The 576,716-nt window shown below is 42.3% G+C and overlaps 7 long non-coding RNA genes across 16 annotated transcripts in view; all 7 read right to left on the bottom strand.

Annotated features, from left to right (window-relative positions):
* LOC130456083 (uncharacterized) overlaps nucleotides 1–21,598 on the bottom strand; it is a 134,068-nt gene extending 112,470 nt beyond the window's left edge. The window contains exons 1-4 of one of the 2 annotated variants that reach the window (XR_008914384.1): nucleotides 21,282–21,598; nucleotides 13,102–13,217; nucleotides 9,387–9,528; nucleotides 8,423–8,564 (exon numbers count right to left, since the gene is read on the bottom strand). This is a non-coding gene — a long non-coding RNA (uncharacterized LOC130456083). The remainder of the gene's footprint in view (nucleotides 1–8,422; nucleotides 8,565–9,386; nucleotides 9,529–13,101; nucleotides 13,218–21,281) is intronic. The other variant, XR_008914385.1, reaches the window with a different exon arrangement.
* A 13,389-nt stretch (nucleotides 21,599–34,987) lies between these two features.
* LOC130456084 (uncharacterized) lies at nucleotides 34,988–58,835 on the bottom strand. Its single transcript, XR_008914388.1, has 3 exons — nucleotides 58,693–58,835; nucleotides 42,557–42,672; nucleotides 34,988–35,761 (listed from the first exon to the last, which is right to left on the bottom strand). It is a non-coding gene; the product is annotated as an uncharacterized LOC130456084 (long non-coding RNA).
* Nucleotides 58,836–85,157: 26,322 nt separating this feature from the next.
* Nucleotides 85,158–128,044, bottom strand: LOC130456081 (uncharacterized). 4 transcript variants are annotated; one of them, XR_008914378.1, is made up of 10 exons: nucleotides 122,194–122,505; nucleotides 119,557–119,672; nucleotides 113,299–113,396; nucleotides 104,691–104,831; nucleotides 100,130–100,245; nucleotides 99,816–99,935; nucleotides 92,402–92,543; nucleotides 89,758–89,873; nucleotides 89,443–89,562; nucleotides 85,158–85,937 (listed from the first exon to the last, which is right to left on the bottom strand). It is a non-coding gene; the product is annotated as an uncharacterized LOC130456081 (long non-coding RNA). The 4 variants fall into 4 exon arrangements; XR_008914379.1 differs by lacking the exons at nucleotides 99,816–99,935; nucleotides 100,130–100,245; nucleotides 104,691–104,831; ... (1 more) ...; nucleotides 119,557–119,672; nucleotides 122,194–122,505 and adding an exon at nucleotides 93,217–95,766; XR_008914377.1 differs by lacking the exons at nucleotides 99,816–99,935; nucleotides 100,130–100,245; nucleotides 104,691–104,831; ... (1 more) ...; nucleotides 119,557–119,672; nucleotides 122,194–122,505 and adding an exon at nucleotides 92,679–93,186.
* Nucleotides 128,045–159,957: 31,913 nt separating this feature from the next.
* On the bottom strand, nucleotides 159,958–468,273 carry LOC103103347 (uncharacterized). The gene is made up of 35 exons (XR_008914376.1): nucleotides 464,999–468,273; nucleotides 452,303–458,788; nucleotides 445,931–446,072; nucleotides 439,545–439,686; nucleotides 433,181–433,322; nucleotides 426,838–426,979; nucleotides 420,461–420,602; nucleotides 403,396–403,493; nucleotides 396,145–396,260; nucleotides 395,831–395,949; nucleotides 389,162–389,303; nucleotides 388,002–388,117; nucleotides 384,150–384,287; nucleotides 379,592–379,707; nucleotides 379,278–379,396; nucleotides 372,169–372,246; nucleotides 371,892–372,033; nucleotides 369,248–369,363; nucleotides 368,933–369,052; nucleotides 365,252–365,393; nucleotides 354,502–354,643; nucleotides 300,452–300,592; nucleotides 292,696–292,811; nucleotides 284,481–284,596; nucleotides 280,756–280,897; nucleotides 279,792–279,933; nucleotides 262,316–262,457; nucleotides 258,832–258,974; nucleotides 252,543–252,684; nucleotides 229,141–229,282; nucleotides 223,148–223,290; nucleotides 219,968–220,083; nucleotides 211,812–211,954; nucleotides 172,745–172,886; nucleotides 159,958–161,546 (listed from the first exon to the last, which is right to left on the bottom strand). It is a non-coding gene; the product is annotated as an uncharacterized LOC103103347 (long non-coding RNA).
* Nucleotides 187,557–190,170, bottom strand: LOC130456082 (uncharacterized). The gene is made up of 2 exons (XR_008914383.1): nucleotides 188,467–190,170; nucleotides 187,557–188,331 (listed from the first exon to the last, which is right to left on the bottom strand). It is a non-coding gene; the product is annotated as an uncharacterized LOC130456082 (long non-coding RNA).
* LOC103104408 (uncharacterized) lies at nucleotides 303,848–330,728 on the bottom strand. 2 transcript variants are annotated; one of them, XR_008914381.1, is made up of 6 exons: nucleotides 330,143–330,728; nucleotides 327,504–327,619; nucleotides 321,289–321,404; nucleotides 314,021–314,136; nucleotides 307,058–307,199; nucleotides 303,848–304,403 (listed from the first exon to the last, which is right to left on the bottom strand). It is a non-coding gene; the product is annotated as an uncharacterized LOC103104408 (long non-coding RNA). The 2 variants fall into 2 exon arrangements; XR_008914382.1 differs by lacking the exon at nucleotides 303,848–304,403 and having other exon boundaries at nucleotides 306,420–307,199.
* Nucleotides 468,274–483,147: 14,874 nt separating the features above from the next.
* LOC130456080 (uncharacterized) lies at nucleotides 483,148–525,196 on the bottom strand. Of its 5 annotated transcripts, XR_008914373.1 has the most exons (8): nucleotides 524,727–525,196; nucleotides 524,450–524,591; nucleotides 521,807–521,922; nucleotides 507,501–507,642; nucleotides 504,825–504,940; nucleotides 496,636–496,751; nucleotides 490,347–490,462; nucleotides 483,148–483,644 (listed from the first exon to the last, which is right to left on the bottom strand). It is a non-coding gene; the product is annotated as an uncharacterized LOC130456080 (long non-coding RNA). The 5 variants fall into 5 exon arrangements; XR_008914374.1 differs by lacking the exons at nucleotides 521,807–521,922; nucleotides 524,450–524,591; nucleotides 524,727–525,196 and adding an exon at nucleotides 508,322–508,849; XR_008914371.1 differs by lacking the exons at nucleotides 521,807–521,922; nucleotides 524,450–524,591; nucleotides 524,727–525,196 and adding an exon at nucleotides 507,778–508,238.
* Nucleotides 525,197–576,716: the final 51,520 nt, after the last annotated feature.

The following is a 576,716-nucleotide window of genomic DNA, read 5'->3' as shown; positions in this document are numbered from 1 at the left end:
CTACAAGCTCCACCATTTAATAAGTTTTGTGTGTGATTGAGTGTTGGTACCTGTGTATGTGAGTGAAGCAGTATTTCTAGGAGAAGGAAGAGCGAGGATAGTATAGGTGACATGTGTGAATGGTTGGCTAAAAGCGTTGAATGGGAAGCTTGAGTTGGAGTGTGAGAGTCAGAGTGTTCGCTAGAGGGTCTGTGTAATGGCTTTAAGGCTATTAAAACAGAGAAAGTGTCTTCTTGAATTGAAATGTCAGGGGTTAAATTCAAACGAGTTATCAGATTTGGTTTATGAAAGAGCTTCTCCTAGAAGCTGAAGAACTTAAGTTCTCTGTTTCTTCTCAATGTTCTGTGAGTTTTGGGCTACACTGTATGTCTAATGGATTTCCTTTAAATGTAGGTGATAGAAATGTCAGCAAATAATATCTGTCAAGCTGTCTTACAACAGTTCATTCCTCTGCAAAGCTAGAGACAAGGGCAGGAGCTGGCCATCTGCACTGGGGATTATGAAGCAGAAGGCCAAAGGAGATCCAGAAGTTCTTGACTTTACTGTCTAATCTTTTCTTGCCAAGATTTGCTAGGACTAATGTGTGAAATCGTGTATATCAAGTGCAGTGAATTTTGAGTATTGCCAATAAGATGCATTGTCCTCGAGGTATTAACTTGGTTATTTGAGTGCAGTCATTTCACATTTCTTGTCAAACCAGTACTTGTTTTCAAAGACCAACAGGGTTTTTTTTTTCAGTTTACCGCACGCGCACGCGTGTTTGTATGTGAGTGTGTGTGTATGTGATTTGTTGAGTAAAGAAAGTTCATTTGATCATGGCCAACTGTGTACCTGACTGGTCTTTCAATTGTTCTCAAAGGACACGAAATATGGGAGAAAAGGTTTTGCTTTCAATGCTAAAGAAACCCTGAACATTTTTTAATTGAGCCACAAATTTCCTGTTTAGGAACAGGTTTAGCCATAGGCCAAAGTGCTATGAGGCAAGGAGAAGAGAAAGACAAAATGGCAGCTCAAACGAAGTTGAGGTAAAAAAAGAAAAAGAGAAGGGAATCGTAGAGGTACTTCTAGTTAGATGAAATTTTGAACCTTTTCCTTAGTAATCCTAAGTTTTGTTTTTGGAGAGAAAATGTTACCAGTTTGAGTTTGAGAGAGAATTGCCATTTAAGAGGGAATTCTATGGAAAGATCGTGGGGAAAAGAAATGCTATGGAGGAAAATGGGTTAGGATACAGTCACAAGGGCCAATGGAAGGGCTTGGGATTGGCTCAGCTAAGTGTCTATCAAGATCTATAGCTGACTGCTGGTCATTACCAACTTCTACCTGGTATTAATATTCCAAATTAGGGAGCTTTTCTCCCCCATTTGAAGTTACTTCCCACTTTTCTCTTGTTAGATCAAATGTTCTGTCATCCTATGATGAAATCCTCATAAAGGCAAGACCTAGGATATGGGGATTAATTTAACAATCATTTTGGTCTACAGACTGGCATGATTATATTTTGTTCAGTAGTTAAAGGGGAATGAAAACAGTTTTCCAATATTCGCTCCCCAACCTCCCAAAAGTTAGGTTGGCAGCGTGTGTGTGTGTGTGTGTGTGTGTGTGTGTGTGTGTGTGTGAGTGTGTTTCATTTTTAATCTCGAGAATTTTTGAGCTAATTTCAATTTTGAAACTTTTATATTTAAATTTCAAATTTGTTTTGAAGATGAAATTATGGGTAAAGCCTTGGGTTCTTCTGACTATTTGAATGTTCAACATTATTTCCAAGTTACTTTTGAAAAAACAATGGTAGAAAAATTCAGTTTATGAGATTCTGGCACTAGGAAGAGGATTCTCCATTTTAACTAGCATATTTACAAAATTTAATGGCCAAGACTGATAGTCTACACAGAACATTGCAACTTGCATTCCTGCTATTGGGTTTAGACGAACATCAGTACTGGGACCCCTTTTTGTCATTTGAGTAAGCAGTACCTCTGCCAATCCCGAACAACTAATAGGTGACTCTGCCTGGTGTTTCAAAGTGTGAATCTATCCAATAATGTGGTCACTGTGATGCAAGGTATCAATAATAATGTGTCTCCTCTTGAAAATGGAGGCTACACAGATTGGCTAATATTACAGCAGGGGAAGGATTGCATATTGGAGGGGCTGAACACAAAGGGGAGGGACTATAGGGGCACAATGGGGGTTGTAGTTCCCCAAGTTGACACAACACTTCAAAACCAAGGAAAGAGACACAGAAAGGCTGACAGATGTCCCAACCAGTAGCAGAATACACAGAATAACAGATCAAATAATCTGTCTGTCAGTACTTCTGTCTGTCCAGCTGTCCATCTCTCCGTCAACATAGATTCATAGAGTGAGATCTTGTGGGTTTTCAAGAGTTGTGGCTTGGGGACTATATCTCCCAGCGTGCTCCTGGGGTCCCTACCCCTTATTACCGGTGAGGGATTGTTCTTGAATTTGAGGAATGCTATTCTGGGCAAGGGATGATGCACATTTTCCTTTCATGGGATTGGTTTTAAAATGGAACAATACTAAGGAGAGACCATGGACATTGACCCTCCCCAAACAGGGGATTGGTCCATTGCCAGACCAATCACAATGCAGGACTCAAAGAGGTGGGACCCCTTGGCGTCACTGGGAATGGTAGTTTCCCAGGATGTCACAACATTTTAAACCACACAAACGACATACACATTGATTGACCATTGCACAAACAGGTAGGCAGATAGATACACAGACTACATCGACAGATACATAAAGATAAAGAGAGAGAGAGAGAGAGAGAGAGAGAGAGAGAGAGAGAGAGAGAGAGAGAGAGAGAGAGAGAGAGAGAAATACATACATACATCCATAAACACATGAACACATAGATATAGCCAGGTGGGATATGCAGACAGAAGGACAGTCTGATAGAACATAGACAGGCAGGCAGATAGACAAAATGACAGAGAAACTAGTCCATCTGTCAGTCTTTCTGTATGTCTGACAGTCCCTTTCTCTATCATTCTTTTTATATTTCAGTCTATTGATCTATCTCTATTGCTATCTGTCTATCCCTGTCTGTCTATCCATCTGCCTGACATTCTGTGTCTCTCTCAGTCTGTCTGTCTCTACATTCCATCTTCCCTCGGTCTGTCCTTCCATCTATCTGTCTCTGTCTGTCCGTTTGTTTCTCTCTCCAATATTCTGTTGTTCTATTAATCTTTCAATGTCTCTATCTCACATTCTATTTCTGTTTCTATGTCTTTTTGTTCTATGTTCCTATCTATTTATCTCTCGATCTGTCTGTCTGCCTGTCTATCTCTCTGTCTGTATCTGACTATGTGTCTCTCTATGTGCCATCTCTATAGCCATCTATCTGCCCTGCTACCTATCTGACTACCCATCTGCCAGTCGGCCTGCCTATCTGTCTTTCTGTTTGTCTGTCTCTATCTCTCTGGATTCCCATGGGATCAGGGAACAAGTAGAAAACTTTGGGGTCTCCAACCTATAAGATCCTCCATAAACCCAGGCTACACCAGATCCCACTATGCCACAAGTTTGGGGCTTCTTGATTACAGGCTGACAATAGGAACACCGGGAGGGCTATTAACCTTTGACATTACCTCAGACAGGGGAATAGAGAGATTGGTGTGAGAGCAAAAGTTTGTTCTAAAATTTTAACCTTGTCTTTGCAAGATAGGATTCACGGTGGTGTCAATCAACAGAATAGGTTCTGCATCTTGCATTCCTTTTAATTTTTACAGCTGTTTAACAAATAACGAGATAAACAACAGACAAGGAATCACATGGGATTTTACTAGTCTGTACTATGATCTTCAAAACTTCAAGGAATTCCGTATTTTGCAAAAAACCATACTGTGTCTGTATTAGTAGGCCACCATTGGCAAATAACAGTTTCTGGTTTTTCTTGATTTGATGCAGTGAATGTATTCAGAGCATCAGCAATAAGGTGTGTCAACATGGAATCTAGAAAGCCCAAACTTGGGGCCTAGTGGGATCTGGTGAAGCCCAGGATTCAGGAGTAGCTTGTAGGTTAGAGACCCCAAAGATTGTACCTGTTCCCTGTTCCCATGGAAATCCACCCTGAGGGAATCCCAGGTGAGCAGTTTCAGACTGAGTGGGGGACCCTCAGGTGAATAACAATCCTAGTTAGGTACTCTCCCCTATTGTATCAAGAGATGCTTTCCCAAGAAAATCCACACTTGGCAGGGACCATTTTTCAGTACCCACTGTAACCACCCCCCTCTCTTAGACCCTTGCCTTTGGCTAAGATTCCTTTCCTAAGCTTCATTGTATCCTGTCAGTGATTTCCTTTGTAGATGCAGCAATGTCACTCATCTTTCCCTGCTCCTCGATTTCTTCCATATGGTAGAGAGGTTGCCCAAATTCTTTTTTTTAAAATTTTATAGTAGTTTATTTGATCATTTCCATGCATTATTCATTAAAGACAAAGATCATTTTCTTTTCTTCCTCCCCACCCCCCGTATCCGACGCGTGATTCCACTGGGTATCACATGTGTTCTTGATTCGATACCCATTGCCATGATGTTAATATTTGCATTACAGTGTTTGTTTAGAGTCTCTCCTCTGTCATGTCCCCTCAACAGCTGTAGTCAGGCAGTTGCTTTTCCTCGGTGTTTCTACTCCCACAGTTTGTCCTCTGCTTATGGATAGTGTTTTTTCTCCTAGATCCCTGCAGATTGTTCAGGGACATTACACCGCCACTAATGGAGAAGTCCATTACGTTCGATTATACCACAGTGTGTTTGTCTCTGTGTACCGTGTTCCCCTGGTTTTGCTCCTCTCACTCTGCATCTTTTCCTGGAGGTCGTTCCAGTCTCCATGGAATTCCTCCACTTTATTATTCCTTTTTGCACAATAATATTCCATCACCAACATATACCAATATTTGTTCAGCCATTCCCCAATTGATGGGCATCCACTCGTTTTCCAATTTTTGGCCATCACAAAGAGCGCAGCTATGAATATTTTTGTACAAGTCTTTTTGTCCATTATCTCTTTGCGGTAGAAACCCAGCAGTGCTATGGCTGGATCAAAGGGTAGACATTCTTTTATCGCCCTTTGGGCATAGTTCCAAATTGCACTCCAGAATGGCTGGATCAGTTCACAACCCCACCAGCAATGAATTAATGTCCCTACTTTGCCACATCCCCTCCAGCATTCATTACTTTCCATAGCTGTCATGTTAGCCAATCTGCTAGGTGTGAGGAGATACCTCGGAGTTGTTTTGATTTGCATCTCTCTGATTATAAGAGATTTAGAACACTTCTTCATGTGCTTATTAATAGTTTTGATTTCTTTATCTGAATACTGCCTATCCATGTCACTTGCTCATTTATCAATTGGGGAATGGCTTGATTTTTTGTACAATATGAACATATGTACATATGAATTTCAAAATTGTTTTGAAGATGAAATTGTGGTTGAAGACTTGGGTTTTTCTGACTATTTGATAGTTCGGTGTTATTTCCAAGTTAACAGGTTCAAGGAGGTTACTATTGAAAGAACAATTATAGAGAAATTTATAGTTTGTGAGATTCTGGCACTAGGAAAAAGATTCTCCATTTTACCCGGCACATTTGCAAAATTAAATGGCCAAGACCAACACTGTACATGAATAGATGCAACTTGCATTCTTGCTGTAGGGTTTAGACTAACATCAGTACTGGGACCCCTTTTTGTCATTTGAGTAAGCAGTACCTCTGCCACTCCCAAACAACTAATAGGTGACACTAGCTGCTGCTTTAGAGTTTGAATCTATCCAATAATGTGGTCACTCTGATGCCATGCATCAATGAGAAAGTACCTCCTCTTGAAAATGGAGGCTAGCAGATTGGCTAACATGACAGCAACGGAACGTAATGAATGCTGGAGGGGATGTGCCAAAGTTAGGACAGGAAGGCATTGCTGGTGGAATGTTGAATTGATCCTACCATTCTGGAGGGCAATTTGGAATTCTGTCCAAAGGGCGCTAAAAGACTGTCTGCCTTTTGATCCAGCCATAGCACCACAGGGTTTGTATCCCAAAGACATAGTAAGGAAAAAGACTTGTCCAAGAATATTGATAGCTGTGCTCTTTGGAGTGGCCAAAAATTGGAAAAGGAGGGGATACCCTTCAACTGGGGAATGGCTGAACAAATTGTGGTATCTCTTGGTGCTGGAATCCTATGGTGCTCTAAGGAATAATAAACTGGAGGAATTCCAGGGGAACTGGAATGACCTCCAGGAATGGAACACTTTTCCACATTCACAAGGAAAACTGTGGGTCTAGAAGACCCAAGAAAAAGAACTGCTAGATTACAAGGGTCCAGGGGGTTAGGGATGGGGATATAGACTCTAAATGATCGTCCTAGTGCAAACATCAACAACATGGAAAGAGGTTCTCATCAAGGACACATGACATACCCAGTGGAATTGCCCCACGGCTACGGGAAGAGTGGGGGCAGTGGAAGGATTTAAATAATATGATTCTTGTCACCGAGGAGGAATAATGTGCTAAATTGACTAAATATAATATGAAAAGCAATAAAATAGAAAATTGTTGAATAAAGATATAAATAAAAGGCCGGCTAGAAAAGTTTGAGAATGATCAATTCCCAAGATAGGGAAGGAAGTAAGACAGAATAACAGATAAATGAAGCTCTCTGTCTGTCAGTCCTCCTGTCTTTCGGTCCATTTGTCCATCTCTCAGTCTATATGGATATAGAGCTAGAGATAGTGTGGCTTTTCTTGTGTTGTAGCCTGAAGAATTGTATCTCCCAGTGTGTTCCAAGTAACCCTCCGCCACATTTCCTGGGAGGGATTGGTCTTGAATTGGACCAATCCTAGGCTGCGTGAGGAATGATGCTCCCTACTTCCCTGTGTGTGATTGGTCTTGAAATGGACAAATCTCAGGCTAAAGAGGGGCCATGGGCATTGTGCATCACCCAACTCGCAATTGGTCGCATTCGGGAGGAAAATTTCCAACAAGAGCATGAAACAGATAAAGGACTTGAATGAGGAAGGGAGGGGGGCTATTCATGCTGAAAAGTATTTAAGACTGAATCTTCAGGAGGGAACTCGGAACTCTTTTGGCTGAGTTCCCACTAGTGCACATTAGTTCAATGAATGGCCCTTTCTTTGCCTGATTGCATTGTCCATGGGTCTTCCTTGGTGGTGGGTAAAATCACGGACCTTAACACTTACAGTAGTCATCTAGGCTAGGGGCCCTCCCTGGGATAACATCCCCAGAGTCCTGGGTTTATACCTTGAAAAAATAGTGGCCCCAGACTCTGAGTAAAGAATACAATAAATGAAAAAGTGTGGAATATCAACCAAATCTGGTTGCAAGGTATGTCAGCAAAAATGGAGCCCGGGACAACCTGAACACATGCTCCATAACTGACTAAAGTTTGTGTGTGTATCTGAGTGTTGGAACCTGTGTATGTGAGTGAAGTAGTATTTCTAGTAGAAGGAAGAGGGAGGATAGTATAGGTGACATGCGTGAATGGTTGGCTGAAAGCGTTGAATAGGAAGCTTCAGTTGGAGTGTGAGAGCCAGAGTGTTCTATAGAGTGTCTGAGTAACTGTTTTAAGGCTACTAAAATGCAGGAAGTTTCTTCATGAATGGAAATGTCAGGGCTTGAGTTCTAAAGAGTTATCAAATTTGGTTTATGAAAGACTTGAACTAGAAGCTGAAGAATGTAAGTTCTCCATTTCATTTCAATGTTCTGTAGGGTTTGGACTATACTGTATGTCTAATGGATTTCTTCTGAATGCAGCTGATAGAAACGTTAGCAAATAATGTCTATCAAGATGTGTTACAACAGTTCATTCCTCTGAAAAGCTAGAGACAAGGGCAGGAGCTAGCCATCTCTACTGGGGATTATGGAACAGAAGTCCAAAGGAGTTGCAGAAATTCTTAACTTTACAGTCTAATCTTTGCCTCCCAAGTTTTGCTAGGACTAATGTGTGAAATTGTATATACCAAGTGCAGTGAATATTTATTGACTATTGCCAAAAAGATGGATTGCAAGGTTTGGATATTTCTTTTTCGCCATCTCATACAAAGGAGCAAGAAGAGTGAGTAACAGCAGTGAAAGGTGGGGTCTGCAGCTAAGGAACAGCTCAACTCTCCACAGTTTGTAAAGTATCCTAACTAGAGTGTATGGGATCTCAATGGCGGCTAACATTCGGTGTCCTTTTGCCTCACTTTGTTTCATATCCTGCACTAGGAAATGCCATTCTTCTTTAGTAAATGCTCCTTTTTGGAAAAGTCAGGACAACAGGTTAAGATCCCTGTAAGTAAGGCGCAGAGCTTAGCCTCTGAGATCTTGATTCCTTGATTTCCTATTCATTGAACAGTCTGAGAAGAAGGGTTTGGACCCATCATCTAGTCTGCAACAGCCACTCACCTCACTGGCCATAGTGGACGTCTGCCACTCCCCATCCAATCTTGAACAAAATGTATTTTCTGAGCCATCTGAACACAACCGGGTCACCATCACATGCTTTGCTTGCCTGCAACCACTTATTTCGATTTTCTAGGGTGGATACCTGAGAAGAAGAAGGAGAAAGAACGACTGATTGATAAATTAGATAGAGGAACAGACCAATGGACAGACAGATTGACAGACACTGGAGATTGATTGATTAACAGATAACATACATAGACAGGAACATACATACATACCTATATAAAGAGAGATACCCAGAGAGGACTGATGGGCAGACAGATAGACAGACTGAGAGATACATAGACAGAATGGCAGTAAGACAGAATAACAGATAAACGAAGTTCTCTGTCAGTCAGTCCTCTTGTCTGTCGGTCCAGTTTTCTATCTCTCAGTCTATATGGATATAGAGCTAGAGATAGTGTGGCTTTTCCTGGGTTGTGGACTGAGGAACTGCACAGAAAGAAGGGGTTGGGGCAGGAGGTTTGCCCCAAGCCATGGGCTAGTTCTTGATATCTGCAGCATTAAAGAAGGGGTGTTTCTCTTGGGGCATCTGATTCAAAGGGGAAAGAAGAGTGAGTAGAAGCAGTGAAAGGTGGGGTCTGCAGCTGAGTAACAGCTCATCTCTCCACAGTTTGTGCAGTATCCTCACTAGAGTGCATGGGACCTCAATGGCGGCTAACATTCGGCGTCCTTTTGACTCACTTTGTTTCATAGTCTGCCTGAGGAAATGCCATTCTTGTTTAGTAAATGCTCCTTGTTTGGAAATGTCAGGACAACAGGTTAAGATCCCTGTAAGTAAGGCGCAGAGCTTAGCCTCTGAGATCTTGATTCCTTGATTTCCTATTCAAGACTTCCACCACCTCAAGGATAAGTCTGATCAGAAGGGTTTGGACCCATCAATCAGTCTGCCACAGCCACTCACCTCACTGGCCAAAGTGGAGGTCTGCCACTCCCCATCCAATCTTGAACCAAATACATCTTCTGAGCCATCTGAACACAACCAGGACACCATCATATGCTTTGCTTGCCAGCAACCACTTGTTCCGATTTTCTAGGGTGGACAGCTGAGAAGAAGAATGGGAAAGATCGACTGATTGATGAATTAGATAGAGGGACAGACCAATGGACAGACAGATTGATAGACACTGGAGATCGATTGATTAACAGATACATACATAGACAGGAACATACATACATACTTATATGGAGACAGATACCCAGAGAGGACTGATGGGCAGACAGATAGGCAGACTGACAGATACATAGACAGAATGGCAGTAAGACAGAATAACAGATTGTGGACTGAGGAACTGCATCCCCCAGTTAGCTCAAAGAGTCCCTCCCCCATCTTTCCTGGGCAGGATTGTTCTTGAATTGGTCCATTCCTAGGCTGGGTTATAAATGATGCTCCCTACTTTCCTTTGTGTGATTGGTGTTTAGGTGGACCAATCCTGGGCTAAGGAGGGGCCATGGGCATTGTCCCGCCCCCACCACAGGATTTGTCCAGTTCCGGACCAATCCTAAGCCAGGACTGAAAAGGGAGTGATTCCTGGGGCACAATGGGGGTTGTAGTTCCCCAGCCTTTCAGAATACTTGGAAACCTACAAAAGAGACAGACAGACTGATAGATGGACCAACCAGTAGGCAAATAGACAGAGTAACAGATCAAATACTCTGTCTATCAGTCCTTCTCTCTGTCCAGATGTCCATCTCTCATTCTACATAGATTCATACAGAGATCCTGTGGGTTTTCAAGGGTTGTGGCCTAGGTGACTACATTACCCACTGTGCTCCAGAGGTCCCTAACACTTATTGCCAATGAGGGATTGGTCTTGAATTGGACCAATCCTATGCTGGACCAGGGATGATGGCCATTATTTTCTTTCATGGGATTGTTCTTGAAATGGACCTATCCCATATTAAGGAGGGACCATGGCGATGGTCCCTCCCCCAACAAGGGATTGGCCCAATGCAAAACCAATCCCAAGCCAGGACTCAAAGGGGTGCGACCCCTGGGTCACACTGGGAATTGTAGTTCCCCAGGATGTCACAACAGTTTAAAACACAAATGACATACACAGAGATTGAGCCATGCACAAACAGGCAGGCAGACAGATACATAAACTACACGGAGAGAAACACAAAGATATAGATAGATAGATAGATAGATAGATAGATAGATAGATAGATAGATAGATAGGCAGATATAGACAGACAGAGAGATAGACAGATAGAGAGACACAGACTGACAGATACAAAAATCTGGATAGACAGTTGCACATCCAGTGAGACAGACTTTTAGATACACAGAAAAGAAGTCAGATAGACAGAATGACAGAGAAATTAATCTGTCGGTCAGTCGGTCTGTTCATGTGATTGTCTGTCTGTTCCTCTGTTTTGTCTTTTTGTCCATCAGTATATCTGTGTCTGGAAGTCTATTTCTCCTTCCTTCTCTTTTTATCAACCTAATAATCTTTCTGTCTATCTCTCTCTCTTTGAATCTGTCTACCCAAGTCTATCTCTCTAGATATTTGTCTGTTTCTGTCTATGTATCGATCGGATGACTTTCTCTGTCTTTCTATCTGTGTCTGACCCTCTTACTCTCTATCTGTCATTCTCTCTGTCTATTAATGTGTCGATACCTCACTCTATCTATCTGCCTGTCTGTCTATCTATCTGTTTATCTATCTATCTCATTCTATCTCTGTGTCTCTCTATATGTCTGCCTGTATATGTCTATCTGTCTACCGATCTATCAACTTGTCCATTTAACATTCTGCACATCTGTGTTTCTCTCTCTCTCACAGACACAGACATAAATAGCTATCTATCTGTGTAGTGAAAAAGAACTGACAGACACAGACAGACAGATAGATGGACAGAAAGACAGAGACTGAGAGAAGCAAATAGACACATATATACATACATACATACATAGGTGACGTGGGTGAATGGTTGGTTGAAAGCTTTGAATGGGAAGCCTGAATTGGAGTGTGAGAGCCAAAGCATTCTCTAGAGTGTCTGAGTAACTGCTTTAAGGCTATGAAAATGGAGAAAGTTTCTTCATGAATTGAAATGTCAGGGCTGAAGGTCTAAAGAGTTACCAAATTTGGTTAATGAAAGAGCTCCTCCTAGAAGCTGAGGAACTTAAGTTCTCTGTTTCTTCTCAATGTTCTGTGAGTTTGGGGCTATACTGTATGTCTAAAGGATTTCCTTTAAATGTAGGTGATAGAAATGTCAGCAAATGATGTCTATCAAGTAGTGTTACAACAGTTCATTCCTCCAAAAAGCTAGAGACAAGGGCAGGAGCAGGCCATCTGCACTGGGGATTATGGAGCAGAAAGCGAAAGGAGGTCCAGAAATTCTTGACTTTACAGTCTAATCTTTTCTTCCCATGTTTTGCAAGGACTAATGTGTGAAATCATGTATATGAACAGCAGTGAATTTTGAGTATTGCCAATAAGATGCATTGTCCTCGAGGTATTAACATGGTTATTTGTATGCAGTCATTTCACATTTTTATCAAGCTGGTATTTGTTTTCAAAGAGTTAGGGTTAATTTTTTCAGATTACCGTGTGTGTGTGTGTGTGTGTGTGTGTGTGTGTGTGTGTGTGTGTCAGTGTGAGTGTGAGTGATTTGTGGAGTAAAAAAAATTTCATTTGCGGAAGGGTAACTACGGACCTTACTGGTCTTTCAACTGCTGTTAAAGAACACGAAATATGGGGGGAAAAACTTTGCTTTAAAAGCCAATGAAACCGTGAATATTTTTTAATTGAGCCACAAACTTCCTCTCTAGGATCAGCTTTATTCATAGGCGAACATCCTTTGACGCAAGGAGAAGAGAAAGGCAAATTGGCAGCCCAAAGGAAATTAGAGTAAAAAAAGAAAAAGAGAATGAATAGTAGAGGTGTTCCTAGTTAGAGGTAATTTTGAACCTTTTCCTTCGGAACCCTAAATGTTGTTTTTGGAGAGGAAATGTTAGGAGTTTGAGTTTTTGAAAAAAGAAAAGCATCATCAACTATTACCTGATTTGGGGCATTTTGAAGGTCAATTTCCCGAGTGCAACCATTCCAATAGATAAGTTTTTGCTTGAAAAGACCAGGGAATAAGGAGAACTAATTTTCCTTTTGAAGTAGAGAGAACTAATGGTTTTGTGTGCATTATTTCTGATCATCATTGGCACATGACCTCTAATAGAGAAAGGAATTCCCCACCTGGGAAACTCCTAAGACATTTCTAGTAACACCCTGGATTTCCCACACACACACACAGTTCTGGAAGGAGGGTGAAGATATGAAAACCTATGAAAGTGAAGATTTCCCTCAGGATGTTTCTTAGGACGCAAAATCCTGGACCAGGTTTTCCTGCAGGCCAGAATCTGAAGAACTGCTCAAGGAGACATCTTTAGGAGAAATCCAAAGGAGACCCCACGATACGGAATCCAGAGAAGGATTGTGTCCTGTCATTTTAATTGATGTGAGATATACTTCTGCAGCAGAGGGAAGAACTGCTCATTTGGTTTCCCCTGAGAATTCTATTTACCTGGAGCCAAGGCTCTTTAACTAGAGAACCTAGAAAGGACAGAGTCAGTCCCAGACTGAGTTGAAGAAGGAAAGTTGAAAATAGGAGCATTTTACCTTGTTAAGAGGATGGAAAGGAACATCTGTCCATTGGAGAAGTTGCAGCAAAGATTCCAGAGTGCTGGGTTGTCCCAAAGTTGAATCAGAAGACGATAGGAAAGAAATCATGAAGCCTAGAAAGAATTGGTAGTAAGAAAGATAATCTTAGCATGGCGAGAGAGAATTCAGATCTATAGGTGAATTCTATGGGACGATCGTGGGGAAAAGAAATGCTATGGGGGAAAATGGGTTAGGATACAGTCACAAGGGCCAATGGAAGGACTGAGGATTGGCTCAGCTAAGTGTCTGTCAAGCTCTACAGCTGACTGCTGATCATTACCAACTTATACCTGACATTCTTTTTCCAAATTAGGGAGCTTTTCTCCCCCATTTTAAGTTATTTCTCACTTTTCTCTTGTTAAAACAAATATTCTGTCATCCTATGATGAAATCCTCAGAGAGGCAAGACTTAGAATAAGGGGATTAATTTAGCAACCATTTTGATGTACAGACTTGCATGATTAATTATTTTCAGGAGTTAAAGGGGAATGAAAGCAGTTTTCCAATCCCTCGCTTCTGAACCTCCCCAAAGTTAGGTTGGGAGGGTGTGTGTGTGTGTGCACGCGCGTGTGTGTATGAGTGTCACATTTTTAATCTGGAGAATTTTTGAGCTAATTTCAATTTTGAAACTTACGTATTTGAAGTTCAAACTTGTTTTGAAGGTGAAATTATGGGTAAGGACTTGGGTTCTTCTGATGATTTGAAAGTTCAGCATTATTTCCAAGTTACTTTTGAAAGAACAGTTATAGAGAAATTCACAGTTTAGGAGATTCCAGCACTAGGAAGAGGATTCTCCATTTTGCCTAGCACATTTACAAAATTTAATGGCCAAGACTGATAGTATAAATGGAACATTTCAACTTGTATTCCTGGTATAGGGTTTAGACTAACATCAGTACTGGGAACTCTTTTTGTCATATGAGTAAGCAGTACCTCTGCAATTCCGAACAACTAATAGGTGACACTGCCTGGTGTTTCAAAGTTTGAATCTATCCAATAATGTGGTCACTCTGATGCCATGTATAAATGAGAATGTGTCTCCTCTTGAAAATGGAGGCTACACAGATTGGCTAATATTACAGGAAGGGAATATAATGAATGCTTGAGGGGATGAGGCAAAGTAACGACATGAAAGCATTGCTGGTGGAGTGGGGAATTGATCCAACCATATGGAGAGCAATTTGGGACTCTGCCCAAAGGGCACTAAAAGACTGTCTACCTTTTGATCCAACAATGGCAGTGCAGGGTTTGTAACCCAAAGAGATAATAAGAAAAAAGACTTGGACAAGAATGTTCATAGCTGGGCTCTTTGGGGTATCCAAAAATTGGAAAAGGAGGAGATGCCCTTCCATTGGGGAATGGGTGAACAAACTGGTATCTCCTGGTGCTGGAATACTATGGTGCTCAAAGGAATAATTAACCGGAGGAATTCCACGGGAACTGAAAGGACCTCCAGGATGGATGCAGTGAGAGGAGCAGAACAAGGAGAACATTGTACACAGAGATGGATACAATGTGCTGCAATGGAATGGAATAGAATACTACATTAATGTCATTCTATGCCCATATCTATGAGAAAGAACATTATCCACATTCACAAGGAAAACTGTGAGAGTAGAAACATCCAAGAAAAACAACTGCTAGACTACAAGGGTCCAGGGGGTTAAGGCTGGGGATATAGACTCTAAATGAACATCCTAGTGCAAACATCAGCAACATGGAAAGAGGTTCTCATCAAGGACACATGTCATACCCAGTGGAATCGCCACTCAGCTTGGGGAAGGGTGGAAAGAATATGATTCTTGTCACCGAGGAGGAATAATGGGCTAAAATGACTGAATAAAAAATGAAAAGCAATAAAAAGACATGTGCTGAATAAAGAAATAAATAAAAGACAGGAAGATAGACAAAACGACAGAGAAACTAGTCCATCTGTCAGTTCTTCTGTATGTCTATCGATCCATCATTCTGTGTCTCTCAATCTGTTTTTCTCTAATTCTGTCTATATATTAATCTATTAATCTAGCTGTATCTATCTATCTGTATTGCTATCTGTCTATCCCTATCTGTCTGACTATCCATCTGTCTGAATTTCTGTGTCTCTCTGTCTATCACTCCGTTCCACCTTCCCTCAGTCTGTCCTTCCATCTATCTGTCTCTGTCTGTCCCTTTGTTTCACTCTCTGATATTCTGTTGTTCTACTAATCTTTCAATGTCTCTATCTCCCATTGTGTCTGTTTGGGGTTCTATGTCTTTTTCTTCTATCTTCCTATCTATTTATCTCTCTATCTATCTGTCTCTCCCCCTGTCTATCTCTCTGTCTGTGTCTGACTATGTGTCTCTCTATGTGCTATCTCTATATCCGTCTATCTGCCCTCCTACCTATCTGACTACCCACCTGCCAGTTGGCCTGCCTATCTGTCTTTCTGCTTGTCTGTCTCTATCCCTCTGGATTCTCACAGGATCAGGGAACAAGTACAAACTTTGGGGTCTCCAACCTACAAGCTCCTCCGGAAACCCAGGCAACACCAGATACTTCTAGGCCACAAGTTTAGGGTTTCTTGATTCCAGGTTGATAAGAGGGAAACCGGGAATGCCATTGACCTTTGACGAAGCTCTCTGTCTGTCAGTCCTCCTGTCTGTGGGTCCCCTTGGCCATCTCTCAGTCTATATGCATATAGAGCTAGAGATAGAATGTGTTTTGTAGCCTTGTGCCCTGAGGAACTGCACACTGCAATGTTCTGGAGCAGTCCCTGCATCTCATTTCCTGGGAGGGATTGGTCTTGAATTGCACCGAGGCAGGGATAGGGATATTCCTCGCTACTGCTGTGTGTGATTGGCTTATAAACGGATCACTCCTGGGCTCAGGAGAGGCCATTCGCTTTGTCCCTCTCCTAACTCGGGATTGGTCGAATTCGGGAGCCCTCCCAAGGCAGGACTCAAAGGGGTGGGACTCCTGGAGCACACTGGGGGTTGTAGTTCCCCAGGCGGTCACAACACTTGAAAACCCTCAAAAGATAGATGGACAGACTGATATATGCACTAAACATCAGGCAGATAGACAGAATATCATAGCAACTAATCTCTCTGTCAGTCCTTCTGTCTGTCCAGATGTCCATCTCTCCGTTTTCATAGATACATAGAGATAGTATGGCTTTTCAAGTGTTGTGGCTTGGAGGACTGCATCTCCCAGCATGCTCCAGGGGTCTTACTCCTTATTTCCGGGGAGGGATTTGTCTTGAATTGGACCACTTCTATGCTACTCGAGGGAATGATGTCCAATATTTCCTTTATTGGCATTGGACTTGAAAAGTATTAATTCCGTGCTATGGAGAGTTCATGGCCATTGTCCCTCCTCTATCTCGGGATTGGTCCAATTGAAGAACAATCACAAGCCAGGAGTCAAATGGGTGGTCCTGCTGGTGCACACTGGGGGTTGTAGTTCGCCATGCTTCAACACCTTAAAACCCACAAAAGTCCGACACACAGGCTGAGACATGCACAAACAGGCAGGCTGATAGATACTGTCAATGTGGGATTTAGGAATCCCAATCTTGTGGCCACAGGTATCTGATGAACCCCAATTTTAGATTTAGCCTGTAGATTGGAGACTCCAAAAGCTTGTCCTTGTTCCCTGTTCCCAAGAGAAACTACCCTGAAGGGAAATGATGAGCCTGGGTGAGATAAGCATATGCTAAGCACATTCTTTGTTTTAGGTAGCTTCCCCTATTGTATTAGAACCTTTCTCAGGAAGGCCAGACCTGGGCATGAACCATCCTTTAGTAACTATTGTAAGCATCCCTCTTCCCTTGCACCATAGCTTCTGGCTATGATTCTTTTCCCTAGCTCCATTGTATCTTGTCACTGTAGTTTGAACACTCCCATTTTCTTTGTAGCCATAGTGATGTCAGTCATCTTTCCCTGCCCCTCGTTTTCCCAAATGGTATATAGGTTCCCCAAATGCTTGTGTTCCTCGGAGTTGTCATCTAGCGTTGTGGAGCTCCCAGGGATAACATCCCCAGAGTCCAGGGTTTGCACCCTGAAAAGCTTGTGCGCCGACTCTGAGTAAAGGGCCAAATTGGACTTATTCCTATCCTGAGTAAAGACTTGGGTTTTCTGACTATTTAATAGTTCCATGTTAGTTCCAAGTTAACAATACATAGACTACACCGACAGAAATACAAAGAGATAGATAGATAGATAGATAGATAGATAGATAGACAGACAGACAAAAAATAGAGACAGATAAAAATATGGATAGATAGGTAGATTGACAGTTGCACATACAGTGAGACAGACTTTTAGATACACAGAAAGGAAAACAGATAGACAAAATGACAGAGAAACTAGTCCATCTGTCAGTCTTTCTGTATATCTGTCAATCCGTCTCTCTGCGTCTGTCACTCCGTTTCTCTATAATTCTTTTTATATATCAGACTATTGATCTATCTCTATTGCTATCTGTCTATCCCATTCTGTCTGTCTATCCATCTGCCATTATTTTCTGTGTCTCTCATAAGCCTGTCTGTCTCTCCATTCCATCTTCCCTAGGTCTGTCCTTCCATCTATCTGTCTCTGTCTTTCGTGTTGTTTCCCTCTCTGATATTCAATGTCTCTGACTATCTCTCATTCTGTTTGTGTTTCTATGTCTTTTGATTCTATCTTCCTATTTGTCTCTCTGTCTGTCTCCCTGCCTTTCTTATCCCTCTGTCTGTGTCTATTTGTCTCTCTATGTGCTATCTTTATATCCATTTATCTGCCCTCCTACCTATCTGACTACCCATCTGCCAGTCAGCCTGCCTATCTGTCTTTCTGTTTGTCTGTCTCTATCTCTCTGGATTCTCAGGGGATCAGGGAACAAGTACAAACATTGGGGTCTCCAACTTACAAGCTCCTCCGGAAACCCAGGCTACACCAGACCCGTATAGGCCACAAGTTTGGGGGTTCTAGATTCCAGGTTGACAACAGGAACACCGGGAAGTCCATTGACCTTTGACATTTCCTCAGAGAGGGGAATGGAGAGATTGTTGTGAGAGAAAAAGTGTGTTCTCAAATTTTACCTCAGTCTTTGCGAGATTGGATTCATGGTGGTGTGAATCCACAGAACATGTTCTACATCTTACATTCCTGTAATTTTTACTGCTTTTTAACAAATAACCAGATAAACAACAGAAAAGGAATCACATGGGATTTTACAAGTCTGTGCTATGATCTTCATCATGTGTCAAACTGTAAGCAATTGTGTTCCCAGTAAAAAACCATAGTGTGCTTGCATTAACGGCCACCATTGGCAAATACAGCTCCTCCTTTTCCTGATTGAATGCAGTGAATGTATTCACAGCATCAACAATAAGGTGTGTCAACATGGAATCTAGAAACCACATACTTGGGGCCTAGTGGGATCTGGTGAAGCCTAGGTTCCAGGAGGAACTTGTAGGTTGGAGACCCCAAAGATTGTACTTGTTCCCTGTTCCCATGGGAATCCACCCTGAAGGGAATCCCAGGTGAGCAGTTTCAGACTGAGTGGGGAACCCTTAGGTGAATGAAATTCCTAGTTAGGTAATCTCCCCTATTATATGAAGAGACCCTTTCCCAAGAAGATCCACAGCTGGCAGGGACCATTCTTCAGTATCCACTGTAAGCAGCCCCCTCTCTTACAACTTAGCCTTTGGCTAGGATTCCTTTCCTAAGCTTGATTGTATACTGTCAGTGATGTCCTTTGTAGATACAGTAATGACACTCATCTTTCCCAGCTCCTGGATTTCCTCCATGTGGTTCCCCAATTTTTTTTTACTTGGAGTTATCACCTAACCTGGTGGCTCTCCCAAGGATAATATCCACAGAGTGAAGGGTTTATGCCCTGGAAAAGTTGTGGCGCCAGACTCTGAGTAAAGAATATATTATGGGATTTATCCCTATCCTGATTCAAGACTGGGTTTCTCAGAGTATTTGAGAGTTCTGTGCCATTTCCATGTCAACAAATGGCAAGACAGCCCGGATGGCCAACTTATGGCTGCCTAAACCTCCAGCTACTTTGACCACCAGATGTGAGGTGCCCAGAAGAACCCATTGAACACAGTCAGGAATAAGCTGGGAGGGATCAGTTAGTTAAGCTAAACTCTTGACAAAGGAACCTCTCTTTAATTAGGAAGCAAGTGGGCAATCGCTTTTCCATGCATGCCCGAGCCTATACCCCAGTGGGACTGCTGCCAAGGTCATATTCATATATGTACATAGTTATATATAAGATATATGATGGACCAGGTAGCTGGGAATGTTAGAAAAAGTGTGGAACATCAATCAAATCTGGTTCCAAGGTAAGTCGGCCAAAATGGAGCCCAGTCCAACCTGACCACAAGCTCCACTATTGACTAAGTTCTGTGTGTGACTGAGTGTTGGAACCTGTGTATGTGAGTGAAGTAGTATTTCTAGTAGAAGGAAGAGGGAGGATAGTATAGGTGACATGCGTGAATGGTTGACTGAAAGTGTTAAATGGGAAGCTTGAGTTGGAGTGTGAGAGCCAGAGCTTTCTCTAGAGGGTCTGAATAACTCCTTTAAGGCTATTAAAATAGAGAAAGTTTCCTCATGAATTGAAATGTCAGGGCTTAAGGTCTAAAGAGTTATCCAATTTAGTTTATGAAAGAGCTTCCTCTAGAAGCTGAAGAATGTAAGTTCTCGGTATCATCTCAAGGCTCTCTGGGGTTTGGGCTATGCTGAAGGTCTAAGGGATGTCCTCTGAATGCAGGTGATAGAAAAGTTAGCAAATAATGCCTTTCAAGTTGGGTTACAACAGTTCATTCCTCTGAAAAGCTAGAGAGGAGGGGAGGAGCTGCCCATCTGCGCAGGGGATTATGGAGCAGAAAGCCAAAGGAGGTCCAGAAATTCTTGACTTTACTGTCTAATCTTTTCTTCCCAAGTTTTGCTAGGAAAAATGTGTGAAATTGTGTATATCAAGTATAGTAAATTTTGATTATTGCCAATAAGATGCATTTCCTTTGAGGTATTAACTTGGTTATTTGAGTGCAGTCATTTCACATTTTTGTCAAGCTGGTATTTGTTTGTAAAGAGCAGGAGTGGATTTTTTTTTTCAGTTTACTGTGTGCGTGTGTGTGTGTGTGTGTGTGTGTGTGTGTGTGTGTGTGTGATTTCTGGAGTAAAGAATGTTCATTTGAGGATGGGCAACTACAGACCTGACTGGTCTTTAAATTGTTGTCAAAGGACATGAAATACGGGGGGGAATGCTTTGCTTTTAATGCTAAGGAAACCCTGAACATTTTTTATATGAGCCACAAATTTCCTCTCTAAGAGCAGCTTTAGCCATAGGCCAAAGTGCTTTGCCCTCAAGGAGAAGAGAAAGGCAAATTGGCAGCCCTAAGGAAATTAGAGTAAAAAATGAAAAAAGGGAAGGGAATAGTAGAGGTGTTCCTAGTTAGAGGAAATTTTGAACCTCTTCCTTAGTAACCCTAAGTTTTGTTTTTGGAGAGAAAATGTTACCAGTTTGAGTCTTTGAAAAAGGAAAAGCATCATCTACAATAACCTGATTTGGGGCATTTTGAAGGTCAATTTCCAGAGTGCAACCATTTCAATAGATAAGTTCTTGTTTGAAAAGACCAGGGAATAAGGAGAACTAATTTTCCTTTTGAAGTGGAGAAAACTGATGGTTTTGTGTGCATTATTTCTGATGATATTTGGCACATGACTACTAGAGAAAGAGACCTGGGAAATTCCTAAGACATTTCTATGAATGCCCTGGATTTTACCCCTCCCCCCCCAGTTCTGGTATGGGGGTGAAGAGATAAAAACCTATGAAAGGGAAGATTTGCCTGAAGAGGATTCATAGGAGCCAAAAGCCTAGACCAGAATTTACTGCAGCCCAGAATCTGAAGTATTACTCAAGGTGACATCTTTAAGAGATATTCGGAGGAGTCCCCAACATACGGAATCTGGAGAAGGATTGTTTCCTATCCTTTTCATTGACTTGAGAAATAATTCTACAGCAGAGGGAAAATTGGCCATTTATTTCTCCTGAGAATTCTATTTACCAGGAGCCAAGGCCCATTAAGTAGAGAACCTAGAAAGGACAGACTTAGTCCCCATTTTGAGTTGAAGGAGGAAAGTTGAAAATAGGAGCACTTTACCTCGTTAAGAGGATGGAACAGAACATCTGTCCATTGGAGAAGTCACAGCAAAGATTCCAGAGTGCTGGGTTGTCTCAAAGTCGAATCAGAAGACGTTAGGAAAGAAATGATGGAGCCTAGAAGGAATTGGTAGTAAGAAAGATAATCTTAGCATGGCGAGAGAGAATTGAGATCTATAGGTGAATTCTTTGGAAAGATCATGGGGAAAAGAAATGCTATGGAGGAAAATGGGTTAGGATACAATCACAAGGGCCAATGGAAGGGCTGAGGAATGGCTTAGCTAAGTTTCTATCAAGTTCTACAGCTGACTGCTGATCATTACCAACTTATACCTGACATTTGTATTCAAATTAGGGAGCTTTTCTCCCCTATTTTAAGTTACTTCCCACTTTTCTCCTGTTTGATCAAATGTTCTGTCATTCTATGATGAAATCCTCAGAAAGGCAAGGGCTAAGATATGGGGCTTATTTTAACAATCATTTTGGTCTACGGACTGGCATGATTATATTTGTTCAGGAGATAAAGGGGAATGAAAACAGTTTTTTATCCCGAACATCCCCACGTCCCCAAAGTTAGATTGGGAGGGTGTGTATGTGTGTGTGGGGGGGTAGAGGGTGTGGGTGTGGGTGTGTATTTGTGTGTCTGTGTGCTTGTTTGAAACTTTTAAATATGAATTTCAACATTGATTTGAAGGTGAAATTGTGGTTAAAGCTTTGAGTTTTTCTGACTATTTGATAGTTTGGCGTTATTTCCAAGTTAAGGAGTTCAAGGATGTTACTTTTGCATGAGCAATTATAGAGAAATTCACAGTTTATGAGATTCCAGCACTAGGAAGAGGATTCTCCATTTTACCTAGCACATTTGCAAAATTAAATGTCCAAGACCGATGCTGTACATGGAATGTTGCAACTTGCATTCTTGCTATTGGGTTTAGACAGACATCAGTACTGGGACACCTTTTTGTCATTTGAGTAAGCAGTATCTCTGATAATCCCGAACAATTAATAGGTGACACTGCCTGCAGTTTCAGAGTTTGAATCTATCCAATAATGTGGTCACTCTTATGCCATGCGTCAATGAGAATGTGCCTCCTATTGAAAATGGAGCCTAGCAGATTGGCTAACATGACAGAAAGGGAAAGTAATGAATGCTGGAAGGGATGTGCCAAAGTTAGGACAGGAAGGCATTGCAGGTGCATTGGGGAATTGATTTAACGACTATGGAGGGCAATTTGGGACTCTGCCCAAAGGGAGCTAAAAGACTGTGTACCTTTTGATCCAACCATGGCACTACAGGGTTTGTACCCTAAAGAGATAATAAGAAAAAAGACTTAGACAAAATTGTTCATGGCTGAGCTCTTTGGAGTGGCCAAAAATTGGAAAAGGAGGGGATGCCCTTCCACTGGGGAATGGATGGACAAATTGTGGTATCTCTTGGTGCTGGAATACTATGGTGCTCAATGGAATAATGAATTGGAGGAATTCCACAGGAACTGGAACGATCTCCAGGAATGGAACACTATGCACATTCACAAGGAAAACTGAGGGAGTAGAAAAACCCAAGAAAAACAACTGCTAGATTACAAGGGTCCAGGGGGTTAAGGCTGGGGATATAGACTCTAAATGAACATCCTAGTGCAAACATCAACAACGTGGAAAGAGCTTCTCATCAAGGACACATGTCATACCCAGTGGAATCGCCCCTCGGCTACGGGAAGGGTGTAAAGAATATAATTCTTGTCACCAAGGAGGAAAAATATGCTAAATTGACTAAAACAAATTGAAAAGCAATAACATAGAAAATTGCTGATCCCGGCTAGAAAAGTTTGAGAATGATCAATTCTGCAGACTTGATTTCGGTATCCAGCTGTTTCAAGATTTTGCATTTCTTCCTTGGCCTCAGATGTCAGTTTCCTCCCTGAGGAGACTACATCATTTTCTTTGAATGGCACCCAGGATGATGGTTGTGGGTTCAGAGATGCACCCCAGGAGATCGGGAGGGATACCATTGGGAAGAATGCAAGACTCTGAAACTTGGCTTCAGAAGAAAAAGAGACATTTTATTGATTTGGAAGGTCATATTGAATGTGGTCAGGAGGCAGCCGAGGTGGAAGAGCATGGGTGCAAAAGCTGCTCCATGGGAGGACAGCCAGACATCATGCCTCCATGCTGCGGTTTAGCTATCTTTTGACAGCAGTGAGGACAGGACCCAGAAACAAGGGGTTTGGGGAGGAGGTTTCTCCCAGGCCATGGGGCTAGTTCTTGGCATCTGCAACATTAAGGAAGGGGTGTTTCTCTTTGGCATCTGATTAAAAAGGGAAAGAAGAGTGAGTAGAACCAGTGAAAGGTGGGGACTGCAGCTGAGGAACAGCTCATCTCTCCACAGTTTGTGCAGTATCCTCACTAGAGTGCATGGGATCTCAATGGCGGCTAACATTCTGTGTCCTTTTGCCTCACTTTGTTTCATAGCCTGCCCAAGGAAATGCCATTCTTGTTTAGTAAATGCTCCTTGTTGGGAAATGTCAGGACAACAGGTTAAGATCCCTGTAAGTAAGGTGCAGTGCGTAGCCTCTGAGATCTTGATTCCTTGCTTTCCTATTCAAGACTTTCATCAACTCATGGAAGAGACTGAGAAGAAGGGTTTGGACCCATCATCCCGTCTGCCACAGACACTCACCTCACTGGCCAAAGTGGAGGTCTGCCACTCCCCCTCCAATCTTGAACCAAATACATCTTCTGAGCCATCTGAACCCAACTGGGGCACCATCACATGTTTTGCTTGCCTGCAACCACTTATCCTGATTACACCTGAGATGTAGACTGGGAAAGATCAAGTGACTTATAAATTAGATAGAGGGATAGACCAATGGACAGACAGATTGACAGACACTTGAGATCGATTGATAAAAAGATACATACATAGATAGGTACATACATACATACCTATGTAGAGATAGAGACCCAGAGAGGGCTGATGGGCAGACAGACACATTGACTGACAGATCCATAGATAGGAAGGCAGTAAGACAGAAAAGCAGAAAAACGAAAGTCTCTGTCTTTCAGTCCTCCTGTCTGTCTGTCCCCTTGCCCATCACTCAGTCTACATGGATATAGAGCTAGATATAGCTTTGCTCTTCTTAGGTTGTCGCCTGAGGAACTGCATTCCCCAGTGTGCTCCAGGGGTCCCTCCCCCATCTTTCCTGGTTGGGATTGGTCTTGAATTGCACTAATCCTAGGCTGGGTGAGGAATGATGCTCCTTTCTTTACTGTGCGTGATTGCTAAAAAGATGGACCAATTCTGGGCTAAGGAGGGGCCATGAGTATTGTCCCTCCCCCACCACGGGATTGGTCGAATTCCGGACCAATTCCAAGCCAGGACTCAAAAGGTACAGATTCCTGGGGCACAATGGGGCTTGTAGTTCCCGAGGCTATAACAACACTTGAAAAACCACAAAAGAAACACAGACAGGCTGACAGACGTACCAACCAGTAGGCGAATAGACAGAATAACATATCAAATAATCTGTGTGTCAGTTCTTCTGTCTGTCTAGCTGTCCATGTCTCCATCTACATAGAGAGATCCAGTGGGTGTTCATTGGTTGTGGCCTAAGGGACTATGTCTCCCAGCATGCTCCAGGGTTCCCTCCTTCTTATTTCCCGTGAAAAATTGGTCTTGAAGTTGACCAATCCTCTGCTGGGCAAGAGATGATGCCCATTTTCCTATCATAGGATTGGTCTTGATATGGACCAATCCCATGCTAAGGAGGGACCATAGACATAGTCCATCCCCCAACACAGGATTGGTCCAATACAAGACCAATCAGAAGCCAGGACTCAAAGGGCTGTGACCACTAGGTCACATTGGGAGTTGTAGTTCCCCAGGATGTCACAACACTTTAAAAAACACAAATGACATACACACAGTGTGATCCATGCCAAAACAAGCAGGCAGATAGATACATAAACTACACCGATAGGAACACAAAGACATAGATAGATCGATAGATATATAAGTAGAAAGACAGACAGATCGACAGACATATAGATAGACAGATACATAGAGAGACAGAGAGACAGATAGAGACAGACAGATAGACAGATACAAAAATCAGGATATATAGACAATCAGATGCACATCCAGTGAGACAGAATTGTAGATACACAGAAAGGAAGGCAGATAGACAGAATGACGGAGAAACTAATCTGCCTGTCAGTCTTTCTGTTCATTTGTGTATCTGTCTGTCGCTCTGTCCTGTCTTTTCGTCCATCACTCTGTCTCTGTCTGGTAGTCTTTTTCTCTTTCCTTCTATTCATATCAACCTAGTGATCTTTTTGTCTATCTCTCTCTTTTTGAATCTGTCCACCCAAGTCTATTTCTCTAGATATTTGACTGTTTATGTGTATGTATCGATCTGCTTGACTCTCTCTGTCTCTCTATGTGTGTCTAACCCTCTGTCTTGCTATCCATCTTTCTCTCTGTCTATTAATATATAGATACCTCAGTCTACCTTTCTGTCTAAATGTCATTATATCTAACTCTATCTCTATACCACTGTTTGTGTGTCTGTCTATCTATTTATCTATTCATCTATCAATCAATCAATCAATCTATCTATCTCATTCCATCTGTGTGTCTCTGTATATCTCTATCACTCTATCAACCTGTCCATTTATCATTCTGCATATTTGTTGCTTTTCCTCTCTCTGTCTGTCTGTCTGTCTCTCTCTCTCTCTCTCTCTCTCTCTCTCTCTTCCTCTCTCACAAATAGCTATCTATTTCTGTAGAGAAAAAACTGACAGACACACAGAAAAATAGATGCACAGAAAGAGAAGAACTAAGAGAAGCAAATAGATACATACATACATAGTAACATACATAGAGATAACCAGAAGGGACTGGCTGGCAGACAGATGGATAGATACACATACAGACAGGCAGATAGATACATAGACATCACAAGGAGATACACAGAAAATATAGATATATTGATAGACAGCACACAGATAGACATATATAAAGAGAGAAAGACAGAGAGAGAGAGAAAGAGAGAGAGTGAGAGAGAGAGAGAGACCGAACAAGGAACAGACATGGACTGAAGGACAATCACAGAGAAAGAAATACATATATATACAGACACATAGATAGATAGACAGAGTGTCAACATGGAATATAGAAACCTCAAACTTGTAGCAGAGTAAGATCAGATGTAGCCCAAAGTTAGGACTAGCTTCTAAATTGAAGACTCAAAGTTTGTACTTGCTCCTTGTTTCTGTGAGAATCCACGAAGAAGGAAACCATAGCCTAGCAATTGCAGATTAAATAATGGAGCCACAAGTGAATGCCAATTCTACTTGATTGGGACAAAGCAGGTGCTCAGGACCCTCTTTGTTTTAGGTTGTCTCACCTGTGGGACCAGAGATCTTTTCCAAAGTAAATCCCCACCTGATCAGGGACCATCCTTTAGTCTCCACTGTCAGCAGCCCTTTCCCTTAGATCCTCTCCTCAAGCTGTGATTCTTTTCTCAAGCTTCATTGGATGCTCTCAGTAGAGTCTGAAAACTCCCATTTTCTTTGTAGCTTGAGCAAAGTCAATCATCTTTCCCTGTCCCTGGATTTCCCCCAAATGGTAGAGAAATTCCCCAAATTCTTTTTTCTTTGGAACTGTCCAGTCTGGTGCTATTTCCTTTCCCAGGTATCAATGTTGAGAGACACCAGAGTTCAGTCCTGGGACTCTGTGTAGCCTTGTGGCACCCAACTCTATCTAGAGAGCTACTGTCTCACTGACCCCCTTTTCCTTGACTAAAGAGTCATTTTTCTGACTATTTAATAGTTTTCTGTTTTTACATGTCAACAGTACTTAGATAGATACATATAGAGATATATAAATGGATATATAAAAACATACAAAGAGATATATAGCCAGACCTGACTGATTGGCAGAGATACAGACAGACTCATAAGATACAGTCAGGCAGGCAGATAGTTATATTGACTATACAGACAGAAACCCTAAGACATAGATAGATAGATAGATAGATAGAGAGATAGAGAGATAGAGAGATAGATAGATTCATACATACATCCATAAACACATGGACACATAGATATAGGCAGATGAGATGTGCAGACAGAGGGACAGGCTGATAGACACACAGACAGTCAGGCAGATAGAAAAATGATAGACAAAATATTCCATCTGTCACTCTTTCTGTATCTCTGTGGATCCATCTGTGTGTCTCTTAGTCCGATTTTTTCTCATTCTGTCTATATATCAATCTATTGATCTAGAGGTATCTGTCTATCTGTATTGCTATCTGTCTATCCCTGTCTGTCTGTCTATCCATCTGCCTGACTTTCTGTGTCTCTCTCAGTCTGTCTGTCCATTCTATCTTCCCTCTGTCTGTCCTTCCATCTATCTGTCTCTGTCCGTTTGTTTCACTCTCCGATATTCTCATGGTCTACTAATCTTTCAATATCTCTGACTATCTCTCATTCTGTTTGTGTTTCTATGTCTTTTTATTCTATCTTCCTATCTATTTATCTCTCTATTTGTCGGCCTGTCTGTCTATCTCTCTCTGTCTGTGTCTATGTGTCTCTATATCCATCTATCTGCCCTGCTACCTATCTGACTACCCATCTGCCAGTCGGCCTGCCTATCGGTCTTTCTGTTTGTCTGTCTCTATCTCTCTGGATTCTCACGGGTTCAGGGAACAAGTACAAAGTTTGGAGTCTCCAATCTAAAAGCTCTTCCGCAAACCCAGGCTACACCAGATCCGTCTAGGCCACAAGGTTGGGGTTTTTTGATTCCAGGTTGACAATAGGAAAACCCGGATGGCCATTGACCTTTGACATTCCCTCAGACAGTGGATTGGGGAGATTTCTGTGAGAGCAAAAGTGTGTTCTACAACTTTAACTTTTCTTTGCAAGTTAGGAATCCCGGTGTTCTCAATGAAGAGAATACATTCTGCATCTTGCATTCCTTTAATTTTTAGAGCTGTTCAACAAATAACCAGATAAACAACATACAGAGAATCACATGGGATTTTACTAGTCTGTGCTATGATCTTCATCACGTGGCAAACTGTAAGCAATTCTGTTTCCTGCAAAAAACCATACTGTGCCTGTATTAATGGCCACCGTTGGCAAGCATAGCTCCTGCTTTTCCTCATTGAATGCAGTGAATGTATTCACAGCATCAACAACAAGGTGTGTCAACATGGAATCTAGAAAGCCCAAACTTGTGGCCTAGTGAGATCTGGCGAAGCTGAGGTTTCAGGGGGAGCTTGTAAGGGGGAGACCCCAAAGATTATACTTGTTCCCTGTTCCCCTGGGAATCCATTCTGAAGGAAATCCCAGGCGAGCACTTTCAGACTGAGTGGGGGACCCTCAGGTGAATGACAATCCTAGTTAGGTATTCTCCCCTCTTGTATGTCAGTGAAGCAGTACTTCTAGTAGAAGGAAGAGCGAGGATAGTATAGATGACATGCGTAAATGGTTGGCTGAAAGCGTTGAATTGGAAGCTCGAGTTGGAGTGTGAGAGCCATTCTTGTTTAGTAAATGCTCCTTGTTTGGAAATGTCAGGACAACAGGTTAAGATCCCGGTAAGTAAGGCACAGAGCTTAGCCTCTGAGATCTTGATTCCTTGATTTCCTATTCAAGACTTCCAGCACCTCAAGGAAGAGTCTGAGAAGACAAGTTTGGACCCATCATGCAGTATGCCACAGCCACTCACCTCACTGGCCAAAGTAGAGGTCTGCCACTCCCCCTCCAATCTTGAACCAAATACATCTTCTGAGCCACCTGAACATCACAGGGACACCATCATATGCTTTGTTTGCCAGCAACCAATTATTCCGATATTCTTGCGTGGACACCTGAGAAGAATGGGAAAGATCGCGTGATTGATGAGATAGATAGAGGGATAGACCAACTGACAGACTGATTGACAGACACTGGATATCGACTGATAAACAGATACATACATTGATAGGTACATACATACATACATATATAGAGATAGATACCCAGAGAGGACTGATGGGCAGACAGATAGACAGACTGACAGGTACATAGACAGGGAGGCAGTATGACAGAATAACAGATAAACGAAGATCTCTGTTGGTCCTCCTGTCTCTTCGTCCCCTTGTACATCTCTCAGTCTACATGGATATAGAGGTGGAGATAGTGTGGCTTTTCTTCGGTTGTGGTCTGATCAACTGCATCCCCCAGTGTGCTCCAGGGGTCCCTCCCCCATATTTTATGGGAGGGATTGGTCTTGAATTGGACCAATCCTAGGCTGGGTGAGGAATGAAGTTCCCTAATTTTCTGTGTGTTATTCATCTGGAAATAGACCAATCCTGGGCTAAGGAGGGGCATGGGCATTGTCTCTCCCTCAACACGGGATGGGTAGAATTCCGGACCAATCCCAAGCCATGACTTATAGGCGATGGACTCCAGGAGCACACTGGGGGTTGAAGATCCCCAGGCTGCCACAACACTTGAAAACCCAGGAAAGAAACACAGACAGGCTGACAGATGTACCAACCAGTAGGCGAATAGATAGAATAATAGATCAAATAATCTGTCTGTCAGTCCTTTTGTCTATCCATTTGTCCATCTCTCCGTCTACATAGATTTATAGAGAGAGATCCTGTGAGTTTTCAAGAGTTGTGGCTTGGGGACTATATCTCCCAGCTTGCTCCAGCTGTCCCTACCCCTTATTTCTGGTGAGGGATTGGTCCAATGGACCAATCCCATGCTAAGGAGGGACCATGGACATTGACCTCCCCCCGAACCTGGGATTGGTCCATTGCCAGACCAATCCTAATCCAGGACTCAAAGGGTTGGGACACCTTGTGGACATTGGAAATTGTAGTTCCCCAGGATGTCACAACACTAAAAGACACAAAGTACCTACACATAGATTGATCCATGCACAAACAGGCAGGCAGATAGATACATAGACTACACTGACAGATACACAAAGATATAGATAGATAGATAGATAGATAGATAGATAGATAGATAGATAGATAGATAGAGAGATAGACAGACAGACAGATAAATAGAGAGACAGACAGGTAGACTGATACAAAAATCTGGATAGACAGTTGCATATACAGTGATAAAGACTTGTAGATACAGAGAAAAGAACGCATATAGTAAGAATGATAGAGAAACTAATCTGTCTGCCAGTCTGTCTGTTCATGTGTCTGTCTGTCTGTTCCTCTGACCTGTATTTTTTTCCATCAGTCTGTCTGAGTCTAGAAGTCTATTTCCCTTTCCTTCTCTTTATATCAACCTAGTGATCTTTCTACCTATATATCTCTGTTTGTATCTGTCTTCCCAAGCCTATCTCTCTAGATATTTGTCTGTTTCTGTCTATATATTGATGTGCTTGATATTTTCTGTCTCTCTATCTGTGTCTGACCCTCTGACTCTCTATCTGTCATTCTCTCTGTCTATTAATCTATCGATACCTCAGTCTACCTTTCTGTATATCTCTCATTATATCTAACTGTATCTCTATCTATCTGTCTGTCTATCTATCTATCTATCTATCTATCTATCTATCTATCTATCTATCTATCTATCTATCTATCTATGTATCTATCTATCTATCTCATTCTATCTCTGTGTCTCTCTATGTGTCTGCCTGTATATGTCTATCTGTCTACCGATCTATCAACTTGTCCATTTAACATTCTGCATATCTGCGTTTCTCTCTCTCACATGCACACGCACACACACATAAATAGCTATCTATCTGTGTAGAGAAAAAAACTGAGAAAAACGGAGAGACAGATAGATGGACAGAAAGACAGAGACTGAGAGAAGCAAATAGACACATATATACATACATACATACATAGGTGACATGTGTGAATGGTTGGTTGAAAGCTTTGAATGGGAAGTCTGAATTGGAGTGTGAGAGCCAAAGCGTTCTCTAGAGTGTCTGAGTAACTCCTTTAAGGCTACGAAAATGGAGAAAGTTTCTTCATGAATTGAAATATCAGGGCTGAAGGTCTAAAGAGTTACCAAAAATTGGTTAATGAAAGAGCTCCTCCTAGAAGCTGAAGAACTTAAGTTCTCTGTTTCTTCTCAATGTTCTGTGAGTTTTGGGCTATACCGTATGTCTAATGGATTTCTTCTACAAGCATGTGATAGAAATGTTAGCAAATGATGTCTATCAAGTAGTGTTACAACAGTTCATTCCTCTGAAAATCTAGAGACAAGGGCAGGAGCTGGTCATCTGTACTGGGGATTATAGAGCAGAAGACCAAAGGAAGACCAGAAATTCTTGACTTTACAGTCTAATCTTTTCTTCCCATGTTTTGCTAGGACTAATGTGTGAAATCCTGTATATCAAGTGCAGGCAATATTGAGTATTGCTAATAAGATGCATTTTCCTCGAGGTATTAACATGGTTATTTGAATGCAGTCATTTCACATTTTTATCAAGCTGGTATTTGTTTTCAAAGAGCAGGAATGGTTATTTTTTCTGATATACCGTGTGTGTGTGTGTGTGTGTGTGTGTGTGTGTGTGTGTGTGTGTGTGTGTGTGAGTGATTTGTGGAGTAAAGACATTTCATTTGCGGAAGGGTAACTATGGACCTTACTGGTCTTTCAACTGCTGTCAAACGACATGAAATATGGGGGGAAAGACTTTGCTTTAAAAGCCAATGAAACAGTGAACATTTTTTAATTTAGCGATAAACTTCCTCTCTAGGAGCAGCTTTAGTCATAGGCCAACGTCCTTTGATGCAAGGTGAAGAGAAAGGCAAATTGGCAGCCCAAAGGAAATTAGAGTAAAAAAAGAAAAAGAGAATGAATAGTAGAGGTGTTCCTAGTTAGAGGTAATTGTGAACCTTTTCCTTAGTATCCCTAAGTTTTGTTTTTGGAGAGGAAATGTTAGGGGTTTGAGTTTTCCAAAAAGGAAAAGCATCATTAACTATAATCTGATTTGGGGGCAGTTTGAAATTCAATTTTCCGAGTGCAACCATTCCAATGAATAAGTTTTTGTTTGAAAAGACCAGGGAATAAGGAGAACTAATTTTCCTTTTGAAGTAGAGAGAACTAATGGTTTTGTGCGCATTATTTCTGATCATCATTGGCACATGACAGCTAATAGAGAAAGGAATTCCCCACCTGGGAAACTCCTAAGACATTTATAGGAACGCCCTGGATTTAACCCCCCCAGTTCTGGAAGGGGGGTGAAGACATTAAAACCTATGAAAGTGAAGATTTACCTCCAGATGTTTCTTAGGAGCAAAAAGCCTGGACCAGGTTTTCCTGCAGGCCAGAATCTGAAGAACTGCTCAAGGAGACATCTTTAGGAGAAATTCAAAGGAGCCCCCAAGATACGGAATGCAGAGAAGGATTGATTCCTGTCATTTTTATTGATGTGAGAAATACTTCTGCAGCAGAGGGAGAACTGGCTGGCTATTCGATTTCCCCTGAGAATTCTATTAACCTGCAGCCAAGGCCCTTTTAGTAGAGAACCTAGAAAGGACTGAGTTAGTCCCCAGACTGGGTTGAAGGAGGAAAGTTGAAAATAGGAGCATTTTACCTTGTTAAGAGGATGGAAAGGAACATCTGTTCATTGGAGAAGTTGCAGGAAAGATTCCAGAGTGTTGGGTTGTCTCAAAGTCGAATCAGAAGACGTTAGGAAAGAAATGATGGAGCCTAGAAAGAATTGGTAGTAAGAAAGATAATCTCAGCATGGTGAGAGAGAATTGCCATCTAAGGGTAAATTCTTTGGAAAGGTCATGGGGAAAGGAAATGCTATGGAGGAAAATGGGTTAGGATACAATCACAAGGGCCAATGGAAGGGCTGCGGAAAGGCTCAGCTAAGTTTCTATCAAGTTCTACAGCTGACTGATCATCATTGCCAACTTATACCTGACATTCTTATTCCAAATTAGGGAGCTTTTATCCCCCGTTTTGAGGTATTTCCCACTTTTCTCCTGTTAGAGCAAATGTTCTGTCAATCTATGATGAAATCCTCAGAAAGGCAAGGCTTAGAATATGGGAATTATTATAAGGATAATTTTAGTCTACAGACTGGCATGATTATATTTTGTTCAGTAGGTAAAGGGGAGTGTAAACAGTTTTTCAATCCTGAGCATCACAACGTCCCCAAAGATAGAGAGGATGTGTGTGCGTGTATCTTTGTGTGTGTGTATGTGTGAAACTTTTAAATTTTAATTTCAAAATCGTTATGAAGGTGAAATTGTGCTAAAAGACTTGGGTTTCTCTGCATTATTTCCACATTAATGGGTACGTTACTTTTGAAAGAACAATTATAGAGAAATAAACAGTTTGCGAGATTCCGGCACTAGGAAGATGATTCCCCATTTTACCTACCACACTTAAAAAATTTAATTGCCAAGGCCGATACAGTACATGGAACGTTGCAACTTGCATTCTTGCTATTGGGTTTATATAAACTCAGTACTGGGACCCTTTTTGTCATTTGAATATGCAGTACCTCTGCCAATCCCGAACAACTAATAGGTGACACTGCCTGATGTTTCAACGTTTGAACCAATCCAATAATGTGGTCACTCTGATGCCATGCATCAGTGAGAATGTGCCTCCTCTTGAAAATGGAGGCTAGACAGATTGGCTGACATGACGGCAAGGGAAAGTAATGAATGCTGCAGGGGATGTAGCCAAGTCAGTACATGAAGGGATTGCTGGTGGAGTGTTAAATTGATGCAACCATTCTGGAGGGCAATTTGGAATTCAGTCCAACGAGCGCAAAAAGACTGTCTTCCTTTTGATCCAGCCATAGCACTACTGGGTTTGTACCCCACAGACATAATAAGAAAAAAGTATTGGCTAAGAATATTGATACCTGCGCTCTTTGGAATCTCTAAAAATTGGAATAGGAGGGGATGTCCTTCCATTGGGGAATGGCTGAACAAACTGTGGTATCTCTTGGTGCTGGAATACTATGGTGCTAAAAGGAACAATAAACTGGAGGAATTCCACGGGAACTAGAAAGACCTCCAGGAATGGATGCAGAGTGAGAGAAGTAGAACCAGGGGAACATTGTACATAGAGATGGATACACTGTGGTACAATGGAATGGAATGGACTTCTTCATTAGTGGCAATGCAGTGATCCTGAACCATCCAGAGGGATCTTCGAGAAAAAACACTATCCACATTTACAAGGAAAATGTGGGAGCAGAAACACCCAAGAAAATCAACTGCAAGATTATAAGGGTCCAGGGGGTTAGGGCTGGGGATATAGACTCTAAATGAACATTCTACTGCAAACATCAACAACATGGAAAGAGGTTCTCATCAAGGACACATGTCATACCCAGTGTAATTCCCCTCAAATACGGGAAGGATAGAAAAAACATGATTCTTGTCACCAAAGAGGAATCATGTACTAAATTGACTAAATAATATCTAAAAAGCAATAATAAAAGAAAATTGGTGAATAAAGAAATAAATAAAAGACCAGCTAGAAAACTTTGAGAATGATCAATTCTCCAGACTTGCTTTTGGTATCCAACTGTTTCAAGATTTTGCATTTCTTCCTTGGCCTCAGGTGTCAGTTTTCTCCCTTAGGAGACTACATCATTTTATTGAATGGCACCCAGGATCATTGTTGAGGGGTTCAGAGATGCACCCCTGGAGCTCAGGAAGGATACCATTGGCAAGAATGCAAGACTCTGAAACTTAGCTTCAAAATAAAAGTGACATTTTATTGATTTGGAATGTCATGTTGAATTTGGTAAAGAGGCAGCTGAGGTGGAAGAGCATGGGTGCAAAAGCTGTTCCTTGGGAGGACAGCAACACAGCATGCCTCCATGCTGGGGTTTAGCTATCATTTGACAGCAGTGAGGACAGGACCCAGAAACAAGGGGTTTGGGCAGGAGGTTTGTCCCAGGCCATGGGGCTGGTTCTTGGCATCTGCAGCATTAAGGAAGGGGTGTTTCTCTTTGGCCATCTCATTAAAAGGGGCAAGAAGAGTTAGTAGAAGCAGAGAAAGGTGTGGGCTGCAGCTGAGGAACCGCTGAACTCTCCACAGTTTGTGCAGTATCTTCACTAGATTGCATGGGATCCCAAAGGCGGTAACATTCTGTATCCTTTTGCCTCACTTTGTTTCATAGCCTGCCCGAAGAAATGCCATTGTTGTTTAGTAAATGCTCCTTTTTGGGAAAAGTCAGGACAACAGGTTATGATTCCTGTAAATAAGGCGCAGAACTTAGCCTCTGAGATCCTGATTCCTTGCTTTCCTATTCAAGACTTCCAGCATCTCATGGAAGAGTCTGAGAAGAAGGGTTTCGACCCATCATGCAGTCTGCCACAGCCACTCACCTCACTGGCCAAACTGTATGTCTGCCACTCCCCCTCCAATCTTGAACCAAATACATCTGCTGAGCCATCTGAAAACCACAGGGGCACCATCATATGCTTTGCTTGCCTGCAACCACTTATTCCGATATGTTTGGGTGGAAACCTGAGAAGGAGAATCGGAAAGATTGAGTAATTGATAAGTTAGACAGAGGCACAGACCAATTGAAAGAGAGATTGACAGACACTGGAGATAGATTGATAAACTGATACATACATAGAAAGGTACATACATACATACTTATATAGAGATAGATACCCAGAGAGGACTGATGGGCAGACAGATAGACAGACTGACACATAAATTAAAAGGAAGGCAGTAAAACAGAATAACAGATCAAGGAAGCTCTCTGTCTGTCAGTCCTCCTGTCCTTCTGTCACCTTCTCCACCTCTCAGTCTACATGCATAATGAGCTAGAGATAGTGTGGCTTTTCTTAGGTTGTAGTCTGAGGAACTGCATCCCCCAGTTTCCTCCAGGGGTGCCTCCCCCATATTTCCTTGGAGTGATTGGTCTTGAATTGGACCAATCATTCCCTGGGGTGAGTAAGGATGCTCCCTATTTTACTGTGCGTAATTGGCATTGAAATGGACCAATCCTGGACTAAGGAGGGACCATGGGCATTGTTCATCCCCCACCACGGGATTGGTCCAATTCCGGACCAATCCCAAGCCAGGACCCAAAGGGGAGGGACTCTAGTGGCACAGTGGGGGTTGTAGTTCCCCAGGCTGTCACAACACTTGAAAACCCACAAAAGAAAAACTGAGAGGCTGAGAGATATACCAACAAGTAGGCGAAGAGACAGAATAACAGATCAAATAATCTATCAGTCCTTCTGTCTGAATGCTGTCCATCTCAATGTCTACATAGATTCATAGAGAGAGATCTTGTGGGTTTTCAAGGGTTGTGGTCTAGTGGACTACATCTCCCAGTGTGCTCTAGGGGTCTTTACAACTTATTTCCGGAGAGGGATTGGTATTGAATTGGAACAATCCTATGATGTGAAAGGGATGATGCCCATTTTCCTTTCATGGGATTGGTCTTGAATTGGACCAATCCCATGCTAAGGAGGGACCATGGACATTGACCCTCCCTCAACCTGGGATTGGTCCATTGCCAGACCAGTCCCAATCTAGGACTCAAAGGAGTGGAACCCGTGGGGCACACTGGGAGTTGTAGTTCCCCAGGATGTCACAACACTATAAAACACACAAAGGACCTACATATAGATTGATCCATGCAGAAACAGGCAGGCAGATAGATACTTAGTCTGCCCCGACAGATACACAAAGAGATACATAGGGACATAGATAGACAGACAGACAGACAGATAGATAGATAGATAGATAGATAGATAGATAGATAGATAGATAGATACAAAAATCTGGATAGACAGTTGCACATCCAGTGAGATAGACTTGTAGATACAAAGAAAGGAAGGCAGTCAGAAAGAATGACAGAGAAATTAATCTGTCTGTCAGTATCTCTGCTCATGTGTCTGTCTGTCTGTTCCTCTGTCCTGTCTTTTTATCCATTAGTCTGTATGTGTCTGGAAGTCTATTTCTCTTTCCTTCTCTTCATATCAACTTAGTGATCTTTCTGCTATCTATCTCTCTTTGAATCTGTCTACCCAAGTCTATCTCTGTAGATATTTGACTTTTTATGTCTATGAATCGATCTCCTTGACTTTCTCTGTCTCTGTGTCTGACCCTCTGTTTCACTATCTGTCATTCTCTCTGTTTATTAATTTTTCAATACTTCAGTCTACCTTTCTATCCGTCATATCTAACTGTGTATATATCTGTCTGTGTCTGTCAATTTATGTATATATGTATGTATCTATCTATCTATCATCAATCTCATCCTATCTGTGTGTCTCTCTAAGTGTTTGCCTGTATATGTCTATCGGGCTATTGATGTATCAACTTGTCCATTTATCATTCTGCATATCTGTGGATTTCTCTCTCTCTCTCTGTTTCTCTCTCTCTCTGTCTCTCTCTCTCTCTCTCTCTCTCCCTCCATACCTCCCTTCCGCCCTCCCTCCCTCTCTCACAAATCGCTATCTGCATAGAAAAAAATGACAGACACAGACAGACATAGAGAGGACAGAAAGACAGAGAATGAGAGAAGCAAATACATACATATATACATACATACATACATACATATATACATATATACATATACACCTAGAGATAACCAGAAGGGACTGGCTGGCAGACAGATGGATAGATATACATACAGACAGGTACATAGATCCATAGACAGCACAAAGAGACACACAGAAAATATAGATATATTGACAGACAAACAGCACACAGGTAGACAGATATAAAAACAGAGAGAGAGAGAGAGAGAGAGAGAGAGAGAGAGAGAGAGAGAGAGACCAAGCAAGGAACAGACATGGATGGAAGGACAATCACAAAGAATTACATATATAGACAGACAGATAAATAGATAGACAGATAGAGCGTGAATACGGAATCTAGGAACCCCAAACTTGTAGCATAGTAATATCAGATGTACAACAAGGTTAGGACTAGCTTCTAAATTGAAGTCTCAATGTTTGTACTTGTTTCTTGTTTCTATGAGAATCCAACCAGAAGGGAAACTCAGGCTAGCAGGTTCAACCTGAGTAATGGAGCCTCAAGTGAATGCCAATTCTACTGGAATGGGAATAAGCAGATGCTAAGGACCCTCTTTGTTTTAGGTAGTCTCCCCTGTGGGATCAGAGATCTTTTCCCAAGTAAATCCCCACCTCATCAGGGACCATCATTTAGTCTCCACTGTCTGCAGCCCTTTCCCTTAGACCCTCTCCTCAAGTTGTGACTCTCTTCCCAACCTTCATTGGATGCTGTCAGTAGAGTTTGAACACTCCCATTTTCTTTGTAGCTAGAGCAAAGTCAATCATCTTTCCCTGCCCATGGATTTCCCCAAATGTTAGAGAAGTTCCCCAAATTCTTTTGTTCTTTGGAACTGTCCAGTCTGGTGGTGTTGCCTTTCCCAGGGGTCAGTGTCCAGATCAACGAGAGTTCAATCCTCGGACTCTGTGTAGCCTTGTGGCGACCACCTCTGTCTAGAGCTCTACTGTCACACTGACCCCCTTTTCCTTGACTAAAGAGTGAGTTCTGTGACTATTTAATAGTTTTGTGTTTTTATAAGTCAACATTAGTTAGATACATAGAGAGATACATAAATGGATACATAAAAGCACACAAAGAGATATACAGCCAGACCTGACTGATGGGCAGAGATACAGACAAACTCGTTAGATACACAGACAGGCATGTAGATCGTTATATAGACGACAGAGAGAAACACTAAGACATTAATAGATGGATAGAGAGAGAGAGAGAGAGAGAGAGAGAGAGAGAGAGAGACAGAGATAGATAGATAGATATCGTATATACATCCATAAACACATGGACACATAGATATAGTCAGGTGGGACATGCAGACAGAGGGACAGTCTGATGGAACACAGAAAGGCAGGTAGATAGACAAAGTGAGAGAGAATCTAGTCCATCTGTCTGTGTCCATATCTTAGTCCTTCTGTATCTCTGTTGATCCACATATCTGTGTCTCTTAGTCTGTTTTTCTCTCATTCTCTCTATATATCATCTATTCATCTACCTGTATCTATCTATCTGTATTGCTATCAGGCTATACCTGTCTGCCTGTCTATCCATCTGCCTGACTTTCTGTGTCTGTCACTTCATCCCATCTTCCCTCGATCTATCCTTCCATCTACCTGTCTCTGTCTGTCCCTTTGTTTCATTCCCCGATATTTTCATGTTCTATTGATCTTTCAATATCTCTGACTATCTCTCATTGTGTCTGTGTGTGTTTCTATGACTTCTTTCTATCTTCCTATCTATTTATCTCTCTTTCTGTCTGTCTGCCTGCCTGTCTATCTCTCTGTCTGTGTCTGACTATGTTTCTCTCTATGTGCTATCTCTATATCCATCTATCTGCCCTCCTACCTATCTGACTACCCATCTACCCGTCGGCCTGCCATCTGTCTTTCTGTTTGTCTGTCTCCATCTCTCTGGATTCTCACGGGATGAGGGAACAAGTACAAACTTTGGGGTCTCCAACCTATAAGATCCACCAGAAACCCAGGCTACACCATATCCCACTAGTCCACAAGTTTGGGGTTTCTTGATTTCAGGTTGACAATAGGAACACTGGGAAGTCCATTGACCTTTGACATTCCTTCAGAGAGGGGAATGGCGAAATTGGTGTGAGAGCAAAAGTGTGTTCTAATATTTTAACTTAGTCTTTGGAAGATAGGATTCATAGTGATGTCAATCAAGAGAACATCCATTAATTTCTACAGCTGTTTAACAAATAACCATATAAACAACAGACAATGAATCACATGGGATTTTACTTTTGCTAGGATTCTTTTCCTAAATTTGACTGTATCCTGTCAGGGATTTCCTTTTTAGCTACAGCATTGTCACTCATCTTTCCCTGCTCCTGGATTTCCCCAAAATGGTGGAGAGGTTCCCCAAATTCTTTTGTTCCTTGGAGTTTTCTTCTAGCCTGGTGGCCCTCCCAGGGATAACATTCCCATAGTCCAGGGTTTATGGCCTGTAAAAGTTTTGGCGCCAGACTCTGAGAAAAGAATAGAATATGTGATTTATCCCTATCCTGATTCAAGACTTGGGTTTTTGGACTATTTGAGAGTTCTGTGTTATTTCCATGTTAACAAATAGCAAACCAGCCAGGAGACCCAACTTATGGGTGCCTAAACCTCCAGCCAGTTTGACCACCAGATGTGAGGTACACACAAGAACCCAGCGAGTACAGTCAGGAATCAGCTGGGTGGGTTCGGTTAGTGAAGCCAAACTCTCGGCAAAGGAACCTCTCTTTAATCAGGAACCAAGAGGACAATCGCGTTTCCATGCATACCCCAGGCTATATCCCAGTGAAACTGCTGCCAAGTTTATGTTCACATCTAGACATAGTTATATATATATGATATATTATGGACCAGGTACCTGGGAATGTTGGAAAGAGAGTGGAACATCAATCACATCTGGTTCCAAGGTAAGTCGGCAAAAATGGAGCCCGGTTCAACCTGCCCACACGCTCCCCCATTGACTAACTTTTTTTGTCACAGAGTATTGGTATCTGTGTATGTGAGTGAAGCAGTATTTCTAGTAGAAGGAAGAGGGAGGATAGTATAGGTGACATGCGTGAATGGTTGGCTGAAAGCGTTGAATAGGAAGCTTCAGTTGGAGTGTGAGAACAAGAGTGTTCTATAGAGTGTCTGAGTAACTGTTTTAAGGCTACTAAAATAGAGAAAGTTTCTTCATGAATGGAAATGTCAGGGCATGAGGTCAAAAGAGTTATCAAATTTGGTTTATGAAAGACTTTAACTAGAAGTTGAAGAACTTAAGTTCTCCATTTCATCTCAATGTTCTGTAGGGTTTGGACTATACTGTATGTCCAATGGATTTCTTCTGAATGCAGGTGATAAAAACGTTAGCAAATGATGTCTATCAAGTTGTCGTACAATAGTTCATTCCTCCAAAAAGCTAGAGATGAGGGAAGCGCTGGCCATGTGCACAGGGGATTATCCAGCAGAAGGCCAAAGGAGGTGCAGAAGTTTTTGACTTTACTGTCTCATCTTTTCTTCCCAAGTTTTGCTAGGACTAATGTGTGAAATCGTGTATATCAAGTGCACTGAATTTTGAGTATAGCCAATAAGATGCATTTTCTTCGAGGTATTAACTTGGTTATTTGAGTGAAGTCATTTCACATTTTTTGTCAACCTGGTATATTTGTTTTCAAAGAGTTAGTGTTGATTTTTTCAGATTACCGTATTTGTGTGTGTGTGTGTGTGTGTGTGTGTGTGTGTGTGTGTGTGTGTGTGTGTGTGTGTGTGTGATTTCTGGAGTAAAGACAGTTCATTTGAGGATGGGCAACTATGTACCTGATGGGTCTTTCAATTGTTGTCAAGGGACAGGAAATTCAGGGGAAAAGGTTTTGCTTTCAATGTTAAGGAAACACTAAAACATTTTTTAATTGAGCCACTAAATTCCTCTCTAGGAGCAGCTTTAGCCATAGGCCAAATTGCTTTAAGGCAAGGGGAAAAGAAAGACAAATTGGCAGCCCAAAGGAAATTAGAGTAAAAATGCAAAGGAGAAGGGAATCGTAGAGGTGTTCCTTGTTAGAGATAATTTTGAACCTTTTCCTTAGTAACCCTAAGTTTTGTTTTTGGAGAGAACGTATTATGGGTTTGAGTTTTTGAAGAAGGAAAAGAATTATCAACTATAACCTGATTTGGGGCATTTTGAAGGTCAATTTCCAGAGTGCAACCATTCCAATAGATAAGTTTTTGTTTGAAAAGACCAGCGAATACTGAGAACTAATTTTCCTTTTGAAGTGGAGAGAACTAATGGTTTTGTTCACATAATTTCTGATGATCATTGGCACATGACTGCTAATAGAGAAAGTAATTCCCCACCTGGGAAACTCCTAAGATATTTCTAGGAATGCCCTGGATGTTACTCCCCCCAAATTCCCAGTCCTGGCGAGGGGGTGAAGAGATGAAACCCTAAGAAACAGAAGATTCACCTCAAAATGTTTATTAGGAGCCAAAAACATGAACCAGATTTTCCTGCAGCCCAGAATCTGACGAACTGCTCAAAGAGACATCTTGGGAGAAATCTGAAGGAGCCCCCAAGATACGGAATCTGGAGAAGGATTGTTTCCTGTCATTTTCATTAATTTGAGAAACATTTCTACAGCAGAGGGAAAACTGGTTATTTGATCTCCCCTGAGAATTCTATTTACCTGGAGCCAAGGCCCTTTAACTAGAGAACCTAGAAAGGACTGAGTTAGTCCCAGACTGAGTTGAAGGAGGAAAGTTGAAAATAGGAGCATTTTACCTTGTTAAGAGGATGGAAAGGAACATCAGTTAATTGGAGAAGTTGCAGCAAAGATTCCAGAGTGCTGGGTTGTCTCAAAGTCGAATCAGAAGAAGTTAGGAAAGAAATCATGAAGCCTAGAAAGAATTGGTAGTAAGAAAGATAATCTTAGCATGGCGAGAGAGATTTGCAATCTATAGGTGAATTCTATGGGACGATCGTGAGGAAAAGAAATGCTATGGGGGAAAATGGGTTAGGATACAGTCACAAGGGCCAATGGAAGGACTGAGGATTGGCTCAGATAAGTGTCTATCAAGCTCTACAGCTCACTGCTGATCATTCCCAACTGACATTCTTTTTCCAAATTAGGGAGCTTTTCTAACACATTTTAAGTTATTTGTCACTTTTATCTTGTTAAAACAAATATTCTGTCATCCTATGATGAAATCCTCAGAAAGGGAAGACTTAGAATATGGGGATTAATTTAGCAATCATTTTGATCTACAGACTTGCATGATTATATTTTTTCAGGAGTTAAAGGGGAATGAAAGCAGTTTTGCAATCCCTCGCTTCCCAACCTCCCCAAAGTTAGGATGGTAGGGTGTGTGTATGTGTGTGTGTGTGTGTCTCATTTTTAATCTGGAGATATTTTGAGCTAAGTTCAATTTTGAAACTTTTATATTTGAATTTCAAATTCGTTTTGAAGGTGAAATTATGGGTAAAGGCTCGGGTTCTTCTGACTATTTGAAAGTTCACCATTATTTCCAAGTTATTTCCAAAAGAACAATTAAAAAAAGTCTACCTTTCTGTCTATCTGTCATTATATCTAACTGTATCGCTATATATCTGTCTGGGTCTATCTATTTATGTATGTATGTATGTATCTATCTATCTCATTCTATCTGTGTGTCTCTCTATATGTCTGACTGTATATGAATATCGATCAATGAACTTGTCCATTTATCATTCTGCATATCTGTGACTTTCTCTCTCTCCCTCCCTCTCTTTCTGTCTCTCTAACAAAAAGCTATCTATCTGCGTAGAGAAAAAACGGGCAGACACAGACATACATAGAGATGGACCAAAAGACAGAAAATGAGAGAAGCAAATACATACATATATACATATAGATAACCAGAAGGGACTGGCTGGCAGACAGATGGATAGATGCACATATAGACAGGCAGATAGATCCAGAGATCACAAAGAGACACACAGAAAATATAGATATATTGATAGACAGACAGCACACATATAAAAAGATATAAAGAGAGAGAGAGAGACTAAGGAAGGAACAGACATAGATGGAAGGACAATCACAAAGAAAAATTACACATATAGAAGGACACATAGATATATAGACAGATAGAGTGTCAACACGGAATCTATGAACCCCAAAGTTATAGCATAGTAAGATCAGATGTACCCCAAGATTAGGACTACTTTCTAAATTGAAGACTCAAAGTTTGTACTTGTTCCCTCTTTCTGTAAGAATCCACCCAGAAGGGAACCTCAGGTTAGCAGGATCAGACAGAGTAATGGAGCCTCAAGTGAATGCCAATTCTACTGGAATGGGAATAAGCAGATGCTAAGGACCCTCTTCGTTTTAGGTAGTCTCCCCTGTGGGATCAGAGATCTTTTCCCAAGTAAATCCCCACCTCATCAGGGACCATCATTTAGTCTCCACTGTCAGCAGCCCTTTCCCTTACACCCTCTCCTCAAGCTGTGATTCTTTTCCCAAGCTTCATTGGATGCTGTCAGTAGAGTTTGAACACTCCCATTTTCTTTGTAGCTAGAGCAAAGTCAATCATCTTTCCCTGCCCCTGGATTTCTCCCAAAAGGCAGAGAAGTTGCCCAAATTCTTTTCTTCTTTGGAACTGTCCAATCTGGTGCTGTTGCCTTTCCCAGGGGTCAGTGTCCAGAGCAACCAGACTTCAATACTTGGACTCTGTGTAGCCTTGTGGCACCCAGCTCATCTAGAGCTCTACTGTCACACTGACCCCCTTTTCCTTGATGAAAGAGTCATTTTTCTGACTAATGGTTTTTGGTTTTTACAAATCAATAGTAGTTAGATAGATACATAGAGAGATACATAAAGAGATACATAAAAACACACAAAGAGATATACAGCCAGACCTGACTGATTGGCAGAGATACAGACAAACTCACAAGATACACAGACAGGCAGGTAGATAGTTATATAGACTATACAGACAGAAACACTAAGACATAAATAGATAGACAGACAGACAGACAGACAGACAGACAGACAGACAGACAGACAGATAGATAGATAGATAGATAGATAGATAGATAGATAGATAGAAAGATAGATAGATAGATATAGAGAGAGGGTTGTGGCCTAGGGGACTACATCTTCCAGCGTGCTCCAGGTGTCTCTCCCCCTTATTTCCAGTGAGAGATTGGTTCTGAATTGGACCAATCCTATGCTGGGCAAGGGATGATGCTTATTATTTCCTTTCATAGGATTGGTCTTGAAATAGACCAATCCCATGCTAAGGAGGGACCATGGACAATGACCCTTCCCCAATGCAGGATTGGTCCATTGCTAGACCAATACCAATCGAGGACTCAAAGGGGTGGGACGCCTTGAGCACACTGGGTATTGTAGTTCCCCAGGATGTCACAACACTTTAAAACACACAAAGGACATACACATAGATTGATCCATGCAGAAATAAGCAGGCAGATAGATAGATAGACTACACCGATAGATACACATAGAGATAGATAGATAGATAGATAGATAGATAGATAGATAGATAGATAGATAGATAGATAGATAGATAGATAGATAAATGTATGCATACATACATACACAGAAGGGACTGGCTGTCAGACAGATGGATGAAGTTCCCAAAATTCTTTTCTTCTTTAAACTGTCCAATCTGGTGCTATTGCCTTATCCAGGGGTCAGTGTCCAGAGCAACCAGAGTTCAGTCCTGGGACTCTGTGTAGCATTGTGTCACCCAGTTCTGTGTAGAGCCTTACTCTCACACTGACCCTCCTTTCCTTGACAAAAGAGTGAGTTCTCTGACTATTTAATAGTTTTGTGTTTTTATAAGTCAACAGTAGTTAGATTCATAGAGAGATACATAAATGGATACATAAAAACACACAGAGATATACAGCCAAACCGGACTGATGGGCAGAGATAGAGACAGACTCATTAGATACAAAGACAGGCAGAAAGATAGTTATATAGACTATACAGACAGAAACACTAACACATAGATACATAGTTAGTTAGATAGATAGATAGATAGATAGACAGATAGATAGACAGATAGATTTGTACATGCATCCATAAAGACATGGAAACATAGATATAGCCAGGTGTGACATGCAGACAGAAGGACAGGCTGATAGACACACAGACAGGCAGGCAGATAGACAAAATGACAGAGAGACTAGTCAATATGTCAGTCTTTCTGTATGTCTGTCAATCCGTCTGTCTCTGTCTGTCAGTCTGTCTATATATCAATCTATAGATCTAACTGTATCTATCTATCTATCTATCTATCTATCTATCTATCTATCTATCTATCTATCTATCTATCTATATTGCAGTCTATCCGTATCTGTTTCTCTATCCATCTGCCTGACTTTCTGTGTATCCCTGTCTGTCTGTCTCTCCATTCTATCTTCCCTCGGTCTGTCCTTCCATCTATCTGTCTCTGTCTGTCTTTGTTTTACTCTCTGATATTCTCATGTTCTATTAATCTTTCAATGTCTCTGACTATCTCTCATTCTGTCTGTTTGTGTTTCTATGTCTTTTTGTTTTATCTTCCTATCTATTTATCTCTCGATCTGTCTGTCTGCCTGCCTGTCTATCTCTCTTTCTGTGTTTGACTATGTGTCTCTCTATGTGCTATCTCTATATCCATCCATCTGACCACCTATCTATCTGAGTACCCATCTGCCAGTCGGACTGCCTATCTGTCTTTCTGTTTGTCTGTCTCTATCTCTCTGGATTCCCATGGGATCAGGTAACAAGTACAAACTTTGGGGTCTCCAACCTACAAGCTCCTCCACAAACCAGAACCATCTAGGCCACAAGTTTGGGCTTTCTGGATTCCAGTTTGACGATAGGAAAGCCGGGAAGGCCATTGACTTTTGACATTCCCTCAGACAGGGGAATAGGGAGATTGCTGTGACAGCAAAAGTGTGTTCAAACATTTTAACTTTGACTTTTCAAGATAGGAATCACAGTGGTGTCAATGAAGAAAACACATTCTGCATCTTGCTTTCCTTTAATTTTTAGAGCTGTTCAATAAATAACCAGATAAACAACATACAGTGAATCACACGGGATTTTAATAGTTTGTGCTATGATATTCATCATGTGTCAAACTGCAAGGAATTCTGTTTCTTAAAAAAACCATACTGTGCCTGCATTAATGGCCACCATTGGCAAGTATAGCTCCAGGGTTTCCTAAATGAATGAAGTGAATTTATTCACAGCAGAAGCAATAAGGTATGTCAACATGGAATCTAGAAACCCCAAACCTGGGGCCTAGTGGACTCTGGTGAACCCTAGGTTTAAGAGGAGCTTGTAGGTTGGAGACCCCAAAGATTGTACTTGTTCCCTGTTCTCATGGGAATCTACACTGAAGGGAATCCCAGGCATACAGTTTCAGACTTAGTGGGGGATCCTCAGCTGAATACCAGTCCTACTTAAGTAGTCTCCCCTACTGTATCAATAGACCCTTTTCCAAGAAGATCCACACCTGGCAGGGACCATTCTTCAGTATCCATTGTAAGCAGCCCCCTCTCTTAGACCCTAGCCTTTGGCTAGGATTCCTTTCCTAAGCTTGATTGTATCGTGTCAGTGATTTCCTTTGTAGCTACACCATTGTCACTGATCTTTCCCTGCTCCTGGATTTCCCCCATGTGGTAGAGAGGTTCCCCAAATTCTTTTGTTCCTTGGAGTTGTCACCTAGCCTGGTGGCCCGCCCAGGGATAACATCCTCAGAGTCCAGGGTTTATGCCCTGTAAAAGTTGTGGCACCAGGCTCTCAGTAAAGAATTCAATACGGGACTTACCCCTATCTTCATTCAATACTTGGTTTTTCAGACTATTTGAGAGTTCTGTGTTATTTTCAAGATAACAAATGGCAAGCCAGCCCGGATGCCCTAGTTATGCCTGCCTAAACCTATAGCCAGAATGACAACCAGAAGTGACGTATACACAAGAAGACATTGAGCTCAGTCAGGAATCTGCTGGGTGGGTTCGTTTAGGTAATTCAAACTCACGGGAAAGGAAACTCTATTAATCAGGAACCAAGTGGACAGTCTCATTTCCAAACATTCTACAGCCTACATCCCAATGGGAATGCTGCCAAGTTCTTGTTCACATATGGACATAGTCATATATACATGATATATGATGGACCACTTACCTGGAATGTTAGAAAGTGTGTGGAGCATCAATCAAATCTGGTTCCAAGGTAAGTCGGCCAAAATGGAGCCCGGGACAACCTGACCACAAGCTCCACCATTTATTAAGTTTTGTGTGTGATTGAGTGTTGGTACCTGTGTATGTGAGTGAAGCAGTATTTCTAGGAGAAGGAAGAGCGAGGATAGTATAGGGGACATGCGTGAATGGTTGGCTGAAAGCATTGAATGGGAAGCTTGAGTTGGAGTGTGAGAGTCAGAGTGTTCGCTAGAGGGTCTGTGTAATGGCTTTAAGGCTATTAAAACAGAGAAAGTGTCTTCTTGAATTGAAATGTCAGGGGTTAAATTCAAACGAGTTATCAGATTTGGTTTATGAAAGAGCTTCTCCTAGAAGCTGAAGAACTTAAGCCCTCCATTTCTTCTCAATGTTCTGTGGGGTTTGGGCTACACTGTATGTCTAGTGGATTTCCTTTAAATGTAGGTGATAGAAACGTTAGCAAATAATGTCTATTAAGCAGTCTTACAACAGTTCATTCCTCCGAAAAGCTAGAGAAAAGGGCAGGAGCTGGCCATCTGCACAGGGGATTATGGAACAGAAAGCCAAAAGAGGACCAGAAATTCTTGACTTTTTAGTCTAATCTATTCTTCCCAAGTTTAGCTAGGACTAATGTGTGAAATCGTATATATCAACCTCAGTGAATATTGAGTATTGCCAATGAGAAGCATTTTAATCGAGGTATTAACTTCGTTATTTGAATGCAGACATTACACATTTTTTGTCAAGTTGGTATTTGTTTTCAAATGGCAGGAGTGGTTTTTTCACATTACCATGTCTGTGTGTGTGTGTGTGTGTGTGTGTGTGTGTGTGTGTGTGTGTGTGTGTGTGAGATCTCTGGAGTAAAGAAAGTTCATTTGAGGATGGGCAAATACGGTCCTTACTATCTTTCAATCGTTGTCAAAGGACACAAAATATGGGGGGAAAGTCTTTGATTTAAATGCTTAGGAAACCCTGAACAGTTTTTAATTGAGCCTCAAATTTCCTCTCTAGGAGCAGCTTTAGCCATAGACCAAAGTGCTTTGAGGCAAGGAGAAGAGAAAGACAAATTGGCAGCCCAAAGGAAATTAGAGTAAAAAATGAAAAAAGGGAAGGGAATAGTAGAGGTGTTCCTAGTTAGAGGAAATTTTGAACCTCTTCCTTAGTAACCCTAAGTTTTGGTTTTGGAGAGAAAATGTTACCAGTTTGAGTTTTTGAGAAAGGAAAAGCTTCATCTACAATAACCTGATTTGGGGCATTTTGAAGGTCAATTTCCAGAGTGCAACCATTTCAATAGATAAGTTTTTGTTTGAAAAGACCAGGGAATAAGGAGAACTAATTTTCCTTTCGAAGTGGAGAAAACTGATGGTTTTGTGTGCATTATTTCTGATGATCTTTGGCACATGACTACTAGAGAAAGAGACCTGGGAAATTCCTAAGACATTTCTATGAATGCCCTGGATTTTACCCCTCCCTCCCCCAGTTCTGGTATGGGGGTGAAGAGATAAAAACCTATGAAAGGGAAGATTTGCCTGAAGAGGTTTCATAGGAGCCAAAAGCCTAGACCAGAATTTACTGCAGCCCAGAATCTGAAGTATTACTCAAGGTGACATCTTTAAGAGATATACGAAGGAGTCCCCAATGTACGGAATCTGGAGAAGGATTGTTTCCTATCCTTTTCATTGACTTGAGAAATAATTCTACAGCAGAGGGAAAACTAGTTATTTGATCTCCCCTGAGAATTCTATTTACCTGGAGCCAAGGCCCATTAAGTAGAGAACCTAGAAAGGACAGACTTAGTCCCCATTTTGAGTTGAAGGAGGAAAGTTGAAAATAGGAGCACTTTACCTCGTTAAGAGGATGGAACGGAACATCTGTCCATTGGAGAAGTCACAGCAAAGATTCCAGAGTGCTGGGTTGTCTCAAAGTCGAATCAGAAGACGTTAGGAAAGAAATGATGGAGCCTAGAAGGAATTGGTAGTAAGAAAGATAATCTTAGCATGGCGAGAGAGAATTGAGATCTATAGGTGAATTCTTTGGAAAGATCATGGGGAAAAGAAATGCTATGGAGGAAAATGGGTTAGGATACAATCACAAGGGCCAATGGAAGGGCTGAGGAATGGCTTAGCTAAGTTTCTATCAAGTTCTACAGCTGACTGCTGATCATTACCAACTTATATCTGACATTTGTATTCAAATTAGGGAGCTTTTCTCCCTAATTTAAGTTATTTCCCACTTTTCTCCTCTTTGATCAAATGTTCTGTCATCCTATGATGAAATCCTCAGAAAGGCAAGGGCTAAGATATGGGGCTTATTTTAACAATCATTTTGGTCTACGGACTAGCATGATTATATTTGTTCAGGAGTTAAAGGGGAACGAAAACAGTTTTTTATCCCGAACATCCCCACATCCCCAAAAATAGATTGGGAGGGTGTGTATGTGTGTGTGTGGGGGGGGTTAGTGGGTGTGGGTGTGGGTGTGTATGCGTGTGTCTGTGTGCTTGTTTGAAACTTTTAAATATGAATTTCAACATTGATTTGAAGGTGAAATTGTGGTTAAAGTTTTGAGTTTTTCTGACTATTTGATAGTTTGGCATTATTTCCACGTTAACGAGTTGAAGGATGTTACTTTTGAATGAACAATTATAGAGAAATTCACAGTTTATAAGATTCCAGCCCTAGGAAGAGGATTCTCCATTTTACCTAGCACATTTGCAAAATTAAATGGCCAAGACTGATGCTGTACATGGAATGTTGCAACTTGCATTCTTGCTATTGGGTTTAGACAGACATCAATATTTTAAAACACAAATGACATACACAGAGATTGAGAGATGCACTAACAGGCAGGCAGATAGATACATAAACTACACCGATAGGAACACAAAGGCATAGATAGATCGATAGATACATCGATAGATACATTGATAGATACATAGATACATAGATACATAGATACATAGAGATAAGCAGAAGAGACTGGCTGGCAGACAGATAGATAGATATACATACAGACAGGCAGAGAGATACATAGAGGGCAGAAAGAGTCACCCAGAAAATATAGAAATATTGGTAGACAGACAGCACAGAGATAGACAGATATAAAAGAGAGAGAAAGAGAGAGAGAGAGAAAGAGAGAGAGAGAGAGAGAGAGAGAGAAAGAGAGAGAGAGAGAGAGAGAGAGACCAAGCAAGGAACAGACATGGACAGAAGGACAATCATAAAGAAAGAATTACATATATAGACAGAGAGATAGATATACAAACAGAGTGTAAACATGGAATCTGGAAAATTCAAACGTGTAGCATAGTAAGATCAGAAGTACCCCAAGGTTAGGACTAGCTTCTAAATTGAAGACTCAAAGTTTGTACTTGTTCCCTGTTTCTGTGAGAAGCCACCCAGAAGGGAATCTCAGGCTAGCACATTCAGACTGAATAATGGAGTCTCAAGTGAATGGCAATTCTACTTGAATGGGACTAAGCAGATGCTCAGGAACCTCTTTGTTTTAGGTAGTCTCCCCTGTGGGATCAGAGATCTTGTCCCAAGTAAATCCCCACCTGATCAGGGACCATCCTTTAGTCTCCACTGTCAGCAGCCCTTTCCCTTACACCCTCTCCTCAAGCTGTGATTCTTTTCCCGAGCTTCATTGGATGCTGTCAGTAGAGTTTGAACACTCCCATTTTCTTTGTAGCTTGAGCAAAGTCAATCATCTTTCCCTGCCCCTGGATTTCCCCCAAATGGTGGAGAAGTTCCCCAAATTCTTTTCTTCTTTAAACTGTCCAATCTGGTGCTATTGCCTTTCCCAGGGGTCAGTGTCCAGAGCCACCAGAGTTCAGTCCTGGGACTCTCCGTAGCCTTGTGGCGCCCAGCTCTGTCTAGAGCCCTACTGTCACACTGACCCGCTTTTCCTTGACTAAAGAGTTAGTTTATTGACTATTTAATACTTTTGTGTTTTTACAAGTCAACAATAGTTAGATACATAGAGAGATACACAGATACATAGAGAGATACATAAACAGATACATAAAAACACACAAAATGATATATAGCCAGACCTGACTGACTGGCAGAAATACAGACAGATTCATAAGCTACACAGACAGTCAGATAGATAGATAGATTCGTATATACATCCATAAAGACATGGAAACATAGATATAGCCAGATGGTACTTATAGACAGAAGGACAGGCTGATAGACACACAGACAGGCAGGCAGATAGACAAAAAGGCAGAGAAACTAGTCCATCTCTTAGTCCTTCTGTATGTCTGTCGATCCACCTATCTGTGTCTCTCAGTCTGTTTTTCTCTCATTCTCTCTCTATATCAATCTATTGATCTAGCTGTATCTATCTATCTTTATTGCTATCTGTCTATCCCTGTCTACCTGTCTATCCATCTGCCTGAATTTCTGTGTCTCTCTCAGTTTGTCTGTCTCACCATTCCATCTTCCCTTGATCTATCCTTCCATCTAGCTGTCTCTGTCTGTCCCTTTGTATCACTCTCAGATATTCTGATGTTTTTTAATCTTTCAATGTCTCTGTCATTCTGTCTGTGTTTCTATGTCTTTTCGTTCTATCGTCCTATCTATTTATCTCGATCTGTCTGCCTGCCTGCCTGTCTATCTCTCTGTCTCTGTATGACTATGTGTCTCTCTATGTGCTATCTCTATATCCATCTATCTGCAATCCTACCTATCTGACTACTCATCTGCCAGTCATCCTGCCCATCTGTCTTTCGGTTTGTCTGTCTCTATCTCTCTGGATTCTCACGGGATCAGGAAACAGGTACAAACTTTGGTGTCTCCAACCCACAAGCTCCTCCGGAAACCCAGGCTACTCCAGATCCCTCTAGGCCACAAGTCTGAGGCTTCTTGATTCCAGGTTGACAATAGGAACACCTGGAAGTCCATTGACCTTTGATATATCCTCAGAGAGGGGATTGGAGAGATTGGTGTGAGAGCAAAAGTTTGTTCTAAAATTTTAACTCTGTCTTTGCAAGATAGGATAGGATTCACGGTGGTGGCAATCAAGAGAACACGTTATGCATCTTACATTCCTGTAATTTTTACAGCTGTGTAACAAATAACCAGATAAATAACAGACAATGAATCATATGGCATTTTATTAGTCTGTGCTATGATCTTCATTATGTGTCAAACTGCAAGCAATTCTTTTTCCTACAAAAAACCATACTTTGCCTCCATTAACGGCCACCATTGCCAAATACAGCTAGTGCGTCTCTTGATTTAATGCAGTGAATGTATTCACAGCATCAGCAATAAGGTGTGTCAACATGGAATCTTGAAACCACAAACTTGGGGCCTAGTGGGATCTGGTGACTCCCAGGTTTCAGGAAGAGCTTGTAGGTTGGAGACTCCAAAGATTGTACTTGTTCCCTGTTCCCATGGGAACCCACCCTGAAGGGAATCCCAGGTGAACAGGTACAGACTGAGTGGGGGACCCACAGGTGAATGACAATCCTCGTTAGGTATTCTCCCCTACTGTATCAAGAGACCTTTTCCCAAGAAGATCCACACCAGGCAGATACCATTTTTCAGTATCCTTTGTAAGCAGCCCCCTCTCTTGTCCCTAAACTTTGGCTAAGATACCTTTCCTAAGTTTCACTGTATCTTGTCAGTGATTTCCTTTGTAGATACAGCATTGTCACTCATCTTTCCCTGCTCCTGGATTTCATCCATATGGTAGAGAGGTTCCCCCAAATTCTTTTGTTCCTAGGAGTTCTCACCTAGCCTGGTGGCCCTCTCAGGGATAACATCCCCAGAATCCAGGGTTTATGCCTTGTATACAATGTGGGATTTATCCTTATGCTGATTCAAGACTTGGTTTTCAGACTATTTGAGAGTTCTGTGTTATTTCCAAGTCAACAAAGGGCGAGCCAGCCCGAATGCCCAAGTTTTGGCTGCCTAAACCTCTAGCCAGTTTGACCATCAGATATGAGGTACACGCAAGAATCCATTGAGTACAGTCAGGAATCAGCTGTGTGGTTTCGGATAGGTAAGCCAAACTCTCGGCAAAGGAACCTCTCTTTAATCAGGCAACAACTAGGCAATCGCATTAAGTGCATGCCCCAGCTTATACCCTAGTGGGCTTGCTGCCAAGTAAATGTTCACATCTGGACATAATTATATATGTGATATATGAAGGACCAGGTACCTGGGAATTTTAGAAGGAGTGTTCAACATCAATCGAAACTGTTTCCAAGGTACATTGGCCAAAATGGAGCCTAGTTCAATCTTACCAGAAGCTCCACCATTGACTAAGTTTTGTGTGTGACTGAGTGTTGGTAACTGTGTAGGTGAGTGAAGCAGTATTTCCTGTAGAAGGAAGAGCGACGATAGTATAGGTGACATGCATGTATGTTTGGCTGAAAGCGTTGAATGGGAAGCTTGAGTTGGAGTGTGAGAGCCAGAGTGTTCACTACTTTGTCTGAGTAACTGCTTTAAGGCTACTATAATAGAGAAAGTTTCTGCATGAATTTAAACGTCAGGGCTTAGGGTCTAAAGAGTTATCAAATTTGATGTATGAAAGAGCTTCTCAAGGAAGCTGAAGAAATTGAGTTCTCCGTTTCTTCTCAATGTTCCGTGCGGTTTGGGCTATACCGTATGTCTAATGGATTTCTTCTACATGCAGGTGATAGAAAAGTTAGCAAATAATTTCTATCAAGTTGTGTTACAACAGTTCTTTCCTCTGAAAAGCTAGAGACAAGGGCAGGACCTGGCCATCTGCGCAGGGGATTATGAAACAGAAGGCCAAAGGAGGTCCTGAAGTTCTTGACTTTACAGTCTGATCTTTTCTTCCCAAGTTTAGCTAGGACTAATGTGTGAAATCGTGTATATCAAGTGCAGTAAATATTGAGTACTGCCAATAAGATGCATTGTCCTCGAGGTATTAAGTTGGTTATTTGTATGCAGTCATTTCACATTTTTATCAAGCTGGTATTTGTTTTCAAAGAGTTAGGGTTAATTTTTTCAGATTACCGTGCATGTGTGTGTGTGTGTGTGTGTGTGTGTGTGTGTGTGTGTGTGTGTCAGGGTGAGGGTGAGTGATTTGTGGAGTAAAAAAAATTTCATTTCCGGAAGGGTAACTACGGACCTTACTGGTCCTTCAACTGCTGTTAAAGAACACGAAATATGGGGGGGAAAATGTTGTTTTAAAAGCCAATGAAACTGAATATTTTTTAATTGAGCCACAAACTTCCTCTCTAGGATCAGCTTTAGTCATAGGCGAACGTCCTTTGACGCAAGGTGAAGAGAAAGGCAAATTGGCAGCCCAAAGGAAATTGGAGTAAAAAAAGAAAAAGAGAATGAATAGTAGAGGTGTTCCTAGTTAGAGGTAATTGTGAACCTTTTCCTTCAGAACCCTAAATGTTGTTTTTGGAGAGGAAATGTTAGGAGTTTGAGTTTTTGAAAAAAGAAAAGCATCATCAACTATTACCTGATTTGGGGCATTTTGTAGGTCAATTTTCCGAGTGCAACCATTCCAATAGATAAATTTTTGCTTGAAAAGACCAGGGAATAAGGAGAACTAATTTTCCTTTTGAAGTAGAAAGAACTAATGGTTTTGTGTGCATTATTTCTGATGATCATTGGCACATGACCTCAAATAGAGAAAGGAATTCCCCACCTGGGAAACTCCTAAGACATTTCTAGTAACACCCTGGATTTCCCCCACACACACACAGTTCTGGAAGAGGGGTGAAGATATGAAAACCTATGAAAGTGAAGATGTCCCTCAGGATGTTTCTTAGGACGCAAAATCCTGGACCAGGTTTTCCTGCAGGCCAGAATCTGAAGAACTCCTCAAGGAGACATCTTTAGGAGAAATCCAAAGGAGATCCCACGATACGGAATCCAGAGAAGGATTGTGTCCTGTCATTTTAATTGATGTGAGAAATACTTCTGCAGCAGAGGGAAGAACTGCTTATTTGGTTTCCCCTGAGAATTCTATTTACCTGGAGCCAAGGCTCTTTAACTAGAGAACCTAGAAAGGACTGAGTTAGTCCCCAGACTGAGTTGAAGAAGGAAAGTTGAAAATAGGAGCATTTTACCTTGTTAAGAGGATGGAAAGGAACATCTGTCCATTGGAGAAGTTGCAGCAAAGATTCCAGAGTGCTGGGTTGTCTCAAAGTCGAATCAGAAGACGTTAGGAAAGAAATGATGGAGCCTAGAAGGTATTGGTAGTAAGAAAGATAATCTTAGCATGGCGAGAGAGAATTGAGATCTATAGGTGAATTCTATGGGACGATCGTGGGGAAAAGAAATGCTATGGGGGAAAATGGGTTAGGATACAGTCACAAGGGCCAATGGAAGGACTGAGGATTGGCTCAGCTAAGTGTCTGTCAAGCTGTACAGCTGACTGCTGATCATTACCAACTTATACCTGACATTCTTTTTCCAAATTAGGGAGCTTTTCTCCCCCATTTTAAGTTATTTCTCACTTTTCTCTTGTTAAAACAAATATTCTGTCATCCTATGATGAAATCCTCAGAGAGGCAAGACTTCGAATAAGGGGATTAATTTAGCAATCATTTTGATCTACAGACTTGCATGATTAATTATTTTCAGGAGTTAAAGAGGAATGAAAGCAGTTTTCCAATCCCTCGCTTCTGAACCTCCCCAAAGTTAGGTTGGGAGGGGGTGTGCGTGTGCGCGCGTGTGTGTGTATGAGTATCACATTTCTAATCTGGAGAATTTTTGAGCTAATTTCAATTTTGAAACTTACGTATTTGAAGTTCAAACTTGTTTTGAAGGTGAAATTATGGGTAAGGACTTGGGTTCTTCTGACGATTTGAAAGTTCAGCATTATTTCCAAGTTACTTTTGAAAGAACAGTTAGAGAAATTCACAGTTTAGGAGATTCCGGCACTAGGAAGAGGATTCTCCATTTTGCCTAGCACACTTACAAAATTTAATGGCCAAGACTGATAGTCTAAATGGAACATTTCAACTTGCATTCCTGGTATAGGGTTTAGACTAACATCAGTACTGGGAACTCTTTTTGTCATATGAGTAAGCAGTACCTCTGCAATTCCGAACAACTAATAGGTGACACTGCCTGGTGTTTCAAAGTTTGAATCTATCCAATAATGTGGTCACTCTGATGCCATGTATAAATGAGAATGTGTCTCCTCTTGAAAATGGAGGCTACACAGATTGGCTAATATTACAGGAAGGGAATATAATGAATGCTTGAGGGGATGAGGCAAAGTCAGGACATGAAAGCATTGCTGGAGGAGTGGGGAATTGATCCAACCATATGGAGAGCAATTTGGGACTCTGCCCAAAGGGCGCTAAAAGACTGTCTACCTTTTGATCCAACAATGGCACTGCAGGGTTTGTAACCCAAAGAGATAATAAGAAAAAAGACTTGGACAAGAATGTTCATAGCTGGGCTCTTTGGGGTAGCCAAAAATTGGAAAAGGAGGAGATGCCCTTCCATTGGGGAATGGGTGAACAAACTGGTATCTCCTGGTGCTGGAATACTATGGTGCTCAAAGGAATAATTAACCGGAGGAATTCCACGGGAACTGAAAGGACCTCCAGGATGGATGCAGTGAGAGGAGCAGAACAAGGAGAACATTGTACACAGAGATGGATACAATGTGCTGCAATAGAATGGAATAGAATACTACATTAATGTCATTCTATGCCCATATGTATGAGAAAGAACATTATCCACATTCACAAGGAAAACTGTGAGAGTAAAAACATCCAAGAAAAACAACTGCTAGATTACAAGGGTCCAGGGGGTTAAGGCTGGGGATATAGACTCTAAATGAACATCCTAGTGCAAACATCAGCAACATGGAAAGAGGTTCTCATCAAGGACACATGTCATACCCAGTGGAATCGCCCCTCAGCTTGGGGAAGGGTGGAAAGAATATGATTCTTGTCACCGAGGAGGAATAATGGGCTAAAATGACTGAATAAAAAATGAAAAGCAATAAAAAAGACAAGTGCTGAATAAAGAAATAAATAAAAGACAGGAAGATAGACAAAACGACAGAGAAACTAGTCCATCTGTCAGTTCTTTTGTATGTCTGTCGATCCATCTTTCTGTGTCTCTCAATCTGTTTTTCTCTAATTCTGTCTATATATTAATCTTTTGATCTAGCTGTATCTATCTATCTGTATTGCCATCTGTCTATCCCTGTCTGTCTGACAATCCATCTGTCTGAATTTCTGTGTCTCTCTGTCTATCACTCCGTTCCACCTTCCCTCAGTCTGTCCTTCCATCTATCTGTCTCTGTCTGTCCCTTTGTTTCACTCTCTGATATTCTGTTGTTCTACTAATCTTTCAATGTCTCTATCTCCCATTCTGTCTGTTTGGGGTTCTATGTCTTTTTCTTCTATCTTCCTATCTATTTACCTCTCTATCTGTCTCTCCCCCTGTCCATCTCTGTCTATGTCTGACTATGTGTCTCTCTATGTGCTATCTCTATATCCGTCTATCTGCCCTGCTACCTATCTGACTACCCACCTGCTAGTCTGCCTGCCTATCTGTCTTTCTGTTTGTCTGTCTCTATCTCTCTGGATTCTCACGGGATCAGGGAACAAGTACAAACTTTGGAGGCTCCAAACTACAAGCTCCTCCGGAAATCCAGGCTACACCAGATACTTCTAGGCCACAAGTTTTGGGTTCCTTGATTCCAGGTTGACAATAGGGAAACCGGGAATGCCATTGACCTTTGACGAAGCTCTCTGTCTGTCAGTCCTCCTGTCTGTCGGTCCCCTTGGCCATCTCTCAGTCTATATGGATATAGAGCTAGAGATAGAATGTGTTTTGTAGCCTTGTGCCCTGAGGAACTGCACACTGCAATGTTCTGGAGCAGTCCCTCCATCTCATTTCCTGGGAGGGATTGGTCTTGAATTGGACCGAGGCAGGGATAGGGATATTCCTCGCTACTGCTGTGTGTGATTGGCTTATAAATGGATCAATCCTGGGCTCAGGAGAGGCCATTCGCTTTGTCCCTCTCCTAACTCGGGATTGGTCGAATTTGGGAGCCCTCCCAAGGCAGGACTGAAAGGGGTGGGACTCCTGGAGCACACTGGGGGTTGTAGTTCCCCAGGAGGTCACAACATTTGAAAACTCTCAAAAGATAGACGGACAGACCGATAAATGCACCAACCAACAAGCAGATAGACAGAATATCATAGCAACTAATCTGTCTGTCAGTCCTTCTGTCTGTCCAGTTGTCCATCTCTCCGTTTTCATAGATACATAGAGATAGTATGGCTTTTCAAGTGTTGTGGCTTGGAGGACTGCATCTCCCAGCATGCTCCAGGGGTCCTTACTCCTTATTTCCGGGGAGGGATTTGTCTTGAATTGGACCACTTCTATGCTAGTCGAGGGAATGATGCCCAGTATTTCCTTTATTGGGATTGGACTTGAAAAGTATTAATTCCGTGCTAAGGAGGGGTCATGGCCATTGTCCCTCCTCTATCTAGGGATTGGTCCAATTGTAGAACAATCACAAGCCAGGACTCAAATGGGTGGTCCTGCTGGTGCACACTGGGGGTTGTAGTTTGCCACGCTTCAACACCTTAAAACCCACAAAAGTCCGACACACAGGCTGAGACATGCACAAACAGGCAGGCTGATAGATACTGTCAACGTGGGATTTAGGAATCCCAATCTTGTGGCCACTGGTATCTGATGAACCCCAATTTTAGATTTAGCCTGTAGATTGGAGACTCCAAAAGCTTGTCCTTGTTCCCTGTTCCCAAGAGAAATCTACCCTGAAGGGAAATGATGAGCCTGGGTGAGATAAGCATATGCTAAGCACATTCTTTGTTTTAGGTAGCTTCCCCTATTGTATTAGAACCTTTCTCAGGAAGGCCAGACCTGGGCATGAACCATCCTTTAGTAACTATTGTAAGCATCCCCCTTCTCTTGCACCCTAGCTTCTGCCTATGATTCTTTTCCCTAGCTCCATTGTATCTTGTCACTGTAGTTTGAACACTCCCATTTTCTTTGTAGCCATAGTGATGTCAGTCATCTTTCCCTGCCCCTCCTTTTCCCAAATGGTATATAGGTTCCCCAAAAGCTTGTGTTCCTCGGAGTTGTCATCTAGCGTTGTGGAGCTCCCTGGGATAAGATCCCCAGAGTCCAGGGTTTGCACCCTGAAAAGCTTGTGCCCCGACTCTGAGTAAAGGGCCAAATTGGACTTATTCCTATCCTGAGTAAAGACTTGGGTTTTCTGACTATTTAATAGTTCCATGTTAGTTCCAAGTTAACAATACATAGACTACACCGACAGAAATACATAGAGATAGATAGATAGATAGATAGATAGATAGATAGATAGATAGATAGATAGACAGACAGACAAAAAGATAGAGACAGATAAAAATATGGATAGATAGGTAGATTGACAGTTGCACATACAGTGAGACAGACTTTTAGATACACAGAAAGGAAAACAGATAGACAAAATGACAGAGAAACTAGTCCATCTCTCAGTCTTTCTGTATATCTGTCGATCCTTCTCTATGCGTCTGTCACTCCGTTTCTCTATAATTCTTTTTATATATCAGTCTACTGATCTATCTCTATTGCTATCTGTCTATCCCCTTCTGTCTGTCTATCCATCTGCCTGATTTTCTGTGTCTCTCTCAGCCTGTCTGTCTCTCCATTCCATCTACCCTCGGTCTGTCCTTCCATCTATCTCTCTCTGTCTTTTGTGTTGTTTCACTCCCCGATATTCAATGTCTCTGACTATCTCTCATTCTGTTTGTGTTTCTATGTCTTTTGCTTCTATCTTCCTATTTGTCTCCCTATCTGTCTGTCTCCATGCCTTTCTTATCCCTCTGTCTGACTATGTGTCTCTCTATGTGCTATCTTTATATCCATCTATCTGCCCTCCTACCTATCTGACTACCCATCTGCCAGTCAGCCTGCCTATCTGTCTTTCTGTTTGTCTGTCTCTATCTCTCTGGATTCTCACGGGATCAGGGAACAAGTACAAACTTTGGGGTCTCCAACTTACAAGCTCCTCCGGAAACCCAGGCTACACCAGACCCGTATAGGCCACAAGTTTGGGGCTTCTAGATTCCAGGTTGACAACAGGAACACCGGGAAGTCCATTGACCTTTGACATTTCCTCAGAGAGGGGAATGGGGAGATTGTTGTGAGAGCAAAAGTGTGTTCTCAAATTTTAACTCAGTCTTTGCAAGATAGGATTCATGGTGGTGTGAATCCACAGAACATGTTCTACATCTTACATTCCTGTAATTTTTACTGCTTTTTAACAAATAACCAGATAAACAACAGAAAAGGAATCACATGGGATTTTACAAGTCTGTGCTATGATCTTCATCACGTGTCAAACTGTAAGCAATTGTGTTTCCAGTAAAAAACCATAGTGTGCCTGCATTAATGGCCACCATTGGCAAATACAGCTCCTACTTTTCCTCACTGAATGCAGTGAATGTATTCACAGCATCAGCAATAAGGTGTGTCAACATGGAATCTAGAAACCACATACTTGGGGCCTAGTGGGATCTGGTGAAGCCCAGGTATCAGGAGGAGCTTGTAGGTTGGAGACCCCAAAGATTGTACTTGTTCCCTGTTCCCATGGGAATCCACCCTGAAGGGAATCCCAGGTGAGCAGTTTCAGACTGAGTGGGCAACCCTTAGGTGAATGACAATCCTAGTTAGGTACTCTCCCCTATTGTATGAAGAGACCCTTTCCCAAGAAGATCCATAGCTGGCAGGGACCATTCTTCAGTATCCACTGTAAGCAGCCCCCTCTCTTAGACCCTTGCCTTTGGCTAGGATTCCTTTCCTAAGCTTGATTGTATACTGTCAGTGATGTCCTTTGTAGATACAGTAATGACACTCATCTTTCCCAGCTCCTGGATTTCCTCCATGTGGTTCCCCAAATTTTTTTTACTTGGAGTTATCACCTAACCTGGTAGCTCTCCCAGGGATAATATCCACAGAGTGAAGGGTTTATGCCCTGGAAAAGTTGTGGCGCCAGACTCTGAGTAAAGAATATATTATGGGATTTATCCCTATCCTGATTCAAGACTGGGTTTCTCAGAGTATTTGAGAGTTCTGTGCCATTTCCATGTCAACAAATGGCAAGACAGGCCAGATGGCCAACTTATGGCTACCTAAACCTCCAGCTAGTTTGACCACCAGATGTGAGGTACCCAGAAGAACCCATTGAGCTCAGTCACGAATAAGCTGGGAGGGTTTAGTTAGTTAAGCTAAACTCTTGACAAAGGAACCTCTCTTTAATTAGGAAGCAAGTGGGCAATCGCTTTTCCATGCATGCCCGAGCCTATATCCCAGGGGGACTGCTGCCAAGGTCATATTCATACATGTACATAGTTATATATATGATATATGATGGACCAGGTACCTGGGAATGTTAGAAAAAGTGTGGAACATCAATCAAATCTGGTTCCAAGGTAAGTCGGCCAAAATGGAGCCCAATCCAACCTGACCACAAGCTCCACTATTGACTAAGTTCTGTGTGTGACTGAGTGTTGGAACCTGTGTATGTGAGTGAAGTACTATTTCTAGTAGAAGGAAGAGGGAGGATAGTATAGGTGACATGCGTGAATGGTTGACTGAAAGTTTTAAATGGGAAGCTTGAGTTGGAGTGTGAGAGCCAGAGCTTTCTCTAGAGGGTCTGAGTAACTCCTTTAAGGCTATTAAAATAGAGAGAGTTTACTCATGAATTGAAATGTCAGGGCTTAAGGTCTAAAGAGTTATCAAATTTAGTTTATGAAAGAGCTTCCTCTAGAAGCTGAAGAATGTAAGTTCTCGGTATCATCTCAAGGCTCTCTGGGGTTTGGGCTATGCTGAAGGTCTAATGGATGTCCTCTGAATGCAGGTGATAGAAAAGTTAGCAAATAATGCCTTTCAAGTTGGGTTACAACAGTTCATTCCTCTGAAAAGCTAGAGAGGAGGGGAGGAGCTGGCCATCTGCGCAGGGGATTATGGAGCTGAAAGCCAAAGGAGGTCCAGAAATTCTTGACTTTACTGTCTAATCTTTTCTTCCCAAGTTTTGCTAGGACTAATGTGTGAAATCGTGTATATCAAGTATAGGAAATTTTGATTATTGCCAATAAGATGCATTTCCTTTGAGGTATTAACTTGGTTATTTGAGTGCAGTCATTTCACATTTTTGTCAAGCTGGTATTTGTTTTTAAAGAACAGGAGTGGTTTTTTTTTTCAGTTTACTCTGTGTGTGTGTGTGTGTGTGTGTATGTGTGTGTGTGTGTGATTTCTGGAGTAAAGAATGTTCATTTGAGGATGGGCAACTACAGACCTGACTAGTCTTTAAATTGTTGTCAAAGGACATGAAATACGGGGGGGAATGCTTTGCTTTTAATGCTAAGGAAACCCGGAACATTTTTAATATGAGCCACAAATTTCCTCTCTAAGAGCAGCTTTAGCCATAGGCCAAAGTGCTTTGAGGCAAGGAGAAGAGAAAGGCAAATTGGCAGCCCAAAGGAAATTAGAGAGTAAAAAATGAAAAAAGGGAAGGGAATAGTAGAGGTGTTCCTAGTTAGAGGAAATTTTGAACCTCTTCCTTAGTAACCCTAAGTTTTGTTTTTGGAGAGAAAATGTTACCAGTTTGAGTTTTTGAGAAAGGAAAAGCATCATCTACAATAACCTGATTTGGGGCATTTTGAAGGTCAATTTCCAGAGTGCAACCATTTCAACAGATAAGTTTTTGTTTGAAAAGACCAGGGAATAAGGAGAACTAATTTTCCTTTCGAAGTGGAGAAAACTGATGGTTTTGTGTGCATTATTTCTGATGATCTTTGGCACAGGACAGCTTGAGAAAGAGACCTGGGAAATTCCTAAGACATTTCTATGAATGCCCTGGGATTTTACCCCTCCCTCCCCCAGTTCTGGTATGGGGGTGAAGAGATAAAAACATATGACAGGGAAGATTTGCCTGAAGAGGATTCATAGGAGCCAAAAGCCTAGACCAGAATTTACTGCAGCCCAGAATCTGAAGTATTACTCAAGGTGACATCTTTAAGAGATATACGAAGGAGTCCCCAACGTACGGAATCTGGAGAAGGATTGTTTCCTATCCTTTTCATTGACTTGAGAAATAATTCTACAGCAGAGGGAAAATTGGCCATTTATTTCTCCTGAGAATTCTATTTACCTGGAGCCAAGGCCCATTAAGTAGAGAACCTAGAAAGGACAGACTTAGTTTCCATTCTGAGTTGAAGGAGGAAAGTTGAAAATAGGAGCACTTTACCTCTTTAAGAGGATGGAACGGAACATCTGTCCATTGGAGAAGTCGCAGCAAAGATTCCAGAGTGCTGGGTTGTCTCAAAGTCGAATCAGGAGACGTTAGGAAAGAAATGATGGAGCCTAGAAGGAATTAGTAGTAAGAAAGATAATCTTAACATGTCGAGAGAGAATTCAGATCTATAGGTGAATTCTTTGGAAAGATCATGGGGAAAATGAATGCTATGGAGGAAAATGGGTTAGGATACAGTCACAAGGGCCAATGGAAGGACTGAGGAATGGCTTAGCTAAGTTTCGATCAAGTTCTACAGCTGACTGCTGATCATTACCAACTTATACCTGACATTTGTATTCAAATTAGGGAGCTTTTCTCCCCTATTTTAAGTTACTTCCCACTTTTCTCCTGTTTGATCAAATGTTCTGTCATCCTATGATAAAATCCTCAGAAAGGCAAGGGCTAAGATATGGGGCTTATTTTAACAATCATTTTGGTCTACGGACTAGCATGATTATATTTGTTCAGGAGTTAAAGGGGAATGAAAACAGTTTTTTATCCCGAACATCCCCACGTCCCCAAAGTTAGATTGGGAGGGTGTGTATGTGTGTGTGTCGGGGGTAGAGGGTGTGGGTGTGGGTGTGTATTTGTGTGTCTGTGTGCTTGTTTGAAACTTTTAAATATGAATTTCAACATTGATTTGAAGGTGAAATTGTGGTTAAAGATTTGAGTTTTTCTGACTATTTGATAGTTTGGCATTATTTCCAAGTTAACGAGTTCAAGGATGTTACTTTTGAAAAAACAATTATAGAGAAATTCACAGTTTGAAAGATTCCAGCTCTAGGAAGAGGATTCTCCATTTTACCTAGCACATTTGCAAAATTAAATGGCCAAGACCGATGTTGTACATGGAATGTTGCAACTTGCATTCTTACTTTTGGGTTTAGACGAACATCAGTACTGGGACCCCTTTTTGTCATTTGAGTAAGCAGTATCTCTGCCACTCCCGAACAACTAATAGGTGACTCTGCCTGGTGTTTCAAAGTTTGAATCTATCCAATAATGGTGAAACTCTGATGCCATGCATCAATGAGAATGTGCCTCCTCTTGAAAATGGAGGCTACACAGATTGGCTAACATGACAGAAAGGGAACGTAATCAATGCTGGAAGGGATGTGCCAAAGTTAGGACAGGAAGGCATTGCAGGTGTATTGGGGAATTGATTTAACGATTACGGAGGGCAATTTGGACTCTGCCGAAAGGGAGCTAAAAGACTGTCTACCTTTTGATCCAACCATGGCACTACAGGGTTTGTACCCTAAAGAGATAATAAGAAAAAAGACTTAGACAAAATTGTTCATAGCTGAGCTCTTTGGAGTGGCCAAAAATTGGAAAAGGATCGTATGCCCTTCCACTGGGGAATGGATGGACAAATTGTGGTATCTCTTGGTGCTGGAATACTATGGTGCTCAATGGAATAATGAATTGGAGGAATTCCACAGGAACTGGAACGATTTCCAGGAATGGAACACTATTCACATTCACAAGGAAAACTGTGGGAGTAGAAAAACCCAAGAAAAACAACTGCTAGATTACGGGTCCAGGGGGTTAAGGCTGGGGATATAGACTCTAAATGAACATCCTAGTGCAAACATCAGCAACATGGAAAGAGGTTCTCATCAAGGACACATGTCATACCCAGTGGAATCGCCCCTCAGCTTGGGGAAGGGTGGAAAGAATATGATTCTTGTCACCGAGGAGGAATAATGGACTAAAATGACTGAATAAAAAATGAAAAGCAATAAAAAAGACAAGTGCTGAATAAAGAAATAAATAAAAGACAGGAAGATAGACAAAACGACAGAGAAACTAGTCCATCTGTCAGTTCTTCTGTATGTCTATCGATCGATCTTTCTGTGTCTCTCAATCTGGTTTTCTCTAATTCTGTCTATATATTAATCTATTAATCTAGCTGTATCTATCTATCTGTATTGCTATCTGTCTATCCCTGTCTGACTATCCATCTGTCTGAATTTCTGTGTCTCTCTGTCTATCACTCCGTTCCACCTTCCCTCAGTCTGTCCTTCCATCTATCTGTCTCTGTCTGTCCCTTTGTTTCACTCTCTGATATTCTGTTGTTCTACTAATCTTTCAATGTCTCTATCTCTCATTCTGTCTGTTTGTGTTTCTATGTCTTTTTCTTCTATCTTCCTATCTATTTATCTCTCTATCTGTCTCTCCCCCTGTCTATCTCTCTGTCTATGTCTGACTATGTGTCTCTCTATGTGCTATCTCTATATCCGTCTATCTGCCCTGCTACCTATCTGACTACCCACCTGCCAGTCGGCCTGCCTATCTGTCTTTCTGTTTGTCTGTCTCTATCTCTCTGGATTCTCACGGGATCAGGGAACAAGTACAAACTTTGGAGGCTCCAAACTACAAGCTCCTCCGGAAATCCAGGCTACACCAGATACTTCTAGGCCACAAGTTTTGGGTTCCTTGATTCCAGGTTGACAATAGGGAAACCGGGAATGCCATTGACCTTTGACGAAGCTCTCTGTCTGTCAGTCCTCCTGTCTGTCGGTCCCCTTGGCCATCTCTCAGTCTATATGGATATAGAGCTAGAGATAGAATGTGTTTTGTAGCCTTGTGCCCTGAGGAACTGCACACTGCAATGTTCTGGAGCAGTCCCTCCATCTCATTTCCTGGGAGGGATTGGTCTTGAATTGGACCGAGGCAGGGATAGGGATATTCCTCGCTACTGCTGTGTGTGATTGGCTTATAAATGGATCAATCCTGGGCTCAGGAGAGGCCATTCGCTTTGTCCCTCTCCTAACTCGGGATTGGTCGAATTTGGGAGCCCTCCCAAGGCAGGACTGAAAGGGGTGGGACTCCTGGAGCACACTGGGGGTTGTAGTTCCCCAGGAGGTCACAACATTTGAAAACTCTCAAAAGATAGACGGACAGACCGATAAATGCACCAACCAACAAGCAGATAGACAGAATATCATAGCAACTAATCTGTCTGTCAGTCCTTCTGTCTGTCCAGTTGTCCATCTCTCCGTTTTCATAGATACATAGAGATAGTATGGCTTTTCAAGTGTTGTGGCTTGGAGGACTGCATCTCCCAGCATGCTCCAGGGGTCCTTACTCCTTATGTCCGGGGAGGGATTTGTCTTGAATTGGACCACTTCTATGCTAGTCGAGGGAATGATGCCCAGTATTTCCTTTATTGGGATTGGACTTGAAAAGTATTAATTCCGTGCTAAGGAGGGGTCATGGCCATTGTCCCTCCTCTATCTAGGGATTGGTCCAATTGTAGAACAATCACAAGCCAGGACTCAAATGGGTGGTCCTGCTGGTGCACACTGGGGGTTGTAGTTTGCCACGCTTCAACACCTTAAAACCCACAAAAGTCCGACACACAGGCTGAGACATGCACAAACAGGCAGGCTGATAGATACTGTCAACGTGGGATTTAGGAATCCCAATCTTGTGGCCACTGGTATCTGATGAACCCCAATTTTAGATTTAGCCTGTAGATTGGAGACTCCAAAAGCTTGTCCTTGTTCCCTGTTCCCAAGAGAAACTACCCTGAAGGGAAATGATGAGCCTGGGTGAGATAAGCGTATGCTAAGCACATTCTTTGTTTTAGGTAGCTTCCCCTATTGTATTAGAACCTTTCTCAGGAAGGCCAGACCTGGGCATGAACCATCCTTTAGTAACTATTGTAAGCATCCCCCTTCTCTTGCACCCTAGCTTCTGCCTATGATTCTTTTCCCTAGCTCCATTGTATCTTGTCAGTGTAGTTTGAACACTCCCATTTTCTTTGTAGCCATAGTGATGTCAGTCATCTTTCCCTGCCCCTCGTTTTCCCAAATGGTATATAGGTTCCCCAAATGCTTGTGTTCCTCCGAGTTTTCATCTAGCGTTGTGGAGCTCCCAGGGATAACATCCCCAGAGTCCAGGGTTTGCACCCTGAAAAGCTTGTGCTCCGACTCTGAGTAAAGGGCCAAATTGGACTTATTCCTATCCTGAGTAAAGACTTGGGTTTTCTGACTATTTAATAGTTCCATGTTAGTTCCAAGTTAACAATACATAGACTACACCGACAGAAATACATAGAGATAGATAGATAGATAGATAGATAGATAGATAGATAGATAGATAGATAGACAGACAGACAAAAAGATAGAGACAGATAAAAATATGGATAGATAGGTAGATTGACAGTTGCACATACAGTGAGACAGACTTTTAGATACACAGAAAGGAAAACAGATAGACAAAATGACAGAGAAACTAGTCCATCTCTCAGTCTTTCTGTATATCTGTCGATCCTTCTCTATGCGTCTGTCACTCCGTTTCTCTATAATTCTTTTTATATATCAGTCTACTGATCTATCTCTATTGCTATCTGTCTATCCCCTTCTGTCTGTCTATCCATCTGCCTGATTTTCTGTGTCTCTCTCAGCCTGTCTGTCTCTCCATTCCATCTACCCTCGGTCTGTCCTTCCATCTATCTCTCTCTGTCTTTTGTGTTGTTTCACTCCCCGATATTCAATGTCTCTGACTATCTCTCATTCTGTTTGTGTTTCTATGTCTTTTGCTTCTATCTTCCTATTTGTCTCCCTATCTGTCTGTCTCCATGCCTTTCTTATCCCTCTGTCTGACTATGTGTCTCTCTATGTGCTATCTTTATATCCATCTATCTGCCCTCCTACCTATCTGACTACCCATCTGCCAGTCAGCCTGCCTATCGGTCTTTCTGTTTGTCTGTCTCTATCTCTCTGGATTCTCACGGGATCAGGGAACAAGTACAAACTTTGGGGTCTCCAACTTACAAGCTCCTCCGGAAACCCAGGCTACACCAGACCCGTATAGGCCACAAGTTTGGGGCTTCTAGATTCCAGGTTGACAACAGGAACACCGGGAAGTCCATTGACCTTTGACATTTCCTCAGAGAGGGGAATGGGGAGATTGTTGTGAGAGCAAAAGTGTGTTCTAAAATTTTAACTCAGTCTTTGCAAGATAGGATTCATGGTGGTGTGAATCCACAGAACATGTTCTACATCTTACATTCCTGTAATTTTTACTGCTTTTTAACAAATAACCAGATAAACAACAGAAAAGGAATCACATGGGATTTTACAAGTCTGTGCTATGATCTTCATCACGTGTCAAACTGTAAGCAATTGTGTTTCCAGTAAAAAACCATAGTGTGCCTGCATTAATGGCCACCATTGGCAAATACAGCTCCTACTTTTCCTCACTGAATGCAGTGAATGTATTCACAGCATCAGCAATAAGGTGTGTCAACATGGAATCTAGAAACCACATACTTGGGGCCTAGTGGGATCTGGTGAAGCCCAGGTATCAGGAGGAGCTTGTAGGTTGGAGACCCCAAAGATTGTACTTGTTCCCTGTTCCCATGGGAATCCACCCTGAAGGGAATCCCAGGTGAGCAGTTTCAGACTGAGTGGGCAACCCTTAGGTGAATGACAATCCTAGTTAGGTACTCTCCCCTATTGTATGAAGAGACCCTTTCCCAAGAAGATCCATAGCTGGCAGGGACCATTCTTCAGTATCCACTGTAAGCAGCCCCCTCTCTTAGACCCTTGCCTTTGGCTAGGATTCCTTTCCTAAGCTTGATTGTATACTGTCAGTGATGTCCTTTGTAGATACAGTAATGACACTCATCTTTCCCAGCTCCTGGATTTCCTCCATGTGGTTCCCCAAATTTTTTTTACTTGGAGTTATCACCTAACCTGGTAGCTCTCCCAGGGATAATATCCACAGAGTGAAGGGTTTATGCCCTGGAAAAGTTGTGGCGCCAGACTCTGAGTAAAGAATATATTATGGGATTTATCCCTATCCTGATTCAAGACTGGGTTTCTCAGAGTATTTGAGAGTTCTGTGCCATTTCCATGTCAACAAATGGCAAGACAGGCCAGATGGCCAACTTATGGCTACCTAAACCTCCAGCTAGTTTGACCACCAGATGTGAGGTACCCAGAAGAACCCATTGAGCTCAGTCACGAATAAGCTGGGAGGGTTTAGTTAGTTAAGCTAAACTCTTGACAAAGGAACCTCTCTTTAATTAGGAAGCAAGTGGGCAATCGCTTTTCCATGCATGCCCGAGCCTATATCCCAGGGGGACTGCTGCCAAGGTCATATTCATACATGTACATAGTTATATATATGATATATGATGGACCAGGTACCTGGGAATGTTAGAAAAAGTGTGGAACATCAATCAAATCTGGTTCCAAGGTAAGTCGGCCAAAATGGAGCCCAATCCAACCTGACCACAAGCTCCACTATTGACTAAGTTCTGTGTGTGACTGAGTGTTGGAACCTGTGTATGTGAGTGAAGTACTATTTCTAGTAGAAGGAAGAGGGAGGATAGTATAGGTGACATGCGTGAATGGTTGACTGAAAGTTTTAAATGGGAAGCTTGAGTTGGAGTGTGAGAGCCAGAGCTTTCTCTAGAGGGTCTGAGTAACTCCTTTAAGGCTATTAAAATAGAGAGAGTTTACTCATGAATTGAAATGTCAGGGCTTAAGGTCTAAAGAGTTATCAAATTTAGTTTATGAAAGAGCTTCCTCTAGAAGCTGAAGAATGTAAGTTCTCGGTATCATCTCAAGGCTCTCTGGGGTTTGGGCTATGCTGAAGGTCTAATGGATGTCCTCTGAATGCAGGTGATAGAAAAGTTAGCAAATAATGCCTTTCAAGTTGGGTTACAACAGTTCATTCCTCTGAAAAGCTAGAGAGGAGGGGAGGAGCTGGCCATCTGCGCAGGGGATTATGGAGCTGAAAGCCAAAGGAGGTCCAGAAATTCTTGACTTTACTGTCTAATCTTTTCTTCCCAAGTTTTGCTAGGACTAATGTGTGAAATCGTGTATATCAAGTATAGGAAATTTTGATTATTGCCAATAAGATGCATTTCCTTTGAGGTATTAACTTGGTTATTTGAGTGCAGTCATTTCACATTTTTGTCAAGCTGGTATTTGTTTTTAAAGAACAGGAGTGGTTTTTTTTTTCAGTTTACTCTGTGTGTGTGTGTGTGTGTGTGTATGTGTGTGTGTGTGTGATTTCTGGAGTAAAGAATGTTCATTTGAGGATGGGCAACTACAGACCTGACTAGTCTTTAAATTGTTGTCAAAGGACATGAAATACGGGGGGGAATGCTTTGCTTTTAATGCTAAGGAAACCCGGAACATTTTTAATATGAGCCACAAATTTCCTCTCTAAGAGCAGCTTTAGCCATAGGCCAAAGTGCTTTGAGGCAAGGAGAAGAGAAAGGCAAATTGGCAGCCCAAAGGAAATTAGAGAGTAAAAAATGAAAAAAGGGAAGGGAATAGTAGAGGTGTTCCTAGTTAGAGGAAATTTTGAACCTCTTCCTTAGTAACCCTAAGTTTTGTTTTTGGAGAGAAAATGTTACCAGTTTGAGTTTTTGAGAAAGGAAAAGCATCATCTACAATAACCTGATTTGGGGCATTTTGAAGGTCAATTTCCAGAGTGCAACCATTTCAACAGATAAGTTTTTGTTTGAAAAGACCAGGGAATAAGGAGAACTAATTTTCCTTTCGAAGTGGAGAAAACTGATGGTTTTGTGTGCATTATTTCTGATGATCTTTGGCACAGGACAGCTTGAGAAAGAGACCTGGGAAATTCCTAAGACATTTCTATGAATGCCCTGGATTTTACCCCTCCCTCCCCCAGTTCTGGTATGGGGGTGAAGAGATAAAAACATATGACAGGGAAGATTTGCCTGAAGAGGATTCATAGGAGCCAAAAGCCTAGACCAGAATTTACTGCAGCCCAGAATCTGAAGTATTACTCAAGGTGACATCTTTAAGAGATATACGAAGGAGTCCCCAACGTACGGAATCTGGAGAAGGATTGTTTCCTATCCTTTTCATTGACTTGAGAAATAATTCTACAGCAGAGGGAAAATTGGCCATTTATTTCTCCTGAGAATTCTATTTACCTGGAGCCAAGGCCCATTAAGTAGAGAACCTAGAAAGGACAGACTTAGTTTCCATTCTGAGTTGAAGGAGGAAAGTTGAAAATAGGAGCACTTTACCTCTTTAAGAGGATGGAACGGAACATCTGTCCATTGGAGAAGTCGCAGCAAAGATTCCAGAGTGCTGGGTTGTCTCAAAGTCGAATCAGGAGACGTTAGGAAAGAAATGATGGAGCCTAGAAGGAATTAGTAGTAAGAAAGATAATCTTAACATGTCGAGAGAGAATTCAGATCTATAGGTGAATTCTTTGGAAAGATCATGGGGAAAATGAATGCTATGGAGGAAAATGGGTTAGGATACAGTCACAAGGGCCAATGGAAGGACTGAGGAATGGCTTAGCTAAGTTTCGATCAAGTTCTACAGCTGACTGCTGATCATTACCAACTTATACCTGACATTTGTATTCAAATTAGGGAGCTTTTCTCCCCTATTTTAAGTTACTTCCCACTTTTCTCCTGTTTGATCAAATGTTCTGTCATCCTATGATAAAATCCTCAGAAAGGCAAGGGCTAAGATATGGGGCTTATTTTAACAATCATTTTGGTCTACGGACTAGCATGATTATATTTGTTCAGGAGTTAAAGGGGAATGAAAACAGTTTTTTATCCCGAACATCCCCACGTCCCCAAAGTTAGATTGGGAGGGTGTGTATGTGTGTGTGTCGGGGGTAGAGGGTGTGGGTGTGGGTGTGTATTTGTGTGTCTGTGTGCTTGTTTGAAACTTTTAAATATGAATTTCAACATTGATTTGAAGGTGAAATTGTGGTTAAAGATTTGAGTTTTTCTGACTATTTGATAGTTTGGCATTATTTCCAAGTTAACGAGTTCAAGGATGTTACTTTTGAAAAAACAATTATAGAGAAATTCACAGTTTGAAAGATTCCAGCTCTAGGAAGAGGATTCTCCATTTTACCTAGCACATTTGCAAAATTAAATGGCCAAGACCGATGTTGTACATGGAATGTTGCAACTTGCATTCTTACTTTTGGGTTTAGACGAACATCAGTACTGGGACCCCTTTTTGTCATTTGAGTAAGCAGTATCTCTGCCACTCCCGAACAACTAATAGGTGACTCTGCCTGGTGTTTCAAAGTTTGAATCTATCCAATAATGGTGAAACTCTGATGCCATGCATCAATGAGAATGTGCCTCCTCTTGAAAATGGAGGCTACACAGATTGGCTAACATGACAGAAAGGGAACGTAATCAATGCTGGAAGGGATGTGCCAAAGTTAGGACAGGAAGGCATTGCAGGTGTATTGGGGAATTGATTTAACGATTACGGAGGGCAATTTGGACTCTGCCGAAAGGGAGCTAAAAGACTGTCTACCTTTTGATCCAACCATGGCACTACAGGGTTTGTACCCTAAAGAGATAATAAGAAAAAAGACTTAGACAAAATTGTTCATAGCTGAGCTCTTTGGAGTGGCCAAAAATTGGAAAAGGATCGTATGCCCTTCCACTGGGGAATGGATGGACAAATTGTGGTATCTCTTGGTGCTGGAATACTATGGTGCTCAATGGAATAATGAATTGGAGGAATTCCACAGGAACTGGAACGATTTCCAGGAATGGAACACTATTCACATTCACAAGGAAAACTGTGGGAGTAGAAAAACCCAAGAAAAACAACTGCTAGATTACGGGTCCAGGGGGTTAAGGATGGCGATATAGACTCTAAATGAACATCCTCGTGCAAACATCAACAACGTGGAAAGAGCTTCTCAACAAGGATACATGTCATACCCAGTGGAATTGCCCCTCGGCTACGGGAAGAGTGTAAAGAATATATTTCTTATCACCAAGGAGGAAAAATATGCTAAATTGACTAAAAAAAATATGAAAAGCAATAAAATAGAAAATTGCTGATCCCAGCTAGAAAAGTTTGAGAATGATCAATTCTCAAGACTTGATTTTGGTCTGCAGCTGTTTCAAGATTTTGCATTTCTTCCTTGGCCTCAGGTGTCAGTTTCCTCCCTGAGGAGTCTACATCATTTTCTTTGAATGGCACCCAGGATGATTGTTGTGGGGTTCAGAGATGCACTCCTGGAGATGGGAGGGATTCCATTGTCAAGAATGCAAGACTCTGAAACTTGGCTTCAAAAGAAAAGGGGACATTTTATTGATTTGGAAAGTCATTTTGAATGTGGTCAGGAGGCAGCCGAGGTGGAAGAGCATGGGTGCAAAAGCTGCTCCTTGGGAGGACAGCCAGACATCATGCCTCCATGCTGCGGTTTAGCTATCATTTGACAGCAGTGAGGACAGGACCCAGGAACAAGGGGTTTGGGGAGGAGGTTTGTCCCAGGCCATGGGGCTAGTTCTTTCCATCTGCAACATTAAGGAAGGGGTGTTTCTCTTTGGCATCTCATTAAAAGGGGAAAGAAGAGTGAGTAGAACCAGTGAAAGGTGGGGACTGCAGCTGAGGAACAGCTCAACTCTCCACAGTTTGTGCAGTATCCTCACTAGAGTGCATGGGATCTCAATGGTGGCTAACATTCTGTGTCCTTTTGCCTCACTTTGTTTCATAGTTTGCCCAAGGAAATGCCATTCTTGTTTAGTAAATGATCCTCGTTGGGAAATGTCAGGACAACAGGTTAAGATCCCTGTAAGTAAGGTGCAGTGCTTAGCCTCTGAGATCTTGATTCCTTGCTTTCCTATTCAAGACTTTGATCAACTCATGGAAGAGACTGAGAAGAAGGGTTTGGACCCATCATCCCGTCTGCCACAGACACTCACCTCACTGGCCAAAGTGGAGGTCTGCCACTCCCCCTCCAATCTTGAACCAAATACATCTTCTGAGCCATCTGAACCCAACTGGGACACCATCACGTGCTTTGCTTGTCTGGAATCAGTTATCCTGATTTTCTAGAGTGGACACCTGAGAAGTAGAATGGGAAAGATCGTGTGACTTATAAATTAGATACAGGGATAGACCAATGGACAGACAGATTGACAGACACTTGAGATCGATTGATAGAAAGATACATACATAGATAGGTATATACGTACATACCTATGTAGAGATAGAGACCCAGAGAGGACTGATGGGCAGACAGACACTTTGACTGACAGACCAATAGATAGGAAGGCAGTAAGACAGAAAAGTAGAAAAACGAAAGTCTCTGTCTTTCAGTCCTCCTATCTATCTGTCCCCTTGTCTATCACTCAGTCTACATGGATATAGAGCAAGATATAGTTTTGCTCTTCTTAGGTTGTCGCCTGAGGAACTGCATTCCCCAGTGTGCTCCAGGGGCCCCTCCCCCATCTTTCCTGGTTGGGATTGGTCTTGAATTGGACTAATCCTAGGCTGGGTGACAAATGATGCTCCCTACTTTACTGTGCGTGATTGCTAAAGAGATGGACCAATTCTGGGCTAAGGAGGGGCCATGGGTATTGTCCCTCCCCCACCACGGGATTGGTCGAATTCCGGACCAATTCCAAGCCAGGACTCAAAAGGTACAGATTCCTGGGGCACAATGGGGCTTGTAGTTCCCGAGGCTATCACAACACTTGAAAAACCACAAAAGAAACACAGACAGGCTGACAGACGTACCAACCAGTAGGCGAATAGACAGAATAACATATCAAATAATCTGTGTGTCAGTTCTTCTGTCTGTCTAGCTGTCCATGTCTCCATCTACATAGAGAGATCCAGTGGGTGTTCAATGGTTGTGGCCTACGGGACTATGTCTCCCAGCATGCTCCAGGGTTCACTCCTACTTATTTCCCGTGAAGAATTGTTCTTCAATTTGACCAATCCTCTACTGGGCAAGAGATGATGCCCATTTTCCTTTCATAGGATTGGTCTTGATATGGACCAATCCCATGCTAAGGAGGGACCATAGACATAGTCCATCCCCCAACACAGGATTGGTCCAATACAAGACCAATCAGAAGCCAGGACTCAAAGGGATGTGACCACTGCGTCACATTGGGAGTTGTAGTTCCCCAGGATGTCACAACACTTTAAAACACACAAATGACATACACACAGTGTGATCCATGCCAAAACAAGCAGGCAGATAGATACATAAACTACACCAACAGGAACACAAAGACATAGATAGATCGATAGATATATAAGTAGAAAGACAGACAGATCGACAGACATATAGATAGACAGATACATAGACAGAGAGACAGATAGGGACAGACAGATAGATGGATACAAAAATCAGGATATATAGACAAACAGATGCACATCCAATGAGACAGACTTATAAATACACAGAAAGGAAGGCAGATAGACAGAATGACAGAGAAACTAATATGTTTGTCAGTCTTTCTGTTCATTTGTGTATCTGTCTGTCGCTCTGTCCTGTCTTTTCGTCCATCAATCTGGCTCTGTCTGGTAGTCTTTTTCTCTTTCCTTCTATTTATATCAACCTAGTGATCTTTTTGTCTATCTCTCTCTTTTTGAATCTGTCCACCCAAGTCTATCTCTCTAGATATTTGACTGTTTATGTCTATGTATCGATCTGCTTGACTCTCTCTGTCTCTCTGTGTGTCTAACCCTCTGTGTTGCTATCCATCATTCTCTCTGTCTATTAATATATCGATACCTCAGTCTACCTTTCTGTCTAAATGTCATTATATCTAACTCTATCTCTATATCACTGTTTGTGTGTCTGTCTATCTATTTATCTATTTATCTATCAATCAATCAATCTCTCTATCTCATTCCATCTGTGTGTCTCTGTATATCTCTATCACTCTATCAACCTGTCCATTTATCATTCTGCATATTTGTTGATTTTCCTCTCTCTGTCTGTCTCTTTGTCTGTCTCTCTGTTTCTCTCTGTTTCTCTCTCTCTCTCTCTCTCTCTCTCTCTCTCTCTCTCTCTCTCTCTCTCTCTCTCTCTCTTTTTCTCTCTCTCTCTCTCTATTCCTCTCTCACAAATAGCTATCTATTTCTGTAGAGAAAAAACTGACAGACACACAGAAAAATAGATGCACAGAAAGAGAAGAACTAAGAGAAGCAAATAGATACATACATACATAGTAACGTACATAGAGATAACCAGAAGGGACTGGCTGGCAGACAGATGGATAGATACACATACAGACAGGCAGATAGATACATAGATAGCAGAAAGAGATACACAAAAAATATAGATATATTGATAGACAGCACACAGATAGACATATATAAAGATAGAGAGACAGAGAGAGTGAGAGACAGAGAGAGTGAGAGAGAGAGAGAGAGAGAGAGAGACAGAGACAGAGAGAGAGACAGAGAGAGAGAGAGAGACCGAACAAGGAACATATATATACAGACACATAGATAGATAGACAGAGTGTCAACATGGAATATAGAAACCTCAAACTTGTAGCAGAGTAAGATCAGATGTACCCCAAGGTTAGGACTAGCTTCTAAATTGAAGACTCAAAGTTTGTACTTGCTCCTTCTTTCTGTGAGAATCCACGAAAAGGAAACCATAGCCTAGCAGTTTCAGATTAAATAATGGAGCCACAAGTGAATGCCAATTCTACTTGATTGGGACAAAGCAGATGCTCAGGACCCTCTTTGTTTTAGGTTGTCTCCCAAGCCAGAACTCAAAAGGGTGGGACCCCTGGTGCACACTGGGAACTGTAGTTCCCAGGACATCAAAACACTTTAAAACACACAAATGACATACACACAGATTGATCTCTGCACAAAACAGGTAGGCAGATAGATACATAAACTACACCGCCAGGAACACAAAGATATAGATAGACAGACAGACAGACAGACAGACAGACAGACAGATAGACAGAGAGTCAGATAGTGTAAAAGCCTGATAGAGAGAAAGACAGATAGAGAGACACAGACAGACAGATACAAAAATCTGGATAAATAGACAAACAGTTGCACATCCAGTGAGACAGACTTGTAGATACACAGAAAAGAAGTCAGATAGAATGACAGAGAATTTAATCTGTTGGTCAGTCTGTCTGTTCATGTGATTGTCTGTCTGTTCCTCTGTCCTGTCTTTCTGTCCATCAGCATGTCTGTGTCTGGAAGTCTGTTTCTCTTTCCTTCTATTCATATCAACCTAGTGATCTTTCTGTTTCTTTCTCTCTCTTTGAATCTGTCCACCCAAGTCTATCTCTCTAGATAATTATTTGTTTCTGTCTATGTATCGATCTGCTTGACTCTCTCTGTCTCTCTGTGTCTGACTCTCTGTCTTGCTATCTCTCATTCTCTCTGTCTATTAATATATCGATACCTCAGTCTACCTTTCTGTCTATCTGTCATCATATCTAACTGTGTCTCTATATATCTATCTGTCTCTTTCTCTGACTCCCTCTCTCACTCTCTCTCTATCTATTTATCTATCTATCTATCTCATTCTATCTGTTTGTCTCTCTACATGTCTACCTCTATATGTCTCTCGGTCTATCAACCTATAAACTTGTACATTTATCATTTTGCATATTTGTTGCTTTCCCTCTCTCTGTCTCTCTGTCTGTCACTCTGTTTTTTTCTCTCTCTCTATTCCTCTCTCACAAATAGCTATCTATTTGTGTAGGGAAAAAAACTGACAGACACACAGACAAATAGATAGACAGAAAGACAAAGACTAAGAGAAGCAAATACATACATACATACATACATACATACATACATGCATAGAGATTACCAGAAGGGACTGGCTGGCAGACAGATGGATAGATACACATACAGACAGGCAGACAGATACATAGAAAGCACAAAGAGACACATGGAAAATATAGATATATTGATAGACAGACAGCACACAGATAGACAGATATAAAAACAAAGAGCAAGAGTGAGAGAGCGAGAGAGAGAGAGAGAGAGAGAGAGAGAGAGAGAGAGAGAGAGAGAGAGAGAGAGAGAGAGAGAGAGACCGAGCAAGGAACAGACATGGACAGAGGGACAATCACAAAGAAAGAATTACATATATAGACAGAGAGATAGATAAACAGAGTGTCAAAACGGAGTTTAGAAACCCCAACCTTGTGGCATAGTAAGATCAGATGAAACCCAAGGTTAGGACTAGTTTCTAAGTTGAAGACTCAATGTTTGTATTTGTTCTTTGTTTCTGTGAGAATCCACCCAGAAGGGAACCTCAGGCTAGCAGGTTCAGACTAAATAATGGAGCCTCAAGTGAATACCAATTCTACTTGAATGGGACTAAGCAGATGCTCAGGACCCTCTTTGTTTTAGGTAGTCTACTCTGTGGGATCAGAGATTTTTTCCCAAGTAAATCCCCACCTGATCAGGCACCATCTTTAGTCTCCACTGTCAGCAGCCCTTTCCCTTAGACCCTCAACTCAAGCTGTGATTCTTTTCCCAAGCTTCATTTATTGCTGTCAGTAGAGTTTGAACACTCCCTTTTTCTTTGTTGTTAAAGGAAAGTCAATAATCTTTCCCTGCCTGGGATTTTACCCAAAATGGTGGAGAAGGTCCCCAAATTGTTTTCTTCTTTGGAACTTGCCAATCTTGTGCTGTTGCCTTTCCCAGGGGTCAGTGACCAGACCAACCAGATTTCAGTCTTGGGACTCTGTAGTCTTGTGGCACCCAACTCTGTCTAGAGCTCTACTGTCACAGTAAACCCCTTTTCCCTGATGAGTCATTTTTCTGACTATTTAATATTTTCTGTTTTTACAAATCAACAGTAGTTAGATATATACATAGAGAGATACAGATACATAGAGAGATACATAAATAGATACATAAAAATATGGGCACATAAAAACACACAGAGAGATATATAGCCAGACCTGACTGATTGGCAGAGATACAGACAGACTCATAAGATACACAGGCAGGCAGGTAGACAGTTATATAGACTACATGTGCTACCTCTATAACCATCTATCTGCCCTCCTACCTATCTGAGTACCCATCTGCCAGTTGGCCTGCCTATCTGTCTTTCTGTTTGTCTGCCTCTATCTCTCTGGATTCTCACGGGATCAGGGAACAAGTACAAACATTGGGGACTCCAACCTACAAGGTCCTCCACAAACCCAGGCTTCACCAGATCCTTCTAGGACACAAGCTTGGGGTTTCTTGATTCCAGGTTGACAATAGGAAAACCAGGAAGGCCATTTATCTTTGACATACTCTCAGAGAGGGGATTGCGGAGATTGGTGTGAGAGCCAAAGTGTGTTCTAAAAATTTAACTCTGTCTTTGAAAGTAAGGATTCACGGTGGTGTCAATCAACAGAATAGGTTCTACATCTTACATTCCTTTAATTTTTACAGCTATTTAACAAATGACCAGATAAACAACAGACAATGAATGACGTGGGATTTTACTAGTCTGTGCTATGATCTTCATCACGTGTCAAACTGTAAGCAATTCTATTTCCTGCAAAAAACCTTACTGTGCCTGCATTAACGACCACCGTTGGCAAATACTGCTTTTCCTGATTGAATGTAGTGAATGTATTTACAGCATCAGCAATAAGAAGGGTCAACGGGAATCTAGAAACCTCAAACATGTGATTTGTGGGATGTGCTGAAACCCAGGTTTCAGGAGGAGCTTGTAGGTTGGAGACCTCAAAGATTGTACTTGTTCCCTGTTGCCATGGGACTCCACACTGAAGGGAATCCCAGGCGAACAGTTTCAGACTGAGTGGGGGACCCTCAGGTGAATGACAATCCTAGTTAGGTAGTCTCCTCTACGGTATCAAGACACCCTTTCCCAAGAATTCCACACCTGGCAGGGACCATTCTTCAGTATCCATTGTAAGTAGCCCCTCTCTTAGACCCTAGCCTTTTGCAAGGATTCCATTCCTAACTGTTGGCAAAGGAATGTCTGTTTAATTAGAAACCAAGTGGACAATCGCGTTTCCGTGCATACTGCAGCCAACACGCCAGTGGAACTGCTGCCAAGTTTATGTTCACATAAGTACATAGTTATATATATGGTATATGCCGGACCAGGTACCTGGGAATGTTTGAAAAAGTGTGGAACATCAATCAAATCTGGTTCCAAGGTAAGTCGGCCAAAATGGAGCCCGGTTCAACCTGAACACACGCTCCCCCACGGACTAACTTTTTTTGTCACAGAGTATTTGTACATGTGTTTGTGAGTGAAGAAGTATTTCTAGTAGAAGGAAGAGCAAGGATAGTATAGGTGACATGGGTAAATCGTTGGCTGAAAGCGTTGAATGGGAAGCTTGAATTGGAATGTGAGAGCCAGAGTGTTTTATAGAGGGTCAGGGTAAATGCTTTCAGCCTACTAAAATACAGAAAGTGTCTTCTTGATTTGAAATGTCTGGGGTTAAATTCTAACGAGTTATCAAATTTGATGTATGAAAATGCTTCTCCTAGAACCTGTAGAACTTAAGTTCTCCATTTCCTCTCAATGATCTTTGGGGTTTGGGCTATACTATAATCCCAATGGATTTCTTCTGAATGCAGGTGATAGAAATATTAGCAAATAATGTCTATCAAGTTGTGTTACAACAGTTCATTCCTCTGAAAAGCTAGAGACAAGGGCAGGAGCTGGCTATCTGCACAGGGGATCATTGAGCAGAAGGCCAAAGGAGGTCCAGAAACTCTTGACTTTATAGTCTAATCTTCTTCCCAAGTTTTGTAGGACAAATGTGTGAAATCGTGTACATCAAGTGCAGTGAATTTTGAGTATTGCCAATAAGATGCATTTTCTACTGGGTAATAATAACTTTGTTACTTCAGTGCAATCATTGCACATATTTGTCAAGCTGTTATTTGCTTCCAAAGAGCAAGAGATGATTTTTTCAGATTACTGTGTGTGTGTGTGTGTGTGTGTGTGTGTGTGTGTGTGTGTGTGTGTGTGTGTGTGTATGATTTCTGGAGTAAAGAAAGTTCATTTGAGGATGGGCAACTATGTATGTGACGGGTCATTCAATTGTCGTCAAAGGACAGGAAATACGGGGGAAAAGGTTTTGCTTTCAATGCTAAGGAAATCCTGAACATTTTTTAATTGAGGTACTAATGTCCTCTCTAGGAGCACCTTTAGCCATAAGCCAATGTGCTTTGAGGAAAGGCGAAGAGAAAGGCAAATTGGCCACGGAAAGCAAATTAGAGTAAAAAAAGAAAAAGAGAAGGAATAGTAGAGGTGTTACTATTTAGAGGAAATTGTGAACCTTTTCCTTAGTAACCCTAAGTTTTGTTTTTTGAGAGAAAATGTTACAGGTTTTAGTTTTTAAAAAAGGAAAAGCATCATCCACTATAACCTGATTTGGGGCATGTGGAAGGTCAATTTCCAGAGTGCAACCATTCCAATAGATAAGTTTTTGTTTGAAAAGACCAGAGAATAATGAGAACTAATTTTGATTTTGAAGTGGAGAGAACTGATGGTTTTATAAGCATTATTTCTGATGATCATTGGCACATGACAGCTAATAGAGAAAGGAATTCCCCACCTGGGAAACTCCTAAGATATTTCTAGAACGGCCTAGATTTTACCCCGCCCCCCCAGTTCTGGCGTGGGGGGGAAGAGATGAAAACCTATGAAAGTGAAGACTTACCTCAAGATGTTTCCTAGGAGCAAAAATCCTGGACCAGATTTTTCTCCTGCCCAGAATCTAAAGAACTGCTCAAAGAGACATCTTAGGAGAAATCTGAAGGAGTCCCCCAGATACGGTATTCAGGGAAGGATTGTGTCCTGTAATTTTCAATGACTTTAGAAATATTTCTACAGCAGAGGGAAAACTGGCGATTTGATTTCCCCTGAGAATTCTATTAACCTGACCCCAAGGCCCTTTTAGTACAGAACCTAGAAAAGACAGAGTTAGTCCCCAGACTGGTCTGAAAGAGGAAAGTTGAAAATAGGAGCATTTTACCTTATTAAGAGGATGGAAAGGAACATCAGTTCATTGGAGAAGTTGCAGCAAAGATTCCAGAGTCCTGGGTTGTCTCAAAGTCTCAAAGTAAGAAAGATAATCTTAGCATGGTGAGAGAGAATTGAGATCTAAGGGTAAATTCTTTGGAAAGGTCATGGGGAAAGGAAATGCTATGGAGGAAAATGGGTTAGGATATAGTCACAAGGGCCAATGGAAGGGCTGAGGATTGGCTCAACTAAATTTCTATCAAGTTCTACAGCTGACTGATCATCATTGCCAACTTATACTTGACATTCGTATTCCAAATTAGGGAGCTTTTATCCCCTGTTTTGAGGTATTTCCCACTTTTCTCCTGTTAGAGCAAATGTTCTCTCAATCTATGATAAAATCCTCAGAAAGGCAAGGCTTAGAATATGGGAATTATTATAAGGATCATTTTGGTCTACAGACTGGCATGATTATATTTTGTTCAGTAGGTAAAGGGGAGTGTAAACAGTTTTTCAATCCAGAGCATCCCAACGTCCCCAAAGATAGAGAGAGGATGTGTGTGTGTGTGCGTGTGTCTTTGTGTGTGTGTGTGCGCGCGAAACTTTTAAATTTTAAGTTCAAAATCGTTATGAAGGTGAAATTGTGGTAAAAGACTTGGGTTTTTCTGACTATTTGATAGCTCGGCATTATTTCCAAGTTAACAGGTTCAAGGATGTTACTTTTGAAAGAACAATTATAGAGAAATAAATAGTTTGCAAGATTCCGGCACTAGGAAGATGATTCCCCATTTTACCTACCACACTTAAAAAATTTAATTGCCAAGGCCGATACAGTACATGGAACGTTGCAACTTGCATTCTTGCTATTGGGTTTAGATAAACTCAGTACTGGGACCCTTTTTGTCATTTGAATATGCAGTACCTCTGCCAATCCCGAACAACTAATAGTTGACACTGCCTGATGTTTCAACGTTTGAACCAATCCAATAATGTGGTCACTCTGATGCCATGCATCAGTGAGAATGTGTCTCCTGTTTAAAATAGAGACTAGACAGATTGACTAACATGACGGCAAGGGAAAGTAATGAATGCTGCAGGGGATGTAGCCAAGTCAGTACATGAAGGGATTGCTGGTGGAGTGTTAAATTGATGCAAACATTCTGGAGGGCAATTTGGAATTCAGTCCAAAGAGCGCAAAAAGACTGTCTTCCTTTTGATCGAGCCATAGCACTACTGGATTTGTACCCCACAGACATAATAAGAAAAAAGTATTGGCTAAGAATATTGATACCTGCGCTCTTTGGAATCTCTAGAAATTGGAATAGGAGGGGATGTCCTTCCATTGGGGAATGGCTGAACAAACTGTGGTATCTCTTGGTGCTGGAATACTATGGTGCTAAAAGGAACAATAAACTGGAGGAATTCCACGGGAACTAGAAAGACCTCCAGGAATGGATGCAGAGTGAGAGGAGCAGAAGCAGGAGAACATTGTAGACTGAGAAGGATACACTGTGGTACAATGGAATGAAATGAACTTCTTCATTAGTGGCAATGCAGTGATCCTGAACCATCCAGAGGGATCTTCGAGAAAAAACACTATCCACATTTACAAGGAAAATGTGGGAGCAGAAACACCCAAGAAAATCAACTGCAAGATTACAGGGGTCCAGGGGGTTAGGGTTGGGGATATAGACTCTAAATGAACATTCTAGTACAAACATCAACAACATGGAAAGAGGTTCTCATCAAGGACACATGTCATACCCAGTGTAATTCCCCTCGAATACGGGAAGGGTAGAAAAAACATGATTCTTGTCACCAAAGAGGAATCATGTACTAAATTGACTAAATAATATCAAAAAGCAATAATAAAAGAAAATTGGTGAATAAAGAAATAAATAAAAGACCAGCTAGAAAACTTTGAGAATGATCAATTCTCCAGACTTGCTTTTGGTATCCAACTGTTTCAAGATTTTGCATTTCTTCCTTGGCTTCAGGTGTCAGATTTCTCCCTGAGGAGACAGCATCATTTTATTGAATGGACCCAGGATGATTGTTGTGGGGTTCAGAGATGCACCCCTGGAGCTCGGGAAGGATACCATTGGCAAGAATGCAAGACTCTGAAACTTAGATTCAAAATAAAAGAGACATTTTATTGATTTGGAAAGTCATGTTGAATGTGGTCAAGAGGCAGCCGAGGTGGAAGAGCATGGATGCAAAAGCTGTTCCTTGGGAGGATAGGCAGACAGCTTACCTCCATGCTGGGGTTCAGCTATCATTTGACAACAGTGAGGACAGGACCCAGAAACAAGGGGTTTGGGCAGGAGGTTTGCCCCAGGCCATGGGGCTGGTTCTTGGCATCTGCAGCATTAAGGAAGGGGTGTTTCTCTTTGGCCATCTCATTCAAAGGGGCAAGAAGAGTGAGTACAAGCAGTGAAAGGTGGGGTCTGCAGCTGAGGAACAGCTCAACTCTCCATAGTTTGTGCAATATCTTCACTAGATTGCATGGGATCCCAAAGGCGGTAACATTCTGTATCCTTTTGCCTCACTTTGTTTCATAGCCTGCCCGAAGAAATGCCATTGTTGTTTAGTAAATGCTCCTTTTTGGGAAAAGTCAGGACAACAGGTTAAGATCCCTGTAAGTAAGGCGCAGAGCTTAGCCTCTGAGATCCTGATTCCTTGCTTCCCTATTCATGAATCCAGCACCTCATGGAAGAGTCTGAGAAGTGTTTGGACCCATCATGAAGTCTGCAACAGCCACTCACCTCACTGGCCAAAGTGTACGTCTGCCACGCCCCCTCCAATCTTGAACCAAATACATCTGCTGAGCCATCTGAAAACCACAGGGGCATCATCATATGCTTTGCTTGCCTTCACCCACTTATTCCGATATGTTTGGGTGGAAACCTGAGAAGGAGAATCGGAAAGATCGAGTAATTGATAAGTTAGACAGAGTCATAGACCAATTGAAAGAGAGATTGACAGACACTGGAGATAGATTGATAAACAGATACATACATAGAAAGGTACATACATACATACGTATATAGAGATAGATACCCAGAGAGGACTGATGGGCAGACAGATAGACAGATTGACACATACATTAAAAAGAAGGCAGTAAAACAGAATAACAGATAAAGGAAGCTCTCTGTCTGTCAGTCCTCCTGTCGGTCTGTCACCTTCTCCACCTCTCAGTCTACATGCATAATGAGCTACAGATAGTGTGGCTTTTCTTGGGTTGTGGTCTGAGGAACTGCATCCCCCACTGTGCTCCAGGGGTGCCTCCCCCATATTTCCTTGGAGTGAATGGTCTTGAATTGGACCAATCATTCCCTGGGTGAGTAAGGATGCTCCCTATATTACTGTGCGTGATTGGCATTGAGATTGATCAATCCTGGACTAAGGAGAGGCCATGGGCATTGTTCATCCCCCACCACGGGATTGGTCCAATTCCGGACCAATCCCAAGCCACGACTCAAAGGGGAGGGACTCCAGGGGCACAATGGGGGTTGTAGTTCCCCAGGCTGTCACAACACTTGAAAACCCAAAAAAGAAACACAGAGAGGCTGAGAGATATACCAACAAATAGGCAAATAGACAGAATAATAGAACAAATAATCTATCAGTCCTTCTGTCTGTTATGCTGTCCATCTCAATGTCTACATAGATTCATAGAGAGAGATCTTGTGGGTTTTCAAGGATTGTGGTCTAGTGGACTACATCTCCCAGTGTGCTCTAGGGGTCTTTCCAACTTATTTCCGGAGAGGGATTGGTCTTGATTTGGACCAATGCTATGCTGGGAAAGGGATGATGCCCATTTTCCTTTCATGGGATTGGTCTTGAATTGGAGCAATCCCATGCTAAGGAGGGACCATGCACATTCACCCTCCCTCAACGTGGGATTGGTCCATTGCCAGACCAGCCCCAATCTAGGACTCAGAAGAGTGGGACCCGTGGGGCATACTGGGAGTTGTAGTTCCCCAGGATGTCACAACACTTTAAAAAACACAAAGGATCTACATATAGATTGATCCATGCAGAAACAGGCAGGCAGATAGATACCTAGACTACACCAATAGATACACAAAGATAAAGATTGACAGACAGACAGATAGATAGATAGATAGATAGATAGATAGATAGATAGATAGATAGATAGATAGAAAAATCTGGATAGATAGACAGTTGCACATCCAGTGAGATATACTTGTAGATACAAAGAAAGGAAGGCAGTCAGAAAGAATGACAGAGATATTAATCTGTCTGTCAGTATGTCTGCTCATGTGTCTGTCTGTCTGTTCCTCTGTCCTATCTTTTTATCCATTAGTTTGTGTGTGTCTGGAAGTCTATTTCTCTTTCCTTCTCTTCATATCAACTTAGTGATCTTTCCGTCTATCTCTCTCTCTTTGAATCTGTCTACCCAAGTCTATCTCTCTTGATATTTGACTTTTCATGTCTATGAATCGATCTGCTTGACTTTCTCTGCCTCTCTCTGTGCTGACCCTCTGTTTCACTATCTGTCATTCTCTCTGTTTATTAATCTTTCGATACTTCAGTCTACCTTTCTGTCCATCAGTGATATCTAACTATGTATATATCTGTCTGTGTCTATCTATCTATGTATATATGTATCTATCATCGATCTCATCCTATCTGTGTGTCTCTCTAAGTGTTTGCCTGTATATGTCTATCGGTCTATCGATGTATCAACTTGTCCATTTATCATTCTGCGTATCTATGGATTTCTCTCTCTCTCTCTCTCTCTCTCTCTCTCTCTATCACTTCATACCTCCCTTCCTCCCTCCCTCCCTCTCTCACAAATCACTATCTGCATAGAAAAAAATGACAGACACAGACAGACATAGAGAGGACAGAAAGACAAGAATGAGAGATAAGTCGGCAAAAATGGAGCCCGGTTCAACCTGACCACACGCTCCCCCATTGACTAACTTTTTTTCTCACAGAGTATTGGTACCTGTGTATGTGAGTGAAGCAGTATTTCTAGTAGAAGGAAGAGCGAGGATAGTATAGGTGACAAGCGTGAATGGTTGACTGAAAGTGTTAAATGGGAAGCTTCAGTTGGAGTGTGAGAGCCAGAGCTTTCTCTAGAGGGTCTGAGTAACTCCTTTAAGGCTATTAAAGTAGAGAAAGTTTCCTCATGAATTGAAATGTCAGGGCTTAAGGTCTAAAGAGTTATATCAAATTTAGATTATGAAAGAGCTTCCTCTAGAAGCTGAAGAATGTAAGTTCTCGGTATCATCTCAAGGCTCTCTGGGGTTTGGGCTATGCTGAAGGTCTAATGGATGTCCTCTGAATGCAGGTGATAGAAAAGTTAGCAAATAATGCCTTTCAAGTTGGGTTACAACAGTTCATTCCTCTGAAAAGCTAGAGAGGAGGGGAGGAGCTGGCCATCTGCTCAGGGGATTATGGAGCAGAAAGCCAAAGGAGGTCCAGAAATTCTTGACTTTACTGTCTAATCTTTACTTCCCAAGTTTTGCTAGGACTAATGTGTGAAATTGTTTATGTCAAGTGCACTGAATTTTGAGTATTGTCAATAAGATGCATTTTCTTCGAGGTATTAACTTGGTTATTTGAGTGAAGTCATTTCACATTTTTTGTCAAGCTGGTATTTGTTTTCAAAGAGTTAGTGTTGATTTTTTCAGATTACCGTATTTGTGTGTGTGTGTGTGTGTGTGTGTGTGTGTGTGTGTGTGTGTGTGTGATTTCTGGAGTAAAGACAGTTCATTTGAGGATGGGCAACTATGTACCTGATGGGTCTTTCAATTGTTGTCAAAGGACAGGAAATACAGGGGAAAAGGTTTTGCTTTCAATGTTAAGGAAACACTGAACATTTTTTAATTGAGCCACTAAATTCCTTTCTAGGAGCAGCTTCAGCCATAGGCCAAATTGCTTTGAGGCAAGGGGATAAGAAAGACAAATTGGCAGCCCAAAGGAAATTAGAGTAAAAAATGCAAAGGAGAAGGGAATCGTAGAGGTGTTCCTTGTTAGAGGTAATTTTGAACCTTTTCCTTAGTAACCCTACGTTTTGTTTGGAGAGAACGTATTATGGGTTTGAGTTTTTGAAGAAGGAAAAGAATTATCAACTATAACCTGATTTGGGGCATCTTGAAGGTCAATTTTTGAGTGCAACCATTCCAATAGATAAGTTTTTGTTTGAAAAGACCAGAGAATACTGAGAACTAATTTTCCTTTTGAAGTGGAGAGAACTAATGGTTTTGTTCACATAATTTCTGATGATCATTGGCACATGACTGCTAATAGAGAAAGGAATTCCCCACCTGGGAAACTCCTAAGATATTTCTAGGAACTCCCTGGATGTTACTCCCCCCAAATTCCCAGTTCTGGCGAGGGGCTGAAGAGATGAAACCCTATGAAACAGAAGACTCACCTCAAGACGTTTATTAGGAGCCAAAAACATGGACCAGATTTTCCTGCAGCCCAGAATCTGACGAACTGCTCAAGGAGACATCTTCAGGAGAAATCTGAAGGAGCCCCCACGATATGGAATCTGGAGAAGGATTGTTTCCTGTCATTTTCATTAATTTGAGAAACATTTCTACAGCAGAGGGAAAACTAGTTATTTGATCTCCCCTGAGAATTCTATTTACCTGGAGTCAAGGCCCTTTAACTAGAGAACCTAGAAAGGACTGAGTTAGTCCCAGACTGAGTTGAAGAAGGAAAGTTGAAAATAGGAGCATTTTACCTTGTTAAGAGGATGGAAAGGAACATCTGTCCATTGGAGAAGTTGCAGCAAAGATTCCACAGTGCTGGGTTGTCTCAAAGTCGAATCAGAAGAAGTTAGGAAAGAAATGACGAAGCCTAGAAAGAATTGGTAGTAAGAAAGATAATCTTAGCATGGCGAGAGAGATTTGCAATCTATAGGTGAATTCTATGGGAGGATCCTGGGGAAAAGAAATGCTATGGGGGGAAATGGGTTAGGATACAGTCACAAGGGCCAATGGAAGGACTGAGGAATGGCTTAGCTAAGTTTCTATCAAGTTCTACAGCTGACTGCTGATCATTACCAACTTATACCTGACATTTGTATTCAAATTAGGGAGCTTTTCTCCCTAATTTAAGTTACTTCCCATTTTTCCCCTGTTTGATCAAATGTTCTGTCATCCTATGATGAAATCCTCAGAAAGGCAAGGGCTAAGATATGGGGCTTATTTTAACAATCATTTTGGTCTACGGACTGGCATGATTATATTTGTTCAGGAGATAAAGGGGAATGAAAACAGTTTTTTATCCCGAACATCCCCACGTCCCCAAAGTTAGATTGGGAGGGTGTGTGTGGGTGTGTGGGTGTGTCTGTGTGCTTGTTTGAAACTTTTAAATATGAATTTCAACATTGATTTGAAGGTGAAATTGTGGTTAAAGATTTGAGTTTTTCTGACTATTTGATAGTTTGGCATTATTTCCACGTTAACGAGTTCAAGGATGTTACTTTTGCATGAACAATTATAGAGAAATACACAGTTTATAAGTTTCCAGCCCTAGGAAGAGGATTCTCCATTTTACCTAGCACATTTGCAAAATTAAATGGCCAAGACCGATGCTGTACATGGAATGTTGCAACTTGCATTCTTGCTATTGGGTTTAGACAGACATCAGTACTGGGACACCTTTTTGTCATTTGAGTAAGCAGTATCTCTGATAATCCCGAACAATTAATAGGTGACACTGCCTGCAGTTTAAGAGCTTGAATCTATCCAATAATGTGGTCACTCTTATGCCATGCATCAATGAGAATGTGCCTCCTATTGAAAATGGAGCCTAGCAGATTGGCTAACATGACAGAAAGGGAAAGTAATGAATGCTGGAAGGGATGTGCCAAAGTTAGGACAGGAAGGCATTGCAGGTGCATTTGGGGAATTGATTTAACGATTATGGAGGGCAATTTGGGACTCTGCCCAAAGGGAGCTAAAAGACTGTCTACCTTTTGATCCAACCATGGCACTACAGGGTTTGTACCCTAAAGAGATAATAAGAAAAAAGACTTAGACAAAATTGTTCATAGCTGAGCTCTTTGGAGTGGCCAAAAATTGGAAAAGGAGGGGATGCCCTTCCACTGGGGAATGGATGGACAAATTGTGGTATCTCTTGGTGCTGGAATATTATGGTGCTCAAAGGAATAATGAATTGGAGGAATTCCACAGGAACTGGAACGATCTCCAGGAATGGAACACTATCCACATTCACAAGGAAAACTGAGGGAGTAGAAAAACCCAAGAAAAACAACTGCTAGATTACAAGGGTCCAGGGGGTTAAGGCTGGGGATATAGACTCTAAATGAACATCCTAGTGCAAACATCAACAACGTGGAAAGAGCTTCTCATCAAGGACACATGTCATACCCAGTGGAATTGCCCCTCGGCTACGGGAAGGGTGTAAAGAATATAATTCTTATTACCAAGGAGGAAAAATATGCTAAATTGACTAAAAAAAATATGAAAAGCAATAAAATAGAAAATTGCTGATCCCGGCTAGAAAAGTTTGAGAAGGATCAAATCTCCAGACTTGATTTTGGTCTGCAGCTGTTTCAAGATTTTGCATTTCTTCCTTGGCCTCAGGTGTCAGTTTCCTCCCTGAGGAGTCTACATCACTTTGTTTGAATGGCACCCAGGAAGATGGTTGTGGGGTTCAGAGATGCACTCCTGGAGATGGGAGGGATACCACTGTCAAGAATGCAAGACTCTGAAACTTGGCTTCAAAAGAAAAGGGGACATTTTATTGATTTGGAAAGTCATTTTGAATGTGGTCAGGAGGCAGCCGAGGTGGAAGAGCATGGGTGCAAAAGCTGCTCCTTGGGAGGACAGCCAGACATCATGCCTCCATGCTGCGGTTTAGCTATCATTTGACAGCAGTGAGGACAGGACCCAGGAACAAGGGGTTTGGGGAGGAGGTTTGTCCCAGGCCATGGGGCTAGTTCTTGGCATCTGCAACATTAAGGAAGGGGTGTTTCTCTTTGGCATCTCATTAAAAGGGGAAAGAAGAGTGAGTAGAACCAGTGAAAGGTGGGGACTGCAGCTGAGGAACAGCTCAACTCTCCACAGTTTGTGCAGTATCCTCACTAGAGTGCATGGGACCTCAATGGGGGCTAACACTCTGTGTCCTTTTGCCTCACTTTGTTTCATAGCCTGCCCAAGGAAATGCCATTCTTGTTTAGTAAATGCTCCTTGTTGGGAAACGTCAGGACAACAAGTTAAGATCCCTGTAAGTAAGGTGCAGTGCTTAGCCTCTGAGATCTTGATTCCTTGCTTTCCTAATCAAGACTTTCATCAACTCATGGAAGAGACTGAGAAGAAGGGTTTGGACCCATCATCCCGTCTGCCACAGCCACTCACCTCACTGGCCAAAGTGGAGGTCTGCCACTCCCCCTCCAATCTTGAACCAAATACATCTTCTGAGCCATCTGAACCCAACTGGGGCACCATCACATGCTTTGCTTGTCTGGAATCAGTTATCCTGATTTTCTAGAGTGGACACCTGAGAAGTAGAATGGGAAAGATCACGTGACTTATAAATTAGATAGAGGGATAGACCAATGGACAGACAGATTGACAGACACTTGAGATCGATTGATAAAAAGATACATACATAGATAGGTACATACTTACATACCTATGTAGAGATAGAGACCCAGAGAGGACTGATGGGCAGATAGACACTTTGACTGACAGATCCATAGATAGGAAGGCACTAAGACAGAAAAGCAGAAAAACGAAAGTCTCTGTCTTTCAGTCCTCCTGTCTGTCTGTCCCCTTGTCCATCACTCAGTCTACATGGATATAGAGCTAGATATAGCTTTGCTCTTCTTAGATTGTGGCCTGAGGAACTGCATTCCCCAGTGTGCTCCAGGGGTCCCTCCCCCATTTTCCTGGTTGGGATTGGTCTTGAATTGGACTAATCCTAGGCTGGGGGACGAATGATGCTCCCTACTTTACTGTGCTGATTGCTAAAGAGATGGACCAATTCTGGGCTAAGGAGGGGTCATGGGTATTGTCCGTCCCCCACAAAGGGATTGGTCGAATTCAGGACCAATTCCAAGCCAGGACTCAAAAGGTAGAGATTCCTGGGGCACAATGGGGCTTGTAGTTCCCGAGGCTGTCACTACACTTGAAAACCCACAAAAGAAACACAGACAGGCTGACAGACGTACCAACCACTAGGCGAATAGACAGAATAACATATCAAATAATCTGTGTGTCAGTTCTTCTGTCTGTCTAGCTGTCCATGTCTCTGTCTACATAGAGAGATCCAGTGGGTGTTCAGTGGTTGTGGCCTACGGGACTATATCTCCCAGCATGCTCCAGGGTTCCCTCCTTCTTATTTCCCATGAAGAATTGGTCTTGAATTTGACCAATCCTCTGCTGGGCAGGAGATGATGCCCATTTTCCTTTCATAGGATTGGTCTTGATATGGACCAATCCCATGCTAAGGAGGGACCATAGACATAGTCCATCCCCCAACACAGGATTGGTCCAATACAAGACCAATCAGAAGCCAGGACTCAAAGGGCTGTGACCACTAGGTCACATTGGGAGTTGTAGTTCCCCAGGATGTCACAACACTTTAAAACACACAAATGACATACACACAGTGTGATCCATGCAAAAACAAGCAGGCAGATAGATACATAAACTACACCGATAGGAACACAAAGACATAGATAGATCGATAGATATATAAGTAGAAAGACAGACAGATCGACAGACATATAGATAGACAGATACATAGAGAGACAGAGAGACAGATAGAGACAGATAGACAGATACAAAAATCAGGATATATAGACAAACAGATGCACATCCAGTGAGACAGACTTGTAGATACACAGAAAGGAAGGCAGATAGACAGAATGACAGAGAAACTAATCTGCCTGTCAGTCTTTCTGTTCATTTGTGTATCTGTCTGTCGCTCTGTCCTGTCTTTTCGTCCATCAATCTGGCTCTGTCTGGTAGTCTTTTTCTCTTTCCTTCTATTCATATCAACCTAGTGATCTTTTTGTCTATCTCTCTCTTTTTGAATCTGTCCACCCAAGTCTATCTCTCTAGATATTTGACTGTTTATGTCTATGTATCGATCTGCTTGACTCTCTCTGTCTCTCTATGTGTGTCTAACCCTCTGTGTTGCTATCCATCATTCTCTCTGTCTATTAATATATCGATACCTCAGTCTACCTCTCTGTCTAAATGTCATTATATCTAACTCTATCTCTACATCACTGTTTGTGTGTCTGTCTATCTATTTATCTATTTATCTATCAATCAATCAATCTATCTATCTCATTCCATCTGTGTGTCTCTGTATATCTCTATCACTCTATCAACCTGTCCATTTATCAATCTGCATATTTGTTGCTTTTCTTGTCTCTGTCTGTCTCTCTGTTTCTCTCTCTCTCTCTCTCTCTATTCCTCTCTCACAAATAGCTATCTATTTGTATAGAGAAAAAACTGACAGACACACAGACAAATAGATGCACAGAAAGAGAAGAACTAAGAGAAGCAAATAGATACATACATACATAGTAACATACATAGAGATAACCAGAAGGGACTGGCTGGCAGACAGATGGATAGATACACATACAGACAGGCAGATAGATACATAGACATCACAAGGAGATACACAGAAAATATAGATATATTGATAGACAGCACACAGATAGACATATATAAAGAGAGAGAGAGAGAGAGAGAGAGAGAGAGAGAGAGAGAGAGAGAGAGAGAGAGAGAGAGAGAGAGAGAGAGACCGAACAAGGAACAGACATGGACTGAAGGACAATCACAGAGAAAGAAATACATATATATATACAGACACATAGACAGATAGACAGAGTGTCAACATGGAATATAGAAACCTCAAACTTGTAGCAGAGTAAGATCAGATGTACCCCAAAGTTAGGACTAGCTTCTAAATTGAAGACTCAAAGTTTGTACTTGCTCCTTGTTTCTGTGAGAATCCACGCAGAAGGAAACCATAGCCTAGCAATTGCAGATTAAATAATGGAGCCACAAGTGAATGCCAATTCTACTTGATTGGGACAAAGCAGATGCTCAGGACCCTCTTTGTTTTAGGTTGTCTCACCTGTGGGACCAGAGATCTTTTCCAAATAAATCCCCACCTGATCAGGGATCATCTTTAGTCTCCACTGTCAGCAGCCCTTTCCCTTAGATCCTCTCCTCAAGCTGTGATTCTTTTCCCAAGCTTCATTGGATGCTGTCAGTAGAGTTGGAACACTCCCATTTTCTTTGTAGCTTGAGCAAAGTCAATCATCTTTCCCTGTCCCTGGATTTCCCCCAAATGGTAGAGAAATTCCCCAAATTCATTTTTTCTTTGGAACTGTCCAGTCTGGTGCTATTTCCTTTCCCAGGGATCAATGTTCAGAGCCACCAGAGTTCAGTCCTGGGACTCTGTGTAGCCTTGTGGCACCCAACTCTATCTAGAGAGCTACTGTCACACTGACCCCCTTTTCCTTGACTAAAGAGTCATTTTTCTGACTATTTAATAGTTTTCTCTTTTTACACGTCAACAGTACTTAGATAGATACATATAGAGATATATAAATGGATATATAAAAACATACATAGAGATATATAGCCAGATCTGACTGATTGGCATAGATACATACAAAGTCATAAAATACAGTCAGGCAGGCAGATAGTTATATTGACTATACAGACAGAAACACTAAGACATAAATAGATAGACAGACAGACAGACAGACAGACAGACAGACAGACAGACAGATAGATAGATAGATAGATAGATAGATAGATAGATAGATTCATACATACATCCATAAACACATGGACAATTAGATATAGGCAGATGAGATGTGCAGACAGAGGGACAGGCTGATAGACACACAGACAGGCAGGCAGATAGAAAAATGATAGACAAAATAGTCCATCTGTAACTCTTTCTGTATCTCTGTGGATCCATCTGTGTGTCTCTTAGTTCGATTTTTTCTTATTCTGTATATATATCAATCTATTGATCTAGAGGTATCTGTCTATCTGTATTGCTATCTGTCTATCCCTGTCTGTCTGTCTATCCATCTGCCTGACTTTCTGTGTCTCTCTCAGTCTGTCTGTCCATTCTATCTTCCCTCTGTCTGTCCTTCCATCTATCTGTCTCTGTCCATTTGTTTCACTCTTCGATATTCTCATGGTCTATTAATCTTTCAATATCTCTGACTATCTCTCATTCTGTTTGTGTTTCTATGTCTTTTTATTCTATCTTCCTATCTATTTATCTCTCTATCTGTCGGCCTGTCTGTCTATCTCTCTCTGTCTGTGTCTATGTGTCTCTATATCCATCTATCTGCCCTCCTACCTATCTGACTACCCATCTGCCCGTCGGCCTGCCTATCTGTCTTTCTGTTTGTCTGTCTCTATCCCTCTGGATTCTCACGGGTTCAGGGAACAAGTACAAACTTTGGAGTCTCCAATCTAAAAGCTCTTCCGCAAACCCAGGCTACACCAGATCCATCTAGGCCACAAGGTTGGGGTTTTTTGATTCCAGGTTGACAATAGGAAAACCCGGATGGCCATTGACCTTTGACATTCCCTCAGACATGGGAATGGGGAGATTGCTGTGAGAGCAAAAGTGTGTTCTACAACTTTAACTTTTCTTTGCAAGTTAGGATTCACGGTGGTGTCAATCAAGAGAACACTTTCTGCATATTGCTTTCCCTTAATTTTTGCAGCTGTTCAATACATAACCAGATAAACAACAGACAAAGAATCACATGGGATTTTACAAGTCTATGCCATGATCTTCATCATGTGTCAAGTTGCAAGGAATTCTGTTTCCTGCAAAAGCCATACTGTACCTGCATTAACAGGCCACCATTGGCAAATACAGCTTCTACTCTTTCCTGATTTGATGCAGTGAATGTATTCACAGCATCAGCAATAAGGTGTGTCAAAATAGAATCGAGAAACCCCAAATTTGTGGCCTAGTGGGATCTGGTGAAGCCCAGGTTTCAGGAGGACCTTTTAGGTTGGAGACCTCAAAGTTTGTACTTGTTCCCTGTTCCCATGGGAATCCACCCTGAAGGGAATCCCAGGCAAGCAGTTTCAGACTGAGTGGGGAACCCTCAGGTGAATGACAATCCTAGTTAGGTAGTCTCCCCTCTTGTATCAAAAGACTCCCAAGAAGATCCACACCTGGCGGGGACCATTCTTCAGTATCCACTGTAAGCAGCCCCTCTCTTAGACCCTAGCCTTTGGCTAGGATTCCTTTCCTAAGCTTGATTGTATCCTGTCAGGGAATTCCTTTGTAGCTATAGCAATGTCACTCATCTTTCCCGGCTTCTGGATTTCCCCCAAGTCGTAGGGAGGTTCCCCAAATTCTTTCCATCCTTGCACTAGTCATCTAGACTGGTGGCCCTCCTAGGGATAACAACCCCAGAGTCCAGGGTTCATGCCCTGTAAAAGTCGTGGCACCAGACTATAAGAAAAGAATACAATATGGGATTTAACCCTATCCTGATACAAGACTTGGTTTTTCAGACTATTTTGACATGGGCACTGTACCCCCAGAAACCCAGGGGAACGATTATCAGGGAAACTCCATTGCCCTTGCACCTTGTGACTCTTAACCTAGAAACACCCAATGACCTCACCCAGGGTCCTGAGATGTTTACCCTCTTTTGTCCTCTAGATTTAAGGTGGAAAAAGAAATGAATCTTTATGCCTCCAGGCAGAAACCAGTCAGATGACCACCCCACCCCACCAAATGCATGAGGGACCAACACTCACTATGGTCTTGACCACACCAGGACCTAGCATCTAAAGAGTATATAAACCCCAGAGCTGATGTGATCTGTGGAACAGCCTTTCCATTCATGCTGTCCTCCCAGGGAACTGCTCCCCACCTTGCTGTTCTAACTTGCTATCCTCCTGGCCACTCTCAACATTACTTTCCAAATTAATAAATCTCTTTTTGTTTTTAAGCTAAGTTTGGAGTCATTGCATGCTTGCAAAACGTATCCTTCCCGAACCCAAAAGGGTAACCTTCCATGACCATAAAAATTTGAGATTTCTGTGTTATTTCTACATTAACAATTGATGAGCCAGCCAGGATGTTTAAGTTATGGCTACCTAAACCTCCAGCCAGTTTGACCACCAGACTTGAGGTACACACAGGAACCTATAGAGTACAGTCAGGAATCAACTGGGTGGATTCTGTTAGGCAAGCCAACCTTTCAGAAAGTGAACCTCTCTTTAATCAGGAACCAACTGGGCAATCACATTTCCGTGAAAGCCCCAGCCTACTCCCCAGAGGGACTGCTACGAAGTTTATGTTATATATATATATATATATATATATATATATGTATGTATATGTATATATATGTTGGACCAGGTACCTGGGAATGTTAGAAAGGGTGTGGAATATCCCCGAAATCTGGTTCCAAGGTATGTCGGTCAAAACGGTGCCTGGGTCAACCTGAACACAGGCTCCACTATTGACTAACGTTTCTGTGTGTGACTGAGTGTTGGTACCTGTGTATGTGAGTGAAGCAGTATTTCTAGTAGAAGGAAAAGGGAGGATAGAATTGGTGACATGTGTGAATGGTTGGCTGAAAGCATTGAATGGGAAGCTTGAATTGGAGTGTGAGAGCCACAGTGTTCTAAAGAGGGTCTGGGTAACTGCTGTAAGGCTACTAAAATAGAGAAAGTTTCTTCATGAATTGAAATGTCAGGGCTTAAGGTCTAAAGAGCTGGGAAATTTGATTTATGAAAGAGCTTCTCCTAGCAAACAATGTCTAACAAATTGTGTTACAACCGTTTATTCCTCCCCAAAGCTAGAGACAAGGGCAGGAGCTGGGCATCTGCACTGGGGATTATGGAGCAGAAGACCAAAGGAAGACCAGAAATTCTTGACTTTACAGTCTAAACTTTTCTTCCCAAGTTTTGCTAGGACTAATGTGTGAAATCGTGTATATCAAGTGCAGTGAATATTGAGTATTACCAATAAGATGCATTTTCTACTGGGTAATAACTTTGTTATTTCATATTTTTGTCAAGCTGTTATTTGTTTTCTAAGAGCAACTGTTGATTTTTTCATATAACCCTGTTTCTGCGAGTGTGTGTTTGTGTGTGATATTAGAGGAGTAAAGAAAGTCCATTTGAGGATTAGCAACCATTGACCTGACTGGTCTTTCAATTGTTGTCAAAGGACAAGAAATACTGGGAGAAATGCTTTGCTTTCAATGCTAGGGAAATGGTGAACATTTTTTAAGTGAGCCACAAATTTCCTCTCTAGGAGCAGCTTTAGCTAATTTAGGAAATTAGAGTAAAAAAAGTAAAAGGGAAGGGAATAGTAGAGGTGTTCCTACTTAGAGGAAATTTTGAACCTTTTCCTTAGTAACCCTAAGTTTTGTTTTTGGAGAGAAAATGTTACAGGTTTGAGTTTTTGAAAAAGGAAAAGCATCATCAACTATAACCTGATTTGGGGAATTTTGAAGGTCAGTTTCCAGACTGTAACCATTCTAATAGATGAGTTTTTGTTTGAAAAGACCAGAGAATACTGAGAACTAATTTTCCTTTTGAAGTGGAGAGAACTGATGGCTTTGTGCACATTATTTCTGATGATCATTGGCACATGACTGCTAATAGACAAAGGAATTCCCCACCTGGGAAACTCCTAAGATATTTCTAGGAACGCCCTGGATGTTACTCCCCCCAAATTCCCAGTTCTGGCGAGGGGCTGAAGAGATGAAACCCTATGAAACAGAAGACTCACCTCAAGACTTTTATTAGGAGCCAAAAACATGGACCAGATTTTCCTGCAGCCCAGAATCTGACGAACTGCTCAAGGAGACATCTTTAGGAGAAATCTGAAGGAGCCCCCAAGATACGGAATCTGGAGAAGGATTGTGTCCTGTCATTTTCATTAATTTGAGAAACATTTCTACAGCAGAGGGAAAACTGGCTATTTGATTTCCCCTGAGAATTCTATTTACCTGGAGCCAAGGCTCTTTAACTAGAGAACCTAGAAAGGACTGAGTTAGTCCCAGACTGGTCTGAAGGAGGAAAGTTGAAAATAGAGCATTTTACCTTGTTAAGAGGATGGAAAGGAACATCAGTTCATTGGAGAAGTTGCAGCAAAGATTCCAGAGTGCTGAGTTGTCTCAAAGTCGAATCAGAAGACGTTAGGAATGAAATGACGAAGCCTAGAAAGAATTGGTAGTAAGAAAGATAATCTTAGCATGGCGAGAGAGATTTGCAATCTATAGGTGAATTCTATGGGAGGATCGTGGGGAAAGGAAATGCTATGGAGGAAAATGGGTTAGGATACAGTCACAAGGGCCAATGGAAGGACTGAGGATTGGCTCAGCTAAGTGTCTGTCAAGCTCTACAGCTGACTACTGATCATTACCAACTTATACCTGACATTCTTTTTCCAAATTAGGCAGGTTTTCTCCCCCATTTTAAGTTATTTGTCACCTTTATCTTGTTAAAACAAATATTCTGTCATCCTATGATGAAATCCTCAGAAAGGGAAGACTTAGAATATGGGGATTAATTTAGCAATTATTTTGATCTACAGACTTGCATGATTATATTTTTTCAGGAGCTAAAGGGGGATGAAAACAGTTTTCCAATCCCTCGCTTCCCAACCTCCCCAAAGTTTGGATGGTAGGGTGTGTCTGCTTGTGTGTGTGCATGTGTGCTTGTGTGTGTGCGTGTGTGCTTGTGTCTGCTTGTGTGTGTGCGTGTGTCGCATTTTTAATCTGGAGACATTTTAAGCTAGTTTCAATTTTTAAACTTTTATATTTGAATTTCAAATTAGTTTTGAAGGTGAAATTATGGGTAAAGACTGGGGTTCTTTTTACTATTTGAAAGTTCATTATTTCCAAGTGATTTCTGAAAGAACAATTTAAAAAAGTCTACCTTTCTGTTTGTCATTATATCTAACTGTATCTCTATATATCTGTCTGTTTCTATCTATTTATGTATGTATGTATGTATGTATCTCATTATATCTGTGTGTCTCTATATGTCTGCCTGTATATGTCTATCGATCTATGAACTTGTCCATTTATCATTCTGCATATCTGTGACTTTCTCTCTCTCTCTCTCGCTCTCTCTGTCTCTCTCACAAATAGCTATCTATCTGCGTAGAGAAAAAACTGACAGACACAGACATACATAGAGATGGACAGAAAGACAGAGAATGAGAGAAGTAAATACATACATATATACATACATACATAGAGATAACAAGAAGGGACTGGCTGGCAGACAGATTGATAGATACACGTACAGACAGGCATAGATCCAAAGAGAACACAAAGAGAAACACAGATAATATAGATATATTGATAGACAGACAGCACAGAGGTAGAAAGATATAAGGAGAGAGAGAGAGAGACTAAGGAAGGAACAGACATAGACGGAATGACAATCACAAAGAAAAATTACATATACAGACAGACACATAGATATATAGACAGATAGAGTGTCAACATGGAATCTATAAACCCCAAACTTGTAGCATAGTATGATCAGATGTACCCCAAGGTTAGGACGAGCTTCTAAATTGAAGACTCAAAGTTTGTACTTGTTCCCTGTTTCTGTGAGAATCCACCCAGAAGGGAACCTCAGGGTAGCAGGTTCAGACTGAGTAATGGAGTCTCAAGTGAATGGCAATTCTACTTGAATGGGACTAAGCAGATGGTAAGGACCCCATTTATTTTATGTAATCTCCCCTGTGGGATCAGAGATCTTTTCCCAAGTAAATCCCCACCTGATCAGGGACCATCCTTTAGTCTCCACTGTTAGCAGCCCTTTCCCTTAGATCTCTCCTCAGCTGTGATTCTTTTCCCAAGCTTCATTGGATGCTGTCAGTAGAGTTGGAACACTCCCATTTTCTTTGTAGCTTCTGCAAAGTCAATCATCTTTCCCTGCCCCTGCATTTCCCCCAAATGGTGGAGAAGTTCCCCAAATTCTTTTCTTCTTTAAACTGTCCAATCTGGTGCTGTTGCCTTTCCCAGGGGTGAGTGTCCAGAGCAACCATAGTTCAATCCTTGGACTCTCCGTAGCCTTGTGGCTCCCAGCACTTTCTAGAGCCCTACTGTCACACTGACCCCCTTTTCCTTGATGAAAGGGTCATTTTTCTGACTAATAGTTTTCTGTTTTTACAAATCAACAATAGTTAGATAGATATATAGAGAGATACATGAAGAGATACTGAAAAACACACAGAGAGATATATAGCCAGACCTGACTGATTGGCAGAGATACAGACAGACTCATAAGATACACAGACAGGCAGGTAGATAGTTATATAGACTACACAGAGAGAAGCACTAAGACATAGAAAGAAAGAAAGATAGATAGATAGATAGATAGATAGATAGATAGATAGATGATAGATAGATTAGATAGATACATAGATTCGTAAATAGATCCATAAACATATGGACACATAGATATTGCCAGATGGGTTTTGCAGACAGAAGGACAGGCTCATAGACATACAGACAAGCAGGCAGATAGACAAAATGACAGAGAAACTAGTTCATGTTGACATGGGCACTGTACCCCAGAAACCCAGGCGAACTATTGTCAAGGGAACTACCTTCTTGTTTTTCTGACTCTGAGACTAAAAACACCCAATGACCCCACCTAGGGTACTGAGATGACTATCTTCCTTTGATCGTCCTCTAGATGGTCAGAAAGATGCACCTTCAGAACACACCTCGATCCTATCGGACATCTGTTTGTCCCCTAAAATGAAGGAATCTTTATGTCCCCAGGCAGACCCCAGTACGATCACCCCACCTCATGCCTGAGTGACTAATTGTTGGGAAGGATGTATAAAATCCCCAGAACCGATGTCATCGGGGGGAACATCCTTTCCTTTCATGCTGTCCTCCCAGGGAACTGCTCCCCATCTTGCTGTTCTACCTTGCTATCCTCCTGGCTACTCTCAACATTACTTTCTAAATTAATAAATTTCTTTTTTGTTTTTCAGCTAAGTTTTGGAGTCATTGCATGCTTGCAAAAGGCATCCTTCCTGAATCCAAAAGGGTATCCTTCCATGCCCATAACAATGTGTCAGTCCTTCTGTATATCTGTCGATCCATCTCTCTGTGTCTGTCAGTCCATTATTCTCTAATTATGTCTATATATCAATGTATTGAATTACCTGTATCTATCTATCTGTATTGCTATCTCTCTATCCATGTCTGGCTGTCTATCCATCTACCTGAATTTCTGTGTATCTCAGTCTGTCTCTCCATTCCATCTTCCCTCAGTCTGTCCTTCCATCTATCTGTCTCTGTCTGTCCCTTTGTTTTACTCTCTGATATTCTGATGTTCTATTTATCTTCCAATGTCTCTGACTATCTCTCATTCTGTCTGTTTGTGTTTCTATGTCTTTTTGTTTTATCTTCCTATCTATTTATCCCTCGATTTGTCTCTCCACCTGTCTATCTCTCTGTCTGTATCTGACTATGTGTCTCTCTATGTTCTATCTCTATATCCATCTATCTGCCCTCCTACCTGAGTACCCATCTGCCCGTTGGCCTGCCTATCTGTCTTTCTGTTTGTCTGTCTCTATCTCTCTGGATTCTCACGGGATCAGGGAACAAGTACAAACTTTGGGGTCTCCAACTTACAAGCTCCTCCGCAAACCCAGGCTACACCAGATCCGTCTAGCCCACAAGTTTGGGGTTTCTAGATTCCACGTTGACAATAGGAAAACCGGGAAGGCCATTGACCTTTGACATTCCCTCAGACACGGGAATGGGGAGATTGCTGTGAGAGCAAAAGTGTGTTCACACATTTTAAGTTTCTCTTTTCAAGATAGGAATCCCGGTGTTCTCAATGAAGAGAATACATTCTGCATCTTGCATTCCTTTAATTTTTAGAGCTGTTCAACAAATAACCAGATAAACAACATACAGAGAATCACATGGGATTTTACTAGTCTGTGCTATGATCTTCATCACGTGGCAAACTGTAAGCAATTCTGTTTCCTGCAAAAAACCATACTGTGCCTGTATTAATGGCCACCGTTGGCAAGTATAGCTCCTGCTTTTCCTAATTGAATGCAGTGAATGTATTCACAGCATCAACAACAAGGTGTGTCAACATGGAATCTAGAAAGCCCAAACTTGTGGCCTAGTGAGATCTGGCGAAGCTGAGGTTTCAGGGGGAGCTTGTAAGGGGGAGACCCCAAAGATTATACTTGTTCCCTGTTCCCCAGGGAATCCATTCTGAAGGGAATCCCAGGCGAGCACTTTCAGACTGAGTGGGGGACCCTCAGGTGAATGACAATCCTAGTTAGGTATTCTCCCCTCTTGTATGTCAGTGAAGCAGTTCTTCTAGTAGAAAGAAGAGCGAGGATAGTATAGATGACATGCGTAAATGGTTGGCTGAAAGCGTTGAATTGGAAGCTCGAGTTGGAGTGTGAGAGCCATTCTTGTTTAGTAAATGCTCCTTGTCTGGAAATGTCAGGACAACAGGTTAAGATCCCGGTAAGTAAGGCACAGAGCTTAGCCTCTGAGATCTTGATTCCTTGATTTCCTATTCAAGACTTCCAGCACCTCAAGGATCAGTCTGATCAGAAGGGTTTGGACCCATCATCCAGTCTGCCACAGCCACTCACCTCACTGGCCAAAGTGGAGGTCTGCCACTCCCCCTCCAATCTTGAACCAAATACATCTTCTGAGCCACCTGAACATCACAGGGACACCATCATATGCTTTGTTTGCCAGCAACCAATTATTCCGATATTCTTGCGTGGACACTTGAGAAGAATGGGAAAGATCACGTGATTGATGAGATAGATAGAGGGATAGACCAACTGACAGACTGATTGACAGACACTGGATATCGACTGATAAACAGATACATACATTGATAGGTACATACATACATACATATATAGAGATAGATACCCAGAGAGGACTGATGGGCAGACAGATAGACAGACTGACAGGTACATAGACAGGGAGGCAGTATGACAGAATAACAGATAAACGAAGATCTCTGTTTGTCGGTCCTCCTGTCTCTTCGTCCCCTTGTACATCTCTCAGTCTACATGGATATAGAGGTGGAGATAGTGTGGCTTTTCTTCGGTTGTGGTCTGATCAACTGCATCCCCCAGTGTGCTCCAGGGGTCCCTCCCCCATATTTCATGGGAGGGATTGGTCTTGAATTGGACCAATCCTAGGCTGGGTGAGGAATGAAGTTCCCTACTTTTCTGGGTGTTATTCATCTGGAAATGGACCAATCCTGGACTAAGGAGGGGCATGGGCATTGTCTCTCCCTCAACACGGGATTGGTAGAATTCCGGACCAATCCCAAGCCATGACTTATAGGCGATGGACTCCAGGAGCACACTGGGGGTTGAAGATCCCCAGGCTGCCACAACACTTGAAAACCCAGGAAAGAAACACAGACAGGCTGACAGATGTACCAACCAGTAGGCGAATAGATAGAATAACAGATCAAATAATCTGTCTGTCAGTCCTTTTGTCTATCCATTTGTCCATCTCTCCGTCTACATAGATTTATAGAGAGAGATCCTGTGAGTTTTCAAGAGTTGTGGCTTGGGGACTATATCTCCCAGCTTGCTCCAGCTGTCCCTACCCCTTATTTCTGGTGAGGGATTGGTTTTGAATTTGACCAATGCTTTGCTGGGCAATGGATGATGCCCATTATTCTTTCATGGGATTGGTCTTGAAATGGACCAATCCCATCCTAAGGAGGTACCATGGACATTGACCTCCCCCCGAACCTGGGATTGGTCCATTGCCAGACCAATCCTAATCCAGGACTCAAAGGGTTAGGACACCTTGTGGACATTGGAAATTGTAGTTCCCCAGGATGTCACAACACTAAAACACACAAAGTACCTACTCATAGATTGATCCATGCACAAACAGGCAGGCAGATAGATACATAGACTACACTGACAGATACACGAAAATATAGATAGATAGATAGATAGATAGATAGATAGATAGACAGACAGACAGACAGACAGATAAATAGAGAGACAGACAGGTAGACTGATACAAAAATCTGGATAGATAGACAGTTGCACATACAGTGATAAAGACTTGTAGATACAGAGAAAAGAACGCATATAGTAAGAATGATAGAGAAACTAATCTGTCTGTCAGTCTGTCTGTTCATGTGTCTGTCTGTCTGTTCCTCTGACCTGGGTTAGGATACAGTCACAAGGGCCAATGGAAGGACTGAGGATTGGCTCAGATAAGTGTCTATCAAGCTCTACAGCTGACTGCTGATCATTCCCAACTGACATTCTTTTTCCAAATTAGGGAGCTTTTCTAACACATTTTAAGTTATTTGTCACCTTTATCTTGTTAAAACAAATATTCTGTCATCCTATGATGAAATCCTCAGAAAGGGAAGACTTAGAATATGGGGATTAATTTAGCAATCATTTTGATCTACAGACTTGCATGATTATATTTTTTCAGGAGTTAAAGGGAATGAAAGCAGTTTTGCAATCCCTCGCTTCCCAACCTCCCCAAAGTTAGGATGGTAGGGTGTGTGTATGTGTGTGTGTGTGTGTCTCATTTTTAATCTGGAGACATTTTGAGCTAAGTTCAATTTTGAAACCTTTATATTTGAATTTCAAATTAGTTTTGAAGGTGAAATTATGGGTAAAGGCTCGGGTTCTTCTGACTATTTGAAAGTTCACCATTATTTCCAAGTTATTTCCAAAAGAACAATTAAAAAAAGTCTACCTTTCTGTCTATCTGTCATTATATCTAACTGTATCGCTATATATCTGTCTGTGTCTATCTATTTATGTATGTATGTATGTATGTATGTATCTATCTATCTATCTATCTCATTCTATCTGTGTGTCTCTCTATATGTCTGACTGTATATGAATATCGATCAATGAACTTGTCCATTTATCATTCTGCATATCTGTGACTTTCTCTCTCTCCCTCCCTCTCTTTCTGTCTCTCTAACAAAAAGCTATCTATCTGCGTAGAGAAAAAACGGGCAGACACAGACATACATAGAGATGGACCAAAAGACAGAAAATGAGAGAAGCAAATACATACATATATACATATAGATAACCAGAAGGGACTGGCTGGCAGACAGATGGATAGATGCACATATAGACAGGCAGATAGATCCAGAGATCACAAAGAGACACACAGAAAATATAGATATATTGATAGACAGACAGCACACAGATAAAAAGATATAAAGAGAGAGAGAGAGAGAGAGAGAGACTAAGGAAGGAACAGACATAGATGGAAGGACAATCACAAAGAAAAATTACACATATAGAAGGACACATAGATATATAGACAGATAGAGTGTCAACACGGAATCTATGAACCCCAAAGTTATAGCATAGTAAGATCAGATGTACCCCAAGATTAGGACTACTTTCTAAATTGAAGACTCAAAGTTTGTACTTGTTCCCTCTTTCTGTAAGAATCCACCCAGAAGGGAACCTCAGGTTAGCAGGATCAGACAGAGTAATGGAGCCTCAAGTGAATGCCAATTCTACTGGAATGGGAATAAGCAGATGCTAAGGACCCTCTTCGTTTTAGGTAGTCTCCCCTGTGGGATCAGAGATCTTTTCCCAAGTAAATCCCCACCTCATCAGGGACCATCATTTAGTCTCCACTGTCAGCAGCCCTTTCCCTTACACCCTCTCCTCAAGCTGTGATTCTTTTCCCAAGCTTCATTGAATGCTGTCAGTAGAGTTTGAACACTCCCATTTTCTTTGTAGCTAGAGCAAAGTCAATCATCTTTCCCTGCCCCTGGATTTCTCCCAAAAGGCAGAGAAGTTCCCCAAATTCTTTTCTTCTTTGGAACTGTCCAATCTGGTGCTGTTGCCTTTCCCAGGGGTCAGTGTCCAGAGCAACCAGACTTCAATACTTGGACTCTGTGTAGCCTTGTGGCACCCAGCTCATCTAGAGCTCTACTGTCACACTGACCCCCTTTTCCTTGATGAAAGAGTCATTTTTCTGACTAATGGCTTTTGGTTTTTACAAATCAATAGTAGTTAGATAGATACATAGAGAGATACATAAAGAGATACATAAAAGCACACAAAGAGATATACAGCCAGACCTGACTGATTGGCAGAGATACAGACAAACTCACAAGATACACAGACAGGCAGGTAGATAGTTATATAGACTATACAGACAGAAACACTAAGACATAAATAGATAGATAGACAGACAGACAGACAGACAGACAGACAGACAGACAGGCAGACAGACAGACAGACAGACAGATAGATAGATAGATAGATAGATAGATAGATAGATAGATAGATAGATAGATAGATATAGAGAGAGGGTTGTGGCCTAGGGGACTACATCTTCCAGCGTGCTCCAGGTGTCTCTCCCCCTTATTTCCAGTGAGAGATTGGTTCTGAATTGGACCAATCCTATGCTGGGCAAGGGATGATGCTTATTATTTCCTTTCATAGGATTGGTCTTGAAATAGACCAATCCCATGCTAAGGAGGGACCATGGACAATGACCCTTCCCCAATGCAGGATTGGTCCATTGCTAGACCAATACCAATCGAGGACTCAAAGGGGTGGGACGCCTTGAGCACACTGGGTATTGTAGTTCCCCAGGATGTCACAACACTTTAAAACACACAAAGGACATACACATAGATTGATCCATGCAGAAATAAGCAGGCAGATAGATAGATAGACTACACCGATAGATACACATAGAGATAGATAGATAGATAGATAGATAGATAGATAGATAGATAGATAGATAGATAGATAAATGTATGCATACATACATACACAGAAGGGACTGGCTGTCAGACAGATGGATGAAGTTCCCAAAATTCTTTTCTTCTTTAAACTGTCCAATCTGGTGCTATTGCCTTATCCAGGGGTCAGTGTCCAGAGCAACCAGAGTTCAGTCCTGGGACTCTGTGTAGCATTGTGTCACCCAGTTCTGTGTAGAGCCTTACTCTCACACTGACCCTCCTTTCCTTGACTAAAGAGTGAGTTCTCTGACTATTTAATAGTTTTGTGTTTTTATAAGTCAACAGTAGTTAGATTCATAGAGAGATACATAAATGGATACATAAAAACACACAGAGATATACAGCCAAACCGGACTGATGGGCAGAGATAGAGACAGACTCATTAAATACAAAGACAGGCAGAAAGATAGTTATATAGACTATACAGACAGAAACACTAAGACATAGATACATAGTTAGTTAGATAGATAGATAGATAGATAGATAGATAGATAGATAGATAGATAGATAGATAGATTTGTACATGCATCCATAAAGACATGGAAACATAGATATAGCCAGGTGTGACATGCAGACAGAAGGACAGGCTGATAGACACACAGACAGGCAGGCAGATAGACAAAATGACAGAGAGACTAGTCAATATGTCAGTCTTTCTGTATGTCTGTCAATCCGTCTGTCTCTGTCTGTCAGTCTGTCTATATATCAATCTATAGATCTAACTGTATCAATCTATCTATCTATCTATCTATATTGCAGTCTATCCGTATCTGTTTCTCTATCCATCTGCCTGACTTTCTGTGTATCCCTGTCTGTCTGTCTCTCCATTCTATCTTCCCTCGGTCTGTCCTTCCATCTATCTGTCTCTGTCTGTCTTTGTTTTACTCTCTGATATTCTCATGTTCTATTAATCTTTCAATGTCTCTGACTATCTCTCATTCTGTCTGTTTGTGTTTCTATGTCTTTTTGTTTTATCTTCCTATCTATTTATCTCTCGATCTGTCTGTCTGCCTGCCTGTCTATCTCTCTTTCTGTGTTTGACTATGTGTCTCTCTATGTGCTATCTCTATATCCATCCATTTGACCACCTATCTATCTGAGTACCCATCTGCCAGTCGGACTGCCTATCTGTCTTTCTGTTTGTCTGTCTCTATCTCTCTGGATTCCCATGGGATCAGGTAACAAGTACAAACTTTGGGGTCTCCAACCTACAAGCTCCTCCACAAACCAGAACCATCTAGGCCACAAGTTTGGGCTTTCTGGATTCCAGTTTGACGATAGGAAAGCCGGGAAGGCCATTGACTTTTGACATTCCCTCAGACAGGGGAATAGGGAGATTGCTGTGACAGCAAAAGTGTGTTCAAACATTTTAACTTTGACTTTTCAAGATAGGAATCACAGTGGTGTCAATGAAGAAAACACATTCTGCATCTTGCTTTCCTTTAATTTTTAGAGCTGTTCAATAAATAACCAGATAAACAACATACAGTGAATCACACGGGATTTTAATAGTTTGTGCTATGATATTCATCATGTGTCAAACTGCAAGGAATTCTGTTTCTTAAAAAAACCATACTGTGCCTGCATTAATGGCCACCATTGGCAAGTATAGCTCCAGCTTTTCCTAAATGAATGAAGTGAATGTATTCACAGCAGAAGCAATAAGGTATGTCAACATGGAATCTAGAAACCCCAAACCTGGGGCCTAGTGGACTCTGGTGAACCCTAGGTTTAAGAGGAGCTTGTAGGTTGGAGACCCCAAAGATTGTACTTGTTCCCTGTTCTCATGGGAATCTACACTGAAGGGAATCCCAGGCATACAGTTTCAGACTTAGTGGGGGATCCTCAGCTGAATACCAGTCCTACTTAAGTAGTCTCCCCTACTGTATCAAGAGACCCTTTTCCAAGAAGATCCACACCTGGCAGGGACCATTCTTCAGTATCCATTGTAAGCAGCCCCCTCTCTTAGACCCTAGCCTTTGGCTAGGATTCCTTTCCTAGGCTTGATTGTATCGTGTCAGTGATTTCCTTTGTAGCTACACCATTGTCACTGATCTTTCCCTGCTCCTGGATTTCCCCCATGTGGTAGAGAGGTTCCCCAAATTCTTTTGTTCCTTGGAGTTGTCACCTAGCCTGGTGGCCTGCCCAGGGATAACATCCTCAGAGTCCAGGGTTTATGCCCTGTAAAAGTTGTGGCACCAGGCTCTCAGTAAAGAATTCAATACGGGACTTACCCCTATCTTCATTCAATACTTGGTTTTTCAGACTATTTGAGAGTTCTGTGTTATTTTCAAGATAACAAATGGCAAGCCAGCCCGGATGCCCTAGTTATGGCTGCCTAAACCTATAGCCAGATTGACAACCAGAAGTGACGTATACACAAGAAGACATTGAGCTCAGTCAGGAATCTGCTGGGTGGGTTCGTTTAGGTAATTCAAACTCACGGGAAAGGAAACTCTATTAATCAGGAACCAAGGAGACAGTCTCATTTCCAAACATTCTACAGCCTACATCCCAATGGGAATGCTGCCAAGTTCTTGTTCACATATGGACATAGTCATATATACATGATATATGATGGACCACTTACCTGGAATGTTAGAAAGTGTGTGGAGCATCAATCAAATCTGGTTCCAAGGTAAGTCGGCCAAAATGGAGCCCGGGACAACCTGACCACAAGCTCCACCATTTATTAAGTTTTGTGTGTGATTGAGTGTTGGTACCTGTGTATGTGAGTGAAGCAGTATTTCTAGGAGAAGGAAGAGCGAGGATAGTATAGGTGACATGTGTGAATGGTTGGCTGAAAGCATTGAATGGGAAGCTTGAGTTGGAGTGTGAGAGTCAGAGTGTTCGCTAGAGGGTCTGTGTAATGGCTTTAAGGCTATTAAAACAGAGAAAGTGTCTTCTTGAATTGAAATGTCAGGGGTTAAATTCAAACGAGTTATCAGATTTGGTTTATGAAAGAGCTTCTCCTAGAAGCTGAAGAACTTAAGCCCTCCATTTCTTCTCAATGTTCTGTGGGGTTTGGGCTACACTGTATGTCTAGTGGATTTCCTTTAAATGTAGGTGATAGAAACGTTAGCAAATAATGTCTATTAAGCAGTCTTACAACAGTTCATTCCTCCGAAAAGCTAGAGAAAAGGGCAGGAGCTGGCCATCTGCACAGGGGATTATGGAACAGAAAGCCAAAAGAGGACCAGAAATTCTTGACTTTTTAGTCTAATCTATTCTTCCCAAGTTTAGCTAGGACTAATGTGTGAAATCGTATATATCAACCTCAGTGAATATTGAGTATTGCCAATGAGAAGCATTTTAATCGAGGTATTAACTTCGTTATTTGAATGCAGACATTACACATTTTTTGTCAAGTTGGTATTTGTTTTCAAATGGCAGGAGTGGTTTTTTCACATTACCGTGTCTGTGTGTGTGTGTGTGTGTGTGTGTGTGTGTGTGTGTGTGTGTGTGTGAGATCTCTGGAGTAAAGAAAGTTCATTTGAGGATGGGCAAATACGGTCCTTACTGTCTTTCAATCGTTGTCAAAGGACACAAAATATGGGGGGAAAGTCTTTGATTTAAATGCTTAGGAATCCCTGAACAGTTTTTAATTGAGCCTCAAATTTCCTCTCTAGGAGCAGCTTTAGCCATAGACCAAAGTGCTTTGAGGCAAGGAGAAGAGAAAGACAAATTGGCAGCCCAAAGGAAATTAGAGTAAAAAATGAAAAAAGGGAAGGGAATAGTAGAGGTGTTCCTAGTTAGAGGAAATTTTGATCCTCTTCCTTAGTAACCCTAAGTTTTGTTTTTGGAGAGAAAATGTTACCAGATTGAGTTTTTGAGAAAGGAAAAGCTTCATCTACAATAACCTGATTTGGGGCATTTTGAAGGTCAATTTCCAGAGTGCAACCATTTCAATAGATAAGTTTTTGTTTGAAAAGACCAGGGAATAAGGAGAACTAATTTTCCTTTCGAAGTGGAGAAAACTGATGGTTTTGTGTGCATTATTTCTGATGATCTTTGGCACATGACTACTAAAGAAAGAGACCTGGGAAATTCCTAAGACATTTCTATGAATGCCCTGGATTTTACCCCTCCCTCCCCCAGTTCTGGTATGGGGGTGAAGAGATAAAAACCTATGAAAGGGAAGATTTGCCTGAAGAGGTTTCATAGGAGCCAAAAGCCTAGACCAGAATTTACTGCAGCCCAGAAACTGAAGTATTATTCAAGGTGACATCTTTAAGAGATATACGAAGGAGTCCCCAACGTACGGAATCTGGAGAAGGATTGTTTCCTATCCTTTTCATTGACTTGAGAAATAATTCTACAGCAGAGGGAAAACTAGTTATTTGATCTCCCCTGAGAATTCTATTTACCTGGAGCCAAGGCCCATTAAGTAGAGAACCTAGAAAGGACAGACTTAGTCCCCATTTTGAGTTGAAGGAGGAAAGTTGAAAATAGGAGCACTTTACCTCGTTAGGAGGATGGAACGGAACATCTGTCCATTGGAGAAGTCACAGCAAAGATTCCAGAGTGCTGGGTGAAGACGTTAGGAAAGAAATGATGGAGCCTAGAAGGAATTGGTAGTAAGAAAGATAATCTTAGCATGGCGAGAGAGAATTGAGATCTATAGGTGAATTCTTTGGAAAGATCATGGGGAAAAGAAATGCTATGGAGGAAAATGGGTTAGGATACAGTCACAAGGGCCAATGGAAGGGCTGAGGAATGGCTTAGCTAAGTTTCTATCAAGTTCTACAGCTGACTGCTGATCTTTACCAACTTATACCTGACATTTGTATTCAAATTAGGGAGCTTTTCTCCCCTATTGTAAGTTACTTCCCACTTTTCTCCTGTTTGATCAAATGTTCTGTCATCCTATGATGAAATCCTCAGAAAGGCAAGGGCTAAGATATGGGGCTTATTTTAACAATCATTTTGGTCTACGGACTGGCATGATTATATTTGTTCAGGAGATAAAGGGGAATGAAAACAGTTTTTTATCCCGAACATCCCCACGTCCCCAAAATTAGATTGGGAGGGTGTGTATGTGTGTGTGTGGGGGGGGGGGGGTAGTGGGTGTGGGTATGGGTGTGTATGCGTGTGTCTGTGTGCTTGTTTGAAACTTTTAAATATGAATTTCAACATTGATTTGAAGGTGAAATTGTGGTTAAAGTTTTGAGTTTTTCTGACTATTTGATAGTTTGGCATTATTTCCAAGTTAACGAGTTCAAGGATGTTACTTTTGAATGAACAATTATAGAGAAATTCACAGTTTGAAAGATTCCAGCTCTAGGAAGAGGATTCTCCATTTTACCTAGCACATTTGCAAAATTAAATGGCCAAGACTGATGCTGTACATGGAATGTTGCAACTTGCATTCTTGCTATTGGGTTTAGACAGACATCAATATTTTAAAACACAAATGACATACACAGAGATTGAGAGATGCACAAACAGGCAGGCAGATAGATACATAAACTACACCGATAGGAACACAAAGGCATAGATAGATCGATAGATACATCGATAGATACATTGATTGATAGATAGATAGATAGATAGAAAGATAGATAGATAGATAGATACATAGATACATAGATAGATACATAGATACATAGATACATAGAGATAAGCAGAAGAGACTGGCTGGCAGACAGATAGATAGATATACATACAGACAGGCAGAGAGATACATAGAGGGCAGAAAGAGTCACCCAGAAAATATAGAAATATTGGTAGACAGAGAGCACACAGATAGACAGATATAAAAGAGAGAGAAAGAGAGAGAGAGAGAGAGAGAGAGAGAGAGAGAGAGAGAGAGAGAGAGAGAGAGAGAGAGAGAGAGACCAAGCAAAGAACAGACATGGACAGAAGGACAATCATAAAGAAAGAATTACATATATAGACAGAGAGATAGATATACAAACAGAGTGTAAACATGGAATCTGGAAAATTCAAACGTGTAGCATAGTAAGATCAGAAGTACCCCAAGGTTAGGACTAGCTTCTAAATTGAAGACTCAAAGTTTGTACTTGTTCCCTGTTTCTGTGAGAATCCACCCAGAAGGGAACCTCAGGGTAGCAGGTTCAGACTGAGTAATGGAGTCTCAAGTGATTGCTAATACTACTTGCATGGGACTAAGCAGATGGTAAGGACCCCATTTATTTTAGGTAGTCTCCCCTGTGGGGTCAGAGATGTTTCCCCAAGTAAATCCCCACCTGATCAGGGACCATCCTTTAGTCTCCACTGTCAGCAGCCCTTTCCCTTACACCCTCTCCTCAAGCTATGATTCTTTTCCCAAGCTTCATTGGATGCTGTCAGTAGAGTTTGAACACTCCCATTTTCTTTGTAGCTTGAGCAAAGTCAATCATCTTTCCCTGCCCCTGGATTTCCCCCAAATGGTGGAGAAGTTCCCCAAATTCTTTTCTTCTTTAAACTGTCCAATCTGGTGCTATTGCCTTTCCCAGGGGTCAGTGTCCAGAGCCACCAGAGTTCAGTCCTGGCACTCTCCGTAGCCTTGTGGCGCCCAGCTCTGTCTAGAGCCCTACTGTCACACTGACCCGCTTTTCCTTGACTAAAGAGTTAGTTTATTGACTATTTAATACTTTTGTGTTTTTACAAGTCAACAATAGTTAGATACATAGAGAGATACACAGATACATAGAGAGATACATAAACAGATACATAAAAACACACAAAATGATATATAGCCAGACCTGACTGACTGGCAGAAATACAGACAGATTCATAAGCTACACAGACAGTCAGATAGATAGATAGATTCGTATATACATCCATAAAGACATGGAAACATAGATATAGCCAGATGGTACTTATAGACAGAAGGACAGGCTGATAGACACACAGACAGGCAGGCAGATAGACAAAAAGGCAGAGAAACTAGTCCATCTCTTAGTCCTTCTGTATGTCTGTCGATCCACCTATCTGTGTCTCTCAGTCTGTTTTTCTCTCATTCTCTCTCTATATCAATCTATTGATCTAGCTGTATCTATCTATCTTTATTGCTATCTGTCTATCCCTGTCTACCTGTCTATCCATCTGCCTGAATTTCTGTGTCTCTCTCAGTTTGTCTGTCTCACCATTCCATCTTCCCTTGATCTATCCTTCCATCTAGCTGTCTCTGTCTGTCCCTTTGTATCACTCTCAGATATTCTGATGTTTTTTAATCTTTCAATGTCTCTGTCATTCTGTCTGTGTTTCTATGTCTTTTCGTTCTATCGTCCTATCTATTTATCTCGATCTGTCTGCCTGCCTGCCTGTCTATCTCTCTGTCTCTGTATGACTATGTGTCTCTCTATGTGCTATCTCTATATCCATCTATCTGCAATCCTACCTATCTGACTACTCATCTGCCAGTCATCCTGCCCATCTGTCTTTCGGTTTGTCTGTCTCTATCTCTCTGGATTCTCACGGGATCAGGAAACAGGTACAAACTTTGGTGTCTCCAACCCACAAGCTCCTCCGGAAACCCAGGCTACTCCAGATCCCTCTAGGCCACAAGTCTGAGGCTTCTTGATTCCAGGTTGACAATAGGAACACCTGGAAGTCCATTGACCTTTGATATATCCTCAGAGAGGGGATTGGAGAGATTGGTGTGAGAGCAAAAGTTTGTTCTAAAATTTTAACTCTGTCTTTGCAAGATAGGATAGGATTCACGGTGGTGGCAATCAAGAGAACACGTTATGCATCTTACATTCCTGTAATTTTTACAGCTGTGTAACAAATAACCAGATAAATAACAGACAATGAATCATATGGCATTTTATTAGTCTGTGCTATGATCTTCATTATGTGTCAAACTGCAAGCAATTCTTTTTCCTACAAAAAACCATACTTTGCCTCCATTAACGGCCACCATTGCCAAATACAGCTAGTGCGTCTCTTGATTTAATGCAGTGAATGTATTCACAGCATCAGCAATAAGGTGTGTCAACATGGAATCTTGAAACCACAAACTTGGGGCCTAGTGGGATCTGGTGACTCCCAGGTTTCAGGAAGAGCTTGTAGGTTGGAGACTCCAAAGATTGTACTTGTTCCCTGTTCCCATGGGAACCCACCCTGAAGGGAATCCCAGGTGAACAGGTACAGACTGAGTGGGGGACCCACAGGTGAATGACAATCCTCGTTAGGTATTCTCCCCTACTGTATCAAGAGACCTTTTCCCAAGAAGATCCACACCAGGCAGATACCATTTTTCAGTATCCTTTGTAAGCAGCCCCCTCTCTTGTCCCTAAACTTTGGCTAAGATACCTTTCCTAAGTTTCACTGTATCTTGTCAGTGATTTCCTTTGTAGATACAGCATTGTCACTCATCTTTCCCTGCTCCTGGATTTCATCCATATGGTAGAGAGGTTCCCCCAAATTCTTTTGTTCCTAGGAGTTCTCACCTAGCCTGGTGGCCCTCTCAGGGATAACATCCCCAGAATCCAGGGTTTATGCCTTGTATACAATGTGGGATTTATCCTTATGCTGATTCAAGACTTGGTTTTCAGACTATTTGAGAGTTCTGTGTTATTTCCAAGTCAACAAAGGGCGAGCCAGCCCGAATGCCCAAGTTTTGGCTGCCTAAACCTCTAGCCAGTTTGACCATCAGATATGAGGTACACGCAAGAATCCATTGAGTACAGTCAGGAATCAGCTGTGTGGTTTCGGATAGGTAAGCCAAACTCTCGGCAAAGGAACCTCTCTTTAATCAGGCAACAACTAGGCAATCGCATTAAGTGCATGCCCCAGCTTATACCCTAGTGGGCTTGCTGCCAAGTAAATGTTCACATCTGGACATAATTATACATGTGATATATGAAGGACCAGGTACCTGGGAATTTTAGAAGGAGTGTTCAACATCAATCGAAACTGTTTCCAAGGTACATTGGCCAAAATGGAGCCTAGTTCAATCTTACCAGAAGCTCCACCATTGACTAAGTTTTGTGTGTGACTGAGTGTTGGTAACTGTGTAGGTGAGTGAAGCAGTATTTCCTGTAGAAGGAAGAGCGACGATAGTATAGGTGACATGCATGTATGTTTGGCTGAAAGCGTTGAATGGGAAGCTTGAGTTGGAGTGTGAGAGCCAGAGTGTTCACTACTTTGTCTGAGTAACTGCTTTAAGGCTACTATAATAGAGAAAGTTTCTGCATGAATTTAAACGTCAGGGCTTAGGGTCTAAAGAGTTATCAAATTTGATGTATGAAAGAGCTTCTCAAGGAAGCTGAAGAAATTGAGTTCTCCGTTTCTTCTCAATGTTCCGTGCGGTTTGGGCTATACCGTATGTCTAATGGATTTCTTCTACATGCAGGTGATAGAAAAGTTAGCAAATAATTTCTATCAAGTTGTGTTACAACAGTTCTTTCCTCTGAAAAGCTAGAGACAAGGGCAGGACCTGGCCATCTGCGCAGGGGATTATGAAACAGAAGGCCAAAGGAGGTCCTGAAGTTCTTGACTTTACAGTCTGATCTTTTCTTCCCAAGTTTAGCTAGGACTAATGTGTGAAATCGTGTATATCAAGTGCAGTAAATATTGAGTACTGCCAATAAGATGCATTGTCCTCGAGGTATTAAGTTGGTTATTTGTATGCAGTCATTTCACATTTTTATCAAGCTGGTATTTGTTTTCAAAGAGTTAGGGTTAATTTTTTCAGATTACCGTGCATGTGTGTGTGTGTGTGTGTGTGTGTGTGTGTGTGTGTGTGTGTGTCAGGGTGAGGGTGAGTGATTTGTGGAGTAAAAAAAATTTCATTTCCGGAAGGGTAACTACGGACCTTACTGGTCCTTCAACTGCTGTTAAAGAACACGAAATATGGGGGGGAAAATGTTGTTTTAAAAGCCAATGAAACTGAATATTTTTTAATTGAGCCACAAACTTCCTCTCTAGGATCAGCTTTAGTCATAGGCGAACGTCCTTTGACGCAAGGTGAAGAGAAAGGCAAATTGGCAGCCCAAAGGAAATTGGAGTAAAAAAAGAAAAAGAGAATGAATAGTAGAGGTGTTCCTAGTTAGAGGTAATTGTGAACCTTTTCCTTCAGAACCCTAAATGTTGTTTTTGGAGAGGAAATGTTAGGAGTTTGAGTTTTTGAAAAAAGAAAAGCATCATCAACTATTACCTGATTTGGGGCATTTTGTAGGTCAATTTTCCGAGTGCAACCATTCCAATAGATAAATTTTTGCTTGAAAAGACCAGGGAATAAGGAGAACTAATTTTCCTTTTGAAGTAGAAAGAACTAATGGTTTTGTGTGCATTATTTCTGATGATCATTGGCACATGACCTCAAATAGAGAAAGGAATTCCCCACCTGGGAAACTCCTAAGACATTTCTAGTAACACCCTGGATTTCCCCCACACACACACAGTTCTGGAAGAGGGGTGAAGATATGAAAACCTATGAAAGTGAAGATGTCCCTCAGGATGTTTCTTAGGACGCAAAATCCTGGACCAGGTTTTCCTGCAGGCCAGAATCTGAAGAACTCCTCAAGGAGACATCTTTAGGAGAAATCCAAAGGAGATCCCACGATACGGAATCCAGAGAAGGATTGTGTCCTGTCATTTTAATTGATGTGAGAAATACTTCTGCAGCAGAGGGAAGAACTGCTTATTTGGTTTCCCCTGAGAATTCTATTTACCTGGAGCCAAGGCTCTTTAACTAGAGAACCTAGAAAGGACTGAGTTAGTCCCCAGACTGAGTTGAAGAAGGAAAGTTGAAAATAGGAGCATTTTACCTTGTTAAGAGGATGGAAAGGAACATCTGTCCATTGGAGAAGTTGCAGCAAAGATTCCAGAGTGCTGGGTTGTCTCAAAGTCGAATCAGAAGACGTTAGGAAAGAAATGATGGAGCCTAGAAGGTATTGGTAGTAAGAAAGATAATCTTAGCATGGCGAGAGAGAATTGAGATCTATAGGTGAATTCTATGGGACGATCGTGGGGAAAAGAAATGCTATGGGGGAAAATGGGTTAGGATACAGTCACAAGGGCCAATGGAAGGACTGAGGATTGGCTCAGCTAAGTGTCTGTCAAGCTGTACAGCTGACTGCTGATCATTACCAACTTATACCTGACATTCTTTTTCCAAATTAGGGAGCTTTTCTCCCCCATTTTAAGTTATTTCTCACTTTTCTCTTGTTAAAACAAATATTCTGTCATCCTATGATGAAATCCTCAGAGAGGCAAGACTTCGAATAAGGGGATTAATTTAGCAATCATTTTGATCTACAGACTTGCATGATTAATTATTTTCAGGAGTTAAAGAGGAATGAAAGCAGTTTTCCAATCCCTCGCTTCTGAACCTCCCCAAAGTTAGGTTGGGAGGGGGTGTGCGTGTGCGCGCGTGTGTGTGTATGAGTATCACATTTCTAATCTGGAGAATTTTTGAGCTAATTTCAATTTTGAAACTTACGTATTTGAAGTTCAAACTTGTTTTGAAGGTGAAATTATGGGTAAGGACTTGGGTTCTTCTGACGATTTGAAAGTTCAGCATTATTTCCAAGTTACTTTTGAAAGAACAGTTAGAGAAATTCACAGTTTAGGAGATTCCGGCACTAGGAAGAGGATTCTCCATTTTGCCTAGCACATTTACAAAATTTAATGGCCAAGACTGATAGTCTAAATGGAACATTTCAACTTGCATTCCTGGTATAGGGTTTAGACTAACATCAGTACTGGGAACTCTTTTTGTCATATGAGTAAGCAGTACCTCTGCAATTCCGAACAACTAATAGGTGACACTGCCTGGTGTTTCAAAGTTTGAATCTATCCAATAATGTGGTCACTCTGATGCCATGTATAAATGAGAATGTGTCTCCTCTTGAAAATGGAGGCTACACAGATTGGCTAATATTACAGGAAGGGAATATAATGAATGCTTGAGGGGATGAGGCAAAGTCAGGACATGAAAGCATTGCTGGAGGAGTGGGGAATTGATCCAACCATATGGAGAGCAATTTGGGACTCTGCCCAAAGGGCGCTAAAAGACTGTCTACCTTTTGATCCAACAATGGCACTGCAGGGTTTGTAACCCAAAGAGATAATAAGAAAAAAGACTTGGACAAGAATGTTCATAGCTGGGCTCTTTGGGGTAGCCAAAAATTGGAAAAGGAGGAGATGCCCTTCCATTGGGGAATGGGTGAACAAACTGGTATCTCCTGGTGCTGGAATACTATGGTGCTCAAAGGAATAATTAACCGGAGGAATTCCACGGGAACTGAAAGGACCTCCAGGATGGATGCAGTGAGAGGAGCAGAACAAGGAGAACATTGTACACAGAGATGGATACAATGTGCTGCAATAGAATGGAATAGAATACTACATTAATGTCATTCTATGCCCATATGTATGAGAAAGAACATTATCCACATTCACAAGGAAAACTGTGAGAGTAAAAACATCCAAGAAAAACAACTGCTAGATTACAAGGGTCCAGGGGGTTAAGGCTGGGGATATAGACTCTAAATGAACATCCTAGTGCAAACATCAGCAACATGGAAAGAGGTTCTCATCAAGGACACATGTCATACCCAGTGGAATCGCCCCTCAGCTTGGGGAAGGGTGGAAAGAATATGATTCTTGTCACCGAGGAGGAATAATGGGCTAAAATGACTGAATAAAAAATGAAAAGCAATAAAAAAGACAAGTGCTGAATAAAGAAATAAATAAAAGACAGGAAGATAGACAAAACGACAGAGAAACTAGTCCATCTGTCAGTTCTTTTGTATGTCTGTCGATCCATCTTTCTGTGTCTCTCAATCTGTTTTTCTCTAATTCTGTCTATATATTAATCTTTTGATCTAGCTGTATCTATCTATCTGTATTGCCATCTGTCTATCCCTGTCTGTCTGACAATCCATCTGTCTGAATTTCTGTGTCTCTCTGTCTATCACTCCGTTCCACCTTCCCTCAGTCTGTCCTTCCATCTATCTGTCTCTGTCTGTCCCTTTGTTTCACTCTCTGATATTCTGTTGTTCTACTAATCTTTCAATGTCTCTATCTCCCATTCTGTCTGTTTGGGGTTCTATGTCTTTTTCTTCTATCTTCCTATCTATTTACCTCTCTATCTGTCTCTCCCCCTGTCCATCTCTGTCTATGTCTGACTATGTGTCTCTCTATGTGCTATCTCTATATCCGTCTATCTGCCCTGCTACCTATCTGACTACCCACCTGCTAGTCTGCCTGCCTATCTGTCTTTCTGTTTGTCTGTCTCTATCTCTCTGGATTCTCACGGGATCAGGGAACAAGTACAAACTTTGGGGTCTCCAACCTACAAGCTCCTCCGGAAACCCAGGCTACACCAGATACGTCTAGGCCACAAGTTTAGGGTTTCTTGATTCCAGGTTGACAAGAGGGAAACCGGGAATGCCATTGACCTTTGACGAAGCTCTCTGTCTGTCAGTCCTCCTGTCTGTCGGTCCCCTTGGTCATCTCTCAGTCTATATGGATATAGAGCTAGAGATAGAATGTGTTTTGTAGCCTTGTGCCCTGAGGAACTGCACACTGCAGTGTTCTCCAGCAGTCCCTCCATCTCATTTCCTGGGAGGGATTGGTCTTGAATTGGACCGAGGCAGGGATAGGGATATTCCTCGCTACTGTTGTGTGTGATTGGCTTATAAATGGATCAATCCTGGGCTCAGGAGAGGCCATTCGCTTTGTCCCTCTCCTAACTCGGGATTGGTCGAATTCGGGAGCACTCCAAGGCAGGACTCAAAGGGGTGGGACTCCTGGAGCACACTGGGGGTTGTAGTTCCACAGGCGGTCACAACATTTGAAAACCCTCAAAAGATAGACGGACAGACCGATACATGCACCAAACAGCAGGCAGATAGACAGAATATCATAGCAACTAATCTGTCTGTCAGTCCTTCTGTCTGTCCAGTTGTCCATCTCTCCGTTTTCATAGATACATAGAGATAGTATGGCTTTTCGAGTGCTGTGGCTTGGGGAACTACATCTCCCAGCGTGCTCCAGGGGTCCTAACTCCTTATTTCCGGCGAGGGATTTGTCTTGAATTGGACCAGTTCTATGCTAGTGGAGGGAATGATGTCCAATATTTCCTTTACTGGGATTGGACTTGAAAAGTATTAATTCCGTGCTAAGGAGGGGTCATGGCCATTGTCCCTCCTCTATCTCGGGATTGGTCCAATTGAAGAACAATCACAAGCCAGGACTCAAATGGGTGGTCCTGCTGGTGCACACTGGGGGTTGTAGTTTGCCACGCTTCAACACCTTAAAACCCACAAAAGTCCGACACACAGGCTGAGACATGCACAAACAGGCAGGCTGATAGATACTGTCAATGTGGGATTTAGGAATCCCAATCTTGTGGCCACTGGTATCTGATGAACCCCAATTTTAGATTTAGCCTGTAGATTGGAGACTCCAAAAGCTTGTCCTTGTTCCCTGTTCCCAAGAGAAATCTACCCTGAAGGGAAATGATGAGCCTGGGTGAGATAAGCATATGCTAAGCACATTCTTTGTTTTAGGTAGCTTCCCCTATTGTATTAGAACCTTTCTCAGGAAGGCCAGACCTGGGCATGAACCATCCTTTAGTAACTATTGTAAGCATCCCCCTTCTCTTGCACCCTAGCTTCTGGCTATGATTCTTTTCCCTAGCTCCATTGTATCTTGTCACTGTAGTTTGAACACTCCCATTTTCTTTGTAGCCATAGTGATGTCAGTCATCTTTCCCTGCCCCTCCTTTTCCCAAATGGTATATAGGTTCCCCAAATGCTTGTGTTCCTCCGAGTTGTCATCTAGCGTTGTGGAGCTCCCTGGGATAAGATCCCCAGAGTCCAGGGTTTGCACCCTGAAAAGCTTGTGCTCCGACTCTGAGTAAAGGGCCAAATTGGACTTATTCCTATCCTGAGTAAAGACTTGGGTTTTCTGACTATTTAATAGTTCCATGTTAGTTCCAAGTTAACAATACATAGACTACACCGACAGAAATACAACAAGATAGATAGATAGATAGATAGATAGATAGATAGATAGATAGATAGATAGACAGACAGACAAAAAGATAGAGACAGATAAAAATATGGATAGATAGGTAGATTGACAGTTGCACATACAGTGAGACAGACTTTTAGATACACAGAAAGGAAAACAGATAGACAAAATGACAGAGAAACTAGTCCATCTGTCAGTCTTTCTGTATATCTGTCGATCCTTCTCTCTGTGTCTGTCACTCTGTTTCTCTATAATTCTTTTTATATATCAGTCTACTGATCTATCTCTATTGCTATCTGTCTATCCCCTTCTGTCTGTCTATCCATCTGCCTGATTTTCTGTGTCTCTCTCAGTCTGTCTGTCTCTCCATTCCATCTTCCCTCGGTCTGTCCTTCCATCTATCTCTCTCTGTCTTTCGTGTTGTTTCACTCCCCGATATTCAATGTCTCTGACTATCTCTCATTTTGTTTGTGTTTCTATGTCTTTTGATTCTATCTTCCTATTTGTCTCTCTGTCTGTCTGTCTCCATGCCTTTCTTATCTCTCTGTCTGTGTCTATGTGTCTCTCTATGTGCTATCTTTATATCCATCTATCTGCCCTCCTACCTATCTGACTACCCATCTGCCAGTCAGCCTGCCTATCTGTCTTTCTGTTTGTCTGTCTCTATCCCTCTGGATTCTCACGGGATCAGGGAACAAGTACAAACTTTGGGGTCTCCAACTTACAAGCTCCTCCGGAAACCCAGGCTACACCAGACCCGTCTAGGCCACAAGTGTGGGGCTTCTAGATTCCAGGTTGACAACAGGAACACCGGGAAGTCCATTGACCTTTGACATTTCCTCAGAGAGGGGAATGGGGAGATTGTTGTGAGAGAAAAAGTGTGTTCTAAAATTTTAACTCAGTCTTTGCAAGATAGGATTCATGGTGGTGTGAATCCACAGAACATGTTCTACATCTTACATTCCTGTAATTTTTACTGCTCTTTAACAAATAACCAGATAAACAACAGAAAAGGAATCACATGGGATTTTACAAGTCTGTGCTATTATCTTCATCATGTGTCAAACTGTAAGCAATTGTGTTTCCAGTAAAAAACCATAGTGTGCCTGCATTAAGGGCCACTATTGGCAAATACAGCTCCTACTTTTCCTCACTGAATGCAGTGAATGTATTCACAGCATCAGCAATTAGGTGTGTCAACATGGAATCTAGAAACCACATACTTGGGGCCTAATGGGATCTGGTGAAGCCAGAAGGAGGAGCTTGTAGGTTGGAGACCCCAAAAATTGTACTTGTTCCCTGTTCCCATGGGAATCCACCCTGAAGGGAATCCCAGGTGAGCAGTTTCAGACTGAGTGGGCAACCCTTAGGTGAATGACAATCCTAGTTAGGTACTCTCCCCTATTGTATGAAGAGACCCTTTCCCAAGAAGATCCATACCTGGCAGGGACCATTCTTCAGTATCCACTGTAAGCAGCCCCCTCTCTTACAACCTAGCCTTTGGCTAGGATTCCTTTCCTAAGCTTGATTGTATACTGTCAGTGATGTCCTTTGTAGATACAGTAATGACAATCATCTTTCCCAGCTCCTGGATTTCCTCCATGTGGTTCCCCCAATTTTTTTTTACTTGGAGTTATCACCTAACCTGGTGGCTCTCCCAGGGATAATATCCACAGAGTGAAGGGTTTATGCCCTGGAAAAGTTGTGGCGCCAGACTCTGAGTAAAGGATATAATATGGGATTTATCCCTATCCTGATTCAAGACTGGGTTTCTCAGAGTATTTGAGAGTTCTGTGCCATTTCCATGTCAACAAATGGCAAGACAGCCCGGATGGCCAACTTATGGCTGCCTAAACCTCCAGCTAGTTTGACCACCAGATGTGAGGTACCCAGAAGAAATCATTGACCTCAGTCAGGAATAAGCTGGGAGGGTTCAGTTAGTTAAGCTAAACTCTGGACAAAGGAACCTCTCTTTAATTAGGAAGCAAGTGGGCAATCGCTTTTCCATGCATGCCCGAGCCTATATCCCAGGGGGACTGCTGCCAAGGTCATATTCATACATGTACATAGTTATATATATGATATATGATGGACCAGGTACCTGGGAATGTTAGAAAAAGTGTGGAACATCAATCAAATCTGTTTCCAAGGATAGTCGGCCAAAATGGAGCCCAGTCCAACCTGACCACAAGCTCCACTATTGACTAAGTTTTGTGTGTGACTGAGTGTTGGAACCTGTGTATGTGAGTGAAGTAGTATTTCTAGTAGAAGGAAGAGGGAGGATAGTATAGGTGACATGCATGTATGTTTGGCTGAAAGCGATGAATGGGAAGCTTGAGTTAGAGTGTGAGAGCCAGAGTGTTCACTACTGCGTCTGAGTAACTGCTTTAAGGCTATTAAAATAGAGAAAGTTTCCTCATGAATTGAAATGTCAGGGCTTAAGGTCTAAAGAGTTATCCAATTTAGTTTATGAAAGAGCTTCCTCTAGAAGCTGAAGAATGTAAGTTCTCGGTATCATCTCAAGGCTCTCTGGGGTTTGGGCTATGCTGAAGGTCTAATGGATGTCCTCTGAATGCAGGTGATAGAAAAGTTAGCAAATAATGCCTTTCAAGTTGGGTTACAACAGTTCATTCCTCTGAAAAGCTAGAGAGGAGGGGAGGAGCTGGCCATCTGCGCAGGGGATTATGGAGCTGAAAGCCAAAGGAGGTCCAGAAATTCTTGACTTTACTGTCTAATCTTTTCTTCCCAAGTTGTGCTAGGACTAATGTGTGAAATCGTGTATATCAAGTATAGGAAATTTTGATTATTGCCAATAAGATGCATTTCCTTCGAGGTATTAACTCGGTTATTTGAGTGCAGTCATTTCACATTTTTGTCAAGCTGGTATTTGTTTTTAAAGAGCTGGAGTGGTTTTTTTTTTCAGTTTACTCTGTGTGTGTGTGTGTGTGTGTGTGTGTGTGTGTGTGTGTGTGATTTCTGGAGTAAAGAATGTTCATTTGAGGATGGGCAACTACAGACCTGACTAGTCTTTAAATTGTTGTCAAAGGACATGAAATACGGGGGGAAATGCTTTGCTTTTAATGATGAGGAAACCCTGAACATTTTTTATATGAGCCACAAATTTTCTCTCTAGGAGTAGCTTTAGCCATAGGCCAAAGTGCTTTGAGGCAAGGAGAAGAGAAAGGCAAATTGGCAGCCCAAAGGAAATTAGAGTAAAAAATGAAAAAAGGGAAGGGAATAGTAGAGGTGTTCCTAGTTAGAGGAAATTTTGAACCTCTTCCTTAGTAACCCTAAGTTTTGGTTTTGGAGAGAAAATGTTACCAGTTTGAGTTTTTGAGAAAGGAAAAGCTTCATCTACAATAACCTGATTTGGGGCATTTTGAAGGTCAATTTCCAGAGTGCAACCATTTCAATAGATAAGTTTTTGTTTGAAAAGACCAGGGAATAAGGAGAACTAATTTTCCTTTTGAAGTGGAGAAAACTGATGGTTTTGTGTGCATTATTTCTGATGATCTTTGGCACATGACTACTAGAGAAAGAGACCTGGGAAATTCCTAAGACAGTTCTATGAATGCCCTGGATTTTACCCCTCCCTCCCCCAGTTCTGGTATGGGGGTGAAGAGATAAAAACCTATGAAAGGGAAGATTTGCCTGAAGAGGTTTCATAGGAGCCAAAAGCCTAGACCAGAATTTACTGCAGCCCAGAATCTGAAGTATTACTCAAGGTGACATCTTTAAGAGATATACGAAGGAGTCCCCAACGTACGGAATCTGGAGAAGGATTGTTTCCTATCCTTTTCATTGACTTGAGAAATAATTCTACAGCAGAGGGAAAATTGGCCATTTATTTCTCCTGAGAATTCTATTTACCTGGAGCCAAGGCCCATTAAGTAGAGAACCTAGAAAGGACAGACTTAGTCCCCATTCTGAGTTGAAGGAGGAAAGTTGAAAATAGGAGCACTTTACCTCTTTAAGAGGATGGAAAGGAACATCTGTCCATTGGAGAAGTCGCAGCAAAGATTCCAGAGTGCTGGGTTGTCTCAAAGTCGAATCAGAAGACGTTAGGAAAGAAATGATGGAGCCTAGAAGGAATTGGTAGTAAGAAAGATAATCTTAGCATGGCGAGAGAGAATTGAGATCTATAGGTGAATTCTTTGGAAAGATCATGGGGAAAAGAAATGCTATGGAGGAAAATGGGTTAGGATACAATCACAAGGGCCAATGGAAGGGCTGAGGAATGGCTTAGCTAAGTTTCTATCAAGTTCTACAGCTGACTGCTGATCATTACCAACTTATACCTGACATTTGTATCCAAATTAGGGAGCTTTTCTCCCTAATTTATTTCCCACTTTTCTCCTGTTTGATCAAATGTTCTGTCATCCTATGATGAAATCCTCAGAAAGGCAAGGGCTAAGATATGGGGCTTATTTTAACAATCATTTTGGTCTACGGACTGGCATGATTATATTTGTTCAGGAGATAAAGGGGAATGAAAACGGTTTTTTATCCCGAACATCCCCACGTCCCCAAAGTTAGATTGGGAGGGTGTGTGTGGGTGTGTGGGTGTGTCTGTGTGCTTGTTTGAAACTTTTAAATATGAATTTCAACATTGATTTGAAGGTGAAATTGTGGTTAAAGATTTGAGTTTTTCTGACTATTTGATAGTTTGGCGTTATTTCCAAGTTAACGAGTTCAAGGATGTTACTTTTGCATGAATAATTATAGAGAAATTCACAGTTTATGAGATTCCAGCCCTAGGAAGAGGATTCTCCATTTTACCTGGCACATTTGCAAAATTAAATGGCCAAGACCGATGATGTACATGGAATGTGGCAACTTGCATTCTTGCTATTGGGTTTAGACAGACATCAGTACTGGGACCCCTTTTTGTCATTTGAGTAAGCAGTACCTCTGATAATCCCGAACAATTAATAGGTGACACTGCCTGCAGTTTCAGAGTTTGAATCTATCCAATAATGTGGTCACTCTTATGCCATGCATCAATGAGAATGTGCCTCCTATTGAAAATGGAGCCTAGCAGATTGGCTAACATGACAGAAAGGGAAATTAATGAATGCTGGAAGGGATGTGCCAAAGTTAGGACAGGAAGGCATTGCAGGTGCATTGGAGAATTGATTTAACGATTATGGAGGGCAATTTGGGACTCTGCCCAAGGGGAGCTAAAATACTGTCTACCTTTTGATCCAACCATGGCACTACAGGGTTTGTACCCTAAAGAGATAATAAGAAAAAAGACTTAGACAAAATTGTTCATAGCTGAGCTCTTTGGAGCGGCCAAAAATTGGAAAAGGAGGGGATGCCCTTCCACCGGGGAATGGATGAACAAATTGTGGTATCTCTTGGTGCTGGAATACTATGGTGCTCAATGGAATAATGAATTGGAGGAATTCCACAGGAACTGGAACGATCTCCAGGAATGGAACACTATGCACATTCACGAGGAAAACTGTGGGAGTAGAAAAACCCAAGAAAAACAACTGCTAGATTACGGGTCCAGGGGGTTAAGGCTGGGGATATAGACTCTAAATGAACATTCTCGTGCAAACATCAACAACGTGGAAAGAGCTTCTCAACAAGGATACATGTCATACCCAGTGGAATCGCCCCTCAGCTTGGGGAAGAGTGTAAAGAATATAATTCTTGTCACCAAGGAGGAAAAATATGCTAAATTGACTAAAAAAATATGAAAAGCAATAAAATAGAAAATTGCTGATCCCGGCAAGAAAAGTTTGAGAATGATCAATTATCAAGACTTGGTTTTGGTCTCCAGCCGTTTCAAGATTTTGCATTTCTTCCTTGGCCTCAGGTGTCAGTTTCCTCCCTGAGGAGTCTACATCATTTTCTTTGAATGGGACCCAGGATGATGGTTGTGGGGTTCAGAGATGCACCCCTGGAGATCGGGAGGGATACCATTGGCAAGAATGCAAGACTCTGAAACTTGGCTTCAAAAAAAAAGAGACATTTTATTGATTTGGAAAGTCATGTTGAATGTAGTCAGGAGGCAGCCGAGGTGGAAGAGCATGGGTGCAAAAGCTGCTCCTTGGGAGGACAGCCAGACATCATGCCTCCATGCTGCGGTTTAGCTATCTTTTGACAGCAGTGAGGACAGGACCCAGGAACAAGGGGTTTGGGGAGGAGGTTTGTCCCAGGCCATGGGGCTAGTTCTTTCCATCTGCAACATTAAGGAAGGGGTGTTTCTCTTTGGCATCTCATTAAAAGGGTAAAGAAGAGTGAGTAGAACCAGTGAAAGGTGGGGACTGCAGCTGAGGAACAGCTCATCTCTCCACAGTTTGTGCAGTATCCTCACTAGAGTGCATGGGATCTCAATGGCGGCTAACATTCGGTGTCCTTTTGCCTCACTTTGTTTCATAGCCTACCCAAGGAAATGCCATTCTTGTTTAGTAAATGCTCCTTGTTGGGAAACGTCAGGACAACAGGGTAAGATCCCTGTAAGTAAGGTGCAGTGCTTAGCCTCTGAGATCTTGATTCCTTGCTTTCCTATTCAAGACTTTCATCAACTCATGGAAGAGACTGAGAAGAAGGGTTTGGACCCATCATCCCGTCTGCCACAGCCACTCACCTCACTGGCCAAAGTGGAGGTCTGCCACTCCCCCTCCAATCTTGAACCAAATACATCTTCTGAGCCATCTGAACCCATCTGGGGCACGAACACATGCTTTACTTGCCTGCAGCCACTGATCCTGATTTTCTAGACTGGACACCTGAGAAGTAGAATGGGAAAGATGGAGTGACTTATAAATTAGATAGAGGGATAGACCAATGGACAGACAGATTGACAGACACTTGAGATCGATTGATAAAAAGATACATACATAGATAGGTACATACATACATACCTATGTAGAGATAGAGACCCAGAGAGGACTGATGGGCAGACAGACACATTGACTGACAGATCCATAGATAGGAAGGCAGTAAGACAGAAAAGCAGAAAAAAGAAAGTCTCTGTCATTCAGTCCTCCTGTCTGTCTGTCCCCTTGTCCATCACTCAGTCTACATGGATATAGAGCTAGATATAGTTTTGCTCTTCTTAGATTGTGGCCTGAGGAACTGCATTTCCCAGTGTGCTCCAGGGGTCCCTCCCCCATCTTTCCTGGTTGGGATTGGTCTTGAATTGCACTAATCCTAGGCTGGGTGACGAATGATGCTCCCTACTTTACTGTCACTGATTGCTAAAGAGATGGACCAATTCTGGGCTAAGGAGGGGCCATGAGTATTGTCCCTCCCCCACCACGGGATTGGTCGAATTCCGGACCAATCCCAAGCCAGGACTCAAAAGGTACAGATCCCTGGGGCACAATGGGGCTTGTAGTTCCCGAGGCTATCACAACACTTGAAAAACCACAAAAGAAACACAGACAGGCTGACAAACGTACCAACCAGTAGGAGAATAGACAGAATAACATATCAAATAATCTATGTGTCAGTTCTTCTGTCTGTCTAGCTGTCCATGTCTCCGTCTACATAGAGACATCCAGTGCCTGTTCAGTGGTTGTGTCCTACGGGACTATATCACCCAGCATGCTCCAGGGTTCCCTCCTTCTTATTTCCCGTGAAAATTGGTCTTGAATTCAACCAATCCTCTGCTGGGCAAGAGATGATGCCCATTTTCCTTTCATAGGATTGGTCTTGATATGGACCAATCCCATGCTAAGGAGGGACCATAGACATAGTCCATCCCCCAACACAGGATTGGTCCAATACAAGACCAATCAGAAGCCAGGACTCAAAGGGATGTGACCACTAGGTAACATTGGGAGTTGTAGTTCCCCAGGATGTCACAACACTTTAAAACACACAAATGACATACACACAGTGTGATCCATGCCAAAACAAGCAGGAAGAGAGATACATAAACTACACCAACAGGAACACAAAGACATAGATAGATCGATAGATATATAAGTAGAAAGACAGACAGATCGACAGACATATAGATAGACAGATACATAGAGAGACAGAGAGACAGATAGAGACAGAGAGATAGATACAAAAATCAGGATATATAGACAAACAGATGCACATCCAGTGAGACAGACTTGTAGATACACAGAAAGGAAGGCAGATAGACAGAATGACAGAGAAACTAATCTGTCTGTCAGTCTTTCTGTTCATTTGTGTATCTGTCTGTCGCTCTGTCCTGTCTTTTCGTCCATCAATCTGGCTCTGTCTGGTAGTCTTTTTCTCTTTCCTTCCATTCATATCAACCTAGTGATCTTTCTGTCTATCTCTCTCTCTTTGAATGTGTCCACCCAAGTCTATCTCTCTAGATATTTGACTGTTTATGTCTATGTATCGATCTGCTTGACTCTCTCTGTCTCTCTATGTGTGTCTAACCCTCTGTGTTGCTATCCATCATTCTCTCTGTCTATTAATATATCGATACCTCAGTCTACCTCTCTGTCTAAATGTCATTATATCTAACTCTATCTCTACATCACTGTTTGTGTGTCTGTCTATCTATTTATCTATTCATCTATCAATCAATCAATCTATCTATCTCATTCCATCTGTGTGTCTCTGTATATCTCTATCACTCTATCAACCTGTCCATTTATCATTCTGCATATTTGTTGCTTTTCCTCTCTCTCTTTTTCTCTCTGTCTGTCTCTCTGTTTCTCTCTCTCTCTCTCTATTCCTCTCTCACAAATAGCTATCTATTTCTGTAGAGAAAAAACTGACAGACACACAGAAAAATAGATGCACAGAAAGAGAAGAACTAAGAGAAGCAAATAGATACATACATACATAGTAACATACATAGAGATAACCAGAAGGGACTGGCTGGCAGACAGATGGATAGATACACATACAGACAGGCAGATAGATACATAGATAGCAGAAAGAGATACACAGAAAATATAGATATATTGATAGACAGCACACAGATAGACATATATAAAGAGAGAGAGACAGAGAGAGAGCGAGAGAGTGAGAGAGAGAGAGAAACCGAACAAGGAACAGACATGGACTTAAGGACAATCACAGAGAAAGAAATACATATATATACAGACACATAGATAGACAGAGTATCAACATGGAATATAGAAACCTCAAACTTGTAGCAGAGTAAGATCAGATGTAGCCCAAAGTTAGGACTAGCTTCTAAATTGAAGACTCAAAGTTTGTACTTGCTCCTTCTTTCTGTGAGAATCCACGAAGAAGGAAACCATAGCCTAGCAGTTTCAGATTAAATAATGGAGCCACAAGTGAATGCCAATTCTACTTGATTGGGACAAAGCAGATGCTTAGGACCCTCTTTGTTTTAGGTGGTCTCCCCTGTGGGACCAGAGATCTTTTCCAAAGTAAATCCCCACCTGATCAGGGATCATCTTTAGTCTCCACTGTCAGCAGCCCTTTCCCTTAGATCCTCTCCTCAAGCTGTGATTCTTTCCCCAAGCTTCAGTGGATGTTGTCAGTCGAGTTTGAACACTCCCATTTTCTTTGTAGCTTGAGCAAAGTCAATCATCTTTCCCTGTCCTTGGGTTTCCCCAAAATGGTGGAGAGGTTCCCCAAATTCTTTCCTTCTTTAAACTGTCCAATCTGGTGCTATTGCCTTTCGCAGGGGTCAGTGTCCAGAGCCACCAGAGTTCAGTCCTGGGACTCTGTGGAGCCTTGTGGCTCCTACCTCTGTCTAGAGCACTACAGTCACATTGCCCCCCATTTCCTTGACTAAAGAGTGAGTTCTCTGACGATTTAGTAGTTTTGTGTTTGTACAAGTCAGCAGTAGTTAGATACATAGAGAGATACACAGATGCATAGATACATAAATAGACACTTAAGAGCACACAAAGACACCCTTGTCCATCTCTCAGTCTACATGGATATAGAGTTAGAGATAGCTTTGCTCTTCTTAGGTTGTGGCCTGAGGGACTGCATCCCCCACTGTGCTCCAGTGGTTCCTCCCCCATGTTTCCTGATTTGGATTGGTCTTCAATTGGACCAATCCTAGGCTGGGTGAGGAATGATGCTCCCTACCTTACTGTGCTTGATTGCAAATAAGATGGACCAATTCTGGGCTAAGGAGGAACCATTGGCATTTCCCGCCCCCACCACGGGATTGGTCCAATTTTGGACCAGTCTCAAGACAGGACTCAAAAGGGTCGGATTCCTGGGGCACAATGGGGCTTGTAGTTCCCCAGGCTGTCACAACACTTGAAAACCCACAAAAGAAACCCAGACAGGCTGACAGATGTACCAACCAGTAGGCGAATAGACAGAATGACAGATCCAATAATCTGTCTGTCTGTCCTTCTGTCTGTCTAGCTGTCCATCTCTCCATCTAAATAGATTCATAGAGAGAGATCAGGTGGGTTTTCAATGGTTGTGGCCTACGGGACTACTCCTCCCAGTGTGCTAGAGTGGTCCCTTGGTCTTGAATTTGACCAATCCTCTGCTGGACAAGAGATGATGCCCATTTTTCTTTCATGGGATTGTTCTTGATATGGACCAATCCCATGCAAAGGAGGGACCTTAGACATAGTCTATCCCCCAACACAGGATTAGTCCAATGCAAGACCAATCCCAAGCCAGGACTCAAAAGGGACAGATTCCTGGGGTACAATAAGAGTTGTAGTTCCCCAGGATGTCACACCACTTTAAAACACACCAAGAACATACACACAGACTGATCCATGCACAAAAAGCAGGCAGATAGACACATAGACTACATCCACAGATACACATAGACAAAGATAGACAGACAGATAGACAGACAGGCAGATAGACAGATAGGTAGATAGATAGATAGATAGATAGATAGATAGATAGATAGATAGATAGATAGATAGATTCGAATATACATCCATAAACACATGGACACATAGATATAACCAGGTGGGACTTCTAGACAGAAGGACAGGGTGATAGACACACAGACAGGCAGGCAGAAAGACAAAATGACCGAGAAACTAGTTCATCTGTCAGACTTTCTGTATGTCTGTCGATCCATCTGTCTGTGTCTGTCAGTCTGTTTTTCCCTAATTCTGTCTATACATCAATGTATTGATCTAGCTGCATCTATCTATCTGTATTGCTATCTGTCTATCCCTTGTCTCCATCTGCATGACTTTACAGGTCTCTCTCAGTCTGTCTGTCTCTGAAAGCAATTCTGTTTCCTGCAAAAAAAACTATACTTTGCCTGCATTAATAGGCCACTATTGGCAAATACAGCTCCTGCTTTTCCTCATTGAATGCAGTGAATGTATTCACAGCATCAGCAATAAAGTGTGTCAACATGGAATCGAGAAACCCCAAACTTGTGACCTAGTGGGATCTGGTGAAGCCTAGATTCCAGGAGGAGCTTGTAGGTTGGAGACCTCAAAGATTGTACTTGTTCCCTGTTGCCATGGGAATCCATCCTGAAGGGAATCCCAGGTGTGTAGTTTCAGACTGAGGGGGGACTGTCATGTGAATGACAGTCCTAGTTAAGTAGTCTCCCCTATCTCTTCAAAAGTATCTTTCACAAGAATATCCACACCTGGCAGGGACCATTCTTCAGTATCCACTGTAAGCATCCCCCTCTCTTAGACCCTAGCCTTTGGCTAGGGTTCCTTTCCTAAGCTTGATTGTATCCTGTCAGGGATTTCCTTTGTAGCTACAGCCTTGTCACTCATCCTACCCTGTTCCTAGATTTCCCGAAAATGGTAGAGAGGGTCCCCAAATTCTTTTGTTCCTTGGAGTTGTCACCTAGCCTAGTGGCCCGCCCAGGGATAACATCCCCAGAGTCCAGGGTTTATGCCCTATAAAAATTGCGTCGCCACCCTCTGAGAAAAGAATACACTATGAGATTTATCCCAATCCTGATTCAAGATGTGATTTTTCAGACTATTTCACAGATCTGTGGTATTTCCAAGTTAAGAAATGGCGAGCCAGTTAGGATGCCCGAGTTACGGCTGCCTAAACCTCCAGTTAGTTTGACCATTAGATGTGAGGTACATACAAGAACCCATTGAGTTCAGTCAGGAATCAGCTGGGTGGGTTTGGTTAGGTCAACCAAACTCTCGGCAAAGGAACCTCTTTTATTTCAGGAACCAAATGGTCAATTGCATTTCGGTGCATTCCCCAGCCTACATCCCAGTGGGACACCTTCCAAGTTCGTACTCATATAAGGACATAGTTACACATATGATATATGATGGACCACATACCTGGGAATGTTGGAAAGTGTGTAGAACATTAATCAAATCTGGTTCCAAGGTAAGTTGACCAAAATGGTGCCCAATTCAACCTGACCACAAGCACCACAATTGACTAAGTTTTGTGTGTGACTGACTGTTGGTATCTGTGTATGTGAGTGAAGTAGTATTTCTAGTAGAAGAAAGAGCGAGGATAGTATAGGTGACATGCATGTATGTTTGGCTGAAAGCGATGAATGGGAAGCTTGAGTTGGAGTGTGAGAGCCAGAGTGTTCACTACTGCGTCTGAGTAACTGCTTTAAGGCTACTATATTAGAGAAAGTTTCTGCATGAATTTAAACGTCAGGGCTTAGGGTCTAAAGAGTTATCAAATTTGATGTATGAAAGAGCTTCTCAAGGAAGCTGAAGAACTTCAGTTCTCCGTTTCTTCTCAATGTTCCGTGCGGTTTCGGCTATACCGTATGTCTAATGGATTTCTTCTACATGCAGGTGATAGAAACATTAGCAAATAATTTCTATCAAGATGTATTACAACAGTTCATTCCTCTGAAAATCTAGAGACAAGGGCAGGAGCTGGTCATCTGTACTGGGGATTATAGAGCAGAAGACGAAAGGAAGACCAGAAATTCTTGACTTTACAGTCTAATGTTTTCTTCCCAAGTTTTGGTAGGAGTAATGTGTGAAATCCTGCATATCAAGTGCAGTGAATATTGAGTATTGCTAAAAAGCTGCATTGTCCTCGACGTATTAACATGGTTATTTGAATGCAGTCATTTCACATTTTTATCAAGCTGGTATTTGTTTTCAAAGAGTTAGGGCTAATTTTTTTCAGATTACCGTGTGTGTGTGTGTGTGTGTGTGTGTGTGTGTGTGTGTGTGTGTAAAACTTTTAAATTTCAATTTCAAAATTGTTTTAAAGGTGAAATTGTGGTTGAAGACTTGGGTTTTTATGACTAATTGATAGCTCGGCATTATTTCCAAGTTAACAGGTTCAAGGATGTTACTTTTGAAAGAACAATTATACAGAAATTCACAGTTTGAAAGATTCCAGCACTAGGAAGAGGATTCTCCATTTTACCTAGCACATTTTTAAAATTTAATGGCCAAGACCATTACAGTGAATGGAACGTTGCAACTTGCATTCTTGCTATCGGGTTTAGACGAACATCAGTACTGGGACCCCTTTTTGTCATTTGAGTAAGCAGTACCTCTGCCAATCCCGAACAACTAATAGGTGACTCTGCCTGGTGTTTCAAAGTTTGAATCTATCCAATAATGTCGTCACTCTGATGCAAAGTAACAATGAGAATGTGTCTCCTCTTGAAAATGGAGGCTACACAGATTGGCTAACATGACAGCATAATGAATGTTTCAGGGGATGAGGCAAAGTCGGGACATGAAGGCATTGTTGCTGGAGTGGTGAATTGATCCAACCATTCTGGAGGGCTATTTGGAACTCTGTCCAGAGGGCGCTACAAAATGGTCTGCCTTTTGATCCAGCCATAGCACTGCAGGGTTTCTACCACATACCCATAATAAGGACAAAGGCTTGACCAAGAATATTGATAACTGCTCCCTTTGGAGTGGCCAAAAATTGGGAAAGGAGGGGATACCCTTCAACTGGGGAATGGCTGAACAAATTGGGGTACCTCTGGGTGCTGAAATAGTATAGGGCTCAAAGGAATAATAAACTGGTGGAATTCCACAGGAACTGGAAAGACCTCCAGGAATGGATGCAGAGTGAGAGAAGTAGACCCAGGAGAACATTGTACATAGAGATGGATACACTGTGGTACAATGGAATGGAATGGAATGGACTTCTTCATTAGTGTCAATGCAATCATCCTAAATCACCCGGCAGAATCGATGAGAAACAACACTATCCACATTCACAAGGAAAACTGCAGGAGTAGAAACACCCAAGAAAAACAACTGCTAGATTACAAGGGTCCAGGGGTTAAAGGCTGGGGATATAGACTCTAAATGAATCCTAGTGCAAACATAAACAACAAGAAAAGAGGTTCTCCTGAAGGACACATGTCATACCCAGTGGAATTCCCCTCGACTACGGGAAGGGTAGGGCAGGGGAAGGTTTTAAAGAATATGATTCTTGTCACCGAAGAGAAATACTGTGCTTAATTGACTAAATAAAATCTGAAAAGCAATAAAAGAAGACAATTTCTGAATAAAGAAATCAATAAAAGGCTGGCTAGAACAGTTTGAGAAGGATCAATTCTCCAGACTTAGTTTCTGGTCTCCAGCTGTTTCAAGATTTTGCATTTCTTCCTTGGCCTCAGGTGTCAGTTTTCTCCCTGAGGAGACGACATCATTTTGTTGAATGGCACCTGGAATGATTGTTGTGGGGTTCATAGATGCTCCACTGGAGCTCGGAGTTATACCATTGGCAAGAATGCAAGACTCTGAAACATGGCTTCAAAAGAAAAAGAGACATTTTATTGATTTGGAAGATCATGTTGACTGTGGTCAGGAGGCAGCCGAGGTGGAAGAGCATGGGTGCAAAAGCTGCTCCTTGGGAGGACAGCCAGACATCATGCCTCCATGCTGCGGTTTAGCTATCATTTGACAGCAGTGAGGACAGGACCCAGAAACAAGGGGTTTGGGGAGGAGGCTTGTCCCAGGCCATGGAGCTAGTTCTTGGCATCTACAACATTAAGGAAGGGGTGTTTCTCTTTGGCATCTCAGTAAAATGGGAAAGAAGAGTGAGTAGAACCAGTGAAAGGTGGGGACTGCAGCTGAGGAACAGCTCATCTCTCCACAGTTTGTGCACTATCCTCACTAGAGTGCATGGGATCTCAATGGCGGCTAACATTCGGCGTCCTTTTGCCTCACTTTGTTTCATAGCCTGCACAACGAAATGCCATTCTTGTTTAGTAAATGCCCCTTGTTGGGAAACGTCAGGACAACAGGGTAAGATCCCTGTAAGTAAGGTGCCGTGCTTAGCCTCTGAGATCTTGATTCCTTGCTTTCCTATTCAAGACTTTCATCAACTCATGGAAGAGACTGAGAAGAAGGGTTTGGACCCATCATCCCGTCTGCCACAGCCACTCACCTCACTGGCCAAAGTGGAGGTCTGCCACTCCCCCTCCAATCTTGAACCAAATACATCTTCTGAGCCATCTGAACCCAACTGGGACACCATCACATGCTTTGCTTGCCTGCAACCACTTGTTCCGATTTTCTAGGGTGGACACCTGAGAAGAAGAATGGGAAAGATCGACTGATTGATGAATTAGATAGAGGGACAGACCAATGGACAGACAGATTGACAGACACTGGAGATCTATTGATTAACAGATACATACATAGACAGGAACATACATACATACTTATATGGAGACAGATACCCAGAGAGGACTGATGGGCAGACAGATAGACAGACTGAGAGATACATAGACAGAATGGCAGTAAGACAGAATAACAGATAAACGAAGTTCTCTGTCAATCAGTCCTCTTGTCTGTCGGTCCAGTTTTCTATCTCTCAGTCTATATGGATATAGAGCTAGAGATAGTGTGGCTTTTCCTGGGTTGTGGACTGAGGAACTGCTTCCCCCAGTTTGCTCAATGGGTCACTCCCAAACCTTTCCTGGGCAGGATTGGTCTTGAATTGGTCCATTCCTAGTCTGGGTAATAAATGATGTTCCCTACATTCCTGTGTTTGATTGGTCTTTATGTGGACCAATCCTGGGCTAAGGAGGGGCCAAGGGCATTGTCCCGCCCCCACCACAGGATTTGTCCAATTCTGGACCAATCCTAAGCCAGGACTCAAAGGGGAGTGATTCCTGGGGCACAATGGGGGTTGTAGTTCCCATGGCTTTCAAAATACTTGAAAACCTACAAAAGAGACAGAGAGATTGATAGATGGACCAACCAGTAGGCAAGTAGACAGAATAACAGATCAAATACTCTGTCTGTCAGTCCTTCTCTCGGTCCAGCTGTCCATCTCTCATTCTACATAGATTCATACAGAGATCCTGTGGGTTTTTGTAGCAGTCCAGACCATAGGCATTATTGAGAGACAAGGAATGTGAGTGAGCTCATGGCCATCCTGTGCAGGGCAATAAATTTTATTGCCAGCGTGGCTGAAGTTTAGGCGCGAAACCTGGCTTTCCTTTGTCTCACTCTCCCGGGGATAATAACCCCACCTTCACCTTGTCATAAGTTGCATTATCCAATGGGAATACCCCAGGTAACTCATCCATATGTATTGAGGTATCATATAACTGTTCAATATGTATTGAGCTGTCAAGACTATAAATAAACGAGCCCCAGCAAGCTCCCCCCACTTGAAGAGCATTCCCAGCCTTGGCAAGGGGCATCTTCTCCCCTGCCTGTCTCTGTCTCTCTCTCTCTTCTCTGTCTTTCTCACTAAGGCCTGGCCAAAGGCCAGGCCTGCCTTACTTCCTCTCTTTCTCCTAATGCTACCTAGCATTATCTACCTCCTTCAGTTTCTGATCTCCTTTCCATCTGAGCTAGCATTATCCTCTGACCAATATGGTGTTAAATCGAGATCATTGGGTGGTTTTAGCCTGAATAGTCACACTCAGTGGTCGGAGCTTAGCTGTGGCTCATACAAATAATATTTGTCTACTGACTCGGTTATTCACATCTCTAAAGTCGGCTCGTTCACGCCCTTCGCGGGATCAATACTTCTACTCTATCTCTATCCTCTCTTTCACCCCTTGCAGCCTCTCGCAGGCCGGGAGGCTACATACTGGCGCCAACGTGGCTAGGACTCACACCTGCCACTTTCTTGTGGCATTCTACCTTTATTTCTCACAGCAGTAGGGAGGGCGCGCCCCGAGACGCGAAGGATTTCTCAGGCTAGGCGGAACGAAGCCAGAGAACAAGCCCTTCGAGTCTGGCCAACGGAAGGTGAGTTGTTCTCAGAGATGGGTTTGACTATTTCCTCCCATGCAGGTTATATACGACTCCTCATGTCGTTAATTGAACAAGGAGGTAGGAAGGTCTCTAAAGCGCAGATCAAAGCCTTGCTACAAGTAATTCAAAAGGCTTTCCCAGCCTTCCCATCTATGGGGACGCTAGAAGTTGCTCAATGGGACCTTATAGGACAATCCTTAAAGGACTATCAAAAAGAAGGTAACAGAGTCAGGAAAACGGTATTTAACACCTGGTCAATTATCAGAACTATTCTAGAGGATTTAGCTATTAGAACCTCCAATGCAGGGGAGAAGGAATCTCCACAGACTCAGGAATTTAAAAAGCAGGATCTCAAATGCACTGCTCCTGAGGAGACTGATGGGGGAAGGGAAGGAGAGTGTTCAGGATGGTCTGGGGATCCTCCAGAGGCCCCAGGCTATAATTCAAAGGAGAGTAAAACAAAAGAGTCATTTACAACTCCAAGGCTGTATCCTTCTCTAAACACTCTGACCCCTCCCCCTCCCACCCCTCCCCCAGACTACGGGTTGGCTTCACGAGCCTCTCTCGTGGCCACCCCACCCCCACCTTGCTCGCCTGAAGTTTCTAAGCCTGATTCACTCAGGAATGAGCTGATCTCGCCTACTCAAAAAGGCAAGGAGGGCATTTCTGCTTTCCCAGTCAGGTATATAGAGGACCGTGAGGATGCCAACAGACGCATTGCTCAGCACAAGCCCATAGACTGTAAGGTCTTGAAAATGCTCAGAAGCAGCGTATTGAAAAACGGGGCAATCGCTCCATTCACATTAGCGCTCCTCAGTAATCTGACCCAACAGACACTCACACCGGCTGACTGGTACCTGGCAGCCGAGTCCGCCCTCAGCGGAGGTGACTATCTGACCTGGAAGCTGAAATTCCATGATCTATGTTCCCTGCAGGCCTCCGAGAACAGGCAGGCAGGAATCAACGTGCCCTTTGAACAATTGGTAGGGCAAGGAGAATTCGAACCAATTGCTAGGCAAATCGCAGCCACAGAGCAGGTTTTTAACCAGATAGCCAGCGCTGCCACTAAGGCATGGAGAGCCCTACCCGGGAAGGATTCAGAGAGCCTGTACACAGAGATCATCCAAAAGCAAAACGAATCTTTTGCTGACTTTGTGGATAGGCTCAGTACAGAAGTCCGCAGACATATCCCTCATGAAGATGCAGCTAAGGTTCTCATTAGGGACCTTGCTTTTTTAAATGCTAATGAACAGGCCAGGAGAGCTTTAGCTCCCATTAAAGCTACAGGGACCCTGACAGATTTTTTAAGAGCATGCCAAGACATAGGCATGGGTGAGACACGAACTATTTTAACAGTACAAGAGCAGCCAAGAATGCTTAGAGGGCTATGCCATGCGTGCGGCAGGAGAGGTCACTATCGTAGAGCATGTCCAAATAAAAGAACAGGAAAGACTCCAGATATCTGCCCCAAATGCGGAAAGGGCAGGCATTGGGCTTCTGAGTGCAGAGCTGGCAATAAGCGAAGTCTTCCCAACACAGGGTCTAACACCCAGTTAAACTAGACTTCAGGCCAGCCTTGAGCCCAGGAGTAAATCAGGGCAGAACCATGAGGTGTTCTTTTCGATTCCCTATAATTGCAGCCGAAAGCATAGTACTAAAAGAGAAGTCAGAACCGACTTGGATTCCAGCTAGCTTTCGTTTTCCAGTACCTCAAGGTGCAAAAGGGTTGATACTAGGCAACCCTGACCTCATTGCAAAAGGTTTAGAAATCTTTCCTACATTGTTTCAGGATGAGGAGACAAATGGGCTCCACATCCTGGCTGCTGCAAAGCCAGCATTTTGCATTTCAAAGGACACCAATCTAGCTTACTTGACCATATTCCCTGAAGCTGATTTCTCTCTAAAGAGCAAGCTTCAAAAAAGCAGCCTTGACTCCACAGCCCATGGATTGTTTTGGTCTCAAAAAGTGACTCAGGATAGGATGGTAATGTCTTTGTTTGTAGAAGACAGGGTTATCTCTGGCATCCTGGATTCTGGAGCAGACATCTCGGTGATCTCTGCTACGGATTGGCCAGAATCATGGGAAGTCATTGAACCTCACCAAAAGTTAATAGGCATAGGCACTCCTGAGCACATTCTACAATCAGCGAATTCTTTATCGTGGTCTGATAGTGAAGGACATAGAGGTATATTTAAACCTTATGTGCTAGATATTGCCCAATCTCTTTGGGGCAGAGAGGTGATGTCCGCAATGAACATAACATTGACCACATCGGACAAACTGCACACAGAATTTGTGGGTGCGGCAAGCATCGCCCCGCTATTCGCTGACCCTATCACGTGGTTAAATTCCAAACCCATTTGGATTAACCAATGGCCTATATCTAAGGAGAAATTAGTACATTTAGAGGCCATAATACAGGAACAATTGAGCTTAGGTCACATACGAGAATCAAACAGTCCCTGGAACACCCCGATTTTTCTAGTGCCAAAGAAGGCAGGGAAGTGGAGGCTAGTCCATGATCTTAGGAAGATCAATGAACAGCTAGTGGACATGGGGACGAGGCAACCGGGATTACCTTCCCCGGGTCCGATTCCCATAAACTGGAAGCTGATAGTTATAGATTTGAAGGATTGTTTTTTCAATATCCGCCTGTCCCCACAAGATTGTCACAGATTTGCATTCTCTGTACCCTCAATAAATTATGGTACTCCTTTCAAAAGATTCGAATGGCTGTGCCTTCCACAAGGGCTTCGTGTAAGCAGCTGTTTATGTCAGAAATATGTAGCTAATGCACTAGAAAAGGTTAGATACCAACACGCCAAATATCACATACTTCAATATGTAGATGACATTCTGTTAGCGGCGCCATCTAGTGGCGAGGTGGAGATATTGCTCTCAGACGCCACCAAAGCTTTAACAGCTGCAAATCTGGTGATCTCTAAGGAAAAGATTCAAACCACGCCCCCTTACAAGTACCTAGGAACACTAGTGTATGATCAAGAGATCCGACCACAGAAAATTGAGATTCGTAGAGATTCCCTGAATACATTGAACTACTTCCAGAAATTGTTAGGTGATATTAATTGGCTCAGACCTTTTCTAAAAATCTCTACAGGACAGTTGGAAAACCTGTATGCCACTTTAAAGGGTGATGCTGCTTTATCATCCCCTAGAACGCTGTCTCCCAAAGCGGAGGAGGAGTTAAAGGTAGTGGAAGAAGCGGTGTCAAAAGCCAGATTGTATAGAATTGATCCATCATTACCCTTAATAGCGTCTGTTCTACAGACAAGGTATACTCCCACAGGTGCTTTACATCAGGACCAACACATCATAGAATGGATTCATTTAGCCAATCAACAAACTAAATCCCTCACTAGCTATCTAGAACTTATCATTTTACTGATAACTCAGATCAGAAAAAGGGCAAGACAGTTAACTGGCGTAGATCCTAGTACAATTCATGTGCCTATAACAAGAGAGCAAGTTCAGAATTTATTTGCACAGTCTTTGCCATGGCAAATTGCTTTTGCAGATTATACAGGACAGATAGATAATCACATTCCTGCTAATAAGATACTGCAGTTTGTAAAATTGACTCCTATTATTTTTCCAAGAATGACATCCATGCATCCCCTTGTAGATGCTGTGAACGTTTTTACAGATGCATCAAAACATGGGAGAGCAGGAGCTGTAGTCCAGGATAGCACAATGTTATTAGACACTACTTATGGCTCTCCACAAAAAGCTGAATTAGCTGCAGTTCGCAGTGTGCTAAGGGATGTAGTACAACCTTGTAATATAATCTGTGATTCATTATATGTGGTTAATTTGGTTAATTCGCTGGAAACAGCAAAGATTAAACCTGTACCTGATGAAGAGTTATATCTCTTGTTCCGTACCACCCAGATGGTGATATGGCAAAGGCAGAACAAATTTTTTATAACACATATTCGTTCACATACTAACCTCCCTGGTCCTCTCTCGGAGGGAAACGCTAAGGTGGATACCTTAGTGGCATCTGCTTTTCAAGATGCAGTTAGATCACATTCTTTATTGCACCAAAATGCAAAATCTCTCAAATGCCAATTTGACATTACTAAAAGACAGGCACAGGAGATAATCCAGCAATGCAGCTCGTGTGCCCAGTTCTCCTCTACACCTCTTCCCCCAGGAGCTAATCCCCGAGGACTCAAAGCTAACCAGCTTTGGCAGATGGATGTGACTCAATATGCTCCTTTTGGAAGGTGGAAGTATGTGCATGTGACAATTGACACATACTCAAGGGTCATATGGGCCACGGCACAAACGGGAGAAAAAGTTTCTCATGTCATTGCACACTTGCTGGAAGCATTTGCGCATTTGGGCATTCCAAGTCAGATAAAAACTGACAATGGTACTGCATACACCAGCAAAAGGTTTGCAGAATTTTGCAAACTGTGGAATATAAACCACAAAACTGGAATTCCAGGTAACTCCACTGGTCAAGCAATAGTGGAGAGAGCTAACAGGACTCTCAAGAACCAGATACAAAAACAAAAAGGAGAGTACCTGACAATTTATGAAGGTGATATCTCTAAACCCAAACCTATTATCCCTAACAAACTGTTAAGGATGGTACTTTTAACTCTCAATCATTTCTCCATCCCAGAAGGGCTGAATGCTACACCTATGCAGACGCATTTTGAGCGTCATGATACAATGGACACGGTGCAGCAGCCCTGGGTTTTTTGGAGATTGCCAGGAGACAAAGATTACAGAGGTCCGAACAGACTAATAACGATGGGTCGAGGATATGCTTGTGTTTCCACAGATGATGGAGAGATCTGGACTCCCAGTAAGCATCTCAAACCGTGGAAGGGACCGCTTCCAGATGCAAGGGGAGCAGAGGAACAGGCTCACCAGTCTAGCACCGCACCGGCTGCCCGAGACCAGGACGAGAAGCAGACGAGCATCGCTGCTGTCTCCAGTCAGCTACCTGATGGTCAAGCGCAGGGCACCGGGATCGAAGGCAACACTGGTGAATGCACACACTCCGAACACTGACATTACATTTACTCTGATGACATTCACTATTTTGACTTTGCTGAACATCTGTCATGCTGAAGTCTACTGGTCCATCGTGCCCAAACCTCCTATTTTGAGAATGTTAACTTGGAGGGACAAGCCCCCTCTGGTATATGTTAACAACACGGACTGGCTACCACACCCTATTCTAGCCAAACGTGTTCCTCTAGAATCTGAAGGAGCTCTGTACAATTATACAGGATCTACTGTGTATCCTCCATTTTGTATGTCTTTTAGAAATTCGTTTATTGGTAATTCTTTCTGTGTACCACGCAGACATCAAGCGTGGATTGTCAAAAATGCCACTGACAACAGTTATGTAGGGGTTGGCATGGGTGTGATAGGAATGGGAGATGAGTTAGCACGTAAGACGTTCCAACCTAAACACCCGGCTAACAAGTACCTATGTCCAGATCAGATAGGTACGGTACAAAAGGAGTTGCCATGGACAGATTGCTCTGTCCGAGTTCCCAGAAAGGTTAAGATGCCGGCAACCACAGACTTTAACATCTACAATTGGGCACCCAGGTTACGTTGTGGTCGCTCTGAACAACTGACGCGATTAGGCAAATACACTGACTATGAGAAATGGCACATGCCATGTCAGAATTTTCAGAAAATTGAGGACTTACTAGAAGTAGACATGGCTGGTTCTAGACTTGCTATTGAAGCAGGTCCTATACAGAACACGCAGTGGAAGATAGTGGCTGCCACGCAGCCGATATACAAGTTTAAGGTCAAGGTGAAGAACTCAGGACTTGATCTTGAGTATGACAGTCACGTTAATGTCACTGCATGTGTTTTTGCTCCTTATGTAATGCTAGTAGGTAACAGCCTTCGAATTTTTAAAAATGACCAAGGTCTATATGAGATCAACTGCACAAAATGCCGCCTACATCAATGCCTTAGTCCTAAAAACCAAGATTCATATGTTGCTATCATGTATCATCCACCTTTAATGTGGGTACCTGTCGACTTGACAGAGACGTGGGCATCTGCGCCTACTGTGCACATCATTCAAAAGGCATTTAACATGGTTATACACAGGTCCAAGAGAATGGTCTTGGAGATTATAGGAGCCGTAGTCTCAGTAATTGCCATGATCACATCACTAACCACGGCAACATTGGCATTAACTTCCTCTATCCAGAACCATGAGTTCATACAGGAAGTGGTGTCTAACTCTTCCAAATTATGGCACACTCAGCAGAGTATTGACTTAGCTTATAGAGATGAGCTGGACAGTTTAAAAGATGCTGTGTTTTGGTTAGGTAAAGAGGTTGAAGCTTTACACACAAGGATTACTTATCCCTGTCATTACAATCAAACGGGTTATTGTATTACTCCGTTGCCATATGATAATGTGTCATATGAATGGCAACTGGTCGTTCAGCACATCAAGGGTGCTTGGGGAAGCCATAACAGCACCTTGGACATTATTAAATTGCAACAGCAGATCAACAAAATAGACCAAATTGTATATGAGAATGAAGCTGCAAACATAGCTGCAAATTGGGAAGCAACTTTATCTTCCCTAGATCCCCAAAATTGGTTTGGTAGAGCTAACTTAACCAGCATTGGTACTATCATTTTATTCATATTATTGGCTATGGGTTTGATTATACTTTGCAGCAGAAGCTGTAAAAACAGAGCCTACATTCAAGGCATACTGCCAGAATTGGCACGGTCTTATCACACTAGGCAATTGGTGCCTGAAAATGTTGAATTGAACACGACCGTTCCATGAAAGACCAGAGTATCATGATATTTTACATTCCAATCTTTGCTATATACTGAGAAGATGAAGGCATGTTTGCTATGTCACATGTCTGTCCCTCCTGAATTGTTCAGAGAGGATGTTTTTTTTTTTCTTTAAAGGGATCTCTCCCACCACACAATCAAAAAGAAAAGGGAGAGGAATCTTATATAGATCAGTATTTCTAAGAAATCTTACAGAGATCAGTATTTTGCTATAAGATCAGTATTTATATTTTAGAGGACACTTTTTAAAGTCACTTTTGATTGATCAACCTTGAATTTTTCTTGTACACTATTAAGGCCAGAACTTTGAGTATAAGGAAGGTACTGTTAATGCTCTGATCCAAATTATGAAGGTGCCAAGATTTCTAGAATTACAGTCACCTTACGGTCAGTAAACATGAGAACATGACAGAAATTGTTAATTTTCAGTTGACCATTCTGGAGAGTGATGTCTGATTGCATGCAACGGGAATCATAATGAATCTTTCATTATGGACCAGACAGCCTAAGCCACGGTGATGCATTTTCCATGTGAAATGGATGCTTGAGGTTGGGGAATGCAGAGACATAGTGCACTGACGCCCTCAGTCACTGGATGTCCTGGCATCGTCCTACCAACCAGTTTCTTAGGTGGCAGGCATCTGGCAGTGAGAGCGAATAGATCCCAAAGATGCAGAATCAGTTCAAGAGAAGGAAAGCATTTATCCTTCGGGTCCAGAGGAGGTCAGTTTTGCTAATCATGATGAGATCTGACAGCTTCTCATGGTTCTGACTGGTGAAGAGTGACGTGGTTAACTGAAGCACCTATCTTGTCAGACAGAGAACTTCTACCTCATGAAACCAGGATCAGTGTTATGGAAATTATTTTTTCTTTTTGACATTTTTATATCTTATATCATTATTTTGTTAAGCACTTAGATAGAAGGAAAGTTCACACTTGATTTTATATTTGAGTTTTATAATCTGGTTTGATTTTCTCACTTTGAATTATTATGATTGTGCACCAGTGTGTTTATATTTAGCGTGTGTTGAGTTACATTTTGATATTACTCTATTCATTTGTGTGTCAAACAAAAAGGGGGAGATGTAGCAGTCCAGACCATAGGCATTATTGAGAGACAAGGAATGTGAGTGAGCTCATGGCCATCCTGTGCAGGGCAATAAATTTTATTGCCAGCGTGGCTGAAGTTTAGGCGCGAAACCTGGCTTTCCTTTGTCTCACTCTCCCGGGGATAATAACCCCACCTTCACCTTGTCATAAGTTGCATTATCCAATGGGAATACCCCAGGTAACTCATCCATATGTATTGAGGTATCATATAACTGTTCAATATGTATTGAGCTGTCAAGACTATAAATAAACGAGCCCCAGCAAGCTCCCCCCACTTGAAGAGCATTCCCAGCCTTGGCAAGGGGCATCTTCTCCCCTGCCTGTCTCTGTCTCTCTCTCTCTTCTCTGTCTTTCTCACTAAGGCCTGGCCAAAGGCCAGGCCTGCCTTACTTCCTCTCTTTCTCCTAATGCTACCTAGCATTATCTACCTCCTTCAGTTTCTGATCTCCTTTCCATCTGAGCTAGCATTATCCTCTGACCAATATGGTGTTAAATCGAGATCATTGGGTGGTTTTAGCCTGAATAGTCACACTCAGTGGTCGGAGCTTAGCTGTGGCTCATACAAATAATATTTGTCTACTGACTCGGTTATTCACATCTCTAAAGTCGGCTCGTTCACGCCCTTCGCGGGATCAATACTTCTACTCTATCTCTATCCTCTCTTTCACCCCTTGCAGCCTCTCGCAGGCCGGGAGGCTACAGTTTTCAAGGGTTGTGGCCTAGGGGACTACATTACCCACTGTGCTCCAGAGGTCCCTAATACTTATTTCCAATGAGGGATTGGTCTTGAATTGGACTAATCCTATGCTGGACCACGGATGATGGCCAATATTTTCTTTCATGGGATTGGTCTTGAAATGGACCTATCCCATGCTAAAGAGGGACCATGGCCATGGTCCCTCCCCCAACAAGGGATTGGCCCAATGCAAAACCAATCCCTAGCCAGGACTCAAAGGGGTGGGACCCCTGGGTCACACTGGGAATTGTAGTTCCCCAGGATGTCACAATATTTTAAAACACAAATGACATACACAGAGATTGAGAGATGCACAAACAGGCAGGCAGATAGATACATAAACTACACCGATAGAAACACAAAGAGATAGATAGATAGATAGATAGATAGATAGATAGATAGATAGATAGATAGATAGATAGATAGATGAGAGACAGATACATACATAGATACATAGATACATAGATACATAGATTGGCAGATATAGACAGACAGTGAGATAGACAGATAGAGAGACACAGACAGACAGATACAAAAATCTGGATAAATAGACAGTTGCACCTCCAGTGAGACAGACTTGTAGATACACAGAAAAGAAGTCAGATAGACAGAATGACAAAGAAACTAATCTATCGGTCCATCTATCTGTTCATGTGTTTTTCTGTTCCTCTGTCCTGTCTTTTTGTCCATTAGTATGTCTGTGTCAGGAAGTCTGTTTATCCTTCTTTCTCTTTTTATCAACCTAATAATCTTTCTGTCTATCTCTCTCTCTTTGAATCTGTCTACCCAAGTCTATCTCTCTAGATATTTGTCTGTTTCTGTCTATGTATCGATCGCTTGATTTTCTCTGCCTCTCTATCTGTCATTCTCTGTCTATTAATCTATCGATACCTCAGTCTACCTTTCTGTCCATCCTTCATTATATCTAAGTGTGTCTCTATATATCTGTCTGTATAGGTCTGTCTATCTATCTATCTATCTATCTATCTATCTATCTATCTATCAATCTATCTATCTATTTACCTCATTCAAAATGCATGTCTCTCTATGTGTCTGCCTCTATATGTCTATTGGTCTATCGATCTATCAACTTGTCCATTTATCATTCTGCAAATATGTCGCTTTCATTCTCTGTCTCTTTAATTCTACCTCTCTCTTTATTTCTCTCTCTGTCTCTCTCTGTCTCTCTGTCTCTCTCTCTCTCTCTCTCCCTCTTCCTCCCTCCCTCCCTCTCTCACAAATAGCTATCTATTTTTGTAGAGAAAATAACCTGACAGACAGACAGACAGATAGATGGACAGAAACACAGAGACTTAGAGAAGAGAAGAGATAGATAGATAGATAGATAGATAGATAGATAGATAGATAGATAGACAGACGCACAGACAGACAGACAGACAGACGGATGGGATGGATGGATGGATAGATAGATAGATAGATAGATAGATAGATAGATAGATAGATAGATAGATAGATAGATAGCTGGATAGACAGATAGCTGGATAGACAGACAGAGAGAGAGAGAAAGAAACACAGAGAGACAGAGAGAAAGAGAGAGAAACGTACATACATCCATAAACACATGAACACATAGACATTGCTAGATGGGTCTTGCAGACTGAAGGACACGATGATAGACACACAGACAGACAGACAGACAGATAGACAAAATAACAGAGAAACTAGTCCATCTGTCAGTCTTTCTGTATGTCTTTTAATCGGTCTATCTGTGTCTGTCAGTCCTTATTTCTCTCATTCTGACTATATATCAATCTATAGATTTAACTATCTATCTATCTATATTGCTATCTGTCTATCCGTGTCTGTGTGTCCATCCATGTGCCTGACTTTCTGTGTCTCTCTCAGTCTGTCTGTCTCTACATTCTATCTTCCCTCGGTCTGTCCTTCCATCTATCTGTCTCTGTCTGTCCCTTTGTTTCATTCTCTGATATTCTCATGTTCTATTAATCTTTCAATCTCTCTGACTATCTCTCATTCTGTCTGTGTTTCTATATCTTTTCGTTCTTCCTATCTATTTATCTCTCTATCTGTCTGTCTCTCCCCCTGTCTATCTCTCTGTCTGTGTCTGACTATGTGTCTCTCCATGTGCTATCTCTATATCCTTCTATCTTCCCTCCTACCTATCTGACTACCCACCTGCCAGTCGGCCTGCCTATTTGTCTTTCTGTTTGTCTGTCTCTATCTCTCTGGATTCTCACGGGATCAGGGAACAAGTACAAACTTTGGGGTCTCCAACCTACAAGATCCTCCGGAAACCCAGGCTACACCATATCCCACTAGACCACAAGTTTGGGGCTTCTACATTCCAGGTTGACAAATGGAAAACCCGGAAGGCCATTGACCTTTGACGAAGCTCTCTGTCAGTCAGTCCTCTTGTCTGTCGGTCCAGTTTTCTATCTCTCAGTCTATATGGATATAGAGCTAGAGATAGTGTGGCTTTTCCTGGGTTGTGGACTGAGGAAGGGCATCCCCCAGTTTGCTCATTGGGTCACTCCCCCATCTTTCCTGGGCAGGATTGGTCTTGAATTGGTCCATTCCTAGTCTAGGTAATAAATGATGCTCCCTACATTCCTGTGTTTGATTGGTCTTTATGTGGACCAATCCTGGGCTAAGGAGGGGCCATGGGCATTGTCCCGCCCCCACCACAGGATTTGTCCAATTCTGGACCAATCCTAAGCCAGGACTCAAAGGGGAGTGATTCCTGGGGCACAATGGGGGTTGTAGTTCCCATGGCTTTCAAAATACTTGAAAACCTACAAAAGAGACAGACAGACTGATAGATGGACCAAGCAGTAGGCAAATAGACAGAATAACAGATCAAATACTCTGTCTGTCAGTCCTTCTCTCGGTCCAGCTGTCCATCTCTCATTCTCCATAGATTCATACAGAGATCCTGTGGGTTTTCAAGGGTTGTGGCCTAGGGGACTACATTACCCACCATGCTCCAGAGGTCCCTAACACTTATTGCCAATGAGGGATTGGTCTGGAATTGGACCAATCCTATGCTGGACCAGGGATGATGGCCATTATTTTCTTTCATGGGATTGGTCTTGAAATGGACCTATCCCATGCTAAGGAGGGACCATGGAAATGGTCCCTCCCCCAACAAGGGATTGGCCCAATGCAAAACCAATCCCAAGCCAGGACTCAAAGGGGTGGGACCCCTGGGTCACACTGGGAATTGTAGTTCCCCAGGATGTCACAATATTTTAAAACACAAATGACATACACAGAAATTGAGCCATGAACAAACAGGCAGGCAGATAGATACATAAACAACACGGAGGGATACACAAAGATATAGATAGATAGATAGATAGATAGATAGATAGATAGATAGATAGATAGATAGATAGATAGATAGATGAGAGACAGATACATACATAGATACATAGATACATAGATAGATACATAGTTAGGCAGATATAGACAGACAGAGAGATAGACAGATAGAGAGACACAGACAGACAGATACAAAAATCTGGATAGACAGTTGCACATTCAGTGAGACAGACTTTTAGATACACAGAAAAGAAGTCAGATAGACAGAATGACAGAGAAATTAATCTGTCGGTCAGTCTGTCTGTTCATGTGATTGTCTGTCTGTTCCTCTGTCCTGTCTTTTTGTCCATCAGTATGTCTGTGTCTGGACGTCTATTTCTCCTTCTTTCTCTTTTTATCAATCTAATAATCTTTCTGTCTATCTCTCTCTCTTTGAATCTGTCTACCCATGTCTATCTCTCTAGATATTTGTCTGTTTCTGTCTATGTATCGATCGCTTGATTTTCTCTGTCTCTCTATCTGTCATTCTCTGCCTAATAATCTATCGATACCTCAGTCTACCATTCTGTCCATCCTTCATTATATCTAACTGTGTCTCTATTTATCTGGCTGTATCTGTCTCTATGTATGTCTATCTATGTATGTATTCATCTCATTCTACCTGTGTGTATATGTGTCTGCCTCTATATGTCTTTTGGTGTATCGATCTATCAACTTGCCCATTTATCATTCTGCATATATGTGGCTTTCATTCTCTCTCTCTTTCATTCTCCCTCTCTCTTTATCTATCTATCTCTCTATTTCTTCCTCCCTCCCTCCCTCTCTTACAAATAGCTATCTATCTGTGTAGAGAAAAAAACCTAACAGACAGACAGACAGATAGATGGACAGAAAGACAGAGACTGAGAGAAGAGAATAGATAAACAGATAGATAGATAGATAGATAGATAGAAAGAAAGATACATACATACATACATACATAGAGATAAGCAGAAGAGACTGGCTGGCAGACAGATATACATACAGACAGGCAGAGAGATACATAGACAGCAGAAAGAGTCACCCAGAAAATATAGAAATATTGGTAGACAGACAGCACACAGATAGACAGATATAAAAGAGAGAGAAAAAGAGAGAGAGAGAAAGAGAGAGAGAGAGAGAGAGAGAGAGAGAGAGAGAGAGAGAGAGAGAGAGAGAGAGACCAAGCAAGGAACAGACATGGACAGAAGGACAATCATAAAGAAAGAATTACATATATAGACAGAGAGATAGATATACAAACAGAGTGTAAACATGGAATCTGGAAAATTCAAACGTGTAGCATAGTAAGATCAGGAAGTACCCCAAGGTTAGGAGTAGCTTCTAAATTGAAGACTCAAAGTTTGTACTTGTTCCCTGTTTCTGTGAGAATCCACCCAGAAGGGAACCTCAGGGTAGCAGTTTCAGACTGAGTAATGGAGTCTCAAGTGAATGGCAATTCTACTTGAATGGGACTAAGCAGATGGTAAGGACCCCATTTATTTTAGGTAGTCTCCCCTGTGGGGTCAGAGATGTTTCCCCAAGTAAATCCCCACCTGATCAGGGACCATCCTTTAGTCTCCACTGTCAGCAGCCCTTTCCCTTACACCCTCTCCTCAAGCGATGATTCTTTTCCCGAGCTTCATTGGATGCTGTCAGTAGAGTTGGAACACTCCCATTTTCTTTGTAGCTTGAGCAAAGTCAATAATCTTTCCCTGCCCCTGGATTTCCCCCAAATGGTGGAGAAGTTCCCCAAATTCTTTTCTCCTTTAAACTGTCCAATCTGGTGCTATTGCCTTTCCCAGGGGTCAGTGTCCAGAGCCACCAGAGTTCAATCCTGGGACTCTCCGTAGCCTTGTGGCGCCCAGCTCTGTCTAGAGCTCTACAGTCACATTGACCCCCGTTTCCTTGATGAAAGAGTCACTTTTCTGACTATTTAATAGTTTTCTGTTTTTACAAGTCAATAGTAGTTAGATAGATACATAGAGATACATAAATAGATACATAAAAATATAGACACATAAAAACACACAGAGAAAGAGATATAACCAGACTTGACTGAATGGCAGAGATACAGACAACTCATTAGATACACAGACAGGCAGGTACATAATTATATAGACTACACAGAGAGAAGCACTAAGACATAGAGAGATAGATAGATATATAGATAGACAGACAGACAGACAGACAGAGAGAGGGAGAGAGAGAGAGAGATTCGTACATACATCCATAAACACATGGACACATAGATATTGCCAGATGGGTCTTGCAGACAGAAGGACAGGATGATAGACACACAGACAGACAGACAGATAGACAAAATAACAGAGAAACTAGTCCATCTGTCAGTCTTTCTGTATGTCTGTCGATCTGTCTGTCTGTGTCTGTCAGTCCTTTTTTCTCTCATTCTGACTATATATCAATCTATAGATCTAACTGTATCTATCTATCTATATTGCTATCTGTCTATCCGTGTCTGTGTGTCTATCCATGTGCCTGACTTTCTGTCTCTCTCTCAGTCTGTCTGTCTCTCCATTCTATCTTCCCTCGGTCTGTCCTTCCATCTATCTGTCTCTGTCTGTCCCTTTGTTTTACTCTCTGATATTCTGTTGTTCTATTAATCTTGCAATGTCTCTGACTATATCTCGTTCTGTCTGTTTGTTTTTCTATTTCTTTTTGTTCTATTTTCCTATCTATTTACCTCTCTGTCTGTCTGCCTGCCTGCCTGCCTGCCTGCCTGTCTATCTCTCTGTCTGTATCTGACTATGTGTCTCTCGATGTGCCATCTCTATATCCATCTACCTGCCCTGCTACCTATCTGACTACCCACCTGCCAGTCGGCCTGCCTATCTGTCTTTCTGTTTGTCTGTCTCTATCCCTCTGGATTCTCACAGGATCAGGGAACAAGTACAAAACTTTGGGATCTCCAACCTACAAGGTCCTCCGGAAACCCAGGCTACACCAGATACTTCTAGGCCACAAGTTTAGGGTTTCTTGATTCCAGGTTGACAATAGGGAAACTGGGAATGCCATTGACCTTTGACGAAGGTCTCTGTCTGTCAGTCCTCCTGTCTGTCGGTCCCCTTGGCCATCTCTCAGTCTATATGGATATAGAGCTAGAGATAGAATGTGTTTTGTAGCCTTGTGCCCTGAGGAACTGCACACTGCAGTGTTCTCGAGCAGTCCCTCCATCTCATTTCCTGGGAGGGATTGGTCTTGAATTGGACCGAGGCAGGGATAGGGATATTCCTCGCTACTGCTGTGTATGATTGGCTTATAAATGGATCAATCCTGGGCTCAGGAGAGGCCATTCGCTTTGTCCCTCTCCTAACTCGGGATTGGTCGAATTCGGGAGCACTCCAAGGCAGGACTCAAAGGGGTGGGACTCCTGGAGCACACTGGGGGTTGTAGTTCCCCAGGAGGTCACAACACTTGAAAACCCTCAAAAGATAGACAGACAGATGCACCAAACAGCACGCAGATAGACAGAATAACATAGCAACTAATCTCTCTGTCAGTCCTTCTGTCTGTCCAGTTGTCTATCTCTCCGTTTTCATAGATACATAGAGATAGTATGGCTTTTCAAGTATTGTGGCTTGGGAGACTGCATCTCCCAGCATGCTCCAGGGGCCCTTACTCCTTATTTCCGGGGAGGGATTTGTCTTGAATTGGACCAGTTCTATGCTAGTCGAGGGAATGATGTCCAATATTTCCTTTACTGGGATTGGTCTTGAAAAGTATTAATTCCGTGCTAAGGAGAGTTCATGGCCATTGTCCCTCCTCTATCATGGAATGGGTCCAATTCAAGACCAATCCCAAACAAGGACTCAAACGGATGGTCCTGCTGGTGCACACTGTGGGTTGTATTTACCCAGGCTTCAACAGGTTAAAAAGCACAAAAGTCAGACACACAGGCTGATAGATGGACAAACAGGCATGTCTCAATGCTGAGGTTTAGCTATCATTTAACAGAGGTGAGGACAGGGCACAGAAAGAAGGGGTTCGGGCAGGAGGTTTGCCCCAGGCCATGGGGCTAGTTCTTGATATCTGCAGCATTAAAGAAGGGGTGTTTCTCTTGGGCATCTCATTCAAAGGGGTAAGAAGCCTGAGTAGAAGCAGTGAAAGGTGGGGACTGCAGCTGAGTAACAGCTCATCTCTCCACAGTTTGTGCAGTATCCTCACTAGATTGCATGGAATCTCAATGGCGGTAAACATTCTGTGTCATTTTGACTCACTTTGTTTCATAGTCTGCCCGAGGAAATGCCATTTTTGTTTAGTAAATGCTCCTTGTTGGGAAACGTCAGGACAACAGGTTAAGATCCCTGTAAGTAAGGCGCAGAGCTTAGCCTCTGAGATCTTGATTCCTTGATTTCCTATTCAAGACTTCCAGCACCTCAGGGTCAGTCTGATCAGAAGGGTTTGGACGCATCATGCAGTCTGCCACAGCCACTCACCTCACTGGCCAAAGTGGAGGTCTGCCACTCCTCCTCCAATCTTGAACCAAATACATCTTCTGAGCCATCTGAACACAACCGGGTCACCATCACATGCTTTGCTTGCCAGCAACCACTTATTTTGATTTTCTAGGGTGGACAGCTGAGAAGGAGAATGGAAAAGATCGACTGATTGATAAATTAGATAGAGGGACAGACCAATGGACAGATTGACAAACACTGGAGATCGATTGATTAACAGATACATACATAGACAGGAACATACATACATACTTATATGGAGACAGATACCCAGAGAGGACTGATGGGCAGACAGATAGACAGACTGAGAGATACATAGACAGAATGGCAGTAAGACAGAATAACAGATAAAGGAAGTTCTCTGTCAGTCAGTCCTCTTGTCTGTCGGTCCAGTTTTCTATCTCTCAGTCTATATGGATATAGAGCTAGAGATAGTGTGGCTTTTCCTGGGTTGTGGACTGAGGAACTGCATCCCCCAGTTAGCTCAAAGAGTCCCTCCCCCATCTTTCCTGGGCAGGATTGGTCTTGAATTGGTCCATTCCTAGGCTGGGTTATAAATGAGGCTCCCTACTTTCCTTTGTGTGATTGGTCTTTAGGTGGACCAATCCTGGGCTAAGGAGGGGCCATGGGCATTGTCCCGCCCCCACCACAGGATTTGTCCAGTTCCGGACCAATCCTAAGCCAGGACTGAAAAGGGAGTGATTCCTGGGGCACAATGGGGGTTGTAGTTCCCCAGCCTTTCAGAATACTTGAAAACCCACAAAAGAGACAGAGAGATTGATAGATGGACCAACCAGTAGGCAAATAGACAGAGTAACAGATCAAATACTCTGTCTATCAGTCCTTCTCTCTGTCCAGATGTCCATCTCTCATTCTACATAGATTCATACAGAGATCCTGTGGGTTTTCAAGGGTTGTGGCCTAGGGGACTACATTACCCACTGTGCTCCAGAGGTCCCTAACACTTATTTCCAATGAGGGATTGGTCTTGAATTGGACTAATCCTAGGCTGGGTGACAAATGATGCTCCCTACTTTACTGTGCCTGATTGCTAAAGAGATGGACCAATTCTGGGCTAAGAAGGGACAATGGGTATTGTCCCTCCCCGACCACAGGATTGGTCGAATTCTGGACCAATCCCAAGCCAGGACTCAAAAGGTACAGATCCCTGGGGCACAATGGGGCTTGTAGTTCCCGAGGCTGTCACTACACTTCAAAACCCACAAAAGAAACACAGACAGGCTGACAGACATAAGAACCAGTAGGCGAATAGACAGAATAACACATCAAATAATCTGTGGGTCAGTCTAGCTGTCCATGTCTCCTTCTACATAGAGAGATCCGGTGGGTATTCAATGGTTGTGGCCTACGGGACTATATCTCCCAGCATACTACAAGGTTCCCTCCCTCTTATTTCCTGAGAAGGATTGGCCTTGAATTTGACCAGTCCCCTGCTGGGTAAGAGATGATGCCCATTTCCCTTTCATGGGATTGGTTTTGAGATGGACCAATCCCATGCTAAGGAGGGACCACAGACAAAGTCCATCCCCCAACACAGGATTGGTCCAATGCAAGACCAATCCCAAGCCAGGACTCAAAGGGATGTTACCACTAGGTCACATTGGGAGTTGTAGTTCCCCAGGATGTCACAACACTTTAAAACACACAAATGACATACACACAGTGTGATCCATGCAAAAACAAGCAGGCAGATAGATACATAAACTACACCGATAGGAACACAAAGACATAGATAGATCGATAGATCGATAGATACATCGATAGATCGTTAGATAGATAGACAGATAGACAGACAGACAGAGAGTGAGAGAGAGAGAGAAATACGCACATATATCCATAAACACATGGACACATAGATATTGCCCAATGGGTCTTGCAGACTGAAAGACAGGATGATAGACACACAGAAAGACAGACAGATAGACAAAATGACAGAGACACTAGTCCATATGTCAGTCTTTCTGTATGTCTGTCGATCTGTCTGTCTGTGTCTGTCAGTTCGTTTTTCTCTCATTCTGTCCATATATCAATCTATTGATCTAACTGTATCTATCTATCTATCTATCTATCTATCTTGCTATCTGTTTATCACTGTTGGCCTGTCTATCCATCTGCTTGACTTTCTGTGTACCTCTCAGTCTGTCTGTCTCTCCATTCCATCTTCCCTAGGTCTGTCCTTCCGTCTATCTGTCTCTGTCTGTCCCTCTGTTTTACTCTCTGATATTCTGATGTTCTATTAATCTTTCAGTGTCTCTGACTATCTCTCATTCTGTCTGTTTCTGTTTCTTTGACTCTTCATTCTATCTTCCTATCTATTTATCTCTCTATCTGTCTGTCTCTCCCCCTGTCTATCTCTGTCTGTGTCTGACTATGTGTCTCTCTATGTGCTATCTCTATATCCGTCTATCTTCCCTCCTACCTATCTGACTACCCACCTGCCAGTCTGCCTGCCTATTTGTCTTTCTGTTTGTCTGTCTCTATCTCTCTGGATTCTCACGGGATCAGGGAACAAGTACAAAACTTTGGGGTCTCCAAACTACAAGCTCCTCCGGAAACCCAGGCTACACCAATCCCACTGGGCCACAAGGTTGGGGCTTCTAGATTCCAGGTTGACAATAGGGAAACCGGGAATGCCATTGACCTTTGACGAAGGTCTCTGTCTGTCAGTCCTCCTGTCTGTCTGTCCCCTTGGCCATCTCTCAGTCTATATGGATATAGAGCTAGAGATAGAATGTGTTTTGTAGCCTTGTGCCCTGAGGAACTGCACACTGCAGTGTTCTCCAGCAGTCCCTCCATCTCATTTCCTGGGAGGGATTGGTCTTGAATTGGACCGAGGCAGGGATAGGGATATTCCTCGCTACTGTTGTGTGTGATTGGCTTATAAATGGATCAATCCTGGGCTCAGGAGAGGCCATTCGCTTTGTCCCTCTCGTAACTCGGGATTGGTCGAATTCGGGAGCACTCCAAGGCAGGACTCAAAGGGGTGGGACTCCTGGAGCACACTGGGGGTTGTAGTTCCCCAGGAGGTCACAACACTTGAAAACCCTCAAAAGATAGACAGACAGATGCACCAAACAGCACGCAGATAGACAGAATAACATAGCAACTAATCTCTCTGTCAGTCCTTCTGTCTGTCCAGTTGTCTATCTCTCCGTTTTCATAGATACATAGAGATAGTATGGCTTTTCAAGTATTGTGGCTTGGGAGACTGCATCTCCCAGCATGCTCCAGGGGCCCTTACTCCTTATTTCCGGGGAGGGATTTGTCTTGAATTGGACCAGTTCTATGCTAGTCGAGGGAATGATGTCCAATATTTCCTTTACTGGGATTGGTCTTGAAAAGTATTAATTCCGTGCTAAGGAGAGTTCATGGCCATTGTCCCTCCTCTATCATGGAATGGGTCCAATTCAAGACCAATCCCAAACAAGGACTCAAACGGATGGTCCTGCTGGTGCACACTGTGGGTTGTATTTACCCAGGCTTCAACAGGTTAAAAAGCACAAAAGTCAGACACACAGGCTGATAGATGGACAAACAGGCATGTCTCAATGCTGAGGTTTAGCTATCATTTAACAGAGGTGAGGACAGGGCACAGAAAGAAGGGGTTCGGGCAGGAGGTTTGCCCCAGGCCATGGGGCTAGTTCTTGATATCTGCAGCATTAAAGAAGGGGTGTTTCTCTTGGGCATCTCATTCAAAGGGGTAAGAAGCCTGAGTAGAAGCAGTGAAAGGTGGGGACTGCAGCTGAGTAACAGCTCATCTCTCCACAGTTTGTGCAGTATCCTCACTAGATTGCATGGAATCTCAATGGCGGTAAACATTCTGTGTCATTTTGACTCACTTTGTTTCATAGTCTGCCCGAGGAAATGCCATTTTTGTTTAGTAAATGCTCCTTGTTGGGAAACGTCAGGACAACAGGTTAAGATCCCTGTAAGTAAGGCGCAGAGCTTAGCCTCTGAGATCTTGATTCCTTGATTTCCTATTCAAGACTTCCAGCACCTCAGGGTCAGTCTGATCAGAAGGGTTTGGACGCATCATGCAGTCTGCCACAGCCACTCACCTCACTGGCCAAAGTGGAGGTCTGCCACTCCTCCTCCAATCTTGAACCAAATACATCTTCTGAGCCATCTGAACACAACCGGGTCACCATCACATGCTTTGCTTGCCAGCAACCACTTATTTTGATTTTCTAGGGTGGACAGCTGAGAAGGAGAATGGAAAAGATCGACTGATTGATAAATTAGATAGAGGGACAGACCAATGGACAGATTGACAAACACTGGAGATCGATTGATTAACAGATACATACATAGACAGGAACATACATACATACTTATATGGAGACAGATACCCAGAGAGGACTGATGGGCAGACAGATAGACAGACTGAGAGATACATAGACAGAATGGCAGTAAGACAGAATAACAGATAAAGGAAGTTCTCTGTCAGTCAGTCCTCTTGTCTGTCGGTCCAGTTTTCTATCTCTCAGTCTATATGGATATAGAGCTAGAGATAGTGTGGCTTTTCCTGGGTTGTGGACTGAGGAACTGCATCCCCCAGTTAGCTCAAAGAGTCCCTCCCCCATCTTTCCTGGGCAGGATTGGTCTTGAATTGGTCCATTCCTAGGCTGGGTTATAAATGAGGCTCCCTACTTTCCTTTGTGTGATTGGTCTTTAGGTGGACCAATCCTGGGCTAAGGAGGGGCCATGGGCATTGTCCCGCCCCCACCACAGGATTTGTCCAGTTCCGGACCAATCCTAAGCCAGGACTGAAAAGGGAGTGATTCCTGGGGCACAATGGGGGTTGTAGTTCCCCAGCCTTTCAGAATACTTGAAAACCCACAAAAGAGACAGAGAGATTGATAGATGGACCAACCAGTAGGCAAATAGACAGAGTAACAGATCAAATACTCTGTCTATCAGTCCTTCTCTCTGTCCAGATGTCCATCTCTCATTCTACATAGATTCATACAGAGATCCTGTGGGTTTTCAAGGGTTGTGGCCTAGGGGACTACATTACCCACTGTGCTCCAGAGGTCCCTAACACTTATTTCCAATGAGGGATTGGTCTTGAATTGGACTAATCCTAGGCTGGGTGACAAATGATGCTCCCTACTTTACTGTGCCTGATTGCTAAAGAGATGGACCAATTCTGGGCTAAGAAGGGACAATGGGTATTGTCCCTCCCCGACCACAGGATTGGTCGAATTCTGGACCAATCCCAAGCCAGGACTCAAAAGGTACAGATCCCTGGGGCACAATGGGGCTTGTAGTTCCCGAGGCTGTCACTACACTTCAAAACCCACAAAAGAAACACAGACAGGCTGACAGACATAAGAACCAGTAGGCGAATAGACAGAATAACACATCAAATAATCTGTGGGTCAGTCTAGCTGTCCATGTCTCCTTCTACATAGAGAGATCCGGTGGGTATTCAATGGTTGTGGCCTACGGGACTATATCTCCCAGCATACTACAAGGTTCCCTCCCTCTTATTTCCTGAGAAGGATTGGCCTTGAATTTGACCAGTCCCCTGCTGGGTAAGAGATGATGCCCATTTCCCTTTCATGGGATTGGTTTTGAGATGGACCAATCCCATGCTAAGGAGGGACCACAGACAAAGTCCATCCCCCAACACAGGATTGGTCCAATGCAAGACCAATCCCAAGCCAGGACTCAAAGGGATGTTACCACTAGGTCACATTGGGAGTTGTAGTTCCCCAGGATGTCACAACACTTTAAAACACACAAATGACATACACACAGTGTGATCCATGCAAAAACAAGCAGGCAGATAGATACATAAACTACACCGATAGGAACACAAAGACATAGATAGATCGATAGATCGATAGATACATCGATAGATCGTTAGATAGATAGACAGATAGACAGACAGACAGAGAGTGAGAGAGAGAGAGAAATACGCACATATATCCATAAACACATGGACACATAGATATTGCCCAATGGGTCTTGCAGACTGAAAGACAGGATGATAGACACACAGAAAGACAGACAGATAGACAAAATGACAGAGACACTAGTCCATATGTCAGTCTTTCTGTATGTCTGTCGATCTGTCTGTCTGTGTCTGTCAGTTCGTTTTTCTCTCATTCTGTCCATATATCAATCTATTGATCTAACTGTATCTATCTATCTATCTATCTATCTATCTTGCTATCTGTTTATCACTGTTGGCCTGTCTATCCATCTGCTTGACTTTCTGTGTACCTCTCAGTCTGTCTGTCTCTCCATTCCATCTTCCCTAGGTCTGTCCTTCCGTCTATCTGTCTCTGTCTGTCCCTCTGTTTTACTCTCTGATATTCTGATGTTCTATTAATCTTTCAGTGTCTCTGACTATCTCTCATTCTGTCTGTTTCTGTTTCTTTGACTCTTCATTCTATCTTCCTATCTATTTATCTCTCTATCTGTCTGTCTCTCCCCCTGTCTATCTCTGTCTGTGTCTGACTATGTGTCTCTCTATGTGCTATCTCTATATCCGTCTATCTTCCCTCCTACCTATCTGACTACCCACCTGCCAGTCTGCCTGCCTATTTGTCTTTCTGTTTGTCTGTCTCTATCTCTCTGGATTCTCACGGGATCAGGGAACAAGTACAAAACTTTGGGGTCTCCAAACTACAAGCTCCTCCGGAAACCCAGGCTACACCAATCCCACTGGGCCACAAGGTTGGGGCTTCTAGATTCCAGGTTGACAATAGGGAAACCGGGAATGCCATTGACCTTTGACGAAGGTCTCTGTCTGTCAGTCCTCCTGTCTGTCTGTCCCCTTGGCCATCTCTCAGTCTATATGGATATAGAGCTAGAGATAGAATGTGTTTTGTAGCCTTGTGCCCTGAGGAACTGCACACTGCAGTGTTCTCCAGCAGTCCCTCCATCTCATTTCCTGGGAGGGATTGGTCTTGAATTGGACCGAGGCAGGGATAGGGATATTCCTCGCTACTGTTGTGTGTGATTGGCTTATAAATGGATCAATCCTGGGCTCAGGAGAGGCCATTCGCTTTGTCCCTCTCGTAACTCGGGATTGGTCGAATTCGGGAGGAATCCCAAGGCAGGACTCAAAGGGGTGGGACTCCTGGAGCGCACTGGGGGTTGTAGTTCCCCAGGAGGTCACAACACTTGAAAACCCTCAAAAGATAGATGGACAGACCGATACATGCACTAAACAGCAGGCAGATAGACAGAATATCATAGCAACTAATCTGTCTGTCAGTCCTTCTGTCTGTCCAGTTGTCCATCTCTCCGTTTTCATAGAAACAGAGATAATATGGCTTTTCAAGGGTAGTGGCTTGGAGGACTGCATCTCCCAGCATGCTCCAGGGACTCAGGATGGACTCCAAAGAACAAAAGAACTTGGGGAGCCTATATACCACTCAAGGTGACCTGGGCGCTTTAGGATTAGAGGGACAGTTGATTGACTTTACAATGGTAAGAAAGGAAAATGAAGAGTTCCAGACAGGAATAATAGGAGGGGCTGGGGCCCTACAATGGACACAAAAGGGAAAGACTCAGCCTAGGGCTGGGTCACCTTGGTCATGGACCTTAGCCCAGGGGGAAGAAACCATTGGGACAAAAGGGATGCTTAATATTGGATGGAATTAGCTGTTCCCACCCAAACTACCAGGAAGTTCAGTCTGCTGAAGAGGGACCTTCCCTCAGGGGGAAACCTCTCCTGTGACAAGGTCAAAACCTGGGGTTTCTACACTCAAACTAAATAAACTGGGGCTCTCTAGATTTCTATGTTGACATGTGTGTGTGTGTGTGATTTCTGGAGTAAAGAAAGTTCATTTGAGCATGGGCAACTATGTACCTGACTGGTTTTTCAATTGTCAAAGGACACGAAATATGGGGGAAAAGGTTTTGCTTTCAATGCTAAAGAAACCCTGAACATTTTTTAATTGAGCCTCAAATTTCCTCTCTAGGAGCAGCTTTAGCCATAGGCCAAAGTGCTTTGAGGCAAGGAGAATAGAAAGGCAAATTGGCAGCCCAAAGGAAATTAGAGTAAAAAATGAAAAAAAGAAGGAATAGTAGAGGTGCTCCTAGTTAGAGGAAATTTTGAACCTTTTCCTTAGTAACCCTAAGTTTTGTTTTTGGAGCAAAAATGTTACCAGTTTGAGTTTTTGAAAAAGGAAAAGCATCATCCATTATAACCTGATTTGGGGCATTTTGAAGGTCAATTTCCAGAGTGCAACCATTTCAATAGATAAGGTTTTGTTTGAAAAGACCAGGGAATACTGAGAACTGATTTTCCTTTTGAAGTGGAGAGAACTAATGACTTTGTTCCCATTATTTCTGATGATCATTGGAACATGACTGCTAATAGACAAAGGAATTCCCCACCTGGGAAACTCCTAAGATATTTCTAGAATGCCCTAGATTTTATCCCCCCCCCCCAGTTCTGGCCTGGGGGTGAAGATATGAAAACCTATGAAAGGGAAGGTTTACCTCAAGATGTTTCCTGGGAGCAAAAATCCTGGAACAGATTTTTCTCCAGCCCAGAATCTAAAGAAGTGCTCAAGGAGACATCTTAGGAGACATCTGAAGGAGTCCCCCAGATACGGTATCCGGTGAAGGACTGTGTCCTGCATTTTCAATAACTTTAGAAATATTTCTACAGCAGAGGGAAAACTGGCCATTTGATCTCCCCTGAGAATTCTATTTACCTGGAGCCAAGGCCCTATAAGTAGAGAACCTAGAAAGGACTGAGTTAGTCCCCAGACTTGGTTGAAGAAGGAAAGTTGAAAATAGGAGCATTTTTCCTTGTTAAGAGAATGGAAAGGAACATCTGTCCATTGGAGAAGTCACAGCAAAGATTCCAGAGTGCTGGGTTGTCTCAAAGTCGAATCAGAAGACGTTAGGAAAGAAATGATGGAGCCTAGAAGGAATTGGTAGTAAGAAAGATAATCTTAGCATGGCGAGAGAGAATTGAGATCTATAGGTGAATTCTATGGAAAGATCGTGGGGAAAAGAAATGCTATGGAGGAAAATGGGTTAGGATACAGTCACAAGGGCCAATGGAAGGGCTTGGGATTGGCTCAGCTAAGTGTCTATCAAGATCTATAGCTGACTGCTGGTCATTACCAACTTCTACCTGGTATTAATATTCCAAATTAGGGAGCTTTTCTCCCCCATTTGAAGTTACTTCCCACTTTTCTCTTGTTAGATCAAATGTTCTGTCATCCTATGATGAAATCCTCATAAAGGCAAGGCCTAGAATATGGGGATTAATTTAACAATCATTTTGGTCTACAGACTGGCATGATTATATTTTGTTCAGTAGTTAAAGGGGAATGAAAACGGTTTTCCAATCCCTCGCTCCCCAACCTCCCAAAAGTTAGGTTGGCAGCGTGTGTGTGTGTGTGTGTGTGTGTGTGTGTGTGTGTGTGTGAGTGTGTTTCATTTTTAATCTCGAGAATTTTTGAGCTAATTTCAATTTTGAAACTTTTATATTTAAATTTCAAATTTGTTTTGAAGATGAAATTATGGGTAAAGCCTTGGGTTCTCCTGACTATTTGAATGTTCAACATTATTTCCAAGTTACTTTTGAAAAAACAATGGTAGAAAAATTCACAGTTTATGAGATTCTGGCACTAGGAAGAGGATTCTCCATTTTAACTAGCATATTTACAAAATTTAATGGCCAAGACCGATAGTCTACACAGAACATTGCAACTTGCATTCCTGCTATTGGGTTTAGACGAACATCAGTACTGGGACCCCTTTTTGTCATTTGAGTAAGCAGTACCTCTGCCAATCCCGAACAACTAATAGGTGACTCTGCCTGGTGTTTCAAAGTGTGAATCTATCCAATAATGTGGTCACTGTGATGCAAGGTATCAATAATAATGTGTCTCCTCTTGAAAATGGAGGCTACACAGATTGGCTAATATTACAGCAGGGGAAGGATTGCATATTGGAGGGGCTGAACACAAAGGGGAGGGACTATAGGGGCACAATGGGGGTTGTAGTTCCCCAAGTTGACACAACACTTCAAAACCAAGGAAAGAGACACAGAAAGGCTGACAGATGTCCCAACCAGTAGCAGAATACACAGAATAACAGATCAAATAATCTGTCTGTCAGTACTTCTGCCTGTCCAGCTGTCCATCTCTCCGTCAACATAGATTCATAGAGTGAGATCTTGTGGGTTTTCAAGAGTTGTGGCTTGGGGACTATATCTCCCAGCATGCTCCTGGGGTCCCTACCCCTTATTACCGGTGAGGGATTGTTCTTGAATTTGAGGAATGCTATTCTGGGCAAGGGATGATGCACATTTTCCTTTCATGGGATTGGTTTTAAAATGGAACAATACTAAGGAGGGACCATGGACATTGACCCTCCCCAAACAGGGGATTGGTCCATTGCGAGACCAATCCCAATGCGGGACTCCACACAAACGACATACACATTGATTGACCATTGCACAAACAGGTAGGCAGATAGATACACAGACTACGTTGACAGATACATAAAGATAAAGAGAGAGAGAGAGAGAGAGAGAGAGAGAGAGAGAGAGAGAGAGAGAGAGAGAGAGAGAGAGAGAGAGAGAGAGAGAAATACATACATACATCCATAAACACATGAACACATAGATATAGCCAGGTGGGATATGCAGACAGAAGGACAGTCTGATAGAACATAGACAGGCAGGCAGATAGACAAAATGACAGAGAAACTAGTCCATCTGTCAGTCTTTCTGAATGTCTGACAGTCCCTTTCTCTATCATTCTTTTTATATTTCAGTCTATTGATCTATCTCTATTGCTATCTGTCTATCCCTGTCTGTCTATCCATCTGCCTGACATTCTGTGTCTCTCTCAGTCTGTCTGTCTCTACATTCCATCTTCCCTAGGTCTGTCCTTCCATCTATCTGTCTCTGTCTGTCCGTTTGTTTCTCTCTCCAATATTCTGTTGTTCTATTAATCTTTCAATGTCTCTGAGTATATCTCATTCTGTCTGTTTCTGATTCTATGTCTTTTTGTTCTATCTTCCTATCTATTTATCTCTCGATCTGTCTGCCTGCCTGTCTATCTCTCTGTCTGTATCTGACTATGTGTCTCTCTATGTGCCATCTCTATATCCGTCTATCTGCCCTCCTACCTATCTGACTACCCATCTGCCAGTCGGCCTGCCTATCTGTCTTTCTGTTTGTCTGTCTCTATCTCTCTGGATTCCCATGGGATCAGGGAACAAGTAGAAAACTTTGGGGTCTCCAACCTATAAGATCCTCCATAAACCCAGGCTACACCAGATCCCACTATGCCACAAGTTTGGGGCTTCTTGATTACAGGCTGACAATAGGAACACCGGGAGGGCTATTAACCTCTGACATTACCTCAGAGAAGGGAATAGAGAGATTGGTGTGAGAGCAAAAGTGTGTTCTAAAATTTTAACCTTGTCTTTGCAAGATAGGATTCACGGTGGTGTCAATCAACAGAATAGGTTCTGCATCTTGCATTCCTTTTAATTTTTACAGCTGTTTAACAAATAACCAGATAAACAACAGACAAGGAATCACATAGGAATTTACTAGTCTGTACTATGATCTTCAAAACTTCAAGGAATTCTGTATTCTGCAAAAAACAATACTGTGCCTGCATTAATAGGCCACCATTGGCAAATACAGTTTCTGGTTTTTCCTGATTTGATGCAGTGAATGTATTCACAGCATCAGCAATAAGGTGTGTCAACATGGAATCTAGAAAGCCCAAACTTGGGGCCTAGTGGGATCTGGTGAAGCCTAGGATTCAGGAGTAGCTTGTAGGTTGGAGACCCCAAAGATTGTACCTGTTCCCTGTTCCCATGGAAATCCACCCTGAGGGAATCCCAGGTGAGCAGTTTCAGACTGAGTGGGGGACCCTCAGGTGAATAACAATCCTAGTTAGGTACTCTCCCCTATTGTATCAAGAGATGCTTTCCCAAGAAAATCCACACTTGGCAGGGACCATTTTTCAGTACCCACTGTAACCACCCCCCTCTCTTAGACCCTTGCCTTTGGCTAAGATTCCTTTCCTAAGCTTCATTGTATCCTGTCAGTGATTTTCTTTGTAGATGCAGCAATGTCTCTCATCTTTCCCTGCTCCTCGATTTCTTCCATATGGTAGAGAGGTTGCCCAAATTCTTTTTTTTTTAAATTTTATAGTAGTTTATTTGATCATTTCCATGCATTATTCATTAAAGACAAAGATCATTTTCTTTTCTTCCTCCCCACCCCCCGTATCCGACGCGTGATTCCACTGGGTATCACATGTGTTCTTGATTCGAACCCATTGCCATGATGTTAATATTTGCATTACAGTGTTTGTTTAGAGTCTCTCCTCTGTCATGTCCCCTCAACAGCTGTAGTCAGGCAGTTGCTTTTCCTCGGTGTTTCTACTCCCACAGTTTGTTCTCTGCTTATGGATAGTGTTTTTTCTCCTAGATCCCTGCAGATTGTTCAGGGACATTACACCGCCACTAATGGAGAAGTCCATTACGTTCGATTATACCACAGTGTATTAGTCTCTGTGTACAATGTTCCCCTGGTTTTGCTCCTCTCACTCTGCATCTTTTTCTGGAGGTCGTTCCAGTCTCCATGGAATTCCTCCACTTTATTATTCCTTTTAGCACAATAGTATTCCATCACCAACATATACCACAATTTGTTCAGCCATTCCCCAATTGATGGGCATCCACTCGTTTTCCAATTTTTGGCCATCACAAAGAGCGCAGCTATGAATATTCTTGTACAAGTCTTTTTCATTATTATCTCTTTGGGGTACAGACCCAGCAGTGCTATGGCTGGATCAAAGGGTAGACATTCTTTTATCGCCCTTTGGGCATAGTTTCAAATTGCCCTCCAGAATGGCTGGATCAGTTCACAACTCCACCATCAATGAATTAATGTCCCTACTTTGCCACATCCCCTCCAGCATTCATTACTTTCCATAGCTGTCATGTTAGCCAATCTGCTAGGTGGGAGGTGATACCTCAGAGTTGTTTTGATTTGCATCTCTCTGATTATAAGAGATTTAGAACACTTCTTCATGTGCTTATTAATAGCTTTGATTTCTTTATCTGAATACTGCCTATCCATGTCCCTTGCCCATTTATCAATTGGGGAATGGCTTGATTTTTTGTACAATTGATTTAGCTCTTTATAAATTTGAGTAATTAAACCTTTGTCAGAGGTTTTTATGAAGATTATTTCCCAATTTGTTGTTTTCCTTCTGATTTTAGTTACATTGGTTTTGTTTGTACAAAAGCTTTTTAATTTGATGTAGTCGAAATTATTTATTTTACATTTTGTGATTCTTTCTATGTCTTGCTTGGTTTTAAAGTCTTTCCCCTCTGTAAACCTCAAAATTCCTTAGACTTATAAATGTTGGAAATTTCACCATTGGGATATTTCATACTTGGAAAATTTCTTACTGATAGTCTATTGGAATGGGAACCCCATTGGCATGGGAGGTTCCTTCTCTTCCCTTTTTCAGATTACTTTAGGACAGAAACCTTTTGCTGAACAATGGAAAGGACTTTGACCTATGCTTAAGCATAGAACAGGAATTTCTTTGAATCATGATTGATTTTAGAATTGATACAATGGAGATACTTGGAATAAATCTCCACCCTATTCAGTCCTAACAGGATTGAGTAAGGGCTGCAGCCTAGATCAAAGATTTAATCATTTGAAAATATGACCTTCAACAGACATGTGCAAAAGCCAGAAACCTCTGGGCGGTCCTGGGTTAAGCTAGAGCCTCCATTGGCACAGGGAAATTGATGAACAGTGATTGGTAGATGGGAGAACTGAGAGGAGGAACTTGGATGGTTTCCTTAAAGACAGGAGGGTCTGGAGACTTGAGGTAGTGGAGGAGTTTGCAGTGGACTCGGAGAAGCTTGCGCTGAAGGAAGCTGAAGGTGGGGGCCTCTGAGACTGTTTCTCCATTTTGGTCACGTGAGTGATAGGGACTGATCTCTTTTCTTTGCCTCAGCTATCTAAGGGCTTGGGCTTTTGGCCCAGCCTAAACAGAAGGGGTATTTAAGCCCTATTCCCTTCTCTCCCTTTTTCTTTCTCTCTATCTCTAATTCCTTTCTTGCTCCTATTGTAATTAAACTCCAAAAAAGGCTGACGGCTGACTTGAGTTTTTCATTTAGGAATTACATAGCTGATTCCTTGGCGACCTTAAATTAATATATATCAGTCTTTTAAAGTGATTCCCTTTTAACACCTCCCAAAGGTCTGACATGTATACTATTCTGTGTTTACCCAATTTACTTATGGTTTCCTTCTTTATGTTTAAGTCATTCATCCATTTTGAATTTATCTTGGTGTAGGGTGTGAGGTGTTGATCAATTCCTAATCTCTCCCACAGTGTCTTCCAATTTTCCATTGGCATGATTATATTTGTTCAGCAGCTCAAGGGGAATGAAAACAGTTTTTCAATCCCGAACATCCCAACCTGCCCAAAGTTAGGTTGGGAGGGTGTGTGTGTGTGTGTGTGTGTGTGTGTGTGTGTGTTTGTATGTGAGTCTGTGTCTGTGAGTGTGTGTTTGAAACTTTTAAATATGAATTTCAAAATTGTTTTGAAGGTGAAATTGTGGTTAAAGACTTGGGTTTTTATGACTAATTGATAGCTCGGCATTATTTCCAAGTTAACAGGTTCAAGGATGTTACTTTTGAAAGAACAATTATAGAGAAATTCACAGTTTGAAAGATTCCAGCACTAGGAAGAGGATTCTCCATTTTACCTAGCACATTTGAAAAATTTAATGGCCAAGACTGATACAGTGAATGGAACGTTGCAACTTGCATTCTTGCTATTGGGTTTAGACGAACATCAGTCCTGGGACCCCTTTTTGTCATTTGAGTAAGCAGTACCTCTGCCAATCCCGAACAACTAATAGGTGACTCTGCCTGGTGTTTCAAAGTTTGAATCTATCCAATAATGGTGTAACTCTGATGCAAAGTATCAATGAGAATGTGTCTCCTCTTGAAAATGGAGGCTACACAGATTGGCTAACATGACAGCAAGGGAATATAATGAATGCTTGAGGAGATGAGGCAAAGTCGGGACATGAAGGCATTGTTGCTGGAGTGGTGAATTGATCCAACCATTCTGGAGGGCAATTTGGAACTCTGCCCAGAGGGCTCTACAAGATGGTCTGCCTTTTGATCCAGCCATTGAACTACAGGGTTTCTACCACATACCCATAATAAGGAAAAAGGCTTGACCAAGAATATTGATAGCTGCTCTCTTTGGAGTGGCCAAAAATTGGAAAAGGAGCTTAGCCTCTGAGCTATTGATTCCTTGCTTTCCTATTCAAGACTTCCAGCGCCTCATGGAAGAGTCAAAGAAAAAGGGTTTGGACCCATCATGCAGTCTGCCACAGCCACTCACCTCACTGGCCAAAGTAGAGGTCTGCCACTCCCCCTCCAATCTTGAACCAAATACATCTTCTGAGGCACCTGAACATCACAGGGACACCATCATATGCTTTGCTTGCCAGCAACCACTTGTTCCGATTTTCTAGGGTGGACAGCTGAGAAGAAGAATGGGAAAGATCGACTGATTGATGAATTCCATAGAGGGACAGACCAATGGACAGACAGATTGACAGACACTGGAGATCGACAGATAAACAGATGCATACATAGACAGAAACACACATACTTACTTATATAGAGACAGATACCCAGAGAGGACTGATGAACAGACAGATAGACAGACTGACAGGTACATAGACAGGAATGCAGTAAGACAGAGAAACAGATAAACAAAGCTTTATGTCTGTCAGTCGTCCTGTCCTTCGGTCCCCTTGTCCATCTCTCAGTCTACATGGATATAGAGCAAGATATAGTTTTGCTCTTCTTAGGTTGTCCCCTGAGGAACTGCATTCCCCAGTGTGCTCCAGGGGTCCCTCCCCCATCTTTCCTGGTTGGGATTGGTCTTGAATTGCACTAATCCTAGGCTGGGTGAGGAATGATGCTCCCTACTTTACTGTGCGTGATTGCTAAAGAGATGGACCAATTCTGGGCTAAGGAGGGGCCATGGGTATTGTCCCTCCCCAACCACAGGATTGGTCTAATTCCGGACCAATCCCAAGCCAGGACTCAAAAGGTACAGATCCCTGGGGCACAATGGGGCTTGTAGTTCCAGAGGCTGTCACTACACTTGAAAACCCACAAAAGAAACACAGACAGGCTGACAGACATAAGAACCAGTAGGCGAATAGACAGAATAACAGATCAAATAATCTGTGTGTCAGTCTAGCTGTCTATGTCTCCTTCTACATAGAGAGATCCGGTGGGTATTCAATGGTTGTGGCCTACGGGACTATATCTCCCAGCATACTACAAGGTTCCCTCCCTCTTATTTCCTGAGAAGGATTGGCCTTGAATTTGACCAATCCCCTGCTGGGTAAGAGATGATGCCTGTTCCCTTTCATGGGATTGGTTTTGAGATGGACCAATCCCATGCTAAGGAGGGACCACAGACAAAGTCCATCCCCCAACACAGGATTGGTCCAATGCAAGACCAATCCCAAGCCAGGACTCAAAGGGATGTTACCACTAGGTCACATTGGGAGTTGTAGTTCCCCAGGATGTCACAACACTTTAAAACACACAAATGACATACACACAGTGTGATCCATGCAAAAACAAGCAGGCAGATAGATACATAAACTACACCGATAGGAACACAAAGACATAGATAGATCGATACATACATCGATAGTTAGATAGATAGATAGATAGATATATAGAAAGACAGATCGACAGACAGATAGATAGAAACATACATAGAGAGACAGAGAGACAGATATAGAGATATATCTGTCTATCCCTGTCTACCTGTCTATCGATATGCCTGACTTTCTGTGTCTCTCTCTGTCTCTCGATTCCATTTTCCGTCGATCTGTCCTTCCATCTATCTGTCTCTGTCTGTCCCTTTGTTTCACCTTCCCTCATCCTGTAGTTCTATTAATCTTTCAATGTCTCGATCTCACATTCTGTTTCTGTTTCTATGTCTTTTTGTTCTATGTTCCTATCTATTTATCTCTCGATCTGTCTGTCTGCCTGCCTGTCTATCTCTCTTTCTGTGTTTGACTACGTGTCTCTCTATGTGCTATCTCTATATCCATCTATCTGCCCTCCTACCTATCTCACTACCCATCTGCCAGTCGGCCTGCCTATCGGTCTTTCTATCTGTCTGTCTCTATCTCTCTGGATTCTCACGGGATCAGGGAACAAGTACAAACTTTGGAGTCTCCAATCTATTAGCTCCTCCGGAAATCCAGGCTACACCAGATACGTCTAGGCCCCAAGTTAGGGTTTTCTTGATTCCAGGTTGACAATAGAAAAACCGGGAAGGCCATGGTCCTTTGATATTCCCACAGACTCGGGAATGGCGAGATTGGTGTGAGAGCAAAAGAGTGTTCTAAAATTTTAACTCTATCTTTGCAAGATAGGATTCACGGTGCTGTCCATCAATAGAACACTTTCTACATCTTGCTGTCCTTTAATTTTTACAGCTGTTCAACAAATAACCAGATAAACAACAGACTATGAATCACATAGGATTTTACAAGTCTGGGCTATGATTTTCATCACGGTCAAAGTGCAAGCAATTCTGCTTCCAGCAAAAAAAAAAAACGATACTGTATCTACATTAACAGACCACCATTGGCAAATACAGATTCTACTGTTTCCTGATTTGATGCAGTGGATGTATTCACAGCATCGGCAATAAGGTGTGTCAACATGGAATCTAGAAATCCCAAACTTGTGGCCTAGTGGGATCTGGTGAAGCCCAGATTTACGGAGGAGCTTGTAGGTTGAAGACCCCAAAGTTTGTACTTCTTCCCTGTTCCCATGGGAATCCTCCCTGAGGGAATCCGAGGTGAGCAGTTTCAGACTGACGAGGGACCCTCGGGAGAATGACAATCGTAGTTAGATAGTCTCCCCAATTTTATCAAGAGACCCTTTCCCAAGAAGATCCACACCTGGCGAGGACTATACTTCAGTATCCACTATAAGCACCCCACTCTCTTAGACCCTAGCCTTTTGCTAGCATTCCTTTCTTATGCTTGATTGTATTTGGTCAGGGAATTCCTTTTAGCTATAGCAATGTCACTCATCTTTCCATGCTCCTAGATTTCCCCCATGTGGTAGAGAGGATCCCCAAATACTTTTCCTCCTTGTAAGGGGATCTGAGTTGGAAATTGCCCAACCCTTGAGATATTCAGTCAAGGGAAATGCTAAGCCACAGACAGATAAAACTTTGGGACCTGTCCAAGGTCCCAACTACTAACAGATAAACTTCAGGACGAAGGTCCCAGGTGCAAAAAAACTCGGAAATTTCCAACGAGAGCATGCAACAGATAATGGCCTGGAATGAGGAAGGGAGGGGGGTTATTCATGCTGAAAAGTATTTAAGACTGAATCTTCAGGAGGGAACTCAGAACTCTTTTGGCTGAGTTCCCACTAGTGCGCATTAGTTCAATAAACGGCCCTTTCTTTGCCTGATTGCGTTGTCCATGGGTCTTCCTTGGTGGTGGGTAAAATCCCGGACCTTAACACTTACACTTGTCATCTAGGCTAGGGGCCCTCCCTGGGATAACATCCCCAGAGTCCTGGGTTTATACCCTGTAAAAGTCGTGGCACCAAACTCTGAGTAAAGAATACAATAAGTAAAAAAGTATGGAATATCAACCAAATCTGGTTCCAAGGTAAGTCGGCCAAAATGGAGCCCGGGACAACCTGAACACATGCTCCATAACTGACTAAAGTTTGTGTGTGACTGACTGTTGGTATCTGTGTATGTGAGTGAAATAGTATTTCTAGTAGAAGGAAGAGCGAGGAGAGTATAGGTGACATGCATGTATGTTTGGCTGAAAGCGTTGAATGGGAAGCTTGAGTTGGAGTGTGAGAGCCAGAGTGTTCACTACTGCATCTGAGTAACTGCTTTAAGGCTACTATAATAGAGAAAGTTTCTGCATGAATTTAAAGGTCAGGGCTTAGGGTCTAAAGAGTTATCAAATCTGATGTATGAAAGAGCTTCTCAAGGAAGCTGAAGAACTTGAGTTCTCCGTTTCTTCTCAATGTTCCGTGCGGTTTGGGCTATACCGTATGTCTAATGGATTTCTTCTACTTGCAGGTGATAGAAACGTTACCAAATAATGTCTATCAAGATGTATTACAACAGTTCATTCCTCTGAAAATCTGGAGACAAGGGCAGGAGCTGGTCATCTGTACTGGGGATTATAGAGCAGAAGACCAAAGGAAGAACAGAAATTCTTGACCTTACAATCTAATATTTTCTTCCCACCTTTTGGTAGGAGTAATGTGTGAAATCGTGTATATCAAGTGCAGGCAATATTGAGTATTGCTAATAAGAGGCATTTTCCTCGAGGTATTAACATGTTTATTTGTATGCAGTCATTTCACATTTTTATCAAGCTGGTATTTGTTTTCAAAGAGTTAAGGTTAATTTTTTCAGATTACCGTGTATGTGTGTGTGTGTGTGTGTGTGTGTGTGTGTGTGTGTGTGTAAAACTTTTAAATTTGAATTTCAATATTGTTTTAAAGGTGAAATTGTGGTTGAAGACTTGGGTTTTTATGACTAATTGATAGCTCGGCATTATTTCCAAGTTAACAGGTTCAAGGATGTTACTTTTGAAAGAACAATTATAGAGAAATTCACAGTTTGAAAGATTCCAGCACTAGGAAGAGGATTCTCCATTTTACCTAGCACATTGGAAAAATGTAATGGCCAGGCCGATACAGTGAATGGAATATTGCAACTTGCATTCCTGCTATTGGGTTAGACGAACATCAGTACTGGGACCCCTTTTTGTCACTTGAGTAAGCAGTACCTCTGCCAATCCCGAACAACTAATAGGTGTCTCTGCCTGGTGTTTCAAAGTTTGAATCTATCCAATAATGGTGTAACTCTGATGCAAAGTATCAATGAGAATGTGTCTCCTCTTGAAAATGGAGGCTACACAGATTGGCTAACATGACAGCAAGGGAATATAATGAATGCTTGAGGGGATGAGGCAAAGTCTGGATGTGAAGGCATTGTTGCTGGAGTGGTGAATTGATCCAACCATTCTGGAGGGCAATTTGGAACTCTGCCCAGAGGGCCCTACAAGATGGTCTGCCTCTTGATCCAGCCATAGCACTGCAGCGTTTCTACCACATACCCATAATAAGGAAAAAGCCTTGACCAAGAATATTGATAGCTGCTCTCTTTGGAGTGGCCAAAAATTGGAAAAGGAGGGGATACCCTTCAACTGGGGAATGGCTGAACAAATTGGGGTACCTCTGGGTGCTGAAATAGTATAGACCTCAAAGGAATAATAAACTGGTGGAATTCCACAGGAACTGGAAAGACCTCCAGGAATGGATGCAGAGTGAGAGAAGTAGACCCAGGAGAACATTGTACATAGAGATGGATGCACCGTGGTACAATGGAATGGAATGGAATGGACTTCTTCATTAGTGTCAATGCAATCATCCTAAACTACCGGGCAGAATCGATGAGAAACAACACTATCCACATTCACGAGGAAAACTGTGGGAGTAGAAACACCCAAGAAAAACAACTGCTAGATTACAAGGGTCCAGGGGGTTAAGGCTGGGGATATAGACTCTAAATGAACATCCTAGTGCAAACATCAACAACTAGAAAAGAGGTTCTCCTGAAGGACACATGTCATACCCAGTGGAATTCCCCTCGACTACGGGAAGGGTAGGGCAGGGGAAGGATTGAAAGAATATGATTCTTGTCACCGAGGAGAAATAATGTGCTAAACTGACTAAATAAAATCTGAAAAGCAATAAAAGAAGACAATTTCTGAATAAAGAAATCAATAAAAGGCTGGCTAGAACAGTTTGAGAAGGATCAATTCTCCAGACTTAGTTTCTGGTCTCCAGCTGTTTCAAGATTTTGCATTTCTTCCTTGGTCTCAGGTGTCAGTTTTCTCCCTGAGGAGACGACATCATTTTGTTGAATGGCACATGGAATGATTGTTGTGGGGTTCAGAGATGCTCCTCTGGAGATCGGAGTTATATCATCGTAAGAATGCAAGACTCTGAAGCATGGCTTCAAAAGAAAAGGGGACATTTTATTGATTTGAAAGTCATGTTGACTGTGGTCAGGAGGCAGCCAAGGTGGGAGAGCTTGCGAGCAAAATCTGCTCCTTGGGAGGAAGGCAACACAGCATGCCTCCATGCTGGGGTTTAGCTATCATTTGACAGCAGTGAGGACAGGACCCAGGAACAAGGGGTTTGGGGAGGAGGTTTGTCCCAGGCCATGGGGCTAGTTCTTTCCATCTGCAACATTAAGGAAGGGGTGTTTCTCTTTGGCATCTCATTAAAAGGGGAAAGAAGAGTGAGTAGAACCAGTGAAAGGTGGGGACTGCAGCTGAGGAACAGCTCAACTCTCCACAGTTTGTGCAGTATCCTCACTAGAGTGCATGGGATCTCAATGGTGGCTAACATTCTGTGTCCTTTTGCCTCACTTTGTTTCATAGCCTGCCCAAGGAAATGCCATTCTTGTTTAGTAAATGCTCCTCGTTGGGAAATGTCAGGACAACAGGTTAAGATCCCTGTAAGTAAGGTGCAGTGCTTAGCCTCTGAGATCTTGATTCCTTGCTTTCCTATTGAAGACTTTGATCAACTCATGGAAGAGACTGAGAAGAAGGGTTTGGACCCATCATCCCGTCTGCCACAGCCACTCACCTCACTGGCCAAAGTGGAGGTCTGCCACTCCCCCTCCAATCTTGAACCAAATACATATTCTGAGCCATCTGAACCCAACTGGGGCACCATCACATGCTTTGCTTCTCTGGAATCAGTTATCCTGATTTTCTAGAGTGGACACCTGAGAAGTAGAATGGGAAAGATCGTGTGACTTATAAATTAGATACAGGGATAGACCAATGGACAGACAGATTGACAGACACTTGAGATCGATTGATAGAAAGATACATACATAGATAGGTATATACATACATACCTATGTAGAGATAGAGACCAAGAGAGGGCTGATGGGCAGACAGACACTTTGATTGATAGACCAATAGATAGGAAGGCAGTAAGACAGAAAAGTAGAAAAACGAAAGTCTCTGTCTTTCAGTCCTCCTGTCTATCTGTCCCCTTGTCCATCACTCAGTCTACATGGATATAGAGCAAGATATAGTTTTGCTCTTCTTAGGTTGTCGCCTGAGGAACTGCATTCCCCAGTGTGCTCCAGGGGCCCCTCCCCCATCTTTCCTGGTTGGGATTGGTCTTGAATTGGACTAATCCTAGGCTGGGTGACAAATGATGCTCCCTACTTTACTGTGCTGATTGCTAAAGAGATGGACCAATTCTGGGCTAAGGAGGGGCCATGGGTATTGTCCCTCCCCCACCACGGGATTGGTCGAATTCCGGACCAATTCCAAGCCAGGACTCAAAAGGTACAGATTCCTGGGGCACAATGGGGCTTGTAGTTCCCGAGGCTATCACAACACTTGAAAAACCACAAAAGAAACACAGACAGGCTGACAGACGTACCAACCAGTAGGCGAATAGACAGAATAACATATCAAATAATCTGTGTGTCAGTTCTTCTGTCTGTCTAGCTGTCCATGTCTCCATCTACATAGAGAGATCCAGTGGGTGTTCAATGGTTGTGGCCTACGGGACTATGTCTCCCAGCATGCTCCAGGGTTCCCTCCTACTTATTTCCCGTGAAGAATTGTTCTTCAATTTGACCAATCCTCTACTGGGCAAGAGATGATGCCCATTTTCCTTTCATAGGATTGGTCTTGATATGGACCAATCCCATGCTAAGGAGGGACCATAGACATAGTCCATCCCCCAACACAGGATTGGTCCAATACAAGACCAATCAGAAGCCAGGACTCAAAGGGATGTGACCACTGCGTCACATTGGGAGTTGTAGTTCCCCAGGATGTCACAACACTTTAAAACACACAAATGACATACACACAGTGTGATCCATGCCAAAACAAGCAGGCAGATAGATACATAAACTACACCAACAGGAACACAAAGACATAGATAGATCGATAGATATATAAGTAGAAAGACAGACAGATCGACAGACATATAGATAGACAGATACATAGACAGAGAGACAGATAGGGACAGACAGATAGACGGATACAAAAATCAGGATATATAGACAAACAGATGCACATCCAATGAGACAGACTTGTAAATACACAGAAAGGAAGGCAGATAGACAGAATGACAGAGAAACTAATCTGTCTGTCAGTCTTTCTGTTCATTTGTGTATCTGTCTGTCGCTCTGTCCTGTCTTTTCGTCCATCAATCTGTCTCTGGTAGTCTTTTTCTCTTTCCTTCTATTTATATCAACCTAGTGATCTTTTTGTCTATCTCTCTCTTTTTGAATCTGTCCACCCAAGTCTATCTCTCTAGATATTTGACTGTTTATGTCTATGTATCGATCTGCTTGACTCTCTCTGTCTCTCTATGTGTGTCTAACCCTCTGTGTTGCTATCCATCATTCTCTCTGTCTATTAATATATCGATACCTCAGTCTACCTCTCTGTCTAAATGTCATTATATCTAACTGTGTCTCTATATATCTATCTGTCTCTTTCTCTGACTCTCTCACTCTCTCTCTATCTATTTATCTATCTATCTATCTAATTCTATCTGTTTGTCTCTCTACATGTCTACCTCTATATGTCTCTCGGTCTATCAACCTATAAACTTGTACATTTATCATTTTGCATATTTGTTGCTTTCCCTCTCTCTGTCTCTCTGTCTGTCACTCTGTGTTTTTCTCTCTCTCTATTCCTCTCTCACAAATAGCTATCTATTTGTGTAGGGAAAAAAACTGACAGACACACAGACAAATAGATAGACAGAAAGACAAAGACTAAGAGAAGCAAATACATACATACATACATACATACATACATAGAGATTACCAGAAGGGACTGGCTGGCAGACAGATGGATAGATACACATACATACAGGCAGACAGATACATAGAAAGCACAAAGAGACACATGGAAAATATAGATATATTGATAGACAGACAGCACACAGATATAAAAACAAAGAGCAAGAGCGAGAGCGAGAGAGAGAGAGAGAGAGAGAGAGAGAGAGAGAGAGAGAGAGAGAGAGAGAGACCGAGCAAGGAACAGACATGGACAGAGGGACAATCACAAAGAAAGAATTACATATATAGACAGAGAGATAGATAAACAGAGTGTCAAAACGGAGTTTAGAAACCCCAACCTTGTGGCATAGTAAGATCAGATGAAACCCAAGGTTAGGACTAGTTTCTAAGTTGAAGACTCAATGTTTGTATTTGTTCTTTCTTTCTGTGAGAATCCACCCAGAAGGGAACCTCAGGCTAGCAGGTTCAGACTAAATAATGGAGCCTCAAGTGAATGGCAATTCTACTTGAATGGGACTAAGCAGATGCTCAGGACCCTCTTTGTTTTAGGTAGTCTACTCTGTGGGATCAGAGATTTTTTCCCAAGTAAATCCCCACCTGATCAGGGACCATCTTTAGTCTCCACTGTCAGCAGCCCTTTCCCTTAGACCCTCAACTCAAGCTGTGATTCTTTTCCCAAGCTTCATTTATTGCTGTCAGTAGAGTTTGAACACTCCCTTTTTCTTTGTTGTTAAAGGAAAGTCAATAATCTTTCCCTGCCTGGGATTTTACCCAAAATGGTGGAGAAGGTCCCCAAATTGTTTTCTTCTTTGGAACTTGCCAATCTTGTGCTGTTGCCTTTCCCAGGGGTCAGTGACCAGACCAACCAGATTTCAGTCTTGGGACTCTGTAGCCTTGTGGCACCCAACTCTGTCTAGAGCTCTACTGTCACAGTAAACCCCTTTTCCCTGATGAGTCATTTTTCTGACTATTTAATATTTTCTGTTTTTACAAATCAACAGTAGTTAGATATATACATAGAGAGATACAGATACATAGAGAGATACATAAATAGATACATAAAAATATGGGCACATAAAAACACACAGAGAGATATATAGCCAGACCTGACTGATTGGCAGAGATACAGACAGACTCATAAGATACACAGGCAGGCAGGTAGACAGTTATATAGACTACATGTGCTACCTCTATAACCATCTATCTGCCCTCCTACCTATCTGAGTACCCATCTACCAGTCGGCCTGCCTATCTGTCTTTCTGTTTGTCTGTCTCTATCTCTCTGGATTCTCACGGGATCAGGGAACAAGTACAAACTTTGGGGACTCCAACCTACAAGGTCCTCCACAAACCCAGGCTTCACCAGATCCTTCTAGGACACAAGCTTGGGGTTTCTTGATTCCAGGTTGACAATAGGAAAACCAGGAAGGCCATTTATCTTTGACATACTCTCAGAGAGGGGATTGCGGAGATTGGTGTGAGAGCCAAAGTGTGTTCTAAAAATTTAACTCTGTCTTTGAAAGTAAGGATTCACGGTGGTGTCAATCAACAGAATAGGTTCTACATCTTACATTCCTTTAATTTTTACAGCTATTTAACAAATGACCAGATAAACAACAGACAATGAATGACGTGGGATTTTACTAGTCTGTGCTATGATCTTCATCACGTGTCAAACTGTAAGCAATTCTATTTCCTGCAAAAAACCTTACTGTGCCTGCATTAACGACCACCGTTGGCAAATACTGCTTTTCCTGATTGAATGTAGTGAATATATTTACAGCATCAGCAATAAGAAGGGTCAACGGGAATCTAGAAACCTCAAACATGTGATTTGTGGGATGTGCTGAAACCCAGGTTTCAGGAGGAGCTTGTAGGTTGGAGACCTCAAAGATTGTACTTGTTCCCTGTTGCCAAGGGACTCCACACTGAAGGGAATCCCAGGCGAACAGTTTCAGACTGAGTGGGGGACCCTCAGGTGAATGACAATCCTAGTTAGGTAGTCTCCTCTACGGTATCAAGACACCCTTTCCCAAGAATTCCACACCTGGCAGGGACCATTCTTCAGTATCCATTGTAAGTAGCCCCTCTCTTAGACCCTAGCCTTTTGCAAGGATTCCATTCCTAACTGTCGGCAAAGGAATGTCTGTTTAATTAGAAACCAAGTGGACAATCGCTTTTCCGTGCATACTGCAGCCAACACGCCAGTGGAACTGCTGCCAAGTTTATGTTCACATAAGTACATAGTTATATATATGGTATATGCCGGACCAGGTACCTGGGAATGTTTGAAAAAGTGTGGAACATCAATCAAATCTGGTTCCAAGGTAAGTCGGCCAAAATGGAGCCCGGTTCAACCTGAACACACGCTCCCCCACGGACTAACTTTTTTTGTCACAGAGTATTTGTACATGTGTTTGTGAGTGAAGAAGTATTTCTAGTAGAAGGAAGAGCAAGGATAGTATAGGTGACATGGGTAAATCGTTGGCTGAAAGCGTTGAATGGGAAGCTTGAATTGGAATGTGAGAGCCAGAGTGTTTTATAGAGGGTCAGGGTAAATGCTTTCAGCCTACTAAAATACAGAAAGTGTCTTCTTGATTTGAAATGTCTGGGGTTAAATTCTAACGAGTTATCAAATTTGATGTATGAAAATGCTTCTCCTAGAAGCTGTAGAACTTAAGTTCTCCATTTCCTCTCAATGATCTTTGGGGTTTGGGCTATACTATAATCCCAATGGATTTCTTCTGAATGCAGGTGATAGAAATATTAGCAAATAATGTCTATCAAGTTGTGTTACAACAGTTCATTCCTCTGAAAAGCTAGAGACAAGGGCAGGAGCTGGCTAACTGCACAGGGGATCATTGAGCAGAAGGCCAAAGGAGGTCCAGAAACTCTTGACTTTATAGTCTAATCTTCTTCCCAAGTTTTGTAGGACAAATGTGTGAAATCGTGTACATCAAGTGCAGTGAATTTTGAGTATTGCCAATAAGATGCATTTTCTACTGGGTAATAACTTTGTTACTTCAGTGCAATCATTGCACATATTTGTCAAGCTATTATTTGCTTCCAAAGAGCAAGAGATGATTTTTTCAGATTACTCTGTGTGTGTGTGTGTGTGTGTGTGTGTGTGTGTGTGTGTGTGTGTGTGTGTATGATTTCTGGAGTAAAGAAAGTTCATTTGAGGATGGGCAACTATGTACGTGACGGGTCATTCAATTGTCGTCAAAGGACAGGAAATACGGGGGAAAAGGTTTTGCTTTCAATGCTAAGGAAACCCTGAACATTTTTTAATTGAGGTACTAATGTCCTCTCTAGGAGCACCTTTAACCATAAGCCAATGTGCTTTGAGGAAAGGCGAAGAGAAAGGCAAATTGGCCACGGAAAGCAAATTACAGTAAAAAAAGAAAAAGAGAAGGAATAGTAGAGGTGTTACTATTTAGAGGAAATTTTGAACCTTTTCCTTAGTAACCCTAAGTTTTGTTTTTTGAGAGAAAATGTTACAGGTTTTAGTTTTTAAAAAAGGAAAAGCATCATCCACTATAACCTGATTTGGGGCATGTGGAAGGTCAATTTCCAGAGTGCAACCATTCCAATAGATAAGTTTTTGTTTGAAAAGACCAGAGAATAATGAGAACTAATTTTGATTTTGAAGTGGAGAGAACTGATGGTTTTATAAGCATTATTTCTGATGATCATTGGCACATGACAGCTAATAGAGAAAGGAATTCCCCACCTGGGAAACTCCTAAGATATTTCTAGAACGCCCTACATTTTACCCCGCCCCGCCAGTTCTGGCGTGGGGGTGAAGAGATGAAAACCTATGAAAGTGAAGATTTACCTCAAGATGTTTCCTAGGAGCAAAAATCCTGGACCAGATTTTTCTCCTACCCAGAATCTAAAGAACTGCTCAAAGAGACATCTTAGGAGAAATCTGAGGAGTCCCCCAGATACGGTATTGAGGGAAGGATTGTGTCCTGTAATTTTCAATGACTTTAGAAATATTTCTACAGCAGAGGGAAAACTGGCGATTTGATTTCCCCTGAGAATTCTATTAACCTGACCCCAAGGCCCTTTTAGTACAGAACCTAGAAAAGACAGAGTTAGTCCCCAGACTGGTCTGAAAGAGGAAAGTTGAAAATAGGAGCATTTTACCTTATTAAGAGGATGGAAAGGAACATCAGTTCATTGGAGAAGTTGCAGCAAAGATTCCAGAGTCCTGGGTTGTCTCAAAGTCTCAAAGTAAGAAAGATAATCTTAGCATGGTGAGAGAAAATTGAGATCTAAGGGTAAATTCTTTGGAAAGGTCATGGGGAAAGGAAATGCTATGGAGGAAAATGGGTTAGGATATAGTCACAAGTGCCAATGGAAGGGCTGAGGATTGGCTCAGCTAAGTTTCTATCAAGTTCTACAGCTGACTGATCATCATTGCCAACTTATACTTGACATTCGTATTCCAAATTAGGGAGCTTTTATCCCCCGTTTTGAGGTATTTCCCACTTTTCTCCTGTTAGAGCAAATGTTCTCTCAATCTATGATAAAATCCTCAGAAAGGCAAGGCTTAGAATATGGGAATTATTATGAGGATAATTTTGGTCTACAGACTGGCATGATTATATTTTGTTCAGTAGGTAAAGAGGAGTGTAAACAGTTTTTCAATCCAGAGCATCCCAACGTCCCCAAAGATAGAGAGAGGATGTGTGTGTGTGTGCGTGTGTCTTTGTGTGTGTGTGCGCGCGAAACTTTTAAATTTTAAGTTCGAAATCGTTATGAAGGTGAAATTGTGGTAAAAGACTTGGGTTTTTCTGACTATTTGATAGCTCGGCATTATTTCCAAGTTAACAGGTTCAAGGATGTTACTTTTGAAAGAACAATTATAGAGAAATAAACCGTTTGCGAGATTCCGGCACTAGGAAGATGATTCCCCATTTTACCTACCACACTTAAAAAATTTAATTACCAAGGCCGATACAGTGAACGGAACGTTGCAACTTGCATTCTTGCTATTGGGTTTAGACGAACATCAGTACTGGGACCCTTTTTGTCATTTGAATAAGCAGTACCTCTGCCAATCCCGAACAACTAATAGGTGACACTGCCTGATGTTTCAACGTTTGAACCAATCCAATAATGTGGTCACTCTGATGCCATGCATCAGTGAGAATGTGTCTCCTCTTGAAAATAGAGGCTAGACAGATTGACTAACATGACGGCAAGGGAAAGTAATGAATGCTGCAGGGGATGTAGCCAAGTCGGGACATGAAGGGATTGCTGGTGGAGTGTTAAATTGATGCAACCATTCTGGAGGGCAATTTGGACCAAAGAGTGCAAAAAGACTGTCTTCCTTTTGATCCAGCCTTAGCACTACTGGGTTTGTACCCCACAGACATAATAAGAAAAAAGAATTGGCTAAGAATATTGATACCTGCGCTCTTTGGAATCTCTAAAAATTGGAATAGGAGGGGATGTCCTTCCATTGGGGAATGGCTGAACAAACTGTGGTATCTCTTGGTGCTGGAATACTATGGTGCTAAAAGGAACAATAAACTGGAGGAATTCCACGGGAACTAGAAAGACCTCCAGGAATGGATACAGAGTGAGAGGAGCAGAAGCAGGAGAACATTGTAGACTGAGAAGGATACACTGTGGTACAATGGAATGAAATGAACTTCTTCATTAGTGGCAATGCAGTGATCCTGAACCATCCAGAGGGATCTTCAAGAAAAAACACTATCCACATTTACAAGGAAAATGTGGGAGCAGAAACACCCAAGAAAATCAACTGCAAGATTACAGGGGTCCAGGGGGTTAGGGTTGGGGATATAGACTCTAAATGAACATCCTAGTGCAAACATCAACAACATGGAAAGAGGTTCTCATCAAGGACACATGTCATACCCAGTGTAATTCCTCTCAAATACGGGAAGGGTAGAAAAAACATGATTCTTGTCACCAAAGAGGAATCATGTACTAAATTGACTAAATAATATCTAAAAAGCAATAATAAAAGAAAATTGGTGAATAAAGAAATAAATAAAAGACCAGCTAGAAAACTTTGAGAATGATCAATTCTCCAGACTTGCTTTTGGTATCCAACTGTTTCAAGATTTTGCATTTCTTCCTTGGCCTCAGGTGTCAGTTTTCTCCCTGAGGAGACGACATCATTTTATTGAATGGCACCCAGGATGATTGTTGTGGGGTTCAGAGATGCACCCCTGGAGCTCGGGAAGGATACCATTGGCAAGAATGCAAGACTCTGAAACTTAGCTTCAAAATAAAAGAGACATTTTATTGATTTGGAAAGTCATGTTGAATGTGGTCAAGAGGCAGCCGAGGTGGAAGAGCATGGATGCAAAAGCTGCTCCTTGGGAGGACAGCCAGACATCATGCCTCCATGCTGCGGTTTAGCTATCATTTGACAGCAGTGAGTACAGGACCCAGAAACAAGGGGTTTGGGGAGGAGGTTTGCCCCAGGACATGGGGCTGGTTCTTGGCATCTGCAGCATTAAGGAAGGGTTGTTTCTCTTTGGCCATCTCATTCAAAGGGGCAAGAAGAGTGAGTACAAGCAATGAAAGGTGGGGTCTGCAGCTGAGGAACAGCTCAACTCTCCATAGTTTGTGCAATATCTTCACTAGATTGCATGGGATCCCAAAGGCAGTAACATTCTGTGTCCTTTTGCCTCACTTTGTTTCATAGCCTGCCCGAGGAAATGCCATTCTTGTTTAGTAAATGCTCCTTTTTGAGAAAAGTCAGGACAACAGGTTAAGATCCCTGTAAGTAAGGCGCAGAGCTTAGCCTCTGAGCTATTGATTCCTTGCTTCCCTATTCAAGAATCCAGCACCTCATGGAAGAGTCTGAGAAGTGTTTGGACCCATCATGAAGTCTGCAACAGCCACTCACCTCACTGGCCAAAGTGTACGTCTGCCACTCCCCCTCCAATCTTGAACCAAATACATCTGCTGAGCCATCTGAAAACCACAGGGACACCATCATATGCTTTGCTTGCCAGCAACCACTTATTCCGATATGTTTGGGTGGAAACCTGAGAAGGAGAATCGGAAAGATCGAGTAATTGATAAGTTAGACAGAGGCATAGACCAATTGAAAGAGAGATTGACAGACACTGGAGATAGATTGATAAACAGATACATACATAGAAAGGTACATACATACTTACGTATATAGAGATAGATACCCAGAGAGGACTGATGGGCAGACCGATCGACAGATTGACACATACATTAAAAAGAAGGCAGTAAAACAGAATAACAGATAAAGGAAGCACTCTGTCTGTCAGTCCTCCTGTCCGTCTGTCACCTTCTCCACCTCTCAGTCTACATGCATAATGAGCTACAGATAGTGTGGCTTTTCTTGGGTTGTGGTCTGAGGAACTGCATCCCCCAGTGTGCTCCAGGGGTGTCTCCCCCATATTTCCTTGGAGTGAATGGTCTTGAATTGGACCAATCATTCCCTGGGTGAGTAAGGATGCTCCCTATATTAATGTGCGTGATTGGCATTGAGATTGACCAATCCTGGACTAAGGAGAGGCCATGGGCATTGTTCATCCCCCACCACGGGATTGGTCCAATTCTGGACCAATCCCAAGCCACGACTCAAAGGGGAGGGACTCCAGGGGCACAATGGGGGTTGTAGTTCCCCAGGCTGTCACAACACTTGAAAACCCAAAAAAGAAACACAGAGAGGCTGAGAGATATACCAACAAATAGGCAAATAGACAGAATAACAGAACAAATAATCTATCAGTCCTTCTGTCTGTTATGCTGTCCATCTCAATGTCTACATAGATTCATAGAGAGAGATCTTGTGGGTTTTCAAGGGTTGTGGTCTAGTGGACTACATCTCCCAGTGTGCTCTAGGGGTCTTTCCAACTTATTTCCGGAGAGGGATTGGTCTTGATTTGGACCAATGCTATGCTGGGAAAGGGATGATGCCCATTTTCCTTTCATGGGATTGGTCTTGAATTGGACCAATCCCATGCTAAGGAGGGACCATGCACATTGACCCTCCCTCAACGTGGGATTGGTCCATTGCCAGACCAGCCCCAATCTAGGACTCAGAGGAGTGGGACTCGTGGGGCACACTGGGAGTTGTAGTTCTCCAGGATGTCACAACACTTTAAAATACACAAAGGATCTACATATAGATTGATCCATGCAGAAACAGGCAGGCAGATAGATACCTAGACTACAGCGATAGATACACAAAGATAAAGATTGACAGACAGACAGACAGACAGACAGATAGATAGATAGATAGATAGATAGATAGATAGATAGATAGATAGAAAAATCTGGATAGATAGACAGTTGCACATCCAGTGAGATAGACTTGTAGATACAAAGAAAGGAAGGCAGTCAGAAAGAATGACAGAGATATTAATCTGTCTGTCAGTATGTCTGCTCACGTGTCTGTCTGTCTGTTCCTCTGTCCTATCTTTTTATCCATTAGTTTGTGTGTGTCTGGAAGTCTATTTCTCTTTCCTTCTCTTCATATCAACTTAGTGATCTTTCCGTCTATCTCTCTCTCTTTGAATCTGTCTACCCAAGTCTATCTTTCTTGATATTTGACTTTTCATGTCTATGAATCGATCTGCTTGACTCTCTCTGCCTCTCTCTGTGCTGACCCTCTGTTTCACTATCTGTCATTCTCTCTGTTTATTAATCTTTCGATACTTCAGTCTACTTTTCTGTCCATCTGTGATATCTAACTATGTATATATCTGTCTGTGTCTATCAATCTATGTATATATGTATGTATGTATGTATGTATCTATCATCGATCTCATCCTATCTGTGTGTCTCTCTAAGTGTTTGCCTGTATATGTCTATCGGTCTATCGATGTATCAACTTGTCCATTTATCATTCTGCGTATCTGTGGATTCTCTCTCTCTCTCTCTCTCTCTCTCTCTCTCTCTCTCTCTCTCTATCACTCCATACCTCCCTTCTGCCCTCCCTCCCTCTCTCACAAATCACTATCTGCATAGAAAAAAATGATAGACACAGACAGACATAGAGAGGACAGAAAGACAGAGAATGAGAGAAGCAAATACATACATACATATATACATACATACATACATACATACATACATACATACATACATACATACATAGAGATTACCAGAAGGGACTGGCTGGAAGACAGATAGAGAGATACACATACAGACAGGTACATAGATCCATAGACAGCACAAAGACACACACAGAAAATATAGATATATTGATAGACAGACAGCACGCAGGTAGACAGATATAAAAACAGAGAGAGAGAGAGAGACAGAGACAGAGAGAGAGAGAGAGAGAGAGAGAGAGAGAGAGAGAGAGAGAGAGAGAGAGAGAGAGAGAGAGAGAGACCAAGCAAGGAACAGACATGGATGGAAGGACAATCACAAAGAAAGAATTACATATATAGACAGACAGATAAATAGATAGACAGAGAGAGCGTCAATACGGAATCTAGGAACCCCAAACTTGTAGCATAGTAATATCAGATGTACACCAAGGTTAGGACTAGCTTCTAAATTGAAGTCTCAATGTTTGTACTTGTTTCTTGTTTCTATGAGAATCCACCCAGAAGGGAAACTCAGGCTAGCAGGTTCAATCTGAGTAATGGAGCCTCAAGTGAATGCCAATTCTACTTGAATGGGACTAAGAAGATGCTAAGTACCCTCTTTGTTTTAGGTAGTCTGCCCTGTGGAATCAGAGATCTTTTCCCAAGTAAATCCCCACCTCATCAGGGACCATCTTTTAGTATCCAATGTCTGCAGCCCTTTCCCTTAGTCTCTCTCCTCAAGTTGTGACTCTCTTCCCAACCTTCATTGGATGCTGTCAGTAGAGTTTGAACACTCCCATTTTCTTTGTAGCTAGAGCAAAGTCAATCATCTTTCCCTGCCCATGGATTTCCCCAAATGTTAGAGAAGTTCCCCAAATTCTTTTGTTCTTTGGAACTGTCCAGTCTGGTGGTGTTACCTTTCCCACAGGTCAGTGTCCACATCAACAAGAGTTCAGTCCTGGGACTCTGTGTACCCTTGTGGCGACCACCTCTGTCTAGAGCTCTATTGTCACACTGATCCCCTTTTCCTTGACTAAAGAGTGAGTTCTGTGACTATTTAATAGTTTTGTGTTTTTATAAGTCAACATTAGTTAGATACATAGAGAGATACATAAATGGATACATAAAAGCACACAAAGAGATATACAGCCAGACCTGACTGATTGGCAGAGATACAGACAAACTCTTTAGATACACAGACAGGCATGTAGATCGTTATATAGACGACAGAGAGAAACACTAAGACATTAATAGATAGATAGATAGATAGATAGATAGATAGAGAGAGAGAGAGAGACAGGCAGACAGAGAGAGAGAGAGAGAAATAGATAGATAGATAGATATCGTATATACATCCATAAAAACATGGACACATATAGTTAGGTGGGACATGCAGACAGAAGGACAGTCTGATAGAACACAGAAAGGCCAGTAGATAGACAAAGTGAGAAAGAATCTAGTCCATCTGTCTGTGTCCATATCTTAGTCCTTCTGTATCTCTGTCGATCCACATATCTGTGTCTCTTAGTCTGTTTTTCTCTCATTCTCTCTATATATCATCTATTCATCTACCTGTATCTATCTATCTGTATTGCTATCAGTCTATACCTGTCTGCCTGTCTATCCATCTGCCTGACTTTCTGTGTCTGTCACTTCATCCCATCTTCCCTCGATCTGTCCTTCCATCTACCTGTCTCTGTCTGTCCCTTTGTTTCATTCTCCAATATTTTCATGTTCTATTGATCTTTCAATATCTCTGACTATCTCTCATTGTGTCTGTGTGTGTTTCTATGACTTCTTTCTATCTTCCTATCTATTTATCTCTCTTTCTGTCTGTCTGCCTGCCGGTCTATCTCTCTGTCTGTGTCTGACTATGTGTCTCTCTATGTGCTATCTCTATATCCATCTATCTGCCCTCCTACCTATCTCACTACCCATCTGCCAGTCGGCCTGCCTATCGGTCTTTCTATCTGTCTGTCTCTATCCCTCTGGATTCTCACGGGATCAGGGAACAAGTACAAACTTTGGGGTCTCCAACTTACAAGCTCCTCCGGAAATCCAGGCTACACCAGATACGTCTAGGCCACAAGTTTGGGGTTTCTTGATTTCAGGTTGACAATAGGAACACCGGGAAGGCCATTGACCTTTGACATTCCTTCAGAGAGGGGAATGGCGAAATTGTTGTGAGAGCAAAAGTCTGTTCTAATATTTTAACTTTGTCTTTGCAAGATAGGATTCATAGTGATGTCAATCAAGAGAACATCTTGCTTTCCATTAATTTTTACAGCTGTTTAACAAATAACCATATAAACAACAGACAATGAATCACATGAGATTTTACTAGTCTGTGTTATAATTTTCATCACGTGTCAAACTGTAAGCAATTCTGTTTCCTGTAAAAAACCATTCTGTGCCTGGAGTAACGGCCACCATTGGCAAATACAGCTCCTGCTTTTCCTGATTGAATGAAGTAAATGTATTGACAGCATCAGCAATAAGGTGTGTCAACGTGCAATCTAGAAACCCCAAACTTGGGGCCTAGTGGGATCTGGTGAAGCCTAAGATTCCAGGAGGAACTTGTAGGTTGGAGACCCCAAAGACTGTACTTGTTCCCGGTTCCCATGGGAATCCACCCTGAAGGGAATCCCAGGTGAGCAGTTTCAGACTGAGTGGGCAACCCTTAGGTGAATGACAATCCTAGTTATGTACTCTCCCCTATTGTATGAAGAGACCCTTTCCCAAGAAGATCCATAGCTGGCAGGGACCATTCTTCAGTATCCACTGTAAGCATCCCCCTCTCTTAGACCCTTGCCTTTGGCTAGGATTCCTTTCCTAAGTTTGATTGCATCCTGTCAGGGATTTCCCTTGTAGCTACAGCATTGTCACTCATCTTTCCCTGCTCCTGGATTTCCCCCAAGTAGTAGAGGGGTTCCCCAAATTCTTTTGTTCCTCAGAGTTTTCTTCTAGCCTGGTGGCCCTCCCAGGGATAACATTCCCATAGTCCAGGGTTTATGGCCTGTAAAAGTTTTGGCGCCAGACTCTGAGAAAAGAATAGAATATGTGATTTATCCCTATCCTGATTCAAGACTTGGGTTTTTGGACTATTTGAGAGTTCTGTGTTATTTCCATGTTAAAAAATAGCAAACCAGCCAGGAGACCCAACTTATGGCTGCCTAAACCTGCAGCCAGTTTGACCACCAGATGTGAGGTACACACAAGAACCCATCGAGTACAGTCAGGAATCAGCTGGGAGGGTTCGGTTAGTTAAGTCAAACTCTCGGCAAAGGAACCTCTCTTTAATCAGGAACCAAGTGGACAATCGCATTTCCATGCATACCCCAGCCTATATCCCAGAGGAACTGCTGCCAAGTTCATGTTCGCACCTAGACATAGTTATATATATATATATATATATATATATATATATATATATATATATATATATATATATATATATATATATATATATGATATATGACGGACCAGGTACCTGGGAATGTTGGAAAGAGAGTGGAACATCAATCAAATCTGGTTCCAAGATAAGTCGGCAAAAATGCAGCCCGGTTCAACCTGACCACACGCTCCCCCATTGACTAACTTTTTTTCTCACAGAGTATTGGTATCTGTGTATGTGAGTGAAGCAGTATTTCTAGTAGAAGGAAGAGCGACAATAGTATAGGTGACAAGCGTGAATGGTTGGCTGAAAGCGTTGAATAGGAAGCTTCAGTTGGAGTGTGAGAGCCAGAGCTTTCTCTAGAGGGTCTGAGTAACTCCTTTAAGGCTATTAAAATAGAGAAATTTTCCTCATGAATTGAAATGTCAGGGCTTAAAGTCTAAAGAGTTATCCAATTTAGTTTATGAAAGAGCTTCCTCTAGAAGCTGAAGAATGTAAGTTCTCGGTATCATCTCAAGGCTCTCAGGGGTTGGGCTATGCTGAAGGTCTAAGGGATGTCCTCTGAATGCAGGTGATAGAAAAGTTAGCAAATAATGCCTTTCAAGTTGGGTTACAACAGTTCATTCCTCTGAAAAGCTAGAGAGGAGGGGAGGAGCTGGCCATCTGCGCAGGGGATTATGGAGCAGAAAGCCAAAGGAGGTCCGGAAATTCTTGACTTTACTGTCCAATCTTTACTTCCCAAGTTTTGCTAGGACTAATGTGTGAAATTGTTTATGTCAAGTGCACTGAATTTTGAGTATTGTCAATAAGATGCATTTTCTTCGAGGTATTAACTTGGTTATTTGAGTGAAGTCATTTCACATTTTTTGTCAAGCTGGTATTTGTTTTCAAAGAGTTAGTGTTGATTTTTTCAGATTACCGTATTTGTGTGTGTGTGTGTGTGATTTCTGGAGTAAAGAAAGTTCATTTGAGGATGGGCAACTATGTACCTGATGGGTCTTTCAATTGTTGTCAAAGGACAGGAAATACGGGGGAAAGGTTTTGCTTTCAATGTTAAGGAAACACTGAACATTTTTTAATTGAGCCACTAAATTCCTCTCTAGGAGCAGCTTCAGCCATAGGCCAAATTGCTTTGAGGCAAGGGGAAAAGAAAGACAAATTGGCAGCCCAAAGGAAATTAGAGTAAAAAATGCAAAGGAGAAGGGAATCTTAGAGGTGTTCCTTGTTAGAGGTAATTTTGAACCTTTTACTTAGTAACCCTACGTTTTGTTTGGAGAGAACGTATTATGGGTTTGAGTTTTTGAAGAAGGAAAAGAATTATCAACTATAACCTGATTTGGGGCATCTTGAAGGTCAATTTTTGAGTGCAACCATTCCAATAGATAAGTTTTTGTTTGAAAAGACCAGAGAATACCGAGAACTAATTTTCCTTTTGAAGTGGAGAGAACTGATGGTTTTGTTCACATAATTTCTGATGATCATTGGCACATGACTGCTAATAGAGAAAGGAATTCCCCACCTGGGAAACTCCTAAGATATTTCTAGGAACGCCCTGGATGTTACTCCCCCCAAATTCCCAGTTCTGGCGAGGGGCTGAAGAGATGAAACCCTATGAAACAGAAGATTCACCTCAAGACGTTTATTAGGAGCCAAAAACATGGACCAGATTTTCCTGCAGCCCAGAATCGGAAGTAATGCTCAAGGAGACATCTTTAGGAGAAATCCAAAGGAGACCCCACGATAAGGAATCCAGAGAAGGATTGTGTCCTGTCATTTTCATTAATTTGAGAAACATTTCTACAGCAGAGGGAAAACTGGCTATTTGATTTCCCCTGAGAATTCTATTTACCTGGAGCCAAGGCTCTTTAACTAGAGAACCTAGAAAGGACAGAGTTAGTCCCAGACTGAGTTGAAGAAGGAAAGTTGAAAACACGAGCACTTTACGTTGTTAAGAGGATGGAAAGGAACATCTGTTCATTGGAGAAGTTGCAGCAAAGATTCCAGAGTGCTGGGTTGTCTCAAAGTCGAATCAGAAGACGTTAGGAAAGAAATCATGAAGCCTAGAAAGAATTGGTAGTAAGAAAGATAAACTTAGCATGGTGAGAGAGAATTGCAATCTATAGGTGAATTCTATGGGACGATCATGGGGAAAAGAAATGCTATGGAGGAAAATGGGTTAGGATACAGTCACAAGGGCCAATGGAAGGACTGAGGATTGGCTCAGATAAGTGTCTATCAAGCTCTACAGCTCACTGCTGATCATTACCAACTTATACCTGACATTCTTTTTCCAAATTAGGGAGCTTTTCTAACACATTTTAAGTTATTTGTCACCTTTATCTTGTTAAAACAAATATTCTGTCATCCTATGATGAAATCCTCAGAGAGGCAAGACTTAGAATATGGGGATTAATTTAGCAATCATTTTGATCTACAGACTTGCATGATTATATTTTTTCAGGAGTTAAAGGGGAATGAAAGCAGTTTTGCAATCCCTTGCTTCCCAACCTCCCCAAAGTTAGGATGATAGGGGGTGTGTGTGTGTGTGTGTGCGTGTGTGTGTGTGTGTGTGTGTGTGTATCTCATTTTTAATCTGGAGACATTTTGAGCTAAGTTCAATTTTGAAACTTTTATATTTGAATTTCAAATTAGATTTGAAGGTGAAATTATGGGTAAAGACTCGGGTTCTTTTGACTATTTGAAATTTCACCATTATTTCCAATTTATTTCTGAAAGAACAACTAAAAAAAAGTCTACCTTTCTGTCTATCTGTCATTATATCTAACTGTATCTCTATATATCTGTCTGTGTCTATCTATTTATGTAGGTATGTATGTGAGTATATATGTATGTATGTATGTATGTATTTCATTCTATCTCTGTGTCTCTCTATATGTCTGCCTGTATATGTCTATCGATCTATGAACTTGTCCATTTATCATTCTGCATATCTGTGACTTTCTCTCTCTCCCTCCCTCTCTTTCTGTCTCTCTAACAAAAAGCTATCTATCTGCATAGAGAAAAAACGGGCAGACACAGACATACATAGAGATGGACCAAAAGACAGAGAATGAGAGAAGCAAATACATACATATATACATAGAGATAACCAGAAGGGACTGGCTGGCAGACAGATGGATAGATGCACATATAGACAGGCAGATAGATACATAGACAGCAGAAAGAGATACACAGAAAATATAGATATATTGATAGACAGACAGCACACAGATAGAAAGATATAAAGAGAGAGAGAGAGAGAGACACTTAGGAAGGAACAGACATAGACGGAAGGACAATCACAAAGAAAAATTACATATATAGACAGACACATAGATATATAGAAAGATAAAGTATCAACATGGAATCTAGAAACCCCAAACTTGTAGCTTAGTAAGATCAAATGTACCCCAAGGTTAGGACTGGCTTCTAAATTGAAGACTCAAAGTTTGTACTTGTTTCTTGTTTCTGTGAGAATCCACCCAGAAGGGAACCTCAGGGTAGCAGGTTCAGACTGAGTAATGGAGTCTCAAGTGAATGCCAATTCAACTTGAATGGGAGTAAGCAGATGCTCAGGACCCTCTTTGTTTTAGATAGTCTCCCCTGTTGGATCAGAGATCTTGTCCCAAATAAATCCCCACCTGATCAGGGACCATCCTTTAGTATCCAGATTCAGACTGAGTGGGGGACCCTAAGGTGAATGACAATCCTAGTTAGGTATTTTCCCCTTCTGTATCAAGAGACCTTTTCCCAAGAAGATCCACACCAGGCAGCTACCATTTCTCAATATTCATAGTAAGCAGCCACCTCTCTTAGACCCTAGCCTTTGGCTAGGATTACTTTCCTAAGCTGCATCCTGTATCCTGTCAGTGATTTCCTTTGTAGCTACAGCATTGTCACTCATCTTACCCTGTTCCTGGATTTCCCCAAAATGGTAGAGAGGCTCCCCAGATTCTTTTGTTCCTTGGAGTTGTCACCTAGCCTGGTGGCCATCCCAGGGATAACATCCCCAAATTCCAGGGTTTTTGCCCTGTAAAATTTGTGGCGCCAGACTCTGAGTAAAGAATACAATATGCAATTTATCCCTATCCTGATTCAAGACTTGGTTTTCAGACTATTTGAGAGTTCTGTGTTATTTCCAAGCTAACAAATGGCGAGCCAGCCTGGATGCCCAAGTTTTGGCTGCCTAATCCTCTAGCCAGTTTGACCATCAGATATGAGGCACACACAAGAATCCATTGAGTTCAGTCAGGAATCAGCTGGGTGGTTTTGGTTATGTAAGCCAAACTCTCGGCAAAGTAACCTCTATTTAATCAGTAACCAACTAGGCAATTACATTTGTGTGCATGCCCCAGCCTATACCCCAGTGGGACTGCTGACAAATTCATGTTCACATCGGGACATAGTTATATATGTGCTATATGATGGAACAGATACCTGAGAATATTAGAAAGAGTGTGGAACATCAATCAAAACTGTTTCCAAAGTGCTTTGGCCAAAATGGAGCTCAGTTCAACCTGACCAGAAGCTCCACCATTGACTAAGTTTTGTGTGTGACTGAGTGTTGGTACCTGTGTAGGTGAGTAAAATAGTATTTCTAGTAGAAGGAAGAGCGAGGAGAGTATAGGTGACATGCATGTATGTTTGGCTGAAAGCTTTGAATGGGAAGCTTGAGTTGGAGTGTGAGAGCCAGAGTGTTCACTACTGCATCTGAGTAACGGCTTTAAGGCTGCTATGATAGAGAAAGTTTCCGCATGAATTTAAACGTCAGGGCTTAGGGTCTAAAGAGTTATCAAATTTGATGTATGAAAGAGCTTCTCAAGGAAGCTGAAGAACTTGAGTTCTCCGTTTCTTCTCAATGTTCCGTGCGGTTTGGGCTATACCGTATGTCTAATGGATTTCTTCTACATGCAGGTGATAGAAACATTAGCAAATAATGTCTATCAAGATGTATTACAACAGTTCATTCCTCTGAAAATCTAGAGACAAGGGCAGGAGCTGGTCATCTGTACTGGGGATTATAGAGCAGAAGACCAAAGGAAGACCAGAAATTCATGAATTTAAAGTCTAATCTTTTCTTCCGAAATATTGGTAGGACTAATGTGTGAAATCGTGTATATCAAGTGCAGTGAATATTGATTATTGCCAATAAGAAGCATTTTCATCGAGGTATTAACATGTTTATTTGTATGCAGTCATTTCACATTTTTATCAAGCTGGTATTTGTTTTCAAAGAGTTAGGGTTAATTTTTTCAGATTACCGTGTATGTGTGTGTGTATGTGTGTGTGTGTGTGTGTGTCTAAAACTTTTAAATTTGAATTTCAATATTGTTTTAAAGGTGAAATTGTGGTTAAAGACTTGGGTTTTTATGACTAATTGATAGCTCGGCATTATTTCCAAGTTAACGGGTTCAAGGATGTTACTTTTGAAAGAACAATTATAGAGAAATTCACAGTTTGAAAGATTCCGGCACTAGGAAGAGGATCCTCCATTTTACCTAGCACATTTGAAAAATTTAATGGCCAAGACCGATACGGTGAATAGAACGTTGCAATTTGCATTCTTGCTATTGGGTTTAGACGAATATCAGTACTGGGAACCCTTTTTGTCATTTGAGTAAGCAGTACCTCTGCCAATCCCGAACAACTAATAGGTGGCTCTGCCTGGTGTTTCAAAGTTTGAATCTATCCAATAATGGTGTCACTCTGATGTAAGATATCAATGAGAATGTGTCTCCTCTTGAAAATGGAGGCTACACAGATTGGCTAACATGACAGCAAGGGAATATAATGAATGCTTGAGGGGATGAGGCAAAGTCCCGATGTGAAGGCATTGTTGCTGGAGTGGTGAATTGATCCAACCATTCTGGAGGGCAATTTGGAACTCTGGCCAGAGGGCGCTACAAGACGGTCTGCCTTTTGATCCAGCCATAGCACTGCAGGGTTTCTACCACATACCCATAATAAGGAAAAAGGCTTGACCAAGAATATTGATAGCTGCTCTGTTTAGAGTGGCCAAAAATTGGAAAAGGAGGGGATGCCCTTCCATTAGGGAATGGCTAAACAAACTGTAGTATCTCTTGGTGCTGAAATAGTATAGACCTCAAAGGAATAATTAACCAGAGGAATTCGACGGGAACTGGAAAGACCTCCAGGAATGGATGCAGTGAGAGGAGCAGAACCAGGAGAACATTGTACATAGAGATGGATGCACTGTGGTACAATGGAATGGAATGGAATGGACTTCTTCATTAGTGTCAATGCAATCATCCTAAACCACCCGGCAGAATCTATGAGAAAGAACACTATCCACATTCACGAGGAAAACTTTGGGAGTAGAAACACCCAAGAAAAACAACTCCTAGATTACAAGGGTCCAGGGGGTTAGGGTTGGTGATATAGACTCTAAATGAACATCCTAGTGCAACCATCAAGAACATGGAAAGAGGTTCTCATCAAGGACACATGTCATACCCAGTGGAATTCCCCTAGAATACAGGAAGGGTGGGAGCAGGGGGAGGATGGAACGAATATGATTCTTGTCACCGAGGAAGAATAAGGTGCTAAATTGACTAAAAAAATGTATGAAAAGCAATAAGATAAGAATTGCTGAATAAAGAAAAAAATAAAGGCTGGATAGAAAAGTTTGAGAATGATCAATTCTCCAGACTTAGTTTCTGGTCTCCAGCTGTTTCAAGATTTTGGATTTCTTCCTTGACCTCAGGCGTCAGTTTTCTTCCTGAGGAGACTACATCACTTCATTGAATGGCACCCAGGATGATTGTTGTGGGGTTCATAGATGCACCCCTGGAGCTCGGAGTTATATCATCGTAAGAATGCAAGACTCTGAAGCATGGCTTCAAAAGAAAAGGGGACATTTTATTGATTTGAAAGTCATGTTGACTGTGGTCAGGAGGCAGCCAAGGTGGGAGAGCTTGCGTGCAAAATCTGCTCCTTGGGAGGACAGCAACACAGCATGCCTCCATGCTGCGGTTTAGCTATCATTTGACAGCAGTGAAGGAAGGACCCAGAAACAAGGGGTTTGGGGAGGAGGTTTGTCCCAGGCCATGGGGCTGGTTCTTGGCATCTGCAGCATTAAAGAAGGGGTGTTTCTCTTTGGCATCTCATTCAAAGGGGCAAGAAGAGTGAGTAGAAGCAGTGAAAGGTGGGGGCTGCAGCTGAGGAACAGCTCAAATGCAACAGCCACTCACCTCACTGGCCAAAGTGGAGGTCTGGAACGCCCCCTCCAATCTTGAACCAAATACATCTTCTGAGCCATCTGAACACCACAGGGGCACCATCACATGCTTTGCTTGCCAGCAACCAAGTATTCCGATTTCCTAGGGTGGACATTTGAGATGGAGAATGGGAAAGATCGATTGACTGATAAATTAGATAGAGGGACAGACCAATGGACAGACAGACTGACAGACACTGGAGATCGGTTGATAAAAAGATACATACATAGATAGGTACATACATACATACCTATATAGAGATAGATACCCAGAGAGGACTGATGGGCAGACAGATAGACAGACTGAAAGGTACATAGACAGGAAGGCAGTAATACAGAATAACAGATAAAGGAAGCTCTCTGTCTGTCTGTCCCCTTGTCCATCTCTCAGTCTACATGGATATAGAGCTAGAGAAAGCTTTGCTCTTCTTAGGTTGTGGCCTGAGGAACTTCATCCCCCAGCATGCTCCAGGGGGCTCTCCCATATCTTTCCTGGTTGGGATTGGTCTTGAATTGCACTAATCCTAGGCTGGGTGAGGAATGATGCTCCCTACTTTACTGTGCTTGATTGCTAATGAGATGGACCAATTCTGGGCTAAGGAGGGACCATGGGCATTGTCCCACCCCCACCACAGGATTGGTCCAATTTTGGACCAATCTCAAGCCAGGACTCAAAAGGGTCGGATTCCTGGGGCACAATGGAGCTTGTAGTTCCCCAGGCTGTCACAACACTTGAAAACCTACAAAAGAAACACAGACAGGCTGACAGATGTATCAACCAGTAGGAGAATAGACAGAATAACAGATCAAATAATCTGTCTGTTGGTCCTTCTGTCTGTCTAGCTGTCCATGTCTCCATCTAAATAGATTCATATAGAGAGATCATATGGGTTTTCAATGGTTATAGCCTACAGGACTACATCTCCCAGCATGCTCCAGTGGTCCCTACCTCTTATTTCCTGTGAAGGATTAGTCTTGAATTTGACCAATCCTCTGTTGGGTAAGAGATGATGCCCATTTTTCTTTCATGGGATTGGTCTTGATATGGACCAATCCCATGCAAAGGAGGGACTATAAACATCATCCATCCCCGAACACAGGATTGGTCCAATGCAAGACCAATCCCAAGCCAGGACTCAAAAGGGAAGGATTCCTGAGGCATAATGGGAGTTGTAGTTCCCCAGGATGTCACACCACTTTAAAACACACCAAGAACATACACAAAGACTGATCCAAGCACAAACAAGCAGGCAGATAGATACATAGACTAAACCCACAGATACACAAAGAGAAAGATAGACAGACAGACAGACAGACAGACAGACAGACAGATAGATAGATAGATAGATAGATAGATAGATAGATAGATAGATAGATAGATAGATTCGAATATACATCCATAAACACATGGACACATAGATACAGCCAGATGGAACTTATAGACAGAAGGACAGGCTGATAGACTCACAGACAGGCAGGCAGATAGACAAAATGTCAGAGAAACTAGCCCATCTCTTAGTCCTTCTGTATGTCTGTCGATCCATGTGTCTATGTCTGTCAGTCTGGATCTAGTGGCATCTATCTATCTGTATTGCTATCTGTCTATCCCTGTCTGTGTATGTATCCATTTGCCAGAATTTCTGTGTCTCTCTCAGTCTGTCTGTCTCTGCAAGCAATTCTGCTTCCTGCAAAAGAACCATACTGTGCCTGCATTAATAGGCCACCATTGGCAAATACAGCTCCTGCTTTTCCTGATTGAATGCAGTGAATGTACTCACAGCATTAGCAATAAAGTGTGTCAACATGGAATCGAGAAACCCCAAACTTGTGACCTAGTGGGATCTGGTGAAGCCCAGGTTTCAGGAGGAGCTTGTAGGTTGGAGACCTCAAAGATTGTACTTGTTCCCTGTTGCCAAGGGACTCCACACTGAAGGGAATCCCAGGCGAACAGTTTCAGACTGAGTGGGGGACTGTCATGTGAATGACAGTCCTAGTTAAGTAGTCTCCCCTATCTCTTCAAGAGTCCCTTTCACAAGAATATCCACACCTGGCAGGGACCATTCTTCAGTATCCACTGTAAGCATCCCCCTCTCTTAGACCCTAGCCTTTGGCTAGGATTCCTTTCCTAAGCTTGATTTTATCCTGTCAGGGATTTCCTTTGTAGCTACAGCATTGTCACTCATCCTACCCTGTTCCTGGATTTCCCCAAAATGGTAGAGAGGGTCCCCAAATTCTTTTGTTCCTTGGAGTTGTCACGTAGCCTAGTGGCCATCCCAGGGATAACATCCCTAGAGTCCAGGGTTTATGGCCTGTAAAAGTTGTGTGGCCACCCTCTGAGTAAAGAATACAATGTGGGATTTAGCCCTATCCTGATTCAAGACATGGTTTTTCAGAGTATTTGAGAGATCTGTGGTATTTCCAAGTTAAGAAATACCGAGCCAGTTAGGATGCCCGAGTTATGGCTGCCTGAACCTCCAGTTACTTTGACCACTAGATGTGAGGTAAATAAAAGAACCCATTGAGTTCAGTCAGGAATCAGTTGGGTGGGTTTGGTAAGGTCAGCCAAACTCTCGGCAAAGGAACCTCTCTTTTTTCAGGAACCAAATGGTCAATTGCATTGAGAGAGAGAGAGAGAGAGAGAGAGAGAGAGAGAGAGAGAGAGAGAGAGAGAGAGAGAGAGAGACACCAAGCAAGGAAAAGACATGGATGGAGGGACAATCACAGAGAAAGAATTACATATATAGAAAGAAAGATAGATAAACAGATAGAGTGTCAACATGGAATATAGAAACCCTAAACATGTAGCATACTAAGATAGGATTAACTCCAAAGTTAGGACTAGCTTCTAAAGTGAAGACTCAAAGTTTGTACTTGCTCCTTGTCCACCCAGAAGGGAACCTCAGGTTAGCAGATACAGACTAAATAATGGAGCCTCAAGTGAATGCCAATTCTACTTGAATGGGACTAAGGAGATGCTCAGGACCCTCTTTGTTTTAGGTGGTCTCCCCTGTGGTATCAGAGATCTTTTCCCAAGTAAATCCCCACATTATCAGGGACCATCATTTAGTCTCCACTGTCAGCAGCCCTTTCCCTTAGACCCTCTCCTCAAGCTGTGATTCTTTTCCCACGCTTCATTGAATACTCTCAGTAGAGTTTGAACACTCCCATTTTCCTTGTAGCTAGAGCAAAGTCATTCATCTTTCCCTGCCCCCAGATTTCCCCCAAATGGTAGAGAAGTTCCCCAAATTCTTTTCTTCTTTGGAACTGTCCAGTCTGGTGCTGTTGCCTTTCCCAGGCGTCAGTGTCCAGAGCAACCAGAGATCAATCCTCAGACTCTGTGTAGCCTTTTGGCACCCAGCTCTGTCTAGAGCTCTACTGTCATACTGTCCCCCTTTTCCTTGACTAAAGAGTCATTTCTCTGACTATTTAATAGTTTTGTGTTTTTACAAGTCAACAGAAGTTCGATAGATATATATATAGAGAAACATAAATACAAGGAGTTTGGTTAGGAGGTTTGCCTCAGGCTATGGGGCTGGTTCTTGGCATTTGCAGCATTAAAGAAGGGGTGTTTCTCTTTGGCCATCTCATTCAAAGGGGCAAGAAGAGTGAGTAGAAGTAGTGAAAGGTGGGGGCTACAGCTGAGGAACAGCTCAACTATCCACAGTTTATGCAGTATCCTCACTAGATTGCATGGGATCTCAATGGCGGCTAACATTCTTTATCCTTTTGCCTCACTTTGTTTCATAGCCTGCCCAAGGAAATGCGATTCTTGTTTAGTAAATGCTCCTTGTTGGGAAACGTCAGGACAACAAGTTAAGATCCCTGTAAGTAAGGTGCAGTGCTTAGCCTCTGAGATCTTGATTCCTTGCTTTCCTATTCAAGACTTTCATCAACTCATGGAAGAGACTGAAAAGAAGGGTTTGGACCCATCATCCCGTCTGCCACAGCCACTCACCTCACTGGGCAAAGTGGAGGTCTGCCACTCCCCCTCCAATCTTGAACCAAATACATCTTCTGAGCCATCTGAACCCAACTGGGGCACCATCACATGCTTTGCTTGCCTGCAAACACTTATCCTGATTTTCTAGAGTGGACACCTGAGAAGTAGAATGGGAAAGGTGGAGTGACTTATAAATTAGATAGAGGGATAGACCAATGGACAGACAGATTGACAGACACTTGAGATCGATTGATAAAAAGATACATACATAGATAGGTACATACTTACATACCTATGTAGAGATAGAGACCCAGAGAGGAGTGATGGGCAGATAGACACATTGACTGACAGATCCATAGATAGGAAGGCACTAAGACAGAAAAGCAGAAAAACGAAAGTCTCTGTCTTTCAGTCCTCCTGTCTTTCTGTCCCCTTGTCCATCACTCAGTCTACATGGATATAGAGCTAGATATAGCTTTGCTCTTCTTAGATTGTGGCCTGAGGAACTGCATTTCCCAGTGTGCTCCAGGGGTCCCTCCCCCATTTTCCTGGTTGGGATTGGTCTTGAATTGGACTAATCCTAGGCTGGGGGACGAATGATGCTCCCTACTTTACTGTGCTGATTGCTAAAGAGATGGACCAATTCTGGGCTAAGGAGGGGCCATGGGTATTGTCCCTCCCCCACAAAGGGATTGGTCAAATTCAGGACCAATTCCAAGCCAGGACTTAAAAGGTACAGATTCCTGGGGCACAATGGGGCTTGTAGTTCCCGAGGCTGTCACTACACTTGAAAACCCACAAAAGAAACACAGACAGGCTGACAGACGTACCAACCACTAGGCGATTAGACAGAATAACATATCAAATAATCTGTGTGTCAGTTCTTCTGTCTGTCTAGCTGTCCATGTCTCTGTCTACATAGAGAGATCCAGTGGGTGTTCAGTGGTTGTGGCCTACAGGACTATATCTCCCAGCATGCTCCAGGGTTCCCTCCTTCTTATTTCCCATGAAGAATTGGTCTTGAATTTGACCAATCCTCTGCTGGGCAGGAGATGATGCCCATTTTCCTTTCATAGGATTGGTCTTGATATGGACCAATCCCATGCTAAGGAGGGACCATAGACATAGTCCATCCCCCAACACAGGATTGGTCCAATACAAGACCAATCAGAAGCCAGGACTCAAAGGGATGTGACCACTAGGTCTCATTGGGAGTTGTAGTTCCCCAGGATGTCACAACACTTTAAAACACACAAATGACATACACACAGTGTGATCCATGCCAAAACAAGCAGGAAGAGAGATACATAAACTACACCAACAGGAATACAAAGACATAGATAGATCGATAGATATATAAGTAGAAAGACAGACAGATCGACAGACATATAGATAGACAGATACATAGAGAGACAGAGAGACAGATAGAGACAGACAGATAGACAGATACAAAAATCAGGATATTTAGACAAACAGATGCACATCCAGTGAGACAGACTTGTAGATACACAGAAAGGAAGGCAGATAGACAGAATGACAGAGAAACTAATCTGTCTGTCAGTCTTTCTGTTCATTTGTGTATCTGTCTGTCGCTCTGTCCTGTCTTTTCGTCCATCAATCTGTCTCTGTCTGGTAGTCTTTTTCTCTTTCCTTCTATTCATATCAACCTAGTGATCTTTTTGTCTATCTCTCTCTTTTTGAATCTGTCCACCCAAGTCTATCTCTCTAGATATTTGACTGTTTATGTCTATGTATCGATCTGCTTGACTCTCTCTGTCTCTCTATGTGTGTCTAACCCTCTGTGTTGCTATCCATCATTCTCTCTGTCTATTAATATATCGATACCTCAGTCTACCTTTCTGTCTAAATGTCATTATATCTAACTCTATCTCTACATCACTGTTTGTGTGTCTGTCTATCTATTTATCTATTCATCTATCAATCAATCAATCAATCTATCTATCTATCTCATTCCATCTGTGTGTCTCTGTATATCTCTATCACTCTATCAACCTGTCCATTTATCATTCTGCATATTTGTTGCTTTTCCTCTCTCTGTCTGTCTCTCTGTTTCTCTCTCTTTCTCTCTCTCTCTCTCTCTATTCCTCTCTCACAAATAGCTATCTATTTCTGTAGAGAAAAAACTGACAGACACACAGAAAAATAGATGCACAGAAGAGAAGAACTAAGAGAAGCAAATAGATACATACATACATAGTAACATACATAGAGATAACCAGAAGGGACTGGCTGGCAGACAGATGGATAGATACACATACAGACAGGCAGATAGATACAGAGACAGCAGAAAGAGATACACAGAAAATATAGATATATTGATAGACAGACAGCACACAGGTAGACATATATAAAGAGAGAGAGACAGAGAGAGAGTGAGAGAGAGAGAGAGACAGAGAGAGAGACAGAGACAGACAGAGAGAGACAGAGAGACAGAGAGAGACCGAACAAGGAACATATATATACAGACACATAGATAGACAGAGTATCAACATGGAATATAGAAACCTCAAACTTGTAGCAGAGTAAGATCAGATGTAGCCTAAATTTAGGACTAGCTTCTAAATTGAAGACTCAAAGTTTGTACTTGCTCCTTGTTTCTGTGAGAATCCACGAAGAAGGAAACCATAGCCTAGCAGTTTCAGATTAAATAATGGAGCCACAAGTGAATGCCAATTCTACTTGATTGGGACAAAGCAGATGCTTAGGACCCTCTTTGTTTTAGGTGGTCTCCCCTGTGGGACCAGAGAGATCTTTTCCAAAGTAAATCCCCACCTGATCAGGAATCATCTTTAGTCTCCACTGTCAGCAGCCCTTTCCCTTAGATCCTCTCCTCAAGCTGTGATTCTTTCCCCAAGCTTCAGAGGATGTTGTCAGTGGAGTTTGAACACTCCCATTTTCTTTGTAGCTAGAGCAAAGTCAATCATCTTTCCCTGCCCTTGGGTTTCCCCAAAATGGTGGAGAGGTTCCCCAAATTCTTTTCTTCTTTAAACTGTCCAATCTGGTGCTATTGCCTTTCGCAGGGGTCAGTGTCCAGAGCCACCAGAGTTCAATCCTGGGACTCTGTGGAGCCTTGCGGCTCCTACCTCTGTCTAGCACTCTACAGTAACATTGACCCCCATTTCCTTGACTAAAGAGTGAGTTCTCTGACTATTTAGTAGTTTTGTGTTTGTACAAGTCAGCAGTAGTTAGATACATAGAGAGATACACAGATGCATAGATACATAAATAGACACATAAGAGCACACAAAGACACCCTTGTCCATCTCTCAGTCTACATGGATATAGAGTTAGAGATAGTTTTGCTCTTCTTAGGTTGTGGCCTGAGGGACTGCATCCCCCACTGTGCTCCACTGGTTCCTCCCCCATGTTTCCTGATTTGGATTGGTCTTGAATTGGACCAATCCTAGGCTGGGTGAGGAATGATGCTCCCTACCTTACTGTGCTTGATTGCAAATAAGATGGACCAATTCTGGGCTAAGGAGGGACCATTGGCATTTCCCGCCCCCACCATGGGATTGGTCCAATTTTGGACCAATCTCAAGACAGGACTCAAAAGGGTCGGATTCCTGGGGCACAATGGGGCTTGTAGTTCCCCAGCCTTTCAGAATACTTGAAAACCCACAAAAGAAACCCAGACAGGCTGACAGATGTACCAACCAGTAGGCGAATAGACAGAATGACAGATCCAATAATCTGTCTGTCTGTCCTTCTGTCTGTCTAGCTGTCCATCTCTCCATCTAAATAGATTCATAGAGAGAGATCAGGTGGGTTTTCAATGGTTGTGGCCTACGGGACTACACCTCCCAGTGTGCTAGAGTGGTCCCTTGGTCTTGAATTTGACCAATCCTCTGCTGGACAAGAGATGATGCCCATTTTTCTTTCATGGGATTGTTCTTGATATGGACCAATCCCATGCAAAGGAGGGACCATAGACATAGTCTATCCCCCAACACAGGATTAGTCCAATGCAAGACCAATCCCAAGCCAGGACTCAAAAGGGACAGATTCCTGGGGTACAAAAAGAGTTGTAGTTCCCCAGGATGTCACACCACTAGAAAACACACCAAGAACATGCACAGAGACTGATCCATGCACAAACCAGCAGGCAGATAGATACATAGACTACATCCACAGATACACATAGACAAAGATAGACAGATAGACAGATAGACAGACAGGCAGATAGACAGATAGGTAGATAGATAGATAGATAGATAGATAGATAGATAGATAGATAGATAGATTCGAATATACATCCATAAACACATGGACACATAGATATAGCCAGGTGGGATTTGTAGACAGAAGGACAAGCTGATAGACACACAGACAGGCAGGCAGATAGACAAAATGACAGAGAAACTATTTCATCTGTCAGTCTTTCTGTATGTCTGTAGATCCATCTGTCTGTGTCTGTCAGTCTGTTTTTCCCTAATTCTGTCTATACATCAATGTATTGATCTAGCTGCATCTATCTATCTGTATTGCTATCTGTCTATCCCTTGTCTCCATCTGCATGACTTTACGGGTCTCTCTCAGTCTGTCTGTCTCTGAAAGCAATTCTGTTTCCTTCAAAAAGAAACTATACTTTGCCTGCATTAATAGGCCACTATTGGCAAATACAGCTCCTGCTTTTCCTCATTGAATGCAGTGAATGTATTCACAGCATCAGCAATAAAGTGTGTCAACATGGAATCGAGAAACCCCAAACTTGTGACCTAGTGGGATCTGGTGAAGCCCAGGTTTCAGGAGGAGCTTGTAGGTTGGAGACCTCAAAGATTGTACTTGTTCCCTGTTGCCATGGGAATCCATCCTGAAGGGAATCCCAGGTGTGTAGTTTCAGACTGAGGGGGGACTGTCATGTGAATGACAATCCTAGTTAAGTAGTCTCCCCTATCTCTTCAAGAGTCCCTTTCACAAGAATATCCACACCTGGCAAGGACCATTGTTCAGTATCCACTGTAAGCATCCCCCTCTCTTAGACCCTAGCCTTTGGCTAGGATTCCTTTCCTAAGCTTGATTTTATCCTGTCAGGGATTTCCTTTGTAGCTACAGCATTGTCATTCATCTTACCCTGTTCCTGGATTTCCCCAAAATGGTAGAGAGGGTCCCCAAATTCTTTTGTTCCTTGGAGTTGTCACGTAGCCTAGTGGCCCACCCAGGGATAACATCCCCAGAGTCCAGGGTTTATGGCCTGTAAAAGTTGTGTTGCCACCCTCTGAGTAAAGAATACAATGTGGGATTTAGCCCTATCCTGATTCAAGACATGGTTTTTCAGAGTATTTGAGAGATCTGTGGTATTTCCAAGTTAAGAAATACCGAGCCAGTTAGGATGCCCGAGTTATGGCTGCCTGAACCTCCAGTTACTTTGACCACTAGATGTGAGGTAAATAAAAGAACCCATTGAGTTCAGTCAGGAATCAGTTGGGTGGGTTTGGTAAGGTCAGCCAAACTCTCGGCAAAGGAACCTCTCTTTTTTCAGGAACCAAATGGTCAATTGCATTGAGAGAGAGAGAGAGAGAGAGAGAGAGAGAGAGAGAGAGAGAGAGAGAGAGAGAGAGAGAGAGAGAGAGAGAGAGAGAGAGACACCAAGCAAGGAAAAGACATGGACGGAGGGACAATCACAGAGAAAGAATTACATATATAGAAAGAAAGATAGATAAACAGATAGAGTGTCAACATGGAATATAGAAACCCTAAACATGTAGCATACTAAGATAGGATTAACTCCAAAGGTAGGACTAGCTTCTAAAGTGAAGACTCAAAGTTTGTACTTGCTCCTTGTCCACCCAGAAGGGAACCTCAGGTTAGCAGATACAGACTAAATAATGGAGCCTCAAGTGAATGCCAATTCTACTTGAATGGGACTAAGGAGATGCTCAGGACCCTCTTTGTTTTAGGTGGTCTCCCCTGGGGTATCAGAGATCTTTTCCCAAGTAAATCCCCACATTATCAGGGACCATCATTTAGTCTCCACTGTCAGCAGCCCTTTCCCTTAGACCCTCTCCTCAAGCTGTAATTCTTTTCCCACGCTTCATTGAATACTCTCAGTAGAGTTTGAACACTCCCATTTTCCTTGTAGCTAGAGCAAAGTCATTCATCTTTCCCTGCCCCCAGATTTCCCCCAAATGGGAGAGAAGTTCCCCAAATTCTTTTCTTCTTTGGAACTGTCCAGTCTGGTGCTGTTGCCTTTCCCAGGCGTCAGTGTCCAGAGCAACCAGAGATCAATCCTCAGACTCTGTGTAGCCTTTTGGCACCCAGTTCTGTCTAGAGCTCTACTGTCATACTGTCCCCCTTTTCCTTGACTAAAGAGTCATTTCTCTGACTATTTAATAGTTTTGTGTTTTTACAAGTCAACAGAAGTTCGATAGATATATATATAGAGAAACATAAATACAAGGAGTTTGGTTAGGAGGTTTGCCTCAGGCTATGGGGCTGGTTCTTGGCATTTGCAGCATTAAAGAAGGGGTGTTTCTCTTTGGCCATCTCATTCAAAGGGGCAAGAAGAGTGAGTAGAAGTAGTGAAAGGTGGGGGCTACAGCTGAGGAACAGCTCAACTATCCACAGTTTATGCAGTATCCTCACTAGATTGCATGGGATCTCAATGGCGGCTAACATTCTTTATCCTTTTGCCTCACTTTGTTTCATAGCCTGCCCAAGGAAATGCCATTCTTGTTTAGTAAATGCTCCTTGTTGGGAAAAGTCAGGACAACAGGTTAAGATTCCTGTAAGTAATGCGCAGAGCATAGCCTCTGAGCTATTGATTCCTTGCTTTCATATTCAAGACTTACATCACCTCATGGAAGAGTCTGAGAAAAAGGTTTGGACCCATCATCCAGTCTGCCACAGACACTCACCTCACTGGCCAAAGTAGAGGTCTGCCACTCCCCCTCCAATCTTGAACCAAATACATCTTCTGATCAATCCTGAACACCACAGGGGTACCATCATATGCTTTGCTTGCCTACAACCAGGTATTCCTATTTTCTAGGTTGGACACCTGAGAAGGAGAATGGGAAAGATTGACTGATTGATGAGATAAATAGATGGATACACCAATGGACAGACAGATTGACAGACACTGTAGATCGATCGATAAACAGATACATACATAGACATGAACATACATACATACCTATATAGATATAGATACCCAGAGAGGACTGATGGGCAGACAGATAGATAGACTGGCAGATACATAGACAGGAAGGCAGTAAGACAGAAGAATAGATAAACGATGCTCTCTGTCTTTCAGTTGTCTTGTCTGTTGGTCCAATTGTCCATCTGTCATTCTACATGGATATGTAGCTAGAGATAGGGTGGCTTTTCTTGTGTTTTGGCCTGAGGAATTGTATCTCTCAGTGTGTTCCATGCATTCCTCCTACTTCCCTGTTTGTGATTGGTCTTGATATAGACCAATCTTGGGCTAAAGACGGGCCATGGGCATCTTGCATCACTCAAATTGCAATTGGTCGAATTTGGGACCAATTCCAAGCCAGGACTCAAAGAGGAGGTTCTCCTGGGGCACCCTGGGTTTTGTAGTTCTGAAGGCGGTCATAATCCAGGAAAATCCCAAAAAGTGAGACAGGTAGATTGATCGATACACCTATCAGCAGGCAGATAGACAGAATAACACATCAACAAATCTGTCTGTCAGACCTTCTGTCTGTCTAGTTGTCCATCTCTCCCTCTACATAGATCCATAGAGAGATATAGTGTGGCTTTTCCAGTGTTTCGGCCTAGGGTACTACATGCCCCAGCGTTCTCCAAGGGTCACTGCCTCTTATTTCCCTGTAGGGAGTGTTCTTTAATTTGTCAAATCCTATGCTGGGCAAGGGATGATGGCCATAATTTCCTTTCATGGGATTGGTTTTAAAATGGACAAATCCCGTGCTAAGGAGGGACCATGAGCATGTTCTACAGGCCGGCTAAACCTTGTGAGGGTAGCCAGCGGGTCGTAGACCCCTGGTGAACTAAGCCTTTGCTCACCCAGCATGTGAAGACTGCTTCGGACAAACAGATGGAAGAAACCAATAAGAAGGTTCAACGGCTGAGAGGGCGATACAGCAAAGTACTGTGGAATGCTTAGGGCGTGTTAAAGCACAAAAGACAACACGGCCATCCAAACCAGCTGAGGAAATCTCCAGGTGTAATGATTTTTCGTGCCACTGTACCCAGGCTTCCAACACCAAGAGAGTGGGACTATCTCTGTGTATCGACTTTTTCCACTTAAATTTCCTTCATGCACAAGTGTTTTTGTGCACACTCATCTACATCACAGATGAAAGCACACAAAGACAATTGTCATCCTTGGTTACCCAGAGATGACTACTAATCCAGTGCTAAGGAGGGACCATGAGTATGTTCCCTTACCCAACACGGGATTGGTCCAACTCAGGACCAATCCCAAATGAGGACTCAAAGGCGTGGGACCCCTGAGGCACACTGGGGATTGTAGTTCCCCAGGCTGTCACAACACTTAAAAACCCACAGAAGACATACACAGACTGATCCATGCACAAACAGGCAGGCAGAAAGATACATCGACAACACCGACAGAAACACAAAGAGAAAGAAGGGAGGGGGGGCAGAGAGAGAGAGAGAGAGAGAGAGAGAGAGAGAGAGAGAGAGAGAGAGAGAGAGAGAGAGAGAGAGAGAGAGATACACAAAAATATGGATAATTAGATAGATAGACACTTGCATATTGAGTGAGACAGAAAGTCCTGTAGATACACAAAAAGGAAGGCAGATAAATAGAATGACAGAGAAACTAATCTGTGTGTCAGTCTGTTCATGTGTCCATCTGTCTGTTCAGCTGTCCTATCTTTTTGTCCATCAGTCTGTCTGTGTCTGGAAGTCTGGTTCTCTTTCCTTCTCTTCATATCAACTTAGAGATCTTTCTGTCTATCCATCTTTTTTTGAATCTGTCTACCCAAGTCTATCTCTCTAGATATTTGTCTGTTTCTTTCTGTGTATCGATCTGCTTGACTTTCTCTGTCTCTCTATCTGTTTATGACCCTCTGTCTCACTATCTGTCATCTCTCTGTCTATTAATGTATGGATACCTCAGTCTACCTTTCTGTCGATCTGCCATTATTTCTAACTGTGTCTCTATAAATTTCTCTGTGTCTGTCTGTCTGTCTACCTATCTATCTATTTCATTCTATCTGTGTGTCTCTCAATATGTCTATCGGTCTATGGATCTATCAACTTCCATTTATAATTCTGTATATTTATGGCTTTCTCGCTTTCTCTCTCTCTCTCTCTCTCTCTCTCTCTCTCTCTCTCTCTCACACACACACACACACACACAGCTATCGATCTATATGTGTAGAGAAAAAAAACTGACAGACACAAACTTACAGATAGAGGGTCAGAAAGGCAGAAACTAAGGTAAACAAACGAATCCATACATGCCTACATAAATACATAGAGATAACCAGATGGGATTGGCTGACAGACAGATATATACATAGACAGCACAGAGAGACACAGAAAATATAGATATAATGACAGACAGCACACAGATAAATATAAAAACAGAGAGAGAGAAAGAGAGACAGAGGGAGACTGAGCAAGGAAGAGATGTAGAAGGAAGGACAATCACACAGAAAGAATTACATATACATATATATGTATAGATAGACAGATAGATAGATAGATAGATTCGAATATACATCCAGAAACACATGGACACATAGATATAGCAAGATGGGATTTGCAGACAGAAGGACAGGCTGATAGACACATAGACAGGCAGGCCGATAGACAAAATGACAGAGAAACTAGTCCATCTATCAGTCTTTCTGTACGCCTGTCGATCCATCTTTCTGTGTCTCTATATATCTGTCTGTGTCAGGCTGTCTATCTATCTATCTCATTCTATCTGTGTCTCTCTATGTGTCTGCCTGTATATTGTATATGTCTATCGGTCTATCGAATTATCAACTTGTCCATTTATCATTCTGAATATGTGTGGCTTTCTCTCTTTCTCTCCCCTCTCTCTCTCTCTCTCTCTCTCTCTCTCTCTCTCTCTGTCTTTCACACATACACACACACATACGCACAAATAGCTATCTATCTGTGTAGAGAAAAAAACTGACAGACACAGACAGACAGATAGATGGACAGAAAGACAGACTGAGAGAAACACATCGATACATACATACATACATACATACATACATACATACAAACATACATAGTAACATACATAGAGATAACCAGAAGGGACTGGCTGGCAGACAGATGGATAGATACACATACAGACAGGCAGATAGATACATAGACATCACAAGGAGATACACAGAAAATATAGATATATTGATAGACAGCACACAGATAGACATATATAAAGAGAGAGAGAGACAGACAGAGAGAGAGAGAGAGAGAGAGAGAGAGAGAGAGAGAGAGAGAGAGAGAGAGAGAGACGAGAGAGAGAGAGAGGGGAGAGGGAGAGAGAGGAGAGAGACGGAGAGAGAGAGAGAGAGAGAGAGAGAGAGAGAGAGAGAGAGAGAGAGAGAGAGAGAGAGAGAGAGAGAGAGAGAGAGAGAGAGAGAGAGAGAGAGAGAGAGAGAGAGAGAGAGAGAGAGCAGAGAGAGAGACCATGCTCCAGGGGTCTCTCCCCCTAATTTCCGGTGAGGGAGTGGTCTTGAATTGGAACATTCCTCTGCTGGTCAAAGGATGATGCCCATTTTCTTTCAGGGGATTGGTCTTGAAATAGACCAATCCCATGCTAAGGAGGGACCATGGACATTGGCCCTCCCCCAACCCGGGATTGGTCCATTGCCAGACCAATTCCAATCTAGGACTCAAAGGGGTAGGACGCCTTGGGCACACTGGGTATTGTAGTTCCCCAGGATATCTATCTGTCTTTCTGTTTGTCTGTATCTATCTGTCTTTCTGTTTGTCTGTATCTATCTCTCTGGATTTTCACGGGATCAGGGAACAAGTACAAACTTTGGGGTCTTTAAAACACACAAAAGACATACACATAGATTGATCCATGCACAAACAGGCAGGCAGATAGATACATAGACTACACCGACAGGAACACAAAGAGATAGATAGATAGATAGATAGATAGATAGATAGATAGATAGATAGATAGATAGATAGATAGACAGACAGACAGACAGATAGGTACATATATCCATAAACACAAAGACATATAGATATTGCCAGATGGGTCTTGCAGATAGAAGGACAGGTTAATAGACACACAGACAGACAGGCAGATAGACAAAATGAAAGAGAAACTAGTCCATCTGTCAGTCTTTCAGTAAGTCTGTCGATCCGTCTGTGTCTGTCAGTCCGTTTTTCTCTCATTCTGTCTATATAGCAATCTAACTGTATCTGTCTGTCTATATTGCTATCAGTCCATCCCTGTCTGTATGTCTATCCATCTGCCTGACTTTCTGTGTCTCTCTCAGTCTGTCTGTCTCTCCATTCCATCTTCCCTGTCGTCCTTCCATCTATCTGTCTCTGTCTGTCCCTTTGTTTCATTCTACGATATTCTCATGTTCTATTAATCTTTCAATGTCTCTGACTATCTCTCAATCTGTCTGTCGGCCTGTCTGTCTATCTCTCTGTGTCTGACTATGTGTCTATGTGCTTCTCTATATCTGTCTATCTTCCCTCCTACCTATCTGAGTACCCATCTGCCAGTCGGCCTGCCTATCTGTCTTTCTGTTTGTCTGTATCTATCTCTCTGGATTTTCACGGGATCAGGGAACAAGTACAAACTTTGGGGTCTCCAACCTACAAGCTCCTCCTGAAACCTGGGCTTCACCAGATCCCTCTAGGTCACAAGTTTGGGGTTTCTTGATTCCAGGTTGACAATAGGAAAACCGGGAAGACCATTTATCTTTGACGTACTCTCAGAGAGGGGATTGCGGAGATTGGTGTGAGAGGCAAAGTGTGTTCTAAAAATTTAACTCTGTCTTTGCAAGATAGGATTCACGGTGGTGTCAATGAAGAGAACACGTTTTGCATCTTGCTTTCCTTTAATTTTTATAGCTGTTTAACAAATAACCAGATAAACAACAGAAAAGGAATCACATGAGATTTTACTAGTCTGTGCTATGATCTTCATCACATGTAAAACTGTCAGCAATTCTGTTTCCTGAAAAAAACCATACTTTGCCTGCATTAATAGGCCACTATTGGCAAATACAGCTTCTGCTTTTCCTGATTGAATGGAGTGAATGTATGTACAGCATCAGCAATAAGGTGTGTCAACATGGAATGTAGAAACCCCAAACTTGTGGCCTAGTGGGATCTGGTGAAGCCCGGGTTTCAGGAGGAGCTTGTAGGTTGGAGACCCCAAAGATTGTACTTGTTCCCTGTTGCCATGGGAATCCACCCTGAAGGGAATCACAGGCGAACAGTTTCAGACTGAGTGGGGCACACTCAGGTGAATGACAATCCTAGTTAGGTACTCTCCCCTCTTATATCAAGAGACCCGTTCCCGAGAATTCCACACCTGGCAGGGACCATTCTTCAGTATCCACTGTAAGCAGCCCCCTCTCTTAGACCCTAGCCTTTGACTAGGGTTCCTTTCCTAAGCTTGATTGTATCCTGTCAGTGATTTCCTTTGTAGCTACAGCAATGTCACTCATCTTTCCCTGCTCCTGGATTTCCCCGAGGAAGTACAAAGGTTGCCCAAATTCTCTTGTGCCTTGCAGTTTTCATCTAGCCTGGTGTCCCTCCCAGGTATAACATCCCCAGAGTTCAGGGTTTATGTCCTGAAAAAGTTGTGGTCCAAGACTCTGAGTAAAGAATAGAATATGGGATTTATTCCTATCCTGATTCAAGACTTGGTTTTTCATACTATTTGATAGTTCTATGTCATTTCCAAGTTAACAAATGGCGAGCCATCCAGGAAGCCCAAGTTATAGCTGCCTAAACCACTAGCCAGTTTGACCATCAAATGTGAGGTACACACAAGAACCCATTGAGTTCAGTCAGGAATCATCTGGGTGGGTTCAGTTAGGTAAGTCAAACTCTTGGCAAAGGAACCTCTGTTTAATTAGGAACCAAGTGGACAATCGCTTTTCAGTGCATACCCCAGCCTAGAACCCAGTGGAACAGCTGCCAAGTTCATATTCACATAAGTACATATTTATATATAATATATGATGGACCAGGTACCTGGGAATGTTAGAAAAAGTGTGGAACATCAATCAAATCTGGTTCCAAGGTATGTCGGCCAAAATGGTGCCCAGTTCAACCTGACCACACGCTCCCTCATTGACTAACTTTTTTATCAGAGTATTTGTACCTGTGGTTGTGAGTGAAGCAGTATTTCTAGTAGAAGGAAGAGCGAGGATTGTATAGGTGACCTGTGTAAATGGTTGGCTGAAAGCCTTGAATGGGAAGTTTGAATTGGAATGTGAGAGCCAGAGTGTTTTATAGAGGGTCAGGGTAAATGCTTTCAGCCTACTAAAATACAGAAAGTGTCTTCTTGATTTGAAATGTCAGGGGTTAAATTCTAACGAGTTATCAAAATTGGTTTATGAAAGAGCTTCTCCTAGAAGCTGAAGAACTTAAGTTCTCTGTTTCTTCTCAACGTTCTGTGGAGTTTGGGCTATACTGCATGTCAAATGGATGTCCTCTGAATGCAGGTGATAGAAACGTTAGCAAATAGTGCCTATCAAGTTTTGCTACAACAGTTCATTCCTCCCAAAATCTAGAGAGGAGGGCAGGAGACCTCAGGGGATTATGGAACAGAAGGCCAAAGGAGGTCCAGAAATTCTTGACTTTACTGTCTAATCTTCTTCCCAAGTTTTGCTAGGACTAATGTGTGAAATCATGTATATCAAGTGCACTGAATTTTGAGTATTGCCAATAAGATGCATTTTCTACTGGGTAATAACTTTGTTATTTCGGTGCAGTCATTTCATATTTTTGTCAAGCTGTTATTTGCTTCCAAAGAGCAAGGTTTGATTTTTTTCAGATTACTCTGTGTGTGTGTGTGTGTGTGTGTGTGTGTGTGTGTGTGTGTGTGTGTGATTTCTGGAGTAAAGAAAGTTCATTTGAGGATGGGCAACGGTGTACGTGACGGGTCTTTCAATTGTTGTCAAAGGACAGGAAATACAGGGGAAAAGGTTTTGCTTTCAATGTTAAGGAAACCCTGAACATTTTTTAATTGAGCCACTAATGTCCTCTCTAGGAGCTGCTTTAGCCATAGGCCAATGTGCTTTGAGGCAAGGGGAAGAGAAAGGCAAATTGGCAGCCAAAAGGAAATTAGAGTAAAAAATGCAAAGGAGAAGGGAATCGTAGAGGTGTTCCTTGTTAGAGGTAATTTTGAACCTTTCCTTAGTAACCCTAAATTTTGTTTTTGGAGAGAAAACGTTACCAGTTTGAGTTTTTGAAAATGGAAAAGCATCATCTAAACTATAACCTGATTTGGTGCATTTTGAAGGTCAATTTCCAGAGTGCAACCATTACAATAGATAAATTTTTGTTTGTAAAGACAAGCAATTACTGAGAACTAATTTTCCTTTTGAAGTGGAGAGAACTAATGTTTTTGTCCGCATTATTTCTGATGATCATTGGCGCATGACCACTAATAGAGAAAGGAATTCCCCACCTGGGAAACTCCTAAGATATTTCTAGAATGCCCTGGATGTTACCCCGCCCCCCCAGTTCTGGCGTGGGGGTGAAGATATGAAAACCTATGAAAGGGAAGGTTTACCTCAAGATGTTTCCTAGGAGCAAAAAGCTTGGACCAGATTTTTCTCCAGCCCAGAATCTAAAGAACTGCTCAAGGAGACATCTTAGGAGAAATCTGAAGGAGTCCCCCAGATACGGTATCCGGTGAAGGATTGTGTCCTGTCATTTTTAATGACTTTAGAAACATTTCGACAGCAGAGGGAAAACTGGCCATTTGATCTCCCCTGAGAATTCTATTTACCTGGAGCCAAGGCCCTTTAACTAGAGAACCTAGAAAGGACAGAGTTAGTCCCCAGACTGAGTTGAAGGAGGAAAGTTGAAAATAGGACCATTTTACCTTGTTAAGAGAATGGAAAGGAACATCTGTCCATTGGAGAAGATGCAGCAAAAATTCCAGAGTTCTGGGTTGTCTCAAAGTCGAATCAGAAGATGTTAGAAATGAAATGATGTAGCCTAGAAAGAATTGGTAGTAAGGAAGATAATCTCAGCATGGTGAGAGAGAATTGCCATCTAAGGGTGAATTCTTTGGAAAGATCATGGGGAAAGGAAATGCTATGGAGGAAAATTGGTTAGGATACAGTCACAAGGGCCAATGGAACAGCTGAGGAATGGCTCAGCTAAGTTTCTATCAAGTTCTATAGCTGACCGCTGATCATTACCAACTTATATCTGACATTTGTATTCAAATTAGGGAGCTTTTCTTCACTATTTTGAGTTATTTCCCACTTTTCTCCTGTTAGAGCAAATGTTCTGTCAATCTATGATGAAATCCTCAGAAAGGCAAGGCTTAGAATATGGGAATTATTTTAAGGATCATTTTGGTCTACAGACTGGCATGATTATATTTTGTTCAGTAGGTAAAGGGGAGTGTAAACAGTTTTTCAATCCAGAGCTTCCCAACGTTCGCAAAGATAGGGAGAGGGTGTGTGCGTGTGTCTTTGTGTGTGTGTGTGTGTGTGTGAAACTTTTAAATTTTAATTTCAAAGTTGTTATGAAGGTGAAATTGTGGTTAAAGACTCGGGTTTTTCTGACTATTTGATAGGTCGGCATTATTTCCATGTTAATGGGTTCAAGGACGTTACTTTTGAAAGAAAAATTATTGAGAAATTCACCGTTTGCGAGATTCTGGAACTAGGAAGAAGATTCTCCATCTTATCAAGCACACTTAAAAAACTTAATGGCCACGACCGATAGTGTACATGGAACATTGCAACTTGCATTCTTGCTATTGAGTTTAGATGAACATCAGTACTGGGACCCTTTTTGTCGTTTGAGTAAGCAGTACCTCTGCCAATCCTTAACAACTAATAGAAGACACTGCCTGATGTTTCAGAGTTTGAATCTATCCAATGATGTGGTCACTCTGATGCCATGCATCAATGAGAATGTGCCTCCTCTTTAAAATAGAGGCTATTTGTGTTAGTCTCTCGGTGACCGAGAATGACTATTGTCTTTGTGCAGTTTCATCTACGGTGTACCCTCAGGTGGCTTTGGAATCCAAAGGCAGAGGCGCAGACTTCGTGGCACATGGGGCATGGAATACCAGTTGTTACTGGAGGTGCGGTTGTGGCCCGGTGTCGGCGTTCACGCCCAGTGGCAAGACGTCGATGTCATTTATCTTCAAAGGTGGTGGTGGCATGGTTAATGTGCGTTCGCCAGCTGCTTCTGTCAGAGGCAGCGAGTTCTAGTTGCTTTGGTGTAATGCCAGCCCACTTCAAGTTTGACTTTAGCTGATCCTTGACTCTTTTCTTTGGTTGGCCTTGTTTCCTGAGTCCAGCTGACAGTTCTCTTTAAAATAGAGGCTAGACAGATTGGCTAACATGATGGCAAGGGAATGTAATGAATGCTGCAGGGGATGTAGCAAAGTCGGGACATGTGAAGGGATTGCTGGTGGAGTGTTAAATTGATGCAACCATTCTGGAGGGCAATTTGGAATTCTGCCCAAAGAGCACAAAAAGACTGTCTTCCTTTTGATCCAGCCAAAGCACTACTGGCTTTGTACCCCATACACATAATGAGAAAAAAGAATTGGCTAAGAATATTGATAGCTGCGCTCTCTACAGTCCCTAAAAATTGGAATAGGAGGGGATGTCCTTCCATTGGGGAATGGCTGAATAAATTGTGGTATATGTGGGTGCTGGAATACTATGGTGCTCAAAGGAATAATAAACTGGAGGAATTCCAAGGGAACTAGAAAGACCTCCAGGAATGGATGCAGAGTGAGAGGAGCAGAAGCAGGAGAACATTGTACACAGAGACGTATACACTGCGGTACAATGGAATGAAATGGACTTCTTCATTAGTGGCAATGCAGTGATCCTGAACCATCCAGAGGGATCTACGAGAAAAAACACTATCCACATTTACAAGGAAAATGTGGGAGTAGAAACACTGAAGAAAATCAACTGCTAGATTACAGGGGTCCAGGGGGTTAGGGTTGGGGATATAGACTCTAAATGAACATCCTAGTGCAAACATCAACAACATAGAAAGATGTTCTCATCAAGGACACATGTCATACCCAGTAGAATTGCCCCTCAGCTACAGGAATGGTGGACATAATATGATTCTTGTCACCGAGGAGGAAAAATATGCTAAATTGACTAAATAATATCTAAAAAGCAATAATAAAATCAGTGAATAAAGAAATAAATAAAAGGCTGGCTAGAAAAGTTTGAGAAGGATCAATTCTCCAGACTTAGTTTCTGGTCTCCAGCTGTTTCAAGATTTTGCATTTCTTCCTTGGCCCCAGGTGTCAGTTTTCTCCCTGAGGAGATGACATCATTTTATTGAATGGCACCCAGGATGATTGTTGTGCGGTACAGAGAAGCACCCCTGGAGCTCCGGAGGGATACCATTGTCAAGAATGCAAACCTCTGAAACTTAGCTTCAAAATAAAAGAGACATTTTATTGATTTGAAAGTCATGTTGAATGTGGTCAAGAGGCAGCTGAGGTAGAAGAGCATGGGTGCAAAAGCTGTTCCTTGGGAGGATAGCAAGACAGCAGACCTCCATGCTGTGGTTTAGCTATCATTTGACAGCAGTGAGGACAGAAACAAGGGATTTGGGGAGGAGATTTGTCCCAGGCCATGGGGCTGGTTCTTGGCATCTGCAGCATTAAGGAAGGGGTGTTTCTCTTTGGCATCTGATTCAAAGGGGCAAAAAGAGTGAGTAGAAGCAGTGAAAGGTGGGGGCTGCAGCTGAGGAACAGCTCATCTCACCACAGTTTGTGCAGTATCCTCACTAGAGTGCATGGGATCTCAATGGTGGCTAACATTCTGTGTCCTTTTGACTCACTTTGTTTCATAGCATGCCCAAGGAAATGCCATTCTTGTTCAGTAAATGCTCCTTGTTGGGAAATGTCAGGACAACAGGTTAAGATCCCTGTAAGTAAGGCGCAGAGCTTAGCCTCTGAGCTATTGATTCCTTGATTTCCTATTCAAGACTTCCAGCACCTCAAGGATCAGTCTGATCAGAAGGGTTTGGACGCATCATCCAGTCTGCCACAGCCACTCACCTCACTGGCCAAAGTGGAGGTCTGCCACTCCCCCTCCAATCTTGAACCAAATACATCTTCTGATCAATCCTGAACATCACAGGGACACCATCATATGCTTTGCTTGCCTGCAACCACTTGTTCCGATTTTCTAGGGTGGATACCTGAGAAGGAGAATGGGAAAGATCGACTGATTGATAAATTAGATAGAGGAACAGACCAATGGACAGACAGATTGACAGACACTGGAGATCGATTGATTAACAGATACATACATAGACAGGAACATACATAAATACTTATATGGAGACAGATACCCAGAGAGGACTGATGGGCAGACAGATAGACAGACTGAGAGATATATAGACAGAATGGCAGTAAGAAAGAATAACAGATAAATGAAGCTCTCTGTCAGTCTGTCCTCTTGTCTGTCAGTCCAGTTTTCTATCTCTCAGTCTATATGGATATAGAGCTAGAGATAGTGTGGCTTTTCCTGGGTTGTTGACTGAGGAACTGCATTCCCCAGTTTGCTCAACTCTTTACTCCCCCATCTTTCCTGGGCAGGATTGGTCTTGAATTGGTCCATTCCTAGTCTGGGTAATAAATGATGCTCCCTACATTCCTGTTTTTGATTGGTCTTTATGTGGACCAATCCTGGGCTAAGGAGGAGCCTTGGGCATTGTCCCGCCCCCACCACAGGATTTGTCCAATTCTGGACCAATCCAAAGCCAGGACTCAAAGGGGAGTGATTCCTGGGGCACAATGGGGGTTGTAGTTCCCATGGCTTTCAAAATACTTGAAAACCTACAAAAGAGACAGACAGACTGATAGATGGACCAACCAGTAGGAGAACAGATAGAATAACAGATTAAATACTCTGTCTGTTAGTCCTTCTCTCTGTCCAGATGTCCATCTCTCATTCTACATAGATTAATACAGAGATCCTGTGGGTTTTCAAGGGTTGTGGCCTAGGGGACTGCATTACCCGCTGTGCTCCAGAGGTCCCTAACACTTATGTCCAATGAGGGACTGGTCGTGAATTGGACCAATCCTATGCTGGAACAGGGATGACACCCATTATTTCCTTTCATGGGATTGGTCTTGAAATGGACCTATCCCATGCTAAGGAGGGACCATGGCCATGGTCCCTCACCCAACAAGGGATTGGCCCAATGCAAAACCAATCCCTAGCCAGGACTCAAAGGTGTGGGACCCCTGGGTCACACTGGGAATTTTAGTTCCCCAGGATGTCACAATATTTTAAAACACAAATGACATACACAGAGATTGAGAGATGCACAAACAGGCAGGAAGATAGATACATAAACTACACCGACAGAAACACAAAGATATAGATAGATAGATAGATAGATAGATAGATAGATAGATAGATAGGCAGATAAAGACAGAAAGATAGAGAGACACAGACAGACAGATACAAAAATCTGGATAAATAGACAGTTGCACCTCCAGTGAGACAGACTTGTAGATACACAGAAAAAAGTCAGATAGACAGAATGACAAAGAAACTAATCTATCGGTCCGTCTATCTGTTCATGTGTTTGTCTGTTCCTTTGACCTGTCTTTTTGTCCATCAGTATGTCTGTGTCAGGAAGTCTGTTTATCCTTCCTTCTCTTTTTATCATCCTAGTGATCTTTCTGTCTATCTCTCTCTCTTTGAATCTATCTAATCAAGTCTATCTCTCTAGATATTTGTCTGTTTCTGTCTATGTATTGATCTGCTTGACTTTCTCTGTCTCTCTATCTGTCATTCTCTGTCTATTAATCTATCGATACCTCAGTCTACCTTTCTGTCCATCCTTCATTATATCTAAGTGTGTCTCTATATATCTGTCTGTATAGGTCTGTCTATCTATCTATCTATCTATCTATCTATCTATTTATCTCATTCAAAATGCATGTCTCTCTATGTGTCTGCCTCTATATGTCTATTGGTCTATCGATCTATCAACTTGTCCATTTATCATTCTGCATATATGTCGCTTTCATTCTCTGTCTCTTTAATTCTACCTCTCTCTTTATTTCTCTCTCTGTCTCTCTCTGTCTCTCTGTCTCTCTCTGTCTCTCTGTCTCTCTTTCCCTCTTCCTCCCTCCCTCCCTCTCTCACAAATAGCTATCTATTTTTGTAGAGAAAATAACCTGACAGACAGACAGACAGATAGATGGACAGAAACACGGAGACTTAGAGAAGAGAATAGATAAATAGATAGATAGATAGATAGATAGATAGATAGATAGATAGATAGATGCATACACACATACATACATACATATATACATACATACATAGAGATAAGGAGAAGAGACTGGATGGCAGACAGATAGATAGATATACATACAGACAGGCAGAGAGATACATAGAGGGCAGAAAGAGTCACCCAGAAAATATAGAAATATTGATAGACAGAAAGAACACAGATAGACAGATATAAAGTGACCGAGAGACAGAGAGAGAGGGAGAGAGAGAGAGACAGAGAGAGACAGAGAGAGAGACAGAGAGACAGAGAGAGACAGAGACAGAGAGAGAGAGAGAGAGAGACAGAGAGAGAGACAGAGAGAGAGACAGAGAGACAGAGAGAGAGACAGAGAGAGAGAGAGAGAGAGAGAGAGAGAGAGAGAGAGAGAGAGAGAGAGAGAGAGACCAAGCAAAGAACAGACATGGACGGAAGGACAATCATAAAGAAAGAATTACATATATAGACAGAGAGATAGATAGACAGATAGAGTGTCACCATGAAATCTAGAAGCCCCAAAGTTATAGCATAGTAAATTCAGATGTACCCCAAGGTTATGAATAGCTTCTAAATTGGAGACTCAAAGTTTGTACTTGTTCCTGGTTTCTGTGAGAATCCACCCAGAAGGGAACCTCAAGCTATCAGGTTCAAACTGAATAGTGGAGACTCAAGTGATTGCTAATACTACTTGAATGGAACTAAGCAGATGTTAAGGACCCTCTTCGTTTTCGGTAGTCTCCTCTGTGGGATCAGAGATGTTTTCCCAAGTAAATCCCCACCTCATCAGGGACCATCATTTAGTCTCCACTGTCAGCAGCCCTTTCCCTTACACCCTCTCCTCAAGCTGTGATTCTTTTCCCAAGCTTCATTGGATGCTGTCAGTAGTGTTTGAACACTCCCATTTTCGTTGTAGCTAGAGGAAAGTCAATCATCTTTCCCTGTCCCTGGCTTTCCCAAAAATGGTGGATGAGTTCCCCAAATTCTTTTCTTCTTTAAACTGTCCAATCTGGTGCTATTGCCTTTCCCAGGGGTCAGTGTCCAGAGCAACCAGAGTTCAGTCCTGGGACTCTGTGTAGCATTGTGTCACCCAGTTCTGTGTAGAGCCTTACTCTCACACTGACCCTCCTTTCCTTGACTAAAGAGTGAGTTCTCTGACTATTTAATAGTTTTCTGTTTTTACACCTCAATAGTAGTTGGATAGATACATAGAGAGATACATAAATTGATACAGAAAAATATAGACACATAAAAACACACAGAGAAAGAGATATAACCAGACCTGACTGAATGGCAGAAATACAAACTCATTAGATACACAGACAGGCAGGTAGATAATTATATAGACTACACAGAGAGAAGCACTAAGACATAGAAAGATAGATAGATAGATAGATAGATAGATAGATAGATAGATAGATAGATAGACAGATACATTGATAGCTGGATAGACAGACAGAGAGAGAGACAGAGAGAAAAAGAGAGATACGTACATACATCCATAAACACATGGACACATAGACATTGCTAGATGCGTCTTGCAGACTGTTGGACACGATGATAGGCACACAGACAGACAGACAGATATACAAAATAGCAGAGAAACTAGTCCATCTGTCAGTCTTTCTGTATGTCTGTCGATCTGTCTATCTGTGTCTATCAGTCCTTTTTTCTCTCATTCTGACTATATATCCATCTAAAGATCTAACTCTATCTATCTATCTATCTATCTATCTATCTATCTATCTATCTATCTATCTATCTATCTATATTGCTATCTGTCTATCCATGTCTGTGTGTCTATCCATGTGCCTGACTTTCTGTGACTCTCTCAGTCTGTCTGTCTCTACATTCTATCTTCCCTCGGTCTGTCCTTCAATCTATCTGTCTCTGTCTGTCCCTTTGTTTCAATCTCTGATATTCTCATGTTCTATTAATCTTTCAATCTCTCTGACTATCTCTCATTCTGTCTGTTTGTGTTTCTATGTCTTTTCGTTCTATCTTCCTATCTATTTCTCTCTCTATCTGTCTTTCTCTCCCCCTGTCTATCTCTCTGTCTGTGTCTGACTATGTGTCTCTCTATGTGCTATCTCTATATCCGTCTATCTTCCCTCCTACCTATCTGACTACCCACCTGCCAGTCGGCCTGCCTATCTGTCTTTCTGCTTGTCTGTCTCTATCCCTCTGGATTCTCATGGGATCAGGGAACAAGTACAAACTTTGGGGGTCTCCAAACTACAAGCTCCTCCGAAAACCCAGGCTACACCAGATACTTCTAGGCCACAAGTTTGGGGCTTCTAGATTCCAGGTTGACAAATGGAAAACCCGGAAGGCCATTGACCTTTGACGAAGCTCTCTGTCTGTCAGTCCTCCTGTCTGTCGGTCCCCTTGGCCATCTATCAGTCTATATGGATATAGAGCTAGAGATAGAATGTGTTTTGTAGCCTTCTGCCCTGAGGAACTGCACACTGCAGTGTTCTCGAGCAGTCCCTCCATCTCATTTCCTGGGAGGGATTGGTCTTGAATTGCACCGAGGCAGGGATAGGGATATTCCTCGCTACTGGTGTGTGTGATTGCCTTATAAATGGATCACTCCTGGGCTCAGGAGAGGCCATTCGCTTTGTCCCTCTCCTAACTCGGGATTGGTCGAATTCAGGAGCACTCCAAGGCAGGGCTCAAAGGGGTGGGACTCCTGGAGCACACTGAGGGTTGTAGTTCCCCAGGAGGTCACAAAACTTGAAAACCCTCAAAAGATAGACGGACAGACAGATGCACCAAACAGCAGGCAGATAGAGAGAATAACATATCAACTAATCTCTCTGTCAGTCCTTCTGTCTGTCCAGTTGTCCATCTCTCCGTTTTCATAGATACATAGAGCTAGTATGGCTTTTCAAGTGTTGTGGCTTTGGGGACTGCATCTCCTAGCGTGCTCCAGAGGTCCTTACTACTTCTTTCCAGGGAGGGATTTGTCTTGAATTGGACCACTTCTATGCTAGTGGAGGGAATGATGTCCAATATTTCCTTTATTGGGATTGGTTTTGAAAAGTATTAATTCCGTGCTAAGGAGAGTTCCTGGCCATTGTCCCTCCTTTATCACAGAATGGGTCCAATTCAAAACAATCCCAAACTAGGACTCAAATGGGTGGTCCTGCTGGTGCACACTGGGGGTTGTATTTCCCCAGGCTTCAACAGGTTAAAAAGCACAAAAGTCAGACACACAGGCTGATAGATGCACAAACAGGCATGCCTACATGCTGAGGTTTAGCTATCATTTAACAGAGGTGAGGACAGGGCCCAGAAAGAAGGGGTTGGGGCAGGAGGTTTGCCCCAAGCCATGGGCTAGTTCTTGATATCTGTACCATTAAAGAAGGGGTGTTTCTCTTGGGGCATCTGATTCAAAGGGGAAAGAAGAGTGAGTAGAAGCAGTGAAAGGTGGGGTCTGCAGCTGAGTAACAGCTCATCTCTCCACAGTTTGTGCAGTATCCTCACTAGAGTGCATGGGACCTCAATGGCGGCTAACATTAGGCGTCCTTTTGACTCACTTTGTTTCATAGTCTGCCTGAGGAAATGCCATTCTTGTTTAGTAAATGCTCCTTGTTTGGAAATGTCAGGACAACAGGTTAAGATCCCTGTAAGTAAGGCGCAGAGCTTAGCCTCTGAGATCTTGATTCCTTGATTTCCTATTCAAGACTTCCACCACCTCAAGGATAAGTCTGATCAGAAGGGTTTGGACCCATCAATCAGTCTGCCACAGCCACTCACCTCACTGGCCAAAGTGGAGGTCTGCCACTCCCCCTCCAATCTTGAACCAAATACATCTTCTGAGCCATCTGAACACAACCAGGACACCATCATATGCTTTGCTTGCCAGCAACCACTTGTTCCGATTTTCTAGGGTGGACAGCTGAGAAGAAGAATGGGAAAGATCGACTGATTGATGAATTCCATAGAGGGACAGACCAATGGATAGACAGATTGACAGACACTGGAGATCGATTGATTAACAGATACATACATAGACAGGAACATACATACATACTTATATGGAGACAGATATCCAGAGAGGACTGATGGGCAGACAGATAGGCAGACTGACAGATACATAGACAGAATGGCAGTAAGACAGAATAACAGATTGTGGACTGAGGAACTGCATCCCCCAGTTTGCTCAAAGAGTCCCTCCCCCATCTTTCCTGGGCAGGATTGTTCTTGAATTGGTCCATTCCTAGGCTGGGTTATAAATGATGCTCCCTACTTTCCTTTGTGTGATTGGTGTTTAGGTGGACCAATCCTGGGCTAAGGAGGGGCAATGGGCATTGTCCCGCCCCCACCACAGGATTTGTCCAGTTCCGGACCAATCCTAAGCCAGGACTGAAAAGGGAGTGATTCCTGGGGCACAATGGGGGTTGTAGTTCCCCAGACTTTCAGAATACTTGGAAACCTACAAAAGAGACAGACAGACTGATAGATGGACCAACCAGTAGGCAAATAGACAGAATAACAGATCAAATACTCTGTCTGTTAGTCCTTCTCTCTGTCCAGATGTCCAATCTCTCATTCTACATAAATTCATACAGAGATCCTGTGGGTTTTCAAGGGATGTGGCCTGGGGGACTACATTACCCACCATGCTCCAGAGGTCCCTAACACTTATTTCCAATGAGGGATTGGTCTTGAATTGGACCAATCCTATGCTGGAACAGGGATGACACCCATTACTTCCTTTCATGGGATTGGTCTTGAAATGGACCTATCCCATGCTAAGGAGGGACCATGGCCATGGTCCCTCCCCCATCAAGGGATTGGCCCAATGCAAAACCAATCCCAAGCCAGGACTCAAAGGGGTGCGACCCCTGGGTCACACTGGGAATTGTAGTTCCCCAGGATGTCACAACAGTTTAAAACACAAATGACATACACAGAGATTGAGCCATGCACAAACAGGCAGGCAGACAGATACATAAACTACACGGACAGAAACACAAAGATATAGATAGATAGATAGATAGATAGATAGATAGATAGATAGATAGATAGATAGATAGATAGATGAGAGAGATACATACATAGATACAGAGATACATAGATAGATACATAGATAGATAGGCAGATATAGACAGACAGAGAGATAGACAGATAGAGAGACACAGAAAGACAGATACAAAAATCTCGATAGACAGTTGCACATCCAGTGAGACAGACTTTTAGATACACAGAAATGAAGTCAGATAGACAGAATGACAAAGAAACTAATCTATCGGTCCGTCTATCTGTTCATGTGATTGTCTGTCTGTTCCTCAGTCCTGTCTTTTTGTCCATCAGTATGTCTGTGTCTGGAAGTCTATTTCTCCTTCGTTCTCTTTTTATCAACCTAATAATTTTTCTGTCTATCTCTCTCTCTTTGAATCTGTCTACCCAAGTCTATCTCTCTAGATATTTGTCTGTTTCTGTCTATGTATCCATCGCTTGACTTTCTCTGTCTTTCTATCTGCGTCTGACCCTCTGACTCTCTATCTGTCATTCTCTCTGTCTATTAATGTGTCGATACCTCACTCTACCTTTCTGTCTATCTGTCGTTATATCTAACTGTATCTCTATATATCTATCTGTCTGTCTGTCTATCTATCTATCTGTTTATCTATCTATCTCATTCTATCTCTGTGTCTCTCTATATGTCTGCCTGTATATGTCTATCTGTCTACCGATCTATCAACTTGTCCATTTAACATTCTGCACATCTGTGTTTCTCTCTCTCTCACACACACAGACATAAATAGTTATCTATCTGTGTAGTGAAAAAGAACTGACAGACACAGACAGACAGATAGATGGACAGAAAGACAGAGACTGAGAGAAGCAAATAGACACATATATACATACATACATACATAGGTGACGTGGGTGAATGGTTGGTTGAAAGCTTTGAATGGGAAACCTGAATTGGAGTGTGAGAGCCAAAGCATTCTCTAGAGTGTCTGAGTAACTGCTTTAAGGCTACGAAAATGGAGAAAGTTTCTTCATGAATTGAAATGTCAGGGCTGAAGGTCTAAAGAGTTACCAAATTTGGTAAATGAAAGAGCTCCTCCTAGAAGCTGAAGAACTTAAGTTCTCTGTTTCTTCTCAATGTTCTGTGAGTTTTGGGCTATACTGTATGTCTAATGGATTTCCTTTAAATGTAGGTGATAGAAATGTCAGCAAATGATGTCTATCAAGTAGTGTTACAACAGTTCATTCCTCCAAAAAGCTAGAGACAAGGGCAGGAGCAGGCCATCTGCACTGGGGATTATGGAGCAGAAAGCGAAAGGCGGTCCAGAAATTCTTGACTTTACAGTCTAATCTTTTCTTCCCATGTTTTTCTAGGACTAAAGTGTGAAATCGTGTATATGAACAGCAGTGAATTTTGAGTATTGCCAATAAGATGCATTGTCCTCGAGGTATTAACATGGTTATTTGTATGCAGTCATTTCACATTTTTATCAAGCTGGTATTTGTTTTCAAAGAGTTAGGGTTAATTTTTTCAGATTACCGTGTGTGTGTGTGTGTGTGTGTGTGTGTGTGTGTGTGTGTGAGTGTGAGTGTGAGTGATTTGTGGAGTAAAAAAAATTTCATTTGCGGAAGGGTAACTATGGACCTTACTGGTCTTTCAACTGCTGTTAAAGAACACGAAATATGGGGGGAAAAACTTTGCTTTAAAAGCCAATGAAACCGTGAATATTTTTTAATTGAGCCACAAACTTCCTCTCTAGGATCAGCTTTGTTCATAGGCGAACATCCTTTGACGCAAGGAGAAGAGAAAGGCAAATTGGCAGCCCAAAGGAAATTAGAGTAAAAAAAGAAAAAGAGAATGAATAGTAGAGGTGTTCCTAGTTAGAGGTAATTGTGAACCTTTTCCTTAGGAACCCTAAATGTTGTTTTTGGAGAGGAAATGTTAGGAGTTTGAGTTTTTGAAAAAAGAAAAGCATCATCAACTATTACCTGATTTGGGGCATTTTGAAGGTCAATTTCCCGAGTGCAACCATTCCAATAGATAAGTTTTTGCTTGAAAAGACCAGGGAATAAGGAGAACTAATTTTCCTTTTGAAGTAGAGAGAACTAATGGTTTTGTGCGCATTATTTCTGATGATCATTGGCACATGACCTCTAATAGAGAAAGGAATTCCCCACCTGGGAAACTCCTAAGACATTTCTAGTAACACCCTGGATTTCCCCCACACACACACAGTTCTGGAAGAGGGGTGAAGATATGAAAACCTATGAAAGTGAAGATTTCCCTCAGGATGTTTCTTAGGACGCAAAATCCTGGACCAGGTTTTCCTGCAGGCCAGAATCTGAAGAACTGCTCAAGGAGACATCTTTAGGAGAAATCCAAAGGAGACCCCACGATACGGAATCCAGAGAAGGATTGTGTCCTGTCATTTTAATTGATGTGAGAAATACTTCTGCAGCAGAGGGAAGAACTGCTCATTTGGTTTCCCCTGAGAATTCTATTTACCTGGAGCCAAGGCTCTTTAACTAGAGAACCTAGAAAGGACAGAGTTAGTCCCAGACTGAGTTGAAGAAGGAAAGTTGAAAATTGGAGCATTTTACCTTGTTAAGAGGATGGAAAGGAACATCTGTCCATTGGAGAAGTTGCAGCAAAGATTTCAGAGTGCTGGGTTGTCTCAAAGTCGAATCAGAAGACGTTAGGAAAGAAATGAAAAAGCCTAGAAAGAATTGGTAGTAAGAAAGATAATCTTAGCATGGCGAGAGAGATTTGCAATCTATAGGTGAATTCTATGGGAGGATCCTGGGGAAAAGAAATGCTATGGGGGAAAATGGGTTAGGATACAGTCACAAGGGCCAATGGAAGGACTGAGGATTGGCTCAGATAAGTGTCTGTCAAGCTCTACAGCTGACTGCTGATCATTACCAACTTATACTTGACATTCTTTTTCCAAATTACGGAGCTTTTCTCCCCCATTTTAAGTTATTTCTCACTTTTCTCTTGTTAAAACAAATATTCTGTCATCCTATGATGAAATCCTCAGAGAGGCAAGACTTAGAATAAGGGGATTAATTTAGCAATCATTTTGATCTACAGACTTGCATGATTAATTTTTTTCAGGAGTTAAAGGGGAATGAAAGCAATTTTCCAATCCCTCGCTTCTGAACCTCCCCAAAGTTAGGTTGGGAGGGGGTGTGTGTGTGCGCGCGCGTGTGTGTATGAGTGTCACATTTCTAATCTGGAGAATTTTTGAGCTAATTTCAATTTTGAAACTTACGTATTTGAAGTTCAAACTTGTTTTGAAGGTGAAATTATGGGTAAGGACTTGGGTTCTTCTGACGATTTGAAAGTTCAGCATTATTTCCAAGTTACTTTTGAAAGAACAGGTATAGAGAAATTCACAGTTTAGGAGATTCCGGCACTAGGAAGAGGATTCTCCATTTTGCCTAGCACACTTACAAAATTTAATGGCCAAGACTGATAGTCTAAATGGAACATTTCAACTTGCATTCCTGGTATAGGGTTTAGACTAACATCAGTACTGGGAACTCTTTTTGTCATATGAGTAAGCAGTACCTCTGCAATTCCGAACAACTAATAGGTGACACTGCCTGGTGTTTCAAAGTTTGAATCTATCCAATAATGTGGTCACTCTGATGCCATGTATAAATGAGAATGTGTCTCCTCTTGAAAATGGAGGCTACACAGATTGGCTAATATTACAGGAAGGGAATATAATGTATGCTTGAGGGGATGAGGCAAAGTAACGACATGAAAGCATTGCTGGTGGAGTGGGGAATTGATCCAACCATATGGAGAGCAATTTGGGACTCTGCCCAAAGGGCATTAAAGACTGTCTACCTTTTGATCCAACAATGGCACTGCAGGGTTTGTAACCCAAAGAGATAATAAGAAAAAAGACTTGGACAAGAATGTTCATAGCTGGGCTCTTTGGGGTAGCCAAAAATTGGAAAAGGAGGAGATGCCCTTCCATTGGGGAATGGGTGAACAAACTGGTATCTCCTGGTGCTGGAATACTATGGTGCTCAAAGGAACAATTAACCGGAGGAATTCCACGGGAACTGAAAGGACCTCCAGGATGGATGCAGTGAGAGGAGCAGAACAAGGAGAACATTGTACACAGAGATGGATACAATTTGCTGCAATGGAATGGAATAGAATACTACATTAATGTCATTCTATGCCCATATCTATGAGAAAGAACATTATCCACATTCACAAGGAAAACTGTGAGAGTAGAAACATCCAAGAAAAACAACTGCTAGATTACAAGGGTCCAGGGGGTTAAGGCTGGGGATATAGACTCTAAATGAACATCCTAGTGCAAACATCAGCAACATGGAAAGAGGTTCTCATCAAGGACACATGTCATACCCAGTGGAATCGCCCCTCAGCTTGGGGAAGGGTGGAAAGAATATGATTCTTGTCACCGAGGAGGAATAATGGGCTAAAATGACTGAATAAAAAATGAAAAGCAATAAAAAAGACAAGTGCTGAATAAAGAAATAAATAAAAGACAGGAAGATAGACAAAACGACAGAGAAACTAGTCCATCTGTCAGTTCTTTTGTATGTCTGTCGATCCATCTTTCTGTGTCTCTCAATCTGTTTTTCTCTAATTCTGTCTATATATTAATCTTTTGATCTAGCTGTATCTATCTATCTGTATTGCCATCTGTCTATCCCTGTCTGTCTGACTATCCATCTGTCTGAATTTCTGTGTCTCTCTGTCTATCACTCCGTTCCACCTTCCCTCAGTCTGTCCTTCCATCTATCTGTCTCTGTCTGTCCCTTTGTTTCACTCTCTGATATTCTGTTGTTCTACTAATCTTTCAATGTCTCTATCTCTCATTCTGTCTATTTGGGGTTCTATGTCTTTTTCTTGTATCTTCCTATCTATTTACCTCTCTATCTGTCTCTCCCCCTGTCCATCTCTGTCTATGTCTGACTATGTGTCTCTCTATGTGCTATCTCTATATCCGTCTATCTTCCCTGCTACCTATCTGACTACCCACCTGCCAGTCGGCCTGCCTATCTGTCTTTCTGTTTGTCTGTCTCTATCCCTCTGGATTCTCACGGGATCAGGGAACAAGTACAAACTTTGGGGTCTCCAAACTACAAGCTCCTCCGGAAACCCAGGCAACACCAGACCCGTCTAGGCCACAAGTTTGGGGTTTCTTGATTCCAGGTTGACAATAGGGAAACCGGGAATGCCATTGACCTTTGACGAAGCTCTCTGTCTGTCAGTCCTCCTGTCTGTCGGTCCCCTTGGCCATCTCTCAGTCTATATGGATATAGAGCTAGAGATAGAATGTGTTTTGTAGCCTTGTGCCCTGAGGAACTGCACACTGCAGTGTTCTCGAGCAGTCCCTCCATCTCATTTCCTGGGAGGGATTGGTCTTGAATTGGACCGAGGCAGGGATAGGGATATTCCTCGCTACTGTTGTGTGTGATTGGCTTATAAATGGATCAATCCTGGGCTCAGGAGAGGCCATTCGCTTTGTCCCTCTCCTAACTCGGGATTGGTCGAATTCGGGAGCACTCCCAAGGCAGGACTCAAAGGGGTGGGACTCCTGGAGCACACTGGGGGTTGTAGTTCCCCAGGAGGTCACAACACTTGAAAACCCTCAAAAGATAGATGGACAGACCGATAAATGCACTAAACAGCAGGCAGATAGACAGAATATCATAGCAACTAATCTGTCTGTCAGTCCTTCTGTCTGTCCAGTTGTCCATCTCTCCGTTTTCATAGATACATAGAGATAGTATGGCTTTTCAAGTGTTGTGGTTTGGAGGACTGCATCTCCCAGCATGCTCCAGGGGTCCTTACTCCTTATTTCCGGGGAGGGATTTGTCTTGAATTGGACCACTTCTATGCTAGTCGAGGGAATGATGCCCAGTATTTCCTTTACTGGGATTGGTCTTGAAAAGTATTAATTCCGTGCTAAGGAGGGGTCATGGCCATTGTCCCTCCTCTATCTCGGGATTGGTCCAATTGAAGAACAATCACAAGCCAGGACTCAAATGGGTGGTCCTGCTGGTGCACACTGGGGGTTGTAGTTCGCCAGGCTTCAACACCTTAAAACCCACAAAAGTCCGACACACAGGCTGAGACATGCACAAACAGGCAGGCTGATAGATACTGTCAACGTGGGATTTAGGAATCCCAATCTTGTGGCCTAGTGTTATCTGATGAACCCCAATTTTAGATTTAGCCTGTAGATTGGAGACCCCAAAAGCTTGTCCTTGTTTCCTGTTCCCAAGAGAATCTACCCTGAAGGGAAATGATGAGCCTGGGTGAGATAAGCATATGCTAAGCACATTCTTTGTTTTAGGTAGCTTCCCCTATTGTATTAGAACCTTTCTCAGGAAGGCCAGACCTGGGCATGAACCATCCTTTAGTAACTATTGTAAGCATCCCCCTTCTCTTGCACCCTAGCTTCTGGCTATGATTCTTTTCCCTAGCTCCATTGTATCTTGTCAGTGTAGTTTGAACACTCCCATTTTCTTTGTAGCCATAGTGATGTCAGTCATCTTTCCCTGCCCCTCGTTTTCCCAAATGGTATATAGGTTCCCCAAATGCTTGTGTTCCTCCGAGTTGTCATCTAGCGTTGTGGAGCTCCCAGGGATAACATCCGCAGAGTCCAGGGTTTGCACCCTGAAAAGCTTGTGCCCCGACTCTGAGTAAAGGGCCAAACTGGACTTATTCCTATCCTGAGTAAAGACTTGGTTTTTCTGACTATTTAATAGTTCCATGTTAGTTCCAAGTTAACAATACATAGACTACACCGACAGAAATACAAAGAGATAGATAGATAGATAGATAGATAGATAGATAGATAGATAGATAGATAGATAGATAGATAGATAGATAGACAGACAGACAGATAGATAGACAGACAGACAAAAAATAGAGACAGATAAAAATATGGATAGATAGGTAGATTGACAGTTGCACATACAGTGAGACAGACTTTTAGATACACAGAAAGGAAAACAGATAGACAAAATGACAGAGAAACTAGTCCATCTGTCAGTCTTTCTGTATATCTGTCGATCCTTCTCTATGCGTCTGTCACTCCGTTTCTCTATAATTCTTTTTATATATCAGTCTACTGATCTATCTCTATTGCTATCTGTCTATCCCCTTCTGTCTGTCTATCCATCTGCCTGATTTTCTGTGTCTCTCTCAGCCTGTCTGTCTCTCCATTCCATCTTCCCTCGGTCTGTCCTTCCATCTATCTCTCTCTGTCTTTCGTGTTGTTTCACTCCCCGATATTCAATATCTCTGACTATCTTTCATTCTGTTTCTGTTTCTATGTCTTTTGATTCTATCTTCCTATTTGTCTCTCTGTCTGTCTCCCTGCCTTTCTTATCCCTCTGTCTGTGTCTATGTGTCTCTCTATGTGCTATCTTTATATCCATGTATCTGCCCTCCTACCTATCTGACTACCCATCTGCCAGTCGGCCTGCCTATCTGTCTTTCTGTTTGTCTGTCTCTATCTCTCTGGATTCTCACGGGATCAGGGAACAAGTACAAACTTTGGGGTGTCCAACTTACAAGCTCCTCCGGAAACCCAGGCTACACCAGACCCGTCTAGGCCACAAGTGTGAGGCTTCTAGATTCCAGGTTGACAACAGGAACACCGGGAAGTCCATTGACCTTTGACATTTCCTCAGAGAGGGGAATGGGGAGATTGTTGTGAGAGAAAAAGTGTGTTCTCAAATTTTAACTCAGTCTTTGCAAGATAGGATTCATGGTGGTGTGAATCCACAGAACATGTTCTACATCTTACATTCCTGTAATTTTTACTGCTTTTTAACAAATAACCAGATAAACAACAGAAAAGGAATCACATGGGATTTTACAAGTCTGTGCTATGATCTTCATCACGTGTCAAACTGTAAGCAATTGTGTTTCCAGTAAAAAACCATAGTGTGCCTGCATTAAGGGCCACCATTGGCAAATACAGCTCCTACTTTTCCTCATTGAATGCAGTGAATGTATTCACAGCATCAGCAATAAGGTGTGTCAACATGGAATCTAGAAACCACATACTTGGGGCCTAGTGGGATCTGGTGAAACTCAGGTATAAGGAGGAGCTTGTAGGTTGGAGACCCCAAAAATTGTACTTGTTCCCTGTTCCCATGGGAATCCACCCTGAAGGGAATCTGAGGTGAGCAGTTTCAGACTGAGTGGGGAACCCTTAGGTGAATGACAATCCTAGTTAGGTACTCTCCCCTATTGTATGAAGAGACCCTTTCCCAAGAAGATCCATACCTGGCAGGGACCATTCTTCAGTATCCACTGTAAGCAGCCCCCTCTCTTACAACCTAGCCTTTGGCTAGGATTCCTTTCCTAAGCTTGATTGTATACTGTCAGTGATGTCCTTTGTAAATACAGTAATGACAATCATCTTTCCCAGCTCCTGGACTTCCTCCATGTGGTTCCCCCAATTTTTTTTTACTTGGAGTTATCACCTAACCTGGTAGCACTCCCAGGGATAATATCCACAGAGTGAAGGGTTTATGCCCTGGAAAAGTTGTGGCGCCAGACTCTGAGTAAAGGATATAATATGGGATTTATCCCTATCCTGATTCAAGACTGGGTTTCTCAGAGTATTTGAGAGTTCTGTGCCATTTCCATGTCAACAAATGGCAAGACAGCCCGGATGGCCAACTCATGGCTACCTAAACCTAAAGCTAGTTTGACCACCAGATGTGAGGTACCCAGAAGAAATCATTGAACTCAGTCAGGAATAAGCTGGGAGGGTTCAGTTAGTTAAGCTAAACTCTGGACCAAGGAACCTCTCTTTAATTAGGAAGCAAGTGGGCAATCGCTTTTCCATGCATGCCCCAGCCTATATCCCAGGGGGACTGCTGCCAAGGTCATATTCATACATGTACATAGTTATATATATGATATATGATGGACCAGGTACCTGGGAATGTTAGAAAAAGTGTGGAACATCAATCAAATCTGGTTCCAAGGGAAGTCGGCCAAAATGGAGCCCAGTCCAACCTGACCACAAGCTCCACTATTGACTAAGTTTTGTGTGTGACTGAGTGTTGGAACCTGTGTATGTGAGTGAAGTAGTATTTCTAGTAGAAGGAAGAGGGAGGATAGTATAGGTGACATGCATGTATGTTTGGCTGAAAGCGATGAATGGGAAGCTTGAGTTGGAGTGTGAGAGCCAGAGTGTTCACTACTGCGTCTGAGTAACTGCTTTAAGGCTATTAAAATAGAAAAAGTTTCCTCATGAATTGAAATGTCAGGGCTTAAGGTCTAAAGAGTTATCCAATTTAGTTTATGAAAGAGCTTCCTCTAGAAGCTGAAGAATGTAAGTTCTCAGTATCATCTCAAGGCTCTCTGGGGTTTGGGCTATGCTGAAGGTCTAAGGGATGTCCTCTGAATGCAGGTCATAGAAAAGTTAGCAAATAATGACTTTCAAGTTGGGTTACAACAGTTCATTCCTCTGAAAAGCTAGAGAGGAGGGGAGCAGCTGGCCATCTGCTCAGGGGATTATGGAGCTGAAAGCCAAAGGAGGTCCAGAAATTCTTGACTTTACTGTCTAATCTTTTCTTCCCAACTTTTGCTAGGAAAAATGTGTGAAATCGTGTATATCAAGTATAGTAAATTTTGATCATTGCCAATAAGATGCATTTCCTTCGAGGTATTAACTCGGTTATTTGAGTGCAGTCATTTCACATTTTTGTCAAGCTGGTATTTGTTTTTAAAGAACAGGAGTGGTTTTTTCAGTTTACTCTGTGTGTCTGTGTGTGTGTGTGTGTGTGTGTGTGTGTGTGTGTGTGTGTGTGTGTGTGTGTGTGTGATTTCTGGAGTAAAGAATGTTCATTTGAGGATGGGCAACTACAGACCTGACTGGTCTTTAAATTGTTGTCAAAGGACATGAAATATGGGGGGGAATGCTTTGCTTTTAATGATGAGGAAACCCTGAACATTTTTTACTTGAGCCACAAATTTCCTCTCTAGGAGCCACTTTAGCCATAGGCCAAAGTGCTTTGAGGCAAGGAGAAGAGAAAGGCAAATTGGCAGCCCAAAGGAAATTAGAGTAAAAAATGAAAAAAGGGAAGGGAATAGTAGAGGTGTTCCTAGTTAGAGGAAATTTTGAACCTCTTCCTTAGTAACCCTAAGTTTTGGTTTTGGAGAGAAAACGGTACCAGTTTGAGTTTTTGAGAAAGGAAAAGCATCATCTACAATAACCTGATTTGGGGCATTTTGAAGGTCAATTTCCAGAGTGCAACCATTTCAATAGATAAGTTTTTGTTTGAAAAGACCAGGGAATAAGGAGAACTAATTTTCCTTTTAAACTGGAGAAAACTGATGTTTTGTGTGCATTATTTCTGATGATCTTTGGCACATGACTACTAGAGAAAGAGACCTGGGAAATTCCTAAGACATTTCTATGAATGCCCTGGGATTTTACCCCTCCCCCCCCCAGTTCTGGTATGGGGGTGAAGAGATAAAAACCTATGAAAGGGAAGATTTGCCTGAAGAGGTTTCATAGGAGCCAAAAGCCTAGACCAGAATTAACTGCAGCCCAGAATCTGAAGTATTACTCAAGGTGACATCTTTAAGAGATATACGAAGGAGTCCCCAACGTACTGAATCTGGAGAAGGATTGTTTCTTATCCTTGTCATTGACTTGAGAAATAATTCTAAAGAATGGGAAAATTGGCCATTTATTTCTCCTGAGAATTCTATTTACCTGGAGCCAAGGCCCATTAAGTAGAGAACCTAGAAAGGACAGAGTTAGTCCCCATTCTGAGTTGAAGGAGGAAAGTTGAAAATAGGAGCACTTTACCTTGTTAAGAGGATGGAACGGAACATCTGTCCATTGGAGAAGTCGCAGCAAAGATTCCACAGTGCTGGGTTGCCTCAAAGTCGAATCAGAAGACGTTAGGAAAGAAATGATGGAGCCTAGAAGGAATTGGTAGTAAGAAAGATAATCTTAGCATGGCGAGAGAGAATTGAGATCTATAGGTGAATTCTTTGGAAAGATCATGGGGAAAAGAAATGCTATGGAGGAAAATGGGTTAGGATACAATCACAAGGGCCAATGGAAGGGCTGAGGAATGGCTTAGCTAAGTTTCTATCAAGTTCTACAGCTGACTGCTGATCATTACCAACTTATACCTGACATTTGTATTCAAATTAGGGAGCTTTTCTCCCCTATTTTAAGTTACTTCCCACTTTTCTCCTGTTTGATCAAATGTTCTGTCATCCTATGATGAAATCCTCAGAAAGGCAAGGGCTAAGATATGGGGCTTATTTTAACAATCATTTTGGTCTACGGACTAGCATGATTATATTTGTTCAGGAGATAAAGGGGAATGAAAACAGTTTTTTATCCCGAACATCCCCACGTCCCCAAAGTTAGATTGGGAGGGTGTGTGTGGGTGTATGGATGTGTCTGTGTGCTTGTTTGAAACTTTTAAATATGAATTTCAACATTGATTTGAAGGTGAAATTGTGGATAAAGATTTGAGTTTTTCTGACTATTTGATAGTTTGGCGTTATTTCCAAGTTAAGGATTTCAAGGATGTTGCTTTTGCCTGAACAATTATAGAGAAATTCACATTTTATGAGATTCCAGCTATAGGAAGAGGATTCTCCATTTTACCTAGCACATTTGCAAAATTAAATGGCCAAGACCGATGCTGTACATGGAATGTTGCAACTTGCATTCTTGCTATCGGGTTTAGACAGACATCAGTACTGGGACCCCTTTTTGTCATTTGAGTAAGCAGTATCTCTTCCAATCCCGAACAATTAATAGGTGACACTGCCTGCAGTTTCAGAGTTTGAATCTATCCAATAATGTGGTCACTCTTATGCCATGCATCAATGAGAATGTGCCTCCTATTGAAAATGGAGGCTACCAGATTGGCTAACATGACAGAAAGGGAAAGTAATGAATGCTGGAAGGGATGTGCCAAAGTTAGGACAGGAAGGCATTGCAGGTTCATTGGGGAATTGATTTAACGATTATGGAGGGCAATTTGGGACTCTGCCCAAAGGGAGCTAAAAGACTGTCTACCTTTTGATCCAACCATGGCACTACAGGGTTTGTACCCTAAAGAGATAATAAGAAAAAAGACTTAGACAAAATTATTCATAGCTGAGCTCTTTGGAGTGGCCAAAAATTGGAAATGGTGGGGATGCCCTTCCACTGGGGAATGGATGGACAAATTGTGGTATCTCTTGGTGCTGGAATATTATGGTGCTCAATGGAATAATGAATTGGAGGAATTCCACAGGAACTGGAACGATCTCCAGGAATGGAACACTATGCACATTCACAAGGAAAACTATGGGAGTAGAAACACCCAAGAAAAACAACTGCTAGATTACAAGGGTCCAGGGGGTTAAGGCTGGGGATATAAACTCTAAATGAACATCCTAGTGCAAACATCAACAACGTGGAAAGAGCTTCTCATCAAGGATACATGTCATACCCAGTGGAATTGCCCCTCGGCTACGGGAAGGGTGTAAAGAATATAATTCTTGTCACCAAGGAGGAAAAATATGCTAAATTGACTAAAAAAATATGAAAAGCAATAAAATAGAAAATTGCTGATCCTGGCCAGAAAAGTTTGAGAACAATCAATTCTCAAGACTTGGTTTTGGTCTCCAGCTGTTTCAAGATTTTGCATTTCTTCCTTGGCCTCAGGTGTCAGTTTCCTCCCTGAGGAGTCTACATCATTTTCTTTGAATGGCACCCAGGATGATGGTTGTGGGGTTCAGAGATACACCCCAGGAGATTGGGAGGGATACCATTGGGAAGACTGCAAGACTCTGAAACTTGACTTCAAAAGAAGAAGAGACATTTTATTGATTTCGAAAGTCATGTTGAATGTGGTCAGGAGGCAGCCGAGGTGGAAGAGCATGGGTGCAAAAGCTGCTCCTTGGGAGGACAGCCAGACATCATGCCTCCATGCTGCGGTTTAGCTATCATTTGACAGCAGTGAGGACAGGACCCAGAAAGAAGGGGTTTACGGAGGAGGTTTGTCCCAGGCCATGGGGCTAGTTCTTTCCATCTGCAACATTAAGGAAGGGGTGTTTCTCTTTGGCATCTCATTAAAAGGGGAAAGAAGAGTGAGTAGAAGCAGTGAAAGGTGGGGACTGCAGCTGAGGAACAGCTCATCTCTCCACAGTTTGTGCAGTATCCTCACTAGAGTGCATGGGATCTCAATGGCGGCTAACATTCTGTGTCCTTTTGCCTCACTTTGTTTCATAGCCTGCCCAAGGAAATGCCATTCTTGTTTAGTAAATGCTCCTTGTTGGGAAACGTCAGGACAACAAGTTAAGATCCCTGTAAGTAAGGTGCAGTGCTTAGCCTCTGAGATCTTGATTCCTTGCTTTCCTATTCAAGACTTTCATCAACTCATGGAAGAGACTGAAAAGAAGGGTTTGGACCCATCATCCCGTCTGCCACAGCCACTCACCTCACTGGGCAAAGTGGAGGTCTGCCACTCCCCCTCCAATCTTGAACCAAATACATCTTCTGAGCCATCTGAACCCAACTGGGGCACCATCACATGCTTTGCTTGCCTGCAACCACTTATCCTGATTTTCTAGAGTGGACACCTGAGAAGTAGAATGGGAAAGATCACGTGACTTATAAATTAGATAGAGGGATAGACCAATGGACAGACAGATTGACAGACACTTGAGATCGATTGATAAAAAGATACATACATAGATAGGTACATACTTACATACCTATGTAGAGATAGAGACCCAGAGAGGAGTGATGGGCAGATAGACACATTGACTGACAGATCCATAGATAGGAAGGCAGTAAGACAGAAAAGCAGAAAAACGAAAGTCTCTGTCTTTCAGTCCTCCTGTCTGTCTGTCCCCTTGTCCATCACTCAGTCTACATGGATATAGAGGTAGATATAGCTTTGCTCTTCTTAGATTGTGGCCTGAGGAACTGCATTCCCCAGTGTGCTCCAGGGGTCCCTCCCCCATTTTCCTGGTTGGGATTGGTCTTGAATTGGACTAATCCTAGGCTGGGGGACGAATGATGCTCCCTACTTTACTGTGCTGATTGCTAAAGAGATGGACCAATTCTGGGCTAAGGAGGGGTCATGGGTATTGTCCCTCCCCCACAAAGGGATTGGTCAAATTCAGGACCAATTCCAAGCCAGGACTTAAAAGGTACAGATTCCTGGGGCACAATGGGGCTTGTAGTTCCCGAGGCTGTCACTACACTTGAAAACCCACAAAAGAAACACAGACAGGCTGACAGACGTACCAACCACTAGGCGATTAGACAGAATAACATATCAAATAATCTGTGTGTCAGTTCTTCTGTCTGTCTAGCTGTCCATGTCTCTGTCTACATAGAGAGATCCAGTGGGTGTTCAGTGGTTGTGGCCTACAGGACTATATCTCCCAGCATGCTCCAGGGTTCCCTCCTTCTTATTTCCCATGAAGAATTGGTCTTGAATTTGACCAATCCTCTGCTGGGCAGGAGATGATGCCCATTTTCCTTTCATAGGATTGGTCTTGATATGGACCAATCCCATGCTAAGGAGGGACCATAGACATAGTCCATCCCCCAACACAGGATTGGTCCAATACAAGACCAATCAGAAGCCAGGACTCAAAGGGATGTGACCACTAGGTCTCATTGGGAGTTGTAGTTCCTCAGGATGTCACAACACTTTAAAACACACAAATGACATACACACAGTGTGATCCATGCCAAAACAAGCAGGAAGAGAGATACATAAACTACACCAACAGGAACACAAAGACATAGATAGATCGATAGATATATAAGTAGAAAGACAGACAGATCGACAGACATATAGATAGACAGATACATAGAGAGACAGAGAGACAGATAGAGACAGACAGATAGACAGATACAAAAATCAGGATATTTAGACAAGCAGATGCACATCCAATGAGACAGACTTGTAGATACACAGAAAGGAAGGCAGATAGACAGAATGACAGAGAAACTAATCTGTCTGTCAGTCTTTCTGTTCATTTGTGTATCTGTCTGTCGCTCTGTCCTGTCTTTTCGTCCATCAATCTGTCTCTGTCTGGTAGTCTTTTTCTCTTTCCTTCTATTCATATCAACCTAGTGATCTTTTTGTCTATCTCTCTCTTTTTGAATCTGTCCACCCAAGTCTATCTCTCTAGATATTTGACTGTTTATGTCTATGTATCGATCTGCTTGACTCTCTCTGTCTCTCTATGTGTGTCTAACCCTCTGTGTTGCTATCCATCATTCTCTCTGTCTATTAATATATCGATACCTCAGTCTACCTTTCTGTCTAAATGTCATTATATCTAACTCTATCTCTACATCACTGTTTGTGTGTCTGTCTATCTATTTATCTATTCATTTATCAATCAATCAATCAATCTATCTATCTATCTCATTCCATCTGTGTGTCTCTGTATATCTCTATCCATCTATCAACCTGTCCATTTATCATTCTGCATATTTGTTGCTTTTCCTCTCTCTGTCTGTCTCTCTGTTTCTCTCTCTTTCTCTCTCTCTCTCTCTCTCTCTATTCCTCTCTCACAAATAGCTATCTATTTCTGTAGAGAAAAAACTGACAGACACACAGAAAAATAGATGCACAGAAGAGAAGAACTAAGAGAAGCAAATAGATACATACATACATAGTAACATACATAGAGATAACCAGAAGGGACTGGCTGGCAGACAGATGGATAGATACACATACAGACAGGCAGATAAAAACATAGATAGCAGAAAGAGATACACAGAAAATATAGATATATTGATAGACAGCACACAGATAGACATATATAAAGAGAGAGAGACAGAGAGAGAGCGAGAGAGTGAGAGAGAGAGAGAGAGAAACCGAACAAGGAACAGACATGGACTTAAGGACAATCACAGAGAAAGAAATACATATATATAAAGACACATAGACAGATAGACAGATAGATAGAGTGTCAACATGGAATATAGAAACCTCAAACTTGTAGCAGAGTAAGATCAGATGTAGCCTAAATTTAGGACTAGCTTCTAAATTGAAGACTCAAAGTTTGTACTTGCTCCTTGTTTCTGTGAGAATCCACACAGAAGGAAACCATAGCCTAGCAGTTTCAGATTAAATAACGGAGCCACAATGAATGCCAATTCTACTTGATTGGGACAAAGCAGATGCTAAGGACCCTCTTTGTTTTAGGTGGTCTCCCCTGTGGGACCAGAGATCTTTTCCAAAGTAAATCCCCACCTGATCAGGGATCATCTTTAGTCTCCACTGTCAGCAGCCCTTTCCCTTAGATCCTCTCCTCAAGCTGTGATTCTTTCCCCAAGCTTCAGAGGATGTTGTCAGTCGAGTTTGAACACTCCCATTTTCTTTGTAGCTAGAGCAAAGTCAATCATCTTTCCCTGCCCTTGGGTTTCCCCAAAATGGTGGAGAGGTTCCCCAAATTCTTTTCTTCTTTAAACTGTCCAATCTGGTGCTATTGCCTTTCGCAGGGGTCAGTGTCCAGAGCCACCAGAGTTCAATCCTGGGACTCTGTGGAGCCTTGCGGCTCCTACCTCTGTTTAGCACTCTACAGTAACATTGACCCCCATTTCCTTGACTAAAGAGTGAGTTCTCTGACTATTTAGTAGTTTTGTGTTTGTACAAGTCAGCAGTAGTTAGATACATAGAGAGATACACAGATGCATAGATACATAAATAGACACATAAGAGCACACAAAGACACCCTTGTCCATCTCTCAGTCTACATGGATATAGAGTTAGAGATAGTTTTGCTCTTCTTAGGTTGTGGCCTGAGGGACTGCATCCCCCACTGTGCTCCACTGGTTCCTCCCCCATGTTTCCTGATTTGGATTGGTCTTGAATTGGACCAATCCTAGGCTGGGTGAGGAATGATGCTCCCTACCTTACTGTGCTTGATTGCAAATAAGATGGACCAATTCTGGGCTAAGGAGGGACCATTGGCATTTCCCGCCCCCACCATGGGATTGGTCCAATTTTGAACCAATCTCAAGACAGGACTCAAAAGGTCGGATTCCTGGGGCACAATGGGGCTTGTAGTTCCCCAGGCTGTCACAACACTTGAAAACCCACAAAAGAAACCCAAACAGGTTGACAGATGTACCAACCAGTAGGCGAATAGACAGAATGACAGATCCAATAATCTGTCTGTCTGTCCTTCTGTCTGTCTAGCTGTCCATCTCTCCATCTCAATAGATTCATAGAGAGAGATCAGGTGGGTTTTCAATGGTTGTGGCCTACGGGACTACACCTCCCAGTGTGCTAGAGTGGTCCCTTGGTCTTGAATTTGACCAATCCTCTGCTGGACAAGAGATGATGCCCATTTTTCTTTCATGGGATTGTTCTTGATATGGACCAATCCCATGCAAAGGAGGGACCATAGACATAGTCTATCCCCCAACACAGGATTAGTCCAATGCAAGACCAATCCCAAGCCAGGACTCAAACGGGACAGATTCCTGGGGTACAATAAGAGTTGTAGTTCCCCAGATTGTCTCACCACTTTAAAACACACCAAGAACATACACACAGACTGATCCATGCACAAACCAGCAGGCAGATAGATACATAGACTACATCCACAGATACACATAGACAAAGATAGACAGATAGACAGATAGACAGACAGGCAGATAGACAGATAGGTAGATAGATAGATAGATAGATAGATAGATAGATAGATAGATAGATAGATAGATTCGAATATACATCCATAAACACATGGACACATAGATATAGCCAGGTGGGATTTGTAGACAGAAGGACAAGCTGATAGACACACAGACAGGCAGGCAGATAGACAAAATGACAGAGAAACTAGTTCATCTGTCAGTCTTTCTGTATGTCTGTAGATCCATCTGTCTGTGTCTGTCAGTCTGTTTTTCCCTAATTCTGTCTATACATCAATGTATTGATCTAGCTGCATCTATCTATCTGTATTGCTATCTGTCTATCCCTTGTCTCCATCTGCATGACTTTACGGGTCTCTCTCAGTCTGTCTGTCTCTGAAAGCAATTCTGTTTCCTTCAAAAAGAAACTATACTTTGCCTGCATTAATAGGCCACTATTGGCAAATACAGCTCCTGCTTTTCCTCATTGAATGCAGTGAATGTATTCACAGCATCAGCAATAAAGTGTGTCAACATGGAATCGAGAAACCCCAAACTTGTGACCTAGGGGGATCTGGTGAAGCCCAGGTTTCAGGAGGAGCTTGTAGGTTGGAGACCTCAAAGATTGTACTTGTTCCCTGTTGCCATGGGAATCCATCCTGAAGGGAATCCCAGGTGTGTAGTTTCAGACTGAGGGGGGACTGTCATGTGAATGACAATCCTAGTTAAGTAGTCTCCCCTATCTCTTCAAGAGTATCTTTCACAAGAATATCCACACCTGGCAGGGACCATTCTTCAGTATCCACTGTAAGCATCCCCCTCTCTTAGACCCTAGCCTTTGGCTAGGATTCCTTTCCTAAGCTTGATTGTATCCTGTCAGGGATTTCCTTTGTAGCTACAGCATTGTCACTCATCCTACCCTGTTCCTAGATTTCCCGAAAATGGTAGAGAGGATCCCCAAATTCTTTTGTTCCTTGGAGTTGTCACCTAGCCTAGTGGCCCGACCAGGGATAACATCCCCAGAGTCCAGGGTTTATGCCCTATAAAAATTGCGTCGCCACCCTCTGAGAAAAGAATACACTATGGGATTTATCCCAATCCTGATTCAAGATGTGATTTTTCAGACTATTTGACAGATCTGTGGTATTTCCAAGTTAAGAAATGGCGAGCCAGTTAGGATGCCCGAGTTATGGCTGCCTAAACCTCCAGTTAGTTTGACCATTAGATGTGAGGTACATACAAGAACCCATTGAGTTCAGTCAGGAATCAGCTGGGTGGGTTTGGTTAGGTCAGCCAAACTCTTGGCAAAGGAACCTCTTTTATTTCAGGAACCAAATGGTCAATTGCATTTCGGTGCATTCCCCAGTGTACACTCCAGTGGGACACCTTCCAAGTTCATACTCATATAAGGACATAGTTACACATATGATATATGATTGACCACATACCTGGGAATGTCGGAAAGTGTGTGGAACATTAATCAAATCTGGTTCCAAGGTAAGTTGACCAAAATGGTGCCCAATTCAACCTGACCACAAGCACCACAATTGACTAAGTTTTGTGTGTGACTGACTGTTGGTATCTGTGTATGTGAGTGAAGTAGTATTTCTAGTAGAAGAAAGAGCGAGGATAGTATAGGTGACATGCATGTATGTTTGGCTGAAAGCGATGAATGGGAAGCTTGAGTTGGAGTGTGAGAGCCAGAGTGTTCACTACTGCGTCTGAGTAACTGCTTTAAGGCTACTATATTAGAGAAAGTTTCTGCATGAATTTAAACATCAGGGCTTAGGGTCTAAAGAGTTATCAAATTTGATGTATGAAAGAGCTTCTCAAGGAAGCTGAAGAACTTGAGTTCTCCGTTTCTTCTCAATGTTCCGTGCGGTTTCGGCTATACTGTATGTCTAATGGATTTCTTCTACATGCAGGTGATAGAAACATTAGCAAATAATTTCTATCAAGATGTATTACAACAGTTCATTCGTCTGAAAATCTAGAGACAAGGGCAGGAGCTGGCCATCTGTACTGGGGATTATACACCAGAAGACCAAAGGAAGACCAGAAATTCTTGACTTTACAGTCTAATATTTTCTTCCCAAGTTTTGGCAGGAGTAATGTGTGAAATCGTGTATATCAAGTGCAGGCAATATTGAGTATTGCTAATAAGATGCATTGTCCTCGACGTATTAACATGGTTATTTGAATGCAGTCATTTCACATTTTTATAAAGCTGGAATTTGTTTTCAAAGAGTTAGGGCTAATTTTTTTCAGATTACCGTGTGTGTGTGTGTGTGTGTGTGTGTGTGTGTGTGTGTGTGTGTGTGTGTGTGTAAAACTTTTAAATTTGAATTTCAATATTGTTTTAAAGGTGAAATTGTGGTTGAAGACTTGGGTTTTTATGACTAAATGATAGCTCGGCATTATTTCCAAGTTAACAGGTTCAAGGATGTTACTTTTGAAAGAACAATTATAGAGAAATTCACAGTTTGAAAGATTCCAGCACTAGGAAGAGGATTCTCCATTTTACCTAGCACATTTTTAAAATTTAATGGCCAAGACCGATACAGTGAATGGAACGTTGCAACTTGCATTCCTGCTATTGGGTTTAGACGAACATCAGTACTGGGACCCCTTTTTGTCATTTGAGTAAGCAGTACCTCTGCCAATCCCGAACAACTAATAGGTGGCTCTGCCTGGTGTTTCAAAGTTTGAATCTATCCAATAATGTGGTCACTCTGATGCCATGTATAAATGAGAATGTGTCTCCTCTTGAAAATGGAGGCTACACAGATTGGCTAACATGACAGCAAGGGAATATAATGAATGCTTGAGGGGATGAGGCAAAGTCGGGACATGAAGGCATTGTTGCTGGAGTGGTGAATTGATCCAACCATTCTGGAGGGCAATTTGGAACTCTGCCCAGAGGGCTCTACAAGATGGTCTGCCTTTTGATCCAGCCATAGCACTGCAGGGTTTCTACCACATACCCATAATAAGGACAAAGGCTTGACCAAGAATATTGATAGCTGCTCTCTTTGGAGTGGCCAAAAATTGGAAAAGGAGGGGATACCCTTCATCTGGGGAATGGCTGAACAAATTGGGGTACCTCTGGGTGCTGAAATAGTATAGACCTCAAAGGAATAATAAACTGGTGGAATTCCACAGGAACTGGAAAGACCTCCAGGAATGGATGCAGAGTGAGAGAAGTAGAACCAGGAGAACATTGTACATAGAGATGGATGCACCGTGGTACAATGGAATGGAATGGAATGGACTTCTTCATTAGTGTCAATGCAATCATCCTAAACCACCCGGCAGAATCGATGAGAAAGAACACTATCCACATTCACAAGGAAAACTGTGGGAGTAGAAACACCCAAGAAAAACAACTGCTAGATTACAGGGGTCCAGGGGGTTAAGGCTGGGGATATAGACTCTAAATGAACATCCTAGTGCAAACATCAACAACAAGAAAAGAGGTTCTCCTGAAGGACACATGTCATACCCAGTGGAATTCCCCTCGACTACGGGAAGGGTAGGGCAGGGGAAGGATTGAAAGAATATGATTCTTGTCACTGAGGAGAAATAATGTGCTAAACTGACTAAATAAAATCTGAAAAGCAGTGTAAGAAGACAATTTCTGAATAAAGAAATCAATAAAAGGCTGGCTACAACAGTTTGAGAAGGATCAATTCTCCAGACTTAGTTTCTGGTCTCCAGCTGTTTCAAGATTTTGCATTTCTTCCTTGGTCTCAGGTGTCAGTTTTCTCCCTGAGGAGACGACATCATTTTGTTGAATGGCACCCAGGATGATTGTTGTGGGGTTCATAGATGCTCCACTGGAGCTCGGAGTTATATCATCGTAAGAATGCAAGACTCTGAAACATGGCTTGAAAAGAAAAGGGGACATTTTATTGATGTGAAAGTCATGTTGACTGTGGTCAGGAGGCAGCCAAGGTGGGAGAGCTTGCGAGCAAAATCTGCTCAATGGGAGGAAGGCAACACAGCATGCCTCCATGCTGGGGTTTAGCTATCATTTGACAGCAGTGAGGACAGAAACAAGGGATTTGGGCAGGAGGCTTGCCCCAGGCCATGGGGCTGTTTCTTGGCATCTGCAGCATAATGGAAGGGTTGTATCTCCTTGGCCATCTGATTCAAAGGGTAAAGAAGAGTGAGTAGAAGCAGTGAAAGGTGGGGCTGCAGGTGAGGAACAGCTCAACTCTCCACAGTTCATGCAGTATCCTCACTAGAGTGCATGGGACCTCAATGGCGGCTAACACTCTATGTCCTTTTGCCTCACTTTGTTTCATAGCCTGCCCGAGCAAATGCCATTCTTCTTTAGTAAATGCTCCTTTTTGGGAAATGTCAGGACAACAGGTTAAGATCCCTATGAAGTAATGCTCAGAGCTTAGCCTCTGAGCTATTGATTCCTTGCTTTCCTATTCAAGACTTCCAGCGCCTCATGGAAGAGTCAAAGAAAAAGGGTTTGGACGCATCATGCAGTCTGCCACAGCCACTCACCTCACTGGCCAAAGTAGAGGTCTGCCACTCCCCCTCCAATCTTGAACCAAATACATCTTCTGAGCCACCTGAACATCACAGGGACACCATCATATGCTTTGCTTGCCAGCAACCACTTGTTCTGATTTTCTAGGGTGGACAGCTGAGAAGAAGAATGGGAAAGATCGACTGATTGATGAATTCCATAGAGGGACAGACCAATGGACAGACAGATTGACAGACACTGGAGCTCGAGAGATAAACAGATGCATACATAGACAGAAACACACATACTTACTTATATAGAGACAGATACCCAGAGAGGACTGATGAACAGACAGATAGACAGACTGACAGGTACATAGACAGGAATGCAGTAAGACAGAGAAACAGATAAACAAAGCCTTATGTCTGTCAGTCGTCCTGTCTGTCGGTCCCCTTGTCCATCTCTCAGTCTACATGGATATAGAGCAAGATATAGTTTTGCTCTTCTTAGGTTGTCGCCTGAAGAACTGCATTTCCCAGTGTGCTCCAGGGGTCCCTCCCCCATCTTTCCTGGTTGGGATTGGTCTTGAATTGCACTAATCCTAGGCTTGGTGAGGAATGATGCTCCCTACTTTACTGTGCGTGATTGCTAAAGAGATGGACCAATTCTGGGCTAAGGAGGGGCCATGGGTATTGTCCCTCCCCGACGACAGGATTGATCGAATTCCGGACCAATCCCAAGCCAGGACTCAAAAGGTACAGATCCCTGGGGCACAATGGGGCTTGTAGTTCCCGAGGCTGTCACTACACTTGAAAACCCACAAAAGAAACACAGACAGGCTGACAGACACAAGAACCAGTAGGCGAATAGACAGAATAACAGATCAAATAATCTGTGGGTCAGTCTAGCTGTCTATGTCTCCTTCTACATGGAGAGATCAGGTGGGTATTCAATGGTTGTGGCCTACTGGACTATATCTCCCAGCATACTACAAGGTTCCCTCCCTCTTATTTCCTGAGAAGGATTGGCCTTGAATTTGACCAATCCCCTGCTGGGTAAGAGATGATGCCCAGTTCCCTTTCATGGGATTGGTTTTGAGATGGACCAATCCCATGCTAAGGAGGGACCATAGACAAAGTCCATCCCCCAACACAGGATTGGTCCAATGCAAGACCAATCCCAAGCCAGGAATCAAAGGGATGTTACCACTAGGTCACATTGGGAGTTGTAGTTCCCCAGGATGTCACAACACTTTAAAACACACAAATGACATACACACAGTGTGATCCATGCAAAAACAAGCAGGCAGATAGATACATAAACTACACCGATAGGAACACAAAGACATAGAAAGATCGATCGATAGATAGATAGATAGATAGATAGATAGATAGATAGAAAGACAGATCGACAGACAGAGAGATAGAAAGGTACATAGAGAGACAGAGACAGATAGAGAGAGATATTTGTGTATCCCTGTCTACCTGTCTATCGATATGCCTGACTTTCTGTGTCTCTCTCTGTCTCTCGATTCCATTTTCCCTCTATATGCCCTTCCATCTATCTGTCTCTGTCTGTCCCTTTGTTTCACCTTCCCTCATCCTGTAGTTCTATTAATCTTTCAATGTCTCTATCTCACATTCTGTTTCTATGTCTTTTTGTTCTATGTTCCTATCTATTTATCTCTCGATCTGTCTGTCTGCCTGCCTGTCTATCTCTCTTTCTGTGTTTGACTACCTGTCTCTCTATGTGCTATCTCTATATCCATCTATCTGCCCTCCTACCTATCTCACTACCCATCTGCCAGTCGGCCTGACTATCGGTCTTTCTATCTGTCTGTCTCTATCTCTCTGGATTCTCACGGGATCAGGGAACAAGTACAAACTTTGGAGTCTCCAATCTATTAGCTCCTCTGGAAATCCAGGCTACACCAGATACGTCTAGGCCACAAGTTTGGTGTTTCTTGATTCCAGGTTGACAATAGAAAAACCGGGAAGGCCATGGTCCTTTGATATTCCCTCAGACTCGGGAATGGCGAGATTGGTGTGAGAGCAAAAGAGTGTTCTAAAATTTTAACTCTGTCTTTGCAAGATAGGATCACGGTGCTGTCCATCAATAGAACACTTTCTACATCTTGCTGTCCTTTAATTTTTACAGCTGTTCAACAAATAACCAGATAAACAACATACAATGAATCACGTGGGATTTTACAAGTCTGTGCTATGATTTTCATCACGGTCAAAGTGCAAGCAATTCTGCTTCCAGCAAAAAAAACGATACTGTATCTACATTAACAGACCACCATTGGCAAATACAGATTCTACTGTTTCCTGATTTGATGCAGTGGATGTATTCACAGCATCGGCAATAAGGTGTGTCAACATGGAATCTAGAAATCCCAAACTTGTGGCCTAGTGGGATCTGGTGAAGCCCAGATTTACGGAGGAGCTTGTAGGTTGAAGACCCCAAAGTTTGTACTTCTTCCCTGTTCCCATGGGAATCCTCCCTGAGGGAATCCGAGGTGAGCAGTTTCAGACTGAAGAGGGACCCTCCGGAGAATGACAATCGTAGTTAGATAGTCTCCCCAATTTTATCAAGAGACCATTTCCCAAGAAGATCCACACCTGGCGAGGACTATTCTTCAGTATCCACTATAAGCACCCCACTCTCTTAGACCCTAGCCTTTTGCTAGCATTCCTTTCTTATGCTTGATTGTATTCGGTCAGGGAATTCCTTTTAGCTATAGCAATGTCACTCATCTTTCCATGCTCCTAGATTTCCCCCATGTGGTAGAGAGGATCCCCAAATACTTTTCCTCCTTGTAAAGGAGATCTGAGTTGGAAATTGCCCAAGCCTTGAGATATTCAGTCAAGGGAAATGCTAAGCCACAGACAGATAAAACTTTGGGACCTGTCCAAGGTCCCAACTACTAACAGATAAACTTCAGGACGAAGGTCCCAGGTGCAAAAAAACTCGGAAACTTTCCAACAAGAGCATGCAACAGATAATGGCCTGGAATGAGGAAGGGAGGGGGGTTATTCATGCTGAAAAGTATTTAAGACTGAATCTTCAGGAGGGAACTCAGAACTCTTTTGGCTGATTTCCCAGTAGTGCGCATTATTTCAATAAACGGCCCTTTCTTTGCCTGATTGCGTTGTCCATGGGTCTTCCTTGGTGGTGGGTAAAATCCCGGATCTTAACACTTACACTTGTCATCTAGGCTAGGGGCCATCCCTGGGATAACATCCCCAGAGTCTTGGGTTTATACTCTGTAAAAGTCGTGGCACCAGACTCTGAGTAAAGAATACAATAAGTAAAAAAGTGTGGAATATCAACCAAATCTGGTTCCAAGGTAAGTCGGCCAAAATGGAGCCTGGGACAACCTGAACACATGCTCCATAACTGACTAAAGTTTGTGTGTGACTGACTGTTGGTATCTGTGTATGTGAGTGAAATAGTATTTCTAGTAGAAGGAAGAGCGAGGAGAGTATAGGTGACATGCATGTACGTATGGCTGAAAGCGTTGAATGGGAAGCTTGAGTTGGAGTGTGAGAGCCAGAGTGTTCACTACTGCGTCTGAGTAACTGCTTTAAGGCTATTATCATAGAGAAAGTTTCTTTGTGAATTAAAACGTCAGGGCTTAGGATCTAAAGAGTTATCAAATTTGATGTATGAAAGAGCTTCTCAAGGAAGCTGAAGAACTTGACTTCTCCGTTTCTTCTCAATGTTCCTTGTGGTTTCTGCTATACTGTATGTCTAATGGATTTCTTCTACATGCAGGTGATAGAAACGTTAGCAAATAATGTCTATCAAGATGTATTACAACAGTTCATTCCTCTGAAAATCTAGAGACAAGGGCAGGAGCTGGCCATCTGTACTGGGGATTATAGAGCAGAAGACCAAAGGAAGACCAGAAATTTTTGACTTTACAGTCTAATATTTTCTTCCCACCTTTTGGTAGGAGTAATGTGTGAAATCGTGTATATGAAGTGCAGGCAATATTGAGTATTGCTAATGAGAGGCATTTTCCTCGAGGTATTAACATGTTTATTTGTATGCAGTCATTTGACATTTTTATCAAGCTGGAATTTGTTTTCAAAGAGTTAGGGTTAATTTTTTCAGATTACCGTGTATGTGTGTGTGTGTGTGTGTGTATGTGTGTGTAAAACTTTTAAATTTGAATTTCAATATTGTTTTAAAGGTGAAATTGTGGTTAAAGACTTGGGTTTTTATGACTAATTGATAGCTCGGCATTATTTCCAAGTTAACAGGTTCAAGGATGTTACCTTTGAAAGAACAATTATAGAGAAATTCACAGTTTGAAAGATTCCAGCACTAGGAAGAGGATTCTCCATTTTACCTAGCACATTTTTAAAATTCAATGGCCAAGACCGATACAGTGAATGGAACATTGCAACTTGCATTCTTGCTCTTGGGTTTAGAGGAACATCAGTACTGGGACCCCTTTTTGTCATTTGAGTAAGCAGTACCTCTGCCAATCCCGAACAACTAATAGGTGACTCTGCCTGGTGTTTCAAAGTTTGAATCTATCCAATAATGGTGTAACTCTGATGCAAGGTATCAATGAGAATGTGTCTCTTCTTGAAAATGGAGGCTACACGGATTGGCTAAAATGACAGCAAGGGAATATAATGAATGCTTGAGGGGATGAGGCAAAGTTGGGACATGAAGGCATTGTTGCTGGAGTGGTGAATTGATCCAACCATTCTGGAGGGCAATTTGGAACTATGCCCTGAGGGCTCTACAAGATGGTCTGCCTTTTGATCCAGCTATAGCACTGCAGGGTTTCTACCACATACCCATAATAAGGAAAAGCTGCTCTCTTTGGAGTGGCCAAAAATTGGAAAAGGAGGGGATACCCTTCATCTGGGGAATGGCTGAACAAAGTATGGTACCTCTGGGTGCTTAAATAGTATAGACCTCAAAGGAATAATAAACTGGTGGAATTCCACAGGAACTGGAAAGACCTCCAGGAATGGATGCAGAGTGAGAGAAGTAGAACCAGGAGAACATTGTACATAGAGATGGATGCACCGTGGTACAATGGAATGGAATGGAATGGACTTCTTCATTAGTGTCAATGCAATCATCCTAAACCACCCGGCAGAATCGATGAGAAACAACACTATCCACATTCACAAGGAAAACTGTGGGAGTAGAAACACCCAAGAAAAACAACTGCTAGATTACAAGGGTCCACGGGGTTAAGGCTGGGGATATAGACTCTAAATGAACATCCTAGTGCAAACATCAACAACAAGAAAAGTGGTTCTCCTGAAGGACACATGTCATACCCAGTGGAATTCCCCTCGACTACGGGAAGGGTAGGGCAGGGGAAGGATTGAAAGAATATGATTCTTGTCACCGAGGAGAAATAATGTGCTAAATTGACTAAATAAAATCTGAAAACCAATAAAAGAAGACAATTTCTGAATAAAGAAATCAATAAAAGGCTGGCTAGAACAGTTTGAGAAGGATCAATTCTCCAGACTTAGTTTCTGGTCTCCAGCTGTTTCAAGATTTTGCATTTCTTCCTTGGTCTCAGGTGTCAGTTTTCTCCCTGAGGAGACGACATCATTTTGTTGAATGGCACCTGGAATGATTGTTGTGGGGTTCATAGATGCTCCACTGGAGCTCGGAGTTATATCATCGTAAGAATGAAAGACTCTGAAACATGGCTTCAAAAGAAAAGGGGACATTTTATTGATGTGAAAGTCATGTTGACTGTGGTCAGGAGGCAGCCAAGGTGGAAGAGCTTGCGTGCAAAATCTGCTCCTTGGGAGGACAGCATGCCTCAATTCTGGGGTTTAGCTATCATTTGACAGCAGTGAGGACAGAAACAAGGGATTTGGGCAGGAGGCTTGCCCCAGGCCATGGGGCTGGTTCTTGGCATCTGCAGCATTAAGGAAGGGGTGTATCTCCTTGGCCATCTGATTCAAAGGGTAAAGAAGAGTGAGTAGAAGCAGTGAAAGATGGGGGCTGCAGGTGAGGAACAGCTCAACTCTCCACAGTTCATGCAGTATCCTCACTAGAGTGCATGGGACCTCAATGGCGGCTAACACTCTATGTCCTTTTGCCTCACTTTGTTTCATAGCCTGCACGAGGAAATGCCATGCTTCTTTAGTAAATGCTCCTTTTTGGGAAATGTCAGGACAACAGGTTAAGATCCCTATGAAGTAATGCTCAGAGCTTAGCCTCTGAGCTATTGATTCCTTGCTTTCCTATTCAAGACTTCCAGCGCCTCATGGAAGAGTCAAAGAAAAAGGGTTTGGACCCATCATGCAGTCTGCCACAGCCACTCACCTCACTGGCCAAAGTAGAGGTCTGCCACTCCCCCCTCCAATCTTGAACCAAATACATCTTCTGAGCCACCTGAACATCACAGGGACACCATCGTATGCTTTGCTTGCCAGCAACCACTTGTTCTGATTTTCTAGGGTGGACAGCTGAGAAGAAGAATGGGAAAGATCGACTGATTGATGAATTCCATAGAGGGACAGACCAATGGACAGACAGAATGACAGACACTGAAGATCGATTGATTAACAGATACATACATAGACAGGAATATACATACATACTTATATGGAGACAGATACCCAGAGAGGACTGATGGGCAGACAGATAGACAGACTGAGAGATATATAGACAGAATGGCAGTAAGACAGAATAACAGATAAACGAAGCTCTCTGTCAGTCTGTCCTCTTGTCTGTCGGTCCAGTATGCTATCTCTCAGTATATATCGATATAGAGCTAGAGATAGTGTGGCTTTTCCTGGGTTGTGGACTGAGGAACTGCTTCCCCCAGTTTGCTCAATGGGTCACTCCCCCATCTTTCCTGGGCAGGATTGGTCTTGAATTGGTCCATTCCTAGTCTGGGTAATAAATGATGCTCCCTACATTCCTGTGTTTGATTAGTCTTTATGTGGACCAATCCTGGGCTAAGGAGGGGCCTTGGGCATTGTCCCACCCCCACCACAGGATTTGTCCAATTCTGGACGAATCCTAAGCCAGGACTCAAAGGGGAGTGATTTCTTTGTAGCTTGAGCAAAGTCAATCATCTTTCCCTGCCCATGGATTTCCCCCAAATGGTGGAGAAGTTCCCCAAATTCTTTTCTCCTTTAAACTGTCCAATCTGGTGCTATTGCCTTTCCCAGGGGTCAGTGTCCAGAGCCACCAGAGTTCAGTCCTGGGACTCTCCGTAGCCTTGTGGCGCCCAGCTCTGTCTAGAGCTCTACAGTCACATTGACCCCCGTTTCCTTGATGAAAGAGTCACTTTTCTGACTATTTAATAGTTTTCTGTTTTTACAAGTCAATAGTAGTTAGATAGATACATAGAGATACATAAATAGATACATAAAAATATAGACACATAAAAACACACAGAGAAAGAGATATAACCAGACCTGACTGAATGGCAGAGATACAGACAACTCATTAGATACACAGACAGGCAGGTAGATAATTATATAGACTACTCAGAGAGAAGCACTAAGACATAGAGAGATAGATAGATATATAGATAGACAGACAGACAGACAGACAGAGGGAGAGAGAGAGAGAGATTCGTACATACATCCATAAACACATGGACACATAGCTATTGCCAGATGGGTCTTGCAGACAGAAGGACACGATGATAGACACACAGACAGACAGACAGATAGACAAAATAACAGAGAAACTAGTCCATCTGTCAGTCTTTCTGTATGTCTGTCGATCTGTCTGTCTGTGTCTGTCAGTCCTTTTTTCTCTCATTCTGACTATATATCAATCTATAGATCTAACTGTATCTATCTATCTATATTGCTATCTGTCTATCCGTGTCTGTGTGTCTATCCATGTGCCTGACTTTCTGTCTCTCTCTCAGTCTGTCTGTCTCTCCATTCTATCTTCCCTCGGTCTGTCCTTCCATCTATCTGTCTCTGTCTGTCCCTTTGTTTCATTCTCTGATATTCTCATGTTCTATTAATCTTTCAATCTCTCTGACTATCTCTCATTCTGTCTGTTTGTGTTTCTATGTCTTTTCGTTCTATCTTCCTATCTATTTACCTCTCTATCTGTCTCTCCCCCTGTCCATCTCTGTCTATGTCTGACTATGTGTCTCTCTATGTGCTATCTCTATATCCCTCTATCTGCCCTGCTACCTATCTGACTACCCACCTGCCAGTCGGCCTGCCTATCTGTCTTTCTGTTTGTCTGTCTCTATCCCTCTGGATTCTCACGGGATCAGGGAACAAGTACAAACTTTGGGGTCTCCAACCTACAAGCTCCTCCGGAAACCCAGGCTACACCAGATACGTCTAGGCCACAAGTTTAGGGTTTCTTGATTCCAGGTTGATAAGAGGGAAACCGGGAATGCCATGGACCTTTGACGAAGCTCTCTGTCTGTCAGTCCTCCTGTCTGTCTGTCCCCTTGGCCATCTCTCAGTCTATATGGATATAGAGCTAGAGATAGAATGTGTTTTGTAGCCTTGTGCCCTGAGGAACTGCACACTGCAGTGTTCTTGAGCAGTCCCTCCCCCTTATTTCCTGGGAGGGATTGGTCTTGAATTGCACCGAGGCAGGGATAGGGATATTCCTCGCTACTGCTGTGTATGATTGGCTTATAAATGGATCAATCCTGGGCTCAGGAGAGGCCATTCGCTTTGTCCCGCTCCTAACTCGGAATTGGTCGAATTCGGGAGGACTCCAAGGCAGGACTCAAAGGGGTGGGACTCCTGGAGCACACTGAGGGTTGTAGTTCCCCAGGCTGTCACAACACTTGAAAACCCTCAAAAGATAGACAGACAAATGCACCAAACAGCAGGCAGATAGACAGAATAACATATCACCTAATCTCTCTGTCAGTCCTTCTGTCTGTCCAGTTGTCTATCTCTCCGTTTTCATAGATACATAGAGATAGTATGGCTTTTCAAGTGTTGTGGCTTGGGAGACTGCATCTCCCAGCATGCTCCAGGGGCCCTTACTCCTTATTTCCGGGGAGGGATTTGTCTTGAATTGGACCACTTCTATGCTAGTCGAGGGAATGATGTCCAATATTTCCTTTACTGGGATTGGTCTTGAAAAGTATTAATTCCGTGCTAAGGAGAGTTCATGGCCATTGTCCCTCCTTTATCACGGAATGGGTCCAATTCAAGACCAATCCCAAACAAGGACTCAAACGGGTGGTCCTGCTGGTGCACACTGGGGGTTGTATTTACCCAGGCTTCAACAGGTTAAAAAGCACAAAAGTCAGACACACAGGCTGATAGATGGACAAACAGGCATGTCTCAATGCTGAGGTTTAGCTATCATTTAACAGAGCTGAGGACAGGGCCCAGAAAGAAGGGGTTCGAGCAGGAGGTTTGCCCCAGGCCATGGGGCTAGTTCTTGATATCTGCAGCATTAAAGAAGGGGTGTTTCTCTTGGGCATCTCATTCAAAGGGGTAAGAAGCCTGAGTAGAAGCAGTGAAAGGTGGGGTCTGCAGCTGAGTAACAGCTCATCTCTCCACATTTTGTGCAGTATCCTCACTAGATTGCATGGAATGTCAATGGCGGTAAACATTCTGTGTCATTTTGACTCACTTTGTTTCATAGCCTGACCGAGGAAATGCCATTCTTGTTTAGTAAATGCTCCTTGTTGGGAAACGTCAGGACAACAGGTTAAGATCCCTGTAAGTAAGGCGCAGAGCTTAGCCTCTGAGATCTTGATTCCTTGCTTTTCTATTCAAGACTTCCAGCACCTCAAGGATCAGTCTGATCAGAAGGGTTCGGTCCCAGCATCCAGTCTGTCACAGCCACTCACCTCACTGGCCAAAGTGGAGGTCTGCCACTCCCCATCCAATCTTGAACCAAATACATCTTCTGAGCCATCTGAACCCAACTGGGGCACCATCACATGCTTTGCTTGCCAGCAACCACTTGTTCTGATTTTCTAGGGTGGATACCTGAGAAGGAGAATGGGAAAGATCGACTGATTGATAAATTAGATAGAGGGACAGACCAATGGACAGACAGATTGACAGACACTGGAGATCGATTGATTAAGAGATAACATACATAGACAGGAACATACATACATACCTATATAAAGAGAGATACCCAGAGAGGACTGATGGGCAGACAGATAGACAGACTGAGAGATACATAGACAGAATGGCAGTAAGACAGAATAACAGATGAACGAAGTTCTCTGTCAGTCAGTCCTCTTGTCTGTCGGTCCAGTATGCTATCTCTCAGTATATATGGATATAGAGCTAGAGATAGTGTGGCTTTTCCTGGGTTGTGGACTGAGGAACTGTATCCTCCAGTTAGCTCAAAGAGTCCCTCCCCCATCTTTCCTGGGCAGGATTGTTCTTGAATTGGTCCATTCCTAGGCTGGGTTATAAATGATGCTCCCTACTTTCCTTTGTGTGATTGGTCTTTAGGTGGACCAATCCTGGGCTAAGGAGGGGCCATAGGCATTGTCCCGCCCCCACCACAGGATTTGTCCAGTTCCGGACCAATTCTAAGCCAGGACTGAAAAGGGAGTGATTCCTGGGGCACAATGGGGGTTGTAGTTCCCCAGCCTTTCAGAATACTTGAAAACCTACAAAAGAGACAGACAGACTGATAGATGGACCAACCATTAGGCAAATAGACAGAATAACAGATCAAATACTCTGTCTGTCAGTCCTTCTCTAGGTCCAGCTGTCCATCTCTCATTCTACATAGATTCATACAGAGATCCTGTGGGTTTTCAAGGGTTATGGCCTAGGGGACTACATTACCCACTGTGCTCCAGAGGTCCCTAACACTTATTTCCAATGAGGGATTGGTCTTGATTTGGACTAATCCTAGGCTGGGTGACAAATGATGCTCCCTACTTTACTGTGCGTGATTGCTAAAGAGATGGACCAATTCTGGGCTAAGGAGGGGCCATGGGTATTGTCCCTCCCCGACGACAGGATTGATCGAATTCTGGACCAATCCCAAGCCAGGACTCAAAAGGTACAGATCCCTGGGGCACAATGGGGCTTGTAGTTCCCGAGGCTGTCACTACACTTGAAAACTCACAAAAGAAACACAGACAGGCTGACAGACACAAGAACCAGTAGGCGAATAGACAGAATAACAGATCAAATAATCTGTGGGTCAGTCTAGCTGTCTATGTCTCCTTCTACATTGAGAGATCAGGTGGGTATTCAATGGTTGTGGCCTACTGGACTATATCTCCCAGCATACTACAAGGTTCCCTCCCTCTTATTTCCTGAGAAAGATTGGCCTTGAATTTGACCAATCCCCTGCTGGGTAAGAGATGATGCCCAGTTTCCTATGTCTGATTGATCTTGATATGGACCAATCCTGGGCTAAGGCGTGGCCATGAGCATTGTCTCTCCCCCAACATGGGATTGGTCTATTTCTGGACCAATCACAATCCAGGACTCAAAGGGTGGGACTCCTGGTGCTAAAAGGGGGGGGGGGTTGTAGTTCCCCTGGCTCTCACAACACTTGAAAACCGATAAAAGAGGGAAAGACAGACTGATAGATGCACCAACCAGCTGGCGAACAGACAGAATAATAGATCAAGTAATCTGTGTCAGTCCTTCTATCTGTCCAGCTATCCATCTCTCTGTCTACATAGCTTCATAGAGAAAGATCCTGTGGGTTTTCAAGTGTTATGGCTTAGGGGACTACATCCCCCAGTGTGCTCCAGGGTCCCTCCCCTTATTTCCGGTGAGGGAATGGTCTTGAATTGGACCAATCATCTGCTGGGCAAGGGATGATGCCCATAATTTATTTTCAAAGGATTGGTCTTTAAATGGACCCATCCCATGCTAAGGAGGGACCATGGCTATGGTCCCTCCCCCAACACTGGATGGGTCAAATGCAAGACCAATCCCAATCCAGGACTCAAAGGGTTGGGACCTCTGGGGCACACAGGGAGTTGTAGTTCCTCAGGATGTCACAATACTTTAAAACACACAAACTCCATACACAGAGATTGATCCATGCAGAAAACAGGTAGGGAGATAGATACATAGACTACACCAACAAGAACTCCAGTATATCGACAGATAGATAGATAGAGAGGTAGTGATAGAGAGAGAGAGAGAAAGAGAGAGACAGACAGACAGACAGACACGATAGACAGATAAAGAAAGAGATAGAGAGAGAGAGAGACAGATGAAAAATCTGGATAGATAGACAGTTGCACATGCAGTTAGACAGACTTGTGGATACACAGAAACGAAGGCAGATAGACAGAATGACAGAGATACTAATCTGTCTGTCAGTCTGTCTGTTCATGTGTCTGACTGTCTGTTCCTCTGTCCTATCTTTTTGTCCATCAGTCTGTCTGTGTCTGGAAGTCTGGGTCTCTTTCCTTTTCTTCATATAAACCTACTGATCTTTCTGTCTCTTTCTCTCTCTTTGAATTTGTCTACCCAAATCTATCTCTAAAGATATTTGTATGTTTCTGTCTCTGTATTGATCTGTTTGACTTTCTCTGTCTCTCTTTCTGTGTCTGACCTTCTGTGTCGCTATCTCTCATTCTCTATTTCTATTAATCTATCGATACCTCAGTCTACCTTTCTGTCTATCTATCATTATTTCTACATGTGTCTATATATACCTGTCTGTGTCTGTCTGTCTGTCTGTCTATCTATCTATCTATCTGTCTATCTATCTAATTTTATCTGTGTGTCTCTCTATGTGTCTGCCTGTATATGCCTATCAGTCTATCAATCGATCAACTTGTCCATTTATCATTCTGCATATGTGTGGTGCTCTCTCTCTCTCTCTCTCTCTCTCTCTCTCTCTCTCTCTCTCTCTCTCTCTCTCTCTCTCTCTCTCTCACACACACACACACACACACACAGAGAAATAGCTATCTATCTATCTGTGTAGAAAAAAACTGTCAGACACGGACAGACAGATAGATGGACAGAAATACAGAGACTGACAGAAGCAAATAGATACATACATATGTACATACACACACACATAATACATACATACATAGAGAGAACCAGAAGAGACTGGCTGGCAGACAGGCGGATAGATACACATACAGACAGGCAGATAGATACATAGACAGCAGAAAGAGATACACAGAAAATATAGATATATTGATAGACAGCACACAGATCGACAGAAATAAAAACAGAGAGAGAGAGACAGATCAAGGAACAGACGTGGACGGAAGGACAATCACAAAGAAAATTTACATATATAGACAGAAAGATAGATAGTTAGATATACAGACTGTCAACAAAGAATCTAGAAAGCCCAACCTTGTGGCATAGTAAGATCGGAAGTACCCCCAAGGTTAGGACTAGTTTCTAAATTGAAGACTCAAAGTTTGTACTTGTTCCTTGTCCACCCAGAAGGGAACCTCAGGTTAGCAGGTTCAGACTGAATAATGAAGCCTCAATTAAATGCCAATTCTACTTGAATGGGACTAAGCAGATGCTAAGGACCCCCTTTATTTTAGGTAGTCTCCCCTAACTCTGGTCAAAACGGAGCCTGGGTCAACCTGAACACAGGCTCCAAAACTGACTACAGTTTGTGTGTGAATGAGTGTTGGTACCTGTGTATGTGAGCGAAGCAGTATTTCTAGGAGAAGGAAGAGCGAGGAGAGTATAGGTGACATGCATGTATGTTTGGCTGAAAGCATTGAATGGGAAGCTTGAGTTGGAATTTGAGAGCCAGAGTGTTCTAAAGAGGGTCTGGGTAACTGCTGTAAGGCTATTAAAACAGAGAAAAATTCTTCATGAATTGAAATGTCAGGGCTTAAGGTCTAAAGAGCTGGGAAATTCGGTTTATGAATGTGCTCCTCCTAGAAACTGTGGAACTCAAGTTTTCTGTTTCTTCTCAATGTTCTGTGGGGTTGGGGCTACACTGTATGTCTAATGGATTTCCTTTAAATGTAGGTGATAGAAATGTCAGCAAATAATGTCTATCAAGTTGTTTTACAACAGTTTATTCCTCTGAAAAGCTAGAGACAAGGGCAAAAGCTGGCTATCTGTACTGGGGATTATGGAGCAGAAGGCCAAAGGAGGACCAGAAATTCTTGACTTTACAGTCTAATCTTTTCTTGCCAAGATTTGCTAGGACTAATGTGTGAAATCGTGTATTTCAAGTGCAGTGAATATTGAACCAATGAGATGCATTTTCTACTGGGTAATAACTTTGTTATTTCAGTGCAGTAATTTTACATTTTTTCTAGCTGTTATTTGTTTCTAAAGAGCAAGGGTTGATTTTTTTCAGATTACTGTGTGTGTGTGTGTGTGTGTGTGTGTGAGAGAGAGAGAGAGAGAGAGAGAGAGAGAGAGACAGAGAGAGAGAGACAGAGAGAGAGAGACAGAGAGAGAGAGACAGAGAGAGAGAGATTTCAGGAGTAAAGAAAGTTCATTTGAGGATGGGCAACTATGGACCATACTGGTCCTTCAATTGTTGTCAAAGGACAAGAAAAATTAGGGGAAAATCTTTGCTTCAAATGCTAAGGAAACCCTGAACATTTTTTAATTAAGTCACAAATTTCCTCTCTAGGAGCAGCTTTAGCCATAGACCAAAGTGCTTTGAGGAAAGGCAAAGAGAAAGGCAAATTGGCCGCCGAAAGCAAATTAGAGTAAAAAAAGAAAAAGAGAAGGAATAGTAGAGGTGTTCCTAGTTAGAGGTAATTTTGAACCTTTTCCTTAGTAACCCTAAGTTTTGTTTTTGGAGAGGAAATATTAGGGGTTTGAGTTTTTGAAAAAAGAAAAGCATCATCAACTATAACCTGATTTCAGACATTGTGAAGGTCAATTTCCAGAGTGCAACCATTCTAATAGATAAGTTTTTGTTTGAAAAGTCCAGGGAATGATGAGAACTAATTTTCCTTTTGAATTAGAGAGAACTAATGGTTTTGTGCACATTATTTCTGATCATCATTGGCACATGATCACTAATAGAGAAAGGAATTCCCCACCTGGGAAACTCCTAAGACATTTCTAGGAACGCCTTGGATTTTACCCCGCCCCCCCAGTTCTGGCGTGGGGGTGAAGAGATGAAAAGCTATGAAAGTGAAGATTTACCTCAAGATGTTTCCTAGGAGCCAAAAGCCTGGACCAGATTCTCCTGCTGCCAAAATCTTAAGAAATGCTCAAGGAGACATATTATGGAGAAATCCAAAGGAGCCCCCAAGATATGGAATCTGGAGAAAGATTGTTTCCTGTCATTTCAATTGATGTGAGAAATACTACAGCAGGGGGAGAACTAGCCTTTTGATTTCCCCTGAGAATTCTATTTTCCTGGAGGCAAGACCCTTTAAGTAGAGAACCTGGAAAAGACAGAGTTAGTCCCTAGAATGAGTTGAAGGAGGAAAGCTGAAAATAGGAGCATTTTACATTGTTAAGAGGATGGAAAGGAACATCTGTTCATTGGAGAAATTGCAGCAAAGATTCCAGAGTGCTGGGTTGTCTCAAAGTTGAATCAGAAGACATTAGGAAAGAAATGATGGAGCCTAGAAAGAATTGGTAGTAAGAAAGATAATCTTAGCATGGCGAGAGAGAATTGCCATCTAAGGGTAAATTCTATGGAAAGATCATGGGGAAAAGAAATGCTATGGAGAAAAATTCATTAGGATACAGTCACAAGGGCCAATGGAAGGGCTGAGGATTGGCTGAGCTAAGTGTCTATCAAGCTCTACAACTGACTGCTGATCATTACCAACTTATACCTGACATTCTTATTCCAAAGTAGGGAGCTTTTCTCCCCCATTTTAAATTACTTCCCACTTTTCTCTTGTGAGTGCAAATCTTCTCTCATCCTATGATGAAATCCTCAAAAAGGCAAGGCTTAGAATATGGGGATTATTTTAACAATCATTTTGATCTACAGACAGGCATGGTTATATTTTGTTCAGTAGTTAAAGGGGAATGAAAACAGTTTTCCAATCCCTCGCTTCTGAACCTCCCCAAATATGGTTGGGAGGATGTGTGTGTGTGTGTGTGTGTGTGTGTGTGTGTGTGTGTGTGTGTGTGTGTGTGACTGTGTCCCATTTTTAATCTGGAGGGTTTTTCAGCTAATTTCAATTTTGAAACTTTTATATTTGAATTTCAAATTTGTTTTGAAAGTGAAATTATGTGTAAAAACTTGGGTTCTTCTGACTATTTGAAAGTTCAGCATTATTTCCAAGTTACTTTTGAAAGAACAATTATAGAGAAATTCACAGTTTAGGAGATTCCGACACTAAGAAGAAGATTCTCCATTTTACCTAGCACATTTACAAAATTTAATTGCCAAAACCAATAATCTATATGGAACGTTTCAACTTGCATTCTTGCTATACAGTTTAGACTAACATCAGTACTGGGACCTCTTTTTGTCTTTTGAGTTAGCAGTACTTCTGCCAATCCCGAACAAATAATAGGTGACGCTCTCTTCCATGGGTAGTGGCTGAACAAACTGTGGTATCTCTTGGTGCTAGTATACTATGGTGCTCAAAGGCATAGTGAAGTGGAGGAATTCCAGGGGAACTGGAAAGACCTCCAGGAATGGATGAAGAGTAACAGGAGCAGAACCAGGAGAACATTGTACACAGAGACTGATACACTGTGGTACAATGGAATGGAATGGACTTTTCCATCAGTGGAAATGTAGTGATCGTTAACCACCTAGTGGGATCTAAAGGAAAGAACATTATCAACCTTAAGAGTAAAAACTGTGGGAGTAGAAACACCCCAGAAAAGAAACTACTCGATTACAAGGGTCCAGGGGGTTAGGGTTGGGGATATAGACTCTAAATGAACACCCTAGTGCAAACATCAACAACATGGAAAGAGGTTCTCATCAAGGAAACATGTCATACCCAGTGGAATTACCCTCCAATACAGGAAGGGTGGAAAGAATATGATTCTTGTCACCGAGGAGGAATAATGTGCTAAATTGACTAAATATTATCTAAAAAGCAATAATAAAAAAATTGGTGAATAAAGAAATCAATAAAAGGCTGGCTAGAACAGGTTGAGAAGGATCAATTCTCCAGACTTAGTTTCTGGTCTCCAGCTGTTTCAAGATTTTGCATTTCTTCCTTTGCCTCAGGTGTCACTTTTCTCCATGAGGAGACGACATCATTTTGTTGAATGGCACCCAGGAGGATTGTTGTGGGGTTCAGAGATGCACCCCTGGGGCTCTGGAGGGGTACCATTGGCAAGAATGCAACACTCTGAAACTTAGCTTTAAAATAAAATAGACATTTTATTGATTTGGAACGTCAGGTTGACTGGGGTCAGGAGGCAGCCGAGGTGGAAGAGCATGGGTGCAAAATCTGCTCCTTGGGAGGACAGCAATACAGCATGCCTCCATGCTGGGGTTTAGCTATTATTTGACAGCAGTGAAGAAAGGACCCAGAAACAAGGGGTTTGGTCAGGAGGTTTACCACAGGCCATGGGGCTGGTTCTTGGTATTTGCAGCATTAAGGAAGGGGTGTTTCTCTTTGGCATCTCATTAAAAGGGGCAAGAAGAGTGAGTAGAAGCAGAGAAAGGTGGGGGCTGCAGCTGAGGAACAGCTCAACTCTCCACAGTTTGTGCAGTATCCTCACTAGACTGCATGGGATCTCACTAGTTTGCAAGGTTGGGGTTTCTTGATTCTAGGTTGACAATAGGAAAACAAGGAAGGCCAATGACCTTTGACATTCCCCCAGACAGGGGATTGGGGAGATTGCTGTGAGAGCAAAAGTGTGTTCTAACATTTTAACTCTGTCTTTGCAAGATAGGATTCATAGTGGGGTGAATCCACAGAACATGTTCTACATTTTGCTTTCCTTTAATTTTTCCAGCTGTTTATTTAACAAATAACCAGATAAACAACAGACAATGAATCACATTGGATTGTACTAGTCTGTGCTATGATCTTTATCACGTGTCAAACTGCCAGGAATTCTGTTTCCTAAAAAAACTATACTGTGCCTGCATTAAAAGGCCACCATTGGCAAGTATAGCTCTAGCTTTACCTAATTGAATGAAGTGAATATATACACAGCATAAGCAATAAGGTGTGTCAACATGGAATCTAGAAACCCCAAACTTGGGGCCTAGTGGGATCTGGTGAAGTCCAAATATCAGGAGGAGCTTGTAGGTTGAAGAACCCAAAGATTGTACTTGTTCCCTGTTGCCATGTGAATCTACACTGAAGGGAATCCCAGGCGAGCAGTTTCAGACTTAGTGGGGGACCCTCAGGTCCTACTTAGGTAGTCTCCCCTACTGTATCAAGAGACCCTTTCCAATGAAGATCCACATCTGAGAGGGACCATTCTTCACTATCCCTTGTAAGCATCCCCCTCTCTTAGACCCTAGCCTTTGGCTAAGATTCCTTTCCTAAGCTTCATTGTATGCTGTCAGTGATTTCCTTTGTAGCTACAGCATTATCACTCATCTTTCCCTGCTCCTAGATTTCCCCCAGGTAGTAGAGAGGTTCCCCAAATTGTTTTGTTCCTTGGAGTTGTCACCTAGCCTAGTGGCCCTCCCAGGGATAACATCACCAGATGCCCAAGTTATGGCTGCCTAAACCTACAGCCAGATTGACAACCAGAAATGACGTATACACAAGAAGACATTGAGCTCAGTCAGGAATCAGCTGGGTGGGTTTGGTTAGGTAAGCCAAACTCTCGGGCAAGGAACTTCTATTAATCAGGAACCAAGTGGACAGGCTCGTTTCCCAGCATTCTATAGCCTACATCACAGTGGGAATGCTGCCAAGTTCTTGTTCACATATGGACATAGTTTTATATATGAGATATGATGGACCACTTAACTGGGAATGTTAGAAAAAGTGTGGAACATCAATCAAATCTGGTTCCAAGGTAAGTCGGCCAAAATGAAGACAGGTTCAACCTGACTACAAGCTCCACCATTTAATAAGTTTTGTGTGTGATTGAGTGTTGGTACCTGTGTATGTGAGTGAAGCAGTATTTCTAGGAGAAGGAAGAGCGAGGATAGTATAGGTGACATGTGTGAATGGTTGGCTAAAAGCGTTGAATGGGAAGCTTGAGTTGGAGTGTGAGAGTCAGAGTGTTCGCTAGAGGGTCTGTGTAATGGCTTTAAGGCTATTAAAACAGAGAAAGTGTCTTCTTGAATTGAAATGTCAGGGGTTAAATTCAAACGAGTTATCAGATTTGGTTTATGAAAGAGCTTCTCCTAGAAGCTGAAGAACTTAAGTTCTCTGTTTCTTCTCAATGTTCTGTGAGTTTTGGGCTACACTGTATGTCTAATGGATTTCCTTTAAATGTAGGTGATAGAAATGTCAGCAAATAATATCTGTCAAGCTGTCTTACAACAGTTCATTCCTCTGCAAAGCTAGAGACAAGGGCAGGAGCTGGCCATCTGCACTGGGGATTATGAAGCAGAAGGCCAAAGGAGATCCAGAAGTTCTTGACTTTACTGTCTAATCTTTTCTTGCCAAGATTTGCTAGGACTAATGTGTGAAATCGTGTATATCAAGTGCAGTGAATTTTGAGTATTGCCAATAAGATGCATTGTCCTCGAGGTATTAACTTGGTTATTTGAGTGCAGTCATTTCACATTTCTTGTCAAACCAGTACTTGTTTTCAAAGACCAACAGGGTTTTTTTTTTCAGTTTACCGCACGCGCACGCGTGTTTGTATGTGAGTGTGTGTGTATGTGATTTGTTGAGTAAAGAAAGTTCATTTGATCATGGCCAACTGTGTACCTGACTGGTCTTTCAATTGTTCTCAAAGGACACGAAATATGGGAGAAAAGGTTTTGCTTTCAATGCTAAAGAAACCCTGAACATTTTTTAATTGAGCCACAAATTTCCTGTTTAGGAACAGGTTTAGCCATAGGCCAAAGTGCTATGAGGCAAGGAGAAGAGAAAGACAAAATGGCAGCTCAAACGAAGTTGAGGTAAAAAAAGAAAAAGAGAAGGGAATCGTAGAGGTACTTCTAGTTAGATGAAATTTTGAACCTTTTCCTTAGTAATCCTAAGTTTTGTTTTTGGAGAGAAAATGTTACCAGTTTGAGTTTGAGAGAGAATTGCCATTTAAGAGGGAATTCTATGGAAAGATCGTGGGGAAAAGAAATGCTATGGAGGAAAATGGGTTAGGATACAGTCACAAGGGCCAATGGAAGGGCTTGGGATTGGCTCAGCTAAGTGTCTATCAAGATCTATAGCTGACTGCTGGTCATTACCAACTTCTACCTGGTATTAATATTCCAAATTAGGGAGCTTTTCTCCCCCATTTGAAGTTACTTCCCACTTTTCTCTTGTTAGATCAAATGTTCTGTCATCCTATGATGAAATCCTCATAAAGGCAAGACCTAGGATATGGGGATTAATTTAACAATCATTTTGGTCTACAGACTGGCATGATTATATTTTGTTCAGTAGTTAAAGGGGAATGAAAACAGTTTTCCAATATTCGCTCCCCAACCTCCCAAAAGTTAGGTTGGCAGCGTGTGTGTGTGTGTGTGTGTGTGTGTGTGTGTGTGTGTGTGAGTGTGTTTCATTTTTAATCTCGAGAATTTTTGAGCTAATTTCAATTTTGAAACTTTTATATTTAAATTTCAAATTTGTTTTGAAGATGAAATTATGGGTAAAGCCTTGGGTTCTTCTGACTATTTGAATGTTCAACATTATTTCCAAGTTACTTTTGAAAAAACAATGGTAGAAAAATTCAGTTTATGAGATTCTGGCACTAGGAAGAGGATTCTCCATTTTAACTAGCATATTTACAAAATTTAATGGCCAAGACTGATAGTCTACACAGAACATTGCAACTTGCATTCCTGCTATTGGGTTTAGACGAACATCAGTACTGGGACCCCTTTTTGTCATTTGAGTAAGCAGTACCTCTGCCAATCCCGAACAACTAATAGGTGACTCTGCCTGGTGTTTCAAAGTGTGAATCTATCCAATAATGTGGTCACTGTGATGCAAGGTATCAATAATAATGTGTCTCCTCTTGAAAATGGAGGCTACACAGATTGGCTAATATTACAGCAGGGGAAGGATTGCATATTGGAGGGGCTGAACACAAAGGGGAGGGACTATAGGGGCACAATGGGGGTTGTAGTTCCCCAAGTTGACACAACACTTCAAAACCAAGGAAAGAGACACAGAAAGGCTGACAGATGTCCCAACCAGTAGCAGAATACACAGAATAACAGATCAAATAATCTGTCTGTCAGTACTTCTGTCTGTCCAGCTGTCCATCTCTCCGTCAACATAGATTCATAGAGTGAGATCTTGTGGGTTTTCAAGAGTTGTGGCTTGGGGACTATATCTCCCAGCGTGCTCCTGGGGTCCCTACCCCTTATTACCGGTGAGGGATTGTTCTTGAATTTGAGGAATGCTATTCTGGGCAAGGGATGATGCACATTTTCCTTTCATGGGATTGGTTTTAAAATGGAACAATACTAAGGAGAGACCATGGACATTGACCCTCCCCAAACAGGGGATTGGTCCATTGCCAGACCAATCACAATGCAGGACTCAAAGAGGTGGGACCCCTTGGCGTCACTGGGAATGGTAGTTTCCCAGGATGTCACAACATTTTAAACCACACAAACGACATACACATTGATTGACCATTGCACAAACAGGTAGGCAGATAGATACACAGACTACATCGACAGATACATAAAGATAAAGAGAGAGAGAGAGAGAGAGAGAGAGAGAGAGAGAGAGAGAGAGAGAGAGAGAGAGAGAGAGAGAGAGAAATACATACATACATCCATAAACACATGAACACATAGATATAGCCAGGTGGGATATGCAGACAGAAGGACAGTCTGATAGAACATAGACAGGCAGGCAGATAGACAAAATGACAGAGAAACTAGTCCATCTGTCAGTCTTTCTGTATGTCTGACAGTCCCTTTCTCTATCATTCTTTTTATATTTCAGTCTATTGATCTATCTCTATTGCTATCTGTCTATCCCTGTCTGTCTATCCATCTGCCTGACATTCTGTGTCTCTCTCAGTCTGTCTGTCTCTACATTCCATCTTCCCTCGGTCTGTCCTTCCATCTATCTGTCTCTGTCTGTCCGTTTGTTTCTCTCTCCAATATTCTGTTGTTCTATTAATCTTTCAATGTCTCTATCTCACATTCTATTTCTGTTTCTATGTCTTTTTGTTCTATGTTCCTATCTATTTATCTCTCGATCTGTCTGTCTGCCTGTCTATCTCTCTGTCTGTATCTGACTATGTGTCTCTCTATGTGCCATCTCTATAGCCATCTATCTGCCCTGCTACCTATCTGACTACCCATCTGCCAGTCGGCCTGCCTATCTGTCTTTCTGTTTGTCTGTCTCTATCTCTCTGGATTCCCATGGGATCAGGGAACAAGTAGAAAACTTTGGGGTCTCCAACCTATAAGATCCTCCATAAACCCAGGCTACACCAGATCCCACTATGCCACAAGTTTGGGGCTTCTTGATTACAGGCTGACAATAGGAACACCGGGAGGGCTATTAACCTTTGACATTACCTCAGACAGGGGAATAGAGAGATTGGTGTGAGAGCAAAAGTTTGTTCTAAAATTTTAACCTTGTCTTTGCAAGATAGGATTCACGGTGGTGTCAATCAACAGAATAGGTTCTGCATCTTGCATTCCTTTTAATTTTTACAGCTGTTTAACAAATAACGAGATAAACAACAGACAAGGAATCACATGGGATTTTACTAGTCTGTACTATGATCTTCAAAACTTCAAGGAATTCCGTATTTTGCAAAAAACCATACTGTGTCTGTATTAGTAGGCCACCATTGGCAAATAACAGTTTCTGGTTTTTCTTGATTTGATGCAGTGAATGTATTCAGAGCATCAGCAATAAGGTGTGTCAACATGGAATCTAGAAAGCCCAAACTTGGGGCCTAGTGGGATCTGGTGAAGCCCAGGATTCAGGAGTAGCTTGTAGGTTAGAGACCCCAAAGATTGTACCTGTTCCCTGTTCCCATGGAAATCCACCCTGAGGGAATCCCAGGTGAGCAGTTTCAGACTGAGTGGGGGACCCTCAGGTGAATAACAATCCTAGTTAGGTACTCTCCCCTATTGTATCAAGAGATGCTTTCCCAAGAAAATCCACACTTGGCAGGGACCATTTTTCAGTACCCACTGTAACCACCCCCCTCTCTTAGACCCTTGCCTTTGGCTAAGATTCCTTTCCTAAGCTTCATTGTATCCTGTCAGTGATTTCCTTTGTAGATGCAGCAATGTCACTCATCTTTCCCTGCTCCTCGATTTCTTCCATATGGTAGAGAGGTTGCCCAAATTCTTTTTTTTAAAATTTTATAGTAGTTTATTTGATCATTTCCATGCATTATTCATTAAAGACAAAGATCATTTTCTTTTCTTCCTCCCCACCCCCCGTATCCGACGCGTGATTCCACTGGGTATCACATGTGTTCTTGATTCGATACCCATTGCCATGATGTTAATATTTGCATTACAGTGTTTGTTTAGAGTCTCTCCTCTGTCATGTCCCCTCAACAGCTGTAGTCAGGCAGTTGCTTTTCCTCGGTGTTTCTACTCCCACAGTTTGTCCTCTGCTTATGGATAGTGTTTTTTCTCCTAGATCCCTGCAGATTGTTCAGGGACATTACACCGCCACTAATGGAGAAGTCCATTACGTTCGATTATACCACAGTGTGTTTGTCTCTGTGTACCGTGTTCCCCTGGTTTTGCTCCTCTCACTCTGCATCTTTTCCTGGAGGTCGTTCCAGTCTCCATGGAATTCCTCCACTTTATTATTCCTTTTTGCACAATAATATTCCATCACCAACATATACCAATATTTGTTCAGCCATTCCCCAATTGATGGGCATCCACTCGTTTTCCAATTTTTGGCCATCACAAAGAGCGCAGCTATGAATATTTTTGTACAAGTCTTTTTGTCCATTATCTCTTTGCGGTAGAAACCCAGCAGTGCTATGGCTGGATCAAAGGGTAGACATTCTTTTATCGCCCTTTGGGCATAGTTCCAAATTGCACTCCAGAATGGCTGGATCAGTTCACAACCCCACCAGCAATGAATTAATGTCCCTACTTTGCCACATCCCCTCCAGCATTCATTACTTTCCATAGCTGTCATGTTAGCCAATCTGCTAGGTGTGAGGAGATACCTCGGAGTTGTTTTGATTTGCATCTCTCTGATTATAAGAGATTTAGAACACTTCTTCATGTGCTTATTAATAGTTTTGATTTCTTTATCTGAATACTGCCTATCCATGTCACTTGCTCATTTATCAATTGGGGAATGGCTTGATTTTTTGTACAATATGAACATATGTACATATGAATTTCAAAATTGTTTTGAAGATGAAATTGTGGTTGAAGACTTGGGTTTTTCTGACTATTTGATAGTTCGGTGTTATTTCCAAGTTAACAGGTTCAAGGAGGTTACTATTGAAAGAACAATTATAGAGAAATTTATAGTTTGTGAGATTCTGGCACTAGGAAAAAGATTCTCCATTTTACCCGGCACATTTGCAAAATTAAATGGCCAAGACCAACACTGTACATGAATAGATGCAACTTGCATTCTTGCTGTAGGGTTTAGACTAACATCAGTACTGGGACCCCTTTTTGTCATTTGAGTAAGCAGTACCTCTGCCACTCCCAAACAACTAATAGGTGACACTAGCTGCTGCTTTAGAGTTTGAATCTATCCAATAATGTGGTCACTCTGATGCCATGCATCAATGAGAAAGTACCTCCTCTTGAAAATGGAGGCTAGCAGATTGGCTAACATGACAGCAACGGAACGTAATGAATGCTGGAGGGGATGTGCCAAAGTTAGGACAGGAAGGCATTGCTGGTGGAATGTTGAATTGATCCTACCATTCTGGAGGGCAATTTGGAATTCTGTCCAAAGGGCGCTAAAAGACTGTCTGCCTTTTGATCCAGCCATAGCACCACAGGGTTTGTATCCCAAAGACATAGTAAGGAAAAAGACTTGTCCAAGAATATTGATAGCTGTGCTCTTTGGAGTGGCCAAAAATTGGAAAAGGAGGGGATACCCTTCAACTGGGGAATGGCTGAACAAATTGTGGTATCTCTTGGTGCTGGAATCCTATGGTGCTCTAAGGAATAATAAACTGGAGGAATTCCAGGGGAACTGGAATGACCTCCAGGAATGGAACACTTTTCCACATTCACAAGGAAAACTGTGGGTCTAGAAGACCCAAGAAAAAGAACTGCTAGATTACAAGGGTCCAGGGGGTTAGGGATGGGGATATAGACTCTAAATGATCGTCCTAGTGCAAACATCAACAACATGGAAAGAGGTTCTCATCAAGGACACATGACATACCCAGTGGAATTGCCCCACGGCTACGGGAAGAGTGGGGGCAGTGGAAGGATTTAAATAATATGATTCTTGTCACCGAGGAGGAATAATGTGCTAAATTGACTAAATATAATATGAAAAGCAATAAAATAGAAAATTGTTGAATAAAGATATAAATAAAAGGCCGGCTAGAAAAGTTTGAGAATGATCAATTCCCAAGATAGGGAAGGAAGTAAGACAGAATAACAGATAAATGAAGCTCTCTGTCTGTCAGTCCTCCTGTCTTTCGGTCCATTTGTCCATCTCTCAGTCTATATGGATATAGAGCTAGAGATAGTGTGGCTTTTCTTGTGTTGTAGCCTGAAGAATTGTATCTCCCAGTGTGTTCCAAGTAACCCTCCGCCACATTTCCTGGGAGGGATTGGTCTTGAATTGGACCAATCCTAGGCTGCGTGAGGAATGATGCTCCCTACTTCCCTGTGTGTGATTGGTCTTGAAATGGACAAATCTCAGGCTAAAGAGGGGCCATGGGCATTGTGCATCACCCAACTCGCAATTGGTCGCATTCGGGAGGAAAATTTCCAACAAGAGCATGAAACAGATAAAGGACTTGAATGAGGAAGGGAGGGGGGCTATTCATGCTGAAAAGTATTTAAGACTGAATCTTCAGGAGGGAACTCGGAACTCTTTTGGCTGAGTTCCCACTAGTGCACATTAGTTCAATGAATGGCCCTTTCTTTGCCTGATTGCATTGTCCATGGGTCTTCCTTGGTGGTGGGTAAAATCACGGACCTTAACACTTACAGTAGTCATCTAGGCTAGGGGCCCTCCCTGGGATAACATCCCCAGAGTCCTGGGTTTATACCTTGAAAAAATAGTGGCCCCAGACTCTGAGTAAAGAATACAATAAATGAAAAAGTGTGGAATATCAACCAAATCTGGTTGCAAGGTATGTCAGCAAAAATGGAGCCCGGGACAACCTGAACACATGCTCCATAACTGACTAAAGTTTGTGTGTGTATCTGAGTGTTGGAACCTGTGTATGTGAGTGAAGTAGTATTTCTAGTAGAAGGAAGAGGGAGGATAGTATAGGTGACATGCGTGAATGGTTGGCTGAAAGCGTTGAATAGGAAGCTTCAGTTGGAGTGTGAGAGCCAGAGTGTTCTATAGAGTGTCTGAGTAACTGTTTTAAGGCTACTAAAATGCAGGAAGTTTCTTCATGAATGGAAATGTCAGGGCTTGAGTTCTAAAGAGTTATCAAATTTGGTTTATGAAAGACTTGAACTAGAAGCTGAAGAATGTAAGTTCTCCATTTCATTTCAATGTTCTGTAGGGTTTGGACTATACTGTATGTCTAATGGATTTCTTCTGAATGCAGCTGATAGAAACGTTAGCAAATAATGTCTATCAAGATGTGTTACAACAGTTCATTCCTCTGAAAAGCTAGAGACAAGGGCAGGAGCTAGCCATCTCTACTGGGGATTATGGAACAGAAGTCCAAAGGAGTTGCAGAAATTCTTAACTTTACAGTCTAATCTTTGCCTCCCAAGTTTTGCTAGGACTAATGTGTGAAATTGTATATACCAAGTGCAGTGAATATTTATTGACTATTGCCAAAAAGATGGATTGCAAGGTTTGGATATTTCTTTTTCGCCATCTCATACAAAGGAGCAAGAAGAGTGAGTAACAGCAGTGAAAGGTGGGGTCTGCAGCTAAGGAACAGCTCAACTCTCCACAGTTTGTAAAGTATCCTAACTAGAGTGTATGGGATCTCAATGGCGGCTAACATTCGGTGTCCTTTTGCCTCACTTTGTTTCATATCCTGCACTAGGAAATGCCATTCTTCTTTAGTAAATGCTCCTTTTTGGAAAAGTCAGGACAACAGGTTAAGATCCCTGTAAGTAAGGCGCAGAGCTTAGCCTCTGAGATCTTGATTCCTTGATTTCCTATTCATTGAACAGTCTGAGAAGAAGGGTTTGGACCCATCATCTAGTCTGCAACAGCCACTCACCTCACTGGCCATAGTGGACGTCTGCCACTCCCCATCCAATCTTGAACAAAATGTATTTTCTGAGCCATCTGAACACAACCGGGTCACCATCACATGCTTTGCTTGCCTGCAACCACTTATTTCGATTTTCTAGGGTGGATACCTGAGAAGAAGAAGGAGAAAGAACGACTGATTGATAAATTAGATAGAGGAACAGACCAATGGACAGACAGATTGACAGACACTGGAGATTGATTGATTAACAGATAACATACATAGACAGGAACATACATACATACCTATATAAAGAGAGATACCCAGAGAGGACTGATGGGCAGACAGATAGACAGACTGAGAGATACATAGACAGAATGGCAGTAAGACAGAATAACAGATAAACGAAGTTCTCTGTCAGTCAGTCCTCTTGTCTGTCGGTCCAGTTTTCTATCTCTCAGTCTATATGGATATAGAGCTAGAGATAGTGTGGCTTTTCCTGGGTTGTGGACTGAGGAACTGCACAGAAAGAAGGGGTTGGGGCAGGAGGTTTGCCCCAAGCCATGGGCTAGTTCTTGATATCTGCAGCATTAAAGAAGGGGTGTTTCTCTTGGGGCATCTGATTCAAAGGGGAAAGAAGAGTGAGTAGAAGCAGTGAAAGGTGGGGTCTGCAGCTGAGTAACAGCTCATCTCTCCACAGTTTGTGCAGTATCCTCACTAGAGTGCATGGGACCTCAATGGCGGCTAACATTCGGCGTCCTTTTGACTCACTTTGTTTCATAGTCTGCCTGAGGAAATGCCATTCTTGTTTAGTAAATGCTCCTTGTTTGGAAATGTCAGGACAACAGGTTAAGATCCCTGTAAGTAAGGCGCAGAGCTTAGCCTCTGAGATCTTGATTCCTTGATTTCCTATTCAAGACTTCCACCACCTCAAGGATAAGTCTGATCAGAAGGGTTTGGACCCATCAATCAGTCTGCCACAGCCACTCACCTCACTGGCCAAAGTGGAGGTCTGCCACTCCCCATCCAATCTTGAACCAAATACATCTTCTGAGCCATCTGAACACAACCAGGACACCATCATATGCTTTGCTTGCCAGCAACCACTTGTTCCGATTTTCTAGGGTGGACAGCTGAGAAGAAGAATGGGAAAGATCGACTGATTGATGAATTAGATAGAGGGACAGACCAATGGACAGACAGATTGATAGACACTGGAGATCGATTGATTAACAGATACATACATAGACAGGAACATACATACATACTTATATGGAGACAGATACCCAGAGAGGACTGATGGGCAGACAGATAGGCAGACTGACAGATACATAGACAGAATGGCAGTAAGACAGAATAACAGATTGTGGACTGAGGAACTGCATCCCCCAGTTAGCTCAAAGAGTCCCTCCCCCATCTTTCCTGGGCAGGATTGTTCTTGAATTGGTCCATTCCTAGGCTGGGTTATAAATGATGCTCCCTACTTTCCTTTGTGTGATTGGTGTTTAGGTGGACCAATCCTGGGCTAAGGAGGGGCCATGGGCATTGTCCCGCCCCCACCACAGGATTTGTCCAGTTCCGGACCAATCCTAAGCCAGGACTGAAAAGGGAGTGATTCCTGGGGCACAATGGGGGTTGTAGTTCCCCAGCCTTTCAGAATACTTGGAAACCTACAAAAGAGACAGACAGACTGATAGATGGACCAACCAGTAGGCAAATAGACAGAGTAACAGATCAAATACTCTGTCTATCAGTCCTTCTCTCTGTCCAGATGTCCATCTCTCATTCTACATAGATTCATACAGAGATCCTGTGGGTTTTCAAGGGTTGTGGCCTAGGTGACTACATTACCCACTGTGCTCCAGAGGTCCCTAACACTTATTGCCAATGAGGGATTGGTCTTGAATTGGACCAATCCTATGCTGGACCAGGGATGATGGCCATTATTTTCTTTCATGGGATTGTTCTTGAAATGGACCTATCCCATATTAAGGAGGGACCATGGCGATGGTCCCTCCCCCAACAAGGGATTGGCCCAATGCAAAACCAATCCCAAGCCAGGACTCAAAGGGGTGCGACCCCTGGGTCACACTGGGAATTGTAGTTCCCCAGGATGTCACAACAGTTTAAAACACAAATGACATACACAGAGATTGAGCCATGCACAAACAGGCAGGCAGACAGATACATAAACTACACGGAGAGAAACACAAAGATATAGATAGATAGATAGATAGATAGATAGATAGATAGATAGATAGATAGATAGATAGGCAGATATAGACAGACAGAGAGATAGACAGATAGAGAGACACAGACTGACAGATACAAAAATCTGGATAGACAGTTGCACATCCAGTGAGACAGACTTTTAGATACACAGAAAAGAAGTCAGATAGACAGAATGACAGAGAAATTAATCTGTCGGTCAGTCGGTCTGTTCATGTGATTGTCTGTCTGTTCCTCTGTTTTGTCTTTTTGTCCATCAGTATATCTGTGTCTGGAAGTCTATTTCTCCTTCCTTCTCTTTTTATCAACCTAATAATCTTTCTGTCTATCTCTCTCTCTTTGAATCTGTCTACCCAAGTCTATCTCTCTAGATATTTGTCTGTTTCTGTCTATGTATCGATCGGATGACTTTCTCTGTCTTTCTATCTGTGTCTGACCCTCTTACTCTCTATCTGTCATTCTCTCTGTCTATTAATGTGTCGATACCTCACTCTATCTATCTGCCTGTCTGTCTATCTATCTATCTGTTTATCTATCTATCTCATTCTATCTCTGTGTCTCTCTATATGTCTGCCTGTATATGTCTATCTGTCTACCGATCTATCAACTTGTCCATTTAACATTCTGTACATCTGTGTTTCTCTCTCTCTCACAGACACAGACATAAATAGCTATCTATCTGTGTAGTGAAAAAGAACTGACAGACACAGACAGACAGATAGATGGACAGAAAGACAGAGACTGAGAGAAGCAAATAGACACATATATACATACATACATACATAGGTGACGTGGGTGAATGGTTGGTTGAAAGCTTTGAATGGGAAGCCTGAATTGGAGTGTGAGAGCCAAAGCATTCTCTAGAGTGTCTGAGTAACTGCTTTAAGGCTATGAAAATGGAGAAAGTTTCTTCATGAATTGAAATGTCAGGGCTGAAGGTCTAAAGAGTTACCAAATTTGGTTAATGAAAGAGCTCCTCCTAGAAGCTGAGGAACTTAAGTTCTCTGTTTCTTCTCAATGTTCTGTGAGTTTGGGGCTATACTGTATGTCTAAAGGATTTCCTTTAAATGTAGGTGATAGAAATGTCAGCAAATGATGTCTATCAAGTAGTGTTACAACAGTTCATTCCTCCAAAAAGCTAGAGACAAGGGCAGGAGCAGGCCATCTGCACTGGGGATTATGGAGCAGAAAGCGAAAGGAGGTCCAGAAATTCTTGACTTTACAGTCTAATCTTTTCTTCCCATGTTTTGCAAGGACTAATGTGTGAAATCGTGTATATGAACAGCAGTGAATTTTGAGTATTGCCAATAAGATGCATTGTCCTCGAGGTATTAACATGGTTATTTGTATGCAGTCATTTCACATTTTTATCAAGCTGGTATTTGTTTTCAAAGAGTTAGGGTTAATTTTTTCAGATTACCGTGTGTGTGTGTGTGTGTGTGTGTGTGTGTGTGTGTGTGTGTGTGTCAGTGTGAGTGTGAGTGATTTGTGGAGTAAAAAAAATTTCATTTGCGGAAGGGTAACTACGGACCTTACTGGTCTTTCAACTGCTGTTAAAGAACACGAAATATGGGGGGAAAAACTTTGCTTTAAAAGCCAATGAAACCGTGAATATTTTTTAATTGAGCCACAAACTTCCTCTCTAGGATCAGCTTTATTCATAGGCGAACATCCTTTGACGCAAGGAGAAGAGAAAGGCAAATTGGCAGCCCAAAGGAAATTAGAGTAAAAAAAGAAAAAGAGAATGAATAGTAGAGGTGTTCCTAGTTAGAGGTAATTTTGAACCTTTTCCTTCGGAACCCTAAATGTTGTTTTTGGAGAGGAAATGTTAGGAGTTTGAGTTTTTGAAAAAAGAAAAGCATCATCAACTATTACCTGATTTGGGGCATTTTGAAGGTCAATTTCCCGAGTGCAACCATTCCAATAGATAAGTTTTTGCTTGAAAAGACCAGGGAATAAGGAGAACTAATTTTCCTTTTGAAGTAGAGAGAACTAATGGTTTTGTGCGCATTATTTCTGATCATCATTGGCACATGACCTCTAATAGAGAAAGGAATTCCCCACCTGGGAAACTCCTAAGACATTTCTAGTAACACCCTGGATTTCCCACACACACACACAGTTCTGGAAGGAGGGTGAAGATATGAAAACCTATGAAAGTGAAGATTTCCCTCAGGATGTTTCTTAGGACGCAAAATCCTGGACCAGGTTTTCCTGCAGGCCAGAATCTGAAGAACTGCTCAAGGAGACATCTTTAGGAGAAATCCAAAGGAGACCCCACGATACGGAATCCAGAGAAGGATTGTGTCCTGTCATTTTAATTGATGTGAGATATACTTCTGCAGCAGAGGGAAGAACTGCTCATTTGGTTTCCCCTGAGAATTCTATTTACCTGGAGCCAAGGCTCTTTAACTAGAGAACCTAGAAAGGACAGAGTCAGTCCCAGACTGAGTTGAAGAAGGAAAGTTGAAAATAGGAGCATTTTACCTTGTTAAGAGGATGGAAAGGAACATCTGTCCATTGGAGAAGTTGCAGCAAAGATTCCAGAGTGCTGGGTTGTCCCAAAGTTGAATCAGAAGACGATAGGAAAGAAATCATGAAGCCTAGAAAGAATTGGTAGTAAGAAAGATAATCTTAGCATGGCGAGAGAGAATTCAGATCTATAGGTGAATTCTATGGGACGATCGTGGGGAAAAGAAATGCTATGGGGGAAAATGGGTTAGGATACAGTCACAAGGGCCAATGGAAGGACTGAGGATTGGCTCAGCTAAGTGTCTGTCAAGCTCTACAGCTGACTGCTGATCATTACCAACTTATACCTGACATTCTTTTTCCAAATTAGGGAGCTTTTCTCCCCCATTTTAAGTTATTTCTCACTTTTCTCTTGTTAAAACAAATATTCTGTCATCCTATGATGAAATCCTCAGAGAGGCAAGACTTAGAATAAGGGGATTAATTTAGCAACCATTTTGATGTACAGACTTGCATGATTAATTATTTTCAGGAGTTAAAGGGGAATGAAAGCAGTTTTCCAATCCCTCGCTTCTGAACCTCCCCAAAGTTAGGTTGGGAGGGTGTGTGTGTGTGTGCACGCGCGTGTGTGTATGAGTGTCACATTTTTAATCTGGAGAATTTTTGAGCTAATTTCAATTTTGAAACTTACGTATTTGAAGTTCAAACTTGTTTTGAAGGTGAAATTATGGGTAAGGACTTGGGTTCTTCTGATGATTTGAAAGTTCAGCATTATTTCCAAGTTACTTTTGAAAGAACAGTTATAGAGAAATTCACAGTTTAGGAGATTCCAGCACTAGGAAGAGGATTCTCCATTTTGCCTAGCACATTTACAAAATTTAATGGCCAAGACTGATAGTATAAATGGAACATTTCAACTTGTATTCCTGGTATAGGGTTTAGACTAACATCAGTACTGGGAACTCTTTTTGTCATATGAGTAAGCAGTACCTCTGCAATTCCGAACAACTAATAGGTGACACTGCCTGGTGTTTCAAAGTTTGAATCTATCCAATAATGTGGTCACTCTGATGCCATGTATAAATGAGAATGTGTCTCCTCTTGAAAATGGAGGCTACACAGATTGGCTAATATTACAGGAAGGGAATATAATGAATGCTTGAGGGGATGAGGCAAAGTAACGACATGAAAGCATTGCTGGTGGAGTGGGGAATTGATCCAACCATATGGAGAGCAATTTGGGACTCTGCCCAAAGGGCACTAAAAGACTGTCTACCTTTTGATCCAACAATGGCAGTGCAGGGTTTGTAACCCAAAGAGATAATAAGAAAAAAGACTTGGACAAGAATGTTCATAGCTGGGCTCTTTGGGGTATCCAAAAATTGGAAAAGGAGGAGATGCCCTTCCATTGGGGAATGGGTGAACAAACTGGTATCTCCTGGTGCTGGAATACTATGGTGCTCAAAGGAATAATTAACCGGAGGAATTCCACGGGAACTGAAAGGACCTCCAGGATGGATGCAGTGAGAGGAGCAGAACAAGGAGAACATTGTACACAGAGATGGATACAATGTGCTGCAATGGAATGGAATAGAATACTACATTAATGTCATTCTATGCCCATATCTATGAGAAAGAACATTATCCACATTCACAAGGAAAACTGTGAGAGTAGAAACATCCAAGAAAAACAACTGCTAGACTACAAGGGTCCAGGGGGTTAAGGCTGGGGATATAGACTCTAAATGAACATCCTAGTGCAAACATCAGCAACATGGAAAGAGGTTCTCATCAAGGACACATGTCATACCCAGTGGAATCGCCACTCAGCTTGGGGAAGGGTGGAAAGAATATGATTCTTGTCACCGAGGAGGAATAATGGGCTAAAATGACTGAATAAAAAATGAAAAGCAATAAAAAGACATGTGCTGAATAAAGAAATAAATAAAAGACAGGAAGATAGACAAAACGACAGAGAAACTAGTCCATCTGTCAGTTCTTCTGTATGTCTATCGATCCATCATTCTGTGTCTCTCAATCTGTTTTTCTCTAATTCTGTCTATATATTAATCTATTAATCTAGCTGTATCTATCTATCTGTATTGCTATCTGTCTATCCCTATCTGTCTGACTATCCATCTGTCTGAATTTCTGTGTCTCTCTGTCTATCACTCCGTTCCACCTTCCCTCAGTCTGTCCTTCCATCTATCTGTCTCTGTCTGTCCCTTTGTTTCACTCTCTGATATTCTGTTGTTCTATTAATCTTTCAATGTCTCTATCTCTCATTCTGTCTGTTTGTGTTTCTATGTCTTTTTCTTCTATCTTCCTATCTATTTATCTCTCTATCTATCTGTCTCTCCCCCTGTCTATCTCTCTGTCTGTGTCTGACTATGTGTCTCTCTATGTGCTATCTCTATATCCGTCTATCTGCCCTCCTACCTATCTGACTACCCACCTGCCAGTTGGCCTGCCTATCTGTCTTTCTGCTTGTCTGTCTCTATCCCTCTGGATTCTCACAGGATCAGGGAACAAGTACAAACTTTGGGGTCTCCAACCTACAAGCTCCTCCGGAAACCCAGGCAACACCAGATACTTCTAGGCCACAAGTTTAGGGTTTCTTGATTCCAGGTTGATAAGAGGGAAACCGGGAATGCCATTGACCTTTGACGAAGCTCTCTGTCTGTCAGTCCTCCTGTCTGTGGGTCCCCTTGGCCATCTCTCAGTCTATATGCATATAGAGCTAGAGATAGAATGTGTTTTGTAGCCTTGTGCCCTGAGGAACTGCACACTGCAATGTTCTGGAGCAGTCCCTGCATCTCATTTCCTGGGAGGGATTGGTCTTGAATTGGACCGAGGCAGGGATAGGGATATTCCTCGCTACTGCTGTGTGTGATTGGCTTATAAACGGATCACTCCTGGGCTCAGGAGAGGCCATTCGCTTTGTCCCTCTCCTAACTCGGGATTGGTCGAATTCGGGAGCCCTCCCAAGGCAGGACTCAAAGGGGTGGGACTCCTGGAGCACACTGGGGGTTGTAGTTCCCCAGGCGGTCACAACACTTGAAAACCCTCAAAAGATAGATGGACAGACTGATATATGCACTAAACATCAGGCAGATAGACAGAATATCATAGCAACTAATCTCTCTGTCAGTCCTTCTGTCTGTCCAGATGTCCATCTCTCCGTTTTCATAGATACATAGAGATAGTATGGCTTTTCAAGTGTTGTGGCTTGGAGGACTGCATCTCCCAGCATGCTCCAGGGGTCCTTACTCCTTATTTCCGGGGAGGGATTTGTCTTGAATTGGACCACTTCTATGCTACTCGAGGGAATGATGTCCAATATTTCCTTTATTGGCATTGGACTTGAAAAGTATTAATTCCGTGCTATGGAGAGTTCATGGCCATTGTCCCTCCTCTATCTCGGGATTGGTCCAATTGAAGAACAATCACAAGCCAGGAGTCAAATGGGTGGTCCTGCTGGTGCACACTGGGGGTTGTAGTTCGCCAGGCTTCAACACCTTAAAACCCACAAAAGTCAGACACACAGGCTGAGACATGCACAAACAGGCAGGCTGATAGATACTGTCAACGTGGGATTTAGGAATCCCAATCTTGTGGCCACAGGTATCTGATGAACCCCAATTTTAGATTTAGCCTGTAGATTGGAGACTCCAAAAGCTTGTCCTTGTTCCCTGTTCCCAAGAGAAACTACCCTGAAGGGAAATGATGAGCCTGGGTGAGATAAGCATATGCTAAGCACATTCTTTGTTTTAGGTAGCTTCCCCTATTGTATTAGAACCTTTCTCAGGAAGGCCAGACCTGGGCATGAACCATCCTTTAGTAACTATTGTAAGCATCCCCCTTCTCTTGCACCCTAGCTTCTGGCTATGATTCTTTTCCCTAGCTCCATTGTATCTTGTCACTGTAGTTTGAACACTCCCATTTTCTTTGTAGCCATAGTGATGTCAGTCATCTTTCCCTGCCCCTCGTTTTCCCAAATGGTATATAGGTTCCCCAAATGCTTGTGTTCCTCGGAGTTGTCATCTAGCGTTGTGGAGCTCCCAGGGATAACATCCCCAGAGTCCAGGGTTTGCACCCTGAAAAGCTTGTGCGCCGACTCTGAGTAAAGGGCCAAATTGGACTTATTCCTATCCTGAGTAAAGACTTGGTTTTTCTGACTATTTAATAGTTCCATGTTAGTTCCAAGTTAACAATACATAGACTACACCGACAGAAATACAAAGAGATAGATAGATAGATAGATAGATAGATAGATAGATAGATAGATAGATAGATAGATAGATAGACAGACAGACAAAAAATAGAGACAGATAAAAATATGGATAGATAGGTAGATTGACAGTTGCACATACAGTGAGACAGACTTTTAGATACACAGAAAGGAAAACAGATAGACAAAATGACAGAGAAACTAGTCCATCTGTCAGTCTTTCTGTATATCTGTCAATCCGTCTCTCTGCGTCTGTCACTCCGTTTCTCTATAATTCTTTTTATATATCAGACTATTGATCTATCTCTATTGCTATCTGTCTATCCCATTCTGTCTGTCTATCCATCTGCCATTATTTTCTGTGTCTCTCATAAGCCTGTCTGTCTCTCCATTCCATCTTCCCTAGGTCTGTCCTTCCATCTATCTGTCTCTGTCTTTCGTGTTGTTTCCCTCTCTGATATTCAATGTCTCTGACTATCTCTCATTCTGTTTGTGTTTCTATGTCTTTTGATTCTATCTTCCTATTTGTCTCTCTGTCTGTCTCCCTGCCTTTCTTATCCCTCTGTCTCTGTCTGACTATGTGTCTCTCTATGTGCTATCTTTATATCCATCTATCTGCCCTCCTACCTATCTGACTACCCATCTGCCAGTCAGCCTGCCTATCTGTCTTTCTGTTTGTCTGTCTCTATCTCTCTGGATTCTCACGGGATCAGGGAACAAGTACAAACATTGGGGTCTCCAACTTACAAGCTCCTCCGGAAACCCAGGCTACACCAGACCCGTATAGGCCACAAGTTTGGGGGTTCTAGATTCCAGGTTGACAACAGGAACACCGGGAAGTCCATTGACCTTTGACATTTCCTCAGAGAGGGGAATGGAGAGATTGTTGTGAGAGAAAAAGTGTGTTCTCAAATTTTACCTCAGTCTTTGCGAGATTGGATTCATGGTGGTGTGAATCCACAGAACATGTTCTACATCTTACATTCCTGTAATTTTTACTGCTTTTTAACAAATAACCAGATAAACAACAGAAAAGGAATCACATGGGATTTTACAAGTCTGTGCTATGATCTTCATCATGTGTCAAACTGTAAGCAATTGTGTTCCCAGTAAAAAACCATAGTGTGCTTGCATTAACGGCCACCATTGGCAAATACAGCTCCTCCTTTTCCTCATTGAATGCAGTGAATGTATTCACAGCATCAACAATAAGGTGTGTCAACATGGAATCTAGAAACCACATACTTGGGGCCTAGTGGGATCTGGTGAAGCCTAGGTTCCAGGAGGAACTTGTAGGTTGGAGACCCCAAAGATTGTACTTGTTCCCTGTTCCCATGGGAATCCACCCTGAAGGGAATCCCAGGTGAGCAGTTTCAGACTGAGTGGGGAACCCTTAGGTGAATGAAATTCCTAGTTAGGTAATGTCCCCTATTATATGAAGAGACCCTTTCCCAAGAAGATCCACAGCTGGCAGGGACCATTCTTCAGTATCCACTGTAAGCAGCCCCCTCTCTTACAACTTAGCCTTTGGCTAGGATTCCTTTCCTAAGCTTGATTGTATACTGTCAGTGATGTCCTTTGTAGATACAGTAATGACACTCATCTTTCCCAGCTCCTGGATTTCCTCCATGTGGTTCCCCAATTTTTTTTTACTTGGAGTTATCACCTAACCTGGTGGCTCTCCCAAGGATAATATCCACAGAGTGAAGGGTTTATGCCCTGGAAAAGTTGTGGCGCCAGACTCTGAGTAAAGAATATATTATGGGATTTATCCCTATCCTGATTCAAGACTGGGTTTCTCAGAGTATTTGAGAGTTCTGTGCCATTTCCATGTCAACAAATGGCAAGACAGCCCGGATGGCCAACTTATGGCTGCCTAAACCTCCAGCTACTTTGACCACCAGATGTGAGGTGCCCAGAAGAACCCATTGAACACAGTCAGGAATAAGCTGGGAGGGATCAGTTAGTTAAGCTAAACTCTTGACAAAGGAACCTCTCTTTAATTAGGAAGCAAGTGGGCAATCGCTTTTCCATGCATGCCCGAGCCTATACCCCAGTGGGACTGCTGCCAAGGTCATATTCATATATGTACATAGTTATATATAAGATATATGATGGACCAGGTAGCTGGGAATGTTAGAAAAAGTGTGGAACATCAATCAAATCTGGTTCCAAGGTAAGTCGGCCAAAATGGAGCCCAGTCCAACCTGACCACAAGCTCCACTATTGACTAAGTTCTGTGTGTGACTGAGTGTTGGAACCTGTGTATGTGAGTGAAGTAGTATTTCTAGTAGAAGGAAGAGGGAGGATAGTATAGGTGACATGCGTGAATGGTTGACTGAAAGTGTTAAATGGGAAGCTTGAGTTGGAGTGTGAGAGCCAGAGCTTTCTCTAGAGGGTCTGAATAACTCCTTTAAGGCTATTAAAATAGAGAAAGTTTCCTCATGAATTGAAATGTCAGGGCTTAAGGTCTAAAGAGTTATCCAATTTAGTTTATGAAAGAGCTTCCTCTAGAAGCTGAAGAATGTAAGTTCTCGGTATCATCTCAAGGCTCTCTGGGGTTTGGGCTATGCTGAAGGTCTAAGGGATGTCCTCTGAATGCAGGTGATAGAAAAGTTAGCAAATAATGCCTTTCAAGTTGGGTTACAACAGTTCATTCCTCTGAAAAGCTAGAGAGGAGGGGAGGAGCTGCCCATCTGCGCAGGGGATTATGGAGCAGAAAGCCAAAGGAGGTCCAGAAATTCTTGACTTTACTGTCTAATCTTTTCTTCCCAAGTTTTGCTAGGAAAAATGTGTGAAATTGTGTATATCAAGTATAGTAAATTTTGATTATTGCCAATAAGATGCATTTCCTTTGAGGTATTAACTTGGTTATTTGAGTGCAGTCATTTCACATTTTTGTCAAGCTGGTATTTGTTTGTAAAGAGCAGGAGTGGATTTTTTTTTTCAGTTTACTGTGTGCGTGTGTGTGTGTGTGTGTGTGTGTGTGTGTGTGTGTGTGTGTGATTTCTGGAGTAAAGAATGTTCATTTGAGGATGGGCAACTACAGACCTGACTGGTCTTTAAATTGTTGTCAAAGGACATGAAATACGGGGGGGAATGCTTTGCTTTTAATGCTAAGGAAACCCTGAACATTTTTTATATGAGCCACAAATTTCCTCTCTAAGAGCAGCTTTAGCCATAGGCCAAAGTGCTTTGCCCTCAAGGAGAAGAGAAAGGCAAATTGGCAGCCCTAAGGAAATTAGAGTAAAAAATGAAAAAAGGGAAGGGAATAGTAGAGGTGTTCCTAGTTAGAGGAAATTTTGAACCTCTTCCTTAGTAACCCTAAGTTTTGTTTTTGGAGAGAAAATGTTACCAGTTTGAGTCTTTGAAAAAGGAAAAGCATCATCTACAATAACCTGATTTGGGGCATTTTGAAGGTCAATTTCCAGAGTGCAACCATTTCAATAGATAAGTTCTTGTTTGAAAAGACCAGGGAATAAGGAGAACTAATTTTCCTTTTGAAGTGGAGAAAACTGATGGTTTTGTGTGCATTATTTCTGATGATATTTGGCACATGACTACTAGAGAAAGAGACCTGGGAAATTCCTAAGACATTTCTATGAATGCCCTGGATTTTACCCCTCCCCCCCCAGTTCTGGTATGGGGGTGAAGAGATAAAAACCTATGAAAGGGAAGATTTGCCTGAAGAGGATTCATAGGAGCCAAAAGCCTAGACCAGAATTTACTGCAGCCCAGAATCTGAAGTATTACTCAAGGTGACATCTTTAAGAGATATTCGGAGGAGTCCCCAACATACGGAATCTGGAGAAGGATTGTTTCCTATCCTTTTCATTGACTTGAGAAATAATTCTACAGCAGAGGGAAAATTGGCCATTTATTTCTCCTGAGAATTCTATTTACCAGGAGCCAAGGCCCATTAAGTAGAGAACCTAGAAAGGACAGACTTAGTCCCCATTTTGAGTTGAAGGAGGAAAGTTGAAAATAGGAGCACTTTACCTCGTTAAGAGGATGGAACAGAACATCTGTCCATTGGAGAAGTCACAGCAAAGATTCCAGAGTGCTGGGTTGTCTCAAAGTCGAATCAGAAGACGTTAGGAAAGAAATGATGGAGCCTAGAAGGAATTGGTAGTAAGAAAGATAATCTTAGCATGGCGAGAGAGAATTGAGATCTATAGGTGAATTCTTTGGAAAGATCATGGGGAAAAGAAATGCTATGGAGGAAAATGGGTTAGGATACAATCACAAGGGCCAATGGAAGGGCTGAGGAATGGCTTAGCTAAGTTTCTATCAAGTTCTACAGCTGACTGCTGATCATTACCAACTTATACCTGACATTTGTATTCAAATTAGGGAGCTTTTCTCCCCTATTTTAAGTTACTTCCCACTTTTCTCCTGTTTGATCAAATGTTCTGTCATTCTATGATGAAATCCTCAGAAAGGCAAGGGCTAAGATATGGGGCTTATTTTAACAATCATTTTGGTCTACGGACTGGCATGATTATATTTGTTCAGGAGATAAAGGGGAATGAAAACAGTTTTTTATCCCGAACATCCCCACGTCCCCAAAGTTAGATTGGGAGGGTGTGTATGTGTGTGTGGGGGGGTAGAGGGTGTGGGTGTGGGTGTGTATTTGTGTGTCTGTGTGCTTGTTTGAAACTTTTAAATATGAATTTCAACATTGATTTGAAGGTGAAATTGTGGTTAAAGCTTTGAGTTTTTCTGACTATTTGATAGTTTGCCGTTATTTCCAAGTTAAGGAGTTCAAGGATGTTACTTTTGCATGAGCAATTATAGAGAAATTCACAGTTTATGAGATTCCAGCACTAGGAAGAGGATTCTCCATTTTACCTAGCACATTTGCAAAATTAAATGTCCAAGACCGATGCTGTACATGGAATGTTGCAACTTGCATTCTTGCTATTGGGTTTAGACAGACATCAGTACTGGGACACCTTTTTGTCATTTGAGTAAGCAGTATCTCTGATAATCCCGAACAATTAATAGGTGACACTGCCTGCAGTTTCAGAGTTTGAATCTATCCAATAATGTGGTCACTCTTATGCCATGCATCAATGAGAATGTGTCTCCTCTTGAAAATGGAGGCTACACAGATTGGCTAACATGACAGAAAGGGAAAGTAATGAATGCTGGAAGGGATGTGCCAAAGTTAGGACAGGAAGGCATTGCAGGTGCATTGGGGAATTGATTTAACGACTATGGAGGGCAATTTGGGACTCTGCCCAAAGGGAGCTAAAAGACTGTGTACCTTTTGATCCAACCATGGCACTACAGGGTTTGTACCCTAAAGAGATAATAAGAAAAAAGACTTAGACAAAATTGTTCATGGCTGAGCTCTTTGGAGTGGCCAAAAATTGGAAAAGGAGGGGATGCCCTTCCACTGGGGAATGGATGGACAAATTGTGGTATCTCTTGGTGCTGGAATACTATGGTGCTCAATGGAATAATGAATTGGAGGAATTCCACAGGAACTGGAACGATCTCCAGGAATGGAACACTATGCACATTCACAAGGAAAACTGAGGGAGTAGAAAAACCCAAGAAAAACAACTGCTAGATTACAAGGGTCCAGGGGGTTAAGGCTGGGGATATAGACTCTAAATGAACATCCTAGTGCAAACATCAACAACGTGGAAAGAGCTTCTCATCAAGGACACATGTCATACCCAGTGGAATCGCCCCTCGGCTACGGGAAGGGTGTAAAGAATATAATTCTTGTCACCAAGGAGGAAAAATATGCTAAATTGACTAAAACAAATTGAAAAGCAATAACATAGAAAATTGCTGATCCCGGCTAGAAAAGTTTGAGAATGATCAATTCTGCAGACTTGATTTCGGTATCCAGCTGTTTCAAGATTTTGCATTTCTTCCTTGGCCTCAGATGTCAGTTTCCTCCCTGAGGAGACTACATCATTTTCTTTGAATGGCACCCAGGATGATGGTTGTGGGTTCAGAGATGCACCCCAGGAGATCGGGAGGGATACCATTGGGAAGAATGCAAGACTCTGAAACTTGGCTTCAGAAGAAAAAGAGACATTTTATTGATTTGGAAGGTCATATTGAATGTGGTCAGGAGGCAGCCGAGGTGGAAGAGCATGGGTGCAAAAGCTGCTCCATGGGAGGACAGCCAGACATCATGCCTCCATGCTGCGGTTTAGCTATCTTTTGACAGCAGTGAGGACAGGACCCAGAAACAAGGGGTTTGGGGAGGAGGTTTCTCCCAGGCCATGGGGCTAGTTCTTGGCATCTGCAACATTAAGGAAGGGGTGTTTCTCTTTGGCATCTGATTAAAAAGGGAAAGAAGAGTGAGTAGAACCAGTGAAAGGTGGGGACTGCAGCTGAGGAACAGCTCATCTCTCCACAGTTTGTGCAGTATCCTCACTAGAGTGCATGGGATCTCAATGGCGGCTAACATTCTGTGTCCTTTTGCCTCACTTTGTTTCATAGCCTGCCCAAGGAAATGCCATTCTTGTTTAGTAAATGCTCCTTGTTGGGAAATGTCAGGACAACAGGTTAAGATCCCTGTAAGTAAGGTGCAGTGCGTAGCCTCTGAGATCTTGATTCCTTGCTTTCCTATTCAAGACTTTCATCAACTCATGGAAGAGACTGAGAAGAAGGGTTTGGACCCATCATCCCGTCTGCCACAGCCACTCACCTCACTGGCCAAAGTGGAGGTCTGCCACTCCCCCTCCAATCTTGAACCAAATACATCTTCTGAGCCATCTGAACCCAACTGGGGCACCATCACATGTTTTGCTTGCCTGCAACCACTTATCCTGATTACACCTGAGATGTAGACTGGGAAAGATCAAGTGACTTATAAATTAGATAGAGGGATAGACCAATGGACAGACAGATTGACAGACACTTGAGATCGATTGATAAAAAGATACATACATAGATAGGTACATACATACATACCTATGTAGAGATAGAGACCCAGAGAGGGCTGATGGGCAGACAGACACATTGACTGACAGATCCATAGATAGGAAGGCAGTAAGACAGAAAAGCAGAAAAACGAAAGTCTCTGTCTTTCAGTCCTCCTGTCTGTCTGTCCCCTTGCCCATCACTCAGTCTACATGGATATAGAGCTAGATATAGCTTTGCTCTTCTTAGGTTGTCGCCTGAGGAACTGCATTCCCCAGTGTGCTCCAGGGGTCCCTCCCCCATCTTTCCTGGTTGGGATTGGTCTTGAATTGCACTAATCCTAGGCTGGGTGAGGAATGATGCTCCTTTCTTTACTGTGCGTGATTGCTAAAAAGATGGACCAATTCTGGGCTAAGGAGGGGCCATGAGTATTGTCCCTCCCCCACCACGGGATTGGTCAAATTCCGGACCAATTCCAAGCCAGGACTCAAAAGGTACAGATTCCTGGGGCACAATGGGGCTTGTAGTTCCCGAGGCTATAACAACACTTGAAAAACCACAAAAGAAACACAGACAGGCTGACAGACGTACCAACCAGTAGGCGAATAGACAGAATAACATATCAAATAATCTGTGTGTCAGTTCTTCTGTCTGTCTAGCTGTCCATGTCTCCATCTACATAGAGAGATCCAGTGGGTGTTCATTGGTTGTGGCCTAAGGGACTATGTCTCCCAGCATGCTCCAGGGTTCCCTCCTTCTTATTTCCCGTGAAAAATTGGTCTTGAAGTTGACCAATCCTCTGCTGGGCAAGAGATGATGCCCATTTTCCTATCATAGGATTGGTCTTGATATGGACCAATCCCATGCTAAGGAGGGACCATAGACATAGTCCATCCCCCAACACAGGATTGGTCCAATACAAGACCAATCAGAAGCCAGGACTCAAAGGGCTGTGACCACTAGGTCACATTGGGAGTTGTAGTTCCCCAGGATGTCACAACACTTTAAAAAACACAAATGACATACACACAGTGTGATCCATGCCAAAACAAGCAGGCAGATAGATACATAAACTACACCGATAGGAACACAAAGACATAGATAGATCGATAGATATATAAGTAGAAAGACAGACAGATCGACAGACATATAGATAGACAGATACATAGAGAGACAGAGAGACAGATAGAGACAGACAGATAGACAGATACAAAAATCAGGATATATAGACAATCAGATGCACATCCAGTGAGACAGAATTGTAGATACACAGAAAGGAAGGCAGATAGACAGAATGACGGAGAAACTAATCTGCCTGTCAGTCTTTCTGTTCATTTGTGTATCTGTCTGTCGCTCTGTCCTGTCTTTTCGTCCATCACTCTGTCTCTGTCTGGTAGTCTTTTTCTCTTTCCTTCTATTCATATCAACCTAGTGATCTTTTTGTCTATCTCTCTCTTTTTGAATCTGTCCACCCAAGTCTATTTCTCTAGATATTTGACTGTTTATGTGTATGTATCGATCTGCTTGACTCTCTCTGTCTCTCTATGTGTGTCTAACCCTCTGTCTTGCTATCCATCTTTCTCTCTGTCTATTAATATATAGATACCTCAGTCTACCTTTCTGTCTAAATGTCATTATATCTAACTCTATCTCTATACCACTGTTTGTGTGTCTGTCTATCTATTTATCTATTCATCTATCAATCAATCAATCAATCTATCTATCTCATTCCATCTGTGTGTCTCTGTATATCTCTATCACTCTATCAACCTGTCCATTTATCATTCTGCATATTTGTTGCTTTTCCTCTCTCTGTCTGTCTGTCTGTCTCTCTCTCTCTCTCTCTCTCTCTCTCTCTCTCTCTTCCTCTCTCACAAATAGCTATCTATTTCTGTAGAGAAAAAACTGACAGACACACAGAAAAATAGATGCACAGAAAGAGAAGAACTAAGAGAAGCAAATAGATACATACATACATAGTAACATACATAGAGATAACCAGAAGGGACTGGCTGGCAGACAGATGGATAGATACACATACAGACAGGCAGATAGATACATAGACATCACAAGGAGATACACAGAAAATATAGATATATTGATAGACAGCACACAGATAGACATATATAAAGAGAGAAAGACAGAGAGAGAGAGAAAGAGAGAGAGTGAGAGAGAGAGAGAGACCGAACAAGGAACAGACATGGACTGAAGGACAATCACAGAGAAAGAAATACATATATATACAGACACATAGATAGATAGACAGAGTGTCAACATGGAATATAGAAACCTCAAACTTGTAGCAGAGTAAGATCAGATGTAGCCCAAAGTTACGACTAGCTTCTAAATTGAAGACTCAAAGTTTGTACTTGCTCCTTGTTTCTGTGAGAATCCACGAAGAAGGAAACCATAGCCTAGCAATTGCAGATTAAATAATGGAGCCACAAGTGAATGCCAATTCTACTTGATTGGGACAAAGCAGGTGCTCAGGACCCTCTTTGTTTTAGGTTGTCTCACCTGTGGGACCAGAGATCTTTTCCAAAGTAAATCCCCACCTGATCAGGGACCATCCTTTAGTCTCCACTGTCAGCAGCCCTTTCCCTTAGATCCTCTCCTCAAGCTGTGATTCTTTTCTCAAGCTTCATTGGATGCTCTCAGTAGAGTCTGAAAACTCCCATTTTCTTTGTAGCTTGAGCAAAGTCAATCATCTTTCCCTGTCCCTGGATTTCCCCCAAATGGTAGAGAAATTCCCCAAATTCTTTTTTCTTTGGAACTGTCCAGTCTGGTGCTATTTCCTTTCCCAGGTATCAATGTTGAGAGACACCAGAGTTCAGTCCTGGGACTCTGTGTAGCCTTGTGGCACCCAACTCTATCTAGAGAGCTACTGTCTCACTGACCCCCTTTTCCTTGACTAAAGAGTCATTTTTCTGACTATTTAATAGTTTTCTGTTTTTACATGTCAACAGTACTTAGATAGATACATATAGAGATATATAAATGGATATATAAAAACATACAAAGAGATATATAGCCAGACCTGACTGATTGGCAGAGATACAGACAGACTCATAAGATACAGTCAGGCAGGCAGATAGTTATATTGACTATACAGACAGAAACCCTAAGACATAGATAGATAGATAGATAGATAGATAGATAGATAGATAGATAGAGAGATAGAGAGATAGAGAGATAGATAGATTCATACATACATCCATAAACACATGGACACATAGATATAGGCAGATGAGATGTGCAGACAGAGGGACAGGCTGATAGACACACAGACAGTCAGGCAGATAGAAAAATGATAGACAAAATATTCCATCTGTCACTCTTTCTGTATCTCTGTGGATCCATCTGTGTGTCTCTTAGTCCGATTTTTTCTCATTCTGTCTATATATCAATCTATTGATCTAGAGGTATCTGTCTATCTGTATTGCTATCTGTCTATCCCTGTCTGTCTGTCTATCCATCTGCCTGACTTTCTGTGTCTCTCTCAGTCTGTCTGTCCATTCTATCTTCCCTCTGTCTGTCCTTCCATCTATCTGTCTCTGTCCGTTTGTTTCACTCTCCGATATTCTCATGGTCTACTAATCTTTCAATATCTCTGACTATCTCTCATTCTGTTTGTGTTTCTATGTCTTTTTATTCTATCTTCCTATCTATTTATCTCTCTATTTGTCGGCCTGTCTGTCTATCTCTCTCTGTCTGTGTCTATGTGTCTCTATATCCATCTATCTGCCCTGCTACCTATCTGACTACCCATCTGCCAGTCGGCCTGCCTATCGGTCTTTCTGTTTGTCTGTCTCTATCTCTCTGGATTCTCACGGGTTCAGGGAACAAGTACAAAGTTTGGAGTCTCCAATCTAAAAGCTCTTCCGCAAACCCAGGCTACACCAGATCCGTCTAGGCCACAAGGTTGGGGTTTTTTGATTCCAGGTTGACAATAGGAAAACCCGGATGGCCATTGACCTTTGACATTCCCTCAGACAGTGGATTGGGGAGATTTCTGTGAGAGCAAAAGTGTGTTCTACAACTTTAACTTTTCTTTGCAAGTTAGGAATCCCGGTGTTCTCAATGAAGAGAATACATTCTGCATCTTGCATTCCTTTAATTTTTAGAGCTGTTCAACAAATAACCAGATAAACAACATACAGAGAATCACATGGGATTTTACTAGTCTGTGCTATGATCTTCATCACGTGGCAAACTGTAAGCAATTCTGTTTCCTGCAAAAAACCATACTGTGCCTGTATTAATGGCCACCGTTGGCAAGCATAGCTCCTGCTTTTCCTCATTGAATGCAGTGAATGTATTCACAGCATCAACAACAAGGTGTGTCAACATGGAATCTAGAAAGCCCAAACTTGTGGCCTAGTGAGATCTGGCGAAGCTGAGGTTTCAGGGGGAGCTTGTAAGGGGGAGACCCCAAAGATTATACTTGTTCCCTGTTCCCCTGGGAATCCATTCTGAAGGAAATCCCAGGCGAGCACTTTCAGACTGAGTGGGGGACCCTCAGGTGAATGACAATCCTAGTTAGGTATTCTCCCCTCTTGTATGTCAGTGAAGCAGTACTTCTAGTAGAAGGAAGAGCGAGGATAGTATAGATGACATGCGTAAATGGCTGGCTGAAAGCGTTGAATTGGAAGCTCGAGTTGGAGTGTGAGAGCCATTCTTGTTTAGTAAATGCTCCTTGTTTGGAAATGTCAGGACAACAGGTTAAGATCCCGGTAAGTAAGGCACAGAGCTTAGCCTCTGAGATCTTGATTCCTTGATTTCCTATTCAAGACTTCCAGCACCTCAAGGAAGAGTCTGAGAAGACAAGTTTGGACCCATCATGCAGTATGCCACAGCCACTCACCTCACTGGCCAAAGTAGAGGTCTGCCACTCCCCCTCCAATCTTAAACCAAATACATCTTCTGAGCCACCTGAACATCACAGGGACACCATCATATGCTTTGTTTGCCAGCAACCAATTATTCGATATTCTTGCGTGGACACCTGAGAAGAATGGGAAAGATCGCGTGATTGATGAGATAGATAGAGGGATAGACCAACTGACAGACTGATTGACAGACACTGGATATCGACTGATAAACAGATACATACATTGATAGGTACATACATACATACATATATAGAGATAGATACCCAGAGAGGACTGATGGGCAGACAGATAGACAGACTGACAGGTACATAGACAGGGAGGCAGTATGACAGAATAACAGATAAACGAAGATCTCTGTTGGTCCTCCTGTCTCTTCGTCCCCTTGTACATCTCTCAGTCTACATGGATATAGAGGTGGAGATAGTGTGGCTTTTCTTCGGTTGTGGTCTGATCAACTGCATCCCCCAGTGTGCTCCAGGGGTCCCTCCCCCATATTTTATGGGAGGGATTGGTCTTGAATTGGACCAATCCTAGGCTGGGTGAGGAATGAAGTTCCCTAATTTTCTGTGTGTTATTCATCTGGAAATAGACCAATCCTGGGCTAAGGAGGGGCATGGGCATTGTCTCTCCCTCAACACGGGATGGGTAGAATTCCGGACCAATCCCAAGCCATGACTTATAGGCGATGGACTCCAGGAGCACACTGGGGGTTGAAGATCCCCAGGCTGCCACAACACTTGAAAACCCAGGAAAGAAACACAGACAGGCTGACAGATGTACCAACCAGTAGGCGAATAGATAGAATAATAGATCAAATAATCTGTCTGTCAGTCCTTTTGTCTATCCATTTGTCCATCTCTCCGTCTACATAGATTTATAGAGAGAGATCCTGTGAGTTTTCAAGAGTTGTGGCTTGGGGACTATATCTCCCAGCTTGCTCCAGCTGTCCCTACCCCTTATTTCTGGTGAGGGATTGGTCCAATGGACCAATCCCATGCTAAGGAGGGACCATGGACATTGACCTCCCCCCGAACCTGGGATTGGTCCATTGCCAGACCAATCCTAATCCAGGACTCAAAGGGTTGGGACACCTTGTGGACATTGGAAATTGTAGTTCCCCAGGATGTCACAACACTAAAAGACACAAAGTACCTACACATAGATTGATCCATGCACAAACAGGCAGGCAGATAGATACATAGACTACACTGACAGATACACAAAGATATAGATAGATAGATAGATAGATAGATAGATAGATAGATAGAGAGAGAGATAGACAGACAGACAGATAAATAGAGAGACAGACAGGTAGACTGATACAAAAATCTGGATAGACAGTTGCATATACAGTGATAAAGACTTGTAGATACAGAGAAAAGAACGCATATAGTAAGAATGATAGAGAAACTAATCTGTCTGCCAGTCTGTCTGTTCATGTGTCTGTCTGTCTGTTCCTCTGACCTGTATTTTTTTCCATCAGTCTGTCTGAGTCTAGAAGTCTATTTCCCTTTCCTTCTCTTTATATCAACCTAGTGATCTTTCTACCTATATATCTCTGTTTGTATCTGTCTTCCCAAGCCTATCTCTCTAGATATTTGTCTGTTTCTGTCTATATATTGATGTGCTTGATATTTTCTGTCTCTCTATCTGTGTCTGACCCTCTGACTCTCTATCTGTCATTCTCTCTGTCTATTAATCTATCGATACCTCAGTCTACCTTTCTGTATATCTCTCATTATATCTAACTGTATCTCTATCTATCTGTCTGTCTATCTATCTATCTATCTATCTATCTATCTATCTATCTATCTATCTATCTATCTATCTATCTATCTATCTATCTATGTATCTATCTATCTATCTCATTCTATCTCTGTGTCTCTCTATGTGTCTGCCTGTATATGTCTATCTGTCTACCGATCTATCAACTTGTCCATTTAACATTCTGCATATCTGCGTTTCTCTCTCTCACATGCACACGCACACACACATAAATAGCTATCTATCTGTGTAGAGAAAAAAACGGAGAAAAACGGAGAGACAGATAGATGGACAGAAAGACAGAGACTGAGAGAAGCAAATAGATACATAGATACATACATACATACATAGGTGACATGTGTGAATGGTTGGTTGAAAGCTTTGAATGGGAAGTCTGAATTGGAGTGTGAGAGCCAAAGCGTTCTCTAGAGTGTCTGAGTAACTCCTTTAAGGCTACGAAAATGGAGAAAGTTTCTTCATGAATTGAAATATCAGGGCTGAAGGTCTAAAGAGTTACCAAAAATTGGTTAATGAAAGAGCTCCTCCTAGAAGCTGAAGAACTTAAGTTCTCTGTTTCTTCTCAATGTTCTGTGAGTTTTGGGCTATACCGTATGTCTAATGGATTTCTTCTACAAGCATGTGATAGAAATGTTAGCAAATGATGTCTATCAAGTAGTGTTACAACAGTTCATTCCTCTGAAAATCTAGAGACAAGGGCAGGAGCTGGTCATCTGTACTGGGGATTATAGAGCAGAAGACCAAAGGAAGACCAGAAATTCTTGACTTTACAGTCTAATCTTTTCTTCCCATGTTTTGCTAGGACTAATGTGTGAAATCCTGTATATCAAGTGCAGGCAATATTGAGTATTGCTAATAAGATGCATTTTCCTCGAGGTATTAACATGGTTATTTGAATGCAGTCATTTCACATTTTTATCAAGCTGGTATTTGTTTTCAAAGAGCAGGAATGGTTATTTTTTCTGATATACCGTGTGTGTGTGTGTGTGTGTGTGTGTGTGTGTGTGTGTGTGTGTGTGTGAGTGATTTGTGGAGTAAAGACATTTCATTTGCGGAAGGGTAACTATGGACCTTACTGGTCTTTCAACTGCTGTCAAACGACATGAAATATGGGGGGAAAGACTTTGCTTTAAAAGCCAATGAAACAGTGAACATTTTTTAATTTAGCGATAAACTTCCTCTCTAGGAGCAGCTTTAGTCATAGGCCAACGTCCTTTGATGCAAGGTGAAGAGAAAGGCAAATTGGCAGCCCAAAGGAAATTAGAGTAAAAAAAGAAAAAGAGAATGAATAGTAGAGGTGTTCCTAGTTAGAGGTAATTGTGAACCTTTTCCTTAGTATCCCTAAGTTTTGTTTTTGGAGAGGAAATGTTAGGGGTTTGAGTTTTCCAAAAAGGAAAAGCATCATTAACTATAATCTGATTTGGGGGCAGTTTGAAATTCAATTTTCCGAGTGCAACCATTCCAATGAATAAGTTTTTGTTTGAAAAGACCAGGGAATAAGGAGAACTAATTTTCCTTTTGAAGTAGAGAGAACTAATGGTTTTGTGCGCATTATTTCTGATCATCATTGGCACATGACAGCTAATAGAGAAAGGAATTCCCCACCTGGGAAACTCCTAAGACATTTATAGGAACGCCCTGGATTTAACCCCCCCAGTTCTGGAAGGGGGGTGAAGACATTAAAACCTATGAAAGTGAAGATTTACCTCCAGATGTTTCTTAGGAGCAAAAAGCCTGGACCAGGTTTTCCTGCAGGCCAGAATCTGAAGAACTGCTCAAGGAGACATCTTTAGGAGAAATTCAAAGGAGCCCCCAAGATACGGAATGCAGAGAAGGATTGATTCCTGTCATTTTTATTGATGTGAGAAATACTTCTGCAGCAGAGGGAGAACTGGCTGGCTATTCGATTTCCCCTGAGAATTCTATTAACCTGCAGCCAAGGCCCTTTTAGTAGAGAACCTAGAAAGGACTGAGTTAGTCCCCAGACTGGGTTGAAGGAGGAAAGTTGAAAATAGGAGCATTTTACCTTGTTAAGAGGATGGAAAGGAACATCTGTTCATTGGAGAAGTTGCAGGAAAGATTCCAGAGTGTTGGGTTGTCTCAAAGTCGAATCAGAAGACGTTAGGAAAGAAATGATGGAGCCTAGAAAGAATTGGTAGTAAGAAAGATAATCTCAGCATGGTGAGAGAGAATTGCCATCTAAGGGTAAATTCTTTGGAAAGGTCATGGGGAAAGGAAATGCTATGGAGGAAAATGGGTTAGGATACAATCACAAGGGCCAATGGAAGGGCTGCGGAAAGGCTCAGCTAAGTTTCTATCAAGTTCTACAGCTGACTGATCATCATTGCCAACTTATACCTGACATTCTTATTCCAAATTAGGGAGCTTTTATCCCCCGTTTTGAGGTATTTCCCACTTTTCTCCTGTTAGAGCAAATGTTCTGTCAATCTATGATGAAATCCTCAGAAAGGCAAGGCTTAGAATATGGGAATTATTATAAGGATAATTTTAGTCTACAGACTGGCATGATTATATTTTGTTCAGTAGGTAAAGGGGAGTGTAAACAGTTTTTCAATCCTGAGCATCACAACGTCCCCAAAGATAGAGAGGATGTGTGTGCGTGTATCTTTGTGTGTGTGTATGTGTGAAACTTTTAAATTTTAATTTCAAAATCGTTATGAAGGTGAAATTGTGCTAAAAGACTTGGGTTTCTCTGCATTATTTCCACATTAATGGGTACGTTACTTTTGAAAGAACAATTATAGAGAAATAAACAGTTTGCGAGATTCCGGCACTAGGAAGATGATTCCCCATTTTACCTACCACACTTAAAAAATTTAATTGCCAAGGCCGATACAGTACATGGAACGTTGCAACTTGCATTCTTGCTATTGGGTTTATATAAACTCAGTACTGGGACCCTTTTTGTCATTTGAATATGCAGTACCTCTGCCAATCCCGAACAACTAATAGGTGACACTGCCTGATGTTTCAACGTTTGAACCAATCCAATAATGTGGTCACTCTGATGCCATGCATCAGTGAGAATGTGCCTCCTCTTGAAAATGGAGGCTAGACAGATTGGCTGACATGACGGCAAGGGAAAGTAATGAATGCTGCAGGGGATGTAGCCAAGTCAGTACATGAAGGGATTGCTGGTGGAGTGTTAAATTGATGCAACCATTCTGGAGGGCAATTTGGAATTCAGTCCAACGAGCGCAAAAAGACTGTCTTCCTTTTGATCCAGCCATAGCACTACTGGGTTTGTACCCCACAGACATAATAAGAAAAAAGTATTGGCTAAGAATATTGATACCTGCGCTCTTTGGAATCTCTAAAAATTGGAATAGGAGGGGATGTCCTTCCATTGGGGAATGGCTGAACAAACTGTGGTATCTCTTGGTGCTGGAATACTATGGTGCTAAAAGGAACAATAAACTGGAGGAATTCCACGGGAACTAGAAAGACCTCCAGGAATGGATGCAGAGTGAGAGAAGTAGAACCAGGGGAACATTGTACATAGAGATGGATACACTGTGGTACAATGGAATGGAATGGACTTCTTCATTAGTGGCAATGCAGTGATCCTGAACCATCCAGAGGGATCTTCGAGAAAAAACACTATCCACATTTACAAGGAAAATGTGGGAGCAGAAACACCCAAGAAAATCAACTGCAAGATTATAAGGGTCCAGGGGGTTAGGGCTGGGGATATAGACTCTAAATGAACATTCTACTGCAAACATCAACAACATGGAAAGAGGTTCTCATCAAGGACACATGTCATACCCAGTGTAATTCCCCTCAAATACGGGAAGGATAGAAAAAACATGATTCTTGTCACCAAAGAGGAATCATGTACTAAATTGACTAAATAATATCTAAAAAGCAATAATAAAAGAAAATTGGTGAATAAAGAAATAAATAAAAGACCAGCTAGAAAACTTTGAGAATGATCAATTCTCCAGACTTGCTTTTGGTATCCAACTGTTTCAAGATTTTGCATTTCTTCCTTGGCCTCAGGTGTCAGTTTTCTCCCTTAGGAGACTACATCATTTTATTGAATGGCACCCAGGATCATTGTTGAGGGGTTCAGAGATGCACCCCTGGAGCTCAGGAAGGATACCATTGGCAAGAATGCAAGACTCTGAAACTTAGCTTCAAAATAAAAGTGACATTTTATTGATTTGGAATGTCATGTTGAATTTGGTAAAGAGGCAGCTGAGGTGGAAGAGCATGGGTGCAAAAGCTGTTCCTTGGGAGGACAGCAACACAGCATGCCTCCATGCTGGGGTTTAGCTATCATTTGACAGCAGTGAGGACAGGACCCAGAAACAAGGGGTTTGGGCAGGAGGTTTGTCCCAGGCCATGGGGCTGGTTCTTGGCATCTGCAGCATTAAGGAAGGGGTGTTTCTCTTTGGCCATCTCATTAAAAGGGGCAAGAAGAGTTAGTAGAAGCAGAGAAAGGTGTGGGCTGCAGCTGAGGAACCGCTGAACTCTCCACAGTTTGTGCAGTATCTTCACTAGATTGCATGGGATCCCAAAGGCGGTAACATTCTGTATCCTTTTGCCTCACTTTGTTTCATAGCCTGCCCGAAGAAATGCCATTGTTGTTTAGTAAATGCTCCTTTTTGGGAAAAGTCAGGACAACAGGTTATGATTCCTGTAAATAAGGCGCAGAACTTAGCCTCTGAGATCCTGATTCCTTGCTTTCCTATTCAAGACTTCCAGCATCTCATGGAAGAGTCTGAGAAGAAGGGTTTCGACCCATCATGCAGTCTGCCACAGCCACTCACCTCACTGGCCAAACTGTATGTCTGCCACTCCCCCTCCAATCTTGAACCAAATACATCTGCTGAGCCATCTGAAAACCACAGGGGCACCATCATATGCTTTGCTTGCCTGCAACCACTTATTCCGATATGTTTGGGTGGAAACCTGAGAAGGAGAATCGGAAAGATTGAGTAATTGATAAGTTAGACAGAGGCACAGACCAATTGAAAGAGAGATTGACAGACACTGGAGATAGATTGATAAACTGATACATACATAGAAAGGTACATACATACATACTTATATAGAGATAGATACCCAGAGAGGACTGATGGGCAGACAGATAGACAGACTGACACATAAATTAAAAGGAAGGCAGTAAAACAGAATAACAGATCAAGGAAGCTCTCTGTCTGTCAGTCCTCCTGTCCTTCTGTCACCTTCTCCACCTCTCAGTCTACATGCATAATGAGCTAGAGATAGTGTGGCTTTTCTTAGGTTGTAGTCTGAGGAACTGCATCCCCCAGTTTCCTCCAGGGGTGCCTCCCCCATATTTCCTTGGAGTGATTGGTCTTGAATTGGACCAATCATTCCCTGGGGTGAGTAAGGATGCTCCCTATTTTACTGTGCGTAATTGGCATTGAAATGGACCAATCCTGGACTAAGGAGGGACCATGGGCATTGTTCATCCCCCACCACGGGATTGGTCCAATTCCGGACCAATCCCAAGCCAGGACCCAAAGGGGAGGGACTCTAGTGGCACAGTGGGGGTTGTAGTTCCCCAGGCTGTCACAACACTTGAAAACCCACAAAAGAAAAACTGAGAGGCTGAGAGATATACCAACAAGTAGGCGAAGAGACAGAATAACAGATCAAATAATCTATCAGTCCTTCTGTCTGAATGCTGTCCATCTCAATGTCTACATAGATTCATAGAGAGAGATCTTGTGGGTTTTCAAGGGTTGTGGTCTAGTGGACTACATCTCCCAGTGTGCTCTAGGGGTCTTTACAACTTATTTCCGGAGAGGGATTGGTATTGAATTGGAACAATCCTATGATGGGAAAGGGATGATGCCCATTTTCCTTTCATGGGATTGGTCTTGAATTGGACCAATCCCATGCTAAGGAGGGACCATGGACATTGACCCTCCCTCAACCTGGGATTGGTCCATTGCCAGACCAGTCCCAATCTAGGACTCAAAGGAGTGGAACCCGTGGGGCACACTGGGAGTTGTAGTTCCCCAGGATGTCACAACACTATAAAACACACAAAGGACCTACATATAGATTGATCCATGCAGAAACAGGCAGGCAGATAGATACTTAGTCTGCCCCGACAGATACACAAAGAGATACATAGGGACATAGATAGACAGACAGACAGACAGACAGACAGACAGATAGATAGATAGATAGATAGATAGATAGATAGATAGATAGATAGATAGATAGATAGATAGATACAAAAATCTGGATAGACAGTTGCACATCCAGTGAGATAGACTTGTAGATACAAAGAAAGGAAGGCAGTCAGAAAGAATGACAGAGAAATTAATCTGTCTGTCAGTATCTCTGCTCATGTGTCTGTCTGTCTGTTCCTCTGTCCTGTCTTTTTATCCATTAGTCTGTATGTGTCTGGAAGTCTATTTCTCTTTCCTTCTCTTCATATCAACTTAGTGATCTTTCTGCTATCTATCTCTCTTTGAATCTGTCTACCCAAGTCTATCTCTGTAGATATTTGACTTTTTATGTCTATGAATCGATCTCCTTGACTTTCTCTGTCTCTGTGTCTGACCCTCTGTTTCACTATCTGTCATTCTCTCTGTTTATTAATTTTTCAATACTTCAGTCTACCTTTCTATCCGTCATATCTAACTGTGTATATATCTGTCTGTGTCTGTCAATTTATGTATATATGTATGTATCTATCTATCTATCATCAATCTCATCCTATCTGTGTGTCTCTCTAAGTGTTTGCCTGTATATGTCTATCGGGCTATTGATGTATCAACTTGTCCATTTATCATTCTGCATATCTGTGGATTTCTCTCTCTCTCTCTGTTTCTCTCTCTCTCTGTCTCTCTCTCTCTCTCTCTCTCTCCCTCCATACCTCCCTTCCACCCTCCCTCCCTCTCTCACAAATCGCTATCTGCATAGAAAAAAATGACAGACACAGACAGACATAGAGAGGACAGAAAGACAGAGAATGAGAGAAGCAAATACATACATATATACATACATACATACATACATATATACATATATACATATACACCTAGAGATAACCAGAAGGGACTGGCTGGCAGACAGATGGATAGATATACATACAGACAGGTACATAGATCCATAGACAGCACAAAGAGACACACAGAAAATATAGATATATTGACAGACAAACAGCACACAGGTAGACAGATATAAAAACAGAGAGAGAGAGAGAGAGAGAGAGAGAGAGAGAGAGAGAGAGACCAAGCAAGGAACAGACATGGATGGAAGGACAATCACAAAGAATTACATATATAGACAGACAGATAAATAGATAGACAGATAGAGCGTGAATACGGAATCTAGGAACCCCAAACTTGTAGCATAGTAATATCAGATGTACAACAAGGTTAGGACTAGCTTCTAAATTGAAGTCTCAATGTTTGTACTTGTTTCTTGTTTCTATGAGAATCCAACCAGAAGGGAAACTCAGGCTAGCAGGTTCAACCTGAGTAATGGAGCCTCAAGTGAATGCCAATTCTACTGGAATGGGAATAAGCAGATGCTAAGGACCCTCTTTGTTTTAGGTAGTCTCCCCTGTGGGATCAGAGATCTTTTCCCAAGTAAATCCCCACCTCATCAGGGACCATCATTTAGTCTCCACTGTCTGCAGCCCTTTCCCTTAGACCCTCTCCTCAAGTTGTGACTCTCTTCCCAACCTTCATTGGATGCTGTCAGTAGAGTTTGAACACTCCCATTTTCTTTGTAGCTAGAGCAAAGTCAATCATCTTTCCCTGCCCATGGATTTCCCCAAATGTTAGAGAAGTTCCCCAAATTCTTTTGTTCTTTGGAACTGTCCAGTCTGGTGGTGTTGCCTTTCCCAGGGGTCAGTGTCCAGATCAACGAGAGTTCAATCCTCGGACTCTGTGTAGCCTTGTGGCGACCACCTCTGTCTAGAGCTCTACTGTCACACTGACCCCCTTTTCCTTGACTAAAGAGTGAGTTCTGTGACTATTTAATAGTTTTGTGTTTTTATAAGTCAACATTAGTTAGATACATAGAGAGATACATAAATGGATACATAAAAGCACACAAAGAGATATACAGCCAGACCTGACTGATGGGCAGAGATACAGACAAACTCGTTAGATACACAGACAGGCATGTAGATCGTTATATAGACGACAGAGAGAAACACTAAGACATTAATAGATGGATAGAGAGAGAGAGAGAGAGAGAGAGAGAGAGAGAGAGAGAGACAGAGATAGATAGATAGATATCGTATATACATCCATAAACACATGGACACATAGATATAGTCAGGTGGGACATGCAGACAGAGGGACAGTCTGATGGAACACAGAAAGGCAGGTAGATAGACAAAGTGAGAGAGAATCTAGTCCATCTGTCTGTGTCCATATCTTAGTCCTTCTGTATCTCTGTTGATCCACATATCTGTGTCTCTTAGTCTGTTTTTCTCTCATTCTCTCTATATATCATCTATTCATCTACCTGTATCTATCTATCTGTATTGCTATCAGGCTATACCTGTCTGCCTGTCTATCCATCTGCCTGACTTTCTGTGTCTGTCACTTCATCCCATCTTCCCTCGATCTATCCTTCCATCTACCTGTCTCTGTCTGTCCCTTTGTTTCATTCCCCGATATTTTCATGTTCTATTGATCTTTCAATATCTCTGACTATCTCTCATTGTGTCTGTGTGTGTTTCTATGACTTCTTTCTATCTTCCTATCTATTTATCTCTCTTTCTGTCTGTCTGCCTGCCTGTCTATCTCTCTGTCTGTGTCTGACTATGTTTCTCTCTATGTGCTATCTCTATATCCATCTATCTGCCCTCCTACCTATCTGACTACCCATCTACCCGTCGGCCTGCCATCTGTCTTTCTGTTTGTCTGTCTCCATCTCTCTGGATTCTCACGGGATGAGGGAACAAGTACAAACTTTGGGGTCTCCAACCTATAAGATCCACCAGAAACCCAGGCTACACCATATCCCACTAGTCCACAAGTTTGGGGTTTCTTGATTTCAGGTTGACAATAGGAACACTGGGAAGTCCATTGACCTTTGACATTCCTTCAGAGAGGGGAATGGCGAAATTGGTGTGAGAGCAAAAGTGTGTTCTAATATTTTAACTTAGTCTTTGGAAGATAGGATTCATAGTGATGTCAATCAAGAGAACATCCATTAATTTCTACAGCTGTTTAACAAATAACCATATAAACAACAGACAATGAATCACATGGGATTTTACTTTTGCTAGGATTCTTTTCCTAAATTTGACTGTATCCTGTCAGGGATTTCCTTTTTAGCTACAGCATTGTCACTCATCTTTCCCTGCTCCTGGATTTCCCCAAAATGGTGGAGAGGTTCCCCAAATTCTTTTGTTCCTTGGAGTTTTCTTCTAGCCTGGTGGCCCTCCCAGGGATAACATTCCCATAGTCCAGGGTTTATGGCCTGTAAAAGTTTTGGCGCCAGACTCTGAGAAAAGAATAGAATATGTGATTTATCCCTATCCTGATTCAAGACTTGGGTTTTTGGACTATTTGAGAGTTCTGTGTTATTTCCATGTTAACAAATAGCAAACCAGCCAGGAGACCCAACTTATGGGTGCCTAAACCTCCAGCCAGTTTGACCACCAGATGTGAGGTACACACAAGAACCCAGCGAGTACAGTCAGGAATCAGCTGGGTGGGTTCGGTTAGTGAAGCCAAACTCTCGGCAAAGGAACCTCTCTTTAATCAGGAACCAAGAGGACAATCGCGTTTCCATGCATACCCCAGGCTATATCCCAGTGAAACTGCTGCCAAGTTTATGTTCACATCTAGACATAGTTATATATATATGATATATTATGGACCAGGTACCTGGGAATGTTGGAAAGAGAGTGGAACATCAATCACATCTGGTTCCAAGGTAAGTCGGCAAAAATGGAGCCCGGTTCAACCTGCCCACACGCTCCCCCATTGACTAACTTTTTTTGTCACAGAGTATTGGTATCTGTGTATGTGAGTGAAGCAGTATTTCTAGTAGAAGGAAGAGGGAGGATAGTATAGGTGACATGCGTGAATGGTTGGCTGAAAGCGTTGAATAGGAAGCTTCAGTTGGAGTGTGAGAACAAGAGTGTTCTATAGAGTGTCTGAGTAACTGTTTTAAGGCTACTAAAATAGAGAAAGTTTCTTCATGAATGGAAATGTCAGGGCATGAGGTCAAAAGAGTTATCAAATTTGGTTTATGAAAGACTTTAACTAGAAGTTGAAGAACTTAAGTTCTCCATTTCATCTCAATGTTCTGTAGGGTTTGGACTATACTGTATGTCCAATGGATTTCTTCTGAATGCAGGTGATAAAAACGTTAGCAAATGATGTCTATCAAGTTGTCGTACAATAGTTCATTCCTCCAAAAAGCTAGAGATGAGGGAAGCGCTGGCCATGTGCACAGGGGATTATCCAGCAGAAGGCCAAAGGAGGTGCAGAAGTTTTTGACTTTACTGTCTCATCTTTTCTTCCCAAGTTTTGCTAGGACTAATGTGTGAAATCGTGTATATCAAGTGCACTGAATTTTGAGTATAGCCAATAAGATGCATTTTCTTCGAGGTATTAACTTGGTTATTTGAGTGAAGTCATTTCACATTTTTTGTCAACCTGGTATATTTGTTTTCAAAGAGTTAGTGTTGATTTTTTCAGATTACCGTATTTGTGTGTGTGTGTGTGTGTGTGTGTGTGTGTGTGTGTGTGTGTGTGTGTGTGTGTGTGTGTGATTTCTGGAGTAAAGACAGTTCATTTGAGGATGGGCAACTATGTACCTGATGGGTCTTTCAATTGTTGTCAAGGGACAGGAAATTCAGGGGAAAAGGTTTTGCTTTCAATGTTAAGGAAACACTAAAACATTTTTTAATTGAGCCACTAAATTCCTCTCTAGGAGCAGCTTTAGCCATAGGCCAAATTGCTTTAAGGCAAGGGGAAAAGAAAGACAAATTGGCAGCCCAAAGGAAATTAGAGTAAAAATGCAAAGGAGAAGGGAATCGTAGAGGTGTTCCTTGTTAGAGATAATTTTGAACCTTTTCCTTAGTAACCCTAAGTTTTGTTTTTGGAGAGAACGTATTATGGGTTTGAGTTTTTGAAGAAGGAAAAGAATTATCAACTATAACCTGATTTGGGGCATTTTGAAGGTCAATTTCCAGAGTGCAACCATTCCAATAGATAAGTTTTTGTTTGAAAAGACCAGCGAATACTGAGAACTAATTTTCCTTTTGAAGTGGAGAGAACTAATGGTTTTGTTCACATAATTTCTGATGATCATTGGCACATGACTGCTAATAGAGAAAGTAATTCCCCACCTGGGAAACTCCTAAGATATTTCTAGGAATGCCCTGGATGTTACTCCCCCCAAATTCCCAGTCCTGGCGAGGGGGTGAAGAGATGAAACCCTAAGAAACAGAAGATTCACCTCAAAATGTTTATTAGGAGCCAAAAACATGAACCAGATTTTCCTGCAGCCCAGAATCTGACGAACTGCTCAAAGAGACATCTTGGGAGAAATCTGAAGGAGCCCCCAAGATACGGAATCTGGAGAAGGATTGTTTCCTGTCATTTTCATTAATTTGAGAAACATTTCTACAGCAGAGGGAAAACTGGTTATTTGATCTCCCCTGAGAATTCTATTTACCTGGAGCCAAGGCCCTTTAACTAGAGAACCTAGAAAGGACTGAGTTAGTCCCAGACTGAGTTGAAGGAGGAAAGTTGAAAATAGGAGCATTTTACCTTGTTAAGAGGATGGAAAGGAACATCAGTTAATTGGAGAAGTTGCAGCAAAGATTCCAGAGTGCTGGGTTGTCTCAAAGTCGAATCAGAAGAAGTTAGGAAAGAAATCATGAAGCCTAGAAAGAATTGGTAGTAAGAAAGATAATCTTAGCATGGCGAGAGAGATTTGCAATCTATAGGTGAATTCTATGGGACGATCGTGAGGAAAAGAAATGCTATGGGGGAAAATGGGTTAGGATACAGTCACAAGGGCCAATGGAAGGACTGAGGATTGGCTCAGATAAGTGTCTATCAAGCTCTACAGCTGACTGCTGATCATTCCCAACTGACATTCTTTTTCCAAATTAGGGAGCTTTTCTAACACATTTTAAGTTATTTGTCACTTTTATCTTGTTAAAACAAATATTCTGTCATCCTATGATGAAATCCTCAGAAAGGGAAGACTTAGAATATGGGGATTAATTTAGCAATCATTTTGATCTACAGACTTGCATGATTATATTTTTTCAGGAGTTAAAGGGGAATGAAAGCAGTTTTGCAATCCCTCGCTTCCCAACCTCCCCAAAGTTAGGATGGTAGGGTGTGTGTATGTGTGTGTGTGTGTGTCTCATTTTTAATCTGGAGATATTTTGAGCTAAGTTCAATTTTGAAACTTTTATATTTGAATTTCAAATTAGTTTTGAAGGTGAAATTATGGGTAAAGGCTCGGGTTCTTCTGACTATTTGAAAGTTCACCATTATTTCCAAGTTATTTCCAAAAGAACAATTAAAAAAAGTCTACCTTTCTGTCTATCTGTCATTATATCTAACTGTATCGCTATATATCTGTCTGGGTCTATCTATTTATGTATGTATGTATGTATCTATCTATCTCATTCTATCTGTGTGTCTCTCTATATGTCTGACTGTATATGAATATCGATCAATGAACTTGTCCATTTATCATTCTGCATATCTGTGACTTTCTCTCTCTCCCTCCCTCTCTTTCTGTCTCTCTAACAAAAAGCTATCTATCTGCGTAGAGAAAAAACGGGCAGACACAGACATACATAGAGATGGACCAAAAGACAGAAAATGAGAGAAGCAAATACATACATATATACATATAGATAACCAGAAGGGACTGGCTGGCAGACAGATGGATAGATGCACATATAGACAGGCAGATAGATCCAGAGATCACAAAGAGACACACAGAAAATATAGATATATTGATAGACAGACAGCACACATATAAAAAGATATAAAGAGAGAGAGAGAGACTAAGGAAGGAACAGACATAGATGGAAGGACAATCACAAAGAAAAATTACACATATAGAAGGACACATAGATATATAGACAGATAGAGTGTCAACACGGAATCTATGAACCCCAAAGTTATAGCATAGTAAGATCAGATGTACCCCAAGATTAGGACTACTTTCTAAATTGAAGACTCAAAGTTTGTACTTGTTCCCTCTTTCTGTAAGAATCCACCCAGAAGGGAACCTCAGGTTAGCAGGATCAGACAGAGTAATGGAGCCTCAAGTGAATGCCAATTCTACTGGAATGGGAATAAGCAGATGCTAAGGACCCTCTTCGTTTTAGGTAGTCTCCCCTGTGGGATCAGAGATCTTTTCCCAAGTAAATCCCCACCTCATCAGGGACCATCATTTAGTCTCCACTGTCAGCAGCCCTTTCCCTTACACCCTCTCCTCAAGCTGTGATTCTTTTCCCAAGCTTCATTGGATGCTGTCAGTAGAGTTTGAACACTCCCATTTTCTTTGTAGCTAGAGCAAAGTCAATCATCTTTCCCTGCCCCTGGATTTCTCCCAAAAGGCAGAGAAGTTGCCCAAATTCTTTTCTTCTTTGGAACTGTCCAATCTGGTGCTGTTGCCTTTCCCAGGGGTCAGTGTCCAGAGCAACCAGACTTCAATACTTGGACTCTGTGTAGCCTTGTGGCACCCAGCTCATCTAGAGCTCTACTGTCACACTGACCCCCTTTTCCTTGATGAAAGAGTCATTTTTCTGACTAATGGTTTTTGGTTTTTACAAATCAATAGTAGTTAGATAGATACATAGAGAGATACATAAAGAGATACATAAAAACACACAAAGAGATATACAGCCAGACCTGACTGATTGGCAGAGATACAGACAAACTCACAAGATACACAGACAGGCAGGTAGATAGTTATATAGACTATACAGACAGAAACACTAAGACATAAATAGATAGACAGACAGACAGACAGACAGACAGACAGACAGACAGATAGATAGATAGATAGATAGATAGATAGATAGATAGATAGATAGAAAGATAGATAGATAGATATAGAGAGAGGGTTGTGGCCTAGGGGACTACATCTTCCAGCGTGCTCCAGGTGTCTCTCCCCCTTATTTCCAGTGAGAGATTGGTTCTGAATTGGACCAATCCTATGCTGAGCAAGGGATGATGCTTATTATTTCCTTTCATAGGATTGGTCTTGAAATAGACCAATCCCATGCTAAGGAGGGACCATGGACAATGACCCTTCCCCAATGCAGGATTGGTCCATTGCTAGACCAATACCAATCGAGGACTCAAAGGGGTGGGACGCCTTGAGCACACTGGGTATTGTAGTTCCCCAGGATGTCACAACACTTTAAAACACACAAAGGACATACACATAGATTGATCCATGCAGAAATAAGCAGGCAGATAGATAGATAGACTACACCGATAGATACACATAGAGATAGATAGATAGATAGATAGATAGATAGATAGATAGATAGATAGATAGATAGATAGATAGATAGATAAATGTATGCATACATACATACACAGAAGGGACTGGCTGTCAGACAGATGGATGAAGTTCCCAAAATTCTTTTCTTCTTTAAACTGTCCAATCTGGTGCTATTGCCTTATCCAGGGGTCAGTGTCCAGAGCAACCAGAGTTCAGTCCTGGGACTCTGTGTAGCATTGTGTCACCCAGTTCTGTGTAGAGCCTTACTCTCACACTGACCCTCCTTTCCTTGACAAAAGAGTGAGTTCTCTGACTATTTAATAGTTTTGTGTTTTTATAAGTCAACAGTAGTTAGATTCATAGAGAGATACATAAATGGATACATAAAAACACACAGAGATATACAGCCAAACCGGACTGATGGGCAGAGATAGAGACAGACTCATTAGATACAAAGACAGGCAGAAAGATAGTTATATAGACTATACAGACAGAAACACTAACACATAGATACATAGTTAGTTAGATAGATAGATAGATAGATAGACAGATAGATAGACAGATAGATTTGTACATGCATCCATAAAGACATGGAAACATAGATATAGCCAGGTGTGACATGCAGACAGAAGGACAGGCTGATAGACACACAGACAGGCAGGCAGATAGACAAAATGACAGAGAGACTAGTCAATATGTCAGTCTTTCTGTATGTCTGTCAATCCGTCTGTCTCTGTCTGTCAGTCTGTCTATATATCAATCTATAGATCTAACTGTATCTATCTATCTATCTATCTATCTATCTATCTATCTATCTATCTATCTATCTATCTATCTATATTGCAGTCTATCCGTATCTGTTTCTCTATCCATCTGCCTGACTTTCTGTGTATCCCTGTCTGTCTGTCTCTCCATTCTATCTTCCCTCGGTCTGTCCTTCCATCTATCTGTCTCTGTCTGTCTTTGTTTTACTCTCTGATATTCTCATGTTCTATTAATCTTTCAATGTCTCTGACTATCTCTCATTCTGTCTGTTTGTGTTTCTATGTCTTTTTGTTTTATCTTCCTATCTATTTATCTCTCGATCTGTCTGTCTGCCTGCCTGTCTATCTCTCTTTCTGTGTTTGACTATGTGTCTCTCTATGTGCTATCTCTATATCCATCCATCTGACCACCTATCTATCTGAGTACCCATCTGCCAGTCGGACTGCCTATCTGTCTTTCTGTTTGTCTGTCTCTATCTCTCTGGATTCCCATGGGATCAGGTAACAAGTACAAACTTTGGGGTCTCCAACCTACAAGCTCCTCCACAAACCAGAACCATCTAGGCCACAAGTTTGGGCTTTCTGGATTCCAGTTTGACGATAGGAAAGCCGGGAAGGCCATTGACTTTTGACATTCCCTCAGACAGGGGAATAGGGAGATTGCTGTGACAGCAAAAGTGTGTTCAAACATTTTAACTTTGACTTTTCAAGATAGGAATCACAGTGGTGTCAATGAAGAAAACACATTCTGCATCTTGCTTTCCTTTAATTTTTAGAGCTGTTCAATAAATAACCAGATAAACAACATACAGTGAATCACACGGGATTTTAATAGTTTGTGCTATGATATTCATCATGTGTCAAACTGCAAGGAATTCTGTTTCTTAAAAAAACCATACTGTGCCTGCATTAATGGCCACCATTGGCAAGTATAGCTCCAGGGTTTCCTAAATGAATGAAGTGAATTTATTCACAGCAGAAGCAATAAGGTATGTCAACATGGAATCTAGAAACCCCAAACCTGGGGCCTAGTGGACTCTGGTGAACCCTAGGTTTAAGAGGAGCTTGTAGGTTGGAGACCCCAAAGATTGTACTTGTTCCCTGTTCTCATGGGAATCTACACTGAAGGGAATCCCAGGCATACAGTTTCAGACTTAGTGGGGGATCCTCAGCTGAATACCAGTCCTACTTAAGTAGTCTCCCCTACTGTATCAATAGACCCTTTTCCAAGAAGATCCACACCTGGCAGGGACCATTCTTCAGTATCCATTGTAAGCAGCCCCCTCTCTTAGACCCTAGCCTTTGGCTAGGATTCCTTTCCTAAGCTTGATTGTATCGTGTCAGTGATTTCCTTTGTAGCTACACCATTGTCACTGATCTTTCCCTGCTCCTGGATTTCCCCCATGTGGTAGAGAGGTTCCCCAAATTCTTTTGTTCCTTGGAGTTGTCACCTAGCCTGGTGGCCCGCCCAGGGATAACATCCTCAGAGTCCAGGGTTTATGCCCTGTAAAAGTTGTGGCACCAGGCTCTCAGTAAAGAATTCAATACGGGACTTACCCCTATCTTCATTCAATACTTGGTTTTTCAGACTATTTGAGAGTTCTGTGTTATTTTCAAGATAACAAATGGCAAGCCAGCCCGGATGCCCTAGTTATGCCTGCCTAAACCTATAGCCAGAATGACAACCAGAAGTGACGTATACACAAGAAGACATTGAGCTCAGTCAGGAATCTGCTGGGTGGGTTCGTTTAGGTAATTCAAACTCACGGGAAAGGAAACTCTATTAATCAGGAACCAAGTGGACAGTCTCATTTCCAAACATTCTACAGCCTACATCCCAATGGGAATGCTGCCAAGTTCTTGTTCACATATGGACATAGTCATATATACATGATATATGATGGACCACTTACCTGGAATGTTAGAAAGTGTGTGGAGCATCAATCAAATCTGGTTCCAAGGTAAGTCGGCCAAAATGGAGCCCGGGACAACCTGACCACAAGCTCCACCATTTATTAAGTTTTGTGTGTGATTGAGTGTTGGTACCTGTGTATGTGAGTGAAGCAGTATTTCTAGGAGAAGGAAGAGCGAGGATAGTATAGGGGACATGCGTGAATGGTTGGCTGAAAGCATTGAATGGGAAGCTTGAGTTGGAGTGTGAGAGTCAGAGTGTTCGCTAGAGGGTCTGTGTAATGGCTTTAAGGCTATTAAAACAGAGAAAGTGTCTTCTTGAATTGAAATGTCAGGGGTTAAATTCAAACGAGTTATCAGATTTGGTTTATGAAAGAGCTTCTCCTAGAAGCTGAAGAACTTAAGCCCTCCATTTCTTCTCAATGTTCTGTGGGGTTTGGGCTACACTGTATGTCTAGTGGATTTCCTTTAAATGTAGGTGATAGAAACGTTAGCAAATAATGTCTATTAAGCAGTCTTACAACAGTTCATTCCTCCGAAAAGCTAGAGAAAAGGGCAGGAGCTGGCCATCTGCACAGGGGATTATGGAACAGAAAGCCAAAAGAGGACCAGAAATTCTTGACTTTTTAGTCTAATCTATTCTTCCCAAGTTTAGCTAGGACTAATGTGTGAAATCGTATATATCAACCTCAGTGAATATTGAGTATTGCCAATGAGAAGCATTTTAATCGAGGTATTAACTTCGTTATTTGAATGCAGACATTACACATTTTTTGTCAAGTTGGTATTTGTTTTCAAATGGCAGGAGTGGTTTTTTCACATTACCATGTCTGTGTGTGTGTGTGTGTGTGTGTGTGTGTGTGTGTGTGTGTGTGTGTGTGAGATCTCTGGAGTAAAGAAAGTTCATTTGAGGATGGGCAAATACGGTCCTTACTATCTTTCAATCGTTGTCAAAGGACACAAAATATGGGGGGAAAGTCTTTGATTTAAATGCTTAGGAAACCCTGAACAGTTTTTAATTGAGCCTCAAATTTCCTCTCTAGGAGCAGCTTTAGCCATAGACCAAAGTGCTTTGAGGCAAGGAGAAGAGAAAGACAAATTGGCAGCCCAAAGGAAATTAGAGTAAAAAATGAAAAAAGGGAAGGGAATAGTAGAGGTGTTCCTAGTTAGAGGAAATTTTGAACCTCTTCCTTAGTAACCCTAAGTTTTGGTTTTGGAGAGAAAATGTTACCAGTTTGAGTTTTTGAGAAAGGAAAAGCTTCATCTACAATAACCTGATTTGGGGCATTTTGAAGGTCAATTTCCAGAGTGCAACCATTTCAATAGATAAGTTTTTGTTTGAAAAGACCAGGGAATAAGGAGAACTAATTTTCCTTTCGAAGTGGAGAAAACTGATGGTTTTGTGTGCATTATTTCTGATGATCTTTGGCACATGACTACTAGAGAAAGAGACCTGGGAAATTCCTAAGACATTTCTATGAATGCCCTGGATTTTACCCCTCCCTCCCCCAGTTCTGGTATGGGGGTGAAGAGATAAAAACCTATGAAAGGGAAGATTTGCCTGAAGAGGTTTCATAGGAGCCAAAAGCCTAGACCAGAATTTACTGCAGCCCAGAATCTGAAGTATTACTCAAGGTGACATCTTTAAGAGATATACGAAGGAGTCCCCAATGTACGGAATCTGGAGAAGGATTGTTTCCTATCCTTTTCATTGACTTGAGAAATAATTCTACAGCAGAGGGAAAACTAGTTATTTGATCTCCCCTGAGAATTCTATTTACCTGGAGCCAAGGCCCATTAAGTAGAGAACCTAGAAAGGACAGACTTAGTCCCCATTTTGAGTTGAAGGAGGAAAGTTGAAAATAGGAGCACTTTACCTCGTTAAGAGGATGGAACGGAACATCTGTCCATTGGAGAAGTCGCAGCAAAGATTCCAGAGTGCTGGGTTGTCTCAAAGTCGAATCAGAAGACGTTAGGAAAGAAATGATGGAGCCTAGAAGGAATTGGTAGTAAGAAAGATAATCTTAGCATGTCGAGAGAGAATTGAGATCTATAGGTGAATTCTTTGGAAAGATCATGGGGAAAAGAAATGCTATGGAGGAAAATGGGTTAGGATACAATCACAAGGGCCAATGGAAGGGCTGAGGAATGGCTTAGCTAAGTTTCTATCAAGTTCTACAGCTGACTGCTGATCATTACCAACTTATATCTGACATTTGTATTCAAATTAGGGAGCTTTTCTCCCTAATTTAAGTTATTTCCCACTTTTCTCCTCTTTGATCAAATGTTCTGTCATCCTATGATGAAATCCTCAGAAAGGCAAGGGCTAAGATATGGGGCTTATTTTAACAATCATTTTGGTCTACGGACTAGCATGATTATATTTGTTCAGGAGTTAAAGGGGAACGAAAACAGTTTTTTATCCCGAACATCCCCACATCCCCAAAAATAGATTGGGAGGGTGTGTATGTGTGTGTGTGGGGGGGGTTAGTGGGTGTGGGTGTGGGTGTGTATGCGTGTGTCTGTGTGCTTGTTTGAAACTTTTAAATATGAATTTCAACATTGATTTGAAGGTGAAATTGTGGTTAAAGTTTTGAGTTTTTCTGACTATTTGATAGTTTGGCATTATTTCCACGTTAACGAGTTGAAGGATGTTACTTTTGAATGAACAATTATAGAGAAATTCACAGTTTATAAGATTCCAGCCCTAGGAAGAGGATTCTCCATTTTACCTAGCACATTTGCAAAATTAAATGGCCAAGACTGATGCTGTACATGGAATGTTGCAACTTGCATTCTTGCTATTGGGTTTAGACAGACATCAATATTTTAAAACACAAATGACATACACAGAGATTGAGAGATGCACTAACAGGCAGGCAGATAGATACATAAACTACACCGATAGGAACACAAAGGCATAGATAGATCGATAGATACATCGATAGATACATTGATAGATACATAGATACATAGATACATAGATACATAGAGATAAGCAGAAGAGACTGGCTGGCAGACAGATAGATAGATATACATACAGACAGGCAGAGAGATACATAGAGGGCAGAAAGAGTCACCCAGAAAATATAGAAATATTGGTAGACAGACAGCACAGAGATAGACAGATATAAAAGAGAGAGAAAGAGAGAGAGAGAGAAAGAGAGAGAGAGAGAGAGAGAGAGAGAAAGAGAGAGAGAGACCAAGCAAGGAACAGACATGGACAGAAGGACAATCATAAAGAAAGAATTACATATATAGACAGAGAGATAGATATACAAACAGAGTGTAAACATGGAATCTGGAAAATTCAAACGTGTAGCATAGTAAGATCAGAAGTACCCCAAGGTTAGGACTAGCTTCTAAATTGAAGACTCAAAGTTTGTACTTGTTCCCTGTTTCTGTGAGAATCCACCCAGAAGGGAACCTCAGGGTAGCAGGTTCAGACTGAGTAATGGAGTCTCAAGTGAATGGTAATTCTACTTGAATGGGACTAAGCAGATGGTAAGGACCCCATTTATTTTAGGTAGTCTCCCCTGTGGGGTCAGAGATGTTTCCCCATGTAAATCCCCACCTGATCAGGGACCATCCTTTAGTCTCCACTGTCAGCAGCCCTTTCCCTTACACCCTCTCCTCAAGCTGTGATTCTTTTCCCGAGCTTCATTGGATGCTGTCAGTAGAGTTTGAACACTCCCATTTTCTTTGTAGCTTGAGCAAAGTCAATCATCTTTCCCTGCCCCTGGATTTCCCCCAAATGGTGGAGAAGTTCCCCAAATTCTTTTCTTCTTTAAACTGTCCAATCTGGTGCTATTGCCTTTCCCAGGGGTCAGTGTCCAGAGCCACCAGAGTTCAGTCCTGGGACTCTCCGTAGCCTTGTGGCGCCCAGCTCTGTCTAGAGCCCTACTGTCACACTGACCCGCTTTTCCTTGACTAAAGAGTTAGTTTATTGACTATTTAATACTTTTGTGTTTTTACAAGTCAACAATAGTTAGATACATAGAGAGATACACAGATACATAGAGAGATACATAAACAGATACATAAAAACACACAAAATGATATATAGCCAGACCTGACTGACTGGCAGAAATACAGACAGATTCATAAGCTACACAGACAGTCAGATAGATAGATAGATTCGTATATACATCCATAAAGACATGGAAACATAGATATAGCCAGATGGTACTTATAGACAGAAGGACAGGCTGATAGACACACAGACAGGCAGGCAGATAGACAAAAAGGCAGAGAAACTAGTCCATCTCTTAGTCCTTCTGTATGTCTGTCGATCCACCTATCTGTGTCTCTCAGTCTGTTTTTCTCTCATTCTCTCTCTATATCAATCTATTGATCTAGCTGTATCTATCTATCTTTATTGCTATCTGTCTATCCCTGTCTACCTGTCTATCCATCTGCCTGAATTTCTGTGTCTCTCTCAGTTTGTCTGTCTCACCATTCCATCTTCCCTTGATCTATCCTTCCATCTAGCTGTCTCTGTCTGTCCCTTTGTATCACTCTCAGATATTCTGATGTTTTTTAATCTTTCAATGTCTCTGTCATTCTGTCTGTGTTTCTATGTCTTTTCGTTCTATCGTCCTATCTATTTATCTCGATCTGTCTGTCTGCCTGCCTGTCTATCTCTCTGTCTCTGTATGACTACGTGTCTCTCTATGTGCTATCTCTATATCCATCTATCTGCAATCCTACCTATCTGACTACTCATCTGCCAGTCATCCTGCCCATCTGTCTTTCGGTTTGTCTGTCTCTATCTCTCTGGATTCTCACGGGATCAGGAAACAGGTACAAACTTTGGTGTCTCCAACCCACAAGCTCCTCCGGAAACCCAGGCTACTCCAGATCCCTCTAGGCCACAAGTCTGAGGCTTCTTGATTCCAGGTTGACAATAGGAACACCTGGAAGTCCATTGACCTTTGATATATCCTCAGAGAGGGGATTGGAGAGATTGGTGTGAGAGCAAAAGTTTGTTCTAAAATTTTAACTCTGTCTTTGCAAGATAGGATAGGATTCGTGGTGGTGGCAATCAAGAGAACACGTTATGCATCTTACATTCCTGTAATTTTTACAGCTGTGTAACAAATAACCAGATAAATAACAGACAATGAATCATATGGCATTTTATTAGTCTGTGCTATGATCTTCATTATGTGTCAAACTGCAAGCAATTCTTTTTCCTACAAAAAACCATACTTTGCCTCCATTAACGGCCACCATTGCCAAATACAGCTAGTGCGTCTCTTGATTTAATGCAGTGAATGTATTCACAGCATCAGCAATAAGGTGTGTCAACATGGAATCTTGAAACCACAAACTTGGGGCCTAGTGGGATCTGGTGACTCCCAGGTTTCAGGAAGAGCTTGTAGGTTGGAGACTCCAAAGATTGTACTTGTTCCCTGTTCCCATGGGAACCCACCCTGAAGGGAATCCCAGGTGAACAGGTACAGACTGAGTGGGGGACCCACAGGTGAATGAGAATCCTCGTTAGGTATTCTCCCCTACTGTATCAAGAGACCTTTTCCCAAGAAGATCCACACCAGGCAGATACCATTTTTCAGTATCCTTTGTAAGCAGCCCCCTCTCTTGTCCCTAAACTTTGGCTAAGATACCTTTCCTAAGTTTCACTGTATCTTGTCAGTGATTTCCTTTGTAGATACAGCATTGTCACTCATCTTTCCCTGCTCCTGGATTTCATCCATATGGTAGAGAGGTTCCCCCAAATTCTTTTGTTCCTAGGAGTTCTCACCTAGCCTGGTGGCCCTCTCAGGGATAACATCCCCAGAATCCAGGGTTTATGCCTTGTATACAATGTGGCATTTATCCTTATGCTGATTCAAGACTTGGTTTTCAGACTATTTGAGAGTTCTGTGTTATTTCCAAGTCAACAAAGGGCGAGCCAGCCCGAATGCCCAAGTTTTGGCTGCCTAAACCTCTAGCCAGTTTGACCATCAGATATGAGGTACACGCAAGAATCCATTGAGTACAGTCAGGAATCAGCTGAGTGGTTTCGGATAGGTAAGCCAAACTCTCGGCAAAGGAACCTCTCTTTAATCAGGCAACAACTAGGCAATCGCATTAAGTGCATGCCCCAGCTTATACCCTAGTGGGCTTGCTGCCAAGTAAATGTTCACATCTGGACATAATTATACATGTGATATATGAAGGACCAGGTACCTGGGAATTTTAGAAGGAGTGTTCAACATCAATCGAAACTGTTTCCAAGGTACATTGGCCAAAATGGAGCCTAGTTCAATCTTACCAGAAGCTCCACCATTGACTAAGATTTGTGTGTGACTGAGTGTTGGTACCTGTGTAGGTGAGTGAAGCAGTATTTCCTGTAGAAGGAAGAGCGAGGAGAGTATAGGTGACATGCATGTATGTTTGGCTGAAAGCGTTGAATGGGAAGCTAGAGTTGGAGTGTGAGAGCCAGAGTGTTCACTACTGCCTCTGAGTAACTGCTTTAAGGCTACTATAATAGAGAAAGTTTCTGCATGAATTTAAACGTCAGGGCTTAGGGTCTAAAGAGTTATCAAATTTGATGTATGAAAGAGCTTCTCAAGGAAGCTGAAGAACTTGAGTTCTCCGTTTCTTCTCAATGTTCCATGCGGTTTGGGCTATACCGTATGTCTAATGGATCTCTTTTACATGCAGGTGATAGAAACGTTAGCAAATAATGTCTATCAAGTTGTGTTACAACAGTTCTTTCCTCTGAAAAGCTAGAGACAAGGGCAGGAGCTGGCCATCTGCGCAGGGGATTATGAAACAGAAGGCCAAAGGAGGTCCTGAAGTTCTTGACTTTACAGTCTGATCTTTTCTTCCCAAGTTTAGCTAGGACTAATGTGTGAAATCGTGGATATCAAGTGCAGTAAATATTGAGTATTGCTAATAAGATGCATTGTCCTCGAGGTATTAAGTTGGTTATTTGTATGCAGTCATTTCACATTTTTATCAAGCTGGTATTTGTTTTCAAAGATTTAGTGTTAATTTTTTCAGATTACCGTGCGTGTGTGTGTGTGTGTGTGTGTGTGTGTGTGTGTGTGTGTGTGTGTGTCAGGGTGAGGGTGAGTGATTTGTGGAGTAAAAAAAATTTCATTTGCGGAAGGGTAACTACGGACCTTACTGGTCCTTCAACTGCTGTTAAAGAACACGAAATATGGGGGGGAAAACGTTGTTTTAAAAGCCAATGAAACTGAATATTTTTTAATTGAGCCACAAACTTCCTCTCTAGGATCAGCTTTAGTCACAGGCGAACATCCTTTGACGCAAGGTGAAGAGAAAGGCAAATTGGCAGCTCAAAGGAAATTGGAGTAAAAAAAGAAAAAGAGAATGAATAGTAGAGGTGTTCCTAGTTAGAGGTAATTTTGAACCTTTTCCTTCGGAACCCTAAATGTTGTTTTTGGAGAGGAAATGTTAGGAGTTTGAGTTTTTGAAAAAAGAAAAGCATCATCAACTATTACCTGATTTGGGGCATTTTGAAGGTCAATTTCCCGAGTGCAACCATTCCAATAGATAAATTTTTGCTTGAAAAGACCAGGGAATAAGGAGAACTAATTTTCCTTTTGAAGTAGAAAGCACTAATGGTTTTGTGCGCATTATTTCTGATGATCATTGGCACATGACCTCTAAAAGAGAAAGGAATTCCCCACCTGGGAAACTCCTAAGACATTTCTAGTAACACCCTGGATTTCCCACACACACACACACACAGTTCTGGAAGAGGGGTGAAGATATGAAAACCTATGAAAGTGAAGATTTCCCTCAGGATGTTTCTTAGGACGCAAAAGCCTGGACCAGGTTTTCCTGCAGGCCAGAATCTGAAGAACTGCTCAAGGAGACATCTTTAGGAGAAATCCAAAGGAGATCCCACGATACGGAATCCAGAGAAGGATTGTGTCCTGTCATTTTAATTGATGTGAGAAATACTTCTGCAGCAGAGGGAAGAACTGCTCATTTGGTTTCCCCTGAGAATTCTATTTACCTGGAGCCAAGGCTCTTTAACTAGAGAACCTAGAAAGGACTGAGTTAGTCCCCAGACTGAGTTGAAGAAGGAAAGTTGAAAATAGGAGCATTTTACCTTGTTAAGAGGATGGAAAGGAACATCTGTCCATTGGAGAAGTCGCAGCAAAGATTCCAGAGTGCTGGGTTGTCTCAAAGTCGAATCAGAAGACGTTAGGAAAGAAATCATGAAGCCTAGAAAGAATTGGTAGTAAGAAAGATAATCTTAGCATGGCGAGAGAGATTTGCAATCTATAGGTGAATTCTATGGGAGGATCCTGGGGAAAAGAAATGCTATGGGGGAAAATGGGTTAGGATACAGTCACAAGGGCCAATGGAAGGACTGAGGATTGGCTCAGATAAGTGTCTGTCAAGCTGTACAGCTGACTGCTGATCATTACCAACTTATACCTGACATTCTTTTTCCAAATTAGGGAGCTTTTCTCCCCCATTTTAAGTTATTTCTCACTTTTCTCTTGTTAAAACAAATATTCTGTCATCCTATGATGAAATCCTCAGAGAGGCAAGACTTAGAATAAGGGGATTAATTTAGCAATCATTTTGATCTACAGACTTGCATGATTAATTATTTTCAGGAGTTAAAGGGGAATGAAAGCAGTTTTCCAATCCCTCGCTTCTGAACCTCCCCAAAGTTAGGTTGGGAGGGGGTGTGTGTGTGCGCGTGCGTGTGTGTGTATGAGTATCACATTTCTAATCTGGAGAATTTTTGAGCTAATTTCAATTTTGAAACTTACGTATTTGAAGTTCAAACTTGTTTTGAAGGTGAAATTATGGGTAAGGACTTGGGTTCTTCTGACGATTTGAAAGTTCAGCATTATTTCCAAGTTACGTTTGAAAGAACAGTTATAGAGAAATTCACAGTTTAGGAGATTCCGGCACTAGGAAGAGGATTCTCCATTTTGCCTAGCACACTTACAAAATTTAATGGCCAAGACTGATAGTCTAAATGGAGCATTTCAACTTGCATTCCTGGTATAGGGTTTAGACTAACATCAGTACTGGGAACTGTTTTTGTCATATGAGTAAGCAGTACCTCTGCAATTCCGAACAACTAATAGGTGACACTGCCTGGTGTTTCAAAGTTTGAATCTATCCAATAATGTAGTCACTCTGGTGCCATGTATAAATGAGAATGTGTCTCCTCTTGAAAATGGAGGCTACACAGATTGGCTAATATTACAGGAAGGGAATATAATGTATGCTTGAGGGGATGAGGCAAAGTAAGGACATGAAAGCATTGCTGGTGGAGTGGGGAATTGATCCAACCATATGGAGAGCAATTTGGGACTCTGCCCAAAGGGCACTAAAAGACTGTCTACCTTTTGATCCACCAATGGCACTGCAGGGTTTGTAACCCAAAGAGATAATAAGAAAAAAGACTTGGACAAGAATGTTCATAGCTGGGCTCTTTGGGGTAGCCAAAAATTGGAAAACGAGGAGATGCCCTTCCATTGGGGAATGGGTGAACAAACTGGTATCTCCTGGTGCTGGAATACTAAGGTGCTCAAAGGAATAATTAACCGGAGGAATTCCACGGGAACTGAAAGGACCTCCAGGATGGATACAGTGAGAGGAGCAGAACAAGGAGAACATTGTACACAGAGATGGATACAATGTGCTGCAATGGAATGGAATAGAATACTACATTAATGTCATTCTATACCCATATCTATGAGAAAGAACATTATCCACATTCACAAGGAAAACTGTGAGAGTAGAAACATCCAAGAAAAACAACTGCTAGATTACAAGGGTCCAGGGGGTTAAGGCTGGGGATATAGACTCTAAATGAACATCCTAGTGCAAACATCAGCAACATGGAAAGAGGTTCTCATCAAGGACACATGTCATACCCAGTGGAATCGCCCCTCAGCTTGGGGAAGGGTGGAAAGAATATGATTCTTGTCACCGAGGAGGAATAATGGACTAAAATGACTGAATAAAAAATGAAAAGCAATAAAAAAGACAAGTGCTGAATAAAGAAATAAATAAAAGACAGGAAGATAGACAAAACGACAGAGAAACTAGTCCATCTGTCAGTTCTTCTGTATGTCTATCGATCGATCTTTCTGTGTCTCTCAATCTGGTTTTCTCTAATTCTGTCTATATATTAATCTATTAATCTAGCTGTATCTATCTATCTGTATTGCTATCTGTCTATCCCTGTCTGACTATCCATCTGTCTGAATTTCTGTGTCTCTCTGTCTATCACTCCGTTCCACCTTCCCTCAGTCTGTCCTTCCATCTATCTGTCTCTGTCTGTCCCTTTGTTTCACTCTCTGATATTCTGTTGTTCTACTAATCTTTCAATGTCTCTATCTCTCATTCTGTCTGTTTGTGTTTCTATGTCTTTTTCTTCTATCTTCCTATCTATTTATCTCTCTATCTGTCTCTCCCCCTGTCTATCTCTCTGTCTATGTCTGACTATGTGTCTCTCTATGTGCTATCTCTATATCCGTCTATCTGCCCTGCTACCTATCTGACTACCCACCTGCCAGTCGGCCTGCCTATCTGTCTTTCTGTTTGTCTGTCTCTATCTCTCTGGATTCTCACGGGATCAGGGAACAAGTACAAACTTTGGAGGCTCCAAACTACAAGCTCCTCCGGAAATCCAGGCTACACCAGATACTTCTAGGCCACAAGTTTTGGGTTCCTTGATTCCAGGTTGACAATAGGGAAACCGGGAATGCCATTGACCTTTGACGAAGCTCTCTGTCTGTCAGTCCTCCTGTCTGTCGGTCCCCTTGGCCATCTCTCAGTCTATATGGATATAGAGCTAGAGATAGAATGTGTTTTGTAGCCTTGTGCCCTGAGGAACTGCACACTGCAATGTTCTGGAGCAGTCCCTCCATCTCATTTCCTGGGAGGGATTGGTCTTGAATTGGACCGAGGCAGGGATAGGGATATTCCTCGCTACTGCTGTGTGTGATTGGCTTATAAATGGATCAATCCTGGGCTCAGGAGAGGCCATTCGCTTTGTCCCTCTCCTAACTCGGGATTGGTCGAATTTGGGAGCCCTCCCAAGGCAGGACTGAAAGGGGTGGGACTCCTGGAGCACACTGGGGGTTGTAGTTCCCCAGGAGGTCACAACATTTGAAAACTCTCAAAAGATAGACGGACAGACCGATAAATGCACCAACCAACAAGCAGATAGACAGAATATCATAGCAACTAATCTGTCTGTCAGTCCTTCTGTCTGTCCAGTTGTCCATCTCTCCGTTTTCATAGATACATAGAGATAGTATGGCTTTTCAAGTGTTGTGGCTTGGAGGACTGCATCTCCCAGCATGCTCCAGGGGTCCTTACTCCTTATGTCCGGGGAGGGATTTGTCTTGAATTGGACCACTTCTATGCTAGTCGAGGGAATGATGCCCAGTATTTCCTTTACTGGGATTGGACTTGAAAAGTATTAATTCCGTGCTAAGGAGGGGTCATGGCCATTGTCCCTCCTCTATCTAGGGATTGGTCCAATTGTAGAACAATCACAAGCCAGGACTCAAATGGGTGGTCCTGCTGGTGCACACTGGGGGTTGTAGTTTGCCACGCTTCAACACCTTAAAACCCACAAAAGTCCGACACACAGGCTGAGACATGCACAAACAGGCAGGCTGATAGATACTGTCAACGTGGGATTTAGGAATCCCAATCTTGTGGCCACTGGTATCTGATGAACCCCAATTTTAGATTTAGCCTGTAGATTGGAGACTCCAAAAGCTTGTCCTTGTTCCCTGTTCCCAAGAGAAATCTACCCTGAAGGGAAATGATGAGCCTGGGTGAGATAAGCATATGCTAAGCACATTCTTTGTTTTAGGTAGCTTCCCCTATTGTATTAGAACCTTTCTCAGGAAGGCCAGACCTGGGCATGAACCATCCTTTAGTAACTATTGTAAGCATCCCCCTTCTCTTGCACCCTAGCTTCTGCCTATGATTCTTTTCCCTAGCTCCATTGTATCTTGTCAGTGTAGTTTGAACACTCCCATTTTCTTTGTAGCCATAGTGATGTCAGTCATCTTTCCCTGCCCCTCGTTTTCCCAAATGGTATATAGGTTCCCCAAATGCTTGTGTTCCTCCGAGTTGTCATCTAGCTTTGTGGAGCTCCCAGGGATAACATCCCCAGAGTCCAGGGTTTGCACCCTGAAAAGCTTGTGCTCCGACTCTGAGTAAAGGGCCAAATTGGACTTATTCCTATCCTGAGTAAAGACTTGGGTTTTCTGACTATTTAATAGTTCCATGTTAGTTCCAAGTTAACAATACATAGACTACACCGACAGAAATACATAGAGATAGATAGATAGATAGATAGATAGATAGATAGATAGATAGATAGATAGACAGACAGACAAAAAGATAGAGACAGATAAAAATATGGATAGATAGGTAGATTGACAGTTGCACATACAGTGAGACAGACTTTTAGATACACAGAAAGGAAAACAGATAGACAAAATGACAGAGAAACTAGTCCATCTCTCAGTCTTTCTGTATATCTGTCGATCCTTCTCTATGCGTCTGTCACTCCGTTTCTCTATAATTCTTTTTATATATCAGTCTACTGATCTATCTCTATTGCTATCTGTCTATCCCCTTCTGTCTGTCTATCCATCTGCCTGATTTTCTGTGTCTCTCTCAGCCTGTCTGTCTCTCCATTCCATCTTCCCTCGGTCTGTCCTTCCATCTATCTCTCTCTGTCTTTTGTGTTGTTTCACTCCCCGATATTCAATGTCTCTGACTATCTCTCATTTTGTTTGTGTTTCTATGTCTTTTGCTTCTATCTTCCTATTTGTCTCCCTATCTGTCTGTCTCCATGCCTTTCTTATCCCTCTGTCTGACTATGTGTCTCTCTATGTGCTATCTTTATATCCATCTATCTGCCCTCCTACCTATCTGACTACCCATCTGCCAGTCAGCCTGCCTATCTGTCTTTCTGTTTGTCTGTCTCTATCTCTCTGGATTCTCACGGGATCAGGGAACAAGTACAAACTTTGGGGTCTCCAACTTACAAGCTCCTCCGGAAACCCAGGCTACACCAGACCCGTATAGGCCACAAGTTTGGGGCTTCTAGATTCCAGGTTGACAACAGGAACACCGGGAAGTCCATTGACCTTTGACATTTCCTCAGAGAGGGGAATGGAGAGATTGTTGTCAGAGCAAAAGTGTGTTCTAAAATTTTAACTCAGTCTTTGCAAGATAGGATTCATGGTGGTGTGAATCCACAGAACATGTTCTACATCTTACATTCCTGTAATTTTTACTGCTTTTTAACAAATAACCAGATAAACAACAGAAAAGGAATCACATGGGATTTTACAAGTCTGTGCTATGATCTTCATCACGTGTCAAACTGTAAGCAATTGTGTTTCCAGTAAAAAACCATAGTGTGCCTGCATTAATGGCCACCATTGGCAAATACAGCTCCTACTTTTCCTCACTGAATGCAGTGAATGTATTCACAGCATCAGCAATAAGGTGTGTCAACATGGAATCTAGAAACCACATACTTGGGGCCTAGTGGGATCTGGTGAAGCCCAGGTATCAGGAGGAGCTTGTAGGTTGGAGACCCCAAAGATTGTACTTGTTCCCTGTTCCCATGGGAATCCACCCTGAAGGGAATCCCAGGTGAGCAGTTTCAGACTGAGTGGGCAACCCTTAGGTGAATGACAATCCTAGTTAGGTACTCTCCCCTATTGTATGAAGAGACCCTTTCCCAAGAAGATCCATAGCTGGCAGGGACCATTCTTCAGTATCCACTGTAAGCAGCCCCCTCTCTTAGACCCTTGCCTTTGGCTAGGATTCCTTTCCTAAGCTTGATTGTATACTGTCAGTGATGTCCTTTGTAGATACAGTAATGACACTCATCTTTCCCAGCTCCTGGATTTCCTCCATGTGGTTCCCCAAATTTTTTTTACTTGGAGTTATCACCTAACCTGGTAGCTCTCCCAGGGATAATATCCACAGAGTGAAGGGTTTATGCCCTGGAAAAGTTGTGGCGCCAGACTCTGAGTAAAGGATATATTATGGGATTTATCCCTATCCTGATTCAAGACTGGGTTTCTCAGAGTATTTGAGAGTTCTGTGCCATTTCCATGTCAACAAATGGCAAGACAGGCCAGATGGCCAACTTATGGCTACCTAAACCTCCAGCTAGTTTGACCACCAGATGTGAGGTACCCAGAAGAACCCATTGAGCTCAGTCACGAATAAGCTGGGAGGGTTTAGTTAGTTAAGCTAAACTCTTGACAAAGGAACCTCTCTTTAATTAGGAAGCAAGTGGGCAATCGCTTTTCCATGCATGCCCGAGCCTATATCCCAGGGGGACTGCTGCCAAGGTCATATTCATACATGTACATAGTTATATATATGATATATGATGGACCAGGTACCTGGGAATGTTAGAAAAAGTGTGGAACATCAATCAAATCTGGTTCCAAGGTAAGTCGGCCAAAATGGAGCCCAATCCAACCTGACCACAAGCTCCACTATTGACTAAGTTCTGTGTGTGACTGAGTGTTGGAACCTGTGTATGTGAGTGAAGTACTATTTCTAGTAGAAGGAAGAGGGAGGATAGTATAGGTGACATGCGTGAATGGTTGACTGAAAGTTTTAAATGGGAAGCTTGAGTTGGAGTGTGAGAGCCAGAGCTTTCTCTAGAGGGTCTGAGTAACTCCTTTAAGGCTATTAAAATAGAGAGAGTTTACTCATGAATTGAAATGTCAGGGCTTAAGGTCTAAAGAGTTATCAAATTTAGTTTATGAAAGAGCTTCCTCTAGAAGCTGAAGAATGTAAGTTCTCGGTATCATCTCAAGGCTCTCTGGGGTTTGGGCTATGCTGAAGGTCTAATGGATGTCCTCTGAATGCAGGTGATAGAAAAGTTAGCAAATAATGCCTTTCAAGTTGGGTTACAACAGTTCATTCCTCTGAAAAGCTAGAGAGGAGGGGAGGAGCTGGCCATCTGCGCAGGGGATTATGGAGCTGAAAGCCAAAGGAGGTCCAGAAATTCTTGACTTTACTGTCTAATCTTTTCTTCCCAAGTTTTGCTAGGACTAATGTGTGAAATCGTGTATATCAAGTATAGGAAATTTTGATTATTGCCAATAAGATGCATTTCCTTTGAGGTATTAACTTGGTTATTTGAGTGCAGTCATTTCACATTTTTGTCAAGCTGGTATTTGTTTTTAAAGAACAGGAGTGGTTTTTTTTTTCAGTTTACTCTCTGTGTGTGTGTGTGTGTGTGTATGTGTGTGTGTGTGTGATTTCTGGAGTAAAGAATGTTCATTTGAGGATGGGCAACTACAGACCTGACTAGTCTTTAAATTGTTGTCAAAGGACATGAAATACGGGGGGGAATGCTTTGCTTTTAATGCTAAGGAAACCCGGAACATTTTTAATATGAGCCACAAATTTCCTCTCTAAGAGCAGCTTTAGCCATAGGCCAAAGTGCTTTGAGGCAAGGAGAAGAGAAAGGCAAATTGGCAGCCCAAAGGAAATTAGAGAGTAAAAAATGAAAAAAGGGAAGGGAATAGTAGAGGTGTTCCTAGTTAGAGGAAATTTTGAACCTCTTCCTTAGTAACCCTAAGTTTTGTTTTTGGAGAGAAAATGTTACCAGTTTGAGTTTTTGAGAAAGGAAAAGCATCATCTACAATAACCTGATTTGGGGCATTTTGAAGGTCAATTTCCAGAGTGCAACCATTTCAACAGATAAGTTTTTGTTTGAAAAGACCAGGGAATAAGGAGAACTAATTTTCCTTTCGAAGTGGAGAAAACTGATGGTTTTGTGTGCATTATTTCTGATGATCTTTGGCACAGGACAGCTTGAGAAAGAGACCTGGGAAATTCCTAAGACATTTCTATGAATGCCCTGGGATTTTACCCCTCCCTCCCCCAGTTCTGGTATGGGGGTGAAGAGATAAAAACATATGACAGGGAAGATTTGCCTGAAGAGGATTCATAGGAGCCAAAAGCCTAGACCAGAATTTACTGCAGCCCAGAATCTGAAGTATTACTCAAGGTGACATCTTTAAGAGATATACGAAGGAGTCCCCAACGTACGGAATCTGGAGAAGGATTGTTTCCTATCCTTTTCATTGACTTGAGAAATAATTCTACAGCAGAGGGAAAATTGGCCATTTATTTCTCCTGAGAATTCTATTTACCTGGAGCCAAGGCCCATTAAGTAGAGAACCTAGAAAGGACAGACTTAGTTTCCATTCTGAGTTGAAGGAGGAAAGTTGAAAATAGGAGCACTTTACCTCTTTAAGAGGATGGAACGGAACATCTGTCCATTGGAGAAGTCGCAGCAAAGATTCCAGAGTGCTGGGTTGTCTCAAAGTCGAATCAGGAGACGTTAGGAAAGAAATGATGGAGCCTAGAAGGAATTAGTAGTAAGAAAGATAATCTTAACATGTCGAGAGAGAATTCAGATCTATAGGTGAATTCTTTGGAAAGATCATGGGGAAAATGAATGCTATGGAGGAAAATGGGTTAGGATACAGTCACAAGGGCCAATGGAAGGACTGAGGAATGGCTTAGCTAAGTTTCGATCAAGTTCTACAGCTGACTGCTGATCATTACCAACTTATACCTGACATTTGTATTCAAATTAGGGAGCTTTTCTCCCCTATTTTAAGTTACTTCCCACTTTTCTCCTGTTTGATCAAATGTTCTGTCATCCTATGATAAAATCCTCAGAAAGGCAAGGGCTAAGATATGGGGCTTATTTTAACAATCATTTTGGTCTACGGACTAGTATGATTATATTTGTTCAGGAGTTAAAGGGGAATGAAAACAGTTTTTTATCCCGAACATCCCCACGTCCCCAAAGTTAGATTGGGAGGGTGTGTATGTGTGTGTGTCGGGGGTAGAGGGTGTGGGTGTGGGTGTGTATTTGTGTGTCTGTGTGCTTGTTTGAAACTTTTAAATATGAATTTCAACATTGATTTGAAGGTGAAATTGTGGTTAAAGATTTGAGTTTTTCTGACTATTTGATAGTTTGGCATTATTTCCAAGTTAACGAGTTCAAGGATGTTACTTTTGAAAAAACAATTATAGAGAAATTCACAGTTTGAAAGATTCCAGCTCTAGGAAGAGGATTCTCCATTTTACCTAGCACATTTGCAAAATTAAATGGCCAAGACCGATGTTGTACATGGAATGTTGCAACTTGCATTCTTACTTTTGGGTTTAGACGAACATCAGTACTGGGACCCCTTTTTGTCATTTGAGTAAGCAGTATCTCTGCCACTCCCGAACAACTAATAGGTGACTCTGCCTGGTGTTTCAAAGTTTGAATCTATCCAATAATGGTGAAACTCTGATGCCATGCATCAATGAGAATGTGCCTCCTCTTGAAAATGGAGGCTACACAGATTGGCTAACATGACAGAAAGGGAACGTAATCAATGCTGGAAGGGATGTGCCAAAGTTAGGACAGGAAGGCATTGCAGGTGCATTGGGGAATTGATTTAACGATTACGGAGGGCAATTTGGACTCTGCCGAAAGGGAGCTAAAAGACTGTCTACCTTTTGATCCAACCATGGCACTACAGGGTTTGTACCCTAAAGAGATAATAAGAAAAAAGACTTAGACAAAATTGTTCATAGCTGAGCTCTTTGGAGTGGCCAAAAATTGGAAAAGGATCGTATGCCCTTCCACTGGGGAATGGATGGACAAATTGTGGTATCTCTTGGTGCTGGAATACTATGGTGCTCAATGGAATAATGAATTGGAGGAATTCCACAGGAACTGGAACGATTTCCAGGAATGGAACACTATTCACATTCACAAGGAAAACTGTGGGAGTAGAAAAACCCAAGAAAAACAACTGCTAGATTACGGGTCCAGGGGGTTAAGGCTGGGGATATAGACTCTAAATGAACATCCTAGTGCAAACATCAGCAACATGGAAAGAGGTTCTCATCAAGGACACATGTCATACCCAGTGGAATCGCCCCTCAGCTTGGGGAAGGGTGGAAAGAATATGATTCTTGTCACCGAGGAGGAATAATGGACTAAAATGACTGAATAAAAAATGAAAAGCAATAAAAAAGACAAGTGCTGAATAAAGAAATAAATAAAAGACAGGAAGATAGACAAAACGACAGAGAAACTAGTCCATCTGTCAGTTCTTCTGTATGTCTATCGATCGATCTTTCTGTGTCTCTCAATCTGGTTTTCTCTAATTCTGTCTATATATTAATCTATTAATCTAGCTGTATCTATCTATCTGTATTGCTATCTGTCTATCCCTGTCTGACTATCCATCTGTCTGAATTTCTGTGTCTCTCTGTCTATCACTCCGTTCCACCTTCCCTCAGTCTGTCCTTCCATCTATCTGTCTCTGTCTGTCCCTTTGTTTCACTCTCTGATATTCTGTTGTTCTACTAATCTTTCAATGTCTCTATCTCTCATTCTGTCTGTTTGTGTTTCTATGTCTTTTTCTTCTATCTTCCTATCTATTTATCTCTCTATCTGTCTCTCCCCCTGTCTATCTCTCTGTCTATGTCTGACTATGTGTCTCTCTATGTGCTATCTCTATATCCGTCTATCTGCCCTGCTACCTATCTGACTACCCACCTGCCAGTCGGCCTGCCTATCTGTCTTTCTGTTTGTCTGTCTCTATCTCTCTGGATTCTCACGGGATCAGGGAACAAGTACAAACTTTGGAGGCTCCAAACTACAAGCTCCTCCGGAAATCCAGGCTACACCAGATACTTCTAGGCCACAAGTTTTGGGTTCCTTGATTCCAGGTTGACAATAGGGAAACCGGGAATGCCATTGACCTTTGACGAAGCTCTCTGTCTGTCAGTCCTCCTGTCTGTCGGTCCCCTTGGCCATCTCTCAGTCTATATGGATATAGAGCTAGAGATAGAATGTGTTTTGTAGCCTTGTGCCCTGAGGAACTGCACACTGCAATGTTCTGGAGCAGTCCCTCCATCTCATTTCCTGGGAGGGGTTGGTCTTGAATTGGACCGAGGCAGGGATAGGGATATTCCTCGCTACTGCTGTGTGTGATTGGCTTATAAATGGATCAATCCTGGGCTCAGGAGAGGCCATTCGCTTTGTCCCTCTCCTAACTCGGGATTGGTCGAATTTGGGAGCCCTCCCAAGGCAGGACTGAAAGGGGTGGGACTCCTGGAGCACACTGGGGGTTGTAGTTCCCCAGGAGGTCACAACATTTGAAAACTCTCAAAAGATAGACGGACAGACCGATAAATGCACCAACCAACAAGCAGATAGACAGAATATCATAGCAACTAATCTGTCTGTCAGTCCTTCTGTCTGTCCAGTTGTCCATCTCTCCGTTTTCATAGATACATAGAGATAGTATGGCTTTTCAAGTGTTGTGGCTTGGAGGACTGCATCTCCCAGCATGCTCCAGGGGTCCTTACTCCTTATGTCCGGGGAGGGATTTGTCTTGAATTGGACCACTTCTATGCTAGTCGAGGGAATGATGCCCAGTATTTCCTTTACTGGGATTGGACTTGAAAAGTATTAATTCCGTGCTAAGGAGGGGTCATGGCCATTGTCCCTCCTCTATCTAGGGATTGGTCCAATTGTAGAACAATCACAAGCCAGGACTCAAATGGGTGGTCCTGCTGGTGCACACTGGGGGTTGTAGTTTGCCACGCTTCAACACCTTAAAACCCACAAAAGTCCGACACACAGGCTGAGACATGCACAAACAGGCAGGCTGATAGATACTGTCAACGTGGGATTTAGGAATCCCAATCTTGTGGCCACTGGTATCTGATGAACCCCAATTTTAGATTTAGCCTGTAGATTGGAGACTCCAAAAGCTTGTCCTTGTTCCCTGTTCCCAAGAGAAATCTACCCTGAAGGGAAATGATGAGCCTGGGTGAGATAAGCATATGCTAAGCACATTCTTTGTTTTAGGTAGCTTCCCCTATTGTATTAGAACCTTTCTCAGGAAGGCCAGACCTGGGCATGAACCATCCTTTAGTAACTATTGTAAGCATCCCCCTTCTCTTGCACCCTAGCTTCTGCCTATGATTCTTTTCCCTAGCTCCATTGTATCTTGTCAGTGTAGTTTGAACACTCCCATTTTCTTTGTAGCCATAGTGATGTCAGTCATCTTTCCCTGCCCCTCGTTTTCCCAAATGGTATATAGGTTCCCCAAATGCTTGTGTTCCTCCGAGTTGTCATCTAGCTTTGTGGAGCTCCCAGGGATAACATCCCCAGAGTCCAGGGTTTGCACCCTGAAAAGCTTGTGCTCCGACTCTGAGTAAAGGGCCAAATTGGACTTATTCCTATCCTGAGTAAAGACTTGGGTTTTCTGACTATTTAATAGTTCCATGTTAGTTCCAAGTTAACAATACATAGACTACACCGACAGAAATACATAGAGATAGATAGATAGATAGATAGATAGATAGATAGATAGATAGATAGACAGACAGACAAAAAGATAGAGACAGATAAAAATATGGATAGATAGGTAGATTGACAGTTGCACATACAGTGAGACAGACTTTTAGATACACAGAAAGGAAAACAGATAGACAAAATGACAGAGAAACTAGTCCATCTCTCAGTCTTTCTGTATATCTGTCGATCCTTCTCTATGCGTCTGTCACTCCGTTTCTCTATAATTCTTTTTATATATCAGTCTACTGATCTATCTCTATTGCTATCTGTCTATCCCCTTCTGTCTGTCTATCCATCTGCCTGATTTTCTGTGTCTCTCTCAGCCTGTCTGTCTCTCCATTCCATCTTCCCTCGGTCTGTCCTTCCATCTATCTCTCTCTGTCTTTTGTGTTGTTTCACTCCCCGATATTCAATGTCTCTGACTATCTCTCATTTTGTTTGTGTTTCTATGTCTTTTGCTTCTATCTTCCTATTTGTCTCCCTATCTGTCTGTCTCCATGCCTTTCTTATCCCTCTGTCTGACTATGTGTCTCTCTATGTGCTATCTTTATATCCATCTATCTGCCCTCCTACCTATCTGACTACCCATCTGCCAGTCAGCCTGCCTATCTGTCTTTCTGTTTGTCTGTCTCTATCTCTCTGGATTCTCACGGGATCAGGGAACAAGTACAAACTTTGGGGTCTCCAACTTACAAGCTCCTCCGGAAACCCAGGCTACACCAGACCCGTATAGGCCACAAGTTTGGGGCTTCTAGATTCCAGGTTGACAACAGGAACACCGGGAAGTCCATTGACCTTTGACATTTCCTCAGAGAGGGGAATGGAGAGATTGTTGTCAGAGCAAAAGTGTGTTCTAAAATTTTAACTCAGTCTTTGCAAGATAGGATTCATGGTGGTGTGAATCCACAGAACATGTTCTACATCTTACATTCCTGTAATTTTTACTGCTTTTTAACAAATAACCAGATAAACAACAGAAAAGGAATCACATGGGATTTTACAAGTCTGTGCTATGATCTTCATCACGTGTCAAACTGTAAGCAATTGTGTTTCCAGTAAAAAACCATAGTGTGCCTGCATTAATGGCCACCATTGGCAAATACAGCTCCTACTTTTCCTCACTGAATGCAGTGAATGTATTCACAGCATCAGCAATAAGGTGTGTCAACATGGAATCTAGAAACCACATACTTGGGGCCTAGTGGGATCTGGTGAAGCCCAGGTATCAGGAGGAGCTTGTAGGTTGGAGACCCCAAAGATTGTACTTGTTCCCTGTTCCCATGGGAATCCACCCTGAAGGGAATCCCAGGTGAGCAGTTTCAGACTGAGTGGGCAACCCTTAGGTGAATGACAATCCTAGTTAGGTACTCTCCCCTATTGTATGAAGAGACCCTTTCCCAAGAAGATCCATAGCTGGCAGGGACCATTCTTCAGTATCCACTGTAAGCAGCCCCCTCTCTTAGACCCTTGCCTTTGGCTAGGATTCCTTTCCTAAGCTTGATTGTATACTGTCAGTGATGTCCTTTGTAGATACAGTAATGACACTCATCTTTCCCAGCTCCTGGATTTCCTCCATGTGGTTCCCCAAATTTTTTTTACTTGGAGTTATCACCTAACCTGGTAGCTCTCCCAGGGATAATATCCACAGAGTGAAGGGTTTATGCCCTGGAAAAGTTGTGGCGCCAGACTCTGAGTAAAGGATATATTATGGGATTTATCCCTATCCTGATTCAAGACTGGGTTTCTCAGAGTATTTGAGAGTTCTGTGCCATTTCCATGTCAACAAATGGCAAGACAGGCCAGATGGCCAACTTATGGCTACCTAAACCTCCAGCTAGTTTGACCACCAGATGTGAGGTACCCAGAAGAACCCATTGAGCTCAGTCACGAATAAGCTGGGAGGGTTTAGTTAGTTAAGCTAAACTCTTGACAAAGGAACCTCTCTTTAATTAGGAAGCAAGTGGGCAATCGCTTTTCCATGCATGCCCGAGCCTATATCCCAGGGGGACTGCTGCCAAGGTCATATTCATACATGTACATAGTTATATATATGATATATGATGGACCAGGTACCTGGGAATGTTAGAAAAAGTGTGGAACATCAATCAAATCTGGTTCCAAGGTAAGTCGGCCAAAATGGAGCCCAATCCAACCTGACCACAAGCTCCACTATTGACTAAGTTCTGTGTGTGACTGAGTGTTGGAACCTGTGTATGTGAGTGAAGTACTATTTCTAGTAGAAGGAAGAGGGAGGATAGTATAGGTGACATGCGTGAATGGTTGACTGAAAGTTTTAAATGGGAAGCTTGAGTTGGAGTGTGAGAGCCAGAGCTTTCTCTAGAGGGTCTGAGTAACTCCTTTAAGGCTATTAAAATAGAGAGAGTTTACTCATGAATTGAAATGTCAGGGCTTAAGGTCTAAAGAGTTATCAAATTTAGTTTATGAAAGAGCTTCCTCTAGAAGCTGAAGAATGTAAGTTCTCGGTATCATCTCAAGGCTCTCTGGGGTTTGGGCTATGCTGAAGGTCTAATGGATGTCCTCTGAATGCAGGTGATAGAAAAGTTAGCAAATAATGCCTTTCAAGTTGGGTTACAACAGTTCATTCCTCTGAAAAGCTAGAGAGGAGGGGAGGAGCTGGCCATCTGCGCAGGGGATTATGGAGCTGAAAGCCAAAGGAGGTCCAGAAATTCTTGACTTTACTGTCTAATCTTTTCTTCCCAAGTTTTGCTAGGACTAATGTGTGAAATCGTGTATATCAAGTATAGGAAATTTTGATTATTGCCAATAAGATGCATTTCCTTTGAGGTATTAACTTGGTTATTTGAGTGCAGTCATTTCACATTTTTGTCAAGCTGGTATTTGTTTTTAAAGAACAGGAGTGGTTTTTTTTTTCAGTTTACTCTCTGTGTGTGTGTGTGTGTGTGTATGTGTGTGTGTGTGTGATTTCTGGAGTAAAGAATGTTCATTTGAGGATGGGCAACTACAGACCTGACTAGTCTTTAAATTGTTGTCAAAGGACATGAAATACGGGGGGGAATGCTTTGCTTTTAATGCTAAGGAAACCCGGAACATTTTTAATATGAGCCACAAATTTCCTCTCTAAGAGCAGCTTTAGCCATAGGCCAAAGTGCTTTGAGGCAAGGAGAAGAGAAAGGCAAATTGGCAGCCCAAAGGAAATTAGAGAGTAAAAAATGAAAAAAGGGAAGGGAATAGTAGAGGTGTTCCTAGTTAGAGGAAATTTTGAACCTCTTCCTTAGTAACCCTAAGTTTTGTTTTTGGAGAGAAAATGTTACCAGTTTGAGTTTTTGAGAAAGGAAAAGCATCATCTACAATAACCTGATTTGGGGCATTTTGAAGGTCAATTTCCAGAGTGCAACCATTTCAACAGATAAGTTTTTGTTTGAAAAGACCAGGGAATAAGGAGAACTAATTTTCCTTTCGAAGTGGAGAAAACTGATGGTTTTGTGTGCATTATTTCTGATGATCTTTGGCACAGGACAGCTTGAGAAAGAGACCTGGGAAATTCCTAAGACATTTCTATGAATGCCCTGGGATTTTACCCCTCCCTCCCCCAGTTCTGGTATGGGGGTGAAGAGATAAAAACATATGACAGGGAAGATTTGCCTGAAGAGGATTCATAGGAGCCAAAAGCCTAGACCAGAATTTACTGCAGCCCAGAATCTGAAGTATTACTCAAGGTGACATCTTTAAGAGATATACGAAGGAGTCCCCAACGTACGGAATCTGGAGAAGGATTGTTTCCTATCCTTTTCATTGACTTGAGAAATAATTCTACAGCAGAGGGAAAATTGGCCATTTATTTCTCCTGAGAATTCTATTTACCTGGAGCCAAGGCCCATTAAGTAGAGAACCTAGAAAGGACAGACTTAGTTTCCATTCTGAGTTGAAGGAGGAAAGTTGAAAATAGGAGCACTTTACCTCTTTAAGAGGATGGAACGGAACATCTGTCCATTGGAGAAGTCGCAGCAAAGATTCCAGAGTGCTGGGTTGTCTCAAAGTCGAATCAGGAGACGTTAGGAAAGAAATGATGGAGCCTAGAAGGAATTAGTAGTAAGAAAGATAATCTTAACATGTCGAGAGAGAATTCAGATCTATAGGTGAATTCTTTGGAAAGATCATGGGGAAAATGAATGCTATGGAGGAAAATGGGTTAGGATACAGTCACAAGGGCCAATGGAAGGACTGAGGAATGGCTTAGCTAAGTTTCGATCAAGTTCTACAGCTGACTGCTGATCATTACCAACTTATACCTGACATTTGTATTCAAATTAGGGAGCTTTTCTCCCCTATTTTAAGTTACTTCCCACTTTTCTCCTGTTTGATCAAATGTTCTGTCATCCTATGATAAAATCCTCAGAAAGGCAAGGGCTAAGATATGGGGCTTATTTTAACAATCATTTTGGTCTACGGACTAGTATGATTATATTTGTTCAGGAGTTAAAGGGGAATGAAAACAGTTTTTTATCCCGAACATCCCCACGTCCCCAAAGTTAGATTGGGAGGGTGTGTATGTGTGTGTGTCGGGGGTAGAGGGTGTGGGTGTGGGTGTGTATTTGTGTGTCTGTGTGCTTGTTTGAAACTTTTAAATATGAATTTCAACATTGATTTGAAGGTGAAATTGTGGTTAAAGATTTGAGTTTTTCTGACTATTTGATAGTTTGGCATTATTTCCAAGTTAACGAGTTCAAGGATGTTACTTTTGAAAAAACAATTATAGAGAAATTCACAGTTTGAAAGATTCCAGCTCTAGGAAGAGGATTCTCCATTTTACCTAGCACATTTGCAAAATTAAATGGCCAAGACCGATGTTGTACATGGAATGTTGCAACTTGCATTCTTACTTTTGGGTTTAGACGAACATCAGTACTGGGACCCCTTTTTGTCATTTGAGTAAGCAGTATCTCTGCCACTCCCGAACAACTAATAGGTGACTCTGCCTGGTGTTTCAAAGTTTGAATCTATCCAATAATGGTGAAACTCTGATGCCATGCATCAATGAGAATGTGCCTCCTCTTGAAAATGGAGGCTACACAGATTGGCTAACATGACAGAAAGGGAACGTAATCAATGCTGGAAGGGATGTGCCAAAGTTAGGACAGGAAGGCATTGCAGGTGCATTGGGGAATTGATTTAACGATTACGGAGGGCAATTTGGACTCTGCCGAAAGGGAGCTAAAAGACTGTCTACCTTTTGATCCAACCATGGCACTACAGGGTTTGTACCCTAAAGAGATAATAAGAAAAAAGACTTAGACAAAATTGTTCATAGCTGAGCTCTTTGGAGTGGCCAAAAATTGGAAAAGGATCGTATGCCCTTCCACTGGGGAATGGATGGACAAATTGTGGTATCTCTTGGTGCTGGAATACTATGGTGCTCAATGGAATAATGAATTGGAGGAATTCCACAGGAACTGGAACGATTTCCAGGAATGGAACACTATTCACATTCACAAGGAAAACTGTGGGAGTAGAAAAACCCAAGAAAAACAACTGCTAGATTACGGGTCCAGGGGGTTAAGGCTGGGGATATAGACTCTAAATGAACATCCTAGTGCAAACATCAGCAACATGGAAAGAGGTTCTCATCAAGGACACATGTCATACCCAGTGGAATCGCCCCTCAGCTTGGGGAAGGGTGGAAAGAATATGATTCTTGTCACCGAGGAGGAATAATGGACTAAAATGACTGAATAAAAAATGAAAAGCAATAAAAAAGACAAGTGCTGAATAAAGAAATAAATAAAAGACAGGAAGATAGACAAAACGACAGAGAAACTAGTCCATCTGTCAGTTCTTCTGTATGTCTATCGATCGATCTTTCTGTGTCTCTCAATCTGGTTTTCTCTAATTCTGTCTATATATTAATCTATTAATCTAGCTGTATCTATCTATCTGTATTGCTATCTGTCTATCCCTGTCTGACTATCCATCTGTCTGAATTTCTGTGTCTCTCTGTCTATCACTCCGTTCCACCTTCCCTCAGTCTGTCCTTCCATCTATCTGTCTCTGTCTGTCCCTTTGTTTCACTCTCTGATATTCTGTTGTTCTACTAATCTTTCAATGTCTCTATCTCTCATTCTGTCTGTTTGTGTTTCTATGTCTTTTTCTTCTATCTTCCTATCTATTTACCTCTCTATCTGTCTCTCCCCCTGTCTATCTCTCTGTCTATGTCTGACTATGTGTCTCTCTATGTGCTATCTCTATATCCGTCTATCTGCCCTGCTACCTATCTGACTACCCACCTGCCAGTCGGCCTGCCTATCTGTCTTTCTGTTTGTCTGTCTCTATCTCTCTGGATTCTCACGGGATCAGGGAACAAGTACAAACTTTGGGGTCTCCAGACTACAAGCTCCTCCGGAAATCCAGGCTACACCAGATACTTCTAGGCCACAAGTTTTGGGTTCCTTGATTCCAGGTTGACAATAGGGAAACCGGGAATGCCATTGACCTTTGACGAAGCTCTCTGTCTGTCAGTCCTCCTGTCTGTCGGTCCCCTTGGCCATCTCTCAGTCTATATGGATATAGAGCTAGAGATAGAATGTGTTTTGTAGCCTTGTGCCCTGAGGAACTGCACACTGCAATGTTCTGGAGCAGTCCCTCCATCTCATTTCCTGGGAGGGATTGGTCTTGAATTGGACCGAGGCAGGGATAGGGATATTCCTCGCTACTGCTGTGTGTGATTGGCTTATAAATGGATCAATCCTGGGCTCAGGAGAGGCCATTCGCTTTGTCCCTCTCCTAACTCGGGATTGGTCGAATTTGGGAGCCCTCCCAAGGCAGGACTGAAAGGGGTGGGACTCCTGGAGCACACTGGGGGTTGTAGTTCCCCAGGAGGTCACAACATTTGAAAACTCTCAAAAGATAGACGGACAGACCGATAAATGCACCAACCAACAAGCAGATAGACAGAATATCATAGCAACTAATCTGTCTGTCAGTCCTTCTGTCTGTCCAGTTGTCCATCTCTCCGTTTTCATAGATACATAGAGATAGTATGGCTTTTCAAGTGTTGTGGCTTGGAGGACTGCATCTCCCAGCATGCTCCAGGGGTCCTTACTCCTTATGTCCGGGGAGGGATTTGTCTTGAATTGGACCACTTCTATGCTAGTCGAGGGAATGATGCCCAGTATTTCCTTTATTGGGATTGGACTTGAAAAGTATTAATTCCGTGCTAAGGAGGGGTCATGGCCATTGTCCCTCCTCTATCTAGGGATTGGTCCAATTGTAGAACAATCACAAGCCAGGACTCAAATGGGTGGTCCTGCTGGTGCACACTGGGGGTTGTAGTTTGCCACGCTTCAACACCTTAAAACCCACAAAAGTCCGACACACAGGCTGAGACATGCACAAACAGGCAGGCTGATAGATACTGTCAACGTGGGATTTAGGAATCCCAATCTTGTGGCCACTGGTATCTGATGAACCCCAATTTTAGATTTAGCCTGTAGATTGGAGACTCCAAAAGCTTGTCCTTGTTCCCTGTTCCCAAGAGAAATCTACCCTGAAGGGAAATGATGAGCCTGGGTGAGATAAGCATATGCTAAGCACATTCTTTGTTTTAGGTAGCTTCCCCTATTGTATTAGAACCTTTCTCAGGAAGGCCAGACCTGGGCATGAACCATCCTTTAGTAACTATTGTAAGCATCCCCCTTCTCTTGCACCCTAGCTTCTGCCTATGATTCTTTTCCCTAGCTCCATTGTATCTTGTCAGTGTAGTTTGAACACTCCCATTTTCTTTGTAGCCATAGTGATGTCAGTCATCTTTCCCTGCCCCTCGTTTTCCCAAATGGTATATAGGTTCCCCAAATGCTTGTGTTCCTCCGAGTTTTCATCTAGCGTTGTGGAGCTCCCAGGGATAACATCCCCAGAGTCCAGGGTTTGCACCCTGAAAAGCTTGTGCTCCGACTCTGAGTAAAGGGCCAAATTGGACTTATTCCTATCCTGAGTAAAGACTTGGGTTTTCTGACTATTTAATAGTTCCATGTTAGTTCCAAGTTAACAATACATAGACTACACCGACAGAAATACATAGAGATAGATAGATAGATAGATAGATAGATAGACAGACAGACAAAAAGATAGAGACAGATAAAAATATGGATAGATAGGTAGATTGACAGTTGCACATACAGTGAGACAGACTTTTAGATACACAGAAAGGAAAACAGATAGACAAAATGACAGAGAAACTAGTCCATCTCTCAGTCTTTCTGTATATCTGTCGATCCTTCTCTATGCGTCTGTCACTCCGTTTCTCTATAATTCTTTTTATATATCAGTCTACTGATCTATCTCTATTGCTATCTGTCTATCCCCTTCTGTCTGTCTATCCATCTGCCTGATTTTCTGTGTCTCTCTCAGCCTGTCTGTCTCTCCATTCCATCTACCCTCGGTCTGTCCTTCCATCTATCTCTCTCTGTCTTTTGTGTTGTTTCACTCCCCGATATTCAATGTCTCTGACTATCTCTCATTCTGTTTGTGTTTCTATGTCTTTTGCTTCTATCTTCCTATTTGTCTCCCTATCTGTCTGTCTCCATGCCTTTCTTATCCCTCTGTCTGACTATGTGTCTCTCTATGTGCTATCTTTATATCCATCTATCTGCCCTCCTACCTATCTGACTACCCATCTGCCAGTCAGCCTGCCTATCTGTCTTTCTGTTTGTCTGTCTCTATCTCTCTGGATTCTCACGGGATCAGGGAACAAGTACAAACTTTGGGGTCTCCAACTTACAAGCTCCTCCGGAAACCCAGGCTACACCAGACCCGTATAGGCCACAAGTTTGGGGCTTCTAGATTCCAGGTTGACAACAGGAACACCGGGAAGTCCATTGACCTTTGACATTTCCTCAGAGAGGGGAATGGGGAGATTGTTGTGAGAGCAAAAGTGTGTTCTCAAATTTTAACTCAGTCTTTGCAAGATAGGATTCATGGTGGTGTGAATCCACAGAACATGTTCTACATCTTACATTCCTGTAATTTTTACTGCTTTTTAACAAATAACCAGATAAACAACAGAAAAGGAATCACATGGGATTTTACAAGTCTGTGCTATGATCTTCATCACGTGTCAAACTGTAAGCAATTGTGTTTCCAGTAAAAAACCATAGTGTGCCTGCATTAATGGCCACCATTGGCAAATACAGCTCCTACTTTTCCTCACTGAATGCAGTGAATGTATTCACAGCATCAGCAATAAGGTGTGTCAACATGGAATCTAGAAACCACATACTTGGGGCCTAGTGGGATCTGGTGAAGCCCAGGTATCAGGAGGAGCTTGTAGGTTGGAGACCCCAAAGATTGTACTTGTTCCCTGTTCCCATGGGAATCCACCCTGAAGGGAATCCCAGGTGAGCAGTTTCAGACTGAGTGGGCAACCCTTAGGTGAATGACAATCCTAGTTAGGTACTCTCCCCTATTGTATGAAGAGACCCTTTCCCAAGAAGATCCATAGCTGGCAGGGACCATTCTTCAGTATCCACTGTAAGCAGCCCCCTCTCTTAGACCCTTGCCTTTGGCTAGGATTCCTTTCCTAAGCTTGATTGTATACTGTCAGTGATGTCCTTTGTAGATACAGTAATGACACTCATCTTTCCCAGCTCCTGGATTTCCTCCATGTGGTTCCCCAAATTTTTTTTACTTGGAGTTATCACCTAACCTGGTAGCTCTCCCAGGGATAATATCCACAGAGTGAAGGGTTTATGCCCTGGAAAAGTTGTGGCGCCAGACTCTGAGTAAAGAATATATTATGGGATTTATCCCTATCCTGATTCAAGACTGGGTTTCTCAGAGTATTTGAGAGTTCTGTGCCATTTCCATGTCAACAAATGGCAAGACAGGCCAGATGGCCAACTTATGGCTACCTAAACCTCCAGCTAGTTTGACCACCAGATGTGAGGTACCCAGAAGAACCCATTGAGCTCAGTCACGAATAAGCTGGGAGGGTTTAGTTAGTTAAGCTAAACTCTTGACAAAGGAACCTCTCTTTAATTAGGAAGCAAGTGGGCAATCGCTTTTCCATGCATGCCCGAGCCTATATCCCAGGGGGACTGCTGCCAAGGTCATATTCATACATGTACATAGTTATATATATGATATATGATGGACCAGGTACCTGGGAATGTTAGAAAAAGTGTGGAACATCAATCAAATCTGGTTCCAAGGTAAGTCGGCCAAAATGGAGCCCAATCCAACCTGACCACAAGCTCCACTATTGACTAAGTTCTGTGTGTGACTGAGTGTTGGAACCTGTGTATGTGAGTGAAGTACTATTTCTAGTAGAAGGAAGAGGGAGGATAGTATAGGTGACATGCGTGAATGGTTGACTGAAAGTTTTAAATGGGAAGCTTGAGTTGGAGTGTGAGAGCCAGAGCTTTCTCTAGAGGGTCTGAGTAACTCCTTTAAGGCTATTAAAATAGAGAGAGTTTACTCATGAATTGAAATGTCAGGGCTTAAGGTCTAAAGAGTTATCAAATTTAGTTTATGAAAGAGCTTCCTCTAGAAGCTGAAGAATGTAAGTTCTCGGTATCATCTCAAGGCTCTCTGGGGTTTGGGCTATGCTGAAGGTCTAATGGATGTCCTCTGAATGCAGGTGATAGAAAAGTTAGCAAATAATGCCTTTCAAGTTGGGTTACAACAGTTCATTCCTCTGAAAAGCTAGAGAGGAGGGGAGGAGCTGGCCATCTGCGCAGGGGATTATGGAGCTGAAAGCCAAAGGAGGTCCAGAAATTCTTGACTTTACTGTCTAATCTTTTCTTCCCAAGTTTTGCTAGGACTAATGTGTGAAATCGTGTATATCAAGTATAGGAAATTTTGATTATTGCCAATAAGATGCATTTCCTTTGAGGTATTAACTTGGTTATTTGAGTGCAGTCATTTCACATTTTTGTCAAGCTGGTATTTGTTTTTAAAGAACAGGAGTGGTTTTTTTTTTCAGTTTACTCTCTGTGTGTGTGTGTGTGTGTGTATGTGTGTGTGTGTGTGATTTCTGGAGTAAAGAATGTTCATTTGAGGATGGGCAACTACAGACCTGACTAGTCTTTAAATTGTTGTCAAAGGACATGAAATACGGGGGGGAATGCTTTGCTTTTAATGCTAAGGAAACCCGGAACATTTTTAATATGAGCCACAAATTTCCTCTCTAAGAGCAGCTTTAGCCATAGGCCAAAGTGCTTTGAGGCAAGGAGAAGAGAAAGGCAAATTGGCAGCCCAAAGGAAATTAGAGAGTAAAAAATGAAAAAAGGGAAGGGAATAGTAGAGGTGTTCCTAGTTAGAGGAAATTTTGAACCTCTTCCTTAGTAACCCTAAGTTTTGTTTTTGGAGAGAAAATGTTACCAGTTTGAGTTTTTGAGAAAGGAAAAGCATCATCTACAATAACCTGATTTGGGGCATTTTGAAGGTCAATTTCCAGAGTGCAACCATTTCAACAGATAAGTTTTTGTTTGAAAAGACCAGGGAATAAGGAGAACTAATTTTCCTTTCGAAGTGGAGAAAACTGATGGTTTTGTGTGCATTATTTCTGATGATCTTTGGCACAGGACAGCTTGAGAAAGAGACCTGGGAAATTCCTAAGACATTTCTATGAATGCCCTGGGATTTTACCCCTCCCTCCCCCAGTTCTGGTATGGGGGTGAAGAGATAAAAACATATGACAGGGAAGATTTGCCTGAAGAGGATTCATAGGAGCCAAAAGCCTAGACCAGAATTTACTGCAGCCCAGAATCTGAAGTATTACTCAAGGTGACATCTTTAAGAGATATACGAAGGAGTCCCCAACGTACGGAATCTGGAGAAGGATTGTTTCCTATCCTTTTCATTGACTTGAGAAATAATTCTACAGCAGAGGGAAAATTGGCCATTTATTTCTCCTGAGAATTCTATTTACCTGGAGCCAAGGCCCATTAAGTAGAGAACCTAGAAAGGACAGACTTAGTTTCCATTCTGAGTTGAAGGAGGAAAGTTGAAAATAGGAGCACTTTACCTCTTTAAGAGGATGGAACGGAACATCTGTCCATTGGAGAAGTCGCAGCAAAGATTCCAGAGTGCTGGGTTGTCTCAAAGTCGAATCAGGAGACGTTAGGAAAGAAATGATGGAGCCTAGAAGGAATTAGTAGTAAGAAAGATAATCTTAACATGTCGAGAGAGAATTCAGATCTATAGGTGAATTCTTTGGAAAGATCATGGGGAAAATGAATGCTATGGAGGAAAATGGGTTAGGATACAGTCACAAGGGCCAATGGAAGGACTGAGGAATGGCTTAGCTAAGTTTCGATCAAGTTCTACAGCTGACTGCTGATCATTACCAACTTATACCTGACATTTGTATTCAAATTAGGGAGCTTTTCTCCCCTATTTTAAGTTACTTCCCACTTTTCTCCTGTTTGATCAAATGTTCTGTCATCCTATGATAAAATCCTCAGAAAGGCAAGGGCTAAGATATGGGGCTTATTTTAACAATCATTTTGGTCTACGGACTAGCATGATTATATTTGTTCAGGAGTTAAAGGGGAATGAAAACAGTTTTTTATCCCGAACATCCCCACGTCCCCAAAGTTAGATTGGGAGGGTGTGTATGTGTGTGTGTCGGGGGTAGAGGGTGTGGGTGTGGGTGTGTATTTGTGTGTCTGTGTGCTTGTTTGAAACTTTTAAATATGAATTTCAACATTGATTTGAAGGTGAAATTGTGGTTAAAGATTTGAGTTTTTCTGACTATTTGATAGTTTGGCATTATTTCCAAGTTAACGAGTTCAAGGATGTTACTTTTGAAAAAACAATTATAGAGAAATTCACAGTTTGAAAGATTCCAGCTCTAGGAAGAGGATTCTCCATTTTACCTAGCACATTTGCAAAATTAAATGGCCAAGACCGATGTTGTACATGGAATGTTGCAACTTGCATTCTTACTTTTGGGTTTAGACGAACATCAGTACTGGGACCCCTTTTTGTCATTTGAGTAAGCAGTATCTCTGCCACTCCCGAACAACTAATAGGTGACTCTGCCTGGTGTTTCAAAGTTTGAATCTATCCAATAATGGTGAAACTCTGATGCCATGCATCAATGAGAATGTGCCTCCTCTTGAAAATGGAGGCTACACAGATTGGCTAACATGACAGAAAGGGAACGTAATCAATGCTGGAAGGGATGTGCCAAAGTTAGGACAGGAAGGCATTGCAGGTGTATTGGGGAATTGATTTAACGATTACGGAGGGCAATTTGGACTCTGCCGAAAGGGAGCTAAAAGACTGTCTACCTTTTGATCCAACCATGGCACTACAGGGTTTGTACCCTAAAGAGATAATAAGAAAAAAGACTTAGACAAAATTGTTCATAGCTGAGCTCTTTGGAGTGGCCAAAAATTGGAAAAGGATCGTATGCCCTTCCACTGGGGAATGGATGGACAAATTGTGGTATCTCTTGGTGCTGGAATACTATGGTGCTCAATGGAATAATGAATTGGAGGAATTCCACAGGAACTGGAACGATTTCCAGGAATGGAACACTATTCACATTCACAAGGAAAACTGTGGGAGTAGAAAAACCCAAGAAAAACAACTGCTAGATTACGGGTCCAGGGGGTTAAGGATGGCGATATAGACTCTAAATGAACATCCTCGTGCAAACATCAACAACGTGGAAAGAGCTTCTCAACAAGGATACATGTCATACCCAGTGGAATTGCCCCTCGGCTACGGGAAGAGTGTAAAGAATATATTTCTTATCACCAAGGAGGAAAAATATGCTAAATTGACTAAAAAAAATATGAAAAGCAATAAAATAGAAAATTGCTGATCCCAGCTAGAAAAGTTTGAGAATGATCAATTCTCAAGACTTGATTTTGGTCTGCAGCTGTTTCAAGATTTTGCATTTCTTCCTTGGCCTCAGGTGTCAGTTTCCTCCCTGAGGAGTCTACATCATTTTCTTTGAATGGCACCCAGGATGATTGTTGTGGGGTTCAGAGATGCACTCCTGGAGATGGGAGGGATTCCATTGTCAAGAATGCAAGACTCTGAAACTTGGCTTCAAAAGAAAAGGGGACATTTTATTGATTTGGAAAGTCATTTTGAATGTGGTCAGGAGGCAGCCGAGGTGGAAGAGCATGGGTGCAAAAGCTGCTCCTTGGGAGGACAGCCAGACATCATGCCTCCATGCTGCGGTTTAGCTATCATTTGACAGCAGTGAGGACAGGACCCAGGAACAAGGGGTTTGGGGAGGAGGTTTGTCCCAGGCCATGGGGCTAGTTCTTTCCATCTGCAACATTAAGGAAGGGGTGTTTCTCTTTGGCATCTCATTAAAAGGGGAAAGAAGAGTGAGTAGAACCAGTGAAAGGTGGGGACTGCAGCTGAGGAACAGCTCAACTCTCCACAGTTTGTGCAGTATCCTCACTAGAGTGCATGGGATCTCAATGGTGGCTAACATTCTGTGTCCTTTTGCCTCACTTTGTTTCATAGTTTGCCCAAGGAAATGCCATTCTTGTTTAGTAAATGATCCTCGTTGGGAAATGTCAGGACAACAGGTTAAGATCCCTGTAAGTAAGGTGCAGTGCTTAGCCTCTGAGATCTTGATTCCTTGCTTTCCTATTCAAGACTTTGATCAACTCATGGAAGAGACTGAGAAGAAGGGTTTGGACCCATCATCCCGTCTGCCACAGACACTCACCTCACTGGCCAAAGTGGAGGTCTGCCACTCCCCCTCCAATCTTGAACCAAATACATCTTCTGAGCCATCTGAACCCAACTGGGACACCATCACATGCTTTGCTTGTCTGGAATCAGTTATCCTGATTTTCTAGAGTGGACACCTGAGAAGTAGAATGGGAAAGATCGTGTGACTTATAAATTAGATACAGGGATAGACCAATGGACAGACAGATTGACAGACACTTGAGATCGATTGATAGAAAGATACATACATAGATAGGTATATACGTACATACCTATGTAGAGATAGAGACCCAGAGAGGACTGATGGGCAGACAGACACTTTGACTGACAGACCAATAGATAGGAAGGCAGTAAGACAGAAAAGTAGAAAAACGAAAGTCTCTGTCTTTCAGTCCTCCTATCTATCTGTCCCCTTGTCTATCACTCAGTCTACATGGATATAGAGCAAGATATAGTTTTGCTCTTCTTAGGTTGTCGCCTGAGGAACTGCATTCCCCAGTGTGCTCCAGGGGCCCCTCCCCCATCTTTCCTGGTTGGGATTGGTCTTGAATTGGACTAATCCTAGGCTGGGTGACAAATGATGCTCCCTACTTTACTGTGCGTGATTGCTAAAGAGATGGACCAATTCTGGGCTAAGGAGGGGCCATGGGTATTGTCCCTCCCCCACCACGGGATTGGTCGAATTCCGGACCAATTCCAAGCCAGGACTCAAAAGGTACAGATTCCTGGGGCACAATGGGGCTTGTAGTTCCCGAGGCTATCACAACACTTGAAAAACCACAAAAGAAACACAGACAGGCTGACAGACGTACCAACCAGTAGGCGAATAGACAGAATAACATATCAAATAATCTGTGTGTCAGTTCTTCTGTCTGTCTAGCTGTCCATGTCTCCATCTACATAGAGAGATCCAGTGGGTGTTCAATGGTTGTGGCCTACGGGACTATGTCTCCCAGCATGCTCCAGGGTTCACTCCTACTTATTTCCCGTGAAGAATTGTTCTTCAATTTGACCAATCCTCTACTGGGCAAGAGATGATGCCCATTTTCCTTTCATAGGATTGGTCTTGATATGGACCAATCCCATGCTAAGGAGGGACCATAGACATAGTCCATCCCCCAACACAGGATTGGTCCAATACAAGACCAATCAGAAGCCAGGACTCAAAGGGATGTGACCACTGCGTCACATTGGGAGTTGTAGTTCCCCAGGATGTCACAACACTTTAAAACACACAAATGACATACACACAGTGTGATCCATGCCAAAACAAGCAGGCAGATAGATACATAAACTACACCAACAGGAACACAAAGACATAGATAGATCGATAGATATATAAGTAGAAAGACAGACAGATCGACAGACATATAGATAGACAGATACATAGACAGAGAGACAGATAGGGACAGACAGATAGATGGATACAAAAATCAGGATATATAGACAAACAGATGCACATCCAATGAGACAGACTTATAAATACACAGAAAGGAAGGCAGATAGACAGAATGACAGAGAAACTAATATGTTTGTCAGTCTTTCTGTTCATTTGTGTATCTGTCTGTCGCTCTGTCCTGTCTTTTCGTCCATCAATCTGGCTCTGTCTGGTAGTCTTTTTCTCTTTCCTTCTATTTATATCAACCTAGTGATCTTTTTGTCTATCTCTCTCTTTTTGAATCTGTCCACCCAAGTCTATTTCTCTAGATATTTGACTGTTTATGTCTATGTATCGATCTGCTTGACTCTCTCTGTCTCTCTGTGTGTCTAACCCTCTGTGTTGCTATCCATCATTCTCTCTGTCTATTAATATATCGATACCTCAGTCTACCTTTCTGTCTAAATGTCATTATATCTAACTCTATCTCTATATCACTGTTTGTGTGTCTGTCTATCTATTTATCTATTTATCTATCAATCAATCAATCTCTCTATCTCATTCCATCTGTGTGTCTCTGTATATCTCTATCACTCTATCAACCTGTCCATTTATCATTCTGCATATTTGTTGATTTTCCTCTCTCTGTCTGTCTCTTTGTCTGTCTCTCTGTTTCTCTCTGTTTCTCTCTCTCTCTCTCTCTCTCTCTCTCTCTCTCTCTCTCTCTTTTTCTCTCTCTCTCTCTCTATTCCTCTCTCACAAATAGCTATCTATTTCTGTAGAGAAAAAACTGACAGACACACAGAAAAATAGATGCACAGAAAGAGAAGAACTAAGAGAAGCAAATAGATACATACATACATAGTAACGTACATAGAGATAACCAGAAGGGACTGGCTGGCAGACAGATGGATAGATACACATACAGACAGGCAGATAGATACATAGATAGCAGAAAGAGATACACAAAAAATATAGATATATTGATAGACAGCACACAGATAGACATATATAAAGATAGAGAGACAGAGAGAGTGAGAGACAGAGAGAGTGAGAGAGACAGAGAGAGAGAGAGAGACCGAACAAGGAACATATATATACAGACACATAGATAGATAGACAGAGTGTCAACATGGAATATAGAAACCTCAAACTTGTAGCAGAGTAAGATCAGATGTACCCCAAGGTTAGGACTAGCTTCTAAATTGAAGACTCAAAGTTTGTACTTGCTCCTTCTTTCTGTGAGAATCCACGAAAAGGAAACCATAGCCTAGCAGTTTCAGATTAAATAATGGAGCCACAAGTGAATGCCAATTCTACTTGATTGGGACAAAGCAGATGCTCAGGACCCTCTTTGTTTTAGGTTGTCTCCCAAGCCAGAACTCAAAAGGGTGGGACCCCTGGTGCACACTGGGAACTGTAGTTCCCAGGACATCAAAACACTTTAAAACACACAAATGACATACACACAGATTGATCTCTGCACAAAACAGGTAGGCAGATAGATACATAAACTACACCGCCAGGAACACAAAGATATAGATAGACAGACAGACAGACAGACAGACAGACAGACAGACAGATAGACAGAGAGTCAGATAGTGTAAAAGCCTGATAGAGAGAAAGACAGATAGAGAGACACAGACAGACAGATACAAAAATCTGGATAAATAGACAAACAGTTGCACATCCAGTGAGACAGACTTGTAGATACACAGAAAAGAAGTCAGATAGAATGACAGAGAATTTAATCTGTTGGTCAGTCTGTCTGTTCATGTGATTGTCTGTCTGTTCCTCTGTCCTGTCTTTCTGTCCATCAGCATGTCTGTGTCTGGAAGTCTGTTTCTCTTTCCTTCTATTCATATCAACCTAGTGATCTTTCTGTTTCTTTCTCTCTCTTTGAATCTGTCCACCCAAGTCTATCTCTCTAGATAATTATTTGTTTCTGTCTATGTATCGATCTGCTTGACTCTCTCTGTCTCTCTGTGTCTGACTCTCTGTCTTGCTATCTCTCATTCTCTCTGTCTATTAATATATCGATACCTCAGTCTACCTTTCTGTCTATCTGTCATCATATCTAACTGTGTCTCTATATATCTATCTGTCTCTTTCTCTGACTCCCTCTCTCACTCTCTCTCTATCTATTTATCTATCTATCTATCTCATTCTATCTGTTTGTCTCTCTACATGTCTACCTCTATATGTCTCTCGGTCTATCAACCTATAAACTTGTACATTTATCATTTTGCATATTTGTTGCTTTCCCTCTCTCTGTCTCTCTGTCTGTCACTCTGTTTTTTTCTCTCTCTCTATTCCTCTCTCACAAATAGCTATCTATTTGTGTAGGGAAAAAAACTGACAGACACACAGACAAATAGATAGACAGAAAGACAAAGACTAAGAGAAGCAAATACATACATACATACATACATACATACATACATGCATAGAGATTACCAGAAGGGACTGGCTGGCAGACAGATGGATAGATACACATACAGACAGGCAGACAGATACATAGAAAGCACAAAGAGACACATGGAAAATATAGATATATTGATAGACAGACAGCACACAGATAGACAGATATAAAAACAAAGAGCAAGAGTGAGAGAGCGAGAGAGAGAGAGAGAGAGAGAGAGAGAGAGAGAGAGAGAGAGAGAGAGAGAGAGAGAGAGAGAGACCGAGCAAGGAACAGACATGGACAGAGGGACAATCACAAAGAAAGAATTACATATATAGACAGAGAGATAGATAAACAGAGTGTCAAAACGGAGTTTAGAAACCCCAACCTTGTGGCATAGTAAGATCAGATGAAACCCAAGGTTAGGACTAGTTTCTAAGTTGAAGACTCAATGTTTGTATTTGTTCTTTCTTTCTGTGAGAATCCACCCAGAAGGGAACCTCAGGCTAGCAGGTTCAGACTAAATAATGGAGCCTCAAGTGAATGGCAATTCTACTTGAATGGGACTAAGCAGATGCTCAGGACCCTCTTTGTTTTAGGTAGTCTACTCTGTGGGATCAGAGATTTTTTCCCAAGTAAATCCCCACCTGATCAGGGACCATCTTTAGTCTCCACTGTCAGCAGCCCTTTCCCTTAGACCCTCAACTCAAGCTGTGATTCTTTTCCCAAGCTTCATTTATTGCTGTCAGTAGAGTTTGAACACTCCCTTTTTCTTTGTTGTTAAAGGAAAGTCAATAATCTTTCCCTGCCTGGGATTTTACCCAAAATGGTGGAGAAGGTCCCCAAATTGTTTTCTTCTTTGGAACTTGCCAATCTTGTGCTGTTGCCTTTCCCAGGGGTCAGTGACCAGACCAACCAGATTTCAGTCTTGGGACTCTGTAGTCTTGTGGCACCCAACTCTGTCTAGAGCTCTACTGTCACAGTAAACCCCTTTTCCCTGATGAGTCATTTTTCTGACTATTTAATATTTTCTGTTTTTACAAATCAACAGTAGTTAGATATATACATAGAGAGATACAGATACATAGAGAGATACATAAATAGATACATAAAAATATGGGCACATAAAAACACACAGAGAGATATATAGCCAGACCTGACTGATTGGCAGAGATACAGACAGACTCATAAGATACACAGGCAGGCAGGTAGACAGTTATATAGACTACATGTGCTACCTCTATAACCATCTATCTGCCCTCCTACCTATCTCACTACCCATCTGCCAGTTGGCCTGCCTATCTGTCTTTCTGTTTGTCTGCCTCTATCTCTCTGGATTCTCACGGGATCAGGGAACAAGTACAAACATTGGGGACTCCAACCTACAAGGTCCTCCACAAACCCAGGCTTCACCAGATCCTTCTAGGACACAAGCTTGGGGTTTCTTGATTCCAGGTTGACAATAGGAAAACCAGGAAGGCCATTTATCTTTGACATACTCTCAGAGAGGGGATTGCGGAGATTGGTGTGAGAGCCAAAGTGTGTTCTAAAAATTTAACTCTGTCTTTGAAAGTAAGGATTCACGGTGGTGTCAATCAACAGAATAGGTTCTACATCTTACATTCCTTTAATTTTTACAGCTATTTAACAAATGACCAGATAAACAACAGACAATGAATGACGTGGGATTTTACTAGTCTGTGCTATGATCTTCATCACGTGTCAAACTGTAAGCAATTCTATTTCCTGCAAAAAACCTTACTGTGCCTGCATTAACGACCACCGTTGGCAAATACTGCTTTTCCTGATTGAATGTAGTGAATGTATTTACAGCATCAGCAATAAGAAGGGTCAACGGGAATCTAGAAACCTCAAACATGTGATTTGTGGGATGTGCTGAAACCCAGGTTTCAGGAGGAGCTTGTAGGTTGGAGACCTCAAAGATTGTACTTGTTCCCTGTTGCCATGGGACTCCACACTGAAGGGAATCCCAGGCGAACAGTTTCAGACTGAGTGGGGGACCCTCAGGTGAATGACAATCCTAGTTAGGTAGTCTCCTCTACGGTATCAAGACACCCTTTCCCAAGAATTCCACACCTGGCAGGGACCATTCTTCAGTATCCATTGTAAGTAGCCCCTCTCTTAGACCCTAGCCTTTTGCAAGGATTCCATTCCTAACTGTTGGCAAAGGAATGTCTGTTTAATTAGAAACCAAGTGGACAATCGCGTTTCCGTGCATACTGCAGCCAACACGCCAGTGGAACTGCTGCCAAGTTTATGTTCACATAAGTACATAGTTATATATATGGTATATGCCGGACCAGGTACCTGGGAATGTTTGAAAAAGTGTGGAACATCAATCAAATCTGGTTCCAAGGTAAGTCGGCCAAAATGGAGCCCGGTTCAACCTGAACACACGCTCCCCCACGGACTAACTTTTTTTGTCACAGAGTATTTGTACATGTGTTTGTGAGTGAAGAAGTATTTCTAGTAGAAGGAAGAGCAAGGATAGTATAGGTGACATGGGTAAATCGTTGGCTGAAAGCGTTGAATGGGAAGCTTGAATTGGAATGTGAGAGCCAGAGTGTTTTATAGAGGGTCAGGGTAAATGCTTTCAGCCTACTAAAATACAGAAAGTGTCTTCTTGATTTGAAATGTCTGGGGTTAAATTCTAACGAGTTATCAAATTTGATGTATGAAAATGCTTCTCCTAGAACCTGTAGAACTTAAGTTCTCCATTTCCTCTCAATGATCTTTGGGGTTTGGGCTATACTATAATCCCAATGGATTTCTTCTGAATGCAGGTGATAGAAATATTAGCAAATAATGTCTATCAAGTTGTGTTACAACAGTTCATTCCTCTGAAAAGCTAGAGACAAGGGCAGGAGCTGGCTAACTGCACAGGGGATCATTGAGCAGAAGGCCAAAGGAGGTCCAGAAACTCTTGACTTTATAGTCTAATCTTCTTCCCAAGTTTTGTAGGACAAATGTGTGAAATCGTGTACATCAAGTGCAGTGAATTTTGAGTATTGCCAATAAGATGCATTTTCTACTGGGTAATAATAACTTTGTTACTTCAGTGCAATCATTGCACATATTTGTCAAGCTGTTATTTGCTTCCAAAGAGCAAGAGATGATTTTTTCAGATTACTGTGTGTGTGTGTGTGTGTGTGTGTGTGTGTGTGTGTGTGTGTGTGTGTTGTGTGTGTATGATTTCTGGAGTAAAGAAAGTTCATTTGAGGATGGGCAACTATGTATGTGACGGGTCATTCAATTGTCGTCAAAGGACAGGAAATACGGGGGAAAAGGTTTTGCTTTCAATGCTAAGGAAATCCTGAACATTTTTTAATTGAGGTACTAATGTCCTCTCTAGGAGCACCTTTAGCCATAAGCCAATGTGCTTTGAGGAAAGGCGAAGAGAAAGGCAAATTGGCCACGGAAAGCAAATTAGAGTAAAAAAAGAAAAAGAGAAGGAATAGTAGAGGTGTTACTATTTAGAGGAAATTGTGAACCTTTTCCTTAGTAACCCTAAGTTTTGTTTTTTGAGAGAAAATGTTACAGGTTTTAGTTTTTAAAAAAGGAAAAGCATCATCCACTATAACCTGATTTGGGGCATGTGGAAGGTCAATTTCCAGAGTGCAACCATTCCAATAGATAAGTTTTTGTTTGAAAAGACCAGAGAATAATGAGAACTAATTTTGATTTTGAAGTGGAGAGAACTGATGGTTTTATAAGCATTATTTCTGATGATCATTGGCACATGACAGCTAATAGAGAAAGGAATTCCCCACCTGGGAAACTCCTAAGATATTTCTAGAACGGCCTAGATTTTACCCCGCCCCGCCAGTTCTGGCGTGGGGGGGAAGAGATGAAAACCTATGAAAGTGAAGACTTACCTCAAGATGTTTCCTAGGAGCAAAAATCCTGGACCAGATTTTTCTCCTGCCCAGAATCTAAAGAACTGCTCAAAGAGACATCTTAGGAGAAATCTGAAGGAGTCCCCCAGATACGGTATTCAGGGAAGGATTGTGTCCTGTAATTTTCAATGACTTTAGAAATATTTCTACAGCAGAGGGAAAACTGGCGATTTGATTTCCCCTGAGAATTCTATTAACCTGACCCCAAGGCCCTTTTAGTACAGAACCTAGAAAAGACAGAGTTAGTCCCCAGACTGGTCTGAAAGAGGAAAGTTGAAAATAGGAGCATTTTACCTTATTAAGAGGATGGAAAGGAACATCAGTTCATTGGAGAAGTTGCAGCAAAGATTCCAGAGTCCTGGGTTGTCTCAAAGTCTCAAAGTAAGAAAGATAATCTTAGCATGGTGAGAGAGAATTGAGATCTAAGGGTAAATTCTTTGGAAAGGTCATGGGGAAAGGAAATGCTATGGAGGAAAATGGGTTAGGATATAGTCACAAGGGCCAATGGAAGGGCTGAGGATTGGCTCAACTAAATTTCTATCAAGTTCTACAGCTGACTGATCATCATTGCCAACTTATACTTGACATTCGTATTCCAAATTAGGGAGCTTTTATCCCCCGTTTTGAGGTATTTCCCACTTTTCTCCTGTTAGAGCAAATGTTCTCTCAATCTATGATAAAATCCTCAGAAAGGCAAGGCTTAGAATATGGGAATTATTATAAGGATCATTTTGGTCTACAGACTGGCATGATTATATTTTGTTCAGTAGGTAAAGGGGAGTGTAAACAGTTTTTCAATCCAGAGCATCCCAACGTCCCCAAAGATAGAGAGAGGATGTGTGTGTGTGTGCGTGTGTCTTTGTGTGTGTGTGTGCGCGCGAAACTTTTAAATTTTAAGTTCGAAATCGTTATGAAGGTGAAATTGTGGTAAAAGACTTGGGTTTTTCTGACTATTTGATAGCTCGGCATTATTTCCAAGTTAACAGGTTCAAGGATGTTACTTTTGAAAGAACAATTATAGAGAAATAAATAGTTTGCAAGATTCCGGCACTAGGAAGATGATTCCCCATTTTACCTACCACACTTAAAAAATTTAATTGCCAAGGCCGATACAGTACATGGAACGTTGCAACTTGCATTCTTGCTATTGGGTTTAGATAAACTCAGTACTGGGACCCTTTTTGTCATTTGAATATGCAGTACCTCTGCCAATCCCGAACAACTAATAGTTGACACTGCCTGATGTTTCAACGTTTGAACCAATCCAATAATGTGGTAACTCTGATGCCATGCATCAGTGAGAATGTGTCTCCTCTTGAAAATAGAGGCTAGACAGATTGACTAACATGACGGCAAGGGAAAGTAATGAATGCTGCAGGGGATGTAGCCAAGTCAGTACATGAAGGGATTGCTGGTGGAGTGTTAAATTGATGCAAACATTCTGGAGGGCAATTTGGAATTCAGTCCAAAGAGCGCAAAAAGACTGTCTTCCTTTTGATCGAGCCATAGCACTACTGGGTTTGTACCCCACAGACATAATAAGAAAAAAGTATTGGCTAAGAATATTGATACCTGCGCTCTTTGGAATCTCTAGAAATTGGAATAGGAGGGGATGTCCTTCCATTGGGGAATGGCTGAACAAACTGTGGTATCTCTTGGTGCTGGAATACTATGGTGCTAAAAGGAACAATAAACTGGAGGAATTCCACGGGAACTAGAAAGACCTCCAGGAATGGATGCAGAGTGAGAGGAGCAGAAGCAGGAGAACATTGTAGACTGAGAAGGATACACTGTGGTACAATGGAATGAAATGAACTTCTTCATTAGTGGCAATGCAGTGATCCTGAACCATCCAGAGGGATCTTCGAGAAAAAACACTATCCACATTTACAAGGAAAATGTGGGAGCAGAAACACCCAAGAAAATCAACTGCAAGATTACAGGGGTCCAGGGGGTTAGGGTTGGGGATATAGACTCTAAATGAACATTCTAGTACAAACATCAACAACATGGAAAGAGGTTCTCATCAAGGACACATGTCATACCCAGTGTAATTCCCCTCGAATACGGGAAGGGTAGAAAAAACATGATTCTTGTCACCAAAGAGGAATCATGTACTAAATTGACTAAATAATATCAAAAAGCAATAATAAAAGAAAATTGGTGAATAAAGAAATAAATAAAAGACCAGCTAGAAAACTTTGAGAATGATCAATTCTCCAGACTTGCTTTTGGTATCCAACTGTTTCAAGATTTTGCATTTCTTCCTTGGCTTCAGGTGTCAGTTTTCTCCCTGAGGAGACAGCATCATTTTATTGAATGGACCCAGGATGATTGTTGTGGGGTTCAGAGATGCACCCCTGGAGCTCGGGAAGGATACCATTGGCAAGAATGCAAGACTCTGAAACTTAGATTCAAAATAAAAGAGACATTTTATTGATTTGGAAAGTCATGTTGAATGTGGTCAAGAGGCAGCCGAGGTGGAAGAGCATGGATGCAAAAGCTGTTCCTTGGGAGGATAGGCAGACAGCTTACCTCCATGCTGGGGTTCAGCTATCATTTGACAACAGTGAGGACAGGACCCAGAAACAAGGGGTTTGGGCAGGAGGTTTGCCCCAGGCCATGGGGCTGGTTCTTGGCATCTGCAGCATTAAGGAAGGGGTGTTTCTCTTTGGCCATCTCATTCAAAGGGGCAAGAAGAGTGAGTACAAGCAGTGAAAGGTGGGGTCTGCAGCTGAGGAACAGCTCAACTCTCCATAGTTTGTGCAATATCTTCACTAGATTGCATGGGATCCCAAAGGCGGTAACATTCTGTATCCTTTTGCCTCACTTTGTTTCATAGCCTGCCCGAAGAAATGCCATTGTTGTTTAGTAAATGCTCCTTTTTGGGAAAAGTCAGGACAACAGGTTAAGATCCCTGTAAGTAAGGCGCAGAGCTTAGCCTCTGAGATCCTGATTCCTTGCTTCCCTATTCATGAATCCAGCACCTCATGGAAGAGTCTGAGAAGTGTTTGGACCCATCATGAAGTCTGCAACAGCCACTCACCTCACTGGCCAAAGTGTACGTCTGCCACGCCCCCTCCAATCTTGAACCAAATACATCTGCTGAGCCATCTGAAAACCACAGGGGCATCATCATATGCTTTGCTTGCCTTCACCCACTTATTCCGATATGTTTGGGTGGAAACCTGAGAAGGAGAATCGGAAAGATCGAGTAATTGATAAGTTAGACAGAGTCATAGACCAATTGAAAGAGAGATTGACAGACACTGGAGATAGATTGATAAACAGATACATACATAGAAAGGTACATACATACATACGTATATAGAGATAGATACCCAGAGAGGACTGATGGGCAGACAGATAGACAGATTGACACATACATTAAAAAGAAGGCAGTAAAACAGAATAACAGATAAAGGAAGCTCTCTGTCTGTCAGTCCTCCTGTCGGTCTGTCACCTTCTCCACCTCTCAGTCTACATGCATAATGAGCTACAGATAGTGTGGCTTTTCTTGGGTTGTGGTCTGAGGAACTGCATCCCCCACTGTGCTCCAGGGGTGCCTCCCCCATATTTCCTTGGAGTGAATGGTCTTGAATTGGACCAATCATTCCCTGGGTGAGTAAGGATGCTCCCTATATTACTGTGCGTGATTGGCATTGAGATTGATCAATCCTGGACTAAGGAGAGGCCATGGGCATTGTTCATCCCCCACCACGGGATTGGTCCAATTCCGGACCAATCCCAAGCCACGACTCAAAGGGGAGGGACTCCAGGGGCACAATGGGGGTTGTAGTTCCCCAGGCTGTCACAACACTTGAAAACCCAAAAAAGAAACACAGAGAGGCTGAGAGATATACCAACAAATAGGCAAATAGACAGAATAATAGAACAAATAATCTATCAGTCCTTCTGTCTGTTATGCTGTCCATCTCAATGTCTACATAGATTCATAGAGAGAGATCTTGTGGGTTTTCAAGGATTGTGGTCTAGTGGACTACATCTCCCAGTGTGCTCTAGGGGTCTTTCCAACTTATTTCCGGAGAGGGATTGGTCTTGATTTGGACCAATGCTATGCTGGGAAAGGGATGATGCCCATTTTCCTTTCATGGGATTGGTCTTGAATTGGAGCAATCCCATGCTAAGGAGGGACCATGCACATTCACCCTCCCTCAACGTGGGATTGGTCCATTGCCAGACCAGCCCCAATCTAGGACTCAGAAGAGTGGGACCCGTGGGGCATACTGGGAGTTGTAGTTCCCCAGGATGTCACAACACTTTAAAAAACACAAAGGATCTACATATAGATTGATCCATGCAGAAACAGGCAGGCAGATAGATACCTAGACTACACCAATAGATACACAAAGATAAAGATTGACAGACAGACAGATAGATAGATAGATAGATAGATAGATAGATAGATAGATAGATAGATAGAAAAATCTGGATAGATAGACAGTTGCACATCCAGTGAGATATACTTGTAGATACAAAGAAAGGAAGGCAGTCAGAAAGAATGACAGAGATATTAATCTGTCTGTCAGTATGTCTGCTCATGTGTCTGTCTGTCTGTTCCTCTGTCCTATCTTTTTATCCATTAGTTTGTGTGTGTCTGGAAGTCTATTTCTCTTTCCTTCTCTTCATATCAACTTAGTGATCTTTCCGTCTATCTCTCTCTCTTTGAATCTGTCTACCCAAGTCTATCTCTCTTGATATTTGACTTTTCATGTCTATGAATCGATCTGCTTGACTTTCTCTGCCTCTCTCTGTGCTGACCCTCTGTTTCACTATCTGTCATTCTCTCTGTTTATTAATCTTTCGATACTTCAGTCTACCTTTCTGTCCATCAGTGATATCTAACTGTGTATATATCTGTCTGTGTCTATCTATCTATGTATATATGTATCTATCATCGATCTCATCCTATCTGTGTGTCTCTCTAAGTGTTTGCCTGTATATGTCTATCGGTCTATCGATGTATCAACTTGTCCATTTATCATTCTGCGTATCTATGGATTTCTCTCTCTCTCTCTCTCTCTCTCTCTCTCTCTCTCTCTCTCTCTCTCTCTCTCTCTATCACTTCATACCTCCCTTCCTCCCTCCCTCCCTCTCTCACAAATCACTATCTGCATAGAAAAAAATGACAGACACAGACAGACATAGAGAGGACAGAAAGACAAGAATGAGAGATAAGTCGGCAAAAATGGAGCCCGGTTCAACCTGACCACACGCTCCCCCATTGACTAACTTTTTTTCTCACAGAGTATTGGTACCTGTGTATGTGAGTGAAGCAGTATTTCTAGTAGAAGGAAGAGCGAGGATAGTATAGGTGACAAGCGTGAATGGTTGACTGAAAGTGTTAAATGGGAAGCTTCAGTTGGAGTGTGAGAGCCAGAGCTTTCTCTAGAGGGTCTGAGTAACTCCTTTAAGGCTATTAAAGTAGAGAAAGTTTCCTCATGAATTGAAATGTCAGGGCTTAAGGTCTAAAGAGTTATATCAAATTTAGATTATGAAAGAGCTTCCTCTAGAAGCTGAAGAATGTAAGTTCTCGGTATCATCTCAAGGCTCTCTGGGGTTTGGGCTATGCTGAAGGTCTAATGGATGTCCTCTGAATGCAGGTGATAGAAAAGTTAGCAAATAATGCCTTTCAAGTTGGGTTACAACAGTTCATTCCTCTGAAAAGCTAGAGAGGAGGGGAGGAGCTGGCCATCTGCTCAGGGGATTATGGAGCAGAAAGCCAAAGGAGGTCCAGAAATTCTTGACTTTACTGTCTAATCTTTACTTCCCAAGTTTTGCTAGGACTAATGTGTGAAATTGTTTATGTCAAGTGCACTGAATTTTGAGTATTGTCAATAAGATGCATTTTCTTCGAGGTATTAACTTGGTTATTTGAGTGAAGTCATTTCACATTTTTTGTCAAGCTGGTATTTGTTTTCAAAGAGTTAGTGTTGATTTTTTCAGATTACCGTATTTGTGTGTGTGTGTGTGTGTGTGTGTGTGTGTGTGTGTGTGTGTGTGTGTGTGTGTGTGTGTGATTTCTGGAGTAAAGACAGTTCATTTGAGGATGGGCAACTATGTACCTGATGGGTCTTTCAATTGTTGTCAAAGGACAGGAAATACAGGGGAAAAGGTTTTGCTTTCAATGTTAAGGAAACACTGAACATTTTTTAATTGAGCCACTAAATTCCTTTCTAGGAGCAGCTTCAGCCATAGGCCAAATTGCTTTGAGGCAAGGGGATAAGAAAGACAAATTGGCAGCCCAAAGGAAATTAGAGTAAAAAATGCAAAGGAGAAGGGAATCGTAGAGGTGTTCCTTGTTAGAGGTAATTTTGAACCTTTTCCTTAGTAACCCTACGTTTTGTTTGGAGAGAACGTATTATGGGTTTGAGTTTTTGAAGAAGGAAAAGAATTATCAACTATAACCTGATTTGGGGCATCTTGAAGGTCAATTTTTGAGTGCAACCATTCCAATAGATAAGTTTTTGTTTGAAAAGACCAGAGAATACTGAGAACTAATTTTCCTTTTGAAGTGGAGAGAACTAATGGTTTTGTTCACATAATTTCTGATGATCATTGGCACATGACTGCTAATAGAGAAAGGAATTCCCCACCTGGGAAACTCCTAAGATATTTCTAGGAACTCCCTGGATGTTACTCCCCCCAAATTCCCAGTTCTGGCGAGGGGCTGAAGAGATGAAACCCTATGAAACAGAAGACTCACCTCAAGACGTTTATTAGGAGCCAAAAACATGGACCAGATTTTCCTGCAGCCCAGAATCTGACGAACTGCTCAAGGAGACATCTTCAGGAGAAATCTGAAGGAGCCCCCACGATATGGAATCTGGAGAAGGATTGTTTCCTGTCATTTTCATTAATTTGAGAAACATTTCTACAGCAGAGGGAAAACTAGTTATTTGATCTCCCCTGAGAATTCTATTTACCTGGAGTCAAGGCCCTTTAACTAGAGAACCTAGAAAGGACTGAGTTAGTCCCAGACTGAGTTGAAGAAGGAAAGTTGAAAATAGGAGCATTTTACCTTGTTAAGAGGATGGAAAGGAACATCTGTCCATTGGAGAAGTTGCAGCAAAGATTCCACAGTGCTGGGTTGTCTCAAAGTCGAATCAGAAGAAGTTAGGAAAGAAATGACGAAGCCTAGAAAGAATTGGTAGTAAGAAAGATAATCTTAGCATGGCGAGAGAGATTTGCAATCTATAGGTGAATTCTATGGGAGGATCCTGGGGAAAAGAAATGCTATGGGGGGAAATGGGTTAGGATACAGTCACAAGGGCCAATGGAAGGACTGAGGAATGGCTTAGCTAAGTTTCTATCAAGTTCTACAGCTGACTGCTGATCATTACCAACTTATACCTGACATTTGTATTCAAATTAGGGAGCTTTTCTCCCTAATTTAAGTTACTTCCCATTTTTCCCCTGTTTGATCAAATGTTCTGTCATCCTATGATGAAATCCTCAGAAAGGCAAGGGCTAAGATATGGGGCTTATTTTAACAATCATTTTGGTCTACGGACTGGCATGATTATATTTGTTCAGGAGTTAAAGGGGAATGAAAACAGTTTTTTATCCCGAACATCCCCACGTCCCCAAAGTTAGATTGGGAGGGTGTGTGTGGGTGTGTGGGTGTGTCTGTGTGCTTGTTTGAAACTTTTAAATATGAATTTCAACATTGATTTGAAGGTGAAATTGTGGTTAAAGATTTGAGTTTTTCTGACTATTTGATAGTTTGGCATTATTTCCACGTTAACGAGTTCAAGGATGTTACTTTTGCATGAACAATTATAGAGAAATACACAGTTTATAAGTTTCCAGCCCTAGGAAGAGGATTCTCCATTTTACCTAGCACATTTGCAAAATTAAATGGCCAAGACCGATGCTGTACATGGAATGTTGCAACTTGCATTCTTGCTATTGGGTTTAGACAGACATCAGTACTGGGACACCTTTTTGTCATTTGAGTAAGCAGTATCTCTGATAATCCCGAACAATTAATAGGTGACACTGCCTGCAGTTTAAGAGCTTGAATCTATCCAATAATGTGGTCACTCTTATGCCATGCATCAATGAGAATGTGCCTCCTATTGAAAATGGAGCCTAGCAGATTGGCTAACATGACAGAAAGGGAAAGTAATGAATGCTGGAAGGGATGTGCCAAAGTTAGGACAGGAAGGCATTGCAGGTGCATTTGGGGAATTGATTTAACGATTATGGAGGGCAATTTGGGACTCTGCCCAAAGGGAGCTAAAAGACTGTCTACCTTTTGATCCAACCATGGCACTACAGGGTTTGTACCCTAAAGAGATAATAAGAAAAAAGACTTAGACAAAATTGTTCATAGCTGAGCTCTTTGGAGTGGCCAAAAATTGGAAAAGGAGGGGATGCCCTTCCACTGGGGAATGGATGGACAAATTGTGGTATCTCTTGGTGCTGGAATACTATGGTGCTCAAAGGAATAATGAATTGGAGGAATTCCACAGGAACTGGAACGATCTCCAGGAATGGAACACTATCCACATTCACAAGGAAAACTGAGGGAGTAGAAAAACCCAAGAAAAACAACTGCTAGATTACAAGGGTCCAGGGGGTTAAGGCTGGGGATATAGACTCTAAATGAACATCCTAGTGCAAACATCAACAACGTGGAAAGAGCTTCTCATCAAGGACACATGTCATACCCAGTGGAATTGCCCCTCGGCTACGGGAAGGGTGTAAAGAATATAATTCTTATTACCAAGGAGGAAAAATATGCTAAATTGACTAAAAAAAATATGAAAAGCAATAAAATAGAAAATTGCTGATCCCGGCTAGAAAAGTTTGAGAAGGATCAAATCTCCAGACTTGATTTTGGTCTGCAGCTGTTTCAAGATTTTGCATTTCTTCCTTGGCCTCAGGTGTCAGTTTCCTCCCTGAGGAGTCTACATCACTTTGTTTGAATGGCACCCAGGAAGATGGTTGTGGGGTTCAGAGATGCACTCCTGGAGATGGGAGGGATACCACTGTCAAGAATGCAAGACTCTGAAACTTGGCTTCAAAAGAAAAGGGGACATTTTATTGATTTGGAAAGTCATTTTGAATGTGGTCAGGAGGCAGCCGAGGTGGAAGAGCATGGGTGCAAAAGCTGCTCCTTGGGAGGATAGGCAGACAGCTTACCTCCATGCTGGGGTTCAGCTATCATTTGACAGCAGTGAGGACAGGACCCAGGAACAAGGGGTTTGGGGAGGAGGTTTGTCCCAGGCCATGGGGCTAGTTCTTTCCATCTGCAACATTAAGGAAGGGGTGTTTCTCTTTGGCATCTCATTAAAAGGGGAAAGAAGAGTGAGTAGAACCAGTGAAAGGTGGGGACTGCAGCTGAGGAACAGCTCAACTCTCCACAGTTTGTGCAGTATCCTCACTAGAGTGCATGGGACCTCAATGGGGGCTAACACTCTGTGTCCTTTTGCCTCACTTTGTTTCATAGCCTGCCCAAGGAAATGCCATTCTTGTTTAGTAAATGCTCCTTGTTGGGAAACGTCAGGACAACAAGTTAAGATCCCTGTAAGTAAGGTGCAGTGCTTAGCCTCTGAGATCTTGATTCCTTGCTTTCCTATTCAAGACTTTCATCAACTCATGGAAGAGACTGAGAAGAAGGGTTTGGACCCATCATCCCGTCTGCCACAGCCACTCACCTCACTGGCCAAAGTGGAGGTCTGCCACTCCCCCTCCAATCTTGAACCAAATACATCTTCTGAGCCATCTGAACCCAACTGGGGCACCATCACATGCTTTGCTTGTCTGGAATCAGTTATCCTGATTTTCTAGAGTGGACACCTGAGAAGTAGAATGGGAAAGATCACGTGACTTATAAATTAGATAGAGGGATAGACCAATGGACAGACAGATTGACAGACACTTGAGATCGATTGATAAAAAGATACATACATAGATAGGTACATACTTACATACCTATGTAGAGATAGAGACCCAGAGAGGACTGATGGGCAGATAGACACTTTGACTGACAGATCCATAGATAGGAAGGCACTAAGACAGAAAAGCAGAAAAACGAAAGTCTCTGTCTTTCAGTCCTCCTGTCTGTCTGTCCCCTTGTCCATCACTCAGTCTACATGGATATAGAGCTAGATATAGCTTTGCTCTTCTTAGATTGTGGCCTGAGGAACTGCATTCCCCAGTGTGCTCCAGGGGTCCCTCCCCCATTTTCCTGGTTGGGATTGGTCTTGAATTGGACTAATCCTAGGCTGGGGGACGAATGATGCTCCCTACTTTACTGTGCTGATTGCTAAAGAGATGGACCAATTCTGGGCTAAGGAGGGGTCATGGGTATTGTCCGTCCCCCACAAAGGGATTGGTCGAATTCAGGACCAATTCCAAGCCAGGACTCAAAAGGTAGAGATTCCTGGGGCACAATGGGGCTTGTAGTTCCCGAGGCTGTCACTACACTTGAAAACCCACAAAAGAAACACAGACAGGCTGACAGACGTACCAACCACTAGGCGAATAGACAGAATAACATATCAAATAATCTGTGTGTCAGTTCTTCTGTCTGTCTAGCTGTCCATGTCTCTGTCTACATAGAGAGATCCAGTGGGTGTTCAGTGGTTGTGGCCTACGGGACTATATCTCCCAGCATGCTCCAGGGTTCCCTCCTTCTTATTTCCCATGAAGAATTGGTCTTGAATTTGACCAATCCTCTGCTGGGCAGGAGATGATGCCCATTTTCCTTTCATAGGATTGGTCTTGATATGGACCAATCCCATGCTAAGGAGGGACCATAGACATAGTCCATCCCCCAACACAGGATTGGTCCAATACAAGACCAATCAGAAGCCAGGACTCAAAGGGCTGTGACCACTAGGTCACATTGGGAGTTGTAGTTCCCCAGGATGTCACAACACTTTAAAACACACAAATGACATACACACAGTGTGATCCATGCAAAAACAAGCAGGCAGATAGATACATAAACTACACCGATAGGAACACAAAGACATAGATAGATCGATAGATATATAAGTAGAAAGACAGACAGATCGACAGACATATAGATAGACAGATACATAGAGAGACAGAGAGACAGATAGAGACAGATAGACAGATACAAAAATCAGGATATATAGACAAACAGATGCACATCCAGTGAGACAGACTTGTAGATACACAGAAAGGAAGGCAGATAGACAGAATGACAGAGAAACTAATCTGCCTGTCAGTCTTTCTGTTCATTTGTGTATCTGTCTGTCGCTCTGTCCTGTCTTTTCGTCCATCAATCTGGCTCTGTCTGGTAGTCTTTTTCTCTTTCCTTCTATTCATATCAACCTAGTGATCTTTTTGTCTATCTCTCTCTTTTTGAATCTGTCCACCCAAGTCTATCTCTCTAGATATTTGACTGTTTATGTCTATGTATCGATCTGCTTGACTCTCTCTGTCTCTCTATGTGTGTCTAACCCTCTGTGTTGCTATCCATCATTCTCTCTGTCTATTAATATATCGATACCTCAGTCTACCTCTCTGTCTAAATGTCATTATATCTAACTCTATCTCTACATCACTGTTTGTGTGTCTGTCTATCTATTTATCTATTTATCTATCAATCAATCAATCTATCTCATTCCATCTGTGTGTCTCTGTATATCTCTATCACTCTATCAACCTGTCCATTTATCAATCTGCATATTTGTTGCTTTTCTTGTCTCTGTCTGTCTCTCTGTTTCTCTCTCTCTCTCTCTCTCTATTCCTCTCTCACAAATAGCTATCTATTTGTATAGAGAAAAAACTGACAGACACACAGACAAATAGATGCACAGAAAGAGAAGAACTAAGAGAAGCAAATAGATACATACATACATAGTAACATACATAGAGATAACCAGAAGGGACTGGCTGGCAGACAGATGGATAGATACACATACAGACAGGCAGATAGATACATAGACATCACAAGGAGATACACAGAAAATATAGATATATTGATAGACAGCACACAGATAGACATATATAAAGAGAGAGAGAGAGAGAGAGAGAGAGAGAGAGAGAGAGAGAGAGAGAGACCGAACAAGGAACAGACATGGACTGAAGGACAATCACAGAGAAAGAAATACATATATATATACAGACACATAGACAGATAGACAGAGTGTCAACATGGAATATAGAAACCTCAAACTTGTAGCAGAGTAAGATCAGATGTACCCCAAAGTTAGGACTAGCTTCTAAATTGAAGACTCAAAGTTTGTACTTGCTCCTTGTTTCTGTGAGAATCCACGCAGAAGGAAACCATAGCCTAGCAATTGCAGATTAAATAATGGAGCCACAAGTGAATGCCAATTCTACTTGATTGGGACAAAGCAGATGCTCAGGACCCTCTTTGTTTTAGGTTGTCTCACCTGTGGGACCAGAGATCTTTTCCAAATAAATCCCCACCTGATCAGGGATCATCTTTAGTCTCCACTGTCAGCAGCCCTTTCCCTTAGATCCTCTCCTCAAGCTGTGATTCTTTTCCCAAGCTTCATTGGATGCTGTCAGTAGAGTTGGAACACTCCCATTTTCTTTGTAGCTTGAGCAAAGTCAATCATCTTTCCCTGTCCCTGGATTTCCCCCAAATGGTAGAGAAATTCCCCAAATTCATTTTTTCTTTGGAACTGTCCAGTCTGGTGCTATTTCCTTTCCCAGGGATCAATGTTCAGAGCCACCAGAGTTCAGTCCTGGGACTCTGTGTAGCCTTGTGGCACCCAACTCTATCTAGAGAGCTACTGTCACACTGACCCCCTTTTCCTTGACTAAAGAGTCATTTTTCTGACTATTTAATAGTTTTCTCTTTTTACACGTCAACAGTACTTAGATAGATACATATAGAGATATATAAATGGATATATAAAAACATACATAGAGATATATAGCCAGATCTGACTGATTGGCATAGATACATACAAAGTCATAAAATACAGTCAGGCAGGCAGATAGTTATATTGACTATACAGACAGAAACACTAAGACATAAATAGATAGACAGACAGACAGACAGACAGACAGACAGATAGATAGATAGATAGATAGATAGATAGATAGATAGATAGATAGATTCATACATACATCCATAAACACATGGACAATTAGATATAGGCAGATGAGATGTGCAGACAGAGGGACAGGCTGATAGACACACAGACAGGCAGGCAGATAGAAAAATGATAGACAAAATAGTCCATCTGTAACTCTTTCTGTATCTCTGTGGATCCATCTGTGTGTCTCTTAGTTCGATTTTTTCTTATTCTGTATATATATCAATCTATTGATCTAGAGGTATCTGTCTATCTGTATTGCTATCTGTCTATCCCTGTCTGTCTGTCTATCCATCTGCCTGACTTTCTGTGTCTCTCTCAGTCTGTCTGTCCATTCTATCTTCCCTCTGTCTGTCCTTCCATCTATCTGTCTCTGTCCATTTGTTTCACTCTTCGATATTCTCATGGTCTATTAATCTTTCAATATCTCTGACTATCTCTCATTCTGTTTGTGTTTCTATGTCTTTTTATTCTATCTTCCTATCTATTTATCTCTCTATCTGTCGGCCTGTCTGTCTATCTCTCTCTGTCTGTGTCTATGTGTCTCTATATCCATCTATCTGCCCTCCTACCTATCTGACTACCCATCTGCCCGTCGGCCTGCCTATCTGTCTTTCTGTTTGTCTGTCTCTATCCCTCTGGATTCTCACGGGTTCAGGGAACAAGTACAAACTTTGGAGTCTCCAATCTAAAAGCTCTTCCGCAAACCCAGGCTACACCAGATCCATCTAGGCCACAAGGTTGGGGTTTTTTGATTCCAGGTTGACAATAGGAAAACCCGGATGGCCATTGACCTTTGACATTCCCTCAGACATGGGAATGGGGAGATTGCTGTGAGAGCAAAAGTGTGTTCTACAACTTTAACTTTTCTTTGCAAGTTAGGATTCACGGTGGTGTCAATCAAGAGAACACTTTCTGCATATTGCTTTCCCTTAATTTTTGCAGCTGTTCAATACATAACCAGATAAACAACAGACAAAGAATCACATGGGATTTTACAAGTCTATGCCATGATCTTCATCATGTGTCAAGTTGCAAGGAATTCTGTTTCCTGCAAAAGCCATACTGTACCTGCATTAACAGGCCACCATTGGCAAATACAGCTTCTACTCTTTCCTGATTTGATGCAGTGAATGTATTCACAGCATCAGCAATAAGGTGTGTCAAAATAGAATCGAGAAACCCCAAATTTGTGGCCTAGTGGGATCTGGTGAAGCCCAGGTTTCAGGAGGACCTTTTAGGTTGGAGACCTCAAAGTTTGTACTTGTTCCCTGTTCCCATGGGAATCCACCCTGAAGGGAATCCCAGGCAAGCAGTTTCAGACTGAGTGGGGAACCCTCAGGTGAATGACAATCCTAGTTAGGTAGTCTCCCCTCTTGTATCAAAAGACTTTCCCAAGAAGATCCACACCTGGCGGGGACCATTCTTCAGTATCCACTGTAAGCAGCCCCTCTCTTAGACCCTAGCCTTTGGCTAGGATTCCTTTCCTAAGCTTGATTGTATCCTGTCAGGGAATTCCTTTGTAGCTATAGCAATGTCACTCATCTTTCCCGGCTTCTGGATTTCCCCCAAGTCGTAGGGAGGTTCCCCAAATTCTTTCCATCCTTGCACTAGTCATCTAGACTGGTGGCCCTCCTAGGGATAACAACCCCAGAGTCCAGGGTTCATGCCCTGTAAAAGTCGTGGCACCAGACTATAAGAAAAGAATACAATATGGGATTTAACCCTATCCTGATACAAGACTTGGTTTTTCAGACTATTTTGACATGGGCACTGTACCCCCAGAAACCCAGGGGAACGATTATCAGGGAAACTCCATTGCCCTTGCACCTTGTGACTCTTAACCTAGAAACACCCAATGACCTCACCCAGGGTCCTGAGATGTTTACCCTCTTTTGTCCTCTAGATTTAAGGTGGAAAAAGAAATGAATCTTTATGCCTCCAGGCAGAAACCAGTCAGATGACCACCCCACCCCACCAAATGCATGAGGGACCAACACTCACTATGGTCTTGACCACACCAGGACCTAGCATCTAAAGAGTATATAAACCCCAGAGCTGATGTGATCTGTGGAACAGCCTTTCCATTCATGCTGTCCTGCCAGGGAACTGCTCCCCACCTTGCTGTTCTAACTTGCTATCCTCCTGGCCACTCTCAACATTACTTTCCAAATTAATAAATCTCTTTTTGTTTTTAAGCTAAGTTTGGAGTCATTGCATGCTTGCAAAACGTATCCTTCCCGAACCCAAAAGGGTAACCTTCCATGACCATAAAAATTTGAGATTTCTGTGTTATTTCTACATTAACAATTGATGAGCCAGCCAGGATGTTTAAGTTATGGCTACCTAAACCTCCAGCCAGTTTGACCACCAGACTTGAGGTACACACAGGAACCTATAGAGTACAGTCAGGAATCAACTGGGTGGATTCTGTTAGGCAAGCCAACCTTTCAGAAAGTGAACCTCTCTTTAATCAGGAACCAACTGGGCAATCACATTTCCGTGAAAGCCCCAGCCTACTCCCCAGAGGGACTGCTACGAAGTTTATGTTATATATATATATATATATATATATATATATATATATGTATATGTATATATATGTTGGACCAGGTACCTGGGAATGTTAGAAAGGGTGTGGAATATCCCCGAAATCTGGTTCCAAGGTATGTCGGTCAAAACGGTGCCTGGGTCAACCTGAACACAGGCTCCACTATTGACTAACGTTTCTGTGTGTGACTGAGTGTTGGTACCTGTGTATGTGAGTGAAGCAGTATTTCTAGTAGAAGGAAAAGGGAGGATAGAATTGGTGACATGTGTGAATGGTTGGCTGAAAGCATTGAATGGGAAGCTTGAATTGGAGTGTGAGAGCCACAGTGTTCTAAAGAGGGTCTGGGTAACTGCTGTAAGGCTACTAAAATAGAGAAAGTTTCTTCATGAATTGAAATGTCAGGGCTTAAGGTCTAAAGAGCTGGGAAATTTGATTTATGAAAGAGCTTCTCCTAGCAAACAATGTCTAACAAATTGTGTTACAACCGTTTATTCCTCCCCAAAGCTAGAGACAAGGGCAGGAGCTGGGCATCTGCACTGGGGATTATGGAGCAGAAGACCAAAGGAAGACCAGAAATTCTTGACTTTACAGTCTAAACTTTTCTTCCCAAGTTTTGCTAGGACTAATGTGTGAAATCGTGTATATCAAGTGCAGTGAATATTGAGTATTACCAATAAGATGCATTTTCTACTGGGTAATAACTTTGTTATTTCATATTTTTGTCAAGCTGTTATTTGTTTTCTAAGAGCAACTGTTGATTTTTTCATATAACCCTGTTTCTGCGAGTGTGTGTTTGTGTGTGATATTAGAGGAGTAAAGAAAGTCCATTTGAGGATTAGCAACCATTGACCTGACTGGTCTTTCAATTGTTGTCAAAGGACAAGAAATACTGGGAGAAATGCTTTGCTTTCAATGCTAGGGAAATGGTGAACATTTTTTAAGTGAGCCACAAATTTCCTCTCTAGGAGCAGCTTTAGCTAATTTAGGAAATTAGAGTAAAAAAAGGAAAAGGGAAGGGAATAGTAGAGGTGTTCCTACTTAGAGGAAATTTTGAACCTTTTCCTTAGTAACCCTAAGTTTTGTTTTTGGAGAGAAAATGTTACAGGTTTGAGTTTTTGAAAAAGGAAAAGCATCATCAACTATAACCTGATTTGGGGAATTTTGAAGGTCAGTTTCCAGACTGTAACCATTCTAATAGATGAGTTTTTGTTTGAAAAGACCAGCGAATACTGAGAACTAATTTTCCTTTTGAAGTGGAGAGAACTGATGGCTTTGTGCACATTATTTCTGATGATCATTGGCACATGACTGCTAATAGAGAAAGGAATTCCCCACCTGGGAAACTCCTAAGATATTTCTAGGAACGCCCTGGATGTTACTCCCCCCAAATTCCCAGTTCTGGCGAGGGGCTGAAGAGATGAAACCCTATGAAACAGAAGACTCACCTCAAGACTTTTATTAGGAGCCAAAAACATGGACCAGATTTTCCTGCAGCCCAGAATCTGACGAACTGCTCAAGGAGACATCTTGGGAGAAATCTGAAGGAGCCCCCAAGATACGGAATCTGGAGAAGGATTGTGTCCTGTCATTTTCATTAATTTGAGAAACATTTCTACAGCAGAGGGAAAACTGGCTATTTGATTTCCCCTGAGAATTCTATTTACCTGGAGCCAAGGCTCTTTAACTAGAGAACCTAGAAAGGACTGAGTTAGTCCCAGACTGGTCTGAAGGAGGAAAGTTGAAAATAGGAGCATTTTACCTTGTTAAGAGGATGGAAAGGAACATCAGTTCATTGGAGAAGTTGCAGCAAAGATTCCAGAGTCCTGGGTTGTCTCAAAGTCGAATCAGAAGACGTTAGGAATGAAATGACGAAGCCTAGAAAGAATTGGTAGTAAGAAAGATAATCTTAGCATGGCGAGAGAGATTTGCAATCTATAGGTGAATTCTATGGGAGGATCGTGGGGAAAGGAAATGCTATGGAGGAAAATGGGTTAGGATACAGTCACAAGGGCCAATGGAAGGACTGAGGATTGGCTCAGCTAAGTGTCTATCAAGCTCTACAGCTGACTGCTGATCATTAACAACTTATACCTGACATTCTTTTTCCAAATTAGGCAGGTTTTCTCCCCCATTTTAAGTTATTTGTCACCTTTATCTTGTTAAAACAAATATTCTGTCATCCTATGATGAAATCCTCAGAAAGGGAAGACTTAGAATATGGGGATTAATTTAGCAATTATTTTGATCTACAGACTTGCATGATTATATTTTTTCAGGAGCTAAAGGGGGATGAAAACAGTTTTGCAATCCCTCGCTTCCCAACCTCCCCAAAGTTTGGATGGTAGGGTGTGTCTGCTTGTGTGTGTGCATGTGTGCTTGTGTGTGTGCGTGTGTGCTTGTGTCTGCTTGTGTGTGTGCGTGTGTCGCATTTTTAATCTGGAGACATTTTAAGCTAGTTTCAATTTTTAAACTTTTATATTTGAATTTCAAATTAGTTTTGAAGGTGAAATTATGGGTAAAGACTGGGGTTCTTTTTACTATTTGAAAGTTCATTATTTCCAAGTGATTTCTGAAAGAACAATTTAAAAAAGTCTACCTTTCTGTTTGTCATTATATCTAACTGTATCTCTATATATCTGTCTGTTTCTATCTATTTATGTATGTATGTATGTATGTATCTCATTATATCTGTGTGTCTCTATATGTCTGCCTGTATATGTCTATCGATCTATGAACTTGTCCATTTATCATTCTGCATATCTGTGACTTTCTCTCTCTCTCTCTCGCTCTCTCTGTCTCTCTCACAAATAGCTATCTATCTGCGTAGAGAAAAAAACTGACAGACACAGACATACATAGAGATGGACAGAAAGACAGAGAATGAGAGAAGTAAATACATACATATATACATACATACATAGAGATAACAAGAAGGGACTGGCTGGCAGACAGATTGATAGATACACGTACAGACAGGCATAGATCCAAAGAGAACACAAAGAGAAACACAGATAATATAGATATATTGATAGACAGACAGCACAGAGGTAGAAAGATATAAGGAGAGAGAGAGAGAGACTAAGGAAGGAACAGACATAGACGGAATGACAATCACAAAGAAAAATTACATATACAGACAGACACATAGATATATAGACAGATAGAGTGTCAACATGGAATCTATAAACCCCAAACTTGTAGCATAGTATGATCAGATGTACCCCAAGGTTAGGACGAGCTTCTAAATTGAAGACTCAAAGTTTGTACTTGTTCCCTGTTTCTGTGAGAATCCACCCAGAAGGGAACCTCAGGGTAGCAGGTTCAGACTGAGTAATGGAGTCTCAAGTGAATGGCAATTCTACTTGAATGGGACTAAGCAGATGGTAAGGACCCCATTTATTTTATGTAATCTCCCCTGTGGGATCAGAGATCTTTTCCCAAGTAAATCCCCACCTGATCAGGGACCATCCTTTAGTCTCCACTGTTAGCAGCCCTTTCCCTTAGATCTCTCCTCAGCTGTGATTCTTTTCCCAAGCTTCATTGGATGCTGTCAGTAGAGTTGGAACACTCCCATTTTCTTTGTAGCTTCTGCAAAGTCAATCATCTTTCCCTGCCCCTGCATTTCCCCCAAATGGTGGAGAAGTTCCCCAAATTCTTTTCTTCTCTAAACTGTCGAATCTGGTGCTGTTGCGTTTCCCAGGGGTGAGTGTCCAGAGCAACCATAGTTCAATCCTTGGACTCTCCGTAGCCTTGTGGCGCCCAGCACTTTCTAGATCCCTACTGTCACACTGACCCCCTTTTCCTTGATGAAAGGGTCATTTTTCTGACTAATAGTTTTCTGTTTTTACAAATCAACAATAGTTAGATAGATACATAGAGAGATACATAAAGAGATACTGAAAAACACACAGAGAGATATATAGCCAGACCTGACTGATTGGCAGAGATACAGACAGACTCATAAGATACACAGACAGGAAGGTAGATAGTTATATAGACTACACAGAGAGAAGCACTAAGACATAGAAAGAAAGAAAGATAGATAGATAGATAGATAGATAGATAGATAGATGATAGATAGATTAGATAGATACATAGATTCGTAAATAGATCCATAAACATATGGACACATAGATATTGCCAGATGGGTTTTGCAGACAGAAGGACAGGCTCATAGACATACAGACAAGCAGGCAGATAGACAAAATGACAGAGAAACTAGTTCATGTTGACATGGGCACTGTACCCCAGAAACCCAGGCGAACTATTGTCAAGGGAACTACCTTCTTGTTTTTCTGACTCTGAGACTAAAAACACCCAATGACCCCACCTAGTTTCCTGAGATGACTATCTTCCTTTGATCGTCCTCTAGATGGTCAGAAAGATGCACCTTCAGACCACACCTCGATCCTATCGGACATCTGTTTGTCCCCTAAAACGAAGGAATCTTTATGTCCCCAGGCAGACCCTAGTACGATCACCCCACCTCATGCCTGAGTGACTAATTGTTGGGAAGGATGTATAAAATCCCCAGAACCGATGTCATCGGGGGGAACATCCTTTCCTTTCATGCTGTCCTCCCAGGGAACTGCTCCCCATCTTGCTGTTCTACCTTGCTATCCTCCTGGCTACTCTCAACATTACTTTCTAAATTAATAAATTTCTTTTTTGTTTTTCAGCTAAGTTTTGGAGTCATTGCATGCTTGCAAACGGCATCCTTCCTGAATCCAAAAGGGTATCCTTCCATGCCCATAACAATGTGTCAGTCCTTCTGTATATCTGTCGATCCATCTCTCTGTGTCTGTCAGTCCATTATTCTCTAATTATGTCTATATATCAATGTATTGAATTACCTGTATCTATCTATCTGTATTGCTATCTCTCTATCCATGTCTGGCTGTCTATCCATCTACCTGAATTTCTGTGTATCTCAGTCTGTCTCTCCATTCCATCTTCCCTCAGTCTGTCCTTCCATCTATCTGTCTCTGTCTGTCCCTTTGTTTTACTCTCTGATATTCTGATGTTCTATTTATCTTCCAATGTCTCTGACTATCTCTCATTCTGTCTGTTTGTGTTTCTATGTCTTTTTGTTTTATCTTCCTATCTATTTATCCCTCGATTTGTCTCTCCACCTGTCTATCTCTCTGTCTGTATCTGACTATGTGTCTCTCTATGTTCTATCTCTATATCCATCTATCTGCCCTCCTACCTGAGTACCCATCTGCCCGTTGGCCTGCCTATCTGTCTTTCTGTTTGTCTGTCTCTATCTCTCTTGATTCTCACGGGATCAGGGAACAAGTACAAACTTTGGGGTCTCCAACTTACAAGCTCCTCCGCAAACCCAGGCTACACCAGATCCGTCTAGCCCACAAGTTTGGGGTTTCTAGATTCCACGTTGACAATAGGAAAACCGGGAAGGCCATTGACCTTTGACATTCCCTCAGACACGGGAATGGGGAGATTGCTGTGAGAGCAAAAGTGTGTTCACACATTTTAAGTTTCTCTTTTCAAGATAGGAATCCCGGTGTTCTCAATGAAGAGAATACATTCTGCATCTTGCATTCCTTTAATTTTTAGAGCTGTTCAACAAATAACCAGATAAACAACATACAGAGAATCACATGGGATTTTACTAGTCTGTGCTATGATCTTCATCACGTGGCAAACTGTAAGCAATTCTGTTTCCTGCAAAAAACCATACTGTGCCTGTATTAATGGCCACCGTTGGCAAGCATAGCTCCTGCTTTTCCTAATTGAATGCAGTGAATGTATTCACAGCATCAACAACAAGGTGTGTCAACATGGAATCTAGAAAGCCCAAACTTGTGGCCTAGTGAGATCTGGCGAAGCTGAGGTTTCAGGGGGAGCTTGTAAGGGGGAGACCCCAAAGATTATACTTGTTCCCTGTTCCCCAGGGAATCCATTCTGAAGGGAATCCCAGGCGAGCACTTTCAGACTGAGTGGGGGACCCTCAGGTGAATGACAATCCTAGTTAGGTATTCTCCCCTCTTGTATGTCAGTGAAGCAGTACTTCTAGTAGAAAGAAGAGCGAGGATAGTATAGATGACATGCGTAAATGGTTGGCTGAAAGCGTTGAATTGGAAGCTCGAGTTGGAGTGTGAGAGCCATTCTTGTTTAGTAAATGCTCCTTGTTTGGAAATGTCAGGACAACAGGTTAAGATCCCGGTAAGTAAGGCACAGAGCTTAGCCTCTGAGATCTTGATTCCTTGATTTCCTATTCAAGACTTCCAGCACCTCAAGGATCAGTCTGATCAGAAGGGTTTGGACCCATCATCCAGTCTGCCACAGCCACTCACCTCACTGGCCAAAGTGGAGGTCTGCCACTCCCCCTCCAATCTTGAACCAAATACATCTACACCACCTGAACATCACAGGGACACCATCATATGCTTTGTTTGCCAGCAACCAATTATTCCGATATTCTTGCGTGGACACTTGAGAAGAAGAATGGGAAAGATCGCGTGATTGATGAGATAGATAGAGGGATAGACGAACTGACAGACTGATTGACAGACACTGGATATCGACTGATAAACAGATACATACATTGATAGGTACATACATACATACATATATAGAGATAGATACCCAGAGAGGACTGATGGGCAGACAGATAGACAGACTGACAGGTACATAGACAGGGAGGCAGTATGACAGAATAACAGATAAACGAAGATCTCTGTTTGTCGGTCCTCCTGTCTCTTCGTCCCCTTGTACATCTCTCAGTCTACATGGATATAGAGGTGGAGATAGTGTGGCTTTTCTTCGGTTGTGGTCTGAGCAACTGCATCCCCCAATGTGCTCCAGGGGTCCCTCCCCCATATTTCATGGGAGGGATTGGTCTTGAATTGGACCAATCCTAGGCTGGGTGAGGAATGAAGTTCCCTACTTTTCTGGGTGTTATTCATCTGGAAATGGACCAATCCTGGACTAAGGAGGGGCATGGGCATTGTCTCTCCCTCAACACGGGATGGGTAGAATTCCGGACCAATCTCAAGCCATGACTTATAGGCGATGGACTCCAGGAGCACACTGGGGGTTGAAGATCCCCAGGCTGCCACAACACTTGAAAACCCAGGAAAGAAACACAGACAGGCTGACAGATGTACCAACCAGTAGGCGAATAGATAGAATAACAGATCAAATAATCTGTCTGTCAGTCCTTTTGTCTATCCATTTGTCCATCTCTCTGTCTACATAGATTTATAGAGAGAGATCCTGTGAGTTTTCAAGAGTTGTGGCTTGGGGACTATATCTCCCAGCTTGCTCCAGCTGTCCCTACCCCTTATTTCTGGTGAGGGATTGGTTTTGAATTTGACCAATTCTTTGCTGGGCAATGGATGATGCCCATTATTCTTTCATGGGATTGGTCTTGAAATGGACCAATCCCATCCTAAGGAGGTACCATGGACATTGACCTCCCCCCGAACCTGGGATTGGTCCATTGCCAGACCAATCCTAATCCAGGACTCAAAGGGTTGGGACTCCTTGTGGACATTGGAAATTGTAGTTCCCCAGGATGTCACAACACTAAAACACACAAAGTACCTACTCATAGATTGATCCATGCACAAACAGGCAGGCAGATAGATACATAGACTACACTGACAGATACACAAAAATATAGATAGATAGATAGATAGATAGATAGATAGATAGATAGATAGATAGATAGACAGACAGACAGACAGATAGAGAGACAGACAGGTAGACTGATACAAAAATCTGGATAGATAGACAGTTGCACATACAGTGATAAAGACTTGTAGATACAGAGAAAAGAACGCATATAGTAAGAATGATAGAGAAACTAATCTGTCTGTCAGTCTGTCTGTTCATGTGTCTGTCTGTCTGTTCCTCTGACCTGTATTTTTTTCCATCAGTCTGTCTGAGTCTGGAAGTCTATTTCCCTTTCCTTCTCTTTATATCAACCTAGTGATCTTTCTACCTATATATCTCTGTTTGTATCTATCTTCCCAAGCCTATCTCTCTAGATATTTGTCTGTTTCTGTCTATATATTGATGTGCTTGATATTTTCTGTCTCTCTATCTGTGTCTGACCCTCTGACTCTCTATCTGTCATTCTCTCTGTCTATTAATCTATCGATACCTCAGTCTACCTTTCTGTATATCTCTCATTATATCTAACTGTATCTCTATCTATCTGTCTGTCTGTCTATCTGTCTATCTATCTATCTATCTATCTATCTCATTCTATCTCTGTGTCTCTCTATGTGTCTGCCTGTATATGTCTATCTGTCTACCGATCTATCAACTTGTCCATTTAACATTCTGCATATCTGCGTTTCTCTCTCTCACATGCACACGCACACACACATAAATAGCTATCTATCTGTGGCGAGAAAAAAACTGAGAGAAACAGACAGACAGATAGATGGACAGAAAGACAGAGACTGAGAGAAGCAAATAGACACATACATACATACATACATACATAGGTGACATGTGTGAATGGTTGGTTGAAAGCTTTGAATGGGAAGTCTGAATTGGAGTGTGAGAGCCAAAGCGTTCTCTAGAGTGTCTGAGTAACTGCTTTAAGGCTACGAAAATGGAGAAAGTTTCTTCATGAATTGAAATATCAGGGCTGAAGGTCTAAAGAGTTACAAAAAATTGGTTAATGAAAGAGCTCCTCCTAGAAGCTGAAGAACTTAAGTTCTCTGTTTCTTCTCAATGTTCTGTGAGTTTTGGGCTATACTGTATGTCTAATGGATTTTTTCTACAAGCATGTGATAGAAATGTTAGCAAATAATGTCTATCAAGATGTATTACAACAGTTCATTCCTTTGAAAATCTAGAGACAAGGGCAGGAGCTGGTCATCTGTACTGGGGATTATAGAGCAGAAGACCAAAGGAAGACCAGAAATTCTTGACTTTACAGTCTAATATTTTCTTCCCAAATTTTGGTAGGAGTAATGTGTGAAATCCTGTATATCAGGTGCAGGCAATATTCAGTATTGCTAATAAGATGCATTGTCCTCGAGGTATTAACATGTTTATTTGTATGCAGTCATTTCACATTTTTATCAAGCTGGTATTTGTTTTCAAAGAGTTAGGGTTAATTTTTTCAGATTACCGTGTATGTGTGTGTGTGTGTGTGTGTGTGTGTGTGTGTGTGTGTGTATGAGTGATTTGTGGAGTAAAGACATTTCATTTGCGGAAGGGTAACTATGGACCTTACTGGTCTTTCAACTGCTGTCAAAAGACATGAAATATGGGGGGAAAGACTTTGCTTTAAAAGCCAATGAAACAGTGAACATTTTTTAATTTAGCGACAAACTTCCTCTCTAGGAGCAGCTTTAGTCATAGGCCAACGTCCTTTGATGCAAGGTGAAGAGAAAGGCAAATTGGCAGCCCAAAGGAAATTAGAGTAAAAAAAGAAAAAGAGAATGAATAGTAGAGGTGTTCCTAGTTAGAGGTAATTTTGAACCTTTTCCTTAGTATCCCTAAGTTTTGTTTTTGGAGAGGAAATGTTAGGGGTTTGAGTTTTTCAAAAAGAAAAAGCATCATTAACTATAATCTGATTTGGGGCATTTTGAAATTCAATTTTCCGAGTGCAACCATTCCAATAGATAAGTTTTTGCTTGAAAAGACCAGGGAATAAGGAGAACTAATTTTCCTTTTGAAGTAGAGAGAACTAATGGTTTTGTGCGCATTATTTCTGATCATCATTGGCACAAGACAGCTAATAGAGAAAGGAATTCCCCACCTGGGAAACTCCTAAGACATTTATAGGAACGCCCTGGATTTAACCCCCCCAGTTCTGGAAGGGGGGTGAAGACATTAAAACCTATGAAAGTGAAGATTTACCTCCAGATGTTTCTTAGGAGCAAAAAGCCTGGACCAGATTTTCCTGCAGCCCAGAATCTGAAGAAATGGTCAACGAGACATCTTTAGGAGAAATTCAAAGGAGCCCCCAAGATACGGAATGCAGAGAAGGATTGATTCCTGTCATTTTAATTGATGTGAGAAATACTTCTGCAGCAGAGGGAGAACTGGCTGGCTATTCGATTTCCCCTGAGAATTCTATTAACCTACAGCCAAGGCCCTTTTAGTAGAGAACCTAGAAAGGGCTGAGTTAGTCCCCAGACTGGGTTGAAGGAGGAAAGTTGAAAATAGGAGCATTTTACCTTGTTAAGAGGATGGAACGGAACATCAGTTCATTGGAGAAGTTGCAGGAAAGATTCCAGAGTGCTGGGTTGTCTCAAAGTCGAATCAGAAGACATTAGGAAAGAAATGATGGAGCCTAGAAGGAATTGGTAGTAAGAAAGATAATCTTAGCATGGTGAGAGAGAATTGCCATCTAAGGGTGAATTCTTTGGAAAGATCATGGGGAAAAGAAATGCTATGGAGGAAAATTCATTAGGATACAGTCACAAGGGCCAATGGAAGGACTGAGGATTGGCTCAGCTAAGTGTCTGTCAAGCTCTACAATTGACTGCTGATCATTACAAACTTATACCAAGCATTAGTATTCCAAAGTAGGGAGCTTTTCTCCCCCATTTTAAGTTACTTCCCACTTTTCTCTTGTTAGAGCAAAAGTTCTGTCATACTATGATGAAATCCTCAAAAAGGCAAGGCTTAGAATATGGGGATTATTTTAACAATCATTTTGATCTACAGACAGGCATGATTATATTTGTTCAGTACTTAAAGGTGAATTAAAACAGCTTTCCAATACCTCGCTTCTAAACCTCCCCAAAGTTAGGTTGGGAGGAGGTGTGTGTGTGTGTGTATGTGTGACTGTGTGTGTGCGTGCTCGTGTGTGTGTGTGTGTGAGTATGTCGCATTTTTAATCTGGAGAATTTTTGAGCTAATTTCAATTTTGAAACTTACATATTTGAAGTTCAAATTTGATTTGAAGGTGAAATTATGTATAAAGACTTGGGTTCTTCTGACTATTTGAAAGTTCAGCATTATTTCCAAGTTACTTTTGAAAGAACAATTATAGAGAAATTCACAGTTTACAAGATTCCGGCACTAGGAAGAAGATTCTCCATTTTACCTAGCATATTTACAAATTTTAATGGCCAAGACCAATAGTCTATACGGAACATTTCAACTTGAATTCTTCCAATAGGGTTTAGAATAACATCAGTACTCGGACCCCTTTTTGTCATTTGAGTTAGCAGTACCTCTGCCAATCCTGAACAACTAAAAGGTGACTCTGCCTGATGTTTCAAAATATTAAGCTCTCCATTGATGTGGTCACTCTGATGCCATGTATCAATGAGAATGTGTCTCCTCTTGAAAATGGAGGCCCATCATGCAGTCTGCTACAGCCACTCACCTCACTGGCCAAACTGTATGTCTGCCACTCCCCCTCCAATCTTGAACCAAATACATCTGCTGAGCCATCTGAAAACCACAGGGGCACCATCATATGCTTTGCTTGCCTGCAACCACTTATTCCGATATGTTTGGGTAGAAACCTGAGAAGGAGAATCGGAAAGATTGAGTAATTGATAAGTTAGACAGAGGCACAGACCAATTGAAAGAGAGATTGACAGACACTGGAGATAGATTGATAAACTGATACATACATAGAAAGGTACATACATACATACGTATATAGAGATAGATACCCAGAGAGGACTGATGGGCAGACAGATAGACAGACTGACACATAAATTAAAAGGAAGGCAGTAAAACAGAATAACAGATCAAGGAAGCTCTCTGTCTGTCAGTCCTCCTGTCCTTCTGTCACCTTCTCCACCTCTCAGTCTACATGCATAATGAGCTAGAGATAGTGTGGCTTTTCTTAGGTTGTGGTCTGAGGAACTGCATCCCCCAGTGTCCTCCAGGGGTGCCTCCCCCATATTTCCTTGGAGTGATTGGTCTTGAGTTGGACCAATCATTCCCTGGGTGAGTAAGGATGCTCCCTATTTTACTGTGCGTAATTGGCATTGAGATGGACCAATCCTGGACTAAGGAGGGACCATGGGCATTGTTCATCCCCCACCACGGGATTGGTCCAATTCCGGACCAATCCCAAGCCAGGACCCAAAGGGGAGGGACTCTAGTGGCACAGTGGGGGTTGTAGTTCCCCAGGCTGTCACAACACTTGAAAACCCACAAAAGAAAAACTGAGAGGCTGAGAGATATACCAACAAGTAGGCGAAGAGACAGAATAACAGATCAAATAATCTATCAGTCCTTCTGTCTGAATGCTGTCCATCTCAATGTCTACATAGATTCATAGAGAGAGATCTTGTGGGTTTTCAAGGGTTGTGGTCTAGTGGACTACATCTCCCAGTGTGCTCTAGGGGTTTTTCCAACTTATTTCCGGAGAGGGATTGGTCTTGAATTGGAACAATCCTATGATGGGAAAGGGATGATGTCCATTTTCCTTTCATGGGATTGGTCTTGAATTGGACCAATCCCATGCTAAGGAGGGACCATGGACATTGACCCTCCCTCAACCTGGGATTGGCCCATTGCCAGACCAGTCCCAATCTAGGACTCAAAGGAGTGGAACCCGTGGGGCACACTGGGAGTTGTAGTTCCCCAGGATGTCACAACACTATAAAACACACAAAGGATCTACATATAGATTGATCCATGCAGAAACAGGCAGGCAGATAGATACTTAGACTGCACCAACAGATACACAAAGAGATACATAGGGAGATAGATAGACAGACAGACAGACAGACAGACAGACAGATAGATAGATAGATAGATAGATAGATAGATAGATACAAAAATCTGGATAGACAGTTTCACATCCAGTGAGATAGACTTGTAGATACAAAGAAAGGAAGGCAGTCAGAAAGAATGACAGAGAAATTAATCTGTCTGTCAGTATGTCTGCTCATGTGTCTGTCTGTCTGTTCCTCTGTCCTGTCTTTTTATCCATTAGTCTGTATGTGTCTGGAAGTCTATTTCTCTTTCCTTCTCTTCATATCAACTTAGTGATCTTTCTGCTATCTATCTCTCTTTGAATCTGTCTACCCAAGTCTATCTCTGTAGATATTTGACTTTTTATGTCTATGAATCGATCTCCTTGACTTTCTCTGTCTCTGTGTCTGACCCTCTGTTTCACTATCTGTCATTCTCTCTGTTTATTAATTTTTCGATACTTCAGTCTACCTTTCTATCCGTCATATCTAACTGTGTATATATCTGTCTGTGCCTATCAATTTATGTATATATGTATGTATGTATCTATCTATCATCAATCTCATCCTATCTGTGTGTCTCTCTAAGTGTTTGCCTGTATATGTCTATCGGGCTATTGATGTATCAACTTGTCCATTTATCATTCTGCATATCTGTGGATTTCTCTCTCTCTCTCTCTGTCTCTCTCTCTCTCTGTCTCTCTCTCTCTCTCTCTCTCCCTCCGTACCTCCCTTCCGCCCTCCCTCCCTCTCTCACAAATCGCTATCTGCATAGAAAAAAAGGACAGACACAGACAGACATAGAGAGGACAGAAAGACAGAGAATGAGAGAAGCAAATACATACATACATATATACATACATACATACATACATATATACATATACACCTAGAGATAACCAGAAGGGACTGGCTGGCAGACAGATGGATAGATATACATACAGACAGGTACATAGATCCATAGACAGCACAAAGAGACACACAGAAAATATAGATATATTGACAGACAAACAGCACACAGGTAGACAGATATAAAAACAGAGAGAGAGAGAGAGAGAGAGAGAGAGAGAGAGAGAGAGCGAGAGAGAGAGAGACCAAGCAAGGAACAGACATGGATGGAAGGACAATCACAAAGAATTACATATATAGACAGACAGATAAATAGATAGACAGATGGAGCGTAAATACGGAATCTAGGAACCCCAAACTTGTAGCATAGTAATATCAGATGTACAACAAGGTTAGGACTAGCTTCTAAATTGAAATCTCAATGTTTGTACTTGTTTCTTGTTTCTATGAGAATCCACCCAGAAGGGAAACTCAGGCTAGCAGGTTCAACCTGAGTAATGGAGCCTCAAGTGAATGCCAATTCTACTGGAATGGGACTAAGCAGATACTAAGGACCCTCTTTGTTTTAGGTAGTCTCCCCTGTGGGATCAGAGATCTTTTCCCAAGTAAATCCCCACCTCATCAGGGACCATCTTTTAGTATCCAATGTCTGCAGCCCTTTCCCTTAGACCCTCTCCTCAAGTTGTGACTCTCTTCCCAACCTTCATTGGATGCTGTCAGTAGAGTTTGAACACTCCCAATTTCTTTGTAGCTAGAGCAAAGTCAATCATCTTTCCCTGCCCATGGATTTCCCCAAATGTTAGAGAAGTTCCCCAAATTCTTTTGTTCTTTGGAACTGTCCAGTCTGGTGGTGTTGCCTTTCCCAGGGGTCAGTGTCCAGATCAACGAGAGTTCAATCCTCGGACTCTGTGTAGCCTTGTGGCGACCACCTCTGTCTAGAGCTCTACTGTCACACTGACCCCCTTTTCCTTGACTAAAGAGTGAGTTCTGTGACTATTTAATAGTTTTGTGTTTTTATAAGTCAACATTAGTTAGATACATAGAGAGATACATAAATGGATACATAAAAGCACACAAAGAGATATACAGCCAGACCTGACTGATTGGCAGAGATACAGACAAACTCGTTAGATACACAGACAGGCATGTAGATCGTTATATAGACGACAGAGAGAAACACTAAGACATTAAGAGAGAGAGAGAGAGAGAGAGAGAGAGAGAGAGAGAGAGAGAGAGAGAGAGAGACAGAGAGAGAGAGACAGAGAGAGAGACAGAGAGAGAGAGAGAGAAATAGATAGATAGATAGATATCGTATATACATCCATAAAAACATGGACACATATAGTTAGGTGGGACATGCAGACAGAAGGACAGTCTGATAAAACACAGAAAGGCAGGTAGATAGACAAAGTGAGAGAGAATCTAGTCCATCTGTCTGTGTCCATATCTTAGTCCTTCTGTATCTCTGTCGATCCACCTATCTGTGTCTCTTAGTCTGTTTTTCTCTCATTCTCTCTATATATCATCTATTCATCTACCTGTATCTATCTATCTGTATTGCTATCAGTCTATACCTGTCTGCCTGTCTATCCATCTGCCTGACTTTCTGTGTCTGTCACTTCATCCCATCTTCCCTTGATCTATCCTTCCATCTACCTGTCTCTGTCTGTCCCTTTGTTTCATTCTCCGATATTTTCATGTTCTATTGATCTTTCAATATCTCTGACTATCTCTCATTGTGTCTGTGTGTGTTTCTATGACTTCTTTCTATCTTCCTATCTATTTATCTCTCTTTCTGTCTGTCTGCCTGCCTGTCTATCTCTCTATCTGTGTCTGACTATGTTTCTCTCTATGTGCTATCTCTATATCCATCTATCTGCCCTCCTACCTATCTGACTACCCATCTGCCAGTCGGCCTGCTATCTGGCTTTCTGTTTGTCTGTCTCCATCTCTCTGGATTCTCACGGGATGAGGAAACAAGTACAAACTTTGGGGTCTCCAACCTATAAGATCCACCAGAAACCCAGGCTACACCATATCCCACTAGTCCACAAGTTTGGGGTTTCTTGATTTCAGGTTGACAATAGGAACACTGGGAAGTCCATTGACCTTTGACATTCCTTCAGAGAGGGGAATGGCGAAATTGGTGTGAGAGCAAAAGTGTGTTCTAATATTTTAACTTAGTCTTTGGAAGATAGGATTCATAGTGATGTCAATCAAGAGAACATCCATTAATTTCTACAGCTGTTTAACAAATAACCATATAAACAACAGACAATGAATCACATGGGATTTTACTTTTGCTAGGATTCTTTTCCTAAATTTGACTGTATCCTGTCAGGGATTTCCTTTTTAGCTACAGCATTGTCACTCATCTTTCCCTGCTCCTGGATTTCCCCAAAATGGTGGAGAGGTTCCCCAAATTCTTTTGTTCCTTGGAGTTTTCTTCTAGCCTGGTGGCCCTCCCAGGGATAACATTCCCATAGTCCAGGGTTTATGGCCTGTAAAAGTTTTGGCGCCAGACTCTGAGAAAAGAATAGAATATGTGATTTATCCCTATCCTGATTCAAGACTTGGGTTTTTGGACTATTTGAGAGTTCTGTGTTATTTCCATGTTAACAAATAGCAAACCAGCCAGGAGACCCAACTTATGGGTGCCTAAACCTCCAGCCAGTTTGACCACCAGATGTGAGGTACACACAAGAACCCAGCGAGTACAGTCAGGAATCAGCTGGGTGGGTTCGGTTAGTGAAGCCAAACTCTCGGCAAAGGAACCTCTCTTTAATCAGGAACCAAGAGGACAATCGCGTTTCCATGCATACCCCAGGCTATATCCCAGTGAAACTGCTGCCAAGTGTATGTTCACATCTAGACATAGTTATATATATATGATATATTATGGACCAGGTACCTGGGAATGTTGGAAAGAGAGTGGAACATCAATCACATCTGGTTCCAAGGTAAGTCGGCAAAAATGGAGCCCGGTTCAACCTGCCCACACGCTCCCCCATTGACTAACTTTTTTTGTCACAGAGTATTGGTATCTGTGTATGTGAGTGAAGCAGTATTTCTAGTAGAAGGAAGAGCGAGGATAGTATAGGTGACATGCGTGAATGGTTGGCTGAAAGCGTTGAATAGGAAGCTTCAGTTGGAGTGTGAGAACAAGAGTGTTCTATAGAGTGTCTGAGTAACTGTTTTAAGGCTACTAAAATAGAGAAAATTTCTTCATGAATGGAAATGTCAGGGCATGAGGTCAAAAGAGTTATCAAATTTGGTTTATGAAAGACTTTAACTAGAAGTTGAAGAACTTAAGTTCTCCATTTCATCTCAATGTTCTGTAGGGTTTGGACTATACTGTATGTCCAATGGATTTCTTCTGAATGCAGGTGATAAAAACGTTAGCAAATGATGTCTATCAAGTTGTCGTACAATAGTTCATTCCTCCAAAAAGCTAGAGATGAGGGAAGCGCTGGCCATGTGCACAGGGGATTATCCAGCAGAAGGCCAAAGGAGGTGCAGAAGTTTTTGACTTTCTGTCTCATCTTTTCTTCCCAAGTTTTGCTAGGACTAATGTGTGAAATCGTGTATATCAAGTGCACTGAATTTTTAGTATAGCCAATAAGATGCATTTTCTTCGAGGTATTAACTTGGTTATTTGAGTGAAGTCATTTCACATTTTTTGTCAACCTGGTATATTTGTTTTCAAAGAGTTAGTGTTGATTTTTTCAGATTACCGTATTTGTGTGTGTGTGTGTGTGTGCGCGCGTGTGTGTGTGTGTGTGTGTGTGTGTGTGTGTGTGATTTCTGGAGTAAAGACAGTTCATTTGAGGATGGGCAACTATGTACCTGATGGGTCTTTCAATTGTTGTCAAGGGACAGGAAATACAGGGGAAAAGGTTTTGCTTTCAATGTTAAGGAAACACTAAAACATTTTTTAATTGAGCCACTAAATTCCTCTCTAGGAGCAGCTTTAGCCATAGGCCAAATTGCTTTAAGGCAAGGGGAAAAGAAAGACAAATTGGCAGCCCAAAGGAAATTAGAGTAAAAATGCAAAGGAGAAGGGAATCTTAGAGGTGTTCCTTTTTAGAGATAATTTTGAACCTTTTCCTTAGTAACCCTAAGTTTTATTTTTGGAGAGAACGTATTATGGGTTTGAGTTTTTGAAGAAGGAAAAGAATTATCAACTATAACCTGATTTGGGGCATTTTGAAGGTCAATTTCCAGAGTGCAACCATTCCAATAGACAAGTTTTTGTTTGAAAAGACCAGCGAATACTGAGAACTAATTTTCCTTTTGAAGTGGAGAGAACTGATGGTTTTGTTCACATAATTTCTGATGATCATTGGCACATGACTGCTAATAGAGAAAGTAATTCCCCACCTGGGAAACTCCTAAGATATTTCTAGGAATGCCCTGGATGTTACTTCCCCCAAATTCCCAGTCCTGGCGAGGGGGTGAAGAGATGAAACCCTATGAAACAGAAGACTCACCTCAAGACTTTTATTAGGAGCCAAAAACATGGACCAGATTTTCCTGCAGCCCAGAATCCGACGAACTGCTCAAAGAGACATCTTGGGAGAAATCTGAAGGAGCCCCCAAGATACGGAATCTGGAGAAGGATTGTTTCCTGTCATTTTCATTAATTTGAGAAACATTTCTACAGCAGAGGGAAAACTGGTTATTTGATCTCCCCTGAGAATTCTATTTACCTGGAGCCAAGGCCCTTTAACTAGAGAACCTAGAAAGGACTGAGTTAGTCCCAGACTGAGTTGAAGGAGGAAAGTTGAAAATAGGAGCATTTTACCTTGTTAAGAGGATGGAAAGGAACATCTGTTCATTGGAGAAGTTCCAGCAAAGATTCCAGAGTGCTGAGTTGTCTCAAAGTCGAATCAGAAGAAGTTAGGAAAGAAATGACGAAGCCTAGAAAGAATTGGTAGTAAGAAAGATAATCTCAGCATGGCGAGAGAGATTTGCAATCTATAGGTGAATTCTATGGGACAATTGTGGGGAAAAGAAATGCTATGGGGGAAAATGGGTTAGGATACAGTCACAAGGGCCAATGGAAGGACTGAGGATTGGCTCAGATAAGTGTCTATCAAGCTCAACAGCTCACTGCTGATCATTCCCAATTGACATTCTTTTTCCAAATTAGGGAGCTTTTCTAACACATTTTAAGTTATTTGTCACCTTTATCTTGTTAAAACAAATATTCTGTCATCCTATGATGAAATCCTCAGAAAGGGAAGACTTAGAATATGGGGATTAATTTAGCAATCATTTTGATCTACAGACTTGCATGATTATATTTTTTCAGGAGTTAAAGGGGAATGAAAGCAGTTTTGCAATCCCTCGCTTCCCAACCTCCCCAAAGTTAGGATGGTAGGGTGTGTCTGCTTGTGTGTGTGCATGTGTGCTTGTGTGTGTGTGTGTGTCTCATTTTTAATCTGGAGATATTTTGAGCTAAGTTCAATTTTGAAACTTTTATATTTGAATTTCAAATTAGTTTTGAAGGTGAAATTATGGGTAAAGGCTCGGGTTCTTCTGACTATTTGAAAGTTCACCATTATTTCCAAGTTATTTCCAAAAGAACAATTAAAAAAAGTCTACCTTTCTGTCTATCTGTCATTATATCTAACTGTATCGCTATATATCTGTCTGTGTCTATCTATTTATGTATGTATGTATGTATGTATGTATCTATCTATCTCATTCTATCTGTGTGTCTCTCTATATGTCTGACTGTATATGAATATCGATCAATGAACTTGTCCATTTATCATTCTGCATATCTGTGACTTTCTCTCTCTCCCTCCCTCTCTTTCTGTCTCTCTAACAAAAAGCTATCTATCTGCGTAGAGAAAAAACGGGCAGACACAGACATACATAGAGATGGACCAAAAGACAGAAAATGAGAGAAGCAAATACATACATATATACATATAGATTACCAGAAGGGACTGGCTGGCAGACAGATGGATAGATGCACATATAGACAGGCAGATAGATCCAGAGATCACAAAGAGACACACAGAAAATATAGATATATTGATAGACAGACAGCACACAGGTAGACAGATAGAGAGAGAGAGAGAGAGAGAGAGAGAGAGACTAAGGAAGGAACAGACATAGATGGAAGGACAATCACAAAGAAAAATTACACATATAGAAGGACACATAGTTATATAGACAGATAGAGTGTCAACACGGAATCTATGAACCCCAAAGTTATAGCATAGTAAGATCAGATGTACCCCAAGATTAGGACTACTTTCTAAATTGAAGACTCAAAGTTTGTACTTGTTCCCTCTTTCTGTAAGAATCCACCCAGAAGGGAACCTCAGGTTAGCAGGATCAGACAGAGTAATGGAGCCTCAAGTGAATGCCAATTCTACTGGAATGGGAATAAGCAGATGCTAAGGACCCTCTTCGTTTTAGGTAGTCTCCTCTGTGGGATCAGAGATCTTTTCCCAAGTAAATCCCCACCTCATCAGGGACCATCATTTAGTCTCCACTGTCAGCAGCCCTTTCCCTTACACCCTCTCCTCAAGCTGTGATTCTTTTCCCAAGCTTCATTGGATGCTGTCAGTAGAGTTTGAACACTCCCATTTTCTTTGTAGCTAGAGCAAAGTCAATCATCTTTCCCTGCCCCTGGATTTCTCCCAAAAGGCAGAGAAGTTGCCCAAATTCTTTTCTTCTTTGGAACTGTCCAATCTGGTGCTGTTGCCTTTCCCAGGGGTCAGTGTCCAGAGCAACCAGACTTCAATACTTGGACTCTGTGTAGCCTTGTGGCACCCAGCTCTGTCTAGAGCTCTACTGTCACACTGACCCCCTTTTCCTTGATGAAAGAGTCATTTTTCTGACTAATGGTTTTTGGTTTTTACAAATCAATAGTAGTTAGATAGATACATAGAGAGATACATAAAGAGATACATAAAAACACACAAAGAGATATACAGCCAGACCTGACTGATTGGCAGAGATACAGACAAACTCACAAGATACACAGACAGGCAGGTAGATAGTTATATAGACTATACAGACAGAAACACTAAGACATAAATAGATAGATAGACAGACAGACAGAGAGACAGACAGACAGACAGATAGATAGATAGATAGATAGATAGATAGATAGATAGATAGATAGATAGATATAGAGAGAGGGTTGTGGCCTAGGGGACTACATCTTCCAGCGTGCTCCAGGTGTCTCTCCCCCTTATTTCCAGTGAGAGATTGGTTCTGAATTGGACCAATCCTATGCTGAGCAAGGGATGATGCTTATTATTTCCTTTCATAGGATTGGTCTTGAAATAGACCAATCCCATGCTAAGGAGGGACCATGGACAATGACCCTTCCCCAATGCAGGATTGGTCCATTGCTAGACCAATACCAATCGAGGACTCAAAGGGGTGGGACGCCTTGAGCACACTGGGTATTGTAGTTCCCCAGGATGTCACAACACTTTAAAACACACAAAGGACATACACATAGATTGATCCATGCAGAAATAAGCAGGCAGATGGATAGATAGACTACACCGATAGCTACACATAGAGATAGATAGATAGATAGATAGATAGATAGATAGATAGATAGATAGATAGATAAATGTATGCATACATACATACACAGAAGGGACTGGCTGTCAGACAGATGGATGAAGTTCCCAAAATTCTTTTCTTCTTTAAACTGTCCAATCTGGTGCTATTGCCTTATCCAGGGGTCAGTGTCCAGAGCAACCAGAGTTCAGTCCTGGGACTCTGTGTAGCATTGTGTCACCCAGTTCTGTGTAGAGCCTTACTCTCACACTGACCCTCCTTTCCTTGACTAAAGAGTGAGTTCTCTGACTATTTAATAGTTTTGTGTTTTTATAAGTCAACAGTAGTTAGATTCATAGAGAGATACATAAATGGATACATAAAAACACACAGAGATATACAGCCAAACCGGACTGATGGGCAGAGATAGAGACAGACTCATTAGATACAAAGACAGGCAGAAAGATAGTTATATAGACTATACAGACAGAAACACTAAGACATAGATACATAGTTAGTTAGTTAGTTAGATAGATAGATAGATAGATAGATAGATAGATAGATAGATAGATAGATAGATAGATAGATTTGTACATGCATCCATAAAGACATGGAAACATAGATATAGCCAGGTGTGACATGCAGACAGAAGGACAGGCTGATAGACACACAGACAGGCAGGCAGATAGACAAAATGACAGAGAGACTAGTCAATATGTCAGTCTTTCTGTATGTCTGTCAATCCGTCTGTCTCTGTCTATCAGTCTGTCTATATATCAATCTATAGATCTAACTGTATCTATCTATCTATCTATCTATCTATCTATATTGCAGTCTATCCGTATCTGTTTCTCTATCCATCTGCCTGACTTTCTGTGTATCCCTGTCTGTCTGTCTCTCCATTCTATCTTCCCGCGGTCTGTCCTTCCATCTATCTGTCTCTGTCTGTCTTTGTTTTACTCTCTGATATTCTCATGTTCTATTAATCTTTCAATGTCTCGATCTCACATTCTGTTTCTGTTTCTATGTCTTTTTGTTTTATCTTCCTATCTATTTATCTCTCGATCTGTCTGTCTGCCTGCCTGTCTATCTCTCTTTCTGTGTTTGACTATGTGTCTCTCTATGTGCTATCTCTATATCCATCCATCTGACCACCTACCTATCTGACTACCCATCTGCCAGTCGGACTGCCTATCTGTCTTTCTGTTTGTCTGTCTCTATCTCTCTGGATTCCCATGGGATCAGGTAACAAGTACAAACTTTGGGGTCTCCAACCTACAAGCTCCTCCACAAACCAGAACCATCTAGGCCACAAGTTTGGGCTTTCTCGATTCCAGTTTGACAATAGGAAAGCCGGGAAGGCCATTGACTTTTGACATTCCCTCAGACAGGGGAATAGGGAGATTGCTGTGACAGCAAAAGTGTGTTCAAACATTTTAACTTTGACTTTTCAAGATAGGAATCACAGTGGTGTCAATGAAGAAAACACATTCTGCATCTTGCTTTCCTTTAATTTTTAGAGCTGTTCAATAAATAACCAGATAAACAACATACAGTGAATCACACAGGATTTTAATAGTTTGTGCTATGATATTCATCATGTGTCAAACTGCAAGGAATTCTGTTTCTTAAAAAAACCATACTGTGCCTGCATTAATGGCCACCATTGGCAAGTATAGCTCCAGCTTTTCCTAAATGAATGAAGTGAATGTATTCACAGCAGAAGCAATAAGGTATGTCAACATGGAATCTAGAAACCCCAAACCTGGGGCCTAGTGGACTCTGGTGAACCCTAGGTTTAAGAGGAGCTTGTAGGTTGGAGACCCCAAAGATTGTACTTGTTCCCTGTTCTCATGGGAATCTACACTGAAGGGAATCCCAGGCATACAGTTTCAGACTTAGTGGGGGATCCTCAGCTGAATACCAGTCCTACTTAAGTAGTCTCCCCTACTGTATCAAGAGACCCTTTTCCAAGAAGATCCACACCTGGCAGGGACCATTCTTCAGTATCCATTGTAAGCAGCCCCCTCTCTTAGACCCTAGCCTTTGGCTAGGATTCCTTTCCTAAGCTTGATTGTATCGTGTCAGTGATTTCCTTTGTAGCTACACCATTGTCACTGATCTTTCCCTGCTCCTGGATTTCCCCCATGTGGTAGAGAGGTTCCCCAAATTCTTTTGTTCCTTGGAGTTGTCACCTAGCCTGGTGGCCCGCCCAGGGATAACATCCTCAGAGTCCAGGGTTTATGCCCTGTAAAAGTTGTGGCACCAGGCTCTCAGTAAAGAATTCAATACGGGACTTACCCCTATCTTCATTCAATACTTGGTTTTTCAGACTATTTGAGAGTTCTGTGTTATTTTCAAGATAACAAATGGCAAGCCAGCCCGGATGCCCTAGTTATGGCTGCCTAAACCTATAGCCAGAATGACAACCAGAAGTGACGTATACACAAGAAGCCATTGAGCTCAGTCAGGAATCTGCTGGGTGGGTTCGTTTAGGTAATTCAAACTCACGGGAAAGGAAACTCTATTAATCAGGAACCAAGGAGACAGTCTCATTTCCAAACATTCTACAGCCTACATCCCAATGGGAATGCTGCCAAGTTCTTGTTCACATATGGACATAGTCATATATACATGATATATGATGGACCACTTACCTGGAATGTTAGAAAGTGTGTGGAACATCAATCAAATCTGGTTCCAAGGTAAGTCGGCCAAAATGGAGCCCGGGACAACCTGACCACAAGCTCCACCATTTATTAAGTTTTGTGTGTGATTGAGTGTTGGTACCTGTGTATGTGAGTGAAGCAGTATTTCTAGGAGAAGGAAGAGCGAGGATAGTATAGGTGACATGTGTGAATGGTTGGCTGAAAGCATTGAATGGGAAGCTTGAGTTGGAGTGTGAGAGTCAGAGTGTTCGCTAGAGGGTCTGTGTAATGGCTTTAAGGCTATTAAAACAGAGAAAGTGTCTTCTTGAATTGAAATGTCAGGGGTTAAATTCAAACGAGTTATCAGATTTGGTTTATGAAAGAGCTTCTCCTAGAAGCTGAAGAACTTAAGCCCTCCATTTCTTCTCAATGTTCTGTGGGGTTTGGGCTACACTGTATGTCTAGTGGATTTCCTTTAAATGTAGGTGATAGAAACGTTAGCAAATAATGTCTATTAAGCAGTCTTACAACAGTTCATTCCTCCGAAAAGCTAGAGAAAAGGGCAGGAGCTGGCCATCTGCACAGGGGATTATGGAACAGAAAGCCAAAAGAGGACCAGAAATTCTTGACTTTTTAGTCTAATCTATTCTTCCCAAGTTTAGCTAGGACTAATGTGTGAAATCGTATATATCAACCTCAGTGAATATTGAGTATTGCCAATGAGAAGCATTTTAATCGAGGTATTAACTTCGTTATTTGAATGCAGACATTACACATTTTTTGTCAAGTTGGTATTTGTTTTCAAATGGCAGGAGTGGTTTTTTCACATTACCGTGTCTGTGTGTGTGTGTGTGTGTGTGTGTGTGTGTGTGAGATCTCTGGAGTAAAGAAAGTTCATTTGAGGATGGGCAAATACGGTCCTTACTGTCTTTCAATCGTTGTCAAAGGACACAAAATATGGGGGGAAAGTCTTTGATTTAAATGCTTAGGAATCCCTGAACAGTTTTTAATTGAGCCTCAAATTTCCTCTCTAGGAGCAGCTTTAGCCATAGACCAAAGTGCTTTGAGGCAAGGAGAAGAGAAAGACAAATTGGCAGCCCAAAGGAAATTAGAGTAAAAAATGAAAAAAGGGAAGGGAATAGTAGAGGTGTTCCTAGTTAGAGGAAATTTTGATCCTCTTCCTTAGTAACCCTAAGTTTTGTTTTTGGAGAGAAAATGTTACCAGATTGAGTTTTTGAGAAAGGAAAAGCTTCATCTACAATAACCTGATTTGGGGCATTTTGAAGGTCAATTTCCAGAGTGCAACCATTTCAATAGATAAGTTTTTGTTTGAAAAGACCAGGGAATAAGGAGAACTAATTTTCCTTTTGAAGTGGAGAAAACTGATGGTTTTGTGTGCATTATTTCTGATGATCTTTGGCACATGACTACTAAAGAAAGAGACCTGGGAAATTCCTAAGACATTTCTATGAATGCCCTGGATTTTACCCCTCCCTCCCCCAGTTCTGGTATGGGGGTGAAGAGATAAAAACCTATGAAAGGGAAGATTTGCCTGAAGAGGTTTCATAGGAGCCAAAAGCCTAGACCAGAATTTACTGCAGCCCAGAAACTGAAGTATTATTCAAGGTGACATCTTTAAGAGATATACGAAGGAGTCCCCAACGTACGGAATCTGGAGAAGGATTGTTTCCTATCCTTTTCATTGACTTGAGAAATAATTCTACAGCAGAGGGAAAACTAGTTATTTGATCTCCCCTGAGAATTCTATTTACCTGGAGCCAAGGCCCATTAAGTAGAGAACCTAGAAAGGACAGACTTAGTCCCCATTTTGAGTTGAAGGAGGAAAGTTGAAAATAGGAGCACTTTACCTCGTTAGGAGGATGGAACGGAACATCTGTCCATTGGAGAAGTCACAGCAAAGATTCCAGAGTGCTGGGTGAAGACGTTAGGAAAGAAATGATGGAGCCTAGAAGGAATTGGTAGTAAGAAAGATAATCTTAGCATGGCGAGAGAGAATTGAGATCTATAGGTGAATTCTTTGGAAAGATCATGGGGAAAAGAAATGCTATGGAGGAAAATGGGTTAGGATACAGTCACAAGGGCCAATGGAAGGGCTGAGGAATGGCTTAGCTAAGTTTCTATCAAGTTCTACAGCTGACTGCTGATCTTTACCAACTTATACCTGACATTTGTATTCAAATTAGGGAGCTTTTCTCCCCTATTGTAAGTTACTTCCCACTTTTCTCCTGTTTGATCAAATGTTCTGTCATCCTATGATGAAATCCTCAGAAAGGCAAGGGCTAAGATATGGGGCTTATTTTAACAATCATTTTGGTCTACGGACTGGCATGATTATATTTGTTCAGGAGATAAAGGGGAATGAAAACAGTTTTTTATCCCGAACATCCCCACGTCCCCAAAATTAGATTGGGAGGGTGTGTATGTGTGTGTGTGTGGGGGGGGGTAGTGGGTGTGTGTATGGGTGTGTATGCGTGTGTCTGTGTGCTTGTTTGAAACTTTTAAATATGAATTTCAACATTGATTTGAAGGTGAAATTGTGGTTAAAGTTTTGAGTTTTTCTGACTATTTGATAGTTTGGCATTATTTCCAAGTTAACGAGTTCAAGGATGTTACTTTTGAATGAACAATTATAGAGAAATTCACAGTTTGAAAGATTCCAGCTCTAGGAAGAGGATTCTCCATTTTACCTAGCACATTTGCAAAATTAAATGGCCAAGACTGATGCTGTACATGGAATGTTGCAACTTGCATTCTTGCTATTGGGTTTAGACAGACATCAATATTTTAAAACACAAATGACATACACAGAGATTGAGAGATGCACAAACAGGCAGGCAGATAGATACATAAACTACACCGATAGGAACACAAAGGCATAGATAGATCGATAGATACATCGATAGATACATTGATTGATAGATAGATAGATAGATAGAAAGATAGATAGATAGATAGATACATAGATACATAGATAGATACATAGATACATAGATACATAGAGATAAGCAGAAGAGACTGGCTGGCAGACAGATAGATAGATATACATACAGACAGGCAGAGAGATACATAGAGGGCAGAAAGAGTCACCCAGAAAATATAGAAATATTGGTAGACAGAGAGCACACAGATAGACAGATATAAAAGAGAGAGAAAGAGAGAGAGAGAGAGAGAGAGAGAGAGAGAGAGAGAGAGAGAGAGAGAGAGAGAGAGAGAGAGAGAGAGAGACCAAGCAAAGAACAGACATGGACAGAAGGACAATCATAAAGAAAGAATTACATATATAGACAGAGAGATAGATATACAAACAGAGTGTAAACATGGAATCTGGAAAATTCAAACGTGTAGCATAGTAAGATCAGAAGTACCCCAAGGTTAGGACTAGCTTCTAAATTGAAGACTCAAAGTTTGTACTTGTTCCCTGTTTCTGTGAGAATCCACCCAGAAGGGAACCTCAGGGTAGCAGGTTCAGACTGAGTAATGGAGTCTCAAGTGATTGCTAATACTACTTGCATGGGACTAAGCAGATGGTAAGGACCCCATTTATTTTAGGTAGTCTCCCCTGTGGGGTCAGAGATGTTTCCCCAAGTAAATCCCCACCTGATCAGGGACCATCCTTTAGTCTCCACTGTCAGCAGCCCTTTCCCTTACACCCTCTCCTCAAGCTATGATTCTTTTCCCAAGCTTCATTGGATGCTGTCAGTAGAGTTTGAACACTCCCATTTTCTTTGTAGCTTGAGCAAAGTCAATCATCTTTCCCTGCCCCTGGATTTCCCCCAAATGGTGGAGAAGTTCCCCAAATTCTTTTCTTCTTTAAACTGTCCAATCTGGTGCTATTGCCTTTCCCAGGGGTCAGTGTCCAGAGCCACCAGAGTTCAGTCCTGGCACTCTCCGTAGCCTTGTGGCGCCCAGCTCTGTCTAGAGCCCTACTGTCACACTGACCCGCTTTTCCTTGACTAAAGAGTTAGTTTATTGACTATTTAATACTTTTGTGTTTTTACAAGTCAACAATAGTTAGATACATAGAGAGATACACAGATACATAGAGAGATACATAAACAGATACATAAAAACACACAAAATGATATATAGCCAGACCTGACTGACTGGCAGAAATACAGACAGATTCATAAGCTACACAGACAGTCAGATAGATAGATAGATTCGTATATACATCCATAAAGACATGGAAACATAGATATAGCCAGATGGTACTTATAGACAGAAGGACAGGCTGATAGACACACAGACAGGCAGGCAGATAGACAAAAAGGCAGAGAAACTAGTCCATCTCTTAGTCCTTCTGTATGTCTGTCGATCCACCTATCTGTGTCTCTCAGTCTGTTTTTCTCTCATTCTCTCTCTATATCAATCTATTGATCTAGCTGTATCTATCTATCTTTATTGCTATCTGTCTATCCCTGTCTACCTGTCTATCCATCTGCCTGAATTTCTGTGTCTCTCTCAGTTTGTCTGTCTCACCATTCCATCTTCCCTTGATCTATCCTTCCATCTAGCTGTCTCTGTCTGTCCCTTTGTATCACTCTCAGATATTCTGATGTTTTTTAATCTTTCAATGTCTCTGTCATTCTGTCTGTGTTTCTATGTCTTTTCGTTCTATCGTCCTATCTATTTATCTCGATCTGTCTGCCTGCCTGCCTGTCTATCTCTCTGTCTCTGTATGACTATGTGTCTCTCTATGTGCTATCTCTATATCCATCTATCTGCAATCCTACCTATCTGACTACTCATCTGCCAGTCATCCTGCCCATCTGTCTTTCGGTTTGTCTGTCTCTATCTCTCTGGATTCTCACGGGATCAGGAAACAGGTACAAACTTTGGTGTCTCCAACCCACAAGCTCCTCCGGAAACCCAGGCTACTCCAGATCCCTCTAGGCCACAAGTCTGAGGCTTCTTGATTCCAGGTTGACAATAGGAACACCTGGAAGTCCATTGACCTTTGATATATCCTCAGAGAGGGGATTGGAGAGATTGGTGTGAGAGCAAAAGTTTGTTCTAAAATTTTAACTCTGTCTTTGCAAGATAGGATAGGATTCACGGTGGTGGCAATCAAGAGAACACGTTATGCATCTTACATTCCTGTAATTTTTACAGCTGTGTAACAAATAACCAGATAAATAACAGACAATGAATCATATGGCATTTTATTAGTCTGTGCTATGATCTTCATTATGTGTCAAACTGCAAGCAATTCTTTTTCCTACAAAAAACCATACTTTGCCTCCATTAACGGCCACCATTGCCAAATACAGCTAGTGCGTCTCTTGATTTAATGCAGTGAATGTATTCACAGCATCAGCAATAAGGTGTGTCAACATGGAATCTTGAAACCACAAACTTGGGGCCTAGTGGGATCTGGTGACTCCCAGGTTTCAGGAAGAGCTTGTAGGTTGGAGACTCCAAAGATTGTACTTGTTCCCTGTTCCCATGGGAACCCACCCTGAAGGGAATCCCAGGTGAACAGGTACAGACTGAGTGGGGGACCCACAGGTGAATGACAATCCTCGTTAGGTATTCTCCCCTACTGTATCAAGAGACCTTTTCCCAAGAAGATCCACACCAGGCAGATACCATTTTTCAGTATCCTTTGTAAGCAGCCCCCTCTCTTGTCCCTAAACTTTGGCTAAGATACCTTTCCTAAGTTTCACTGTATCTTGTCAGTGATTTCCTTTGTAGATACAGCATTGTCACTCATCTTTCCCTGCTCCTGGATTTCATCCATATGGTAGAGAGGTTCCCCCAAATTCTTTTGTTCCTAGGAGTTCTCACCTAGCCTGGTGGCCCTCTCAGGGATAACATCCCCAGAATCCAGGGTTTATGCCTTTTATACAATGTGGGATTTATCCTTATGCTGATTCAAGACTTGGTTTTCAGACTATTTGAGAGTTCTGTGTTATTTCCAAGTCAACAAAGGGCGAGCCAGCCCGAATGCCCAAGTTTTGGCTGCCTAAACCTCTAGCCAGTTTGACCATCAGATATGAGGTACACGCAAGAATCCATTGAGTACAGTCAGGAATCAGCTGTGTGGTTTCGGATAGGTAAGCCAAACTCTCGGCAAAGGAACCTCTCTTTAATCAGGCAACAACTAGGCAATCGCATTAAGTGCATGCCCCAGCTTATACCCTAGTGGGCTTGCTGCCAAGTAAATGTTCACATCTGGACATAATTATATATGTGATATATGAAGGACCAGGTACCTGGGAATTTTAGAAGGAGTGTTCAACATCAATCGAAACTGTTTCCAAGGTACATTGGCCAAAATGGAGCCTAGTTCAATCTTACCAGAAGCTCCACCATTGACTAAGTTTTGTGTGTGACTGAGTGTTGGTAACTGTGTAGGTGAGTGAAGCAGTATTTCCTGTAGAAGGAAGAGCGACGATAGTATAGGTGACATGCATGTATGTTTGGCTGAAAGCTTTGAATGGGAAGCTAGAGTTGGAGTGTGAGAGCCAGAGTGTTCACTACTGCCTCTGAGTAACTGCTTTAAGGCTACTATAATAGAGAAAGTTTCTGCATGAATTTAAACGTCAGGGCTTAGGGTCTAAAGAGTTATCAAATTTGATGTATGAAAGAGCTTCTCAAGGAAGCTGAAGAAATTGAGTTCTCCGTTTCTTCTCAATGTTCCGTGCGGTTTGGGCTATACCGTATGTCTAATGGATTTCTTCTACATGCAGGTGATAGAAAAGTTAGCAAATAATTTCTATCAAGTTGTGTTACAACAGTTCTTTCCTCTGAAAAGCTAGAGACAAGGGCAGGAGCTGGCCATCTGCGCAGGGGATTATGAAACAGAAGGCCAAAGGAGGTCCTGAAGTTCTTGACTTACAGTCTAATCTTTTCTTCCCAAGTTTAGCTAGGACTAATGTGTGAAATCGTGGAATCAAGTGCAGTAAATATTGAGTATTGCTAATAAGATGCATTGTCCTCGAGGTATTAAGTTGGTTATTTGTATGCAGTCATTTCACATTTTTATCAAGCTGGTATTTGTTTTCAAAGAGTTAGGGTTAATTTTTTCAGATTACCGTGCATGTGTGTGTGTGTGTGTGTGTGTGTGTGTGTGTGTGTGTGTGTGTGTCAGGGTGAGGGTGAGTGATTTGTGGAGTAAAAAAAATTTCATTTCCGGAAGGGTAACTACGGACCTTACTGGTCCTTCAACTGCTGTTAAAGAACACGAAATATGGGGGGGAAAATGTTGTTTTAAAAGCCAATGAAACTGAATATTTTTTAATTGAGCCACAAACTTCCTCTCTAGGATCAGCTTTAGTCATAGGCGAACGTCCTTTGACGCAAGGTGAAGAGAAAGGCAAATTGGCAGCCCAAAGGAAATTGGAGTAAAAAAAGAAAAAGAGAATGAATAGTAGAGGTGTTCCTAGTTAGAGGTAATTGTGAACCTTTTCCTTCAGAACCCTAAATGTTGTTTTTGGAGAGGAAATGTTAGGAGTTTGAGTTTTTGAAAAAAGAAAAGCATCATCAACTATTACCTGATTTGGGGCATTTTGTAGGTCAATTTTCCGAGTGCAACCATTCCAATAGATAAATTTTTGCTTGAAAAGACCAGGGAATAAGGAGAACTAATTTTCCTTTTGAAGTAGAAAGAACTAATGGTTTTGTGTGCATTATTTCTGATGATCATTGGCACATGACCTCAAATAGAGAAAGGAATTCCCCACCTGGGAAACTCCTAAGACATTTCTAGTAACACCCTGGATTTCCCCCACACACACACAGTTCTGGAAGAGGGGTGAAGATATGAAAACCTATGAAAGTGAAGATGTCCCTCAGGATGTTTCTTAGGACGCAAAATCCTGGACCAGGTTTTCCTGCAGGCCAGAATCTGAAGAACTCCTCAAGGAGACATCTTTAGGAGAAATCCAAAGGAGATCCCACGATACGGAATCCAGAGAAGGATTGTGTCCTGTCATTTTAATTGATGTGAGAAATACTTCTGCAGCAGAGGGAAGAACTGCTTATTTGGTTTCCCCTGAGAATTCTATTTACCTGGAGCCAAGGCTCTTTAACTAGAGAACCTAGAAAGGACTGAGTTAGTCCCCAGACTGAGTTGAAGAAGGAAAGTTGAAAATAGGAGCATTTTACCTTGTTAAGAGGATGGAAAGGAACATCTGTCCATTGGAGAAGTTGCAGCAAAGATTCCAGAGTGCTGGGTTGTCTCAAAGTCGAATCAGAAGACGTTAGGAAAGAAATGATGGAGCCTAGAAGGTATTGGTAGTAAGAAAGATAATCTTAGCATGGCGAGAGAGAATTGAGATCTATAGGTGAATTCTATGGGACGATCGTGGGGAAAAGAAATGCTATGGGGGAAAATGGGTTAGGATACAGTCACAAGGGCCAATGGAAGGACTGAGGATTGGCTCAGCTAAGTGTCTGTCAAGCTGTACAGCTGACTGCTGATCATTACCAACTTATACCTGACATTCTTTTTCCAAATTAGGGAGCTTTTCTCCCCCATTTTAAGTTATTTCTCACTTTTCTCTTGTTAAAACAAATATTCTGTCATCCTATGATGAAATCCTCAGAGAGGCAAGACTTCGAATAAGGGGATTAATTTAGCAATCATTTTGATCTACAGACTTGCATGATTAATTATTTTCAGGAGTTAAAGAGGAATGAAAGCAGTTTTCCAATCCCTCGCTTCTGAACCTCCCCAAAGTTAGGTTGGGAGGGGGTGTGCGTGTGCGCGCGTGTGTGTGTATGAGTATCACATTTCTAATCTGGAGAATTTTTGAGCTAATTTCAATTTTGAAACTTACGTATTTGAAGTTCAAACTTGTTTTGAAGGTGAAATTATGGGTAAGGACTTGGGTTCTTCTGACGATTTGAAAGTTCAGCATTATTTCCAAGTTACTTTTGAAAGAACAGTTATAGAGAAATTCACAGTTTAGGAGATTCCGGCACTAGGAAGAGGATTCTCCATTTTGCCTAGCACATTTACAAAATTTAATGGCCAAGACTGATAGTCTAAATGGAACATTTCAACTTGCATTCCTGGTATAGGGTTTAGACTAACATCAGTACTGGGAACTCTTTTTGTCATATGAGTAAGCAGTACCTCTGCAATTCCGAACAACTAATAGGTGACACTGCCTGGTGTTTCAAAGTTTGAATCTATCCAATAATGTGGTCACTCTGATGCCATGTATAAATGAGAATGTGTCTCCTCTTGAAAATGGAGGCTACACAGATTGGCTAATATTACAGGAAGGGAATATAATGAATGCTTGAGGGGATGAGGCAAAGTCAGGACATGAAAGCATTGCTGGAGGAGTGGGGAATTGATCCAACCATATGGAGAGCAATTTGGGACTCTGCCCAAAGGGCGCTAAAAGACTGTCTACCTTTTGATCCAACAATGGCACTGCAGGGTTTGTAACCCAAAGAGATAATAAGAAAAAAGACTTGGACAAGAATGTTCATAGCTGGGCTCTTTGGGGTAGCCAAAAATTGGAAAAGGAGGAGATGCCCTTCCATTGGGGAATGGGTGAACAAACTGGTATCTCCTGGTGCTGGAATACTATGGTGCTCAAAGGAATAATTAACCGGAGGAATTCCACGGGAACTGAAAGGACCTCCAGGATGGATGCAGTGAGAGGAGCAGAACAAGGAGAACATTGTACACAGAGATGGATACAATGTGCTGCAATAGAATGGAATAGAATACTACATTAATGTCATTCTATGCCCATATGTATGAGAAAGAACATTATCCACATTCACAAGGAAAACTGTGAGAGTAAAAACATCCAAGAAAAACAACTGCTAGATTACAAGGGTCCAGGGGGTTAAGGCTGGGGATATAGACTCTAAATGAACATCCTAGTGCAAACATCAGCAACATGGAAAGAGGTTCTCATCAAGGACACGTGTCATACCCAGTGGAATCGCCCCTCAGCTTGGGGAAGTGTTGAAAGAATATGATTCTTGTCACCGAGGAGGAATAATGGGCTAAAATGACTGAATAAAAAATGAAAAGCAATAAAAAAGACAAGTGCTGAATAAAGAAATAAATAAAAGACAGGAAGATAGACAAAACGACAGAGAAACTAGTCCATCTGTCAGTTCTTTTGTATGTCTGTCGATCCATCTTTCTGTGTCTCTCAATCTGTTTTTCTCTAATTCTGTCTATATATTAATCTTTTGATCTAGCTGTATCTATCTATCTGTATTGCCATCTGTCTATCCCTGTCTGTCTGACAATCCATCTGTCTGAATTTCTGTGTCTCTCTGTCTATCACTCCGTTCCACCTTCCCTCAGTCTGTCCTTCCATCTATCTGTCTCTGTCTGTCCCTTTGTTTCACTCTCTGATATTCTGTTGTTCTACTAATCTTTCAATGTCTCTATCTCCCATTCTGTCTGTTTGGGGTTCTATGTCTTTTTCTTCTATCTTCCTATCTATTTACCTCTCTATCTGTCTCTCCCCCTGTCCATCTCTGTCTATGTCTGACTATGTGTCTCTCTATGTGCTATCTCTATATCCGTCTATCTGCCCTGCTACCTATCTGACTACCCACCTGCTAGTCTGCCTGCCTATCTGTCTTTCTGTTTGTCTGTCTCTATCTCTCTGGATTCTCACGGGATCAGGGAACAAGTACAAACTTTGGGGTCTCCAACCTACAAGCTCCTCCGGAAACCCAGGCTACACCAGATACGTCTAGGCCACAAGTTTAGGGTTTCTTGATTCCAGGTTGACAAGAGGGAAACCGGGAATGCCATTGACCTTTGACGAAGCTCTCTGTCTGTCAGTCCTCCTGTCTGTCGGTCCCCTTGGTCATCTCTCAGTCTATATGGATATAGAGCTAGAGATAGAATGTGTTTTGTAGCCTTGTGCCCTGAGGAACTGCACACTGCAGTGTTCTCCAGCAGTCCCTCCATCTCATTTCCTGGGAGGGATTGGTCTTGAATTGGACCGAGGCAGGGATAGGGATATTCCTCGCTACTGTTGTGTGTGATTGGCTTATAAATGGATCAATCCTGGGCTCAGGAGAGGCCATTCGCTTTGTCCCTCTCCTAACTCGGGATTGGTCGAATTCGGGAGCACTCCAAGGCAGGACTCAAAGGGGTGGGACTCCTGGAGCACACTGGGGGTTGTAGTTCCACAGGCGGTCACAACATTTGAAAACCCTCAAAAGATAGACGGACAGACCGATACATGCACCAAACAGCAGGCAGATAGACAGAATATCATAGCAACTAATCTGTCTGTCAGTCCTTCTGTCTGTCCAGTTGTCCATCTCTCCGTTTTCATAGATACATAGAGATAGTATGGCTTTTCGAGTGCTGTGGCTTGGGGAACTACATCTCCCAGCGTGCTCCAGGGGTCCTAACTCCTTATTTCCGGCGAGGGATTTGTCTTGAATTGGACCAGTTCTATGCTAGTGGAGGGAATGATGTCCAATATTTCCTTTACTGGGATTGGACTTGAAAAGTATTAATTCCGTGCTAAGGAGGGGTCATGGCCATTGTCCCTCCTCTATCTCGGGATTGGTCCAATTGAAGAACAATCACAAGCCAGGACTCAAATGGGTGGTCCTGCTGGTGCACACTGGGGGTTGTAGTTTGCCACGCTTCAACACCTTAAAACCCACAAAAGTCCGACACACAGGCTGAGACATGCACAAACAGGCAGGCTGATAGATACTGTCAACGTGGGATTTAGGAATCCCAATCTTGTGGCCACAGGTATCTGATGAACCCCAATTTTAGATTTAGCCTGTAGATTGGAGACTCCAAAAGCTTGTCCTTGTTCCCTGTTCCCAAGAGAAATCTACCCTGAAGGGAAATGATGAGCCTGGGTGAGATAAGCATATGCTAAGCACATTCTTTGTTTTAGGTAGCTTCCCCTATTGTATTAGAACCTTTCTCAGGAAGGCCAGACCTGGGCATGAACCATCCTTTAGTAACTATTGTAAGCATCCCCCTTCTCTTGCACCCTAGCTTCTGGCTATGATTCTTTTCCCTAGCTCCATTGTATCTTGTCACTGTAGTTTGAACACTCCCATTTTCTTTGTAGCCATAGTGATGTCAGTCATCTTTCCCTGCCCCTCCTTTTCCCAAATGGTATATAGGTTCCCCAAATGCTTGTGTTCCTCCGAGTTGTCATCTAGCGTTGTGGAGCTCCCTGGGATAAGATCCCCAGAGTCCAGGGTTTGCACCCTGAAAAGCTTGTGCTCCGACTCTGAGTAAAGGGCCAAATTGGACTTATTCCTATCCTGAGTAAAGACTTGGGTTTTCTGACTATTTAATAGTTCCATGTTAGTTCCAAGTTAACAATACATAGACTACACCGACAGAAATACAACAAGATAGATAGATAGATAGATAGATAGATAGATAGATAGACAGACAGACAAAAAGATAGAGACAGATAAAAATATGGATAGATAGGTAGATTGACAGTTGCACATACAGTGAGACAGACTTTTAGATACACAGAAAGGAAAACAGATAGACAAAATGACAGAGAAACTAGTCCATCTGTCAGTCTTTCTGTATATCTGTCGATCCTTCTCTCTGTGTCTGTCACTCTGTTTCTCTATAATTCTTTTTATATATCAGTCTACTGATCTATCTCTATTGCTATCTGTCTATCCCCTTCTGTCTGTCTATCCATCTGCCTGATTTTCTGTGTCTCTCTCAGTCTGTCTGTCTCTCCATTCCATCTTCCCTCGGTCTGTCCTTCCATCTATCTCTCTCTGTCTTTCGTGTTGTTTCACTCCCCGATATTCAATGTCTCTGACTATCTCTCATTTTGTTTGTGTTTCTATGTCTTTTGATTCTATCTTCCTATTTGTCTCTCTGTCTGTCTGTCTCCATGCCTTTCTTATCTCTCTGTCTGTGTCTATGTGTCTCTCTATGTGCTATCTTTATATCCATCTATCTGCCCTCCTACCTATCTGACTACCCATCTGCCAGTCAGCCTGCCTATCTGTCTTTCTGTTTGTCTGTCTCTATCCCTCTGGATTCTCACGGGATCAGGGAACAAGTACAAACTTTGGGGTCTCCAACTTACAAGCTCCTCCGGAAACCCAGGCTACACCAGACCCGTCTAGGCCACAAGTGTGGGGCTTCTAGATTCCAGGTTGACAACAGGAACACCGGGAAGTCCATTGACCTTTGACATTTCCTCAGAGAGGGGAATGGGGAGATTGTTGTGAGAGAAAAAGTGTGTTCTAAAATTTTAACTCAGTCTTTGCAAGATAGGATTCATGGTGGTGTGAATCCACAGAACATGTTCTACATCTTACATTCCTGTAATTTTTACTGCTCTTTAACAAATAACCAGATAAACAACAGAAAAGGAATCACATGGGATTTTACAAGTCTGTGCTATTATCTTCATCATGTGTCAAACTGTAAGCAATTGTGTTTCCAGTAAAAAACCATAGTGTGCCTGCATTAAGGGCCACTATTGGCAAATACAGCTCCTACTTTTCCTCACTGAATGCAGTGAATGTATTCACAGCATCAGCAATTAGGTGTGTCAACATGGAATCTAGAAACCACATACTTGGGGCCTAATGGGATCTGGTGAAGCCAGAAGGAGGAGCTTGTAGGTTGGAGACCCCAAAAATTGTACTTGTTCCCTGTTCCCATGGGAATCCACCCTGAAGGGAATCCCAGGTGAGCAGTTTCAGACTGAGTGGGCAACCCTTAGGTGAATGACAATCCTAGTTAGGTACTCTCCCCTATTGTATGAAGAGACCCTTTCCCAAGAAGATCCATACCTGGCAGGGACCATTCTTCAGTATCCACTGTAAGCAGCCCCCTCTCTTACAACCTAGCCTTTGGCTAGGATTCCTTTCCTAAGCTTGATTGTATACTGTCAGTGATGTCCTTTGTAGATACAGTAATGACAATCATCTTTCCCAGCTCCTGGATTTCCTCCATGTGGTTCCCCCAATTTTTTTTTACTTGGAGTTATCACCTAACCTGGTGGCTCTCCCAGGGATAATATCCACAGAGTGAAGGGTTTATGCCCTGGAAAAGTTGTGGCGCCAGACTCTGAGTAAAGGATATAATATGGGATTTATCCCTATCCTGATTCAAGACTGGGTTTCTCAGAGTATTTGAGAGTTCTGTGCCATTTCCATGTCAACAAATGGCAAGACAGCCCGGATGGCCAACTTATGGCTGCCTAAACCTCCAGCTAGTTTGACCACCAGATGTGAGGTACCCAGAAGAAATCATTGACCTCAGTCAGGAATAAGCTGGGAGGGTTCAGTTAGTTAAGCTAAACTCTGGACAAAGGAACCTCTCTTTAATTAGGAAGCAAGTGGGCAATCGCTTTTCCATGCATGCCCGAGCCTATATCCCAGGGGGACTGCTGCCAAGGTCATATTCATACATGTACATAGTTATATATATGATATATGATGGACCAGGTACCTGGGAATGTTAGAAAAAGTGTGGAACATCAATCAAATCTGTTTCCAAGGATAGTCGGCCAAAATGGAGCCCAGTCCAACCTGACCACAAGCTCCACTATTGACTAAGTTTTGTGTGTGACTGAGTGTTGGAACCTGTGTATGTGAGTGAAGTAGTATTTCTAGTAGAAGGAAGAGGGAGGATAGTATAGGTGACATGCATGTATGTTTGGCTGAAAGCGATGAATGGGAAGCTTGAGTTAGAGTGTGAGAGCCAGAGTGTTCACTACTGCGTCTGAGTAACTGCTTTAAGGCTATTAAAATAGAGAAAGTTTCCTCATGAATTGAAATGTCAGGGCTTAAGGTCTAAAGAGTTATCCAATTTAGTTTATGAAAGAGCTTCCTCTAGAAGCTGAAGAATGTAAGTTCTCGGTATCATCTCAAGGCTCTCTGGGGTTTGGGCTATGCTGAAGGTCTAATGGATGTCCTCTGAATGCAGGTGATAGAAAAGTTAGCAAATAATGCCTTTCAAGTTGGGTTACAACAGTTCATTCCTCTGAAAAGCTAGAGAGGAGGGGAGGAGCTGGCCATCTGCGCAGGGGATTATGGAGCTGAAAGCCAAAGGAGGTCCAGAAATTCTTGACTTTACTGTCTAATCTTTTCTTCCCAAGTTGTGCTAGGACTAATGTGTGAAATCGTGTATATCAAGTATAGTAAATTTTGATTATTGCCAATAAGATGCATTTCCTTCGAGGTATTAACTCGGTTATTTGAGTGCAGTCATTTCATATTTTTGTCAAGCTGGTATTTGTTTTTAAAGAACAGGAGTGGTTTTTTTCAGTTTACTCTGTGTGTGTGTGTGTGTGTGTGTGTGTGTGTGTGTGTGTGATTTCTGGAGTAAAGAATGTTCATTTGAGGATGGGCAACTACAGACCTGACTAGTCTTTAAATTGTTGTCAAAGGACATGAAATACGGGGGGAAATGCTTTGCTTTTAATGATGAGGAAACCCTGAACATTTTTTATATGAGCCACAAATTTTCTCTCTAGGAGTAGCTTTAGCCATAGGCCAAAGTGCTTTGAGGCAAGGAGAAGAGAAAGGCAAATTGGCAGCCCAAAGGAAATTAGAGTAAAAAATGAAAAAAGGGAAGGGAATAGTAGAGGTGTTCCTAGTTAGAGGAAATTTTGAACCTCTTCCTTAGTAACCCTAAGTTTTGGTTTTGGAGAGAAAATGTTACCAGTTTGAGTCTTTGAAAAAGGAAAAGCATCATCTACAATAACCTGATTTGGGGCATTTTGAAGGTCAATTTCCAGAGTGCAACCATTTCAATAGATAAGTTCTTGTTTGAAAAGACCAGGGAATAAGGAGAACTAATTTTCCTTTTGAAGTGGAGAAAACTGATGGTTTTGTGTGCATTATTTCTGATGATCTTTGGCACATGACTACTAGAGAAAGAGACCTGGGAAATTCCTAAGACAGTTCTATGAATGCCCTGGATTTTACCCCTCCCTCCCCCAGTTCTGGTATGGGGGTGAAGAGATAAAAACCTATGAAAGGGAAGATTTGCCTGAAGAGGTTTCATAGGAGCCAAAAGCCTAGACCAGAATTTACTGCAGCCCAGAATCTGAAGTATTACTCAAGGTGACATCTTTAAGAGATATACGAAGGAGTCCCCAACGTACGGAATCTGGAGAAGGATTGTTTCCTATCCTTTTCATTGACTTGAGAAATAATTCTACAGCAGAGGGAAAATTGGCCATTTATTTCTCCTGAGAATTCTATTTACCTGGAGCCAAGGCCCATTAAGTAGAGAACCTAGAAAGGACAGACTTAGTCCCCATTCTGAGTTGAAGGAGGAAAGTTGAAAATAGGAGCACTTTACCTCTTTAAGAGGATGGAAAGGAACATCTGTCCATTGGAGAAGTCGCAGCAAAGATTCCAGAGTGCTGGGTTGTCTCAAAGTCGAATCAGAAGACGTTAGGAAAGAAATGATGGAGCCTAGAAGGAATTGGTAGTAAGAAAGATAATCTTAGCATGGCGAGAGAGAATTGAGATCTATAGGTGAATTCTTTGGAAAGATCATGGGGAAAAGAAATGCTATGGAGGAAAATGGGTTAGGATACAATCACAAGGGCCAATGGAAGGGCTGAGGAATGGCTTAGCTAAGTTTCTATCAAGTTCTACAGCTGACTGCTGATCATTACCAACTTATACCTGACATTTGTATCCAAATTAGGGAGCTTTTCTCCCTAATTTATTTCCCACTTTTCTCCTGTTTGATCAAATGTTCTGTCATCCTATGATGAAATCCTCAGAAAGGCAAGGGCTAAGATATGGGGCTTATTTTAACAATCATTTTGGTCTACGGACTGGCATGATTATATTTGTTCAGGAGATAAAGGTGAATGAAAACGGTTTTTTATCCCGAACATCCCCACGTCCCCAAAGTTAGATTGGGAGGGTGTGTGTGGGTGTGTGGGTGTGTCTGTGTGCTTGTTTGAAACTTTTAAATATGAATTTCAACATTGATTTGAAGGTGAAATTGTGGTTAAAGATTTGAGTTTTTCTGACTATTTGATAGTTTGGCGTTATTTCCAAGTTAACGAGTTCAAGGATGTTACTTTTGCATGAATAATTATAGAGAAATTCACAGTTTATGAGATTCCAGCCCTAGGAAGAGGATTCTCCATTTTACCTGGCACATTTGCAAAATTAAATGGCCAAGACCGATGATGTACATGGAATGTGGCAACTTGCATTCTTGCTATTGGGTTTAGACAGACATCAGTACTGGGACCCCTTTTTGTCATTTGAGTAAGCAGTACCTCTGATAATCCCGAACAATTAATAGGTGACACTGCCTGCAGTTTCAGAGTTTGAATCTATCCAATAATGTGGTCACTCTTATGCCATGCATCAATGAGAATGTGCCTCCTATTGAAAATGGAGCCTAGCAGATTGGCTAACATGACAGAAAGGGAAATTAATGAATGCTGGAAGGGATGTGCCAAAGTTAGGACAGGAAGGCATTGCAGGTGCATTGGAGAATTGATTTAACGATTATGGAGGGCAATTTGGGACTCTGCCCAAAGGGAGCTAAAAGACTGTCTACCTTTTGATCCAACCATGGCACTACAGGGTTTGTACCCTAAAGAGATAATAAGAAAAAAGACTTAGACAAAATTGTTCATAGCTGAGCTCTTTGGAGCGGCCAAAAATTGGAAAAGGAGGGGATGCCCTTCCACCGGGGAATGGATGAACAAATTGTGGTATCTCTTGGTGCTGGAATACTATGGTGCTCAATGGAATAATGAATTGGAGGAATTCCACAGGAACTGGAACGATCTCCAGGAATGGAACACTATGCACATTCACGAGGAAAACTGTGGGAGTAGAAAAACCCAAGAAAAACAACTGCTAGATTACGGGTCCAGGGGGTTAAGGCTGGGGATATAGACTCTAAATGAACATTCTCGTGCAAACATCAACAACGTGGAAAGAGCTTCTCAACAAGGATACATGTCATACCCAGTGGAATCGCCCCTCAGCTTGGGGAAGAGTGTAAAGAATATAATTCTTGTCACCAAGGAGGAAAAATATGCTAAATTGACTAAAAAAATATGAAAAGCAATAAAATAGAAAATTGCTGATCCCGGCAAGAAAAGTTTGAGAATGATCAATTATCAAGACTTGGTTTTGGTCTCCAGCCGTTTCAAGATTTTGCATTTCTTCCTTGGCCTCAGGTGTCAGTTTCCTCCCTGAGGAGTCTACATCATTTTCTTTGAATGGGACCCAGGATGATGGTTGTGGGGTTCAGAGATGCACTCCTGGAGATCAGGAGGGATATCATTGGGAAGAATGCAAGACTCTGAAACTTGGCTTCAAAAAAAAAGAGACATTTTATTGATTTGGAAAGTCATGTTGAATGTAGTCAGGAGGCAGCCGAGGTGGAAGAGCATGGGTGCAAAAGCTGCTCCTTGGGAGGACAGCCAGACATCATGCCTCCATGCTGCGGTTTAGCTATCTTTTGACAGCAGTGAGGACAGGACCCAGGAACAAGGGGTTTGGGGAGGAGGTTTGTCCCAGGCCATGGGGCTAGTTCTTTCCATCTGCAACATTAAGGAAGGGGTGTTTCTCTTTGGCATCTCATTAAAAGGGTAAAGAAGAGTGAGTAGAACCAGTGAAAGGTGGGGACTGCAGCTGAGGAACAGCTCATCTCTCCACAGTTTGTGCAGTATCCTCACTAGAGTGCATGGGATCTCAATGGCGGCTAACATTCTGTGTCCTTTTGCCTCACTTTGTTTCATAGCCTGCCCGAGCAAATGCCATTCTTCTTTAGTAAATGCTCCTTTTTGGGAAATGTCAGGACAACAGGTTAAGATCCCTATGAAGTAATGCTCAGAGCTTAGCCTCTGAGCTATTGATTCCTTGCTTTCCTATTCAAGACTTCCAGCGCCTCATGGAAGAGTCAAAGAAAAAGGGTTTGGACGCATCATGCAGTCTGCCACAGCCACTCACCTCACTGGCCAAAGTAGAGGTCTGCCACTCCCCCTCCAATCTTGAACCAAATACATCTTCTGAGCCACCTGAACATCACAGGGACACCATCATATGCTTTGCTTGCCAGCAACCACTTGTTCTGATTTTCTAGGGTGGACAGCTGAGAAGAAGAATGGGAAAGATCGACTGATTGATGAATTCCATAGAGGGACAGACCAATGGACAGACAGATTGACAGACACTGGAGATCGAGAGAGATAAACAGATGCATACATAGGCAGAAACACACATATTTACTTATATAGAAACAGATACCCAGAGAGGACTGATGAACAGACAGATAGACAGACTGACAGGTACATAGACAGGAATGCAGTAAGACAGAGAAACAGATAAACAAAGCCTTATGTCTGTCAGTCGTCCTGTCTGTCGGTCCCCTTGTCCATCTCTCAGTCTACATGGATATAGAGCAAGATATAGTTTTGCTCTTCTTAGGTTGTCGCCTGAAGAACTGCATTTCCCAGTGTGCTCCAGGGGTCCCTCCCCCATCTTTCCTGGTTGGGATTGGTCTTGAATTGCACTAATTCTAGGCTTGGTCAGGAATGATGCTCCCTACTTTACTGTGCGTGATTGCTAAAGAGATGGACCAATTCTGGGCTAAGGAGGGGCCATGGGTATTGTCCCTCCCCGACGACAGGATTGATCGAATTCCGGACCAATCCCAAGCCAGGACTCAAAAGGTACAGATCCCTGGGGCACAATGGGGCTTGTAGTTCCCGAGGCTGTCACTACACTTGAAAACCCACAAAAGAAACACAGACAGGCTGACAGACACAAGAACCAGTAGGCGAATAGACAGAATAACAGATCAAATAATCTGTGGGTCAGTCTAGCTGTCTATGTCTCCTTCTACATTGAGAGATCAGGTGGGTATTCAATGGTTGTGGCCTACTGGACTATATCTCCCAGCATACTACAAGGTTCCCTCCCTCTTATTTCCTGAGAAGGATTCCCTTGAATTTGACCAATCCCCTGCTGGGTAAGAGATGATGCCCAGTTCCCTTTTATGGGATTGGTTTTGAGATGGACCAATCCCATGCTAAGGAGGGACCATAGACAAAGTCCATCCCCCAACACAGGATTGGTCCAATGCAAGACCAATCCCAAGCCAGGACTCAAAGGGATGTTACCACTAGGTCACATTGGGAGTTGTAGTTCCCCAGGATGTTACAATACTTTAAAACACACAAATGACATACACACAGTGTGATCCATGCAAAAACAAGCAGGCAGATAGATACATAAACTACACCAATAGGAACACAAAGACATAGATAGATCGATAGTTACATCGATAGATAGATAGATAGATAGATAGATAGATAGATAGATAGATAGATAGATAGAAAGACAGATCAACAGACAGAGAGATAGAAAGGTACATAGAGAGACAGAGAGACAGATAGAGAGAGATATTTGTGTATCCCTGTCTACATGTCTATCGATATGCCTGATTTTCTGTGTCTCTCTCTGTCTCTCGATTCCATTTTCCCTCTATATGCCCTTCCATCTATCTGTCTCTGTCTGTCCCTTTCTTTCACCTTCCCTCATCCTGTAGTTCTATTAATCTTTCAATGTCTCGATCTCACATTCTGTTTCTGTTTCTATGTCTTTTTGTTCTATGTTCCTATCTATTTATCTCTCGATCTGTCTGTCTGCCTGCCTGTCTATCTCTCTTTCTGTGTTTGACTACGTGTCTCTCTATGTGCTATCTCTATATCCATCTATCTGCCCTCCTACCTATCTCACTACCCATCTGCCAGTCGGCCTGCCTATCGGTCTTTCTATCTGTCTGTCTCTATCTCTCTGGATTCTCACGGGATCAGGGAACAAGTACAAACTTTGGAGTCTCCAATCTATTAGCTCCTCCGGAAATCCAGGCTACACCAGATACGTCTAGGCCCCAAGTTTGGGTTTTCTTGATTCCAGGTTGACAATAGAAAAACCGGGAAGGCCATGGTCCTTTGATATTACCACAGACTCGGGAATGACGAGATTGGTGTGAGAGCAAAAGTGTGTTCTAAAATTTTAACTCTGTCTTTGCAAGATAGGATTCACGGTGCTGTCCATCAATAGAACACTTTCTACATCTTGCTGTCCTTTAATTTTTACAGCTGTTCAGCAAATAACCAGATAACCAACAGACAATGAATCACATGGGATTTTACAAGTCTGTGCTATGATTTTCATCACGGTCAAAGTGCAAGCAATTCTGCTTCCAGCAAAAAAAAAAAAACGATACTGTATCTACATTAACAGACCACCATTGGCAAATACAGATTCTACTGTTTCCTGATTTGATGCAGTGGATGTATTCACAGCATCGGCAATAAGGTGTGTCAACATGGAATCTAGAAATCCCAAACTTGTGGCCTAGTGGGATCTGGTGAAGCCCAGATTTACGGAGGAGCTTGTAGGTTGAAGACCCCAAAGTTTGTACTTCTTCCCTGTTCCCATGGGAATCCTCCCTGAGGGAATCCGAGGTGAGCAGTTTCAGACTGACGAGGGACCCTCGGGAGAATGACAATCGTAGTTAGATAGTCTCCCCAATTTTATCAAGAGACCCTTTCCCAAGAAGATCCACACCTGGCGAGGACTATTCTTCAGTATCCACTATAAGCACCCCACTCTCTTAGACCCTAGCCTTTTGCTAGCATTCCTTTCTTATGCTTGATTGTATTCGGTCAGGGAATTCCTTTTAGCTATAGCAATGTCACTCATCTTTCCATGCTCCTAGATTTCCCCCATGTGGTAGAGAGGATCCCCAAATACTTTTCCTCCTTGTAAAGGAGATCTGAGTTGGAAATTGCCCAAGCCTTGAGATATTCAGTCAAGGGAAATGCTAAGCCACAGACAGATAAAACTTTGGGACCTGTCCAAGGTCCCAACTACTAACAGATAAACTTCAGGACGAAGGTCCCAGGTGCAAAAAAACTCGGAAACTTTCCAACAAGAGCATGCAACAGATAATGGCCTGGAATGAGGAAGGGAGGGGGGTTATTCATGCTGAAAAGTATTTAAGACTGAATCTTCAGGAGGGAACTCAGAACTCTTTTGGCTGAGTTCCCAGTAGTGCGCATTAGTTCAATAAAGGGCCCTTTCTTTGCCTGATTGCGTTGTCCAGGGATCTTCCTTGGTGGTGGGTAAAATCCCGGACCTTAACACTTACACTTGTCATCTAGGCTAGGGGCCATCCCTGGGATAACATCCCCAGAGTCCTGGGTTTATACCCTGTAAAAGTCGTGGCACCAGACTCTGAGTAAAGAATACAATAAGTAAAAAAGTGTGGAATTATCAACCAAATCTGGTTCCAAGGTAAGTCGGCCAAAATGGAGCCCGGGACAACCTGAACACATGCTCCATAACTGACTAAAGTTTGTGTGTGACTGACTGTTGGTATCTGTGTATGTGAGTGAAATAGTATTTCTAGTAGAAGGAAGAGCGAGGAGAGTCTAGGTGACATGCATGTATGTTTGGCTGAAAGCGTTGAATGGGAAGCTTGAGTTGGAGTGTGAGAGCCAGAGTGTTCACTACTGCGTCTGAGTAACTGCTTTAAGGCTACTATAATAGAGAAAGTTTCTGCATGAATTTAAACGTCAGGGCTTAGGGTCTAAAGAGTTATCAAATTTGATGTATGAAAGAGCTTCTCAAGGAAGCTGAAGAACTTGAGTTCTCCGTTTCCTCTCAATGTTCCGTGCGGTTTGGGCTATACCGTATGTCTAATGGATTTCTTCTACTTGCAGGTGATAGAAACGTTAGCAAATAATGTCTATCAAGATGTATTACAACAGTTCATTCCTCTGAAAATCTAGAGACAAGGGCAGGAGCTGGTCATCTGTACTGGGGATTATAGAGCAGAAGACCAAAGGAAGACCAGAAATTCTTGACTTTACAGTCTAATATTTTCTTCCCACCTTTTGGTAGGAGTAATGTGTGAAATCGTGTATATCAAGTGCAGGCAATATTGAGTATTGCTAATGAGAGGCATTTTCTTCGAGGTATTAACATGTTTATTTGTATGCAGTCATTTCACATTTTTATCAAGCTGGTATTTGTTTTCAAAGAGTTAGGGTTAATTTTTTCAGATTACCGTGTGTGTGTGTGTGTGTGTGTGTGTGTGTGTGTGTTTGTGTGTGTGTGTGTGTAAAACTTTTAAATTTGAATTTCAATATTGTTTTAAAGGTGAAATTGTGGTTAAAGACTTGGGTTTTTATGACTAATTGATAGCTCGGCATTATTTCCAAGTTAACAGGTTCAAGGATGTTACTTTTGAAAGAACAATTATAGAGAAATTCACAGTTTGAAAGATTCCAGCACTAGGAAGAGGATTCTCCATTTTACCTAGCACATTTGAAAAATTTAATGGCCAAGACCGATACAGTGAATGGAACGTTGCAACTTGCATTCCTGCTATTGGGTTTAGACGAACATCAGTACTGGGACCTCTTTTTGTCATTTGAGTAAGCAGTACCTCTGCCAATCCCGAACAACTAATAGGTGGCTCTGCCTGGTGTTTCAAAGTTTGAATCTATCCAATAATGGTGTAACTCTGATGCAAAGTATCAATGAGAATGTGTCTCCTCTTGAAAATGGAGGCTACACAGATTGGCTAACATGACAGCAAGGGAATATAATGAATGCTTGAGGGGATGAGGCAAAGTCTGGATGTGAAGGCATTGTTGCTGGAGTGGTGAATTGATCCAACCATTCTGGAGGGCAATTTGGAACTCTGCCCAGAGGGCGCTACAAGATGGTCTGCCTTTTGATCCAGCCATAGCACTGCAGGGTTTCTACCACATACCCATAATAAGGACAAAGGCTTGACCAAGAATATTGATAGCTGCTCTCTTTGGAGTGGCCAAAAATTGGAAAAGGAGGGGATACCCTTCAACTGGGGAATGGCTGAACAAATTGGGGTACCTGTGGGTGCTGAAATAGTATAGACCTCAAAGGAATAATAAACTGGTGGAATTCCACAGGAACTGGAAAGACCTCCAGGAATGGATGCAGAGTGAGAGAAGTAGAACCAGGAGAACATTGTACATAGAGATGGATGCACCGTGGTACAATGGAATGGAATGGAATGGACTTCTTCATTAGTGTCAATGCAATCATCCTAAATCACCCGGCAGAATCGATGAAAAACAACACTATCCACATTCACAAGGAAAACTGTGGGAGTAGAAACACCCAAGAAAAACAACTGCTAGATTACAAGGGTCCAGGGGGTTAAGGCTGGGGATATAGACTCTAAATGAATATCCTAGTGCAAACATCAACAACAAGAAAAGAGGTTCTCCTGAAGGACACATGTCATACCCAGTGGAATTCCCCTCGACTATGGGAAGGGTAGGGCAGGGGAAGGATTGAAAGAATATGATTCTTGTCACCGAGGAGAAATAATGTGCTAAACTGACTAAATAAAATCTGAAAAGCAATGTAAGAAGACAATTTCTGAATAAAGAAATCAATAAAAGGCTGGCTAGAACAGTTTGAGAAGGATCAATTCTCCAGACTTAGTTTCTGGTCTCCAGCTGTTTCAAGATTTTGCATTTCTTCCTTGGTCTCAGGTGACAGTTTTCTCCCTGAGGAGACGACATCATTTTGTTGAATGGCACCTGGAATGATTGTTGTGGGGTTCATAGATGCTCCACTGGAGCTCGGAGTTATATCATCGTAAGAATGCAAGACTCTGAAACATGGCTTCAAAAGAAAAGGGGACATTTTATTGATGTGAAAGTCATGTTGACTGTGGTCAGGAGGCAGCCAAGGTGGGAGAGCTTGAGAGCAAAATCTGCTCCTTGGGAGGAAGGCAACACAGCATGCCTCCATGCTGGGGTTTAGCTATCATTTGACAACAGTGAGGACAGAAACAAGGGATTTGGGCAGGAGGCTTGCCCCAGGCCATGGGGCTGGTTCTTGGCATTTGCAGCATAAAGGAAGGGGTCTATCTCCTTGGTCATCTGATTCAAAGGGTAAAGAAGAGTGAGTAGCAGCAGTGAAAGGTGGGGCTGCAGGTGAGGAACAGCTCAACTCTCCACAGTTTGTGCAGTATCCTCACTAGAGTGCATGGGACCTCAATGGCGGCTAACACTCTATGTCCTTTTGCCTCACTTTGTTTCATAGCCTGCCCGAGGAAATGCCATTCTTCTTTAGTAAATGCTCCTTTTTGGGAAATGTCAGGACAACAGGTTAAGATCCCTATGAAGTAATGCTCAGAGCTTAGCCTCTGAGCTATTGATTCCTTGCTTTCCTATTCAAGACTTCCAGCGCCTCATGGAAGAGTCAAAGAAAAAGGGTTTGGACGCATCATGCAGTCTGCCACAGCCACTCACCTCACTGGCCAAAGTAGAGGTCTGCCACTCCCCCTCCAATCTTGAACCAAATACATCTTCTGAGCCACCTGAACATCACAGGGACACCATCATATGCTTTGCTTGCCAGCAACCACTTGTTCTGATTTTCTAGGGTGGACAGCTGAGAAGAAGAATGGGAAAGATCGACTGATTGATGAATTCCATAGAGGGACAGACCAATGGACAGACAGATTGACAGACACTGGAGATCGAGAGATAAACAGATGCATACATAGACAGAAACACACATACTTACTTATATAGAGACAGATACCCAGAGAGGACTGATGAACAGACAGATAGACAGACTGACAGGTACATAGACAGGAATGCAGTAAGACAGAGAAACAGATAAACCAAGCCTTATGTCTGTCAGTCGTCCTGTCTGTCGGTCCCCTTGTCCATCTCTCAGTCTACATGGATATAGAGCAAGATATAGTTTTGCTCTTCTTAGGTTGTCGCCTGAAGAACTGCATTTCCCAGTGTGCTCCAGGGGTCCCTCCCCCATCTTTCCTGGTTGGGATTGGTCTTGAATTGCACTAATCCTAGGCTTGGTGAGGAATGATGCTCCCTACTTTACTGTGCGTGATTGCTAAAGAGATGGACCAATTCTGGGCTAAGGAGGGGCCATGGGTATTGTCCCTCCCCGACGACAGGATTGATCGAATTCCGGACCAATCCCAAGCCAGGACTCAAAAGGTACAGATCCCTGGGGCACAATGGGGCTTGTAGTTCCCGAGCCTGTCACTACACTTGAAAACCCACAAAAGAAACACAGACAGGCTGACAGACACAAGAACCAGTAGGCGAATAGACAGAATAACAGATCAAATAATCTGTGGGTCAGTCTACCTGTCTATGTCTCCTTCTACATGGAGAGATCAGGTGGGTATTCAATGGTTGTGGCCTACTGGACTATATCTCCCAGCATACTACAAGGTTCCCTCCCTCTTATTTCCTGAGAAGGATTGGCCTTGAATTTGACCAATCCCCTGCTGGGTAAGAGATGATGCCCAGTTCCTTTTCATGGGATTGGTTTTGAGATGGACCAATCCCATGCTAAGGAGGGACCATAGACAAAGTCCATCCCCCAACACAGGATTGGTCCAATGCAAGACCAATCCCAAGCCAGGACTCAAAGGGATGTTACCACTAGGTCACATTGGGAGTTGTAGTTCCCCAGGATGTCACAATACTTTAAAACACACAAATGACATACACACAGTGTTATCCATGCAAAAACAAGCAGGCAGAAAGATACATAAACTACACCGATAGGAACACAAAGACATAGATAGATCGATAGATACATCGATAGATAGATAGATAGATAGATAGATAGATAGATAGATAGATAGATAGATAGATAGAAAGACAGATCAACAGACAGAGAGATAGAAAGGTACATAGAGAGACAGAGAGACAGATAGAGAGAGATATTTGTGTATCCCTGTCTACCTGTCTATCGATATGCCTGACTTTCTGTGTCTCTCTCTGTCTCTCGATTCCATTTTCCCTCTATATGCCCTTCCATCTATCTGTCTCTGTCTGTCCCTTTGTTTCACCTTCCCTCATCCTGTAGTTCTATTAATCTTTCAATGTCTCGATCTCACATTCTGTTTCTGTTTCTATGTCTTTTTGTTCTATGTTCCTATCTATTTATCTCTCGATCTGTCTGTCTGCCTGCCTGTCTATCTCTCTTTCTGTGTTTGACTACGTGTCTCTCTATGTGCTATCTCTATATCCATCTATCTGCCCTCCTACCTATCTCACTACCCATCTGCCAGTCGGCCTGCCTATCGGTCTTTCTATCTGTCTGTCTCTATCTCTCTGGATTCTCACGGGATCAGGGAACAAGTACAAACTTTGGAGTCTCCAATCTATTAGCTCCTCCGGAAATCCAGGCTACACCAGATACGTCTAGGCCACAAGTTTGGGGTTCCTTGATTCCAGGTTGACAATAGAAAAACCGGGAAGGCCATGGTCCTTTGATATTACCACAGACTCGGGAATGACGAGATTGGTGTGAGAGCAAAAGAGTGTTCTAAAATTTTAACTCTGTCTTTGCAAGATAGGATTCACGGTGCTGTCCATCAATAGAACACTTTCTACATCTTGCTGTCCTTTAATTTTTACAGCTGTTCAACAAATAACCAGATAAACAACAGACAATGAATCACGTGGGATTTTACAAGTCTGTGCTATGATTTTCATCACGGTCAAAGTGCAAGCAATTCTGCTTCCAGCAAAAAAAAAAAAACGATACTGTATCTACATTAACAGACCACCATTGGCAAATACAGATTCTACTGTTTCCTGATTTGATGCAGTGGATGTATTCACAGCATCGGCAATAAGGTGTGTCAACATGGAATCTAGAAATCCCAAACTTGTGGCCTAGTGGGATCTGGTGAAGCCCAGATTTACGGAGGAGCTTGTAGGTTGAAGACCCCAAAGTTTGTACTTCTTCCCTGTTCCCATGGGAATCCTCCCTGAGGGAATCCGAGGTGAGCAGTTTCAGACTGAAGAGGGACCCTCGGGAGAATGACAATCGTAGTTAGATAGTCTCCCCAATTTTATCAAGAGACCCTTTCCCAAGAAGATCCACACCTGGCGAGGACTATTCTTCAGTATCCACTATAAGCACCCCACTCTCTTAGACCCTAGCCTTTTGCTAGCATTCCTTTCTTATGCTTGATTGTATTCGGTCAGGGAATTCCTTTTAGCTATAGCAATGTCACTCATCTTTCCATGCTCCTAGATTTCCCCCATGTGGTAGAGAGGATCCCCAAATACTTTTCCTCCTTGTAAAGGAGATCTGAGTTGGAAATTGCCCAAGCCTTGAGATATTCAGTCAAGGGAAATGCTAAGCCACAGACAGATAAATCTTTGGGACCTGTCCAAGGTCCCAACTACTAACAGATAAACTTCAGGACGAAGGTCCCAGGTGCAAAAAAACTCGGAAACTTTCCAACAAGAGCATGCAACAGATAATGGCCTGGAATGAGGAAGGGAGGGGGGTTATTCATGCTGAAAAGTATTTAAGACTGAATCTTCAGGAGGGAACTCAGAACTCATTTGGCTGAGTTCCCACTAGTGCGCATTAGTTCAATAAAGGGCCCTTTCTTTGCCTGATTGCGTTGTCCATGGGTCTTCCTTGGTGGTGGGTGAAATCCCGGACCTTAACACTTACACATGTCATCTAGGCTAGGGGCCATCCCTGGGATAACATCCCCAGAGTCCTGGGTTTATACCCTGTAAAAGTCCTGGCACCAGACTCTGAGTAAAGAATACAATAAGTAAAAAAGTGTGGAATATCAACCAAATCTGGTTCCAAGGTAAGTCGGCCAAAATGGAGCCCGGGACAACCTGAACACATGCTCCATAACTGACTAAAGTTTGTGTGTGACTGACTGTTGGTATCTGTGTATGTGAGTGAAATAGTATTTCTAGTAGAAGGAAGAGCGAGGAGAGTCTAGGTGACATGCATGTATGTTTGGCTGAAAGCGTTGAATGGGAAGCTTGAGTTGGAGTGTGAGAGCCAGAGTGTTCACTACTGCATCTGAGTAACTGCTTTAAGGCTACTATAATAGATAAAGTTTCTGCATGAATTTAAACGTCAGGGCTTAGGGTCTAAAGAGTTATCAAATTTGATGTATGAAAGAGCTTCTCAAGGAAGCTGAAGAACTTGAGTTCTCCGTTTCCTCTCAATGTTCCGTGCGGTTTGGGCTATACCGTATGTCTAATGGATTTCTTCTACTTGCAGGTGATAGAAACGTTAGCAAATAATGTCTATCAAGATGTATTACAACAGTTCATTCCTCTGAAAATCTAGAGACAAGGGCAGGAGCTGGTCATCTGTACTGGGGATTATAGAGCAGAAGACCAAAGGAAGACCAGAAATTCTTGACTTTACAGTCTAATATTTTCTTCCCACCTTTTGGTAGGAGTAATGTGTGAAATCGTGTATATCAAGTGCAGGCAATATTGAGTATTGCTAATAAGAGGCATTTTCCTCGAGGTATTAACATGTTTATTTGTATGCAGTCATTTCACATTTTTATCAAGCTGGTATTTGTTTTCAAAGAGTTAGGGTTAATTTTTTCAGATTACCGTGTATGTGTGTGTGTGTGTGTGTGTAAAACTTTTAAATTTGAATTTCAATATTGTTTTAAAGGTGAAATTGTGGTTAAAGACTTGGGTTTTTATGACTAATTGATAGCTCGGCATTATTTCCAAGTTAACAGGTTCAAGGATGTTACTTTTGAAAGAACAATTATAGAGAAATTCACAGTTTGAAAGATTCCAGCACTAGGAAGAGGATTCTCCATTTTACCTAGCACATTTGAAAAATTTAATGGCCAAGACCGATACAGTGAATGGAATGTTGCAACTTGCATTCCTGCTATTGGGTTTAGACGAACATCAGTACTGGGACCCCTTTTTGTCATTTGAGTAAGCAGTACCTCTGCCAATCCCGAACAACTAATAGGTGGCTCTGCCTGGTGTTTCAAAGTTTGAATCTATCCAATAATGGTGTAACTCTGATGCAAAGTATCAATGAGAATGTGTCTCCTCTTGAAAATGGAGGCTACACAGATTGGCTAACATGACAGCAAGGGAATATAATGAATGCTTGAGGGGATGAGGCAAAGTCTGGATGTGAAGGCATTGTTGCTGGAGTGGTGAATTGATCCAACCATTCTGGAGGGCAATTTGGAACTCTGCCCAGAGGGTGCTACAAAATGGTCTGCCTTTTGATCCAGCCATAGCACTGCAGGGTTTCTACCACATACCCATAATAAGGACAAAGGCTTGACCAAGAATATTGATAGCTGCTCTCTTTGGAGTGGCCAAAAATTGGAAAAGGAGGGGATACCCTTCAACTGGGGAATGGCTGAACAAATTGGGGTACCTGTGGGTGCTGAAATAGTATAGACCTCAAAGGAATAATAAACTGGTGGAATTCCACAGGAACTGGAAAGACCTCCAGGAATGGATGCAGAGTGAGAGAAGTAGAACCAGGAGAACATTGTACATAGAGATGGATGCACCGTGGTACAATGGAATGGAATGGAATGGACTTCTTCATTAGTGTCAATGCAATCATCCTAAATCACCCGGCAGAATCGATGAGAAACAACACTATCCACATTCACAAGGAAAACTGTGGGAGTAGAAACACCCAAGAAAAACAACTGCTAGATTACAAGGGTCCAGGGGGTTAAGGCTGGGGATATAGACTCTAAATGAACATCCTAGTGCAAACATCAACAACTAGAAAAGAGGTTCTCCTGAAGGACACATGTCATACCCAGTGGAATTCCCCTCGACTATGGGAAGGGTAGGGCAGGGGAAGGATTGAAAGAATATGATTCTTGTCACCGAGGAGAAATAATGTGCTAAACTGACTAAATAAAATCTGAAAAGCAATGTAAGAAGACAATTTCTGAATAAAGAAATCAATAAAAGGCTGGCTAGAACAGTTTGAGAAGGATCAATTCTCCAGACTTAGTTTCTGGTCTCCAGCTGTTTCAAGATTTTGCATTTCTTCCTTGGTCTCAGGTGTCAGTTTTCTCCCTGAGGAGACGACATCATTTTGTTGAATGGCACCTGGAATGATTGTTGTGGGGTTCATAGATGCTCCACTGGAGCTCGGAGTTATATCATCGTAAGAATGCAAGACTCTGAAACATGGCTTCAAAAGAAAAGGGGACATTTTATTGATGTGAAAGTCATGTTGACTGTGGTCAGGAGGGAGCCAAGGTGGGAGAGCTTGCCAGCAAAATCTGCTCCTTGGGAGGACAGCATGCCTCCATGCTGGGGTTTAGCTATCATTTGACAGCAGTGAGGACAGAAACAAGGGATTTGGGCAGGAGGCTTGCCCCAGGCCATGGGGCTGGTTCTTGGCATCTGCAGCATAAAGGAAGGGGTCTATCTCCTTGGTCATCTGATTCAAAGGGTAAAGAAGAGTGAGTAGAAGCAGTGAAAGGTGGGGCTGCAGGTGAGGAACAGCTCAACTCTCCACAGTTTGTGCAGTATCCTCACTAGAGTGCATGGGACCTCAATGGCGGCTAACACTCTATGTCCTTTTGCCTCACTTTGTTTCATAGCCTGCCCGAGCAAATGCCATTCTTCTTTAGTAAATGCTCCTTTTTGGGAAATGTCAGGACAACAGGTTAAGATCCCTATGAAGTAATGCTCAGAGCTTAGCCTCTGAGCTATTGATTCCTTGCTTTCCTATTCAAGACTTCCAGCGCCTCATGGAAGAGTCAAAGAAAAAGGGTTTGGACGCATCATGCAGTCTGCCACAGCCACTCACCTCACTGGCCAAAGTAGAGGTCTGCCACTCCCCCTCCAATCTTGAACCAAATACATCTTCTGAGCCACCTGAACATCACAGGGACACCATCATATGCTTTGCTTGCCAGCAACCACTTGTTCTGATTTTCTAGGGTGGACAGCTGAGAAGAAGAATGGGAAAGATCGACTGATTGATGAATTCCATAGAGGGACAGACCAATGGACAGACAGATTGACAGACACTGGAGATCGAGAGAGATAAACAGATGCATACATAGGCAGAAACACACATATTTACTTATATAGAAACAGATACCTAGAGAGGACTGATGAACAGACAGATAGACAGACTGACAGGTACATAGACAGGAATGCAGTAAGACAGAGAAACAGATAAACCAAGCCTTATGTCTGTCAGTCGTCCTGTCTGTCGGTCCTCTTGAGCATCTCTCAGTCTACATGGATATAGAGCAAGATATAGTTTTGCTCTTCTTAGGTTGTCGCCTGAAGAACTGCATTTCCCAGTGTGCTCCAGGGGTCCCTCCCCCATCTTTCCTGGTTGGGATTGGTCTTGAATTGCACTAATCCTAGGCTTGGTGAGGAATGATGCTCCCTACTTTACTGTGCGTGATTGCTAAAGAGATGGACCAATTCTGGGCTAAGGAGGGGCCATGGGTATTGTCCCTCCCCGACGACAGGATTGATCGAATTCCGGACCAATCCCAAGCCAGGACTCAAAAGGTACAGATCCCTGGGGCACAATGGGGCTTGTAGTTCCCGAGCCTGTAACTACACTTGAAAACCCACAAAAGAAACACAGACAGGCTGACAGACACAAGAACCAGTAGGCGAATAGACAGAATAACAGATCAAATAATCTGTGGGTCAGTCTACCTGTCTATGTCTCCTTCTACATGGAGAGATCAGGTGGGTATTCAATGGTTGTGGCCTACTGGACTATATCTCCCAGCATACTACATGGTTCCCTCCCTCTTATTTCCTGAGAAGGATTGGCCTTGAATTTGACCAATCCCCTGCTAGGTAAGAGATGATGCCCAGTTCCTTTTCATGGGATTGGTTTTGAGATGGACCAATCCCATGCTAAGGAGGGACCATAGACAAAGTCCATCCCCCAACACAGGATTGGTCCAATGCAAGACCAATCCCAAGCCAGGACTCAAAGGGATGTTACCACTAGGTCACATTGGGAGTTGTAGTTCCCCAGGATGTTACAATACTTTAAAACACACAAATGACATACACACAGTGTGATCCATGCAAAAACAAGCAGGCAGATAGATACATAAACTACACCAATAGGAACACAAAGACATAGATAGATCGATAGATACATCGATAGATAGATAGATAGATAGATAGATAGATAGATAGATAGATAGATAGATAGATAGATAGAAAGACAGATCAACAGACAGAGAGATAGAAAGGTACATAGAGAGACAGAGAGACAGATAGAGAGAGATATTTGTGTATCCCTGTCTACATGTCTATCGATATGCCTGACTTTCTGTGTCTCTCTCTGTCTCTCGATTCCATTTTCCCTCTATATGCCCTTCCATCTATCTGTCTCTGTCTGTCCCTTTGTTTCACCTTCCCTCATCCTGTAGTTCTATTAATCTTTCAATGTCTCGATCTCACATTCTGTTTCTGTTTCTATGTCTTTTTGTTCTATGTTCCTATCTATTTATCTCTCGATCTGTCTGTCTGCCTGCCTGTCTATCTCTCTTTCTGTGTTTGACTACGTGTCTCTCTATGTGCTATCTCTATATCCATCTATCTGCCCTCCTACCTATCTCACTACCCATCTGCCAGTCGGCCTGCCTATCGGTCTTTCTATCTGTCTGTCTCTATCTCTCTGGATTCTCACGGGATCAGGGAACAAGTACAAACTTTGGAGTCCGGAAATCCAGGCTACACCAGATACGTCTAGGCCCCAAGTTTGGGTTTTCTTGATTCCAGGTTGACAATAGAAAAACCGGGAAGGCCATGGTCCTTTGATATTACCACAGACTCGGGAATGGCGAGATTGGTGTGAGAGCAAAAGAGTGTTCTAAAATTTTAACTCTGTCTTTGCAAGATAGGATTCACGGTGCTGTCCATCAATAGAACACTTTCTACATCTTGCTGTCCTTTAATTTTTACAGCTGTTCAGCAAATAACCAGATAACCAACAGACAATGAATCACATGGGATTTTACAAGTCTGGGCTATGATTTTCATCACGGTCAAAGTGCAAGCAATTCTGCTTCCAGCAAAAAAAAAAAACGATACTGTATCTACATTAACAGACCACCATTGGCAAATACAGATTCTACTGTTTCCTGATTTGATGCAGTGGATGTATTCACAGCATCGGCAATAAGGTGTGTCAACATGGAATCTAGAAATCCCAAACTTGTGGCCTAGTGGGATCTGGTGAAGCCCAGATTTACGGAGGAGCTTGTAGGTTGAAGACCCCAAAGTTTGTACTTCTTCCCTGTTCCCATGGGAATCCTTCCTGAGGGAATCCGAGGTGAGCAGTTTCAGACTGACGAGGGACCCTCGGGAGAATGACAATCGTAGTTAGATAGTCTCCCCAATTTTATCAAGAGACCCTTTCCCAAGAAGATCCACACCTGGCGAGGACTATTCTTCAGTATCCACTATAAGCACCCCACTCTCTTAGACCCTAGCCTTTTGCTAGCATTCCTTTCTTATGCTTGATTGTATTCGGTCAGGGAATTCCTTTTAGCTATAGCAATGTCACTCATCTTTCCATGCTCCTAGATTTCCCCCATGTGGTAGAGAGGATCCCCAAATACTTTTCCTCCTTGTAAAGGAGATCTGAGTTGGAAATTGCCCAAGCCTTGAGATATTCAGTCAAGGGAAATGCTAAGCCACAGACAGATAAATCTTTGGGACCTGTCCAAGGTCCCAACTACTAACAGATAAACTTCAGGACGAAGGTCCCAGGTGCAAAAAAACTCGGAAACTTTCCAACAAGAGCATGCAACAGATAATGGCCTGGAATGAGGAAGGGAGGGGGGTTATTCATGCTGAAAAGTATTTAAGACTGAATCTTCAGGAGGGAACTCAGAACTCTTTTGGCTGAGTTCCCAGTAGTGCGCATTAGTTCAATAAACGGCCCTTTCTTTGCCTGATTGCGTTGTCCATGGGTCTTCCTTGGTGGTGGGTAAAATCCCAGACCTTAACACTTATACTTGTCATCTAGGCTAGGGGCCATCCCTGGGATAACATCCCAAGAGTCCTGGGTTTAATACCCTGTAAAAGTCGTGGCACCAGACTCTGAGTAAAGAATACAATAAGTAAAAAAGTGTGGAATATCAACCAAATCTGGTTCCAAGGTAAGTCGGTCAAAATGGAGCCCGGGACAACCTGAACACATGCTCCATAACTGACTAAAGTTTGTGTGTGACTGACTGTTGGTATCTGTGTATGTGAGTGAAATAGTATTTCTAGTAGAAGGAAGAGCGAGGAGAGTCTAGGTGACATGCATGTATGTTTGGCTGAAAGCGTTGAATGGGAAGCTTGAGTTGGAGTGTGAGAGCCAGAGTGTTCACTACTGCGTCTGAGTAACTGCTTTAAGGCTACTATAATAGAGAAAGTTTCTGCATGAATTTAAACGTCAGGGCTTAGGGTCTAAAGAGTTATCAAATATGATGTATGAAAGAGCTTCTCAAGGAAGCTGAAGAACTTGAGTTCTCCATTTCCTCTCAATGTTCCGTGCGGTTTGGGCTATACCGTATGTCTAATGGATTTCTTCTACTTGCAGGTGATAGAAACGTTAGCAAATAATGTCTATCAAGATGTATTACAACAGTTCATTCCTCTGAAAATCTAGAGACAAGGGCAGGAGCTGGTCATCTGTACTGGGGATTATAGAGCAGGAGACCAAAGGAAGACCAGAAATTCTTGACTTTACAGTCTAATATTTTCTTCCCACCTTTTGGTAGGAGTAATGTGTGAAATCGTGTATATCAAGTGCAGGCAATATTGAGTATTGCTAATGAGAGGCATTTTCCTCGAGATATTAACATGTTTATTTGTATGCAGTCATTTCACATTTTTATCAAGCTGGTATTTGTTTTCAAAGAGTTAGGGTTAATTTTTTCAGATTACCGTGTGTGTGTGTGTGTGTGTGTGTGTGTGTGTGTGTGTGTGTGTGTGTGTGTAAAACTTTTAAATTTGAATTTCAATATTGTTTTAAAGGTGAAATTGTGGTTAAAGACTTGGGTTTTTATGACTAATTGATAGCTCGGCATTATTTCCAAGTTAACAGGTTCAAGGATGTTACTTTTGAAAGAACAATTATAGAGAAATTCACAGTTTGAAAGATTCCAGCACTAGGAAGAGGATTCTCCATTTTACCTAGCACATTTGAAAAATTTAATGGCCAAGACCGATACAGTGAATGGAACGTTGCAACTTGCATTCCTGCTATTGGGTTTAGACGAACATCAGTACTGGGACCTCTTTTTGTCATTTGAGTAAGCAGTACCTCTGCCAATCCCGAACAACTAATAGGTGGCTCTGCCTGGTGTTTCAAAGTTTGAATCTATCCAATAATGGTGTAACTCTGATGCAAAGTATCAATGAGAATGTGTCTCCTCTTGAAAATGGAGGCTACACAGATTGGCTAACATGACAGCAAGGGAATATAATGAATGCTTGAGGGGATGAGGCAAAGTCTGGATGTGAAGGCATTGTTGCTGGAGTGGTGAATTGATCCAACCATTCTGGAGGGCAATTTGGAACTCTGCCCAGAGGGCGCTACAAGATGGTCTGCCTTTTGATCCAGCCATAGCACTGCAGGGTTTCTACCACATACCCATAATAAGGACAAAGGCTTGACCAAGAATATTGATAGCTGCTCTCTTTGGAGTGGCCAAAAATTGGAAAAGGAGGGGATACCCTTCAACTGGGGAATGGCTGAACAAATTGGGGTACCTGTGGGTGCTGAAATAGTATAGACCTCAAAGGAATAATAAACTGGTGGAATTCCACAGGAACTGGAAAGACCTCCAGGAATGGATGCAGAGTGAGAGAAGTAGAACCAGGAGAACATTGTACATAGAGATGGATGCACTGTGGTACAATGGAATGGAATGGAATGGACTTCTTCATTAGTGTCAATGCAATCATCCTAAATCACCCGGCAGAATCGATGAAAAACAACACTATCCACATTCACAAGGAAAACTGTGGGAGTAGAAACACCCAAGAAAAACAACTGCTAGATTACAAGGGTCCAGGGGGTTAAGGCTGGGGATATAGACTCTAAATGAACATCCTAGTGCAAACATCAACAACAAGAAAAGAGGTTCTCCTGAAGGACACATGTCATACCCAGTGGAATTCCCCTCGACTATGGGAAGGGTAGGGCAGGGGAAGGATTGAAAGAATATGATTCTTGTCACCGAGGAGAAATAATGTGCTAAACTGACTAAATAAAATCTGAAAAGCAATGTAAGAAGACAATTTCTGAATAAAGAAATCAATAAAAGGCTGGCTAGAACAGTTTGAGAAGGATCAATTCTCCAGACTTAGTTTCTGGTCTCCAGCTGTTTCAAGATTTTGCATTTCTTCCTTGGTCTCAGGTGTCAGTTTTCTCCCTGAGGAGACAACATCATTTTGTTGAATGGCACCTGGAATGATTGTTGTGGGGTTCATAGATGCTCCACTGGAGCTCGGAGTTATATCATCGTAAGAATGCAAGACTCTGAAACATGGCTTCAAAAGAAAAGGGGACATTTTATTGATGTGAAAGTCATGTTGACTGTGGTCAGGAGGCAGCCAAGGTGGGAGAGCTTGAGAGCAAAATCTGCTCCTTGGGAGGAAGGCAACACAGCATGCCTCCATGCTGGGGTTTAGCTATCATTTGACAACAGTGAGGACAGAAACAAGGGATTTGGGCAGGAGGCTTGCCCCAGGCCATGGGGCTGGTTCTTGGCATCTGCAGCATAAAGGAAGGGGTCTATCTCCTTGGTCATCTGATTCAAAGGGTAAAGAGGAGTGAGTAGAAGCAGTGAAAGGTGGGGCTGCAGGTGAGGAACAGCTCAACTCTCCACAGTTTGTGCAGTATCCTCACTAGAGTGCATGGAACCTCAATGGCGGCTAACACTCTATGTCCTTTTGCCTCACTTTGTTTCATAGCCTGCCCGAGCAAATGCCATTCTTCTTTAGTAAATGCTCCTTTTTGGGAAATGTCAGGACAACAGGTTAAGATCCCTATGAAGTAATGCTCAGAGCTTAGCCTCTGAGCTATTGATTCCTTGCTTTCCTATTCAAGACTTCCAGCGCCTCATGGAAGAGTCAAAGAAAAAGGGTTTGGACGCATCATGCAGTCTGCCACAGCCACTCACCTCACTGGCCAAAGTAGAGGTCTGCCACTCCCCCTCCAATCTTGAACCAAATACATCTTCTGAGCCACCTGAACATCACAGGGACACCATCATATGCTTTGCTTGCCAGCAACCACTTGTTCTGATTTTCTAGGGTGGACAGCTGAGAAGAAGAATGGGAAAGATCGACTGATTGATGAATTCCATAGAGGGACAGACCAATGGACAGACAGATTGACAGACACTGGAGATCGAGAGAGATAAACAGATGCATACATAGGCAGAAACACACATATTTACTTATATAGAAACAGATACCCAGAGAGGACTGATGAACAGACAGATAGACAGACTGACAGGTACATAGACAGGAATGCAGTAAGACAGAGAAACAGATAAACCAAGCCTTATGTCTGTCAGTCGTCCTGTCTGTCGGTCCTCTTGAGCATCTCTCAGTCTACATGGATATAGAGCAAGATATAGTTTTGCTCTTCTTAGGTTGTCGCCTGAAGAACTGCATTTCCCAGTGTGCTCCAGGGGTCCCTCCCCCATCTTTCCTGGTTGGGATTGGTCTTGAATTGCACTAATCCTAGGCTTGGTGAGGAATGATGCTCCCTACTTTACTGTGCGTGATTGCTAAAGAGATGGACCAATTCTGGGCTAAGGAGGAGCCATGGGTATTGTCCCTCCCCGACGACAGGATTGATCGAATTCCGGACCAATCCCAAGCCAGGACTCAAAAGGTACAGATCCCTGGGGCACAATGGGGCTTGTAGTTCCCGAGCCTGTCACTACACTTGAAAACCCACAAAAGAAACACAGACAGGCTGACAGACACAAGAACCAGTAGGCGAATAGACAGAATAACAGATCAAATAATCTGTGGGTCAGTCTACCTGTCTATGTCTCCTTCTACATGGAGAGATCAGGTGGGTATTCAATGGTTGTGGCCTACTGGACTATATCTCCCAGCATACTACAAGTTTCCCTCCCTCTTATTTCCTGAGAAGGATTGGCCTTGAATTTGACCAATCCCCTGCTAGGTAAGAGATGATGCCCAGTTCCTTTTCATGGGATTGGTTTTGAGATGGACCAATCCCATGCTAAGGAGGGACCATAGACAAAGTCCATCCCCCAACACAGGATTGGTCCAATGCAAGACCAATCCCAAGCCAGGACTCAAAGGGATGTTACCACTAGGTCACATTGGGAGTTGTAGTTCCCCAGGATGTTACAATACTTTAAAACACACAAATGACATACACACAGTGTGATCCATGCAAAAACAAGCAGGCAGATAGATACATAAACTACACCAATAGGAACACAAAGACATAGATAGATCGATAGATACATCGATAGATAGATAGATAGATAGATAGATAGATAGATAGATAGATAGATAGATAGATAGATAGATAGAAAGACAGATCAACAGACAGAGAGATAGAAAGGTACATAGAGAGACAGAGAGACAGATAGAGAGAGATATTTGTGTATCCCTGTCTACATGTCTATCGATATGCCTGACTTTCTGTGTCTCTCTCTGTCTCTCGATTCCATTTTCCCTCTATATGCCCTTCCATCTATCTGTCTCTGTCTGTCCCTTTCTTTCACCTTCCCTCATCCTGTAGTTCTATTAATCTTTCAATGTCTCGATCTCACATTCTGTTTCTGTTTCTATGTCTTTTTGTTCTATGTTCCTATCTATTTATCTCTCGATCTGTCTGTCTGCCTGCCTGTCTATCTCTCTTTCTGTGTTTGACTACGTGTCTCTCTATGTGCTATCTCTATATCCATCTATCTGCCCTCCTACCTATCTCACTACCCATCTGCCAGTCGGCCTGCCTATCGGTCTTTCTATCTGTCTGTCTCTATCTCTCTGGATTCTCACGGGATCAGGGAACAAGTACAAACTTTGGAGTCTCCAATCTATTAGCTCCTCCGGAAATCCAGGCTACACCAGATACGTCTAGGCCCCAAGTTTGGGTTTTCTTGATTCCAGGTTGACAATAGAAAAACCGGGAAGGCCATGGTCCTTTGATATTACCACAGACTCGGGAATGGCGAGATTGGTGTGAGAGCAAAAGAGTGTTCTAAAATTTTAACTCTGTCTTTGCAAGATAGGATTCACGGTGCTGTCCATCAATAGAACACTTTCTACATCTTGCTGTCCTTTAATTTTTACAGCTGTTCAGCAAATAACCAGATAACCAACAGACAATGAATCACATGGGATTTTACAAGTCTGGGCTATGATTTTCATCACGGTCAAAGTGCAAGCAATTCTGCTTCCAGCAAAAAAAAAAAAAACGATACTGTATCTACATTAACAGACCACCATTGGCAAATACAGATTCTACTGTTTCCTGATTTGATGCAGTGGATGTATTCACAGCATCGGCAATAAGGTGTGTCAACATGGAATCTAGAAATCCCAAACTTGTGGCCTAGTGGGATCTGGTGAAGCCCAGATTTACGGAGGAGCTTGTAGGTTGAAGACCCCAAAGTTTGTACTTCTTCCCTGTTCCCATGGGAATCCTTCCTGAGGGAATCCGAGGTGAGCAGTTTCAGACTGACGAGGGACCCTCGGGAGAATGACAATCGTAGTTAGATAGTCTCCCCAATTTTATCAAGAGACCCTTTCCCAAGAAGATCCACACCTGGCGAGGACTATTCTTCAGTATCCACTATAAGCACCCCACTCTCTTAGACCCTAGCCTTTTGCTAGCATTCCTTTCTTATGCTTGATTGTATTCGGTCAGGGAATTCCTTTTAGCTATAGCAATGTCACTCATCTTTCCATGCTCCTAGATTTCCCCCATGTGGTAGAGAGGATCCCCAAATACTTTTCCTCCTTGTAAAGGAGATCTGAGTTGGAAATTGCCCAAGCCTTGAGATATTCAGTCAAGGGAAATGCTAAGCCACAGACAGATAAATCTTTGGGACCTGTCCAAGGTCCCAACTACTAACAGATAAACTTCAGGACGAAGGTCCCAGGTGCAAAAAAACTCGGAAACTTTCCAACAAGAGCATGCAACAGATAATGGCCTGGAATGAGGAAGGGAGGGGGGTTATTCATGCTGAAAAGTATTTAAGACTGAATCTTCAGGAGGGAACTCAGAACTCTTTTGGCTGAGTTCCCAGTAGTGCGCATTAGTTCAATAAACGGCCCTTTCTTTGCCTGATTGCGTTGTCCATGGGTCTTCCTTGGTGGTGGGTAAAATCCCAGACCTTAACACTTATACTTGTCATCTAGGCTAGGGGCCATCCCTGGGATAACATCCCAAGAGTCCTGGGTTTAATACCCTGTAAAAGTCGTGGCACCAGACTCTGAGTAAAGAATACAATAAGTAAAAAAGTGTGGAATATCAACCAAATCTGGTTCCAAGGTAAGTCGGTCAAAATGGAGCCCGGGACAACCTGAACACATGCTCCATAACTGACTAAAGTTTGTGTGTGACTGACTGTTGGTATCTGTGTATGTGAGTGAAATAGTATTTCTAGTAGAAGGAAGAGCGAGGAGAGTCTAGGTGACATGCATGTATGTTTGGCTGAAAGCGTTGAATGGGAAGCTTGAGTTGGAGTGTGAGAGCCAGAGTGTTCACTACTGCGTCTGAGTAACTGCTTTAAGGCTACTATAATAGAGAAAGTTTCTGCATGAATTTAAACGTCAGGGCTTAGGGTCTAAAGAGTTATCAAATATGATGTATGAAAGAGCTTCTCAAGGAAGCTGAAGAACTTGAGTTCTCCATTTCCTCTCAATGTTCCGTGCGGTTTGGGCTATACCGTATGTCTAATGGATTTCTTCTACTTGCAGGTGATAGAAACGTTAGCAAATAATGTCTATCAAGATGTATTACAACAGTTCATTCCTCTGAAAATCTAGAGACAAGGGCAGGAGCTGGTCATCTGTACTGGGGATTATAGAGCAGGAGACCAAAGGAAGACCAGAAATTCTTGACTTTACAGTCTAATATTTTCTTCCCACCTTTTGGTAGGAGTAATGTGTGAAATCGTGTATATCAAGTGCAGGCAATATTGAGTATTGCTAATGAGAGGCATTTTCCTCGAGATATTAACATGTTTATTTGTATGCAGTCATTTCACATTTTTATCAAGCTGGTATTTGTTTTCAAAGAGTTAGGGTTAATTTTTTCAGATTACCGTGTGTGTGTATGTGTGTGTGTGTGTGTGTGTGTGTGTGTGTGTGTGTGTAAAACTTTTAAATTTGAATTTCAATATTGTTTTAAAGGTGAAATTGTGGTTAAAGACTTGGGTTTTTATGACTAATTGATAGCTCGGCATTATTTCCAAGTTAACAGGTTCAAGGATGTTACTTTTGAAAGAACAATTATAGAGAAATTCACAGTTTGAAAGATTCCAGCACTAGGAAGAGGATTCTCCATTTTACCTAGCACATTTGAAAAATTTAATGGCCAAGACCGATACAGTGAATGGAACGTTGCAACTTGCATTCCTGCTATTGGGTTTAGACGAACATCAGTACTGGGACCCCTTTTTGTCATTTGAGTAAGCAGTACCTCTGCCAATCCCGAACAACTAATAGGTGGCTCTGCCTGGTGTTTCAAAGTTTGAATCTATCCAATAATGGTGTAACTCTGATGCAAAGTATCAATGAGAATGTGTCTCCTCTTGAAAATGGAGGCTACACAGATTGGCTAACATGACAGCAAGGGAATATAATGAATGCTTGAGGGGATGAGGCAAAGTCTGGATGTGAAGGCATTGTTGCTGGAGTGGTGAATTGATCCAACCATTCTGGAGGGCAATTTGGAACTCTGCCCAGAGGGCTCTACAAGATGGTCTGCCTTTTGATCCAGCCATAGCACTGCAGGGTTTCTACCACATACCCATAATAAGGACAAAGGCTTCACCAAGAATATTGATAGCTGCTCTCTTTGGAGTGGCCAAAAATTGGAAAAGGAGGGGATACCCTTCAACTGGGGAATGGCTGAACAAATTGGGGTACCTCTGGGTGCTGAAATAGTATAGACCTCAAAGGAATAATAAACTGGTGGAATTCCACAGGAACTGGAAAGACCTCCAGGAATGGATGCAGAGTGAGAGAAGTAGAACCAGGAGAACATTGTACATAGAGATGGATGCACTGTGGTACAATGGAATGGAATGGAATGGACTTCTTCATTAGTGTCAATGCAATCATCCTAAATCACCCAGCAGTATCGATGAGAAAGAACACTATCCACATTCACAAGGAAAACTGTGGGAGTAGAAACACCCAAGAAAAACAACTGCTAGATTACAAGGGTCCAGGGGGTTAAGGCTGGGGATATAGACTCAAATGAACATCCTAGTGCAAACATCAACAACAAGAAAAGAGGTTCTCCTGAAGGACACATGTCATACCCAGTGGAATTCCCCTCGACTACGGGAAGGGTAGGGCAGGGGAAGGATTGAAAGAATATGATTCTTGTCACCGAGGAGAAATAATGTGCTAAACTGACTAAATAAAATCTGAAAAGCAATGTAAGAAGACAATTTCTGAATAAAGAAATCAATAAAAGGCTGGCTACAACAGTTTGAGAAGGATCAATTCTCCAGACTTAGTTTCTGGTCTCCAGCTGTTTCAAGATTTTGCATTTCTTCCTTGGTCTCAGGTGTCAGTTTTCTCCCTGAGGAGACGACATCATTTTGTTGAATGGCACCTGGAATGATTGTTGTGGGGTTCATAGATGCTCCACTGGAGCTCGGAGTTATATCATCGAAAGAATGCAAGACTCTGAAACATGGCTTCAAAAGAAAAGGGGACATTTTATTGATGTGAAAGTCATGTTGACTGTGGTCAGGAGGCAGCCAAGGTGGGAGAGCTTGGGAGCAAAATCTGCTCCTTGGGAGGAAGGCAACACAGCATGCCTCCATGCTGGGGTTTAGCTATCATTTGACAGCAGTGAGGACAGAAACAAGGGATTTGGGCAGGAGGCTTGCCCCAGGCCATGGGGCTGGTTCTTGGCATCTGCAGCATAAAGGAAGGGGTCTATCTCCTTGGTCATCTGATTCAAAGGGTAAAGAGGAGTGAGTAGAAGCAGTGAAAGGTGGGGCTGCAGGTGAGGAACAGCTCAACTCTCCACAGTTTGTGCAGTATCCTCACTAGAGTGCATGGAACCTCAATGGCGGCTAACACTCTATGTCCTTTTGCCTCACTTTGTTTCATAGCCTGCCCGAGCAAATGCCATTCTTCTTTAGTAAATGCTCCTTTTTGGGAAATGTCAGGACAACAGGTTAAGATCCCTATGAAGTAATGCTCAGAGCTTAGCCTCTGAGCTATTGATTCCTTGCTTTCCTATTCAAGACTTCCAGCTCCTCATGGAAGAGTCAAAGAAAAAGGGTTTGGATGCATCATGCAGTCTGCCACAGCCACTCACCTCACTGGCCAAAGTAGAGGTCTGCCACTCCCCCTCCAATCTTGAACCAAATACATCTTCTGAGCCACCTGAACATCACAGGGACACCATCATATGCTTTGCTTGCCAGCAACCACTTGTTCTGATTTTCTAGGGTGGACAGCTGAGAAGAAGAATGGGAAAGATCGACTGATTGATGAATTCCATAGAGGGACAGACCAATGGACAGACAGATTGACAGACACTGGAGATCGAGAGATAAACAGATGCATACATAGACAGAAACACACATACTTACTTATATAGAGACAGATACCCAGAGAGGACTGATGAACAGACAGATAGACAGACTGACAGGTACATAGACAGGAATGCAGTAAGACAGAGAAACAGATAAACAAAGCCTTATGTCTGTCAGTCGTCCTGTCTGTCGGTCCCCTTGTCCATCTCTCAGTCTACATGGATATAGAGCAAGATATAGTTTTGCTCTTCTTAGGTTGTCGCCTGAAGAACTGCATTTCCCAGTGTGCTCCAGGGGTCCCTCCCCCATCTTTCCTGGTTGGGATTGGTCTTGAATTGCACTAATCCTAGGCTTGGTGAGGAATGATGCTCCCTACTTTACTGTGCGTGATTGCTAAAGAGATGGACCAATTCTGGGCTAAGGAGGGGCCATGGGTATTGTCCCTCCCCGACGACAGGATTGATCGAATTCCGGACCAATCCCAAGCCAGGACTCAAAAGGTATAGATCCCTTGGGCACAATGGGGCTTGTAGTTCCCGAGGCTGTCACTACACTTGAAAACCCACAAAAGAAACACAGACAGGCTGACAGACACAAGAACCAGTAGGCGAATAGACAGAATAACAGATCAAATAATCTGTGGGTCAGTCTAGCTGTCTATGTCTCCTTCTACATTGAGAGATCAGGTGGGTATTCAATGGTTGTGGCCTACTGGACTATATCTCCCAGCATACTACAAGGTTCCCTCCCTCTTATTTCCTGAGAAGGATTGGCCTTGAATTTGACCAATCCCCTGCTGGGTAAGAGATGATGCCCAGTTCCCTTTTATGGGATTGGTTTTGAGATGGACCAATCCCATGCTAAGGAGGGACCATAGACAAAGTCCATCCCCCAACACAGGATTGGTCCAATGCAAGACCAATCCCAAGCCAGGACTCAAAGGGATGTTACCACTAGGTCACATTGGGAGTTGTAGTTCCCCAGGATGTTACAATACTTTAAAACACACAAATGACATACACACAGTGTGATCCATGCAAAAACAAGCAGGCAGATAGATACATAAACTACACCAATAGGAACACAAAGACATAGATAGATCGATAGTTACATCGATAGATAGATAGATAGATAGATAGATAGATAGATAGATAGATAGATAGAAAGACAGATCAACAGACAGAGAGATAGAAAGGTACATAGAGAGACAGAGAGACAGATAGAGAGAGATATTTGTGTATCCCTGTCTACATGTCTATCGATATGCCTGATTTTCTGTGTCTCTCTCTGTCTCTCGATTCCATTTTCCCTCTATATGCCCTTCCATCTATCTGTCTCTGTCTGTCCCTTTCTTTCACCTTCCCTCATCCTGTAGTTCTATTAATCTTTCAATGTCTCGATCTCACATTCTGTTTCTGTTTCTATGTCTTTTTGTTCTATGTTCCTATCTATTTATCTCTCGATCTGTCTGTCTGCCTGCCTGTCTATCTCTCTTTCTGTGTTTGACTACGTGTCTCTCTATGTGCTATCTCTATATCCATCTATCTGCCCTCCTACCTATCTCACTACCCATCTGCCAGTCGGCCTGCCTATCGGTCTTTCTATCTGTCTGTCTCTATCTCTCTGGATTCTCACGGGATCAGGGAACAAGTACAAACTTTGGAGTCTCCAATCTATTAGCTCCTCCGGAAATCCAGGCTACACCAGATACGTCTAGGCCCCAAGTTTGGGTTTTCTTGATTCCAGGTTGACAATAGAAAAACCGGGAAGGCCATGGTCCTTTGATATTACCACAGACTCGGGAATGACGAGATTGGTGTGAGAGCAAAAGTGTGTTCTAAAATTTTAACTCTGTCTTTGCAAGATAGGATTCACGGTGCTGTCCATCAATAGAACACTTTCTACATCTTGCTGTCCTTTAATTTTTACAGCTGTTCAGCAAATAACCAGATAACCAACAGACAATGAATCACATGGGATTTTACAAGTCTGGGCTATGATTTTCATCACGGTCAAAGTGCAAGCAATTCTGCTTCCAGCAAAAAAAAAAACGATACTGTATCTACATTAACAGACCACCATTGGCAAATACAGATTCTACTGTTTCCTGATTTGATGCAGTGGATGTATTCACAGCATCGGCAATAAGGTGTGTCAACATGGAATCTAGAAATCCCAAACTTGTGGCCTAGTGGGATCTGGTGAAGCCCAGATTTACGGAGGAGCTTGTAGGTTGAAGACCCCAAAGTTTGTACTTCTTCCCTGTTCCCATGGGAATCCTCCCTGAGGGAATCCGAGGTGAGCAGTTTCAGACTGACGAGGGACCCTCGGGAGAATGACAATCGTAGTTAGATAGTCTCCCCAATTTTATCAAGAGACCCTTTCCCAAGAAGATCCACACCTGGCGAGGACTATTCTTCAGTATCCACTATAAGCACCCCACTCTCTTAGACCCTAGCCTTTTGCTAGCATTCCTTTCTTATGCTTGATTGTATTCGGTCAGGGAATTCCTTTTAGCTATAGCAATGTCACTCATCTTTCCATGCTCCTAGATTTCCCCCATGTGGTAGAGAGGATCCCCAAATACTTTTCCTCCTTGTAAAGGAGATCTGAGTTGGAAATTGCCCAAGCCTTGAGATATTCAGTCAAGGGAAATGCTAAGCCACAGACAGATAAAACTTTGGGACCTGTCCAAGGTCCCAACTACTAACAGATAAACTTCAGGACGAAGGTCCCAGGTGCAAAAAAACTCGGAAACTTTCCAACAAGAGCATGCAACAGATAATGGCCTGGAATGAGGAAGGGAGGGGGGTTATTCATGCTGAAAAGTATTTAAGACTGAATCTTCAGGAGGGAACTCAGAACTCTTTTGGCTGAGTTCCCAGTAGTGCGCATTAGTTCAATAAAGGGCCCTTTCTTTGCCTGATTGCGTTGTCCAGGGATCTTCCTTGGTGGTGGGTAAAATCCCGGACCTTAACACTTACACTTGTCATCTAGGCTAGGGGCCATCCCTGGGATAACATCCCCAGAGTCCTGGGTTTATACCCTGTAAAAGTCGTGGCACCAGACTCTGAGTAAAGAATACAATAAGTAAAAAAGTGTGGAATTATCAACCAAATCTGGTTCCAAGGTAAGTCGGCCAAAATGGAGCCCGGGACAACCTGAACACATGCTCCATAACTGACTAAAGTTTGTGTGTGACTGACTGTTGGTATCTGTGTATGTGAGTGAAATAGTATTTCTAGTAGAAGGAAGAGCGAGGAGAGTCTAGGTGACATGCATGTATGTTTGGCTGAAAGCGTTGAATGGGAAGCTTGAGTTGGAGTGTGAGAGCCAGAGTGTTCACTACTGCGTCTGAGTAACTGCTTTAAGGCTACTATAATAGAGAAAGTTTCTGCATGAATTTAAACGTCAGGGCTTAGGGTCTAAAGAGTTATCAAATTTGATGTATGAAAGAGCTTCTCAAGGAAGCTGAAGAACTTGAGTTCTCCGTTTCCTCTCAATGTTCCGTGCGGTTTGGGCTATACCGTATGTCTAATGGATTTCTTCTACTTGCAGGTGATAGAAACGTTAGCAAATAATGTCTATCAAGATGTATTACAACAGTTCATTCCTCTGAAAATCTAGAGACAAGGGCAGGAGCTGGTCATCTGTACTGGGGATTATAGAGCAGAAGACCAAAGGAAGACCAGAAATTCTTGACTTTACAGTCTAATATTTTCTTCCCACCTTTTGGTAGGAGTAATGTGTGAAATCGTGTATATCAAGTGCAGGCAATATTGAGTATTGCTAATGAGAGGCATTTTCTTCGAGGTATTAACATGTTTATTTGTATGCAGTCATTTCACATTTTTATCAAGCTGGTATTTGTTTTCAAAGAGTTAGGGTTAATTTTTTCAGATTACCGTGTGTGTGTGTGTGTGTGTGTGTGTGTGTGTGTGTGTTTGTGTGTGTGTGTGTGTAAAACTTTTAAATTTGAATTTCAATATTGTTTTAAAGGTGAAATTGTGGTTAAAGACTTGGGTTTTTATGACTAATTGATAGCTCGGCATTATTTCCAAGTTAACAGGTTCAAGGATGTTACTTTTGAAAGAACAATTATAGAGAAATTCACAGTTTGAAAGATTCCAGCACTAGGAAGAGGATTCTCCATTTTACCTAGCACATTTGAAAAATTTAATGGCCAAGACCGATACAGTGAATGGAACGTTGCAACTTGCATTCCTGCTATTGGGTTTAGACGAACATCAGTACTGGGACCTCTTTTTGTCATTTGAGTAAGCAGTACCTCTGCCAATCCCGAACAACTAATAGGTGGCTCTGCCTGGTGTTTCAAAGTTTGAATCTATCCAATAATGGTGTAACTCTGATGCAAAGTATCAATGAGAATGTGTCTCCTCTTGAAAATGGAGGCTACACAGATTGGCTAACATGACAGCAAGGGAATATAATGAATGCTTGAGGGGATGAGGCAAAGTCTGGATGTGAAGGCATTGTTGCTGGAGTGGTGAATTGATCCAACCATTCTGGAGGGCAATTTGGAACTCTGCCCAGAGGGCGCTACAAGATGGTCTGCCTTTTGATCCAGCCATAGCACTGCAGGGTTTCTACCACATACCCATAATAAGGACAAAGGCTTGACCAAGAATATTGATAGCTGCTCTCTTTGGAGTGGCCAAAAATTGGAAAAGGAGGGGATACCCTTCAACTGGGGAATGGCTGAACAAATTGGGGTACCTGTGGGTGCTGAAATAGTATAGACCTCAAAGGAATAATAAACTGGTGGAATTCCACAGGAACTGGAAAGACCTCCAGGAATGGATGCAGAGTGAGAGAAGTAGAACCAGGAGAACATTGTACATAGAGATGGATGCACCGTGGTACAATGGAATGGAATGGAATGGACTTCTTCATTAGTGTCAATGCAATCATCCTAAATCACCCGGCAGAATCGATGAAAAACAACACTATCCACATTCACAAGGAAAACTGTGGGAGTAGAAACACCCAAGAAAAACAACTGCTAGATTACAAGGGTCCAGGGGGTTAAGGCTGGGGATATAGACTCTAAATGAATATCCTAGTGCAAACATCAACAACAAGAAAAGAGGTTCTCCTGAAGGACACATGTCATACCCAGTGGAATTCCCCTCGACTATGGGAAGGGTAGGGCAGGGGAAGGATTGAAAGAATATGATTCTTGTCACCGAGGAGAAATAATGTGCTAAACTGACTAAATAAAATCTGAAAAGCAATGTAAGAAGACAATTTCTGAATAAAGAAATCAATAAAAGGCTGGCTAGAACAGTTTGAGAAGGATCAATTCTCCAGACTTAGTTTCTGGTCTCCAGCTGTTTCAAGATTTTGCATTTCTTCCTTGGTCTCAGGTGACAGTTTTCTCCCTGAGGAGACGACATCATTTTGTTGAATGGCACCTGGAATGATTGTTGTGGGGTTCATAGATGCTCCACTGGAGCTCGGAGTTATATCATCGTAAGAATGCAAGACTCTGAAACATGGCTTCAAAAGAAAAGGGGACATTTTATTGATGTGAAAGTCATGTTGACTGTGGTCAGGAGGCAGCCAAGGTGGGAGAGCTTGAGAGCAAAATCTGCTCCTTGGGAGGAAGGCAACACAGCATGCCTCCATGCTGGGGTTTAGCTATCATTTGACAACAGTGAGGACAGAAACAAGGGATTTGGGCAGGAGGCTTGCCCCAGGCCATGGGGCTGGTTCTTGGCATCTGCAGCATAAAGGAAGGGGTCTATCTCCTTGGTCATCTGATTCAAAGGGTAAAGAAGAGTGAGTAGCAGCAGTGAAAGGTGGGGCTGCAGGTGAGGAACAGCTCAACTCTCCACAGTTTGTGCAGTATCCTCACTAGAGTGCATGGGACCTCAATGGCGGCTAACACTCTATGTCCTTTTGCCTCACTTTGTTTCATAGCCTGCCCGAGGAAATGCCATTCTTCTTTAGTAAATGCTCCTTTTTGGGAAATGTCAGGACAACAGGTTAAGATCCCTATGAAGTAATGCTCAGAGCTTAGCCTCTGAGCTATTGATTCCTTGCTTTCCTATTCAAGACTTCCAGCGCCTCATGGAAGAGTCAAAGAAAAAGGGTTTGGACGCATCATGCAGTCTGCCACAGCCACTCACCTCACTGGCCAAAGTAGAGGTCTGCCACTCCCCCTCCAATCTTGAACCAAATACATCTTCTGAGCCACCTGAACATCACAGGGACACCATCATATGCTTTGCTTGCCAGCAACCACTTGTTCTGATTTTCTAGGGTGGACAGCTGAGAAGAAGAATGGGAAAGATCGACTGATTGATGAATTCCATAGAGGGACAGACCAATGGACAGACAGATTGACAGACACTGGAGATCGAGAGATAAACAGATGCATACATAGACAGAAACACACATACTTACTTATATAGAGACAGATACCCAGAGAGGACTGATGAACAGACAGATAGACAGACTGACAGGTACATAGACAGGAATGCAGTAAGACAGAGAAACAGATAAACCAAGCCTTATGTCTGTCAGTCGTCCTGTCTGTCGGTCCCCTTGTCCATCTCTCAGTCTACATGGATATAGAGCAAGATATAGTTTTGCTCTTCTTAGGTTGTCGCCTGAAGAACTGCATTTCCCAGTGTGCTCCAGGGGTCCCTCCCCCATCTTTCCTGGTTGGGATTGGTCTTGAATTGCACTAATCCTAGGCTTGGTGAGGAATGATGCTCCCTACTTTACTGTGCGTGATTGCTAAAGAGATGGACCAATTCTGGGCTAAGGAGGGGCCATGGGTATTGTCCCTCCCCGACGACAGGATTGATCGAATTCCGGACCAATCCCAAGCCAGGACTCAAAAGGTACAGATCCCTGGGGCACAATGGGGCTTGTAGTTCCCGAGCCTGTCACTACACTTGAAAACCCACAAAAGAAACACAGACAGGCTGACAGACACAAGAACCAGTAGGCGAATAGACAGAATAACAGATCAAATAATCTGTGGGTCAGTCTACCTGTCTATGTCTCCTTCTACATGGAGAGATCAGGTGGGTATTCAATGGTTGTGGCCTACTGGACTATATCTCCCAGCATACTACAAGGTTCCCTCCCTCTTATTTCCTGAGAAGGATTGGCCTTGAATTTGACCAATCCCCTGCTGGGTAAGAGATGATGCCCAGTTCCTTTTCATGGGATTGGTTTTGAGATGGACCAATCCCATGCTAAGGAGGGACCATAGACAAAGTCCATCCCCCAACACAGGATTGGTCCAATGCAAGACCAATCCCAAGCCAGGACTCAAAGGGATGTTACCACTAGGTCACATTGGGAGTTGTAGTTCCCCAGGATGTCACAATACTTTAAAACACACAAATGACATACACACAGTGTGATCCATGCAAAAACAAGCAGGCAGAAAGATACATAAACTACACCGATAGGAACACAAAGACATAGATAGATCGATAGATACATCGATAGATAGATAGATAGATAGATAGATAGATAGATAGATAGATAGATAGATAGATAGAAAGACAGATCAACAGACAGAGAGATAGAAAGGTACATAGAGAGACAGAGAGACAGATAGAGAGAGATATTTGTGTATCCCTGTCTACCTGTCTATCGATATGCCTGACTTTCTGTGTCTCTCTCTGTCTCTCGATTCCATTTTCCCTCTATATGCCCTTCCATCTATCTGTCTCTGTCTGTCCCTTTGTTTCACCTTCCCTCATCCTGTAGTTCTATTAATCTTTCAATGTCTCGATCTCACATTCTGTTTCTGTTTCTATGTCTTTTTGTTCTATGTTCCTATCTATTTATCTCTCGATCTGTCTGTCTGCCTGCCTGTCTATCTCTCTTTCTGTGTTTGACTACGTGTCTCTCTATGTGCTATCTCTATATCCATCTATCTGCCCTCCTACCTATCTCACTACCCATCTGCCAGTCGGCCTGCCTATCGGTCTTTCTATCTGTCTGTCTCTATCTCTCTGGATTCTCACGGGATCAGGGAACAAGTACAAACTTTGGAGTCTCCAATCTATTAGCTCCTCCGGAAATCCAGGCTACACCAGATACGTCTAGGCCACAAGTTTGGGGTTCCTTGATTCCAGGTTGACAATAGAAAAACCGGGAAGGCCATGGTCCTTTGATATTACCACAGACTCGGGAATGACGAGATTGGTGTGAGAGCAAAAGAGTGTTCTAAAATTTTAACTCTGTCTTTGCAAGATAGGATTCACGGTGCTGTCCATCAATAGAACACTTTCTACATCTTGCTGTCCTTTAATTTTTACAGCTGTTCAACAAATAACCAGATAAACAACAGACAATGAATCACGTGGGATTTTACAAGTCTGTGCTATGATTTTCATCACGGTCAAAGTGCAAGCAATTCTGCTTCCAGCAAAAAAAAAAAAAACGATACTGTATCTACATTAACAGACCACCATTGGCAAATACAGATTCTACTGTTTCCTGATTTGATGCAGTGGATGTATTCACAGCATCGGCAATAAGGTGTGTCAACATGGAATCTAGAAATCCCAAACTTGTGGCCTAGTGGGATCTGGTGAAGCCCAGATTTACGGAGGAGCTTGTAGGTTGAAGACCCCAAAGTTTGTACTTCTTCCCTGTTCCCATGGGAATCCTCCCTGAGGGAATCCGAGGTGAGCAGTTTCAGACTGAAGAGGGACCCTCGGGAGAATGACAATCGTAGTTAGATAGTCTCCCCAATTTTATCAAGAGACCCTTTCCCAAGAAGATCCACACCTGGCGAGGACTATTCTTCAGTATCCACTATAAGCACCCCACTCTCTTAGACCCTAGCCTTTTGCTAGCATTCCTTTCTTATGCTTGATTGTATTCGGTCAGGGAATTCCTTTTAGCTATAGCAATGTCACTCATCTTTCCATGCTCCTAGATTTCCCCCATGTGGTAGAGAGGATCCCCAAATACTTTTCCTCCTTGTAAAGGAGATCTGAGTTGGAAATTGCCCAAGCCTTGAGATATTCAGTCAAGGGAAATGCTAAGCCACAGACAGATAAATCTTTGGGACCTGTCCAAGGTCCCAACTACTAACAGATAAACTTCAGGACGAAGGTCCCAGGTGCAAAAAAACTCGGAAACTTTCCAACAAGAGCATGCAACAGATAATGGCCTGGAATGAGGAAGGGAGGGGGGTTATTCATGCTGAAAAGTATTTAAGACTGAATCTTCAGGAGGGAACTCAGAACTCATTTGGCTGAGTTCCCACTAGTGCGCATTAGTTCAATAAAGGGCCCTTTCTTTGCCTGATTGCGTTGTCCATGGGTCTTCCTTGGTGGTGGGTGAAATCCCGGACCTTAACACTTACACATGTCATCTAGGCTAGGGGCCATCCCTGGGATAACATCCCCAGAGTCCTGGGTTTATACCCTGTAAAAGTCCTGGCACCAGACTCTGAGTAAAGAATACAATAAGTAAAAAAGTGTGGAATATCAACCAAATCTGGTTCCAAGGTAAGTCGGCCAAAATGGAGCCCGGGACAACCTGAACACATGCTCCATAACTGACTAAAGTTTGTGTGTGACTGACTGTTGGTATCTGTGTATGTGAGTGAAATAGTATTTCTAGTAGAAGGAAGAGCGAGGAGAGTCTAGGTGACATGCATGTATGTTTGGCTGAAAGCGTTGAATGGGAAGCTTGAGTTGGAGTGTGAGAGCCAGAGTGTTCACTACTGCATCTGAGTAACTGCTTTAAGGCTACTATAATAGATAAAGTTTCTGCATGAATTTAAACGTCAGGGCTTAGGGTCTAAAGAGTTATCAAATTTGATGTATGAAAGAGCTTCTCAAGGAAGCTGAAGAACTTGAGTTCTCCGTTTCCTCTCAATGTTCCGTGCGGTTTGGGCTATACCGTATGTCTAATGGATTTCTTCTACTTGCAGGTGATAGAAACGTTAGCAAATAATGTCTATCAAGATGTATTACAACAGTTCATTCCTCTGAAAATCTAGAGACAAGGGCAGGAGCTGGTCATCTGTACTGGGGATTATAGAGCAGAAGACCAAAGGAAGACCAGAAATTCTTGACTTTACAGTCTAATATTTTCTTCCCACCTTTTGGTAGGAGTAATGTGTGAAATCGTGTATATCAAGTGCAGGCAATATTGAGTATTGCTAATAAGAGGCATTTTCCTCGAGGTATTAACATGTTTATTTGTATGCAGTCATTTCACATTTTTATCAAGCTGGTATTTGTTTTCAAAGAGTTAGGGTTAATTTTTTCAGATTACCGTGTATGTGTGTGTGTGTGTGTGTGTAAAACTTTTAAATTTGAATTTCAATATTGTTTTAAAGGTGAAATTGTGGTTAAAGACTTGGGTTTTTATGACTAATTGATAGCTCGGCATTATTTCCAAGTTAACAGGTTCAAGGATGTTACTTTTGAAAGAACAATTATAGAGAAATTCACAGTTTGAAAGATTCCAGCACTAGGAAGAGGATTCTCCATTTTACCTAGCACATTTGAAAAATTTAATGGCCAAGACCGATACAGTGAATGGAATGTTGCAACTTGCATTCCTGCTATTGGGTTTAGACGAACATCAGTACTGGGACCCCTTTTTGTCATTTGAGTAAGCAGTACCTCTGCCAATCCCGAACAACTAATAGGTGGCTCTGCCTGGTGTTTCAAAGTTTGAATCTATCCAATAATGGTGTAACTCTGATGCAAAGTATCAATGAGAATGTGTCTCCTCTTGAAAATGGAGGCTACACAGATTGGCTAACATGACAGCAAGGGAATATAATGAATGCTTGAGGGGATGAGGCAAAGTCTGGATGTGAAGGCATTGTTGCTGGAGTGGTGAATTGATCCAACCATTCTGGAGGGCAATTTGGAACTCTGCCCAGAGGGTGCTACAAAATGGTCTGCCTTTTGATCCAGCCATAGCACTGCAGGGTTTCTACCACATACCCATAATAAGGACAAAGGCTTGACCAAGAATATTGATAGCTGCTCTCTTTGGAGTGGCCAAAAATTGGAAAAGGAGGGGATACCCTTCAACTGGGGAATGGCTGAACAAATTGGGGTACCTCTGGGTGCTGAAATAGTATAGACCTCAAAGGAATAATAAACTGGTGGAATTCCACAGGAACTGGAAAGACCTCCAGGAATGGATGCAGAGTGAGAGAAGTAGAACCAGGAGAACATTGTACATAGAGATGGATGCACCGTGGTACAATGGAATGGAATGGAATGGACTTCTTCATTAGTGTCAATGCAATCATCCTAAATCACCCGGCAGAATCGATGAGAAACAACACTATCCACATTCACAAGGAAAACTGTGGGAGTAGAAACACCCAAGAAAAACAACTGCTAGATTACAAGGGTCCAGGGGGTTAAGGCTGGGGATATAGACTCTAAATGAACATCCTAGTGCAAACATCAACAACTAGAAAAGAGGTTCTCCTGAAGGACACATGTCATACCCAGTGGAATTCCCCTCGACTATGGGAAGGGTAGGGCAGGGGAAGGATTGAAAGAATATGATTCTTGTCACCGAGGAGAAATAATGTGCTAAACTGACTAAATAAAATCTGAAAAGCAATGTAAGAAGACAATTTCTGAATAAAGAAATCAATAAAAGGCTGGCTAGAACAGTTTGAGAAGGATCAATTCTCCAGACTTAGTTTCTGGTCTCCAGCTGTTTCAAGATTTTGCATTTCTTCCTTGGTCTCAGGTGTCAGTTTTCTCCCTGAGGAGACGACATCATTTTGTTGAATGGCACCTGGAATGATTGTTGTGGGGTTCATAGATGCTCCACTGGAGCTCGGAGTTATATCATCGTAAGAATGCAAGACTCTGAAACATGGCTTCAAAAGAAAAGGGGACATTTTATTGATGTGAAAGTCATGTTGACTGTGGTCAGGAGGGAGCCAAGGTGGGAGAGCTTGCCAGCAAAATCTGCTCCTTGGGAGGACAGCATGCCTCCATGCTGGGGTTTAGCTATCATTTGACAGCAGTGAGGACAGAAACAAGGGATTTGGGCAGGAGGCTTGCCCCAGGCCATGGGGCTGGTTCTTGGCATCTGCAGCATAAAGGAAGGGGTCTATCTCCTTGGTCATCTGATTCAAAGGGTAAAGAAGAGTGAGTAGAAGCAGTGAAAGGTGGGGCTGCAGGTGAGGAACAGCTCAACTCTCCACAGTTTGTGCAGTATCCTCACTAGAGTGCATGGGACCTCAATGGCGGCTAACACTCTATGTCCTTTTGCCTCACTTTGTTTCATAGCCTGCCCGAGCAAATGCCATTCTTCTTTAGTAAATGCTCCTTTTTGGGAAATGTCAGGACAACAGGTTAAGATCCCTATGAAGTAATGCTCAGAGCTTAGCCTCTGAGCTATTGATTCCTTGCTTTCCTATTCAAGACTTCCAGCGCCTCATGGAAGAGTCAAAGAAAAAGGGTTTGGACGCATCATGCAGTCTGCCACAGCCACTCACCTCACTGGCCAAAGTAGAGGTCTGCCACTCCCCCTCCAATCTTGAACCAAATACATCTTCTGAGCCACCTGAACATCACAGGGACACCATCATATGCTTTGCTTGCCAGCAACCACTTGTTCTGATTTTCTAGGGTGGACAGCTGAGAAGAAGAATGGGAAAGATCGACTGATTGATGAATTCCATAGAGGGACAGACCAATGGACAGACAGATTGACAGACACTGGAGATCGAGAGAGATAAACAGATGCATACATAGGCAGAAACACACATATTTACTTATATAGAAACAGATACCTAGAGAGGACTGATGAACAGACAGATAGACAGACTGACAGGTACATAGACAGGAATGCAGTAAGACAGAGAAACAGATAAACCAAGCCTTATGTCTGTCAGTCGTCCTGTCTGTCGGTCCTCTTGAGCATCTCTCAGTCTACATGGATATAGAGCAAGATATAGTTTTGCTCTTCTTAGGTTGTCGCCTGAAGAACTGCATTTCCCAGTGTGCTCCAGGGGTCCCTCCCCCATCTTTCCTGGTTGGGATTGGTCTTGAATTGCACTAATCCTAGGCTTGGTGAGGAATGATGCTCCCTACTTTACTGTGCGTGATTGCTAAAGAGATGGACCAATTCTGGGCTAAGGAGGGGCCATGGGTATTGTCCCTCCCCGACGACAGGATTGATCGAATTCCGGACCAATCCCAAGCCAGGACTCAAAAGGTACAGATCCCTGGGGCACAATGGGGCTTGTAGTTCCCGAGCCTGTAACTACACTTGAAAACCCACAAAAGAAACACAGACAGGCTGACAGACACAAGAACCAGTAGGCGAATAGACAGAATAACAGATCAAATAATCTGTGGGTCAGTCTACCTGTCTATGTCTCCTTCTACATGGAGAGATCAGGTGGGTATTCAATGGTTGTGGCCTACTGGACTATATCTCCCAGCATACTACATGGTTCCCTCCCTCTTATTTCCTGAGAAGGATTGGCCTTGAATTTGACCAATCCCCTGCTAGGTAAGAGATGATGCCCAGTTCCTTTTCATGGGATTGGTTTTGAGATGGACCAATCCCATGCTAAGGAGGGACCATAGACAAAGTCCATCCCCCAACACAGGATTGGTCCAATGCAAGACCAATCCCAAGCCAGGACTCAAAGGGATGTTACCACTAGGTCACATTGGGAGTTGTAGTTCCCCAGGATGTTACAATACTTTAAAACACACAAATGACATACACACAGTGTGATCCATGCAAAAACAAGCAGGCAGATAGATACATAAACTACACCAATAGGAACACAAAGACATAGATAGATCGATAGATACATCGATAGATAGATAGATAGATAGATAGATAGATAGATAGATAGATAGATAGATAGATAGAAAGACAGATCAACAGACAGAGAGATAGAAAGGTACATAGAGAGACAGAGAGACAGATAGAGAGAGATATTTGTGTATCCCTGTCTACATGTCTATCGATATGCCTGACTTTCTGTGTCTCTCTCTGTCTCTCGATTCCATTTTCCCTCTATATGCCCTTCCATCTATCTGTCTCTGTCTGTCCCTTTGTTTCACCTTCCCTCATCCTGTAGTTCTATTAATCTTTCAATGTCTCGATCTCACATTCTGTTTCTGTTTCTATGTCTTTTTGTTCTATGTTCCTATCTATTTATCTCTCGATCTGTCTGTCTGCCTGCCTGTCTATCTCTCTTTCTGTGTTTGACTACGTGTCTCTCTATGTGCTATCTCTATATCCATCTATCTGCCCTCCTACCTATCTCACTACCCATCTGCCAGTCGGCCTGCCTATCGGTCTTTCTATCTGTCTGTCTCTATCTCTCTGGATTCTCACGGGATCAGGGAACAAGTACAAACTTTGGAGTCCGGAAATCCAGGCTACACCAGATACGTCTAGGCCCCAAGTTTGGGTTTTCTTGATTCCAGGTTGACAATAGAAAAACCGGGAAGGCCATGGTCCTTTGATATTACCACAGACTCGGGAATGGCGAGATTGGTGTGAGAGCAAAAGAGTGTTCTAAAATTTTAACTCTGTCTTTGCAAGATAGGATTCACGGTGCTGTCCATCAATAGAACACTTTCTACATCTTGCTGTCCTTTAATTTTTACAGCTGTTCAGCAAATAACCAGATAACCAACAGACAATGAATCACATGGGATTTTACAAGTCTGGGCTATGATTTTCATCACGGTCAAAGTGCAAGCAATTCTGCTTCCAGCAAAAAAAAAAAACGATACTGTATCTACATTAACAGACCACCATTGGCAAATACAGATTCTACTGTTTCCTGATTTGATGCAGTGGATGTATTCACAGCATCGGCAATAAGGTGTGTCAACATGGAATCTAGAAATCCCAAACTTGTGGCCTAGTGGGATCTGGTGAAGCCCAGATTTACGGAGGAGCTTGTAGGTTGAAGACCCCAAAGTTTGTACTTCTTCCCTGTTCCCATGGGAATCCTTCCTGAGGGAATCCGAGGTGAGCAGTTTCAGACTGACGAGGGACCCTCGGGAGAATGACAATCGTAGTTAGATAGTCTCCCCAATTTTATCAAGAGACCCTTTCCCAAGAAGATCCACACCTGGCGAGGACTATTCTTCAGTATCCACTATAAGCACCCCACTCTCTTAGACCCTAGCCTTTTGCTAGCATTCCTTTCTTATGCTTGATTGTATTCGGTCAGGGAATTCCTTTTAGCTATAGCAATGTCACTCATCTTTCCATGCTCCTAGATTTCCCCCATGTGGTAGAGAGGATCCCCAAATACTTTTCCTCCTTGTAAAGGAGATCTGAGTTGGAAATTGCCCAAGCCTTGAGATATTCAGTCAAGGGAAATGCTAAGCCACAGACAGATAAATCTTTGGGACCTGTCCAAGGTCCCAACTACTAACAGATAAACTTCAGGACGAAGGTCCCAGGTGCAAAAAAACTCGGAAACTTTCCAACAAGAGCATGCAACAGATAATGGCCTGGAATGAGGAAGGGAGGGGGGTTATTCATGCTGAAAAGTATTTAAGACTGAATCTTCAGGAGGGAACTCAGAACTCTTTTGGCTGAGTTCCCAGTAGTGCGCATTAGTTCAATAAACGGCCCTTTCTTTGCCTGATTGCGTTGTCCATGGGTCTTCCTTGGTGGTGGGTAAAATCCCAGACCTTAACACTTATACTTGTCATCTAGGCTAGGGGCCATCCCTGGGATAACATCCCAAGAGTCCTGGGTTTAATACCCTGTAAAAGTCGTGGCACCAGACTCTGAGTAAAGAATACAATAAGTAAAAAAGTGTGGAATATCAACCAAATCTGGTTCCAAGGTAAGTCGGTCAAAATGGAGCCCGGGACAACCTGAACACATGCTCCATAACTGACTAAAGTTTGTGTGTGACTGACTGTTGGTATCTGTGTATGTGAGTGAAATAGTATTTCTAGTAGAAGGAAGAGCGAGGAGAGTCTAGGTGACATGCATGTATGTTTGGCTGAAAGCGTTGAATGGGAAGCTTGAGTTGGAGTGTGAGAGCCAGAGTGTTCACTACTGCGTCTGAGTAACTGCTTTAAGGCTACTATAATAGAGAAAGTTTCTGCATGAATTTAAACGTCAGGGCTTAGGGTCTAAAGAGTTATCAAATATGATGTATGAAAGAGCTTCTCAAGGAAGCTGAAGAACTTGAGTTCTCCATTTCCTCTCAATGTTCCGTGCGGTTTGGGCTATACCGTATGTCTAATGGATTTCTTCTACTTGCAGGTGATAGAAACGTTAGCAAATAATGTCTATCAAGATGTATTACAACAGTTCATTCCTCTGAAAATCTAGAGACAAGGGCAGGAGCTGGTCATCTGTACTGGGGATTATAGAGCAGGAGACCAAAGGAAGACCAGAAATTCTTGACTTTACAGTCTAATATTTTCTTCCCACCTTTTGGTAGGAGTAATGTGTGAAATCGTGTATATCAAGTGCAGGCAATATTGAGTATTGCTAATGAGAGGCATTTTCCTCGAGATATTAACATGTTTATTTGTATGCAGTCATTTCACATTTTTATCAAGCTGGTATTTGTTTTCAAAGAGTTAGGGTTAATTTTTTCAGATTACCGTGTGTGTGTGTGTGTGTGTGTGTGTGTGTGTGTGTGTGTGTGTAAAACTTTTAAATTTGAATTTCAATATTGTTTTAAAGGTGAAATTGTGGTTAAAGACTTGGGTTTTTATGACTAATTGATAGCTCGGCATTATTTCCAAGTTAACAGGTTCAAGGATGTTACTTTTGAAAGAACAATTATAGAGAAATTCACAGTTTGAAAGATTCCAGCACTAGGAAGAGGATTCTCCATTTTACCTAGCACATTTGAAAAATTTAATGGCCAAGACCGATACAGTGAATGGAACGTTGCAACTTGCATTCCTGCTATTGGGTTTAGACGAACATCAGTACTGGGACCTCTTTTTGTCATTTGAGTAAGCAGTACCTCTGCCAATCCCGAACAACTAATAGGTGGCTCTGCCTGGTGTTTCAAAGTTTGAATCTATCCAATAATGGTGTAACTCTGATGCAAAGTATCAATGAGAATGTGTCTCCTCTTGAAAATGGAGGCTACACAGATTGGCTAACATGACAGCAAGGGAATATAATGAATGCTTGAGGGGATGAGGCAAAGTCTGGATGTGAAGGCATTGTTGCTGGAGTGGTGAATTGATCCAACCATTCTGGAGGGCAATTTGGAACTCTGCCCAGAGGGCGCTACAAGATGGTCTGCCTTTTGATCCAGCCATAGCACTGCAGGGTTTCTACCACATACCCATAATAAGGACAAAGGCTTGACCAAGAATATTGATAGCTGCTCTCTTTGGAGTGGCCAAAAATTGGAAAAGGAGGGGATACCCTTCAACTGGGGAATGGCTGAACAAATTGGGGTACCTGTGGGTGCTGAAATAGTATAGACCTCAAAGGAATAATAAACTGGTGGAATTCCACAGGAACTGGAAAGACCTCCAGGAATGGATGCAGAGTGAGAGAAGTAGAACCAGGAGAACATTGTACATAGAGATGGATGCACTGTGGTACAATGGAATGGAATGGAATGGACTTCTTCATTAGTGTCAATGCAATCATCCTAAATCACCCGGCAGAATCGATGAAAAACAACACTATCCACATTCACAAGGAAAACTGTGGGAGTAGAAACACCCAAGAAAAACAACTGCTAGATTACAAGGGTCCAGGGGGTTAAGGCTGGGGATATAGACTCTAAATGAACATCCTAGTGCAAACATCAACAACAAGAAAAGAGGTTCTCCTGAAGGACACATGTCATACCCAGTGGAATTCCCCTCGACTATGGGAAGGGTAGGGCAGGGGAAGGATTGAAAGAATATGATTCTTGTCACCGAGGAGAAATAATGTGCTAAACTGACTAAATAAAATCTGAAAAGCAATGTAAGAAGACAATTTCTGAATAAAGAAATCAATAAAAGGCTGGCTAGAACAGTTTGAGAAGGATCAATTCTCCAGACTTAGTTTCTGGTCTCCAGCTGTTTCAAGATTTTGCATTTCTTCCTTGGTCTCAGGTGTCAGTTTTCTCCCTGAGGAGACAACATCATTTTGTTGAATGGCACCTGGAATGATTGTTGTGGGGTTCATAGATGCTCCACTGGAGCTCGGAGTTATATCATCGTAAGAATGCAAGACTCTGAAACATGGCTTCAAAAGAAAAGGGGACATTTTATTGATGTGAAAGTCATGTTGACTGTGGTCAGGAGGCAGCCAAGGTGGGAGAGCTTGAGAGCAAAATCTGCTCCTTGGGAGGAAGGCAACACAGCATGCCTCCATGCTGGGGTTTAGCTATCATTTGACAACAGTGAGGACAGAAACAAGGGATTTGGGCAGGAGGCTTGCCCCAGGCCATGGGGCTGGTTCTTGGCATCTGCAGCATAAAGGAAGGGGTCTATCTCCTTGGTCATCTGATTCAAAGGGTAAAGAGGAGTGAGTAGAAGCAGTGAAAGGTGGGGCTGCAGGTGAGGAACAGCTCAACTCTCCACAGTTTGTGCAGTATCCTCACTAGAGTGCATGGAACCTCAATGGCGGCTAACACTCTATGTCCTTTTGCCTCACTTTGTTTCATAGCCTGCCCGAGCAAATGCCATTCTTCTTTAGTAAATGCTCCTTTTTGGGAAATGTCAGGACAACAGGTTAAGATCCCTATGAAGTAATGCTCAGAGCTTAGCCTCTGAGCTATTGATTCCTTGCTTTCCTATTCAAGACTTCCAGCGCCTCATGGAAGAGTCAAAGAAAAAGGGTTTGGACGCATCATGCAGTCTGCCACAGCCACTCACCTCACTGGCCAAAGTAGAGGTCTGCCACTCCCCCTCCAATCTTGAACCAAATACATCTTCTGAGCCACCTGAACATCACAGGGACACCATCATATGCTTTGCTTGCCAGCAACCACTTGTTCTGATTTTCTAGGGTGGACAGCTGAGAAGAAGAATGGGAAAGATCGACTGATTGATGAATTCCATAGAGGGACAGACCAATGGACAGACAGATTGACAGACACTGGAGATCGAGAGAGATAAACAGATGCATACATAGGCAGAAACACACATATTTACTTATATAGAAACAGATACCCAGAGAGGACTGATGAACAGACAGATAGACAGACTGACAGGTACATAGACAGGAATGCAGTAAGACAGAGAAACAGATAAACCAAGCCTTATGTCTGTCAGTCGTCCTGTCTGTCGGTCCTCTTGAGCATCTCTCAGTCTACATGGATATAGAGCAAGATATAGTTTTGCTCTTCTTAGGTTGTCGCCTGAAGAACTGCATTTCCCAGTGTGCTCCAGGGGTCCCTCCCCCATCTTTCCTGGTTGGGATTGGTCTTGAATTGCACTAATCCTAGGCTTGGTGAGGAATGATGCTCCCTACTTTACTGTGCGTGATTGCTAAAGAGATGGACCAATTCTGGGCTAAGGAGGAGCCATGGGTATTGTCCCTCCCCGACGACAGGATTGATCGAATTCCGGACCAATCCCAAGCCAGGACTCAAAAGGTACAGATCCCTGGGGCACAATGGGGCTTGTAGTTCCCGAGCCTGTCACTACACTTGAAAACCCACAAAAGAAACACAGACAGGCTGACAGACACAAGAACCAGTAGGCGAATAGACAGAATAACAGATCAAATAATCTGTGGGTCAGTCTACCTGTCTATGTCTCCTTCTACATGGAGAGATCAGGTGGGTATTCAATGGTTGTGGCCTACTGGACTATATCTCCCAGCATACTACAAGTTTCCCTCCCTCTTATTTCCTGAGAAGGATTGGCCTTGAATTTGACCAATCCCCTGCTAGGTAAGAGATGATGCCCAGTTCCTTTTCATGGGATTGGTTTTGAGATGGACCAATCCCATGCTAAGGAGGGACCATAGACAAAGTCCATCCCCCAACACAGGATTGGTCCAATGCAAGACCAATCCCAAGCCAGGACTCAAAGGGATGTTACCACTAGGTCACATTGGGAGTTGTAGTTCCCCAGGATGTTACAATACTTTAAAACACACAAATGACATACACACAGTGTGATCCATGCAAAAACAAGCAGGCAGATAGATACATAAACTACACCAATAGGAACACAAAGACATAGATAGATCGATAGATACATCGATAGATAGATAGATAGATAGATAGATAGATAGATAGATAGATAGATAGATAGAAAGACAGATCAACAGACAGAGAGATAGAAAGGTACATAGAGAGACAGAGAGACAGATAGAGAGAGATATTTGTGTATCCCTGTCTACATGTCTATCGATATGCCTGACTTTCTGTGTCTCTCTCTGTCTCTCGATTCCATTTTCCCTCTATATGCCCTTCCATCTATCTGTCTCTGTCTGTCCCTTTCTTTCACCTTCCCTCATCCTGTAGTTCTATTAATCTTTCAATGTCTCGATCTCACATTCTGTTTCTGTTTCTATGTCTTTTTGTTCTATGTTCCTATCTATTTATCTCTCGATCTGTCTGTCTGCCTGCCTGTCTATCTCTCTTTCTGTGTTTGACTACGTGTCTCTCTATGTGCTATCTCTATATCCATCTATCTGCCCTCCTACCTATCTCACTACCCATCTGCCAGTCGGCCTGCCTATCGGTCTTTCTATCTGTCTGTCTCTATCTCTCTGGATTCTCACGGGATCAGGGAACAAGTACAAACTTTGGAGTCTCCAATCTATTAGCTCCTCCGGAAATCCAGGCTACACCAGATACGTCTAGGCCCCAAGTTTGGGTTTTCTTGATTCCAGGTTGACAATAGAAAAACCGGGAAGGCCATGGTCCTTTGATATTACCACAGACTCGGGAATGGCGAGATTGGTGTGAGAGCAAAAGAGTGTTCTAAAATTTTAACTCTGTCTTTGCAAGATAGGATTCACGGTGCTGTCCATCAATAGAACACTTTCTACATCTTGCTGTCCTTTAATTTTTACAGCTGTTCAGCAAATAACCAGATAACCAACAGACAATGAATCACATGGGATTTTACAAGTCTGGGCTATGATTTTCATCACGGTCAAAGTGCAAGCAATTCTGCTTCCAGCAAAAAAAAAAAAAAAACGATACTGTATCTACATTAACAGACCACCATTGGCAAATACAGATTCTACTGTTTCCTGATTTGATGCAGTGGATGTATTCACAGCATCGGCAATAAGGTGTGTCAACATGGAATCTAGAAATCCCAAACTTGTGGCCTAGTGGGATCTGGTGAAGCCCAGATTTACGGAGGAGCTTGTAGGTTGAAGACCCCAAAGTTTGTACTTCTTCCCTGTTCCCATGGGAATCCTTCCTGAGGGAATCCGAGGTGAGCAGTTTCAGACTGACGAGGGACCCTCGGGAGAATGACAATCGTAGTTAGATAGTCTCCCCAATTTTATCAAGAGACCCTTTCCCAAGAAGATCCACACCTGGCGAGGACTATTCTTCAGTATCCACTATAAGCACCCCACTCTCTTAGACCCTAGCCTTTTGCTAGCATTCCTTTCTTATGCTTGATTGTATTCGGTCAGGGAATTCCTTTTAGCTATAGCAATGTCACTCATCTTTCCATGCTCCTAGATTTCCCCCATGTGGTAGAGAGGATCCCCAAATACTTTTCCTCCTTGTAAAGGAGATCTGAGTTGGAAATTGCCCAAGCCTTGAGATATTCAGTCAAGGGAAATGCTAAGCCACAGACAGATAAATCTTTGGGACCTGTCCAAGGTCCCAACTACTAACAGATAAACTTCAGGACGAAGGTCCCAGGTGCAAAAAAACTCGGAAACTTTCCAACAAGAGCATGCAACAGATAATGGCCTGGAATGAGGAAGGGAGGGGGGTTATTCATGCTGAAAAGTATTTAAGACTGAATCTTCAGGAGGGAACTCAGAACTCTTTTGGCTGAGTTCCCAGTAGTGCGCATTAGTTCAATAAACGGCCCTTTCTTTGCCTGATTGCGTTGTCCATGGGTCTTCCTTGGTGGTGGGTAAAATCCCAGACCTTAACACTTATACTTGTCATCTAGGCTAGGGGCCATCCCTGGGATAACATCCCAAGAGTCCTGGGTTTAATACCCTGTAAAAGTCGTGGCACCAGACTCTGAGTAAAGAATACAATAAGTAAAAAAGTGTGGAATATCAACCAAATCTGGTTCCAAGGTAAGTCGGTCAAAATGGAGCCCGGGACAACCTGAACACATGCTCCATAACTGACTAAAGTTTGTGTGTGACTGACTGTTGGTATCTGTGTATGTGAGTGAAATAGTATTTCTAGTAGAAGGAAGAGCGAGGAGAGTCTAGGTGACATGCATGTATGTTTGGCTGAAAGCGTTGAATGGGAAGCTTGAGTTGGAGTGTGAGAGCCAGAGTGTTCACTACTGCGTCTGAGTAACTGCTTTAAGGCTACTATAATAGAGAAAGTTTCTGCATGAATTTAAACGTCAGGGCTTAGGGTCTAAAGAGTTATCAAATATGATGTATGAAAGAGCTTCTCAAGGAAGCTGAAGAACTTGAGTTCTCCATTTCCTCTCAATGTTCCGTGCGGTTTGGGCTATACCGTATGTCTAATGGATTTCTTCTACTTGCAGGTGATAGAAACGTTAGCAAATAATGTCTATCAAGATGTATTACAACAGTTCATTCCTCTGAAAATCTAGAGACAAGGGCAGGAGCTGGTCATCTGTACTGGGGATTATAGAGCAGGAGACCAAAGGAAGACCAGAAATTCTTGACTTTACAGTCTAATATTTTCTTCCCACCTTTTGGTAGGAGTAATGTGTGAAATCGTGTATATCAAGTGCAGGCAATATTGAGTATTGCTAATGAGAGGCATTTTCCTCGAGATATTAACATGTTTATTTGTATGCAGTCATTTCACATTTTTATCAAGCTGGTATTTGTTTTCAAAGAGTTAGGGTTAATTTTTTCAGATTACCGTGTGTGTGTGTGTGTGTGTGTGTGTGTGTGTGTGTGTGTGTGTGTGTGTGTAAAACTTTTAAATTTGAATTTCAATATTGTTTTAAAGGTGAAATTGTGGTTAAAGACTTGGGTTTTTATGACTAATTGATAGCTCGGCATTATTTCCAAGTTAACAGGTTCAAGGATGTTACTTTTGAAAGAACAATTATAGAGAAATTCACAGTTTGAAAGATTCCAGCACTAGGAAGAGGATTCTCCATTTTACCTAGCACATTTGAAAAATTTAATGGCCAAGACCGATACAGTGAATGGAACGTTGCAACTTGCATTCCTGCTATTGGGTTTAGACGAACATCAGTACTGGGACCCCTTTTTGTCATTTGAGTAAGCAGTACCTCTGCCAATCCCGAACAACTAATAGGTGGCTCTGCCTGGTGTTTCAAAGTTTGAATCTATCCAATAATGGTGTAACTCTGATGCAAAGTATCAATGAGAATGTGTCTCCTCTTGAAAATGGAGGCTACACAGATTGGCTAACATGACAGCAAGGGAATATAATGAATGCTTGAGGGGATGAGGCAAAGTCTGGATGTGAAGGCATTGTTGCTGGAGTGGTGAATTGATCCAACCATTCTGGAGGGCAATTTGGAACTCTGCCCAGAGGGCTCTACAAGATGGTCTGCCTTTTGATCCAGCCATAGCACTGCAGGGTTTCTACCACATACCCATAATAAGGACAAAGGCTTCACCAAGAATATTGATAGCTGCTCTCTTTGGAGTGGCCAAAAATTGGAAAAGGAGGGGATACCCTTCAACTGGGGAATGGCTGAACAAATTGGGGTACCTCTGGGTGCTGAAATAGTATAGACCTCAAAGGAATAATAAACTGGTGGAATTCCACAGGAACTGGAAAGACCTCCAGGAATGGATGCAGAGTGAGAGAAGTAGAACCAGGAGAACATTGTACATAGAGATGGATGCACTGTGGTACAATGGAATGGAATGGAATGGACTTCTTCATTAGTGTCAATGCAATCATCCTAAATCACCCAGCAGTATCGATGAGAAAGAACACTATCCACATTCACAAGGAAAACTGTGGGAGTAGAAACACCCAAGAAAAACAACTGCTAGATTACAAGGGTCCAGGGGGTTAAGGCTGGGGATATAGACTCAAATGAACATCCTAGTGCAAACATCAACAACAAGAAAAGAGGTTCTCCTGAAGGACACATGTCATACCCAGTGGAATTCCCCTCGACTACGGGAAGGGTAGGGCAGGGGAAGGATTGAAAGAATATGATTCTTGTCACCGAGGAGAAATAATGTGCTAAACTGACTAAATAAAATCTGAAAAGCAATGTAAGAAGACAATTTCTGAATAAAGAAATCAATAAAAGGCTGGCTACAACAGTTTGAGAAGGATCAATTCTCCAGACTTAGTTTCTGGTCTCCAGCTGTTTCAAGATTTTGCATTTCTTCCTTGGTCTCAGGTGTCAGTTTTCTCCCTGAGGAGACGACATCATTTTGTTGAATGGCACCTGGAATGATTGTTGTGGGGTTCATAGATGCTCCACTGGAGCTCGGAGTTATATCATCGAAAGAATGCAAGACTCTGAAACATGGCTTCAAAAGAAAAGGGGACATTTTATTGATGTGAAAGTCATGTTGACTGTGGTCAGGAGGCAGCCAAGGTGGGAGAGCTTGGGAGCAAAATCTGCTCCTTGGGAGGAAGGCAACACAGCATGCCTCCATGCTGGGGTTTAGCTATCATTTGACAGCAGTGAGGACAGAAACAAGGGATTTGGGCAGGAGGCTTGCCCCAGGCCATGGGGCTGGTTCTTGGCATCTGCAGCATAAAGGAAGGGGTGTATCTCCTTGGCCATCTGATTCAAAGGGTAAAGAAGAGTGAGTAGAAGCAGTGAAAGGTGGGGGCTGCAGGTGAGGAACAGCTCAACTCTCCACAGTTTGTGCAGTATCCTCACTAGAGTGCATGGGACCTCAATGGCGGCTAACACTCTGTGTCCTTTTGCCTCACTTTGTTTCATAGCCTGCCCGAGGAAATGCCATTCTTCTTTAGTAAATGCTCCTTTTTGGGAAATGTCAGGACAACAGGTTAAGATCCCTATGAAGTAATGCTCAGAGCTTAGCCTCTGAGCTATTGATTCCTTGCTTTCCTATTCAAGACTTCCAGCTCCTCATGGAAGAGTCAAAGAAAAAGGGTTTGGATGCATCATGCAGTCTGCCACAGCCACTCACCTCACTGGCCAAAGTAGAGGTCTGCCACTCCCCCTCCAATCTTGAACCAAATACATCTTCTGAGCCACCTGAACATCACAGGGACACCATCATATGCTTTGCTTGCCAGCAACCACTTGTTCTGATTTTCTAGGGTGGACAGCTGAGAAGAAGAATGGGAAAGATCGACTGATTGATGAATTCCATAGAGGGACAGACCAATGGACAGACAGATTGACAGACACTGGAGATCGAGAGATAAACAGATGCATACATAGACAGAAACACACATACTTACTTATATAGAGACAGATACCCAGAGAGGACTGATGAACAGACAGATAGACAGACTGACAGGTACATAGACAGGAATGCAGTAAGACAGAGAAACAGATAAACAAAGCCTTATGTCTGTCAGTCGTCCTGTCTGTCGGTCCCCTTGTCCATCTCTCAGTCTACATGGATATAGAGCAAGATATAGTTTTGCTCTTCTTAGGTTGTCGCCTGAAGAACTGCATTTCCCAGTGTGCTCCAGGGGTCCCTCCCCCATCTTTCCTGGTTGGGATTGGTCTTGAATTGCACTAATCCTAGGCTTGGTGAGGAATGATGCTCCCTACTTTACTGTGCGTGATTGCTAAAGAGATGGACCAATTCTGGGCTAAGGAGGGGCCATGGGTATTGTCCCTCCCCGACGACAGGATTGATCGAATTCCGGACCAATCCCAAGCCAGGACTCAAAAGGTATAGATCCCTTGGGCACAATGGGGCTTGTAGTTCCCGAGGCTGTCACTACACTTGAAAACCCACAAAAGAAACACAGACAGGCTGACAGACACAAGAACCAGTAGGCGAATAGACAGAATAACAGATCAAATAATCTGTGGGTCAGTCTAGCTGTCTATGTCTCCTTCTACATTGAGAGATCAGGTGGGTATTCAATGGTTGTGGCCTACTGGACTATATCTCCCAGCATACTACAAGGTTCCCTCCCTCTTATTTCCTGAGAAGGATTGGCCTTGAATTTGACCAATCCCCTGCTGGGTAAGAGATGATGCCCAGTTTCCTATGTCTGATTGATCTTGATATGGACCAATCCCGGGCTAAGGCGTGGCCATGAGCATTGTCTCTCCCCCAACATGGGATTGGTCTATTTCTGGACCAATCACAATCCAGGACTCAAAGGGTGGGACTCCTGGTGCTAAAAGGGGTGGGGGTTGTAGTTCCCCTGGCTCTCACAACACTTGAAAACCGATAAAAGAGGGACAGACAGACTGATAGATGCACCAACCAGCTGGCGAACAGACAGAATAATAGATCAAGTAATCTGTGTCAGTCCTTCTATCTGTCCAGCTATCCATCTCTCTGTCTACATAGCTTCATAGAGAAAGATCCTGTGGGTTTTCAAGTGTTATGGCTTAGGGGACTACATCCCCCAGTGTGCTCCAGGGTCCCTCCCCTTATTTCCGGTGAGGGAATGGTCTTGAATTGGACCAATCATCTGCTGGGCAAGGGATGATGCCCATAATTTATTTTCAAAGGATTGGTCTTTAAATGGACCCATCCCATGCTAAGGAGGGACCATGGCTATGGTCCCTCCCCCAACACTGGATGGGTCAAATGCAAGACCAATCCCAATCCAGGACTCAAAGGGTTGGGACCTCTGGGGCACACAGGGAGTTGTAGTTCCTCAGGATGTCACAATACTTTAAAACACACAAACTCCATACACAGAGATTGATCCATGCAGAAAACAGGTAGGGAGATAGATACATAGACTACACCAACAAGAACTCCAGTATATCGACAGATAGATAGATAGAGAGGTAGTGATAGAGAGAGAGAGAGAAAGAGAGAGACAGACAGACAGGCAGACACGATAGACAGATAAAGAAAGAGAGAGAGAGAGAGAGAGAGACAGATGAAAAATCTGGATAGATAGGCAGTTGCACATGCAGTTAGACAGACTTGTGGATACACAGAAACGAAGGCAGATAGACAGAATGACAGAGATACTAATCTGTCTGTCAGTCTGTCTGTTCATGTGTCTGACTGTCTGTTCCTCTGTCCTATCTTTTTGTCCATCAGTCTGTCTGTGTCTGGAAGTCTGGGTCTCTTTCCTTTTCTTCATATAAACCTACTGATCTTTCTGTCTCTTTCTCTCTCTTTGAATTTGTCTACCCAAATCTATCTCTAAAGATATTTGTATGTTTCTGTCTCTGTATTGATCTGTTTGACTTTCTCTGTCTCTCTTTCTGTGTCTGACCTTCTGTGTCGCTATCTCTCATTCTCTATTTCTATTAATCTATCGATACCTCAGTCTACCTTTCTGTCTATCTATCATTATTTCTACATGTGTCTATATATACCTGTCTGTGTCTGTCTGTCTGTCTGTCTATCTATCTATCTATCTGTCTATCTATCTAATTTTATCTGTGTGTCTCTCTATGTGTCTGCCTGTATATGCCTATCAGTCTATCAATCGATCAACTTGTCCATTTATCATTCTGCATATGTGTGGTGCTCTCTCTCTCTCTCTCTCTCTCTCTCTCTCTCTCTCTCTCTCTCTCTCTCTCTCACACACACACACACACACACAGAGAGAAATAGCTATCTATCTATCTGTGTAGAAAAAAACTGTCAGACACGGACAGACAGATAGATGGACAGAAATACAGAGACTGACAGAAGCAAATAGATACATACATATGTACATACACACACACATAATACATACATACATAGAGAGAACCAGAAGAGACTGGCTGGCAGACAGGCGGATAGATACACATACAGACAGGCAGATAGATACATAGATAGCAGAAAGAGATACACAGAAAATATAGATATATTGATAGACAGCACACAGATCGACAGAAATAAAAACAGAGAGAGAGAGACAGATCAAGGAACAGACGTGGACGGAAGGACAATCACAAAGAAAATTTACATATATAGACAGAAAGATAGATAGTTAGATATACAGACTGTCAACAAAGAATCTAGAAAGCCCAACCTTGTGGCATAGTAAGATCGGAAGTACCCCCAAGGTTAGGACTAGTTTCTAAATTGAAGACTCAAAGTTTGTACTTGTTCCTTGTCCACCCAGAAGGGAACCTCAGGTTAGCAGGTTCAGACTGAATAATGAAGCCTCAATTAAATGCCAATTCTACTTGAATGGGACTAAGCAGATGCTAAGGACCCCCTTTATTTTAGGTAGTCTCCCCTAACTCCGGTCAAAACGGAGCCTGGGTCAACCTGAACACAGGCTCCAAAACTGACTACAGTTTGTGTGTGAATGAGTGTTGGTACCTGTGTATGTGAGCGAAGCAGTATTTCTAGGAGAAGGAAGAGCGAGGAGAGTATAGGTGACATGCATGTATGTTTGGCTGAAAGCATTGAATGGGAAGCTTGAGTTGGAATTTGAGAGCCAGAGTGTTCTAAAGAGGGTCTGGGTAACTGCTGTAAGGCTATTAAAACAGAGAAAAATTCTTCATGAATTGAAATGTCAGGGCTTAAGGTCTAAAGAGCTGGGAAATTCGGTTTATGAATGTGCTCCTCCTAGAAACTGTGGAACTCAAGTTTTCTGTTTCTTCTCAATGTTCTGTGGGGTTGGGGCTACACTGTATGTCTAATGGATTTCCTTTAAATGTAGGTGATAGAAATGTCAGCAAATAATGTCTATCAAGTTGTTTTACAACAGTTTATTCCTCTGAAAAGCTAGAGACAAGGGCAAAAGCTGGCTATCTGTACTGGGGATTATGGAGCAGAAGGCCAAAGGAGGACCAGAAATTCTTGACTTTACAGTCTAATCTTTTCTTGCCAAGATTTGCTAGGACTAATGTGTGAAATCGTGTATTTCAAGTGCAGTGAATATTGAGTATTACCAATGAGATGCATTTTCTACTGGGTAATAACTTTGTTATTTCAGTGCAGTAATTTTACATTTTTTCTAGCTGTTATTTGTTTCTAAAGAGCAAGGGTTGATTTTTTTCAGATTACTGTGTGTGTGTGTGTGTGTGTGTGTGTGAGAGAGAGAGAGAGAGAGAGAGAGAGAGACAGAGAGAGACAGAGAGAGAGAGACAGAGAGAGAGAGATTTCAGGAGTAAAGAAAGTTCATTTGAGGATGGGCAACTATGGACCATACTGGTCCTTCAATTGTTGTCAAAGGACAAGAAAAATTAGGGGAAAATCTTTGCTTTAAATGCTAAGGAAACCCTGAACATTTTTTAATTAAGTCACAAATTTCCTCTCTAGGAGCAGCTTTAGCCATAGACCAAAGTGCTTTGAGGAAAGGCGAAGAGAAAGGCAAATTGGCCGCCGAAAGCAAATTAGAGTAAAAAAAGAAAAAGAGAAGGAATAGTAGAGGTGTTCCTAGTTAGAGGTAATTTTGAACCTTTTCCTTAGTAACCCTAAGTTTTGTTTTTGGAGAGGAAATATTAGGGGTTTGAGTTTTTGAAAAAAGAAAAGCATCATCAACTATAACCTGATTTCAGACATTGTGAAGGTCAATTTCCAGAGTGCAACCATTCTAATAGATAAGTTTTTGTTTGAAAAGTCCAGGGAATGATGAGAACTAATTTTCCTTTTGAATTAGAGAGAACTAATGGTTTTGTGCACATTATTTCTGATCATCATTGGCACATGATCACTAATAGAGAAAGGAATTCCCCACCTGGGAAACTCCTAAGACATTTCTAGGAACGCCTTGGATTTTACCCCGCCCCCCCAGTTCTGGCGTGGGGGTGAAGAGATGAAAAGCTATGAAAGTGAAGATTTACCTCAAGATGTTTCCTAGGAGCCAAAAGCCTGGACCAGATTCTCCTGCTGCCAAAATCTTAAGAAATGCTCAAGGAGACATATTATGGAGAAATCCAAAGGAGCCCCCAAGATATGGAATCTGGAGAAAGATTGTTTCCTGTCATTTCAATTGATGTGAGAAATACTACAGCAGGGGGAGAACTAGCCTTTTGATTTCCCCTGAGAATTCTATTTTCCTGGAGGCAAGACCCTTTAAGTAGAGAACCTGGAAAAGACAGAGTTAGTCCCTAGAATGAGTTGAAGGAGGAAAGCTGAAAATAGGAGCATTTTACATTGTTAAGAGGATGGAAAGGAACATCTGTTCATTGGAGAAATTGCAGCAAAGATTCCAGAGTGCTGGGTTGTCTCAAAGTTGAATCAGAAGACATTAGGAAAGAAATGATGGAGCCTAGAAAGAATTGGTAGTAAGAAAGATAATCTTAGCATGGCGAGAGAGAATTGCCATCTAAGGGTAAATTCTATGGAAAGATCATGGGGAAAAGAAATGCTATGGAGAAAAATTCATTAGGATACAGTCACAAGGGCCAATGGAAGGGCTGAGGATTGGCTGAGCTAAGTGTCTATCAAGCTCTACAACTGACTGCTGATCATTACCAACTTATACCTGACATTCTTATTCCAAAGTAGGGAGCTTTTCTCCCCCATTTTAAATTACTTCCCACTTTTCTCTTGTGAGTGCAAATCTTCTCTCATCCTATGATGAAATCCTCAAAAAGGCAAGGCTTAGAATATGGGGATTATTTTAACAATCATTTTGATCTACAGACAGGCATGGTTATATTTTGTTCAGTAGTTAAAGGGGAATGAAAACAGTTTTCCAATCCCTCGCTTCTGAACCTCCCCAAATATGGTTGGGAGGATGTGTGTGTGTGTGTGTGTGTGTGTGTGTGTGTGTGTGTGTGTGTGTGACTGTGTCCCATTTTTAATCTGGAGGGTTTTTCAGCTAATTTCAATTTTGAAACTTTTATATTTGAATTTCAAATTTGTTTTGAAAGTGAAATTATGTGTAAAAACTTGGGTTCTTCTGACTATTTGAAAGTTCAGCATTATTTCCAAGTTACTTTTGAAAGAACAATTATAGAGAAATTCACAGTTTACGAGATTCCGACACTAAGAAGAAGATTCTCCATTTTACCTAGCACATTTACAAAATTTAATTGCCAAAACCAATAATCTATATGGAACGTTTCAACTTGCATTCTTGCTATACAGTTTAGACTAACATCAGTACTGGGACCCCTTTTTGTCTTTTGAGTTAGCAGTACTTCTGCCAATCCCGAACAAATAATAGGTGACGCTCTCTTCCATTGGGTAGTGGCTGAACAAACTGTGGTATCTCTTGGTGCTAGTATACTATGGTGCTCAAAGGCATAGTGAAGTGGAGGAATTCCAGGGGAACTGGAAAGACCTCCAGGAATGGATGAAGAGTAACAGGAGCAGAACCAGGAGAACATTGTACACAGAGACTGATACACTGTGGTACAATGGAATGGAATGGACTTTTCCATCAGTGGAAATGTAGTGATCGTTAACCACCTAGTGGGATCTAAAGGAAAGAACATTATCAACCTTAAGAGTAAAAACTGTGGGAGTAGAAACACCCCAGAAAAGAAACTACTCGATTACAAGGGTCCAGGGGGTTAGGGTTGGGGATATAGACTCTAAATGAACACCCTAGTGCAAACATCAACAACATGGAAAGAGGTTCTCATCAAGGAAACATGTCATACCCAGTGGAATTACCCTCCAATACAGGAAGGGTGGAAAGAATATGATTCTTGTCACCGAGGAGGAATAATGTGCTAAATTGACTAAATATTATCTAAAAAGCAATAATAAAAAAATTGGTGAATAAAGAAATCAATAAAAGGCTGGCTAGAACAGGTTGAGAAGGATCAATTCTCCAGACTTAGTTTCTGGTCTCCAGCTGTTTCAAGATTTTGCATTTCTTCCTTTGCCTCAGGTGTCACTTTTCTCCATGAGGAGACGACATCATTTTGTTGAATGGCACCCAGGAGGATTGTTGTGGGGTTCAGAGATGCACCCCTGGGGCTCTGGAGGGGTACCATTGGCAAGAATGCAACACTCTGAAACTTAGCTTTAAAATAAAATAGACATTTTATTGATTTGGAACGTCAGGTTGACTGGGGTCAGGAGGCAGCCGAGGTGGAAGAGCATGGGTGCAAAATCTGCTCCTTGGGAGGACAGCAATACAGCATGCCTCCATGCTGGGGTTTAGCTATTATTTGACAGCAGTGAAGAAAGGACCCAGAAACAAGGGGTTTGGTCAGGAGGTTTACCACAGGCCATGGGGCTGGTTCTTGGTATTTGCAGCATTAAGGAAGGGGTGTTTCTCTTTGGCATCTCATTAAAAGGGGCAAGAAGAGTGAGTAGAAGCAGAGAAAGGTGGGGGCTGCAGCTGAGGAACAGCTCAACTCTCCACAGTTTGTGCAGTATCCTCACTAGACTGCATGGGATCTCACTAGTTTGCAAGGTTGGGGTTTCTTGATTCTAGGTTGACAATAGGAAAACAAGGAAGGCCAATGACCTTTGACATTCCCCCGGACAGGGGATTGGGGAGATTGCTGTGAGAGCAAAAGTGTGTTCTAACATTTTAACTCTGTCTTTGCAAGATAGGATTCATAGTGGGGTGAATCCACAGAACATGTTCTACATTTTGCTTTCCTTTAATTTTTCCAGCTGTTTATTTAACAAATAACCAGATAAACAACAGACAATGAATCACATTGGATTGTACTAGTCTGTGCTATGATCTTTATCACGTGTCAAACTGCCAGGAATTCTGTTTCCTAAAAAAACTATACTGTGCCTGCATTAAAAGGCCACCATTGGCAAGTATAGCTCTAGCTTTACCTAATTGAATGAAGTGAATATATACACAGCATAAGCAATAAGGTGTGTCAACATGGAATCTAGAAACCCCAAACTTGGGGCCTAGTGGGATCTGGTGAAGTCCAAATATCAGGAGGAGCTTGTAGGTTGAAGAACCCAAAGATTGTACTTGTTCCCTGTTGCCATGTGAATCTACACTGAAGGGAATCCCAGGCGAGCAGTTTCAGACTTAGTGGGGGACCCTCAGGTCCTACTTAGGTAGTCTCCCCTACTTTATCAAGAGACCCTTTCCAATGAAGATCCACATCTGAGAGGGACCATTCTTCACTATCCCTTGTAAGCATCCCCCTCTCTTAGACCCTAGCCTTTGGCTAAGATTCCTTTCCTAAGCTTCATTGTATGCTGTCAGTGATTTCCTTTGTAGCTACAGCATTATCACTCATCTTTCCCTGCTCCTAGATTTCCCCCAAGTAGTAGAGAGGTTCCCCAAATTGTTTTGTTCCTTGGAGTTGTCACCTAGCCTAGTGGCCCTCCCAGGGATAACATCACCAGATGCCCAAGTTATGGCTGCCTAAACCTACAGCCAGATTGACAACCAGAAATGACGTATACACAAGAAGACATTGAGCTCAGTCAGGAATCAGCTGGGTGGGTTTGGTTAGGTAAGCCAAACTCTCGGGCAAGGAACTTCTATTAATCAGGAACCAAGTGGACAGGCTCGTTTCCCAGCATTCTATAGCCTACATCACAGTGGGAATGCTGCCAAGTTCTTGTTCACATATGGACATAGTTTTATATATGAGATATGATGGACCACTTAACTGGGAATGTTAGAAAAAGTGTGGAACATCAATCAAATCTGGTTCCAAGGTAAGTCGGCCAAAATGAAGACAGGTTCAACCTGACTACAAGCTCCACCATTTAATAAGTTTTGTGTGTGATTGAGTGTTGGTACCTGTGTATGTGAGTGAAGCAGTATTTCTAGGAGAAGGAAGAGCGAGGATAGTATAGGTGACATGTGTGAATGGTTGGCTAAAAGCGTTGAATGGGAAGCTTGAGTTGGAGCGTGAGAGTCAGAGTGTTCGCTAGAGGGTCTGTGTAATGGCTTTAAGGCTATTAAAACAGAGAAAGTGTCTTCTTGAATTGAAATGTCAGGGGTTAAATTCAAACGAGTTATCAGATTTGGTTTATGAAAGAGCTTCTCCTAGAAGCTGAAGAACTTAAGTTCTCTGTTTCTTCTCAATGTTCTGTGAGTTTTGGGCTACACTGTATGTCTAATGGATTTCCTTTAAATGTAGGTGATAGAAACGTTAGCAAATAATATCTGTCAAGCTGTCTTACAACAGTTCATTCCTCTGCAAAGCTAGAGACAAGGGCAGGAGCTGGCCATCTGCACTGGGGATTATGAAGCAGAAGGCCAAAGGAGATCCAGAAGTTCTTGACTTTACTGTCTAATCTTTTCTTGCCAAGATTTGCTAGGACTAATGTGTGAAATCGTGTATATCAAGTGCAGTGAATTTTGAGTATTGCCAATAAGATGCATTGTCCTCGAGGTATTAACTTGGTTATTTGAGTGCAGTCATTTCACATTTCTTGTCAAACCAGTACTTGTTTTCAAAGACCAACAGGGTTTTTTTTTCAGTTTACCGCACGCGCACGCGTGTTTGTATGTGAGTGTGTGTGTATGTGATTTGTTGAGTAAAGAAAGCTCATTTGATCATGGCCAACTGTGTACCTGACTGGTCTTTCAATTGTTCTCAAAGGACACGAAATATGGGAGAAAAGGTTTTGCTTTCAATGCTAAAGAAACCCTGAACATTTTTTAATTGAGCCACAAATTTCCTGTTTAGGAACAGGTTTAGCCATAGGCCAAAGTGCTATGAGGCAAGGAGAAGAGAAAGACAAAATGGCAGCTCAAACGAAATTGAGGTAAAAAAAGAAAAAGAGAAGGGAATCGTAGAGGTACTTCTAGTTAGATGAAATTTTGAACCTTTTCCTTAGTAATCCTAAGTTTTGTTTTTGGAGAGAAAATGTTACCAGTTTGAGTTTGAGAGAGAATTGCCATTTAAGAGGGAATTCTATGGAAAGATCGTGGGGAAAAGAAATGCTATGGAGGAAAATGGGTTAGGATACAGTCACAAGGGCCAATGGAAGGGCTGAGGAATGGCTCAGCTAAGTTTCCATCAAGCTCTACAGCTGACTGCTGATCATTACCAACTTATATCTGAACTTAGAATTCCAAATTAGGGAGCTTTTCTCCCCCATTTGAAGTAATTTCCCACTTTTCTCTTGTTAGAGCAAATGTTCTGTCATCCTATGATGAAATCCTCAGAAAGGCAAAGCTTAGAATATGAGGATTATTTTAACAATCATTTTGGTCTACAGACAGGCATGATTATATTTGTTCAGTAGTTCAAGGGGAATGAAAACAGCTTTTGAATTCAGAGCATCCCAACCTCCCCAAAGATAGGGAGGGAGGGAGGGATGGTGTATGTGTGTGTGTTTGTGTGTGTGTGTGTGTGTGTGTGTGTGTGTGTGTCTGTGTGTGTGTGTGTGTATGTGTGAAACTTTTAAATATTAATTTCAAAATTGTTATGAAGGTGAAATTCTGTTAAAGACTTGGGTTTTTCTGACTCATTGATAGCTCGACATTATTTCCAAGTTAACGGGTTCAAGGATGTTACTTTTGAAAGAACAATTATAGAGAAATTCACAGTTTGAAAGATTCCGGCACTAGGAAGAGGATTCTCCATTTTACCTAGCACATTTGCAAAAATTAATGGCCAAGACTGATACAGTGAATAGAACTTTGCAACTAGCATTCTTGATATTGGGTTTATATGAACATCAGTCTTGGAACTCCTTTTTGTCATTTGAGTAAGCAGTACTTCTGCCAATTGCGAACAACTAATAGGTGACACTTCCTGCTGTTTCACAGTTTGAATCTACTGAATAATGTGTTCACTCTGATGCCATGCATCACTGAGAATGTGCCTCATCTTGAAAATGGAGGCAAGACGTATTAGCTAACATGACAGCAAGGGAATATAATGAATGCTTGAGGGGATGAGGCAAAGTCGGGACATGAAGGCATTGTTGCTGGAGTGGTGAATTGATCCAACCATTCTGAAGGGCAATTTGGAACTCTGGCCAGAGGGCGCTACAAGACAGTCTGCCTTTTGATCCAGCCATAGCACTGCAGGGTTTCTACCACATACCCATAATAAGGAAAAAGGCTTGACCAAGAATATTGATAGCTGCTCTCTTTGGAGTAGCCAAAAATTGGAAAAGGAGGGGATGCCCTTCAATTGGGGAATGGCTAAACAAACTGTAGTATCTCTTGGTGTTGAAATAGTATAGTGCTCAAAGGAATAATTAACCAGAGGAATTCGACGGGAACTGGAAAGACCTCCAGTAATGGATGCAGTGAGAGGAGCAGAACCAGGAGAACATTGTACACAGAGATGGATACACTGTGGTACAATGGAATGGAATGGAATGGAATGAACTTCTTCATTAGTGTCAATGCAGTGATCCTAAACCACCCGGCGGAATCTATGAGAAGAACACTATCCACATTCACGAGGAAAACTGTGGGAGTAGAAATACCCAAGAAAAACAACTGCTAGATTACAAGGGTCCAGGGGGTTAGGGTTGGGGATATAGACTCTAAATGAACATCCTAGTGCAAACATCAAGAACATGGAAAGAGGTTCTCATCAAGGACACATGTCATACCCAGTGGAATTCTCCTCGAATACAGGAAGGGTGGGAGCATGGGAAGGATGGACGAATATGATTCTTGTCACCGAGGAGGAATAAGGTGCTAAATTCACTAAAAAATATATGAAAAGCAATAAGATAAGAATTGCTGAATAAAGAAAAAAATAAAAGGCTGGATAGGAAAGTTTGAGAATGATCAATTGTCTAGACTTGGTTTCGGTATTCCGCTGTTTCAAGATTTTGGATTTCTTCCTTGGCCTCAGCTGTGATTTTCCTCCCTGATGAGACTACATCATTTCTTTGAATGGCACCCAGGATGATTGTTGCGGGGTTCAGAGATGCACCCCTGGAGCTCGGGAGGGATACCATTGGCAAGAATGCAAGAATGAAACTTGGCTTCAAAAGAAAAAGAGACATTTTATTGATTTGGAAAGTCATGTTGAATGTGGTCAGGAGGCAGCCGAGGTGGAACAACATGGGTGCAAAGGCTGCTCCTTGGAAGGACAGCAAGACAGCATGCCTTCATGCTGCGGATTAGCTATCATTTGACAGCACTGAGGAAAGGACCCAGAAACAAGGGGTTTGGGCAGGAGGTTTGCGCCCAGGCCATGGGGCTGGTTCTTGGCATCTGCAGCATAATGGAAGGGGTGTTTCTCTTTGGCCATCTGATTCAAAGGGTAAAGAAGAGTGAGTAGAAGCAGTGAAAGGTGGGGCTGCAGCTGAGGAACAGCTCAACTGCAACAGCCACTCACCTCACTGGCCAAAGTAGAGGTCTGCCACTCCCCCTCCAATCTTGAACCAAATACATCTTCTGAGCCACCTGAACATCACAGGGACACCATCACATGGTTTGCTTGCCAACAACCACTTATTCCGATATTTTTGCATGGAAACCTGAGAAGGAGAATGGGAAAGATCGAGTGACTGATAAGTTAGATAGAGGGATAGACCAATGGACAGACGGATTGACAAACATTGAAGATCGATTAATAAACAGATACACACATAGATAGGTACATACATACATACCTATATAGAGATAGATACCCAGAGCCGTCTAATGGGCAGACAGATAGACAGACTGACAGATACATAGAGAGGAAGGCAATAAGACAGAAGAACAGATAAACAAAGCTCTCTCTCTGTCAGTCGTCCTGTCTGTCGGTCCCCTTGTCCATCTCTCAGTCTACATGGATATAGAGCTAGAGATAGCTTTGCTCTTCTTAGGTTGTGGCCTGAGGAACTTCATCCCCCAGTGTGAGCGAGGGGTCCCTCCCCCATCATTCCTGGTTGGGACTGGTCTTGAATTGGACCAATTCTAGGCTGGGTGAGGAATGATGCTCCCTACTTTACTGTGCGTGATTGCTAATGAGATGGACCAATTCTGTGCTCAGGAGGGACCATGGGCATTGTCCCTCCCCCCCCACGAGATTGGTCCAATTTCGGACCAATCTCAAGACAGGACTCAAAAGGGAAGGATTCCTGGGGCACAATGGGGCTTGTAGTTCCCCAGGCTGTCACAACACTTGCAAACCCACAAAAGAAACACAGACAGGCTGACAGATGTACCAACCAGTAGGCGAATAAGCAGAATAACACATCAAATAATCTGTCTGTCGGTCCTTCTGTCTGTCTAGCTGTCTATCTCTCCATCTAAATAGATTTATAGAGAGAGATCATGTGGGTTTTCAATGGTTGTGGCCTACAGGGCTACATCTCCCATTGTGCTCCAGTGGTCCCTACCTCTTATTTCCCGTGAAAGATTGGTCTTGAATTTGACCAATCCTCTGCTGGGCAAGAGATGATGCCCATTTTCCTTTCATGGGATTGGTCTTTATTTGAACCAATCCCATGCAAAGGAGGGACCATAGACATAGTCCATCCCCAAACACAGGATTGGTCCAATCCAAGACAAATCCCAAGCCAGGATTCAAAAGGGACTGATTCCTGGGGCACAATGGGACTTGTAGTTCCCCAGGATGTCACAACACTTTAAAACACACAAAGAACATACACACAGACTGATCCATGCACAAACAAGCAGGCAGATAGATACATAGACTACACCCAAAGATACACAAAGACAAAGATAGACAGATAGACAGACAGACAGACAGATAGATAGATAGATAGACAGACAGACAGACAGACAGACAGTTAGATAGATAAATAGATAGATAGATAGATAGATAGATAGATAGATAGATAGATAGATAGATAGATAGATATAGAGAGAGGGTTATGGCCTAGGGGACTACATCTTCCAGCGTGCTCCAGGTGTCTCTCCCCCTTATTTCCAGTGAGAGATTGGTTCTGAATTGGACCAATCCTACGCTGGGGAAGGGATGATGCTTATTATTTCCTTTCATAGGATTGGTCTTGAAATAGACCAATCCCATGCTAAGGAGGGACCATGGACAATGACCCTTCCCCAATGCAGGATTGGTCCATTGCTAGACCAATACCAATCGAGGACTCAAAGGGGTGGGACGCCTTGAGCACACTGGGTATTGTAGTTCCCCAGGATGTCACAACACTTTAAAACACACAAAGGACATACACATAGATCGATCCATGCAGAAATAAGCAGGCAGATAGATAGATAGACTACACCGATAGCTACACATAGAGATAGATAGATAGATAGATAGATAGATAGATAGATAGATAGATAGATAGATAGATATAGAGAGAGGGTTGTGGCCTAGGGGACTACATCTTCCAGCGTGCTCCAGGTGTCTCTCCCCCTTATTTCCAGTGAGAGATTGGTTCTGAATTGGACCAATCCTATGCTGGGCAAGGGATGATGCTTATTATTTCCTTTCATAGGATTGGTCTTGAAATAGACCAATCCCATGCTAAGGAGGGACCATGGACAATGACCCTTCCCCAATGCAGGATTGGTCCATTGCTAGACCAATACCAATCGAGGACTCAAAGGGGTGGGACGCCTTGAGCACACTGGGTATTGTAGTTCCCCAGGATGTCACAACACTTTAAAACACACAAAGGACATACACATAGATCGATCCATGCAGAAATAAGCAGGCAGATAGATAGATAGACTACACCGATAGCTACACATAGAGATAGATAGATAGATAGATAGATAGATAGATAGATAGATAGATAGATAGATAGATAAATGTATGCATACATACATACACAGAAGGGACTGGCTGTCAGACAGATGGATGAAGTTCCCAAAATTCTTTTCTTCTTTAAACTGTCCAATCTGGTGCTATTGCCTTATCCAGGGGTCAGTGTCCAGAGCAACCAGAGTTCAGTCCTGGGACTCTGTGTAGCATTGTGTCACCCAGTTCTGTGTAGAGCCTTACTCTCACACTGACCCTCCTTTCCTTGACTAAAGAGTGAGTTCTCTGACTATTTAATAGTTTTGTGTTTTTATAAGTCAACAGTAGTTAGATTCATAGAGAGATACATAAATGGATACATAAAAACACACAGAGATATACAGCCAAACCGGACTGATGGGCAGAGATAGAGACAGACTCATTAAATACAAAGACAGGCAGAAAGATAGTTATATAGACTATACAGACAGAAACACTAAGACATAGATACATAGTTAGTTAGATAGATAGATAGATAGATAGATAGATAGATAGATAGATAGATAGATAGATTTGTACATGCATCCATAAAGACATGGAAACATAGATATAGCCAGGTGTGACATGCAGACAGAAGGACAGGCTGATAGACACACAGACAGGCAGGCAGATAGACAAAATGACAGAGAGACTAGTCAATATGTCAGTCTTTCTGTATGTCTGTCAATCCGTCTGTCTCTGTCTGTCAGTCTGTCTATATATCAATCTATAGATCTAACTGTATCAATCTATCTATCTATCTATCTATATTGCAGTCTATCCGTATCTGTTTCTCTATCCATCTGCCTGACTTTCTGTGTATCCCTGTCTGTCTGTCTCTCCATTCTATCTTCCCTCGGTCTGTCCTTCCATCTATCTGTCTCTGTCTGTCTTTGTTTTACTCTCTGATATTCTCATGTTCTATTAATCTTTCAATGTCTCTGACTATCTCTCATTCTGTCTGTTTGTGTTTCTATGTCTTTTTGTTTTATCTTCCTATCTATTTATCTCTCGATCTGTCTGTCTGCCTGCCTGTCTATCTCTCTTTCTGTGTTTGACTATGTGTCTCTCTATGTGCTATCTCTATATCCATCCATCTGACCACCTATCTATCTGAGTACCCATCTGCCAGTCGGCCTGCCTATCTGTCTTTCTGTTTGTCTGTCTCTATCTCTCTGGATTCCCATGGGATCAGGTAACAAGTACAAACTTTGGGGTCTCCAACCTACAAGCTCCTCCACAAACCAGAACCATATAGGCCACAAGTTTGGGCTTTCTGGATTCCAGTTTGATGATAGGAAAGCCGGGAAGGCCATTGACTTTTGACATTCCCTCAGACAGGGGAATAGGGAGATTGCTGTGACAGCAAAAGTGTGTTCAAACATTTTAACTTTGACTTTTCAAGATAGGAATCACAGTGGTGTCAATGAAGAAAACACATTCTGCATCTTGCTTTCCTTTAATTTTTAGAGCTGTTCAATAAATAACCAGATAAACAACATACAGTGAATCACACGGGATTTTAATAGTTTGTGCTATGATATTCATCATGTGTCAAACTGCAAGGAATTCTGTTTCTTAAAAAAACCATACTGTGCCTGCATTAATGGCCACCATTGGCAAGTATAGCTCCAGCTTTTCCTAAAGGAATGAAGTGAATGTATTCACAGCAGAAGCAATAAGGTATGTCAACATGGAATCTAGAAACCCCAAACCTGGGGCCTAGTGGACTCTGGTGAACCCTAGGTTTAAGAGGAGCTTGTAGGTTGGAGACCCCAAAGATTGTACTTGTTCCCTGTTCTCATGGGAATCTACACTGAAGGGAATCCCAGGCATACAGTTTCAGACTTAGTGGGGGATCCTCAGCTGAATACCAGTCCTACTTAAGTAGTCTCCCCTACTGTATCAAGAGACCATTTTCCAAGAAGATCCACACCTGGCAGGGACCATTCTTCAGTATCCATTGTAAGCAGCCCCCTCTCTTAGACCCTAGCCTTTGGCTAGGATTCCTTTCCTAGGCTTGATTGTATCGTGTCAGTGATTTCCTTTGTAGCTACACCATTGTCACTGATCTTTCCCTGCTCCTGGATTTCCCCCATGTGGTAGAGAGGTTCCCCAAATTCTTTTGTTCCTTGGAGTTGTCACCTAGCCTGGTGGCCCGCCCAGGGATAACATCCTCAGAGTCCAGGGTTTATGCCCTGTAAAAGTTGTGGCACCAGGCTCTCAGTAAAGAATTCAATACGGGACTTACCCCTATCTTCATTCAATACTTGGTTTTTCAGACTATTTGAGAGTTCTGTGTTATTTTCAAGATAACAAATGGCAAGCCAGCCCGGATGCCCTAGTTATGGCTGCCTAAACCTATAGCCAGATTGACAACCAGAAGTGACGTATACACAAGAAGCCATTGAGCTCAGTCAGGAATCTGCTGGGTGGGTTCGTTTAGGTAATTCAAACTCACGGGAAAGGAAACTCTATTAATCAGGAACCAAGGAGACAGTCTCATTTCCAAACATTCTACAGCCTACATCCCAATGGGAATGCTGCCAAGTTCTTGTTCACATATGGACATAGTCATATATACATGATATATGATGGACCACTTACCTGGAATGTTAGAAAGTGTGTGGAGCATCAATCAAATCTGGTTCCAAGGTAAGTCGGCCAAAATGGAGCCCGGGACAACCTGACCACAAGCTCCACCATTTATTAAGTTTTGTGTGTGATTGAGTGTTGGTACCTGTGTATGTGAGTGAAGCAGTATTTCTAGGAGAAGGAAGAGCGAGGATAGTATAGGTGACATGTGTGAATGGTTGGCTGAAAGCATTGAATGGGAAGCTTGAGTTGGAGTGTGAGAGTCAGAGTGTTCGCTAGAGGGTCTGTGTAATGGCTTTAAGGCTATTAAAACAGAGAAAGTGTCTTCTTGAATTGAAATGTCAGGGGTTAAATTCAAACGAGTTATCAGATTTGGTTTATGAAAGAGCTTCTCCTAGAAGCTGAAGAACTTAAGCCCTCCATTTCTTCTCAATGTTCTGTGGGGTTTGGGCTACACTGTATGTCTAGTGGATTTCCTTTAAATGTAGGTGATAGAAACGTTAGCAAATAATGTCTATTAAGCAGTCTTACAACAGTTCATTCCTCCGAAAAGCTAGAGAAAAGGGCAGGAGCTGGCCATCTGCACAGGGGATTATGGAACAGAAGGCCAAAAGAGGACCAGAAATTCTTGACTTTTTAGTCTAATCTTTTCTTCCCAAGTTTAGCTAGGACTAATGTGTGAAATCGTATATATCAACCTCAGTGAATATTGAGTATTGCCAATGAGAAGCATTTTAATCGAGGTATTAACTTCGTTATTTGAATGCAGACATTACACATTTTTTGTCAAGTTGGTATTTGTTTTCAAATGGCAGGAGTGGTTTTTTCACATTACCGTGTCTGTGTGTGTGTGTGTGTGTGTGTGTGTGTGTGTGTGTGTGTGTGTGTGTGAGATCTCTGGAGTAAAGAAAGTTCATTTGAGGATGGGCAAATACGGTCCTTACTATCTTTCAATCGTTGTCAAAGGACACAAAATATGGGGGGAAAGTCTTTGATTTAAATGCTTAGGAAACCCTGAACAGTTTTTAATTGAGCCTCAAATTTCCTCTCTAGGAGCAGCTTTAGCCATAGACCAAAGTGCTTTGAGGCAAGGAGAAGAGAAAGACAAATTGGCAGCCCAAAGGAAATTAGAGTAAAAAATGAAAAAAGGGAAGGGAATAGTAGAGGTGTTCCTAGTTGGAGGAAATTTTGAACCTCTTCCTTAGTAACCCTAAGTTTTGTTTTTGGAGAGAAAATGTTACCAGTTTGAGTTTTTGAGAAAGGAAAAGCTTTATCTACAATAACCTGATTTGGGGCATTTTGAAGGTCAATTTCCAGAGTGCAACCATTTCAATAGATAAGTTTTTGTTTGAAAAGACCAGGGAATAAGGAGAACTAATTTTCCTTTTGAAGTGGAGAAAACTGATGGTTTTGTGTGCATTATTTCTGATGATCTTTGGCACATGACTACTAAAGAAAGAGACCTGGGAAATTCCTAAGACATTTCTATGAATGCCCTGGGATTTTACCCCTCCCTCCCCCAGTTCTGGTATGGGGGTGAAGAGATAAAAACCTATGAAAGGGAAGATTTGCCTGAAGAGGTTTCATAGGAGCCAAAAGCCTAGACCAGAATTTACTGCAGCCCAGAAACTGAAGTATTACTCAAGGTGACATCTTTAAGAGATATACGAAGGAGTCCCCAACGTACGGAATCTGGAGAAGGATTGTTTCCTATCCTTTTCATTGACTTGAGAAATAATTCTACAGCAGAGGGAAAACTAGTTATTTGATCTCCCCTGAGAATTCTATTTACCTGGAGCCAAGGCCCATTAAGTAGAGAACCTAGAAAGGACAGACTTAGTCCCCATTTTGAGTTGAAGGAGGAAAGTTGAAAATAGGAGCACTTTACCTCATTAGGAGGATGGAACAGAACATCTGTCCATTGGAGAAGTCACAGCAAAGATTCCAGAGTGCTGGGTTGTCTCAAAGTCGAATCAGAAGATGTTAGGAAAGAAATGATGGAGCCTAGAAGGAATTGGTAGTAAGAAAGATAATCTTAGCATGGCGAGAGAGAATTGAGATCTATAGGTGAATTCTTTGGAAAGATCATGGGGAAAATAAATGCTATGGAGGAAAATGGGTTAGGATACAGTCACAAGGGCCAATGGAAGGGCTGAGGAATGGCTTAGCTAAGTTTCTATCAAGTTCTACAGCTGACTGCTGATCTTTACCAACTTATACCTGACATTTGTATTCAAATTAGGGAGCTTTTCTCCCCTATTGTAAGTTACTTCCCACTTTTCTCCTGTTTGATCAAATGTTCTGTCATCCTATGATGAAATCCTCAGAAAGGCAAGGGCTAAGATATGGGGCTTATTTTAACAATCATTTTGGTCTACGGACTAGCATGATTATATTTGTTCAGGAGTTAAAGGGGAATGAAAACAGTTTTTTATCCCGAACATCCCCACGTCCCCAAAATTAGATTGGGAGGGTGTGTATGTGTGTGTGGGGGGGGGGGGTAGTGGGTGTGGGTATGGGTGTGTATTTGTGTGTCTGTGTGCTTGTTTGAAACTTTTAAATATGAATTTCAACATTGATTTGAAGGTGAAATTGTGGTTAAAGTTTTGAGTTTTTCTGACTATTTGATAGTTTGGCATTATTTCCAAGTTAACGAGTTGAAGGATGTTACTTTTGAATGAACAATTATAGAGAAATTCACAGTTTATAAGATTCCAGCCCTAGGAAGAGGATTCTCCATTTTACCTAGCACATTTGCAAAATTAAATGGCCAAGACTGATGCTGTACATGGAATGTTGCAACTTGCATTCTTGCTATTGGGTTTAGACAGACATCAATATTTTAAAACACAAATGACATACACAGAGATTGAGAGATGCACAAACAGGCAGGCAGATAGATACATAAACTACACCGATAGGAACACAAAGGCATAGATAGATCGATAGATACATCGATAGATACATTGATTGATAGATAGATAGATAGATAGAAAGATAGATAGATAGATAGATACATAGATACATAGATAGATACATAGATACATAGATACATAGAGATAAGCAGAAGAGACTGGCTGGCAGACAGATAGATAGATATACATACAGACAGGCAGAGAGATACATAGAGGGCAGAAAGAGTCACCCAGAAAATATAGAAATATTGGTAGACAGAGAGCACACAGATAGACAGATATAAAAGAGAGAGAAAGAGAGAGAGAGAGAGAGAGAGAGAGAGAGAGAGAGAGAGAGAGAGAGAGAGAGAGAGAGAGAGAGAGAGACCAAGCAAAGAACAGACATGGACAGAAGGACAATCATAAAGAAAGAATTACATATATAGACAGAGAGATAGATATACAAACAGAGTGTAAACATGGAATCTGGAAAATTCAAACGTGTAGCATAGTAAGATCAGAAGTACCCCAAGGTTAGGACTAGCTTCTAAATTGAAGACTCAAAGTTTGTACTTGTTCCCTGTTTCTGTGAGAATCCACCCAGAAGGGAACCTCAGGGTAGCAGGTTCAGACTGAGTAATGGAGTCTCAAGTGATTGCTAATACTACTTGCATGGGACTAAGCAGATGGTAAGGACCCCATTTATTTTAGGTAGTCTCCCCTGTGGGGTCAGAGATGTTTCCCCAAGTAAATCCCCACCTGATCAGGGACCATCCTTTAGTCTCCACTGTCAGCAGCCCTTTCCCTTACACCCTCTCCTCAAGCTATGATTCTTTTCCCAAGCTTCATTGGATGCTGTCAGTAGAGTTTGAACACTCCCATTTTCTTTGTAGCTTGAGCAAAGTCAATCATCTTTCCCTGCCCCTGGATTTCCCCCAAATGGTGGAGAAGTTCCCCAAATTCTTTTCTTCTTTAAACTGTCCAATCTGGTGCTATTGCCTTTCCCAGGGGTCAGTGTCCAGAGCCACCAGAGTTCAGTCCTGGCACTCTCCGTAGCCTTGTGGCGCCCAGCTCTGTCTAGAGCCCTACTGTCACACTGACCCGCTTTTCCTTGACTAAAGAGTTAGTTTATTGACTATTTAATACTTTTGTGTTTTTACAAGTCAACAATAGTTAGATACATAGAGAGATACACAGATACATAGAGAGATACATAAACAGATACATAAAAACACACAAAATGATATATAGCCAGACCTGACTGACTGGCAGAAATACAGACAGATTCATAAGCTACACAGACAGTCAGATAGATAGATAGATTCGTATATACATCCATAAAGACATGGAAACATAGATATAGCCAGATGGTACTTATAGACAGAAGGACAGGCTGATAGACACACAGACAGGCAGGCAGATAGACAAAAAGGCAGAGAAACTAGTCCATCTCTTAGTCCTTCTGTATGTCTGTCGATCCACCTATCTGTGTCTCTCACTCTGTTTTTCTCTCATTCTCTCTCTATATCAATCTATTGATCTAGCTGTATCTATCTATCTTTATTGCTATCTGTCTATCCCTGTCTACCTGTCTATCCATCTGCCTGAATTTCTGTGTCTCTCTCAGTTTGTCTGTCTCACCATTCCATCTTCCCTTGATCTATCCTTCCATCTAGCTGTCTCTATCTGTCCCTTTGTATCACTCTCAGATATTCTGATGTTTTTTAATCTTTCAATGTCTCTGTCATTCTGTCTGTGTTTCTATGTCTTTTCGTTCTATCGTCCTATCTATTTATCTCGATCTGTCTGCCTGCCTGCCTGTCTATCTCTCTGTCTCTGTATGACTATGTGTCTCTCTATGTGCTATCTCTATATCCATCTATCTGCAATCCTACCTATCTGACTACCCATCTGCCAGTCGGCCTGCCTATCGGTCTTTCTATCTGTCTGTCTCTATCTCTCTGGATTCTCACGGGATCAGGAAACAGGTACAAACTTTGGTGTCTCCAACCCACAAGCTCCTCCGGAAACCCAGGCTACTCCAGATCCCTCTAGGCCACAAGTCTGAGGCTTCTTGATTCCAGGTTGACAATAGGAACACCTGGAAGTCCATTGACCTTTGATATATCCTCAGAGAGGGGATTGGAGAGATTGGTGTGAGAGCAAAAGTTTGTTCTAAAATTTTAACTCTGTCTTTGCAAGATAGGATAGGATTCACGGTGGTGGCAATCAAGAGAACACGTTATGCATCTTACATTCCTGTAATTTTTACAGCTGTGTAACAAATAACCAGATAAATAACAGACAATGAATCATATGGCATTTTATTAGTCTGTGCTATGATCTTCATTATGTGTCAAACTGCAAGCAATTCTTTTTCCTACAAAAAACCATACTTTGCCTCCATTAACGGCCACCATTGCCAAATACAGCTAGTGCGTCTCTTGATTTAATGCAGTGAATGTATTCACAGCATCAGCAATAAGGTGTGTCAACATGGAATCTTGAAACCACAAACTTGGGGCCTAGTGGGATCTGGTGACTCCCAGGTTTCAGGAAGAGCTTGTAGGTTGGAGACTCCAAAGATTGTACTTGTTCCCTGTTCCCATGGGAACCCACCCTGAAGGGAATCCCAGGTGAACAGGTACAGACTGAGTGGGGGACCCACAGGTGAATGACAATCCTCGTTAGGTATTCTCCCCTACTGTATCAAGAGACCTTTTCCCAAGAAGATCCACACCAGGCAGATACCATTTTTCAGTATCCTTTGTAAGCAGCCCCCTCTCTTGTCCCTAAACTTTGGCTAAGATACCTTTCCTAAGTTTCACTGTATCTTGTCAGTGATTTCCTTTGTAGATACAGCATTGTCACTCATCTTTCCCTGCTCCTGGATTTCATCCATATGGTAGAGAGGTTCCCCCAAATTCTTTTGTTCCTAGGAGTTCTCACCTAGCCTGGTGGCCCTCTCAGGGATAACATCCCCAGAATCCAGGGTTTATGCCTTTTATACAATGTGGGATTTATCCTTATGCTGATTCAAGACTTGGTTTTCAGACTATTTGAGAGTTCTGTGTTATTTCCAAGTCAACAAAGGGAGAGCCAGCCCAAATGCCCAAGTTTTGGCTGCGTAAACCTCTAGCCAGTTTGACCATCAGATATGAGGTACACGCAAGAATCCATTGAGTACAGTCAGGAATCAGCTGTGTGGTTTCGGATAGGTAAGCCAAACTCTCGGCAAAGGAACCTCTCTTTAATCAGGCAACAACTAGGCAATCGCATTAAGTGCATGCCCCAGCTTATACCCTAGTGGGCTTGCTGCCAAGTAAATGTTCACATCTGGACATAATTATATATGTGATATATGAAGGACCAGGTACCTGGGAATTTTAGAAGGAGTGTTCAACATCAATCGAAACTGTTTCCAAGGTACATTGGCCAAAATGGAGCCTAGTTCAATCTTACCAGAAGCTCCACCATTGACTAAGTTTTGTGTGTGACTGAGTGTTGGTACCTGTGTAGGTGAGTGAAGCAGTATTTCCTGTAGAAGGAAGAGCGAGGAGAGTATAGGTGACATGCATGTATGTTTGGCTGAAAGCTTTGAATGGGAAGCTAGAGTTGGAGTGTGAGAGCCAGAGTGTTCACTACTGCCTCTGAGTAACTGCTTTAAGGCTACTATAATAGAGAAAGTTTCTGCATGAATTTAAACGTCAGGGCTTAGGGTCTAAAGAGTTATCAAATTTGATGTATGAAAGAGCTTCTCAAGGAAGCTGAAGAACTTGAGTTCTCCGTTTCTTCTCAATGTTCCGTGCGGTTTGGGCTATACCGTATGTCTAATGGATCTCTTTTACATGCAGGTGATAGAAACGTTAGCAAATAATTTCTATCAAGTTGTGTTACAACAGTTCTTTCCTCTGAAAAGCTAGAGACAAGGGCAGGAGCTGGCCATCTGCGCAGGGGATTATGAAACAGAAGGCCAAAGGAGGTCCTGAAGTTCTTGACTTACAGTCTAATCTTTTCTTCCCAAGTTTAGCTAGGACTAATGTGTGAAATCGTGGAATCAAGTGCAGTAAATATTGAGTATTGCTAATAAGATGCATTGTCCTCGAGGTATTAAGTTGGTTATTTGTATGCAGTCATTTCACATTTTTATCAAGCTGGTATTTGTTTTCAAAGAGTTAGGGTTAATTTTTTCAGATTACCGTGCGTGTGTGTGTATGTGTGTATGTGTGTGTGTGTGTGTGTGTGTGTGTGTGTGTGTGTGTGTCAGGGTGAGGGTGAGTGATTTGTGGAGTAAAAAAAATTTCATTTGCGGAAGGGTAACTACGGACCTTACTGGTCCTTCAACTGCTGTTAAAGAACACGAAATATGGGGGGGAAAACGTTGTTTTAAAAGCCAATGAAACTGAATATTTTTTAATTGAGCCACAAACTTCCTCTCTAGGATCAGCTTTAGTCATAGGCGAACGTCCTTTGACGCAAGGTGAAGAGAAAGGCAAATTGGCAGCCCAAAGGAAATTGGAGTAAAAAAAGAAAAAGAGAATGAATAGTAGAGGTGTTCCTAGTTAGAGGTAATTTTGAACCTTTTCCTTCAGAACCCTAAATGTTGTTTTTGGAGAGGAAATGTTAGGAGTTTGAGTTTTTGAAAAAAGAAAAGCATCATCAACTATTACCTGATTTGGGGCATTTTGAAGGTCAATTTCCCGAGTGCAACCATTCCAATAGATAAATTTTTGCTTGAAAAGACCAGGGAATAAGGAGAACTAATTTTCCTTTTGAAGTAGAGAGAACTAATGGTTTTGTGCGCATTATTTCTGATGATCATTGGCACATGACCTCAAATAGAGAAAGGAATTCCCCACCTGGGAAACTCCTAAGACATTTCTAGTAACACCCTGGATTTCCCCCCCACACACACAGTTCTGGAAGAGGGGTGAAGATATGAAAACCTATGAAAGTGAAGATTTCCCTCAGGATGTTTCTTAGGATGCAAAATCCTGGACCAGGTTTTCCTGCAGGCCAGAATCTGAAGAACTGCTCAAGGAGACATCTTTAGGAGAAATCCAAAGGAGATCCCACGATACGGAATCCAGAGAAGGATTGTGTCCTGTCATTTTAATTGATGTGAGAAATACTTCTGCAGCAGAGGGAAGAACTGCTCATTTGGTTTCCCCTGAGAATTCTATTTACCTGGAGCCAAGGCTCTTTAACTAGAGAACCTAGAAAGGACTGAGTTAGTCCCCAGACTGAGTTGAAGAAGGAAAGTTGAAAATAGGAGCATTTTACCTTGTTAAGAGGATGGAAAGGAACATCTGTCCATTGGAGAAGTTGCAGCAAAGATTCCAGAGTGCTGGGTTGTCTCAAAGTCGAATCAGAAGACGTTAGGAAAGAAATCATGAAGCCTAGAAAGAATTGGTAGTAAGAAAGATAATCTTAGCATGGCGAGAGAGATTTGCAATCTATAGGTGAATTCTATGGGAGGATCGTGGGGAAAAGAAATGCTATGGGGGAAAATGGGTTAGGATACAGTCACAAGGGCCAATGGAAGGACTGAGGATTGGCTCAGATAAGTGTCTGTCAAGCTCTACAGCTGACTGCTGATCATTACCAACTTATACCTGACATTCTTTTTCCAAATTAGGGAGCTTTTCTCCCCCATTTTAAGTTATTTCTCACTTTTCTCTTGTTAAAACAAATATTCTGTCATCCTATGATGAAATCCTCAGAGAGGCAAGACTTAGAATAAGGGGATTAATTTAGCAATCATTTTGATCTACAGACTTGCATGATTAATTTTTTTCAGGAGTTAAAGGGGAATGAAAGCAGTTTTCCAATCCCTCGCTTCTGAACCTCCCCAAAGTTAGGTTGGGAGGGGGTGTGTGTGTGCGCGCGCGTGAGTGTGTATGAGTATCACATTTCTAATCTGGAGAATTTTTGAGCTAATTTCAATTTTGAAACTTACGTATTTGAAGTTCAAACTTGTTTTGAAGGTGAAATTATGGGTAAGGACTTGGGTTCTTCTGACGATTTGAAAGTTCAGCATTATTTCCAAGTTACTTTTGAAAGAACAGTTATAGAGAAATTCACAGTTTAGGAGATTCCGGCACTAGGAAGAGGATTCTCCATTTTGCCTAGCACACTTACAAAATTTAATGGCCAAGACTGATAGTCTAAATGGAACATTTCAACTTGCATTCCTGGTATAGGGTTTAGACTAACATCAGTACTGGGAACTCTTTTTGTCATATGAGTAAGCAGTACCTCTGCATTTCCGAACAACTAATAGGTGACACTGCCTGGTGTTTCAAAGTTTGAATCTATCCAATAATGTGGTCACTCTGATGCCATGTATAAATGAGAATGTGTCTCCTCTTGAAAATGGAGGCTACACAGATTGGCTAATATTACAGTAAGGGAATGTAATGAATATTGGAGGGGATGTGGCAAAGTCAGGACATGAAAGCATTGCTGGTGTAGTGGGGAATTGATCCAACCATATGGAGAGCAATTTGGGACTCTGCCCAAAGGGCGCTAAAAGACTGTCTACCTTTTGATCCAACAATGGCACTGCAGGGTTTGTAACCCAAAGAGATAATAAGAAAAAAGACTTGGACAAGAATGTTCATAGCTGGGCTCTTTGGGGTAGCCAAAAATTGGAAAAGGAGGAGATGCCCTTCCATTGGGGAATGGGTGAACAAACTGGTATCTCCTGGTGCTGGAATACTAAGGTGCTCAAAGGAACAATTAACCGGAGGAATTCCACGGGAACTGAAAGGACCTCCAGGATGGATGCAGTGAGAGGAGCAGAACAAGGAGAACATTATACACAGAGATGGATACAATGTGCTGCAATGGAATGGAATAGAATACTACATTAATGTCATTCTATGCCCATATCTATGAGAAAGAACATTATCCACATTCACAAGGAAAACTGTGAGAGTAGAAACATCCAAGAAAAACAACTGCTAGATTACAAGGGTCCAGGGGGTTAAAGCTGGGGATATAGACTCTAAATGAACATCCTAGTGCAAACATCAGCAACATGGAAAGAGGTTCTCATCAAGGACACATGTCATACCCAGTGGAATCGCCCCTCAGCTTGGGGAAGGGTGGAAAGAATATGATTCTTGTCACCGAGGAGGAATAATGGGCTAAAATGACTGAATAAAAAATGAAAAGCAATAAAAAAGACAAGTGCTGAATAAAGAAATAAAAAAAAGACAGGAAGATAGACAAAACGACAGAGAAACTAGTCCATCTGTCAGTTCTTCTGTATGTCTATCGATCCATCATTCTGTGTCTCTCAATCTGTTTTTCTCTAATTCTGTCTATATATTAATCTATTAATCTAGCTGTATCTATCTATCTGTATTGCTATCTGTCTATCCCTGTCTGTCTGACTATCCATCTGTCTGAATTTCTGTGTCTCTCTGTCTATCACTCAGTTCCACCTTCCCTCAGTCTGTCCTTCCATCTATCTGTCTCTGTCTGTCCCTTTGTTTCACTCTCTGATATTCTGTTGTTCTACTAATCTTTCAATGTCTCTATCTCTCATTCTGTCTATTTGTGTTTCTATGTCTTTTTCTTCTATCTTCCTATCTATTTATCTCTCTATCTATCTGTCTCTCCCCCTGTCTATCTCTCTGTCTATGTCTGACTATGTGTCTCTCTATGTGCTATCTCTATATCCGTCTATCTGCCCTGCTACCTATCTGACTACCCACCTGCCAGTCGGCCTGCCTATCTGTCTTTCTGTTTGTCTGTCTCTATCCCTCTGGATTCTCACGGGATCAGGGAACAAGTACAAACTTTGGGGTCTCCAAACTACAAGCTCCTCCGGAAACCCAGGCAACACCAGATACTTCTAGGCCACAAGTTTAGGGTTTCTTGATTCCAGGTTGACAATAGGGAAACCGGGAATGCCATTGACCTTTGACGAAGCTCTCTGTCTGTCAGTCCTCCTGTCTGTCGGTCCCCTTGGCCATCTCTCAGTCTATATGGATATAGAGCTAGAGATAGAATGTGTTTTGTAGCCTTGTGCCCTGAGGAACTGCACACTGCAGTGTTCTCCAGCAGTCCCTCCATCTCATTTCCTGGGAGGGATTGGTCTTGAATTGGACCGAGGCAGGGATAGGGATATTCCTCGCTACTGTTGTGTGTGATTGGCTTATAAATGGATCAATCCTGGGCTCAGGAGAGGCCATTCGCTTTGTCCCTCTCCTAACTCAGGATTGGTCGAATTTGGAAGCCCTCCCAAGGCAGGACTCAAAGGGGTGGGACTCCTGGAGCACACTGGGGGTTGTAGTTCCCCAGGCGGTCACAACATTTGAAAACCCTCAAAAGATAGATGGACAGACCGATAAATGCACCAACCAACAAGCAGATAGACAGAATATCATAGCAACTAATCTGTCTGTCAGTCCTTCTGTCTGTCCAGTTGTCCATCTCTCCGTTTTCATAGATACATAGAGATAGTATGGCTTTTCAAGTGTTGTGGCTTGGAGGACTGCATCTCCCAGCATGCTCCAGGGGTCCTTACTCCTTATTTCCGGGGAGGGATTTGTCTTGAATTGGACCACTTCTATGCTAGTCGAGGGAATGATGCCCAGTATTTCCTTTATTGGGATTGGACTTGAAAAGTATTAATTCCGTGCTAAGGAGGGGTCATGGCCATTGTCCCTCCTCTATCTCGGGATTGGTCCAATTGAAGAACAATCACAAGCCAGGACTCAAATGGGTGGTCCTGCTGGTGCACACTGGGGGTTGTAGTTTGCCACGCTTCAACACCTTAAAACCCACAAAAGTCAGACACACAGGCTGAGACATGCACAAACAGGCAGGCTGATAGATACTGTCAACGTGGGATTTAGGAATCCCAATCTTGTGGCCACTGGTATCTGATGAACCCCAATTTTAGATTTAGCCTGTAGATTGGAGACTCCAAAAGCTTGTCCTTGTTCCCTGTTCCCAAGAGAAACTACCCTGAAGGGAAATGATGAGCCTGGGTGAGATAAGCATATGCTAAGCACATTCTTTGTTTTAGGTAGCTTCCCCTATTGTATTAGAACCTTTCTCAGGAAGGCCAGACCTGGGCATGAACCATCCTTTAGTAACTATTGTAAGCATCCCCCTTCTCTTGCACCCTAGCTTCTGGCTATGATTCTTTTCCCTAGCTCCATTGTATCTTGTCAGTGTAGTTTGAACACTCCCATTTTCTTTGTAGCCATAATGATGTCAGTCATCTTTCCCTGCCCCTCCTTTTCCCAAATGGTATATAGGTTCCCCAAATGCTTGTGTTCCTCGGAGTTGTCATCTAGCGTTGTGGAGCTCCCTGGGATAACATCCCCAGAGTCCAGGGTTTGCACCCTGAAAAGCTTGTGCCCCGACTCTGAGTAAAGGGCCAAATTGGACTTATTCCTATCCTGAGTAACGACTTGGGTTTTCTGACTATTTAATAGTTCCATGTTAGTTCCAAGTTAACAATACATAGACTACACCGACAGAAATACAAAGAGATAGATAGATAGATAGATAGATAGATAGACAGACAGACAAAAAATAGAGACAGATAAAAATATGGATAGATAGGTAGATTGACAGTTGCACATACAGTGAGACAGACTTTTAGATACACAGGAAGGAAAACAGATAGACAAAATGACAGAGAAACTAGTCCATCTCTCAGTCTTTCTGTATATCTGTCGATCCGTCTCTCTGTGTCTGTCACTCCGTTTCTCTATAATTCTTTTTATATATCAGACTATTTATCTATCTCTATTGCTATCTGTCTATCCCCTTCTGTCTGTCTATCCATCTGCCTGATTTTCTGTGTCTCTCTCAGCCTGTCTGTCTCTCCATTCCATCTTCCCTCGCTCTATCCTTCCATCTATCTCTCTCTGTCTTTTGTGTTGTTTCACTCCCCGATATTCAATATCTCTGACTATCTCTCATTTTGTTTGTGTTTCTATGTCTTTTGATTCTATCTTCCTATTTGTCTCCCTATCTGTCTGTCTCCATGCCTTTCTTATCCCTCTGTCTCTGTCTGACTATGTGTCTCTCTATGTGCTATCTTTATATCCATCTATCTGCCCTCCTACCTATCTGACTACCCATCTGCCAGTCAGCCTGCCTATCTGTCTTTCTGTTTGTCTGTCTCTATCTCTCTGGATTCTCACGGGATCAGGGAACAAGTACAAACTTTGGGGTCTCCAACTTACAAGCTCCTCCGGAAACCCAGGCTACACCAGACCCGTCTAGGCCACAAGTGTGAGGCTTCTAGATTCCAGGTTGACAACAGGAACACCGGGAAGTCCATTGACCTTTGACATTTCCTCAGAGAGGGGAATGGAGAGATTGTTGTCAGAGCAAAAGTGTGTTCTAAAATTTTAACTCAGTCTTTGCAAGATAGGATTCATGGTGGTGTGAATCCACAGAACATGTTCTACATCTTACATTCCTGTAATTTTTACTGCTTTTTAACAAATAACCAGATAAACAACAGAAAAGGAATCACATGGGATTTTACAAGTCTGTGCTATGATCTTCATCACGTGTCAAACTGTAAGCAATTGTGTTTCCAGTAAAAAACCATAGTGTGCCTGCATTAACGGCCACCATTGGCAAATACAGCTCCTACTTTTCCTCATTGAATGCAGTGAATGTATTCACAGCATCAGCAATAAGGTGTGTCAACATGGAATCTAGAAACCACATACTTGGGGCCTAGTGGGATCTGGTGAAGCCCAGGTATCAGGAGGAGCTTGTAGGTTGGAGACCCCAAAGATTGTACTTGTTCCCTGTTCCCATGGGAATCCACCCTGAAGGGAATCCCAGGTGAGCAGTTTCAGACTGAGTGGGCAACCCTTGGGTGAATGACAATCCTAGTTAGGTACTCTCCCCTATTGTATGAAGAGACCCTTTCCCAAGAAGATCCATAGCTGGCAGGGACCATTCTTCAGTATCCACTGTAAGTAGCCCCCTCTCTTAGACCCTTGCCTTTGGCTAGGATTCCTTTCCTAAGCTTGATTGTATACTGTCAGTGATGTCCTTTGTAGATACAGTAATGACACTCATCTTTCCCAGCTCCTGGATTTCCTCCATGTGGTTCCCCAAATTTTTTTTACTTGGAGTTATCACCTAACCTGGTAGCTCTCCCAGGGATAATATCCACAGAGTGAAGGGTTTATGCCCTGGAAAAGTTGTGGCGCCAGACTCTGAGTAAAGGATATATTATGGGATTTATCCCTATCCTGATTCAAGACTGGGTTTCTCAGAGTATTTGAGAGTTCTGTGCCATTTCCATGTCAACAAATGGCAAGACAGGCCAGATGGCCAACTTATGGCTACCTAAACCTCCAGCTAGTTTGACCACCAGATGTGAGGTACCCAGAAGAAATCATTGAGCTCAGTCACGAATAAGCTGGGAGGGTTCAGTTAGTTAAGCTAAACTCTGGACAAAGGAACCTCTCTTTAATTAGGAAGCAAGTGGGCAATCGCTTTTCCATGCATGCCCGAGCCTATATCCCAGGGGGACTGCTGCCAAGGTCATATTCATACATGTACATAGTTATATATATGATATATGATGGACCAGGTACCTGGGAATGTTAGAAAAAGTGTGGAACATCAATCAAATCTGGTTCCAAGGGAAGTCGGCCAAAATGGAGCCCAGTCCAACCTGACCACAAGCTCCACTATTGACTAAGTTCTGTGTGTGACTGAGTGTTGGAACCTGTGTATGTGAGTGAAGTACTATTTCTAGTAGAAGGAAGAGGGAGGATAGTATAGGTGACATGCGTGAATGGTTGACTGAAAGTGTTAAATGGGAAGCTTGAGTTGGAGTGTGAGAGCCAGAGCTTTCTCTAGAGGGTCTGAGTAACTCCTTTAAGGCTATTAAAATAGAGAAACTTTCCTCATGAATTGAAATGTCAGGGCTTAAGGTCTAAAGAGTTATCCAATTTAGTTTATGAAAGAGCTTCCTCTAGAAGCTGAAGAATGTAAGTTCTCCGTATCATCTCAAGGCTCTCTGGGGTTTGGGCTATGCTGAAGGTCTAATGGATGTCCTCTGAATGCAGGTGATAGAAAAGTTAGCAAATAATGCCTTTCAAGTTGGGTTACAACAGTTCATTCCTCTGAAAAGCTAGAGAGGAGGGGAGGAGCTGCCCATCTGCGCAGGGGATTATGGAGCTGAAAGCCAAAGGAGGTCCAGAAATTCTTGACTTTACTGTCTAATATTTTCTTCCCAAGTTTTGCTAGGAAAAATGTGTGAAATTGTGTATATCAAGTATAGTAAATTTTGATTATTGCCAATAAGATGCATTTCCTTTGAGGTATTAACTTGGTTATTTGAGTGCAGTCATTTCACATTTTTGTCAAGCTGGTATTTGTTTTTAAAGAGCTGGAGTGTTTTTTTTTTTCAGTTTACTCTGTGTGTGTGTGTGTGTGTGTGTGTGTGTGTGTGTGTGTGTGTGTGTGTGTGATTTCTGGAGTAAAGAATGTTCATTTGAGGATGGGCAACTACAGACCTGACTGGTCTTTAAATTGTTGTCAAAGGACATGAAATACGGTGGGGAATGCTTTGCTTTTAATCATGAGGAAACCCTGAACATTTTTTATATGAACCACAAATTTCCTCTCTAAGAGCAGCTTTAGCCATAGGCCAAAGTGCTTTGAGGCAAGGAGAAGAGAAAGGCAAATTGGCAGCCCTAAGGAAATTAGAGTAAAAAATGAAAAAAGGGAAGGGAATAGTAGAGGTGTTACTAGTTAGAGGAAATTTTGAACCTCTTCCTTAGTAACCCTAAGTTTTGTTTTTGGAGAGAAAATGTAACCAGTTTGAGTTTTTGAAAAAGGAAAAGCATCATCTACAATAACCTGATTTGGGGCATTTTGAAGGTCAATTTCCAGAGTGCAACCATTTCAACAGATAAGTTTTTGTTTGAAAAGACCAGGGAATAAGGAGAACTAATTTTCCTTTCGAAGTGGAGAAAACTGATGGTTTTGTGTGCATTATTTCTGATGATCTTTGGCACAGGACAGCTTGAGAAAGAGACCTGGGAAATTCCTAAGACATTTCTATGAATGCCCTGGGATTTTACCCCTCCCTCCCCCAGTTCTGGTATGGGGGTGAAGAGATAAAAACATATGACAGGGAAGATTTGCCTGAAGAGGTTTCATAGGAGCCAAAAGCCTAGACCAGAATTTACTGCAGCCCAGAATCTGAAGTATTACTGAAGGTGACATCTTTAAGAGATATTCGGAGGAGTCCCCAACGTACTGAATCTGGAGAAGGATTGTTTCCTATCCTTTTCATTGACTTGAGAAATACTTCTATAGAATGGGAAAATTGGCCATTTATTTCTCCTGAGAATTCTATTTACCTGGAGCCAAGGCCCATTAAGTAGAGAACCTAGAAAGGACAGACTTAGTCTCCATTCTGAGTTGAAGGAGGAAAGTTGAAAATAGGAGCACTTTACCTCGTTAAGAGGATGGAACGGAACATCTGTCCATTGGAGAAGTCGCAGCAAAGATTCCAGAGTGCTGGGTTGTCTCAAAGTCGAATCAGAAGACGTTAGGAAAGAAATGATGGAGCCTAGAAGGAATTGGTAGTAAGAAAGATAATCTTAGCATGGCGAGAGAGAATTGAGATCTATAGGTGAATTCTTTGGAAAGATCATGGGGGAAATGAATGCTATGGAGGAAAATGGGTTAGGATACAATCACAAGGGCCAATGGAAGGGCTGAGGAATGGCTTAGCTAAGTTTCGATCAAGTTCTACAGCTGACTGCTGATCATTACCAACTTATACCTGACATTTGTATTCAAATTCTGGAGCTTTTCTTCCCCATTTTAAGTTACTTCCCACTTTTCTCCTGTTTGATCAAATGTTCTGTCATCCTATGATAAAATCCTCAGAAAGGCAAGGGCTAAGATATGGGGCTTATTTTAACAATCATTTTGGTCTACGGACTAGCATGATTATATTTGCTCAGGAGTTAAAGGGGAATGAAAACAGTTTTTTATCCCGAACATCCCCATGTCCCCAAAGTTAGATTGGGAGGGTGTGTATGTGTGTTTGTCGGGGGTAGAGGGTGTGGGTGTGGGTGTGTATTTGTGTGTCTGTGTGCTTGTTTGAAACTTTTAAATATGAATTTCAACATGGATTTGAAGGTGAAATTGTGGTTAAAGATTTGAGTTTTTCTGACTATTTGATAGTTTGGCATTATTTCCAAGTTAACGAGTTCAAGGATGTTACTTTTGAAAAAACAATTATAGAGAAATTCACAGTTTGAAAGATTCCAGCTCTAGGAAGAGGATTCTCCATTTTACCTAGCACATTTGCAAAATTAAATGGCCAAGACCGATGCTGTACATGGAATGTTGCAACTTGCATTCTTGCTTTTGGGTTTAGACGAACATCAGTACTCGGACCCCTTTTTGTCATTTGAGTAAGCAGTATCTCTGCCAATCCCGAACAACTAATAGGTGACTCTGCCTGGTGTTTCAAAGTTTGAATCTATCCAATAATGGTGAAACTCTGATGCCATGCATCAATGAGAATGTGTCTCCTCTTGAAAATGGAGGCTACACAGATTGGCTAACATGACAGAAAGGGAAAGTAATGAATGCTGGAAGGGATGTGCCAAAGTTAGGACAGGAAGGCATTGCAGGTGCATTGGGGAATTGATTTAACGATTATGGAGGGCAATTTGGACTCTGCCGAAAAGGGAGCTAAAAGACTGTCTACCTTTTGATCCAACCATGGCACTACAGGGTTTGTACCCTAAAGAGATAATAAGAAAAAAAACTTAGACAAAATTGTTCATAGCTGAGCTCTTTGGAGTGGCCAAAAATTGGAAAAGGAGGGTATGACCTTCCACTGGGGAATGGATGAACAAATTGTGGTATCTCTTGGTGCTGGAATACTATGGTGCTCAATGGAATAATGAATTGGAGGAATTCCACAGGAACTGGAACGATTTCCAGGAATGGAACACTATTCACATTCACAAGGAAAACTGTGGGAGTAGAAAAACCCAAGAAAAACAACTGCTAGATTACGGGTCCAGGGGGTTAAGGATGGGGATATAGACTCTAAATGAACATCCTCGTGCAAACATCAACAACGTGGAAAGAGCTTCTCAACAAGGATACATGTCATACCCAGTGGAATTGCCCCTCGGCTACGGGAAGAGTGTAAAGAATATATTTCTTATCACCAAGGAGGAAAAATATGCTAAATTGACTAAAAAAATATGAAAAGCAATAAAATAGAAAATTGCTGATCCCAGCTAGAAAAGTTTGAGAATGATCAATTCTCCAGACTTGATTTTGGTCTGCAGCTGTTTCAAGATTTTGCATTTCTTCCTTGGCCTCAGGTGTCAGTTTCCTCCCTGAGGAGTCTACATCATTTTCTTTGAATGGCACCCAGGATGATTGTTGTGGGGTTCAGAGATGCACTCCTGGAGATGGGAGGGATTCCATTGTCAAGAATGCAAGACTCTGAAACTTGGCTTCAAAAGAAAAGGGGACATTTTATTGATTTGGAAAGTCATTTTGAATGTGGTCAGGAGGCAGCCGAGGTGGAAGAGCATGGGTGCAAAAGCTGCTCCTTGGGAGGACAGCCAGACATCATGCCTCCATGCTGCGGTTTAGCTATCATTTGACAGCAGTGAGGACAGGACCCAGGAACAAGGGGCTTGGGGAGGAGGTTTGTCCCAGGCCATGGGGCTGGTTCTTGGCATCTGCAACATTAAGGAAGGGGTGTTTCTCTTTGGCATCTCATTAAAAGGGGAAAGAAGAGTGAGTAGAAGCAGTGAAAGGTGGGGACTGCAGCTGAGGAACAGCTCAACTCTCCACAGTTTGTGCAGTATCCTCACTAGAGTGCATGGGATCTCAATGGTGGCTAACATTCTGTGTCCTTTTGCCTCACTTTGATTCATAGCCTGCCCAAGGAAATGCCATTCTTGTTTAGTAAATGCTCCTCGTTGGGAAATGTCAGGACAACAGGTTAAGATCCCTGTAAGTAAGGTGCAGTGCTTAGCCTCTGAGATCTTGATTCCTTGCTTTCCTATTCAAGACTTTCATCAACTCATGGAAGAGACTGAGAAGAAGGGTTTGGACCCATCATCCCGTCTGCCACAGACACTCACCTCACTGGCCAAAGTGGAGGTCTGCCACTCCCCCTCCAATCTTGAACCAAATACATCTTCTGAGCCATCTGAACCCAACTGGGGCACCATCACATGCTTTGCTTGTCTGGAATCAGTTATCCTGATTTTCTAGAGTGGACACCTGAGAAGTAGAATGGGAAAGATCGTGTGACTTATAAATTAGATACAGGGATAGACCAATGGACAGACAGATTGACAGACACTTGAGATCGATTGATAGAAAGATACATACATAGATAGGTACATACATACATACCTATGTAGAGATAGAGACCCAGAGAGGGCTGATGGGCAGACAGACACTTTGACTGACAGACCAATAGATAGGAAGGCAGTAAGACAGAAAAGTAGAAAAACGAAAGTCTCTGTCTTTCAGTCCTCCTGTCTGTCTGTCCCCTTGTCCATCTCTCAGTCTACATGGATATAGAGCAAGATATAGTTTTGCTCTTCTTAGGTTGTCGCCTGAGGAACTGCATTCCCCAGTGTGCTCCAGGGGCCCCTCCCCCATCTTTCCTGGTTGGGATTGGTCTTGAATTGGACTAATCCTAGGCTGGGTGACAAATGATGCTCTCTACTTTACTGTGCGTGATTGCTAAAGAGATGGACCAATTCTGGGCTAAGGAGGGGCCATGGGTATTGTCCCTCCCCCACCACGGGATTGGTCGAATTCCGGACCAATCCCAAGCCAGGACTCAAAAGGTACAGATTCCTGGGGCACAATGGGGCTTGTAGTTCCCGAGTCTATCACAACACTTGAAAAACCACAAAAGAAACACAGACAGGCTGACAGATGTACCAACCAGTAGGAGAATAGACAGAATAACATATCAAATAATCTGTGTGTCAGTTCTTCTGTCTGTCTAGCTGTCCATGTCTCCATCTACATAGAGAGATCCAGTGGGTGTTCAATGGTTGTGGCCTACGGGACTATGTCTCCCAGCATGCTCCAGGGTTCCCTCCTTCTTATTTCCCGTGAAGAATTGTTCTTCAATTTGACCAATCCTCTACTGGGCAAGAGATGATGCCCATTTTCCTTTCATAGGATTGGTCTTGATATGGACCAATCCCATGCTAAGGAGGGACCATAGACATAGTCTATCCCCCAACACAGGATTGGTCCAATACAAGACCAATCAGAAGCCAGGACTCAAAGGGATGTGACCACTGCGTCACATTGGGAGTTGTAGTTCCCCAGGATGTCACAACACTTTAAAACACACAAATGACATACACACAGTGTGATCCATGCCAAAACAAGCAGGCAGATAGATACATAAACTACACCAACAGGAACACAAAGACATAGATAGATCGATAGATATATAAGTAGAAAGACAGACAGATCGACAGACATATAGATAGACAGATACATAGACAGAGAGACAGATAGGGACAGACAGATAGACGGATACAAAAATCAAGATATATAGACAAACAGATGCACATCCAATGAGACAGACTTGTAAATACACAGAAAGGAAGGCAGATAGACAGAATGACAGAGAAACTAATCTGTCTGTCAGTCTTTCTGTTCATTTGTGTATCTGTCTGTCGCTCTGTCCTGTCTTTTCGTCCATCAATCTCTCTCTGGTAGTCTTTTTCTCTTTCCTTCTATTTATATCAACCTAGTGATCTTTTTGTCTATCTCTCTCTTTTTGAATCTGTCCACCCAAGTCTATCTCTCTAGATATTTGACTGTTTATGTCTATGTATCGATCTGCTTGACTCTCTCTGTCTCTCTATGTGTGTCTAACCCTCTGTGTTGCTATCCATCATTCTCTCTGTCTATTAATATATCGATACCTCAGTCTACCTCTCTGTCTAAATGTCATTATATCTAACTGTGTCTCTATATATCTATCAGTCTCTTTCTCTGACTCTCTCTCTCTCTCTCTATCTATTTATCTATCTATCTAATTCTATCTGTTTGTCTCTCTACATGTCTACCTCTATATGTCTCTCGGTCTATCAACCTATAAACTTGTACATTTATCATTTTGCATATTTGTTGCTTTCCCTCTCTCTGTCTCTCTGTCGTCACTCTGTTTTTCTCTCTCTCTATTCCTCTCTCACAAATAGCTATCTATTTGTGTAGGGAAAAAAACTGACAGACACACAGACAAATAGATAGACAGAAAGACAAAGACTAAGAGAAGCAAATACATACATACATACATACATACATACATGCATACATACATACATACATACATAGAGATTACCAGAAGGGACTGGCTGGCAGACAGATGGATAGATACACATACATACAGGCAGACAGATACATAGAAAGCACAAAGAGACACATGGAAAATATAGATATATTGATAGACAGACAGCACACAGATAGGAAGATATAAAAACAAAGAGCAAGAGCGAGAGCGAAAGAGAGAGAGAGAGAGAGAGAGACCGAGCAAGGAACAGACATGGACAGAGCGACAATCACAAAGAAAGAATTACATATATAGACAGAGAGATAGATAGATAAACAGAGTGTCAAAACGGAGTTTAGAAACCCCAACCTTGTGGCATAGTAAGATCAGATGAAACCCAAGGTTAGGACTAGCTTCTCAGTTGAATACTCAATGTTTGTATTTGTTCTTTCTTTCTGTGAGAATCCACCCAGAAGGGAACCTCAGGCTAGCAGGTTCAGACTAAATAATGGAGCCTCAAGTGAATACCAATTCTACTTGAATGGGACTAAGCAGATGCTCAGGACCCTCTTTGTTTTAGGTAGTCTACTCTGTGGGATCAGAGATGTTTTCCCAAGTAAATCCCCACCTGATCAGGGACCATCTTTAGTCTCCACTGTCAGCAGCCCTTTCCCTTAGACCCTCAACTCAAGCTGTGATTCTTTTCCCAAGCTTCATTTATTGCTGTCAGTAGAGTTTGAACACTCCCTTTTTCTTTGTTGTTAAAGGAAAGTCAATAATCTTTCCCTGCCTGGGATTTTACCCAAAATGGTGGAGAAGGTCCCCAAATTGTTTTCTTCTTTGGAACTTGCCAATCTTGTGCTGTTGCCTTTCCCAGGGGTCAGTGACCAGACCAACCAGATTTCAGTCTTGGGACTCTGTAGCCTTGTGGCACCCAACTCTGTCTAGAGCTCTACTGTCACAGTAAACCCCTTTTCCCTGATGAGTCATTTTTCTGACTATTTAATATTTTCTGTTTTTACAAATCAACAGTAGTTAGATATATACATAGAGAGATACAGATACATAGAGAGATACATAAATAGATACATAAAAATATGGGCACATAAAAACACACAGAGAGATATATAGCCAGACCTGACTGATTGGCAGAGATACAGACAGACTCATAAGATACACAGGCAGGCAGGTAGACAGTTATATAGACTACATGTGCTACCTCTATAACCATCTATCTGCCCTCCTACCTATCTGAGTACCCATCTGCCAGTTGGCCTGCCTATCTGTCTTTCTGTTTGTCTGCCTCTATCTCTCTGGATTCTCACGGGATCAGGGAACAAGTACAAACTTTGGGGACTCCAACCTACAAGGTCCTCCACAAACCCAGGCTTCACCAGATCCTTCTAGGACACAAGCTTGGGGTTTCTTGATTCCAGGTTGACAATAGGAAAACCAGGAAGGCCATTTATCTTTGACATACTCTCAGAGAGGGGATTGCGGAGATTGGTGTGAGAGCCAAAGTGTGTTCTAAAAATTTAACTCTGTCTTTGAAAGTAAGGATTCACGGTGGTGTCAATCAACAGAATAGGTTCTACATCTTACATTCCTTTAATTTTTACAGCTATTTAACAAATGACCAGATAAACAACAGACAATGAATGACGTGGGATTTTACTAGTCTGTGCTATGATCTTCATCACGTGTCAAACTGTAAGCAATTCTATTTCCTGCAAAAAACCTTACTGTGCCTGCATTAACGGCCACCGTTGGCAAATACTGCTTTTCCTGACTGAATGTAGTGAATGTATTTACAGCATCAGCAATAAGAAGGGTCAACATGGAATCTAGAAACCTCAAACATGTGATTTGTGGGATGTGCTGAAACCCAGGTTTCAGGAGGAGCTTGTAGGTTGGAGACCTCAAAGATTGTACTTGTTCCCTGTTGCCATGGGACTCCACACTGAAGGGAATCCCAGGCGAACAGTTTCAGACTGAGTGGGGGACCCTCAGGTGAATGACAATCCTAGTTAGGTAGTCTCCTCTACGGTATCAAGACACCCTTTCCCAAGAATTCCACACCTGGCAGGGACCATTCTTCAGTATCCATTGTAAGTAGCCCCTCTCTTAGACCCTAGCCTTTTGCAAGGATTCCTTTCCTAACTGTCGGCAAAGGAATGTCTGTTTAATTAGGAACCAAGTGGACAATCGCGTTTCCGTGCATACTGCAGCCAACACGCCAGTGGAACTGCTGCCAAGTTTATGTTCACATAAGTACATAGTTATATATATGATATATGACGGACCAGGTACCTGGGAATGTTTGAAAAAGTGTGGAACATCAATCAAATCTGGTTCCAAGGTAAGTCGGCCAAAATGGAGCCCGGTTCAACCTGAACACACGCTCCCCCACGGACTAACTTTTTTTGTCACAGAGTATTTGTACATGTGTTTGTGAGTGAAGAAGTATTTCTAGTAGAAGGAAGAGCAAGGATAGTATAGGTGACATGGGTAAATCGTTGGCTGAAAGCGTTGAATGGGAAGCTTGAATTGGAATGTGAGAGCCAGAGTGTTTTATAGAGGGTCAGGGTAAATGCTTTCAGCCTACTAAAATACAGAAAGTGTCTTCTTGATTTGAAATGTCTGGGGTTAAATTCTAACGAGTTATCAAATTTGATGTATGAAAATGCTTCTCCTAGAACCTGTAGAACTTAAGTTCTCCATTTCCTCTCAATGATCTTTGGGGTTTGGGCTATACTATAATCCCAATGGATTTCTTCTGAATGCAGGTGATAGAAATATTAGCAAATAATGTCTATCAAGTTGTGTTACAACAGTTCATTCCTCTGAAAAGCTAGAGACAAGGGCAGGAGCTGGCTAACTGCACAGGGGATCATTGAGCAGAAGGCCAAAGGAGGTCCAGAAACTCTTGACTTTATAGTCTAATCTTCTTCCCAAGTTTTGTAGGACAAATGTGTGAAATCGTGTACATCAAGTGCAGTGAATTTTGAGTATTGCCAATAAGATGCATTTTCTACTGGGTAATAATAACTTTGTTACTTCAGTGCAATCATTGCACATATTTGTCAAGCTATTATTTGCTTCTAAAGAGCAAGAGATGATTTTTTCAGATTACTCTGTGTGTGTGTGTGTGTGTGTGTGTGTGTGTGTGTGTGTGTGTGTGTATGATTTCTGGAGTAAAGAAAGTTCATTTGAGGATGGGCAACTATGTACGTGACGGGTCATTCAATTGTCGTCAAAGGACAGGAAATACGGGGGAAAAGGTTTTGCTTTCAATGCTAAGGAAACCCTGAACATTTTTTAATTGAGGTACTAATGTCCTCTCTAGGAGCACCTTTAACCATAAGCCAATGTGCTTTGAGGAAAGGCGAAGAGAAAGGCAAATTGGCCACGGAAAGCAAATTAGAGTAAAAAAAGAAAAAGAGAAGGAATAGTAGAGGTGTTACTATTTAGAGGAAATTTTGAACCTTTTCCTTAGTAACCCTAAGTTTTGTTTTTTGAGAGAAAATGTTACAGGTTTTAGTTTTTAAAAAAGGAAAAGCATCATCCACTATAACCTGATTTGGGGCATGTGGAAGGTCAATTTCCAGAGTGCAACCATTCCAATAGATAAGTTTTTGTTTGAAAAGACCAGAGAATAATGAGAACTAATTTTGATTTTGAAGTGGAGAGAACTGATGGTTTTATAAGCATTATTTCTGATGATCATTGGCACATGACAGCTAATAGAGAAAGGAATTCCCCACCTGGGAAACTCCTAAGATATTTCTAGAACGCCCTAGATTTTACCCTGCCCCCCCAGTTCTGGCGTGGGGGTGAAGAGATGAAAACTTATGAAAGTGAAGATTTACCTCAAGATGTTTCCTAGGAGCAAAAATCCTGGACCAGATTTTTCTCCTGCCCAGAATCTAAAGAACTGCTCAAAGAGACATCTTAGGAGAAATCTGAAGGAGTCCCCCAGATACGGTATTCAGGGAAGGATTGTGTCCTGTAATTTTCAATGACTTTAGAAATATTTCTACAGCAGAGGGAAAACTGGCGATTTGATTTCCCCTGAGAATTCTATTAACCTGACCCCAAGGCCCTTTTAGTACAGAACCTAGAAAAGACAGAGTTAGTCCCCAGACTGGTCTGAAAGAGGAAAGTTGAAAATAGGAGCATTTTACCTTATTAAGAGGATGGAAAGGAACATCAGTTCATTGGAGAAGTTGCAGCAAAGATTCCAGAGTCCTGGGTTGTCTCAAAGTCTCAAAGTAAGAAAGATAATCTTAGCATGGCGAGAGAGAATTGAGATCTAAGGGTAAATTCTTTGGAAAGGTCATGGGGAAAGGAAATGCTATGGAGGAAAATGGGTTAGGATATAGTCACAAGGGCCAATGGAAGGGCTGAGGATTGGCTCAGCTAAATTTCTATCAAGTTCTACAGCTGACTGATCATCATTGCCAACTTATACTTGACATTCGTATTCCAAATTAGGGAGCTTTTATCCCCCGTTTTGAGGTATTTCCCACTTTTCTCCTGTTAGAGCAAATGTTCTCTCAATCTATGATAAAATCCTCAGAAAGGCAAGGCTTAGAATATGGGAATTATTATAAGGATCATTTTGGTCTACAGACTGGCATGATTATATTTTGTTCAGTAGGTAAAGGGGAGTGTAAACAGTTTTTCAATCCAGAGCATCCCAATGTCCCCAAAGATAGAGAGAGGATGTGTGTGTGTGTGTGCGTGTGTCTTTGTGTGTGTGTGCGCGCGAAACTTTTAAATTTTAATTTCGAAATCGTTATGACGGTGAAATTGTGGTAAAAGACTTGGATTTTTCTGACTATTTGATAGCTCGGCATTATTTCCAAGTTAACAGGTTCAAGGATGTTACTTTTGAAAGAACAATTATAGAGAAATAAACAGTTTGCGAGATTCCGGCACTAGGAAGATGATTCCCCATTTTACCTACCACACTTAAAAAATTTAATTGCCAAGGCCGATACAGTACATGGAACGTTGCAACTTGCATTCTTGCTATTGGGTTTAGACAAACTCAGTACTGGGACCCTTTTTGTCATTTGAATAAGCAGTACCTCTGCCAATCCCGAACAACTAATAGGTGACACTGCCTGATGTTTCAACGTTTGAACCAATCCAATAATGTGGTCACTCTGATGCCATGCATCAGTGAGAATGTGTCTCCTCTTGAAAATAGAGGCTAGACAGATTGACTAACATGACGGCAAGGGAAAGTAATGAATGCTGCAGGGGATGTAGCCAAGTCAGTACATGAAGGGATTGCTGGTGGAGTGTTAAATTGATGCAACCATTCTGGAGGGCAATTTGGAATTCAGTCCAAAAAGCGCAAAAAGACTGTCTTCCTTTTGATCCAGCCATAGCACTACTGGGTTTGTACCCCACAGACATAATAAGAAAAAAGTATTGGCTAAGAATATTGATACCTGCGCTCTTTGGAATCTCTAAAAATTGGAATAGGAGGGGATGTCCTTCCATTGGGGAATGGCTGAACAAACTGTGGTATCTCTTGGTGCTGGAATACTATGGTGCTAAAAGGAACAATAAACTGGAGGAATTCCACGGGAACTAGAAAGACCTCCAGGAATGGATGCAGAGTGAGAGGAGCAGAAGCAGGAGAACATTGTAGACTGAGAAGGATACACTGTGGTACAATGGAATGAAATGAACTTCTTCATTAGTGGCAATGCAGTGATCCTGAACCATCCAGAGGGATCTTTCATTCTCTCTCTCTTTATTTCTCTCTCTCTCTCTTTATCTATCTATCTCTCTATTTCTTCCTCCCTCCCTCCCTCTCTCACAAATAGCTATCTTTCTGTGTAGAGAAAACAACCTGACAGACAGACAGACAGATAGATGGACAGAAAGACAGAGACTGAGAGAAGAGAATATATAAATAGATACACAGATAGATAGATAGATAGATAGATAGATAGATAGATAGATAGAAAGATAGAAAGATAGAGAGATAGAGAGATACATACATAGAGATAAGCAGAAGAGACTGGCTGGCAGACAGATAGATAGATATACATACAGACAGGCAGAGAGATACATAGACAGCAGAAAGAGTCACCCAGAAAATATAGAAATATTGGAAGACAGACAGCACACAGATAGACAGATAGAAAAGAGAGAGAAAAAGAGAGAGAGAGAAAGAGAGAGAGAGAGAGAGAGAGAGAGAGAGAGAGAGAGAGAGAGAGAGAGAGAGAGAGAGATACGTAAATACATCCATAAACACATGGACACATAGACATTGCTAGATGCGTCTTGCAGACTGTTGGACACGATGATAGGCACACAGACAGACAGACAGATATACAAAATAACAGAGAAACTAGTCCATCTGTCAGTCTTTCTGTATGTCTGTCGATCTGTCTATCTGTGTCTATCAGTCCTTTTTTCTCTCATTCTGACTATATATCCATCTATAGATCTAACTGTATCTATCTATCTATATTGCTATCTGTCTATCCGTGTCTGTGTGTCTATCCATGTGCCTGACTTTCTGTGTCTCTCTCAGTCTGTCTATCTCTACATTCTATCTTCCCTCGGTCTGTCCTTCCATCTATCTGTCTCTGTCTGTCCCTTTGTTTCATTCTCTGATATTCTCATGTTCTATTAATCTTTCAATCTCTCTGACTATCTCTCATTCTGTCTGTTTGTGTTTCTATGTCTTTTCGTTCTATCTTCCTATCTATTTACCTCTCTATCTGTCTCTCCCTGTCTATCTCTCTGTCTGTGTTTGACTACGTGTCTCTCTATATGCTATCTCTATATCCGTCTATCTGCCCTGCTACCTATCTGACTACCCATCTGCCAGTCGGCCTGCCTATCTGTCTTTCTGTTTGTCTGTCTCTATCTCTCTGGATTCTCACGGGATCAGGGAACAAGTACAAACTTTGGAGGCTCCAAACTACAAGCTTCTCCGGACACCCAGGCAACACCAGACCCGTCTAGGGCACAAGTTTGGGGTTTCTTGATTCCAGGTTGACAATAGGGAAACCGGGAATGCCATTGACCTTTGACGAAGCTCTCTGTCTGTCAGTCCTCCTGTCTGTCGGTCCCCTTGGCCATCTCTCAGTCTATATGGATATAGAGCTAGAGATAGAATGTGTTTTGTAGCCTTGTGCCCTGAGGAACTGCACACTGCAGTATTCTCGAGCAGTCCCTCCATCTCATTTCCTGGGAGGGATTGGTCTTGAATTGGACCGAGGCAGGGATAGGGATATTCCTCGCTACTGCTGTGTATGATTGGCTTATAAACGGATCACTCCTGGGCTCAGGAGAGGCCATTCGCTTTGTCCCTTTCGTAACTCGGGATTGGTCGAATTCGGGAGCACTCCCAAGGCAGGACTCAAAGGGGTGGGACTCCTGGTGCACACTGGGGGTTGTAGTTCGCCACGCTTCAACACCTTAAAACCCACAAAAGTCAGACACACAGGCTGATACATGCACAAACAGGCAGGCTGATAGATACTGTCAACGTGGGATTTAGGAATCCCAAACTTGTGGCCTAGTGTTATCTGATGAACCCCAATTTTAGATTTAGCCTGTAGATTGGAGACCCCAAAAGCTTGTCCTTGTTCCCTGTTCCCAAGAGAAACTACCCTGAAGGGAAATGATGAGCCTGGGTGAGATAAGCATATGCTAAGCACATTCTTTGTTTTAGGTAGCTTCCCCTATTGTATTAGAACCTTTCTCAGGAAGGCCAGACCTGGGCATGAACCATCCTTTAGTAACTATTGTAAGCATCCCCCTTCTCTTGCACCCTAGCTTCTGCCTATGATTCTTTTCCCTAGCTCCATTGTATCTTGTCACTGTAGTTTGAACACTCCCATTTTCTTTGTAGCCATAATGATGTCAGTCATCTTTCCCTGCCCCTCCTTTTCCCAAATGGTATATAGGTTCCCCAAATGCTTGTGTTCCTCCGAGTTGTCATCTAGCTTTGTGGAGCTCCCAGGGATAACATCCCCAGAGTCCAGGGTTTGCACCCTGAAAAGCTTGTGCTCCGACTCTGAGTAAAGGGCCAAATTGGACTTATTCCTATCCTGAGTAAAGACTTGGTTTTTCTGACTATTTAATAGTTCCATGTTAGTTCCAAGTTAACAATACATAGACTACACCGACAGAAATACAAAGAGATAGATAGATAGATAGATAGATAGACAGACAGACAGACAGACAAAAAGATAGAGACAGATAAAAATATGGATAGATAGGTAGATTGACAGTTGCACATACAGTGAGACAGACTTTTAGATACACAGAAAGGAAAACAGATAGACAAAATGACAGAGAAACTAGTCCATCTGTCAGTCTTTCTGTATATCTGTCAATCCGTCTCTCTGCGTGTGTCACTCCGTTTCTCTATAATTCTTTTTATATATCAGTCTACTGATCTATCTCTATTGCTGTCTATCCCCTTCTGTCTGTCTATCCAACTGCCTGATTTTCTGTGTCTCTCTCAGCCTGTCTGTCTCTCCATTCCATCTTCCCTCGGTCTGTCCTTCCATCTATCTGTCTCTGTCTTTCGTGTTGTTTCACTCTCCGATATTCAATGTCTCTGACTATCTCTCATTCTGTTTCTGTTTCTATGTCTTTTGATTCTATCTTCCTATTTGTCTCTCTGTCTGTCTCCCTGCCTTTCTTATCCCTCTGTCTGTGTCTATGTGTCTCTCTATGTGCTATCTTTATATCCATTTATCTGCCCTCCTACCTATCTGACTACCCATCTGCCAGTCGGCCTGCCTATCTGTCTTTCTGTTTGTCTGTCTCTATCTCTCTGGATTCTCACGGGATCAGGGAACAAGTACAAACTTTGGGGTCTCCAACTTACAAGCTCCTCCGGAAACCCAGGCTACATCAGACCCGTCTAGGCCACAAGTGTGGGGCTTCTAGATTCCAGGTTGACAACAGGAACACCGGGAAGTCCATTGACCTTTGACATTTCCTCAGAGAGGGGAATGGGGAGATTGTTGTGAGAGAAAAAGTGTGTTCTAAAATTTTAACTCAGTCTTTGCAAGATAGGATTGATGGTGGTGTGAATCCACAGAACATGTTCTACATCTTACATTCCTGTAATTTTTACTGCTTTTTAACAAATAACCAGATAAACAACAGAAAAGGAATCCCATGGGATTTTACAAGTCTGTGCTATGATCTTCATCACGTGTCAAACTGTAAGCAATTGTGTTTCCAGTAAAAAACCATAGTGTGCCTGCATTAACGGCCACCATTGGCAAATACAGCTCCTACTTTTCCTCATTGAATGCAGTGAATGTATTCACAGCATCAGCAATTAGGTGTGTCAACATGGAATCTAGAAACCACATACTTGGGGCCTAGTGGGATCTGGTGAAGCCTAGGTTCCAGGAGGAACTTGTAGGTTGGAGACCCCAAAGATTGTACTTGTTCCCTGTTCCCATGGGAATCCACCCTGAAGGGAATCCCAGGTGAGCAGTTTCAGACTGAGTGGGGAACCCTTAGGTGAATGACAATCCTAGTTAGGTACTCTCCCCTATTGTATGAAGAGACCCTTTCCCAAGAAGATCCATACCTGGCAGGGACCATTCTTCAGTATCCACTGTAAGCAGCCCCCTCTCTTACAACCTAGCCTTTGGCTAGGATTCCTTTCCTAAGCTTGATTGTATACTGTCAGTGATGTCCTTTGTAGATACAGTAATGACACTCGTCTTTCCCAGCTCCTGGATTTCCTCCATGTGGTTCCCCCAATTTTTTTTTACTTGGAGTTATCACCTAACCTGGTGGCTCTCCCAAGGATAATATCCACAGAGTGAAGGGTTTATGCCCTGGAAAAGATGTGGCGCCAGACTCTGAGTAAAGGATATAATATGGGATTTATCCCTATCCTGATTCAAGACTGGGTTTCTCAGAGTATTTGAGAGTTCTGTGCCATTTCCATGTCAACAAATGGCAAGGCAGCCCAGATGGCCAACTTATGGCTGCCTAAACCTCCAGCTAGTTTGACCACCAGATGTGAGGTACCCAGAAGAAATCATTGACCTCAGTCAGGAATAAGCTGGGAGGGTTCAGTTAGTTAAGCTAAACTCTGGACAAAGGAACCTCTCTTTAATTAGGAAGCAAGTGGGCAATCGCTTTTCCATGCATGCCCAAGCCTATATCCCAGGGGGACTGCTGCCAAGGTCATATTCATATATGTACATAGTTATATATATGATATATGATGGACCAGGTAGCTGGGAATGTTAGAAAAAGTGTGGAACATCAATCAAATGTGTTCCACGGGAAGTCGGCCAAAATGGAGCCCAGTCCAACCTGACCACAAGCTCCACTATTGACTAAGTTTTGTGTGTGACTGAGTGTTGGAACCTGTGTAGGTGAGTGAAGTAGTATTTCTAGTAGAAGGAAGAGGGAGGATAGTATAGGTGACATGCGTGAATGGTTGACTGAAAGTGTTAAAAGGGAAGCTTGAGTTGGAGTGTGAGAGCCAGAGCTTTCTCTAGAGGGTCTGAGTAACTCCTTTAAGGCTATTAAAACAGACAAAGTTTCCTCATGAATTGAAATGTCAGGGCTTAAGGTCTAAAGAGTTATCCAATTTAGTTTATGAAAGAGCTTCCTCTAGAAGCTGAAGAATGTAAGTTCTCGGTATCATCTCAAGGCTCTCTGGGGTTTGGGCTATGCTGAAGGTCTAAGGGATGTCCTCTGAATGCAGGTGATAGAAAAGTTAGCAAATAATGCCTTTCAAGTTGGGTTACAACAGTTCATTCCTCTGAAAAGCTAGAGAGGAGGGGAGGAGCTGCCCATCTGCGCAGGGGATTATGGAGCTGAAAGCCAAAGGAGGTCCAGAAATTCTTGACTTTACTGTCTAATCTTTTCTTCCCAAGTTTTGCTAGGAAAAATGTGTGAAATTGTGTATATCAAGTATAGTAAATTTTGATTATTGCCAATAAGATGCATTTCCTTTGAGGTATTAACTTGGTTATTTGAGTGCAGTCATTTCACATTTTTGTCAAGCTGGTATTTGTTTTTAAAGAGCTGGAGTGGTTTTTTTTTCAGTTTACTGTGTGTGTGTGTGTGTGTGTGTGTGTGTGTGTGTGTGTGTGTCTGTGTGTGTGTGTGTGATTTCTGGAGTAAAGAATGTTCATTTGAGGATGGGCAACTACAGACCTGACTGGTCTTTAAATTGTTGTCAAAGGACATGAAATATGGGGGGGAATGCTTTGCTTTTAATGCTAAGGAAACCCTGAACATTTTTTATATGAGCCACAAATTTCCTCTCTAGGAGTAGCTTTAGCCATAGGCCAAAGTGCTTTGCCTCAAGGAGAAGAGAAAGGCAAATTGGCAGCCCAAAGGAAATTAGAGTAAAAAATGAAAAAAGGGAAGGGAATAGTAGAGGTGTTCCTAGTTAGAGGAAATTTTGAACCTCTTCCTTAGTAACCCTAAGTTCTGTTTTTGGAGAGAAAACGTTACCAGTTTGAGTTTTTGAGAAAGGAAAAGCAACATCTACAATAACCTGATTTGCGGCATTTTGAAGGTCAATTTCCAGAGTGCAACCATTTCAATAGATAAGTTCTTGTTTGAAAAGACCAGGGAATAAGGAGAACTAATTTTCCTTTTGAAGTGGAGAAAACTGATGGTTTTGTGTGCATTATTTCTGATGATCTTTGGCACATGACTACTAGAGAAAGAGACCTGGGAAATTCCTAAGACAGTTCTATGAATGCCCTGGATTTTACCCCTCCCTCCCCCAGTTCTGGTATGGGGGTGAAGAGATAAAAACCTATGAAAGGGAAGATTTGCCTGAAGAGGATTCATAGGAGCCAAAAGCCTAGACCAGAATTTACTGCAGCCCAGAATCTGAAGTATTACTCAAGGTGACATCTTTAAGAGATATCCGAAGGAGTCCCCAACGTACGGAATCTGGAGAAGGATTGTTTCCTATCCTTTTCATTGACTTGAGAAATAATTCTACAGCAGAGGGAATATTGGCCATTTATTTCTCATGAGAATTCTATTTACCTGGAGCCAAGGCCCATTAAGTAGAAAACCTAGAAAGGACAGACTTAGTCCCCATTTTGAGTTGAAGGAGGAAAGTTGAAAATAGGAGCACTTTACCTCGTTAAGAGGATGGAACGGAACATCTGTCCATTGGAGAAGTCACAGCAAAGATTCCAGAGTGCTGGGTTGTCTCGAAGTCGAATCAGAAGACGTTAGGAAAGAAATGATGGAGCCTAGAAGGAATTGGTAGTAAGAAAGATAATCTTAGCATGGCGAGAGAGAATTGAGATCTATAGGTGAATTCTTTGGAAAGATCATGGGGAAAATAAATGCTATGGAGGAAAATGGGTTAGGATACAATCACAAGGGCCAATGGAAGGGCTGAGGAATGGCTTAGCTAAGTTTCTATCAAGTTCTACAGCTGACTGCTGATCATTACCAACTTATATCTGACATTTGTATTCAAATTAGGGAGCTTTTCTCCCTAATTTAAGTTATTTCCCACTTTTCTCCTGTTTGATCAAATGTTCTGTCATCCTATTATGAAATCCTCAGAAAGGCAAGGGCTAAGATATGGGGCTTATTTTAACAATCATTTTGGTCTACGGACTAGCATGATTATATTTGTTCAGGAGTTAAAGGGGAATGAAAACAGTTTTTTATCCCGAACATCCCCACGTCCCCAAAGTTAGATTGGGAGGGTGTGTGTGGGTGTGTGGGTGTGTCTGTGTGCTTGTTTGAAACTTTTAAATATGAATTTCAACATTGATTTGAAGGTGAAATTGTGGTTAAAGATTTGAGTTTTTCTGAGTATTTGATAGTTTGGCATTATTTCCAAGTTAACGAGTTCAAGGATGTTACTTTTGCATGAACAATTATAGAGAAATACACAGTTTATAAGTTTCCAGCCCTAGGAAGAGGATTCTCCATTTTACCTAGCACATTTGCAAAATTAAATGGCCAAGACCGATGCTGTACATGGAATGTTGCAACTTGCATTCTTGCTATCGGGTTTAGACAGACATCAGTACTGGGACTCCTTTTTGTCATTTGAGTAAGCAGTATCTCTGATAATCCCGAACAATTAATAGGTGACACTGCCTGCAGTTTCAGAGTTTGAATCTATCCAATAATGTGGTCACTCTTATGCCATGCATCAATGAGAATGTGTCTCCTCTTGAAAATGGAGGCTACCAGATTGGCTAACATGACAGAAAGGGAAAGTAATGAATGCTGGAAGGGATGTGCCAAAGTTAGGACAGGAAGGCATTGCAGGTGCATTGGGGAATTGATTTAACGATTATGGAGGCCAATTTGGGACTCTGCCCAAAGGGAGCTAAAAGACTGTCTACCTTTTGATCCAACCATGGCACTACAGGGTTTGTACCCTAAAGAGATAATAAGAAAAAAGACTTAGACAAAATTGTTCATAGCTGAGCTCTTTGGAGTGGCCAAAAATTGGAAAAGGAGGGGATGCCCTTCCACTGGGGAATGGATGGACAAATTGTGGTATCTCTTGGTGCTGGAATACTATGGTGCTCAATGGAATAATGAATTGGAGGAATTCCACAGGAACTGGAACGATCTCCAGGAATGGAACACTATCCACATTCACGAGGAAAACTATGGGAGTAGAAAAACCAAGAAAAACAACTGCTAGATTACAAGGGTCCAGGGGGTTAGGGATGGGGATATAGACTCTAAATGAACATCCTCGTGCAAACATCAACAACGTGGAAAGAGCTTCTCATCAAGGATACATGTCATACCCAGTGGAATTGCCCCTCGGCTACGGGAAGGGTGTAAAGAATATAATTCTTGTAACCAAGGAGGAAAAATATGCTAAATTGACTAAAAAAAATATGAAAAGCAATAAAATAGAAAATTTCTGATCCCGGCTAGAAAAGTTTGAGAAGGATCAATTCTCCAGACTTAGTTTCTGGTCTCCAGCTGTTTCAAGATTTTGCATTTCTTCCTTGGCCTCAGGTGTCAGTTTCCTCCCTGAGGAGTCTACATCATTTTCTTTAAATGGCACCCAGGATGATTGTTGTGGGTTCAGAGATGCACCCCAGGAGATTGGGAGGGATACCATTGGGAAGAATGCAAGACTCTGAAACTTGGCTTCAGAAGAAAAAGAGACATTTTATTGATTTGGAAGGTCATGTTGAATGTGGTCAGGAGGCAGCCGAGGTGGAAGAGCATGGGTGCAAAAGCTGCTCCTTGGGAGGACAGCCAGACATCATGCCTCCATGCTGCGGTTTAGCTATCATTTGACAGCAGTGAGGACAGGACCCAGAAACAAAGGGTTTGTGGAGGAGGTTTGTCCCAGGCCATGGGGCTAGTTCTTGCCATCTGCAACATTAAGGAAGGGGTGTTTCTCTTTGGCATCTCATTAAAAGGGGAAAGAAGAGTGAGTAGAACCAGTGAAAGGTGGGGACTGCAGCTGAGGAACAGCTCATCTCTCCACAGTTTGTGCACTATCCTCACTAGAGTGCATGGGATCTCAATGGCGGCTAACATTCTGTGTCCTTTTGCCTCCCTTTCTTTCATAGCCTGCCCAAGGAAATGCCATTCTTGTTTAGTAAATGCTCCTTGTTGGGAAATGTCAGGACAACAGGTTAAGATCCCTGTAAGTAAGGTGCAGTGCTTAGCCTCTAAGATCTTGATTCCTTGCTTTCCTATTCAAGACTTTGATCAACTCATGGAAGAGACTGAGAAGAAGGGTTTCGACCCATCATCCCGTCTGCCACAGCCACTCACCTCACTGGCTAAAGTGGAGGTCTGCCACTCCCCCTCCAATCTTGAACCAAATACATCTTCTGAGCCATCTGAACCCAACTGGGACACCATCACCTGCTTTGCTTGCCTGCAACCACTTATCCTGATTTTCTAGAGTGGACACCTGAGAAGTAGAATGGGAAAGATCGAGTGACTTATAAATTAGATAGAGGGATAGACCAATGAACAGACAGATTGACAGACACTTGAGATCAATTGATAAAAAGATACATACATAGATAGGTATATACATACATACCTATGTAGAGATAGAAACCCAGAGAGGACTGATGGGCAAACAGACACATTGACTGACAGATCCATAGATAGGAAGGCAGTAAGACAGAAAAGCAGAAAAACGAAAGTCTCTGTCTTTCAGTCCTCCTGTCTGTCTGTCCCCTTGTCCATCACTCAGTCTACATGGGTATAGAGCTAGATATAGCTTTGCTCTTCTTAGATTGTGGCCTGAGGAACTGCATTTCCCAGTGTGCTCCAGGGGTCCCTCCCCCATCTTTCCTGGTTGGGATTGGTCTTGAATTGGACTAATCCTAGGCTGGGTGAGGAATGATGCTCCCTACTTTACTGTGCGTGATTGCTAAAGAGATGGACCAATTCTGGGCTAAGGAGGGGCCATGGGTATTGTCCCTCCCCCACCACGGAATTGGTCGAATTCCGGACCAATTCCAAGCCAGGACTCAAAAGGTACAGATTCCTGGGGCACAATGGGGCTTGTAGTTCCCAAGGATATCACAACACTTGAAAAACCACAAAAGAAACACAGACAGGCTGACAGACGTACCAACCAGTAGGAGAATAGACAGAATAACATATCAAATAATCTGTGTGTCACTTCTTCTGTCTGTCTAGCTGTCCATGTCTCCGTCTACATAGAGAGATCCGGTGGGTGTTCAGTGGTTGTGGCCTACGGGACTATATCTCCCAGCATGCTCCAGGGTTCCCTCCTTCTTATTTCCCGTGAAGAATTGGTCTTGAATTTGACCAATCCTCTGCTGGGCAAGAGATGATGCCCATTTTCCTTTCATAGGATTGGTCTTGATATGGACCAATCCCATGCTAAGGAGGGACCATAGACATAGTCCATCCCCCAACACAGGATTGGTCCAATACAAGACCAATCAGAAGCCGGGACTCAAAGGGCTGTGACCACCTGGTCACATTGGGAATTGTAGTTCCCCAGGATGTCACAACACTTTAAAACACACAAATGACATACACACAGTGTGAACCATGCCAAAACAAGCAGGCAGATAGATACATAAACTACACCAACAGGAACACAAAGACATAGATAGATCGATAGATATATAAGTAGAAAGACAGACAGATCGACAGACATATAGATAGACAGATACATAGAGAGACAGAGAGACAGATAGAGACAGAGAGATAGACAGATACAAAAATCAGGATATATAGACAAACAGATGCACATCCAGTGAGACAGACTTGTAGATACACAGAAAGGAAGGCAGATATACAGAATGACAGAGAAACTAATCTGTCTGTCAGTCTTTCTGTTCATTTGTGTATCTGTCTGTCGCTCTGTCCTGTCTTTTCGTCCATCAATCTGTCTCTGTCTGGTAGTCTTTTTCTCTTTCCTTCTATTCATATCAACCTAGTGATCTTTTTGTCTATCTCTCTCTTTTTGAATCTGTCCACCCAAGTCTATCTCTCTAGATATTTGACTGTTTATGTCTATGTATCGATCTGCTTTACTCTCTCTGTCTCTCTATGTGTGTCTAACCCTCTGTGTTGCTATCCATCATTCTCTCTGTCTATTAATATATCGATACCTCAGTCTACCTTTCTGTCTAAATGTCATTATATCTAACTCTATCTCTATATCACTGTTTGTGTGTCTGTCTATCTATTTATCTATTCATCTATCAATCAATCAATCTATCTCATTCCATCTGTGTGTCTCTGTATATCTCTATCACTCTATCAACCTGTCCATTTATCAATCGGCATATTTGTTGCTTTTCCTCTCTCTGTTTTTCTCTCTGTCTGTCTCTCTGTTTCTCTCTCTCTCTCTCTATTCCTCTCTTACAAATAGCTATCTATTTCTGTAGAGAAAAAACTGACAGACACACAGACAAATAGATGCACAGAAAGAGAAGAACTAAGAGAAGCAAATAGATACATACATACATAGTAACATACATAGAGATAACCAGAAGGGACTGGCTGGCAGACAGATGGATAGATACACATACAGACAGGCAGATAGATACATAGATAGCAGAAAGAGATACACAGAAAATATAGATATATTGATAGACAGCACACAGATAGACATATATATATATATATATATATATATATAGAGAGAGAGAGAGAGAGAGAGAGAGAGAGAGAGAGAGCGAGAGAGTGAGAGAGAGAGAGAAACCGAACAAGGAACAGACATGGACTTAAGGACAATCACAGAGAAAGAAATACATATATATACAGACACATAGATAGATAGACAGAGTGTCAACATGGAATATAGAAACCTCAAACTTGTAGCAGAGTAAGATCAGATGTAGCCCAAAGTTAGGACTAGCTTCTAAATTGAAGACTCAAAGTTTGTACTTGCTCCTTCTTTCTGTGAGAATCCACGAAGAAGGAAACCATAGCCTAGCAGTTTCAGATTAAATAATGGAGCCACAAGTGAATACCAGTTCTACTTGATTGGGACAAAGCAGATGCTCAGGACCCTCTTTGTTTTAGGTTGTCTCCCCTGTGGGATCAGAGATCTTTTCCAAAGTAAATCCCCACCTGATCAGGAATCATCTTTAGTCTCCACTGTCAGCAGCCCTTTCCCTTACACCCTCTCCTCAAGCTGTGATTCTTTTCCCAAGCTTCAGTGGATGTTGTCAGTAGAGTTTGAACACTCCCATTTTCTGTGTAGCTAGAGCAAAGTCAATCATCTTTCCCTGCCCTTGGGTTTCCCCAAAATGGTGGAGAAGTTCCCCAAATTCTTTTCTTCTTTAAACTGTCCAATCAGGTGCTATTGCCTTTCCCAGGGGTCAGTGTCCAGAGCCACCAGAGTTCAGTCCTGGGGCTCTCTGGAGCCTTGAGGCTCCTACCTCTGTCCAGAGCTCTACAGTCACATTGACCCCCATTTCCTTGACTAAAGAGTGAGTTCTCTGACTATTTAGTAGTTTTGTGTTTTTACAAGTCACCAGTAATTAGATACATAGAGAGATACACAGATGCATAGATACATAAATAGACACATAAGAGCACACAAAGACACCCTTGTCCATCTCTCAGTCTACATGGATATAGAGTTAGAGATAGCTTTGCTCTTCTTAGGTTGTGGCCTGAGGGACTGCATCCCCCAGTGTGCTCCAGGGGCCCCTCCCCCATGTTTCCTGGTTTGGATTGGTCTTGAATTGGACCAATCCTAGGCTGGGTGAGGAATGATGCTCCCTACCTTACTGTGCTTGATTGCGAATGAGATGGACCAATTCTGGGCTAAGGAGGGACCATGGGCATTTCCCGCCCCCACCATAGGATTGGTCCAATTTTGGACCAATCTCAAGACAGGACTCAAAAGGGACGGATTCCTGGCGCACAATGGGGCTTGTAGTTCCCCAGGCTGTCACAACACTTGAAAACCCACAAAAGAAACCCAGACAGGCTGACAGATGTACCAACCAGTAGGCGAATAGACAGAATGACAGATCAAATAATCTGTCTGTCTCTCCTTCTGTCTGTCTAGCTGGCCATCTCTCCATCTAAATAGATTCATAGAGAGAGATCAGGTGGGTTTTCAATGGTTGTGGCCTACGGGACTACACCTCCCAGTGTGCTCCAGTGGTCCCTTGGTCTTGAATTTGACCAATCCTCTGCTGGGCAAGAGATGATGCCCATTTTTCTTTCATGGGATTGTTCTTGATATGGACCAATCCCATGCAAAGGAGGGACCATAGACATAGTCTATCCCCCAACACAGTATTAGTCCAATGCAAGACCAATCCCAAGCCAGGACTCAAACGGGACAGATTCCTGGGGTACAATAGGAGTTGTTGTTCCCCAGGATGTTACACCACTTTAAAACACACCAAGAACATACACACAGACTGATCCATGCACAAACAAGCAGGCAGATAGACACATAGACTACATCCACAGATACACATAGACAAAGATAGACAGATAGACAGACAGGCAGATAGATAGATAGATAGATAGATAGATAGATAGAGAGACAGACAGACAGACAGACAGACAGATAGATAGATAGATAGATAGATAGATAGATAGATAGATAGATAGATAGATTCGAATAAACATCCATAAACACATGGACACATAGATATAGCCAGGTGGGACTTGCAGACAGAAGGACATGCTGATAGACACACACACAGGCAGGCAGAAAGACAAAATGACCGAGAAACTAGTTCATCTGTCAGTCTTTCTGTATGTCTGTCGATCCATCTCTCTGTGTCTGTCAGTCTGTTTTTCCCTAATTCTGTCTATACATTAATGTATTGATCTAGCTGCATCTATCTATCTGTATTGCTATCTGTCTATCCCTGTCTGTGTGTCTCTCCATCTGCATGACTTTACAGGTCTCTCTCAGTCTGTCTGTCTCTGCAAGCAATTCTGTTTCCTGCAAAAAAAAAAAACCATACTTTGCCTGCATTAATAGGTCACCACTGGCAAATACAGCTCCTGCTTTTCCTCATTGAATGCAGTGAATGTATTCACAGCATTAGCAATAAAGTGTATCAACATGGAATCAAGAAACCCCAAACTTGTGACCTAGTGGGATCTGGTGAAGCCCAGGTTTCAGGAGGAGCTTGTAGGTTGGAGACCTCAAAGATTGTACTTGATCCCTGTTGCCATGGGAATCCATCCTGAAGGATATCCCAGGTGTGTAGTTTCAGACTGAGTGGGGGACTGTCATGTGAATGACAATCCTAGTTAAGTAGTCTCCCCTATCTCTTCAAGAGTATCTTTCACAAGAATATCCACACCTGGCAGGGACCATTCTTCAGTATCCACTGTAAGCATCCCCCTATCTTAGACCCTAGCCTTTGGCTAGGATTCCTTTCCTAAGCTTGATTGTATCCTGTCAGGGATTTCCTTTGTAGCTACAGCATTGTCACTCATCCTACCCTGTTCCTGGATTTCCCGAAAATGGTAGAGAGCTTCCCCAAATTCTTTTGTTCCTTGGAGTTCTCACCTAGCCTAGTGGCCCGCCCAGGGATAACATCCCCAGAGTCCAGGGTTTATGCCCTATAAAAATTGTGTCGCCACCCTCTGAGAAAAGAATACACTATGGGATTTATCCCAATCCTGATTCAAGACGTGATTTTTCAGACTATTTGACAGATCTGTGGTATTTCCAAGTTAAGAAATGGCGAGCCAGTTAGGATGCCCGAGTTATGGCTGCCTAAACCTCCAGTTAGTTTGACCATTAGATGTGAGGTACATACAAGAACCCATTGAGTTCAGTCAGGAATCAGCTGGGTGGGTTTGGTTAGGTCAGCCAAACTCTTGGCAAAGGAAACACTTTTATTTCAGGAACCAAATAGTCAATTGCATTTCGGTGCATTCCCCAGTGTACACCCCAGTGGGACAACTTCCAAGTTCATACTCATATAAGGATATAGTTACATATATGATATATGATGGACCACATACCTGGGAATGTTGGAAACTGTATGGAACATTAATCAAATCTGGTTCCAAGGTAAGTTGACCAAAATGGTGCCCAATTCAAACTGACCACATGCTCCATAAGTGACTAAAGTTTGTGTGTGACTGACTGTTGGTATCTGTGTATGTGAGTGAAGTAATATTTCTAGTAGAAGGAAGAGCGAGGAGAGTATAGGTGACAAGCATGTATGTTTGGCTGAAAGCGTTGAATGGGAAGCTTGAGTTGGAGTGTGAGAGCCAGAGTGTTCACTACTGCATCTCAGTAAGTGTTTTAAGGCTGCTATGATAGAGAAAGTTTCTGCATGAATTTAAACGTCAGGGCTTAGGGTCTAAAGAGTTATCAAATTTGATGTATGAAAGAGCTTCTCAAAGAAGCTGAAGAACTTGAGTTCTCCGTTTCTTCTCAATGTTCCGTGCGGTTTGGGCTATACCGTATGTCTAATGGATTTCTTCTACTTGCAGGTGATAGAAACGTTAGCAAATAATGTCTATCAAGATGTATTACAACAGTTCATTCCTCTGAAAATCTAGAGACAAGGGCAGGAGCTGGTCATCTGTACTGGGGATTATAGAGCAGAAGACCAAAGGAAGACCAGAAATTCTTGACTTTACAGTCTAATATTTTCTTCCCACCTTTTGGTAGGAGTAATGTGTGAAATCGTGTATATCAAGTGCAGGCAATATTGAGTATTGCTAATGAGAGGCATTTTCCTCGAGGTATTAACATGTTTATTTGTATGCAGTCATTTCACATTTTTATCAAGCTGGTATTTGTTTTCAAAGAGTTAGGGTTAATTTTTTCAGATTACAGTGTGTGTGTGTGTGTGTAAAACTTTTAAATTTGAATTTCAATATTGTATTAAAGGTGAAATTGTGGTTAAAGACTTGGGTTTTTATGACTAATTGATAGCTCGGCATTATTTCAAAGTTAACAGGTTCAAGGATGTTACTTTTGAAAGAACAATTATAGAGAAATTCACAGTTTGAAAGATTCTAGCACTAGGAAGAGGATTCTCCATTTTACCTAGCACATTTGAAAAATTTAATGGCCAAGACCGATACAGTGAATGGAACATTGCAACTTGCATTCCTGCTATTGGGTTTAGACGAACATCAGTACTGGGACCCCTTTTTGTCATTTGAGTAAGCAGTACCTCTGCCAATCCCGAACAACTAATAGGTGGCTCTGCCTGGTGTTTCAAAGTTTGAATCTATCCAATAATGGTGTAACTCTGATGCAAAGTATCAATGAGAATGTGTCTCCTCTTGAAAATGGAGGCTACACAGATTGGCTAACATGACAGCAAGGGAATATAATGAATGCTTGAGGGGATGAGGCAAAGTCTGGATGTGAAGGCATTGTTGCTGGAGTGGTGAATTGATCCAACCATTCTAAAGGGCAATTTGGAACTCTGCCCAGAGGGTGCTACAAAATGGTCTGCCTTTTGATCCAGCCATAGCACTGCAGGGTTTCTACCACATACCCATAATAAGGAAAAAGGCTTGACCAAGAATATTGATAGCTGCTCTCTTTGGAGTGGCCAAAAATTGGAAAAGGAGGGGATACCCTTCAACTGGGGAATGGCTGAACAAATTGGGGTACCTGTGGGTGCTGAAATAATATAGTGCTCAAAGGAATAATAAACTGGTGGAATTCCACAGGAACTGGAAAGACCTCCAGGAATGGATGCAGAGTGAGAAAAGTAGAACCAGGAGAACATTGTACATATAGATGGATGCACCGTGGTACAAAGGAATGGAATGGAATGGACTTCTTCATTAGTGTCAATGCAATCATCCTAAATCACCCGGCAGAATGGATGAGAAAGAACACTATCCACATTCACAAGGAAAACTGTGGGAGTAGAAACACCCAAGAAAAACAACTGCTAGATTACAAGGGTCCAGGGTGTTAAGGCTGGGGATATAGACTCTAAATGAACATCCTAGTGCAAACATCAACAACAAGAAAAGAGGTTCTCCTGAAGGACACATGTCATACCCAGTGGAATTCCCCTCGACTATGGGAAGGGTAGGGCAGGGGAAGGATTGAAAGAATATGATTCTTGTCACCGAGGAGAAATAATGTGCTAAAGTGACTAAATAAAATCATAAAAGCAATAAAAGAAGACAATTTCTGAATGAAGAAATCAATAAAAGGCTGGCTAGAACAGTTTGAGAAGGATCAATTCTCCAGCTGTTTCAAGATTTTGCATTTCTTCCTTGGTCTCAGGTGTCAGTTTTCTCCCTGAGGAGACGACATCATTTTGTTGAATGGCACCTGGAATGATTGTTGTGGGGTTCATAGATGCTCCACTGGAGCTCGGAGTTATATCATCGTAAGAATGCAAGACTCTGAAACATGGCTTCAAAAGAAAAGGGGACATTTTATTGATGTGAAAGTCATGTTGACTGTGGTCAGGAGGCAGCCAAGGTGGGAGAGCTTGCGTACAAAATCTGCTCCTTGGGAGGAAGGCAACACAGCATGCCTCCATGCTGGGGTTTAGCTATCATTTGACAGCAGTGAGGACAGAAACAAGGGATTTGGGCAGGAGGCTTGCCCCAGGCCATGGGGCTGGTTCTTGGCATCTGCAGCATAAAGGAAGGGGTGTATCTCCTTGGCCATCTGATTCAAAGGGTAAAGAAGAGTGAGTAGAAGCAGTGAAAGGTGGGGGCTGCAGGTGAGGAACAGCTCAACTCTCCACAGTTTGTGCAGTATCCTCACTAGAGTGCATGGGACCTCAATGGCGGCTAACACTCTGTGTCCTTTTGCCTCACTTTGTTTCATAGCCTGCCCGAGGAAATGCCATTCTTCTTTAGTAAATGCTCCTTTTTGGGAAATGTCAGGACAACAGGTTAAGATCCCTATGAAGTAATGCTCAGAGCTTAGCCTCTGAGCTATTGATTCCTTGCTTTCCTATTCAAGACTTCCAGCGCCTCATGGAAGAGTCAAAGAAAAAGGGTTTGGACGCATCATGCAGTCTGCCACAGCCACTCACCTCACTGGCCAAAGTAGAGGTCTGCCACTCCCCCTCCAATCTTGAACCAAATACATCTTCTGAGCCACCTGAACATCACAGGGACACCATCATATGCTTTGCTTGCCAGCAACCACTTGTTCTGATTTTCTAGGGTGGACAGCTGAGAAGAAGAATGGGAAAGATCGACTGATTGATGAATTCCATAGAGGGACAGACCAATGGACAGACAGATTGACAGACACTGGAGATCGAGAGATAAACAGATGCATACATAGACAGAAACACACATACTTACTTATATAGAGACAGATACCCAGAGAGGACTGATGAACAGACAGATAGACAGACTGACAGGTACATAGACAGGAATGCACTAAGACAGAGAAACAGATAAACAAAGCCTTATGTCTGTCAGTCGTCCTGTCTGTCGGTCCCCTTGTCCATCTCTCAGTCTACATGGATATAGAGCAAGATATAGTTTTGCTCTTCTTAGGTTGTCGCCTGAAGAACTGCATTTCCCAGTGTGCTCCAGGGGTCCCTCCCCCATCTTTCCTGGTTGGGATTGGTCTTGAATTGGACTAATCCTAGGCTTGGTGAGGAATGATGCTCCCTACTTTACTGTGCGTGATTGCTAAAGAGATGGACCAATTCTGGGCTAAGGAGGGGCCATGGGTATTGTCCCTCCCCGACGACAGGATTGATCGAATTCCGGACCAATCCCAAGCCAGGACTCAAAAGGTACAGATCCCTGGGGCACAATGGGGCTTGTAGTTCCCGAGGCTGTCACTACACTTGAAAACCCACAAAAGAAACACAGACAGGCTGACAGACACAAGAACCAGTAGGCGAATAGACAGAATAACAGATCAAATAATCTGTGGGTCAGTCTAGCTGTCTATGTCTCCTTCTACATTGAGAGATCAGGTGGGTATTCAATGGTTGTGGCCTACTGGACTATATCTCCCAGCATACTACAAGGTTCCCTCCCTCTTATTTCCTGAGAAGGATTGGCCTTGAATTTGACCAATCCCCTGCTGGGTAAGAGATGATGCCCAGTTCCCTTTCATGGGATTGGTTTTGAGATGGACCAATCCCATGCTAAGGAGGGACCATAGACAAAGTCCATCCCCCAACACAGGATTGGTCCAATGCAAGACCAATCCCAAGCCAGGACTCAAAGGGATGTTACCACTAGGTCACATTGGGAGTTGTAGTTCCCCAGGATGTCACAACACTTTAAAACACACAAATGACATACACACAGTGTGATCCATGCAAAAACAAGCAGGCAGATAGATACATAAACTACACCGATAGGAACACAAAGACATAGATAGATCGATAGATACATCGATAGATAGATAGATAGATAGATAGATAGATAGATAGATAGATAGACAGATCGACAGACAGAGAGATAGAAAGGTACATAGAGAGACAGAGAGACAGATAGAGAGAGATATTTGTGTATCCCTGTCTACCTCTCTATCGATATGCCTGACTTTCTGTGTCTCTCTCTGTCTCTCGATTCCATTTTCCCTCTATATGCCCTTCCATCTATCTGTCTCTGTCTGTCCCTTTGTTTCACCTTCCCTCATCCTGTAGTTCTATTAATCTTTCAATGTCTCGATCTCACATTCTGTTTCTGTTTCTATGTCTTTTTGTTCTATGTTCCTATCTATTTATCTCTCGATCTGTCTGTCTGCCTGCCTGTCTATCTCTCTTTCTGTGTTTGACTACGTGTCTCTCTATGTGCTATCTCTATATCCATCTATCTGCCCTCCTACCTATCTCACTACCCATCTGCCAGTCGGCCTGCCTATCGGTCTTTCTATCTGTCTGTCTCTATCTCTCTGGATTCTCATGGGATCAGGGAACAAGTACAAACTTTGGAGTCTCCAATCTATTAGCTCCTCCGGAAATCCAGGCTACACCAGATACGTCTAGGCCACAAGTTTGGGGTTCCTTGATTCCAGGTTGACAATAGAAAAACCGGGAAGGCCATGGTCCTTTGATATTCCCACAGACTCAGGAATGGCGAGATTGGTGTGAGAGCAAAAGAGTGTTCTAAAATTTTAACTCTGTCTTTGCAAGATAGGATTCACGGTGCTGTCCATCAATAGAACACTTTCTACATCTTGCTGTCCTTTAATTTTTACAGCTGTTCAACAAATAACCAGATAAACAACAGACAATGAATCACGTGGGATTTTACAAGTCTGTGCTATGATTTTCATCACGGTCAAAGTGCAAGCAATTCTGCTTCCAGCAAAAAAAAAAAACGATACTGTATTTACATTAACAGACCACCATTGGCAAATACAGATTCTACTGTTTCCTGATTTGATGCAGTGGATGTATTCACAGCATCGGCAATAAGGTGTGTCAACATGGAATCTAGAAATCCCAAACTTGTGGCCTAGTGGGATCTGGTGAAGCCCAGATTTTCGGAGGAGCTTGTAGGTTGAAGACCCCAAAGTTTGTACTTCTTCCCTGTTCCCATGGGAATCCTCCCTGAGGGAATCCGAGGTGAGCAGTTTCAGACTGACGAGGGACCCTCGGGAGAATGACAATCGTAGTTAGATAGTCTCCCCAATTTTATCAAGAGACCCTTTCCCAAGAAGATCCACACCTGGCGAGGACTATTCTTCAGTATCCACTATAAGCACCCCACTCTCTTAGACCCTAGCCTTTTGCTAGCATACCTTTCTTATGCTTGATTGTATTCGGTCAGGGAATTCCTTTTAGCTATAGCAATGTCACTCATCTTTCCATGCTCCTAGATTTCCCCCATGTGGTAGAGAGGATCCCCAAATACTTTTCCTCCTTGTAAAGGAGATCTGAGTTGGAAATTGCCCAAGCCTTGAGATATTCAGTCAAGGGAAATGCTAAGCCACAGACAGATAAAACTTTGGGACCTGTCCAAGGTCCCAACTACTAACAGATAAATTTCAGGACGAAGGTCCCAGGTGCAAAAAAACTCGGAAACTTTCCAACAAGAGCATGCAACAGATAATGGCCTGGAATGAGGAAGGGAGGGGGGTTATTCATGCTGAAAAGTATTTAAGACTGAATCTTCAGGAGGGAACTCAGAACTCTTTTGGCTGAGTTCCCACTAGTGCGCATTAGTTCAATAAACGGCCCTTTCTTTGCCTGATTGCGCTGTCCATGGGTCTTCCTTGGTGGTGGGTAAAATCCCGGACCTTAACACTTATACTTGTCATCTAGGCTAGGGGCCATCCCTGGGATAACATCCCCAGAGTCCTGGGTTTATACCCTGTAAAAGTCGTGGCACCAGACTCTGAGTAAAGAATACAATAAGTAAAAAAGTGTGGAATATCAACCAAATCTGGTTCCACGGTAAGTCGGCCAAAATGGAGCCCGGGACAACCTGAACACATGCTCCATAACTGAATAAAGTTTGTGTGTGACTGACTGTTGGTATCTGTGTATGTGAGTGAAATAGTATTTCTAGTAGAAGGAAGAGCGAGGAGAGTATAGGTGACATGCATGTATGTTTGGCTGAAAGCGTTGAATGGGAAGCTTGAGTTGGAGTGTGAGAGCCAGAGTGTTCACTACTGTGTCTGAGTAACTGCTTTAAGGCTACTATAATAGAGAAAGTTTCTGCATGAATTTAAACGTCAGGGCTTAGGGTCTAAAGAGTTATCAAATTTGATGTATGAAAGAGCTTCTCAAGGAAGCTGAAGAACTTGAGTTCTCCGTTTCTTCTCAATGTTCCGTGCGGTTTGGGCTATACCGTATGTCTAATGGATTTCTTCTACTTGCAGGTGATAGAAACGTTAGCAAATAATGTCTATCAAGATGTATTACAACAGTTCATTCCTCTGAAAATCTAGAGACAAGGGCAGGAGCTGGTCATCTGTACTGGGGATTATAGAGCAGAAGACCAAAGGAAGACCAGAAATTTTTGACTTTACAGTCTAATATTTTCTTCCCACCTTTTGGTAGGAGTAATGTGTGAAATCGTGTATATCAAGTGCAGGCAATATTGAGAATTGCTAATGAGAGGCATTTTCCTCGAGGTATTAACATGTTTATTTGTATGCAGTCATTTCACATTTTTATCAAGCTGGTATTTGTTTTCAAAGAGTTAGGGTTAATTTTTTCAGATTACCGTGTATGTGTGTGTGTGTGTGTGTGTGTGTGTAAATCTTTTAAATTTGAATTTCAATATTGTTTTAAAGGTGAAATTGTGGTTAAAGACTTGGGTTTTTATGACTAATTGATAGCTCGGCATTATTTCCAAGTTAACAGGTTCAAGGATGTTACTTTTGAAAGAACAATTATAGAGAAATTCACAGTTTGAAAGATTCCAGCACTAGGAAGAGGATTCTCCATTTTACCTAGCACATTTGAAAAATTTAATGGCCAAGACCGATACAGTGAATGGAACATTGCAACTTGCATTCCTGCTATTGGGTTTAGACGAACATCAGTACTGGGACCCCTTTTTGTCATTTGAGTAAGCAGTACCTCTGCCAATCCCGAACAACTAATAGGTGGCTCTGCCTGGTGTTTCAAAGTTTGAATCTATCCAATAATGGTGTAACTCTGATGCAAAGTATCAATGAGAATGTGTCTCCTCTTGAAAATGGAGGCTACACAGATTGGCTAACATGACAGCAAGGGAATATAATGAATGCTTGAGGGGATGAGGCAAAGTCTGGATGTGAAGGCATTGTTGCTGGAGTGGTGAATTGATCCAACCATTCTGGAGGGCAATTTGGAACTCTGCCCAGAGGGCTCTACAAGATGGTCTGCCTTTTGATCCAGCCATAGCACTGCAGGGTTTCTACCACATACCCATAATAAGGACAAAGGCTTGACCAAGAATATTGATAGCTGCTCTCTTTGGAGTGGCCAAAAATTGGAAAAGGAGGGGATACCCTTCAACTGGGGAATGGCTGAACAAATTGGGGTACCTCTGGGTGCTGAAATAGTATAGACCTCAAAGGAATAATAAACTGGTGGAATTCCACAGGAACTGGAAAGACCTCCAGGAATGGATGCAGAGTGAGAGAAGTAGAACCAGGAGAACATTGTACATAGAGATGGATGCACTGTGGTACAATGGAATGGAATGGAATGGACTTCTTCATTAGTGTCAATGCAATCATCCTAAATCACCCGGCAGAATCGATGAGAAAGAACACTATCCACATTCACAAGGAAAACTGTGGGAGTAGAAACACCCAAGAAAAACAACTGCTAGATTACAAGGGTCCAGGGGGTTAAGGCTGGGGATATAGACTCTAAATGAACATCCTAGTGCAAACATCAACAACAAGAAAAGAGGTTCTCCTGAAGGACACATGTCATACCCAGTGGAATTCCCCTCGACTACAGGAAGGGTAGGGCAAGGGAAGGATGGAAAGAATATGATTCTTGTCACCGAGGAGAAATAATGTGCTAAAGTGACTAAATAAAATCTGAAAAGCAATGTAAGAAGACAATTTCTGAATAAAGAAATCAATAAAAGGCTGGCTACAACAGTTTGAGAAGGATCAATTCTCCAGACTTAGTTTCTGGTCTCCAGCTGTTTCAAGATTTTGCATTTCTTCCTTGGTCTCAGGTGTCAGTTTTCTCCCTGAGGAGACGACATCATTTTGTTGAATGGCACCCAGGATGATTGTTGTGGGGTTCATAGATGCTCCACTGGAGCTCGGAGTTATATAATCGAAAGAATGCAAGACTCTGAAACATGGCTTCAAAAGAAAAGGGGACATTTTATTGATGTGAAAGTCATGTTGACTGTGGTCAGGAGGCAGCCAAGGTGGGAGAGCTTGCTTGCAAAATCTGCTCCTTGGGAGGAAGGCAACACAGCATGCCTCCATGCTGGGGTTTAGCTATCATTTGACAGCAGTGAGGACAGAAACAAGGGATTTGGGCAGGAGGCTTGCCCCAGGCCATGGGGCTGGTTCTTGGCATCTGCAGCATAATGGAAGGGGTGTATCTCCTTGGCCATCTGATTCAAAGGGTAAAGAAGAGTGAGTAGAAGCAGTGAAAGGTGGGGGCTGCAGGTGAGGAACAGCTCAACTCTCCACAGTTTGTGCAGTATCCTCACTAGAGTGCATGGGACCTCAATGGTGGCTAACACTCTGTGTCCTTTTGCCTCACTTTGTTTCATAGCCTGCCCGAGGAAATGCCATTCTTCTTTAGTAAATGCTCCTTTTTGGGAAATGTCAGGACAACAGGTTAAGATCCCTATGAAGTAATGCTCAGAGCTTAGCCTCTGAGCTATTGATTCCTTGCTTTCCTATTCAAGACTTCCAGCGCCTCATGGAAGAGTCAAAGAAAAAGGGTTTGGACCCATCATGCAGTCTGCCACAGCCACTCACCTCACTGGCCAAAGTAGAGGTCTGCCACTCCCCCTCCAATCTTGAACCAAATACATCTTCTGAGCCACCTGAACATCACAGGGACACCATCATATGCTTTGCTTGCCAGCAACCACTTGTTCTGATTTTCTAGAGTGGACAGCTGAGAAGAAGAATGGGAAAGATCGACTGATTGATGAATTCCATAGGGGGACAGACCAATGGACAGACAGATTGACAGACACTGGAGATCGAGAGATAAACAGATGCATACATAGACAGAAACACACATACTTACTTATATAGAGACAGATACCCAGAGAGGACTGATGAACAGACAGATAGACAGACTGACAGGTACATAGACAGGAATGCAGTAAGACAGAGAAACAGATAAACCAAGCCTTATGTCTGTCAGTCGTCCTGTCTGTCGGTCCCCTTGTCCATCTCTCAGTCTACATGGATATAGAGCAAGATATAGTTTTGCTCTTCTTAGGTTGTCGCCTGAAGAACTGCATTTCCCAGTGTGCTCCAGGGGTCCCTCCCCCATCTTTCCTGGTTGGGATTGGTCTTGAATTGCACTAATCCTAGGCTTGGTGAGGAATGATGCTCCCTACTTTACTGTGCGTGATTGCTAAAGAGATGGACCAATTCTGGGCTAAGGAGGGGCCATGGGTATTGTCCCTCCCCGACGACAGGATTGATCGAATTCCGGACCAATCCCAAGCCAGGACTCAAAAGGTACAGATCCCTGGGGCACAATGGGGCTTGTAGTTCCCGAGGCTGTCACTACACTTGAAAACCCACAAAAGAAACACAGACAGGCTGACAGACACAAGAACCAGTAGGCGAATAGACAGAATAACAGATCAAATAATCTGTGGGTCAGTCTAGCTGTCTATGTCTCCTTCTACATTGAGAGATCAGGTGGGTATTCAATGGTTGTGGCCTACTGGACTATATCTCCCAGCATACTACAAGGTTCCCTCCCTCTTATTTCCTGAGAAGGATTGGCCTTGAATTTGACCAATCCCCTGCTGGGTAAGAGATGATGCCCAGTTCCCTTTCATGGGATTGGTTTTGAGATGGACCAATCCCATGCTAAGGAGGGACCATAGACAAAGTCCATCCCCCAACACAGGATTGGTCCAATGCAAGACCAATCCCAAGCCAGGACTCAAAGGGATGTTACCACTAGGTCACATTGGGAGTTGTAGTTCCCCAGGATGTCACAACACTTTAAAACACACAAATGACATACACACAGTGTGATCCATGCAAAAACAAGCAGGCAGATAGATACATAAACTACACCGATAGGAACACAAAGACATAGATAGATCGATAGATACATCGATAGATAGATAGATAGATAGATAGATAGATAGATAGATAGATAGATAGATAGATAGATAGATAGAAAGACAGATCGACAGATCGACAGACAGAGAGATAGAAAGGTACATAGAGAGACAGAGAGACAGATAGAGAGAGATATTTGTGTATCCCTGTCTACCTGTCTATCGATATGCCTGACTTTCTGTGTCTCTCTCTGTCTCTCGATTCCATTTTCCCTCTATATGCCCTTCCATCTATCTGTCTCTGTCTGTCCCTTTGTTTCACCTTCCCTCATCCTGTAGTTCTATTAATCTTTCAATGTCTCGATCTCACATTCTGTTTCTGTTTCTATGTCTTTTTGTTCTATGTTCCTATCTATTTATCTCTCGATCTGTCTGTCTGCCTGCCTGTCTATCTCTCTTTCTGTGTTTGACTACGTGTCTCTCTATGTGCTATCTCTATATCCATCTATCTGCCCTCCTACCTATCTCACTACCCATCTGCCAGTCGGCCTGCCTATCGGTCTTTCTATCTGTCTGTCTCTATCTCTCTGGATTCTCATGGGATCAGGGAACAAGTACAAACTTTGGAGTCTCCAATCTATTAGCTCCTCCGGAAATCCAGGCTACACCAGATACGTCTAGGCCACAAGTTTGGGGTTCCTTGATTCCAGGTTGACAATAGAAAAACCGGGAAGGCCATGGTCCTTTGATATTCCCACAGACTCAGGAATGGCGAGATTGGTGTGAGAGCAAAAGAGTGTTCTAAAATTTTAACTCTGTCTTTGCAAGATAGGATTCACGGTGCTGTCCATCAATAGAACACTTTCTACATCTTGCTGTCCTTTAATTTTTACAGCTGTTCAACAAATAACCAGATAAACAACAGACAATGAATCACGTGGGATTTTACAAGTCTGTGCTATGATTTTCATCACGGTCAAAGTGCAAGCAATTCTGCTTCCAGCAAAAAAAAAAAACGATACTGTATCTACATTAACAGACCACCATTGGCAAATACAGATTCTACTGTTTCCTGATTTGATGCAGTGGATGTATTCACAGCATCGGCAATAAGGTGTGTCAACATGGAATCTAGAAATCCCAAACTTGTGGCCTAGTGGGATCTGGTGAAGCCCAGATTTTCGGAGGAGCTTGTAGGTTGAAGACCCCAAAGTTTGTACTTCTTCCCTGTTCCCATGGGAATCCTCCCTGAGGGAATCCGAGGTGAGCAGTTTCAGACTGATGAGGGACCCTCGGGAGAATGACAATCGTAGTTAGATAGTCTCCCCAATTTTATCAAGAGACCCTTTCCCAAGAAGATCCACACCTGGCGAGGACTATTCTTCAGTATCCACTATAAGCACCCCACTCTCTTAGACCCTAGCCTTTTGCTAGCATTCCTTTCTTATGCTTGATTGTATTCGGTCAGGGAATTCCTTTTAGCTATAGCAATGTCACTCATCTTTCCATGCTCCTAGATTTCCCCCATGTGGTAGAGAGGATCCCCAAATACTTTTCTTCCTTGTAAAGGAGATCTGAGTTGGAAATTGCCCAAGCCTTGAGATATTCAGTCAAGGGAAATGCTAAGCCACAGACAGATAAAACTTTGGGACCTGGCCTAGTTCCCAACTACTAACAGATAAATTTCAGGAGGAAGGTCCCAGGTGCAAAAAAACTCGGAAACTTTCCAACAAGAGCATGCAACAGATAATGGCCTGGAATGAGGAAGGGAGGGGGGTTATTCATGCTGAAAAGTATTTAAGACTGAATCTTCAGGAGGGAACTCAGAACTCTTTTGGCTGAGTTCCCACTAGTGCGCATTAGTTCAATAAACGGCCCTTTCTTTGCCTGATTGCGTTGTCCATGGGTCTTCCTTGGTGGTGGGTAAAATCCCGGACCTTAACACTTATACTTGTCATCTAGGCTAGGGGCCATCCCTGGGATAACATCCCCAGAGTCCTGGGTTTATACCCTGTAAAAGTCGTGGCACCAGACTCTGAGTAAAGAATACAATAAGTAAAAAAGTGTGGAATATCAACCAAATCTGGTTCCAAGGTAAGTCGGCCAAAATGGAGCCCGGGACAACCTGAACACATGCTCCATAACTGACTAAAGTTTGTGTGTGACTGACTGTTGGTATTTGTGTATGTGAGTGAAATAGTATTTCTAGTAGAAGGAAGAGCGAGGAGAGTATAGGTGACATGCATGTATGTTTGGCTGAAAGCGTTGAATGGGAAGCTTGAGTTGGAGTGTGAGAGCCAGAGTGTTCACGACTGCGTCTGAGTAACTGCTTTAAGGCTACTATAATAGAGAAAGTTTCTGCATGAATTTAAACGTCAGGGCTTAGGGTCTAAAGAGTTATCAAATTTGATGTATGAAAGAGCTTCTCAAGGAAGCTGAAGAACTTGAGTTCTCCGTTTCTTCTCAATGTTCCGTGCGGTTTGGGCTATACCGTATGTCTAATGGATTTCTTCTACTTGCAGGTGATAGAAACGTTAGCAAATAATGTCTATCAAGATGTATTACAACAGTTCATTCCTCTGAAAATCTAGAGACAAGGGCAGGAGCTGGTCATCTGTACTGGGGATTATAGAGCAGAAGACCAAAGGAAGACCAGAAATTCTTGACTTTACAGTCTAATATTTTCTTCCCACCTTTTGGTAGGAGTAATGTGTGAAATCGTGTATATCAAGTGCAGGCAATATTGAGAATTGCTAATGAGAGGCATTTTCCTCGAGGTATTAACATGTTTATTTGTATGCAGTCATTTCACGTTTTTATCAAGCTGGTATTTGTTTTCAAAGAGTAAGGGTTAATTTTTTCAGATTACCATTTATGTGTGTGTGTGTGTGTGTGTGTGTGTGTGTAAAACTTTTAAATCTGAATTTAAAAATTGTTTTAAAGGTGAAATTGTGGTTAAAGACTTGGGTTTTTATGACTAATTGATAGCTCGGCATTGTTTCCAAGTTAACAGGTTCAAGGATGTTACTTTTGAAAGAACATTATAGAGAAATTCACAGTTTGAAAGATTCCAGCACTAGGAAGAGGATTCTCCATTTTACCTAGCACATTTGAAAAATTTAATGGCCAAGACCGATACAGTGAATGGAACATTGCAACTTGCATTCCTGCTATTGGGTTTAGACGAACATCAGTACTGGGACCCCTTTTTGTCATTTGAGTAAGCAGTACCTCTGCCAATCCCGAACAACTAATAGGTGGCTCTGCCTGGTGTTTCAAAGTTTGAATCTATCCAATAATGGTGTAACTCTGATGCAAAGTATCAATGAGAATGTGTCTCCTCTTGAAAATGGAGGCTACACAGATTGGCTAACATGACAGCAAGGGAATATAATGAATGCTTGAGGGGATGAGGCAAAGTCTGGATGTGAAGGCATTGTTGCTGGAGTGGTGAATTGATCCAACCATTCTGGAGGGCAATTTGGAACTCTGCCCAGAGGGCTCTACAAGATGGTCTGCCTTTTGATCCAGCCATAGCACTGCAGGGTTTCTACCACATACCCATAATAAGGACAAAGGCTTGACCAAGAATATTGATAGCTGCTCTCTTTGGAGTGGCCAAAAATTGGAAAAGGAGGGGATACCCTTCAACTGGGGAATGGCTGAACAAATTGGGGTACCTCTGGGTGCTGAAATAGTATAGACCTCAAAGGAATAATAAACTGGTGGAATTCCACAGGAACTGGAAAGACCTCCAGGAATGGATGCAGAGTGAGAGAAGTAGAACCAGGAGAACATTGTACATAGAGATGGATGCACTGTGGTACAATGGAATGGAATGGAATGAACTTCTTCATTAGTGTCAATGCAATCATCCTAAATCACCCGGCAGAATCGATGAGAAACAACACTATCCACATTCACAAGGAAAACTGTGGGAGTAGAAACACCCAAGAAAAACAACTGCTAGATTACAAGGGTCCAGGGGGTTAAGGCTGGGGATATAGACTCAAATGAACATCCTAGTGCAAACATCAACAACAAGAAAAGAGGTTCTCCTGAAGGACACATGTCATACCCAGTGGAATTCCCCTCGACTACAGGAAGGGTAGGGCAGGGGAAGGATGGAAAGAATATGATTCTTGTCACCGAGGAGAAATAATGTGCTAAACTGACTAAATAAAATCTGAAAAGCAATGTAAGAAGACAATTTCTGAATAAAGAAATCAATAAAAGGCTGGCTACAACAGTTTGAGAAGGATCAATTCTCCAGACTTAGTTTCTGGTCTCCAGGTGTTTCAAGATTTTGCATTTCTTCCTTGGTCTCAGGTGTCAGTTTTCTCCCTGAGGAGACGACATCATTTTGTTGAATGGCACCCAGGATGATTGTTGTGGGGTTCATAGATGCTCCACTGGAGCTCGGAGTTATATCATCGTAAGAATGCAAGACTCTGAAACATGGCTTCAAAAGAAAAGGGGACATTTTATTGATGTGAAAGTCATGTTGACTGTGGTCAGGAGGCAGCCAAGGTGGGAGAGCTTGATTGCAAAATCTGCTCCTTGGGAGGAAGGCAACACAGCATGCCTCCATGCTGGGGTTTAGCTATCATTTGACAGCAGTGAGGACAGAAACAAGGGATTTGGGCAGGAGGCTTGCCCCAGGCCATGGGGCTGGTTCTTGGCATCTGCAGCATAAAGGAAGGGGTGTATCTCCTTGGCCATCTGATTCAAAGGGTAAAGAAGAGTGAGTAGAAGCAGTGAAAGGTGGGGGCTGCAGGTGAGGAACAGCTCAACTCTCCACAGTTTGTGCAGTATCCTCACTAGAGTGCATGGGACCTCAATGGCGGCTAACACTCTATGTCCTTTTGCCTCACTTTGTTTCATAGCCTGCCCGAGGAAATGCCATTCTTCTTTAGTAAATGCTCCTTTTTGGGAAATGTCAGGACAACAGGTTAAGATCCCTATGAAGTAATGCTCAGAGCTTAGCCTCTGAGCTATTGATTCCTTGCTTTCCTATTCAAGACTTCCAGCGCCTCATGGAAGAGTCAAAGAAAAAGGGTTTGGACGCATCATGCAGTCTGCCACAGCCACTCACCTCACTGGCCAAAGTAGAGGTCTGCCACTCCCCCTCCAATCTTGAACCAAATACATCTTCTGAGCCACCTGAACATCACAGGGACACCATCATATGCTTTGCTTGCCAGCAACCACTTGTTCTGATTTTCTAGGGTGGACAGCTGAGAAGAAGAATGGGAAAGATCGACTGATTGATGAATTCCTTAGGGGGACAGACCAATGGACAGACAGATTGACAGACACTGGAGCTCGAGAGATAAACAGATGCATACATAGACAGAAACACACATACTTACTTATATAGAGACAGATACCCAGAGAGGACTGATGAACAGACAGATAGACAGACTGACAGGTACATAGACAGGAATGCAGTAAGACAGAGAAACAGATAAACCAAGCCTTATGTCTGTCAGTCGTCCTGTCTGTCGGTCCCCTTGTCCATCTCTCAGTCTACATGGATATAGAGCAAGATATAGTTTTGCTCTTCTTAGGTTGTCGCCTGAAGAACTGCATTTCCCAGTGTGCTCCAGGGGTCCCTCCCCCATCTTTCCTGGTTGGGATTGGTCTTGAATTGCACTAATCCTAGGCTTGGTGAGGAATGATGCTCCCTACTTTACTGTGCGTGATTGCTAAAGAGATGGACCAATTCTGGGCTAAGGAGGGGCCATGGGTATTGTCCCTCCCCGACGACAGGATTGATCGAATTCCGGACCAATCCCAAGCCAGGACTCAAAAGGTACAGATCCCTGGGGCACAATGGGGCTTGTAGTTCCCGAGGCTGTCACTACACTTGAAAACCCACAAAAGAAACACAGACAGGCTGACAGACACAAGAACCAGTAGGCGAATACACAGAATAACAGATCAAATAATCTGTGGGTCAGTCTAGCTGTCTATGTCTCCTTCTACATGGAGAGATCAGGTGGGTATTCAATGGTTGTGGCCTACTGGACTATATCTCCCAGCATACTACAAGGTTCCCTCCCTCTTATTTCCTGAGAAGGATTGGCCTTGAATTTGACCAATCCCCTGCTGGGTAAGAGATGATGCCCAGTTCCCTTTCATGGGATTGGTTTTGAGATGGACCAATCCCATGCTAAGGAGGGACCATAGACAAAGTCCATCCCCCAACACAGGATTGGTCCAATGCAAGACCAATCCCAAGCCAGGACTCAAAGGGATGTTACCACTAGGTCACATTGGGAGTTGTAGTTCCCCAGGATGTCACAACACTTTAAAACACACAAATGACATACACACAGTGTGATCCATGCAAAAACAAGCAGGCAGATAGATACATAAACTACACCGATAGGAACACAAAGACATAGATAGATCGATAGATACATCGATAGATACATCGATAGATAGATAGATAGATAGATAGATAGATAGATAGATAGATAGATAGATAGATAGATAGAAAGACAGATCGACAGACAGAGAGATAGCAAGGTACATAGAGAGACAGAGAGACAGATAGAGAGAGATATTTGTGTATCCCTGTCTACCTGTCTATCGATATGCCTGACTTTCTGTGTCTCTCTCTGTCTCTCGATTCCATTTTCCCTCTATATGCCCTTCCATCTATCTGTCTCTGTCTGTCCCTTTGTTTCACCTTCCCTCATCCTGTAGTTCTATTAATCTTTCAATGTCTCAATCTCACATTCTGTTTCTGTTTCTATGTCTTTTTGTTCTATGTTCCTATCTATTTATCTCTCGATCTGTCTGTCTGCCTGCCTGTCTATCTCTCCTTCTGTGTTTGACTACGTGTCTCTCTATGTGCTATCTCTATATCCATCTATCTGCCCTCCTACCTATCTCACTACCCATCTGCCAGTCGGCCTGCCTATCGGTCTTTCTATCTGTCTGTCTCGATCTCTCTGGATTCTCACGGGATCAGGGAACAAGTACAAACTTTGGAGTTTCCAATCTATTAGCTCCTCCGGAAATCCAGGCTACACCAGATACGTCTAGGCCCCAAGTTTGGGGTTTCTTGATTCCAGGTTGACAATAGAAAAACCGGGAAGGCCATGGTCCTTTGATATTCCCTCAGACTCGGGAATGGCGAGATTGGTGTGAGAGCAAAAGAGTGTTCTAAAATTTTAACTCTGTCTTTGCAAGATAGGATTCACGGTGCTGTCCATCAATAGAACACTTTCTACATCTTGCTGTCCTTTAATTTTTACAACTGTTCGACAAATAACCAGATAAACAACAGACAATGAATCACATGGGATTTTACAAGTCTGTGCTATGATTTTCATCACGGTCAAAGTGCAAGCAATTCTGCTTCCAGCAAAAAAAAACGATACTGTATCTACATTAACAGACCACCATTGGCAAATACAGATTCTTCTGTTTCCTGATTTGATGCAGTGGATGTATTCACAGCATCGGCAATAAGGTGTGTCAACATGAAATCTAGAAATCCCAAACTTGTGGCCTAGTGGGATCTGGTGAAGCCCATATTTACGGAGGAGCTTGTAGGTTGAAGACCCCAAAGTTTGTACTTCTTCCCTGTTCCCATGGGAATCCTCCCTGAGGGAATCAGAGGTGAGCAGTTTCAGACTGACGAGGGACCCTCGGGAGAATGACAATCGTAGTTAGATAGTCTCCCCAATTTTATCAAGAGACCCTTTCCCAAGAAGATCCACACCTGGCGAGGACTATTCTTCAGTATCCACTATAAGCACCCCACTCTCTTAGACCCTAGCCTTTTGCTAGCATTCCTTTCTTATGCTTGATTGTATTCGGTCAGGGAATTCCTTTTAGCTATAGCAATGTCACTCATCTTTCCATGCTCCTAGATTTCCCCCATGTGGTAGAGAGGATCCCCAAATACTTTTCCTCCTTGTAAAGGAGATCTGAGTTGGAAATTGCCCAAGCCTTGAGATATTCAGTCAAGGGAAATGCTAAGCCACAGACAGATAAAACTTTGGGACCTGTCCAAGGTCCCAACTACTAACAGATAAACTTCAGGACGAAGGTCCCAGGTGCAAAAAAACTCGGAAACTTTCCAACAAGAGCATGCAACAGATAATGGCCTGGAATGAGGAAGGGAGGGGGGTTATTCATGCTGAAAAGTTTTTAAGACTGAATCTTCAGGAGGGAACTCAGAACTCTTTTGGCTGATTTCCCACTAGTGCGCATTAGTTCAATAAACGGCCCTTTCTTTGCCTGATTGCGTTGTCCATGGGTCTTCAATGGTGGTGGGTAAAATCCCGGACCTTAACACTTTTACTCGTCATCTAGGCTAGGGGCCATCCCTGGGATAACATCCCCAGAGTCCTGGGTTTATACCCTGTAAAAGTCGTGGCACCAGACTCTGAGTAAAGAATACAATAAGTAAAAAAGTGTGGAATATCAACCAAATCTGGTTCCAAGGTAAGTCGGCCAAAATGGAGCCCGGGACAACCTGAACACATGCTCCATAACTGACTAAAGTTTGTGTGTGACTGACTGTTGGTATCTGTGTATGTGAGTGAAATAGTATTTCTAGTAGAAGGAAGAGCGAGGAGAGTATAGGTGACATGCATGTATGTTTGGCTGAAAGCGTTGAATGGGAAGCTTGAGTTGGAGTGTGAGAGCCAGAGTGTTCACGACTGCGTCTGAGTAACTGCTTTAAGGCTACTATAATAGAGAAAGTTTCTGCATGAATTTAAACGTCAGGGCTTAGGGTCTAAAGAGTTATCAAATTTGATGTATGAAAGAGCTTCTCAAGGAAGCTGAAGAACTTGAGTTCTCCGTTTCTTCTCAATGTTCCGTGCGGTTTGGGCTATACCGTATGTCTAATGGATTTCTTCTACTTGCAGGTGATAGAAACGTTAGCAAATAATGTCTATCAAGATGTATTACAACAGTTCATTCCTCTGAAAATCTAGAGACAAGGGCAGGAGCTGGTCATCTGTACTGGGGATTATAGAGCAGAAGACCAAAGGAAGACCAGAAATTCTTGACTTTACAGTCTAATATTTTCTTCCCACCTTTTGGTAGGAGTAATGTGTGAAATCGTGTATATCAAGTGCAGGCAATATTGAGTATTGCTAATGAGAGGCATTTTCCTCGAGGTATTAACATGTTTATTTGTATGCAGTCATTTCACATTTTTATCAAGCTGGTATTTGTTTTCAAAGAGTTAGGGTTAATTTTTTCAGATTACCGTGTATGTGTGTGTGTGTGTGTGTGTGTGTGTGTGTGTGTAAAACTTTTAAATTTGAATTTCAATATTGTTTTAAAGGTGAAATTGTGGTTAAAGGCTTGGGTTTTTATGACTAATTGATAGCTCGGCATTATTTCCAAGTTAACAGGTTCAAGGATGTTACTTTTGAAAGAACAATTATAGAGAAATTCACAGTTTGAAAGATTCCAGCACTAGGAAGAGGATTCTCCATTTTACCTAGCACATTTGAAAAATTTAATGGCCAAGACCGATACAGTGAATGGAACATTGCAACTTGCATTCCTGCTATTGGGTTTAGACGAACATCAGTACTGGGACCCCTTTTTGTCATTTGAGTAAGCATTACCTCTGCCAATCCCGAACAACTAATAGGTGGCTCTGCCTGGTGTTTCAAAGTTTGAATCTATCCAATAATGGTGTAACTCTGATGCAAAGTATCAATGAGAATGTGTCTCCTCTTGAAAATGGAGGCTACACAGATTGGCTAACATGACAGCAAGGGAATATAATGAATGCTTGAGGGGATGAGGCAAAGTCTGGATGTGAAGGCATTGTTGCTGGAGTGGTGAATTGATCCAACCATTCTGGAGGGCAATTTGGAACTCTGCCCAGAGGGCGCTACAAGATGGTCTGCCTTTTGATCCAGCCATAGCACTGCAGGGTTTCTACCACATACCCATAATAAGGACAAAGGCTTCATCAAGAATATTGATAGCTGCTCTCTTTGGAGTGGCCAAAAATTGGAAAAGGAGGGGATACCCTTCAACTGGGGAATGGCTGAACAAATTGGGGTACCTCTGGGTGCTGAAATAGTATAGACCTCAAAGGAATAATAAACTGGTGGAATTCCACAGGAACTGGAAAGACCTCCAGGAATGGATGCAGAGTGAGAGAAGTAGAACCAGGAGAACATTGTACATATAGATGGATGCACCGTGGTACAATGGAATGGAATGGAATGGACTTCTTCATTAGTGTCAATGCAATCATCCTAAATCACCCAGCAGAATCGATGAGAAAGAACACTATCCACATTCACAAGGAAAACTGTGGGAGTAGAAACACCCAAGAAAAACAACTGCTAGATTACAAGGGTCCAGGGGGTTAAGGCTGGGGATATAGACTCTAAATGAACATCCTAGTGCAAACATCAACAACAAGGAAAGAGGTTCTCCTGAAGGACATATGTCATACCCAGTGGAATTCCCCTCGACTACGGGAAGGGTAGGGCAGGGGAAGGATTGAAAGAATATGATTCTTGTCACCGAGGAGAAATAATGTGCTAAACTGACTAAATAAAATCTGAAAAGCAATGTAAGAAGACAATTTCTGAATAAAGAAATCAATAAAAGGCTGGCTAGAACAGTTTGAGAAAGATCAATTCTCCAGACTTAGTTTCTGGTCTCCAGCTGTTTCAAGATTTTGCATTTCTTCCTTGGTCTCAGGTGTCAGTTTTCTCCCTGAGGAGACGACATCATTTTGTTGAATGGCACCCAGGATGATTGTTGTGGGGTTCATAGATGCTCCACTGGAGCTCGGAGTTATATCATCGTAAGAATGCAAGACTCTGAAACATGGATTCAAAAGAAAAGGGGACATTTTATTGATGTGAAAGTCATGTTGACTGTGGTCAGGAGGCAGCCAAGGTGGGAGAGCTTGCTTGCAAAATCTGCTCCTTGGGAGGAAGGCAACACAGCATGCCTCCATGCTGGGGTTTAGCTATCATTTGACAGCAGTGAGGACAGAAACAAGGGATTTGGGCAGGAGGCTTGCCCCAGGCCATGGGGCTGGTTCTTGGCATCTGCAGCATAAAGGAAGGGGTGTATCTCCTTGGCCATCTGATTCAAAGGGTAAAGAAGAGTGAGTAGAAGCAGTGAAAGGTGGGGGCTGCAGGTGAGGAACAGCTCAACTCTCCACAGTTTGTGCAGTATCCTCACTAGAGTGCATGGGACCTCAATGGCGGCTAACACTCTGTGTCCTTTTGCCTCACTTTGTTTCATAGCCTGCCCAAGGAAATGCCATTCTTCTTTAGTAAATGCTCCTTTTTGGGAAATGTCAGGACAACAGGTTAAGATCCCTATGAAGTAATGCTCAGAGCTTAGCCTCTGAGCTATTGATTCCTTGCTTTCCTATTCAAGACTTCCAGCGCCTCATGGAAGAGTCAAAGAAAAAGGGTTTGGACGCATCATGCAGTCTGCCACAGCCACTCACCTCACTGGCCAAAGTAGAGGTCTGCCACTCCCCCTCCAATCTTGAACCAAATACATCTTCTGAGCCACCTGAACATCACAGGGACACCATCATATGCTTTGCTTGCCAGCAACCACTTGTTCTGATTTTCTAGGGTGGACAGCTGAGAAGAAGAATGGGAAAGATCGACTGATTGATGAATTCCATAGAGGGACAGACCAATGGACAGACAGATTGACAGACACTGGAGCTCGAGAGATAAACAGATGCATACATAGACAGAAACACACATACTTACTTATATAGAGACAGATACCCAGAGAGGACTGATGAACAGACAGATAGACAGACTGACAGGTACATAGACAGGAATGCACTAAGACAGAGAAACAGATAAACAAAGCCTTATGTCTGTCAGTCGTCCTGTCTGTCGGTCCCCTTGTCCATCTCTCAGTCTACATGGATATAGAGCAAGATATAGTTTTGCTCTTCTTAGGTTGTCGCCTGAAGAACTGCATTTCCCAGTGTGCTCCAGGGGTCCCTCCCCCATCTTTCCTGGTTGGGATTGGTCTTGAATTGCACTAATCCTAGGCTTGGTGAGGAATGATGCTCCCTACTTTACTGTGCGTGATTGCTAAAGAGATGGACCAATTCTGGGCTAAGGAGGGGCCATGGGTATTGTCCCTCCCCGACGACAGGATTGATCGAATTCCGGACCAATCCCAAGCCAGGACTCAAAAGGTACAGATCCCTGGGGCACAATGGGGCTTGTAGTTCCCGAGGCTGTCACTACACTTGAAAACCCACAAAAGAAACACAGAAAGGCTGACAGACACAAGAACCAGTAGGCGAATAGACAGAATAACAGATCAAATAATCTGTGGGTCAGTCTAGCTGTCTATGTCTCCTTCTACATGGAGAGATCAGGTGGGTATTCAATGGTTGTGGCCTACTGGACTATATCTCCCAGCATACTACAAGGTTCCCTCCCTCTTATTTCCTGAGAAGGATTGGCCTTGAATTTGACCAATCCCCTGCTGGGTAAGAGATGATGCCCAGTTCCCTTTCATGGGATTGGTTTTGAGATGGACCAATCCCATGCTAAGGAGGGACCATAGACAAAGTCCATCCCCCAACACAGGATTGGTCCAATGCAAGACCAATCCCAAGCCAGGACTCAAAGGGATGTTACCACTAGGTCACATTGGGAGTTGTAGTTCCCCAGGATGTCACAACACTTTAAAACACACAAATGACATACACACAGTGTGATCCATGCAAAAACAAGCAGGCAGATAGATACATAAACTACACCGATAGGAACACAAAGACATAGATAGATCGATAGATACATCGATAGATACATCGATAGATAGATAGATAGATAGATAGATAGATAGATAGATAGATAGATAGATAGAAAGACAGATCGACAGACAGAGAGATAGAAAGGTACATAGAGAGACAGAGAGACAGATAGAGAGAGATATTTGTGTATCCCTGTCTCCCTGTCTATCGATATGCCTGACTTTCTGTGTCTCTCTCTGTCTCTCGATTCCATTTTCCCTCTATATGCCCTTCCATCTATCTGTCTCTGTCTGTCCCTTTGTTTCACCTTCCCTCATCCTGTAGTTCTATTAATCTTTCAATGTCTCGATCTCACATTCTGTTTCTGTTTCTATGGCTTTTTGTTCTATGTTCCTATCTATTTATCTCTCGATCTGTCTGTCTGCCTGCCTGTCTATCTCTCCTTCTGTGTTTGACTACGTGTCTCTCTATGTGCTATCTCTATATCCATCTATCTGCCCTCCTACCTATCTCACTACCCATCTGCCAGTCGGCCTGCCTATCGGTCTTTCTATCTGTCTGTCTCGATCTCTCTGGATTCTCACGGGATCAGGGAACAAGTACAAACTTTGGAGTTTCCAATCTATTAGCTCCTCCGGAAATCCAGGCTACACCAGATACGTCTAGGCCCCAAGTTTGGGGTTTCTTGATTCCAGGTTGACAATAGAAAAACCGGGAAGGCCATGGTCCTTTGATATTCCCTCAGACTCGGGAATGGCGAGATTGGTGTGAGAGCAAAAGAGTGTTCTAAAATTTTAACTCTGTCTTTGCAAGATAGGATTCACGGTGCTGTCCATCAATAGAACACTTTCTACATCTTGCTGTCCTTTAATTTTTACAACTGTTCAACAAATAACCAGATAAACAACAGACAATGAATCACATGGGATTTTACAAGTCTGTGCTATGATTTTCATCACGGTCAAAGTGCAAGCAATTCTGCTTCCAGCAAAAAAAAACGATACTGTATCTACATTAACAGACCACCATTGGCAAATACAGATTCTTCTGTTTCCTGATTTGATGCAGTGGATGTATTCACAGCATCGGCAATAAGGTGTGTCAACATGAAATCTAGAAATCCCAAACTTGTGGCCTAGTGGGATCTGGTGAAGCCCATATTTACGGAGGAGCTTGTAGGTTGAAGGCCCCAAAGTTTGTACTTCTTCCCTGTTCCCATGGGAATCCTCCCTGAGGGATTCAGAGGTGAGCAGTTTCAGACTGACGAGGGACCCTCGGGAGAATGACAATCGTAGTTAGATAGTCTCCCCAATTTTATCAAGAGACCCTTTCCCAAGAAGATCCACACCTGGCGAGGACTATTCTTCAGTATCCACTATAAGCACCCCACTCTCTTAGACCCTAGCCTTTTGCTAGCATTCCTTTCTTATGCTTGATTGTATTCGGTCAGGGAATTCCTTTTAGCTATAGCAATGTCACTCATCTTTCCATGCTCCTAGATTTTCCCCATGTGGTAGAGAGGATCCCCAAATACTTTTCCTCCTTGTAAAGGAGATCTGAGTTGGAAATTGCCCAAGCCTTGAGATATTCAGTCAAGGGAAATGCTAAGCCACAGACAGATAAAACTTTGGGACCTGTCCAAGGTCCCAACTACTAACAGATAAACTTCAGGACGAAGGTCCCAGGTGCAAAAAAACTCGGAAACTTTCCAACAAGAGCATGCAACAGATAATGGCCTGGAATGAGGAAGGGAGGGGGGTTATTCATGCTGAAAAGTTTTTAAGACTGAATCTTCAGGAGGGAACTCAGAACTCTTTTGGCTGATTTCCCACTAGTGCGCATTAGTTCAATAAACGGCCCTTTCTTTGCCTGATTGCGTTGTCCATGGGTCTTCAATGGTGGTGGGTAAAATCCCGGACCTTAACACTTTTACTCGTCATCTAGGCTAGGGGCCATCCCTGGGATAACATCCCCAGAGTCCTGGGTTTATACCCTGTAAAAGTCGTGGCACCAGACTCTGAGTAAAGAATACAATAAGTAAAAAAGTGTGGAATATCAACCAAATCTGGTTCCAAGGTAAGTCGGCCAAAATGGAGCCCGGGACAACCTGAACACATGCTCCATAACTGACTAAAGTTTGTGTGTGACTGACTGTTGGTATCTGTGTATGTGAGTGAAATAGTATTTCTAGTAGAAGGAAGAGCGAGGAGAGTATAGGTGACATGCATGTATGTTTGGCTGAAAGCGTTGAATGGGAAGCTTGAGTTGGAGTGTGAGAGCCAGAGTGTTCACGACTGCGTCTGAGTAACTGCTTTAAGGATACTATAATAGAGAAAGTTTCTGCATGAATTTAAACGTCAGGGCTTAGGGTCTAAAGAGTTATCAAATTTGATGTATGAAAGAGCTTCTCAAGGAAGCTGAAGAACTTGAGTTCTCCGTTTCTTCTCAATGTTCCGTGCGGTTTGGGCTATACCGTATGTCTAATGGATTTCTTCTACTTGCAGGTGATAGAAACGTTAGCAAATAATGTCTATCAAGATGTATTACAACAGTTCATTCCTCTGAAAATCTAGAGACAAGGGCAGGAGCTGGTCATCTGTACTGGGGATTATAGAGCAGAAGACCAAAGGAAGACCAGAAATTCTTGACTTTACAGTCTAATATTTTCTTCCCACCTTTTGGTAGGAGTAATGTGTGAAATCGTGTATATCAACTGCAGGCAATATTGAGTATTGCTAATGAGAGTCATTTTCCTCGAGGTATTAACGTGTTTATTTGTATGCAGTCATTTCACATTTTTATCAAGCTGGTATTTGTTTTCAAAGAGTTAGGGTTAATTTTTTCAGATTACCGTGTATGTGTGTGTGTGTGTGTGTGTGTGTGTGTAAAACTTTTAAATTTGAATTTCAATATTGTTTGAAAGGTGAAATTGTGCTTAAAGACTTGGGTTTTTATGACTAATTGATAGCTCGGCATTATTTCCAAGTTGACAGGTTCAAGGATGTTACTTTTGAAAGAACAATTATAGAGAAATTCACAGTTTGAAAGATTCCGGCACTAGGAAGAGGATTCTCCATTTTACCTAGCACATTTGAAAAATTTAATGGCCAAGACCAATACAGTGAATGGAACATTCCAACTTGCATTCCTGCTATTGGGTTTAGACGAACATCAGTACTGGGACCCCTTTTTGTCATTTGAGTAAGCAGTACCTCTGCCAATCCCGAACAACTAATAGGTGGCTCTGCCTGGTGTTTCAAAGTTTGAATCTATCCAATAATGGTGTAACTCTGATGCAAAGTATCAATGAGAATGTGTCTCCTCTTGAAAATGGAGGCTACACAGATTGGCTAACATGACAGCAAGGGAATATAATGAATGCTTGAGGGGATGAGGCAAAGTCTGGATGTGAAGGCATTGTTGCTGGAGTGGTGAATTGATCCAACCATTCTGGAGGGCAATTTGGAACTCTGCCCAGAGGGCGCTACAAGATGGTCTGCCTTTTGATCCAGCCATAGCACTGCAGGGTTTCTACCACATACCCATAATAAGGACAAAGGCTTCACCAAGAATATTGATAGCTGCTCTCTTTGGAGTGGCCAAAAATTGGAAAAGGAGGGGATACCCTTCAACTGGGGAATGGCTGAACAAATTGGGGTACCTCTGGGTGCTGAAATAGTATAGACCTCAAAGGAATAATAAACTGGTGGAATTCCACAGGAACTGGAAAGACCTCCAGGAATGGATGCAGAGTGAGAGAAGTAGAACCAGGAGAACATTGTACATATAGATGGATGCACCGTGGTACAATGGAATGGAATGGAATGGACTTCTTCATTAGTGTCAATGCAATCATCCTAAATCACCCAGCAGAATCGATGAGAAAGAACACTATCCACATTCACAAGGAAAACTGTGGGAGTAGAAACACCCAAGAAAAACAACTGCTAGATTACAAGGGTCCAGGGGGTTAAGGCTGGGGATATAGACTCTAAATGAACATCCTAGTGCAAACATCAACAACAAGGAAAGAGGTTCTCCTGAAGGACATATGTCATACCCAGTGGAATTCCCCTCGACTACGGGAAGGGTAGGGCAGGGGAAGGATTGAAAGAATATGATTCTTGTCACCGAGGAGAAATAATGTGCTAAACTGACTAAATAAAATCTGAAAAGCAATGTAAGAAGACAATTTCTGAATAAAGAAATCAATAAAAGGCTGGCTAGAACAGTTTGAGAAAGATCAATTCTCCAGACTTAGTTTCTGGTCTCCAGCTGTTTCAAGATTTTGCATTTCTTCCTTGGTCTCAGGTGTCAGTTTTCTCCCTGAGGAGACGACATCATTTTGTTGAATGGCACCCAGGATGATTGTTGTGGGGTTCATAGATGCTCCACTGGAGCTCGGAGTTATATCATCGTAAGAATGCAAGACTCTGAAACATGGATTCAAAAGAAAAGGGGACATTTTATTGATGTGAAAGTCATGTTGACTGTGGTCAGGAGGCAGCCAAGGTGGGAGACCTTGCGTGCAAAATCTGCTCCTTGGGAGGAAGGCAACACAGCATGCCTCCATGCTGGGGTTTAGCTATCATTTGACAGCAGTGAGGACAGAAACAAGGGATTTGGGCAGGAGGCTTGCCCCAGGCCATGGGGCTGGTTCTTGGCATCTGCAGCATAAAGGAAGGGGTGTATCTCCTTGGCCATCTGATTCAAAGGGTAAAGAAGAGTGAGTAGAAGCAGTGAAAGGTGGGGGCTGCAGGTGAGGAACAGCTCAACTCTCCACAGTTTGTGCAGTATCCTCACTAGAGTGCATGGGACCTCAATGGCGGCTAACACTCTGTGTCCTTTTGCCTCACTTTGTTTCATAGCCTGCCCAAGGAAATGCCATTCTTCTTTAGTAAATGCTCCTTTTTGGGAAATGTCAGGACAACAGGTTAAGATCCCTATGAAGTAATGCTCAGAGCTTAGCCTCTGAGCTATTGATTCCTTGCTTTCCTATTCAAGACTTCCAGCGCCTCATGGAAGAGTCAAAGAAAAAGGGTTTGGACGCATCATGCAGTCTGCCACAGCCACTCACCTCACTGGCCAAAGTAGAGGTCTGCCACTCCCCCTCCAATCTTGAACCAAATACATCTTCTGAGCCACCTGAACATCACAGGGACACCATCATATGCTTTGCTTGCCAGCAACCACTTGTTCTGATTTTCTAGGGTGGACAGCTGAGAAGAAGAATGGGAAAGATCGACTGATTGATGAATTCCATAGAGGGACAGACCAATGGACAGACAGATTGACAGACACTGGAGCTCGAGAGATAAACAGATGCATACATAGACAGAAACACACATACTTACTTATATAGAGACAGATACCCAGAGAGGACTGATGAACAGACAGATAGACAGACTGACAGGTACATAGACAGGAATGCACTAAGACAGAGAAACAGATAAACAAAGCCTTATGTCTGTCAGTCGTCCTGTCTGTCGGTCCCCTTGTCCATCTCTCAGTCTACATGGATATAGAGCAAGATATAGTTTTGCTCTTCTTAGGTTGTCGCCTGAAGAACTGCATTTCCCAGTGTGCTCCAGGGGTCCCTCCCCCATCTTTCCTGGTTGGGATTGGTCTTGAATTGCACTAATCCTAGGCTTGGTGAGGAATGATGCTCCCTACTTTACTGTGCGTGATTGCTAAAGAGATGGACCAATTCTGGGCTAAGGAGGGGCCATGGGTATTGTCCCTCCCCGACGACAGGATTGATCGAATTCCGGACCAATCCCAAGCCAGGACTCAAAAGGTACAGATCCCTGGGGCACAATGGGGCTTGTAGTTCCCGAGGCTGTCACTACACTTGAAAACCCACAAAAGAAACACAGACAGGCTGACAGACACAAGAACCAGTAGGCGAATACACAGAATAACAGATCAAATAATCTGTGGGTCAGTCTAGCTGTCTATGTCTCCTTCTACATGGAGAGATCAGGTGGGTATTCAATGGTTGTGGCCTACTGGACTATATCTCCCAGCATACTACAAGGTTCCCTCCCTCTTATTTCCTGAGAAGGATTGGCCTTGAATTTGACCAATCCCCTGCTGGGTAAGAGATGATGCCCAGTTCCCTTTCATGGGATTGGTTTTGAGATGGACCAATCCCATGCTAAGGAGGGACCATAGACAAAGTCCATCCCCCAACACAGGATTAGTCCAATGCAATACCAATCCCAAGCCAGGACTCAAAGGGATGTTACCACTAGGTCACATTGGGAGTTGTAGTTCCCCAGGATGTCACAACACTTTAAAACACACAAATGACATACACACAGTGTGATCCATGCAAAAACAAGCAGGCAGATAGATACATAAACTACACCGATAGGAACACAAAGACATAGATAGATCGATAGATACATCGATAGATACATCGATAGATAGATAGATAGATAGATAGATAGATAGATAGATAGATAGATAGATAGATAGATAGAAAGACAGATCGACAGACAGAGAGATAGAAAGGTACATAGAGAGACAGAGAGACAGATAGAGAGAGATATTTGTGTATCCCTGTCTACCTGTCTATCGATATGCCTGACTTTCTGTGTCTCTCTCTGTCTCTCGATTCCATTTTCCCTCTATATGCCCTTCCATCTATCTGTCTCTGTCTGTCCCTTTGTTTCACCTTCCCTCATCCTGTAGTTCTATTAATCTTTCAATGTCTCGATCTCACATTCTGTTTCTGTTTCTATGTCTTTTTGTTCTATGTTCCTATCTATTTATCTCTCGATCTGTCTGTCTGCCTGCCTGTCTATCTCTCCTTCTGTGTTTGACTACGTGTCTCTCTATGTGCTATCTCTATATCCATCTATCTGCCCTCCTACCTATCTCACTACCCATCTGCCAGTCGGCCTGCCTATCGGTCTTTCTATCTGTCTGTCTCGATCTCTCTGGATTCTCACGGGATCAGGGAACAAGTACAAACTTTGGAGTTTCCAATCTATTAGCTCCTCCGGAAATCCAGGCTACACCAGATACGTCTAGGCCCCAAGTTTGGGGTTTCTTGATTCCAGGTTGACAATAGAAAAACCGGGAAGGCCATGGTCCTTTGATATTCCCTCAGACTCGGGAATGGCGAGATTGGTGTGAGAGCAAAAGAGTGTTCTAAAATTTTAACTCTGTCTTTGCAAGATAGGATTCACGGTGCTGTCCATCAATAGAACACTTTCTACATCTTGCTGTCCTTTAATTTTTACAACTGTTCAACAAATAACCAGATAAACAACAGACAATGAATCACATGGGATTTTACAAGTCTGTGCTATGATTTTCATCACGGTCAAAGTGCAAGCAATTCTGCTTCCAGCAAAAAAAAACGATACTGTATCTACATTAACAGACCACCATTGGCAAATACAGATTCTTCTGTTTCCTGATTTGATGCAGTGGATGTATTCACAGCATCGGCAATAAGGTGTGTCAACATGAAATCTAGAAATCCCAAACTTGTGGCCTAGTGGGATCTGGTGAAGCCCATATTTACGGAGGAGCTTGTAGGTTGAAGACCCCAAAGTTTGTACTTCTTCCCTGTTCCCATGGGAATCCTCCCTGAGGGATTCAGAGGTGAGCAGTTTCAGACTGACGAGGGACCCTCGGGAGAATGACAATCGTAGTTAGATAGTCTCCCCAATTTTATCAAGAGACCCTTTCCCAAGAAGATCCACACCTGGCGAGGACTATTCTTCAGTATCCACTATAAGCACCCCACTCTCTTACACCCTAGCCTTTTGCTAGCATTCCTTTCTTATGCTTGATTGTATTCGGTCAGGGAATTCCTTTTAGCTATAGCAATGTCACTCATCTTTCCATGCTCCTAGATTTTCCCCATGTGGTAGAGAGGATCCCCAAATACTTTTCCTCCTTGTAAAGGAGATCTGAGTTGGAAATTGCCCAAGCCTTCAGATATTCAGTCAAGGGAAATGCTAAGCCACAGACAGATAAAACTTTGGGACCTGTCCAAGGTCCCAACTACTAACAGATAAACTTCAGGACGAAGGTCCCAGGTGCAAAAAAACTCGGAAACTTTCCAACAAGAGCATGCAACAGATAATGGCCTGGAATGAGGAAGGGAGGGGGGTTATTCATGCTGAAAAGTTTTTAAGACTGAATCTTCAGGAGGGAACTCAGAACTCTTTTAGCTGATTTCCCACTAGTGCGCATTAGTTCAATAAACGGCCCTTTCTTTGCCTGATTGCGTTGTCCATGGGTCTTCAATGGTGGTGGGTAAAATCCCGGACCTTAACACTTTTACTCGTCATCTAGGCTAGGGGCCATCCCTGGGATAACATCCCCAGAGTCCTGGGTTTATACCCTGTAAAAGTCGTGGCACCAGACTCTGAGTAAAGAATACAATAAGTAAAAAAGTGTGGAATATCAACCAAATCTGGTTCCAAGGTAAGTCGGCCAAAATGGAGCCCGGGACAACCTGAACACATGCTCCATAACTGACTAAAGTTTGTGTGTGACTGACTGTTGGTATCTGTGTATGTGAGTGAAATAGTATTTCTAGTAGAAGGAAGAGCGAGGAGAGTATAGGTGACATGCATGTATGTTTGGCTGAAAGCGTTGAATGGGAAGCTTGAGTTGGAGTGTGAGAGCCAGAGTGTTCACGACTGAGTCTGAGTAACTGCTTTAAGGATACTATAATAGAGAAAGTTTCTGCATGAATTTAAACGTCAGGGCTTAGGGTCTAAAGAGTTATCAAATTTGATGTATGAAAGAGCTTCTCAAGGAAGTTGAAGAACTTGAGTTCTCCGTTTCTTCTCAATGTTCCGTGCGGTTTGGGCTATACTGTATGTCTAATGGATTTCTTCTACTTGCAGGTGATAGAAACGTTAGCAAATAATGTCTATCAAGATGTATTACAACAGTTCATTCCTCTGAAAATCTAGAGACAAGGGCAGGAGCTGGTCATCTGTACTGGGGATTATAGAGCAGAAGACCAAAGGAAGACCAGAAATTCTTGACTTTACAGTCTAATATTTTCTTCCCACCTTTTGGTAGGAGTAATGTGTGAAATCGTGTATATCAACTGCAGGCAATATTGAGTATTGCTAATGAGAGGCATTTTCCTCGAGGTATTAACGTGTTTATTTGTATGCAGTCATTTCACATTTTTATCAAGCTGGTATTTGTTTTCAAAGAGTTAGGGTTAATTTTTTCAGATTACCGCGTATGTGTGTGTGTGTGTGTGTGTGTAAAACTTTTAAATTTGAATTTCAATATTGTTTGAAAGGTGAAATTGTGCTTAAAGACTTGGGTTTTTATGACTAATTGATAGCTCGGCATTATTTCCAAGTTGACAGGTTCAAGGATGTTACTTTTGAAAGAACAATTATAGAGAAATTCACAGTTTGAAAGATTCCAGCACTAGGAAGAGGATTCTCCATTTTACCTAGCACATTTGAAAAATTTAATGGCCAAGACCAATACAGTGAATGGAACATTGCAACTTGCATTCCTGCTATTGGGTTTAGATGAACATCAGTACTGGGACCCCTTTTTGTCATTTGAGTAAGCAGTACCTCTGCCAACCCCGAACAACTAATAGGTGGCTCTGCCTGGTGTTTCAAAGTTTGAATCTATCCAATAATGGTGTAACTCTGATGCAAAGTATCAATGAGAATGTATCTCCTCTTGAAAATGGAGGCTACACAGATTGGCTAACATGACAGCAAGGGAATATAATGAATGCTTGAGGGGATGAGGCAAAGTCTGGATGTGAAGGCATTGTTGCTGGAGTGGTGAATTGATCCAACCATTCTGGAGGTCAATTTGGAACTCTGCCCAGAGGGCTCTACAAGATGGTCTGCCTTTTGATCCAGCCATAGCACTGCAGGGTTTCTACCACATACCCATAATAAGGACAACGGCTTCACCAAGAATATTGATAGCTGCTCTCTTTGGAGTGGCCAAAAATTGGAAAAGGAGGGGATACCCTTCAACTGGGGAATGGCTGAACAAATTGGGGTACCTCTGGGTGCTGAAATAGTATAGACCTCAAAGGAATAATAAACTGGTGGAATTCCACAGGAACTGGAAAGACCTCCAGGAATGGATGCAGAGTGAGAGAAGTAGAACCAGGAGAACATTGTACATAGAGATGGATGCACTGTGGTACAATGGAATGGAATGGAATGGACTTCTTCATTAGTGTCAATGCAATCATCCTAAATCACCCAGCAGAATCGATGAGAAAGAACACTATCCACATTCACAAGGAAAACTGTGGGACTAGAAACACCCAAGAAAACCAACTGCTAGATTACAAGGGTCCAGGGGGTTAAGGCTGGGGATATAGACTCTAAATGAACATCCTAGTGCAAACATCAACAACAAGGAAAGAGGTTCTCCTGAAGGACACATGTCATACCCAGTGGAATTCCCCTCGACTACGGGAAGGGTAGGGCAGGGGAAGGATTGAAAGAATATGATTCTTGTCACCGAGGAGAAATAATGTGCTAAACTGACTAAATAAAATCTGAAAAGCAATGTAAGAAGACAATTTCTGAATAAAGAAATCAATAAAAGGCTGGCTACAACAGTTTGAGAAGGATCAATTCTCCAGACTTAGTTTCTGGTCTCCAGCTGTTTCAAGATTTTGCATTTCTTCCTTGGTCTCAGGTGTCAGTTTTCTCCCTGAGGAGACGACATCATTTTGTTGAATGGCACCCGGAATGATTGTTGTGGGGTTCATAGATGCTCCACTGGAGCTCGGAGTTATGTCATCGTAAGAATGCAAGACTCTGAAACATGGCTTCAAAAGAAAAGGGGACATTTTATTGATGTGAAAGTCATGTTGACTGTGGTCAGGAGGCAGCCAAGGTGGGAGAGCTTGCTTGCAAAATCTGCTCCTTGGGAGGAAGGCAACACAGCATGCCTCCATGCTGGGGTTTAGCTATCATTTGACAGCAGTGAGGACAGAAACAAGGGATTTGGGCAGGAGGCTTGCCCCAGGCCATGGGGCTGGTTCTTGGCATCTGCAGCATAAAGGAAGGGGTCTATCTCCTTGGCCATCTGATTCAAAGGGTAAAGAAGAGTGAGTAGAAGCAGTGAAAGGTGGGGGCTGCAGGTGAGGAACAGCTCAACTCTCCACAGTTTGTGCAGTATCCTCACTAGAGTGCATGGGACCTCAATGGTGGCTAACACTCTATGTCCTTTTGCCTCACTTTGTTTCATAGCCTGCCCGAGGAAATGCCATTCTTCTTTAGTAAATGCTCCTTTTTGGGAAATGTCAGGACAACAGGTTAAGATCCCTATGAAGTAATGCTCAGAGCTTAGCCTCTGAGCTATTGATTCCTTGCTTTCCTATTCAAGACTTCCAGAGCCTCATGGAAGAGTCAAAGAAAAAGGGTTTGGACGCATCATGCAGTCTGCCACAGCCACTCACCTCACTGGCCAAAGTAGAGGTCTGCCACTCCCCCTCCAATCTTGAACCAAATACATCTTCTGAGCCACCTGAACATCACAGGGACACCATCATATGCTTTGCTTGCCAGCAACCACTTGTTCTGATTTTCTAGGGTGGACAGCTGAGAAGAAGAATGGGAAAGATCGACTGATTGATGAATTCCATAGAGGGACAGACCAATGGACAGACAGATTGACAGACACTGGAGCTCGAGAGATAAACAGATGCATACATAGACAGAAACACACATACTTACTTATATAGAGACAGATACCCAGAGAGGACTGATGAACAGACAGATAGACAGACTGACAGGTACATAGACAGGAATGCAGTAAGACAGAGAAACAGATAAACCAAGCCTTATGTCTGTCAGTCGTCCTGTCTGTCGGTCCCCTTGTCCATCTCTCAGTCTACATGGATATAGAGCAAGATATAGTTTTGCTCTTCTTAGGTTGTCGCCTGAAGAACTGCATTTCCCAGTGTGCTCCAGGGGTCCCTCCCCCATCTTTCCTGGTTGGGATTGGTCTTGAATTGCACTAATCCTAGGCTTGGTGAGGAATGATGCTCCCTACTTTACTGTGCGTGATTGCTAAAGAGATGGACCAATTCTGGGCTAAGGAGGGGCCATGGGTATTGTCCCTCCCCGACGACAGGATTGATCGAATTCCGGACCAAACCCAAGCCAGGACTCAAAAGGTACAGATCCCTGGGGCACAATGGGGCTTGTAGTTCCCGAGGCTGTCACTACACTTGAAAACCCACAAAAGAAACACAGACAGGCTGACAGACACAAGAACCAGTAGGCGAATAGACAGAATAACAGATCAAATAATCTGTGGGTCAGTCTAGCTGTCTATGTCTCCTTCTACATTGAGAGATCAGGTGGGTATTCAATGGTTGTGGCCTACTGGACTATATCTCCCAGCATACTACAAGGTTCCCTCCCTCTTATTTCCTGAGAAGGATTGGCCTTGAATTTGACCAATCCCCTGCTGGGTAAGAGATGATGCCCAGTTCCCTTTCATGGGATTGGTTTTGAGATGGACCAATCCCATGCTAAGGAGGGACCATAGACAAAGTCCATCCCCCAACACAGGATTGGTCCAATGCAAGACCAATCCCAAGCCAGGACTCAAAGGGATGTTACCACTAGGTCTCATTGGGAGTTGTAGTTCCCCAGGATGTCACAACACTTTAAAACACACAAATGACATACACACAGTGTGATCCATGCAAAAACAAGCAGGCAGATAGATACATAAACTACACCGATAGGAACACAAAGACATAGATAGATCGATAGATACATCGATAGATAGATAGATAGATAGATAGATAGATAGATAGATAGACAGATCGACAGACAGAGAGATAGAAAGGTACATAGAGAGACAGAGAGACAGATAGAGAGAGATATTTGTGTATCCCTGTCTACCTGTCTATCGATATGCCTGACTTTCTGTGTCTCTCTCTGTCTCTCGATTCCATTTTCCCTCTATATGCCCTTCCATCTATCTGTCTCTGTCTGTCCCTTTGTTTCACCTTCCCTCATCCTGTAGTTCTATTAATCTTTCAATGTCTCGATCTCACATTCTGTTTCTGTTTCTATGTCTTTTTGTTCTATGTTCCTATCTATTTATCTCTCGATCTGTCTGTCTGCCTGCCTGTCTATCTCTCTTTCTGTGTTTGACTACGTGTCTCTCTATGTGCTATCTCTATATCCATCTATCTGCCCTCCTACCTATCTCACTACCCATCTGCCAGTCGGCCTGCCTATCGGTCTTTCTATCTGTCTGTCTCTATCTCTCTGGATTCTCACGGGATCAGGGAACAAGTACAAACTTTGGATTCTCCAATCTATTAGCTCCTCCGGAAATCCAGGCTACACCAGATACGTCTAGGCCCCAAGTTTGGGGTTCCTTGATTCCAGGTTGACAATAGAAAAACCGGGAAGGCCATGGTCCTTTGATATTCCCACAGACTCGGGAATGGCGAGATTGGTGTGAGAGCAAAAGAGTGTTCTAAAATTTTAACTTTGTCTTTGCAAGATAGGATTCACGGTGCTGTCCATCAATAGAACACTTTCTACATCTTGCTGTCCTTTAATTTTTACAGCTGTTCAACAAATAACCAGATAAACAACAGACAATGAATCACGTGGGATTTTACAAGTCTGGGGTATGATTTTCATCACGGTCAAAGTGCAAGCAATTCTGCTTCCAGCAAAAAAAAAAAAAACGATACTCTATCTACATTAACAGACCACCATTGGCAAATACAGATTCTACTGTTTCCTGATTTGATGCAGTGGATGTATTCACAGCATCGGCAATAAGGTTTGTCAACATGGAATCTAGAAATCCCAAACTTGTGGCCTAGTGGGATCTGGTGAAGCCCAGATTTACGGAGGAGCTTGTAGGTTGAAGACCCCAAAGTTTGTACTTCTTCCCTGTTCCCATGGGAATCCTCCCTGAGGGAATCCGAGGTGAGCAGTTTCAGACTGACGAGGGACCCTCGGGAGAATGACAATCGTAGTTAGATAGTCTCCCCCATTTTATCAAGAGACCCTTTCCCAAGAAGATCCACACCTGGCGAGGACTATTCTTCAGTATCCACTATAAGCACCCCACTCTCTTAGACCCTAGCCTTTTGCTAGCATTCCTTTCTTATGCTTGATTGTATTCGGTCAGGGAATTCCTTTTAGCTATAGCAATGTCACTCATCTTTCCATGCTCCTAGATTTTCCCCATGTGGTAGAGAGGATCCCCAAATACTTTTCCTCCTTGTAAAGGAGATCTGAGTTGGAAATTGCCCAAGCCTTGAGATATTCAGTCAAGGGAAATGCTAAGCCACAGACAGATAAAACTTTGGGTCCTGTCCAAGGTCCCAACTACTAACAGATAAACTTCAAAACGAAGGTCCCAGGTGCAAAAAAACTCGGAAACTTTCCAACAAGAGCATGCAACAGATAATGGCCTGGAATGAGGAAGGGAGGGGGGTTATTCATGCTGAAAAGTATTTAAGACTGAATCTTCAGGAGGGAACTCAGAACTCTTTTGGCTGAGTTCCCACTAGTGCGCATTAGTTCAATAAACGGCCCTTTCTTTGCCTGATTGCGTTGTCCATGGGTCTTCCTTGGTGGTGGGTAAAATCCCGGACCTTAACACTTACACTTGTCATCTAGGCTAGGGGCCATCCCTGGGATAACATCCCCAGAGTCCTGGGTTTATACCCTGTAAAAGTCGTGGCACCAGACTCTGAGTAAAGAATACAATAAGTAAAAAAGTGTGGAATATCAACCAAATCTGGTTCCAAGGTAAGTCGGCCAAAATGGAGCCCGGGACAACCTGAACACATGCTCCATAACTGACTAAAGTTTGTGTGTGACTGACTGTTGGTATCTGTGTATGTGAGTGAAATAGCATTTCTAGTAGAAGGAAGAGCGAGGAGAGTATAGGTGACATGCATGTATGTTTGGTTGAAAGCGTTGAATGGGAAGCTTGAGTTGGAGTGTGAGAGCCAGAGTGTTCACAACTGCGTCTGAGTAACTGCTCTAAGGCTACTATAATAGAGAAAGTTTCTGCATAAATTTAAACGTCAGGGCTTAGGGTCTAAAGAGTTATCAAATTTGATGTATGAAAGAGCTTCTCAAGGAAGCTGAAGAACTTGAGTTCTCCGTTTCTTCTCAATGTTCCGTGCGGTTTGGGCTATACCTTATGTCTAATGGATTTCTTCTACTTGCAGGTGATAGAAACGTTAGCAAATAATGTCTATCAAGATGTATTACAACAGTTCATTCCTCTGAAAATCTAGAGACAAGGGCAGGAGCTGGTCATCTGTACTGGGGATTATAGAGCAGAAGACCAAAGGAAGACCAGAAATTCTTGACTTTACAGTCTAATATTTTCTTCCCACCTTTTGGTAGGAGTAATGTGTGAAATCGTGTATATCAAGTGCAGGCAATATTGAGTATTGCTAATGACAGGCATTTTCCTCGAGGTATTATCATGTTTATTTGTATGCAGTCATTTCACATTTTTATCAAGCTGGTATTTGTTTTCAAAGAGTTAGGGTTAATTTTTTCAGATTACCGTGTGTGTGTGTATGTGTGTGTGTGTGTGTGTGTGTGTGTGTGTGTGTGTGTGTAAAACTTTTAAATTTGAATTTCAATATTGTTTTAAAGGTGAAATTGTGGTTAAAGACTGGGGTTTTTATGACTAATTGATAGCTCGGCATTATTTCCAAGTTAACAGGTTCAAGGATGTTACTTTTGAAAGAACAATTATAGAGAAATTCACAGTTTGAAAGATTCCAGCACTAGGAAGAGGATTCTCCATTTTACCTAGCACATTTGAAAAATTTAATGGCCAAGACCGATACAGTGAATGGAACATTGCAACTTGCATTCCTGCTATTGGGTTTAGACGAACATCAGTACTGGGACCCCTTTTTGTCATTTGAGTAAGCAGTACCTCTGCCAATCCCGAACAACTAATAGGTGGCTCTGCCTGGTGTTTCAAAGTTTGAATCTATCCAATAATGGTGTAACTCTGATGCAAAGTATCAATGAGAATGTGTCTCCTCTTGAAAATGGAGGCTACACAGATTGGCTAACATGACAGCAAGGGAATATAATGAATGCTTGAGGGGATGAGGCAAAGTCTGGATGTGAAGGCATTGTTGCTGGAGTGGTGAATTGATCCAACCATTCTGGAGGGCAATTTGGAACTCTGCCCAGAGGGCGCTACAAGATGGTCTGCCTTTTGATCCAGCCATAGCACTGCAGGGTTTCTACCACATACCCATAATAAGGACAAAGGCTTCACCAAGAATATTGATAGCTGCTCTCTTTGGAGTGGCCAAAAATTGGAAAAGGAGGGGATACCCTTCAACTGGGGAATGGCTGAACAAATTGGGGTACCTCTGGGTGCTGAAATAGTATAGACCTCAAAGGAATAATAAACTGGTGGAATTCCACAGGAACTGGAAAGACCTCCAGGAATGGATGCAGAGTGAGAGAAGTAGAACCAGGAGAACATTGTACATATAGATGGATGCACCGTGGTACAATGGAATGGAATGGAATGGACTTCTTCATTAGTGTCAATGCAATCATCCTAAATCACCCAGCAGAATCGATGAGAAAGAACACTATCCACATTCACAAGGAAAACTGTGGGAGTAGAAACACCCAAGAAAAACAACTGCTAGATTACAAGGGTCCAGGGGGTTAAGGCTGGGGATATAGACTCTAAATGAACATCCTAGTGCAAACATCAACAACAAGGAAAGAGGTTCTCCTGAAGGACATATGTCATACCCAGTGGAATTCCCCTCGACTACGGGAAGGGTAGGGCAGGGGAAGGATTGAAAGAATATGATTCTTGTCACCGAGGAGAAATAATGTGCTAAACTGACTAAATAAAATCTGAAAAGCAATGTAAGAAGACAATTTCTGAATAAAGAAATCAATAAAAGGCTGGCTAGAACAGTTTGAGAAAGATCAATTCTCCAGACTTAGTTTCTGGTCTCCAGCTGTTTCAAGATTTTGCATTTCTTCCTTGGTCTCAGGTGTCAGTTTTCTCCCTGAGGAGACGACATCATTTTGTTGAATGGCACCCAGGATGATTGTTGTGGGGTTCATAGATGCTCCACTGGAGCTCGGAGTTATATCATCGTAAGAATGCAAGACTCTGAAACATGGATTCAAAAGAAAAGGGGACATTTTATTGATGTGAAAGTCATGTTGACTGTGGTCAGGAGGCAGCCAAGGTGGGAGAGCTTGCTTGCAAAATCTGCTCCTTGGGAGGAAGGCAACACAGCATGCCTCCATGCTGGGGTTTAGCTATCATTTGACAGCAGTGAGGACAGAAACAAGGGATTTGGGCAGGAGGCTTGCCCCAGGCCATGGGGCTGGTTCTTGGCATCTGCAGCATAAAGGAAGGGGTGTATCTCCTTGGCCATCTGATTCAAAGGGTAAAGAAGAGTGAGTAGAAGCAGTGAAAGGTGGGGGCTGCAGGTGAGGAACAGCTCAACTCTCCACAGTTTGTGCAGTATCCTCACTAGAGTGCATGGGACCTCAATGGCGGCTAACACTCTGTGTCCTTTTGCCTCACTTTGTTTCATAGCCTGCCCAAGGAAATGCCATTCTTCTTTAGTAAATGCTCCTTTTTGGGAAATGTCAGGACAACAGGTTAAGATCCCTATGAAGTAATGCTCAGAGCTTAGCCTCTGAGCTATTGATTCCTTGCTTTCCTATTCAAGACTTCCAGCGCCTCATGGAAGAGTCAAAGAAAAAGGGTTTGGACGCATCATGCAGTCTGCCACAGCCACTCACCTCACTGGCCAAAGTAGAGGTCTGCCACTCCCCCTCCAATCTTGAACCAAATACATCTTCTGAGCCACCTGAACATCACAGGGACACCATCATATGCTTTGCTTGCCAGCAACCACTTGTTCTGATTTTCTAGGGTGGACAGCTGAGAAGAAGAATGGGAAAGATCGACTGATTGATGAATTCCATAGAGGGACAGACCAATGGACAGACAGATTGACAGACACTGGAGCTCGAGAGATAAACAGATGCATACATAGACAGAAACACACATACTTACTTATATAGAGACAGATACCCAGAGAGGACTGATGAACAGACAGATAGACAGACTGACAGGTACATAGACAGGAATGCACTAAGACAGAGAAACAGATAAACAAAGCCTTATGTCTGTCAGTCGTCCTGTCTGTCGGTCCCCTTGTCCATCTCTCAGTCTACATGGATATAGAGCAAGATATAGTTTTGCTCTTCTTAGGTTGTCGCCTGAAGAACTGCATTTCCCAGTGTGCTCCAGGGGTCCCTCCCCCATCTTTCCTGGTTGGGATTGGTCTTGAATTGCACTAATCCTAGGCTTGGTGAGGAATGATGCTCCCTACTTTACTGTGCGTGATTGCTAAAGAGATGGACCAATTCTGGGCTAAGGAGGGGCCATGGGTATTGTCCCTCCCCGACGACAGGATTGATCGAATTCCGGACCAATCCCAAGCCAGGACTCAAAAGGTACAGATCCCTGGGGCACAATGGGGCTTGTAGTTCCCGAGGCTGTCACTACACTTGAAAACCCACAAAAGAAACACAGAAAGGCTGACAGACACAAGAACCAGTAGGCGAATAGACAGAATAACAGATCAAATAATCTGTGGGTCAGTCTAGCTGTCTATGTCTCCTTCTACATGGAGAGATCAGGTGGGTATTCAATGGTTGTGGCCTACTGGACTATATCTCCCAGCATACTACAAGGTTCCCTCCCTCTTATTTCCTGAGAAGGATTGGCCTTGAATTTGACCAATCCCCTGCTGGGTAAGAGATGATGCCCAGTTCCCTTTCATGGGATTGGTTTTGAGATGGACCAATCCCATGCTAAGGAGGGACCATAGACAAAGTCCATCCCCCAACACAGGATTGGTCCAATGCAAGACCAATCCCAAGCCAGGACTCAAAGGGATGTTACCACTAGGTCACATTGGGAGTTGTAGTTCCCCAGGATGTCACAACACTTTAAAACACACAAATGACATACACACAGTGTGATCCATGCAAAAACAAGCAGGCAGATAGATACATAAACTACACCGATAGGAACACAAAGACATAGATAGATCGATAGATACATCGATAGATACATCGATAGATAGATAGATAGATAGATAGATAGATAGATAGATAGATAGATAGAAAGACAGATCGACAGACAGAGAGATAGAAAGGTACATAGAGAGACAGAGAGACAGATAGAGAGAGATATTTGTGTATCCCTGTCTCCCTGTCTATCGATATGCCTGACTTTCTGTGTCTCTCTCTGTCTCTCGATTCCATTTTCCCTCTATATGCCCTTCCATCTATCTGTCTCTGTCTGTCCCTTTGTTTCACCTTCCCTCATCCTGTAGTTCTATTAATCTTTCAATGTCTCGATCTCACATTCTGTTTCTGTTTCTATGGCTTTTTGTTCTATGTTCCTATCTATTTATCTCTCGATCTGTCTGTCTGCCTGCCTGTCTATCTCTCCTTCTGTGTTTGACTACGTGTCTCTCTATGTGCTATCTCTATATCCATCTATCTGCCCTCCTACCTATCTCACTACCCATCTGCCAGTCGGCCTGCCTATCGGTCTTTCTATCTGTCTGTCTCGATCTCTCTGGATTCTCACGGGATCAGGGAACAAGTACAAACTTTGGAGTTTCCAATCTATTAGCTCCTCCGGAAATCCAGGCTACACCAGATACGTCTAGGCCCCAAGTTTGGGGTTTCTTGATTCCAGGTTGACAATAGAAAAACCGGGAAGGCCATGGTCCTTTGATATTCCCTCAGACTCGGGAATGGCGAGATTGGTGTGAGAGCAAAAGAGTGTTCTAAAATTTTAACTCTGTCTTTGCAAGATAGGATTCACGGTGCTGTCCATCAATAGAACACTTTCTACATCTTGCTGTCCTTTAATTTTTACAACTGTTCAACAAATAACCAGATAAACAACAGACAATGAATCACATGGGATTTTACAAGTCTGTGCTATGATTTTCATCACGGTCAAAGTGCAAGCAATTCTGCTTCCAGCAAAAAAAAACGATACTGTATCTACATTAACAGACCACCATTGGCAAATACAGATTCTTCTGTTTCCTGATTTGATGCAGTGGATGTATTCACAGCATCGGCAATAAGGTGTGTCAACATGAAATCTAGAAATCCCAAACTTGTGGCCTAGTGGGATCTGGTGAAGCCCATATTTACGGAGGAGCTTGTAGGTTGAAGGCCCCAAAGTTTGTACTTCTTCCCTGTTCCCATGGGAATCCTCCCTGAGGGATTCAGAGGTGAGCAGTTTCAGACTGACGAGGGACCCTCGGGAGAATGACAATCGTAGTTAGATAGTCTCCCCAATTTTATCAAGAGACCCTTTCCCAAGAAGATCCACACCTGGCGAGGACTATTCTTCAGTATCCACTATAAGCACCCCACTCTCTTAGACCCTAGCCTTTTGCTAGCATTCCTTTCTTATGCTTGATTGTATTCGGTCAGGGAATTCCTTTTAGCTATAGCAATGTCACTCATCTTTCCATGCTCCTAGATTTTCCCCATGTGGTAGAGAGGATCCCCAAATACTTTTCCTCCTTGTAAAGGAGATCTGAGTTGGAAATTGCCCAAGCCTTGAGATATTCAGTCAAGGGAAATGCTAAGCCACAGACAGATAAAACTTTGGGACCTGTCCAAGGTCCCAACTACTAACAGATAAACTTCAGGACGAAGGTCCCAGGTGCAAAAAAACTCGGAAACTTTCCAACAAGAGCATGCAACAGATAATGGCCTGGAATGAGGAAGGGAGGGGGGTTATTCATGCTGAAAAGTTTTTAAGACTGAATCTTCAGGAGGGAACTCAGAACTCTTTTGGCTGATTTCCCACTAGTGCGCATTAGTTCAATAAACGGCCCTTTCTTTGCCTGATTGCGTTGTCCATGGGTCTTCAATGGTGGTGGGTAAAATCCCGGACCTTAACACTTTTACTCGTCATCTAGGCTAGGGGCCATCCCTGGGATAACATCCCCAGAGTCCTGGGTTTATACCCTGTAAAAGTCGTGGCACCAGACTCTGAGTAAAGAATACAATAAGTAAAAAAGTGTGGAATATCAACCAAATCTGGTTCCAAGGTAAGTCGGCCAAAATGGAGCCCGGGACAACCTGAACACATGCTCCATAACTGACTAAAGTTTGTGTGTGACTGACTGTTGGTATCTGTGTATGTGAGTGAAATAGTATTTCTAGTAGAAGGAAGAGCGAGGAGAGTATAGGTGACATGCATGTATGTTTGGCTGAAAGCGTTGAATGGGAAGCTTGAGTTGGAGTGTGAGAGCCAGAGTGTTCACGACTGCGTCTGAGTAACTGCTTTAAGGATACTATAATAGAGAAAGTTTCTGCATGAATTTAAACGTCAGGGCTTAGGGTCTAAAGAGTTATCAAATTTGATGTATGAAAGAGCTTCTCAAGGAAGCTGAAGAACATGAGTTCTCCGTTTCTTCTCAATGTTCCGTGCGGTTTGGGCTATACCGTATGTCTAATGGATTTCTTCTACTTGCAGGTGATAGAAACGTTAGCAAATAATGTCTATCAAGATGTATTACAACAGTTCATTCCTCTGAAAATCTAGAGACAAGGGCAGGAGCTGGTCATCTGTACTGGGGATTATAGAGCAGAAGACCAAAGGAAGACCAGAAATTCTTGACTTTACAGTCTAATATTTTCTTCCCACCTTTTGGTAGGAGTAATGTGTGAAATCGTGTATATCAACTGCAGGCAATATTGAGTATTGCTAATGAGAGTCATTTTCCTCGAGGTATTAACGTGTTTATTTGTATGCAGTCATTTCACATTTTTATCAAGCTGGTATTTGTTTTCAAAGAGTTAGGGTTAATTTTTTCAGATTACCGTGTATGTGTGTGTGTGTGTGTGTGTGTGTGTGTAAAACTTTTAAATTTGAATTTCAATATTGTTTGAAAGGTGAAATTGTGCTTAAAGACTTGGGTTTTTATGACTAATTGATAGCTCGGCATTATTTCCAAGTTGACAGGTTCAAGGATGTTACTTTTGAAAGAACAATTATAGAGAAATTCACAGTTTGAAAGATTCCGGCACTAGGAAGAGGATTCTCCATTTTACCTAGCACATTTGAAAAATTTAATGGCCAAGACCAATACAGTGAATGGAACATTCCAACTTGCATTCCTGCTATTGGGTTTAGACGAACATCAGTACTGGGACCCCTTTTTGTCATTTGAGTAAGCAGTACCTCTGCCAATCCCGAACAACTAATAGGTGGCTCTGCCTGGTGTTTCAAAGTTTGAATCTATCCAATAATGGTGTAACTCTGATGCAAAGTATCAATGAGAATGTGTCTCCTCTTGAAAATGGAGGCTACACAGATTGGCTAACATGACAGCAAGGGAATATAATGAATGCTTGAGGGGATGAGGCAAAGTCTGGATGTGAAGGCATTGTTGCTGGAGTGGTGAATTGATCCAACCATTCTGGAGGGCAATTTGGAACTCTGCCCAGAGGGCGCTACAAGATGGTCTGCCTTTTGATCCAGCCATAGCACTGCAGGGTTTCTACCACATACCCATAATAAGGACAAGGGCTTCACCAAGAATATTGATAGCTGCTCTCTTTGGAGTGGCCAAAAATTGGAAAAGGAGGGGATACCCTTCAACTGGGGAATGGCTGAACAAATTGGGGTACCTCTGGGTGCTGAAATAGTATAGACCTCAAAGGAATAATAAACTGGTGGAATTCCACAGGAACTGGAAAGACCTCCAGGAATGGATGCAGAGTGAGAGAAGTAGAACCAGGAGAACATTGTACATATAGATGGATGCACCGTGGTACAATGGAATGGAATGGAATGGACTTCTTCATTAGTGTCAATGCAATCATCCTAAATCACCCAGCAGAATCGATGAGAAAGAACACTATCCACATTCACAAGGAAAACTGTGGGAGTAGAAACACCCAAGAAAAACAACTGCTAGATTACAAGGGTCCAGGGGGTTAAGGCTGGGGATATAGACTCTAAATGAACATCCTAGTGCAAACATCAACAACAAGGAAAGAGGTTCTCCTGAAGGACATATGTCATACCCAGTGGAATTCCCCTCGACTACGGGAAGGGTAGGGCAGGGGA

Source organism: Monodelphis domestica, chromosome X, assembly GCF_027887165.1.
Source record: "Monodelphis domestica isolate mMonDom1 chromosome X, mMonDom1.pri, whole genome shotgun sequence".
Taxonomy (NCBI): Eukaryota; Metazoa; Chordata; class Mammalia; order Didelphimorphia; family Didelphidae; genus Monodelphis; species Monodelphis domestica.
Note: the sequence above shows the minus strand (reverse complement) of the source record. Positions and strands in the feature narration are given on the sequence as shown.